The following is a 420,141-nucleotide window of genomic DNA, read 5'->3' as shown; positions in this document are numbered from 1 at the left end:
GTAAGTTTGTTTTCTACATCTGTGACTCCACTTCTGTTTTGTAACTAAGTTCATTTGTACCATTTATTTTAGATTCCACATATAAGCGATATCATATCCTGTTCTTTCTATCGTGTATTTTAAAAAGTATTTAAAATAAAAAGCATTCTCTTGCTCAGCAAAAACCCAAGTTGGGACCAGTGTTACCGCTTGTCTTTTCTAGGCATTGCTCTGTTGGAGAGAATCAAAATGCTCTGCAGGTTTTTAAACACCCTGAAGTGCAGTAGAACCATGCGCTGAACAGCCTGCCCAGAGGCTCTTTGTCTTGCCTCATCCACAGTCCCTGGTTCTCATCCAACTCCTGCACCTGGGCTGGGGTCCCTTTGGGCTGACCCCTTGGTTGGACTGTTTGTCCCTGTATGCTGCCTGTTGCCTCACCTTTAGCTCCTGGCTCTGCAGCTGGAAGCCGGTAATGTGCCCCCTGCCACCATCCCTGAGCCCCACTCAGATCCCACAGTTCCGAAGCATTTAGTTCCATCCATGGTCCTTTGGGATTTATTTCCAGAATGTAAGCATGAGTCAGCATCAAAAAAAAAATCTATTATTTTTTTCTGGAATTGAAAAATATCCTGTGGACCCTGGATTGTGTGGTGAGCATTCCTAAATATTTGATTTCTAAAATTCATCACAGTTGATAACCAGGATGGTGATACAAAATCCTGAGAGCTTTATAATGCAGTGTAGTAAAAGCTGCAATTATGAGCATTCATTTAAGCAGTTTTCAGTAGAAAAGCAGGCGGGCTCACCTTGGGCTAATTTGTACATTCAGAAAAATGACTGAGCCTGTGCTGCGCTCCCTGATGAACTGTCATGCGTATATAAATGTTGTCTGGCTTGTGTCTATTAATTCTCATCTCAGCAGCAAATGGGATCTTTGCTACTGAGTGGTTTTTAATCAGTCTGTGACACCTGCATCTAAATAAATTGGCTCAATCTTGTGAAAAATAATTGCAGTGGTATGAGTTGGTATGGCTCACAGTTACAAGAATGTCCTTTAACATTCACAGCTCGTTCTTTGAAGGATGCTAGGGACCACACTTTACCCCGACACACAAAAGGTCACATGATGCTGTGATGACGTTGATGGTGACAGGGACCTAATGCTTCAGCTAATGACCAGGGAGAGTGACACGTCAGCCCAGGAAAGCTGGAGCTCTCAAGGCTCACAGGGAAAAACTCCTGCCTGTTACCAGCCCCTTAGATTTTCCTTGTAATTTAATTAGTTTCCATAAAATAAATGTGCTTTCTCTGGTACACTGTCAGCAAAAATAGAATGTGCACAATCTTTCTTCTGAGTTGCTGTTTTTACTCGAACAGTTAAGCCTAACATTTTCTAGATTTCTTTCTTTCTTTTGTTTTAAAATCAGCATCCTCTTAGTTCATTAGCATCTTTGAAAAGATTTCTAACAAATATGTGAAGGGACACACTATCCCTTCGGTAGGAGTATAAGACTTGCCCGGTAAGGACATGAGTCCAAACCCTGGCGCTATTTTTGGAAATGTGTGATAGGAAAGTACTACATGTACCAAATAAAATAAAATGATTTTCTGGGTTTAAAATAGCAATTCGGGTGTCAAATTTATCTTTACTGATAAAAGAATTAGAAGTAGGTAACAAAACGCTTCATGTACGGGATATGAGATAGACGTTAATCTTTAGCATCTCTTCCGTCCCTCTTGAATCACTCTTTGCCCTGATTTAGCTCAACCCTGTCCCCTGTCACTCAGCACTGCCTGTGAAGGTGGCCCCACTGAAGCATCTATTTCCCTACCTCCATCACAAACATCCCCCTACTGCTCACCTCAACTCCTCACCCCAGGAAATGGCAACTCCATTCACCCAGCTGTTCAGCACCCACATCTGGGGGTTGTCTTTGATTCCTCTCTCTCAATCATACCCCATGGCCAGTGCATCCGTTGTTGCTTCTACGGCCCCAATACATCCCAAGTTGTCCACTTCTTCCCACCTCCAGCACCACCCCCTAGTTTAAGCTACTCGCCGTTGCTTCCCCCGTCTACTCTCCTTGGCAGTCCCTCCATCCACACTGGAGCCATACTGATCTTCTTACGATGCTAATTCAATCGTATCGTTCCCTGGCTTCCCCACTGGAAGAAAAAACAAATCCAAGCTCCATGTCGTGGCCCACCACCCTGGTTTTCTCTAGCTCCCTCTTGCTCGTGTTCCGGCAGCTGGGTTGGGTTTATTTCAGTTTCATGAACCAGCTCCTACAAATACGGAAGAAACTAATAAACGGTAAAACAGGTAGTGGCTCCGAGACTGAGTTTATTGCGCTGCAGAGCATTGGCAATATCTCAGAAGGGGAAAGGCAAAGCTGGATTCTGCAGGGAATCTGAAGTTTGGTTTAAGGCAAGTCTTTCAATGCAGGGGCTTAACGAGGATTGGGTAAGACTTGTGCTACACCAGGATTTGGATAGGTGGAAACAGCAAGGTGAGTATTTTGAGGCAAAGTTTTAGGTCTTGAACTGTTGGTGGTTTTAATTAAAGAATTGATGGGTCTTTTGGGAAGGTTCTGTAATGGATAATCAAGTTATTTGCCTGGAAAGGCATGTCCTGGAATAGTAAAGTGATGCCAGGGAAGACAAGGGAATAGTGAAGTCTGTAGGGTCTACACTGCAGATTGTAGGAAGCATATGTGTGTGGGTAAGATAGTTTCAACTCAGGTCCAAGCTGTGTATGAAGGTGGACGGTCCTGATTCTCACAATAATCAGTCTACAGAAGAGAAAATATACGTCTCTGAAGTATATGAAAAGATGCTCAGCTTGACTCATGATGAGAAATATATTTGAAAACTGAGATTTTTTTTCACCTGTTAGACTTTCAAAGGTCAAAAAATTTGATGGAATCTTATGATGGAGAGGAAAACAGGGAATCTTACACATTTCTGGTGGTAATGTCAACTGGTAGAATTTCTATAAGGAGGGCAATCTGACAATATCTATTAAAATTATAAATGCACATTCCTGCTGTGTAGAATAAAAATGATCACTTGTGAGTATCCAACCAGTCTGCTAATATCCAAAGGAACCAGTATCCTGTAGAATACATTTTAGGAGGTACTTTTTAACTGGTGATAATTAGTCCTTTGATTTAGATAAAAGTTGCAAATGTTTTTCTCAGTGTTTTTACTTTGCATATGGTGATTTTTGCCGTGTGAAATTTTGTAATTTTATGTTGACAAATGTTTTGATCTTTTGTTCAAATGGCTTCTGGATATGTGTCGTACTCCCAAGATCATAAAAATACTCTGCCTTGGTTTCTTCTTTTTTGTCTTATTGTTTTGGGGCTTAATTTTTGGTTACATTTAAATCTTTGGTCCATTTGGAGTTTATTTAGGTGTAACTTGTGAGGTATCTATTCAATACTATTATTTTTCCATGTGGTGACTCAGTTTTTTCAATACTATTTATTGAGCAATTCATCTAGCTCATAGCATATACTGAATTCTCAAACATATTTAGTTCTATCTCTGGAATCCCTAGTCTGCTTCATAAATTTTTCCATGCATTCAATGGACTACACTTTTTAAATTATTGTAATTTTGTTTTAGGTTTTGTTAGTCAAGTTAATCTCACCTTGTTGCCTTCTTGTTCAGAAGTTTCCTGGCTCTCCTAGATTGTTTATTTTTCCTGTGAACTTTAAAAACACCTTGTCTAATTCCATTGTCTAAAATCTCATTGGTGAACTAATTTATCGTGTTAAATTTACAGATTAGTTTAGGGGCATTTCTATTTTATGATGTTAAGTCTTCCTATCCAAGTGCATGATATGCCTTTATATTTGTTCAAGTCTATTTCGTGTTCTCCAGTAATAGTTTAATGTTTTCTTCAACAGGTATTTCACATTTTTGTTATGTTTATTACTAGGTTTTTGTTTGTTTGTTTCTAATGTAAATGTGAATTCCCCATTTCTATATTAGCTGCTTTTCATTTGTAGATATGAAGGTTTTTGATTCTATATATTTATTTTGTACCTGGACATTATATGGAATTCTCTTATTGTTTGTAATATAATTCGAGTTGGGTTCTCTAGGCATGTAACCATATTGTCTGCATAGAATGATAGCTTTACCTCCTTTCCAATTTTATATCTGTAATACTTGCTTGGCCTAATACCTCAAGAAGAATATCAAATGATCATGGTGATGGTGTGTATTGTTTCATTTTCATCTTTAATGAGGTCACGTCTAGTAATCCTTCATTAATCATGGTGCTGACGTTCAGGTGGAGATAGATACATTGTATTATAAGAAAGTACCCATTTTTTCTCATTTTATTAAGTTTTAGCAAGAATTTATGTTGAATTTTATCAAATGCCTTTTCAGCATTTATGAAGATCATAGGATTTTTCCTTCTTAAATCTATTAATATAGGTGAATAGATGTTATGATATGTAATCATGCTTTTATTAGGAGAATAAACCCTACATGGCCACTATATATTAATTTTTAAATCATCTGCTGGATTATTTTGCTGAGTTTTAAGGATCTTTACGTCAATTTCTTTTTGTATGCGTCTGCTACCTTTGTTGAGTTCTAGTGTCAGTGGTTTATATACTTTATTAAAAACAACAAGAATGGGACTGGGGTCATATGCCCAGCTATGGGCTGATCTCTGTTACCAGGGGACTGCTCAGGCCTAGATCACATGACCACTCTTGGATCTGGGGGTGGGGTCAGTTTCTTATTTATTGATTTATTAAACCACTTTATTGAGGTATGATTTACATACAAAAAGCTGTACATGTTTATTGTACACAACTTGATGAGTTTGGAGATAAGTATATATCTGTGAAACCATCACCACAATCTATGCCATAAACATATCACCTCTAACAGTTTCCTCCTGTCCTCTTATTATTATTATTGATAAGAACACAACATAAGAGCAACTCTCAGGAAATTTTTATGTATACAATATAGACTTGTTAACTATAGGCTCTGTGCTGTACAGTAGATCTCTAGGACTTATTCATCTTGCATAACTGAAACTTTGTACTCTTTGACTAATACCTACCCTTTTCCTCCTCCCCTCAGTCCCCAGCAGCCAGCATTCCACTCTTTTCTTCTATGAGTTTGACTATTTTAGATTCCTTATATAAGTGGTATCATGGAGGATTTGTCCTCCTGTGTCTGGCTTATTTCACTTTGCATAATGTCCCCCATGTTCATGTATATTGCAGCAAATGACAGGATTTCCTTCTTTTTTAAGGCTGTATAATATTCCAGTGTGTGTGTGTGTGTGTCTATATATATGCACATTTCCTTTATCCATTCATCTGTTGATGGACATTTAGGTTGCTTCTATGTCTTGGATATTGTGAATAATGCTACCACGATCACAGGGAATTCAGGTCTCTTTGAGATCCTGATTTCAATTCATTTGGATATATACCCAAAAGAGGGGAATTGATGGATTATATAGTAGTTCCATTTTTAAGTTTTTGAGGACCATCCATACTGTTTTCCATAGTGACCATACCAATTTATGTTTCTACCAACGGTGTACCAGGGCTCCTTTTCTCTACATCCTCGCTAACACTTATTATCTATTTTTTTATAATAAACATCCTAACAGGTGTGATGTGATATCTCATTGTGGTTTTGATGTGACATTCCCTAATGATTAGTGATGTAGAGCACCTTTTCATATACCTGCTGGCCATTTGTGTGTCTTCTTTGAGAACTGCATCTATTCAATAACACTGTCCATTTTAAAATTGGGTTATTTGGGTTTTTTGTTGTTATTATTGTTGTTGTTATTGAGTTGCAGGGGTTCCTTATATAGTTTGAATATTAACCCTTTATCAGATATATGGCTTGCAAATATTTTCTCCCATTCCATAGGTTCCCTTTTCATTTTGTTGATTGTTTCCCTTGCTGTGCAGAAGCCTTTCCATCTGCCATAGACCTACTTGTCTATTTTTTCTTTTGTTGCCTGTGCTTTTAGTGTTATATCCAAGAAATCATTGCCAAGACCATTGTCAGGAAGATTTTCCTCTATGTTTTCTTGGGGTCAGTTTCACTTGAAGTACATGAACTCAGAGTTGGATAGGGTTGGTTCCCCCAAAGCAAAATTGGGACCCAGTTACCAAAAGAAGGAGGGGTAATAGGTGGAGAAAACAACAGACCCACCCCAGGCACAGTTAGCAATAATCCAGCTTGGATATTTCTAGCTGCATTTGCAGTGCACATAGGAAGTTTCTCTGCTGATACTTGTGTGGGTCATCAGGAGAACTCTTACTAGCTCTGGATTGACAATGTCCAGACTCCTTTCATGTGGGAGAATAAACTCCTAATTTGTTTAAGTCATTAAGAAAAACATCTTCCATATGGAAATAAAAGCAGGAAATTTTTTTTATGTCAGCAAAGCCAATGTGGGCAATTCCATTGCCACTGGGGAATGCCCTAGAGCTATTTCATGGTGTTCTATTTCAAGGTCCCGGAGTGAATTCAGGAGCAAAGGGGAGGTCTTCAATTGAACCTCCTTATTTTCAAGCCAGTGGATGTGGATTCCTTCTTGAAAACAGTCCTGTATTCCAGCATGGTACATTTCTCTTAATAACCAAAAGTTGGAACTAAAAACAATTATTGAGTTTTTTCATAGTCTCAGGTTCTCAGGAGTTTTCGTGAAAAGATCTGATTTCCATTTGGTGATAGTTGAAGTGCTTTATGAAATATTTATAGAGGGAAGATATGCTTCCTTGCTGTCTTTTTATTCAAGACTTCTCATTTAACTTGCCCTAGATCAAATCAATATTAGAGTAATAATGTAAAAGAAATTAAAACTGTTTTAAACAGCTGCTAGAATAGCAGTTTAATTCAAATCAGGGCAAGTGTACAGGGAAGAAAGTAAATGTGAACATATCTTAAACACGGCATTTAGGAATTGTTCAAGGATAATTCAGAGTAAAACAACCTGGATATATATGCTAAAACACTTAAATGACGAATTACAAAAAGCATGCTACTAATTAAAGGAATAAGAGAGTAGTTCTGGTACTTGTGACTGGAATGTATGCAAATCATATTTATTCTTTGTGAAGACTCTTCAAAGGCACTTAAAAGTCCCATGTACTTGGTATTCACATTTTTACACTGCCTTTTGATTTGATTGCCTCTTATGTAGGAAACACTAGGGGCGGAGGAGAGGCAGTATGAGCCTTACTGAAAGAGCACAAACTGTGGAATTCAGAGGGCTGGGATCTCATTCAGGTTTGCTGCTGCCCAGCCTGGAGCAGTGGTTTGTTTTCTCAATGCTTCATCTTTCTCTTCAGAAAAGATTGTCAAAGTCCCATCCCATTTTCACATCCCATAATTCCACAAGTCAGGAGCGGTAGTGCACCTTACAAGGAACGCAAGTGAGCAACAAAACTAAACCTTCAAGAGCCTCCCTCAACAATGAACCAAAGTCCAGCAGTCACTGCGCATCATACCGTATATTCACTCATACACATACATGATACATACACACGGTATGTACACACACAGTATGTATCATAGACACAGGACACATCACACACATAATACACATCAACTATCCATATATGAAACATACATCATATACACATATAGATATGATGCATACATCATACGTGCATTATATACATACATATATATATGTATATATATATACACATGCATTGCAGCATCTACCAAGTATCAGCCCTGCATTGCAGGAGATTCATAGAGCAGATGCAGAGTACTGCTTCAAAGTGCAGACTCTTCCTCCAGACTCCCGGCCACTCTACTTGCTGGGTGACTTTAGAACATTTTTTTTTTTCCTGGTCCCAATGCAGTGAGCCCTTCTCATCAAGTTTTCTGAAAGGCTTGCGCCTGGACAGGACCACATCGAAGAGTTGGTGCCAGTCAGGACCCACCATGTACTGCATCCCTGGGCAGAGGTCCTTCTACTTAACCTCATTGCAACTCAATTCTGTCCTTTTAAAATTGGGCACAAATCCTAGTTTCTACCTCATGGTGCTGGCATTAGGATTAAATGAGATAATACGTAAAATATACTAATATTAATGCCCAGTACATACTCTACTCATCACCACTATCATCCCACTGAATTCTTCCAAGATCTTTATAAAGTACGGTGTTGGTTCAAAATCTCAGCGACTTCCTGGGTGAAATCCGAAACTGGCCCTATAACACAGAGGGCAAGGCAAGACAGAGAAGCGAGGCAGACCACTCCAGATTGGTGGATGGCAGTGTTAATAAGTGAGGAACTTATATATAAGGCACGTCTTGGGCACCGCAAGACAAAGTAGATCCCTGTATCTACCACCAGAATCTTAAAAGTTGATACAGAGGCCTTAACTGGGTTTAGTCACGTATTCAGTTCAGATGGTCTCAACACCACCTTCTTCTCTCAAGTCTCCGTCCTTGAAACAGCTCCCTGTGGGGGTGGGTGGAGGGTACATTCCAAGGACGGGAGGGGGCGAGGAGCCTCTGATTGCCTGGGTACGACTCACAGGTCAGCCTGCGGTCACGTCCCCTGGATGACCTCCTCCAACACAGGTATTTCTGTCTCCATATCACATGGCATCTGAAGGTCAAAGAGTCTAATTTGCCCAACGTCATCATGGGTCCTGATACAACTGTTCTGGTCTGAGTAGGCAGTTTGGTGCTGTTCTCTATGGCAGAACATTTTCGTGAGGCGATGTGTTCCTTGTCTGGGTCGTGTGGCTGAGTTTTTCTTTCAAGCTGACTCCAGCTTCAATCCGGCACCCAGACCCACCCTTTGCAGGGGGCGAGAATGTTCCCTTATAACCTTAGAGGGTAAATGAATGTGGGAAGAGGGAGCAGTAATGACGTCACTATCTACAGGCAACTCTGGGTGCAGAGAGAGGCGAAGAGTCCAACTTGCCAACGACTGCAGAAACCTTAGGTGCGCTGGGGGAGAAGGTGGGTGCTAAATCATTGATAGATGCACATGGGCACAGCTCTGAGCTACTGTGGGTCCATTCCAGACTACCACAATAAAGTGAATATCACAATAAAGCAAGACACAGGAATTTTTTGGTTTCCCAGTGCATATAAAGGTTATGTTTGCACTATGCTATTGTGTGCAATAGCATTATGACTAAAAAAAAGTCCATACCTTAATTACTTTATTGCTAAAAAATGCTAACCATTATCTGAGCTTTTGGTGAGTCATGGTAGTCACATCAAAGATCATTGATCACACATCACCATAACAAATATAACAATAAAAAAGTCTGAAATATCGCGAGAATTACCAAAATGTGACACAGACAGGAAGTGAGCAAACGCGTTGGAAAAACGGTGCCAATAGACTTGCTTGAAGCAGGGTTGCCGCAAAGCTTCAATATGTAAAAAACGCAGTATCTGTGGAGCACAGTAAAGTGAAGTGCAATGAAAGGCGCTACGCCTGTATGTTAGCACGTGTGGAACTCCAGGTGAGCTGAAGGTGGTATATCACCCCATGTAGTGTTCCTCTTTGGATCTTAGTTCAAATTCTGGGAGATGATACCAGGTAACTTTTGTGGTTTTTTCTAAATATGAGATTCTTAGTCTATGGATCATCACACCGTGTATCAGGCTGGCATTCCCACAGGATGCTCTGGGGGGTCACAGAGCATAGGAACCTCATTATTAGAAGGAATGTTACTCTCACTGAGGCCAGTGCTTCCCAAATGGCTGCCCACGAACCTGGGCTGGCCTGGGAAGATGTTTTTCTCCTGTTGTGACAAAAAAGCAAAACATAAAGACAGTTATGTTTGCATTGGTTTGTAACATTTTTGTAACATCTAAAGTATGCTGCAGTTGAGTTATAACTCTGGAGTACATCCATGAAAAAAATGAGCCAAATTGTTTCTTAAAATGTCTCTGTTCCATCAAATTCAGAGGCCCTGGAATCCCGAATTGGATCCAGCCTTCTATCTCGCAGGAATAGCACACGTGAGATAGCAGGTCAAGCTGCATGGCTCATTGGGAACAGTCAGTCCCTGCCTTGCCACTTTCTTGTGTGTGGTCTGGAGTTTTTTAACACCGCTGGGGCTCAGTGGCTTAAAACGACAATGGTTTATGTCTTACACCACATGTCCATTGCAGGCTCCCATTGCTTCACCACACTGCCCTCCCTCAGGGACACCGGCTCCACCTTTTGGAATCTTGATGGTCACCATGGTCACGTGAGTCATGCACTGAATTTTAAAGGCTTCAGTCTAGAAGTGGTGCATGCTATTGCCCCTCATATTTCATCGGCCAAGACAAGTCATGTGATTATACCTAACTTCAAGAGGGCAGGAAATTACAATCCTACAAAGAAGTTCTTGGAAGGAGTAGAGGTAGAAATATTGGCAAATAGCAGTTAAGGCCAAACATACAGTCGTTCATTAATATTCCATTTTCTTTATTTTAGCTCAGCATTTTAACTGGTTGAAATATTTTTATATCTTGATTCTGGTAGGAATTGTATTAGCTGCCAAATTTTGAGAGTCTATGGCATTTCCCTAAAAACTTCCTCTAGCCTGGTAGTGATTCACTGACCAGTACATTCAGACTACAGTTGTTCAATGGTTTCAAGTCCACTTGCTCCATAAGGGGATCATGAGAAATTCTGTAACAGTCTTTGCTGAAATCACAGCAAAGACACATTATTTGGGTATTTTGCCCTTGATTTATTAAAGTAGGGTCTCTATCAAAAAAGGAAATAAGGTGGGTTAGGGGGAAGATTTGATGTTCTGTAAGTTTGGAATAATATGAACCAAAGGTCTGGATAATTGAATTTTTAGTTTGCATTTAAACACAGAGGCAACATTATTTTAGTAACTTTGGTTAATAAGACATGATAATATATTAATAGGCCTCTGGTTAGGTATTTGGAGGTCTTGCAGATGGTTGGAAACTGTCAGCCAAGTACCAAATCAACCTTCAGAACCAAAGAAAAGACCCACTTCTCCGAGAGTGATAACAGCAATAATAATAGCGAACACTTGCATGGTATTTACTGTGTGGATGTTTTGGAGCTAGGGCACATAATACCATGTCCTATTGTTCAGAACTAATCACATAGCTCCTCTTATAACCAAGGGGGCTGGGAGATTTAGTCTTCCTTTTTAGCTTGGAGAAAAACGGTCTTGAATTATCTCTTTCATAATACGCCTTTTAAAGATTAAAGACAGAAAGAATACATATATTTTTAAAGGTTCAGTATTAGCTGGAAAATTCAGAAATCAGCATCCAAAAAAAAAAAAAACCACTGTTAGTTCTTCCATATTTCAAAGTGATATGAAATTCACCCACAAGGGAGGTGGTTAGGCAAAAATATAGTAAACAGAAGTGTGATTTTAATTAGCTCACAACCTTCCTTACACTTCATTTTGCTTCATTTGTTGTGTGTGTGTGCTGATGGAAAGGAATGAGCGGCACTAGTCCATTATTCCAGGATTTAAGGTAAGAAAGGTTAGTTTCAGGAAAGAATGCATACTCCAGGGGCACAGAAAGTGGAGGAAACACCTGATTGATGAGACAAGTACCAGCAGAGGGTGCTGGTGTGGCACAAAATTAAGATTTTTTAAAAAGAGGAGGTCTGGGCTAGAAGACAGCAGGTGTGAGGGAAATGTAATAACTGTTTGGGTCCCCTTGGAGGTATGAATTTCCCCGCTGCATGCAGATCTGTCTGGGTTTCAGTGATTTCTTGTGATGGCCACATGGATTTTAGGCATCTCCTAAAGCACAAACGCCTGACACTTGCTCCTGTGTCTGAGCGAGCCTGGGAGAGGCTGTGCAGTTTGGCTCCTGTCTTCACTGGAGACTTTCTATCTATCAGCCCCTGGCTGCTCGTCTGTGGCATCTCCATGCTGGGTTCATGTGCAGTCTCTACTTTCTTATTTGCCCAGCTTTTACAAAACTATATTTGTGCGCCCTAGAAAATTTGCCAAACTGTTAATCCAAGAGGGTCCCATTTTCTTTTCTCACGTGGCCACCTTGAAGACAGGGTGACCAGTTCCTGGGAGCCTATACATAGCAGAGGTTGTGAAAGGTCGGGGAGGGGGGAACGAGGTGGGCTGCGTTTCCTCAGCAGAGCCTGACCTCCTTGGCTGTCAAACGACGAAGAGCTCGATAGTAAACGCGAGCAGGGCCTTCTCGAACCTGCGCTTCTGAACTGCTCTTTCAGAAAACAGCGTTCTGGGCTGGCAGTCAAGTGACCCACTGGGGTCCAGTCCAGCCTGTCTGGGCCTCAGTTTCCTCCTCGGTTCAGCGACAGGGTTAGACACTCTGATCCCGAGGCCTCTTTCAGCTCTTCTGCGCCACAGTCAGACGCTTCCGAGCGGCGCGGCCGGTTCCGCCCTCCGGGAAGGGCCCGCGAGAGGGGAGGCTCTCGGTCAGCACCAAGGACAAGGGCCCCGGGGCGCGCTGCGCAGACGCAAGGTCACTTCTTAGCCAGTCCCGCTCGTCTGCGGGTGTCTGGGCGCCAGGGTTTGGAGGCGGCGCGGGGAGGGCCGTGTGTGCTGGGGAAGTGGTGAGAGCGGGGGGAGCAGCCCCGGGGAATGAGGTAAGGCCGGGCCCCCTGCGGTCTCGCAGATTCTGCGCCAAGAGGCCGAGGGCAGTTCCTGCCAGTCGGGCGCCGCGCCCCCGCCCGCCCCTGCCCGGCCCTTGGCGGGTGCAGCGCTGCTCCGCATCTGGAGGCCCCGTAAAGTCCTCCCCGCGCCTGCGTTGACCCCCTCCACCCCCTTTCCTTCCCGAGCCTCGCCTTAGCTCCCCGCCGGGGCCGCGCCGCCACCACTGACCTCTCGAGGTTCTTTTGGACACACCCACGACTCTGACCGCACCCCTCAGGGCTGGGGGCCTCGGACGGCCTTCCTGCTCCCCGTGACTCAGTTCCTTGTGGGGGAAGGGGCCCCACGACCCTATCCTCCCCCGCACGCCCGGAGCCCCGCCCCCGCTTGCCCCGCCCCCGCTTGCCCCGCCCACAAGCCCCGCCCGCCGTTGCCCCGGGAACCGCGGATCCCGCAGCTGCAGGAAGCGCCCGGCGCCGCGGAGCTGTTCTCGACGCCGGCACCGCCGCTCCCGCCGCCAGGGCCGCCACCGCGCCTCAGCGCCGGCTCCCGCTCCCGCGCCCGCTCCGTCGGCCATGCTGCCCCGCCGCGCCCCGGCGCCCGGTGCGCAGCTGCTGCCCGCGCCCGCCCTGCTGCTGCTGCTGCTGCTCGGCGCGGGGCCCCGCAGCGGCTGTCTGGCCAGCCCGGTGCCCGCCGCGTCCTTGTCCGTGTCGGGGCCGTGCGGCGCACAGCCCTGCCGGAACGGGGGTGTGTGCACCCCGCGCCCCGCGCCCGGCCCGCAGTCCCCGGCCGCCGCCGGCGACCCCGGCTACAGCTGCACCTGCCCCGCCGGGATCTCTGGCGCCAACTGCCAGGTGAGTGGACGCGGCGGGCGCGGCGCGGGGCGCGGGCCGGGGACCCGTAGCCTCTCCCCTCCGGCCACTGCGCGCTACCCGGTGCGGGGCTCCAGGGTGCCTGACACGAGCTTCTCCCGCTTCGGGAAGGGGCTGGATCTAGCCTCTCTGCTCACGTGGACGCGGACCCCTGGCCGACCTTGCAAGTGTCGCTTCTCTGCCCACCGTGGTACTCCGGCCGTGCCGGCCCGGGGTTCTCGGAGCGCGCCGCTCCATGGCCTGGCAGCCCCCCTAGCTAGCCCTGGTACTCCTGGCACGACCATTAGCCGCCAAGTGGCGCGCCCATCTCGGCCCGGGCCGAGCCACACTCCGCTAGAGCCGGGTCTTGGTGCCCGTTCTGGCAGCGCAGAGGGACCAGCTCCGAGCGTCCCTGGCGGGGTTCATGTCCAGGTGGCCCCTGCTCCTTGTCCCGCCGGATCCTGCGTGTGTCGAGGGTGAGCCGTATGGGCGGCAGGGAGTGGCGGGCTCCGTGCCCAGGGGTCGGGCATTTTCCTTCCTTTCCAACCCCCTTGCGGGCTCTAACAAAGCCGCCGGAGGCCGAGAGGTCAGCTGCCGCCCCGCGGCCTGCGACCGGCCCTTGCTGACCTTAGGAGGAAGTGTTGGAGCAGCAGGAAGCATTGGAGGGGACGTTGCGAGTTGGGCTTGGTGTGTCGCCTTCCCGGCCGGACGCTCCTGGAGGCGCACGTTTGGGGCAGGCAGCCAAGGAGTGAGCTGGGCACCGGGAAGCTTCAAGGAAGCGTGGGGCCGTGCGAGGGATGGGAGATGGCCAGGTGCTAACCGTGGATTTGGGATTTCCAAGAGAATTTGGCAGATAGTAAACAAGGCTGGCTTACAAGTTTGTTAAAGTTCCGTGAAACCTACTAACCTATGAACACCAACATTTTCAGTAGGCGACTTGGCACACAGTGTGTGCAGGTAGAAAATCCCCAAGTCTCTATTCCAGGGCAGGGCAAGTGATGGATTTATCTGAAATTGTTAAATTGAACCAAGTGAATGTGGAACGTATAAGGGATCAGATGCTTTCTTTCTTACATATGGAGTGGAGGAGTTTGTTTCATATAAATTTGATAAAATGCCCCAAGAGTTACTTTGAAAACGCTCAAATGCACTTTTATTTCTTTGGGTAAGAGGCCAATATTTTTTAATAGAGTTAAATGGGATTGAGAAGCTTGACCTTGACAGACGATTTTTGCTATTTCCTAGAATCTGTTTTTCCTCATTAGTAGCAAATTATCAAGCTGAATTTATCTTTTCAACATTGTGCTCTTCTTTGTTAATTGGTTCCAATAAGCTTTAATTCCCTCAAAGGAGCTGATGCTGAGGATGAGGATGAGGAAGAGGATAATGAGTGCGTGGTATGACCCTGCGGAGTAGATTGGGGAATGAGGACTCTTTGGGGAAATGCCTGTTGGAGCCGTAGGAACCATTAGGACAAAATCTTGCTCACTAATCTCCCCTGTTGACTGATGATCTGTATGACTTTTACTGAAGAAATGAGTTGCCTGAATGCTCCTATCAAACCACTCTCATAGTTACATGTTTGAAATCTGTCCTTGAAAGAAACAGTCAATTTGGATTCAGGGTGTAGTAGACACGGACAGGAGAAGGTAGGTTAGAGTGCAAATCAGTTTAAGTAAATGGGAAGAAAGACTGGACATTGGGAATTTAACCCAACTCTGAGACTTTTTTTTTTTTTTTGGTGATTCTAAAAATAGAAGAAATCTTCAGGAAAGGGGAAGACCTCTTTATTGCTTCCTAAAGATGACTCAGAGAAGCATAAGTATATTTTGTCCTAAGTAGTGTTTTGATATATAATGTATTCATTCAGAAATGAGTCATGAACTAATACACAGATATTGCAGAACCAACTAGTTCCAAACAGATTCGGGCTTCTGGGTCCTATCTGAGGCGGTCTTAGCTCTGTGAATGCTGTGCACCTGAGGAGAAGCAATACTGGGTCCGGAGTTCCGAGTTGAAGAGAGCTGGAGTAACTAATTCTAACAGGAAAGCTGAGCAAATTTGGAACCTGATCTGGTTCCTGATCTGGTTCCAGCTTGGTTACCCAGAAGAACTTAAACTGAGATGATTCAGAGCCTTGTAAACCCATAAAAAATGGATTCCTGATCATTTTAATTTAATCTTTCATGTTCTTGCATTGACACTTGAGACTCATTTTCTGTGGGGAGAGAAAGGCAATCTCAATAGAGAAGTTAAACAGAGGGGAAAAAACCCCTCACACATACTCAATTACAGATAAGAGAAAAGGATGTTAGCCGTTGCAGACAGTGTGCTTGCTGAAACAGAATCGCATGCTCGCTGGGTAAATTGAAAATGGAATTTTACCTGTACGTGAAGAGAATTCTGTAGACAGCAAGTGTCACCCCTCCCCCAACTACAAAGACAATAATGTTAGCAATGAAAACATTGGAACCTAACTCTGAAGTCCTCCCTCCCTCCCCCTCCCTCCCTCCCTCCCTCCCTTCCTTCTTTCCTTCCTTCCTTCCTCTTCTCTTCCCCCCCCTCCTCCTCCTTTTTTCAGTATGTGTTTAAAATTAAGAAAACCATGAACCACTAATTGGGATTTAAATGGATTAAGGCTGTCTTCAGCTTTTGCCTGGTCAGCTGGCTGACGTCTGGGCAAGCCCCTGGGTCCAGGCAGTGCTTCTGGTATCATCCAGCGACAGGAACCCACAGAATCTGGGAACTGTGTGGTGTGAAGGAGGCTGTGTGCGTTTGAAGCTGAGCTGCTGGCATTGAACCTGCTATGACAGGTGATCTAAACCGAGTCTCAGGTTCCCATCTTCGAGGATGGGATCTGCCTCACCAGGTTGGTGATAAGGAGTCTGATTCTGTTTTTTGATGTTTGACTGCTGACAGCTTTTAAGCCACACCTGTCCCTCTTCCCCTTCTGCCCACATGGAGGCAAGCTGATTAGAAAGCCTAGGTGTTCTTTCCTTTGGTGCTGGCGAGAGGATCAAACCGTGCAAGCCCCTGTTCATGCTTAAGATACTTCTTTTCTAAGTCCTCTAACACACTTAAACCTATTAAATCATGAGCATTCAATGGATTCTAAAAATGTATATGCAAGAGGGAAGAGATATGGGGACATGTGTATATGTATAGCTGATTCACTTTGTTATAAAGCAGAAACTAACACACCATTGTAAAGCAATTATACTCCAATAAAGATGTTAAAAAAATAAAAATGTATATGAAATCTAGCCTACAGAGACATGATGACCATGATGATGACGGTGATTGCTAACTCTTTTCTCAGGCACTGGCCACGTGTCAGCAGTATTTCAGAGGCTTTACAGATATAGCTCCCCAATCCTCATAGTGTCCTATGAGCTGGGTGCTGTAACCATCCCCATTATTTAGATGAAGTGCAGAAAAGTTAAATGACAGGCCCAAGGTCACCCTGTTAGTCAGTGTGGGATCTGAACCAGTTAGCTGGCTTGATGTAGAGCTGTAGAGTCCAAACGGTGTGGAGATGAAAGTCCAGTCCTGGCCCTGTTATTTTTAGCTGTGTGACCTTAAACTAGCGCTGTAACCTCTTTGAGTCTTATCAGTAAAAAAGGGATGGAGTGATTTCTCAAGCTGGTTTTGCTTTAAAACACCTGGTTTTGCTCTGAAACTCAGTTTGCTGGCTGTGCCCAGCTGGAGTGAAAAGCCTCAGGACTGATAAAGACACAGCAGATTCCCCTTATGCTACCCACCAAGCAAGACCTTCACTCAGAGTTAGAATTGTAGGTCCTGGCTGAAGTTATTTTTACCATGATGACAAGCATATGGACACTACATAAAAGAAGCCTACGTATTTCTGATGGGTTTGAAAAGACTTCAAACTTCAAATTAAAAAAAACTGAGGCTGCTGTTCTTGCCTTTCTGTTTCATTTGGGGGAAGCAGGCGGGTATCAGAGGTGGCAGCTGCTGGACCAATTTTTCTTTTCGGGTGAGTGGTACAGGAACTCCTCCCTTCCATGGGGCCTTCCATCAAAGGTAGAGATTATTTAAATTTGTATTATTTTTATTATTTTGTTTTAATCCAGCTTTTTAAATGAATTAATTCTTTGCCAAACATTCAAGCAGTCAGACACCTGTTAGTTTTTTCATGTCATGTTCTCTAGGAATCTTATCCTTTGGGATTAGAATGAAAATGTGTCAATTTCCGCACTTAGAGGAAACAGGGGCTTGTGTAGCTGCTTTTTATGTAGTTTTACCCACTAAGCTGATTCTATAACCCTCTCTTTGATTTAACATGGAACTTGAAACAATGGTTCTGCTTCAGATGAATCCATTTTTTTAAAAAATAAATTTATTTATTTATTTATTTTTGCTGTGTTGGGTCTTCGTTTCTGCACGAGGGCCTTCTTTAGTTGTGGCAAGAGGGGGCCACTCTTCATCGCGGTGCGCGGGCCTCTCACTATCGCGGCCCCTCCCGTTGCGGGGCACAGGCTCCAGACGCGCAGGCTCAGTAGTTGTGGCTCACGGGCCCAGTTGCTCCGCGGCATGTGGGATCTTCCCAGACCAGGGCTCGAACCCGTGTCCCCTGCATTGGCAGGCAGATTCTCAACCACTGCGCCACCAGGGAAGCCCCAGATGAATCCATTTTTGACTGAAGTTTGCTAACAAACAACAACAAAGAATTCTAGCTCTTTGCACAGCTTCAGCCTTCTCTGCTGGACTTTTTGCACATATGCACACCCACACAAACTCACATTGTGTTATGTGCAAAATGTCCTATATTAGCTGTCAAGAGAAGTTGCTTCTTTCTCTGGCTTTTCTACTAACTTTTTGTGACCTTGGGAGAGCAATCGAACATCCCTGGACTTCAGTGTTCGTATCTCCAAAATGGACTAGAATGCTTGTCTTATTTTCTTTTTAGAAAAGATGCAATTAATAAATGAGACATTGTGAAGTTTTTTTCGATAAATATAAAGGAGGATGGGAGAATGAATTTAAAACGTTTTGAAAAAAAGTAAAATGTTGCACAAATACAAGGTATACTACTAGGAAAAGGATTATCTGTTTCTCATATAAAATATGATTACACCAGTCTATTCAGTGTCTGTGATTGTTTTCCTTCAATGAGCAGACTCAGCTTTTTCTCCCTACTAGGATGAGTTATGCTACAACATCAATTTTAAAAAATGAAAAAATTCATTGTACTGAAATTTTGATAAACATATAGTTCTTTTTATTCTGAAATAGACAAATAATTTCTCAGAAAATTCTCAGTGACTTTGTTTTCTTTTGAAGTAAATGAATGAAGCTCATCAAAATCCTTTGAACACTTTTAATAAAGGAAAGAAACAGTTGTTTTCCTTGGTATTATGAAAATGGAGTGATTTTCTTATTCTGTTTATCCGGTGAATTCTTAGGAAACATCATTTTTCTCCGCTTGGCCAGCTGACAAAAACACATTTCTGTCTTCAGCTTCTTTGCTTAAGCTTCTCATGTGACACGGTACCATCCAAAATGCTTTTGTTTATGCCCTCATTTGAGGCATCGAACAGGAAATAAAACCTATCTGAGGCCGAAGGGTATTTGAGTCAGAAAACCGAATGGCTGAGCTGTATTTTTAGATCTTCTTACCGATTCAGGAGGCAGCTGTGGTCAGCGCTGCCTAACCCAGAGGCAGGGACCATAGAATCTTGCCCCCCAGACAGAAAGTCCAACAGCACAGTAAAGTTTGTGGATAGAATCTCTTTATATTTCCTCCTTCCTCCTTCACCTACACTGGTGCCGAACCCTGGCTGCCTGTAGAGTCCCCCAGGAGCTTTAACAAAAATGAGTGCCTGCATCCCACTGTCCCACATTCCCCAAGTTCTGACTTAATTGGTGGGGCCTGGGCACCTGTGATTTTTAAATGCCCTCCAAGTAATTCTACTGTAGGACCAGGGTAGGGAAGCCCCCGCTAGACTCTGGTCATCTCCCCTGACAGCCTGCCCAACATGTGGCCTGTGGCAGAGAAAAAGAATACAGTCCCACCTGCTCTTGGTCCTTCTCATCCAAAAGCATCCAGTTTCAAACGGCCTGGAATTTCTGGCCCACAGTTTCCTCCAGTGGCAAAGATTTTGCATCTCAAAGTGGACTTGAAGTCTCCACGAAGGTGGTATGTGATGGAGTGTTGAGTCCAGATGTGGGAATCAGACCTAGGGTAGACTCTGAGTGTCCTCGGATAAGTAATTAGTTTTTCTGCAGCGTGGTTTCCTCATCTGTGAAGATGGGACCCTGATGCCAACCTTGAAGGTTTTTGTGGCTTAGAAAAGTATCTAGTCCAGTGACTGGCCAAGAGGAGACACCTACTAAAAGGTATCCATTGTGCGTATCTGTAAGAGGACTCTTGTTTATTTCATACTTTTCCCTTGGACCAAAAAAAAAAAAAAAAATTCTTTCTTTCCTACCCGTTTTCCAAAGAGACTGAAATTCCACCAGTGCAGATTCATTTCTTTGGTTGTGATGTATCAGATGCTAGAAAACTCGGATTTTGGTGCTGACTCCCTACAGCATTCACTTCTGTTAGTTCCTCCTCTGTACCCCCCTTACCAGGTGGGTCTCAAAAACAGTAAGAGAACAATGTGGACTGAGCATGCGCTGGCCACCTAGCCTTTTATGGAATCATTCATTGCTTCATTTGAACACTGACCTGTCTTCGGTCAACACTCATACTGTGAGTCTTAGTGCAGTTGTCTTTAAGAGGAGGGGCTTCTCTAAGTCACCCCTCCCTGCTCCCCAGGGTGAGTGAGGGCAGAGCAGGACCCCTGAAAGGGCTGTAAGCTTCAGGATTACGGGAGCATCAGGCACCGGACAGCAGACAGGCAACCAGCCAAGAAGGGTTTTAACATTTTAAAATGGTTGGAAACAAATCAAAATAAGAATAAGGTTTTGGGACGCATGAAAATGATACGAAATTCAAATTCCAGTGTCAATCAGGCTTTATGGAACACAGCCACGCCCGTTCCTTTAAGTATTGTCCGCTGATGGGCTCCACCAGCAGAGTGGAACAGTTGCAACAGACTATGGATTGCAAAGCTGAAAATATTTATCTGGCCCGTGACAAAGGAAGAGGTTGGCTGAATGTTTCCGTAAACGTTGGTTGAAAGAATTTATTCTTCCGTTTTTATTTGACTGAGCTAAATAAAGGCTGGTCCCCCTTCCCCTTCCCTTGTCCTCCCTCTGTCCCTTCTTCTCGAGGGGTGTCTATAGCCAGGCTCTAGGGCCAGCCACTAAGGCTGGATGCAGTGGGAGATATACCAGCAGATAAACAGAGCCCTTGTCTTCGATCTCGAGAGTCATCCTGCGCAGACTTTAACTTTTCATTGTACATCAGGCCTTGTTTAATATGTTCGGACACTGTAGTTAGTTTACTTCCAGGGAGGCATGTGTAGTAGGGAAAGGAAACACCAGCTGTAGGGGTTTGGGGTGTGAATTTAGAGGTTTAGAATCCGCACTCGGTCACTACAAGCTTATTACCTTTTTTTTTGTTTTTTTAAAATTTATTTTTGGCTGCATTGGATCTTTGTTGCTTCACGCAAGCTTTCTCTAGTTGTGGCGAGCAGGGGCTACTCTTGATTGCGGTGCGCGGGCTTCTCATTGCGGTGGCTTCTCTTGTTGCGGAGCATGGGCTCTAGGCCCACGGGCTTCAGTAGTTGTGGTGCGCCGGCTTCAGTAGTTGTGGCTCGTGGGCTCCAGAGCGCAGGCTCAGTAGTTGTGGCACACGGGCTTAGTTGCTCCGCGGCGTGTGGGATCTTCCCGGACCAGGGCTCAAACCCGTGTCCCTTGCATTAGCAGGTGGATTCTTAACCACTGTGCCACCAGGCAAGTCCCCCCCTTTTTTTTTAATTGTTCAAAATTTAATCATGACCTATTTTATAAAACACAGATTCAACAATTGTAATATTATTATTGTTATGCAGAAATGTCTACTTATATTTGCAAACTTTTTGTTATTGTTTATCCTTCTTGCTTCTTAGGTGCTTATTAGCTTTCTTAACCTCAATTCCTCATTCATTCATAGGATGTTTGGGAGGATGAACAGAGTAGCTTGTAATCCCCCGGGCACAGAGTTGCCCCTCTGTGCATACGAACTGCTATTTTTGTAAAAGTGGATACCACTCTCCATTTCATGGCTAAGGAAACTTACCTGGGGTCATACAGCTCGGTGACAGCGTTGGAGAGCTGGGCCCCAGCGTTGGGGCTTCAAGTATAATGTTTTTGCTATTATTACACTGCATTTGCCTCAGACTGCTCCTTGTTTATGACTTTCAAAGTGAGTGCTGGAGGGGAACCAGAGGAAAAACTGGTAGCGGTGCCAGTTCTGGCAGTTTTAGTTTCTGCAGGGATGCTTTGGGTTTGTGTAATGTTAAGGTTTTTCTTTCTTAAGAGAGAGAAACGGCATAGGGCTTTTGAAAAAGCGTGAGGATTTGAGCAATGAAATAAGTGTGCTTTGAAAAGGAAAGGCGCTTGAAAAGAGAAACGTCTGCTGTCTTTGGCTAAAGGTTCCTGAAAGCTGGCACACCCATTAGAATTTCAATGCTGGCAATGATCTGCTGCTTGTAGTTAATTTAAAGGAGCATTTGTAATTACTTTTGGGTTTCAGAGGCAGATTGAAACCCCTTTATGGAAGGCATTTTGTGGTGGAAGTGATTACCTGAGATGAAAAGGATCTAGTCCCTCTTTTCCATGGGAAATCAGAACCCCAGAGTCTGTAGTAAATGGGCTGATATCCGCCCAGTGGAAGGACCGCCCAGTGAGGATGACTGACAGTTTCTGACAGTGTTCAGGTCAGATTTCCAAAATATGTTATTTGGAGCAAAGTCCCATCCTTAATTTTTAAGCAAAGTGAGATGTATTAGAACGGGAAAAATGTTAAGTATACCTTCAGTATATTACCCAAGAAAGGGAACATTTTATCTAGAATATATGAAAAGGAAAACCAAACTCTCTAACTTCAAACTGACCTTCCTGATTACTCCTTACACAAAGGATTTTCAGAGTCTCTTTCAAAAATTAAGGTATAATTTATATACAGTAAAATTCACCCCTTTAAGCATTCCGTCCTGTGACTTTTGAAATATAGTTGTGTAACTGTCATCACAATTAGGATATAGAATAGCTCACCTCCATAAATGTCCTCATGCCCCTTGGTAGTAAACCCTCTCCCCAGGCCCAGCCCCTGGCCTCTGCTGGTCTGATTTCTGTCCTTACAGTTTTGCAGTTTCCAGAACATCATATAAATTAAACCGCACAACATGTGTGCTTCTTCTATCAGTGTAATGCTTCTGAGGTTGCATGCAGCAATAATTTCTTTTTATTGCTGAATAGTATTCCATTGTATGGATATACCACAATTTCATTTATCCTTTCACCGATTCATGACATTTGGGTTGTTTCTAGTTTTTGGTGATGATGAATAAAACGTTCACGTACAGGTCTTTAAGTGTACATGTTTTCATTTCTCTTTAGTAAGCACCTAGGAGTGGGATTGCTGGGTCATGCGTAAGTGCATGTTAAACGTTATAAGAAGTTGCCAAGCCGTTTCCCAGGATGACTATGTCATTTTGCATCCCCATCAGCATTCAATGAGAGTTCCAGTTGCTTGCATCCTTGTCAGTTTTTGGTATCGTTGGTGATTTAGATTTTAGCTATTGTAATAGGTGTATAGTGGCATCACATTGCAGTGTTAATTTGCATTTTCATAACAATAGATGATATTGAGCATTTTTTAATGTGCTATTTGCCATCCATACCTTTTTTTTTTTTTGATGAAGTGTTTGGTTCAAATGAGTTATGAGAGTTCTTTCCAGATTTTGGATGCACATCCTTTATTCCATATGTGACTTGCAAATATTTTCTCCCAATCTGTGGCTTGTCTTTTTATTTTCTTGACAGTGTCTTTTGAAGGGCAGGTTTTTAATACTGGTGAAGTCTAATTTATCAATTTTTTCTTTTATGGTTTGTGCTTTTTTGCATCCTAAGAAATCTTTGCTTAATCCAAGGTCACAAAAAATTTCTCCTATATTTTCTTCTGGAATTGTATTGTTTTAGGTGTTACATTTAAGTCTTTGACCCATTTAGAGATAATATTTGTATTTGTATGTGGTACACTGTATGAGTAGTTTTTATTCATTTTTTGGCATATGGATATCCAGTTGTTCCAGAAATATTTGTTGATAAGACTGTCCATCTCCACTGAATTATCTTGGCACCTTTGTTGAAAATTGTTCAGCTATACATGTGTGGGTCTATTTTATTCCATTCCATTGACTTTATATATCTATCCTTTCACCAATTCCATATGACCTAGATTACTGTAGTTTTAGAGTAAGTCTTGAAATCAGGTTGTGTGAGTCCTTTAAATTTGTTGAGATGACATGGAATTCCAAGAATCAGGATAGCACGTCACATCTAGGTAGAAATTAGGGTTCTTAACCTGGAATCTACAGGTGGTTTCAAGAGTATACAGATGTCCAGAGATGCCAACTTTTTTTTTTTTTAAATAAATTTATTTATTTATGTTTTGCTACGTTGGGTCTTCGTTGCTGCGCGTGGGCTTTCTCTAGTTGTGGCGAGCAGGGGCTGTTCTTTGTTGTGGTGTGCGGGCTTCTCATTGCGGTGGCTTCTCTTGTTGTGGAGCGCAGGCGCTAGGTGCGTGGGCTTCATTAGTTGTGGCATGCGGGCTCAGTAGTTGTGGTACACGGGCTTAGTTGCTCTGCAGCATGTGGGATCTCTTCCCGGACCAGGGCTTGAACCCGTGTCCCCTGCATTGGCAGGCAGATTCTTAACCACTGCGCCACCAGGGATGTCCTGAGATGCCAACTTTTGTATGTATTTGTTCTCTTGGGGAATGGCTCACAAATTTCATGAGATTCTTGAAGAAGTCTTCCACCAGTAAAATAACTACTAGTACAGAGGAAGAAGAAGCTAGCTAAATACACGAGAAACTTCTGGGCAGGGACGAAAGCATGTACCAAGAGCCAGCCTGGGACCATGAAGTAGCCCCCAAATAGGGGTGCCAGCTAAAATACAGGATGCTCAGTTAAATTTGAATTTCAGATAAAAAATGAATTTTGTTTTCTATGTGTCCCAAATATTGCACATTGTTTTTCTGAAATTCACATTTAACTGGGAGTTCTTTATTTTTAATTTGCTAAATCTGGCAACCTTACCCGAAAAGCCTAACTAATCCCTGCTCTGATTCCCAGCTTTGCTCTAACGGGCTTCTCAATGGCAATTTAAATTCTTGCCAAATAATTACACAAGGCAAATTTTATTAGCTTGCATTTAAGATAATAATTTAGCTCATAGTTTTACATCTTCTTGGGCCCTTTTAAGGGCAACCATCAAACTGTGTTAGGGCATTAAAAACCTATAAAAATATAGTGAATAAGGCCTACTGGTAAACTTATCTTACCCTTTCTCCCCCTCTTCTCTAATCTCATGCCTCTGCAGTAGTCATTGTTCACATTTTGGTGCGTAGCTTTCTTTACATTTTCTTCTCTGTACATATAAACATATGTGAAGCATATGTAAATACTCATATATCCATGCAACTATTTTATATAAAGATGAAATCATCTTGTGCATACTGTTCTGCAAATTTTTTCTTAATCTACTGTGAACATCTTACTATATCTTAAAACAGAAAGCAAACTCGTTCTTTTTGATGGCTGAATAGTATTCCATTATGTGAATATTTATGTATCCAGTCTTTACTGAAATACACGATTTCCATTTTTCCATTATAAATGATGTTGCAATGACTATATATGTATGCATATAATTATATGCAATGACATATGTGTATATATGTATATGTATGTCAAAAGTTACATACATTAAACATTCTAATAAATATTGCTAAATTGCCATCCAAAAAGATTGAACAATTTTGCTTATTTGCTAACAGCATTTGAGAATGCCTCTTCACCCACATTTTTGTTAATACTGGTATCTCAGATTTTATTTTTGTGTATAACTGATAGGTGAAACATGGTATCTCATTGGTTCTCTTTGCATTTTAAAAATTATGAATGAAGGAGAACATTTTTTAATGAATTGCCTATTCTTATTTTTGCCTAATTTTCTTTTGGGTTGTTCATTTTTTAAACTGATCTGCTGAGGGACCTCCCTGGGGATCCAGTGGTTAAGGCTCTGTGCTCCCAATGCAGGGGGCATGGGTTTGATCCCTGGTTGGGGAGCTAAGATCCTGCACTCTGGCTGGTGCGGTCAAAAAAAAAAAAAAAACTGATCTGCCATAGCCCATTGTTAGTGAGAAAATTAGCCCTTTGTCCTTTGTGTTATTAACATTTTTTCCATATTTATCTTTTTTCTTTTGACTCTGCTTATACTCATTGTTTTGCCCTTTAGAAGCTTATAATTTTTGGTTTTTATTTAGCCAAACTCATCCATGGGGTGGTCAGTAAATTTTCATTAGAATTCTAATGTTTGATACCAGTACTATATTGTACAATATTTTGAGAATTACCCAATTTGAACCAGGAGTTTGCTTTTAAAGAATTCTGTTTCGGCCAAGATTTATGTTGATAGGACTGATCCTATTGCCTTTTTAGAATGTATAATTAAACATAGCCCCAGTTTATGTCCATTTTAAGAAGGGCTAGCATAGATTTTCTAAATCATATTTAAATACTCGTTATTTGTCTTGACTTTTTTGAAGCTGAAACACTGCAAGCATTAAGATGCTTTATTTTTTTAAAAGAACTACTCAGCACACTTCCCCTTTAATAATTGGCATGGGTTTCTTAGTATTTTGTTAAAATCACCAAGTTAATTTTAATGTCCATTATTGGATAATAGAGTATTTCTTAGAAGTTCTTGATGGTGTAATGTTCTGATTTCAAAAAGTGTTCTCCATCCAGGCTTGGGCAGAAAAAGACTCATCTTAATATTCAACAAAATGCAGATTCCCTTATGCTTTAGTTTCATGTTATATATTTAACACTTTTTCCCTTGAGAACAATCTCTTTTTTCTGACCAGGAATTTTTGTGGTCTTCTGTCTTCATTTTCACTCTTTAAAATTGGCCATTGGTTTTTTTTGGTTGTGCAAAAGGGAATTCTTTTATTTCTGTAGAAAAGCTTCGTAATGAGAGAAATAATAAGAGAGACAGAGAAATGAGAAATAATATTAGCATTTCTGTGAGGTTTAAAATAAACTCTCAGCTGGAGAGAAGTAAATTTAATATTATTATGTTTTTCTTTTATAAAGAGAGGGTAGGACGGAGTGGGCTGGGGATTTGGGGGCTATACTGACTGAAAGGGAAATCACTCTTTTTGTTTCCTAAGGAAAAAATTGTTATTATTTTGTTCAGCCTTTAGAGTGATAAAAAATGATGCTGACATCTTTAAAATAATCCCTTATGTGAGGTTTCCTTGCTTCCCTCACCTTCAGTGAACCCTTGAGATGTTTTGTACACTTGGAAGAGGACTTTAAAAAAATTTTTTTATGGGAGTATAGTTGATTTACAATGTTGTGTTAGTTTCAGGTGCACAGCAAAGTGAATCAGTTATACATATACACATATCCACTCTTTTTTAGGTTCTTTTCCCATATAGGCCATTACAGAGTATTGAGTAGTGTTTCCTGTGCTATACAGTAGGTCCTTATTAGTTATTTATTTTATATATAGTAGTGTGTATATGTCAGTCCCAACCTCCCAATTTATCCCTCCCCCCTTACCCCTGCTAACCATAAGTTTGTTTTCTACATCTGTAACTCGATTTCTGTTTTGTAGATAAGTTCATTTGTACCCTTTTTTAGATTCCACATATAAGCAATATCATATGATATCTGTCTTTCTTCAAGAAGAGCCCGTGGGAGTTTAGGAGAAGTCAAGAGCCCTTTTTCCTAACCTGGGCTTTTCCTACTAGTATATGAGTACTTGTGATTCCTTTGTTCTTTCTCCCTTATATTTGGAAAAATGGTTCACATGCAGTGTTGTCTGGGGGACGGAGAACGGTAGGGGACAAGGCTTTTGACGGGGACAGTGCCGTTGGGCTCCCTGTCTCTCCTCTCCCTTCCTTTTCCATGTGGATCCCTTGAAAATGGCCTCCTCAGCAAAGATAGATCTTCTTTCCCAGAAAAGAGTCTTTATTCTCGTCTGGGTTCCCCAACAGATCTGCTTCCTTGGTGGAGCCTCCAAATGAACAGCTGCTTGCCTCTTGATGTAAACTCCTAAACAGAAACCTGGAAAGAAGCCTATTTACTGGAGAGTTCTAGCATTCTATTCTTAGGGCTCTGACCACAGTGCATTAGAAAGAACCTAAAGGCATCGAAAGACACATCAGTGGTCGTTGGGTGTATCGCCGTAGAGAGATAGTGAAGTCCTGACGTGTCCCTTGGTTTTTCATAATCCTATAGTGCCTGTATCATACACCATCCCAGGTATTTCCAAGGGATGTGTGATATCTTAAAAAATTGTTTTTATTGAGGCAAATTCACATGATAGAAACGTAACCATTTTTGGGTGAACAGTTCAGTGGCATTTAGTACATTCACAATGTTGTGGAATCAGCATCTCTCTAGTTACAGAACATTTTCGTCACCCCACAAGGGTTGTACCCGTTAATCAGTGGTTGCCCATTCCGCGCAGTCCCTAGCAACCACCAGTCTGCATTCTGTCTCTATGGATTTACCTATCCTTGATATTTCATATAAATGGAATCATACAATATCTGACCTTTGGCGTGTGGCTTGTCACTTAGCATAATGTTTTTGAGATTCTTCCACATGGTAGCATGTATCAGCACTTCATTCCTTTTTATGACTGAATGATATTCCATTGCATTCTATGACATTTTATTTGTCTATTCATCAGTTGCTGGACGTTTGGGTTGTTTCTACCTTTTGGCTATTGTGACTTGTGCTGCTATGAACGTGCCTGTACAAGTAATTGTTTGAGTACCTGTTTTCAATTCTTTTGGGTATATACCTAGGAATAGAATTGCTGGGTCAGATGGCAATTCTATATTTAACTTTTCAAGGAACTGACAAATGCATTTCCATCTGTGTTATCTTCTTATACAGGCTGAGCCCAGGATCCTCCCCGGGGTGGTTACTTGCAGCCTCTACTCATATCCCAGAATGATGTCTTCTTGCTTCTGTCCTTGCCCAGGCACACAGCATCCCAGATACTCCATTCCTGGCCTGGTCTGTGGCCCCAGTTCTCATGACACTCTGCTTGCCCAGCTCCATTGTCTCTTCATGAAAGAGCCCAGTGTCCCGTGGCTTCCTCCCAGGGGGGCCTGTGCCCTGGAGAGCTCTGTCCTCTGGCTAAGCCTGGGCCCCAAGCACTGCCTGTCCATCCCAGTGATTCATCCCTCATTCCAGTGCCTCTTGTCTGCTGAGCTCCTTTGGGAGAAATAGAGAGCTGGCCAGGGGCACTCGAGCCACCATGAATAAGTGGCCCTAGATGTCATTGGTCCAGTTGCTTCATTTCACTGAGGAGAAAACTGAGGCCAGAAAATGGAAAAAAAAAATAATGCGAGGCCATCCAGATCATAAGTAGCCACATACAGCTTGAGAAAGGTCTTGGCATCTGGTGGATGACCTTCAGATATCCCGTGCAGTCCCCTTCTCCTAGGCCCTGGCACCCATCAGGCACATTGAATACATCACAAGGCGACGTGAAGCCTCCCCAGTTATCACGGTGGGTTGCAGTAACATCTGAGCACACTTGTTTGTTAAGGAACTAGCTCCTGTAGGTTTATGGAGAGCACTTATATTGCAAGTTTTTAATGAGTTCAGTATAAATGAAGAGTCCGAGTGGATGGGGAGGTGGGACCCTCTGCACTTGATGATGGGCTGGCAGGACTGCAGGCCCCGGAGATCACTTGTTGCTTAGCAACCACCGCCTGGCTACTTGGTTCCTACAACCTGAACCTGGGTAATGTCCTCAGGGAATGGGATTTAAGCCGTGTGGTTTAGAAAGGAGTGGGAATTGGGTGTTTTATAAGCTCAATATGGCCCCTAATGCACAGCCTTCTCCCCCAAACAAACTGCCTTCAGGGAGCTGGCAGTTCTGGCAACTCTGGATAGTTTGTGGCCCACAGAAGCTCATAAAACAAACTGAATCCTCAGGTCAAGGGCTCGGCGTGAACCTCTGCTTCCCACTCATCCCTCCATTCCCATGACTTGAAATCTTCCAGGCTTGTCCTAATCACAGTCTGACACTGAGACACATTTTTATAGAATGCTGGGAGAGTGGAGGAGGTGACATTCTTTTTCAAAGCAAGGTTAATAATCTGAGGAACTCATCCTTTCACTGGCAGTTTCTTAGCACTGATTAAAATTGTGTTGGAGGAGGCCACTGAGAGGACTTGACTGCTAGTTGACTCACCAGTTCAACCCGGGCAATCCGTGGTTCCTTACCCCTCCCCTGTCCTTAGAATGTGCATTCTGCCCACCATTCCCGTAGTGAGGGCCATGTTCAAGGACGTAGCCTTGAGAGAGCAATGCGATGTTGAGACCATCTGGACTGAATACATGACTGAACCTCTGTATAAAATTTAAGATTCTGGCGGGCGGGTGCAGAGATCTATTTGTCTTGTGGCACCCAGGACATAGCACATATATAAGTTCCCTTGCTTTATTAAATCTGCCGTCTACCAATCCAGAGGGGTCTGGCTTGTCCTCACTGTATGGGAGCCAGTTTCAGTTTTCACCCTGGAAGCTCATGAGCTTGTGAAACAACAGATGGCAACACATTTTGTAGACTTTTAGCGCTTAGAATCATCGTAGAATTCATCTTGGCCATTTCTCTAATTTTTATAGAAGAAAGTGAAGGCCGAAGAGATGAATGTCAGAGTCAGGAGTTGAATATTGCTGACTCCCCATCCAGGGCTCTCTTCACCAAAGTATTTAAGCTCAGACATTCCGAACAACAAGGACAGTCCTCTGGGCGGGTGTGGGTGGGGATTTACAACATAAATGTTCTTATGGACATTCAGGTTCAAATTCAGTCACTTATATGCCTGGATGTGTTTGAGGTTCCTTCCTGTATATTATGTATTTTTAATCTTCACGTTTTTTTGGAGGAGGCATTTCCTTGCCTTGATAGGCGAGGAGACTGGAGGGGACAGAGGTTCTTGGTGACTTACCCAAGGTCATACAGCTGGTGGAGTCCCCTGTCTACAAATGTAGTTCTTTCTTCACATTATCACAGCTGTCTGCTCATCCTGTAACGTATAAGAAAAATTCATTACACATGATGCTGAGCTCAGTTCTGAAATACATCCCATTCAGATGAAGACTATGCAGAATAGTTAGAATGGTGAAATATTAACAGTAATCATTGCATCATTTTATTTTTTAACAAGAGACATCCTTAGATAGGCAGGCCATTGTTTTAAGACGGACTCATAATGTAAAACTATTTTCATCTGGATCAGAAACAGTTTTCCTGCATGGCTTAATGCTTTTGCCCAACACCTTCAGAGATAACTGTTGAAAGTGTAATTTTGTATTTTAACATATAGAGAACCTCTAAAAATCAAATGAGTTTTATTAAAATAGTAATTAACTTGCATAATCACTTGTGATACAAAGTTCAGTAATTTGGTTGACCACAGCTAAAACCCAATAGAAGTACTAATTTTAAGATGATTGTGAATTTTGTCTGTTTGCATGAGTATGAACAGACCAGAAATACAATGGAGTACTTGAGTTTTTATTAAGTAGACATGTAGTGTCTTAAATAGGAATGCATTAAGCACTATAAAGTCCTATAAGGACTTTAGTGATTAAGTTATGTCTAAAGTTCTTATGAATGAGAAAACGAAGATGAGAGAGGAAACCAGGCCAGATCAGGGTTCTTCCACACCTGTAGGTATTAATTAGAACTCCTTGGGTTGCAAGCAACAGAAAACTCAATTCAAATAGCTTAAGCAAGAAGGAAATCTGTAGGTTCGCAGGACTAAAAAGTATAGACACTGTGGTGTCAGGGGCTCAAATAATATCACCTGGGTCACGAGTCTCTCCATCTCTCAGCTCCACTTTCCTCCGCATTGGCTTTATTCTCAGATCCCAGATGGTGACCTCTGGCAGCTCCAGGCTCACACCATCCTTACTGCCAGAAACCCCAATGGAACAGAGAGCCTCTTTTTCCAGTTGCTCTGGAAAGTCCTGAGATTAGCTCTAGTTGATTGATGTGGGTCATGTGTGCGTCTCTGAACCAATCATTGTGGCTCGGGGGTTGGATTCTGCTGATTGGCCAGGCTTGGGTCATGTGTCCACCAGGACTAACCCCAGTTAAACCTTGGGGACCAAGATCGGAAGGAGGGCTTTTCTTAAAGAAATTGTGATACTATTCTCAGAACAAGGGGTAATAGCTGTTGAGAATGAAGTCAACAGATTCCCAATATGCGCACTGCCTTTCTCTTTATGACTATTCTTCATATTTGAATGGTGTTTCACCAAAAATGAATTCCTTCCATCTGCCTCTTTGCATCCATTGATCTGTCTCCTCGACACTTCCTGGAGGGGCACTTTTTATGGTGCCTGTTGCCGTATTAGTCTCTATTGTTCTTCTTTTAAGTGATTTTAATACCTTACGCTGGAGAGCATATCTGGATAAAAATATTGTAATAGATATTTTAGAAGGACTCTAAATATCTATTTCTACACCCACCCTTGCACACACACACACACACACACACACACACAGAGGCACAGAGACAGTTTTAGAAAATGTGTATGTGTTTCAATATCTGGTATTCTAGAGCTGTTCAGAATTGTTTAGCTGATATGCATTTCATCTTGATGACACAGATATTTAAATTGATAAAACGATCACAGGTGATAACGAGCTGAAGTTTCCTCATTAGTTGATGGACTAGTTCAGTGGTTGATATATCAATAGTAGGAGGCGTGAGACTTGGAATCAGAAGAGCCCAGGTTCTGGTTTGGCCACTTATTAGGATATAGAGAGAGTTCATGGTTTTGTAGGAGAGATGTTCACACAGCTGACTAGAAAAGAGGATTGCCAGTCAGTCAATCAGTCAGCCAATGGAGGAGAATAGACAGCTCTCCTGTGTGGAAGAATCTCAGGTAATCTATGGATATACTCTTACCTCAGGAGGGAGCCTAACTCCCCTTCCTTAACTGTGGACTGTGTGTAGTGACCTCCTCTCAAAGAGTACAGTGTGCAAAGCGGGGGAAAAGAGTGATCTAAGAGCAACCGGGGGCTTCCCTGGTGGCGCAGTGGTTGAGAATCCGCCTGCCAATGCAGGGGACACGGGTTCGAGCCCTGGTCTGGGAAGATCCCACATGCCGCGGAGCAAGTAGGCCTGTGAGCCACAACTACTGAGCCTGCGCGTCTGCAGCCTGTGCTCCACAACAAGAGAGGCCGCGATAGTGAGAGGCCCGCGCACCGCGATGAAGAGTGGCCCCCACTTGCCGCAACTAGAGAAAGCCCTTGCACAGAAACGAAGACCCAACACAGCCATAAATAAATAAACAAATAAATAAATTAAAAAAAAAAAAAAAAAAAGAGCAACCGGACAGATACTCTGCCAAGTAATCAAGGTCAACATCAGCAATGATAAGTCATGTTAATAGCATGTACCCTTGACATGATGTGATAAAAATGGCACTTTACCTCTGTGGTTTTCTTCTCCCCAAATCCATAATCCCAGTCTAATCATAAGAAAAATGGCAGATAAGTCCGAATTGAGGGACATTCTACAAAATACCTGACCGTTGCTCCTCAAAATTGTCAAGGTCATCAAAAACAAGGAAAGCCTGGGAAAGAATCTGTCACCGCCAAGAAGAGCCTGAGAAGCCATAAAGGCTTCCCTGTAATATGGGATCCTGTAACAGAAGAAGGACATTAGGAAAAATCTAAGGAAACCTGAATAAAGAATGGACTTTAGTTGGTAATAATGTGTCAATATTGGTTCATTAGTTGTGAGAAATGTACCAAACTAATGTCAGATATTAGTAATAAGAGAAACAAGTTATGGGTTGTATGGTAACTCTCTGTACTCTCTTTACAACTTTTCTGTGAATCTGAAAGTACTGTAAAGTAAAAAAGTTTACTAAAAGAAAATGAGCTTCACTCACTTCAACGATAAACATTTTATCAAACTCTGGTTCCATCCAGGCCCTGGCACTGGGCAAACCGAGATGAAGTAGATGTGTTCTCTGCACCTGGCTGTTATTAGGCAGATGGGAAAGCAGAATCAAGGAGGTTGAATGACTTGTCCAAAGAAGAGCAAAGGTCTGTCATCCCTTGAGACTCAGAAAGAGACGTCCGTAAGGCATATTTTGCTTTATAGGCAAAAGGGGAAAAGCATCCTGCCCCCCCGCCACCCCCCATCAGTGGTCCTCAACCCTGGCTACATATTGGGTGAGCGCTAGCAGAGCTTTATTTATTTATTTATTTTAAAAATATTTATTTATTTATTTGGCTGCACTGGATTTAGTTGCGGCACGTGGGATCTTCGTGGCTGCATGCGGGATCTTTAGTTGCGGCATGTGAACTCTTAGCTGAGGCATGTGGGATCTAGTTCCCTGACCAGGGATCGAACCTGGGCCCCCTGCATTGGGAGCACAAGAGTCTTAGCCACTGGACCACCAGGGAAATCCCTAGGGGAGCTTTAAAAATGCAGATGCCTGGGCCCTTCTCCAGACCTATTCCATCAGAATCACCGAGGGTGGTGTCTGAGTGGCATATTAACAAAGGAGCCCCCTAGGTGATTCTGATGGGCACCTGTGGTCCAGGACCGCTGGCCGGGTTATTTGTGTAGGTCACATAGCACGTTTTTGTGTTATTCCTTCCCCTTCTGGAATATCACCTTTCCTCTGCTTTCTTGGTTGAGAGCTTGGTTTGGTTTCCTGCACTACTGTTGGTCTGCTCTAAGACAAAGTAAGCCTTCCCTGAAAAGTGTAGCAGGGTTAGGGTTGGCAACGATCCAATTAAATTGGTGATTCTGCCTTATTGTCCTGTCCTTGTGCTTATCCAGCCCATGGGATTCTACGTCACATATCCAGTCCCTTCACTCTTTGGACCCAAGGATTTGCATCTTAGTTCTGTGGCCTTGAGCAAGTTACTTACCATCTCTGAGCCTCATTTCCCTCAGCTCTAAATTAGACCCAATCAAGTGTATCTCTTCTGGTCACTGTGACAGCAATGCAGGTCCCGTCTGAACACATGGCTTCGACCCATCGTCTGCCATCTCCTTTCTGTCCACCAGGAACTTACCTTCTCCATAAGGAAGAATTTCCTAAAGCTTTTCTTTCTTTTTTTTCTTTTTCAAAAATAAATTTTCTTGTGCATTTTGCTCTAATGCCTGTAGGAAATGGACTCAAATATTCGCAGAATCATCTGATATAATTTCTACAAAGCATCTAAGGATTTACTTTTCCTGGTTCCCCCTAAGAGCAACTAGAAAAGAAGTTTGTTTTTACTTGTTTTGCTCTGCAGGGGTGATTGGAATGGATTAGTGAAGATGACTTTGTCTCTGTCACCTTTGTGTTGAGGTTAAATGAGAATCATTATGGTGGAAGGTCAGTTGTCTTCACACTGAGGCCTGAATCTGTGCTTTGTGGTTCAGTATTCCTACTGATGAGAACAGTTCCGGCCTCTAATTGATGAATGAAGATATGTCCTAAGGGCCAATATTATAGCACAAATGAAGCATTTTGCTAGGGCCTACATGACTTGGAATGATCTCCCTCGAGACTCAAGATTGGCTCCATTGCTTTGTTGTGTTCCGAATTTCAGTTTCTGTTGCTAGAGAGAAAGTAAGATATCTGTTATACTGTTGCCTGAATCAGCTCATTTGGGCTTTGCCTGGTAATTCCCTCTTTGCATTCTTTTCTATAGAACTTGACAAATGATTAATAAACGTGGCACATTCTCATCTTGCGTATGTTTCTTTGGGGAAATTACTGGAGTTAGTTGGCTGCACGGTTGACTGCTTAGTTGATGTCTGAGCGTGGAAAAGAAACTTTAACATGGGGTCTACGCTTTGTAAGATTTACTCGTAAACATTCTAAGACAACAATGCCCCACTGATGGGAAATAATTTCAGCCCTCAAATGTAATTACTGCAGTGACACTTGCCAAAGGTTGTTATATTAGGAATCCTGCATTTGAACAGAAGAACAAACTTGTGCGTCTCGGTACCAGGGTGGTAGGCTAGAAAGAGTTCTTGATGGGGAATAAGGAGGCTAGATTCTATCAGTAGCTTGCAGTGGCAAACCACCTAACCTTTCTGGGACTTAGTTGCATCATCTCGATGATGGAAGATTGGCTTTCAGCGCCTCTGAGCTTCCTTTGAAGGCTGTGATCATTTCAATGGCAGGAGGTCTTACATTTGTCTCATGCAGCCAGAGAGGGCCTTTGGTGGTGCCTACCCCCTCCACTGGCCCAGCACCTCTGATTAACTAGAGTATGCCTGTCTGTGGATGTGCTTCGGAATGCAGCGAGTGCCAAGGGAGTTTCACACTAGTAGGTGGTGGCATTTCCTCTTCATCCAATTTGAGTTAAATGGGACCAACATATATTTTTTTCTGGCTTGTTTTTCTGCCAGGTTGCATCTCCAGTGCTTGCTGGTATGCTGATGTGGGCACTGTCATCTTGCTTCTTTTCTACCAGGATATTTTAAGGCTAAGATGAATTGTGTGAAGAAACACATTTTAAAACGGTTTTAAACTTTGCCTATGTTTAAATGGGTTTTCACAGGAGAAATATGTCTAAACTTTTGCATCGTTAGAAAGCCACGGCTCTGCCAAAGCCACCTGCTTGGTGGCTGTGCTAGAAGCAAGGTAGAAATCAGCTAACTCCCTACGTACTTAAAGACAGCTTTAAGCCAGGGCCAAGGAGGGGAGGGCGAAGGGGGGGGCGGGGGCGGGGGAGGGGAGACCACAGGGTCTTGGGTTTCAAGCGTTTATGTTAAACTTGGGTTCTTGAATCTGTTTAAAATATGTGCTTAGGTGACACGTGCTTTCTGATCTCTTGACCAGGAACCAGTCTTTTTTTTTTTTTTTTAAAGGATTTTCTTATTTATTTATTTATTTATTTATTTATTTTTGGCTGTGCTGGGTCTTCGGTTCGTGCGAGGGCTTTCTCCAGTTGCGGCAAGCGGGGGCCACTCTTCATCGCGGTGCGGGGACCGCCCTTCATCGCGGTGCGCGGGCCTTTCTCTATCGCGGCCCCTCCCGTCGCGGGGCACAGGCTCCAGACGCGCAGGCTCAGTAGGTGTGGCTCACGGGCCCAGCTGCTCCGCGGCATGTGGGATCTTCCCAGACCAGGGCTCGAACCCGTGTCCCCTGTATTGGCAGGCAGACTCTCAACCACTGCGCCACCAGGGAAGCCCAGGAACCAGTCTTATAGATGAAATCCTCATATGTGCTAAAGGTCACAGTCTTAGAAACATGCTGTTTCATTCAGGATTCATCCTGCTGCCTAGAGGGTCCTGTCCCTAAAGAGAATTGAATCCACCATCTAGTGGCATCTGCCACAAACTACAGACACAGGATCCCAGGCCCCTAAAGATGGTTCCAGTGGGGCGTGGGGGGCTACCTCAACAACTCACACTTTGCTGCATCTCAGGCTTCAAGTCAACACTTGGGGAAGCTTCTCTTCTTGATACATTTCCATAATTCAGGGGGAGGAGAGTGGCCTGTTCAGTGTTGCTGAAGCTACAGAAGTTCAAAGTTGCACAAGTGCCGTGGGCCCACCTGATAATTGCTTCAGAGAATTCAGGGCAGGAGGGATTCAGTGCCGGTGTAGACAAGCATAATGACTTGAGAGAAGTTTGGGCTTCAAGGTGACCTGACCTCAAGCGCATGTGGGCAGGACCAGACTTTTCCAGGAAGGTCCTTTTGCGGTCTCCTGTCATAGAGGTGCTCCCAACACCTAGATTGTGCTATTCTGGTGAAATATGTTAGGGAAAACTATTATTTAAGTGAGTTTGATGGAGATGAGAAGTTTCTGGGCAGTGTGTTTGCCGATGTGAGTTTATTACAGAAGACTGGCGTAGATTCTACATCACGACTAAGACTTGCCAAACTCTTGCTGGCCAATTTTAATTACCAGCCAGACTACGAGGACAGAAAGAGAGGAAAGAAATGATGACAGTTAAGATAAAGTTGACTGAGAATCCATCTGGAGATCATTTTGGCCCAAGGCAGTGCCAGAAATACAAATATTATGGGAAATTACTCTATTCGCCTTATGACTAAATTTGGCAGATACTGATATTAAAATATTGTGACAGATTAAAATAATTTCAAATTGCATTAAAAATACCCCTAGAAGGGAAATGAGTACCTCTGTGGATGCTGGATTGTAAAAATTGGTTTATTTTTCTGGAAAGCAATTAGACCGTCTGGATCAAAAACCTTAAAATCTTTTGACTTTGTAACACCTCTTAGGAGTTTGTTCTTAGAAAGTTGTTGGAAATTTGAACAAAATTTTACAAACAGAGATAGTCCTCATAACACTATTTACAAGAGTCCAAAACTAGAAAATACCTAAGCATCAAGTTAATAGGAGAAGGTTTAAATAACAGTGTGGCTTTAGGATGGAGTTTTAGATAGACATTGCAAAAGATATCTTCGGAGACAACTTGTGCTTATGATGTTAAAGGAAAAAGGGAAAAAAAAGATAAATTGAACCAATGCTATAATCACACTTAGTTTAAGGTGCATAAAATAAAATTGGAACAAAACATACTCTGTCCTTTGACAGAGTGGCTATAAAAATGATTGAATGTTATGCCTTTAAATTATTTAAAAATTTTGGCTTTTTGCAGTGTGTCTGTCCACATTTCATTGTGATTCAAAGGGAGTTGATAAAAGCCATGAGAGACATTCCTCCCTAACATGTTGGTGTGACTGGGATTGCCACGATTAAAGTCACTTGTTTGGATGAGGTAGTAAGGGCTTCTAGAAGGTCCATGTCTAGGCTGTTGGGGGGCAGCAGGGGTGGCATTAAGCCGTCAACAATCATGACTCTACTAGCAGGGATTTGTTCTCTAGTTGAGTGGAAGCCTGCAGCTTGTGGGGGGGTGGCAGGGGGGTGGCAGGGGAGGGCAGGCCTGAGCCAGGTTCCTTGGTAGGTGGTTAGAGACCCCTGAACAAACACTGAGGGTGGACAGAGCAAGGGTCCGGATGAGGTGCCAGAGCAGAATGGTCCCCCTGGAGTTTGCCTCCGTTGGTTTATAATATTTATTTATTTTAGTTATTTATTGGCTGCGTTGGGTCTTAGTTGCAGCACATGGGCTTCTCTCTAGTTGTGGCGGCGGGTTTTCTCTCTCTAGTTGAGGCACGCGGGCTCAGTAGATGCAGCGTGCGGGCTTAGTTGCCCCGCAGCATGTGGGATCTTAGTTCCCTAGCCAGGGATTGAACCTGTGTCCCCTGCATTGGAAGGCAGATTCTTAACCACTGGACCACCAGGGAAGTCCCGCCTCCATTGGTTTATTTGAATTTCTGGAATTTCTGACCGTTCCCCTCCTCTCCCAGGCCAGGTAAGCTGGCCCAAACTCATGTCTTCCACAGACCGTTCCGGGACTCCACCTCTCCACACCCAGTGCTGGTGAAAGCTGGCTCAGCACCTGGGTGCAGGGCCCCTGGCTGCCTGGGTAGTGGGTGGTGGGGTGGGAATGAAGGGCAAGGCAGCAGCAATGCCAGATGCACAGCAGCGGCCCCATCAATAGGCCCTCCATTTCATAGGGAGTGAAAATGGGGATGTATTTTCCTGGTAAAATGTGGCTTTTGGAATTTCATAAGGACACAGGCCCATCTTCCTCTCCAACCACCCTCCCACCCCCGCTTACCGTGTGTATCCCGTCCTGGGAGAGGCTCCCAACACAAACACATGGGCGCTTTTCTGCCTCAGGCCCTTTGTACGTGAAATTCCCCCAGAAAGCTCCTCTTCCCTTGGCTCTGTCCATGGCTGGCTGCCCTGCGTTCTTCAGATGCCCTTTAAATAGCAGCTCCTGGAGGAGTCCTCCTCTGCCCTCCTCGTCGTGATCTCAGCCTCCCGCTCGCTTCCTTCCCAGTTCTCGTCATGACTTAGAATCACCTGTTGGTTTTCCTGTTTCCTGTCTCTCTACACCCTAGGGAGCCCGAGAGGCTGGTCGCCATGTCTGTTGGGATGCTTGCTCTGTGCCTGGCATCTGAAGTTGCTCCATTTGTTGAATGAATAAATTATAAATGAATGAATGAAGAACATGCAAACTGACTCTTGCATTTACAGTCACCAAAATGAATGGAAAAGTGCTCACTGTGGAATGTATGTTATTTGCTAAATTCTCTGCACAAGCCAGTTGATCCATTCCTCTTTGCTGATGGTAACAATGATGGTGGTGACGACAGTTAACACTGATTGGGCGAGCATGACAGGACAAGCACTGTCCTTTGTCATTTACCTGCATCTTTTCCTTTAATTTTTCCAACAATGTTAAGGGCTCTGCTATGAAAGGAACAATGACAGTCTGAGTTTGAAACAGCCGTGTTCAACACTGTTCTTGTCATATTTTTGTTCAAATTAGTAAAATTGTATCATCCATTCAGTGATTAACTCCAACTTCAAATTCAGGGTAGGACAGAAATAAAAATGATGACCGATCTTGTGGAGTAGTGATTTGCATACTTTATTTAGACAGAATAGTTTTAATAATTCTAAAACTTTTAAATTGAATTGCAAACAGCATTATTTTGCCAGTGGACCCTTTATCCTTCGCTCTCTTCAGAGCTGTGGGTTGCTAGGCAACTGAAGACCTCTAAACTTGTTGTGTTATTATTGCTCAATCACAGCCCCGGTGGATAGGAAAAAAATCAACAAAGATAAAAACATGCCCCAGAATGATTATAATAATTCAGTGATTATCCCGATTGCATTCTAGAGAATCACATTTATTCCAAACCATATACTCAGTCTCTTTATTTTTTTTGCTAGGTCACGAGAACAGCTTTTATCTAAATTATCTTTAACTGTGGATTCTCATTATAATTCGTCAAAAAATAAATTATTTTAAATTAGTTTCATTTGGAAAATAGCCCATGCTGCTTTGATTTGTGATGAACTGTGGGCTGTAAGTAGGTCATAATCATGAAGACCAGATTTGATAGGAGGTTTTTTTTTCTTTTTTCTTTTTTCTGCAGATTGTGGCCCAGGAAAATTGGGTCAGGGGACAGTATGCCAGGAGTCAGACAGGTCACAGTACAGTTTGTCACTCTCTGGGTAACTTTGGGCAGGTTTCTTAAATTTGGTCAGTCAGTTTTTTCATCTGTAAAATGGAGCAGCAATAGCATCTCCCTTACAGGGGAAGCTCCTATAATGGATGGGATCAGAGAAGTGCCGTGTGTGGCCAGATGATGGAGGCTCTGTATATTGTGGTCAATTTTTTTTTTTTTTTTTTTTTTTACAGAGAGGGTTTTGCCTTCTTTCTTTTTTAACAAATTAATTAGTTAATTAATTAATTTATTTTTGGCTGCATTGGGTCTTCACTGCTGCACATGGGCTTTTCTCTAGTTGCGGCGAGTGGGGCTACTCTACATTGCGGTGCGTGGGCTTCTCATTGTGGTGGCTTCTCTTGTTGCGGAGCACAGGCCCTAGGCGTGCAGGCTTCAGTAGTTGTGGCACGCGGGCTCAGTAGTTGTGGCGCACGGGCTTAGTTGCTCCGCAGCATGTGGGATCTTCCCGGACCAGGGCTCGAACCCCTGTCCCCTGCATTGGCAGGCGGATTCTTAACCACTGCGCCACCAGGGAAGTCCCCGTGGTCAAATTTTTTATTTCATCCTGAGGACACTGGGGAGCTTTTGGAGAGTTTATAGAGAGTTTTTGGAGAGTTTATAGAGACCCCTTTTCTTTCCTCCATCCTACCCCACCCCCACTGATAAATGGAGACTCATTTGGGTCCAGGGGCTCAGCGACCACTGTTGTGATCATCTGCTGTGGAGAAACAAATGACTCCAGAATACAGTAGCTTAAACCAGCAACCGTTTTATTGATTTGCTCATGAATATGTAATTCAGGCAGGGTGTCAGCTGGGCCTGACCGGGCTGGAAGAACCACTTGCAGGGCCATGTGACTGAAAGGTGGGCTGGTGCTGGCTTTTGGCTGGATGCTCCCTGGGGCTGTAGCGAAGACCTCTGCTTCCTCCCCGCAACGTCTCTGTGGGCTAGATTGGGCTTCTCACAGTGTGGTGGGCCTAGGTGAGTGGGACGTTTTGCCTGGCAGCTGGCTTCTCCCAGGGCAAAAAAGCAGAAGCCTCCAGGCCTTCTTAAAGTATAAGCCCAGGACTGTCACAGTGTCACTTCCGCCCCAGGCTGGGGGTTGAGGCAGGTCAGAGCTCCGGTCCAGATTGAAGAGGACGGGTCTGCGTAAGGCCTGCGACGTGGGAGGTCTGGTTCACTGACTGCTGCCACAGTAACGGTCCACCGGAACCATCCTGCACGTTTCCAGAGTTCAGCTTCCAAGTCTCTGGGCATTAAATGCCTCCTTCCCCCTCCCGACCTGCTCACATTGTCACGACAATTAAAAATCATACCGACACATTACAAAATGCCTCTGGTTGAGAACCACTGGTTGTTTATACGTTCAAGGGCTGAGGATAGACAGTGTGGTTGTAAAAGGTACTTAGCAGAGTGCCTGGCACAGGGTGAGTGCCCAAACATGCTTGTATCATCACCATCATCACCATCACCATCACCACTACCATCACCATCATCACCATCATGACCATCACCACCATCATCATCATCACTACCATCACCACCACCATCAACATCATCACCATCACCATCATCACCATCACCACTACCATCACCATCACCACCACCACCACCATCACCACTACCATCACCACTACCATCAACATCATCACCATCACCATCATTGCCATCACCACCATCACCACCACCACCACTACCATCACCACCATCACCACCACCACCATCATCATCACCATCACCACTACCATCACCATCATCACCATCACGACCATCACCACCATCACCATCATCACTACCATCACCACCATCACCACCATCACCACCATCATCATCACCATCACCATCACCATCATCACCATCACCGTCACCACTACCATCACCATCACTGTCATCACCATCATGACAATCACCGTCATGACCATGACCATCACCACTATCACCATCACCACCATCACCACTACCATCACCATCATCACCATCACCACCACCGAAATCATCATCATCAAAAATTTAACTTTTCTGGACTGACTTGATAACCCAATTATTTCCCTCCCCTCCCCTCCCCTCCCCTCCCCTCCCCTTCCCTTCCCTTTTTCTTTAGGAAAATGTGCTTTGATTTCAAAACAACCAACTTAACAAAATTTTAAGCACAGCCAATTTGCAAATTGAAGAAAATGTAGACTTCTTTACCTTGCACTCTCTTTGACATTTATAATTTATGGATTCTATAGTTTCTTGGTGAATACTGGATAACTATTAAAGGTAAGAGCTTTAATTAGAGGGGAGGCAGCAAAGTGTCAAGGTTACGAATACCCACTTTGGAATTCGGACTTCAGAATTACTTACGGTGGCATGAACTTTGACAAATTACTAAACCTTCTGAGTCTCAGTTTCCGCATCCATAAAATGGGGGTAACTGTATATCTGGGAGGGTGGTGTAAGGATTAAATAAATTATATGTAAAACCCACCAACTGAACCACCTAGTACATAGCAGGTATTATTCAGTTGATGAAGCTTTGTCATCAGTCTGGATTTTTTTTTTTTTCATATCTGTTTACCTATGGTAAGAGACCAACGTCATGCTATTATATCTTAACAATTAAGATGTTAAATAATTAGCTACCTCACAAAATAGATGTATTTCCTTAGTCTGCCTGGAAATTGTTGCCCATCTTTGCATTTCTGTAGCTCAGTCTTATGGAAAGCAGTTACATTTACAACCATTCTCCCATCTGTTTTGATAATCCGGTCTTGACCTTTCCTTGTGCTTGGTGTTTGTTATCACTCATTCTTCACTATCTTCTCTGTCCTACTTCATGGTTTTGAGATGAAGTGACTGGTGTAACTTTTTCAAATGCCACTTGCTTAGCTGATTATATCAGTATGAAGTATTAAAAAATAAGATCAGTGACGTCTTCATGAATATTTTAATGATCTCAGTGAAATATTTGACTACAGTTCGATAAGCAAACTTAGGCGAATGAAAGTTGCCCTTCGTTACCCTAACTAGAAAATTTTGAGTTCTATGCTGAAGTTCTTGAGAGCTGAATAAATACTAACAAAATTGTAATGTAAAAATTCTATGTGTAAGGTTTCTTAGGAAATTTCAGTCTAGAGTCTGCTGAATATTATACTGGGGTTGGAGGGGGGGAGTGTGGGATAAATTTATAAACTAGTCTTGAAATATGTTCTCACCTGTTCAAATGTCATTTTGATTCTAAATGCAGTGTAGCCTTCAGCTGCGGCCTTTAAATTTGCAATTCTTGGAACACTCTTGTCCCTTCTTGTGCGCCATCTCCCCACCCCTCATCTTGCTTACATTTTGAATGATTTCTGTTCCCCTTTAACATGATTTTCTCTGAAATGTGTGTATAGCATCTGGCAATCTGTCGTGCCTCTTTCCAATTTCTTGAGATGACATTTACTAAACTAAAAAAATTTATAATTATGTTTTTATAATTATAAACATATTACATGATGCATGATTTTTAGTGGAGGGTGTAATATTCCATAGCCTACTTAATGAACTCTACTGAATTTGAATGAAGAATGGGGTAAGGATTCACAAATTTTGAAAGAATAATGCTTCCAGGAGAAACTTGCTGAATCTTTCTCTTTCCTCTGGGATGGCGTTGCACGGCTTCCCCAGGACTCAGGAACTGAACTGAGTAACTATGTGAAGGAAATAGGATTTACTTAAAAAATGACCAAAAATGTTGATGATGGTTTTTGGTGTTATGGATGACTAGGAAAGAATTTACAATAAATCACGTATTCTATAGGATACCTGATTTTTTGAGTTTGGATGCTCTTCTCTATAAGGGACCAAACTCCTTTTCCTAGAACATAATGGACTTAAAGGAGTAACACCAGGGAGGAGAAAGCGTGGCCATGACCTGTCACCTTATCCCTCACAGAGATCTGGGAGTCGGTGGTTCTTCTCTGGGTATTATTATTACCAGGTGCATCCAGTGTACTATTACACTATTATGGTACCAGGGATGGGATGTTTGGGATCTATGACCTTGTGTTAGAACCTGTTAGAACAATAGAACCTGTCTATTTTTTTCAAGCATTCTGTATCCTTGTCTAGGTCCCTTGCCTCTTATAGTTTTATCAGTGGTTTTTCGGAGCCAGCGTGTACCAGTCTGTGAGAACTGATTGTTAAATTTTCAAGTCACTTGAGATCATGCTGGTAATTTGAAGTCAGCCATGGTGGGACTGTTTGCAGTATAGAAATTAGCAGAGGCTTCAGATCAGATCTCCTTCCTCCCAGAGAGCTGGTTGTTAAACTTTTATTGGCATACCACTACCTTTACCTCTCCTTTGAAGACCCTATCATATTGTGGCTTGATATTTTCTTCAGTTCCTTGATAATTGCCTGTCTTCCCCACTCTCACCACCTTGCCGAAGCTAGCCTCTTCGTGAAGGCAGTCTTCATCAAGGTATCCTTAGCTACTCACACAGTGCCCTAGCACACAGTAGGTTTAAATGGACGTTCATTGGCTGAATATACACATATCTTTTGGAACTGTTCTCTGTTCTCCTCACATTCTCCAGTTTGGATGTTTGTTGGAAAAGGAATTTATTTGACCATTACTTTCAAGAGAAATGATATTGCTGAGAAAGATAAGCTGTATGAAAAGTTAATTGTTAGTTTTGTCAAACAGTTTAAAATATAAGTAAGTTCCTTGACTAATTTTGTAGCCACTGGTACATGGCATTGCTTAAAAGGGTTTGTAGAACTTGGTTTAGCCTGACTGGCATTCCAGTGTTGGGACCAAGTTGCCAGCCCATGAGATTCTTGTATGATATCTGCACTTCTGAGGAAGGATGAAATTAGCAACTACATGGGCATCTGGGGGTCAGTGGTTCTTCCCTGATTATTACTAATTACCAGTTGCATCCAGTTTGCTATGCAGGAACACGGGAGTCACCAGCAAGAGTGAGATCCATGGGCCGTTTAACACAAGAGTTGGCCATTGGGGCCCCCAAGGATGCACCACGGGAGGCACGCTTTCTTCCTTGGTGCTGCTTTACAGATGAGGTCTTTCTGAGAAGCCATCCATATTAATTAATATTAACACATTAATAGTGGTATATTGATGTGTCTAGACTCTTTCTTACCCCTTTCTCTTACATACCTGGGACCATATCTTGAGACAAATGACTTCCATACTATTGTTACTCTCTGTGAACATTGGGTTTCCTTTTATTTGTCTTATATTTTAAGTTGTAGAGGGTGCCTGTCCCCCTATTCTAGTATTTTAGGATTTGTTGAACAAATCCAGAATCATTCATGATTGTGGAAGTTTGAACCAGATGCCTTCTGATTCTCTGCAGTTGAGGGAGACCTAACTTTTACAGCCTTTTTTTTCAGATGAGTCAGATAGCTTTCACTGCTTCTAATTTTATGCAATTGCACACCAAGACCCTCTGGACTGAAAGTGAACTACCCTGTTTTTTCGAGCGGGCTTGGGCCAACTGTGCTCCTGAGGAAGGATGGAATTGGCCTCAACTTTGATGTGTGAGATGTTGGGACAGGTGATCAACACACTTATTCGCCATGTAATGAAGCTCAGTTTTGAGTGAATGGCAGGTGGGCAGGCAAATGCGGAAGAGTCCAAAGTAAACCTGAAGACAGTTGCAAAATGTGGTCCAATGCCAGACGGACCATTAGACAAGCAGAACAAAGGCAATGGTGGATTTTGCAGATCTTGACATTTCTGCTGAGATGAACGTCTGGATGATAAGGTTCTGTGGGTAAAGTGCCTGTTATGCCTGAGATGACTGTTGTTAACTGTCAGACTCTGTATTAGTAGGAGCTTTAGCAAATGATTGTAATTCTGTTTCTATCTTCAGAGAAATGGAGTAGGCTAGGATTAGTAGAGAGAGATGTACCAAAGGGAAAGTTTGCCCAAGTAAAGCTAAAAATCTATGCAGTACTTCTGTAATAATATTTCCATATTAAATATGTGTTTAAGAATGTCATTTAGGGGAATCCCCTGGTGGTCCAGTGGTCAGGAGTCGGTGCTTTCACTGCCGAGGGCACGGGTTCAATCCCTGGTCAGGGAACTAAGATTCCATAAGCTGCGCGGTGCGGCTGAAAAAAAAAAAAAAGAATGTCATTTAGTACCTTTTATGACTATTCACTCCTTCTCCCCTTACATACTTTACTGTTTAGGCAAAATGTGAAGATTAATTCTTGGACTAACTTAGGGAGAAATTATGGTTAAAGGCAATTTGGATCCTAAATACCATAGTAAATGTGCCCCTCCCTTCTCCTCTAATATTCTTGTTCAGGAGTAAACTTCAGGCAGGCTCTTTGCACCTGGTGGGCAGAGAAGTGACATAACCAGTGTCCACAGGACCACTGGGGGGAGTATTAGAAGAGGGGGTTCTCACACATGGTGAATCCTTCTCATGCCATGCGTGTGGTGTCAGGCTGAAATCCTCACAGGCTGGGTAGGGAGCCCTGGGGGGCCTGGAACAGGCCACTTGAGAACAGTGTGCAGTGTGGCCTCCTGCTCTGTGGATCCATTTTTGAAAAGATGTCGATGGCTTTCCATTATTATTTCCCATCCAACACATTGTATGTCCTTCTAACTGTGTCTGTTGGTATCTTTCTGTCAATCACTTCCCCTCCCACTGTCAATACAGAACACTTGTGTGATGATGTATGGCCTGTGGGTGCTGAAATATGTTGATGTATTTTTTTTCTAAGGCTCTAAATTCCAGAGGGAAGGGGACCAGGGCTAGCAGTACTGAGGTGTCCAGTTTGCGTGAGATGGTGTTGGGGGTTGACAGAATTTGACGCCCTGTCGTTGAAGAATGCTGGTCTAGCTTTTGCAATGCACACCTTGCTCATTAGAGCATCTCAGGTGACCTGGTTTCCTCAGCCTCATCTGCTGAATCTTTTGATTGCCTCTACCTGACTCTCCAAGGCTCCTTCAGTCACAGAACACCTTTTTATTCACTCACTTTATATGCAGCTAATTTCTACATTAACAAATTTTTTATAAGGAAGAGTCAGAAAATACAACAAGTTGGGGGCCTCCAGATGCGATGTTACTTTCCCGAAGTTTTTGTGATGTATGAGTCTATGTCTCTTCCCCTGAGACACGTGCAAGCCTTGTGACTGCTTCTGTGAAGAGGGTGTGGTAGGAGTGTCATGGTGTGACTTTTTCTAGGTTAGAAGAGGTCATACAGCTTCCGTTTCTCTCTCTCTCTGTCTCTCTGTCTCTCTCAGTTTCTCTGACTCTGTTTCTTTGTCTGTCTCCCTCTGCACCCCTAGAGCCCTCAGCTGCCATCTAAGAAGTTTGGCTCCTTCGAGGCTGCCATGCTGGGAACACCACACAGGGACAGAGAGAGATGTCCCAGGGCCCCCAGCTGCCAAGGTCATGAGACTGCATGAGCCTGCATAGGAGACCAGCCCCAACTTTGACCTCTGATGCCTAGGGGAGCAGAGACGGGCTGTTTCTGCTGAGCCCAACCCAGATTATAGATTTGTGGACAAAATCAATGTCGTCATTTTTTTAAGCCTCTAAGTTTTGGCATGGTTCATTACATGCTCATAGATAACAATCAGAAAGAGCAGCCTGAGAAGCTGCTGGTTGAAGTTTTGATTTCCTTTTCTCTTATCTCAATGATACATTTCTGCAAATTTGTCCTCCTTTCCTCCCACAGACCAGAGAGCTTTGAAGTGTAATAACAGCTAGTGTTGTGCCTGTCTGCTTGTCAGGCACTGAACTCACTGCGTTACCTCTGTTATCTCATATGGATTCTCATAGCTCCACGAGGTCTCCTATTACTGCCCCCCTCGAATGGCAAACGAGGAAGCAGATGTAGAGAAGAAGGTAGTCATTATCTACCCAGATCGAACCTGGCAGCTTGACTCCAGAGCCCATCCATCTCTCGTATGTAAAATCTTAAAAAGCAGAGTTCTCTGTGAAGTCTGGAGACTGTAGCCATTCATTCAGTGGGTATATATTGAGCAGCAATAAATTGCAGACACTATGCTTGGTGGTGGGCAGAAGGCAATGAACAAAACAGACAAGACTTCTGCTTGCTTGGAGCTTGTATTCTAGTTCAGATGGATAGTAAACAAGTAAATAAAATAGAAAATAGCAGATAGTGAGAAGTGCAGTGCAGAGAATGAGATGAAGTGACAATATAGTAGGTGACTGGTTGACTCCATTGGGTAGGAGGCAACATTTAACCTGAGAAGTGGATTTTAAGCAGCCAGAGAGGAGATTTGGAAAGATTGCTTATAGCAGGGAGGACAGCTTCAGTGGCCTTATGGTAGACAAGCTTGGCACGTTCAAGTGCTCAAATGAAATCCAGCGTGGCTGGAGCAATGTGGACTACGGGTGGATCTGAACCTGGAGCCTCTTGATGAGTGACGGTTATGTGGACACCAGCAGTGGTTTCATCATCTATTGGTTATTGATCAATAATTTCACAGTAGCTTCAGCTAACTAGAATGGCAGGCACTGGATACAGGAATTGTGGAAGTTGTTATGTCTTGTCCTTTTAATATTTTTAACATACATTTTTATTTTTCTGATTACAAAAGTACACGTGCTTATTGTTAAGAAATTTCCAGCAATCCCATTCCTGGGCATATATTCAGAAAAGATGAAAAACTCTAATTTGAAAAGATACATGCACCCCAGTGTTCACTGCAGCACTATTTACAGTAGCCAAGACATGGAAGCAACCTAAGTGTCCATTGACAGATGAATGGATAAAGAAGATGTGATTTATATACACAATGGAATATTACTCAGCCATAAAAAATGAAATAATGCCATTTGCAGCAACATGGATGGACCCATAGATTATCATACTAAGTGAAGTAAGTCAGACAGAGAAAGACAAATATCATGGTATCACTTGTGTGTGGAATCTAAAAAATGATACAAATGAACTTATTTACAAAACAGAAATAGACTCACAGACATAGAAAACGACCTTATGGTTACGAAAGGGAAAAGGCGGGGAGGGAGGGATAAATTAGGAGTTTGGGAATAACAGATACACACTACTGTATATAAAATAGATAATCAACAAAGACCTACTGTATAGTGCAGAGAACTATACTCAATACTCTGTAATAACCTATATGAGAAAAGACTGAAAAAGAATATATATATAATATATATAATATACATACAACTGAATCACTTTGCTCTACACCTGAAACTAATACAACATAGTAAATCAACTATATTTCAATAAGAAAAAATTTGGAAATGTAGAAAAAGTGTAAAAAAGAAGAAAAAATTTGCCCACAGGCAGCCCCTATTAACATTTCACACATTTTGCCAGTCCTTTTTTTTGCCAGTCTTCTTACTGTGCCATTTTTTCATAGTTGAGATCACATGTCCAGTACGGTAGACAGTAGCCACGTATGTATGGTTATTTAAGTTAAAATTAAACTAGTTGTAAAACAAATTCAGTCTCTCAGTCACAGTAGCCACATTTCAAGTGTTCAGTAGCAACCCTGGCTGTTGGCTCCCACGTGGACTGTGCAGAATAGAATCTTTCTGTCATTACAGAAAGTCCTATTGGACAGTGCAGTGCTAGACACCAGCCCACTTCTGGGCTTTCAAGTGTAAGAGGATTTTTCTTAGTGCATTTGTGGATCCTGTGAAGTTTTGACTTACTGCAGAATCAATGTTGCCTACTGTTTATTTCGACATCCATGGCTCATGCAGTAATATCAGCTTCCCTTCATAAGGCTCTGGTTCCTTGGGGAACCCCATGGAAAATCTGTTTCATTCCTACAGTCAAGCTCATCTGATGTTTCGAATGTCCCAGATGTATTTTCCCAGGGGTGCAAACCAGCTACTGCCCCAGAGTCTTTGTCACTTGCTCCCTGAGATGAATGGGCTTTGCTGGGATTACTCTCAAGTATTGCCACGTGCAGCTCCTAATAGCACGAATCCCGAGGACACAGGTGTGGTCGTGAAGGCATGGGGGCCTCATCCACCTTGGTCCTGCTGGAGACTTAGTGAGGGGCCTGCGTGACAGAACGAGACTGTAGTCAGCTCCAGCTCCGCATGAGCGCCAGTCAGCCCTGAGCCATGCCCGTGAATCCGGCCTGATCCTTTGACCAGAAATAACCACGATTTCCTGATGCCTGCTGAGGATGGCGGCAATACCAATCCTAGAACTTTAATGGTTTCTGAATGACGTAAGGTCTCCAGGGGCCCTGTCTCCACCAGAATCTGGCCTAGAAGCACTGATTTGAAGGCAGAGCGTTGAGGCAGCTCTCTGCAGCCTGAAAGAAGAATGGTGTTCTTGGGCTGATTACAGCCCTTCTGGAATGGCACGGCCTGTGTCCTCGTATTCACTTAGTGAGAACTCTCTGCTGTGGGTTTTTGTTTTTTTGTTTCTTTTTAAATTAGTTTAATTCTTCTACACTATGAGTGAATTCTATCTTTTTTGGATGTGGTGACGGGGTACCACTGACAGTATAGACGCCTAAATAACAATAGCTCAAATATCTTAGAATTTAAAAAAAAATTATTTATTTATTTATTTATATTTTATTTTTGGCTGCATTGGGTCTTCGTTGCTGTGCGTGGGCTTTCTCTAGTTGTGATGAGCGGGGGCTACTCTTCGTTGCGGTGCGCAGGCTTCTCACTGCGGTGGTTCCTCTTGTTGCAGAGCCCGGGCTCTAGGTGCGCTGGCTTCAGTAGTTGTGGCTCACAGGCTCAGTAGTTGTGGCTCGCGGGCTCTAGAGCGCAGACTCAGTAGTTGTGGCGCATGGGCTTAGTTGCTCCGCGGCATGTGAGATCTTCCAGGACCAGGGCTCGAACCTGTGTCACCTGCATTGGCAGGCGGATTCTTAACCACTGCACCACCAGGGAGGTCCTCTCTGCTGTGTTTTATGGACAACGCTTATTTTTAAAAAATTTTATTAGTTGTACTGAGTGAAGTAAGTCAGACAGAGAAAGAGAAATATCATACAATATCGCTTATATGTGGAATCTAAAAAAATGGTACAAATGAACTTATTTACAAAACAGAAATAGAGTCACAGATGTACAAAACACAGTTGTGGTTACCAGGGGGGAAAGAGCGGGGCAGGGATAAATTGTGAGATTGGGATTGACATATACACATTACTATATATAAAATAGATAACCAATAAGGACCTGCTGTGTAGCACAGGGAACTCTACTCAATACTCTGTAATGACCTATATGGGAATAGAATCTAAAAAAAGAGGGGATGTATGTATATGTATAACTGATTCACTTTGCTGTAAGTAGAAGGTAACACAACATTGTAAATCAACTGTACTCCAATAAAAATTAATGAAAAAAATTTTATGATCCTTTCCCCATTTCTTCCTTTCCGTCTCAGTTACTTCTCAGGTATGTCCTTGTTTTGCGTGAGACTGTGTACCCTTTCTGAACTGAGGCGTTAGAAGCTGCTCCTTCGCCTCCTGTGCCAGAAAGTGATGCATGGTCTGCCCGGTAATAACCTTTCCTTGGGCCAATATAAAAGCAAATGAGGTTAAGGCCGTGTGAGAGCGTCCTGGGTCTACATCATCCCACGGGACAGCCTTTCAGAGAGGCCTCGAATTAGGAGGCCGAGCCCACTGAAGCTGCCTCCGCTAGATGCCTCCTTCTGGTTGGGAGAGCTTGTGTCTGAAGGGTGCTGGACACTGTCATGAGGGCGTGGCCTCAACATTCCCTCCATCCTGTAAGATGCACTAAGTCTGGATGAAGTGAGGGACACGGTTTGGCATGCTTCGGGCTTCAGAAACTCTCAAGGCTACAGCACATCTCTTTTGTTAGCTACAATATAGCATCAATTCTCTGAGTTCAGGGACCCCAGAAAGCGTGATTGCTGACGTGTAATTTCCTACGGACCCCTCCGGGGCCACATTTACAAACGGGCCTGTTCCCATTCCCGCGTGGAGGCCGGAGCTTGTTGTTCCTGGGGCTGAGAGAAAATGATTCCTCTCTGCTGTTTACAGGCCCACCTGCCCTCCTACCTCCTCCTTCCTTCTTTTTCCTCTTTCTTCCTTCCCTCCCTCCTCCTTCCTTATTACATTAACATTTTAGTTTCTCTCTTTTATTATAAACAATATGCTCGTGTTACTGAAAATATTTAAGCCATATGGAGGCATCTTAGCTGTCGCTTTAGTAGACAGCTCCCCTGTCAGACAAGGCAGTAGTAGCAAGCGTGGGGACACATAGCTCTGAAGTGGCTGTCATTTATTGGGGCACATACGATGGTGTAACTGTGCCCCAAATTGTGACAGCATAAAACCAAAGAAACAATTAATAAAAATGCTGGTGGTGAACACTGGCACCGCCACGTACACATGACCCTGGGCAATTTGTATAATAGTCATTAAAGATGTCTGTTTGTTCCCAAGAACTTTTTGATTAAAACCCTATGCTTAGCATTCCCAAAGGCATCGGTTTGTCAGAAACTCTCTGCAGCTTCATCCATTGCTTCCTTTTCCCACGTTTCCGTGTGTCACTTTGCGGAGTGGTCAAACTGAAATGCTGTTTTGGGCAGGGGCATCTCTGCATCTGGATGGATAGTACAGGACAGTCCTTTCAACTCATTAGTTACTCCGATGGGCATTTTGTTGCCGATGAATCCTGCGAGCCCCTCCGGATGCTACAGTCCTGATGAAATGAAATATTGGACAGGAGCTGTTACCTGAGCCATTTGCGACAGAGCAGATGTTTCGGTCATCCTGCCCACTGAAGCTTTTCCACGTCTTTGATGTAGGAGACGAGTCCTGGGCAGCTGAGTGCTTGTTTGAGCATTAGACACAATATGGAGATATTTTGGAGACAGTCTTAGATTAATCTTCAGGCTTTTCTGGTGATGTATCTCCCCAAAGATATCAGGTGATGTATCTCCCCAAAGATATCAGGTGATGTATCTCCCCAAGGATATCAGGTGGTCTCTGTCAAGGTGACTCTTACATTTTCCTACCTAAACAAAACATTTGTTGGCTTCGTCCTCAGAGGAATAACATTTGGTCAATTCCTTTCAGGTGCTTGCTGGTGACTTCCATTGTGAATCACCTGCTATCTCACCCTAGTAAGAACGACTGCTTTAGGGGGAGCTATTCCAGTACCAAGTCTCAGAACCATAAAACGATACACCTGGTATTTTTCTAGCTCCCAACAGAATTGTATTAATAGAATAAGGTTAACATTATGCCCTCGGGTTTTTAAATTTTATTTTAATTTTTAAAATTGAAGTGTAATTGATTTACAATGTTGTGTTAGTTTCAGGTGTACAGTAAAGTGATTCAGTTATACATACATATATATCTTTTTTTCAGATTCTTTTCCCTTATAGTTTATTACAAAATATTGAGCATAGTTCCCTATGCTATACAGTAGGTCCTTGTTGGTTATCTATTTTATTTATAGTAGTGTGTGTATGTTAATCCCAAACTCCTAATTTATTTCTCCCCCTCTCTTTCCCCTTTGGTAACCATAAGTTTGTTTTCTAGGTCTGTGGGTCTATTTCTGTTTTTATGTAAGTTCATTTGTATCATTTTTTTAAGGTTTCACATGTAAGTGATATCATAGGATATTTGTCTTTCTCTGTCTGATTTACTTCACTTAGTATGATAATCTCTAAGTCCATCTGTGCTGCTGCAAATATGCCCTCAGTTTTTATTGAGGGTCATGGTAAGAAATGGCCATATGAGTTTGCACTTTCTGTAAAACAGCTGTTGAGGATATTATCCATCATGTTAAATGTATTTAATGATACACACGGAAATTTCTTTTGAATTTGGAGGTGGGGAAATTGCATCTCAATTGGTGAATTTGTATGATTAAAGTCAGATTAAAAACTACTTAGTTATCATGTTTCATCTTTGCCTTGGTTGCTGTGAAGCTCAGAGATGATTTTTGTGCTCAATTATAGAAACTTTTCTAAGTTTGGTTTTTAAAAATATGATTTCCCATCCTTCTTCACTTTATTTTCGCGTCTTGTCTTTGGGTTACTGATAAAATATTTGGTTTGTTCTATTGTAACTGTGCTTTTCATGATGAGCCATGTAAAATTGTTTTTGGACAGGGGGGTTGGAGAGATACCAATGATCTGTTCTAGAGTTTCCCCAGTTGCTCATGATTTGTCATCACCGTTAGAGAGAGAGAGAAGGGGAGATAAAGGAGGAGGAGTTTTGAGTGGGGAAGGGAAGAGGATATCAGATAATTAAGGGATGTTATGAACAAAGGTGGGAAGTGGGACTTGGGCAGGGGGTTGTGAGGTGAGCAGTTGGGCCATGATGGGAAGTCATGGAAAATAGGACGGGAACCCCCTGCTAAGAGGAGCTAGGGCGGGGTCTCAGAGTCAGGGGTTTGGAGACCAAGTCCATTTAGGAATAGGTTAGGTGGGCTCTGAGAAGTTTAGGTTTTTGAATAGAGGAGGGATAAGATAAAAGTGTGATGCAGACTATCTGCAGTGCATAATGATTGGAATTGAGTTGAGATTAGAATGGAAAGATCAGCTAGTAGGAGGTTACCTGTATATCTGATAACGATTTGCAGAGATGGAGAAGGAAAGAACTCTGAGCCACGATGCCTAAAAAAAGAGAGACCCAAAGTATTTGTGACTCTTCTTCAACCCTGTGTCAAAGAAGATCCCAGAGCTGACAGTGTCAGACATTTATATTAGGCCCTATTCTAGTTGGACTTAAAATCCAGCTCGGCATTGCTTTGATGGACTATCTATATCTCATGCTGAGTAGGGTGAACATACTAAGCACTGACATTTTGGCATTCTTTAATATTGCATTATAACTATTTTGAGGTCAACATTTAGTTATATATTGAATTTTTTTTATTACATGCTGATTATATATATCGTGCCCATATCGTATTTTCTAATAGATGCTTTAGAGAATCACTTAAAAAATGTTGGTGTTATTGGCCATTTTATGTATCTGTTTTCGGTGGCTTGCTCATTTCCTCAGCTCGTTGTAGAGCTATGGGGCTATGCTGGCCAGCTCTGTCCCCCATCTGCCTTGACCATTCATGGAGTTGGTGATCAACCCATGGAACAAGGACTGGCTTTCCTGGAATCCTCTGACACTACAACTTTCTTTCTTTTGGATCCTTCTTTAATGAGTGTCTTAAATCTGGCAAGATTTGCTGTCTTGAATTTTCTTATCTTGATGATTTTTCTTAGGATCTCCACTACCCTCATCTTGTGAGAGTTGCTTTCTTAGTCTTCACAGGCTTTCAGAATCAGATCTAGCTGGGTAATAGCCCCAGCTATTGTGCAAGAGGAAATGTGCTTTAATAAGGTTCACATCCCCCAAGGACACGTAACCTGAGAAGCTAGTCAGGACCTAGTCCACAAATTAAAGGGCCTGGCCTGAAGCTGCTTGAGTGATTTGACTAAAGGGGGGGTTGTTTTGCTACTTTTCCTGATAAAGGATTCCAAAGTTTGCTCAGTGGACTAAATAGTTCAATATAACTTTTTTCTTTTTTTTTTTTTGCACAGAGTTCAATTTTATTTTCTTTTTCATTTCTTTAGAAATTTAAAATTATATATTACTAGAGCTTAAAGGGAAATTATGTCAAAAAGCTGGTAAGACAGAGTAAGATGCCAGGTGTCCTGCCTGACCCAGGCCCAGGGCCCTTTCATTGCATTGCTCTGTGGCCTCAGGCCAGACTGCTCTGAAAGTGCCCTTTCTTCTATCCAGTAAAGGAATTCAGTAATCTTTGCAGAATGCCTTGTTCTCAGTTTGGATGCCAATTTTTTTGTTTCTCTGTTTTTTTTTTGAAGGAAGGCAGTGTGAAATAGACTCACAATGGACATTGGGATCAATTCCTAGATCCTTGATGTATCACTTTAAAGTAGAATTATTGAGCTTCTTTGTGCTTCTGTTTGCCTGTCTGGGGGCTGGGGATGAGCATAACGAACTGGTCTTTGGGACCAGTTTTTTTTTTTTTTTTTAAACAATCACTTTTGTTATTTATTTATGGCTGTGTTGGGTCTTCGTTTCTGTGCGAGGGCTTTCTCTAGTTGCGGCAAGTGGGGGCCACTCTTCATCGCGATGCGCGGGCCTCTCTTGTTGCGGAGCACAGGCTCCAGAGGCGCAGGCTCAGTAATTGTGGCTCACGGGCCCAGCTGCTCCGCGGCATGTGGGATCTTCCCAGACCAGGGCTCGAACCCGTGTCCCCTGCATTGGCAGGCAGATTCTCAACCACTGCGCCACCAGGGAAGCCCTGTGGCCAGTTTTTATGCTACTTCTAGAGTGGGGCCCTACTCCGAGGACACATCTGCTCCCTCAGTTCTTGGCCCTGCCATTCTTGATGTCCTGGACTCTGCTTGCATCCTACCAGTGTATGTAAAATGGCTCTTAGTGAAAGCTATATTTATTTTAGCGATTTTACTTTGCTGACGTTGGGTAAATTGCTTACTCAACGTATACTTTGGGAGGAAACTCCTATTCAGTTTGGAATAATTCAGAATTGAATAGAAATCTTTGCAGTTGAAAAAAGACAAATGCATATGATTTACAAATCACTTCAAAATCAATGCAAGGCAAGAACTGAAATGTGAACAGGGATAATGAAGCAATTACTGGTACAGTGCCAGTTAACTTCAAGGACTTTTTTCTTTATTTTATTTTATTTATTTATTTTTGGCTGCGTTGGGTCTTCATTGCTGCACGCGGGCTTTCTCTAGTTGCAGAGTACGGGCTCTAGGCGTGCAGGCTTCAGTAGTTGTGGCACAAGGGCTCAGTAGTTATGGCTTATGGGCTCTAGAGCACAGGCTCAGTAGTTGTGGTGCATGGGCTTAGTTGCTCTGCGGCATGTGGGATCTTGCCGGACCAGGGCTCGAACCCGTGTCCCCTGCCTTGGCAGGTGGATTCTTAACCACTGCGCCACCAGGGAAGCCCAAGGACTTTTTTCAATGTCAGATTCATCTTGAATATAGAGGTCAGAGGGAGACGCAAGAGGGAGGAGATATAGGGATATATGTATATGTATAGCTGATTGACTTTGTTATAAAGCAGAAACTAACACACCATTGTAAAGCAATTATATTCTAATAAAGATGTTAAAAATAAATAAATAAAAAGAGTTAATTTCCAGGTTAAAAAAAAAAGTGTGCCCTCTTGGATAATGCTGCTCCAGGTCTCAGAGTCAGTGAACTAAGTATAGCCCGCATCTCTACCGGGCAAAGTGGCCTTGGACATCTTCACTGTGCTGCCTCGGAAAGTTCTGCCCTAGTTCTTCTGATGACATTGTGCTCTTCTCTAGCCAATGAGTTTATTGATTTTCTTTGTCAACCTAGCACTTTGGAGAATAGTACACTCTTGCAAAATTGACATAAATATGACTAAATTTAGTGCTATAGATTATTACAAGTCTTTGGCTCTAACTGTACAATGCTAAACCAAATATTAATTGAATTAAAAAATCAGTCAAACAAATTATTTGATGTCATGGACAAGAAAAGCCAGAATTTTTCCATTTCTAGATCTTGGTATTGCACAGTGAGGATGCAGCCATGGAGTTTCATTTCTCTTGATTATGAGTCATGAATCCTAACACCAATAAATCATGCATTTCCTCCACTTGTCTCAGGGGGGTTCACTATGGAATGATGGCATCTGAATGTTCCACGTAAACATTTAATTAAAAATCAGGTTTTCACTCCTGCTGTCTTATGGTAGTTGCTCTGATTTTTTTTTTTTTAATTGGCAAACAGAAGCAAGATATTTCCTGCCAAGGAGGAAGGACCCTTGAAATCAACCCAGGTTTCAGCTGGCCCTTCTTTTTTTTTTTTTTTTTTTTAAATGTTCATTAAAATACTTTATTTTCACCAAGAACATAAAACTCTTATAAGAGTTATAATCTCTTGTAAGAGATTAGCTGTGGTCTCATCTTTCTGAAAACACAGGTAACAAAAAAATACTGTGGCAACTATCAACTTCTGTTTCCTTACTCGGCAGGGAAAAAAGCCAACAATCCCCCTTGGCATTCCAACATAAAATATTAGAAAGTGAGAATATAGTCCAGACTGCAATCCTGTTCCAAGGTGGTGAATTGTCATTTACTTAAATCACTTTGTAACCAGCTCAGTAACCACAAACATATGAAATATTCCCAAATTTCAGCCATTTATTTTTTTTCATCTTTTAATTCCTATGGGGTTCATCAATTCTTTATCAGTTAACATTCTCACTGACAAAGACCAATTTATATTAACTATAGTTATATATAACATATCAAGGGAGTACATGGGAAAATCAGAACATAAGACTTCATCAGCTAAATAGAGTTCAACTCAGTTTGCTGTTATGGAGACAAACAAGATAAATACATTGAAGCATAAACAAAATATTACGCTCAGAATAACAGCATTCCAGAAGAAAACGGAAAGCTGAAGATACAATAAAGGTCTCTAATTTACAGTTATGTATAATTATATAATTTATTAAAATCAACACAATTCATGTACAAAATATTAACATGGCAGCCATTACGTTTGTTAAGCACTTCAAATACTGAAATGTTAAAACAGTGAAACTACACTAAGCAACTTCTGCATCAAGGGATCTAATCTAGCTCACTAGTTCAGGCTGAACATTCACTCTCCGAAGTATTTCTTCAGGCATGCAAAAAACAGGGCTAACAGGTTTAATCTGTTCTTCTCCCAAAAGTGACAATCCAGCAATTCCAAATAGAGTATGAAAAGGATCTACCATATCTCCTGGCCTGTCCGCAAATCCTCCCGTTTCTTCATCTTGACATGCTAAAATGAAACTGCGCAGTTTCTCTCTGTCAATCCAATGAAGCCTTCCAATTATCTTTAGGGAAGTCAACACCCACCAAGAATAGCATACATCTGGTAACTTCTCTGGCCTTCCATTGAGTCCACCTGATGGAAGCTGTCGTTCACAAAGCCACCAACCAAGTAAATCAGAATTTACTCGATGCAACTGACTAGTAATAGCCAGGAATCCTGTGCAACAATAGATCTGCCCAGCATGGGATTCAGAAGCTTGCCTGCAACCAAATCCACCATCAAAGTTCATACATGGGGCTTCCCTGGTGGCGCAGTGGTTGAGAATCTGCCTGCTAATGCAGGAGACACGGGTTCGAGCCCTGGTCTGGGAAGATCCCACATGCCACGGAGCAACTGGGCCCGTGAGCCACAGCTGCTGAGCCTGCGCGTCTGGAGCCTGTGCCCCGCGACGGGAGGGGCCGCGATAGTGAAAGGCCCGCGCACCGCGATGAAGAGCGGTCCCCGCACCGCGATGAAGAGTGGCCCCCACTTGCCGCAACTAGAGAAAGCCCTCGCACGAACCGAAGACCCAGCACAGCCAAAAATAAATAAATAAATAAATAAATAAATAAATAAATAAATAAATAAATAAATAAAAATTTAAAAAAAAAAAAAAAAAAGTTCATACATGATAAAACAAATTCGATTGCCTTTTCCACATTAATAGCATCCAGCTTCCCCAATAGAGCCAGAGTTGCCACCGCACAAAAAGAGAATCTTGTATCGATTTCTCCCCAAATATCTCCAGCAAAAGAACCATCTTCTTTCTGTAGACTCTGAACATATTCCACGACTTTATTTACATCAATAACATTAATATTATCATAGAGAGTAAGAATCTGGACAGCACTAAGAGTGTACAAAAGATGAGGATCATGTCCAATACTAGCACTTATTCCACCACACTCGTGTTGACAAGACTTAATAAATGTCAGAATTTCTTCTCTATTCATGCGATGTAGCTGTCCCATGAGATCCATAACAGTCAGACCCCAATAGATGCCACTCATTCTCAAATATTCAGACATACAGTATTCGTAATCATCTTTCTTTGAGCCGTAGGATGCTATATAATCTGCATGCTTCTCCACTAATAGGGTGTCGGGTGCATCTGACTTGATAATAACATCCTTCTGCGGTGTGCCCATGTCTGAGAGCGAAAAGAGCGGCCCTTCTTTTTTTAAATTTATTTATTTATTTATTTATGGCTGTGTTGGGTCTTCGTTTCTGTGCGAGGGCTTTCTCCAGTTGTGGTAAGCGGGGGCCACTCTTCATCGCGGTGCGCGGGCCTCTCACTATTGTGGCCTCTCTTGTTATGGAGCATGGGCTCCAGGCGTTCAGGCTCAGCATTCGTGGCTCACGGGCCCAGCCGCTCCGTGGCATGCGGGATCTTCCCAGACCAGGGCTCGAACCTGTGTCCCCTGCATTGGCAGGCGGATTCTCAACCACTGCGCCACCAGGGAAGCCCAGTTGCTCTGATTTTAAGGTTAATTTTGGTAGGTTTGATTTTATGCTGCTTTATAAATCAGATATTTGCTTGTTTTCTTAACATTTGGTTTCTTTTCATGAATGTCTTTCTTATGAAGTCTCTCTTTAGTCTCTTTGATACTTTATGTTTGACTGAGGACCATGGTCCTGGTCATCTTTCTTTGGGTCATCCATAAAGAGCTGAATTCTGAATAACCAGTTAAAATCATATCTCCTTTTCTGCTTTTGATAATTCTTGATCTTGGAACTTTAGGATTCAATATGTGATGGCTCTTGGGTTCCATAGAAAGCCTCAGCACATACTATCTGCTGCAGTGAACCCTGTACAGAGTGACCAGTTTCTTTTTTTTATAAATTTATTTATTTATTTTTGACTGTGTTGGGTCTTCGTTTCTGTGCGAGGGCTTTCTCCAATTGCGGAGAGCGGGGGCCACTCTTCATCACGGTGCGCGGGCCTCTCACTGTCGTGGCCTCTCCCGTTGCGGAGCACAGGCTCCAGATGCGCAGGCTCAGTAGTTGTGGCTCACGGGCTTAGTTGCTCCGTGGCATGTGGGATCTTCCCAGACCAGGGCTTGAACCCGTGTCCCCTGCATTGGCAGGCAGATTCTTAACCACTGCGCCACCAGGGAAGCCCCGACCAGTTTCTTTTTCAGGCTCATATACAGGAAATTTGGGGAGGCAGTTTTCCATTTTGTACCTGGTTATAAAATCTAGGTAACTATGGATACATGTAATTATGGATTATTACTCATAGCCACCCTCATAACCACCTTGAGGTCTTTAGCACGAGTAAAAGGACTTTGTTTCATTCTTTCAAGAAGTATTTTGCTGTGCAAGGCAATATACTATGTGCTTAGGATTCATCAATAAACACAAAAGATAAAAGTCCCTTCCCTGATGGCACTGACATTTAAGAAGGGGCTGGGGGATTCGGGTGGCGAAGGGGTTGTGGGTTGGAGAAAAGCAGGAAACAGAATAATAAGGGTTTCCAGCAACATCCCTGTGCTAGCTTGTTATTTATTTTCTCTTAATTTAAATTGTTTTTATTTAATGCAGTGATCTTTCTTCTGATGGGCTGCAGTCTTCCACAAACTCCACAGAGCAGCTTTAAGACATAGCTGCCTCTTTCGGTTTGAGTCTCTAGAAATTGCTGAATGTAGGTGTAGAGTTTCCCTAGGTCAAGGCTAGTGGATTTACCACCCTCTCCACCCATCCCCAACTAATTAGACGTGGAGCCAATCACCATATTTTAACTTTTTGCTAATTGTCCTTGGGCATAGCTTCAGATACGTTGTTGGAAGAGGTCATTGAGAGGATGAGACTGCTGGTTGACCCACAAGCTGGACCCGAGCATTCGGAAGCTCCTCACCCTCTCCTCTGTCATTGGAATGTACATTCTGCCCACTGTCCCCACAGTAGGAGCTGTTTCAAGGATGCAGCCTTGAGAGAGTAAGGTGCTGTCGAGACCATCTGGACTGAATACGTGACTAAACCCTGTTAAGGCTTCTATATAAACTCTTAGGATTTTGGCAGTGAGTGCAGCCACTCAAGACGAACCTCATATGTAAGTTCCCTTGCTTATGAAACCTACTACCTACCAACCTGAAGCAATCTGCCTCTTTCTTGGGTCTCTCCTTGCCCTCAGTGTATGGGGGCCAGTTTGTGAACCAACATACGTTCATTAGTATCACATGTAGCAGTTGCATCACAGGTTAGGGTGACGGCCACTCATGTTTGTGATGGGACCACTTTTCTCCCAGGCTTGGGGAGCAGAATCTTAGAAAAAGTCATGTAATTGATAGACACCAAATTCTCAGTCACTGAAGGAGCACATGTCTAGTCCATTAAAATAAGTCATCAAAAAATGTCAGCTATTCTGTACGATGGGCCAGAGCATAGCCCAACTACTTTATTTGAGTTTGGTCTATTTTTATCTATACCTAAGGCATGAGCCTTATTATTACAGGTGTAATAAATACAGTAAGATGCAGGTATAATATAATAATTATATTAATACTGTATCATATAATATGTTTTATACATAATATAATATGGTAACATTTATTATGTTATACGGTATCTAATATATAACATACACAATAACATATAGAACAGGTTGCCCTCCTGAATAATAGTAAAATTTCAGCTCTGGAGGGATCATGGAGATTCTTTAGATCCGTCATTTTTAACCTGAGATCTGTGGCTCCTTCTGAACTTCATGGAATTGATCGTAAACTGCACTGTCTGTGTGGAGATGATCCTTAACTTACATCAGACTCTCAAAGTGACTGTTTAAGAAATGCTCATTGAGATCAGATCATACCAGATCTGAGTGGTAAAAGTATTGACTCACTCAAGGTCACATGGTTTTTGGCAGCCTAGGTCCAGGACTTAACAGTTCAGATCTTGTGATCAAACTACAAATTAGAAATATTTGTATCATGGTGAGGTTAAATTAGGTCACATGTTTCTGTCCTACATAAATATCAAATGCTTGTGAATGTCAGGAGTTGGGGACTTGCTACCGAATGGGGTAGGAAGCTGTCCTTTTTGCAAATGTAAGCTTTTCAGAATCTTCTTGAAATTTTTAGTAATTTATAGGTATGTCCACAGTGAGTATGGAAAGGAGTAAACTTACTGTTTAAAAAAAAGGTTAATGGATTAAAAATCTAGTTCTTCCATGTGGCCCCCATTTCCAATGTTTACTAAAGTCTAGTTTCAGAGACCTTGAAGGGATACCCCATCCTTGTCTTAGGACAAAGAAACACACTCTTGTTTAGCTTTGAAACTCCAGGGTGCCTCTGTAGCTGTAGCTTTTCTTCACCAATGACTGCCAGTTCTGGGTGCTGCAGAATCCTGATAATGAGAGTGTCAGTTCTATATAGGTCACTGCATCCTTCAGGACAAAATTCAGATGTAGAAAAGTGATAAATTTTAAAAAAAAGTATCACATTTCTTTTAATAGAAAACTGGCTAATTTTGTAATCTTTATTTTTTTAAGGTCTACTTTTTAAACTTTCCATTATTATCTCATTTTTAACGACGTGTTGTACAATTTGAACTACAAAAGTTAAGCCCATTTTTTTCCCAACCACGGTAGCCTTAGAAATTGGCCAGAATGTTTCTAATGTTTCTGAATCTAGAAAAATAGGGGATCAAGGCAAGATATTTTCTGATTAGATTTTTGGTGTCTGGGTACTGATTCTTTGAATTGGTTGTCATTCAGATTAGGGGGTAAAATACATCTATTTATTGAAGGTCTTTCTGATGAGCAGTTGGAAAATAAAAACACCCCTCCTTTCCAAAATATCCCTAAATAACAGGCACATTGTTAGTGCTTAATAAAGTCTTACTGAATGAATGAATTCATGTTGAATGAATGACAAGTCTTCATTTTTAATTTGTGGGAATTGTTGGAAGCACCGTTCCAAGGTTGAATCCGGCTGTTACTGTGGAGAGGTCCTGCTTGGGTCTCGCAGAGCTGTAGAAGGATGCTGCTTTTGTCATGGTGTACCTGAGGGCTCTTCGAGTGTTATTAACACCCAGATCCAAGGTACCTGGGCAACTTGCATCTTCAACCAGAGTTAAGTGGGACCAATAGTGTCAGTTGGATGTCCTGGCTTCTCTGACATCTTCAGGCAAAATAAAAACTGCTTCAGAGGACACCTGGATAAAGTTTGCATCTATTAAGGTGATGTAGTCAGGTGAGAGAATGAGAGTAGGGGGAACTGAGTCAAGTCAGACCCCTCCACATCTACAGCCGGTGTGCTTGTGAAGACTGGGCCTTCATTCCTCCCCAACCAGAAAGAGAGAGGTCTTCCTAGAACTTCAGCTGATTTTGCTTGACTTTGGCAGCATTCTGTTTTACCAACTTAATTCACTCTTTTCTTTTTTCTCTTCTTGTCCGGAAATAATTGGCTTGGGAACTTTTAAATGTCTCTAAGGCCTGTAAGGAAGAACTATTTTTTATTAATTCCCATGAAGTTTACTTGAAATGCAGGTGAGATGGTTAATTTTATGTGTCAACTTGACTGGGCTAAGGGATGCTCAGATAGCTGGGAAAAAAATGTATTTCTAGGTACATCTGTGAGGGTGTTTCCAGAAGAGATTAGCATTTGAATTAGTAAACTTTGAGTAAAGACATATCATTCTGGGGGACAATGTGGGTGGGTGTTGTCCAATCCATTGAAGGCCTAAATAGAGCAGAAAGGTAGAGGAAGGGCAAATTCGCTCTCTGCTTGAGCTGGGACGTCCAGCTTCTCCTGTCCTTGGACATCCATACTCCTGGTTCTTGGGCCTTTGGACTCGGACCCGGACTTACACCATTATTCCCCCACCCCATTTTGGGGCCTTTGGACTCGGATTTATACTATCAGTTCCTCGGTTCTCAGGCGTTTTGACTCAGACTGAATTACACCACTGGGTCTCCAGCTTATAGATGGTAGGTCATGGGACCTCTTAGCCTCTAAAACCACATAAGCCAATTCGTATAATAAACCTCCTCTTAACATCCATCTATCTATCTATCTATCTACCTACCTACCTACCTACCTACCTACCTATCTTTCTCTCCTATTGGTTCTGTTTTTCTGGAGAACTCTAATACAGCAGGCATGCCTCAAAATTAGGGAGTAGCAAGCCTGACCCCATTATTGCACTCTTGAATGAATTTCTCCCTTCTTCTGAATTTAGGAGAGGGGCTGGCTGGCCTGTGTATGACTGCTTTTCTACACCAGGCAGGTATTTTAGTTCTGGGATGGAGAAGCTGCTTTGAAGGTCTGGACACGAAATCTAGGTTGAAGGTGGCATGTTTCCAAAAATGAATCATTCCAAAAATCACGATCTTATATACTGTTGTCTTGTCACATAGTAGGTGCTAAGCAAACATTTGAATGAATGATGACTGTTACTTAGCTAACCACGATAAAACATCATGGGGTAAATATCTTTAGGATCATAGTGACTTTTACTTTGTTACCTGTGTAATTTTGAAACTGAAAAATTGTTGCCTTCATGTTTTTTGGAAAGTAAATGAATTACATTATAGTTTCATAACTCCAGGACATCAAAACATCTCAAAAACACATTTCCTGAAATTAAACTCCTCCTGAGAGAATTAATGAATAAGTGCTTAGGTGTGATAGTGAGAATGAAGCTGGTAATTTTAAGTGTTATAAATAGAAGCGAGGATATCAAGACTTTGGAATTATTTTAATTATTGACAAGAAGTTCACTGAGAAGATGCCATTAGCAGTGAGCTTTCCTTTTTGTTTGTTTGTTTGTTTATTTATTTATTTATTTATTTATTTAATGAATCCCCAGCACTCACATCGAGGGTGGCACTGAGTTTGAGTTGAGCCCATGCGTGGTTGCTTGTACTGTATCTCACCATTGGTCTGCCCCTGGACCACTCACTTTTATAGGGATGATCTCGTTTATTCCTAACAACACTGTGAGGCAGGGACTGTTTTTACTGTCCGCCTTTTTGGAGGTGACACTGTGGCACAGAGCGTTTAAGAAACACATCCAAGGTCACACAATGAGCGATTGGCAGAATCTGGATTCAGCTTGGTCTCCTTAATCTGAAAGCTTCTGCTTCCAGCCACTAGGATACCTCCTTCCTGCTAGATTGCAGGCTATGGTGATGCTTTTTCTGGTTTTAGTTATTAACACAGGCACAATATGGCTTTTCACTTATTTCATTAAAGGCCAAGGTGCTTGTGTTAGTTTCCTAGGCCTGCGGTAACAAACCACCACAAACTTGGTGGCTCAAAACAGTGAAAAGTGATTCTCTTACAATTCTGGAGGCCAGAAGCTGTAGATCAAGGTGTGGGCAGGGTCATACTCCCCCCAAACACTCTAGGGGAGGATCCTTTTTTGCCTTTTCCAGGGACTGGTGGTTCTTGGAGTTCCTTGGCTTGTGGTAGCATAACTTAACTGTGCCTTCATCTTCACGTGGATTTTCACGTGGCCTTTCCTGTGTCTCTGTGCCGGTCTCCCCTCCCCTCCCCTCCCCTCCCATCTCCTCCCCTCAGCTCAACTCATCCCTAAATAACAGGCACATTGTTAGTGCTTAATAAAGTCTTACTGAATGAATGAATTACATTTTCAAACCCCCCTTTTCCAAACAAAGTCACAATTTATAGGTTCTGGGAGTTAGGAGATGGACATATCACTTTGGGGGGGCCACCATTCAACCCACTACAGTACACCTTTTCATCCTTTTTATGCACCCCAAAGGAAACCAAGTTACTTTTTTTTTGAAGGAATGAAAGTATTCATTTGCCTCTGCACTCCTGGATCTTAGGATTGTGAAGACCTTGTGAAATTTCTTTTCTTTTCCTGGATCTAATGGTGTTTAAATGGCTATTCCCTCCCTCTCCCCAGAAGTTCTTTAAGATGCTTTTTCTCTGATCTTAGTTATTAACATTTTATTTCCTATTTTTACTAGTCCCTCCTTTGATTTCATTTCTTTTACATCCTTTTTTATTAATTTTTTAACTTAAAAATTCTTTTTTGTTATTTTTTTATGTATTTGATTCCATTCTTTTTGATTTTTCTTGATTGTGCATGGCTTTAATATACTAAAGATATTGTGCAGCTTTGAGGGTTGTTGCTCATGGTGATAAGGGGTCCACTGTACATTTCAGTGAGTGCCACACAGTTATGGGGAAATGTCCTGAGATTTGGCAGTGTTTTAGAACTAGGTCAGTAAATTGTTCATTCCCTTAGATTTATCTCAGTACCAGTATCTGGAAGATCTTCTACAAGTTGCCAGATGCTAGTTAATGATGCTTTTGGTATTTCTTCCTGCAGATTTTTTTTTCCTTGTAGAGTTTGAGACTATGAAGTCAACACTTGCAGTTGGGTTAAAATTAAACTTCTCACTTGTGTAAAGTGACACATTGGTGTTTTGGTTAATGTGACCTTAGTAATGTGTTCAGGCTGAGTTTCAGGTGGCTCCCTAGGACATTCTGATTTGACCTCAAAAGTGTGAAACGTGTTAATTTGTTGGCAGTTTCTGTAGCTAAGAACTCCTTGGTCTTGTTGTAGGGACTGGAACCTTCTATTCCAATCCAAAATCTGAGACTTGTCTGACCCGTAAGCTTAACAGTACTCAAGGGCCAGATGGTTGGAATTCAGGACCATCTTGGGAAAGGGTTCAACTGCCACAACCATTGGTAATGAACCAGACGAAATATACTCTCAGGATGGGATTTCCAAAATGACTCCTTTTCTCCTTAGGCGTTATTATTGTCTTTGTAATAAACACATATCGAAATAAGACCAAATCCCTCCCATACCCTTTGCCTAAACCTCCCTCTCAATATGGATTTAAGACAATCTTGCAAACCTTCCTCGTGACTTTTGTATTTTTCTTTGGTGTCCTGCAGCATGGCTCATTGTACAGCAGGGATTCTCAACCATTAGCCAGTCCTAACCCCTCATATTTTTTCCTCTGTTGTTTACTTCCTCTTAGACTAACCAGATGGTGTGAGGCTTAGGAAGCACATGCGTGGCTATGAATGTTACGAGACGGCATGAAAAGCAAAGAAGTCATAGTCTCAGGAGGTGGATTTATGGAAGCTTAACAGGAGCTGGTCTTACTCCATTGTTTCCTGCTTGGTGATGGAGGCGGGGGTGTGTTTTGCTAGCTAATTTAGTGTAAAATGAGCCTCAGTTAATATTTTTTCTCGTCAATTTGAACTGCTTAGGAAAGGAGTGGAAAACACGTGGGTTCGGCAGGGAGCTGTTGAAGGTACGGTGATCATCACAGTTGTCTGTGATCTAGCGTGGCTTGGTTTATATATTTATGAAAAGAGCACACGGTGCGGAAGACACTGGCCATTCACAGAGAAAGGTAACTGTAGATGGAGAATTTGTTTACTTTTTATTTTCGTGGCAAGTGGCTCAGGGGAAGCCATGAGCTCCCAGTGGGCTTGGGGCCAATGGTTCTCAACTCCACTGAAACAAAAACCTGAATTTGCTTTCATGGCTGACTCTGGGGCCCCGGAGAGCTAACACCTTTCCCACTGCTCTCCCCCTGAAGATGCTTCAGCCTCGGCTACCCGGCTCCAGCAGGACCGGGTGGCAGCTGTCAACAGCAAGGGTGCTGCCTCCCAGAGCCGGAAATGCAGATGGTTTTCTCCCGACACCTCTGACTCTCGGGCTCTAAGTGCTTCTAAGGTACTGTGTTACACATGAGAAGAAACCTTGGGTTTCCAGAGTGTGATGGGGAGGACTCCAGAAGCCAATGGAAATGCTCACCGCGTGCCCACTGAGCTGCGGATCGACATTAGCATGCTGATGGCGGGAGCTCTCACAAATTCCAGGGACAAGAAAGATCTTGTGTTAGCGATGGAGCTAATCATCCCCAACCCCACTCATTAACGTACTCCCGGGGCCCTGCCTCTCTGTGCTCCCTTCTGCACCATGTGAACAGCTTTTCACAGCTTCTTTTCCATCTGCTGAAATAAACAATAGCCTTTGTAACCAGTGGAAAAAGCAGCAGCAGGTGAAGAACTATTTTTAGACATGCTGAAAGCTCAAGGTTGATTACCGCATTTTCACACCTAAAACACAAGATGCAAGGCTGAAAAAAAGGGATTTTTTTTTTTTTGCCCTGGGCTGTGCTCATGCTATCTGCCGTCTTTCACATGCTGCTTTCTGCTTGGCGCTTCCTTCTGTCACTGGAGACCTGGAGGGACACTGGTTCAGGTCACCTCCTTTTCATGGCTCCTCTCCCATCCCCCACCTGGTGGCATTTTATAACAATGACTGCTCTTCTTTTCTCCCACCTCTCTCTTTAACATTAACACTGAAGAGATGGGTTTACTCTACATTGGTGTGCATGGGGTCCATGGTTCATTCCCCTCTGTGGTGTTCTGATATATTAGCACCTGGTGCCCTCGCCAGATCACGTGGAGAACTGCATATGCAAGTTGGCTTTACCTGTTATCTCATGTATTCTGCAGAATAAATCTGCAAGGTGGTGGTCTTATCCATTGCACAGATGAGGAAAGTGAGAATGGGGGCTTGGAGAGGTTGAGAAGCCAGCTCGGCCCATCTGCCTAATCGTGGCAGAGCTGGAGTCTGAACCCAGGTTTTTCGGATCCCAGACCCGTTCTGCTCATTTTTCCTGCTGCCTTTCTCACTGACTTAATTTCAAATCGTTCTCGACTGCCGGGGGCAGGAAAAATGAGCAGAACGGGAGGTCTCCATTTTTCTTTTGATGTTTTTCTCTAGCTCTTTGATTCTATCATTAAGTAAATCTCTTTTGAGTACAGTTTTCCTTTTTTGAAGCGCTACAGTAATGACCAGTAATAGCTAGAATGTCAAGTGCCTGTCATTTTCCTTTCCTAATTGAGACAAATCCATGATGTCCCCCGCCGATTTTCTCTCTGCCGTCAGGGTGCCTGATTTAATTGTCCCTACTGTTGCTTTATGGCTGTAATGCTGACTCTTAACAGCATCGTGGCTGTTGGCACTTGGGCGCTTGGATTGTTCCCATGGGTTGTGCTAACCTGTATGTTGCTCTGTGTCTAGTCTCCGTTTGACTGCTCATTGCTTCCTCGTGATCCCCTTTGAAACTCAGGGACTTACTCTGAGATGTCACCTACAGAAGGTCCTTGAGGTCCCCTTGGCTAATGCTGTGCTCATTCATTGTTTGGGAATAAAAGACTCCTCCATCTCTATCCTGCTAAAATGCGCTGTCTTTTACCGTCTTTTGCTCCATGCTGAGTTACCTGAGACAGACCCCAGAGGGTAGAGAAGGGAGGGACACTGAGCTTGAGAACAGACTGAGATCTGAATTGGTCCTTTTCCACCCCCGCTTCCCAAAGAGGGTTTCCTCCTGCAATTCTGCTTTCTCTGAGACCCAGATAATGTCCTGAGACCCTGCAGAGCAAAAAAAGAGAGTGATTCCAGGGCTTGCTCGCAGCCAGAGCTTGGATGAAGACACTCAGGTGTCTTCTGAGAACTGTAGGAAAACACAGAAGATTAAGACTTTATTCCTGTTTACCCCAATCCGTCCAGGAGTCATTCGTAAATGTGTTTATGCCAATAAGAGTCCTTTGGTTGCAAGCAACAGAAATGCACTCTTGTTAATTTCAGCATAAAAGGAATTGACTGGACTGAAGGGCAGCTCTCAGAGTTGAAGATGAAGCTGAGTGGTTGACCTTGGCAAGAAGGGGAGCCAGGGTGGGTCAGGAAGTAGGGACTGTCCTTGCCTGGAGCCATCCTTTCCTGGAGCTGCCCTCAGGAAAATTCAGCCTCTGTCCTCCAGTCACTTGATTCACGACTGGAATTAGAGGCTGAATGGACTGGGCATGTCGTGGACCAAACTTTGGGCCAGATCCACAGTCCAGTAAGCCTCCCCAAGGGAAAACCTGGTGCTCATTCCAGATGAAGGGCAAATGGAGGAGAGGCAAGCAAAATCACTATATGTCCCCTACATTCTGTGTTTATCCCGGTTCTAGAGATTCTATGGAAAGCATTTCACAGCTGTCCACAGTGATGGGTCCTAGGGCTCTTCAGAACCAGCAGGAAAGTGAGGAAGGGACTCAGAGAACAGACTCTGTCAGGTGAGGCAAGCACCATCTTGGAAGTAACAGTGGACAGTGTTGGGTAACTCTGGGCAGGCAGGTAGAGCACCTTCTGGTAGGAGAGTGGCACCAGATAATGCAAATCCACAGAAAGAAATCTGCCAGCAGACATGTGTAGAGGCCGGTGGGGAGGTGCTGGGTTCACGGAGGGCTGGTTGCAAGAGTGAAGGGCTGGGGTTTAGCATCAAGATGCCCCTCTTTTCAGGAGAGAGGATCTGGCATTGCAAGCCTGGTCTTCTCCCCAAGAAGTTCTGTTCTGCTAGGGGGAAGGCTGCTTTGCAGGACTAGCCCCAGGTAAGATTGCCGAATAGGGAAATGCATTTTCATTTGTAAAAGCCTTTCCCTTTCCTTGGTGATGATCACCTCCATTAAAGTAGAGAGTAGAAGATAGTCTTTTTGTTATGTCTCCTCTAAGCTGGCTTCACAACCCAGGCTCAGATGCTTCATTCACACTAGGGTATAAGGACATGAGAATAGCTTAGTGGGGATATTTGCATTTTTCACCAGGAGTGGGGAAGCCCAAGAGTTGCATCTCTAGCTGATGGAATCTCTTTAGTTAACTGTGTGTGGGAGAGTAGGTAACAGGTGAATTTGTTTTGTGGGCGTAGGGTTCACCTGGTTAAGCTATTGATTTTGATGCTCTTCCTTAAGAGAAGGTGTGAGAAGGGAGAGCAGAAAGGGAAGAGTTAAGGACAGTTCTCCTTCACTGTATATAAAGTGTAATGACCTCCAGCTGTTAGACATTTTCTGTCATCACATTGAAGGATATAAATATAATCCTCCTTTTGATGATCTCAATTGCTGTAGTCCTGGTGTAATTCCACAATGCTCTTAGCTAAAATCAATGGTGTGTTGGAGCTGGCTTCCGATGGCTTGCTTGCCAGGGTGACCCCGGGCATCTCCTTCCAAGCTGGAGTTCAGTGACATCACATTGGTAGCTGAAAATTGGACATGGTGGGAGTATTTACACCGTGGAAATTGGAAATGCTTTAAAGCAGGAATTTTTTTCAGAGAGTTGGCTGTTAAACGTTGATCTGCATATAACTGGATATAATTCATTTTGAAGTATTGCTTTTACATACCTAATGCTCTCCCTCCTATGGAGGATAACATTTTAAAAAGTAATACGGATAAGCATATAAACGTATAGTTCAGCTTACAAAGCATCTTTGTACTCATCCTTTGCTATTAACTTTTTTTACCTTAAAAAAAAAGAGAAGAAAATGCTGTTTTCTGATTGCAATAGGAATACATCCTGAAATGACTGTGAATTAGACAAGTCAAGAGTATTAGCCGAGACCCTTTTAATCTGCTGTTGTGGTCTAGCCTTTTCTCACCTCCTCCTCTCTTCTGGTCTCTGTCAACTGGAAAGAATTACAAGTGTCAGCCACCTGTTCAGTCTAATGAGTTCAGGACAGCATATGCTTCGTTGATGGATTTTAGCCTCTTGACACAGGTTAGTGGAGACACATTATCTCTGGGTCGGAAGAAGCCTACTGTAATTGCAAGCACGTTTTCAGCAGAGGAAGATTTTGCATATTAAAAAAAAGTGTTTGGAACAGTGAGTATGTAGGATATGAGTTACTCTGTGGCAAAGTGCACTCTTCAAAGAAAGATCTATTAGCTTTTGTATTTGAATCAGAGAGAAACAATGTCATAGATAATCACAGCATATATATGGAGCGATGTTTACCATTTAGTAGCTGTTATAACTTGGTTTCATTATCATAATGACTATTATGCATATGCTTAAAATTCCCAACGCAAGACTCAAGACTGAAAAAAGAGAATTCTTTAGAAAATGACATATTCTAAAACATCTAAGTCATTTGATATCTCTGAGGTGAAGTAATGAAAAAAGTTTTGGAGAAATGGAATAACTACAGTGCCTTTGAACAGGTTCAATACAGAACTTAGCAGTAACACAAAAAAGCTTGCAGTTATTTCAGGCACTCAAAGCCTTTGCAAAGAGAAAGCCCTAAATACTGAATCTGATGCAAAACAACTTAAGTGTTACTCTAAGAATAGTATATGCTTTGACTTAAATACAAAATAATGATCTCCATTTAGACAGTGGATAAAAGATTCTAAACAGTAGGGCTAACTACCTCGAACTTGTAACTTTACATGATTCAGTCAGCATTTATCGAGCATTTACTATGTACCACACACGGTGAGAGATCCTCAGGATGCACACATGATTATCATGGGAAAGCAACCACACGAGTAAATGGGAGAGAAAAATCCAAACTCAGGGATGGAGGTAGAGAACTCAGTACTCAGCTTCTCCAGTACACTAAAATTATACCCTGAGTTTTCCTGAGGACATTTCTGACGTTTTCCTAATACATTTCTAACTGTGGGCCCCTCCTTTTTATATAAAAAGGCAAATGCTATAAGATTGTATACTTTTATTTCTTTAACTTTTTTTTCTGATAAACGTAAATCATGCTCTTCGTGGAACAATGAGAACTTTTAGAGGAGTCTAAAGAAAATAAATCACTTGCAGTCTCCCAAGTCTGAGATAATCACCTTTTAGCACGTTTCCCCAGAATATTGTTTATATGTATATGTAAGTATGTCATAGATTTCAGGTTGGAATCATTTATATACACAATTTTATATTCTGCCTTTTCCCTTAAATTTCTCATGAGCATTTCTGCATGTCATTAAATTTTGTACAAAAACCTATTTTTTAATTATTGGCTATTTCATCATACAGACATTGTAATTCATTTAGTATTTCTTCTGTTGTTAGACTTTGAGGTCGTTTCCATTTTTTTGCTATGGTAAGTTATAGATAGCTTTGGTGTAGATATTCATAGATACTCTTGTATAAAAATCTTTGTGCACATTTCTGAATGCAACCATACTGTATCTTCTTAGGAACAGAATTACTGAATCAAAGAATTATGATAATAGCTTTTTAAAAAATAATTAATTAATTAATTATATTTATGGCTGTGTTGGGTCTTCGTTTCTGTGCGAGGGCTTTCTCTAGTTGTGGCAAGTGGGAGCCACTCTTCATCGCGGTGCACGGGCCTCTCACTGTCGCGGCCTCTCTTGTTGCGGAGCACAGACTCCAGACGCGCAGGCTCAGTAGTTGTGGCTCACGGGCCCAGCTGCTCCGCGGCATGTGGGATCTTCCCAGACCAGGGCTCGAACCCGTGTCCCCTGCATTGGCAGGCAGATTGTCAACCACTGCGCCACCAGGGAAGCCCTGTAATAGCTTTTGATAGCATATTTCCAGACTGCATTGTCCAAGTGTTTCCTAGTTTGTATTCCCATATGCAATGATGTGAATATTCTCAAAATGTACGTTTTAATATTAATGTAATGGACACAAGTGAGCAAGCTGAGTTCTGAAAAAAATATTTTGTAATGATTAATTTTTACAGAGGTGAGATAAACATCGTCCTTGCTTTTCCCATTGCCTGATTTGCTCTCCCTCAGATCACTGCATTTACATTCCACTCTCTCTTTACACACCAACCCCTACGAGAGACCATTCTGAAACCCTCTGACCACTTCTCTCCCCATTTTATTTTCTTCTTACTAGCATTACTTGGTTTTAAATATTTATTACTTACCTCTTGTCTCTGCGCTACTGCATGTAAGCTCCACGAGGCTAGGGAGTTCATCGGGTTCCCTAGCACAGAGAGTGTTCAGTCAGCGGACGTTAAATGGATGCCCTGAAATACTTGAAGAATTTGATTGCTTTTATGTTTTTTTTTTTTTTATTCCTTCAGAAAACCCGAGTGTAATGTTACATAACAAGCAACTGTCAGATGTTTCGTCTAGCCTATTAGTAACACAGAGATGGCTGGCTCCAGCGTTTGCCCCGTAAATTATGCCACCTGCACAATTGCATAGAGAAGCACAATGCACTTGCTCGGCATCAGCAAGATACGGATAAAAATGTATGGTTATTTGACTTCCCAGTTTTGATATTTGGGATTCTGAATTAAACTAGGATAGCATTATTTATTTTATGTAGTGAGCCATCTGTGTTGACAATGTTTTTCCAAATCAGGTTTTTTAGGCTATTTTATTCTTTATTACAGATTTTTCTTGGCAGTCCAAGCTGTGTACTAGTCTGCACTTGGGACTTGTTTAGTCACAACTTCTTGTAATAATGTCTTAAAATTAGCAGATGAAAATAATTCACACTCATGGTGGGATAATTGGGCACATGAACCCTGGTTGTCGTTTACTCCCTGAAGTTTCTGTAGGAGGCATGGAGAGGAAACAGGATGTGGAGGTTCAGATTCAGGTGGCAACAGGAAAAGGATTAAAAGCCCCATGACCAAGGTTGTACGTGACTGTGCGTGGCAGAAATGACACTGCACATGCCGTGATGACGTACAGCCACAGTTTACTGGCTCCCCTGGTTTCCGGGCTCTTAGGCACTTTACATGGATTTAACTTAATCCTCGAAAGTAGGCATTGTCAGGCAAGGATCATCAAGATCCTTGTTCTGCTAGTGAGGCCTGGGGAGCTTAAGTAACCCACACAAGGTTAGACAGCTAGGAAGCTAAAGACCTGGGATCCAAGTCCTGGCAGACTGGTTCCAGGGCCTGACCTCCTAACTGCTATGCTGCCCTCTTCCCTGGGGCAAGGCTCATCGGAGGTCAGACTACTACTCAGGAAGGCCCATGCGGTAATTCTAAGTGCATGATGCTGTCCAGACTACAAAGACCCCGTCACACACGGCATCTCCTCGGGTTCAGACAGGTGCCCTCACGATAGATATCATGACGTCCTTCACTGCGAAAGCGAGGCCCATGGAAGATGTAACTTGCTCAAGACCGCACAGCTAGTAACTCTCGAAGCCACCATTTGAATTCCTTATTATTATTTTTAAGCTTCCATATTCTATGTGCTTCCGTGGCCCTCCATGGCCTCGGGTAATATGTAAGTCACGTGCTCACCTACTCATCCTACTCAGACCACTATTGGAATATTCCTCCCATTCAGCTCCCTGCACTTGTAGGGTATGTTTTATCCCAGAGAAGATTTGGTGTGATGTAGGGAGAAGCTTTTGATTTTATTGCAAACATCTATTGAGGAAGACTGGATATCCTGTCCCCAGAGGAGCCACACAGCTCGGGTGGTTTTTATACCATGTGTTCACAGGAGGGACAGCGGTCACACAGGGACCTGCCACTTCTGTGACTAAGTTGGCTTGAGGGAAGGGTGACCCTATTCTTTGTTTTTTTTTTTAATTTTTAAAAATAAATTATTTATTTATTTATTTATTTTTGGCTGCGTTGGGTCTTCGTTGCTGCGCGGGCTTCCTCTAGTTGCGGCGAGCGGGGGCTACTTTTTGTTGTGGTGCGCAGGCTTCTCATTGCGGTGGCTTCTCTTGTTGCAGAGCAGGGCTCTAGGTGCGCAGGCTTCAGTAGTTGTGGCACGTGGGCTCAGTAGTTGTGGCTCGAGGGCTCTAGAGTTCAGGCTCAGTAGTTGTGGTGCACAGACTTAGTTGCTCTGCGGCATGTGGGATCTTCCCGGACCGGGGCTTGAACCTGTGTCCCCTACATTGGCAGGTGGATTCTTAACCACTGTGCTGCCAGGGAAGCCCCAAAGTGAGTTTTTATAATCATATTTCTTCACATTTTTTGCTCCTTCTTCCTCAGCTGTGCTCCTTTTCTCCCCCTTCTCTGGTAACTTTCTTCTTCTTTCCCATCCTGATGCACTGACATGACATCTCAGTGTGGGGAAGGTTGGCCAGGCCTCCGGAGTCTATAGATTTCACTTGGCAGGCCATCAAAAATCAATATTCCAGAGGGAGCTGAGTAGTAAAGAGGAGACCAGCTTGCAGAAAGGCAGAATTTTATATTATTTTCTAATTTACATAAAAAGAAAAATTTAAATGTCCCAGGAGAATGTCATCATGTTTTTCCTTTTTGATTTTGTTTCTTTTCTTGGAGGACCATTCATATAACATGTATCCATATGCTTCATTTTTCTCAGTATGAAGGTGCAATATTGCTAATGGATCAGGAGATCAACAGCACAGTTCCCTGCGTCGGTGTCAGGTGGGGTTGCTTAACTTAAAAGACCCTGAAGTATATGCAAAGGAAATGAAATTGGTATCTTGAAGAGATATCTGTACTACTGTGCTCATTGCAACATTATTCACAATAGCCAAGATATGGAAGGCACATAAGTGTCTGTCGATGGATGAATGGATAAAGAAAATGTGATTATCTGTCTATCTGTCTATTGATATCTATCTATTGATATCTATCTATCTATCTATCTATCTATATCTGTCTGTCTCTATAATGGAATATTACTCAGCCATAAAAAAGAAGGAAATTCTGCCATTTGTGACAACATGAATGGACCAGGAGGGCATTACGTATTATGTTAAGTGAAATAAGCCAGACAGAGGAAGACATACTATATGTAGAGTCTAAAAAAGTTGAACTCAGAAACAATAGAATGGTGGTTACCAGGGGCTGAGAGGTGGGGGAAATGGGCAGATGTTGGTCAAAGGGTACAAACGTTCAGTTATAAAGATGAATAAGTTCTGGAGATCTAGTGTACAGCATGGTGACTATAGTTAACAATATTGTGTACTTGAAATTTGCTAAGAGAGTAGATCTTAAGTGTTTTCATCACACATGTACCAAAAAAGGTGATAGATGTGTTAATTAACGTGATTGTGGTAATCATTTCACAGTGTATATGTGTGTCAAATCATTGCATCATACACTTTAATATATATGATTTTGTCAATTATACCTCAATAAAAGTAGAAAAAAATAAAGGCCTTGAGGATCACAGGTTTGGGGCCTGATATTAATTTGGTGGGTGATTAAGTTTGTGTGTGTGTATGTGCACTGTGTGTGTGTGTGAGAGAGAGAGAGAGAGAAGAGAGAACATTCTCCTAGATTTCCAGTGTAACGTGAAAATATTGCTCTTTCACATCTGTATATGCAATTGTACTTCTTGGAGGCTTTTTTTCTGCCATTACCCTCCCTCTGTCACGTATCCATGTTCCTCAAAATCTTTCATGTCTGATTTCATTTTCTTCTCCAGCCTTAAGTCATAGTGTCACTGGATCTGATGTAACATCCTTGTGGAAAACCCATCTAACTCTCCAGCCTCATTGCATCCCTGTCCCTTCAGCTGCATCTACCTTCACACCTGCCCTGTTTCAGCCATACTCACCCCTGACCATGTCCCATACCCTTGACTTCTGGAATCTCCATGTCCAATGTCCCATGTGTACCATTGCCGTGCATTCTCCAGCTCCTCACTCACTTGTTCCCACCAGCCCTCTGTCAACTTTGCCCAGATCTCCAGGGCTTTTAAGGTTTCGTTTTCTCCCGCCCAGTCCCTCCCAGACCCCCCCAGACCCCAGACAACTCCTTCCTATCTTCCTTTCCCATCTGCCGGTTAGAATCCCCTGATCCATCACTTGACCCAGCCTCTCGCCAATGCTCTCAGCATCCTTAGCCCTTTGGACATTCTGCTGCACCAGCTCAGCAAACCACAACCCACATCTGTCCAGGTGTTGACCTTCTTTGCTCCAAATCCAGGCTGATGAGCTCTGCCAGGGGAAGTCACCCATCCTGGAGATGGATGCCACTGGGTATTCCTGGCCTCCAACCTCTCCTGGGTCCTCAGCCTGTCCAGTGAGCCTTCCATGGCCCCAGTGACCTGTCCATGCCCTCCAGGTCCTGGCGTAGCCTCAGTTCCATCGTGCACCCGTTGCTCTGAGACAATTACCACCTCACACGCTGAGAGCCTGTTGTGATGTCTTTCTCTTTCTCTTCGTGTTGACTCTGATGGAAAAGAAGTACAGTAAAAATAAACTGATTTGAAATTTTTCTTGATTCCAGAAACTATCATAGATATTTGAAATTGCCTTGAACCTTCCCACTCGTTGTAGAGCACGAGCAGAGGAAAAGGTGTTTCTACTGAAGGCTTTTTTGTGGGGCGGGCTGAGCTACTTTCTCTTGTATCAGCTGATGATAATGTTTTGCTCCCTGTTCACCTATCTTTAAATAATTTGGCACAGTTCTATATTAATCCTTCAACAAAGCTATGATTCCATGAGTGGGAAGTATCACATTGTAGTGTAATCTTGAAACATGCAGATCAGAGCTTAGAGCCGAGGAGACAAAGACCTGCCACAGTAGAATCAAAGTTGAGTTGACCTTACTTCGTGAAAGCACACCTGGGTTGATATTAGCCTTTTATAGTTTTTTTAGTCTTGTAACCTTTTAAAATAGCCTCTGCAGAGGGGTGGGGGGAGAAGGATAAATTAGGAGTTTAGAATTAAAATATACACACTACTATATGTAAAATAGATAACAGGACCTACTGTATAGCACAGGGAACTCTACTCAATATCTTGTAATAACCTATAATGGAAAAGAATCTAAAAAAGATTATCTATCTATCTATCTATCTGAAGCACTTTGCTGTACACCTGAAACTAACACAACATTGTAAATCAACTATATTTCAACAAAAATTAAAAAATAAAATAGCTTCTGCACGGTATTCACAGTGCTGTAGTGTAAGAGGCACATTGGAAGGGGGCCCAACGAAAAGAAATCGGGGCTGGCACGGGGGGTGGCGGGGCTCTGGTTCTGCTGATGCAGTTTCTTCAAGGACACTTTCATAAATATCTGTTGGTAACTAAGGTCCAAGTTCAAATGGAGGCTGACCCTTGGAGGAGGAAGCCAGAGTTTGCGGTCCCCGTTACTTAATTGGTGAAAATATGCAAGTTCTGTGAACTCTTGATTCCAACATGGAGCTACTGTCAGAGGCCTGCTCCTGAGTCCTGGGGGGTTTGAGCCCTGGTCTTCATTTCCTGGCTCCATCCCTTGGTGGCCAACTGCTTGGGTTTTATATGTACTGAGCCTGAAGTCCCGGCCTCATTAGAGCTTTGCTCTTAGCCTCTTTCAGGATGTAAAGATAAAGCATCAAAAGCTTATTTTTAGTTTTATAATGTATTTAGAAATTGCCTTCAGTGTTCTTATTCTTTATTGAATGTCCTTGAGTTTTCAGAGAAGACATTTCAATGTGTAAAAAACTGTCAGAGGGAAAACAGCCTAAGATAATTTGTATTCTAATAAGAAACGCTGCTTTCTCATTTCCAAAAGCTGCTTTTCCATAGCTTTGTCTTGTTTCTCCGTGCTTTGCTTGGAGACTTCATGGTATGGTCATAGAGGTCCCTAAATTCCGTGTGTATTAGTCCTAATTGGAGAGCATGGTGGGTGAATAAAGCTTGGCCCACTTCCAGTGACTGCCATTCAGGAGGCTGGGATGGGGCCCAGGTGTCCACATGTCACAGGGGTTCCCCAGATGGCTCTGCTGCAGGTGGATCACGTGGTCACAGACACTGAGAAACTTTCCGGAATCCAGCCCTGGAGCAGAAGCCTGGACACCTGGCCCTGAGGCTTTGGGTTCTTTGGATTAGTGACTTCATTGCTTTGGAATTTCTTAATCTGTGAAATGGGTTGAGTGAGATTATTTCACCAACACAGTTTTCTAGATAATCTCTGATAGTTTGTTCCAAAGAATGACTGTCTGACTTAGTAGTGAAAGGATATAATTCTTATTAGTATTTTTGTTTAATTTTAGACTTTTGGCCTCAGGTTTAGCAGGTCTTGGTAGATAAGTAAGTCCTGCATTTGATCAATTTATTTAAATAATTAGAAAATATCTCTGCATATTTTGATTGAAATTAAATTCATATCACATGGGAAGATACACATTTTTAAGCCTCTCTTTCTTTCCTTCTACTCACGCAGATTGAGTATTACAAGGTGCAGATTGAAAAAGAGAGTTGAAATGTTTTCCGTATGGATAGCCAATTGTCCCACACTATTTTGTTGAAAAGAGTGTTCTTTTTCCATTAAATTACCTTGATGTCTTTGCCAAAAATCAGTTGACCATTTGTTTGTGTCTATTTCTGGACTCTATTTGTCTGTCTTTAGGCCAGTACTACACTGCCTTGCTTACTGTAGGTAATCTGTATTATCTGGTAGTTTTGAGATCAGATAGTGTAAATCCTCTAACTTCATTCTTTTTCAGAAATCAATTGGTTCTTTTAGTCCTTTATATATTTCCTTATAAATTTTAGAATCAGTTTTTTTCAATAGCTGTAAAAAGCCTGCTAGGATTGTAACTAGGATTGTTTGGAATCTGTAGCTCCATTGAAAAGAATTGATATGTAAACCGCTGTAATTCCCCCCCCACCCCCCCACCCCCTCCCCCCATCATGTTAGCTTTTGGTTTTAAGGGATTTCTCATAATTTAAGGAAGAGAAATTCTGATTAGCAAATGTGTACTCTGAATAGAAAATAGATAATGAGTTCAAATTTTCACTAGTAGGCTCCATGTGGCATCTATCCAAGTTATTAACATGGTAATAAGAATGTTAAATGATTTTCTTAAAGCAACTTAGTAATTTTTGAAAGAAACTAACTGAAGTAAAATGTACAAATTAAAAATGATGGTATTTTCATGTTAACCAAAAGCCAAATGCCTTCATGACCATTTAAAATAATTAAGAGGATAGTATAGGTTTGGCCAAAAAGTTCGTTCGGGTCTTTACATAACATCTTACTAACACTATTAGAGCTCGGCTTTTCCTCTTAAGAGCAGTGGTAAATATTAACAACCGACTCTACAGAAAAAAAAAAAAGAGCCCTGATTTGTAGCATTTGCCAATTTCTGTGGTGTAAATACTTCCACTACAGCTGATTTCAGGCTACCAAGGTGAAGTCTCTCAACACGGAGATGCGTACTAGCACTCCACTGTATAGAATTTCCATCATACAGATACAATAGATGTAAGTAACTTCGAGAGCATAGATGACAATAAAATGTAAAATAATTAGGAAGAGATGGGTTTGAGTATTTATTGCCTTTGCTTTTAATACAATTTACTTAATTATAAGTTTGTTTAATTTTTAGTACTGGCTGTATTTAACAACTGGCTCACAAAGTTCTTAAAAATTTCATAATTAGCAAGTTGGAATAAGCCACTGTGGGCCAAGAGTAAACAGTAAAGCATTTTTCATATCAAACTGAACTCATAGTTAACGAGTTAATGTCAAATAAAGCAAAGTACAAGGAGGCTTGTTATGTTTTGTAAATTTAAATCCTTGATTCAACAATTCTAAACTGATGGGGTTGAGTAGACATTATCTTTTTATAAATTAAGTCACTGGTGCAACTGTGTGTGTGTGTGTCTGTGTTTTGAGGGGGTGGGAGTGGGTCAGGGAAGATCAGCTGGAACTTTTCCTTAGTTCAGGTGGGATGGGTGAGGTAACAGATTAATCCAAACATGTAATGGCTCCTCACGGAAATTTATTTCTCACTCATGCAGTAATGATAGTCCAGGCCAGTTCCAGGTGATGATGGTTGATTTCGTTCCTTTTTTGGAAGGTGTCTGCTCCACTCGTTCATTCATGGACCAGGCTAAAGACAGCTCTGCACCTTTATGCAAGGTCACACAGAGGTTTCACTCTGGTCATTAGAAAGAGACTGAGCCTGGAGGCATGGTAGGTGGGGGGTGGTTTGTATGGCCAGGCCTGGAAGTGGTTCTAGCACCTTCTTCTTCCATTTCATTGGCTACACCACAGTCACGTGACCACACTCAGCTGCAAGAGTGGCTGGGAAGTATAGTCCATTGGTGTACCAGGGAGAGGAGCAAGGCAGATTTGGGGGAACAGTTCGCAGTTCCTGTCATGTCATTGCTTCATACTTTTTTAGCTGTCCTGATGCAGCATGATTTGGGGAGTGTTGGCCTAGAGGTCAGAAGACTTGAGTTTAGGTAAGTTTAATCAGTAACTGTTCTTGGGCAAGTCCAGTCCTCTCTCTGAGGCTCAGTTTCCTCGTCTGTAAAATTCAGGGCTTGAACTAGGTCCTCCCTAGTTCTGTGACTCTGCTAATTCATTCCCTACTCAGCATTCCCTGTTCTTTCCTTTCTGGTCTCCTGGGGGTGGCTTTTGTTTATCTGTTGGTCCTGATGTGAACATTTTTCTGCAGTGGAAACTTGTCTTTCCTATGACTTGGCAGCTCTGTCCACCTGCCTGGCTTGGGACCAGGGCCGTGGAGCCCAGGACACTCCTGACTCCGGGGTTCTGACTGCACCTGTTCTGTCTGGGGAGAACCGTGCGTGGTGCAGGTCAGAGGTTTGTCAGGAAGCTGTTCTCATTTTGCTTCCCTCAGGAAAATGCCAAGTTCAATACGCAGGTGCAGACATTTTGTCCCAGCAAACAACATCCTGGAGGAATTATAGTTGCCACGGAGGAACGCAGCCTCTGGAGTCAGATTGCCTGGGTTCAAATCCCTGCTCTGCTTTTCTGAGTTGTATAACCGAGGCCACATTACTTAGCCTTTCTGTGCCTTGGTTTCCTCCTCTGTAAATGTTGTTTAAGATAAAATTTAAAAAATAAGATAAATATATAATTTAAAACATTTTTATATAAAATAACCCTCAGAGTGTTTTTTGAGGAGGAGGGAAACTAATACATGTAAATGCTATAAAAAGTATTGTTTTTGGTGGTGGTGTTATTAATATCATTATTATTGCACAGAGGATGTAAGGAAATGGTGCTCATATGGGCATTGTGAACAGGAAATAAAAAAGGGTCAAGATCTGGTGATTTTAAAATTGGCAGTTGGTTCAATAGGTTGTGCAGTACAGCCTGTTCACCGAAAATAGAAAACTGCTCCCCAGTTATGCCACGGGTGCTCTTCCCCTTCTCTTCCTACTGCCTTTGCCCTCTTCCTCCCGCCCTCCTTCAATCCCTTTTCCTCCATGAGAAGTAAAGACAGTGGGACTTAGGATGGTACTAAATGCCAGACTGAGTGCTGCAGACATTTAAATCAGTTGAGCATCTTTCAGCATGTCTAGCCCTCTTCCCACTTCTATACTCTTTGCAGACATTGCTAATCAATGTGGGAATTTTTTCCTGCTGAACCTCAGGGCCTCCAAAGGAAGAGGTTATAGTCAAAACACTTAACATGTGGTATTGTTTGAGCAAGCAGAGCCAACCCTAGCCAGAGGGCTGGAGGTCCCCTGTGGCACCAGGAGTTAACCCCTTAGTTGCTGGGCTTATTGGGAGATCAAGGGGTCTGTAGGGAAAAAGTGAGGGCGTCCAAAACAGTGGGAGTCAGGGAGAGGGGAAGACACGGGGGTGCTCAGAGCAGCACGGAACAACGGAAGTATTTCACTATGTTAATAATTGGTATAGCTGTCCTCGTACAGAATACTAACCTTGCACAGAATCGTTTTCAACACCTCCACTGCCACAGACCACACTGCAGCTTGAGATGAAACGCAGCTGACAATCAAGCATTATAAGATGTGGTTCAAAGAAGCGGGTCACTGCTGTTCTTGAAAGTGATGGAGAAGACTTTGTGGAGAGGATGGATTTAGGCTGGGCCCTGAAGGGTCCATTGGCAGAAGGGAAAAAGGGCATTTCAGGTGAGGGAAAAGGATGAACAGACAGGCCACTGTGAGCCTGACAAGGGAGGCAGGCCCCTCTTCCTGGCTTCCTGGAAGATGCTGTGCCAGGTTGCCATGGTGACAACAGACTCCTTTGGGCCAGCAGCCTTGTGAAGCCACCAGAGCAGAAAAGATGGGCAATTCCCCAGTTCCCATTTCTGCCCAGACTGAAATGGCAGTAAATGCCAATCTGTTTTCCTCCAGAAAAAGTGATTTCTCTTTGAGTCTTACATCATCAGTTCCAAAGAGAAAATAATTCACCAAAACAAATGTAAATATATCACTATAAAATGCACTCCTTTTCTGTTTTTCTCTTCTTTGGGTAGATGTGTCTAGTATTCACAAGTAAAATCATACTACTTTCAAAATTAGCCTGAAGACAACCTAACTGCTTGAGAAAAATCATTTCTCCAAATTTATTAAGTAAGAAATACTGCAGGGGTGAAGTGAGAGTATAGTGAATTTTATACTGGAAGTGAGAAGGCTTGAGTGGCATCCTCGTTTCTGCCTCCTCTGAGTGTACAACAGGAGATTTTACCTCCTGCCAATTAATTTCCTCCTTACAAAGTGAGTTAACATCATCATTTCAGAGAAAGTTTGGCAGAAAAAAAAAAAAAGAAAAGGAAGGAAGGTAGGAAGGAAGGAAGGATGGAAGGAAGGAAGGAAGGAAGGAAAAATCCGTTAACTCAAACACAGCTGTATAATGTTTTGCTTATTTTCCCTTCGTATTTGTTTAAAATTTTTAAGCAAGCTTGTAATCATAGTCTACTTTTAATTTTGTATCCTGCCTCCTCACTTCACGTGCTGTTGTTTACATTTTTCCTAGGATGTATATGTGTGGCATCGTCTCTTGGTTGAGGGCAAAGTCATAGCATGGATGCTGAGTGATGTAGTTTATCATTTACTCATTAAGCTCAGAATCTTCATGGCATTTTCACTTGGATAGATATTCTGGTGTCTTGTGTTTTAAGGCGACTGCTAATGTGCTTAGCTTCAGGCCCTCTTTGCTTTAGGCCCTCTGCATGAATGAGATACTGTCCCCAGCCTCCTGTGACCTGAGTCAAGTTCCCCAACAGTAGGAGTCCAGGGGACAGAGTCGCCTTGCCCAGAGAGGGTGCTGTACTCATGGATGGAGCTGGCCTCTCTTGGATGTGGGTTCTTTGACCCAGAGGGGCCAGAAACTAGGGTGGCTTGGGCCCTGCTGTCCTCTCTGCCCTGGCCCTGGGGAGACAGCCACTGAATGGTGGGCTGCTGGGTAGGCATGCTTCCCCAGGCTTGGAGGGAGCTTTCCTATTTCTGGGCACCAGCCTGCACAAGCTTAGATTTCATGTGTGTCCTTGTTTCAGCCTTAATATTTGGGGTTGATTTTCAGTGTCCTAAATTCTTAAATCATTGTTTTTATTACTTTAGGTTCACTTTAGCTTCTCAAAGAAGTTTTATTCCTTTATTTGTTTAGTCCTTAAGAAATCTTTTATTTCTGTATTACCAAAGTGGGATCATGCCATAACAAGAAGTTCAGCAAAAAAGAGAAAAATACCCATAATCTAAATACAACTCATATTTTTTGTTTATTCCCTGTTAACATTCAACCTGTTTAACCAAGTCATAAGCATGGTCTATGAATAAATTTATATCTTGCTTCTTCACTTCACCTGCCATTGTTCATATTTTTCCATGTTGTTTGAGAGTTTATGACTTTTCATGGTTGCAGTATTCTATGTGGTGATTGTACCATCATTGGTTTAACAATTGCTCTTGTGTCACACATTCAGTTTTCTCCAAATTTGCTATTAAAACATTTTTTTTTGATGTTCGACGTTGAACTTATAATTTTTCCCATATTAAATTAAAGCTGTTTTATGCCACTTGTTTACTTATGGCCTGATGGGTTTCCCAAAAGATTTTACCAGTTTGCAGTGGCATAGATAGACAGTGTTGAGAACAGTCATTTCATTGAACACTTGCTGACATTTGATATACTACTCCTAATTATTAATTTATTTGCTTTTGCTAATTAAGTAGGGAGAGGGGATATCTTGTTTTAATTTGCATTTTTAATTACTGGTAGGATTGAACTTTCTCCCAAGGTTGTTCATTTTGTCGAGCTTTTACTTTGTGTATTATCTTTTTAGATTCTTTGAATATTTGGGCCTAATGTTTTTCTTAACTGTTTTAGATAAGAAACATGTTAGCACTTTGCTGTGAATACTGGTTTGTTTCCTATTTGGCATCCTTTCTGGACTGATATGTCTGTTTCAATGATCTGGACTTCCTGTATTAATACTACAATTTAAGTGGTGCTGCTTTGTAATTCTTTTAGAACCTTCTGTATATATGTTCTGTCCTCCTCACTTTTTATATGAAAATTATAATTGTTCAGTGAGTTGCCCCCACCCCACATCCCAAAAAATTCTGCTTGAGTTTTGATTGTACGTGAGTGAAATATGCATATTAGTTTTGGAAGAACAGACATCTATTAGTCCTTTATCAAGGAGATGAGTCTTGGTACATGTTTGTGGAATTGAGTTCTTCAGACGCTTCATTCCAGTCTCAGTTCCAGATTTGCTTTCTGAGCTGCTGGATGTTTAGTATGCAAGTGCTGTATTATAGTTAGTGTTTATTTAGCTTTAGAATGTCTGTGTCAGAATCTCCTACTCAGTGCTTTGTAAAATGTTGATAGAAAACATGAGTAACTTTGAATTTGCACAGCCTTCTGTAGGAGCTCTTCTTCCAGAACTCCTTGGAGGTTGGAATGCTTTCTTTAATATTTTATTGGTATTGAAATGATGCAATGTTTGACTTTTCATCCTTATCAGCTAAAATCACTATTTTGTGTTCAATGCGGCACTGCCTTTGGTGCTAACATTTTAATCAGAGAGATATACTTAATCATAGCTATATTTTGACAGAATAATTTATTTTAGCTCAAAATGTTCTACAGTGCGTATATTAGTAGGGTTAGGGAAAATACTGGCAGAAATATTTTATTGCTTGATATAGAATCAATAATTATGACAATAATAAAAATAATCCTAGCTGACATCTGATGTCTTTTGCCAGTTATTTTTCTTAGCTAATTTAATTCTAAAACAACCCTGTGAGGTAGATGCTGTTATTATTCCCATTTTGCAGATGAGGAAACCGAGTCACTGAGAGATTAAGCGACTTCTGTTTTTCTTCTTTGCCTTTTCACTAAGATGTGGAAATGTAAGTCCTGGTAAGTCGCTGTGTGGGGAGCATTTTTGATCTCACAGGATTTAAGAGCTGGAAGCAATGTCTTCATATCATTTAGTTATGGTCTGCTCTTGTCATCTTTCAGGTGAGAAAAGTCAGAGTCCAGAACGTTTCAGTAATTATTTAATTTTTTTTTAGTTACGAAGACAAAAATGTTCAATATGCAGAAGTACACAAATTAAGAATTCCCTTGTTTTCCTTTCTTCTTATCTAGTTCACTCACCAAGAAAGTCTCATTGGTAGTTTGAAGTGTCTTCTTCCAGACATTCTTCTTCTGTATTTAAATAGCATTTCTAAATTTCAGAGAGAGTTGGGGGGCACAAAGTAAGTAGAAGGCAGAGCTTATGACTTGAGGGAAGTGTGCCCCTGTTGGCTTCTGTTCCAGGCAAGCACTGGGAGGAAGGAGATGTTCGGGATGTTCCTGTCACCACCAGATACTGTCACTGGGAATAAACCCTGGTCATAAATTAGCTGGTCTTTTCCAGGCAAGCCAATAGCTTTCAATGATTTTTTTCCCTGCAGGTATGAAAAGAAGGTGCTGTCAATAAAAAGTGTTTCTCCTGTTATATGTTAGCTTTCAATCTATGTGCCACGAGTAAAGGAGACTATTTTAAATATCTGGTCAGAAGATTTTACTTTCTGTGAGTCTATAACACTTCTACCAGGGACCCCCTGGTATAGTTGGTGCTGACAGAATGAATAAGTTCTGCTGGAGTTCAGTGTGCTTTTTCAGTGGTCACCTGTTAAAAAGAAGGTGCACAAACCTTGCCCAAATAAACTTTGGAAAATTATTAGGGATAATAGATTGTGCTCACAAATGAGATTGCTAGAACAGGCACAAATTCTGTAGTCTCTTAACTTGAGACATTTTCTACAGCTATAATAACCTTAAAATGTCATGTTTGATATTTTTCGGTCACCCTTTCTAAAAATGTCCAAGTCCATCAAGAAGCAACAACAATAAACGTTGCCTTGAAGATGGATGTATCAGAGATCAGGGCACCCGCAGGTGTGATCATAGAGACCATTCGAACGCCATCTTGCTGCATTTCTGGGTGCTCTCCCAGAGTGTCCAACTCAGAGTTTTCAAACATGAACGTCTTTTTCGTAGCTTTGCTGTGATACAGGGAAAATGAATCAACCCTGTGTTGCTTTCCACAGACATTTTGCTTTGTTTGCCATTTTACTTTGTTTGCCGTTTTCCAGGTCTTCTTATCTAGGAAGACCTTCAGTTTGGAAGGATGGGACGCTCTCTGTCTCTCTGCTACACTAGACTCCATGTACTGCTTGAGGGTCCTTTAAGGACTGGCTCATCCAAACCCACGCCCTGGTGTTGCTAACTTGACTGACCCCAATGGAGACAACAATTCCGAAAACTCCCCTTAGCATTTCCACCCAGTGAGGCCTTAGTATGGGGATCGATCGCAGTGCTGTTGAGTCACCTTAGTAAGTCCTCCTCAGCAAAATGTAAATAAAGTCTTTGAAAGGCTAATAATAATGTGTAAAGAATCTTGTACTTTAAATGAGTGTAAGCATAATTATCTATGGTACATCTCAGGTGTTACCTACAAAGTTCTCCGTACTAGAATATTGGAAAGCTGTAAGCTTTAGTTAGGATAATAATCATGACCTAACATTTATTGAGCCCTGACTATCACATATTACTCATTTAAGTATTGCATCAATTCTATGAGCAGGGTTCTGTTATTATCACACGCATCTTACAGCTTAGAAAATGGAGGCCCAGCGGCCCAGCTAGTGATTGGTAAAACTAGGACAGAAATCTAGAGAGTTTGGATTCAGAGTCCAGTCACCCAACTACCGTGGAAAACCATGCAAAACAATTTTCCATTTCTTTTCCTCCCTTCTCTTATGAGAGCAAAAAAGAGTAAGGGGAAGGAAGAGGAAAGGGGAAGAAGCAGGGTGAGGGATTGCTGGGATCTTGTAAAGACTGTTAAGATGATTTGAAAATAAATCAGAGGAATCATGCCAAATGGGAGTTGGATGAGGCAGTGGTCAGACCCCGAGACAGGGGAAGCGGCTAGTCAAAGGGCAGTATCTTCTTCTAACTCCTACCTGCTGTTAGAACCAGGCTCCCTCTGGCTGTGGAGGCCAAGATTAAGAGCTTTCCACCTGCGTCTGGATGCTGCCTTGGCGAGTTGGGTCACAGTCAGGGCTTCTTGCATGAGTGTGGTGGGTCCTCTTTCTGGAGCTGACATGTTCAGAATGAATTAGCTTTAGGATCATATTGCACTACAGTGCAGAGCTCCTGGGGCTCCTGCCACCTTGTCCCCCTAAATCAGAGCACCTCTTTTTTTTTTTTTTTCTGTTTTATATCTTTGGGTTCCAAATAAGGTATCTTTTGGACAAAGCATCCAGCAGTTCAAAATCTGTTGAAAATTGCTTCTCTGTAAAACTTGACTTGTTACTATGGTACTCTCCGTATTTTGGGTATCTATTTTTGTGTAGCCAATTACTCCAAAATTTACTTGCTTAAAACTGCCAATTTATTTTGCTCAGGATTTTGTGGGCTGGGAATTCGGGAAGGGCTCTGCTGAGGAATTTGTCTTGGATCCGTGAGGTGTCACTTGGAGTCCCTGGGGCTGAGGATCCACTGCTAAGAGGACTTCTTTCCGCATAAGTCTGGTGCCTCGGTGCTCTCAGCTTGTTTCCCCTTCCCCCTCCATCTCCAACCTTGAGGTCTTGTGCTTTACGGTGTCTCCATGTGGTTTAGGCTTCTCATAGCACGGTGGTTTCTGGATAGTCTTCTTCTGAACATGGTGGTTGCCTTCCAAGAGGCAGGAAGCAGTAGCTACCTGGCCAGGTCAGAGCCTTCCCGGAATTGGTGTGACCTTACCTCTGCCTTGCTCTGTTGGTCAAAGCAACCATAGGCTCTCCCACATGCAAGAATGTAGAGAAAGACTCCATCTCCTGATGGGAAAGAGGAGAGGTCACATTGCAGAAGAGGGTGCTGGCTGGGAGCCATTGCTGCGTCATCTTGGAAGATACAGTCTATCGCATCCCGCCACCACCGCGGGCGGTTTCAGTGTCTAACCCGCCCCCCCCCCCCCCAGGTGCTGGTGTTTCTCCCTGCCGCCTGCTTCTCTCCATTTCCCTTAGTTCTTTTGCTTCCTTTTCTGTGAGAGACTCTCTCTCCTTCCCTAGTCACACTGCTCACACCTTGCTGCTCATGTCAGCTCATTAATGGCTTCTGGAATGGTTCTCCTTCTCTTCTCCTGCTCACCACTTGTCTTCTTTCTGTTTGCAGCTTGTTTTCTTCAGGTCCTGACTTTTCAGTAAACGAGCGCCATTTATAAAGCATCACCTATTCATCAGCCCTCTTTCTTCCACAGGGCATTCTAATCAGTCATGGCTTTATTTATGTAATCTTTGTGTCTTTATTTCCTTCCATGGTGTTAATAGGTGGTAAATACCTGTTTATTTGCTTTAAATATTTAAGAATTGCTTTCCTTTGGAACTAAGTAGAAGCCTAGAAGTTTGGGGGTATATATATAAATATATATATATATATATATATATGTTTGCAATAGGTAGATATATATATGTATATATGTATATTTGCAATAGGTAAGTATATACATGTATATATGTATATTTGCAATAAGCACTCTCTAGGCACTTGTGCAGAAAAGAATTGAAAGAGTAGAAGCATCCATATGCATGCATCACCAGTTCCCTGTCTCAGTTCGGGACCAAGCCTTGTTTCTGGGGGCTAACTTGAAGGGCAAAATAAGTCCAAGTTGAGGTACCTGAAAGATTTACTCTGCATACAAAAAAGACATTCTGGTAAACTCATTGGGAAAGTGGGCTTTAGTGAAAAGAAAAAATGCATTGCCTGCTCTGGGATTTTGGGTGAGTTATTTAAACCCTCGTGACCTGTTTTTTAACCTGATTGATAATGGGGTCATCTGGATGATCTGTGGTTCTATCAACTCTAAAATCCTCTTATATTTTAAAAAGGTGACTTGAGTTGGGTAGGCTTTCTCTTATTCTCAAATGGACATTTCTACATGATCTCTTTTTTATTAGTGTGGAGAAAATGTATGTACTATATTCAAAGACAGTTTCAATTCTTGAACTACTCAGTGTTTACTTGGAGTAAAGAGACAGCTTGGAACAAGTCCAGACTTTATGATGAATCAGTTAAAATAGCTAATAACAGCAAGTAGCTTTTTGTTGAATGTATGGATTTATTGATTTGCCTTCATATGTGGAAAGCTCGTATTGTTTCCCAAACAGGCAAATGTCGGAAAGGAAAATGCTTTCTCTTTTCTAGCTTCTGTATGCTCCTTCCCTATCATTAGGCTTTTACAATAAAAGGAACATTGATTCTCTGTAATTGCTTGATTCTCTCTAACTGCTTTTGGTAATGTATTTGGATTTTTTAAAAGGTCTAAAGAAAAGGTCTTAAATAATGGCTGTACAAGCAAATAGGAGAAACTATTAAAATTGTGCTTTGTCTAGCTCTCCTGTGCATATAATTTAAAAAACCAGTCTATACATATTTTGCTTAGCTCGCAAAATATATATTAGCTTTCGATCGGTTTTATGGAGTTGAATGTAATGGTTTGAATGATGTGTTTCTGCATCTCTCAGTATTTCCCTTTTAGCCCTTGGAGTAAACAGAAACTTCTGGTCCAACCGTTGTCATCAAAGTTACAGAGTGGATAGCTCTTCCAGCCTCCCCAGGCCTGTGAGTTTTTTATCTCCAGCAGTGTTTCAGCTCTCTTGTTCCAGTCTAACCCGCTGGAATTCTTTTGCTGGTCTTCAGTGCTACTTTATGCATTCCCGCTTCCAAACCTTATACCTACCTTGTTTTACACACTGGGGACAACGTTCCTGGCATACCCCACAGGCTCTCCTCTCGATTCAAAGTCAGATTCATTTCCTCAATAATTTATGTTTCCTGCTGATAACATATTTGAACTTAGAACCTGTAAGCTTTCTGAGAAGAGGTTCCGTGTCGGTCCTAGAGTTTGAATCCTGCCTACGCAGCAAGTGGACTTGGCCTCTGGCTCTTGAGCCCTTCCTCTCCCTCCATGTCCTGTGTCTTCCAGCCTTTGACAATGACTGTGGTCCATTCTGGCTGAGACAGTCCTGTTTTATGTGATCTGTGGAGGAGGTTGGGTTGATAAGGTCTGATATCAGTGAGGATGGAGGAAGTGGTGATAAGGGAAGAAGCAGGGGACTGAAAGAGAAAGTGTGGGATTAGATGGAGAAAAGAAGGACCCTTGGGAGGAATAAGGGCTGATCTCAGCCTGCATTCAATCATTCATACTCGGTCTCCCCTCCCGCACTCCTCCCTCCCAGCCGTCACTGACTTTCCATGAAAATGAAATAAAAGAACTACATGGGGAAGCAGATTTTCTTGGTTTGGTTGCAATTTCTATTTAGCTTTAGGCTCAGGGGTCTATTTTAAAGAAATGCCATCATCCTAGAGAATTCTCATATAGTCCTATTTACCCTCAATATAATAAAATGAAATAATAGTGGATTTCTTACCCTCACATAGAAAGCCTTTAGGAGATTTGCTTACATATTGGAAAGCTGAGGAAATCGACTGAAAAAGGAGTAATAGAAATTGGAGTCCCAGAGTACACTGAGCTAACCTCAGCAGGATAAAATTAAGGGGCATGATTTGAAATGATAATTTTATGTAGCCTACAGAAATGTACACAAATACAAAAGTGTGATGTAGTTCAACTCTGGCTCTGTCAAGATTGCCTGGGAGTGAGGGCTAAATGTCACAGCCTAAAAAATGCAGAGAGAAAAACAATTTTAGGTTATTTTAGTACTGGTGGAAACTGCTGACTGAGTGCAGCAAATGTACCTGATCTTGTGAAATCAGGACACGCCGCTATATTTAAGATAGGGACTATTTTATGCCCTGTTAATTTGCTAGAGGTATGGGTATTTTGGTTATGGAGAAAAGTTTTGAAAGTCTCTTAAGCGCATTATTATTATTATTATTATTTTTAATTTTTATTTACTTATGGCTGTGTTGGGTCTTCGTTTCTGTGCCAGGGCTTTCTGTAGTTGCGGCAAGTGGGGGCCACTCTTCATCGCGGTGCGCGGGCCTCTCATCATCGCGGCCTCTCCTGTTGCGGAGCACAGGCTCCAGACGCGCAGGCTCAGTAATTGTGGCTCACGGACGGGCCCAGTTGCTCCGCGGCATGTGGGATCTTCCCAGACCAGGGCTCGAACCCGTGTCCCCTGCATTGGGAGGCAGATTCCCAACCACTGCGCCACCAGGGAAGCCCTATTATTATTTTTTAATTGAAGTATAGTTGATTTACAATGTTGTGTTAGTTGCTGGTGTACAGCAAAGTGATTCAGTTATACATACATATTGCTTTTCAGATTCTTTTCTATTATAGTTTATTATGAGATACTGAATATAGTCTCCTGTGCTATACATATACAGTAGGTCCTTGTTGTTTATTTCATGTATAGTAGTTTGTATCTGCTAATTCCAAACTCCTAATTTATTCCCTCGTCCTTTTTCCCTTTTGGTAATCATATGTTTGTTTTCTATGTCTGTCTGTTTCTGTTTTGTAGATAAGTTCATTTGTATCATATTTTAGTTTCCACATACAAGTGTTGTCATATATTTGTCTTTCTCTGATTTACTTCACTTAGTATGATAATCTCTAGGTCCATCATTCTTTTTTATGTCCTAAAGCCATTAGTTAACTTAAAAAAAAATAGTTTATTGTATTGCTTCAGACACTCTTGTCTTTTTATTTTTTAGTGCAAAGAGAAAAAATTGTAAGAGACTGTTGAAAAGAGAAATGACTTTTGGATTCCTGTAATAGTTTTCTAGCATAGGGTGTCCTAGTCAAGAAATTCCCTTGTTGCAGAATTTTTCTTTTCCATCAATGAAAGACCAGAGCTGCTACCATAGGATTTGGGGACCTGTAAGGTCTCTCATGGTTTACTCCAATTTTCTGCTTTTTCTCTTCCTTAACTTCGCTTCTAACTTATGCTTGTGCTTTCCCTTTTGTTACATTTGTACCTTCCTTCTCTGCTATTTCATTTTTCTGACACACCTTTTTACCAGGTGCTCAGGAAGAACAACTAGGTGAGTACCAGCTTTCTGCTGTCCCTTTAGAGGCTTTCAACACACTGTCTGAAGAATGTTTCAGAAGCAGCTGGGATGGCTGGGGAGTTGGATCTTAAAGACTTCTAAAGTCTGTTCTAACCTAGAAGCTCTGTGATTCTGTGAAGCCCTGTCTGAGCTGTTGGGTATTCATGTGAAACCTGATGGCCCAGGTTAACGGATAATAACACCCAATACTGGACAATATTGAACATTTAGGATTTGCCTTTTAGCAATGGAATGTCTGTTTCCTAGAGATGAATGAATGCAACGGGGTGAGGTGCAGGGTGGGCAGAGAGCCTGCAGATTTCCTATCTTCCCTTTGGCCTGTCAAGGTCCATTTTCAAGTTTTTATCTCGTCTCCATGGGTAACGATGAGATTGATGGGAAGAAAATGATCTTTTTTGACAGTAAATTAAAAACAAATTCTACCTTAAAAAAGGAATTAGAACTAGGCTAGAAAAGGTGAAGGTATATTCGGGGCAAATCCTGTCAACAGTGCAATGTCCAGGTGAAGAGGAAGCTTTTAATAGCTAAAAGCTGAGGGACCCAAGAGCTGGGCCTCTACAGAGGACAACGGGAAACTGGAAGCCCTGGCGTTGGCATGGGGTCGGGGAGGGGACCAGTGGGGACTTGTTGAAGCCCCGCCCTTAGAGAGTCTGATTTTAGTTGGTTGAAGTGGGATTCAGGAACCTGCATTTTAGGTACACAGTCCAGGTGATTCTGATTCAAGCGACCTTCCAAACCCTGACAAGCCCTGAGTTGAGATGTGTCTCTGGGTTGTTATCTTCACCCTTGGCTGTGCACTGGAACCTCTTAGGATGCTTTAAAAATGCTGAGTCTGGGCCCCACCCCAGAGATTCTGGTATGCTGGGCCCAGGGGCCTGTATCAGCTCCCGGGGGGATCTGACGTCAGAGGAAGTTTAGAACCACTGCTTCTTTGGAGTAGGACTGCAGACTGATGGGACGCCGATACAATTAATTTGGACTTTATTATGGCAATCCAAATACAGATGGAGTTGAAGTTTATATTTGTATAATTTACGAGAAAATAGTGTGCTAAGATTAATAGTGTTTCTAATGTTGTAAAGAGATTATATAGGCCATTTACAAAAATAAATTCAAGCATTCTTGAAAGACCTTAGCATTTACATGCAATCCACGTTATACACAACTGGTCTTAGCATTGTGCTTATTCTAGGTGTTTTTAGTTTATTAAAGAATGTCAGGATTTCTGTGAGCTCTCACATTGTTTGCTGTTTATTTATGTTATTGTTATATAATTGAAAATTAAGAAAATGATATTTCTCAAGTGCTCCAAAATCAAGACTCCCTCCACCCTCGGCCCTTTAGAAGAGGTTATGGCTATTCCTTTATGACAGGGTTCCACCTTGTGAGACTGTATGATACTGCCGAGTAGAATTCGAATTTGGATTTGTTTTTGTTAAACCACTAGGGAGAGAACGTTGGCTCCTTTTATTTTATTCTTTTAAAATATCCTTTTTTATCCTTTTAAAATATCCTTTTTTATCCTTTTATTTATTTTATCCTTTTACTATTTTTTTCTTAACTAATTTTAAATGTGAGATATTTACAAAGATCAAAATGTTGAACAATCAGTATAACAAATAATACCTTGGCATCCCCAATTTGTATGTTTTTTCCCAATTATTTTCTGTTATTGATAGAATCAACTAAATCATCAGACACTCGTAACACTAAAGCTATTAACTTCAGTTAATACTAAAGTTGCTTTCACCCACTCAAGTGAAGAGAACTCTGCGCCCGTCTCCGTGTCCTGGTCCGTGGAGTCCTGTCACCTGCAGTGGAGAGCGATCAAGACCCGTCCAGCGTTTTCTGCCTTCTTCCCTATTGTGGTTTTTGAAACCTGAAAACCACGATTCGGCACCTCCTTTCTCTGTCCCCGGTAGCAGCCCTCCTGTAAGGGCGGGCGGCTCAGGCCTGGGCTGGGGGCAGAGATCTTGGAATACAAGGAGGTTTGGGGGTAGAGAACCCACTGGTTAATACTTTAACATTGTTCCCCTGCCCCTTTCTGCTGGTGAGCGAGGAGGCAGACAGGATGTTGTGGGGAAATGGCCTTGCAGGATGGCTGGGCCTCAGGCAGCTTGCAGGGAGGGAGGATGGAGACTCGTTCTTAACCAGTTAGGGACCGTAGAGCTGGTCAGGTAAGAAACAAACGTGGACTTAGGTAAGGAGAGGCTTCATTGGAAAGGGCTGTTGCAGCAGAGAAGGGGAGCTATTGCGTAAGAGGAGGGGGCTTTTGTAATAGGGAGAGTGCGCCGACTGTAAGCTCAGCAGACATCGCAAAGGGCAGGCAGGAAGGGGTTTGATGGGGAGGAGCAGACAGGGCTAGAAAGACTGTATGTGCAGGGGTAGCATTCACAGGTAGTGTGATCTGGCAGTGGAACAGCTCCTTTTCCTTTTTCTGTATTAATTTGCTGGGGCTGCTGTAACAAAGTGCCACAAACCAGGTGCGTTAAAACAGTAGAAATTTATTCTCTCACAGTTCAGGAGGCTAGAAGTCCAAACTCAAGGCATTGGCGGGGTTGGTTCCTCCTGGAGGCCCTGAGGGAGACTCTTTTCCACGCCTCTCTCCTGGCTTTCGGTTGTGGCTGGCAGGCCTTGGCGTTCCTCGGCTCATAGATGCCTCACTCCAGTCTCTGCCTCTGTCTTCACATGGTGTTCTCCCTGGGTGTCTGGGTGTCTCCTCTTCTTGTAAGTTTGCCGGTCATATTGGATCAGGGCCCACGCTAATTAGTGTGACCTCATTTTATCTAATTATATCCACAAAGACCCTATTTCCAAATAAGATCACATTCTGAGGCCCTGGGGATTTGGACTTCAAATAGGGGAACCCAGTTCAGCCCACAACCTTGTAGTTAGGGGCCCTTAAAGAGGTTGCTCTGTATTCTGATGCCGGCTCAGGCTGAGGATGGATCCAGGTTCAAAGGTTTGCAGGGGAGAAAGCCTGATTAGAGTTTGGTCAAGTCAAGTTAGCAGATTTTGTTCACATCGGTCTGTGGGGACAGTTCAGTTCAGCTATCATTTATGAGACAGAGAATGGGAATTTGGAGGGTCTGTGTCTGGCCTTGTCATTGGCGAGTGTTAGATTTAAGTCATATGTGGAAGGTGGTTTGTTGCTGTAAGTAGTTTCCTGGAATGCTAAAGGTTGGAGTTTCTCAGCCATCACTGTTTTCCAGGACCGTAGGCTCAGGTTAAATTCAACTTTGTCGATTTCTTTGAAAATCTGATGAGAATTTTGGGCTCTCTTTCTGGAAGAATGCTCACATGTAGAGATATATGAATATTTGCATACAATTTCAGTGGATTCTTAGACCCTTTGGAGCCTTCTGAGCTGTAGAGGTGCATGGGTTCCAGGTTAAGAAAAAAATAAAGAAAGAAAGAAAGGCAAGGAGTAAGGGCAAGTCCAGGGGTGACCAGGTGGCAGCAGGCAGGCCTGTTGGAGGATGCGGAAAGTGTAGGGAGCGTTGTAGTAAGTGTGGCTGGTAAGGTAGTGTTGGGGCCAGAGTCTCCATGGCCTTGCATGGGAGTCTCATTTGGTTGGCAACGAGAAGCCTGTGGAAGTTTTTGAGCAGAAATTTTCAAGACTGTGCTTTGGGAAGATTTTATTTCGACAGTGGTATACTGAAGTGGGGAAAAGACTGACTGTGAGGAGAGGCATATTAGAAAGTTATTGCAGTAAATTCTCATGCCACACGTATTCATGGAGTTATATTTATCATTTTTGTTTTAATATCTGTAATACTAAAACACTTAGTAAAAGCACTTAGTCTTGTGGTCGTTAAGGAGTTTGCTTATTGTTGGAAACTCATAGAACCTTCATGTATTGGTCTGCCAGGGCTGCCATAACAAAATACCACAGACTGGGTAGCTTAAATATCAGAGATTTGTTTCTTACAGTTCTGGAGGCTGGAAGTCCACGAGTAAGGTGTTGGCAGGTTTGCTTTCTGCTGAGACCCGTCTCCTTGGCTCACAGAGGACCACCTTCTGGCTGTGTCCTTAATGGTCTTTCCTCTGTGCACCCACATCCCTGGTGTCTCTTCGTTTTCTTATAAGGACACCAGTCCTATTGGATTAGGGCCCCACCCTAACAATCTCATTTTAACTTCATCACTTATTTAGAGACCTTATCTCCAAATATGGTTTCATTCTGAAGTACTGGGGGTTGGGACTTTGACTTATGAATTTTGAGGGAACACAATTCAGCCCATAACACCTCTCAAGGGACCAATGCCCCATCAGAGCACAAGGTTGGTATTTCTCCCAGGATTATGCAGGGATCTCTGCCAGGAAAGCTAAAGAGAACAGTGTGTGTCTCTGGAAGACACCAAGCACCCAGCACTGTACAGGGATGCTTCTGCCTCGATTCTGTGCCTTATTTCATCACACACAGTAGGATGATTGACATGAGCCCTTTTTGAAAGGGATGCTGATGGCTGAAGCTGAACGGATGACATTTAATTGGTTGGGGCAAGGAGACCGTCAGTGGTGAGGCCAGTGTATGGAGTGTAGTGATATCCGTAATTATCATTCTGATATGAAAGTCATTTGAGCCAAAAAGATACGTGAAAAAAATGAAATGGTAATGTTAAGGTCTGGTTTTGCTCAATCCTTCCTGTTGACGGTTTCTTAATTGCTTTTGGAATTATTCCTTTTCCATTATTTTCTATTCGTTGAGTCTCTTGGGAGCAATGCCCTTATCTCACCCCGTTTCAGGCCCCAGAGGGTTGGCAAGCCTGTGCTTCTCCATCTGAGTCACTTTAGTTCAGAACAAAGTCCCATATTAGCGCCCTGAATCTGCTTTCTCACGTGTGAAGAAACTGCACCCTGGTGATTTTTCTCTTCTTCTCAGTTTCCTAATAATAAAAGTACCCTCTATTACTTAATCTCACAAGGTTTTTCCTTGTTCAGAAACAATGGTGAGGATGGGCTAGCAGAGCAGGCTGAGAATGACCCGTAGGACAAGAGACCAGAAAAGAAAGTTACTTATCCCTAAACTCACTGCCACTGAATCCACGCATCCTTAGAATTCAAAATAATGTTAATGATGACTGACATACTTAAGTATTTCCTCTGTGCCTGGCACTCTGCTAGGTGCCTTTTATGCACTCTCTTAAGCGATCCCAAACAACCTTATGAGTTGCATTCTGGGATTAGCTATATTTTAAGGCTTAGAGACATAGGAAACTTGCCTTGCATTTTACAGCTAGAAAGGCACAGGGGCAGGACTTGAAGCCAAGATGGACAGATTTCAAAACCTGGGCCACTTTTCTTGTTTCAAACCTGATTCTCTTCTTTCAGACCAGATTAACCTGCCAAATGCAGAACAAGCAAACACAGTATGTCTAGCAGTATTGCTGTCATTTCTAAGAAGCCTGCATGAAAGACCACCTAGTGATTAGACTGCTGAGAAGTAACTGTTAATTGCTAATAACCAATGTAAAATTATGATCAGTAATTCCTATTTTCGTATTATATTTTCTTCAAAGATGCTGAAGGAGAGGGTAAGGGTTTAAAGTGTCCCATGTTTGAAACCATCAGTAGCATCGGGTCCCCATTCATTCATCCTTCCATTCATTCATCCTTCCATTCTTTCAATAAAATACATGCAGGTGTTCTGTTAACATCTGTCCCTGTTTCAGCTGCAGCTTTTCGCAGACTGTCCACGTCCACAACTCCTCCAGCTGTGACCTTCAAGACTTCAAAGACCTGGGGTGCTTTTCTTTCACTCGGCCCCTTGAGGGTTTGATAGTACCCCGGTGGGGCTGTCCTTTGAGTGAGCACAAATTAGGCTTGTCCTTTGTGAGTGACTTCACCCTGAATAGCAAGTCATTAAAACCATAGGGACCTCCAAAGGCTGTGTGGATACATCCAGAAATGATCAGATCACTCATTTCTGAGTAACATTATTGCAAATCAAGGTATGGGAAGTTTATCTTTTTTTACCTCATTAAAATTTTAGCAAATTTCAAAATCACTTTGATATTTTTTTGATTAAAACTTTTGGGAGGAAGATTTAAATATATTTGTGTGCGTATATGAAATACAGATTAGGTAGAAATCCTCTGAGTTTGATTCAGTTTTAATATTCGAGCATTGTGACTAAGGATTATGTTGTTATCACTGATGCCTTAACTGTGAAAACTCACAGTTGTGGTATATATTATGAAGACGATTAAAGGTATATTTCTTGCCCTCATTATAATTAGAGAAATCATATGTAGTGCCAGTCAACTTCAGGGGTCAGAGGCATTCCTTAAATGGTTAATGGACATTTAAAACATTTTTTTCCTTTTTTTTCAAGGTATTTAAAAAAGGTTTTATTTTATTTACTTACTTAAAAAATATGTTTTGAATCTTCAAGATGAAAACATTTGGAATTTTCAGAATAGTGGGAAAAAGGAGTTTGGGGCTCAAACTGTAAAAAAGTGACCTAACAATGTTGAGAAGTGAGTGTTTCTACAAAGTGAAATTTCCAGATAAATGAAGCTTTCCTCCTTAACTATCAAAGCATTCTTTGTTAGTGTCAGTTTCTAAATTGTGTTCCACGCTTCCTAGCCATTGTGTAAATAGTGGATAATGTAAGGAATATGTCACTGTCACACAGTTAAAATCTCAGGCTCTGGAGACTTCCTGGGTGCCAATTTTGTTTTACCACTTGTAGCTGTGTTCCCTTGGCAAGTTGTCAAACCACTTGACCTCAGTTTCCTGGTCTGTGAAATGGGAATAATGATAGCGTCTCCCTGGTAGGTACATTGGGAGGATTAAATGAGTTAATATTTGTCAAGTGCCTGGTATGCACTAAGCACACAGTAAATGTTAGCTGTTATTATGTAAATTTTTTGCTTTATATTATGAACATAACTTAGATACTGTACGATGCTCTGAAGTAGCAGTGATCTCAGTGATGATCATAGGACTCCTGATTTTTCTTCATTCTTTTGATTGCTTTGGATGATTTTTCTCCCCCACCTGTTTTTGTTTCTCCTTTTGTCATTGATTCATTCCATGGTGGTTAGGAGGACAGGTTTTGAGAATGAGAGACCTGGGTTTTACTTTTGACTTTATCACTCCCCAACTCTGAAAATTTGTGCAAGTTATTTCAACTCTCTGGGTCTCAGTGCTCTTATATGTGACCTGGGCTAGTTGTGCCATTCTCTTCAGAGGGAAAGTTTGGCATGGGGTAATAATAGCTGCCTTACTATCCTTAATTTTTATGTATGCATAGTTGCCTAGAAAAGATATTTATTCATAGTTGCCTAGAAAAGATCCTGAAGGTAATCTTGTGATTTTCCTGCAGAATAAAGTTTGTAAATGTATATATATATATATATATATATATATATATATATATATATATATATATATATAGTTATATATATATAGTTATATATATATAGTTATATATATTTATTTATAGTTACATATAAATATATATATACACATATATAATTTTTTCCTTCTTTTTTTCAAAGTAATATCTCATTTTAATAGTCCACATTTTATTTTTTTGTTAGTTTCTGCTTTATAACAAAGTGAATCAGTTATACATATACATATGTCCCCATATCTCTTCCCTCTTGCATCTCCCTCCCTCCCACCCTCCCTATCCCACCCCTCTAGGTGGTCGCAAAGCACCGAGCTGATCTCCCTGTGCTATGTGGCTGCTTCCCACTAGCTATCTATTTTACCTTTGGTAGTGTATATGTGTCCATGCCACTCCCGCACTTTGTCCGAGCTTCCCCTTCCCCCTCCCCATATCCTCAAGTCCGTTCTCTAGTAGGTCTATGTCTTTATTCCCGTCTTGCCCCTAGGTTCTTCATGACCTTTTTTTTTTTTTTTTTTAGATTCCATATATATGTGTTAGCATATGGTATTCGTTTTTCTCTTTCTGACTTACTTCACTCTGTATGACAGACACTAGGTCCATCCACCTCACTACAAATAACTCAGTTTCATTCTCTTTATGGCTAAGTAATATTCCATTGTATATATGTGCCACATCTTCTTTATCCATTCATCTGTCGATGGACACTTAGGTTGCTTCCATGTCCTGGCTGTTGTAAATAGAGCTGCAATGAACATTTTGGTACATGACTCTTTTTGAATTATGGTTTTCTCAGGGTATATGCTCAGTAGTGGGATTGCTGGGTCGTATGGTAGTTCTATTTTTAGTTTTTTAAGGAACCTCCATACTGTTCTCCATAGTGGTTGTATCAATTTACATTCCCACCAACAGGGCAAGAGGGTTCCCTTTTCTCCACACCCTCTCCAGCATTTACTGTTTGTAGATTTTTTGATGATGGCCATTCTGACCGGTGTGAGATGATATCTCATTGTAGTTTTGATTTGCATTTCTCTGATGATTAATGATGTTGAGCATTCTTTCATGTGTTTGTTGGCAATCTGTATATCTTCTTTGGAGAAATGTCTGTTTAAGTCTTCTGCCCATTTTTGGATTGGGTTGTTTGTTTTTTTGATATTGAGCTGCATGAGCTGCTTGTAAATTTTGGAGATTAATCCTTTGTCAGTTGCTTCATTTGTAAATATTTTCTCCCATTCTGAGGGTTGTCTTTTTGTCTTATTTATGGTTTTCTTTGCTGTGCAAAAGCTTTTAAGTTTCATTAGGTCCCATTTGTTTATTTTTGTTTTTATTTCCATTTCTCTAGGAGGTGGGTCAAAAAGGATGTTGCTGTGATTTATGTCATAGAATGTTCTGCCTATGTTTTCCTCTAAGAGTTTGGTAGTGTCTGACCTTACATTTAGGTCTTTAATCCATCTGGAGTTTATTTTTGTGTATGGTGTTAGGGAGTGTTCTAATTTCATTCTTTTACATGTAGCTGTCCAGTTTTCCCAGCACTACTTATTGAAGAGGCTGTCTTTTCTCCACTGTATATTCTTGCCTCCTTTATCAAAGATAAGGTGACCATATATGCGTGGGTTTATCTCTGGGCTTTCTATCCTGTTCCATTGATCTATGTTTCTGTTTTTGTGCCAGTACCATACTGTCTTGATTGCTGTAGCTTTGTAGTATAGTCTGAAGTCAGGGAGCCTGATTCCTCCAACTCCGTTTTTCGTTCTCAAGATTGCTTTGGCTATTTGGGGTCTTTTGTGTTTCCATATAAATTGTGAAATTTTTTGTTCTAGCTCTGTGAAAAATGCCAGTGGTAGTTTGATAGGGATTGCATTGAATCTGTAGATTGCTTTGGGTAGTAGAGTCATTTTCAAAATGTTGATTCTTCCAATCCAAGAACATGGTATATCTCTCCATCTATTTGTATCATCTTTAATTTCTTTCATCAGTGTCTTATAATTTTTTGCTTACAGGTCTTTTGTCTCCTTAGGTAGGGTTATTCCTGGATATTTTATTCTTTTTGTTGCAGTGGTAAATGGGAGTGTTTTCTTAATTTCACTTTCAGATTTTTCATCATTAGTGTATAGGAATGCAAGAGATTTCTGTGCATTAATTTTGTATCCTGCTACTTTACCAAATTCATTGATTAGCTCTAGTAGTTTTCTGGTGGCACGTTTAGGATTCTCTGTGTATAGCATCATGTCATCTGCAAACAGTGACAGCTTTACTTCTTCTTTTCTGATTTGGATTCCTTTTATTTCTTTTTCTTCTCTGATTTCTGTGGCTAAAACTTCCAAAACTATGTTGAATAATAGTGGTGAGAGTGGACAACCTTGTCTTGTTCCTGATCTTAGTGGAAATGGTTTCAGCTTTTCATCATTGAGGATGATGTTGGCTGTGGGGTTTTCATATATGGCCTTTATTATGTTGAGGAAAGTTCCCTCTATGCCTACTTTCTGGAGGGTTTTTATCATAAATGGGTGTGGAATTTTGTCAAAATCTTTTTCTGCATCTATTGAGATAATCATATGGTTTTTCTCCTTCAACTTGTTAATATGGTGTATCACAATGATTGATTTGAGTATATTGAAGAATCCTTGCATTCCTGGGATAAACCCCACTTGATCATGGTGTATGATCCTTTTAATGTGCTGTTGGAGTCTGTTTGCTAGTACTTTGTTGAGGATTTTTGCATCTATGTTCATCAGTGATATTGGCCTGTAGTTTTCTTTCTTTGTGACGTCTTTGTCTGGTTTTGGTATCAGGGTGATGGTGGCCTCGTAGAATGAGTTTGGGAGTGTTCCTCCCTCTGCAATATTTTGGAAGAGTTTGAGAAGGATAGGTGTTAGCTCTTCTCTAAAAGTTTGATAGAATTCGCCCGTGAAGCCATCTGGTCCTGGGCTTTTGTTTGTTGGAAGATTTTTAATCACAGTTTCAATTTCAGTGCTTGTGATTGGTCTGTTCATATTTTCTATTTCTTCCTGGTTCAGTCTCGGCAGGTTGTGCATTTCTAAGAATTTGTCCATTTCTTCCAGGTTGTCCATTTTATTGGCATATAGTTGCTTGTAGTAATCTCTCATGATCCTTTGTATTTCTGCAGTGTCAGTGGTTACTTCTCCTTTTTCATTTCTAATTCTATTAATTTGAGTCTTCTCCCTGTTTCTCTTGATGAGTCTGGCTAATGGTTTATCAATTTTGTTTATCTTCTCAAAGAACCAGCTTTTAGTTTTATTGATCTTTGCTATCATTTCCTTCATTTCTTTTTCATTTATTTCTGATCTGATCTTTATGATTTTTTCCTTCAGCTAACTTTGGGTTTTTTTTGTTCTTCTTTCGCTAATTGCTTTAGGTGTAAGGTTAGGTCGTTTCTTTGAGATGTTTCTTGTTTCTTAAGGTAGGATTGTATTGCTATAAACTTCCCTCTTAGAACTGCTTTTGCTGCATCCCATAAGTTTTGGGTCGTCGTGTTTTCATTGTCATTTGTTTTTTTTGTTTTTTTTTTTAATTTAATTTAATTTTATTTATTTATGTCTGTGTTGGGTCTTCGTTTCTGCGCGAGGGCTTTCTCCAAATGCGGCAAGTGGGGGCCACTCTTCATCGCGGTGCGTGGGGCTCTCATCATCGCGGCCTCTCTCGTTGCGGAGCACAGGCTCCAGACGCGCAGGCTCAGTAGTTGTGGCTCACGGGCCTAGCCGTTCCGCGGCATGTGGGATCCTCCCGGACCGGGGCATGAACCCGTGTCCCCTGCATTGGCAGGCGGATTCCCAACCGCTGCGCCACCAGGGAAGCCCTGTCATTTGTTTATAGGTGTTTTTTATTTCCTCTTTGATTTCTTCAGTGATCTCTTGGTTATTAAGTAGTGTATTGTTTAGCCTCTGTGTGTTTGTATTTTTTACAGATTTTTTTCCTGTAATTGATACCTAGTCTCAAAGTGTTGTGGTCGGAAAAGATGCTTGATACGATTTCAATTTTCTTAAATTTACCAAGGCTTGATTTGTGACCCAAGATATGATCTGTCCTGGAGAACGTTCCATGAGCACTTGAGAAGAATGTGTATTCTGTTGTTTTTGGATGGAATTTCCTATAAATATCAATAAAGTCCATGTTGTTTAATGTATCATTTAAAGCATGTGTTTCCTTATTTATTTTCATTTTGGATGATCTGTCCGTTGGTGAAAGTGGGGTGTTAAAGTCCCCTAGTATGATTGTGTTACTGTCGATTTCTCCTTTTATAGCTGTTAGTATTTGCCTTATGTATTGAGGTGCTCCTATGTTGGGTGCATAAATATTTACAATTGTTATATCTTCTTCTTGGATTGATCGCTTGATCATTATATAGTGTCCTTCTTTGTCTCTTCTAATAGTCTTTGTTTTAAAGTCTATTTTGTCTGATATGAGAATTGCTACTCCAGCTTTCTTTTGATTTCCATTTACATGGAATATCTTTTTCCATCCCCTCACCTTCAGTCTGTATGTGTCCCTAGGTCTGAAGTGGGTCTCTTGTAGACAGCATATAGATGGGTCTTGTTTTTGTATCCATCCAGCCAGTCTATGTCTTTTGGTGGGAGCATTTAATCCATTTACATTTAAGGTAATTATCGATATGTATGTTCCTATTACCCTTTTCTTAATTGTTTTGGGTTTGTTATTGTAGGTCTTTTCCTTCTCTTCTGTTTCCTGCCTACAGAAGTTCCTTTAGCATTTGTTGTAAAGCTGGTTTGGTGGTGCTGAATTCTCTTAGCTTTTGCTTGTCTGTAAAGGTTTTAATTTCTCCATCAAATCTGAATGAAATCCTTGCCTGGTAGAGTAATCTTTTTTTTTTTTTTTTTTTAATTTTATAGCTACTTTATTTATTTATTCATTTTTGGCTGTGTTGGGTCTTCGGTTCGTGCGAGGGCTTTCTCTAGTTGCGGCAAGCGGGGGCCACTCTTCATCGCGGTGCGGGGACCGCTCTTCATCACAGTGCGCGGGCCTCTCACTGTCGCGGCCTCTCTTGTTGCGGAGCACAGGCTCCAGACGCGCAGGCTCAGTAATTGTGGCTCACGGGCCCAGCTGCTCCGCGGCATGTGGGATCCCCCCAGACCAGGGCTCGAACCCGTGTCCCCTGCATTAGCAGGCAGATTCTCAACCACTGCGCCACCAGGGAAGCCCCTGGTAGAGTAATCTTGGTTGTAGGTTTTTCCCCTTCATCACTTTAAGTATGTCCTGCCACTCCCTTCTTGCTTGCAGTGTTTCTGCTGAAAGATCAGCTGTTAACCTTATGGGGATTCCCTTGTGTGTTATTTATTGTTTTTCCCTTGCTGCTTTTAATATTTTTTCTTTGTATTTAATTTTTGATAGTTTGATTAATATGTGTCTTGGCATGTTTCTCCTTGGATTTATCCTGTATGGGACTCTCTGTGCTTCCTGGACTTGATTAACTATTTCCTTTCTCATATTAGGGAAGTTTTCAACTATAATCTCTTCAAATATTTTCTCAGTCCCTTTCTTTTTCTCTTCTTCTTCTGGGACCCCTATAATTCGAATGTTGGTGTGTTTAATGTTGTCCCAGAGGTCTCTGAGACTGTCCTCAATTCTTTTCATTCTTTTTTCTTCATTCTGCTCTGCAGTAGTTATTTCCACTATTTTATTTTCCAGGTCACTTATCCGTTCTTCTGCCTCAGTTATTCTGCTATTGATCCCTTCTAGAGAATTTTTAATTTCATTTATTGTGTTGTTCATCAGTGTTCGTTTGCTCTTTACTTCTTCTAGTTCCTTGTAAAACGTTTCTTGTATTTTCTCCATTGTTTTTCCAAGATTTTGGATCATCTTTACTATCATTATTCTGAATTCTTTTTCAGGTAGACTGCCTATTTCGTCTTCATTTGTTAGATCTGGTGGGTTTTTACCTTGCTCCTTCATCTGCTGTGTGTTTCTCTGTCTTCTCATTTTGCTTAACTTACTGTGTTTGGGGTCTCCTTTTTGCAGGCTGCAAGTTCGTATTTCCCGTTGTTTTTGGTGTCTGTCCCCAGTGGCTAAGGTTGGTTCAGTGTGTTGTGTAGGGTCCTGGTGGAGGGGACTAGTGCCTGTGTTCTGGTGGATGAGGCTGGATCTTGTCTTTCTGGTGGTCAGGTCCACATCTTGTGGTGTGTTTGGGGGTGTCTGTGGCCTTATTATGATTTTAGGCAGCCTCTCTGCTAATGGATGGGGTTGAGTTCCTGTCTTGCTAGTTGTTTGGCATAGGGTGTCCAGCACTGTAGCTTGCTGCTCGTTGAGTGGAGCTGGGTCTTGGCGTTGAGATGGAGATCTCTGGGAGACTTTCGCCGTTTGATATTACGTGGAGCTGGGAGGTCTCTTGTGGACCAGTGTCCTGAACTTGGCTCTCCCACCTCAGAGGCACAGCCCTGACACCTGGCTGGAGCACCAAGAGCCTGTTATCCACAAGGCTCAGAATAAAAGGGAGAAAAAAAAGAAAGAAAGAAGAAGATAAAATAAAATAAAATAAAAGTAAAATAAAATAAAATAAAGTTATTAAAATAAAGAATAATTATTAAAAAAAATTTTTTGAAAGTAATCAACAAAAAAAAAGAAAGTAAGAAAGAAGAGAGCAACCAAACCAGAAAACAAATTCACCGATGATAACAAGTGCTAAAAGCTATACTAGGGACTTCCCTGGTGGCATAGTGGTTGGGAGTCCACCTGCTAATGCAGGGGACACGGGTTTGAGCCCCGGTCCGGGAGGATCCCACATGCCACGGAGCAACTAAGCCCATGCGCCACAACTACCGAGCCTGCACTCTACAGCCCATGAGCCACAACTACTGAGCCCGTGTGCCACAACTGCTGCAGCCTGTGTGCCTGGAGCCTGTGCTCCACAACAGGAGAAGCCACCGTAGTGAGAAGCCTGTGCAACGAGGAGTAGCCCCCGCTCTCCGCAACTAGAGAGGGCCCACGTGCAGCAATGAAGACCCAACGCAGGCAAAAATTAAATAAATAAATAAATTTTTAAAAAAAGCTATACTAAAAAAAGAAAAATGGACAGACAGAACACTGGGACAAATGGTAAAAGCAAAGCTATACAGACAAAATCACACACAGAAGCATACACATACACACTCACAAAAAGAGAAAAAGGAAAAATATATATACATATATCGTTGCTGCCAAAGTCCACCTCCTCCATTTGGGATGATTCGTTGTCTATTCAGGTATTCCACAGATGCAGGTACATCAAGTTGATTGTGGAGATTTAATCCGCTGCTCCTGAGGCTGCTGGGAGAGATTTCCCTTTCTCTTCTTTGTTCGCACAGCTCCCGGGGTTCAGCTTTGGATTTGGCCCCGCCTCTGCATGTAGGTCACCTGAGGGCGTCTGTTCTTCGCTCAGACAGGACGGGGTTAAAGGAGCAGCTGCTTCGGGGGCTCTGGCTCACTCACGCTGGGGGGAGGGAGGGGTACGGAGGCAGCGGGGCGAGCCTGCGGCGGCAGAGGCCGGCGTGACGTTGCAGCAGCCTGAGGCGCGCCGTGCGTTCTCCCAGGGATGTTATCCCTGGATCACGGGAGCCTGGCCGTGGCGGGCTGCACAGGCTCCCGGGAGGGGCGGTGTGGAGAGTGACCTGTGCTCACACACAGGCTTCTTGGTGGCGCCAGCAGCAGCCTTAGCGTCTCATGCCCGTCTCTGGGGTCCGCGCTGATCGCTGCGGCTCATGCCCGTCTCTGGAGCTCGTTTAGGCGGTGCTCTGAATCCCCTCTCCTCGCGCACCAGGAAACAAAGAGGCAAGAAAAAGTCTCTTGCCTCTTCGGCAGCTGCAGACTTTTTCCCGGACTCCCTCCCCGCTAGCTGTGGTGCACTAGCCCCTTCAGGCTGTGTTCACGCCGCCAACCCCAGTCCTCTCCCTGCGATCCGACCGCAGCCTGAGCCTTAGCTCCCAGCCCCGCCCGCCCCGGCGGGTGAGCAGACAAGCCTCTCGGGCTGGTGAGCGCTGCTCGGCGCCGAGCCTCTGTGCGGGAACCTCTCCGCTTTGCCCTCCGCACCCCTGTGCTGTGCTCTCCTCCGTGGCTCCGAAGCTTCCCCCCTCTGCCACCTGCAGTCTCCGCCCGCGAAGGGGCTTCCTAGTGCGTGGAAACCTTTCCTCCTTCACGGCTCCCTCCCACTGGTGCAGGCCCTGTCCCTATTCTTTTGTCTCCGTTGTTTCTTTTTTCTTTTGCCCTACCCAGGTACTTGGGGAGTTTCTTGCCTTCTGGGAGGTCTTTGGTCTTCTGCCAGCGTTCAGTAGGTGTTCTGTAGGAGTTGTTCCACATGTAGATGTATTTCTGATGTATTTGTGGGGAGGAAGGTGATCTCCGCGTCTTACCCTTCAGCCATCTTGAATCTCCTCCCCTCCTTTACTTCTGTTTAGATGCTGAGGCAGCCGGATGTTTTACTTACAGGCCAATAGGCTATTAATATACATTCATGTATTTCAGGTATTCCACAAAATATTATAAAATATGCATAAATAATATAAATATATATATAGATAATATATAATAATCAGACTGGAAATCACTGTAGTAATATTATATCTAGTATTATTCAATTATGAAAAAATACAGTATTGGCCATTTTCCTAGCATGTGGTAAGTTACTTTAAATGAGTTTTCCAGTTACCTGAACTTTACTCTTTAAGTTCTGATATTTTTCTTTGCAGTCGTTTTTCAGGAATGGCCCCCAGTGCACTATATGTGTCAGCAGAACATACAGAACATAGTTTAACCTTTTTGTTGACTCAAGAGCATGGTTTTGAGCATTAATTGTGGATTGTTCGGTAGCTACAACCATCTCCATGTGATCAGAAGGCGTGGGCTGGTGCCTCTCCGCCCAGCGGCCTCAGACGGCCAACATGTTGATTCCATGTGTCTCCCTTTTATATATTTTGCTGCTTCTCCATGCTTATGTCAGTGACTCAGTCTATAGCAACAACTTCTCTTTCTAATATGTTGCTTCTAATTTATTTTGGGCTGTGAAACCAGATAATCAATTTTGTTAGGTTCGTCTTCAAAATGAGAATAAACTATTCTGATCAAAAGCCATGTCTGTGAGTACAGTGTATGGTTGTTCAATGAGCTTAAAAATCATTAGGATTTTAAGTTATGTTTAATGGCATATGCTAAGTAGGTGAATTAATATACAAAATTTTGATTGGACTGTGAGACCACATTGAGGTGTTAAAAGAAAAACACAGAGGAATTTAAAAAAGGGAATATCATTTCATTTGGTGTGTATGAAAGTTCCTGAATAGGCATACCTCCAAATTACTAAGTTAAGCAAATTTACTAAATTAGTCAACCTCAGTCTACAAATAGTTGCAAATAGAATATGAAATACGCAACATTAGGATTTGAAAGGCCACTGGAGCGTGATGCTGGGTGGAAGAACTAAGGCTTGTGGAGTCAGAATTCAAGGAAGTGGACTGCGTGTCCTGTTTAGGCCACTTGGGCACCAGCTCTGTGATGCTGATTAAGTATGGTGAGCTACATTTTAACGTTATCTGAGGGTCCTTGAAAAGGGGTCTTCATGAAGCCAACAGAGGTTGCATTGAGAATTACTGAGCTACCGATATTCTGGAATCACATGTAAGACACACATTAAAAAATATCTGGTGTGGTTCCCTTTTTCGGTCCTATATTTTTCTCAGTGAGGAAGTGGTGAGAACTCTTGCCCAAGTGAATTGTTTTGGCTTTGCGTTATCTTCTTCCTAGACTGGAAATGTTGTCTTCTTTGGGACCTTCATGCCGTGTAGCTTTTTGTTGTATAACAACACTAAACATTTCCTTCTACCTCCAGAAAGTATGGAATTTTGGATCCACTGTTTCCTGGTCGGTACCATATGTGATTAAAAAAAAAGAGTTGTTATGATCTTTCTGCATGTATTATTTTCCTCTTAGGATATAGGGCTGGCGGGCTCTGAAGGCCATTAGGTGCAGCCCTTCATGCAGGGAAAGGGTGGTTATTTTCATCTGACAGATGCAGAAAACCAAAGCTTAGGGACAGGTGACTTGTCCAAGCTCAGAGGACTGGGGACTGGCTTTCTGATCTGGGACCCTTTTCATGATTATTACATACTCTTTTTCTCTGGCTTCTTTATGAAGTACAGAAATAAGTTACTTAAAATATTAGAAAAACAAATGCCAACTTTTTTTTTGATAAAAATTGAAGTATGAAGGAATACAACTAATGTGCTTGATAGGTCTGTTTTAACATCCCTTCTCAGAGGGCTGTTAGTTGTTGAGAACAGTTGTATCTAAGCAAAACTAATTTGAAAAATAATTTTTCATTATCTAAATTATGAGAACTTATTTGGAATAATTGTCACAGGTGACAAAGTTTTAATTCAAATGAGAAGCAAATCAGTGTTTTAAATAGTTCTATATAATTAGGTTGCAATTATTTGAATAAATTAGATCTAAATCCTGGAAACTGTGTCATAATCTGTATTCTAGAATGCAAATTTATTGCTACAGAATCAAGAAAGGGAGCTTTTTCTTTTTTTCTTTTTAAATTTACCATTATCTCTATACTGATTTTTTGTCATCAAGCTAATGTTGAGCTTCGATAAATGAGATCAAGTGGGATAAAGGATTTCCTATTTACTGAATTTGGTTTGTGTAATTTGAAATTAATGTGAGGTTGAAATGCCTGCTTTTCATTTGTTAATATCTCTATGGTGGATGTGCTCTGGTGTTGGCAAATATAAGTCATATTCAGGGCCTCTCTGTGGCAGGTTGTCACACCAGAGCTAGAGCAACCTGCATCAGACCCTCCCATCTACATAACCAAGCCAGTTCTCGGCCCAGTGACCAGGATGGGCCACACATCCAGGTAGACACTATGATTTAAGGTACATCAGGAATGGCGTCACCCCAGGGTATTAGGGATTAATAGCATTGTAGATGTCAGACCTTCCAAGGGCCTAGACTTTATCTAGACTCTAGACAACTCTATCCTTCTTACCTGTGATACCCAGAGACGGGGATGACTGCATAAGTGGATGGAGCTCGCCATGGTAGTATTCTCTCTTCTACGGCAGTGTTTCTGGGCACAGAGAAGGGAAGGAGGGACACACACTATCTAGGAGTGTATTTTCGGGGAGGTCTGTGAATTGGCTGAAATGATACGTAATGTGTGCTCTCATCTTGATAACAGCACCCTGGATCAGAGATGACCACTTTATAATTGGGTCTACTCTAAGCATCAGGGCTTGATTGTGTTTACCATAACTGACTAATGAGAAAAAACAGCAGTAATAAATAAATGATGTATTTGCTTCAAGTAAGGGTCAAAAGTCACCATGGCACCATATGACAGAGGTTCTTTTTTTAAAAAATTTTTATTTATTTATTTATTTATTTATGGCTGTGTTGGGTCTTCGTTTCTGTGCAAGGGCTTTCTCCAGTTGCGGCGAGCGGGGGCCACTCTTCATCGCGGTGCGCGGGCCTCTCACTATCGCGGCCTCTCTTGTTGCGGAGCACAGGCTCCAGACACGCAGGCTCAGTAATTGTGGCTCACGGGCCTAGTCGCTCCGCGGCATGTGGGATCTTCCCAGACCAGGGCTCGAACCCGTGTCCCCCGCATTGGTAGGCAGACTCTCAACCACTGCGCCACCAGGGAAGCCCCACGACAGAGGTTTGAAGATGGGTTGAATGCGGAGAGGATGCGGGAGGATTTAACGTCACAGTGGCCCTCGTGGCCCTGGTGGTAGCGTGGGTGGGCAAGCTCAAGAGCACCTTCATGGAGCACGGTCACCTTGTGAATAGCCAACTGGCTACAGCAAAACAGTATCCTCTGCTACGTTAAATTAATTTACATTTGATTCGTTTGTCATTTTTGATAAAATTTTTAATTTTTATTTTATATTTTTGTATCATTTTGAGCAACAATTTCAATTTCAATTGCGGTCAGCTGAGGATCTGTGCTACTTGTTTGCCAGTAACAGGGGTCCCTTTCTTTTTCAAGTTTGATAAATTTCTCTGCTCCTTGATGACCCAGACTCTCCGAAACCCAGACTCTTTACTGGATCTTACCTACCTGCTCTTCCCGTAGCTGCTTGCATTGTAGTAACTGTCGAGAGGAATTGTTTTTTGGCCACCAGGATCATAGTGCAGGGGTGACCACCGAAGGAACCCTGTGCTTTGTCCTCTAGAGAACAATTCTAAACCCTCGCTTTGGACCATTTGGAAGGTGCGTGTCAGGGTGAGAAAATGTCGCCGACTGTCCTGCCTTATTGAAGATTAGGGCTGTCAACCTGGGGCTCCTCCTTTCCTGCTTGTTTGAAGCCATTTCCCTGATTCAGAGCTGAGTGACAGATGTGGTGTTGCAGGCTGTGCAGGAAGAGCCGACAGGGAAATGTGACCCAGTAAAGCTGCCTCGGTCTCTAGCCTGCACCTACTGTGACTTCAAAAACTAGCTTCCAAGGGCCCTTTCAAAAAATAGCATCCTCAGAACAGGCTGCCACTTTCTGGGAATGTTTTCGAGGCATCCATTCTTCTGTCAAAAAGCATCAGCTCTGCTGATGTTCACGGGGAATTAAGAAAAATCAGGAAAGTTTGAAGAAAGGGGAGCATAAGGTTGTGAGAGGGGTTAGAAGACAGAGTTTGAAATCTGTGTAGCACCTCTCCAGGTTGTTCTAGACAGACTTGGGTGATTCCTGTGTATCACTCCAAGAATAAGACGTTATCAATGTGACTGCTGGTCCTGATTGTACAGAATGTTCGACGTCAAGTGACTGTATCTTGGGTCATGTGAGGTAAATACAACCTCATAGTAAAATCTATTATCCTGTACATTTGATTTCCCCAACCAGCCATGAAGAAAGTGGGGACTGGTCCCTTGATGTTATACTTGATGAAACTGTAATTCAAAGTCGCTGTTCACTTAGTAGAGGAGGTGGCGCTGGGACCCAAGGCCAGGAGCCCAGGCTCTTAGCTCTGTTCTTTGCCTGGTCCTTTAACTTAGAGATAACCCTGGTCTAGCCCAGCAAAACTGCAAGAAAGTCTTTTGGATCCACAGACCTACCTCTTGCCCCAAGAAATTGTGATTCTGCCAATGAAATGCCCTGTAGGAGGGCTTCCCTGGTGGTGCAGTGGTTGAGAATCTGCCTGCCAATGCAGGGGACACGGGTTCGAGCCCTGGTCTGGGAAGATCGCACATGCCGCGGAGCAACTAGGCCCGTGAGCCACAATTACTGAGCCTGCGCGTCTGGAGCCTGTGCTCCGCAACAAGAGAGACCGCGATAGTGAGAGGCCCGCGCACCGCGATAAAGAGTGGCCCCCACATGCCACAACTAGAGAAAGCCCTCGCACAGAAACGAAGACCCAACACAGCCATAAATAAATAAATAAATAAAAATTAAAAAAAAAAAAAGCCCTGTAGGAGGGTCTAGAAAGAGGTTAGGAAGCAGGGCAGAGATAAAGCTGAGGGTAGAATGAGTGTCAAGCTGGTCTCACTTGCTCCCAGCGGTAGTGGACTCTGGTGAGGCTGGGCAGGTTGGAGAAAACTCGAACATTCCATCTAGCTGTGCTTCATATTTTTTTTCTGACGTATCTCAAATTCCCAGATACTCACTTTCAAGTGTAAAACTCAAACTTTTTGGGCGGCCAGACATAAAATTACTTTTGCTTTACTCCTGACTTTCTTTGTCTATGCCATAAAGGCCTTCATTAGGGTATATAATTAAGAATTTAAGGCTCAGCAGTTCTGAAGAGCGGCCGAAATAAAGATGATTTTCTGACTTAATAGTAGGTATAGTCATTTGTTTCCCAAGGTATGCTCAGATTCACCTGGCTCCAGCTGTCCTTCCTGAAAGGTGAAGGAGCAAAAGAAAAAATCCAGACAACTTAGCAGTTCTTGTGTTTTTTTTCTGGGGGGCGGGAAGGTAAAATATAGTAAAAACAACCTATGCCATATATTATGTTTGTGGTGTGTGTTCACATCTCTTGCATCTCAGATTTCTCACCTATAAAATGGAGTTGATAACACTTGCCCAACAGGATTATTTCGACGTTTAGAAATCATGTTTGTAACACTTATAGCACCACTACAGAACATTCACTCAGTATATGGGAATTTCTATCATCACTTTTATTTTCTACACAATATACCGATGGGTCATGTCTCATAAGCTGAGGGTGATGTGACTATAATTCAGGTGATCTGCCTCTTTTGCACTCATATATTTGAATGCTTGATTATGCTTTTTACAGTAGTATGCATTGATTGCCAAACTACTAAAAATGCTACCGTAGTTATTGGTAATGCTGTTTGGATTTTATTTCTTCCCTTTACCAGCAAAACTTCTGTTTTGGGAAGCAATTATTTATAGAATGAACTGGCTATTAATCTATATTACAGTGATCCAAATTAGATCTTTTAATAAAGCTTTGTTGGCCAAAAATCTTCCCTGCAGAGTTGGAGACAATAAAGTGACTGGTAACTGGACCTCACGTCAGACATGTTGCGATGCAAATGTTGTAATGAGGACACAAATGCGATTGAATTTTAAATAGAGCTGAGCCATTGTTTCATTTTATTGCAAGTCCCCTGTACTTTGTCTTAACTATGCAAACACATATTCTGGTCAAAATAATTTTGTATATTGGACTAGGTTCTTGCTTTCTAGTACATAGGAATGTAGCTGGTGGTGCTGCCACTTTAAGATTTCACAGTAACTCCGCCAGTTCTCCCTCCGTATGTGAATAGACGTGAGAATAAAATCAATTCATAGACTTATTCACAGGATCTCGAGGTTAGCACAGAGGACCAAACATAACTGGTTTGGAACTCGCCATGCCTCGTGTTGCTCCGAACAGAAGCTGAGCCGAGCACGGTGATGGTGCACCCCACCCCCATCTTCAGGCCATTCTTGCCAAGTGCAAAGGAGGGTGAGTCTCGAATTGTTCCAGTCGGTGCTGGGCCCACAGCTGGCTAGCTTGCTGGAGCCGGCGCTGTCTCAGTGGGCACCCCTCGTGGGCAGCCAGCACATCCTCGGTCCAGAATCTGCTGACACTTTGCACCCAGAACCCTCCTCTCCCTGACCTGAGGCGCCCTTGCTGGCAGTAGCCGGCCCTACCACACAGCTCTTCCTTTACAGTATATATCGCTCTCTGGGTCATTAAAAAAATTCATTTGTCTTTTTATTGAGGTATAATTGACATATTAATTAGTTTGAGGTATACAACATAAAGCTTTGATATTTGTATACATTGCAAGATGGTCACCACAATGTCTACTTAACATCCATCACCATACATAGCTACAAAAATGTTTCTTCTTGTGATGAGAACTTTTAAGATTTACTCTCTTAGCAAGTTTCAAATATGCGATATAATACTATGAAATACAGTCATCATCCTCAGGACTTGTTTATTTTGTAACTGGAAGTTTGTACATTTTGATCCCCTTCACCCATTTTGTCCCTGCCCCCCACCATTGGCGACCACCAGTCTGTTTTGTGTATCTGTGGGCTTGTTTTGTTAAAAAATATTCTACATATAAGTGAGATCATATGGTATTTGTCTTTCTCTGTCTTATTTCACTTATAACGCTCTCAAGGTCCATCCATATCGTTGCAAAAGGCAAGATTTCATCCTTCTTTAAAGCTGCACTTAGGGACCCTGTGAACTCATGTGACCTCACAGGACCTTGTATTTTTTTCTTGCTTAAGTGAAGATGAAACCTTTTTGCCTGCCTGCCTGCCTCTCGAGGTGGTTATGGGATCTCTCAGAGCAGCGTCAGTCGCGTGCATCGTCAACCCGCTGATTTCAATCATTGATCAGTAAACTTGTTCTCTCTGTGCTCTGTATACTGTTCTCTTGAAATGTCAGCTATTTGGCTTTCTTAGGAGATGAAGACTAGTAGACAGCTGAGCATCCAGATTGTTGCACTTTCTGCAATTTTAAGTGGCAGAACTTCGGGAATTTACTTTTTATGGAGGTCATTTATAGAGTGATGCATGTGAAGCAGAACTTTTATGTATTACCTCACAACAAACTCTCTGATATAAGCCAGAGGGTCCCAAACTTTCTTGGTTTATGGTGGTCTTAGCATCACAGTAAATTTTTTTACAGAACCTTAGGCCAAAAGAAATAGATAATGCTCCATTTACGAAATAATGTTAATGAAAAATCAGAGCTGAAAGTAGGTAAAGTGACAAAAACAGATTTTATTCAGGACAATTGCGATAGCGGAAAAGGAACCTCAGCCTAGAACTGGGCTCAGTTGTGAATACAGCCTGGGCAAGTGGGAATTTATAGCAGAGAGCAGGTAGGGGTCAGTGGATGGAAGATTACTAAGAGGAAACATCAAGGGCAAGGAGAGATTCTGGCTAAACTGACCTAACAGGATTCTTGCTAAAATTGTGCAATGTAGAAACAAACACAGAAGTTCAAAAGTCAAAACTTAGTTGAAAAATTCAAGGGAGCTTAAGGAAAGTTTGGTCAAGGAGAGGATCTTTGTCAGTAGAATTAGGTCTCAGCAACTCTGCCCCTAACAACGTTGTAACTGGAAAAATACTGCACATACATTGAAAGAAAAAAATCATAACTTTTATCTCGTTCTTAAATAACAACGGTTATATACTAATGGGGGACGTGCGCCTGCTGGGTACTCACAGCTCCTCAAATCGATCACCGCCATCCTTATTTCCCATTCATGTTGACTTTCATGGGGTATTTGCTTTTTTAATCACAGCAATTGCTACAAACGCAGCTTTGGCAAGATCTGATGTCATCAAAAGAAATGTAGTGGGATCTCCAGCCCTGGGCATATATCTGGATAAAACTATAATTCAAAAAGATACATGCACCCCTATGTTCATAGCAGCACTATTTGAAATAGGCAAGACATGGAAACAACCTAAACGTCCATCAACAGATGAATGGATAAAGAAGGTGTGGTACATATACACAATTGAATATTACTCAGCCATAAAAAATGAAATAATGCCATTTGCAGCAACATGGATAGACCTAGAGATTATCATACTAAGTGAAGTAAGTCAGAAAGAGAAAGAGAAATATCATATGATATCACTTATACGTGGAATCTAAAATATGACACAAATGAACTTATCTACTAAACAGAAACAGACTCACAGACATAGAGAACAGACTAGTGGTTGCCAAGTGGGAGGGAGTGTAGGGGAGGATGAATTGGGAGTTTGGGATTAGCAGGTGCAAACTATTATACATAGAATAGATAAACAACAAGGTCCTACTGTATAGCACAGGGAACTATATTCAATATCCTGTGATAAACTATCATGAAAAAGAATATGAAAAAGAATGTATATATATATATGTATAACTGAATCACTTTGCTGTACAGCAGAAATTAACACAACACTGTAAATCAACTATACTTCAATAAAATAAATTAAAAAAAATGTGGTGGGATGTAATGTTGGAACCATGAACTACCTCTATCTGGGTGTTCTTGATGTCTGGCAGATGTTGTGTATCCTGTGTTCCCTTTGAAAATTAGAAGAAAATCTACATAATCCTGGGTGTTGCTGTGCCTTCACTGCAGCAGCCCACAATGCTTTGTCACCCGTGTTGGGAACTGTGGATGTACGCAGCGTGTGCATCGCTATTGCCGTTAGACAGGTGTGGAAATGGCTTGGAGTTGCCCAGGGTGCACGAGTCTCATGAAAGGACCCCAGTCGGGAACCCGGTCCTTCTGAATGGTCTTCCAGTATGTTATGGGTGGTCAAGGAAATGATGCCCTCTGTGCAGGGCCGGATGGAGCAGTGGAAATCCATCCTGGGCCATCCTCAGCAACAGCAGCTGCATATGCCCCTCTGGATGGTGTGGAAGACAGAACTGCCCTTCTGAACGTGGATCTCAGTCATGAAGGGAGAACAGGTGTCTTTCTGAATAATATTCTTCTAAGTGAACTGAATGCTCTTCAGGAAACCACTCTCTTCTTCAGGGTTCACTGACTTTGAAGCTGCTTTGAGTGTTTCTTATCAAATTCTGCAGCATGACACAGTGGACCATAAACACCGCCTTTTCTGTACCGTTCACACCCTTCATTGATAAAGGGCACGCATCCTTCATGTTTGTTTCTGGACCTGTGCTTAGGTTTATTGGGTGTGGCTCATTCCAAAGTCTGAGAACTTCTCATCATCGAAGCAAATGTCACCAGGTCATTTTTACTATTTTAACTCTGAACAGAACTGGAAACACAAACAACATTAAAAGAATCATCTCTACAACTACACAGTTACTTTAATTCTCATTATAGTTTTTGCAAGGTGGATTGCTTTTTCTCAGGAGATTTCGGATGTGATAAAGTTCCGTGTTCTGAATATTTCTAGCTGATGGGTTGAATCAGTAATATAATTCTTGGGAAGGAGATAGTAAAAATATTTCCAGGCATTACTTCTGTCTCATTGGCGGAGCTCTATAATCATTTAGCGCTTTTTTAAAAAAATTAAAGCTATAAAAAGTGGATTGTATAATCCATGTAAGAAAGTTGTCTTTGTCTTTTCCTGCATTAGGTGATACATATGAGCAGCGACGTGTGACAATGTTGATTTGTCTACAGTGTTTATCATCTGTGTCCCTCCGCCAGCACCATGGGAGCAGGGGCTCTGGCTGTCCCCAGGGTCTAGTGCAGGGATCAGCAAACTTTTCCTGCAAAGGGCTGGGTAGTAGATATTTTTGGCTTTGTGAATCACATGGTCTCTGTGGCAGCTATGCAACTCTGCTGATGTGTAGGGTCTAAGCAGCCAATAATAAGTTTTGTGTTCCAGTAAAACTTTATTGATGGATCCTGAATTTTGAATCTCATATGATTTTCCACATGATGTGAAATAGTCACTTCCTTTGGATTTTTTTCAACCTTTTAAAAATGTAAAAATCATTCTTACTTTACAGGCTGGATAGATAGGGATGGTGGGCTGGATTTGGCCTGTGGGCCAAAGTGTTCTGAGCTCTGGGCTAGAGCAATGCCTGGCACACACAAGGTGCTCAGTAAGTATTTGTTAATGATGAAGATCACAGATTAAACTGAATTTTTATTATGAAATATTTCAAACACACAGAAAAGCACAGAAAATAATATAATTAGCATCTACTACTGAGATTCAGCAGACATCATTCTGTCATGTTTGCTTCAGATTTTTTTATTTTTATGAAATAGCCAGATATAAAGCCCACCACCCCGAGCCCCAATCTGCTTGCAGATGACATGATACTATACATAGAAAATCCTAAAAGTGCTACGAGAAAACTAATAGAGCTCATCAATGAATTCAGTAAAGTTTGGATATGATTGATTACTATAGCTTTGTAGTATAGTCAGAAGTCAGGGAACCTGATTCCTCCAGCTCCATTTTTCTTTCTCGAGATTGCTTTGGCAGACTTCCCTGGTGGTCCAGTGGATAAGACTCTGCACTTCCACTGCAGGGGGCATGGGTTCAATCCCTGGTTGGAGAACTAAGATCCCACATGCCTCATGGTGTGGGCAAAAAAAGAAAAAAAAAAAGATTGCTTTGGCTATTTGGGGTCTTTTGTGTTTCCATACAAATTAAAAATTTTTTTGTTCTGCTTCTATGAAAAATGCCATTGGTAATTTGACAGGGATTGCATTGAATCTGTGGACTGCCTTGGGTAGTATAGTCATTTTGACAACATTGATTATTCCAATCCAAGAACATGGTATGTCTTTCCATCTGTTTGTATCATCTGTGATTTCTTTCATCAGTGTCTTATAGTTTTCGGAGTACAGGTCTTTTGTCTCCTTAGGTAGGTTTTATTCCTAGGTATTTTATTCTTTTTGATTCGAAGGTGAATGGGATTGTTTCCTTAATTTCTCTTTCTGATCTTTTGTTTTTAGTGTATAGAAATGCACCAGATTTCTGTGTATTAATTTTGTATCCTGCAAACTCCTCCCTGACCCCATTTCCCTTCCTCTCTATCCAGAAACTATTGTTATTCTGAGTTGATATATAAGCTTTCTGTCTGTGTTTTTATATTTTTACAACATAGATATAAAATGTCTATAGGAGAGTCATACTGCACCTATCCTTCTGCAACTTGATTTTTTTTTTCACTCATTACTGTGTTTTTTCTCTGGCTGTCAGATGTAACTCTAGTGCATTCATTTAAATTTTCATGCGGTTTAATATATTCATCTTTTATAAGTCTTACTCAAGAGATTCTTTCCAACTTTGATATCATAAAGATAGTCTCCTATATTTTCATCTAGAGCAGGAATCAGCAAACTTTTTCTGCAGAGAGTCAGCGAGTAAATATTTTAGGCTTTGCTGGCCACATTTTCTCTTTTGCAACTACTCAACTCTGTGAAAGCAGCCACAGGCAATATGTAAACTAATGGGTGTGACTGTGTCCCAGTAAAACTTTATTTACAAAATCAGGTGATGGGCCAGATTTGGTCTGTGAACTGTAGTTTACTGACCCCTGATGTAAAAGTTTTGAGGTTATATTTTTGACATTTTAATATAAAATCCATCTGGAATTCATTTTTTTGGTGTGTGTGGGTGTATATGGCATGGATTACATACTTTAGCTACAGGGATCAGCAATTATTCAAATACCACTTACTAAATAGTTTATCCTTTTGCACTAATTTTTAATGCTTTCCCTGTTATATAAGAAGTTCCTTTATACGCTAAATCTCTGCGCTCTTTTCTGACACATTGTTTAATTTGTCTATGCCTGTACCAATACTATATACTGTTACAACGATTATAGACTTGTAGTAAATTTTTATATCTGGTCAGGAAAATATATCTTTATTTTTCTTCAAATTATCTTGGAAATACTTGCCCCTTTCATCTCCTGTTTAAGTTTTTGGATAAATTTGACAAATTAGGAGAAAAAAGAACATGGGGTTTTGGTTGGAATTGTATCTTTCTGCCTGGATTAGTATTCTTTTTTTGTTTTTGTTTTTGTCCACACCATGCGACTTGCAGGGTCTTAGTTCCCCAGGGATTGAACCGGGGGCCCACAGCAGTGCAAGCGCGGAGTCCTAACCACAGCACCGCCAGGAAATTCCCTGGATTAGTATTCTTATTACATGCTAGCTGATGACTGTGGACGGGTACTCTAATTCTGTGAGCCTCAGAGATATATACAGATAATTCTACTAAACTGGGTAGGGTTATAGTGAAAATGAAATGAATTAAAACATGGAAAATGCTGGGAACTGTGCGATGCATAGTGTAAGCCCTCAGAAATCTTAGCTATGTACGCTATTAGTATTCTTTGGTAGAAACCGTCTTATCAAAAGTATCAGGACAGTTAATCAGGCCAATTAAAATAAGCAAGGAAGTTAAGTGGGGAATCCTAAAAATGTTTCAAATATACCGTAAGCATCTTATTTTATCTTAAGATGTATAAATGTATACTCATGCAGTAGGGGAAAGGGTTCTGTTGAGTCTTTACCTGCGGTTCTACATGCTGATGGTGGTTTGTTTCCTTGTGCAGTTTGTAATTTTTTATTGTGAGCTCATTATAGTAAGTGTTTATGTGTGCACGTGTGTGTGTGAGTCTCACGTGCTCTGTGCTGTGAAAGTGTCACTCCATCACTCTGCTGGTTCCGGTCAAGTTTTTTATGTGCGTTTCTTGGTTTAGGATTTCCACATCAAGGGGATGTTGTTAATTTCATGGGCTATTTATATGGAAGGTTTTGACTACTCCCAGGCAACTCTTTTTTTCATCCAAAGACCCTGGAGCTATGCCCGTTTTTCAGAGGTTTCTCCAGGCCTGCAGGTAGATATATCTCCAGACCACTTGCCTTTTTATAAACAGACAGGGTGGCTCTAAGAGGCTTTATGTATGGACTCAGGTATAGCTCCCCTACTTCTCCTGGGCTCAAGGCCACATTTCCCATCTCTGTGTGATTTATAGAATTCAGCCCCCCCCCAGTCCTTAGGTATTATTCCAGGTCCATAACCCCTGTGGTTAATGAAGAGCTAATGGCTCTGGTTTCGAGTCCTCTTCTCTTTTCATTTCTGAAAGTTGAGAATTTCTCTTCTCCCCTACCCCCTTTTAAAGCTCACCCTTGAATTAAAGCATTTTCTGTGTTATCTAAAATTGTTAAATGGTTTTAGCTGGAGTAGGGTCTGCCCATCAGTTCAATCTGTTATAATAAAAGTCCTGAATAATGAAATTTCCCATCAATTAAGCTTTTATTTTCTGTGTGCCTATAGTATTTACATATGCAAGAAAAGTGGCAGTGTCTATAATCTTTATGCAGTAACTTAATTCACGTAGTCCAAGTTGGCAAGCATTATTAAATGTGATTGGTTTCATCAACATACTAAAACAATTCAGAGGGTGCTCTGTGCTCAAAAGTTAGTTTGCTGAAAAACCCTTAATTCTACATGGTTATGTCTTACTGACTGTTTTTCCAGTGTGGTTTTCTACCCTTCTAATTTCATGCCTAAATTGGAAACGCTAAATATTTGTGTATTTAAAGAGATCATTTGTATGATCAGTATTGAGTGCTTTCAGAGCCACAGTGCCTCTGCTGTACCGCTTCCGTAGACATAACTATACAGGCGCCAGCTCTCTGCTGATTTAAGGTTTAGCTTGTCGTGGTCGAGGAAACGGCTCTGTGTCTTAAAGACAATGCACTGAAGGCACTTTGAATGTTCTCTCTTCTGCTTCCCGGTAAAGCAGTCCCCTGTCCGTAGGGCTGCACAGTTAAGGCGGTGGTGGTTTTCTATCCTTGTGCCTCCCCTCCCTGCCCTAACTCCCAGGCTGCAGACACTCCAGTCTCTGTGACCTTCCTCTTTTCTGTGCTTCACAACCCATGGCTGTTTCTAGTTGGCAGGGCTTTCATGGATGACCTCTTCCACTCTCAGCCCTGTTCTATTCCTTTATTAGTTTTCCTTTAGCTTCTTTTGTCTTTCATAACGTTAAAGGTCCTCTCAGCTTCCTCTTGGAAAAACACTTGGCCTTTTAGTAGATGTTAGCCAATCAGAGGGCTTCTTTCCAGCTGTGCCCCGAGAGGACTAATGTGAGCGTGCATGCTCTTTTGGGGTCTTTGGCTTTTGTGGATTTAAAAACAATTGCTAATGGATATCCAAGGCCTGCTCTTTTGGTGGTTAGAATTTCATATTTTTTTTCTTTCTAGCTTTTCTTCTTAGTGAAGATCCCTACATGAAGCTTGCTGGTTCTAGAAGGCTTACCTCCAGGCACATGAAGTTGGACAAGAGGAAGACTTGAGATTTATCCCCAGGGCCACTGATTCTTGTCGTCATCTCCAGAGCAGATGGCTATTAAAATTAGAGCAGCTGTTTCCACTGAAGTTTAGGAACGCTGAAAAGAGAGCAAAGAGAATTTTTGTGCCTGCAGAGAGAAAAGCACGCATCAAAGTGGTCAAGAGGCCAGGCAGGTACACAAGCATACAGAACACTTTACAGCTTAGAGCAAAAGCCTTTCCCAAATAAGGTTTTGTACCCTGGTTTCAGTGCATCCTAGAATTCTCCCCCAACTTTTCTTAAGGATCCGGGCTATCAAGCCTAGCAGGTATGGGCTCCGAGTGAGGAATGGTCTAAAAGAAAGCAATGCCCTCTCTGTTTCAGACAATAAATATTTAGTGAGTGCCTACTACGTTCCTGGTTCTGCAGCTCCCTGCTACCCTACAGAAGTGTCATTTGTCATTTACAACTATTTTAAGTAACAAAGAAATCAACACATTTTAATATTTGGAGACTACCTTTGGGGCCCCTATGAAGGGTAAAAGGTTCTTTTGAAAGTGGGAGACTGACTCCAGTCCCCACTCTGGTATGATGTATTTCACTGGTTTCCCAAAGCTTCCAGGATGGCAACCAAACCCATTAGAATAACCCAGAGGCTACTGTGTTTCGGCCTCTTCCCTGGCTCCCATGGCCTCGCGTGGCTTCTGTGTTGCTGGAGAGTCTCCGTGGAATCCTCGTGCTGTTCCACCATCTGGGAGGAACGTCAGGAAGGAACCTTGAGGTTACTTTTGGGCAAAGGCAAGCTGGTGTCATCCTCTTTGCCAGAAGCTTCAGGGATATTTCAGGAACGGGAACTCTGGGTGCAGGAAACTCTCCAAATAGGGATGCCGTTCCTGACACTCATATAATGTTGGAAATCAACTCACTTCAATAAAAAAGATGGAAAAGGCAAAAAGTTAGGGGTGCAGTTGACACTGCTCTTGACGGTGTGATCTTTACCAGGGCCTCCTTGCCGAGGGCAGTTACCTGTCCGTCTCAGGTAACACTGAGGGTGTGTGTCTCAGGTTGTGACACAGGTTACAGAGTTGGCAGATGACAAAGACATTTCCTAGGAAAAAAAATAAAAGACATAAACAAAATATGCTTCTTTCATTTGGTGGGAAACGTCACCCAGCAAGGTGTAATCCCACACATGTGTGGACGATTCCACCCCAGACTTTAATGAACTAGCTCTTCTCAGGACAGAAGTCACCTTCCCCTATGTCTTCTCTCACTGCCAGTGTGGCTTGTCTGGGTGGAATTCCTGAGACCCTTTACCTTGGCTCTCTTTGCTGTGGGCGTGTTACACTCTATACTCTGCTCTCTCTGCATTTATCTGGGTAGGGCAGCCCCATTTGTCTGTATTCTTGGGGCTCAGACTTTGCTCTTTTGCACGTTCCTGAAACTTGGTCAGCGTGCTGTTCATCCAGCAGACACTTGCTCCTACCAGTTTTCCTGGGGCTGTTTGTCTGAATGAGTGCAGAAGAAGATCTGACCTTTCCCAGCTCTTCACCCTGCCCAGACCCCCTCTAGGGCGGCATACTTGTAAAGGCTCCGTGCTCCTGAGCGTGCCTTCAGGCATCTCACATTCTGTGTATGCAGAATTGCATCGTTGAACAGAACCGTGAACCAGGGCCTCTGGGCAGGCGTCTTCTCTCTCTCTGAGCTGAGCGGGCTCACTTCATGTTCTTTCAAAGGTCTGATAAGCTGAGTTTGGAGTCTGTTTAACCTGAAGCCCTTCACAGCTGACTGGAGCCAGGGTCCCCTCTATTCCTCTGTGTCCTTAGTCTCCTCCCCTCCTCTTCCTGACCCACTGGAAGGTGGCCTCTGACCCCTCTGGCTGCCCAAACTGCCCTTGTCAGTGCCAAATCCAGGGTCCACTTTCCGGTAATCGAGTTATCTTCCTCTAGTGGCCTCTGGCTATTAGCCACGCTCTCCTTCGCAAACCCACTCCTTGACTTAACGAGGTAAAATAAGACACTTTGGAATATGGGAAGAGGTTACAATTTGGAATCACTCAGTCTTCGGTTCACCTCTCAGCTCTGACACCTACCGTGTGTGACTTTGGGCCAGCTGCTTAACCTTTCTGAGCCTTAGCTCCCAGGATAAAGTGAGGATGGTATCTATTTCATTGGATTGTTAAGAGCAAATGAGTTGAGACATATAAGGGACCTGGTCCTGTGGGCCCTCAACACATTTTAACTCTTGCCTGTAACTCCTTTTTCCCCTCTGTGAGAATGGTCTCCTGCCTCTTCCAACCCACCCTTCCCAGCCTCTGTGAGGCCTCACCCTCAGTGATTTTGTGGGTATGCAGTGCCACCCCTCTCCCACCTGCAGCATGCTGGTAACTGGGAGTGCTAGCTCATTCCTTCCCCCCGCCCCCAGCACCAGATCTGTACTGACAGTCTCTTAAGGACATCCCCTACTCAATGTCCCTTAGGCACCCAAATACCTTCCTTCCCCAAACAAAAACCATGACTTCCTGCTCCTTTCGAATCTTCTCTTCTTTCTGAATCCCACGTTTCAGTGAGTGACCTTACCCTTTACCTGCTGGTTCAGGCCAGAATCCCAGGAGTTCCCACGCACAGTCCCTTTCCTGTCTTACCCCCGTACCTAATCAGTTAGTCTCCAGCCCTACCGATTCTCCAGCCCACCTTCACGTTTCCGTCTATGCTGACCCAGCCCTAGACATGGCCTGCAGCCCTCCTCACCCCGCTGATGGCGGTGGCTTCTTCCCACACTCCTGTGTCTCCAGATTGACCCCCTCAAATGCATCATCCCATTCTTGCTAGAGGGATTTTTCTAAAATGCTTCATCTGTCATAGCTCTACTTAAAATTCATTATGGATTTGCCTTCAGAGCCAAAGTCCAGTGTACCACCAACTGGTCTTCACTGTTTTCAGCAGCCCTCCTCTTACAACTCCCTGGCAGATACTTTGCGTGTTCTCCAGTTAAATAGAACTATTTGTAGTTCTCCTCTTACACCACCCATTTTATACCTCAGGGCCTTTGCAGTTGTTCTTTCTGGTAGGAGCCCCCTTTCCTGCTCTTCTTTCCTTGGGTAGCTCATCTTTAATCCTTGATGCTTACTTCACACAGAAAGACCTCCTGGAGTCCCTTAGTGAGTTCACTGCCCCACTCTCTGTTTTTCATAGCACCTTGTAGGCATATCTCATGCTTTCATTCTTAGACCTACAATCCACTTGCCATCTATCTATCTATCTATCTATTCCATTGTATGCATTTATTTATTTAGAAATATTTTAGAAACTTATTTTTAAATTAAAAAAATAAAATTGAAGTATAGTTGATTTATATTAGTTTCAGTTGCAATTTGCAATTTAATCTTTGTGTCTGGTGTGAGGGGGGGAGTCGAGCTTAATTTTTTTCCCCATATGGTTATTGATTTATTGAAAAGACTATATTTATCACACTACTCTATTCCAGAAATGAATTGTCCATATATGGTTATTCTGTTTCTTGACTTTTTATTCCATTGTCCTAATTACTGCCTTTTTAAAGTTCCTTATTTTTTATAGAGCAAGCCTTCCCACATTGTTCTTCTTATGTAGGAGTGTCTGGGCTATTTGGGGACATTTCACACAAGAACAAAAAACACTGCTGTGATTTTCGTTGTAGTTGCATTGAATCTGTAGGTCACGGGGGAAAATTTGAATCTTTGTAAAAAATAAGTGTTCTAATCTCTAACTAGACTCTCCTTCCATTTGTGTATGTCTTCTTTAATTTCTCTCAATACTATTTTATAGCTCTTTGTCGAGGCCATGCACTTCTTTAGTTTGATTTATTCCTAGGGATTTTTAAAATATTGTAAGCAACACCTTTCAAAAGATTTTATTTTTTGTTTCTGCTACATGGAGATGCAATTGTTCTTTTTTTTTTTTTAAAAAAAAACCTTTTGACCTTGCATCTAGCAAACCTGCTGAAGTTCAATATTCTAATAACTTATCTGCATGCATAATCACATAGTCTGTGAATCATGAGAATTTTGTTCCTATTCAATCCTTGTAACTTCTTTTTACTCTTGCCTCCTTGCACTGGCTAGGACCTTTAGTGTAGTGTTCAGTTCCTTTGTTCTCAATGTCAGAGAGAACTTTTTCAACATTTCACCGATAAGTATTACGTTCTGAAGGTTTTTTTGTAGATACTCTTTATCAGAATAAAGAAGTTCTCTTGTATTCCTAGTTTTCTAAACATCTTCACTTTAAATGGATGTTGAATTTAATAAAATGCTTTTCTTGCATCGGTTGAGATGATCATATGATCTTCATAGGAAGTTTCATTCCCATTTTGCTGCAGGCTGCTTTTCATGAATAGGCAGGGAGGTAAAAGTTGATATATTTCCTGTATTCATGACATTGTTGTTTTGTAAAAAGAGTTTGCTGGGATGTATGAGTGTCTGTGATGAGAGATGGGACAAGAATATATGCACTGGAATTTTTCTGTAAGTTTCTGATTCAAGGAACTGGTTTTTGAGTGATTAAAAGAAAAAAGAAGAAAAAAAAGCATTTCATTGAGGCTGGTGTGCCCATGCCAGTAAATACAGTTGAATGTTATCTCTTAGAATTTAGTTGAATATGGAGAGCAAGCGACAAAGGGTTTGCCAAGTTTCTGAAGAACAGTTATTTAATTTTGATATATCTGCAACGAGCAGGGATTAAAGATTCATCAGTATGAGTACCGACGGTGTGTGTTAGCTGGACTACAGCAAAGGGCGTGCAATTTCAAGATAATTTCTAAAAGTATCAGGTTTTAAAGAGATACCATGGAAAAGTTGGAAAATAATTGGACAAGCAGTAGTTTATTTTTAATGGATTCATTTCATGTCAAAAGTTTGAATTCTGCTTGTAATTTCCTTTTAGCCTACTTTCAGATGTGACTCAACCCACATGCAAAAACCAGGACAGGCTGATTTCAAGAAAGTGACTCAGAATTGAAGGGAAAAGTGGACTGCCCAGATTAGTCCTAGAATAATTTTTCAAGTAATTTAGAGTCCCTAATACAGAAGTAAGGAAATACCAAACACGTGGGAATTAAGCTTATTTAGTGTATTTCACTAAGATATATAGTTCTTGTTTCAGTAAAGTGAATGAGCACTTTTATTATTTGGATTCAGGAAAAAAAAATTCATGGGATGCATTTCTTGGCCAAGACTACTACTGGCATAAGCACGGTAGTGATTTTTTTTTTTTCGCACATTTTTACTCCTAGTGGGTAAGCAGTTGGTGTTGCAATATAGTTGAGATCTTTATTGAAGAAAGTGGGAAAAATTCCTTTTTAAGACAAAAATACTGTGACAGTTGGACCCCAACAGTGCGCATTTGTCTTTAAGCATGAAGATGACATTTCTAACCAGTGCAGTTCCTGTTTTGGACAAGAAACATGACATGAAGAACTGAAAGGACATTAGGGTTCTCTGGTCCCATCCCTTCCTTTTACAATTGAGAAGCTTGAGCCCCAGGAGCCTTCCTTGCCTGGTCCAAGATCACCCACCAATGGGAGTAGAGCCCCAGGCTTTCTCTGCTGTACCCCAGTGCTTCATGAGCAATTGATTATTATCATTTTTCCAGAAACCCCAAACTCCAAGTTCTGGGGTCTTCTTTGTCCTGGTCCCTCTCCCCCAGCTGGCAGATGCAGACACTCTCCTGCTATCTCAAGACCTTTGGGGTGGGTGGCTCCTCTCCACCCACCCTCCTCCAGGGTTCCACCTGTTTCTCTGTTTAGCCTCTGCAGTGGGCTGTCCATCATTCACCTCCATATAGTTCAGCTGATGGGTGGGAGGGGAGGGGGAGAATTTCCACATTTCTTCCAGGGCAGGGGAGATAGAGTGTGACCCTTTATTGTGGTCTTTCTTCATCGTGGATTATCCAGATAAGTTATTCCTTTGATAGTGCCACACCCTCAGAGTTTTTGATTAGTCGCTTGGAGCTGGGGAATCTGTATTTTAAAACGTTCCTTAAAGGATTCTGCTCAGACAAATTACTAAAATGACGGTCCTTTCTACTTTAAAAAATCTTTATTTGTACTTATACACATACAAGTGAATACGTAACATTGTGTTTAAAAGTAGTATAAAAATGGCATGATTCTGTACAAATCATTCTGCATATTGCCAGTTTCTTTGTCCTTTTTACTGAGGTGTTTCTCTTTTATTGATATCTAGGAATCTATATTGTAAAGGACTTAGTCCTTTGTAATAGGTGGTACATATTTTCCTCCACCATATTGTTGCCTTTTGACTTTATTTATGGAGTCTTATGGATTTTCAAAACATTTTGATGGAATAAAATGCTTCAATCTGTTCCTTGGAGACAGTGGTTCTCAACTGGGGGTGGCTTTTCCCCAGGGGACACTGGCAATGTCTGGAGACGTTTTTGGTTGTCACAGCTGCCATTGTTGGTGGGAGGGTTCTCTTGGCATCCAGCAAGTGGAGATGAGGGATGCTGTTCAACATCCTACAATGTACAGAGCAACCCCTACGCCAAAGAATGCCCAGCCCAAAGAGTCAGTAGTGCACAAGTTGAAAAATCCTGCTTTCAGGCTTTTGTTTTTGTTCCTTACTTAATAAGTCACCTCTTCTTCCTATAATACGAATATCTGTATCAAAATCTGTATTAAAAGTTCCTTAATTGATTCTGCTGCTCAGACAGTTTACTAAAACTCTGGCCCATTCTACTTATTTCTTAATGCCACACACAAACCCCCCCACGGTTATTTCCCTTCTGTGTCTACACTCCTCTCTCAGTGCCCCGAGGCCACCATGTCCCTCCCTCCCCGCAGGTGACCTGCGTGGCCTGGGCCAAGTGGCGTGTTCCATCAGTGTTTGTAGGCTCTGCTCCTGAGCTTCTTTGCGTCCGTTTCCTCAGACACTCTTCCCATTGCTTGGATGACTCTGCCCCCTGAACGTGGGTATAAATGAGGGAGGGAGGTGACCCCGGGTTTGCTCTGTGCTCCTCTGGACCCTCTGAAAACAGTCATGTCAATAGGAACCTCAACCGCAGAGCTGGAGCAGAACTTGACCTGTTCCACCCCAGCCCCTGGATGTGCGAGGAATGTGTATCTAGAGCAGGCAAGCAGCTCGCCCAAGCCGCTCAGCCACCTGCACACCAGGGCCGTCACCAGCATGCTGGGGGCTCACCTGCCTCCATTTTCGCCTAGAAAATTCTTTTCTGCTGCTGCTTTTTTGAGAGCTGCCACTGCCACCTAAGAGATGGCTTCTGAGACCTGCTCGTAAGCTGCTCATTTCTTAGCTGCAATCATCAAGCCCATTCTCTTTTTCAGCGTTAAGAACTTTAACTCAATCAAACACACGATCATAATGGTTGACACGCATACATGCAGGGTGTTAGTTGACAATTAGATGGCTCAGGGCACGTCCAGGTTCATGTGTCTTACCCTTTTGCTGGACTGAGAGTTCTTTGAGGGCTGGGACTGGGCTTTCTTCATCCTCCTGACCCCTCTTCTAGGCATCCTACCTGGAACATCATAAGTGTCGGATAAATGGCACTTGAATTACTGATCAGCCATGTTGAGTTTTCTGTAAAAGTACAGGAGAAGTTGGAACAAAGTCCACCGAGTGTCTAAACTAGCATGGAAGGATCAGGAAGGTGGTTATGTTTCTCCCAGCCCCCACCATCACCAGGTAAGGCAGACGAAGGTGTTTGCGTGCGGCACTTTGCAGCGACCCTGGTAGCTTTGACCTATTGTATCTTAACGACCCTGTAAGTGGGCCTCTTTTATACCTGTTTTAAGTTTGACCTTTCATCCTTCTGTTTGTATGCTGCAGAGGGCGCTGGAATTGCCAAAAACATGGGCAGCACTCAGTTTAGGGAAGGAAAACAGGTCACGGCTAAAGTGTCCATGAGACTACCTTCAAATCATGAGTCCCGGGGCTGGCAGGCACCTTCGCTCTGACCTCACCCTGTATGCACCCCCATAAGCGCTCTTGATTGTAGTATAAATTATTTGACATAGGTGAAAAGTTGAAAATAAAACGTGAAAAGAATAGTTTTAGCTTAGCTCTATGATGTGAAAAAATTTGGTTTAAATAGATGAATTAATCTGATGCAATGAACATACAGCATTTAATAAATGAGCTTGTTGGTTGCTGTAAGCAGAAAACCATTAACCCATAGGCTTTCTCTTTGCTCTTCCTGCTGATATTACAAAGTCTTCATCCCTTTCCCCCCGCATCATTAGAAGCTAGAAATTATAGCCAAGAAGGTATCACCTTGAATTTTGAGCATCCCCAAAGTCAGGTCTATTAATTACGATATTTTGCCTCATTATGCATTTTGGCAGTTTGCTTATTTTCTGCTTATAGTTCAAATGTAATGGGATTCAAGGGCAGTAGTGACCTCTGTAACAGAACTTTTTCCCTGTGAGATAAAATACACATACAAACTTAAAAAAACAACTCAATAAGCTGTGTACAGAAAAACAGGACTTACAATAAATATTTATGATGCCAAGATTTTGCTTAAAGGTTAATGATTGCATTTTATCTTGTATTTGCTGTTAGGCAACTGAAAAGATTGTTTTCTTTTTAATGAAACTAGTCTGAAGTGTTCGAGGATAGAAAGGAAGGTAATTGTCATTGTTAGTGAAGCAACTAGGTGAAAACCCAAGGAAGTAGCATGAATATGACATGATTATTTTAAAGACGAGATCAATGATCTTGCAGTGCATTTAACGCCCTGCTTTGTATTCAGTGCATGTGTGTGTACATGTGTGTACGTGTGTGCACCATCACATCATTCACTGTTTTGAGTCCCTGTAGAAATCTATACAACTGATAGTTTAATTTTTAGCTTCTGTCTTCTTTTCTCTACCCAGAGCGTTTCTCCCAGCCTTTTACGTTAGTCATTCCTTATTGAATCCCATGCTCTCCCTGCTTTCCTCTCATCTATCAAGCCTAGACAGCAGCACTTAGATGGTATTGTTTATCCTCAGCATATTTTTCTTTCGGCTCTTTATTCCCTCACTTGGTGGAGCTGACTCCTGGGCCTGGTGAATTGGGCCTTGCCCTGGGGGGCTGCCCTTCCCACCCAGCTCTCTCCGCCAGCACCCACCCCGACACTGCCCACGAAGGGACGGACTTCACACAGTGACTCACCTTGATGGTCTCTGAGACTGGCAGTCGCCAGCAGTAGGCTGTGGCGATGGGACAGAAGCCCTGGGGCATCTTTGGCCATCGGATTGGTGATCTTTGCCTTGTGGTCTTTGCCTTGTCATTCCCTGAGCTGCACCATGGAGGTCTGCACTTCCAGAATTGATTTTTGTAATGATCTCTCCAATTTTTAAAAATGATTTAAATGTATTTCTGTGTTTTTAGGCATGTATTAAAAGTCTTAATTTGTGACTAGGTCAACTGTCAGATGAGCTGGTATCAGAAACCTGGTTTATATGTCCCCTTTATCCTAGCTAATTAAATTCTTCCTCCTTCTTGAGGTGATACCCATTCCACAAAGCCTTCCTAAAAATAAATCCAAAGCACGGGAACTATCAGGACTAAAGGAGCAGTTCAATCTGTCCCTCATCACACATTGCTTTTCAGATGTTGATTGATCTATCTGTCTTTATTTTTCCAGTGCTTTTTTAAAGAAACTCTACCATGTTTTCTGTGTTCCTCAACATGCTGGGAATAGAGCTGTGAATGTGGCAGATAAGTCCATGCACTGACGGGGCTCACATGTCTTTGGGAGACAAAAAAGGGATTTATTTTAGATTTCACGGTGAGGGAAGGCTTCTCGGAGGAGGTGACATTTGAGTAGAGAACTTTGTGAAATGAGGTAGAGAGCCATGCAAAGTCTGAGAGAAAAGCATTCCAGGCAGAGGGCCCAGCAGGTGCAAAGGCCCTGGGGTGGGAATGACCTTGGCATAGTGCAGGGACATAAAGAAGGTGAAGGGGGTTGAATGTAAGGGAAGAGGATAAAGTGTGGGAAGAGAGGACCTCAGGGATAGGAGGGGGCCAGATCAGGGAGGGCTTTGTCTGCCGGGAAAGGAGTTTGGATTTTACTTTGAGTTGATAAAGATTATAAATATTTTAAATTATTTACGCTTGAAATATTTTCTTCAGATACCAATCCATCTACTCTTATCTGAGATTTTGTGAAGGTTTTGCCAAGTGAGAGCATAGAATTAACAATGTGGTATTTTTGGAGCTTCATTTTATTCAGTCCAAAATCCCTTAATCTTCCTAAAGGAGTTTGCTGGAAATTGTGTAACAAGGGTCACTAGCAGAACGAGTAGCTGTTTTTCCAGGCAGAATTCTATCCATGTGTGTTTAAGTGTGAACTCATTTCAGCAAGAGAAATTGAAGGTCCCATTTCTCTGTTGTCTATTATTCGCTCAATTCTATTACCAGCCCTGAGAAACCAGGGTCTAATTTTCTGTTATCACAGAAGCAAATGATAACTGAATAAGCTCTGTGAACATGCCTGAACCCTTGGGCTGTCTGGAGAGAAGCATTGTTACGCTGCTTCATTTCACATTGTTTTTCACATAGCATCTCCAGGTAATAACAAATGGCAAGTCAGAGGTCAGCAAAGGACTCAGCGATAAACACTTTCCTTAGAACATGAACACAATTTACAGATATGCAACTGAAATTTTATCTTCCACATCCAGCAGGGTAACATTTCTCTGTAATCACCCTCCAAAAGAATCAGGTAGAAACTTTCATAGAACTCTGCTTAATATAAGTCACCACCATGCTCCCTTCTAGCATGCAGTTGTCACACAAACTGATCATTTTGGAAGCTTTTAATTGAATAACATCGCCTTAAAGAGAATTGTTCATCAGGTAGGAAATTGGAAGACATAGGTAAGTGCATCTGTAGGGGGGATAAACTAGGCAGTCATTTCTCATGAGGGAACCTTGCAATGAATGGTCCAGGATGTGAAAGAGGAGATTTCAATTTAGATCCCTAGTATCGGTTGACTGGCAGCTAAAAATGTCAAAGTTGGTATATTCCTAACAAGCCTCAGTTTTAACTATTTTTGCCTTAGACAATTCCTCTAAGTAAGTGTTCCTGAAATCAACATTATTTAGGGCCTTGGGGTGGGGGAGGCTCTTCCCCACTAACTACATACTTCCTTGTTGGATGCCTGTTATCTGTGGGAGGGTTAATGTTGGGATGACCTTGGGAGGCCCCCCTGCCTCAAACAGCACAAGTAGTTAAAAATGCATATTCCACAGGAACAGCGTTTCTGTTAGAGCTGCAGCTCTGAGCCACGGAGCTCATTTCCCAGAGACGGCGCCACTTTTCTTATGAGGGAATAATTGACCCATTTATGGTCTCGTTTCAGCTTGTTGCGGATCCTTGCGCCAGCAACCCGTGTCACCATGGCAACTGCAGCAGCAGCAACAGCAGCGATGGCTACCTCTGCGTTTGCAACGAAGGCTACGAAGGTCCAGTCTGTGAACAGGCACTTCCCAGTGTCCCTGCCTCTGGCTGGACGGAGTCCATGACACCCAGGCAGCTTCAGCCTGTCCCCACCACCCAGGAGCCTGACATGATCCTGCCCCGCTCTCAGGCCACCATCACCCTGCCAACGTGGCAGCCGAAAACTGGGCAGAAAGTTGTAGAAATGAAATGGGATCAAGTGGAGGTGAGGACATTTTAGCGCATGTGCTTTTATGGAAGAAACCAGTACAGTTAAAATAATTCCAGTGGTTCTGATATCAGCAATAAAAATGCAAGACCTTGCAGTTACACACTGAACAAAAGATATGCCAAACTTTTTTTCCTTTCTGCCTCTGTGTGTAGGAAATCTCTCCTGGTTGCGTAAATGGGATGTTTCGGTTATGATTGTTTTGTGAGCATAAGAAGAGTAAGCAAGAGAAGAAAATGAATGAAGTTATTTTCTGGAATGATAACCACATATATTTCTATGAGATAATCTTAGATTTGGGGACAGGCAGCTCAATGAAGAATATTATAAATGAACATATTACAGACCTTCCATTATTGACCTAATTTTCCTTCATGGAATTTTATGCTCCATTTTTTGTTTGTTTGTTATTGTTTAGGTTCTTTTGGTGGTAAGTTGCAGCACTTCAGTGGGATTTAGAAAAAAAAACGCTATCACTGATTTTTAAAATATTTTGGAAATGCATTCGAGAATGAGATTTCCAAATTTTATTCATTTTGGCAACAGCAAATTCTGTTTATTGAATCTTGTCCAGTCTGGGTTTGGCTTATTGGATTTTCAAGCTCATCAAAAGTCCCATTCTGAGGATTTTCCAGCAGACCTTTAAAAGATGACATAAAGTATAAGTTTGCTAGCTAGAAGAATAGAAGAACAAATACAAAACGTGAGTTTGAGGTAACATCGATAAAGTGTAATTCCACTCCATATCGTGTCCTTTATATGACTTCCTATAGACCTGTGGTTGTATATTGTTACAGGTTTTGTAGCTTAAATGAAAAAAAAAACCTACATAGATCTTTGTGTAGCATTTTTAGAGCCAAAGAATATGTCTAGAAATTTCGATTATTGTTATAAAAGAAGTAAGGCAGCATTTCTTGTTTGATGTTTCTGGGTGATTTTAACCAGTTGACCCACTTTTTTTTTCATTGCCACACAATTTGTGAAGACCCCATCCAGACCGCAGGGCAGTGTTTTTATCCTACCTAAAAAACTGTGAACTTGTTCTGATTTCAGATTTGTAATGGATGTTTTGAAGTTAGGATTTTAATATCTCTTTGCTGAATGACTCACTTCTTGAATGTGAATTAGATTTGGTCTCATGTTTATCAAGGAAGTGTCCTTTAAAGAAAATTTCTCCCCAGCCAACCGTTTCAACCTATTTATTCAAAGACATGCTATCCTACAGTTGGTAAATATCAAAAAGAATTGCCTCATATTCGTGTCATGCGGTTATTTCTTAGGCTGTTCAAGAAGCAGGTTAAAAGTGCCAGAGGAACACGTGAATATATTTCTGGACAATACATTCTACATGTTGGGAGTGGGGTGAAAGTGCAGAGAATTTCTGTATTGTTCTCAGTTAATTCAGTGATGACGAACACTTTTAATACCCTTTTGTTTTGACTCTTGGGATGAGTACAGTGATCACAGCATGAGGAATGAATGAATAAACAGGCCAGAGGCACCTCACTGGACACAGCTCAAGTGTTAGCAATATGCTTCCTGATGAGCACAGTTTCCCCCCTTGAGCTCCTTTTTTGGCACACATCAGTATAATACTTTCCGGAACACGTTACTTAAAAATGAAGGTCTGGTCCACAGGGGAAAAAAAGGGCAGCCCCCAGCTACCTGGCCTTAGCACGTGCTCCTACGTACACCTCTGCACAGAGCACGGTCATTCAGACCAGACACGTCTATTGCTCTCTGGAAAGCTCATTCTCCTAGTCATTGAGATTTCTACCCGTGGCATGGAAGCTAGTCCTTTAAGGCCACCTCCTTGTTCTCTAAGCATTTAGTCCCTCGTTACCCGCAGACTGAGCAGAGAACAGAGGCCCGTGACTGCTTGCAGGATGAAAGAGAGAGGGGAGCAGATCTTCCCCCCTTCGGCACCACGTCCTATCAGCAGCTGTAGTCATCCCGGGAATGTGTAGACGCCTCTCAGCAAAGCTTTTGCGTTTCAGAAACTCAAATGGCAAAGCTTTCATTTTGGTTAGAGTTTGTAAGATTTCACTTGGCCTCTGAAGTGGCCGTCCCCAGCCTCACCCAAAGGAATGGAGTGGAGGCAGCTCATGAAATCTTGCTTCCTAAGGTTACCTTGCACCACGATTAACCCCCATAACTTGTCTTCTTTGTTGTTGGTCTCTGTTCCTCCAGGTGATTCCAGATATTGCCTGTGGGAATGCAAGTTCTAACAGCTCTGCGGGTGGCCGTCTGGTGTCCTTCGAACTGCCACAGAACACTTCAGTCAAGTAAGAATAAACTCCCAGTTAAAAATGATTATGTTTGATGCTGTGACTGTCTGCTGGGTGGTGTCTGTTCACATAACTGGTCCATAACTGGTCAGTCCAGTGAGAATCATGAATGGTTCCGTGTGTAGATATGGCCTCTGTCCCTCAAAAACTAGAGGGAGCGATTTCAGAGGAGAAGATTCCAGGGAGGCCGGATTGGATCAGTAAGGTGGGAGATAGGAAACCCAGGTGCCTTAGCTAAGACCTAGAGCCAGACCCTTCCCTTCTCTTCTCAAATGACTTTTGCTCCCCAGATTCTTTGGCTCCTTCTGATTTTAGTGGACCATTAGTTAAATTCGTATGCATAATTTACCCCACATGTAAGATCCAAACATTACAATTGTCTCTTTAAAAAAACAAGCAGGTCAGACAAGTGTTTTGCTGTGTTTTAAATTTAAGCGCCTTCAAATTACACTCGGCGGGTTGTCACTGGTGGGGATGGGGAGGAGGCAAAGGGAAGCAGTGCCGACAGCCCCCCGGCAGGGCGCCAGGTGCTCTGCTTTGCTGGCGGGTCACGCTGCCTGGAGCACCGCCCCCCGCACCTGTCTGACAACTCCCACCGCCTGTCCTTCTCTGTTGCTATTAACAGGCACTCCCCATCCTCCTCCTCATGCACTGAAACGGACATTTGCTCTCTAGCCTTCAGGGACTTCAGAAGACAGGGGGACACATGGCCCTGGTCCTGGTTGACCAGTGTGCTGCATCGCTCCATTTTAAGAGGGCAGTGGGCACTGGAGACCCACTCTTCACTTACACAGGGTCATTTTTGCCCACCATCCCTTCTAAACAACGGAGTCCCTGAAAATGTTTGGGAGAGGGGCTTTGTTCCACTGCCCCTGCATCCCCTGCCTCCTGCCTTGAACTCTTCTGGTAGGAAAAGCCAGGATGGGCAGTGAACTCCGGGCACAGGGAAGAAATCCCTGTAGGGAGAAGGGTGTGGCATCTGAGGCAGCTCTGAGTTCTGCCAGTAGGGGGACCCCTGTCCTAAGTGTTCCGTTGCTGGTACCAAATGAAACTCCACCGTCCAGAGCCGGTTTCAGGGAAATCGGGATCATTTAGTTGCCTTTATGTTTATGAAACCAATTCTTTATTGTCTAGGTCATATTGTTTTACTTTCATAAGCCTTTCTGCATAGTTCTGATCTATCCTTTTAAATGCCTTCTTTCTTCGCCCTCCCCCCCCCAAAAAATCTGAAATTCCTCAAGACTCTCTGAGGCTGCAGATCTGGACAGAAATAGCAGAGTCTGACCCAGACTGAGTAAGATGGGAGTGCTGAATGATCTCTGGGTGCTGAATTCACGTGGGAGGGTTACTAGCTCCTTACACTTTCATTTATTCATGAATTTGATCATTTATCAACCCTTTATTGGGCCCCCTGCTGCAAGCCAGGAGCTCTGCCCTGGGGGGTGCAGCTCTGTGCACCGCGACCCTGCTTCCCCGGCAGCACAGAGGAAGGACAGACAGATACTGGTTGCCGGGAAGGTGGGTGCAGAAGGTTTCAGAGGAGGGGTGCTAGTGGGCTAAGCCTTGAAGAATGACACAGCTCCCAGGTGGAGGGGCAGGCAAAGGCTGGGACCCGGGACAGCACCTGCCCGGGGAAGAGACAGTAGCTCCTCGTGGCCATTGCGCCGGGTGGCAAGGATGGAACTGTAGGATCCGAGGCTGAGAGGGAACTGAGGCTGGGGTGGGTTAGTCGTCTAGGGCATCTCATTCTTTGGATTTTATCCTGAAAGCAAGAAGAAACCAGAGGAGGCCAGAAGCATGGGAGGTGACACACTTTCACTTATTTTAGCAGCACCACTCAGGTGGTTTGGGGATGTATTACACATTTATAATAAATTTTAGTGGGACTCTTTATATTGTGTGGTTATGGAAGGAGTTGTCTCTAAACTCAATATACCCTTTTATTATTGATGAAAATTGTTACCCAAAGGTGAGTTATCTATTAGTGATTTTGTGGTATATTTTTGATCAAGCGGGAGACAGGCGTTTCTAACGGTGTGGGAAATGATGGCCGTGAGTCCGCATGAAGTGGGCGCCTGTTTAGAAGATCATTTCCTCCATTTCCCAATACTTTTATGGATGTATGTGCCGTCTTTATTTTTATTTTGAATTTGATGGCCTGATTCTAAGATGAATTTTTCTGCAAGGGACTTCCCATTGACATCGTTCTCATTTTCAGAATTCGTCAAGATGCCACTGCCTCACTGATTTTGTTGTGGAAGGTCACGGCCACGGGATTTCAACAGTGCTCCCTCATAGATGGACGGAGCGTGACCCTCCTCCAGACTCCCGGGGGCCTCGTCCTCTTGGAGGAGATGCTTGCCTTGGGGCACAATCACTTCATCGGTGAGTTACGGAAATCTCGTATCCAAAACCGCATCTGGTTCAACCCAGCCTCGGTTTGGTGTTAGAGATAGTATATAGGGAATTTTGCCCAGATAATCTGAATTCTAGCCATCAGCATAATTTCCTCCATTTTAGGTGAGGTTTTTCTTATAATCAAAATTGGCTTCTAAGATAATATTTCCAGTGTGGCTCAAAATGGAAAAATTGTGGGATTTGGAATCCAGAGACTGTATCCCAGTTCTGGCCAGAGTCCTAGATGTGTGGTCTTTGGCATTTAATGCTGTGAATCTCGGCTTCATTTTTTTTTTTTTTTTAATTAATTTATTTTTGTTGCATTGGGTCTTCACTGCTGCATGCGGGCTTTCTCTAGTTGCAGTGAGCGGGGGCTACTCTTCATTGCGGTGCGCAGGTTTCTCATTGTGGTGGCTTCTCTTGTTGCGGAGCACGGACTCTAGGTGCGCGGGCTTCAGTAGTTGCGGCACATGGGCTCAGTAGTTGTGGCTCGTGAGCTCTAGAGCGCAGGCTCAGTAGCTGTGGCACACAGGCTTAGTTGCTTCATGGCATGTGGGATCTTCCTGGACCAGGGCTCGAATCCGTGTCCCCTGCATTGGCAGGCGGATTCTTCACCACTGCGCCACCAGGGAAGTCCTCGGGTTCAGTTTTGACTCTTTCATTTCTTTCTCCTGGAATTGTGGGCAACTTGAGGCATTGAATGTTGGTGTCTCAGAAGAAGCTTGGTTTCCACTTGATGTTGGCCTGACCCAGGGCCCTGGGCTCAGCACCTGAGCAAACGATTTATCATTTCTGAACCTCTGACTCAGAATAACTTGGGGGGATCACAACTCTCTTTAAGGTCCCTCTTGCCTACACCACCTTCCTCCATGGGTCACTTCTGAGTTTTCACATTTTCTCTAACATGGTTAAATCTGTCATTTACCTTTCTCTAAACTACCACATGTCCAATTAGCTGTTTTTAGATTCCTCTGCCCTGGAGGAGAGATGACCTTCAGAAAGTATGATTCCTCCTGACCCTCCCCTCACCCCCCTACCTCCTGCTCCCCTCAAGGGCTAAGCTTGGGCAGTTTCCAGTGGACTTTCCCCTGGTTTAGCTTTCTGACTGTATTCTGCCAGTTCTCTTCATTCCGGGGTTGGGACTTGTAACTCTAGCCGCTTACCATGCTGATAACTTCCCGACTTTATTCAGACTTGTTCCGTCCTGCAGCCTCAACTCAAAGACACAAGCTCAAGTTCAGACTCTACTCATCCCAGTCCCGTGCACCCAAGTGGCCCTCTGCATCCTGCTGTTAATACCTTGTCCTGTCCAATCATATATTCTAACAGTCCTCACCTGGAGGATGAGGGAACTAGGGGGTAGAGGCAGCACCTGTCTCTCAGGGGTGTTGAAAGGGTTTAATGAAAATGGATGTGAAAATATAAATTACAAATGTTAGGGATGCTTTTGGTTGCTTTCACAGTTTTTTTCTGAGGTACACTAAATATTTTGCTAAATTAAGTGGAAGCATTAAGGTGTATTCTCCAAGATATGTGTTTGATGCAAATGTAATGACGACAAACTGGGAAAATGAAATGCTCAGCTCTGTATAATTTATATTGTATTTTATATTTGATCCTTCTCTGGTGATAAGGTCATTTCCCAATCTTTGGAAATCCAACTGGGGTGGGGGGGCAGGGATTTTATTGGGCAGAGAGAAGGTAAGAAGAAATCAGCTTGGGGAATGGACATGCTGGTAAAAGAGGGGACGGTATTCAACTTTGGACCAGTTTTTGGCTATTAAGATGGATACAGTACTAGATTATTAGTTAGAAATTGTGTGATGAAGTGTTGTCAACAGTCAAATCTAAATTTTACTCCCCAGTACAAGTAACTATTATTTGCTTCCATATCTGTTGTAACAATTTATTTAAAAGGAAATAGTTTGTATATTTTGATCCATAGTTTCAATTTTATTTTATGTTAATCTTTTAAGTTTTTCTTTTTAGTAGATTAGCCTGTTCTATGACATGGAGCTAACATTTCAAGAAAATGTATGAGTTATCACTACTCTTTAAAATGTCATTAATTTTACCGAAATATATACATTCGAAATGTTATCTTACATTTTATACTACTTTGGGTTTTAACATAACCGTGATTTACACTGATATTGGGAGTATATATATTGGGAGTATAGCAGTATATCAGGGATGAATATTAATAAAGATTTTCCAGTGTTAATATTAATTTATTCTTTTGAGGTACAAGAAATTTTATGAACTCCAGCATAATTTATGTTCATTTTGCTACCAGAAAATTTCACGGAAAAACATGTCTTTGGTTGAAATGTTCCTTAGAGGAATAATTTCCAAAAATTAATTTGATATGTTAATAACTAAATTAAGGAATCCTTTCTCAAAACTTATACTTTGGGTTATGATGAGGAGACAATGATTTTGATCCTTTATTTCTCTAAACCATTATTTTGCACTTTGAAAATTTGTGATCTGATATCTTTTTAAGTTTCCTAACTAGAGCCTCCTGTTTTTTGTGGCTTTGTAATGGAGCTCACCCTCTTTTAGTGTTATTCTTTTAAAAAAGAGCAGTCTTGTTTCACAAGCTCCTTCCGAGAGAATGGCTGCCTTCCTCACAATGATAAATTGGCAACACCTACACATGGCCAGCTACTTCTTTTTACAAAATCCTTTTATCGTAAAGAAACAAGATTTATCTTTTGTAATCATTGTGGAAGCCTTATGCTTACTACATTGACAAGTGCTGAACTCTCTTTTTGAGAGTTTAATTTTTTTTAAAGCAACTTCTTATAATAATTACTTTTTTTTTTTTTTTTTACAATACTGGGCTCTATAGACATGAATACATTTTTAGCTAAGAACCAAAAGACTGTTTTGAAGAATACAATGGCATTCATTCAACGGATGAACAAAGTGATGCCAATGCAGGTGGGAGAAAACTTCCATGCTGAAGGGAGAGGAAAGTTCCAGAGTTGTGCTGCTGTGTTTAGTCACTGCTGCTCCTTCCTAGAAAGAAACTTGAGGCCCTTTCAGGAACTATCTCCTCTCTTTCCCTCACTCTCTGTAGATTCCCTTACATAACTAAGGTCCCAAGGAGTTTTAATATTTCTCTGCAACAGAGCAAAGGAATCCCTTTTGTGTCTTTGAGAGACAAACTTGGTTGCCATTACCAGCTTTCCATAAATGTTTGTTTTAAAATTTTATCTTATATACTTTTATTTAAACACTACTAGGATCCCATTCTTATTATAATAGTTATAAGCAATTCAAAAAATTTAAAAGTGGTATTTTTTAAAATATAAATATCATTATTCCCAGTCAAACTCCATTTTTCTTTTCTGAGTAACCAATATTAATAATTTTGGGTTTTGTATTACATACAAGTATTTTCAAATATACAAATTTACATTATAGTAAAGCAACTATACTCCAATGAAAATTAAAAAAAAGTTACAGATGTTCTGTATCTCTAACAATAGAGCAGTGAATGATTAAAAAGTTAAGCTGTAGTGTACAATGGGATACTATGCAGCAATTTTAAAAGTCAGTATATTATGTTTGATGGAGAAAAAAATCAAAGATTTATTTTTAAATTTAAAAAGTAATTTGAAGAATATAATACGATGTCATATAAATGTTCTTTTTTAAAATGTATTGCTGAGAGCCTCGCATTAATATTCTGCGCATTCCAGGTGATGAGAATGTATTTATCTTTGACCTTTTCCATTGCTACTCCATTTAATTTTTTCCAGTTTTCCTTCATTACCATGGCCTTATGAATATTTATACTGCTTCACGGGAAGAAAGAGGTGATGTAACATCGTACACAACATGTGGCTCTTCCCTCTGGGCCTCAGTGTGCCAGCCCCTTTTCTCCTGTGCTGTCACCCAACTTCAACGCTTCCGCTCTCTTCTTAATTATCTCTTCTGTCTTCCCTAAATATGTCTCTTCCAAATATGTCATTTGCTTTACGTGATGTTTTGGGGGCAAAGCACTAAATCGACCCTTGTTTAGCATCTTCTGCTCCACTGGAGGTACCCAAGGTGCTCGTTAGCTCCGTGAGGATCCATTCACCCAGCACTCTCGAGTCCCAAGTAGGAGATTCCTTGTTCCAGTTGCATTTCCGTGAAATGCAGCTGAGGCTTCCCTGTCTGAAGCGGGTCATTTTTTGCTTTCGTTTTACTTGTGGTTGCTTGGAGACACTGCCATAATGGACCATCTCAGGGCTGGGGTCCAAACCAGCCCTCTGGTGTGTGGCCTCTGTGTTGGAAAGCTGCTGGAGGTCTCCATTTCCTTAGGGTGAAAGCTGCGTTGGACTCCTTCTCTAGGCTTTTATTTCTTCTCGTCCCTTGCCCTTAGGCATATTTCCCCTCAATTCTACACGGTGGACCTCTGCTCTGGCCACCTGCTACTTGTTCCATCCCCACCTGTACCTTCCCTGTCCTCCCATCCTCTCCATGCCTCAGACGGCCAAATCTATCTCTCAAGACCTCATTTATTTATTTTTTTAATTTAATTTTTATTTTATATTGAGGTATAGTTGATTTACAATGTTATGTTAGTTTCAGGTGTACAGCAAAGCGATTCAGTTATACATACATATACATCTATTCTTTTTCAGATTCTTTTCCCATATAGGTTATTACAGAATATTGAGTAGAGTTCCTTGTGCTATGTAGTAGGTCCCTGTTGATTATTTATTTTATATATAGTAGTGTGTATATGTTAATCCCAAACTCCTAACTTATCCCTCCTCACTGCCCCCAGCTTTCCCCTTTGGTAACCATAAACTTGTTTTTGAAGACTGTGAATCTGTTTCTGTTTTGTAAATAAGTTCATTTGTATCATCTTTTTAGATTCCACATATAAATGATATCATATGATATTTTTCTTTCTCCGTCTGACTTACTTCACCTAGTATGATAATCTCTAGGTCCGACTATGTTGCTGCAAATGGCATTATTTCATTCTTTTTTATGGCTGAGTAGTATTCCATTGTATATATGTACCACGTCTTCTTTATCCATTCTTCTGCTTCAAGACCTCATTTAAACTCTCCTCACTTGGAGTGGTATAGGATGAAAACAGCCAGCAAAAGATTCTGCTCTACGTGGATTCCCAAATCTCCTTAAATTCTTACAACTTCCTACAAACACACAGATGATCCCGGAATATCCTCATAGTTAACTCTCCTTCTTATCAGAAAACCCAGCAGGGCATGTGTACTTCACTGATACTTCTTGTCGATCGCTTGCTCAGAGAAATGCTGCTGCCCTTCTCCCCTACTTTTCACTTCTATGGTCTGTATTTGTTGCAGCCTCAATCTGGTATTTTACCTCTTTCCTCTTCCTTGAATTTATTTTCCTTTCCATCCAGCTCATCCTCTCTGCGGTCTTTTCTTTCTGGTAGTCTAGCTGCTTATATTTGCCTTTTTTTGCTTTCCTCATTCCCTTCTGCTCATAAGCCACTACTTTTTCGATCACTTTTACCGCATTTGTACCATTCTTTCTTACAGTTTTTAGTACATTTTTATGTCTAATTTATATTGTAAAAAGAACTACACCGTATGTTAAATACAGACCAATGGTATATCGTTTATGATCTACTAAAAAGCTGCTCTTGTAACTTTAGATCCACTTTAACTTCACAAAGGAATGAACAGTGCTGTCCTTGTAGGATCTGGGATCACGTCTTCAAGATTATAGCTAGTATGTTAGCCACAGAACTCTGGAAATCAGTGACTTCCAGGTCTTTGTAACTGCCATCTTAACTGGATTAGAAATGTTCCCAGTCTGCCCATGACCCTTTTGTGCCACCTGGGAGCTGCAGAGTGCTTTAAATTTCCTTGATGCTAAATATCCAGTTGAAAAAGATTCTTGTCTTGCAAAATGATTTGTAAAGCAGTGCATTCTGTTGATTTTCTTCTCTTGAGAAATAAGGAGAAATTACTCAGTACCTGAGCAAGTACAATGAGGGTTAAGACTTTTATTGAGATAATAAGATGGCTCTGGTGCAGTGGCCTTTCACAGCCCCAGTGGTTTAAATCTTTAGGGCCTTACCTGATACATTTGTTTTCACTGGCATCATGATGCTTCCTTGGAGATATAGTCTTTTGTAGACTGTTTATACTGGCATGTTTAAAAACGTGGAATTTTCAGTACGCAACCAACAGATGCTGGTATTCTTAGGCAGAAGTCCCTCATTTGGGCTCAGTTGGCCTCTGGTTTTGTAACAGTTTTGGAGGTCAAAGGTCACTTCACAGATCCCATGAATCTCCTGAAAATGCACTGTAGACTTTTATGTGTTTGTGCATCTTTCTTTGGAGAAAGCCCAAACTTCATTGGATTCTCAGAGACATCTGTGTCTCTGAAAATTTTAGAACAATTCTTTAAGCTTTGTGTGATCATGTGACAATGTGTACATTTTCAACATTCCCTGCTCATTCAGTGACATTTCTTTTGACTGATTTACCTGCTCCCCAAATCTCCAAATCAGGGAACTTAACCTAATTTTATTTATTTACATTTTTAGGCAGCAGGGCTGTGGGCAATACTCAGTTCCTTATTAGTTTAGAAAATCTGCATTGCATGCCTTGTTTCTCAGGCACTGTGCTCACCGGGAAATGCCAAGGTGATTTAGGTGTGGCCCCTGAGTGCAGGGGCAACAAAGGTGGAGACAAGGGGCGTGTCAAAGAGGTAACTTTGCTGGGGGTGGAGGGGGTGTGGGTGGGGCCAGGGGATGGCAGGGCAGGCAAAGGATTCTTCTTGGCTGTACAAAGGGCAGTGCATGACAATTTGATGGCCCAAGAGTCTGCGTCATTAAGATAATTTAATAATAGTGCTAAAAATCGACTAATGGCCATCACAACTGGAAATAGACTTTAATTTCAACAGGCACATAACAGAACCTTGGAAAATCCCACCCACGCCTCCAACTGCCTCTTATCTTAAACATGAACAAATACATTTAAAGTTAAGTGCTCAAGGTGTGAGTTTTATTTCCTGGGTTCTCTGTTTATCCTCAACAGGTAAAGGAAGTCTAGACTTTGCTGTGATTTTTCAGGTAGTCTTTCAGAATCTTTTAATAAAGCTCTAGTGTCTTACTGTTGAATTCTCTCTCTCCCATCCCTTATGGGTAAACTATTCCTGTGAGCCTTGTCCTTTATTTATTTATTTATTTTTTTGAGCCTTGTCCTTTAAAATGTAAGTTTCAAAAGTAGTTTAGCTGGAGTTGGAGTGTCTCATCCTGTAAATTTGTTGAAAAGAGGGATTTGGGCAAAAGTGCTCCCAAAAGCCAGGGGACACCATGAGGACCTCACTAGTTGGGGTAAGGATGGTAGGCAGTATTCAAAGGGGAAAATGTTCCAGTAGGAAAGTAGGGACAGGAGATTTTTTTAAACATCATAGTTTGGCTGGAGAGCTCCCTAAAGCCATGCATAATGACCAATATTAAATTTTTTGCCTGTGCCTATTTTTAGCAATTTAGGCATCAGCTCTCTGGGTGGGCCTTACTTTATCTCAGCCATTTTTTGATGAATTCCTGTGTTTCTTGCTCAGGAGTTAAAAGGAATCAGGAGGTAATAGGCCGGACACTGCCCCTCCTCACCTGCTGTGCTTCTCCACCTCCAAGCTCCTTGTGGCCAGTCCCTGGCCATGAGGACCATGTGGAGCTCCCAGGATCTGACTCCCTGTGGAAGACTCAGGGTGGTAGGAAAGGGGTGGGAAGAAGGGCCAGGTATAGACCAGGACATGTCAGAAGAAAGAATTCCCATGTGGAGTAAAAAATAAAAGCTGCTTAGTATAAGTTTTCCTCTTACTTGTTGGAAAAGGCCACTGGGAGATGCAGAGCCAGATTGGTAATTCAACTCTTGCAACTGTGAAGACTTTATGGCCTGCCTAGCTCTCTTGCATGCACTCAAGTTATATTTTTCCTGGCTCTGATGTCCATTTTAATTTGTATTTCACTATTTAATGGTATGCATTTTCTGTAAGTCCCTCAGATCTTCTAGAATAAATTAGGATATAAAGAAATAAGGTATTAATTGGGGCACTTAAAATTTCTGAATACTCTTTACTAGACCTTGATGATATCTTCATTGAGTATGGTATTTTTTAGACCCGTTAGTATAGGGATGGGTATTTGCATCATAGCTCTGAACCAGTAAAGCAGGGTTGATTCTCTGAAATGTCTTAACTCATCTTTGTCGTACACAGGTTGTTGCCCGACTATTTTCTGAAATCACCCCTTTCATTCTCATAATGTCTGAACCTGCGTTCTCCAGACCTGCTTAGTTACATGAAGCCTTCAGTCTCCAGGTCATTCTCCAACAAACCTGCAGTATTTTATGAGCTCTTATTGGTGGAGGTGGATGGAGTATACACCTTACCATGCAAATCTGGGGCTCTGAGGTCCCTGGCCCATTGGCTGTACATTGAGCTGGAATCTTCCTCTCTAAGCCCACAAGTCTTGAACCTCCTCCAGCTTTCAGCTGTGAAATCTAATTTCCTGCAGGCGTAAGGCCGCACTGTCTCTAGTTCCCCTTCAGGGCTATCACCCTGTCCGGCTTCTCTGCCCATGGTAGGCCCTCGTCTCTGTGGTCTGGACCCTGTCTTCCTTAAACTGCAGCAGTTCTGCCTGGACCACCCCCAGCTCTTGCACATTGATGCCAGCCCATCAATTTTCCCCCTTCTGAATCGTGTGGTTTGGCTTGCTGGTCACCCTTTCCAGATGTTCATCTAACCCCAATCCTGCAAGTTTCCCACTTATTTCTCTCTGTGTGTAGCTGGGATCATTTTTTTCCCAGCCCTGTCTCCTTTCCCTTCTTCCAACTCCTTTATAAAATTCTCACTTTTCCAGCCACTGAAGTCTCACCAACCCCTTTGATAATCACGTTTGCAGCCAGCATCATACAACTCAGCATCTGAATATTCCTTTCCTCTTTGATCTTTTTGTATGTTGATTTTATATCTTTAATTAGGCTGTAAACTTCTAGAGAGAAGGAACCATGTCATAGCTCCTTGCACTATGATGGTCACATGGTCACCTGAGTGATTAAATTTTGTTCATATGTAACAGTTATTCTGCTCAGTAAATGCCATGTGAAGAAAAATTCCAGTTGCAAGTGTTAATCTGAAGAATTCTTTGTAAGTTTTCACAACCCATCTCTGTGACACTTAAACTTTACCCTCCTTTATTACATTAAAAGTAGAGGATCAAATGAAGAAAAAAGGGAAAGAAAGAAACTTTTCATCATGCTTTTGGGAAAGCTACATTTCGCACTTTTTCCTTTAAGATATCTTGCTCTGGAGGCCAGGGGTAAAATAGTCAAAGGAAGTTTGGAAAGGATACCAGCTATAGAATCATTAACATAAAGCTTTTGCTTAATGCTTAAGATTTAACAAAGAAAATGCAAATATTTCACCTTTTATTGGTCATCTTAAAGCCACAGTTGAAAATGGTCTATTGAACTCCCTGAAACAGGGGGAAAAAAAAACTTGAGAATGTTCACATAAAGGCAATAGTTGGAAGAGAACAAAAGCAGAAGTATAAGGCTGTCCTGAACAGCATAATTTAGATAAAATTGTTATAGCTCACATTTGTCTAGTTGGGAGTTTTCTGTTAAGTTTAAGTTTTACTTAAATTGAATCCATATTTCAATATTATTAGCAATCAAGATTATTCTTTTTGATCTTTTTATTGTTGGTAATGAATATTAGGATTTTTGGTTGTTAGTTGGCTTTGAGCGTCAGTGCTCTGCTATCTTCGTAAATATCGTCATGGTCAGCATCATTTATTTATTGGTACTTATTGATTGTGGTGATAAACCAGGCATTGTTTTAAAAAAAAATCTATTAGAAACACACATGGTCCTTAGAGTTGACAGTCTAATATTCACTGGGCCCTGTTGAGCATTGGTTGGTCAGGCTGTGGTGGAATTGGGGCAGGTGAGTGAAGATAAATGAGACATTTCTCCTGCCCTTCAAGACAGCCCCTGGAATCAGGCTTCGTAGAAAGGCAGAATGCTGGCCTACAGAAAATAGGTTGGTGGTTTTGCCAGAGGCAGTGGATGGGGTGTGGGGTGGGTGAAATGGGTGAAGGGGGTCAAAAGGGACAAACCTGCAGTTAGAAGATACGTAAGCCCTGGCAATGTAAAGCACGGCACGGCGACTATAGTTAATAATACCGTGTCTCATGTTTGAAAGTTGCTAAGAGGGTAGATCTTAAAATTTCTCATTATAAGAAAAAAAATGTGTAACTCTGTATGGTGATGGAAACTAGACTTATTGTGGTGATCATTCTGCAGTATATACAAATATCAAATCACTTTCTTGTACCCCTGAAACTGTTATAATGTTATATGTCAATTATATCTCAATAAAAAATAGATAAATAAAAAAGGAGAGCAAAGGGGCTGCAGATAATTCTCCTATAATGTGAGCCTAATGCATTAAGTAGTTTTCAGAAGCAAACTCAAGGTATGTCTTTATAACCGTAAACTCTCTCTCTCCTCCCCCTTCCTATTCTGCCTTCCCATTCTTTTTCTCTCCTTCTCTCTCAGCCCTTTATTTAAAAATAAAGATAGTGCTTTTTACTTATAGATTAATTTGGAAACATTAAATAATAAATAAAATTATTTTTATATTTTTAAAAACTTCTTGTTAACTGGTACCTTTTTACTTAATCGATAACGTGAATTTTAACCCAAATCTTATCCACAGAATTTGATTAAAATATTAAAAAAAATTTTTTCCCTGCTTTTTTAACTTAAAGACAGACCTTCTCAGGGCTTTGCCAGTTTACTGTTGAAAGCTTTTCTAAGTTTCTGTCAGTGCACATTTCAACTGAGAAAGTAAATTCTTTCATTGCCTTTTTTACAGTCCACTTTGTGCTTCTCTGTAAGATCTCTTCTGTTTCTTCTTTCTAAGGCGGAGGGGAGGCAGAGAGGGAGGGAAAGTGAGGAAGAGAGAGGAGGGAGAAGAATGGGAGTCGGGGGAGAGAGAGAAAGAGACAGATTGATTGTCAAGGCTGAATATATAAACATAAGGGAGCATGGTTTTTTCCCACCAGAATGTAATTTTCCAATTTAATCTCCTTTGGAAAATAAAAGAAGGCTCTAGTGTCTATTTCTTATCATAAAAGTAATGCATACAAGAATAAGAAAAACTGAAACGTACTTTCTGTAATTCCCCATCCGCCACTGACAACCAGTGTTTACATTTTGTGGTATTTCCTTGCAGATACTTTCTTTATATGACAGTATGTGCATGTACATACATGCTTTTTTTTTTGGAAACAGAACACATTCATGTGCTGTCTGGTTACTTGCTTTTTTTCACTTAATGCATCATTGACATTCTTTTGTGTTAATCAATATAAACTTAGTATTCTTCTTAATGACCGTATGGAGTTCCACTGAATCCATGCACTATGATTTAATCAATACACTCTTGTTAAGCAATTATCTCCTTCGTTTCCTCCTTTCTTTTGCCTCTTTAGACAGAATTTCAAACATCATGATAACCTCATCTTTGTATCTTTTCTGGTGATCTATTTGGGTTACATTCCCAGGTATGGAATTTACTGGATCAATGCACATTTTAATGACAAATTAAAATATATTATCAATTCATCCTTCTTCCGGTTTTCACTCACGATAGCCAGTTTATCTTTGGAATCGTGCCTTGTCCCCCTTCCATCAATTCTGACCAGATGCTTTTAACCAGATCCAGCTGGAAATTTACATATACCTCTTAGCAGCATCCTTGACAGTCTGAAACGTTTAGGGATCTCCTCGAGGAGAAAAGTGGTCATCATCAGTTTCCAGAAAAAGGACAGTACAAATCTCTTTAAGCAGAAGATGTTCAAAGTGGTTTCATTACAATATTGCATTTACACCTCAAAAGTATGGTAAATGTAATGGTTTCATTATATCATTGAGTTTGCACATCAGAGTAAAAGTGAAAGGGGGACAGGAGGATGGGGCTGAACTCGTGGTCGCTGCTCGCGTGGCCCCCATCACATCGTCAACTTCTAGTGATGTTTCTCCCATTTAATGCTAAGCAAAAAACATCTATCAATATATTCCAGAAGACTACAGCCCCTGATTCCACTTCCATCTCCTTCTCTTAAATTATTTTGCTTTCCCACTTCAATATCCTGGAGATAGATAGTTAAGTTCCTTTTATCATGGACTTTTTATGAGGTCAGAATCCTTCCATGAGAATGGGGCAGAGGGCTTTCCAGAAAAGACACACATTTGGAAAAACTCCCAGGGATGCTTTAGAGATGATCATTTGATTTTGACACAGAATCATGGTAGTTGTAATTGTTTTTCACAAAGATCTTGGTATCAAACTGAGAGTAGCAAGTAAATGGACTGAAATAGGGCATGTCAGCTGGAGAAGGTTATCTAGTTGTTGGTGAGGAATATAAATATTTAGGATTGAATTTCAAAAAGACGCTCTTTCTTTCTCCTCTTTTCTCCTCTTTAGTGCTTTCTCTTGACATTTGGGTATTGAATGCCATGATATTTTTGGTATTCACATGCATCATTAACAAGCACAATGCTCTCTTGGCTGTCCTGTTTTAATGCTGTAATTGTGAGTTTGACCTACAAAAGTTATATTTGCTTGGTAGGCAAATGGAAAATCTCCTTAAATAAATACACTGACAAATACTGTTTGGCTACATCACCAATGACAGACGACAGCCTCTGGAACATGACCATGTTAAAAAACAGGATCTGCATCATCTGTGCATTCATCCACAGCCCTGTTTATCATCAACAACTATTTATTGATTAATTCCCATGTGTAGGACACAGTGTTCAGGACAGTGAATACAAAGATATAGAAGATCCCAACTCCTGACTTTGAGGGGTTTTAGCCTCCAGGCAAGCAGGACATACTCCATACTCATCATGTAACCCAGATAAATTTTGTCATCCTGTGGCTCAGTCTTGTTCATAGAGTTACATTCGAATAAACAAAACCCAGTAGCCAAAAAATGAATTAAAAACACTTTAAATCTTCATTCATCTTTTTGAGGGAATATGAATAGGAGTGGGGAAAATGCATTTCTGTTGTGTAACAAAAATCTTATCAATCTTGTCTCCTCCTCACTGCTCTCTTAATAGTCTCCGTGTGTTTGGCACTTGCTTTGTGAAATTCTCTCTCCCACTCTCATCGTCTGCTCCCCAGAATCTCAGCCCAACACCCAGCCTTTGAGGCTTTTCCTCCTTTCTCTTCCTGTTATTGCATCTCTTTACTTTGTGTATCAGTGTAGCTTCTCTGCTTGTTTGTTTTTACTTCTTCTCTCTGTCTTGCCCATTACCTAGGTTCTCACTACAAAGAACTTGCCTGGGAACTGACCCAAGAAGTAAGAGTCCTTCCCCATGAGAAGTGGAAGTAAGAGAAATATTGTAAATATCCATATGATAAGTCATTGTGTCTCCTGTTAGATATTAATGATTTTGAGATGATGTTCCACATAAAGTGATAAATGAGAAGAGAAAGGAGTGTATATTAAATTTATCTGGTGAATTATACAGTCCATGTAAGGGCTACATGAATGCAGAATGGCAGAGTCATCACCAAGGGGAAAGTTCAGCTTTAGACTTGAGGTGTATCTTGAGCTTGGCCTTGAACTCCGGAGTCAGTTTGAGAGGGAAAGACATTCGGGATAAGAAAAGTGGTGTGAACAATGATGTGCAAGGGACGATGCACGTGTTTCAAAATAACAGATCAATTTGGCTGGAGCAGCAGATTTCAATAAATAAACCATGGAAAATTAGGAAACGGATAGGATGCATGAGCTAGACAGCGAGGGAGGTTGCATACTGTGCCTAAGGGGTTTGTATTTAGCTTGTAGGCAGTGGTGACCAAGTTCTTCAGCAGGAGAAGTGCAGGTTGTGACAGTGGTGGTGGGATAATATGGTGAAAACTGTGGAGTAACTTTTGGTGGTGAAGATGAAGGGTCAAAATCAGCTGTCCTGGAGATTTAATCAGACAGACCTCCTGCAAGGGAATGACGGCCCTCGGAAACATTTGGTTTGGGCTTGTTTTAGATTTTGTGCATGTGATCTTATTTTATAGACTATGTTGTTGAGGAACTTCCCTGGTGGTCCAGTGGGTAAGACTCCGTGCTCCCAATGCAGGGAGCCCGGGTTCGATCCCTGGTCGGGGAGCTAGATCCCGCATGAATGCCTCAACTAAGAAGCCTGCATGTCGCAACTAAGACCCAGTGCAGCCAAAATAAATAAATAAATAAATAACTACATATTAAAAAAAAAAAAAAGACCCCTACGTCCATCCATCATACATATGTACACAGGTGCACATAGGTACGTATAGGACACACGTGGTTGCATGTGCACACACACAGATGTTCATTAGTGTATATACACATACACAGATGCGCATTTGTACATAGATTCACCCATACAGAGATGCACAGATGTGTATATGCACGTATGTGGTTTAAAGGACTTGATAGGTGGATAACTATAAAAAGGTATACAGCTTGGAGCAGGTGGGAGGGAGCATGTGGGGACCCGTAAGACTGAGCAATTAGTTTGGAAAGAAACAGAGTTTTTAGAGTTGGAAATAATGCTAGCATTTACATGGAGAATATAGTACATAATATTCATGAATGCAGAACAATCAACAAATTAATGAATTAATTTTGTTTTAAGCTGATAGTTTTTATTTTAAGAAGCATTTCCTTTAGAATATGAAAGTGTGATTGGCTTCTGCAAACAAGCCTGATTCCAAAAGCTTGAATTTCACACTGGGGAGCTGGGTCTCCTCCTGTGGTGGCAGGCAGCACCTCAACCAGGGCGGGCCTACACTCAGCGTTAGAAATGGCAGCTCGAGAAGACGGAGGCCCACGTGATCTGTCCAATCATTCTTTCTTTGTTTCGGATGGGAACAGATGAACAAAGGTCCATTTTGTTTTGTTTTGTATTGGACCTCTGCCTTACATACTGCGATTCCTGTTAGATTTTCCAGTAGTGAAAGCAGCCTGTCCAAACACAGTTAGATCGGGATTTCGAACAGTAAAGGTTGTAAGGGAGACGGAGAGAATTTTTAATTTGCTACATTGACTGCTACAGAAAGAATCGATGATCGGATAGTGTTCCCAGGACTTTCGTAAAGACTGAAGCGTAAATAAAATCTGTTCTGGGACAGATAAAGGAAACCCTTTTCAGCCCACTGAGCTGATGGTAACATTGAACTAAAGAATTTAGTTTCGGAAGAGAGTTGATTGGGAACTGGGACAATCTGTAATTCATTCTTTCTTGGTAAGCCCCCGAAGCAGGATTGGTGGTATTGTTTGTAGTCTGGAGCAGGGCATGGTTTAGCATGAGGCTTGCCTCCTAAACTGGTTTGGGATTCTGTGTTCATGCAGCTACTGGCTGAGATTAAAGCCACTCAGCTCCGTGGTCAGCGCTGTTATTGATTACTGCATCCACGGAGGCTGTGAGCTATAGAGCAGATCAGGGACGTTGGTCTCCGTCACTACCAGCTCTCTTTTCTTTGTTCCTCTTTGCTCCTTTGTCCCTCTTGTATCCAGTATTAGCCGGCACCACACTCAGCTTGCTTGTCCTCCTTTCCCCCCTCTCTTTCCTCCCCAGAATATTTATTGAGTACCTACTGAGTTAGCCACCTGCTTGGCACTGGCAGTAGAGCAATGAACAAAACAAAAATCTCGGCCCTCGTGAATTTTATGTGTTAATGGGGTGACAGGTAATAAGGAAATAATTCTACAAATAAATAGGAAATGACAACTGTGATAAGCACGTGTGCTGTGACTGTAGTTGATAATAAAAATCTGACCTAACCTTGGGGCAGTGGGGATCGCTACCTTGAAGGAAAATGATTGCCTGAGCTATTAATGAGGCAGTGAGAAAACCTTTCCAGGCAGAAAGCTGGAACTGCATGTGCAAAGGCCCTGTGGCTGGAGAGAATGCATAGCCTCAGAGGAACTGCAGCAAGGCCACAAAGCTGGAGCTCGGAGAGCAAGGGGGAGAGAGGGGGAGATGTGGTGGAGATGGAGGCTGGGTCACATGGCCTCACATGCTGGGCTCTGGAGACGGCGTGAAGATCCTAGTGGCAGTGAGGAGCTGTTGAAGGGAAGGAGCTGATAAACGCATTCATCCCGTGTAAGGTCCCTGCTGAAATGCGTGCATTTTAACTTGGCAGAGAAGAAGTCATTCTTTTTTTTTTTTTTTTTTTAATATTTATTTATTTATTTATTTATTTATTTATTTTTGGCTGTGTTGGGTCTTCGTTTCTGTGCGAGGGCTTTCTCTAGTTGCGGCGAGCGGGGGCCACGCTTCATCGTGGTACGGGGGCCTCTCACTGTCACGGCCTCTCTTGTTGCGGAGCACAGGCTCCAGACGCGCAGGCTCAGTAGTTGTGGCTCACGGGCCCAGTTGCTCCGCGGCATGTGGGATCTTCCCAGACCAGGGCTCGAACCCATGTCCCCTGCATTGGCAGGCAGATTCTCAACCACTGCGCCACCAGGGAAGCCCCAGGTCATTCTTAAGACAGCAGCTTCCATGCCTGGCAGTCAGACATCTGGGGGAGTGGTAGACCCACAGGCGTCTGTGGTCACACCCCCAGAGATTCTGCTTCACTGGGTCAGGGTGGAGCAGAAATAACAGTTTATTAAATAAACTCTGTGGGTAATTCTGATTCCAGGGGTTTGTGAGCCAGACAGGAGAGGGCCCTAGTCGTGGAGAACTTCTTGGAGCTCCCGAAAACGAAGCAGGTAGGGAAGGCTGCCTCTGAGCATCTTGAGGACAGATGGTGTGACCTTTCTTGTGATGAAAATGCTCATAGGAGCTAGAAATAGCCCAGCCAAACAGGCTGAATTGGAGTCAACCTCTCCATAGCTCCCAATTTTTTTTTTTTCCCTCAAATCATGGCACACATTGGGGCATTATTGAAATACACTGGCTCATTCTATTTTTAGTGCAACAAATACCCGCACAGAAACATAAAGTTGTTGTGCATAATTCAAGAAGCAAATGCATCTCAAATTAGAAATCTCACCAAACACTTGTAAATTCACGTCACGTCTTCCATATGACCTTGAAGTTACCAGGTAGTCTTGTCGGTGGCCACTTAAATGTGGGGTTTTGAATCAAAGCGGAGCAAAGAGATATAATAGAACAAAGGCAATCGCAAGATCGTGTTCACAGCAGCCAAGAAGGTAAACATGTCAATCAACAGCTTTTCATGTTAGCTCCTCTGAAGGCCCGATCCCCTGGCTCCCTGATGTTATAAAGTCATCTGCAGCCCCAATTAGCTGCGCATTTATAATCTCCCATTACCCTCACATCAACACAGAGAAGTGATTAATTATTTTGGCATTCATGGTAATGTCATTAATCAGGATGCATTCACTGGGTATTAATGACTGGACATGATGGACATTCATTGTATATGAATTCTACAGTAATTTAGCAATTGATTTACTAGTAGTTGATGAGTTGAAAGTGTACTAATGGAAGATTAAGTGATGTAATTCTAACTGATTATGAAAGGGTGATCAGATAGACATTGAAAAAGAGATTAAATAAATGAGGAATTTCAGTTGTATATTCTGTGTGAGCCAACAAAATTTCAAAGGAAAAGACAAATTACTTTTCATGTTCTACCAATGGGTATTCAGGAACTGGCATTAAAAAATGTGTCCAATTAAGAAGTGGTTTTCATATGCAATGAGAATTTTTTTTTCTAAATGGAGATTACTTAATGCCCAAAATAGGCACATAGAGAGGTTTGACAGGCTTAGTTGTAAATTTTGCTTCAAAAGAGGATTTTATCAGTTGAATATTTTATACCATTATGCCATTGTATTGGCCAGTGTCTCTTGTATTATTGTTGGTTATACATTTTAAAAAATGTCTTTTAATCCTATACATTGTAGCCATACCTCGTTTATTCACCCATATATATGTGTGTATATATAAAATATATATATATATTTTACAACTTTAAGTAAAGCCTAGAGCTTAGCTTTTTAAAATATAACCTAGGCATGAATTATTCAAAATGGCAGATAACCTAAGTCACATTATTATGAAGGTACTTTTATTTAGACATTATCTTAAAATTCGAACTATAATTTTTAAAAGTAGCAATCATTAAATAAAAATTTATTTCAAAGTTTCGACTCTCTAAATGACCTTCTTGCTTGCATCTTGGCTCTGCTGTTTTCTCAGGGGACATGCTTTCCCAGAGCCTTTTTTTCAGACCTACACAAGTCTAAGTTTCATTCAGGACCCAACTTTAAATAGAAGTTGTTTGTCGGTATTGCTGTTGATGATAGTGATGATGGTGGTAATAATGATAATGATGTTGGTGGTGGTGATGGTGATGATAGTGATGATGGTGTTGATGATGATAGTGACGTTGTTGGTGGTGATGGTGATGATGGAGGTGATGATAATGATGATGATGGTGATAATGGTAGTGATGATGGTGATGTTGATTGCTAGGGACTGAATGTTTGTGTCCCTCCTCTGTCAAACTTATATGTTGAAACCCTCACCCCCAGTAAGTGGTATTTGGAAGTGGTGCCTTTGGGAGGTGATTAGAGTTAGATGGAGGCATGATGATGGAGCCCTCATTGTAAGATTAGTGCCTTGATAAGGAGATGAAGGAACCAGGGCTTTCTCTCCACCACGTGAAGGTACAGAGAAAAGGCAGCTATCTGTAAACCAGGAAGAGGTGTCTTCACCAAGAACCTGACCATGCGGGCACCCTGATCTCAGACTTGTAGCCTCCAGAACTGTAAGGAATAAATATTTATTGTCTAAGTCACCCAGCTTATGGTATTCTGCTATAGCAGCCCAAGCTAACTGAGACAATGGTGGGGATGTTGATAATTATGATGATTTATAGAGTCCTTATCATAGGCTTCACTGTATTAAAACCTTTGCCCATGTTAAGATCTTTAATCATAACAACCACGGTAAAAAATAGGTAGTGTTATTATCTCTATTTCAGGGAGAAGGAATCCAAGGCATGAAGGATGTAAATATCTCTCCCAAAGTCACAGAGCTGGTAAGAACTCAGACCACCTGGTGGTAGAGCCTGGTGTAATCTCCCATTACCCTCATGTCAGCACATGGTTACTCGTTTTAGTATTTACTGTAAAGCCGCTAATCAGGAGGCGTTCACTTGGAATTAATGGATGGATATGGTGGACAATTACCCACTTCTGTAATGTGAAACATATACTATATACAGAATACATAAAATGTTAAAATCCAACTCTAAAATATCTCATCTGTTAATATATATATTTATAATATCCCTGTGTGATAAGAGGAATAATATTAAGTATTTTTTCCTAAACTGGTGCTCAATTCCCCCTTACTCTTCCTGTGTCTGATATAAGCTGAGCCACTTTGATGGCCAACCCTGCCTCGTAAATATTAAGGAAGAGGAGGGAGGGGGGAAGTGATGGAGTTAGTATGTTGTGAGTTTGGGACGCTGAGTCGTAGCTAAATGGCGATTCCTCCTGAGTCAGGTGGCAGCGGTGGGGGGATGCAGCACAGGGGAAGGAGTTTGATGTGGTCACTCGGCAGGCCTGTGCTGGTCGAGGTGCAGTCTAAGCTGCTGTAATGGACAGACCGCGAATACAGTGGCTTAAGCGAGTTACACGTTAATTTCTCACTCATGTTGTTACAGAAAGTGGGGTCAGGTTGCTTGCCGCTCTAAAGCCCATAAAAAGGCAAGGTTGGTGGAAAGGAAAGTTTGCATTATTTTGGAGGCCGGCCACGGCGGGGGTGGCGGGTGGTGGTGGTGGTGGACTCCCCGCCCTGACCATCAGGGGCAAGAGCTTTTCAAGGGGAGTTTCAGGGCTGTATAGGCAGAGGGAGGGAGGGGGCTACGTGCAGAAACAGCACAGGCAGCTCTGACCGTCATCTTGAAATTGGTCCTGCGGTGGTCTGATCGGCGTCATCTTGATTGTTTTAAGGACAGTTAATCTTCAGTTCTGGAGTCGGTTTGTTCCCATTTCTTTGAAGCCAGTTCTCGGAATTGTGGCAGCTTACGTTGTGGCCACATCCTGATCATCACGTAGTCAACTTCTTCCACCTGGTGGGGCTTTCAGTATCTATAAGACAGCTCAGAGGATACGGCTCAGAATATTATCTATAGCCCTTGAAGAGGAACTTAAGGTCCTTGACTTTGTTTAATGACTGAACTATTGTTATCTGGTCTTGTTTGACGGTTTTCCTTTGCTTATGCATGTTCTCACTTCTCTGAATAAACTTGTTTTTTGGCTAAAGTTTTTCTACAGACAAAATGCAGGCGGGGGACGTGGTGGGGAAGGACCATAGGGTCTTGCTCCGTTTCAGTGTTTCAATCTAGAGGTAGCTGGTCCAGGATGGAGGGCAGCTCTGCAGCTTCAGCACACAGATCCCATCTCTGGATTCAGACCGGCTACCCTGGTTGCCCCAGTGGCATATCAGCCACTGGGAAGGGGGAAAGGACAAAAAGAGCACTTGCTTTGTCTTCTTAAATGTATAGCACAGAAGTGCCTCGCATCCTCTCCCCAGGTCACTGAGGAGAGGCTGGGTGACCCAGTTGTTCCCAGCAAAAACTCCCAATTCTGTTATTAAAGCAATATGGGGAGAAGGGATAACAGTGGGCAACCTCCCATGGTTCAAATACTCAGGTCTTACTCAGGACAAATAATTTAGTTTAATTTTAGTGGAAAAAGGAGTGTGGTAGGGTGACCATCTTGAGAAAATTAAACAAAAATATAGCACTCTGGGCTAGTAACCCTTTACTGTGGGAATAGATACTTGTTTTGGAAAAGTATAGAATGTCAACCTAAGAACTCTTTTTTTTTTTTTTAACATATTTCCATACATATTTCCATACAAATACAAATATAAGATTTTTAGAAATTTCATGTAATGTCTGAAACATTTATATTAACATAACCTAAGAACTCTTAACCTAAAGCTTTGTGTTCATTTTTTCAGCCTGTGTTTCATATTGAATTTTCAGTTTTCTCTGCAGGATGTAGAGAGAGGGAGCTGCTGAGATATTGGCAAAGTTGGGAAGTAGTTGTTGAGGGCTGCTGTGTCTGACAGATTGTGGAGCATAAACCAATCTCTCTTCAGGGGATAGCAAGCTGATTGTATGTATTTTTTTCTATAGTATGTTCCCATTATCTTTACAATTTCTTTTTCCCTTTAGAGCAAATGATATTACTTATTATATACTTTTCCTAGTCATCTGGCTAGGTGCAATCTACCTGATGATTTAAATGAGTGGCAATGGTAAAAGTATTACAGTTGGATCGTTGCTGTTATGTGCCATTGTGTCCCGAATTCTGAAAGCATTTTTGGCCATACCTTACTCAGGAACCCACAGAAAATGAGAGTTTCTGGACAGGTGAATTTTCCAAAAAGCAGTTTACTGCTGCAAGCAACAAAGCTTCAAAGCAAGCAAACAAGCAAATGAACAACAACAGAATGCAGACTTTCACAAGGAAATCCAAAGAAAGCTTTGTTGAGAAAAGGTAGAAAGAGCTTGGGTGAGCTCTAAGATGGTGGGTGTGGCCAGGCAGGTTCTCCAGCGAATGAGGCATGATTGTAATTGTACTTGGGTGTAGTGACAGCTCTTTAGTGTTCCTTCACTTTCCCCCCTTAACTTGTGGTCTGACTGCATTCCGCGTACGTGCAGTGGAAGGACAGCTCTGTTCCTACAGCAGGAGGTGTATTAGTAAGCCTTGTTTTAGCATCATGCTGCCCTGGATTTGGTCTAGGTTCAAGTTTGTACCCTGCATCAAGCTCTCTTTTTGCCTTTGGCCAGATACTGTCAAAAGATGATTTATTTCTCAGGTTTTGCTTCCCAACCCCCAGGTATTGAGTCACAAATCCATGGGGATCCTGCCTGGCTTATTAAGCTCTGCCCTAACCTCCATCCCACCTTCCTGAAGAGTTAGCGCAGAGACGCCATCTTATCCCTGCTTCTGCGAATCGAATTGTGGGAATTGGAGGCGTTTGCCTTCCCAGTGCCCAGGCTAATGGAAAAGCCCTGGGTCTGCAGCTGGAGCTGGATCTGTGATATCTGAAACCTTTCATGCGTAGCTGGTGCCAACCATGGAACTTCCTGGCTTGTGAACAGGTTTTATAGGTTATAGTTTTTTGTGCCAAATGACTCGCCAGGTCTTAATAGGAAAACTCAGCAGTCTGTTTCCAACGGTCAGAGTTTTTATTTTGGACGTATGCATTCCCTTTAACAGGAAAGAAAACGGTCTTTAGCCAGACCACTGAAGTAAGAAGTGCAAATCTCGCTTGTTCTTAATCCCAGTGAGACCTTAACTACTAAGTCCATTTAAGACTCTTTGGTCTTAATATTGAAGAAGCCAAGTGGTAAGATGAACGGTTAATGGCCAGGAGCCAGCCCTCTCACGCTCTCTAATGGATACTGGACCAGGCCATCCCAAAGGTAATGACAGGGTCCCCTTTCGGTTGCTCTCTACTTCTCATTGGCACCAAGGGAATGAGTTTGGCGAAGTCGCTGCCTAAAAGGACTGTAATGATGGCAGAACATTTTATTACCGTGTTAATGAGCACAGTGTGGGCCCGAGGGTGGGAAAGAGTGTTTGTGTGTGTCCGTGCAAGAGTTAGGGGCAGTGGGGACGTGCAGAGAAGGAAACCCAGCCTTTATTTGTCATTGTAACTAGTTACTTGAGGGTGTTAACAGATCCCAGGATAATCTTTGGAGAGAGTTTTCCTTCATTATTGTTTTAAAGCTCGTTAGGGAAATCACTCAGTTGTGTAGTGAGTAGAAGTGGACCTTTCAAATGCAGTGTTATCTTTTCCCCCTCCTTCCCTCCCCTTTCCCTTCCTTTCCCTTCCTTTCCCAGCCTCTGAACTGTTGAGCTGAATGGTGTCCTTGAGACATTTTTCTTTGTCATGGACCGCAGTCTCCTCCTTGTGGTTCTTTATCTCCTTCATGGTGCAGAAATCTTTTCTTAATCAAGCCTACTAAGGAAAAGTCATATTTGTTTTTAGTTAAATTTTCTAGTATGATTCTGGTCTGGTCTAATCTCTATTTATCGATATAACACTAAGTTTATTCTGTGAATATTGGCCTGTAAAGCTTGGTTCTGGGCTCTGGTCTTTCTCTCTCTTCTCGAAGAGTGCACTTTTGTCCCAGTGGTGTAGAACCCCCCAGATTCAGGTGAGGCCCAGATGTAGATCTTCAGCCCTGATGTTCCTAACTACGCATGTCCTATGTTGAACCACCAACTTGGCTGCTCCGTTTGCGCGTGCGTGGAGGGGCGCGTCTCATCAGAACCTCCGACTTCACCTGCCCACGGCGGACATCCTGGTCACTTTCCAGCACCACTGCACGCGACGTTGCCACACTATGTATGATTCCTTCTTTCCCCTCATCCAATCCTTACGAAAGTCTTCCTGGTTCTTCCTCCAAAATGTGATCTTTGAAAAAGCATAAATCCTGTGTGTTCCACACTCTTTAGTGGATTCCCGTTGCCCTGAGGGTCACGAGACCCCCTCTAATCTGGCCCCTCCTGCCTCTCTGTCCTCATCTGGGCGCTGGCCCTTGACACACTGACCTCATCCATCTGACACGCTGATGTCCTCAGCTCTCTTCACTGGCTCTTTTGCAGCCTTCAGGACCCAAGCTAAACGCTGCCTGCTACCTGGAGCTCAGTCATCGTCTGCTGAGTGCGCTCAGCTCTCCCTCTGTCCTGGGTGGCCCTCCATCCCGCCCCATCCCGCCCCATCCCCCCACAGCTGGCTTATGCACACAGAATGCACAGTCTCTCCACTTAGAGGGACTCAGTATTTTGGCCTCATAATCAGAATCATAGACTTGGACTGAACACAGTTATGATTCAAACAAATGTTTATCCATGAACTGTTTCAGAGAAATCTCATTTTACATGTGTTGTGGTTGGAATGAGGAATCTAAGGGCACGAACATGAGAAGATGATGAAATGTCCTTCCATAACAAAAGGTGGGAGAACCCCTGAAACTTTTGCTGGACAGCCTTCATTTTCTTTTCTCCATTTCTGCTTTCCTTGTCTTTCTGTATTAGTGTCTCCTTTTCTTCTGTCTCACGCAGTTTCTATCTCATGCTTTGGTTTTCTTTTTCAGTCTTCCTTTCTCCGTCCCTCCCTCCTTCCTTCTTTCTATTTCCCTTTCCCTTTTATGTTTCTCCTCTATCTATTCCCTTTTCTTGCTTATAATTTAAACCATGCTTTTGCTGGAGCAACTTCATAGCCTCCTATGTGGCATCAGTTCTTTAGTTTTTGAATGAAAAGGCCATAGAAAGTGCAGGTGTTGACAAAAGCTCATTCTCTAACAGCTCTGTGGACAGAACTGGGGTGTCACCCTCACTCTGACTTTACTGGTTTTTGTCTTTAGTTAATCAGTTGGCCTGTGGTTCTTCGAATTGTGAATGAGGACAAGCCTTTCTATTAAGGCCTGTCTCAGGAATTATGTTACATATATTGATTTCATACCATTAAGGAAGAGAAAAAAAATTGTGACCATTTCCTTGGCATTTCTTTTTTTTTTTTTAATTAATTAATTAATTAATTTATGGCTGTGTTGGGTCTTCATTTCTGTGCGAGGGCTTTCTCTAGTTGCGGCAAGTGGGGGCCACTCTTCATTGCGGTGTGCGGGCCTCTCATTATCGCGGCCTCTCTTGTTGCGGAGCACAGGCTCCAGACGCGCAGGCTCAGTAATTGTGGCTCACGGGCCTAGTTGCTCCGCGGCATGTGGGATCTTCCCAGATCAGGGCCCGAACCCGTGTCCCCTGCATTGGCAGGCAGATTCTCAACCACTGCACCACCAGGGAAGCCCTCCTTGGCATTTCTTATAAGCGTGTTAGAAGTGCCGCCATTTTGAGGGCTGAGTCAAAGAAATCACACTGGCTTTTCAACAACTCTCAAATGATCACCCATAAAGCCCCAAAGAACTTCTTTTTTTAAAAAAAAATGAATTCTACTTTATTTCAGATCCCTCCTCCTGCTGCTTTGTAAAGAGCACAGTTCCTGGTCTTGGCATGAGGGCTTTCCTGAGGGCTACTTTGCTCTAACCCAGCTGCAGTTTGAGGAGAGTTAAAATGGACAGGATTACTTTTCATTAGGAGGAACTCCAAGCATTTTTCCCTTAGACACGATCAAAGGGAGGTGCAAACAACTTACTGAAATTACACTTATACCTGGACGGAGCTGCCACACCCCGTTCTCCTCATGTGAACAGAGTACTGCTGAAGATAACATGCTTATTATGCTGTTGATTCATTTGGGGGGATTAGGTGACATAATCAGAGATTATGTAGTAAGGTGTGATACGCTGCTGTAAAGATTGATTTCTTTAAGAGTTTACTAAGGGATGTTAGGACCCAAACACTCAGTCTTATTAAGCAAATAAAGCTAATATAGAAACTTTTATCAGAGTTGACTCCAAGAACTTCAGAGACTTATGATGAGTGAGGGAATATGAATATCACCTGAATATCACAGAGTTGCCTAGACTTTCAAACATAGACAGGCACAGTGTGCTTTCGGAGGCTCACGTACCTCTAATTCAAGGTGATTGTTACCTTAACAAGAACATTACTTCTGTGACTTAGATTCGTTTTTCTATCAGACCAGTGGTTCTTACGTGGAAGCACATGTCCGAATTACTTAGGGAGTCTTTTTAAATAATATGCCTAAACTCCCAAAGTGTATATTGGGCTTTCAGGAAGAAATATGTTTAGTGTCTTTTTGTTTTTGGCTGCATCGGGTCTTAGTTGCGGCACTTGGGATCTTTGTTGAGGCACGTGGGATCTTTCCTTATGGTGCACGGGCTTCTCTTTAGTTGTGGCGTGTGAGTTTTTTTCTCTCTCTAGTTGTGGCCCACGGGCTTAGTTGCCCCGCGGCATGTGGGATCTTAGTTCCCCGACCAGGGATCGAACACGTGTCCCCTACATTGGAAGGCAGATTCCTTACCACTGGACCACCAGAGAAATCACCTGTTTACTGTCTTAATATGGAGTGTCTCACGTGCTCAGATGAAGTGTTCCCCCCGCTGCCCTGAGGCATCTCGAATCACTTCTAGAACTAGGACTCACTGTGCAATGGGGGACCACCTGGAAGGGAGTGAGCTGAAGCTTTCTGCCCTAAAGATTTAGAGTCAAGGGCTTTTAAGCAATAATTATTGGATAGTCAACTACATTGAAAGCCAGAATGTACTGAGGACAACACCAAGTACTGAGAGAAATTATGTTACATACATACATGCACACACACACACACATACATACATACATACATATGTAAAGTTATTTCCTCTGATTGGGACACTATTCTCGCTTTTCCTTTGCCTGATGAGTTTCCACATATCCTCTGGAACTCAGCTTCACCACGCTTTCCCTAGAAAGCCTTTCTTGCTCCCCTTAGGCTAGGTCAGATGCTCCTGACCCAGATAACTACATCGCTCACTTTGTCTTCTGGTTTTCCCTGCTGGACAGTAAATTCCACGAGGACACACATGACACCCGTCTTTTCTCCGTGTGTGCGCAGCGCCTGCCACGGTGGTCACAGGTCTTTTCAGTGTGGCCCCAGGTAGTAAATATTTTAGACTTTGTGGACCATCCAGTCTCTGTTACAACTACTCAACTCAGTCATAGTGCAAAAGAAGTCCAGACAGTATGTAAATAAACGAATAGACTATAGTCTAATAAAACCTTATTTATAAAAATTAAGAAAAATAAATAACATGCCTACAGGGGCCCAGCCAAGACCATTGACACTGAATCACTTATGTTGGAACTTGGAAATATGTACTTGGAAAAAGCGCCTGCAAAAATAGAGAGCTTCTGGTTTCTAAACTAGTTAAGGACCACTGCTCTTGACCAAAGTTTGGAGTGGCACAAACCAAGGCTGACTTCTCTCTGTAACCTTAAAATCTAATACAGTGCCTGGTTTGTAGAAGTGAGCGCAGGAAATGTTCTTTGAGGAAATGGAAGCAAACTATTTAGAAAACTATATTGTGCATATTTTAAACTGCTCATTCAATTGAATTTCTTTTTTTGACTGAATCAGGAGAAGGCTTTAATTTATTGTTTTAAACAGCATTTTTAAAAAATTTTTAAATTTTATTTTATTTATTATTTTATACAGCAGCTTCTTATTAGTTATCAATTTTATACACATCAGTGTATACCTGTCAATCTCAATCACCCAATTCATCCCACCCCCACCCCACCGTGGCTTTCCCCCCTTGGTGTCCATACGTTTGTTCTCTACATCTGTGTCTCTATTTCTGCCCTGCAAACAGGTTCATCTGTACCATTCTTCTAGGTTCCACATATATGCGTTAATATATGATATTTGTTTTTCTCTTTCTGACTTACTTCACTCTGTATGACAGTCTCTAGATCCATACATGTCTCAACAAATGACCCAATTTCATTACTTTTTATGGCTGAGTAATATTCCACTGTATATATATACCACCTCTTCTTTATCCATTCGTCTGTTGATGGGCATTTAGGTTGCTTCCATGACCTGGCTATTGTAAATAGTGGTGCAATGAACACTGGGGTGCATGTGTCTTTTTGAATTATGGTTTTCTCTGGGTATATGCCCAGTAGTGGGATTGCTGGGTCATATGGTAATTCTATTTTTAGTTCTTTAAGGAACCTCCATACTGTTCACCATAGTGGTTGTATCAATCTACATTCCCGCCAACAGTGCAGGAGGGTTCCCTTTTCTCCACACCCTCTCCAGCATTTATTGTTTGTAGATTTTCTGATGATGCCCATTCTAACCGGTGTGAGGTGATACCTCATTGTAGTTTTGATTTGCATTTCTCTAATAATTAGTGATGTTGAGCAGCTTTTCATGTGCTTCTTGGCCATCTGTATGTCTTCTTTGGAGAAATGTCTATTTAGGTCTTTTGCCCATTTATGGATTGGGTTGTTTGTTTTTTTAATATTGAGCTGCATGAGCTGTTTATATATTTTGGAGATTAATCCTTTGTCTGTTGATTCGTTTGCAAACATCTCCTCCCATTCTGAGGGTTGTCTTTTCGTCTTGTGTATGGTTTCCTTTGCTGTGCAAAAGCTTTGAAGTTTCATTAGGTCCCACTTGTTTATTTTTGTTTTTATTTCCATTACTCTAGGAGGTGGATCAAAAAAGATCTTGCTGTGATTTATGTCAAAGAGTGTTCTTCCTATGTTTTCCTCTAAGAGTTTTATAGTGTCTGGTCTTACATTTAGGTCTCTAATCCATTGAGTTTATTTTTGTGTATGGTGTTAGGGAGTGTTCTAATTTCATTCTTTTACATGTAGCTGTCCAGTTTTCCCAGCACCACTTATTGAAGAGACTGTCTTTTCTCCATTGTATATCCTTGCCTCCTTTGTCATAGATTAGTTGACCATAGGTGTGTGGGTTTATCTCTGGGCTTTCTATCTTGTTCCATTGATCTATGTTTCTATTTTTGTGCCAGTACCATATTGTCTTGATGACTGTAGCCTTGTAGTATAGTGTGAAGTCAGGGAGTCTGATTCCTCCAGCTCCGTTTTTTTCCCTCAAGACTGCTTTGGCTATTCGGGGTCTTTTGTGTCTCCATACAAATTTTAAGATGATTTGTTCTAGTTCCGTAAAAAATGCCACTGATAATTTGATAAGGATTGCATTGAATCTGTAGATTGCTTTGGGTAGTATAGTCATTTTCACAATATTGATTCTTCCAATCCAAGAACATGGTATATCTCTCCATCTGTTGGTATCATCTTTAATTTCTTTCATCAGTGTCTAATAGTTTTCTGCATACAGGTCTTTTGTCTCCCTAGGTAGGTTTATTCCTAGGTATTTTATTCTTTTTGTTGCAATGGTAAATGGGAGTGTTTCCATAATTTCTCTTTCAGATTTTTCATCATTAGTGTATAGGAATGCAAGAGATTTCTGTGCATTAATTTTGTATCCTGCAACTTTACCATATTCATTGATTAGCTCTAATAGTTTTCTGGTGGCATTTTTAGGATTCTCTATGTATAGTATCATGTCATCTGCAAACAGTTTTACTTCTTCTTTTCCAATTTGTATTCCTTTTATTTCTTTTTCTTCTCTGATTGCCGTGGCTAAGACTTCCAGAACTATGTTGAATAATAGTGGTGAGAGTGGACATCCTTGTCTCGTTCCTGATCTTAGAGGAAATGCTTTCAGTTTTTCACCATTGAGAATGATGTTTGCTGTGGGTTTGTCGTATATGGCCTTTATTATGTTGAGGTAGGTTCCCTCTATGCCCACTTTCTGGAGAGTTTTTATCAGAAATGGGTGTTGAATTTTGTCAAAAGCTTTTTCTGCATCTATTGAGGTGATCATATATTTTTTATTCTTCAATTTGTTAATATGGTGTATCACATTAACTGATTTGCGTATATTGAAGAATCCTTGCATCCCTGGGACTTGATCATGGTGTAGGATCCTTTTAATGTGTTGTTGGATTCTGTTTGTTAGTATTTTGTTGAGGATTTTTGCGTCTATATTCATGAGTGATATTGGTCTGTAATTTTCTTTTTTTGTAGTATCTTTGTCTGGTTTTGGTATCAGGGTGATGGTGGCCTCATAGAATGAGTTTGGGAGTGTTCCTTCCTCCACAATTTTTTGGAAGAGTTTGAGAAGGATGGGTGTTAGCTTTTCTCTAAATGTTTGATAGAATCCATTTCTGAAGCCATCTGGTCCTGGACTTTTGTTTGTTGGAAGAGTTTTAATCACAGTTTCAATTTCATTACTTGTGATTGGTCTGTTCATATTTTCTATTTCTTCCCGGTTCAGTCTTGGAAGGTTATACCTTTTTACAAATTTGTCCATTTCTTCCAGGTTGTCCATTTTATTGGCATAGAGCTGCTTGTAGTAGCCTCTTAGGATGCTTTTTATTTCTGCGGTGTCTGTTGTAACTTTTCCTTTTTCATTTCGAATTTTATTGATTCGAGTCCTCTCCCTCTTTTTCTTGATGAGTCTGGCTAATGGCTTATCAATTTTGTTTATCTTCTCAAAGAACCAGCTTTTAGTTTTATTGATATTTGCTATTGTTTTCTTTGTTTCTATTTCATTTATTTCTGCTCTGATCTTTATGACTTCTTTCCTTCTGCTAACTTTGGGTTTTGTTTGTTCTTCTTTCTCTAGTTCCTTTAGGTGTAAGGTTAGATTGTTTATTTGAGTCTTTCTTGTTTCTTGAGGTAGGATTGTATTGCTATAAACTTCCCTCTTAGAACTGCTTTTGCTGCATCCCATAGGTTTTGGATTGTTGTGTTTCCATTGTCATTTGTCTCTCAGTATTTTTTGATTTCTTCTTTGATTTCTTCAGTGATCTCTTCAGTGATTTCTTGGTTATTTAGTAACGTATTGTTTAGCCTCCATGTGTTTGTGTTTTTTACATTTTTTTCCCCTGTAATTGATTTCTAATCTCATTTTGTTGTGGTCAGAAAAGATGCTTGATATGACTTCAATTTTCTTAAATTTACTGAGGCTTGATTTGTGACCCAAGATGTGATCTGTCCTGGAGAATGTTCCGTGCACACTTGAGAAGAAAGTGTAATCTGCTGTTTTTGGATGGAATGCCCTATAAATATCAATTAAATCTATCTGGTCTATTGTGTCATTTAAAGCTTCTGTTTCCTTATTAATTTTCTGTTTGGATGATCTGTCCATTGGTGTAAGTGAGATGTTAAAGTCCCCCACTATTATTGTGTTACTGTGGATTTCCTCTTTTATAGCTGTTAGCAGTTGCCTTATGTATTGAGGTGCTCCTGTGTTGGGTGCATATATATTTATAATTGTTATATCTTCTTGGAGTGATCCCTTGATCATTATGTAGTGTCCTTCCTTGTCTCTTGTAACACTCTTTATTTTAAAGTCTATTTTATTTGATATGAATATTGCTTCTCCAGCTTTCTTTTGATTTCCATTTGCATAGAATATCTTTTTCCATCCCCTCACTTTCAGTCTGTATGTGTCCCTAGGTCTGAAGTGGGTCTCTTGTAGACAGCATATATATGGGTCTTGTTTTTGTATCCATTCAATGAGCCTGTGTCTTTTGGTTGGAGCATTTAATCCATTCACGTTTAAGGTAATTATCAATATGTATGTTCCTATGACCATTTTCTTAATTGTTTTGGGTTTGTTTTTGTAGGTCTGTTTCTTCTCTTGTGTTTCCCACTTAGAGAAGTTCCTTTAGCATTTGTTGTAGAGCTGGTTTGGTGGTGCTGAATTCTCTTAGCTTTTGCTTGTCTGTAAAGCTTTTGATTTCTCCATTGAATCTGAATGAGATCCTTGCTGGGTAGAGTAATCTTGGTTGTAAGTTCTTCCCTTTCATCACTTTAAATATATCATGCCACTCCCTTCTGGCTTGTAGAGTTTCTGCTCAGAAATCAGCTTTTAACCTTATGGGAGTTCCCTTGTATGTTATTTGTCATTTTTCCCTTGCTGCTTTTAATAGTTTTTCTTTGTCTTTAATTTTTGCCAATTTGATTGCTATGTGTCTCGGCATGTTTCTCCTTGGGTTTATCCTGTATGGGACTCCCTGCGCTTCCTGGACTTGGGTGGATATTTCCTTTCCCATCTTAGGGAAGTTGTCAACTATAATCTCTTCAAATATTTTCTCTGGTCCTTTCTCTCTCTCTTCTCCTTCTGGGACCCCTATAATGCGAATGTTGTTGCGTTTAATGTTGTCCCAGAGGTCTCTTAGGCTGTCTTCATTTCTTGTCATTCTTTTTTCTTTAATCTGTTCCATCGCAGTGAGTTCCACCATTCTGTCTTCCAGGTCACTTACCCGTTCTTCTGCCTTAGTTATTCTGCTATTGAATCCTTCTAGTGTATTTTTCATTTCAGTTATTGTATTGTTCATCTCTGTTTTTTTTGTTCTTTAATTATTCTAGGTCTTTGTTAATCATTTCTTGCATCTTCTCGGTCTTTGCCTCCATTCTTTTTCCGAGGTCCTGGATCATCTTCACTATCGTTATTCTGAATTCTTTTTCTGGGAGGTTGCCTATCTCCACTTCATTTAGTTGTTTTTCTGGGGTTTTATCTTGTTCCTTCATCTGGTACATAGCCCTCTGCGTTTTCATCTTGTCTATCTTTCTGTGAATGTGGTTTTTGTTCCACAGGCTGCAGGATTTTAGTTCTTCTTGCTTCTGCTCTCTGCCCTCTGGTGGATGAGGCTATCTAAGAGGCTTGTGCAAGTTTCCTGATGGGAGGGACTGGTGGTGGGTAGAGCTGACTGTTGCTCTGGTGGGCAGAGCTCAGTAAAACTTTAATCTGCTTGACTGCTGATGGGTGGGGCTGGTTTCCCTCCCTGTTGGTTGTTTGGCCTGAGGCAACTCAACACTGGAGCCTACCTGGGCTCTTTGGTGGGGCTAATGGCAGCCTCTGGGAGGGATCACACCAAGGAGTATGTCCCAGAACTTCTGCTGCCAGTGTCCTTGTCCCCATGGTGAGCCACAGCCATCCCCCGCCTCTGCAGGAGACCCTCCAACACTAGCAGGTAGGTCTGGTTCAGTCTCCCCTGGGGTCACTGCTCCTTCCCCTGGATCCCGATGTGCACACTACTTTGTGTGGGCCCTCCAAGACTGGAGTCTCTGTTGCCCCCCGGTCCTGTCGAAATCGTGCAATCAAATCCCACTAGTCTTCAAAGTCTGATTCTCTAGGAATTCCTCCTCCCGTTGCCGGACCCCCAGGTTGGGAACCTGACATGGGGCTCAGAACCTTGACTCCAGTGGGTGGACTTCTGTGGTATAAGTGTTCTCCAGTCTGTGAGTCACTCACCCAGCAGTTGTGGGATTTGATTTTATTGTGATTGCACCCCTCCTACCGTCTCATTGTGGCTTCTCCTTTGTCTTTGGATGTGGGGTATCCTCCTTGGTGAAGTCCAGTGTCTTCCTGTTGATGATTGTCCAGCAGCTAGTTGTGATTCTGGTGTTCTCACAAGAGGGAGTGAGAGCACGTCCTTCTACTCCGCCATCTTGGTTCGGGGCCACCTCAGTTGAATTTCTACTGGCTCAGTAAATTTAATACTTGAAAAGAATTTTTAAAATAACCTTTGGAGAGAGGCCTCTTCTAGAGAATTATAGAGCGTTCTGTGATCTAAATGCTTAGTAAGGAGACAGATGGTATAGATTTTTCAAATAATTTAATGTGAAGCTAGAGAACAGAGCAAAGAGATGAAAAATACCTTTATAATTACTACCTGATTTTACCTCCACTATTTTATGTGTAAAAATGTCTTTTAAAATAAGAATTCTGGTAGCACTCCTACATTGTACCAGGCTTTATTTCTCTATCAAGGTTGGTAAGCAACTTTCTTAGTAAACTGGAATTTATGTATTCTAATGATGGCTGTTCTTCCAAGTGGACTTGTTGGATGACAGCACACTCTGGAAACTCCTCTTTGGGACTTGTCTTTACTGCTCTGGTCCTATGTGTACCTGTATCCTGACTTCCTACTTGCCACTTCTCTGAGACTTGTCCCTTGCCCTCAAGGAAGTTACAGTAAAGGTGTTTTGACAAGTAACCATCCAAGACATAAAATAATCAGGGATCTGTACGTAACAGTATGTACTTGAGTGCAGATGGACATGGTCGAGCTGGGAGGGGGCTGGGGTATTGGGGAAAGGCTTGTGAATAGGATGAGAACTGAGCTATGATCACTGGAGAAGGAGGTGTATTCCAGGCAAAGAGGCACCATGGGAACGTTTACAGAGTTGGAATGAGCAGGGTGTGTGCAGGCGCTGGGAGGAGGTGTGAGGTGTCTGTGTGGTGCGGGACCGTGACCAAGAAGTAGAAAGCTCTACAGAGGAGGTGTGTTTGCCTAAGGCATCCTTTTCATTCTGTCCCAAAGCCAATTTACCATAAAGTTTTCAATAGGGAATCTTAGGAAGAAAGCAACTAGTTCTCTGTGGATGTAAAATACTACTCCGTGTCAGACCAGCAGTGCCTGTCTTTACCGAGACACTAAGAGATATTTGGCTCCTAATTCCAAACCTGAAGTTGAGGTGTGTCTCCACTCCACTCTGACTTGCACAAATTTCCCAATATAACCTTGACGCTTGTGAACAGGATTAAATCCTCTGCTGCTGTTTTGAACCCATCTTCTGCCTGTTAAAAACATCGCTTGCACTAATGTAGTGCTTTGCCCTTTGCAGATTTGTTGTCCCTGGATGCTCCTCCGGGTCCAAGGAGCAGCGTGATCGTGTTGCCCCATTGCCCAGACAGCCTCGCTTTCTGCTTGTGTCCAGCTGTCGTCATAAAAAGCATGCTTTTTTGATATGAAAAGAGTCCCAGAAAAAAAGAAAATTGGGGCTTAGAGAGGCATGGCTGTCTAGAATCATTTCCACCCCCTTGTCTTAAGCACCTTTTCTGGGTAATGCAGGAGTCTTTCTCCTGGGTCATGCAGGTGTTAATTATAAGTTGTTCATTTTGAAGTTAAAAATCATTCCTAAATAAATGAATATTCTTATTAGAAAAAGGTACACTCTCTTAATGAAATACTTATATCATTGATGCACAATACTTACAGTATTATTTCCTCATGCCAGTTGGAGACTACTCTTTATTCCATGTTTATTGCTACCAACTATGTACAAATAGCTGCACTTGACATAGAGATCATTCAGTGATAAATATGACACATGAATGCTTTTGTGATCAGTATTCAACTATGATTGGTCCTGTTTTATTAGATGGTTAAAACCACATAACTGAAATTGGTACAGTGCAGTCAGATTGGTGATCAAGTAGATACTTATGAAAAAACCCAACATAGAATGTGACCCATGTTGCATGCCCACTGTTGAGGGCACTGAGCTGCTCGGGCAGACCCATAGCAGGGTGGGTGGGGGAGATTTAGTGCTTGCGACTATTCAGAGCAGCCAGGAAGACAGAGAGTAGGGAGATGCAAGCACGTGGCTCGCCGGGGAAAAGATGGGTTCAAAAGCAGAGAGAATTCTAAGGTGCTAATGCAGGGATGGAATTCAGAGACAGAGTGGCCCACAGAGGGTAGGAGCAGGAACAAAGCAAAGCAACTAAGGTGATGACGGAGTGCCTGGCGCTCCTTTTCCTTGGCGACCGGCATTCCTCATGATGCTTGGGAAGAGTGGCCTACCTTAAAGGCCCGAGGTCCGAATGGCCACTAGCCACGTGCTTTTATTCCTTGGCTTAACTTACTGCATTTTGTTTTGTTTGCCATACTTGAATGTTGTGTAAACTATAGTCATGGTCTTGTCAGAAGAATGTTGGTTGACTTTACATTTACTATTGTCCCATTTTCTTTTAGGTTTTGTGAATGATTCTGTTACTAAATCTATCGTGGCTTTGCGCTTGACTCTGGTGGTGAAGGCCAGCACCTGTGCACCAGGGGAGAGCCATGCAAACGACTTGGAGTGCTCGGGAAGAGGAAGGTGCACCACGAAGCCATCAGAGGTGAGGGGACGCCTGGGAGCTTTAAAAATGTATATTTACACAAGGCTATATTTACATATAAACACACACACACATATATACACACACATATACGCACACACACATGTATATATACACACACACATATACATACACACATGTATATACACACATATATACATACACACATATACACACACGTATATACACACACACATATACACACACCCACACACACGTATATACACACACACATATACATACACACATATACACACACACATATACACACACCTACACACACACATACACATACATGTGTGTGTATGTATATATATGTGTGTGTGTATGTGTGTGTGTATGTGTGTATATATATATATATATATATATATACATAAAGGAGGAAGGAGGAGAGAGCAAGTGCATTTGCTGAAAGTCTCCCCGAATTTCTGGTTTTAATTTGTATGTAACATATAGATATATAAATTTCCATATAATTTTTAAACAAAGTACTAAAAAATGTGTGCAGTGCTGGACCTCCTCATTTTGGTATCAAGTAAGGATTTTGTGAGAAGTATTATCATATCTGGTAGCAGAATCGAGAAGCGGAAGAAAGAAAAGCTAAGACAGAGTCATCTACTTCCCAGTTGTGACCTAATTCCCTCCTTAGACTTTGCACGTCTCCAGGGCCGACAACAGAGTTACAGAAGTAAGGGAAAAGTAAGAGGAGGAACGGGGAGGAGGTAGGGGCTAGAAGGCTGACTCACTCTGTTTGGCCTTCGTGGACCAGCGCCATCAACTCTGGAAGACCTGAGCCCCGTCCCCTCTTCTTTTTAGCAGCTGAGGTCACGTGGGCAGGGGACAGGGGCTGAGGACATGTCCCGAGTGACGGGGACCAGGAGTCAGACCAGGAAAGGACCAGCCATCCCGGAAGCCAATCTCCATCAGTATAGGGTTCCCTTAGAACAATTTTGGCAGGTGGAGTCCAGGCTCCCCCTGATCAGGGTGAGAGAGGGAGACTCTGCACCTTACCAGGGGCCCTGTTCCATTAGGGGACGCCCATCCCTCTCACCACTTGCTGCGTCCAACTCCTGCCTGCATCTTTTTCTCCATTCCCCTCTCCCCAGTTCTACACATATTTATATTGAGGTTCGTGCTACGTGAAAGTGGGTTCCCCAAATCCCCAAAGAGCATGGTTTATTTTAGACCAGTTTGAAGGGTAACACAGGTAAATTTTCTTTGGTGACACCTCCTTGTGGTAATGTCAGCACGTGCAGTAACAGTGGTGTGAACTTAGACAAGTGAGAGGTCTGGGGCTAATGGACACAAGGGCTGTTGAAGACACTTTCAAGTGCTGCTCATGTTGTTTTGGGAAACCTGTGTCTTAGGTGTAATACTGCAGGGGCTTAAATATACCATTTTCTCTTAAGATATCCCCTGTAGGGGGCAGAATGTGGTTAGGAACCCAAGAAAGTAGCAGGGATAATAATTTCTGATAAATCTTTGAAAAGGGGCACAAGGGTAAACCAAAGCCACAACCAAATCCCTGGGGGAAGGGAGAGTGAGTGGCGTGAAGCCAGGAGGTGAAACGTGAGATTTCCTTCACAAGCCGGGCCTGCCCTGCAGATCCCGTTTTCTTCTGTCTCGGCCAACTTGGACTTGCCTCTTTTCTGTCCTGAGGGGAAGCTTTATTTATCAACTCATTCTATGCAAAAATAAAGTAAAGGATATTGAGTGTTCGTCTATGACCATCAAGGCTAAGGAGGGGTACAAAAACGTGGAAGCAGTGGGGAACTTATCTGATTAGGAGATTCAAGCTATGTCAGATGGAAGGAGTGGAGAGCTTATCGGATAAGGAGGTTCTAGAAGAGGTGAACGTGAGAGGCTGAGGAATGCCACCTGCTCGAGGTGGACGAGGTCAGACCCTCCAAGCGAAGCTGCAGAGCGGAGGCCCACGGGTGTTGCCCAAATTCATTCTTACTATTCCCAGTGAACAATTCTGCGGCCCGATTAGCCCTTGAAAAGATCATACTGGTGAAAGAGAAATGTCCTCAACGAAGAACCGAGGGCTGTCTTTAGAATCGGGCTGACACAGTGGTTGAGACTCCATGTGTGCTTTCTCTTCTAATGGATGACCCTTCCGGGGAAACTTGTCATCCGAAAAGCAGTCACCCTGTTATCTTAACACATGCGTGTCGGTGGCATCCAGCCTGCCCGGGGGTCTCATCTGCGTGAAAGCTCTAGCTAAGAGGCTCTGCCTGGTAGCTCAGAATGGACTCATTGCCAAGGCAGTAGCAGTATTAAGCACCTGGCACGCAACTTGGCAAACATAGCCAGAGTGCTTTGTTTTTTTGTGAGAAAATGACTCAAAAGCCTTGGAATCCATGCTAATGTCAGCACAGCTCCGTTACGGGTACCAGCTCCCGAGCACCCCTTCCTGAGATAACCCCTCTGCCCCCTGCCCCTGCCTCCCAGTTCCACACCAGGTGCTTCTAAAGTGTAGAACTCTGCTGTTGTTGATTCTGTCAAAGCCTGCATTTGCCTTCAGTGAATTTAAGGAAACTGTGGCCAGTCATCCTGTCTGAGACACGATAATTACCCCTGGTGGCTCTAAGCAGATGATGAGGCTGGAATTACCATGTCCATTTACAGACCTGCCACATTGTCATCTTGATGAGAAACATCTGGAGGCCAGTCTTACTGTTCCCCAAAAGACGGTGGGGGGTTGAAGAGCCACGGCAGCAGTGGGAATGGAAAGGCGGGGCATCTTTTCTGTGTCCACTCGAGTCCCGTGGTTTTCTGCGATTGTTGTTTGTAGCAGCCTACGCTGTTGCTAGCAATGAAAGACTGTTGTTCTCAAGTTTCTTTCTTTTTATTGTTTCTCAAAATTAGGAGTTACGTAGTCCAGCCTTCCACCTAATGCAAGAATCTACTCTGTCATACAAAACGAAAAGAACTGTATTTGGTGGTTTAATTTTATTGTTTCTCGTCATTTTTATATCTTTTTGTTAGATCATTCATCAAGATAAAAGCAATTCTGTTACTTCCACACTACTCTCATTTTGTAATGGGACTCATTTCTCTTTTGTTAGATGTGCTTTGGCTGGAGGATATTTCACAATTTTGAGTGATGGGTGGTTTGTGATAAAGCTTTTGCTTGCTGTTCTTAGATATCCCACCAACCTGGGAAGGTCTTTTTAAATGTTAACTATAACACTGTAGTATTTGAAAACTGCTTTTGTTACAAGGATTGATTCTAATCTTCTCATTATGAAAAAAGATTTGACTGTTGACCACTACTTCTTCTTGAACTTTGTCACCAAGGTCGGCTGCTGCCTATTTGATGATTCCTTAATTACCTTATAGGTGACTGTCAGGGCTGTTTGCTGGTGTGGGCCTTCAGCCTTCTTTAGATCCAGTTGGGTTCCATGACCCTGTCTCTCAAGAGCAAGAGATGTGTATTAATCAGGGTTCTCCAGAGAAATAGAGCTAATAGGATATCTCTCTCTCTCTCTCTCTCTGTATGTATATATATGATATCTATGTATATGTATAGATTTAAAATTTATGTATGTAATTTTAATATTTATTATATATATGTACATGCATAGACACACACACACACATATATATATGTAAGTCAATCAATTAAGGAGATTTATTTTGAGGAATTGGTTCGTTGTGACTCCACTATTACGGAGTCTTGGGGAATCCAAAATCCGATGAGGGAGGCTGCTGGGCTGGAGACTCAGGGAAGAGTTGAAGTTCTAGTACAGAGACAGTCTGCTGGTGAACCAGGAAGAGCTGATGTTGCAGGTGAAGTCTGAAGGCAGAATTCCTCTTGCTGGTTCCATTCAGACCTCAACTGACTGGATGAGGCCCACCCTCATTATGGAGGGCAATCTGCTTTACTCTAAATCCACTGGTTTAAATGTAAATCTCATCCAAACATACCCTCACAGAAACATCCAGAAGAACGTTTGATCAATTATTTAGACACCATGGCCCAGCCAAGTTGACACATAAAATTAACCATCACAAGATTCTCTCCACTTTTTTTCTCTGATTCATTATTGCTCCCTTTCTACCCAAATGCATCTTTTGCCCAACAAAGTTAAAGGATTGGCTTTAAATTTTACTTTGCCTAAGATTTACCTGAGGCCCTTGACAAAAGTCATGTTCCAGGCCCACCACTCAGATCATGATGCCTTTTGTTGGGCAGCCAGGCAATTCTGATGCAAAAGTCGACTGTGGATCATAATTCTGGAAATAGAGGTCTCAAGGGCCATACTTACCGTCTTCCTGTTCTTGTTGATTCCCTAAAGCAAATACGCACCATATTTTTATTCCAAGATTTCATTGTTAATAATTTCAAGGTCACACGAAGTCAATAAAAAAGATAAATGCTGTTAAGTGATATAATGGTTCAATCCATATCACAAAGCTTTCCTATTCGTTGGCCCTGGTCTATATTGATAGGTAAATGGGGTCAGGCCTCCATTCTTAGAAGATTCCTTAGAAATCTCTCTGGTGCTTGCCTTCTGAATCCATCATCCTTAGGCTGTTTAGATGCAAAAGTCGACTGTGGATCATAATTCTGGAAATAGAGGTCTCAAGAGCCATGCTTACTGTCTTCCTATTCTTGCTGATTCCCTAAAGCAAATATGCACCGTATTTTTTTCCCAAGATTTCATTGTTAATAATTTCAAGGTCACACAAAGTCAATAAAAAAGATAAATGCTGTTACGTGATGTAATGGTTCAATCCATATCACAAAGCTTTCCTATTCATTGGCCCTGGTCTATATTGATAGGTAAATGGGGTCAGGCCTCCATTCTTAGAAGATTCCTTAGAAATCTCTCTAGTGCTTGCCTTCTGAATCCATCATCCTTAGGCTGTTTAGATGGGAAACTAGAGCTGACTACTCAGACTTTGTTTTGAGAAAGAATTGAGCTGGCATCACGGCAAGGAGCCATTCTTAATCCCTTCTAGAGCCGGTGGCTTAGTTCTGTCTTGAGGTGTGGGCCCATGCATGAGCAGAGCGCTGGAATGTTGGCTTCCGAAGATTCCTGACCTTCTGTGACCTCCCTGCCTACTCTTGGAAGGCAAAGGCTCAAGCGCTAGGAAGTCCTAGTCTTCCTACAGATGAGTGTTTCCGGTTAGGTTGGGTTTAGAAATAAGTCATTGGCCTGAACCGGTTGCTTTATCTATTGCCTGATAACACCTGCTGTCCTTGCTCTACACCCCATGTGGTCTAGGTAGGGGACACTATCCTTCCAGGAGGCTGTCTGTCTCCTATCAGCATGCCTCTCCATCTTTTTCCCTTTTTCAAAAGCTTTTGCCTCTTTGGTAGGGCTCCCAGTAAATTCCCGTTTCTGAGGTTTGTTTATTTCAGCTCTGACTCACAGAGCAGAGTGACGAGCCAGCCGTGAGTTGGGTGCCTGGTCACCCCTTCCAGCTTCCAGCCTCAGCCCCTCTCTCAACCCCTGCACGTCCCGCCCTCCCCGCCCCGATTCCTCTCTCGCATCTCCCTGGTTTTCCTCGTGCTGTTTCCTCCATCTGGAATGCTCAGCTGCACTCTGCCCCCTGCCCTCCCACCTGCCCAAATATATTTCAGGCTCAGCTCAAAATCTTTTTGCTTCTGGAAGCTGTCCCTCATCCCCCAGTGCAAACTCCCTCCTCTCAAGCACCGTACATTTTATTTTTCTTATGAGACACATGCATTTGGTTTATGCTTCTATTTCATACATGCATTATTATTTGTGTTCACTTTAGTTCACACGCCACTTCCCGGGCAGAGTCACTGCTTGTCATGTGCCTGGTACTGCCCTCGGCTCTGGGGGATGCACGTTTGCTCATATAAGACATGCCCTTTGGGAAGGAGCTCGGAGGTTCGGGAGCTGGGAGCTGGACACTAAATCATGGATTAGAGCACTGGGAATGTGTGCTTTGGGAGAGTCTGGTAGGTGTGTCCTGGGAGCCCAGGGAAACATCCAGCTCAGACGTGGGATCATTGGGAGTTTCCCAGGGGCGGCTCCGATGGTGAGTTCCTTGACATTAGGAGTCACATCTGGTCCCCTTGGTATCCATTCTAACAACTAGCAAGGTGCTTTCTGCATGGGAGATGCTCAAAAACTGCCTATGAACTAAATGAACAGAATAAATAAAAGACCAAAGATGTGATGGGAAACCAGTCCTCTAGGTTTTCAGTTAGATATGTAATTTGGGTTATATGTTTGGTAAATACGGGAACATGAAAAGGACGTGGTGTATTTGTTTTATAAACTCATGAATCAGAATATATTTTCTGATCTAAGGCCTTCTCACAGACTGTGTGATCCAGAATGTTGCTGGAACCCCTTAGGCGCATTTTAAGCAGTATTGCCAATCCTTTCCCTATCATTTAAAAAAGAAATAGGTCAGAATAATTTGAACAAATGGAATCTTTGATGCCATTCTTTTCTTGGTTTGAAACCATTGGCGAACTCCTCTTTAGGTTAGGAAGTAGCAACGTGCCGGGGGGCAGAAATAGATGTCATATTCTTTCGTCCATCACTTCTCTGAGAGCTAATTCTTCCACCATCATCAGTGTGAATAAAAAGGCCCTCATGAGACCTTGAAAAGGGCCTGAGACCTGGTAGGGTTGTGAGAAAGAAATGGGGTGACAGCATAGATGAGAAAGCCCATCAAAGCATCAAAGGAAAGGCATTCAATGTATACTTTTGAGCATTAAAATAGCAGCTGACAATCAGAGTGTGAAGTTGCTTTTAAAAGTTCTGTTTGGTATATAGTGGGGTTAGGTCCCCCATGGTTCTGCCAACACTGGAGAGGAATTTCTCCTTTAAGTAGGGAACAAAACACAGCAAGAGAGGGTCAGAGTAGCACACTAGTGGATGGGAAAATACTTGATGAGCCAGTGGTTAGTGACATGACAGAAAAAAAGACTAATTTATTCTTCTAAGGGAAGGGGGACCCTTCTCTTGACTGAACAAATAGCTTATTGACAACACTCATTAAAAGCTTCTGAGCCAGAGTATAGATGCTTAATGCCAAAATGAAGGTGTCTTGAGATACATTTATTTGCTAATAAAAGATGGGTGATTTCTCCCACAGATTATACTTGCAGAAACCACTTTGTGGGCCTTTGAGAGAGAAAGTACTTTTATGGATAACAAAAATAGAATAATAAATATTAGAAACAGAGTAAATACAGAGATCATAAAAGTAAGTTCACTAGAGGCAGGGCAGGAATAAAGACACAGACATAGAGAATGGACTTGAGGACAGGAGGGGGAAGGGTAAGCTGGGACGAAGTGAGCGAGTGGCATGGACATATATACACTACCAAATGTAAAATAGATAGCTAGTGGGAAGCAGCCACATAGCACAGGGAGATCAGCTCGGTGCTTTGTGACCACCTAGAGGGGTGGGATAGGGAGGGTGGGAGGGAGACGCAAGAGGGAGGGGATATGGGGATATATGTATATGTGTAGCTGGTTCACTTTGTTATAAAGCAGAAACTAACACATCATTGTAAAGCAATTATACGCCAATAAAGATGTTAAAAAAAATAAATAAAAAGAAAAATTATCTAAAACTTGGAAATAGGCAAACAGAAAAAAAAAATTAAGTTCAGCCCAATTGTTGCTGTTTCAATGGTCAAGGATCAGCTCGTCTAGAATTTCATAGACTTGCGTCTAAATTATAATTTTTGGTGCTCATGTAATTAAAGAGCCATTGCTGCCTTTTATGTTACAGACAGAAGGATGATCATATCTTTGCCTGCCACAAAAATATGACAACATTTTGAGTCATTTATTATAAATTATTTTTAAAAATTGTGAAATTATGTCCCAAAAGATAGATGTTTTGTCAAGTTTCTATTTGGCATCAGCATTTCCCAGAAGGTTGAAATGTATCTCCCCATGCTAACAGACAGTTATAGAGGCATTATTGGCTGTTGGCATTCCAAATATGTTAGGGTGAGGATTATATCACTGGTGATGTTTCTAGGGTCATAACATTTAGAGTGGAGGGTGATTTTAGAGGGCTCTTCACCTGTTTTGTTTTAAACACCAGGAAACCGAGGTCTAAGGGAGATTTAAGCTATGTGCCCAAAGCCCAAGAGCTAATTCATAGTAGAGGCAGGAGGAGAATGAAGGGAGATTTCTGGACTTTTGCTCCAGGGCTCCCCCTGCTGGGCAGTGTGGCCTCTAGCGGGACCTTCAGCATTTCAGTGTGAGTCTCAATGCCTGTTTAGCATCTTCAAGTAAAGTTTTACTGTTTACCGCAGGGAAAAATCAGGTATCATCAGGTTGAGATGATTTGACCTCATGACCTGTTGGTTCAGCACTTCTCCAAGTTTAATGTGCACATGTGGGAATCTTGTTAAAAGTGCAGATCTGGACCAGTGGGTCTGGGGTGGGGCCTGAGATGAGATGCCGCTAACCTTGTGAAATGCCATGGAAATCAACCAAGACATTAGAGGTCGCTGCTCTCAAGACCTTCCAAAGAGACTTAGAAGATTCAGCAACCTGGGTCCCATGGTTTTCTTCGGCATAAAATACAATAGGGGAGTAAGCTCTCTGGGACTCTCATTCTAGAGCAAAGTTTGAGAAAATCCCGGTATGGGAGAGATGAGGAACGCAGGGAAAGAGAAAATCCCTCCAGGTGTGGCAGGCAGCCTTTTACACGTAGCCCCAAACCTGTTCTTTTAGATTACAACCCCACACCTCCAGGTTTACGGAGGTGTAATTGACTTGTAACATTGCATTACTTTCAGGTATACAACGAAATGATCCGATATATGTACATATTGTGAAATGATCACCACAATAAGTTTAGTTACCATCCATCACCACATAGTTGCAATTTTTTTTCTTGTGATGAGAACTTCAAAGGTCTACTGTCTCAGAACTTTCAGACATAAAACACAGTATTGTTAACTCTAGTCACCATGCTGTACATTACATCCCCAGGACTTATAAAGTTCCAGTTGGAAGATTAAAAAGTTCCAGGACTGTTTTTTGCAGCCCCTGATTTTACAATCTGTTCATTACACTCTCAGTCTTTACAAAGAGGATAGATACTCATTCTATAACTCTGTATTGGAGACAGATAACTATTATTCTTAGATTTTAATGACTAGCTTTTAGAATACAGAAATAAGGCTCTGACTAGACTTTTATTCCAGAGAGAAGAAAACCATCTCTTTGGAGCTTGGTGAGCTTGCTTTCCTTGTCTTTCCTCTCCCTGAGATGCTTATCCTTTTGTCCTAGTTTTCAGTCCATAAGTCAGTGAGCTGAGTGGAAGCCCCTGGGAATAACGCAGCTAAGTGGCTTTGCCCCCGGCGTCTGGTGGGGCTGCACAACACGCTCTTCTTCAGGGATCTGAAAACTGTCAGCCGCGCTTGCTCACAAAAAACGAGTTCATTCCACTTACCCTCTTGGAGAGTCATTTATTTCTCCCCATTTCCATCCCTCATCCAATGTTCTGTGAGCACCACTAAGGGTCAGGCACGGAGCTTCACCCCAGCAAGACAGGGCGAGGAAAACCACCAGGGTCTCTGCTCTCTTGATGTCGAAAGTCAGAAAACTGGCTTCGGAAATCACTGAACTTGACCTTCCCCTCATGCCCGAATCTCCTCTGAAACATTATCACCCTCCTCAGCCTCTAATTAAATATCTAGCCAGTGACCATTTGAGGCAATTTGGTACTGCTTTCAGATTTTGAGGAGGAAAAAACCCTTTGAATGTTCCCCACCATGTTCTTAGTATGGCTTTAAAGTATGAATGGACTCATCTGTTTCCCTGAAGTCGAGGAAATTAGAGCTTCGGTTTGATTCTGGTGTTTGCCCCATTCCTTCTGCGACATCCTCTTGCGTTTCAAGAATCAGTGAGTGAGTTTGGTGAATGGCTCTGCAGTTCATCCTTCCCACTTGTGGAGTGTTAGGTGGTTTGGAGTGACAGTCACGTGTTAGGGGTTAGTGCAGCATAACTTTCCCCAAACCAGACAGAGGCACCAGAAGCCCTGGGTGTGTGTTACTAACGTGTCTGAATGGCACACGGAGTTAGGCGTTTCTACATGGTATTGTTTGAAATCTCCTGGCCCTCCTGGCCCAAAATAGCTCCCCACTGGCCTCCCTTGCCCTTTTTCTTTAGATCTTGGCCCATTTTTCTACCTACCGAGTTACAGACTCACTTGAGGATTTGTCCACTGGATGCAACGTTTGTAGTTTTATGTACCAAACTAACCCGGTGGTTTTCTGACTTTTTGGTCTCGGGACTCCTTTCCATTCTTAGAAATTACTGAGGAACCCAAAGAGTTTTTGTTTATTGGGCTGTTTCTGTTGACATTTACTGCATTAAATTAAAACTGAGGAATTAAAATATTTATTATTTCATTTAATTAATAGACCCATCACATGTTAACAAAAATAACACCTGTTTAATGAAAAGTAACTGTTTTCCAAAGCAAAAAAATTTAGTGAGAAGCGAGGCATTGTTTTTGTTTTTACAAGTCTCTTTAACGTCTGGCTTAAAAGAAGAAAAAAGCTGGATTTTTCCATTTGCTTTTACATTCAGTCTATTGCAATGTGTTGTTTTGGTTGAAGTATAGGAAGAAAATTCAGACTCACACAGATATTTAGTTGGAAAAAGGAGAAGTGTTTTAATATCCTTTTCAGATAATTTTGGATATTTTTCTTTTTTAAAAAATAAATTTATTTTATTTATTTATTTATTTATTTGGCTGCGTTGGGTCTTCCTTGATGCACGCAGGCTCTCTCTAGTTGCGGCGAGCGGGGGCTACTCTTCGTTGTGGCACGTGGGCTTCTCAGTGCGGTGGCTTCTTTTGTTGTGGAGCACGGGCTCTTGGCATGTGGGCTCAGTAGTTGTGGCACACAGGCTTAGTTGCTCCGCAGCATGTGAGATCTTCCCTGACCAGGGCTCGAACCTTTGTCCCCTTCATTGGCAGGCGGATTCTTAACCTCTGCACCACCAGGGAAGCCCTGTGGATATTTTTCTTGAAAATACTTCAAAACTAGACAAGTGACAGATTCTTAGAGGTTAATTTTATGTGGGATCTGGACCATATTAATGCTCTTGCTGACTGTTACATTAAAATCCATTGGTATGTCTTGCCGTTTGGATCTTCTAACCATGAGTGATTTTTATAACATCACACATTGGTCATTTGGAAAATATTGGAGTTATACAGAGCTTCCGAATATTGACACATTTCATAATACAATAACAAGAAATCACATCCGTGATTGATATCACCACCAGTCTCATCAGAAGAGTCTTTAAGAATTGGTAATCTGTCAAGCTTATAATGGAAGATAAATGTTTTCCAAAATTCTAATTTTTCCTTAAAAGTTCAAATTTTATCTCTGATAACAAAAACTATTGGTTGTTTTCATTAAAGTGACTGGCTCGCTTTGTTCATTGGAGAGAAAATATCTGCCAGAGAGCCAAGTCTGCATAACAATACTTTGTCTGTTAGTCATTGTTTCGAGGATAAAAGGTTTTCCATGAAAAATGAGATAGTTAGGTCATCGCTATAACAATCCCACAAGTGTGTTTCCCGAGGCAGCTGCTGGGCATTTGTGGGCAGCAGCAGGCGTGCTGCGTGCAGACCTTCCATTTCATGACAGGGAATGTTAAAAAAAAGACGTGCATTCACCGTTGAGGTTTCATAAAATTTTAATTTTGATTGCCTCATCCAGGGCATTCTAAGTGAGACTGGCTTTTTCCCCCCTCCCTGCAAAATGCCTGAAGATGCTGAAGATTCAGAGATCATTGCTGCAAAGACACGGCTTTGGCGTGTAGGAAGGTATCAGTGGTTTCTCACCATTGTGTTTGCATCAACAGAGTGAAAAAGGCACCCTGTGTTTTCCTATTATTATGAGATAGTTTTGACCTTGTGAACTCTGTCCACTGAAAAAAAAAATGTGCAACGTGAGAGTTGTGAGTTAGGTTTTACTGGGGGCAAAATGAGGACTGTGGCCCGGGAGACAGCCTCTCAGAGAGCTCTGAGGAAGTGCTCCGAAGAGGTAGGGGAGAGGTCAGTAAATATGTGATTTTGGTGAAGGGGGATCCGTGCAATCAAGCACGTATTTTGGCAGAAGGTTGATGCTAGTCACGAGGACCACATGTCTCTGTGAATGATTTTAGTGCTGTTCTAGAGAAAAATTGGGCTCATAGAATCTTCTCCTGAAAATATCTGACTATGAAGGCCTGTTGTGCCAGTTCTTCCCAGAGCACAGAGTGCCTCCTTCCTGATCTCCACCCCGAACTCCTTTCGGAGTGTGTTGAAGGTCACTGGCAGCAGTGGTTAGTGACTTCATCCTTGTAGTGCCAGATGGCGAGTGACAAGTTTTAGTTGGCAACCCCCTGATAGGGTCTCGGGCCCCTTCTCCTGAGGTCTGGAAGCCACATTTTGAGAACACTTGTCTGGTCCAGGCTTTCCCGCTAACTTTTTTCTCTGTACCTCCTTATTTGCTTTCTGCACTTTTAACTTATTTTTCTGAACACTCCAGTTTAGTTTGGAACAATTCTGTTTTTTCTCTTTGACCTTGGAAAGCAAGCACTTTGTAACTTTTGAACCTCCTCCGTGGAGATGGCTTCTTTGTGACAACACTGGTTCAGTTTGCTCAGAGCCAATTTGACGAGTTCTCCGTCTTTGTCTGCTCCTTGACGTCCCTCCCCCACAGTGCCCACCCTGGGATCAGCAGTCCACTGTCCCCCGGGTCCCCAAGGCAGAGGCTCTTCTCTTCCCTCCTTCTCTCTTCTTCCTTCTCTGCCAGCAGCCGGCAAAGAGCCACATCAACAACAAATTGAACAGTCCCTAAAATCCTGTTAAAAACATAAAGTGAAAGCTGGCTAATTAAAATAACAGAAATCTTCTAAAGCGGCTGAAACCAACCTTTCTGTTAAACACTGTGGCAAGCTTTATAGATAGTAAAGAGGATCAAGGAAATGGAGCAATTGTCTTTCTGAAAATTGACCTGCTCGCCTGGAGAGGAGAGGCTGCAGAATTCACGCCTGGATCTTGCGGTTGGGAGGACGGTGATGGTCGGGGGGTGGGGAGGCTGGATTACAGGGAGCAAGGAAGAGCTTGGAGAACCGGCGTGCCTTGCCTTTTTTTTTTTTTTTTTTTTTTTTTAATTTTTTTTTTTTTTTTTTTTAATTTATTTTATTTATGGCTGTGTTGGGTCTTCGTTTCTGTGCGAGGGCTCTCTCCAGTTGTGGCAAGCGGGGGCCACTCTTCATCGCGGTGCGCGGGCCTCTCGCTATCGCGGCCTCTCTTGTTGCGGAGCACAGGCTCCAGACGCGCAGGCTCAGCAATTGTGGCTCACGGGCCCAGCCGCTCCGCGGCATGTGGGATCTTCCCGGACCAGGGCTCGAACCCGTGTCCCCTGCATTGGCAGGCGGATTCTCAACCACTGCGCCACCAGGGAAGCCCTGCCTTGCCTTTTTGATAAGCTTGGCATTGAATGGCGGGGGAGAGAGTGGGATGGTATCCTGAGTGGGATTGAGTCAAAAGAAGAGTTTTTGCTTGTAGAGTGGTGGATGCATTGAACTGGCATAGGCTGAAGGCAAGAAACGGATAGATGTGAGAGTAGGTAGGTGGGGTGTAATTAATGGGCGAAGGTCCTGGAGGAGATGGAATCAGGAGAGGTGTGGAGGGCTTCAGAAAAGTGAGTCAAGTGATGTCAGGTGCAGGCTTGACAGAGCTTTTAAAACAAGGTTTTATTTAATTGATGTGAAATTCATATAATATAAGATTAACCATTTTAATGTGAGCAATTGAGTGGCATTTAGTACATTCACAATGTTTTTGCAACCAGGACTTTTATCTAGTTCCAGAATATTTTTATCACTCCGAAAGGAATGCTGTTCTCATTAAGCGGTCACCCTCCATTCCTTCCCCCACTCCCTGGCAATCTGCATTTTCTCTACGGATTTACCTATTCTTGATTTCATATAAATGGAATCGTACAACATGTGACTGTTTGTGAGTGGCTTCTTTCACTGAGCATCATGTTTTCCAGTTCATCCATGTTGTAGCATGTATCAGTACTTCATTCCTTTTTATGACTGCATAATATTACATTGTATGGATATACCACAATTTATTTATCCATCTACCATTGATGGACATTTGGAATGCTTCTGGCTTTTGGCTGTTGTGATTAGTGCCGCTATGAACGTGCATGTACAGGGATTTGCTTGAGTACCTGTTTTCAGTTCTTTTGGGTGTTTATCTAAGGAGTGGAATTGTTGGGTCGTATGGTAATTCTATGCTTAACTTTTGGAGGAACCACCAAACTGTTTTCCACGGTGGCCAAACCCCTTTACATTCTTACCAGCGATACATGAGGGCTTAAAGTTTTTCACATACTCACCAACACTTGCTATTTTCTGGTTTTTTAAAAAAATTAATCCTTGCCATCCTAGTGTGTGTGAAGTGGTAGCTCACTGTGTTTTTTTTTTTTTTTTAATTTATTTATTTATTTATTCTTGGCTGTGCTGGGTCTTCGGTTCGCGCGAGGGCCTTCTCCAGTTGCGGCAAGTGGGGGCCACTCTTCATCGCGGTGCGGGGACCGCTCTTCATCGCGGTGCGCGGGCCTTTCACTATCGCGGCCCCTCCCGCCGCGGGGCACAGGCTCCAGACGCGCAGGCTCAGCAGCTGTGGCTCACGGGCCCAGCCGCTCCGCGGCATGTGGGATCCTCCCAGACCAGGGCTCGAACCCGTGTCTCCTGCATTAGCAGGCAGATTCTCAACCACTGCGCCACCAGGGAAGCCCTCACTGTGTTTTTGATTTGCATTTTCCTAGTAACTAATGCTGTTGATAGAGTTTTTAAAAAAATCGTATTACGTGCTTTACGTCTTTGAAAAACATTTTTGATTTTTCCCATCAAAGCCGAATTCCAGTTATATCCCTTTGTGCAGGAGATTATAAGAGGCACAGTCTTGGTTACAGCAGAAGAAATAATTGCAGACATCATGTGGCCGAGTTCAGGAGCAGCGGCCCATGGGGATTCTGGATTGTTTTGCCTCTAGATTGGAGGCAGGTGATTCTGCTTGCCTGGGCCACCTTGAATACTGGTCTAGGCCAGGTCAGTGCTGGCATATCTGCTCAATCCCAGCTTATCATTGGCATGAAAACCATTTAGATGCTTGGTTTATTTCTAGGGAATGTGAGATAAAGCAGATTCAGAGAAGACTGTACCCTAATCTTGCCTCAACTGGAAACTGACCAGGAACCCACCATCTCCATGGGGAAGGGGTAGGACAGGCATTACCCCAACACCTGTCAGACTGTCATGAGCCATCATATGGCTTTCTTCCCTCAGACTGCCTTTTCCTTGTACTCCAAGAATAGTCCCAAGAAACCTGGCCCAAACCTGTGTGTCTTTTACTCATCAGCAACGGGGAACTCACTCTGTGCTCAACTTCCTTTCACATAATGGGCTTTTGGAGGCTAAGATCAGCATTTAGTTGAGCCACAAGCATGTGTCCCTTCCAAGTTCACACTGGAGGAGAATTTCTAGATCAGTGATAATTCTGCAGTTAAACAGGCTATCTCCAAGTCAATAAAGGATGGAGAAACTGGCTTGGAAGGGAATGAGAGAACTCTCCCTGGAATACAACAGCTGCTCTGTATGGAGAAGCAGAACAAGTTTACTGCAGTCCCCTTGGGCTCATCGCTGCGCATGCAATCGACAGTCTTCTATACGCCTGTGGTTGGTTTCCACACAGTTCTGGGCAGAAGATTTGAGCTGTTTCTTAGCCTCAGACAGAGGTGACTGTGTGTTATGTGCAGGGACATTTAGGGCTCCAGTGTGGAGGGAGGGGTGCAGAGGATGCTAGTGTGATCATCTTCCGGGAGTCAGCAGAGGCCCTGGCAAATGTGGAAAGTTCCAGAGCTGTTCGGAATTCAAAGGTCATTATTATGCAAGACATCAGAACTGTCATTTACACATCTTGTTTTCACACGGTCACAACATTTTGGCAGGAGACTGGGGAATACGAAGCACATGAACAGAGGAAATACCCATAGCAGCTTATGCAGTATTATTTATATTTTCTCAAAATAATCATGCACATGTGTTTAGGTCTATAGTTGTAGAAAAACTTAAAACATTTCACTTTTCTCCCTTCCTTCTATCTCTGCATTATAATTCAATAAGTGTTTTCCCAGATTCACTGGTGTGTTTTTGGTTTGTCTTTCCTATTAACCTTTTCCATTTCTTTATATGCTTTCTTCGTTACAGTTTATCTCTATTCTTTTCTTCGTTATTATCTGGTCTCAGTTTGATTTAGTATATGTTTCAGTGCTGGTAAGCAAAGTATATCAGGTAATCACCATCAAGTGGTGTCAGTAGCAGAGAATTGAACAAAGTCCTATAAATGAAGAAAATTAAACATTGATGCAAGAGACATTAATGGTTAGTGGAAACTAACATATTAAAGGAATGGGTTATATGTCATGAAAGCACCTGCTGAAGTGATGAAAGCACAGTCTGCTGCAGAAGTTTTGTAGGGGTCTGGAATGGAAGATGCGTGGGGTTAGTTAGAACCTGGATTAGGTTAAGGAAGGGCTACTCCACAGGCCAGGGTCACAGACTGTGTGAACTTGTACTGGAATTTGGTCACCCTTCTTTTAGCTTGAATTGTTTTCATTGATTTTTAAACCAAAGTTTGTTCTTCTATTTTAAGGATTTCTCCACACGTGGAAGATTTGGGGGATAAAAAAAAGATATCATATTGTGACGCCTAAGATCAGAAGCAGCACCCAAATTTGACTTTTGCCTGAGGGCTGTTTCAAGTTGCTAAAATAAATAATACATTCTAATTTATTTTAGCAACTTCCTTATTTAGATTAGTATAATATTATTCTTCCATTTCTATCATAAGGACAATTCATTTTGCAATTTAATCAGAAATATCTGCATTCCATTTAGCTTGGTTGAAATTCACCAGATGCTAATGATCCATCAGTTCCACTGCTGTTCCCTGGTAGGAAGGATCTTCCACTCATGGTGTCCTGTGACATGACATTTTCCTCACTGGAATTTTTGGATGGGGATATTGAGGCTCTTGGGTTGACTTAATTTTAGTAAGAGTTGAAGTTTTAAAATTTTGTAGTACTTCCAAAGGTACTAGCATTTTAGTTTTGTTTAGATCACTGAGAAGCCTGTGGAGCCTTATTATTATTGTCATCTAGCTGGAGAGAGAATTCAAGGCTGCACCAAATATCTATGCGCTTAAAGAGAGCATGTGGTGTCTGTACCCGGTCCAGGCGATGTCAGTGTGGGCTTCCACGTTTGTATAGACCATTCTGATGAAGTGGGAGGCTTTGTGGCCCAGTGGAGGCCAGTGGACACGGGGCAGTTCAGGAGTCAAGATCTGACTCTGGTACTTACTGAAATGGCATCACTTAATTCCCTAGAGCCTCAGTATCCCTGTCCGATATTGGGCAACATGAAATGTCCATATCACAGGGCCGTGGTGCATGAGAGACCTTAGGAGTACAGGCCTGTAGAGGTGCTGGAGAAAATCCTAATGGAATTTAAAATGGGATCCTATATGCGCAAGCATTTTGTAAAGTGCTTTGCAAATAAAAGGTGACATGGTACACAGACCATAAAAGTGGCATCTGTTGCCTCCATCGAGAGCCACCTTCCTATGACCCTTGTTGCACTTGGCATTTCGACCCTGTTATCCTTGGATGTCTCTGCTTCCCCTCATCCTCTTTTGAACTACCCGGGAATGTTTCTGGCCTATACAACAGATTTTAACTGACTTCAGCGGTAACCATTTGGGGCTAGACTCACGTTTAATTTCCTTCTCAGGGTTCTCATTTTAAAGGAGAATTGTTGGGAAAAACTTGATACTTGAGTTTTTGAATCCAAGTCACCAGCATATGCTTTACATACCAGTGTTTTCTGTTTTATTTTGTCTTTAAGATCTGTGCTGTGACAAGAGGGGTGCAGTTGACCACAGAAATGAGCAATCAGCTGTTTGTTTTACTTCTTACCCATTGTTTCCAAGCGCTGCTTAGCTAAATGTATTTTTAATTTTGCAGTTAAAAAACAAAATTGTTGGCAAATACCAATTTTAGCCAGAAATACTCATGAGTGTATAATTGTTGCCCAAGAGGAACCCTGATAAGAGGGTCTTCTAACAAATAGCAAAACCATAGTTACCAGCCAGCAGTAGTAGTAGGAGATACTTTTTTTTTTTAATTATGAGGGTTTTTACTTCTGAACTGAAATTTTTAAAAGATGCTTTAAAAAATAAAAGTATAGCTAGACATTGGTACAATTTAGTTGCCTATTCTGTTGGACAGAATACGGTGGGCTAGGAGTGTAGACTTAGTGTAAGATTCAAGGATATCTAGGGAGGTCCCTTCATCCCAAATTTCCTTGACACACCAGCCTGGCGGGGATGCCCGGAATCCTGGTGTTTGAGCTTAATTCCTCGTAATAAAGGCATGATTTCCTATTTAAATGCAAATGTCCCTAAATTGGTATCACATTAAGGTATTATCTGTCATTAAAACTGGAATAACTTAGCTTAGTCAGGGGCTGATTTTAGTAGGAGAGAGAAGAGTAGGTAATTCTAGAATCCAGCTGGAGGTGTTGGGTCTGAGGGGGACCTGGGTTTGGGGAGGTGAGATTTGTCAGATTGGTCAGCAAATCAAGAGTCTTGTGTTTGGTTTTCAATTCTTCCGAAGTTTAGAAACAGGGGAGGCTGGTGGCATTTGAGCCATACTTCTGAGACAGATGTTACGCCAAATAAACAAAACTAGTTATATTTTAGAGGAGTCTGAGAAGCCTTAGAAGTGCTCATCCGATGCCATAAATGACCTTGAGCCCCATTCCGTAGCTAAAGCCTATTTATGCCGCTCTCAGAGAAGACAGGAATTTGGGCTAGCTCATGGAATATTTTTCCTTTCCAACACAAGCATTTAAAAATTATAATTAGAGAAAACTATTTGCGATTGGCTTCTCTACTGGGGACTGTCCTGTATGACAGCACTGCTAGGTGTATCAGCCTTCATCAAGCCTGTGCACATGAACCAGGAAGTGAGATTAAGGTTCTTCCCAGCACTTGCATGAATCTGTGCTAGCCCAAGGATTTCCTGTGACATGGACATTTCATTACCACCCTCTGATGACGGCAGTCCTGAGGCTCTAGGGAATTAAGCATGTGATACCTTTCTTTTTCCAATAAAGAACCTAAACCTGGTATCCTATTCTAAGAGTCATAAATGAATTAGAAAAGAAACTTCAAGCATCAAAATGGTTCAAATATAATATACTAACCAAGAAATTGTTGAAAGGATGATATGAGCAGTGTTAGTGTTTTACATTAAAAATTTGTATGCAGATTTTCTCTGATTCAGAATTGGAGGATTAAATTATCACCCAAAAGAAATCGCTTCATGAGAATATTATAGATTAATAAAAACAGTTTGAGCAAGCAAGCAAGCAAGCAAGATTCACCTTGCCTGTGAACTTAGCTAATTCTTTTGCCACCCCTGGGTTAGATCGTTTGATGAGTTTCTTTTGGAAGTTGTTAGAATGATTCTTTTCTAATTATCCTGGAGAAACACATTAGCTATAACCTGCCTTTCGTTCAATGTTAAAATCATGAAAGCAGCAAACATTTAGTGAGATAAGATTTAATTAAAATGAATGATAGGACCTTCCCACATCTGCTGGTGTTACTTCAATTTGTGTGAGTGTAAATTCAATAAAGAAAAACATCCATCAGATCAGGGACTCTATATAAATGAAATCATTCACAATAAGATGAAAAAATAGTTTTTTCCCATTCAATACTGAAGAAATATTTTTAGTTAAATGCCACGGTGTGGTGTCAGGGATCATATAATCAAGACAGACCTCTTGGAATTTAGGCTGTGATACCAATAACAGTAAGAAGAAGAATCTTGATTCATGTGTATATTCTCATTTCAGTAGGAAAGCAAGGGGCTGAAGAATTGCATTCACCCTCCATAAGGAAGGCTGAACTGATCCTTTATACCAGCTCTGCTGTGGTTTACTTTTTTGTTTATTTGCGGTCTCTCTCTTTGGGTTGGCTTTGTGACTATCCACAAAAGTACGTAAACAATAAAATAACCTATTAAGAGGAAAATAGATCTGAAGGCCAAGGCAAAGGAGAATTCTAGGTCCAATAGGAAAGTAGACATAAGTTAAAGTTATAAATGTACAGAGGAAGGCTCACGTACTGGCTAAAGATAGGAATTGGGGATGCATGTTGGGTTAGCCGTGGCCCATGAACGTAATAGACCATGTACGTGAAGGAGCCCAAAGGGAATGAGGATAAACAGGAAACGGGGATGGAAGGTGGAGGGAAGAAAGAAGAAAGAGAAACCGCACACGAGAGAGACGTTCTGGTAGAGGAGCCATTGAATGAGTGTCCCTCAGGTGGAGTTCTTCAGGTTTGTCTCCCCATTTTGGCGTCTAGAGTGTCACATGGTGACAGAGGTCTTGAGAACTCTATGGGTTATACCCAAAAGAACAAAACCTGTCACTCAGGAATGATCTATGGATAGACCCAGAGCAATCAGAATGTTTGAACAGTCAGGGCAGGGAGCTGGGGGTTCTCTATAGGGATCAGGTGCTGTACCTTTTACCTGGACCAGGTGCAAGTGCACCTCCTGCCTGGTCTCCACATCCATTTGGGCACTTCACGTTCCTTGTCTCCAAGATTTGTAAAGGGCCAGTGCAATCTTCATGGGAAAAAAGAGATTGGGGGTTTTGATGATCTTACCCAAGCCTAATGTCTAATCTCTACCTATATATCCTGGTCCCTGAATCTAGCTGGTAATTTGATTTGCTGATTTTCATCACCTGACTCAAACAGGAACTGGGAAGAGGGACCAGTCAACCACTTACTCCTCCTGTGTCACTGATATAGTCATTTTATCTGTAAGTGACTGTGCTGAACCCCTTTGTTATTGGATAGGTGTTCTCGAATATCTGTTGTATCATTGTAGGTCTTACAACAGTTAAAATTTTAAAGCCAACACATAAATAAAAGAATCTCTGGTTATAGCACATCTCCTTTCATTTTCTCCTATTATTACCTGAGGTCCAATAGGAGACAAAGTCATAAATAATGTAAATTTCTTGCCCAAGATCAAAGAGATGGAAGAACTAGGAATAGGATCTCAACAGGCAATGTAGTATTTTTTTCTTACTAAGCTACATTGTCGTCCGTGGTTCACTTTGACCGTAGTTTCTTTTACATAAAGGGGAGATCCTGGAATCAGATTTCCTGGGTTCACATTTTAACTCTTCAATTTATTAGCTGGAAGAACGTGGTCCATTTACTCACCCTCTCTGTGCCTCAGTTTCCCCAAACATAAAATTGGAATAACAGTAACAATGAGGGTAACTGCATCTTGCAAAGCCCTTAGGACAGTGACTTGTGTCTTTATAAGAAGAGGCGATTAGGACACAGACATAAACAGAGGGAAGATCATGTGAAGACACAGAGAACAGAGGGCCATCTATAAGCCAAGGAGAGAGGCCTTCAAAGAAACCAACCTTAGCGACACCTTAATCTTGGATTTCCCAGCCTCCAGAATTGTGAGAAAATAAATTTCTGTTGTTTAAGCCACCCAGCCTGTGGTATTCAATACTTTGTTATGGCATCCCTGGCAACCTAATAGGGAGAACAGGAACGAAACCCACTAGGCGGTTGTTAGCACCCCAGTGTGGCATGGAATCGCTTGGCGGAGGACAGTGGGGATTTATGGCTTATTTGGGACTGAAACCCAGGTCCATCCGATCTAAGAGCTGAAGAGGCCTTTGGAGGTCAGCCCCTTCAGATTCCCACTCGGTGCGTAAACGCTGCCCTCATCCCCTTTCTCAGAATGTCGTCTGAACTCTGCCCCTCATTCTTTGTAATTTAATTTCTCGCATTTCTCAATATGTTAAATTGTAAAAATGTCTTTACAATGAGACCACATCTGCCTCCCTCTGCCTCTGACTAGCAGTGTGACGTTGAGCAAACTGCTTAAATTCTCCAGTCTGTTTCCTCATTGGTGAAATAGAAAAATAATACCTATCTTGCAAGACTGTTGGGAGGATTAAGTGAATCCTTACACGGTACCTGGCATATGGCGGGGGCTTTCTTCAGTAAATGATGGTTTTGACCCCTGCCCTGTCCCCACTGGCTTTCCATCTTTGGAAAAAGCTCTCAGTGGTTTATCATCTTTGCTTTACATTTCAAAATATAATTCGTGGTGAGTTTTCCTTCTGAGGGAACTTGAAGAAGACGTTGGGAAAGATCTCTATTCTTCAAAGAATCCTTCTCATCAATAATTTATACATTAAAATGTCCATTTTATTAAAGCTTTTTCTTTATCATTTTCTTTTGATGTAGCAAAGGAAATAACTAGAAGGCTAAATTGATTTTTAAAATAAGAAAGTAGAATGGTATATCATTTACTTGTGGGATCAGGCTAATTTTTTTTCAGGGAAGTTCAATAAAAGATGAGTTTTTAATGACATCCATTTTTTTAAAAGTCAAATATTACTTTTGTTAGTGGATTAGGATGCTGCAGCAAATAAATGCACAGATGTCGGTGAACTGGAGATCGAGGCTGATTACATGGAAATCTTATGCCTAATTACAGCCACACTCAGAGTGCTGAGAACACATAAGTTGCAGGGATAAGGTTGGAAACTGCTTGTGAACATCTTCATTCTGCCAACCCATACATCCAATTTTAGGAAGAAAGTCTTTTACAAAATTTCCCGAAAGGCATTTACTTTCTTCTCCCTTGAGCAGTCAAGCAAACTACAAAGTCTTTTGGAAGGAAAGAGTATGGCTGTCTCATTCATTATTGTTTCTATCATTTAGAGTTTAATGTTTAAGCCAAAGAAACGAGTTCTAGGAATTCATGAATGTCACGTCTTACATTCAATGTTTAGATGATCTGCATGTTTCTAAGCTTACTTGAAAAAAAATAAGCTACTACATTTGAAATTAATGAACCCAAATAGAAGAGCAATAGCATATCTAAGACTAATGGGAAAATAAGATTATGAGCTATAAGCAATGGGAGTATGTTGTTTAAATTAAATGTGAATGATAGAACAGTGAGACCCAACCAATGGACAAGAATTTTAAAAATGTAATTCATGACTGAGTTTTCCTTTGAGATGGTTCACTGTGTTCCCAGCAAGAGGCAACAGTTTGTCTCTGTGGCTGGGCTCCAGGTGTTCTTGTGTGGCCTGGGCTCAGGACAAGGCATTTATAAGGACTTTTACATCATAAATAGAATTCCCAGATAGTCTCTTAAGTTTTATGTTAAAATAATCCTTTCTGTCTCTTGAAATAACTAAATCTGGGCTTAGTAAAAGGCTGAATTCTACATGTCTAAGAGAACTTGCTAGACTGATCTTCTGACCCTTTAGTTACAGGCCACCTGTGTTTAATGACATGAAAATGTGCGCTATGGTCACTGCTTTTTATCAAGGTTTTAGTGTTTGTCAACTATGTAATTTCAGACCTGAATGACCACCTGCTGTGGTCCCTAGAGCTGGACTAATAAGCTCTTGGCTTAGGACGACAAGGATGAGGCTTCTGTGGCCTCCATCTCCACGGATTCAGGGTCAGTGCAGTTGGCATGATGGGACAGCTCAGGTTAGAATCTGACTAATGCTTCATTGTTTCATGAGTTAGACAGGATTCATTGCCTTCCTTCCCTGACATCCTCTTAGAGCAATATAATCACTCTGTCAGGGGGCTACAGAAAGCCCTTACTGGGGGGGATCATCTTCACGGACAATTGCTCCTCCATTAACTGGGAGCAAAAAAGATTCCAGAGCTTTGCAATGTTAGGAAAGAGACTCTACTTCTTGACCCTACCATGTGTGACCCTGGACTACTAGTTTAGAGAGGTCTTCTGAATGTTTCCCCGTAGGCTCTGTAAGCAGGAATTCTCTCCCAGCTGTGGCCTGGGCTGGCTGTGCCCTGCTCATGACCCTGGCATGCTGGGCAAGCTGAGAGGTGGCCACGCCTTCCTTTGGCCTAGGAATGGTTGAGCCTTCTCTTCAAGAAAACTGGACTGTTCAGAGGGAAATATGCTCAGTTATGTGATTCATATTGTCCACAGGAGAAGACATGTCAGTCCCTTAGGGCAAGCAGAGCTTTTCCTGGCACTTGGACGTGAAATGAATTTCCGGAGTGGGACTTCATGTACGGGGACCCGGTGATGTGCACACAATGTTCTCCACAACATCCCTGCAGTAAATGCAATAGCACATCCCGCAGGGAGGAGCTGGACACAGGATGCCGAAATGTGATTCTAACGTTTCAGAGTTTTATCTTTCCTTTCCTGGGATTTAGCCAGACTCTTAAAATAAAAACAACGAATTTTTTATTATGGGAAATTTCTACATGCATAAAAATAGAGAGAGTCATTTGGCAAACTACCATGTCTGCATCGCCTAGTTTCAGCAATTATCGACTCATTAGCCAGAGTTTTGACCTTGCAGATGTTCAGACATTTAGCTATGAATCGCCCAGATGCTGTTTGGAATCAGGCTGATCCCTGACGGAAGTTGAAGTTGGCTTTGAGGGTCTGTTAGGTAGGAGTGGCTTAAATCATCTCTTTTCCATTTTCAGAGGTTTTGGTTTGGAATTGTCCTCCTAATCCTTGTTCCAGCATCCCCTTTAGCATGAAGATGTGGATGAAGAATGTATAAGTGGCTCTGATTGTAATAAATCACAAGATCATCAGAGATACACAAGGAAGTAGGAGAAGAGGACCCCTACCCTGCACAGAACTCTCATGCAAGTCTACCTTTAAGGAGCAGACTATAAAGTCAGCTTTATTCAGTGAACACTCAAATGTCTATTATGTATGCAGACATCAAGGACCTCCAATTCTGGTGAAGAATCGCCCAAAGTTTCCAAGTCTGTCCATGAGTGATTAGGCATTTTATGTACAAGAGATGCATTCAACCACCAGGAAGGAGGTTTTTACTCTATTTTGACACATTATTTGAATAGATTCGGTATTTTTCTTAAGGCTGAAGGAAATTAGGATCAGTGAACCCAAAGAACAGTCAATGATGCTGATAGGGAAGACAGCCAGACAGCAAGGGAGGAGGTGGAAAAACTACGGAAATCTGGAGCTGGAAATAAAATACTACTGTCATTGGGGGTCATTTTAGAGTAAGGGTGAAGGACGTCCCCACATGGGTCTATGGTACCCATAGATCATCACGGTGATGATAGGATGATATGCAGCTGTGAGTGGAAAAGGACTTGGATGATATTGTTTTAAGCCTTGACCTTACACTTGCCAACTGGGACACCTTATACAATTTATCTGACCTCTCTTTCGAGTCTGTTCTCAACTCCCAAAATGGATCTGGGAATACCCACCTGACAGATGTGGTGAAGATTAAAGAGATAATTCAATGTGAGCAAGCTCTATAAACAATGAGCTTCAGTGTCTAGTTGGCTGAGTTTTTTATGTTCACTGATGTCACTGGGACACCGAAAAGAGATGTGTATTTTCTGTATACTTTGTTTAAGGGAGAAAGTAAACAAGAATTGCTAAATTCTGACTCTGAAAAGAGAAAAATAAAGCTCCTCAAAAAGCTTCTCTCTCTGGTCTTCCCTGGTGGCGCAGTGGTTAAGAGTCCTCCTGCCAATGCAGGGGACACGGGTTCAATCCCTGGTCTGGGAAGATCCCACATGCTGCAGAGCAACTAAGCCCACGTGCCACAACTACTGAGCCTGTGCTCTAGAGCCTGCAAGCCATAACTACTGAGCCTGTGTGCCACAACTACTGAAGCCTGCATGCCTAGAGCCTGGGATCTGCAACGAGAGAAGCCACTGCAGTGAGAAGCTTGCACACTGCAACGAAGAGTAGCCCTCACTCACCGCAACTAGAGAAAGCCCACGCACAGCAACGAAGACCCAGCACAGCCAAAAAAAAAAAAACCAAAAAAACCCCTTCTGTCTCTGGGATGATTTGTTCATGGCAAGTAGGCTTTACTGAGAGGTGAAAATTGCAGAGGATGAGACAGAAAAAGTAAGCTGGGGCCAGATTGCCAGTGACCTGTGTGCCATGCTGGGGAATTTAGATTTATTTATTCAAACATTTGGCTCTTTATTTTGTAAAGTATTGAAATATAAAAATGCAAGAAAATAAGTTAGAGTCAGAGAAAATTTAAATTAAAAAGTGATATCCTAGTTGGAAAGAGGAAACAGTCATATAGGTCACAGAGCCCTAGAGTGTTGTTAAAACTGAACTTCTAGTAGACTCTGAACGTATGGCAGCCAAATCAGAAAGGAAAAAAAAAGAGCAGTCACATAATCTCCATCATTCATGAGGACAAAACATCAGTTCTTATGACTAGTAAAACTTTTAAATGAGTGAATTTTCTTGGGAAGGAATTTATAAATGAGGTAGAAAATGATGTATGGCATATACGCTCTTGCCAACGGCCTCATGGTAAACGCAATAGTAGATTTTAAAGGGCTGTTTCTTATAGGACCCTTCTCTTCCCCTTTCCTACTTAATATTCCCCACAGCATTTATCACCGTATTTATTATTAATCATTTCGTTTGTCAGTCACTCCCACTAGAATATAATCTCCATGAGAGAGTCTTGTTCACTTTTGTGTCCCCAGAACAATGCCTGGCTCTTCATAAGTGCTCAATATATATGGGTGAATAAGTGAACGCAGGTATGACTGAAATTTTTTTAAGCTAGAACTTTTCAAAGTAAGCTTCCTACCACTGTGTGAGAAAGGTTCATTACTGTGCAAATGGAATATTTGACTTCAAGCTATTGAGAAAAACTGAGATTCTGCATTGGTTTTTAAAATTAATCTCTGAGGGTCATCTTTCATTTTACTTGAAAAAATATTTTTACCTATAAATACACCATAATTTTGCAAGGAAGTCCCTCTCTGTAACTTAGCTATGCTACTGATTTTAATTAAGTCCATTTTGTCTCTTCCGCCAGTTAACTCAGTTGGACATAGGTTACTGCTATCATAGTAAGTGGGTTAAACTCAAGGTTGATAGAATAGTTTATACATCAGTGATCAAACACAGGTTTTTTTGTTTTTACAATAAATACACTAAAAACATAGTTTCTTAGTAAATATTTATGGCCCCTTACAAGTCAAAGTCTTGAAGCTATTTAAAAATCCTTTTAATATTATAGGAAAGTTCTTCATTCTTAGAAAGTAGACTTTGGAAGAAATCTAACTTTATGGACAGCGTGACACATAATACGCAAAGATTTAACTAAAATTTTATGGTCAGGAGTATGTAAACATTCGTTAATCTTCTTCCTCATCCATCAGTCAAAGTTTTAGAATCAATTCAGTGCTTTGCTTGGTCAAAAGCAATTGTTTCAACAATTTCTTAAGGTTTCTTTCAAGCTTCCTGCTTAAAACAAAATGCGCGGCTTTCATTTTATCTTTCAATTCATTCAACTACACTTCAATTAAAAAAAAAGTATATATATATATATAAATTCAATCAATGCTAACTGAAAGACTTTTGATTTGGGGTGTTTAATAATTTATTTTCACAAGCAACATATTTTCCATGGAACTTGCCAGATGAATTATATGCAAAATGTATCCCCCAAATGACCAGAGAAATTTATCTGAAAAATGGAATGACTGGATACAAACCAAGTAATTTTTAGTGGACAGCTGCCAAAAATAGTCACATGGAGTAATTTATGATGATGCTGAGGCCCGATTTGGAATTGTTCCTGCTGGGTATGCACAGCTTTTACATTCAGAGGCGGTCACAACTCTGCAGATGCACAAGGGGCTCCAGACAGCCTCTTGCAAATATCAGCGTTGTGCACCGTTGGCCATTTGAGCAAGGACAAGATTTTCCTTAGAAGAGAGATCTATTTTTTAATTTTTATTTATTTATTTTTATTTTTTCATTGAAGTATAGTTGAGTTACAATGTTGTGTTAGTTCTGGTGTACAGCAGTGATTCAGTTATACATATATGTATATGCATATTCTTTTTCATATTCTTTTCCATTATGGTTTATTATAACACATTGAATATACTTCCCTGTGCTATACTGTAGGCCCTTGTTTATATATAGTAGTTTGTATCTGCTAATCTCAAACTCCTAATTTATCCCTTCCCTACCCCCTTTTCCCTTTGGTGACCATAAGTTTGTTTTCTATGTCTGTGAGTCTGTTTCTGTTTGGTAAATAAGTTTGCATGTATCATATTTTAGATTCCACATATAAGTGATATCATATGGTAGTTGTCTTTATTTTTCTGACTTACTTCACTCAGGATGACAATCTCTAGGTCCATCCATGTTGCTGCAATGACATTATTTTGTTCTTTTTTATGGCCGAGTAATATTCCATTGTATATATGTACCACATCTTCTTTATTCATCTGTTGATGGACATTTAAGTTGCTTCCATGTCTTGGCTATCATAAATAGTGCTGCCCTGAACATTGGGGTGCATGTATCTTTTCAAATTAGAGTTTTCTACAGATATATGCCCAGGAATGAGATTGCTGGATCATATGGCAACTCTATTTTTAGTTTTTTGAGGAACCTCCATACTGTTTTCTATAGTGGCTGCACCAATGTACATTCCCACCAACAGTGTAGGAGGGTTCCCTTTTCTCCACATCCTCTCCAGCATTTGTTATTTGTAGACTTTTTAATGATGGCCATTCTGACCAGAGTGATATAATACCTCATTGTAATTTTGATTTGCATTTCTCTAATAATTAGCGATGTTGAACATCTTTTCATTTGCCTATTGGCCATCTGTATATCTTCTTTGGAGAAGCATCTATTTAGGTAGAAGACAGAAAAGGAGTTTTCTAATTACAAGGCTGCCTTTCTAATAGTCCTTAATGAGCTTTTCCCAGCTTTCAACTACAAAGTCTATACAAACACACAAAAGGGGAAAAAACTCACAGCATCAAGAAAAAAACATAAGAAGTCAACTATTACTAGAATGCAGAGGGAACTTCCGTTTGCCACAAGGAGGTATGAGATGATAGAAATAGAAGGCAGAAAATTTACCTCTAACTTAAGTAGAAAAAGCCATTGCTTTTATTCCAGTTGTTCTAGTTTCTAAGATATAATTGAAGAGTGTGTCCTTAAACTAAAGAGGACTTGATTGTGCAGTTTATAAGGATGTGTCATATTCCCTTAACAACAACAACTTCAACTAACAAAAGAAAGACACCTACATAAAACCTGGCTGTTTTGGTTGAGTTAAATGTCATGTTTGACTGTCTGGCTCCTTGGTTGGTTGCTGAGGTCAGAGTTCCATCCACTCCTGGTTTAGTCGCTTGTGACAAGGGGCGTCCTCTTAAGGTGTAAACTATGATGTCACCATGCAAGGACAGTTTTTCTTAGAAAAGGAGTCTGTGGGTTAGGGCAAGTTAGATGGAAGCCATAGAAATATAACTACAAATAGAATGCAGCCATAAAACAATTTTACCTAATGACCTCTGTGGGTTTTCCTTCCAGGAATGTAAGGAGTCAGTAGTAGGGAATTTAAACATTCAATTCACGTACTGATAGGTTAGAGATAAAAAAGATAATTTTTAAAAATAGAAGCTAAAATGGCATTTGATAAAATTTGATCATCGTTCCAAGCATTCTACTTAGTGATATATTCTACAAACCTCCCTTTGAAATCAAAATTATTCTGGATGTGTCACCAATGTAACCATGACGACTAGAGAAAAGAAGGTGACATTATCATGATTTACAATTGATGTTCCCTTTTTTTTGGTGGGGGTGGGCTTGTTTTATCTGGAAAACTCAAGAGAGTCAACTAAAACCTCTGACCTGTAATGAGAGCTCAGGGTGATGACAGGTAACATAACGTTAGCACTTTACATGTCAGTAATAATCGCTAGCAAGTATGATGGGTATTACAAGAAAGGGGGTGAGGAAAGGATCTCATTAGCAATAGCTACAAAGAAATCTAAATGTTCAGGAGTAAATTAATCAAGAAATGGACAAGAAGTATAAAATTTGATTAAGAGACCAAAAAAAATTAAAGAGAAGAAGACAACCCTTTTGTTTTTTAAGAGAAAAGATGTTGTGTAGTGCTTGGTGGGGGTGGGTGGGTACGGGGTGGGATCCTGAGTTAACAATACCTGGAGGAGCCCAGAGAGTCTCTGTAAGATCAAGGGCAGGAGGCTGGGTCCCCCACCCCCTCCAGAGGGTGGGAAGTAGGCAGGGCTGGGAGAGGCTGTGGGTGGGGCTTTGAAACACCTGCCTGATGTGTGGAGCTTGGAGAGAGCTGGGAAAGGTGCTTTGGTCTGTTTTGTTTTTATTTTGTCTTTTTTATTTTTTTATTTTTAAAAAATTTTTTAAATTTAAAACTTTTTTTATGCAGTAAGTTTTATTTATGCCATTCTCCTTTGCTTCCTCCTCTCCATTCTTCATGAGAATCTGCAGTCACATCTACACAAGGCTTTGGAGCCAGATCTGTGTTTTTTTTAGATGCATCACCACCCTCAGGCCACCATTAGGAAGAGAGCAGGAAGGCTCAGTTTTATTTGGATTTTACAACTGCCTCAGAAATGAAGCTTCCAGTCAAATGCAGTTCTCTGGGTCTGAGTTATGGTCTTTTACTAGTATAACAAACCAAACAAAATCGTCCTTTTTATTTTCCCTTACACTCAGGTCATCTGCGTGGCTGCACGTTGAGCCTCATTTACAGAGTGGTTTGGTAAATTCTCTCAGGGATCTGGAAGGGTGGGCCCCATGCCACATTTCATGATGCTTTTGTCGCAAGCACTATCTATGCTGAAGGACTTCATTTGGAGTGACATCTAATTTAATGACTGTAGCTCAATATATCTGCTCTAGCATAATTCTCATTTCCATGTCAGGTCAGCGAAACTTTATTTTTTGCTTAAAATAATTATTCTTTCCATTTACGGTTTAGGAAGGTTGAAAACCATTGAGATACATATCAATAAAAAACATGTTTGAAGTTAAACTGTAAAGAAATAGACTATTTTTTTTAAAGCTATGATTTTAATCAGATCATGATATAAGTGATACGATTAAAATACTTCGTGTTGGTATAATTATAAAAATAAGTGGTACGTTTGAACTTTGAGTTTCACAGTCAACGCACACATTTTAGGGGACTCAAGTAACATACACCGTATGTTTGTGTTTTAGGCAACTTTTTCGTGTAACTGTGCTGATCAGTACACGGGTACTTTCTGTGAAGAATTTGACGCCTGCCAGAGGAAACCCTGCCAGAACAATGCGAGCTGTGTTGATGCGAATGAAAAGCAAGATGGGGGCAACTTCACCTGTGTTTGCCTTGCTGGTAAGGTTTCCATAGTTCATAGTTACTGTGTGTCTCTCTGTAGAATAGACACTTATTAATTAAGGATGGTTAAGCATACATTGTTGGACAGGTGACTTTAAGGTCTCATTTGGTTCCATCAGCCCATGCTGATGGGAATGGAGGAAGGAAGTTCCTATGGGGATAAACATCACGTTCTTTGGCTGGCTTTCTGCCATTAGGATGCTTCTGTCTTAGCATTCCACCATTTTTGTTCTGGAGTAATGATATTCCTGGTCAAATAGAGGCCTGGATGTTTCAAAGACAGTTCTGCAAATATGTACTGAGTGTGGGCTGGCGCTGTGCTGAGTGATTATGCTAAGTAACTTAAGAAGAATTTAGGCTAAACTGTGCAGGCTGTTAGGTAATGCCACCCAATCCTCTCATTTGTGTTCATTTCCTTGTGTTCATGTATGTTCATTAGTCCAAGTTCGTGGAACACCATCCTGCACAATGGGGCAAGTCTTTAATATTCCTTGGTTAGTATGGGGGATTCATTGATCCTACATGAGACTTTCAGATCCTCGGAGCACAAAGGGTGACTCTTAGGAGAGGGCAGTGGACAACAGACTTCTATTCGCTGGCAATCACCGTATTGACTTACTGCTCAGCCAACTCGGTTATAAACCCTCAAGGAGCAGGAATGGCATTTAATTGGTGAACATTTTGATACAGCTGTTTTGATGCAGCTTAAAAGCAAACACCAAATTACTCCTTTTTTTATCATCAATAACGTGGAAAACTGACATCATCTTTCTTTTTCCATCTCATCCTGTTGCCAACATCTGCCACTGCACAGGGATTCAGGGTGATGTCGGAGCTGGGGATGGAGAGAGGGATGGAGTGAAGTGGGAGTTGGGGTGATTAAGTGCTCATTGTAAGAAGCAAGGCCCATCCATGCAGAAATTCATAAACAAAAAAGTGAAAGTCCTTCACTCATCTATCCCAGCCCAAACTCTATAATAAGGGTAGGTTAATAGTTTGGTATATTTTTTCCAGACGTGTGTGTGTGTGTGTGTGTGTGTGTGTGTGTGTGTGTTTCCCTTGCAGATCAGATGATTGAGTACTTTTCTATATATTTTTAAAAAGTGATTATAGTATAAATACGGCTCTACAACTTACTTTTTTCAGTGTATATTTACCAGTAGATCATAAATATCCTTCCGTGTCAGTACATATGGGGCTACCTTATTCATTTTAACAATTTCATAGCACATCTCCTAAATTTGTATCTCCAGGTGAGACTACTGCCTACTTGCCATCTCCATTCAGATGTTCCAGGCCACCTTAAGCTCAGTCATTCCAAAACTGAGCTCATCACACCCCCAGCTCCACACAGCTCAGCTTCTGGTGTTCCATCTATTTCTACAAGCCAGACATCTACAAGTCACCCTAAGTGCCCCCCACCCTCTGTCCTTTCTGCCTCCAAGTGTTCTCCATGTTACCACCTAAAGACTTCACAAATCCACTCCCGTTCTCTGCAGCCCCACTGCCACTGCTCCCAGGCTAGCTGCCTTTGCCCCTTGTCTGTGTAACTGAGATAACCTCTCACTCTTTCTCTGTCTCCTCTTGACTGTGCTGTGCCCTGGAACCAGAGTGATCACGCCAAAGTGAGCCCTGGCTTTCGTTATGTCAATGCCCCCAGACTGTCCATTCTCCTGGGTGATTATTTTCCAGAGCAGATCTGATGTAGTTGCTTTCCCACTTAATCCCCTCTTCCCGTCGCTCTTGGGATGAAGACCAGAATCCTCAGCCTCATTCTCCTCCGTGATCGGTCGCTCATCCGCCTTTCCAGCCCCATCTCACCCCACTGCTCACCTTGCTCTGGGACCAGCTACCTTGGCCTTTCATCTCCCTGCCTGCTTGAGCTGCTGCAGGACCACCTCCCCGTCTCTGTGCCTGGACAGCTCTCCCTGCTGCCTCCCTTTTGCCTGGTTTCTATTTTGGACCTTGTTAAATGCCCCCTTTCCTTGGGAAGTCTCAGCTGAATGCTTCAGTCTAGGTCTCCTTCCCTTTTCCTCTTTTACAGCTGGGCATTCCTTTCCTTCACAGCCCTCATCTGTTCGCAGTGGACGTGTACACGTGTGATTCTTTGATTCCTGCCTGTCTTCCCCGCCAGAGTCAACCCTGTGAGAGCAGGACCTGAATCAGTTCCGTTCAACATTGTGTCCCACCGTGTCTGACGAATCCGGGTCGCTCAGACAATGTGTTGATGAGATGAATTAATGAAAGAGTATGAACGTGGCCTGATGTTTTAAACCACTCCTCTATTGATGGGTCTTTAAGAGAGTTTCAATTTTATTTCTCTTTTATAAGTGATGCTAGGACGAATAAAGATCCTTCTATAAATAGTCTCAATCAGGGCTGGTAGGTGGAGCTTGTCACTGTTTGGACTGAAATGATTTGTTTGATATTTTATCCAGGTCTGTTCTCAGAGGAGACTTCTCTATTTTTAAAGGAACTCAGGTGCACAGAATTGGAATGACCATAATGCTTGGTTCGTGATACTCTCATCTTGTCCGTAGCGTGCTTTTATATATTTACTTAGCTATTTTAAATTATTTATTTATTTATTTATTTATTTATTTTCGGCTGTGTTGGGTCTTCGTTTCTGTGCGAGGGCTTTCTCCAGTTGCGGCAAGCGGGGTCCACTCCTCATCGCGGTGCGCGGGCCTCTCACTATCGCGGCCTCTCCTGTTGCGGAGCACAGGCTCCAGACGCGCAGGCTCAGTAGTTGTGGCTCACGGGCCCAGTTGCTCCGTGGCATGTGGGATCTCCCCAGACCAGGGCTCGAACCCGTGTCCCCTGCATCGGCAGGCAGACTCTCAACCACGGCGCCACCAGGGAAGCCCCCATACTTAGCTACTTTAATATGCAGTAATCACCGGGGGAGCCACCACCAAAACCAGAAGTCCAGCCTGATGACTAACCATATAGTCTCCTCCTCAGCCCATCCCTCGGTCTCCCTTCCCATCCAGAGCTAACAGTCACCCTGAATCTTGAGTTGATCCGTCCTTTGTTTTCCTCTTTATATGCTCTTAGCATTTACATGTTTTTTACATAAGATTTTATCTTTGAACTGTGCTCCAATTTATAAAAACAGTATCATGCGTGAATCATGTTACGTTATCACACATGTAATTGTCTGGTGCTTACTTTCTTCACTTGATCCCGTCTTGCTGAGGTGCATCTACGTGGTTGGGTTTGGATTGCTGTATAAAATTTCATTGCTCTCTTCTCCTGTGGACAGGCACAGATAAGCACATTCTTGTATGCCTTCCATTGTTTATGTGCGAGGGGTTGTTTTAGGTCGTACCTAGGAGTGGAATTGCTGGAACATAACATGTATGACTGATCAGTTATAGTCGGTCTTGCCAAACTGTTTTCCACGGTGGTTGCACCAATATATACTCCCACATGAAATGCGTAAGCGATCTTATGGATTCAGATTTTCTTCAATATTTTGTAGTATCAGAAGTTTTAATTTTTGCTAACTGAATGGGTGTAGAAAAGGTACCTCATTGTGGTCTCTGTATTTTGTGGTTCACTAATGATGCTGGGCTCCTCTTCCTATGGTCATTGTTTTCCTATCTCTTGTCCAAATTTGTGTGTGTGTGTGTGTGTACTCTTCTCATTGGTTTGCAAGAGTTCTCTGTTTCTTTTTTGTTCTAATCATTTGTCATTGTCAACTGTATGAATTGAAGATATTTTCACCAAGTATGTAATTTGTCTTTTCACTTTGAGGGATCTTTTTTTGTTTTTTAAATTGAAGTATAGTTGATTTACAATGTTGTGTTACTTTCAGGTGTATAGCACAGTGATTCAGATATATATTCTTTTTCAGATTCTTTTTCCTTATAGGTTATTATAAAATATTGAGTAGAGTTCCCTGTGCTCTACAGTAGGTCCTTGCTGGTTATCTATTTTATATATAGGAATGTGTATATATTAATCCCCAAACTTTGAGGGATCTTTTGATGAATGGGCATTCTAATTATATTTTGCAAACTCTGCTTTTCTAGTTACTACATTTTATATCCTCTTTAAGAAAATATTTTCCTTCCTAAAGATCTAAAAGATATTCAAGTATATTTTCTACCAGGCATTTAAAAGTGTTGATTTTCAGCCAAGTATTTAATTAATATGAATTTGATTTTTGTATATATGGTTTGAAATTGGGATATTTTATCTTTTACTATAACTTTATTTCTCTTCTTCAAAAATACTCCATTTCTATAAATACATAGTATATGAAACCTTTACACTGTGCCCCCTTCTCTAGAAAGCTGCTGATAGAATTTGGAATGACTGGATACTTTATACATTTTTAACTGTGCTTATTCTCATTTTAGGCATTTCTGCACTGTCAATGTTTAACCATTGATTTGAAATTTCCAGAAGCACTGTAAATTATTTTTTGCTTATTAGTGGGGAGAAGAACTTCACCTCTGTCATCTAAGATGATTTAATATCTTCCACGTGGATAGCACATCATGGCTTTTTCTGGGTGTTTCCAGGTGGCACATATAGACATACAGCATTCTCCTTGGTTCTTCTAATAACAACAATAACAATAAAAATAGTACTTTGACTTTCAGTTAGCTTCAGGAACAGAGAGTTGCGCTCTAAGAATTGGATTTTGATAATTAGACTCAGGGGCAGTTTGGTGATTTCCAGTAAATTCATTAGAATTGTGCTGGAAGCTGAGATACGGCAAACAGATCTTGATTTACAAAGTGATCACCTTTTATTTCTTCTATTAAAACAACAAAACTATTTTATAACACCACATTTGTAAGTGTTATTGTTTTAATAAATGACTTTCTAACAGTTGTTCTTCAATTTCCTGAATATTACAGGTTTAAATCTATCCAGTTTTCATGAAATAACATACAGTTTTATTTTAGAGATACATACCTTTGTACACTGGGCACAGTTTAAACAACTTTACATAATCTCCACTGACATTTACATCAGGCTGTTTTCCGGTTCTTGAATGGCCTAGAGTTTGCATACAGTTGTCTACCTGTGAGAAAACCCTAGCACATAAAAGAAATTCTCTCTTGTTTAATAGAAATGTAAAGCAGCTAGAGAACCACAGCAGCTATTTAAAATCTTTTCTGCTCTCCTTGAATCTGTAGCTCTGTCTTCATCTCTCTCACCTTCTACTTTATCCAAAGGTGGCCTCACATCGGCTGGGGTCTCTCAGCCATCCTGTTTCTGACTCCCAGTAGCAACTTCGCTGGCCTTTCCTGGAACCGGGGCTGTGGGATTCCCTCCCCCATAGCCTCCATTTTTCCTCATGTTCTAGAACATCCCAAGCAGAGGTAGAAGAGATCTAGGAAATCTGGTACCTAACTGTCTCTTTGCTCAGCTACCTCCTGACTTGTTCCTGCAGTTCTCTTAGGCTGGTTTCTACTTTATCAGTTCCCACGTCCTGTGGGAACAGCCCTCTTTCCCCTTTTAGCATCTAGCTCTATCTCTCCATCTGCTTTTATTTTCTTCTTAACATTTTTTTTTCTGTGGCCGCACCCCACAGCATGTGGGATCTTAGTTCCCAGACCAGGGATCAAACCCGCACCCCCTGCAGTGGAAGCCCGGGGTCCTAAACCACTAGACCGCCAGGGAAGTCCCTCTCCACCTGCTTTTTTACTGTAGTACACACACACATGCACACAAACACACAGACGCGTGCACACGCTAATAGCTAGTGTTTATTCAGTGTAACCACGTGCCAGGGCTGTGCTAAGTGCTTTCCAAGGCTGCTCTTTAGAACAAGCTCCTAGTTAAACACTCTTAATTATACCATTTTTGTAGATGAGAAATCTGAGGCACAGGGGATTTTGTAACTTGGCCAGGAATATTAGAGGGACAGTCGACTGTAGTCACACACCAACCCCCAAATCTCAGTGGCTTCCAAGCAGAGGTTAAATTTCTGCTGTGTCATAGTTGGATGAAGGCACTTGGCCTCCAGGTGGTAACTCAGGGATCTGGAGGGTCTTGTGTGACGCTCTGAGAGCAGTGCCTGGACGTGGCGTTATGTCACTTCCGCCACATGCCGTTTGCCAGAATTTGGTCCCTTGGTCCTTAGAGGTTTTGCCTGGGAAGAGGAGTCAGTGTGGCGAGCATTCTCATGGTCTCCGCCATGCCAGGTGCACATGCCCATAACTGTTGGGGCCGAGGTTTGAACCCAGGTCCTCTGCCGGGCTCCCAAGCCCATGTTCTTGATCATTTTATTACACTCTTTTCCTGTGTGTGTAGCCGCACTGTGAGCTGAGGACCCTCCTGGTACAAACATGTGATTCAGGACCATGTCATGCTTTCAACTTTCTCATATCAAACAGGACTCTTCTTAAGAGGAGAAATATTAGGCCATTTTGCCCCAAAGCGGGGACTGGATGCTTGAAAAGAGGCGTTTTCTATTTCGCTTAGTTTTGAATGTCCTTGAAAAGCTTATGTTTCCATAGGAAAACTACATTTCCTTTGTGAGAAAAACTGTTTCCAGGTTAATTAACATCAATTAATTGACCTCTGAAGCTCCAGATATGTGCATAAGAACTCTCTAGCAGTGGGAAGTGTGCTTCCTGTTGAAAATTTATCGCTGTGCTTTCATGTTTGCGAGTCTGGTCATGAGACATGATCTTGTTTGATGAATGAATGAATCCAAGCCAGGTTCTTGTCACCAGAGAACAAAACTTCCACAAGTCTTCACAGAGACGTTGTCCTGATGCAACACTCATTTCTCCTGGGAAGAGAACGTTTCTTGGTAAGGAAAAATATTATTTTCAGCAAAGAAACTTCTGCTCCAGATTTGCTAATATGTTGATGTTTTGCTTTAATTTCTGCGTCAAATGCCAGTACAAAGAGGATTTTTGAGTCATCGGTAATCCAGAAATGTATGAATATGGTGTGTTGGATGTTGAGTGAATTAAGTAATAAACTCTCTGCTGTAGTTTCCATTTTGATTTTTATTACAATTTCTTGGAAGCAGGAGGTGATTTTTTTTTAAATAGTAAAACACTGATGTATCATATACATGTGTTGTACCATGTAAGATGAATTATAGATTATGGTCAATCCAATTTCTGTTTTGGGAGGAAATTTTTATCAAGGGTGATTGATAGTTTTCTTGAAATTTTTGGCAATACTTTCAAAAAGAAGGGGGTTGTCAATATCACCAAATACTGCTGGAGAATCTAAGAGGAGGCATTGACTTCGGCAACAGGTTTGTCCAAACCATTGGTGGCCTCCTGTTTACACTGATGTGATAAGGGTGTCTCAAAAACTTTGAGGTCTCCCTAAAAGACTTCATACGGGGACAGAAGCAAGGGAGGGTGGCTGGGAGTTACCAGACACACTGAAGGGCAACACCATATGTGGAGAGAGTCATAGCCGCTCGGTTTCCACGTGGCCTAGAAGCTTCCCAAGCGACGCTGGTTGGCAGTGACCAGGTGACCGGATACGGATGGGCAGGATGTGAGAATCAGTGAGTGGCAAATACAGACTGCTCTAAAGGTAACGTTAGTGGCACAGTTAGTGTGCAGAACAGAATTAGAAAGGTCTCTTTTATTTTATTTTTTTAAATTATAACATACAATTTAATAGCACAGGCTCTGGAGTCAGAATGCCCTGATCACAAGGATAAATCTCACACAATGAGAACTCAAATGTGGGCTATTTCCCATCACCCCACTATCATACTGTCCGGTTCAGAATGAACTTCCTGGAGACTCTGCTTGCTGCCTGAGGTTACATGAGCCCCAAGTGCCAGAGTCAGAAGACCTGGTCCCGTCTAGACCACTACCCGTCCCACTTGACCACAGCCTCTGGAGCCAGCAGTCTCAATCCTGCTTCCATCCTTACCATTTTCTAGCTGGGCTCCTTAGGCAAGTTACACAACCTCTCTGGGCCCGCTTCTTTGACTTTGCAGGGACTTGGCAACAGCCCTCGTCACGGCTGGTTATGAGTATTAAATGAGAAAACAAGCTCCAATTCTGTTGACACATGTCTCCAGTACTTAGCCATGGCACATAGTAGGTGCTCAATAAAGATTTGTTGAATAAATGAATGAATAGAATATGATGAAATTCTATCCGAGGCATCCAGATGTATATGGAGGACAGGATTCCCTTAACTCTCCTCTCTGCCTTCTCTCCCCAGGCTTCTCCCTGTAGCACACGTACTTTTTTCCCCTCCCACATCAGATTGGGGCTGGCCTGAGGGCGGCACTGCTGTGTTACGTGACTCTTTATTTCTCCATCCCCTGTCAGTGCCACGCCTTGTGCTTTGCTCACAGTAGACCTGGAATTTAACTTCTTTAATCAGGATTTATTTTATAAAAGCCTTCTAATTTCAGGAGTGTAATTTTTCCTCCAAGGAGCTATTACTTTTTCTGAAAAGAAGAGCTGTGATGCATGTTCAGAACCACCACTGCCAAAATATTATGTATCATACGAAGCACTTCTCAGCTTCAGAGCACTTCATTGTTCCAACTAATTGTTGATTTCAGCCTGTTTTTAAAACTCATCATTTCCGAGGTGAGGGGAGTGCAGCGTGTGTGCCCATCCCAGCTTTACTCTTTTAAACACTGGGTGTGGCTCAAATCAGCATCAAGGTGCCTTTGAGCGTGAGTTAGAAATGGGTCAACTCCTCCTGGAGGTGAATCCCGAGTAGAATTTGCTGAGTCCCTACACCCAGTCTCACTCAGCTCAAGGGGTGAGTCCATTGACAGATGAGTGCAGGTTTGAAGAAGTGGGTTAGTTCAGTTTCAGAATGGAAGGAACCTCGGAACTGCCTCTGTACGTGAAGTGGGGGGTGGGTAATGATGACTCCATGAGGGTGGACGATGTGACCAAGGTCTATAAGCTCACGGGGAAAGTCAGGCTTCTTCACTCTGTGTCCATCTTTGGGTCAAAGTGTGTTTACTGCAACATTCTTATGGTCCGTGAATTTTCCACTAGTTATGAGTAGAGCGGGAGGTATGGGCGTCTCTGACGGGCTATGACTCATGGACCGTGATGCAGAGAGAGTGCCAGTTGAGTCCAGGGGACAAAACAGAACTGTAGTGTGGCCAGCCTTGGATCCAGTCTCTTCTACTTACTAACTGTGCGACCTTGAATTGCCCTCCGTACCTCTCTTGGGTTTCCTCATCTTTAAAATAAGGGCTTGTGAGGATCACTCATTTATTCAACAGTCATTTGTCAAGTGTCCACTATGTGCTAGGTATTTTCTAAGTGCTAAGAACCCCACTGTGAAATAGCAAAGACCCTGTGTTCATAGAGGTGGTGTGTTAGTGAGGAGATGAGTCAACAATATGCACATGTGTGTTCTTTGGTGTGTGTGTGTGTGTGTGTGTGTGTGTGTGTGAGTGTGTGGTCAAGGGAACGCATCATGGTGATAGATGCTAGGAAGAGAAAGAAAATACAGGAAAGAGATAAAGAACTGGGCGTATGATTGTAGACAGGGGGATTAGGTGAGGCCTATCTGAAGGGCAAATGCTTGTGTAGAGACCTGACTAAAATGAATAAAATGAGCTTGTGAACAATGTGAATGGCAGAGGGAATAGCACATGCAGAGGTCCTGAGGCATGAATATGCCAGGAGTGTGTGAAGGGCACAGAGCCTAAGAGAACCAGTGATGAGGCTTGGCTGGGACCAGACCATGCTGGGGGGACAGGGATTTTAGCCCAAGAGTGACAGGAAGCCATCGGAGGATGTGAACTGGGGTGGGCCATCTGATTTTCCTCTTGAAGGAGAATACACATAGGGAAGGAAAATTGGGAAACCAGTCAGGAGGCCATTTACTCTCCGGGCAAGAGAGAGTGCCGGCTTGACCGCCATGGTACTGGAAGTGGTGAGTTTGGGATTCAGGGTGTATTTGAAGGGATTGCTGATGACACTTCTGGTGGATTGAATGTGAGGTGGGAGTGGGAGTGGGTAGTTGTGGATGATGCCAAAGCTTTTTTTAAAATAGCGGTTTTATTGAGATATGATCCACATACCATCGAAATGTACAAGTCCATGGTTTTTAAAATATATTCACAGAGTTGTGTCAACTGTCACCACAGTCAATTCTAGAGCATGGTCATCACCCAACAGCAGCCCTTTGCCCTTTAGCTGGCACTCTGAACCTGCCACCCACACACACACTGCAGCCTAGGTAACCACCTATCTACTTTCTGTCTCTATAGATTTGCCTGTGCTGGACATTTCACATAAGTTGAAAAATATGATATGTGGCCTTTTGTGACTGGCTTCTTTCCCTCAGCATCGTGTTTTCAAGGCTCATCCATGTTGAGCATGTGTCAGTATTTCACTCCTTTTTATGCCCGAATAATATTCCATTGCATGGAGACACCACATTTTGTTTATCCTTCATCCATTGACAGAATGTGGGTTGTTTCTGCCTTTGGCTGTTGTCAGTAATGCTGCTGGGAACCCACCCTCTTATGCCCGTCCTTCTCCTCCGGGATCTTATGCTTCCAAACTTTTCGGTCTTCCTCTCCCTGCCATCCCCCACTCCCTGTCCCCCATCTCCTACCCAGCCTCCCGTCTGCAAGGGTTGGAGGTCTCAGTTAAAACCAGTCCCTCATGGGCTTCCCTGGCGGCCCAGTGGTTGGGACTTTACCTTCCCATGCAGGGGGTTCGTGTTCTATCCCTGGTTGGGGAGCTGGGATCCCACGTGTCTCATGGCCAAAAAACCGAGACATAAAACAGAAACAATATGGTAACCAATTCAATAAAGAGTTTAAAATGGTCCACACCAAAAAAAAAAATCTAAAATAAAAAAAAACCAGTCCCTCAAACAAGCAATGATTTTGTAAGTCCTTGCTGCTGCTCTGTCTGCCCGCTTTCCCTTCCCTTTCCTCCTCCCCTTCCTCCTCCTCCTCTCCTTCCTCCTCCTCCTCCTCCCCCTCCTTCTCCCCTTCCTCCCCTTCCTCCTCCTCCCCTTCCTCCTCCTCCTCTTCCTCCCCCTCCCCTTCCTCTTCCTCCTCCACCTCCCCTTCCTCCTCCTCCTCCACCTCCTCCCCTTCCTCCTCCTCCTCCTCTTCCTCCTCCCCCTCCTCCTCCTCCCCTTCCTCCTCCTCCTCCTCCCCTTCCTCCTCCTCCTCCTCCTCCCCTTCCTCCTCCCCCTCCTCCCCCCTTCCTCCTCCTCCTCCTCCCCTTCCTCCTCCTCCCCTTCCTCCTCCTCCTCCCCTTCCTCCTCCTCCTCCCCTTCCTCCTCCTCCTCCCCTTCCTCCTCCTCCTCCTCCCCTTCCTCCTCCTCCTCCTCTTCCTCCTCTTCTTCATCACTGCTCTTTGTCCAATCAGTAATTTTCTACCCACTTATTTAAACTTTCTTTCTCTTCATATCATGAATCTGCTTCTCCAGTGTCATTGGTGGTGTCCTTCTCACTGATTTCCAGGGCTTTTTCTTAGTCCTTGTCTCTCTAGCAGCCCTTCTCGCCTGGCTTACAGAGCACTGCCCTGTGTCCGTTCTCCTTGGACCTCTCCAGCCCTCCTCCCACCTTCTGTGCCCGGTTCCATCTCTAGAGCTCAGTCCTTACCCCCTTCAGCTGCCTTTCCCTGCCTGGGCCAGCAGTCACTCATTCTGAGCTGTCACCTCTAAGTGAACGGCTTCCAGACCCTTTCTTTCAGCCTCCCGGGTCCCCTCAGCCCCAGCACTTTCACTGGGCTCAGCGTGATGCTGTGCTAACCCTCAGCCCCTCCTAAGACTCAACCCCAAACTCCCCTCCCTCTGCCTCCCACACATGCTTTCAAGCCTAGCTCTCTTCGACTGGCTCCTGTTTCTATCAGCTGTGCCGTCACTGCCCTCATCTCTCAGGCTGGAAGCTCAGTCCTGCCTGCTGACTCCCCCGTCTTGCTTATTTCTGGACGGTCTCCAGGTTTGCTCTGTTTATGATGATTCCGCATCTGCCCCTGCACTCTGCTTCCTCTTCCATCGCCAGTGCCCTGATTCAAGCCTTGTCGTCTGCTGCCTGAATGATTGTGGTAAGCCGGTCACTCAGCACCATCCACGCTGCCTTGCTTACGACTGCAGTGCAATATTCCAGAAGCCCAGGACTGGAGCCCAGCCGAGCCAAGGGCAAAGCTGCTCCCACTAGCCATTCTCTGTGTGACTTTGGGGAAACTAACATCACTGGGTCTCAGCTTTCTCTCTGTAAATCGGGGTGGGTGACAGAATCCGCAGCCCCACAATGCAGTGGTTAAGTGATGTATGTGGTGTGCTTAGAAGGGTCCCTGGTGCACAGTGAGTGCTCAGTGAATGTCAGCGGCTCTTATTGTTGTTGTTTTTGTGGAGCCAAGAGTCAGAGGCCCTGCACGGAGCACTTCCACTACTTCCTGTGGCCGGAGATGTGGCCTCAGTCCCGTCTGTGGGCTCCCTCTCTGGGAAGCCAACTTGGACCATGTGGGACCCTTAGGACATCCTTTCCTTCTCTTCTAAGACCCAGGAGAGCTGGGCCTGAGCGGCTCCCTGCCACGTTCCCTGCCTCAAGGCTGGCCTGGCTCTCACGGTCTTTCCAAACAAGCCGCATGAAGAGGCGAGAAAAGACATGTGAGGAGTAACGAGTGTGGGGTTTGGGGTCTGCGGTCCTGGGTTTAACACCAGGCAGAGTCACTCACCGATTGAGTTTCTCTGAGCCCAAGTTTTCTTGTCTGTAAAATGGAATAATGGTATCGCCCTTGTAGGGGTGGAAGAGAACACGCACACACGTACACATGCATGTGCAAACATATACACACACATGCAAACATGTATAGATACACATGCACACACACACTTATACACACACAAGCGCACATCTGCATCCACACATACATACGCCTGGCTCAGAATAGGTGATGCATAAAGGGCACTGGTTTGTAGCTTCTAAACACAAGTAAGAGGAAGCTGATGAGAAGGATCTGAGCTTCAGTTCTCTGTCTCTCCCAGAGGCTGTGCCCATCCTCCTACGCCCCGTCTAGCCTGCCCCTTTGGCCCGCATTCTGTCCAGACCAGAGGCACCTGTTTCCAAGGAGAAGAGAGGAAAGTCTTCAGCTCTCCCCTAAGTTAAAGCAAACAAGAAGGGACCACGCTACAGCCCTCCTTCGGCATGGCTGCGCTCTGTTCAGAAACCTTCAAAGGCACCGCGCTGGTGACCCCGGCTCCTCAGCACGTGGATTTGAGGCTGTCACGGCTTGCCCTGGCCCCAGCCTTCCCCCCGCCCGCTCCAGGCAATCCAGCCTCGCCTGACACCGAATGTGCCTGACTTGGTACTATTTCCTGGCTTTTGCTCCCACTGTGTTTAATTGTTTCCTATGAGTCTGTCTTCTCTCCTCATCTGGAGTAAGCTCCATGCAGGCAGGAACTGTTTCTAAACATCTTTGAGATTCTCCAGTTGTGAATGTTCACTCCCCCAAAATTTCTTTCTGAAAGAACGAATGAACACCTCCTGTATAGTTTGGGTTATTACACAAGCTTAGAATTCAACTGATAAATATCTTTAAGGTAATTCCTTACCTTGTCTGCCCCATGGTATAAGTTTTTGATTAATTTAATGTCTTCTCCCTTCTGATTTCAATTTCTCAGAACATACTTAATGAAAGGATCTTTCTTGAAATCTCTCCCCCATTGTAATCACTAGATTAGGAGACACAGGTGTCATATATAGTCTGGCCTGTATTAATATCTCAATTAATACTTCTTATTTGGGTTCTAGGGAAATGGAATGAAAGAGGTTATTTAAAAATAGCAATGCATGGTGCTTATGCAGTCATTAATTACTTTGTAATGAGTACCCACAGTGTCCCTGGCTCTGTGCTTGGGGCTGGGGACAGAAATCACCAACACATGCTCTTAAAGAATAGGAAAGTAGATCTGGAAGCTGTGCAGTGACAGGTACAGTAATTGAGCCTAGGGGCTCTCCCACTCATGAAAAGAAAAAACATGTGTCAACATGCAGCCAATAAAGGCTTTTTGATGTGATATTGTATTTGACTTTCATGCTCTGATCTTTTTCCTTTGTTACCTGCATGAGATGTGTAACTCTTAAATGAATAATATTAATATTAAAAGAAAATGTTTGCTGCTGGTTTTCCAGATCAGTGGTTCTCAAACTGTAGCATGGACCTTGTGTCAGAATCACCTGGAGGGCTTCTTAAAGCTCAAATTGCTGGGGCCCACCCCCCGAGTCTCTGATTCTGTAGGTCTGGGATGATGCTGGTGAATTTGCATTTATGGTAAGTTTCCAGGTGGTGCTCTGGGGACCACACTTGGAGAACCACTGCTCTCTACTGCCTGTTAAAAACTGAGAGATCAAACAGTATTGGCATAATGCTTGGCAGTGTTAAAATCCTAAGTTATTCATTCAAAAATATCGAGCCACCTACAATGCGCCAGGCGTGGTGCAAGCTATTATGGATTCAAGGGTGCACTTGAAAGAAATGGCTCCTGCCGTTCGGGGTTGATCTCATTCATTACAACGCTCTTGGGGGCCAGGTGTGATCATTTCACCCATGAGGGGAATGAAGGTCAAAGTCAATCCACTGATGCTCTCGCTCAGCTGATCATTGCTTCACCATCCCAGACCTCTGACTCTCCAAACCACGGTCCTTTCCACCGTGCCTCTTGCCTCTGTGCTTATTAGATGTGGTTACTTGTTTCTTTTTCTCCTAACCTCGAGGTTAATTTTTCTAATGCTGCTGAATGTCAGCTTTCTTTCATGCTTTTCTATCGCATATTCCCATTTTAATTATATTTTATTGATTGCCTTCTGCAGATGGGCCTCGTATATCTTCCTTTTTTTGCCTTTGGTTTTAAAATGATGTTTGCATTTGCTCACATGTGTTTGTTTTTCCCCTGCCAGCAGATCTTACTAGGTTTTTAAATTTTTTCTGTTAAATAATTTCTGCCTTCCTACTTTAAAATTGGATTCCTCTGAGATTGAATGTCCTGATGGCGCACAGATTCTGGCTGTTTATTGCTTGCTTCAGTGTGCTAATATTAGGCACTTCATCTCTACAGCAGCAGCTGAGGCCCCCGCCGTCTGCTCTGATCCCCCCAGGGTGAGAGCCGAGGCTGGTGGGCTCTGTCGGTGGCATCAGGCTTTCAGTACAAATCCAGCGCTTCTCCTCACTGCACAGGCCAGGCTATTAAAAGACCAGGAATATTAAAAATAGCTCTCACCGCAATTCCCACCTTGGAAGCTTTCAGGACAGCTATGCAAAGAAACAATTAGATTCTGCCTCACAGAGTTAAAGTGACTTTTTGTTTCAGGAGAGAAATCATAAAGTAAAGATCGTACACAAAAACAATTGTTTCAGAGAATGTTTAGAAAAACAACTGATCGATTGCCTTGACTCATTTAGCCAACTTTGTTTACACTTCACATAATTTGCCATTGAACTCTGGAAGGTTTACCTTCATTTGAAGAGTACAGCCAGTACATAGTGACTTGGGGGTGTTGAGGGATATTGTTTTTTTGTTATATTGCTATCAATCAAGAGACACCACTAGCATGTGGTTTTCTCCAAACCATTCTGATATTCACAGGGAAACATAGCTATTTTTTCTCTTTATATACACTGCTAAATTTTAATCGTATTTTATACTTAAATACAAAATAGTGTAAAATTAAATACTCCCGGGCTACATTAGACCAAAGGTAATCCGGTAATGCACCCATTGAATGAATGATTTGGTTCAATGCATTTCCTTAAAGGTGTCAAGTCATCTTCTCCATCTGGCAGGCTTCACTCACTAGCACATGCACTTTATTTCATCTGACACCATTTCTCATGGTCAGACTGCTTTAAAAGCACTAAGCCTCAGTCTAGAGCTTTCTCAATTGTCCCATATGTCTTTGAAAGACATATGTATCCCGAGGCACAATTTTACTTATATCTTTTTTGTTATACGAGAATGTTCTCCAAAGAGACAATAAAACCTCTGTGATTCCCTAAGAGATCAGCAAGTCCCATAACATCTGTTTTTGAAGCAATTATTTTACTTATGAATTGAATATCACAATTATAAATTCTTCAGTACCTTAAAGTTTTTAGAGTCAAATAATTTATTTTAAAATGGTCTTTAACTTGCTAGGAGTTATAAATATTTCTAAGGATTCTGAGTTTTCAAAATGTTTTGAAGGTGTTGTTTCCCTGTTTTGTAAAGGATCAGCATCTGTTTAAGGGCAGATGAGAGACATTGGGATAAAAGCAAGGGTTTTTAGTCTGAAGGACCAAGGTCTCATTGACCTAAACTGGGGTTTCTCAACTCTGACATGAGGGATATTTTGGGCTGGATTAGGGAACTGTCTTGTGTATTGTAGGATGTTTAACAGCGTCCCTGACTTCTATGCACTAGATGCCAGAAGCATCCCCAGGGGTGTGACAATAAACAATGTCTCCAGACGTTGTCAAATGTTCCCTGGGGAGAGAGTCACCTGGTGCAGAACCACTGACCTAAGGAATTAGACTTGGATAGGGGCTTTGGCAGGAGAAAGGAGTTCTGTTTCAGATCTGTTGATGCCTATTGCAGGGAACTGTCGAAGGTGCTGAATGCTAGTTGGAGAAGCAAGACTGAAATTCAGAAGAGGGTCAGCCTAGTTCCACCCATGGCAGTCTGGCTGAGGGAGCAGGGGAAGGAGGGGCCCTTCAGCAGGGCAACTGCTCCATTGTGTTTTCCCAGATTGGAATTCAGACCACTGCAGAGCACAAGGTGATTTTCGATAGCACATTTTTGAGATAAAAATTTTTATTTTAATAACTATGCATTTACTTTAACGGGCATTAGGAAGAAGAGGAACTAACACATTTAGCCCATGCTGTTCTGGTTATTATTGCTTAGGGAGAAGCTAAATCTCACTTGAAAGATATAATTGATGTTAGGGGAAAAGCTTTAAGCAAGTTAGTTCATTTGTGCCAGGAAATGTTTAAGTGCTAAGGATTCAGTGATTAACAAGACAAAGTCCTGATTCTCAGGGAGTTTATGGTCTCCAAAGGGAACCAAAAAAGAATATCATTTCAGGTAATGATAAATATGTTGTAACGGAGCATGCAGGAACCCTGGGGGGACCACAGGAGGCTCCAGGGACGAAGCCTTGATCCCATGGGATCACCTTCTAGGTGGGGAGGTAACCAGTAGATGTGTGTGTTGTTGAGTAGAGGTAAGTGCTAAGATGAAGAATAAGGGAGGGAAAGAGGCACAAGGTCTGAGCAGGTGATTTCTGAGTGGAGACCTGACTAATGGGACGGAGTGGCCATGGAAGGGCACAGGGTCAGAGGGAACAGCCAATGCAAAGTGATGGTGGGCCACTAGGGCTGAGGTTTTTTTTTTTTTTTTCTCTTATTAGAGTTTTTCCAGAAGTTTTAATATATTTTTAAATTGTGGTAAAATATACAATGCATAAAATTTACAATTTTAACTATTTTTAAATTTTGGTAAAATAAACATAACATAAAACTTACCATTGTAACCATTTTTAAGTGTACAGTGCAGTAGTGTAAGTACATTTTGATATCCTAGAGTGGCTATTACACACAGGGAGGACTATCTGAAATTATCTTTTGTGTTTGTTTCCTTGTAAGAATTAAACTAAGAAATTATAGTGATTCTCAAGCCCTGTCAAATATCGCAATGTGTGTTGCCTTAACCCTGTCTTTCAACTTAAAATTCATTAAAAAAAATCAATTTCTCAACTAAACGTTTTAATTGGAATCCTAAGTCTGATAATTGCTCTCATGCACCACACTTTCTCCATCGTGACACCTTCTTTGCACACAGACACGCTCAGGTCAGCCTAACCCAGATGCCAAGTGACAATCCCAGGGCTCAGATCTCTGTCATTGTAGCACCATCTCCTTATTTGGCTCCATCTCTTTCTGGGTTACAAGACTCATCCCACTAAGGGAAGAGCTTTATTATCTCTAGCTAATTGCAGTTATTGACCCAAATGAATTAGATCTGGTGCTCAGAGGACCAAGGTTGTTTCTGGCAGAGAGATTTTCGGCTGTCTTACAAGACCTGGGCATCCAGGGTAATTCTCATACCAGTGATGAACGCACAGGGGCCATCCTTTTCCTTACTGTCTCCATCTACGGTCAGCTCTGGTCTGGACTCTCCAAATGGGGCTGATTTCACAATGCACAGTCCTTGGGTTCAAGAGACATCTTGACCTAATGGTTCCGATTTTGTTTGTAACCCCCACTAAGATTGTAGCTAACTCCTTCTCTGCTTAGCTGGATTTTACATTTCTTTAGCTCCCCTAAGACATTTGTTCATCTCCCTAATTGGTTCTAGGGGTGACTTTAATGCTATTCTGTTAGGTCCTCCTCTCCTTTATGTAATTCAGTTTTAACTGCTTTTTTTAAAAATTTTAATGTAATTTTATTTATACAGCAGGTTCTTATTAGTTATCTGTTTTATACATATTAGTGTATATATGTCAATCCCAATCTCCCAGTTCATCCCACCCCACCCCCACCCCACTTTCCCCCCTTGGTGTCTATACGCTCGTTCTCTACATCTGTGTCTCTATTTCTGCCTTGCAAACCAGTTCATCTGTACTATTTTTCCAGATTCCACATATATGCATTAATATACGATATTTGTTTTTCTCTTTCTGACTTACTTCACTCTGTATGACAGTCTCTAAAGTCCACCCACGTCTCTACAAATGACCCAAATTTCATTCCTTTTTATGGCTGAGTAATATTCCATTGTATATATGTACCACAACTTCTTTATCCATTTGTCTGTTGATGGGCATTTAGGTTGCTTCCATGACCTGGCTATTGTAAATCATGCTGCAATGAACATTGGGGTGCATGTGTCTTTTTGACTTATGGTTTTCTCTAGGTATATGCCCAGTAGTGGGATTGCTGGGTCATATGGTAGTTCTATTTTTAGTTTTTTAAGGAACCTCCATGCTATTCTCCATAGTGGCTGTATCAATTTACATTCCCACCAACAGTGCAAGAGGGTTCTCTTTTCTCCACACCCTCTCCAGCATTTGTTGTTTGTAGATTTTCTGATGATGTCCATTCTAACTGGTGCGAGGTGATACCTCACTGTAGTTTTGATTTGCATTTCTCTAGTAATTAGTGATGTTGAGCATCTCTTCATGTGCCTCTTGGCCATCTGTATGTCTTCTTTGGAGAAATGTCTATTTAGGTCTTCTGCCCATTTTTTGATTGGGTTGTTTGTTTTTTTAATATTGAGCTGCATGAGCTGTTTATATATTTTGGAGATTAATCCTTTGTCCGTTGATTCATTTGCAGATATTTTCTCCCATTCTGAGGGTTGTCTTTTCGTCTTGTTTATAGTTTCTTTGCTATGCAAAAGCTTTTAAGTTTCATTAGGTCCCATTTGTTTACTTTTGTTTTTATTTCCATTACTCTAGGAGGTGGGTCAAAAAAGATCTTGTTGTGATTTATGTCAAAGGGTGTTCTTCCTATGTTTTCCTCTAAGAGTTTTATAGTGTCTGGTCTTACATTTAGGTTTTTAATTCATCTTGAGTTTATTTTTGTGTATGGTGCTAGGGAGTGTTCTAATTTCATTCTTTTACATGTAGCTGTCCAGTTTTCCTAGCACCACTTATTGAAGAGACTGTCTTTTCTCCACTGTATATGCTTGCCTCCTTTGTCATAGATTAGTTGACCATAGGTGCATGTGTTTATCTCTGGGCTTTCTCTCCTGTTCCATTGATCTATATATCTGTTTTTGTGCCAGTACCATATTATCTTGATTACTGTAGCTTTGTAGTATAGTCTGAAGTCAGGGAGTCTGATTCCTCCAACTCCTTTTTTTCCCTCAAGATGGCTTTGGCTATTTGGGGTCTTTTGTGTCTCCATACAAATTTTAGGATTTTTTGTTCTAGTTCTGTAAAAAATGCCATTGGTAATTTGATAGGGATTGCATTGAAACTGTAGATTGCTTTAGGTAGTATAGTCATTTTCACAATATTGATTCTTCCAATACAAGAACATGGTATATCACTCTATCTGTTTGTGTCATCTTTGATTTCTTTCATCAGTGTCTTATAGTTTTCTGAGTACAGGTCTTTTACCTCCTTAGGTAGGTTTATTCCTAGATATTTTATTCTTTTTGTTGCAGTGGTGAATGAGATTATTTCCTTATTTCTCTTTCTGATTTTTCATTGTTGGTGTATAGGAATGCAAGAGATTTCTGTGCATTAATTTTGTATCCTGCAACTTTAACCAAATTCATTGATTAGCTCTAGTAGTGTTCTGGTGGCATCTTTAGGATTCTCTATGTATAGTTTCATGTCATCTGCAAACAGTGACAGTTTTACTTCTTCTTTTCCAATTTGTATTCCTTTCTTTTTCTTCCCTGATTGCCGTGGCTAGGACTTCCAAAACTATATTGAAAATAGTGGCGAGAGTGGACATCCTTGTCTTTTTCCTGATCTTAGAGGAAATGCTTTCAGTTTTTCACCATTGAGAATGATGTTTGCTGTGGGTTTGTTGTATATGGCCTTTATTGTGTTGAGGTAGGTTCCCTCTATGCCCACTTTCTGGAGAGTTTTTAATCATAAATGGGTGTTGAATTTTGTCAAAAGCTTTTTCTGCATCTATTGAGATGATCATGTAGATTTTATTCTTCAGTTTGTTAATATGGTGTATCAGATTGATTGATTTGCATATATTGAAGAATCCTTGCGTCCCTGGGATAAATCCCACTTGATCATGGTGTATGATCCTTTTACTGTGTTGTAAGATTCTGTTTGCTAGTATTTTGTTGAGGATTTTTGCATCTATATTCGTCAGTGATACTGGTCTGCAATTTTCTTTTTTCATGATATCTTTGTCTGGTTTTGGTATCAGGGTGATGGTGGCCTTGTAGAATGTGTTTGGGAGTGTTCCTTCCTCTGCAATTTTTGGAAGAGTTTGAGAAGGATGGGTGTTAGCTCTTCTCTAAATGTTTGACAGAATTCACCTGTGAAGCCATCTGGTCCTGGACTTTTGTTTGTTGGAAGATTTTAAATCACAGTTTCAATGTCAGTACTTGTGATTGGTCTGTTCATATTTTCTATTTCTTCCTGGTTCAGTCTTGGAAGGTTATACCTTTCTAAGAATTTGTCCATTTCCTCCAGGTTGTCCATTTTATTGGCATAGAGCTGCCTGTGGTAGTCTCTCATGATGCTTTGTATTTCTGTGGTGTCCGTTGTAACTTGTCCTTTTTCATTTCTGATTTTATTGAGTCCTCTCCGTCTTTTTCTTGATGACTGGCTAAAGGTTTATCAATTTTGTTTATCTTCTCAAAGAACCAGCTTTTAGTTTTATTGATCTTTGCTATTGTTTTCTTTCTTTCTATTTCATTTATTTTTGCTCTGATCTTTATGATTTATTTCCTTCTACTAACTTTGGGTTTTGTTTGTTCTTCTTTCTCTAGTTCCTTTAGGTGTAAGGTTAGATTGTTTATTTGAGATTTTTCTTGTTTCTTGAGGTAGAATTGTATTGCTATAACCTTCCCTCTTAGAACTGCTTTTGTTGCATCCCATAGGTTTTGGATCATCATGTTTTCATTGTCATTTGTCTCTAGGCATTTTTTGATTTCCTCTTTGATTTCTCCAGTGATCTCTTGGTTATTTAGTAACGTATTGTTTACCCTCCATGTGCTTGTGTTTCTAAGGTTTTTTTCCCTGTAATTGATTTCTAATCTCAATAGTGTTGTGGTCGGAAAAGATGGTTGATATGATTTCAATTTTCTTAAATTTGCCGAGGCTTGATTTGTGTCCCAAGATAAGATCTATCCTGGAGAATGTTCCATGTGCACTTGAGAAGAAAGTGTAATCTGCTGTTTTTGGATGGAATGTCCTATAAATATCAATTAAATGTATCTGGTCTGTTGTGTCATTTAGAGCTTGTGTTTCTTCATTAATTTTCTGTCTGGATGATCTGTCCATTGGTGTAAGTGAGATGTTAAAGTCCCCCACTATTATTGTGTTACTGTTGATTTCCTCTTTTATAGCTGTTAGCATTTGCCTTATGTGTTGAGGTGCTCCTATGTTGGGTGCATATATATTCATAATTGTTATATCTTCTTCTTGGATTGATCCCTTGATCATTATGTAGTATCCTTCCTTGTCTCTTGTAACATTCTTTATTTTAAAGTCTATTTTTTCTGATGTGAGTATTGCTATTCCAGCTTTCTTTTGATTTCCATTTGCATGGAATATCTTTTTCCATCCCCTCACTTTCAGTCTGTATGTGTCCCTAGGTCTGAAGTGGGTCTCTTGTAGACAGCATATATATGGGTCTTGTTTTTGTATCCATTCAATGAGCCTGTGTCTTTTGGTTCGAGCATTTAATCCATTCACGTTTAAGGTAATTATTGATATGTATGTTCCTATGACCATTTTCTTAATTGTTTTGGGTTTGTTTTTGTAGGTCCGTTTCTTCTCTTGTGTTTCCCACTTAGAGAAGTTCCTTTAGCATTTGTTGCAGAGCTGGTTTGGTGGTGCTGCATTTTCTTAGCTTTGGCTTGTCTGTAAAGCTTTTGATTTCTCCATTGAATCTGAATGAGATCCTTGCTGGGTAGAGTAATCTTGGTTGTAAGTTCTTCCCTTTCATCACTTTAAATATATCATGCCACTCCCTTCTGGCTTGTAGAGTTTCTGCTGAGAAATCAGCTGTTAACCGTATGGGAGTTCCCTTGTATGTTATTTGTCGTTTTTCCCTTGTTGCTTTTAATAATTTTTCTTTGTCTTTAATTTTTGTCAGTTTGATTACTATGTGTCTCAGCATGTTTCTCCTTGGATTTATCCTGCCTGGGACTCTCTGTTGTTCCTGGACTTGGGTGGCTATTTCCTTTGCCATGTTAGGGAAGTTTTCGACTATAATCTCTTCAAATATATTCTCAGGTCCTTTCTCTCTCTCTTCTCCTTCTGGGACCCCTATAAGGCGAATGTTGTTGTGTTTAATATTGTCCCAGAGGTCTTTTAGTCTGTCTTCATTTCTTTTCATTCTTTTTTCTTTTTTCTGTTCCATAGCAGTGAATTCCACCATTCTGTCTTCCAGGTCACTTATCCGTTCTTCTGCCTCAGTTATTCTGCTATTGATTCCTTGTAGTGTAGTTTTCATTTCAGTTATTGTATTGTTCATCTCTGTTTGTTTGTTCTTTAATTCTTCTAGGTGTTTGTTCTTTAATTCTTCTAGGTCTTTGTTAAACATTTCTTGCATCTTCTCGATCTTTGCCTCCATTCTTTTTCCAAGGTCCTGGATCATTTTCACTATCATTATTCTGAATGCTTTTTCCAGAATGTTGCCTATCTCCACTTCATTTAGTTGTTTTTCTGGGGTTTTATCTTGTTCCTTCATCTGGTACATAGTCCTCTGCCTTTTCATTTTGTCTGTCTTTCTGTGAATGTGGTTTTCATTCCACAGGCTGCAGAATTGTAGTTCTTCTTGCTTCTGCTGCCTGCCCTCTGGTGGATGAGGCTATCTAAGAGGCTTGTGCAAGCTTCCTGATGGGAGGGACTGGTGGTGGGTAGAGCTGGGTGTTGTTATGGTGGGCAGAGCTCAGTAAAACTGTAATCCACTTGTCTGCTGATGTGTGGGGCTGAGTTGCCTCCCTGTTGGTTGTTTGGTCTGAGGCGACCCAGCACTGGAGCCTACAGGCTCTTTGGTTGGGCTAATGGTTGACTCTGGGAGGGCTCATACCAAGTAGTACTTCCCAGAACTTCTGATGCTAGTGTCCTTGTCCCCACAGTGAGCCACAGCCACCCCGCCCCCTGCCTGTGCAGGAGACCCTCCAACACTAGCACGTAGGTCTGGTTCAGTCTCCTATGGATTCACTGCTCCTACCCCCTGGTTCCTTATGCACACATTACTTTGTGTGTGCCCTCACAGTGGAGTCTCTGTTTCCCCCAGTCCTGTCGAAGTCCTACAATCAAATCCTGCTAGCCTTCGAAGTCTGATTCTCTAGGAATTCCTCCTCCCATTGCCAGACCCCCCAGGTTGGGAAGCCTGATGTCGGGCTCAGAACCTTCACTCCAATGAGTGGACTTTTGTGGTATAATTGCTCTCCAGTTTGTGAGTCACCCACCCACCGATTATGGGATTTGATTTTATTGTGATTGTGCCCCTCCTACCATCTCATTGCATCTTTTCTCTTTGGATGTGGGGCATCATTTTTGGTGAGTTCCAGTGTCTTCCTGTTGATGATTGTTTAGAAGTTAATTGTGATTCCGGTGCTCTCACAGCAGTGAGTGAGCACACGTCCTTCTACTTCGCCATCTTGAACCAAATCCTCTAACTGCTCTTGTCTTTATCTCCTGATTTTCCAGATGAAATTCTGCTGCATGTCCATCTCATCCCCCTCCCCTCCTAAAGTTAGTTGCTAACTTTCTTCTTAGTAATTTCTGTACTACACGACAGTTCAAAATTTGCACCATACATCTCTTTCTAGGGCAGGATCATAACTGCTTGTGTTGTACCCAGCATCCCTCTCATGTCCTTCTGTGGTCCTGAGACCACAGCATGAAAACAGTATTAAAGAGTGAAAAGGAGGGGGCTTCCCTGGTGGCGCAGTGGTTGAGAGTCCGCCTGCCAATGCAGGGGACACGGGTTCGAGCCCTGGTCTGGGAAGATCCCACATGCCGCGGAGCAGCTGGGCCCGTGAGCCACAATTACTGAGCCTGCGCGTCTGGAGCCTGTGCTCCGCAACAAGAGAGGCCGCGACGGTGAGAGGCCCGTGCACCGCGATGAAGAGTGGCCCCCGCTTGCCACAACTAGAGAAAGCCCTCTCACACAAACTAAGACCCCACACAGCCAAAAATAAATAAATAAATAAATAAATTAAAAAAAAAAAAAAAGAGTGAAAAGGAGCTGGGCATGTTTGGGAACAGAACAGGGCCCCAGGAGGCTGCAGCATTGTGGTCAATGGGGAGAGTGAAGATGAGGAGGCAGGGGCCAGGTCATGGTGTGCTTTTTAGCCATGGGGTAACGTGTTTGGGTTTTATTCCAAGCTTTTGTGGGAACCACTGGAGGGTTTTAAATATAAAAGTAATAGGATATAAATTATGTCTTAAAAAGATCTCTCTGGCTGCTCCCATGTAGAATTGATTTTAAGAAATCAAGTGTAGTCATCAAGAGATGGGTTGGGGGACCATTATTTGAGTCCTGGTGGGAGGCAGCGATGCCTGGAACGAGACAATATGAATGGTGTCATATGGTTGTGACGATAATTTGGAAGATGGTCCATGAGTGCTTATGGTTTGGTTATGAGGAGGCGCCATATTGCTGGTTGGAAGGACAGGAATGGCGCTGATATTGGCCTCTGTAGTTAGGTATAGACTTCTGTCATTTGGGAACCAGAATGAAGGAAGCTTGTCACTGCTGTGCATTTTTAGAGAAGTGTGAATGACAGTCACATCTTTTCTGCATCCTTCTGTATCTTTACACAGGCCTTTTTCTGTATTTTGTCAACCTTCACCTTGGGAACTTACAGTGTAGATCTTCAAGGCCTGAAATGCCTGAAATACATACATTCGTGTGTGTGCTGGAACAAATCCTCCGTGACACACACCAATGGTCACCACTTACTACCTCTCCCACCCACTTTGTTGAAGCCATCACAGTCTGGCTTGACCATCTTCTACCAGGTCCTCTGGGTGCCTGTCACTGCTTTGGTAGGATAAAGCGACGTTATTCACGATTGGCATAGTTACTTCATTCACCAGAAAGAGACTAGCTTTCTGCAGGGTGGAAGAAAGAACCCTTCCTTCCTTCTATTAAAGGCAAAGCTTTAATGGTCTTTGTTCATTTAAAGTCCTACCAATCCCTCATTTAATTTTGACTCTGTGGTTATGACATCAAATTAAAAAACAAAAGACACAGGAAGGGAGATCTATAAGGCTTAGGTATCCAGCTCAGAGTATCACATATAGCTCAATGTCAATGATTTGTCTGACAACTGCAGGTAAGTCTCTGCTCTCTGAGGGTCTAAGAAATGGCTCACTGGTGTTTAAGGGCCCTTTGAGTCAGATGCAGGGTGCTCATGGTTCCTTGCCGTCTATCTCTTCTCTCCAAGAGCTGGCTGCAGTTGGTCAGTGAGAGCAATGCAGTCAGTGGTGGTACTCCGGGCACTTCCAACTAGCCACTCGCTTGAGGCCAGTAGTAATACCTGGCCCCATGTGGACAAGCATCAGGTCCTGAACTACGGCTCAGCAGATCCATAGGCTGGTTGTTGCCCACAGCTGACCAACTGGCCACCTGCAGCTAAGGATGCTGGGTAATCCCCAACATCCCATAACCCCAGCCCCGCCTCTCTGCCTCTCTCTCATCCCTCCCACACTCCTCCACTGCTGTTTTTCATCTCCAGTTATACTGAACTCATAGACATGCCAATACGGGTATACTTTGCAGTCCAGCTAATTACAGAGGGCCTTTTTCTTTATAGTTCCATGTTTTCCATATTTTAAAAATCTTTAATATAATGCTTTTACAATCTTGAGAAAGAAAAATGGAGCTGGAGGAATCAGGCTCCCTGATTTCAGACTATATTACAAAGCTACAGTAATCAAGACAGTATGGTACTGGGACAAAAACAGAAATATAGATCAATGGAACAGGATAGAAAGCCCAGAGATAAACCCACACACCTATGGTCACCTTATCTTGGATAATGGAGGCAAGGATATACAATGGAGAAAAGACAGTCTCTTCAGTAAGTGGTGCTGGGAAAACTGGACAGCTACATGTAAAAGAATGAAATTAGAACACTCTCTAACACCATGCACAAGAATAAACTAAAATGGATTAAAGACCTAAAGGTAAGACCAGACACTATAAAACTCATAGAGGAAAACACAGGCAGAACACTCTATGACATAAATCACAGCAAGATCCTTTTTGACCCACCTCTTAGAGAAATGGAAATAAAAACAAAAATAAACAAATGGGACCTAACAAAACTTAAAAGCTTTTGCACAGCAAAGGAAACCATAAACAAGACGAAAAGGCAACCCTCAGAATGGGAGAAAATATTTGCAAATGAAGCAACTGACAAAGGATTAATCTCCAAAATATACAAGCAGATCATGCAGCTCAATATCAAAAAAACAAAAACAACCCAATCCAAAAATGGGCAGAAGACTTAAATAGACATTTCTCCAAAGAAGATACACAGATTGCCAGCAAACACATGAAAGGATGCTCAATATCACTAATCATTAGAGAAATGCAAATCATAACTATAGTGAGGTATCACCTCACACCAGTCAGAATGGCCATCACCAAAAAGTCTACAGACAATAAATGCTGGAGAGGGTGTGGAGAAAAGGGAACCCTCCTGCACTGGTGGTGGGAATGTAAATTGATACAGCCACTATGGAGAACAGCATGGAGGTTCCTTAAAAAACTAAAAATAGAACTAGCATATGACACAGCAATCCCACTACTGGGCATATACCCTGAGAAAACCATAATTAAAAAAGAGTCATGGACCACAGTGTTCATTGCAGCTCTATTTACAATAGCCAGGATATGGAAGCTACCTAAGTGTCCATCGACAGATGAATGGATAAAGAAGATGTGGTACATATATACAATGGAATATTACTCAGCCATGAAAAGAAATGAAATTGAGTTATTTGTAATGAGGTGGATGGGCCTAGAGTCTGTCATACGGAGTGAAGTAAGTCAGAAAGAGAAAAACAAATACCATATGCTAACACATATATATGGAATCTAAAAAAAAAATGGTTCTGATGAATCTAGGGATGGGACAGGAATAAAGATGCAGATGTAGAGAATGGACTTGAGGACACAGGAAGGGGGAAGGGTAAGCTGGGACGAAGTGAGAGAGTAGAATTGACATATATACACTACCAAATGTAAAATAGATAGTGGGAAGCAGCCACATAGCACAGGGAGATCAGCTTGGTGCTTTGTGACCACCTAGAGGGGTGGGATAGGGAGGGTGGGAGGGAAACGCAAGAGGGAGGGGATATGGGGATATATGTATATGTATAGCTGATTCATGTTGTTATACAGCAGAAACTAACACAACAACGTAAAGCAATTATACTCCATTAAAGGTGTTAAAAAAAAAAAGTCACATGAAAAAAACCCCAAATATATAATGCTTTTAAAGCTTGGGAACAGAAAGCAATGGTATAGTGACTGATCCTTGAGCAGGGTTCTTCACTGGAGGGGACTATTGGCATTTGATTGAGAAAACTGTGTTATTCTGGACCATTTTAGGCAGTGCAGGGCATCAGCATCTCCAGCATGGAATGCCGGTGTGACCCCCTAACCATTATGACAGTCCCTAACATCCCCACATCACAAACGTGGATTATACTCTTGGATTGAAATCTTACTAAACTTGAGTACGATATTGGAGCATTTAACAGCACTGAAGATTCACCTTGCTTATAGTTTTAATTTAATATTAGATCTGTTAGGGAATTCCCTGGCTGTCTAGTGGTTAGGACTTTGCACTTCCACTGCAGGGGGCCCGGATCCAATCCCTGGTCAGGGAATGAAGATCCTGCAATCAGCGTAGAGCGGCCAAAAAAAAAAACCCCAACAATTTAGATCTATTAGATAAGAACAAATTAAAGGCATGGGAAGATTTGTGTATTATCAGACAATGTGGTTCTTAAAAAGAAATTGTTGATATTAATAAATATAGAGTGTTTAACTAAATTTGTAAATGGGACCAGACATTCATTAAGGAGGCCATTAAAAGTGATCTTTTCAAAATAAATCTCTTTTAGTTAGGGATGCATAATGAAGTCTTTATAGGTGACAAGAAATTTTCTTTAAGGTACCCACAGGGATGATATGGAAGTATGAGGAGACTAGATCAAATTAAATGGACAAAATGTGAATAATTCTGAATTTAGACATTTTATTTGAAAATATATTAACATAAAATTGTTATATTAAGATATTCTGTTCTGAATTTTGGAGTAGATTTTTGTCCTGGTGTTTGGATTTTTAGTTTACATGATTATCTTACTCTTCTCATACCCATGAGTTAGCTACAATCCCCTAGACTGTTTTAAAGCCCGTAAGGAAGAGTAGGATTGCAAACAATGGCCTCCATGATCACAGTCTGTAACTTAGACTAGTTTGGCAGGTCATTGAAGCTCAGGCCAATCATCTCTCTCCTAACACTGATTTATTTTTGCAAATACAAGTGCTAATGACAGTCTTTCAAAACAAATAATTCAGAAAGACAAGTTTTTAATGTACTTTATGTACATCCTGGAAAGCACAAAATGTAAGAGTATGATTATAATTTTGTAGGAAATATCTGTGCATAAACATTTCTGATAGGAATTATCTCCAAAGTATTAATAATTCTGTCACTCAAATAACATAACTAAGTGTAACTTTTTTCTCTATTTTAAATCTTGTATTTTCCAAATTTTCTTTCATAATCATTTTCCACTTTAAACTAAAAAACATAATTGCATGTTATTTTTTAAACTTGCCTTTTGGAGGGGCTTTGTTTTCAAAGTTAACAAAGTATTTGGAATTTATTTAAGGCTTCTCAGCTGCATGGCTATTCCAATAGATAGAAGTCCTTATTTTCTCATCACACATATGTGGTTATGTTATTACCCAAAAAAATCACCACTGGAGGCTTGCTTCACGGAGAAAATTTACTGGGTTGGGTTTGTGCTTCAAATTAGAATTAAGATGCATATAGTCATGTGCTTAATATTATATGTGTCTCAACCTTTTTGTCTCTAAAATGAAGGGATAGGGCGTGAATTGAACACCGAAGGTCTTCTAGCTGTAAAATATAAAAAGTTAAAAAATTTTAATATCTACCTGGCAATTTTCCTAGTGGGTTTTTTTAATAGGTACTGGGATGACCTTGGGAAAGTGGCCGTCATCTCAGTGGTCAAGCAAGACATTATAGAGCCTGTTTTTCCTTAGGTCAGAAGGAAAGGACCGTGGTCTTCAGGCTCAGTTTCTGAAGGTTCTGACTAATATTTCAAAATAAAATTCGGAGCTAACGTTGAAAAAAGTCTCCCTTTGCATAAAGATTTTTTTTTTTTTTTTTTTTTTTTGGCTGGGTTGGATCTTCGTTGCTGCGCGGGCTTTCTCTAGTTGTGGCGAGCGGGGGCTACTCTTCGTTGTGGTGCGCGGGCTTCTCATTGCAGTGGCTTCTCTTGTTGCGGAGCACGGGCTCTAGGCACGTGGGCTTCCGTAGTTGTGGCTCGCGGGCTCTAGAGCGCAGGCTCAGTAGTTGTGGCACACAGGCTTAGTTGCTCCGCGGCATATGGGATCTTCCCGGACCAGGGCTCGAACCCGGGTTCCCTGCATTGGCAGGTGGATTCTTAATCACTGCGCCACCAGGGAAGTCCTGCAATAAAGATTTTTGCAAAGCAAATGACTTTTGAACTATGATTCTAAACGGCTCTGATTGTTTCTTGTTGTAAAACCAAATTAGATCAAGGATTGCCTGGGAGACTAGCTTAATGCTGCTGCCTTGGTTGGATGGGTACCAGTTGACTCCATCAATTTATGGGATGGTTCGTCAGAGTTTTGGGACAAAATATTTTATAAATGTCTGTCTTGTTTTGTTCAGGTTATACTGGAGAGCTTTGCCAATCCAAGATTGACTATTGTATCCTAGACCCATGCAGAAATGGAGCAACCTGCATTTCTGATCTCAGTGGATTCACCTGCCAGTGTCCAGAAGGTAAATATTATTACCCCAGGAATAACTTAACATTTTCCATGTTAAATCATACATTAATTTGATGACCTTGTACTTCAATTTTCTGAAAAATCTCTACTCAAGAGAACTTCCTATTTTGTTCCATTTATAAAACAAGATATAAGATAGTCCTTTCCTTTTAAGCTCTGTGCTAGAATAGCTTGGAAATTATGTCTGAATATTAGACATAATCTCAAAATTTCTGCAATTTTCACTTATACATTGAAAATGAATAACTATAATAAAATGGAATTTCTTTCTAATGGCAAATTTCACTTGTTAAGATTCCTATTTTTTAAACTACGCATTTGGTTTACGTTAAAAAAATTTCAACATAAAGTCCACCTGTTTTTGTCTTTAAATCAACTTTATAACATCTTGGAGACTTCTAGTCCCCTGGAAAGCCACATCTTTAGAGCTACTTTTAATAAAAAAATAGTTGTACTGTTTTCAGTTTCACCTTGAAGAAGCAGGCAGGTAATCCCAGCTATGGAACTGGTGTTCAAGGAATGATTTTGTACTTGGAGGAAGTTTTGTTCCCATTTCTGCTTGGAGGGATGTTATGGAAGGGATTGCTTTAAACCTTTAATGTTGTAAGAATAACATGATATTAAAGGTGTTTTTTTCCCCCCTAAAATAATCAGGAGCATGTGAGCTCCTGATCCACAGAAGTGACCTTGACAACTACATAGAGTAGGCTGACATCCTTTGAAGAGATTAAATGTAGCGTCTGCGTGTATAAGGAAGCAGCTCTGTACTCAGAATAACCTGAACTGCCCCTGGCTGAGAGGCTGGAGTGGGGCAGTGGTACGGATGGGTGTTGATAAAAGGCCACCGACCTCCTGGGTAACCCGAGAGCTCAGGTGCCTCATACCCTTTCATATTTTGAACACTGAACAGTGGCTAAGGAAGTGAATTCTGTGTCCTGGCTTCTGCTCCCCTGGGCAGGGGCAGGAACGAGTGGCTGTGGCTCTTTTGGTTATCCCCAAGCTGTGTGTGCTTGTGATGGATGTGGTTACCATGATGATGGAGCTATATGTGCTGGACCATCTCCACTCTTCACTTGAGTGTCTTAAGCAAATGGGAAAACTGGAAACGTTGGCAGGTGGATGACTGAGTCAGCGGCACCAATTGTCACCCAATGTACAGAGCGCTGGGCAGTTTCTTACAGCTTTGCCACGCCCTGGGTTAGTCGTTTGCCGTCTAACTCTGGTTGTAGGCTGTGCTTAGAGTCAAGGGTGGGCTTCAGGGTCAGCAGCTGATTGACTGCTGACAAACCATTAATCCCCCAACCCCATCCGATCCTCCTTTCCCTTTTCTAGTGAACATGTGTGCTGAGGACCCTGCTTTCCTCACAGGGACATTTTGGGATCGAATGGGATTTTGGGGAGAGGTCTTTGAAAACTCCAAAGTGCTTTATTATCATAGTTCTGATTGCTGCCAGGGAGTTCAGATGCCAGCCCAGAGGCTCTGAGAGGTAGTGACTTGCACAAAGTCACACTGGTAGTAAAGGATGACCCTTGAACCAGAGCCCAGGAATTTTGTGCTCACTCATGCTCCTTTTTCTAGTTGATAAAGATTTGCCAAGCATATCCTACATGCCAGGTACTGAGCTGGGTGCTGGGCCCTAGGGTTGGCAAAGCTGAAAGGGCCCCTCCCATGGTGCAGACACAGATAAGTCCATAGTTAACAAGCAGGAATCGGTGCCTTGAAGATGCACAAGGATCTGCTTAACTTTGGGGACCTGGGAGAGATGCCCACGTGTAGAGACCCTGAATGAGGAGAAGGAGGAGGCTGGCGAAGTTGAGGGCATCACCGAGGAGCAAAGGGAAAGGGGAAGAAAGTGGGTGACGACGGCTGAGTCCTCAGGGCGTCACAGGGCTTCGTGCGTGGTGTTGGGGCACGTCATATTCAACCCAGATGGGAGGGCAGAGGCTTAGGTTTGAAGCCCGTTTTGCCTCTTGCTCACCAGCTCTGTCCCTGGGCCAGCGATTTCATACTTCTCTGTGTCTCAGTTTTTTAATCTGTAAAATTGGGACCATGATAACGCCCACTTCCTAGGGCCCCTGACGGTGGAATGAGAAGACGCTTAGCACAGTGCCTGGGTAAGTGCTCAGTAAGTATTAGGCACCTTATCATGACTGTTTTCCTAATAATGATTACTGTTAAACCACTGAAAAATGTAAACAGGAATTTGAAATTTTTCTTGTGGAGCAGTGTGGAATGTGGGTTGGAGAGAGACAAGACGGGGAGTAAGCAGAAAAGTTTGGGGGACTGTTGTAGAAATCTGGGAAATCGATGTTGACTGCTAGGAAGGGAAGGTAGAATTTGAAAAGGAGAGAAGCTGATGGATTTGGGAGAACTTGGCAGGGCAAATGAAGGGGCCTGGAGATGGATGGGATATGGAGGGGGAGGGAGAGTGAGGGGGCAAGTCTGCGGCTTCTCTTACTTTGCGGTTGGTTGTGCCATTCATGGAGAAAAAGAAACATGGGGGAAAAGTGTTCTGTTTTGGACACATTGAGTGTGACATTCAAGTGGAGATGGCAGCTGGGCAGTTGCTGTGAGTCTGGAAGTGAGCGGGGATGTCTGGGCCAAGTCTATACACAGAGACCTTGGTCTATAGATAGTAATTTAAACCTGGCCGTCCATAGGGTTGTCTAGAGACCTTCTCCTTTATCCAATAGCCTATCAGTCCCTCCATGCTGTCTTGATAAAGCCTAGAGAAAATGTGATGATCTAGAATTGAAATGATGGAGATGAATTTCCCAGCAAGTCTTCATATGAAGACTTTCATCCGGAGGTTTATCTTCACTGAAGACTGACCAGGGAAAGTGGCTTCAGTTATAATGCGGAAGGATTCATTGCGGTGTTTTGAAGCCTCTCAGTAGCCAGCATTTTAAAAGCAGGCCCTCCCACTGACCTGTTCTTAGGGTGGTTTTTGTAGAAACTAGTATTTATAGAGCACCTTGCACTTTAAAAAAGCCTGCGTCTCCAGGAGTTTTCTCATATCAGCCACGCTGTGAAAACAAGTTTGAAAGCGTTTCAAGTCCACAGAGTGTTCTAAAGTTCAGAGCCAGCACTTGACCCTTGCCTGCCTCCTTTTCTTTCTTTTTCTTCCCCCCTTCCCCCCGCAGTGATTAACATTTTGGCATGTTTGCTTTGTATTTACATATATAGTTTGTTTTTTTGCAAAGTAATTTGAAAGTAAATTATAGGCATCATCACATTTCATCCCAAAATAAATCAGTTGAAGAACAGAATAAGTCAGAATAAGAACATTCTCCTTGATATCTACAATACCACACCAAAGAAAATAAGTAATTATTTCCTAATATTATTTGCTCTCTGCCCCATTTTCACTTGCTCCTTTGCATGTTTGTGTTGATTCTGTCTACCCTGTTTCCCTGTGATATTCTTTGAGGGTGGGAAATGTATTTTATTCATCTCTCTCTTACTAACTCTCATTATCCTATCATGGAGCTTTTAGTTCCATATTTTATGTTAGTAGGAGGTTAATAAATATTTGTATATTAATTTATTTTAAAAGTCAACACTTAGAAGTCACTCACACTATGCTTAGTAACTCATTAGAAGGTTACAATACTATGAAGCAAATTATATTATTATTTCCATTGAACAGATTGAGAAACTGAGGCATGAGAGGGTGAATAACTTGCCTGAGATCACATAGCTAGAAATTGAAACCCAGGTAACTTAGCACTAACATTCTTAACCCTTGGCCTATACCATCTCTGAATATATTCTTTAAAGTAAATTTTATTTTGTTTATTTTAAAAGATGGTCTTTGTAACCATAGTCATGAGTAAAATAAATTCAGTTTGTTGGGTTTTAAAACTTCTAAATGTCACTGCTTAAAAATCTTAAGTCTGGAAAAAGCTAGAAAAATTATTTTCTTCCTTTTTTTTTTTTTTTTTTTTGTGAGTGCAGTGAAATCCTTTTACAATGATCTCTCCCAGTCCAGAAAGCTATTAAAACTGTTTTTCCCTCTGGATAGTGCTTTCAACACTGCTCATTCACATCCTTGCTCTTTTCTGTCCTTTTCATCTTCATCCTATCTCCTTCAAGGATCCTTTTCCATCTGATCTGGGCTGAGTCCTTAGAGGTTAAATTTTTTCCTGGGAACCCATCTCTTTTTAACCTCTCTCCAAAAGTTCAAGGTCGGGGAGGCCTGAGAGACAGCTTGTACAGTAATTATCACATGAGTTCTCCTTCTGGAAGGTATTCGCTCTTCTATACTTAAATTTTTATCCTTCATCAACGAGCCCTGTCTTTTCTTTGAATTTCTACTTAATTTTAGCGAGGTCCATATTTGAAAAGTGCAGTTTCAGATTCTGGTTAGAGTGGGGTTGTTAAGAAACAAGAGTAAACTTGTCATGAGTGTTTTCTTATTTTTAACTTATTGAAAACAACAAAGGTAAATAATTGGGAGCTGGTTTTATTGCCTCTGTATATATTCTTTACATTGATATTGTCTTTATGTTTGGTTTAGAACTTTGAGGTCCTTAAATTTTGAACTAAATGCATTTTTACTCTGAGGAGGGCTAATTATAAATACTTACCATCACTGCTTATTGGTATTTAAATATGTATATTTAAATATATGAGTATTTTTGAATACACAAATAAGTAAAATCTGTGTATTGCTGTCTAGCCATCGTCTTTGCTTCAGCATCTCATTTAAAAATTTTTTCCTTTGAGAATTAGAAGTAGAACAAAGAATAAAAAGAAAACAGGGGTGATAAAAACATTCAGCAGTAAAGCACATTTGTTGGCCCTGCCTGTGTGACCATTTGCATCGTGCTGGCATGTCTCATAGAATCTAATGACCTTCCTGGCATCCACCTATTAGAGAAGGCGTATGGTAATCAGAGACAAAGTGAGCATAGGGGGCTTCATGACTATTTTGAGGAAATATCATTTGATCCAGTGTATCTTAAAAATATGAATGTAAAGACGTTTTCTGGTGTGACACCCTTGGCTAGGATTACAGATAAATAAAATTTGGATGAACTGCTGTTGCATTACAATTATGACGGCAAGTACTGCAACCGGGTAGAGGACTCCCATTTAGTCCTCTCACTCTTAGAATGCAACGTTGGATCCACTGTCAGACATGCAGATCTTTAAAAAAATATTTTTTTAATTTTAATGAAGTATAGTTGATTTACAATGTGTTGATTTCTGCTGTACAGTAAAGTGATTCAGTTATTCATATATATATACACACATATATGTATATATATGTATATATATATACACACATACATTATTTTTCATATTCTTTTCCCTTATGGTTTATAACAGGATATCGAATATAGTTCCTTATGCTACACAGTAGGACCTTGTTGTTTATCCATTCTATATATACTAGTTTGCATCTGCTAATCACAAACTCTCAATCCATCCCTTCCCCACCCCCCTCCCCCTTGGCAACCACAAGTCTGTTCTCTATGTCTGTGAGTCTGTTTCTGTTTTGCAGATAAGTTCATTTGTATCATATTTTAGATTCCACATGTAAGTGATATCATATGTTATTTGTCTTTCTCTTTCTGACTTACTTCACTTAGTATGATAATCTCTAGGTCCATCCATGTTACCGCAAATGGCATTATTTCATTCTTTTTTTATGGCTGAGCAGTATTCCATTGTATATATGTACCACATCTTGTTTACCCATTCATCTGTCAATGAACATTTAGGTTGTTTCCATGTCTTGGCTACTAAATAGTGCTGCAGTGAACATAGGGGTGCATGTATCTTTTCGAATTATAGCTTTGTCTGGATATATGCCCTGGAGTGGGATTGCTGAATCATATGGTAGCTCTATTTTTAATTTTTTGAGGAACCTCCATACTGTTTTCCATAGTGGCTGCACTAGTTTACATTCCCACCAACAGTGTAGGAGGGTTCCCTTTTCTCCGCACCCTTTCCAGAATTGTTATTTGTAGACTTTTTAATGATGGCCATTCTGACTGGTGTGAGATGGTACCTCATTGTAGTTTTGATTTGCATTTCTCTAATAATTAGAGATGTTGAACATCTTTTCATGTGCGTGTTGGCCATCTGTACAGACATGCAGATCTTGTAACTTGGAAACTCTGTTGCCAAGTGTGGACAACTGGTGTCCTTCTGTGGCCTGGAGCTCAGGAGACGTGAGTCTGGGCTTGATGACAAGTGGGAGAGTGGAGTGGTTATGAATGTGGGTTTTTCGGGTCACACTGCTTGGGTTTGAAGTCTGGACCCACTTCTTTTACACCTTTTTGCTTCCCTGAGGCTCATTTTCCTCATTTAGAGAAGGAGAACGATAGTAGCATACCCTTTATCAGTTGATATGAAGAATAGAAAAAACCCTAAAGACCCTTAGCACTGGGCTTGGCAAATAGTAAGTGTTGAACAGATGTTAGGTGTGATGATGATGATGATGGTGATGATGGTGATGATGGTGATGATGATGATGATGATGACGATGATGGTGGTGATGAATAGAGTCCTATCACCTTGGGTGGGTCATGTCTTTTTTATCTCTTCCAGCCATGCTTCCTTGTTGTAAAAGGGTTCACTATTACCTTTAAGTGTCCCTACTCCTAATCCCTTGCTAAATCAATAAATCCATCTTGTTGTTTGAAGCAATGTTTATAGAGAAGAGTTTCATAATCTCTAAGGAAAGCCTGAGTCTAAAACTTAATGTTGGCCTGAATGCCCTCTAGGTTAAATCCCATTGCAACATGCTCCAAGGGTTTATCCAAACTATTTTTGTTTATCTACATTTTATAGCCTTGAGTAATCTAGCCATATAAGTTCTTTTGTCCAACTCAAATGTCAGGGTAATACCTTTCATCTTAAAGGGATTTATAGGCAATAGCCACACATGCCATAAAAATTATCTCTGAGATAATGTGTGTTGTTCAGAAACTGGCATGTTACCCAATAAGGGTTTAGGAGTTATACAGTTCTGGTATTTGGTTGTTTTCCCCAGTATCCTGGTATGTAGGATTTGGTGAAAGTACTCTCTTAGGATCATATAAAACTGCATGTATTTATTTAAGAAATGTGCAACATGTCCTCATAAGAGCCCCAAATAAAATACTGTTCTTATTCTTTTAAAATTTGGCATTATCCCTAAATCACCACTTCATTTAGGAATCGTGACAGCTGAGATCCTTGGAGTTCCAAGTGGTATATAGTTTCATCTTTTGGAAACAAAGCAGGGTATTAAGACTTATTAAGTGTGAGTAAAATTTTATTTCTGTGTTTGGTGCATGCTGATTAATTTTTGATTTATGGCTAAGTTCATATTTCCTTTTTGTTCTTTTTCTTTTCTTTTTTCCACATAGCACAATTTCTCTGAGATTGTTTCAAAACACTGCAAGGAATTTTGTTTGTCTGCTTCTCCCATTAGCAGTGGGGACCAGCTGCACTCATTTGAGTGAGTGATGGGTCCTGTTCCTCACTTTTATCTATGCTTCCCCTCTGGGAACCGTTCTGATGCTTGGTTTAGTGCTGGCAGATGGCGGTTGGAAGTTACAGTGTGATGAGTGAATGAAGAAATAAATAATGATAGCTTGGTGCTTTTCTTTTTAAAAAGAGGTAGGCTATACCTAAACAGGTCACCACAAATTCTGATTTCTTAAGGTGTGTGTCTAAACATGCACATAAAGATTATTTAGCATTATTTCAGGTAAACGCCTTGAACTTCACCTCTTTCTCTCTTGTAGCTAATCACTGTAATCACACAGCAGCAGCAGTAATCATAACAGTTGTGATGATATTGGCCACTTGTTGAGTGCCTACTCTGTGTTAAGCATTGTGTTTGGCACTTGAAGTTATTATTCAACAAAACATAGCAGTTAACAGCTGGGGCTCGAGCAGACTTGCTGCTTGAGTTTGAATCTGTTTGATCACTTAGCACTTGGTGACCTTGGGCAAGTAAGCTGAAATTCCCTATACCTTATTTTCTGCATTTCTAGAGGGTGAGTGTTATTAATAGCTACCCAATGAGTTGTTATAAGAACTAAGTGAGTATACAGTGCACAGAAAGTGCCTAGCAGAGAGTGAGTGATTAATACGAATGCCACTATTTAATCCCCACAACTGTTGTACAAGGCAGATCCCGAGGCTCTAGGTCTTGGTGGACCCAAGGTACAAGCCCAGCTTTGTCTGGTTCTGGGGTCCGTGTTCTCTCTGCTGCACCAAGCTCCTTCTCTGTTCAAGTTCTACCTTGTGTGAGAGCTATTTGGGTGCATGTCTGCTTTTTCTCATGGGACTCTAGACTTCCCCAAGACTTCCTCAAGACTCTAGACTTCCTGTGAGCCATGTTGAATGCATGAATAAGTACATAGCTGGAAACAGTTACAGCAGTATCATTTTATGTGGGAGGAAACTGTAGCCAAGATGGATTAACCAGTGTTCACTGCTGTAACCAGGTGACCCTTACTGGTTAGGTTCATTGCAAACTTAGTAATAGCAGCGGTGAGGCGAGGGTTTGGATCTCATCCTTTAAGTGCCCCATTCGTGTATGGTTTAGGGGTCACCCAGAGACACGGGAAGAGTTCAGATAAAGACTTTGGGGGTCCCCTTCTCTGGTTCTCTTCTTCCCCAGGACCTCCTCACTCCTCACGGGGTGACTGTCCTGGGCTCCTTCCCGGGGTTCCTTTGGACAGAAAGAGCAGGTTTGATGCTAGTGTCTTGGTCTCCCTGGGCCATAGTCCCAGCTGAGAATGCCTGCAGGGTGAGCTCCCCAGACATGGAACTCAGCCCATGCTGGCTGCTGCTTCCGTATTTGGACTCCTCTTCAAAACTTGCCTGCTTTTGTTCACTTTCAGAGTCATGAGGTAGGTGTAGGGTTTTTTGGTCTGGAGTTCAGAGTTATTTGTGGGACAGTCTGTTTGTTCAAAGCTTACTTTTCCATATCAGAAGCAGAATGTCCATATAATTGTTCTTAAAAGCAACAAAGATGCTTTGCAATAGAAATACAAATATCCAAGAAATAAATGGAATTTTTATCTTTTCTTGCAGCAGATTTTATCTCCTTATACATTCCCCAACTCTACACCATAACAATCGGAGGAGGCTAGAGTGAAATTTTTGTCTTACTTGGACCAAAGTACCACACAATACAGTCCAGGGTCTGATTCTGAACTATTCAGATCTAGGCTCTGACTCCTACAGCATATTAAAGTGGGACTGACAGAGAGGCCGAGGCCTGAGAGAAATTGAACAAATAAAGCTGGGAAAGTAAAAGGATGCTTGTTTATGACTTTATCATATTCTATTTTTGATTCAGTAAACTTTTCTTCGACTCTGTTTTTCCAATCTAATTCTCATTTCATGTGACCTAATATTATATTGAGAAAAGGCAGCTGAAGATAGATACTTAGGCTTCTCCTTCTTAATATAACCCTTTTCTGCAGGTATTTTCCCACTGTTCTTCTTCTATTTTTTTATTCTTATTTTTGTTGGGGTGCAGTTGTTTTACAATGTTGTGTTAGTTTCTGCTGTACAGCAAAGTAGAGTTCCCTGTGCTAGACAGCAGGTTCTTATTAATTATCTATTTTATACATATTAGTGTATATATGTCAATCTCAATCTCCCAATTCTTCCCCCCGCCCCCCGCTTCCCCCCGTGGTGTCCATACGTTTGTTCTCTACATCTGTGTCTCTATTTCTGCCTTGCAAACTGGTTCATCTGTACCATTTTCCTAGATTCCACATATATGTGTTAATATACGATACTTGTTTTTCTCTTTCTGACTTACTGCACTCTGTATGACACTTTCTATGTCCATCCAGGTCTCTACAAATGACCCAGTTTCATTCCTTTTTATGACTGAGTAATATTCCATTGTGTGTGTGTGTGTATATATATATATATATATATATATATATATATATATATATATATACACACACACACACATACACACACACACACACCCACATCTTTATCCATTCATCTGTCAATGGACATTTAAGTTCAGCCACTATGGAGAACAGTATGGCGGTTCCTTAAAAAACTAAAAATAGAATTACCATACGACCCAGCAATCCCACTACTGGGCATATACCCAGAGAAAACCATAAGTCAAAGAGACACACGCACCCCAGAGTTCATCTCAGCACTAATTACAATAGCCAGGTCATGGACGCAACCTGAATGTTCTTTTAAATTGACCCAATTATATTTTATTGTAATTTCTATGAAGAATTTGCCATTTTAAGAGTCCCTTCCTCATTTTCACCTCCTGACTGTTCTACACTTAGCAATACTTCTGGTCACTATGATCCAGGGCCTTCCCATGGGACGATCTACTCACCACTGGTCATTGTCACGGCGTTCGACTATGACTCTCTTTTCTGTTACAGCCCAGGACTTTATATAACATTTTTACATAATTTTTCTCATTTTTTCTTGATTATCAAAGGAATCTATGCTCAGATAAGCTCAAAGGAAAAAACCCCCTACAATTCTATCCTTAAAAGAGATCATTTTAAATTTTAGGTGAACATCTTTGAAATCTTTTTAACGCACATTTTAGAAAACTGAAATTGGATCTCACTGTGCATTCTCTTTTGTAATGAGCTTCTAAAAGTGAACACTGTGTTTCAAATAATCTTGTATTGTTAATTATTTTTCTAAAAGGTGGTGATTAATGGCTGTGTTTTATTCCATCATACGCATGTGGCATTATGTACTTAAAAGAATTAATCATTCACATGCCATTTATTGATTACCTGTCTTGCGGCAGCCGATCACAAGGGATCCGGGAGTGAATAAGACAGGTAGGGCTTTAGCTCTTGGTGCTTATGGAATAGCGGGTATGAAGATACGACCAAGGCTCTGATGGAGCTGTGTTGGGGTGATTGGGTGGTTGAGAAGAGGGGTGCCTCACTGAGACTGGGGCCTGGGAGGAAAGTCAGGAAGTGTTCCAAGGATGCTGATGTTTCAACCAAGACCGAAGGAGAAGCAGCAGCAAGATGAATCAGTGAGGGCTGCGGGCAGAGGAAAGATCCTCCCGGGAAGAGAGAATCAACAGCATGAGGCAGGGGAGAGGGAGGGTGGCATATCTGAGGAACAAAAAGAAGTTCTGCAGAGCTGTGACACAGAATGTGATGGAAGGACGATAAAGGCTGGAGACATCATAGGAGCCAGCTCCGGTGGGCCTTTCAACACCATTGATAAAGTGTTTGGGCGTCACCTGAGAGTAACTTCAGGCATAGTCTTAGCCCGGGAAGGGCAAAACTTTAACATTTGGGAGGGATTACTGTGGCTGAAGTGAGAAGAAGGGACCAGAGGAGTTCGAGAATCTGAGAAACCTGTTAGGAATCTCTGGTAATTTAGGTGAACTGCATGGTGGAATGAATTAGAGTGTACCATGGAGACAGAGGGACATGGACAGATCGGCTGTAAGAGGAGGAGGAGCGGGGCCAGGCAGAGCAAGCCAGCTTTCAGAAGGTGCAGGCACCTTCCTTATGGGGGTGCTCTTGGGTAGCGAGCAGCTTTGAGAGGGGAGGCTAAGACATGAGCACAAGAAGCCCATGGAGGAGTCAGAGGGAATTGTGAAGTTGTCAAATGAACAATGAACCTGAGCATGGGGGAGAGAACTGGGCTGGAAAGATCAGTTCAGGGGGTTTCTACTTATAGGTCTTAATTTCAGCCACAGGCATGTGTGAGACCCCCCAGGAAAGAACATGGAGGGGAAGAGAAGAGGGGCCAGGACAGAATGAGGAACGTCAGCTTCTAAGAATCACTGAGGAAATAGAGTCTGCCAAAGGGACATTTATTCATGTTTTGATTTTTTGCTTTTTGCTATTTTTTATCTGCCGCAGAGAACATTTCATACACGTGTTTTTTATGCATTTGTTCATCTAGTTCTGTGGGACAAGCTTCTAGAACTAGAACTAGAACTACTTGTTTAAAGGACTTACAAAGTTGTATTTAACTTTTACAAACCCGGAAACCTTGTGTTCCAGGTGCAGAGATGAGACTCAGTTGAAGAAATACCAATCAATTAGAAAACACCCGAACAATGCTTATCTTTTATTTGCAGTCTTTGAGAATTCTAAAAGAATCCAATTATATCTAACTCCTAAATACGCTTGTGAAAGCTTTTCTTGTTCTACCCCATTTCCTCAGACCACAGCTGTTCCTCTGTGTCTGTCTTTCATTCCCCTTACTCTTATCATACATTTATGTTTTTTAATTATTATTATATGTTTATTAGGAGGATTGGCTAGGTTAGGTGATAGCCTTTTGTTTTCCATACAAGATAATTTTTAGAGCATCTCTGTATCCATTAAAAATCTTGATTTTAAAGTAACAAACAATCCAATTCAAATAGGCTAGTGGAAAAAAAAAGAGAGTGCATTGGCTCATGTAACAAATATGCAGGATGAACTCAAGCATGGCTTGATCCAGGGGCTCAATATCATCAAGCCTGAGTTTTTATCTCTCCAACAATCTTATCTCTCCTTTCCTGTGTTGGATCCATTGTCAGAATGGCTGGAGCAGAGTTTGTCTTCTCCCAATAAATCAAAAGCCATGAGGCTGACTTGGATTGTTTTGAATTGAGACATTTGCCCACCCCTGAACCAATGCGGCCATGGTATGGAATACTTTGGCTAGCCAGGCTTTAGACACAAGGTCACCCTTGGAGCTGGCATTTGGGGTCCATTTCATCCGAAGTATAAGGACTGAGGAAAGAGGCGTGTTGGTTTAAGAAAAGAGGAAAACTTGTGCACTTGTCAAAATAAATGATAATGGAATTTGGGGGGTTAAAAGTAGTAAATAAGTACTGTAGCAGTAGAGTGCTATCATACCACATGCAAAGATTAAATCTGTCTTGGTTGGGAGAAAAAGATAGTTATGAAACTTCGTAATAGTGTATGCATTTCCCTCCTCAGGACCAAATAGAAAGAAACACTGTGGCTACCAGCAGGGAAAAAAACTGTGTAAAGGAAAGGTGGATCCTCCTTAAAAAATCCTGAAGGCAGGCCACAGCTCAGGCCGATTAAGTTAGTAGCTCCAGAGGTGGGAACCAGGCACTGAATTTTTAAAAACTCTCCAGGTGGTTTCAGTGCAGCCAGGGTTGAGAGCCACTTGCTTGAAGAGCAAAGTTACAGAGTTCCCTCAGGGATTAATTACTCGGAGCAGCCCAAGAAAGTTTCTGTAAAGCCTTCTTTGCCAACAGAAGCCTTGACATCCACAAGAAAGTGGATAATGGCCCTATGCCTGGTATGGCCTCGACATTGGCAAACCTAGCAACAGGGCCTAGCACCCATTTGATCTTCTTTGTGTGGAGGTGGAAACTAGGCGTTTCTACACATCAGCCCATTTAAAATTCATGAAAATGAGTGTTATTTTTAAAAAAAGCAGATGAAGAAACTGAGGCTAAAAATTCCTTAAGTCCTTGGAGAGGGACAGACTTGTGTAGAATTTCACTTCTGTCAATTACCAGATGGCTTTGGTCAAGTTACTTAACCGTTCTGGGTCTCAGTTTCATACTATGTAAAACATAATGCCTGTCTCATGGACTTGCTGGGTAGTATATGGTAGGTATTCAGGACCTGTGTCTCCCTTGCACGTCCCATTTCTTAGTTCCTATCTTTTTTTTTTACTTTATTTTTCTCCAGACTTAGAACTTCCATGAGTTGAGACATCAAGATCCTTCTTATGTGTGGAAGGAAATCCTCTGACTCTCTTACAGGGAAATTTTCCTGTTTTTCATGTCAGAGAGAATGGTTACATCATTTGCCCAAGATTCCCAGCCTCTTGGGTTCTTCCAGGTTCCAGTTCTGTCTGGACTCCTTGGAAGCTTCCTGGCTTCTCTTTCTGATTCATTCTTGTCTCCTGCAGTCTATTCTCCACACAGTAGCCAAAGTGATCCTTCTCAAATGGAAAGCCCATGTTTTCACTCCCTGTCTCTCAAACCTTGGTGATCTGCCATCAAAAATGTGGTCCAGGGCCCACACGTCCCTGGTTGCCTCTCTAGCATCATTTCTTGCTACTCTTTGCTGGTGGCTTGTTGTTCTTAAAACACACCAGTTACTTGAGAATTGTCCTGCGAGGGGCACCATTCACCTCTGGACACAACTTGCTCCTTGGGCATTTGCACCTGCTGGAACCCTTCCTCCCGGCTTGAATATGGCTCATGCCCTCTGGTCATTTAGGTCTCCCTAACTACACTATTTAAGATGACCCCCATTATTCTCTGCCCCTTACCTGCTTCAGTAGCATGTAGCACTAACTAATGATATATATTTACTTATCTTTCTATTTGTTTTTCTCACCAGAATATAATGTCTTGAGAAGTGCCTGGTACATGGTTGGTCTCAATTAGTACAGGTTAGATAAATGAATGCCCAAAGGAAATCGCAGTACCTTCTGACTAAACCTCTACATTTCCATTGTTAATAGCCAATTATTTTTGCTCATATAATTCATCTACTTTAAATAATTTTCATCTCTTCCGCCTTCTCTCTATTTAGGCTGAACTGGGGAAAAGTTGATTTAACATTCCTCTGACTATTTCCTAGTTATTTTTCATTTCCCTGTCTTAGATCTAAATTTGTCTTTCTGTTCTCCTAAAGAGAAAGTCCTTCAAGTGGTTTTTACTCTCTCAAATGGCTTTTCTTAAAAATTAAAAGTCACATTTTATATGTAATCGCCTTGGGCCTTTTACGTCTGATGTTTTTGTAATTGCTTTTCCTAGATATTCCCCCCTTTCCTCTTTATCTTACATAACTGTCTGCTTTCTTAGAACCAGAACAAATGTGGTTCCAATTAAGTTTTCCATAAACATCAGCCAAAACCTCTTCTCTGATTCTAATATCATTCCTCATCCTTCTCTGCCCAGCCAAATCTTGGGCTTTTCTTTGAAGCCCAGCACAAAACCCAACTCTCCCATGAGGTTTTCCTGGCCTGCCCCACCCCGGTAATAAGCCATCTTTCTTTAGAATCACTGCCACTCTAGAGCCTGTGCTGCACACAGTGATCTCATGTTGACAGCCTGGGCCGGTCCCTCCAACCTCACACCACACTGGAATCGTTCAGTAAAATGTTTGCAGAAAGAAAAAAAAAGGCCTCAAGTTGTTCCTTCATCATCCGAAATGTGCCCTTCTGGGCTCTTCAGTTAGAGAATAAGTTTTTTGAGAGTCAAAGCTCTTCTTTATCTTTGCTTCCCTTTGCAGCTCATCAAGCCCCTTAGATGAACTACATTGCCTACCTTCATCTTGATTCAGTGATTATTCATTTATACCTCTGTCATTAAAACAACAATTGACCAATCATCTTTTTCATATTTCCTCATTGTAACTCCCCAAACCTAAAACGTATTTATCAATCCCGTCTTACTCATTACCCTAGTGTGTAATAAATCTGTTAGAGTGTGTCCTCTGTCACTCATCCATTCATTTGTCCGTCTATTGCATAAATATTTACAGAGTGGCCGCTATGCTGGGTGCTGGGGCTCAAGGTTGAGAGGAACCAGCACGGCTCCTCCTCCAGGAAGTCCGTGGTCATGTGGGCCGGGAGACAGGCGATAGGACATCCACAACTATGTCACTGCAAATGCAGGGAAGTGCTGTGAAGGTAGTGAGCAGGACACTGTGATACAGATTAAGAAAGGGATGCCTAGAATGGGGTGATCAGAGAAGTCCTGTCTGTCTTAACATCGAAGCCGAGAAGCAAGAGGAGCCAGTTGTAAAGCAGGTAGGAGCAGCAGTGTCCAGGCCATGTTGCAAGGCTCTGCATGGGGAGTAGCTTGTCTTTTGGGGAACCGAATGGAGGCCAGTGGGCTGGCTCCTAGACAGAGAGGGGCCAGAGTGGTCAGCTGAGTCCTAGCCCGCAGGACTTGATGCTCATGGGAGGGAGGTCAAATTTTATTCTAAGAGCAATTGGAAGTCTTGATAATATTTACATTTTAAGTAAATTATGCTCATTGCTATTTGGAGAATTTGTCATAGGGGTAAGATAGAACAGGGAATCTCTTCACAGGAAACTATTACGATAGGCGAGGAGAGAAATAATTGTAACTTTGGCAGTGCAGATGGAACAAAATGTTCAGGTTCATGGAAGGAATGCTTTATTCCATATATCCCTTATTAATATTGCAGAAACTTCTGACATCTCAATAGCTTTCTACATAGAGTGACTTTATTGTCTTGTAATTTAAAATCTTCTGGAAATGTTTTCTTTTGGTCTTAAATATCTGATTTCCATAACGTGTATATTTCAAGGGTGTTGATTTTTTCTTTACATAATACATGTTGAGGAGGCATATTCATATAAATATTGGCTCAGATACAAAATTCGAAGCAACAGTCAACTAGCTAAATCATAGTTTTTTCATTAGCCCCTCATTGCTTAGATTTCTTTTGCAGTTCTGTTTTATTTTCCATTTTAATCCTTAAATCTTTCATCCTTTTCTAAACTTTCTTCTTGTTGCAATGGGTTGTTTTAAGTCTCTTTGAAGTTGCTTCCTTGTGTTTGAAATAGAGGTTTTCTCTGGAGCTACTGTGTTTTCCTTCCAACATTTCCTGATGTCCATCATGTGAGGTTCGTATGGTTTGAAATAAACTATTCCAAACAAGAAACATCACCATCTTCATCATTCTCTCTGCACCTTTTGGTTAACGTTATCAAATAGTTTTTCATTTTCTATTCTTCAAGTAGGATTGTAAATCCAGATATACTAGTCCATTAGCATCCAGTAACTTACTAATCCTTTAGCTCAGAGACATTACTATTATTATTTGTATTACTTATATTACAATATTCCACAAAGCTGTATTTCACATGTTCTCCTATATAGAGTTCTTCATGTTTTGGAGTTTGAATGTACCCAGGAACATAGCTGATCCCAAGAATGTTAAATTTTGTTTTCCACCCCTCTTGCCTTTGCTACCATAACTAATTTGGTTTGCATATTCTGCAAGAGGAATTTTCAGAAATATTTACCTTAAGAGATTATTGAAAGACGGACCAAAGTTCTTAAAGAGTTATGCTAATAGAAAGAGAAACTTTACCAAAGGCTATCTAAAATAATTGCTTTTAGACTTGTAACATTATTCAGGAACAAGAAAATGCAGAAAAGTTCCTACTACTGGAGATGGAGTTTAAAGCTGTTTATATGTAATGTGTGTCTGTGTGTATGTGTTGAGAGAGAGAGGATGGAGGGAGAGGCAGAGGAGAAAATAGAGTGAATGAGAATCTTGGTTCATTTTTAGAATGTTTCTTGGAAAGATGAAATATGTTCTGGCTGAATCTCAGCTATAGATGATCCAAGGCCATTTCTACCGTGTGGTGTAAAACATCTTTCTACCAGCACTCTCAGAACTGTCCTGCACCCTGAAGATTCAGTGCAGAGCTGCATTTTATACCAGTCTTTGCCGTAGCCTTGGGTCATCAACTTCCCTATTTTTATACAGAGAAATCAGATTCGTATACCACTATATCTGAGTTTGGGATCACTTACAAAGGTACTTATATTTATATATCTAGATATTGAATATACAACGTTTCTTATCTGGGCTGCAGTTTAATTTTTGAAACCACATTCACTCAATATTCAAGCTTTCTGTGATCAGTATCATGTTTACAAGCCAGCTTTCAAAATTTCAAAAAATTACACATTAATGCCCCTGTAACGTGCACTGTAGCAGGAACCATAAACTAGCCAACATCTGGCCTTGATCAACACGTTCGAAGGTCATGCTTGCATTGGTTGGCATCATGGCTCTAAATTTGATATTTGGATGATTTTTTTTTTTATATTTGGATGATTTTAAAGATGACTTTTGATTTTATAAGGAATTGGTAAGTAAGGTGGTATGCGATACGTTTACTCCTTAGGATTCAAGTTTTATCCTTGTATTTTAAAAATATCTTCCATGTGATATTGGAAATACTGAGAACTAGTCAGGTTCAGGACATTCCAAATGCATTGAGTTCAAAATTCATCACTGCTAAGTAATTTCCGTTTTCTAAAGCTGCCTTAAATTTAAGAATTCAGGACACCAATGGCTCTATTCTGGCCCTAATTTCTTATGCTAGCATAGCACGTTCAACTTTTCAAGTGCTTTTATGCAAACTCTTATGCAAGGAAGCCTAACATGGGGCTTAAGAGCACAGATGTGGTTTCAGATAGATCTTACTTTGAAATTGCTTTTCCCACTTACTGAGTGTCCCTGGGGGACTAGTTCCCTAACATAAAGTCTCTAAGCCTTCTTCTGTAAAAGTGGATAATAGTAGACCCCAATTGATTCAGTGGTTGTGATAAATAAAAGATAGATACCAATTGCTTCACGTAGTGTCTGGTATATAATAAGAATTCAACATTTACTATTACTGTTAGCACCACAATTCCTCTCTTTCTCTCTGCTAGCACAACTATAACTACTTGATATATACAGCTATTCCGTAATCTCCATTCTTTTTATTTTTTTTAATTAAAAAAATTTTTTTAAACATCTTTATTGAAGTATACTTGCTTTACAATGGTGTGTTAGTTTCTGCTTTATAACAAAGTGAATCAGTTATACATATACATATGTTCCCATATCTCTTCCCTCTTGCATCTCCCTCCCTCCCACCCATTCTTAACAAATGAGGAAGCTAAGACATACAAGAGCTAGCTACTTGATTGTGCTGATATGGTTTATCAATCAGAATTTGATTTATTGAATTGCAAACAGTAGACACCCCAGTAATCATGATTTGATTACTATAGCTTTATACTAAATTTTGAAGTCAGCTAGTGTAAATTCTCCAAATTTGTCCTATTTTTTTTTCCTATATTGTTTTGGGTGTTCTAGGTCCCTTGCGTGTTGATATAAATTATAGAGTCACCTTGTTAATTTGTACAAAAAAAAGCCAGCTGAGATTTTGATCGGTATTGCAGTGAATCAATTTGCATCTTAATAATATTGAGCCTTCTAATTCATGAATATGGTATAACTCTTCATTTATTGGGTGTTTTTAATTTCTCTAAGCAGTGTTTTGTAGTTTTCAGTGTAGAGGACTTACATAGCTATTGTTAAATTTATTCCTAAGTATTTTATGCCTTATAATAATATGGTAAGTGCTGTTTAAATTTTTTAAAATTTATGGCCACTTATTACTAGAGAGTAGAAATATAATTTATTTTTTGTATATTGACTTTGTATCCTGGTATTTTGCTAAGTTTACTACAGCCCGGACATCAAGTATTACAGCAAAGAGTAACGGTCTGGAGCTTGGATTTGGGAGTCAGACTGCCTGGGTTCAAATCCTATTTCTGCCATTTACTAGCTGTGTAACCTTGGTCAAGTTGCTTGATCTGTCTCTGTGTCTGTTTCTCCATCTGAAAAGGAAATGATAGTACTTAGCTCATAGAACTGATGCCAGGACTAAATGAGTTAATATAGTGGAAACTCTTGGAACAGTGCCTGGTATGTACAGGTGTTAGCCATTAATAAACACAGTTTCAACAGACTGTCCTTTTGAGCCTGTACAGAAAGGCTGTCACGGATGCTTCTGCTCGTCCCCTCCTCCCTCAGCTGTTTGCTCTAGGACCCCACCTCCACGCATCAGCCTCACCGGATGGCCCAGTAACTGTGTGTGTGTTTAGAGAAAGGTATGTGAGCACCTCTGATTCCAGGACACTCGCTCTTAGATGTACTCAGGACTCCACCATGAAGGATTCATGCAAATGTGAAATTGATTGTGTTCCAGAGATTGGCTGACAGGCCAGCTTCCTTCCAGTTTCCCTAACCACAAACTCTGGACACAGGCAACTTGGAATTTCCCCAGAAGCACTGTTCAAAGGAAGGAGAATCCAACATTTATTGAGTTCCACATACAGTTTTATTTGATCCTACACATCAGGGATCATCCCCATATTTTAGGTAAGGAAATTAAAGCACAAAATGATTAAGTACCTTGCTCAAGGTCATACACTAGTAAGAAGATTCAAGCTTTGGTTTCCTGGCTCTCAATTCTTTGGGTTATGAAAGTTTGTTCTTTTCTCTCTTAGGAAGGTCATTTAAGAGGTGGCTGAAGAAGATGTGAGTCACTTAGAAAACAATGTTATATGAGTAAGAGGGTAACAATTGCTTAGGTGGTAGAAGGAAATAGAGAATTTGCTGATCAAAGCAACAGTGTCTTGGTCAGCTCAAACTTCCATAACAAAATACTACTGACTGGGTGGCTTGAACAACAGACACTTATTTGTCACAGTTATGGAGGCTGGGAAGTCTGAGATAAGGATGCCAGCATGGTCAGGTTCTAGTGAGGGCTCTCTTCCTCGCTTGCAGATGGCTGCCTTCTTGCTGTGTCTTTAGTGGCAGAAAGAGGAAGCTCTGGTGTGTCTTCTTCTTACAAGGTCACTAATTCCATCATGGGGGTTCCACCCTCATCTAATCCTAATTACCCCCCAAAGACCCCACCTCCTAATGCCATCACATTTTGGGGTAGGACTTCAACATATTAATTTTGAGGGGACACAAACATTTAGTCCATAACAAATAGTATTTTGAAAACTGGCTCAGCATTTAATCTGTGAATCCCTTTTTTAATGTTCATTAATAATCTTGTGAGCTAGGAAAATTATCCCATAATCACCCTATATCACATGCATCTCCATAAAGTGTATTGAGATACACCTTGAATTCATTTTTGCTTTGTCATCATCCTTTATAACAGAATGGCATTTTATATTACATTATATATTTTTAGACTGGATAATATGTCAAAGGTGTCTTCTCTCTTCAGTATATACGGAGGTATATTAGGATTCTCTGAAAATATAAATATTATTTGCATCTCATCTTGTTTTTCTATTTTCTTGAAATGGTAAGAAAAGGGAAATTTTAATAGTAATAAAATGCAGGATTCCTGATTCAACAGCAGTGAACCTTTTAGATATTCAACAAGGATTTATTGATTCCTTCTTTAGTTAAAGTTTCTTCTAGTACATAATCAATTCCTCTTTCAAGTCTTTTACATAAAGCAAAGCAAAACAAAAGTTTCCTTCTGGCCCACATTACTATTTAGATGTAATGCTGTGTCTCCTATTACATTGTATCATTTAGCTTTTGCTGCATAACAAACCACCTCAAAACTTTGTGGTTAAAACAACAATCATTTATTTAGCTCATGATTGTTGTGGGTTGGCAATTTGGGCTGTATTTCAGCCGGTCACAGGCCAGATTGCTTGGTGGCTGTCTGGTCTTGGGTGGGCTCACTGGGCTGGCTTGCTTTGATTCATGAGGTCTCTTGTCTTCTAGCGGGCTAGCTTGGGCCAGCTCACCTGGCTTCTAGGCAGAGTTCGGTGACATTTTTGACAACTCCCTTTTTGATGTTCTCTTTTCCATTGTTTTCAGTGACACCTTCCTCTCCTGGTTTTCCTCCTATCTTTCTTAAAACTTGTCCATCCATCTGTCCATCCATTTGTCTATCCATCCACCTGTCCATCTGTCTGTCTGTTCCTCCCCTGGGAATCATAAGCCTCCCCTGGGAATCTCCTCCTGTATTTTCCATTGGAATTGGTAACACCACCACCAACATTGTTTCCTAATCTGGAAAACCTGGGAATCACACTGTGATTATTGCTGCTTCTTATTAAACAGTGACTATTTGCCAGTCACTGTACCAAATGTTTGCCATAGATTTTTACATTTAAGCATCATAAAAGCCATATGTTGTAGGCATTACTATCTCTACTCCATGAAACAGATGAGGGTGATTGAGTACTTGCCCACGGTCCCACAGTTTAGTGTGCAGAGATGGTTTTTGAACCCAGTTCCTTTTGGCTCCAAAGCCCATGCTTAACATTAAGTCACACTGAGAAACCACATAAACAGGACCCTCAGATATGTTTTATTTACCAGAGAAATGACTTATCAACATTTTAAAACAGTAAGGGTTCAAACAAGAATCTGGATTTCAGATATTTCTTGAAAGTTTAGAAGATCTGGTAACTGGCCTCACATTCAAATGGCAGCAGTTGGTTGCAGGGAGGTGGTGGCCACCCCCTTTGGAAGGCCATGAATTTTCCAGTTTGCCACAGTCCCTGCCACTCCCTACTGCCTTACAGTTGGCCCGCTTCCTTCATCAACATGGTCTGCTGGACTCCTGCTGGCATTTGAGTTTTTGACTCCTGTTACATTGTGTCCCTAGGCCCTGCCCTCTCTTCAGTTCTTCCACCATCCAATTGGTCCCTGAACTAACAATGTTATGTTACTTGTAAAATAATTGTCCAATCTGCCTCACATTCTTTATCCCTATTGCTACAAATTGGTCCTTATGACCTCTCACTTCAGTTACTCTAGTAAACACCTGGTTTCCTCCTTCCAGTCTCAGACTCCACTAATACACTCTCCACGTTGCTTGCAATTAAGCATATCAAAAACACGCAAATAGTTGATGTCCAGTGACCTTAGAATGAAGTGCAATCTCCTTAGTGTGGCATGTAAGATGTTCATGATCTGGCCTCTGACCAGTGCCCTCATTTATGCTTGCTTTCCATCTCCTCTTGGCCTTATTGAAATATTGGCTCTCCCCAGAGTCATGATCCTTCACATCTCCTCACCTTTTTATCCACCATTCTTTCAACTTGGAGTATTCTATGTGGATCATATTAATATTTGTAACCGAGTATATCAACGTGAATGTAGAGTGACTAGTTTCCTAAAATTCATTCTTCCTTTATTTTGACTTGATTGGTGAGTCTCTTATTTCTTCTTTCACTAATATCCAAGCAGAATAGAAACACAAGTCCTGGTTATGTTTACACATCATAACATTTTCCTAATTGGGCGTTATTGACTTCTCTTCTGTGCAGTATAGTGGAGAATTAAGAGCTTGGGCCTTGTATCCGAGCGCTGCCACCCACTAGCTACGTAGACTTGAACAGGATACCTCACGTTTCTCTGTCATCGTCATCTCATCTGTAAAATGGGGCTACTAATAGTTCTTGTATCATGCAGTTACCCCAGGGCTAAATGAAATAATGCATGTGAAGGCTTAGAACCGTCTGGTGCATCTCAGCCCCTAATGGATGTCAGCTGTTGCTTTTATTATTACCATTGTTCTTTCATTCATTCATTCATTCAGCATTGGACCGGGGAACTGTTCTAGGAATTTTGATATATGTCATTTTAGAACCCACAACAACTTTATGAAGAAAATAATTTCAGCCCTGTTTTTGGGGTGAGGTAGTAGAAGATGAGAGAGGTCAGGACTTGCCTTGGTTGTTCAGTTTGTCATAGGGTGAAATGTGTTTAAGTATGCTCTTTTCATTCAAAGTGAGATGGAATACATCTCATGAAGGATGGAGTTACATACCACTCTTGGCTGCAAAGGGGCTGTTTGGAGAATTCAAGTGTTATTAAAACTGATTGTGTGGTACATTTTTAGTATGATATTTAAAATGTCAAAGCTACAGAGAAGTTTATAAGATGTTGAATAACATTGGATTTTTAAAAAAATGTTCTATTTCTGTACAGAAAAATATCAAGTTGATTATGCCAATTTATGAGTGATGCTTTAGATAAAGTCTGGGAACTATTTTTTTTGTTGTTTTATATATTCACTGTGTCCTGAACAACAAAAATTACCAATATTGCTGAGAGTTCTGTGTGAAGATGGTTAATATAAATTTAAATCTATATAAGAATAGCGAAGTAGAATATTGGAATAAGAACTGTATATGAGTAAAATTATTTAAATTTGTTTCTAAAACTTGAATAGTCTTCATATAATTTTCAAACTGCTCTTAAGATATTAAAAGAATAGGTTTTACCAAAGTATCGTTAAAGACTTACTTGGACACACAGACCTATAGATTCACGTATATATGTCTGTATAATTTAAAAAATTTTTAAATTGAAGTATAGTTGATTTACAATGTTGTGTTAGTTTCTGTTGTACAGCAAAATGATTTAGTTATATATATATTTCAGATTCTTTTCTATCATAGTTCATTATAAGATATTTAATATGGTTTCCTGTGCTACACAGTAAGAGTATGTATGATTTTTTAAATTGAGGAATACTGAAACGCATACACAAAACAAAATAAAAATCAGCTGCACAAGAAGTACATTTAAAATTTTTTAAAATTAAACCCTTATTGAGGTACCATTTACATATCATAAATTTCATGCATTTTAAGAGTACAATTCCGTGCTTTTTAGTAAATATACAAAGTTGTGCAGCCATCACCACAATTCACAATCCAATATTAGGACATTACGTCAACCCTAGCAGACCCTTCATGCCCATTTTTGGTCAATTTCTCTTTCCACAGCAGCCCCAGGCATCTACTTATCTATTCTCTATATCTATAGATTTACTTTTTCTGGACATTCCTTATAAATGGAATTATACAATATATGGTCTTTTGTATTTGGCTTCTTTCACTTAGCATATGTTTTTTAGGTTCATCCATGTTGGAGCACATGTCAGAACTTAATTCCTTTTTGTTGCCAAATAGTATTGCATTGCATGACTACACCACAGTTCGTTTTTCATTACAATAACCACATTTTTGAAAAGCATGTATTCAAGAAACTGCTAACAGTGGGTGCTTCTAGAGAAGGGAGTGAGGGACAAAGGGAGAAAGATGGGAGAAAGATTTTGTCATTGTTTACTATTTTATATGGGTTTTAGTTTTTAAATTCAGGATTATATCTTCATCTATTAAAACAAAGTAAGGAATAAATTCCCCCAGCACTGTGTATTAAATAAGAGGTGAAATCCCTCCACTGACCCCAATCCCACCTTCCTGAATCACCATTAATTTATTTTTGGCATCTTTCTAGTCTATACATACACACGTGCACATGTACACATGTAAATATATGTATGTCCCTGTCCATCTGTACATCTCAGCAATCATATGTTTTATATTTCAACCAAAATGGAAGCACAGGGCTTCATAATTTAACCCTCGGTTACCAAAGCTAAGTAAACCCACCTTGTTGGGTTGTGCATTAATCAATTCACAATGGAGAAGAGTTAAGAACAGCAGCCCCAGTTTCTTGGTTATTAAGTGTAATGCAGTTTAATTTTTTTACCCCTCCCCACTTCTGCATCTTCCCGCAGGCTACCTGGGCTCTGCCTGCGAGGAGAAGGTGGACCCATGCGCCTCGGGGCCCTGCCAGAACAACGGGACCTGCTACGCCGACGGGCTGCACTTCGGCTGCAGCTGCAGCGCGGGCTTCACGGGCCCAGCCTGCGCGCAGCTCGTGGACTTCTGTGCGCTCAGCCCCTGCGCCCATGGCACGTGCCGCAGCGTGGGCACCAGCTATAAATGCCTCTGTGACCCAGGTGGGTACGATGCATGGACCGAAAGTCCTTTCTTTCTCCAGTCTCAAAGCCTTTTAACTTCTGCATCTGAGCACAGGTTGGGCCGCTGTATGGGTTTACCTTTCGTCTAAGTGAACCCCACTCATGTATGACACCCTTTCTTTTTAGACTTCCCCTAGGCAGCCTTTGAAAAACACCCTTTCCCCTTTTCATGAGCATTTCACAGTCATTGTAGAAAAAGAAGAAAATACAAGTAAGCAAAACGAAGAAAATTAAAAACAGGCTTAATCTTGTAACAGCTTAATTATTTTGGACAATTGACTATAGGTCACTCCAGAGCTTTTACTGTATTACATGTCTTTTATGAGTAGGTTCTGAGGTTAACGGAACGTTTTTCATTTTAATGTGCATGCAAAGCAGAATGCAGTCCATTCAGAATTTTATCATCTTTTAAAATTCTTACTCGAGGCATTCAGAATTTTATCATCTTTTAAAATTCTTACTCGGGGCACAGTCTGTGTTAGAGGACCTGTGACTTCCTGTGTAAATGTTCAGAAGTTCCGTCATTTACTTTCCAAATGTTCTTCTGTATTGGTATCGCTGATTGCTTATTGTGAAAGTTTTGACGCTCAGAAGTCAGAGCGGTTACTCGTTAAAGTCTGTGTCCGCACAGCCTCCTGGTGTGGTCTGCGAAAACGCACACGGGGCAGCTCCCCCTTTCCTCTGGTTTCTGTGCTGCCCGCGTCTGCATCCTTGCAGGATCTGGCCCTTTAGAATGTTTCTCAGCACAGTGATCCCCCCTGGCCCCCCGTCTCTGGAGCATCAGTATGGCCGGCCAGTCCCCTGGTTTGCTTGACTCCTGGTTCTGCCCAGGCAGCGCCCTCCACCTGGGGTGCCAGCTCCCCTGTCACCCCATCTCACCTGCACACTTCCCCTTCTGGGGCTGAATCAGCTTTCCTTCCTCTGAGTTCCCTCAATCAGCCACAGTATCCCTTTCCTGGTCTTTAAAACGTTATCTTAATTATCCTTGTGTGTGTCTCTCTCCCCGTTGAGGGGTAGGAGGAAGTGTGTTTTGTTAGTAACTTCTGTATAACAATAAGCTACCGTTTAGTGAGCTTAATCTTTCTAGGTTCTGAGCTGAGTGCCTCACATCTCTGGTCCTTTTAGTGCCCTTCTGCCGGGGGGGATATTGTTGAGCCGCATCTCCCCGAGGTATGAAATGCCTCATTCCTGCTGCAGCCACGTGCTGGTGGCCACACGCCCACTCAGGGGCTGAGTCCGGATTCCAACCCAGGTGCCCTGGGCCCACTGTCCTGTGCCTGGTGTGGAACTCTCAAGGGGCACGTCTCATACTCATGAGTCACCTAAAGGGGTGAGTGGGAAAAGCAACTAAGCATTTGAAGGGTATTGAAAAGCCTCTTTCATGTAGACGTTTTGATTCTCTGGTCTTGTAAACAATCATGGGATTGATATTTTGCCAAGTGCCCCTTTCCTTTCTGTTCTAAAATACAGAGGGGATGGGGCTGTTGAATCTGCCTGGTAATTGCATTAGCAGGATTCTCCAGAGAAACGGAAGAGAGAGAAAGAGAGAGGGAGAGAGAGGCGGAGAGGGAGGGAGAGAACTTGCTCGATTTTAAGGAATTGACTCAGGCAGTTGTGAGGACTGGCAAGTTCAAAATGTAGTGCCAGCTGGCAGCCTGGCAGCTCAGGCAAGGCGTCTACATGACAGTCTTGAGCCCGAATTCCTCCTTCCTCGGGAAACCTCAGTCTTTGGTCTTAAGACCTTCAACCGATTGGATGAGGCCCACCCACATTCTGGAGGGTAATGGATTTAATCAGAGCCTACTGACGTAAATGCTAATCTCATCTAAAAACTACCTTCACTACAACATCTAGACTGGTGTTTGACCAAATATTCGGGTCCTGTGGCTTAGCCAAGTTGACACGTGAAATTAACCATCCCAGTAACATTTGGGGGTTTTGCATAAACCTCGTGGGGAAGGAGTTTCTTCAACCCTACACATGACACGAGGACACTTTTCTGCATGTACACTCGTCCTCCCCTGGGAGATGGGAGCCGCTGCCCCCTTGGGGGCCAGTGTTCTTCCATGTGCCTTGCAGGCACGTGCCATGGCATCAGGGAGCTGAGGAGGAGCCCGGGCAGCGCGGTGCCCTTGCCTGTTGGGAAAGTGGGGCCCCAAGACCACTTTGTGTTTGCAGATGAAATAAGCTGCACTTGTCCCGGGAGAACAGTCTTCCTCATGTCATGACTCATGAGCACGCTGCTCCCAACGCCCCGCTCTGGATGTCATAACACACAGGGTAATAATAGTCCCCTTGGCCACCATCTGGAGCAGAACCTCAGAACATCCTCCGCACATGTCTCCTGGGAGTCCTGGTTCCTTCCCTCAGTGAGCCCAGGGGGAAGAATCACATGTCACAGGACCGGGAGGCGGCTTTGTTCCTCCTCCCCTTCTCCTCTGACTTCCGTTCTTAAACGTATTAAACTTGCCCTTATATCTAGTTGGTGTATTTTTAAAACATGAAATGGGATGTAGTTATTTAAAGATACATGTGGCTTTTTAGTAATATCAAGTAGAGTCTGTCAACATGTGTGCAGATGCTTACATGGTCCTGAGTAGAAAATACGTGCCTACTGTCTCTCTGTCCGCCCAGGGAGCAGTAACTGAGGGTGGGAGGAAGGACCCATGAGATCCCCGCTCGTTGACTGTCCCTGTAGGAATTTACAGGGCATTTCTGGGCCTCGGTGTTTACTTTCACTAATAATGTCTTAGATGCTCGTGAGTTCAGCTGCAGTTGGGGTCACAGACTAGACCTGGGACACGTTACTGACCACGTCTTCCTGCTGACCATGATCTTCTGTTGTGTGTAAGAGCGTTAGACGAGAGACACGCAGTACATTTCCTCTCATGGAGTAGTAAGCGTGACTGTTTCCTTCTATCCATGGAGATTCCGACACTTTTCCTTAAGCCAAAAGGGTGACGTGTCTCCTGTTGAAGTTCCTCTTTCCCCTCTGCTGTTCTCTGCTCAACCTTCATTCGTGTCCATTTGGAGCATTTAGCTTGGTAGAGCCAATGCCCAGCCTCTAAGGAGCCTTGAAAAGCCTGAAGAAATGTGTGTTCCATTCCTGGATGCCTGCATTTAGTAGGCAGTCCCCCGGGGTAGAGCCCTGAAGCTCTGTCAAAGCTCTCTCATCAAAGTTGGGAGATAAAATTGCTTTTAGAGGGGTTGCTTCCTCAGATCATTAGGTGACATTGTGTGAAATAAAAAAAAGCATCTTAACATCTGGCAAGAATTTACACTCTAAGAGGTGAAAATGACAATTCTATGAATGCGAAATTTCTAGTCTTAATCTTTCGGAGCAGGTAATTGCTTTACCACTAGTTTGCATAACAGAAGAATCTCATGAGTGTAGGTGAAATTGGGTGTCTTGCTGAAGAGTGGCAAGCCTGATCTTCTTTATAGAGAGCAAGCAGGCCCCTTGCATAAAATGGCAGCAGATTGAAATCATGTCAGGTTGATAATTAGCTCCCATCTGACAAAATGCCATTTGGATGACAGCAAATCAGATTTGCCAGGTGCTTTATTTTCAAACCTCATTTATAGCTTACCAGGCTAGGGAGTTCTGATGGGATTTTAGTAGTAGATAATAACATGTCAGCAGTGAGTAACCACTGAAATGTTATCTTTCAGTGACAGTGTTAAGTGATAGGCCACATGTACTCTAAAAAAATTACAAATTAAAATCTCCCAAGGACTGGAGAAAGTGAGAACTTGGAGTCCAACCAACAGTGTGGGAAGCAGGGCCACAGGGCCTGGAGTCGCCTGGGACCCGCTGCTGCCCCTGAAGGTAGAAGATGATGTCTCATATGTTCTCAAAGCAGTGGTGGCATCTGGAGGTGCCATTTGGGTGCTGACCAGTCCTGGGAGGAATCTCTGGGAAGAAGGGAAGTGGTTTGCCTGAGTTCACTGGTCTTGGCCCCTGCCTGATACACTTGAGTTATTATTACTCTAACCTTGTTTGTTGAATTGAATGAAACTTGCCTTACAGAGTGTGCCTTAAGTTACTATTTAAGGAGTTTATAGTATGAGGCATTAGAGGATTTTTACATGGAAATACAAATAACAGTTTTCTTTTTTTTTTTTTTTTCATGAATAACTTTAGATGCTTATCAGTTGTCCTAGGGCAGACCTGGGACAAGTTGCTGTCTATGTACCTCTGCTGATTCTCCTCCATCATAGGGCTGGCAACTCAATTAGACCATCCAGACTATTAAAGAAAGGATGTTTAGATTTTTTCCAAATGAATTTTTTTAAAGGAAATTATAAGAATCTCAGGTACTGTTTTTTTCTATTTTTGACGTCCTTCCATATGGCTGCATTTCTGGTCGGGATGGCCTAAAAGACGCAGTTGGCATTGCTGCCTTCTGTTAGACTCAGACTTAGCAATATCAGCACTCTGATAGTGTCTGCTGGAAACAGAATCGAAGATAAGACTTAATGGTCAGGATTTAAATAGCAAGTTAACAGCAGTAAAGAAAAAGGTACACCAACAATGGTATGAAAACATTTAGCTTGATAATGAATGCCTAATTGCATTTAGATTCTTGGATAAGCACAGTGGATAATTTTCATGTTTTATTAACTAGGAAACCTTACCAGGTTTACTTAGATGAAGTCACTTCTTGTGTTTAACATGCTCTAGGAGGGTCCCAATCTGTATATCGTATTATTCTTGAGTATCATTGCTTTTATAGAATATATTGCCTCCATTCTCCACATCCTAATCCTATTATCATGCCCTTCCTCTGTTATATTTTGAAATACGATAACTGTCCTCCCCATTGGGAACCCAGATAGAATCCGGTCTACCTCGCTGCAGCTGTAGCAGCTCTTCATAATCTGTACTTCACCTAAGAAAACGTTTAAATCTCTACATTGACATCATGATGACACTAAGAATTGAGAAAGAGAAGAATTGAGAAAGAGAAGAGAATTGAGACACTAAGAATTGAGAAAGATGTCAGGTCCTGACGTCTGGGGGCTTGTTGGACACTTACAAGCAGGCCTTGGAGTTGTTAGGAGCTGACCTGGCGATCACAGCTGGGCTGTGGTGTCTCCTGTTGGACATGAAGACGTAAACACCCACACTGAACACTGACCTCAGACTCGGTCACTCATAGGCCATGATAAAGTGAGACAAACAAGACCGTGTCATAATTTTGTCTAAGTACAGATAAAAACAAGGTCACCATGCAACCCACAAAATACCAAACATCCCCCTTGATTGCAAATAAAATGAGGGCCAGCTGCTTGTTCACGAGTTACAGCTTTAGCCTTGCTCTAGCCTACTCCCACCCATAGACAAGATTCATTGCAATACTCAAGCATAGAATTTCTCCTGCTTCCTGACAACATCCAGAGTGACTCCTTCCCAAATCACCCAACCGGAGTTCAAATCCTATAATAAGCCCCGTCTAACACCCTCTGACTGAGGCACCCCAAGATTCCCCTTGCTGCAATGAGTAAGAAACCCAACTGCATCAACTACAGTTTTGTCCCTGGTGGCCTTTGGTTTGAGAGCATTGGCAGGACTTAACTGAGTAAAATGCTTAAAATACTGAGTGTTCCAAGTGGTTGAAGTTTCATATTAACAATAGTTCAGTTAGAATTTCCAGTGAATTGGAAACTGAAATGTTGTTTGGATTTATACATGGGGGAAGGTTGCTATGGAACAAAAGTCCTAGGTAGGGTGGGGGGGAAGTTCAGAGAACAGGAGATCCAGTTGGCTGCAGGATAAGATCCACTGGATGCAGTGATGGGCAGTAAGGCTGAAAACGCTGATTGGGGCAGATTGGGGTGAATCTAGGTGCTAAGGAGTTCAGAAAATGAAGACTTGGAAGCATTTTGCATTAGCAGTGTATGTGAGCGGATCTATGTTTTTGAAAGATTGTTTTGATGGAATTGGGTGATTTCAAGAAAGATTGGGTGACTTTCAGAAAGATTCTTTTGATAGAATTAGATATTACAGTCAAGAAAAGATGATGAGACAGGAGATCAGTCAGAAAGCTCAGGCGAGTGGAAGTGAGGTCTTGAACTTACGGCGGTGGGAATTGGAAGGAGGGACCTGAAATCTGTTTGAGGAGTTGAGTCCTCTGAGTTTGGTTGTCAGTTGACTGTAGGGACCAGAGGTGAGCGTAGAGTCAAAGGTATTGGTGAGGCTTTAACTTGGGTAACTCAGAGAAGCAGGGAAACGTGCAGAAGGCCTTTGGGAATGGCAGGCCAACCAAGCGGATATGCCAGTAAATAGTTGTTATTTGCTACTGGCATTGGGGCCTGAGCCTGACACCAGGGAGGTAAGGATGGAGTTCCTGGTGTGTGGGTGCTAGAGAAAGTCAAGGGAACTATTAAGATAGATGGGGCGAGAGTATAAACCGAAAGGGGAAAGATTGGTGAGAGTGTTAGGGAATTCTTGCACTGAGGCGGGGGCTAGAGGCAGCAGCAGAAGAGGTTGGAGGAGGCCGCTGGGACTGGGAGGGTCTCTGGGAAAGGCCGAGCCATGGAAGTTCCTGGGAGGGCAGGATGCAGTGGGGGGGCGGGGGGGACATTGCCCAGAGGCGAGGAGCCGAGTCAGACTTGCCTAGACGGCCAGACACTAAGGGACCTGTCCTAGTGGTGTTCACAATTACCCCCGCGGCCGTTCTTCATCACCATTTTGTTTCGATTCTAATTTCTGGGGCGTGTTCAGGGAGACTTTGTGATATTTGCCTTCTAATTTAGGCTAGTGACCTGAGGGATTAATACGAGGGCGGGAAGGACAGTGGTAATGAGTGAAGGGCACTTGCTGGTGCCGCATAAGGAATTTTGATGAGATTCTTGACATTAAAAATCTATCCACAGTCTATTTAACCTCGCTGTAAATGCCTAATCCATATGGATGAAAGTGTTAATGAACTGGCCTTTAATTAGGAGGGATTTCTGCCCCCACAGCAGCACTTCAAATTCAAATCATTCAGAATGCATTCTTGGCTGAACTCTTGTTGAAAAGGTATGAGATTTACCTCCTGGCGGTAGGAATTGGCATGGTCTGCGAGGAGGTCAGAAATCACTTTACATCTTCTTACCTGGAATGGAAGTCGGAAGTGGCAGCTGATAACAGCTTACATCACTAACCAGTGCGTTTCTGAGGATGGCTCTGTTTGAAGCACTGCCAACACATAATTTCAGGAAATTCTTATCAAGCTCTTGGCCATGGAAGTCAGATGGGGACTTGTTTAAAACTGTTTTGTAACTGAGCCATTGACTCTTGCGTTGTGGTTGGAAGTTACTGTGATCCGATTGCTAACATTTTTTGGCTTGCTGAGAATGTCTGGGAATTTGGAAATTGAGAATTGAAATTTGGCATGCCTTGCCTCTGATACCAGGTGTGATGGAAAGGGCTTTGGGCTTAGAATTGAGTAGGACCGAATTTCAGGGCTCCAAGAGGACACCTCAAAGCCATGCTTGAGGAGTGGCCTTGATTGTGGTCCGAGTGACTTTTGAGCAATAGTTTCTGACTTCCCAGCACAGAGCAGCACGACTTTGACTTCCAAAGAAATTGAACTGCTCGTAGGTAGGTGAGCCATTTCTGGTTTTGTTTCACTGCAGATTCAGCGGCTTCACAATCGATGCTGAGGGCTACCTGTAACTGAGACTTATGATTTCACTTGACCTGCTGTCTGCTGGATGCACCTAATTAAAGAAACTCCTCTTCCACAGAGCTTTTATATGTTTGAAAATATCAAATTTCCCAATAGAAAAAAAATCACAAAATTTATGTTTGCTTCAAAGAGGAACAGAGGTGCAGATAATCTCAAATAATTTTTAAAAGTAACACTGTCTTGGGACTGTTTTGCCTCTTGACTTTATTCTTTTCATAGTAATGGTTTCAAATATTTATGTATTTCTGAAGGGGAAGCAGTCTAGAAACATGCCAGGGTTCAGAACACACAATCTGTGTTCCAAAAGATATGCAGGTGGTAGATGAAGAGTTTTAAAAAATAAAACTGAGTTTACTAGCTATGAAAAAAAATAGTTGAATGGGCGAGTGTAATAATCTTTCCTCTTCATATTTGACTTCTGTTTTTTAGTTCTCTGCCTGAGATAGCTCTGATGCCCAGAACTTTGATTTTCCACGGCTTTATGACCTCCTAAATGAGTAAATACCTTATTATTATTAGGCATCCTTAATATTCATTCAGTAGAGGCAATAGGAATAGAATTGAGTATTTACCAAAATTATTGAGTTCTGACTCCAATTTATTTACATTTTGAAATTTTCTTTGTAATCTGGTTGCCTCGAGGTACAGTTCTGGTGGTTAATTTTCTCCATGAAGTTCTTTAGCTAAAGTCCTAACTCTAAGAGTCAGCTTCGGCCCTTATGAGTTTACAGCCCTTGGGGATGGCGGCCAAGTGGGGGGTGTGTGCTTCTGAAAATACTCTTGAATGACTATGACGCATTTCCATAGCGTTTAACAATCTTTAGGATTCAGCATGTTTACTTGAGAATGGCAATGACTGATAATAGAGAGTTAGAAGATTGCACCGTTACATTGTCTCTTTGAATGTCCCCAGTGATATGAGGGTGAAAGTAAATATACCTGGAAAAAAAAATCTACGGTCTGCATTGCAGAGTCCATGCACCAGAATTTTCTGGAAAAATGCCAGTCACAAGTTTTGTTTTCCATCACACAAACACCTTGGCACCAAACTGTGTCTCCATGAGACTGCATTTTATCACTAGAAACAGCACAACTTTGTCAGATCATGTTTTCCCAATTTTTGGTTCATAAAAATCTTTGTAGATGGCCATTTTCTTAAAATTTTTAAATTAAAAATTGTTTTCAGCTTTACTGAAATTTAATTGACATCTAACTTGTTTACGTTTAAGGCGTACAGAGTGTTGATTTGATACATGTGTATATTGCAGAATGATCACCTCCAGAGTGTTAGTTAACACCTTCCTAATTACTGTTTCTTTTTTGTGGTGAGAACATTTAAGGTCTACATGCTTAGCAACTTTGAGGTATATAATACAGTATTATTAACTATAATTGCCATGCTGTACATTAGGTCCTCAGAATGTATTCATCTTATAACTGGAAGTTTGTACCTTTGACCAACATCTCCCCGTTTTCCCCACCCCCAGCCCCTGGCAACCATCATTCTACTCTGTTTCTATGAGTTCTGTCTGCCATTTTCTGATAGTGTTCTTTTCAGCTAAAATGTTGTTCCGATGGGTCAAGGAAGCTGCACAAGAGTATGTGGGAAAAAATTGTGCTCACTAATCTGAATTTAGACTTATCTCTCCTCCTTCTGAATAGGTATAGCTGACTCCCAGTCACACAGTGAGAAATTATAAATGTTTGCCACTTCTGTACCCTTATTACCTTCCCTCATTTTGGCCTTCCTTTTCAAATTTGGCATCTGCTGTTGGTTTGGAATTTCTTTGCATCGCTTTCTTCCCTGAAGCAAATTCCGAGAGGAATGTAATTTTGTTTAGTCTCCGTGTCTGTGGCTGGCAGGTTATCTGACTGCACGTTTCACTGTTGGTTTATTTCTATGCCTGTGACTGGTGCACGTTCTGACTGTGTGTTTTATGGTTGGTTTATTGATAGGCTGAGGGGAGCCCATGGCTATTACAAAGCATTACCGTGCCATGTCTAGCCCTTGCCATACGTAACTCTTAAAATTTCCTTGCATTTTTGAGAATCGGAAGTTGGTGGGAGATGTTGTGTGCATTGCTATTCTATAACTCAGGTATTCTTAAACTTGAGTGTGCTGATCAGAATCAGGTAGAGGGCTTAGTAAATCTCAGAGCTCTGGACCCCACCTGCAGTTTCTGATTCAATAGGTCTTGGGTGTGGCCTGCGAACTTACATTTCTAACAAGCTCCCAGGTGATGCAGATGCTGCTGGTCTGGGGACCACACTGTGTGGACCACTGGTCTAGTGTGACGAACACAGACACACGCCCTCGTGAGGGCAAACGGCGCGAAAGACTATGCCGTGATCACTGGGTGAGCGGCAAATTAAAATCAAATTTAACCATAGTTTGTGAAATAAAAGGAATAAAACATTTAAAAAACTTCCCTGTACTTTAACCTTTTAAAATTCCGCTTTGTTAGCATACATACTTGCGTGAAAATAGTCATCTAGGTTTTATTTTCTTTCCCAAGTGCCTATTAGAACCCTACTTTTTGATTTTGCCCTGTCACCCATCTGTTGCCTGTGCTGGGCCCCGTGTCCATCTTGGTGTGTTTGTTTCATACTAAAAACCTCTAGAATGTGAGGGCTTTATGCCTACTTTTTCTTTTCCAGATCTCCTCACCCTCCACCTCAACTCAACTACAAGCCAAGTCATTTTTACATGTGTTTATAAACATCCTAGATAATCAATGAGGTTATAAGATTATGCCATTAAAATAATTTACTTACTGTTTATAGCTAAACACACATACCGCAATAATCTTGAAAATCAAGTTGAAAATGCTATCTTGTCGTTACACTTAATCTTGAATCCTGGTGCTTTAGCCATGGTGTTACAAGCATTTACATTTTTAAAAATAATTTTTATAGCGAGTCAGTGAGAAAAATAGGCTACTTTATCACGGATAATTTTAACTGTAGCTACTGTATGTTTATAGGGCACATTGGTGAATTTGTAAACTATAGAGAAATAGATGAATGTTAAGCTTTCTTGTTAAAGGAAACAATATTTCTTCTTTAAGTATTTGCATCCTCTCGTGCCATATATTTCCCTTTTGTAAAACACATTTCCCTTTTCGTTAACTCCCAACATTTTTTTCCCTTTAGCTGATATAGATCATAGGTAGAATCCACCCTCTAGTGGCCAAAAGCGTCATGAATGGCCAAAAAAGACATTCATAAGACAAGGCTAAAAAATTATGAAGAGATTGATTTTTTCGTGTGACTAGTTTGTGACCTAGTTCTAAAGGCAGATCCAAGAGGAAACTTCTAGAACTGTTTAGATCTACACAGTTACAATCATTCCCAAGATGATGGACAAGTTTAAGGTTAAAACGCCTTTAGATATGCAAGAGCTTCTGTTTAAGTGGGTTCACTGCTGAGTTCTCTGGACTTCTGAGGCCCTTCGTGAGCATAGTCCCAATTCAGCTGTGTCATCTACAACACATTTTTTCATTTGTTCAGGAGAATTCTAGCTATTTGTAAGGACTAACTCGGAGTAGTGGTTGTTTGCTTTTCTACCATACATTTAGTGTATTTATATAGTCACCATTTATATATTGTTATGATGGCTAGCCCTCGTGTCTCAAAAAGTGTCCTCTTCTAAGCAGACTGGATTTTTCCCTCTATACACTATGAGAATGCCCTCATCTCCTTCCCCTCCACTTAAAAAAAAAAAAAAACCCCTTAATAAAGTCAGACTTTTCCTAATCTGACCAGTTCTCCTACTGTCCCATCAAGTGTTAGACACAGAGTACAGTTATCATTTCCCTTGGTCATCAGCAACCTGGTTTGGAGTTGTGATACTACACATAAAATACCCGTAAAGTATCTATATTATCCCTTTGTGTTACACAAGTAGATAACATATTTCTATTGTGGAAAATTAGAAAACGTGAACTGGAGTATTTAAAATACAAAAAACAATCCCTCAGTTTCATTGCCCGACAAAAACCACTGTCAATTTTGGAATACATTTTTCCAGGCGTTTTTATTTGTATTTGTACAAATCAGACATTTGTAAAGAAAAGAACCACTTTCCGTATTTATGCATGCAAAGGTTATTTTGCCCTAGGGTTCCACTTTTCCTAGCAAATCCACCTCACCCACTGTGACTGAGCATCTCCTAAATTCAGCCACCTGTGTGCTAAGGAAATGAGAAGAGAACAGACAGTTGTTAGAGAGAAAACACAGTTTGGGATCAAAGACTGAGCAGTGAGTCAAAGTTTGACTGCCAAGCAGGCAAGCGGATCCAGCACAGAGGTAAGTCTCAGGAGATGAGGCTGAGGAGAGGGAGAAGAGCAGGTTTTTTAAAAGCCCAATATAAACAGACTTTTGTTTCATACATAGGAGAATTCAGGTGTTTGAACTTCTCACTGGTGAAAGCAGGGCTAATTAATCATGGAAGTTCAGGGCTGGTGCTACCTGAGTTTTTCCCGGAAGTGGTCTTCGCTGCCCACGTGAAGCAGTGACTCGGGATAATGGTGCCCTTTGGGGTGATGTAGCTCAGCGCCTTTGCTGTATACTCGAGTCAGGGCGCCTATTTCAGGATGAAAGTACCCACGTTGTCTTTTTAAATCAGGTTTGCTTTGAGGTCAGCAGAGCAGGAGACCATATATCACATTTTTAAGGTACTTACTGTGCGGCCCGCCCTGTGCTAGATGCTTGCCTTCTGTTACCAGCCTCATGTTCAATGCCAAGTGCATGTCCTCCTGAGGGGGGCAGGAGCCCCTCCTTTCATAAGTGACCTTTGTTGCCACTAGTGCCCTGATGGCCCTGAGCCAATGAGTGGTACCTCGATGGCCCTGAGCCAGTGATACCTCAATGGCCCACAGCTCTCTGCCTATAAACACTATCAACACTGGAGTTTACACAAGAGTTTAGTGAAAAGAAAATGGTGTCAAGTACGTTTTATTTGAGTAAAGGATAACTTGAGAAGCAAGAAGCCTACAGTGTCCCAAAGTCTCTCAAACTCTCAAATCGACCCCCTCCCCATGCGTCACCATTTTAGTGACCCTCCAAGAGCAGTGCCCAAGGTCATCACATCAGGTGGTGATGTAGCTCTGCAGACGACCCACAGTGTTGGTGGACCCTCTTTCTGCCCTTTGTAATTCCATCACGTTCTGGACCAGTTTCTCTTATCTCTTCAGGTGTCTCCCTCTCTGTCTTTTCCTCCTGTCTCCCTCTTGATACTTGTGGGTTCCTGCTCCATCCCTCTCTCTCTCCTCCCATCCATGCCTCCCTCTCTGCTTCCTCCTCCACCTCTCCTCCCTCTGTGACTTCTTGTGTCTTCTACCCTATAACCTTTCTTTCTGAACTACACCATAAGACATCTCCTCAGCACTGTGTTCAGTGCTTAGCAACATGGCCAGAATTCAGCAAATACTTGTTAGAATGAACTGAAGTTGTTTTCTTCAAATGGCTTCTGTTTTCCTGGGAGAAAATGTTAAGTCCTTTTGTTTAAGGAAGATCTAAGTCTAGAAAGTGGTTGCACACTCCTTTCCGTCCCATCCCCCATCCCTAGCCCCCTCCTGTTAATGAGATTCTGTTGCATTTGGAAGTGCCTAGAGCAGAAGAAGGAGACTCCATAAATGTCAATGCCTCGGTTCCTTCTGAAAGGCACTGAAGCATCACTGGCTAAGACGAGCCAGGAACCTAGACTCGCCCTCAGCCTTCCTCACCCTTCACCTCCTATTCTTTACCAAATAATGCTGTTTTATTTATTTTTTATTTATTTATTTTCTTCTTCTTTCTCCCTCTTTTTTTTTTTTAACATCTTTATTGGAGTATAATTGCTTTACAATTGTGTGTTAGTTTCTGCTTTATAACAAAGTGAGTCAGTTATACATATACATATGTTCCCATATCTCCTCCCTCTTGCGTCTCCCTCCCACCCTCCCTATCCCACCCCTCTAGGTGGTCACAAAGCACCGAGCTGATCTCCCTGTGCTATGCGGTTGCTTCCCACTAGCTAGCTATTTTACCTTTGGTAGTGTATATATGTCCATGCCACTCTCTCTCTTTGTCACATCTTACCCTTCCCCCTCCCCATATCCTCAAGTCCATTCTCTAGTAGGTCTGTGTCTTTATTCCCGTCTTGCCACTAGGTTCTTCATGACCTTTTTTTTTTTTTCCTTAGATTCCATATATATGTGTTAGCATACTATATTTGTTTTTCTCTTTCTGACTTACTTCACTCTGTATGACAGACTCTAACTCCATCCACCTCACTACAAATAACTCCATTTCGTTTCTTTTTATGGCTGAGTAATATTCCATTGTATGTATGTGCCACATCTTCTTTATCCATTCATCTGTCGATGGACACTTAGGTTGCTTCCATGTCCTGGCTATTGTAAATAGAGCTGCAATGAACATTTTGGTACATAACTCTTTTTTAAATTAATTAATTAATTAATTTATTTATTTATTTTTGGCTGTGTTGGGTCTTCGTTTCTGTGCGAGGGCTTTCTCTAGTTGCGGCAAGCGGGGGCCACTCTTCATCGCGGTGCACGGGCCTCTCACTATCGCGGCCTCTCTTGTTGCGGAGCACAGGCTCCAGACACGCAGGCTCAGTAGTTGTGGCTCATGGGCCCAGTTGCTCCGCGGCATGTGGGATCCTCCCAGACCAGGGCTCGAACCCGTGTCCCCTGCCCCTGCATTAGCAGGCAGATTCTCAACCACTGCGCCACTGGGGAAGCCCGGTACATGACTCTTTTTGAATTATGGTTTTCTCAGGGTATATGCCCAGTAGTGGGATTGCTGGGTCGTATGGTAGTTGTATTTTTAGTTTTTTAAGGAACCTCCATACTGTTCTCCATAGTGGCTGTATCAATTTACATTCCCACCAACAGTGCAAGAGTGTTCCCTTGTCTCCACACCCTCTCCAGCATTTATTGTTTCTAGTATTTTTTAAATGGCTCTTGACACGCATCCTCTAGCTGGCACCGCCACCATCCTCATTCCAGCCATGTTTTTCCGGGAACTATTGCAGTAGCCTCTTAACTGGTTTCTCCAAGTAGATTCTTTCAGGTCTTTCCCCCATTTTCCAAAAGGCGACTGGAGTAATCGTTCTGAAATACAAATCTGATTTTGTCATTTAATGCCCCCACCCCAGCACGCACGCGCGTGCACACACACACACACACACACACTCCATGAAAGGTACCACCTCGTCTGGAACCTGCCTGCCTCTAGTTTCTTCTCTGCCCTTTGCTCTTCAGTCAGCTTAGCCCATCTTCAGAAGGAGCCCGAGCCAAGCACCCTCACCATGGGACTTCTGCGCACGCTGGTTGCCTGCCGTGAGTTTTCTCATCCTTCCTCCCACCTCGTTGATGCCTACAGACCCGTCGCCTCTCAGCCCCCCGTCCCTTCCTCTGGGCAGCCTCCCTGGAGCTCAGCCAAGGTCAGCTCTCCTGCTCCTCCTTCCTCCTGGCACCCCAGGCTCCCCATTGCTCACACTCACCCAATTCTGATTTTACATGTATTCGGATGACTGTTTGGTGTCTTTCTCCTTTAAATGTCCCTAGCAGAGAGGCATTGTCTGTTTTCACAAAGTTGTAGAGCTCTGGTGATTAACACAATGCCTGGCACATAGTAGGCATTTAATAACTATTTCTTGAGTTAAAGAAAGAGGAGGCAAACAGGAGTCCCAGAGAATCACTGACCTTCACAACATGCCTATTAAAGGCAGCAGGTCTTCGAAGTGATGGAGAATATAAACTCACTGCACGAACAGTTAGGATATGACTTCGAGCTCTCTCTTCATTACCATTCTTTCAGAAGCCCAGGGAGGGAGGCAGAGATTTGTAGATGGCTCAATAACATAAATACTAGGGAGGCTGGAGAATCTAAAACTTTAATTTAGCCTCAATATATAGTCGTTTCCAGTTGAATGTTTGTAAGAACCACAACGATGGAAACATTGACTGATCTGGGTCTTCTCACATCTACTTTCTCTGCGGCCCAGGAGCCCCTACAATGAAAGGGCAAGAAATTAAGGAGTAAAAGAAAGAAGCAACATCAGCACCACTGTCTGCCACACACCAACTAATGCTCTGTATTTACTTATTCAACTTCCTTCATGTTCACTGATACTTTCTTTCTTTAGTGTGTGTGTGTGTGTGTGTGTGTGTGTGCGCGCGCAACAGGAGCATAATTACTCCACTGAAGTCTGTAAGATATCAGTTATCAGCAGGTCTGTTTAGAACAGAGCATTTCAACTCTTGATAGGATTAATGTGAGCCGGGATTCTTGCCTACCTTTTTTCTGTTTTTAAAAGATTCCTAATGTGAATGTACAAGCAAAGAGAGAGAATCATCAATGCATGCGCGCACCCGTGCACACACACGGTTTCCCTTGAAACAAATTTCTCTGCACAGTGAAGTGAATGCATTGCCTGACCTTCCACAGTGCTGAGGGGCTGGCTCTACAGCAGTCAGTGAGTTTAGCCAGAATTTGAAAGCTCACAGACAATCATATTAATAGAATAAGATTATTTTCTCTTTGCCCACATCTTTGGAAATTTGATCTCCTGGGGACTGGCCTAGACTTGAATCAGGGGGTCCTGCGTTTTCACATTTTGTCCGTTCAACCTGAAATGTTGGGGAAACAGCCTTTGAATTCCAACACGCCCCTAAAGGAACAAGGAACCACCCCCCCCCCATCTCCCCACTCACTTCAGTCTGACCTGAAAGCAAAACAAACAAATAAAAACCCTAAAACACTTCAAATTCACTCTGGCCTTGAGTTCGGCCTGCACCCGTGGGGGTGAGCCGTGTGGGCTCATGGTGCCTTTGCTGAGTCGGTCAATCATGGTGGACATCGGTCTTCCCAGGAGGACACAGATGAGTCCCATCCTAATGGCAGAACATTCGACAGGGTTCTCGGTAGCTTAAAAATCACCAGGCGGGGTCTCCATCCTCTCTCCTCTCTTTATCCCATTGCATCTAGCATGTTTCCAACCCCAGTTGAACAGAGTGCCTGTTTGCTTCTGCAGGATCGCACTGCTGGAGAGAGTTACCCCACGGACTGGTGTTACATCAAACCCACGATTGCAGACTGACCCCTCAGTTTTGCCCCCAAATCCTTTTTCTTGATGAATTCACTCTCACTCTGCACAGCAGCAGTTTCAAACCTTCACGTCTTTAAAACTCCTCAGGTTGCAATCATGCTATAAAAAGTGATGTAGGACAGTGGTTCTCAAAAGGGGGGTTTTGTTCTCTAGGGGACATACAGTGATACCTGGAGATGTTTTTGTTTGTCACAAGGAGGAAGGGGTGATGCTACAGCAATCTAGTGGGTGTAGAGGCCAGAGATGCTGCTCGACGTCCTGCAATGCTCAGGACAGCTCCCAACCGTAATGACCTGGTCCAAAATGTTGATAGTGTCATGGTTGACAAATCCTGATTCTGGGTGTTATGGACTGAATTGTGTCCCCCACCCCCCATTCATATGTTGAAGCCCCCTGATATAACTGTATTTGGGGATAGGGCCTTTAAAGAGGTAATGAAGCTTCAATGAGGTTATAAGTATGAGGCTGTAATCCGATATGACTGGTGTCATATGACCGTATAAGATGAGGAAGAGACATTGGGGAGGTGTGGCCACAGAGAAAAGGACATATGTGAGGACATAGTGAGAAGGCAACGTCTGCAAGCCAAGGAGGGGCCTCAGGAGAAACCAAACTTGCTGACACCTTGGTCTAGGACTTCCTGCCTCTGGAACTGTATGAGAATACATTTCTGTTGTTTAAGTCACCCTGTCTATAGTATTTTGTTATGGCGGCCCTAGCAGACTAATACACTAAATAATCTATTTTGGGGGCAATTGGGAAAGTGGGAAGACTGTAGGATTGACAGTGTGTCCTTAGAGCAAGTTTCTTTACCTCTCTGACTCTTTTCTTTTTTTTTTTAACATTGTGAACATATATTTTGCATTTTTTAATGGAAGTATAGTTGATTTACAATGTTGTATTAATTTCTGTTGTACAGCAGATTGATCTGTTATACATATACATGCATTCTTTTTTGTATTCTTTTCCATTACGGTTTATCACAGGATATTGAGTAGAGTTCCCTGTGCCGTACAGTAGGACCTTGTTGTCTACCCATTCTATATATACTAGTTTGCATCTGCTAATCCCAACCTCGTAATCCATCCCTCCCCCACCCCCCTCCCTCTCAGCACCCACAAGTCTGTTCTCTATGTCTGTGAGTCTGTTTCTGTTTCATAGATAGGTTCACTTGTGTCATATTTTATTTTATTTTTAAATTTATTTATTTATTTTTGGCTGCATTGGGTCTTCATTGCTGCACGCGGGCTTTCTCTAGTTGTGGCGAGTAGGGGCTACTCTTCATTGCGGTGCGCAGGCTTCTCAGTGGGTGGCTTTTCTTGTTGTGGAGCACGGACTTTAGGCGTGCGGGCTTCAGTAGTTGTGGCACACAGGCTCAGTAGTTGTGGCTCACGGGCTCTAGAGTGCAGACTCAGTAGTTGTGGCTCACGGGCTTAGTTGCTCCACGGCATGTGGGATCTTCCCGGACCAGGGATTGAACCTGTGTCCCCTGCATTGGCAGGCGGATTCTTAACCACTACACCACCAGGGAAGCCCCTGTGTCATATTTTAGATTCCACATATAAGTGATATCATATGGTATTTGTCTTTCTCTGTCTGACTGACTTCACTCAGTATGATAATCCCTAAGTCCATCCATGTTGCTGCAAATGGCATTATTTCATTCTTTTTAATGGCTGAGTAGTATTCCATGGTATATATGTACCACATCTTCTTTATCCATTCATCTGTTGATGGACATTTAGGTTGCTTCCATGTCTTGGCTGTTGTGAATAGTGCTGCTACACACATAGGGGTGGGTGTATCTTTTTGAATTGCAGTTTTGTCCCGATATATGCACAGGAGTGGGATTGCTGGATCATATGGCAACTCTATTTTCAGTTTTTTGAGGAACCTCCATGCTGTTTTCCACAGTGGCTGCACCAACTTATATTCCCACCAACAGGGTAGGAGGGTTCTCTTTTCTCCACATCCTCTCCAGTGTTTGTTATTTGTAGACTTTTTAGTGATGGCCATTCTGACCAGTATGTACCTCTCTGACTCTTAATTCCTCATCTTTAAATTGGGACTAGCCATGATTATCATTTTGGGTTGTCACGAGGGTTAAACAAGTTAACACAGGTAAAGGGCCTGTTACGAAGCAGACGCCACTCACGTGCTACCGGACAATAAACCCCTTGCGGTGGAGACCTTGCCATTTGGTTTTGTGATCACAGTCCCTGGAAGCTTCTGGCACATCATAGGCATATCTTAAATGTGTATTGATTTAATCAGTGGCGTTCTGGGTGCTGATTCAAGAGCTCTCATTTAAGCATTCTTTCTGTACCAAATACTGCAGGTACAGCTGAGAACTCTGCAGTCGTAGCCTCTGCCTTCAAGCTTATATTCTAGTGGAGGAAGAGAAATAATAATTGATAGAGAACAAAGTTAATATGATTTCAGACCCTTATAAGTGTTACGATGGAAATCAATTGAGTGTTGTAACGAGTAACTGTTAGGGGAAGGTACTTTGGATAGTGTTTTTAGAAAATTACCCGAAGAGGTGATTTTTATTCTATTTTGTTTTGTCTGCTGATATAGGTGTGCTTTACTGGTGACTTAAATTCCTTAAGAGCTATTGCTCTTATGAAGTGATATTCCAAAATGGGGAACAACTCTTAGTATAATCTTCTCTTGATTTACCCAGTATATCAATACATATATGTATATATGTTCCAGGAAAACTCAGTATATCTTAAAAACTGTTGTACGTGTAAAGCAGTTAGGTTCTAGGCCTTGAAAGTTGTAAACACGGTTTTGCCTACATGAATGGCCAGTGGAACAGTCCAAAGTTGTGAAGGGTGCCAGGCCATCACTTGTGCAGGGGAATCCCAGATGTTTCAAGGTGTTTAATATCTCTGGCCCCCACCTACCAAATTCTAGTAGAATCCTCCAGTCATTATGATAAGCAATCCCTCCTGCTCCCCAATTTCCAAAACAGCCTCTAAAGGGCAGTACAGCCCCCATTGAGAGCCAGGGTTTTGAGGGTCTCCAGTGGGCTCCTGATCTCCTATCCAGTTGTCATTCTTGCTCTTAGAGCCTTTGGCACTGTTAACTAGCCCTCCCCGGCTTGCTGTCCTCTCTTGGCTTCCATGACCACACCCCTTGGCGTTTCCCCCCCTCCTTCCTCCATCCCTGCCCAGAGTCCCGATTGGGCTTCTTGCTGTCCCTCTGCCCATCCACGTAGATCTGACCTTGGTCTCTTTTTTCCTCTCCATGTTCTTCTTTGATGAAAACTTCAACATCACTTCCAGGCATCTCTAGCTCCCAAAGTGCTGTTTCTATGCTATTCAAGCTCATTTTCCCAACTGCCACGTGGACCTGGCTACGTGACCCCAAGTTAAACGTGTCCAACATCCAACTGGTCACCTTCCTCTAAAACCTGTTATTCCTTTGGTCATAGTTGTGTTCACGGCAGCATCATCTACTCACACATTCTAGACGTGGCAGCCGTCTTAACCTCTCTTTCTCACTCCCCACATCCAGTTGGTTGCTTTGTTCTCTCAAGGCTAAGGAAGTGATTGGAGCTGAATATTCAGGATCAAGTCCTGCAAAGATCAGAACACTGGTGATAAAAATCAGTGCCCCAGAAAGGGCTACTCTGATCCCATCCCTCTGATCTTCAGTTTTATTTTAAAATAGCTTAATTTTTCTAGACCCTAGGCTGCCCTGAGCTAATTTGTTTGTCCGAATTAATTACCAGCAGGGGGTGGCAGTCTCATTTTCACAGAAGCCTTCTGTTTTGGAAGAGATTCCTTTTTCTTCAAACAGTCCGATTTAGGTTCTTTGGCAGTGTAAAGGGTGTCTTGACATTTCCATAAAGACATTTAAATGTTACCGTCTCTGAAGAAACACTTTTAGAATATGAAACCTTTAATTTTTTTCCCACAAGGAAGAAGAACCTCGTCAGCGTAATTATCTCTGTAAAATAACTTCCTCACTTGCTTTTCATGTTGCTAGTGGAAAAGGATGATGATACTGTTTTCAAAAAACAAAAACAACTGTGGAAGATTTCAAGAAATTTGCTTTTCATTTTGTCTGTATAAATAACACCACAATTCAGAGGTCGAAGATGCTTGTAGGGTTATATATTATCCTTCCAAGTTGATTTTTGAAAGATCTGCTGGGAGGGCAAAACGATCAAAAAGATGCTGCTGGTGATCCTTGTTCCACACTGAGAAGAAGGCAAAAGAGACTTAACTCTATGTGTGTGTGTGTATATATTCTAAAAATTGTGATAAGGGGAATTCCGTGGCGGTCCAGTGGTTATGACTCCATGCTTTCACTGCTGTCGGCACGGGTTCAATCCCTGTTCAGAGAACTAAGATCCCGCAAGCCATGCGGCACGGCCAAAAAAATAAAAAATAAAAATAATGATAAAAACCAAATAACATGAAATCTATCCTGTTAACAAATTTTTAAGTGTACAGTACAGTATTGTTAACTATATGCACATTGTCGTACAACAGACTTGTGGAACGTTTTCATTTTGCGTAACTGAAGCTCTGTATCCATTCAGCAGCAACTCCCCATTTCCCCTCTCCTCCAGCTCAGGAACCACCATTCTATTCTTTTCTTTTTTCTTTTATTTATTTATTTATTTTTTAATTTAATTTTTGAATTTTATTTTTTTATACAGCAGGTTCTTATTAGTTATCCATTTTATACATATTAGTGTATATATTGACATATATACCACCATTCCATTCTGCCCCTATGAGTTTAACTACTTGAGATCCCTCATATGAGTGGAATCATGAAGCATTTGTCCTTCTGTGACTGGCTTATTTCACTTAGTACATGACCTCAAGGTTCATCCACGTTATAGCATATGACAGGATTTCCTTCTTTTTAAAGACTGAATAATATTCCATTGTATGTATATATCATATCACATTTTCTCTATCCATTCATCTGTTGAGGGACATTTAGGTTGTTTCTACCTCTTGGCTATTGTCAGTCATGCCACAGTGAACATGAGAATGCAAATATTTCTGTGAGATCTTATTTTCAGTTCTTTTGGATAAATACTCAGAAGTGGGATTATAGATCATACGGTAATTCTATTTTTAATTTTTGAGGAATCTCTATCCTTTTTTTATGTTTTATGTAGCAGCTGCAGCCTTTTACCGTCCCACTAACAGTGTATGAAGGTTCCCATTTTTCCACATCCTCAACAACATGTACTATTTTCTGTTTTGTTTTGTTTCGTTTTATTATGGCCATCTTAACAGTTGTGAGGTGATATCTCCTTGCGGTTTTGGCTTTCATTTCCCTGATGATTAGTGATGTTGAGCACCTTTTTATATACCTGTTGGCCATTTACATTATCTTACACAATTGACAAAAAACAACACGAAGTGCATTAAAGACTTAAACCTAACACCTGAAACTATAAAACTCCTGAAAGAAAATATAGGGGAAAACCTTCATAAAATTGGTCTTGGCAATGATATGACAACAAAAGCACAGGCAACAAAAGCAAAAATAAAGTGGGACTATATCAAACTAAAAAGCTTTTGCGCAACAAAGGTAGCAATCAACAGGGTAAAAGGCAACCTTCAGAATGGGAGAAAATATTTGCCAACCATATCTTTGATAAGGGGTTGATATCTAAAACTCTTGTAAAAAAAAAAGATTTTCTGGCTGAATCTAGATCAAGACTCAGCAAACTTGTTCTATAAGGGGTCAGAGAGTAAAGATTTTTGACTTTTCAAGCCATATGGTCTCTGTTGCAACTACTCAATCTACCATTGTATGAAAGCAACCGTAAATAATACATACTTGGATGGGTGTGGCTGTGTCCCAATAAAACTTTATTTATAAAAACAGACTGGGACGGATTTGGCCTGTGGACCAGTTTGCTGATCCCTGATCTAGAACAGGGTTTCTCCGTCTAACTCTATTAACATTTTTGCTGGGTAGCTTTTTGTTGGGGGGCTGTTCTGCGCATTGAAGGACGGTTTGCAGCATCCTTATGCCAGATGCCAGTAACAACCCCTTCCCCTCCACCCCAGTTGTGACAACCCAAAATGTCTCCAAACATTGCCAAATATCTTCTGGGGGACAAAATTGCTGTTGGTTGAGAAACTCTGATCTAGATGATTGAAATAATCTGATGGAGAGTGATAGGAGATATTTCCGTAGGGAAGTAGGGAAAGATAGAAGAATGGAAATCCCTAGTGTATTTGCCTCAGGAAGGTCAAGTTCCCCTCAAAGGGGCCACTATCACTGCCTAAATGTGGAAAGCAGTTCAAAACAACTGAAATGGCAACGTAATTGAAAAGTGCTCTGGAAATAATGCAAATGTGAGCTTAACCTACTTTTGTGATAGGAACCAGAAACAGAACAGTTCAACACATTAGCCTGCGCTAACAGGACTTTCTGAGCTCGAGGGCTGGCTCTGAGTTGCTGGAAAGGAGCTCACGGTTCCAGTGCCCACTTGAGCAAGCGTTTATTTTTTTTTGCTTATCTGAATTCAGAACCAACACAGGCAGGGTGATTTCTGAAAGTGCTCACATGTTTCTCATTGTTTGGACAGGGCCAGACAAAAATGGCCCAGATTCACTGCAAATTGGCAGGAACGCATGTTTTTGAAAGTTAAAAACAGCCTAGCATTCATGAGTGAATCTCAAAGAATGTTGTCTTCTTGTCCTTTAGAATAAACACCTGTTTTGCAAAAAGGAGAGTAAAAGCCATCTTCCTTGAGAAATCGTTGGTTTCTTTTTCTTCATTGCTATTATTCTATATTTAATAGTTAAAAAACTTAAGCACAATTTACCATATTATAATTTAGATAATTGTCATTTTAAATAAACAAACAAACAAAAAGAAAAACAGCCCACATTTCGCCAGGAAGTTCAGTTAAGCCTTTTTAGCTGAGTTTCTTTTCTGGCTTGAAAAACAAAAAATCCGTGGATCCTTTTCTTCTTGAATAAAATTCTCCCTAGTTAGATATATTTTTCTAATTCATTGGAAGAAAAGGGGGTCCACATCCTTGGAAGAAGCTGTTTGGCTGTGAGTCCTGTCCCTATTGCTACCTTCTGTGACCACAGCTGATGCACTTAGTAACCCACATCTCCTGTTCACCAGTACCACTGGACGTGACATAATAATGGGACCATCTGGTGGATCAGTGAGATCATTCTTTTATAGTTGGGATCATGACAAAGGGTGATAAGAATAGATTCTTCATAACCTTCCTGGAAATCCATATTTCAGCATACCCCAAGAGACCCAGTTCCTTCAATCGCATCTATTTGTGCCTTACTTTACAATGAACATCCACCGCCTTCCTTGTAGGCTGGCCCGGTGTGCATATAAATGGTACCTGTTTGACCGCAGACCTTTCTCTCTGTCCCTCAGGCTACCATGGCCTCTACTGTGAGGAGGAATACGACGAGTGCCTCTCTGCCCCGTGCCTGAACGCCGCCACCTGCAGGGACCTCGTCAACGGCTACGAGTGCGTGTGCCTGGCAGAGTACAAAGGTGAGCATCACGTGGCCGACTAGTGCCAGCATCGTTCTCAGTGACGTCATGGATTTCTCCATGTACATGCGTACGCCTCTAATTGGAGCGTGAAATTGTTTAGAATAAGAATCAGATGCTGGCAGTGGGATGATGTATGAGGCCGAAAAGAACAGTTTGGAAGTCTCTGGTTTCCTCTTGATAAACTGAAAAATCTGTCTCCTGCCCTTTCCTTCTTCTTGCATCCTCACTCCCTTCTCTGTTGAATGTGTAAAAAGCTGACGATAAAAAATGATATTAAGGGGGCTTTCAGACACAGGTCAGAGGACGCAGCCATGGAATCCGGGGGGAGGAAAGTAGTGCTTGCTGGACAAGGAGAGGATGCCGTGGTTTTTGGTGGAGGAGGCAAGTGGAGTCTCACATGTCGGCGGAAAAAAGTTCATTCTCATTAAATGAGTATTAAAAGGGAGGCACATGTTAGTTCATTTGAGTGGATATGTGTCAGAGTCACTCTGGATAAACGGCTGACATTCACGGAGTGTTTATAACATTCAGACCCTGTTCTAAGTCCTTACGTGCGTGAACTCATAAAAAAGGCCTGACAGTAACCGGAGAGGTGGTAGTGTCAGCTCTCGGGAGCCCAGCCAGCATGGTCCTGAAAGCCCTTCCATCTCCTCCCCAGCAGGCTCACTGGTGTGGCTTTATTGGAGCCCTGACACCCTCAGCTGGCGCTGTGGCAGGGCCCCGGGTCATCAACTAATTTGCGCGCATGTCTCTAAGTCACGACTCCCGGGCTGGTGTAGATTTTTGTAATGCTTTTGAGGGCTCTATTTATAGCCATTTCACTTAACCTCTCTCTCCCACCACCGCTTACTTGATACCATCCATCTGCCAGTGACCTCGCATTGTAGCCGACTTTGCTTCTCTTTGCATGGACCCACCTTTATTTAGACGTCTTTCTGGTGAGCCTCGAGGGTTTGTAGGGCACATGGATGAACTTGATCTAGCCCCCGGATGGAGGGGCTGAAGCTGGGTCAGGTCTTGGCTTTATGTTTGACACATCTGATGCTTCTCATGGACTATGATGCCCGTTTAGAGCCGAACTCCACCAGTTCCCATGAGGATAGACGTGCTGGCTTCATCCACATGGATTTCAGTGCCGAACTCCACCAGTTCCCATGAGGACAGAGGTGCTGGCTTCATCCACATGGATTTCAGTGCCGAACTCCACCAGTTCCCATGAGGACAGAGGTGCTGGCTTCATCCACATTGATTTCAGTTCTAGGTGGATCAGAGCATTGAGGAATCGGGAGTCCGCTCAAGTCTGGAGAGATTAAAGGAGCAATGAATTAGGAGACCTAGGTAGCTCATCCTCATTGTGCCATTGGATTACTGATGACCTTGGATAAACCTTTTCAACCGACTTGCTTTATTTTGTCTGTTTAAAGAAAGGGCAGTAATGCTTACTGAGAGATTTTGAGATTCTTCAGTGACAGAATGAGTAGTGGTGGATGTGCTTCAAAATTTTAAATTCCAGGGGCTTCCCTGGTGGCACAGTGGTTGAGAAGCTGCCTGCCAATGCAGGGGACACGGGTTTGAGCCCTGGTCTGGGAAGATCCCACGTGCCGCGGAGCAACTAGGCCCATGAGCCACAATTACTGAACCTGCGCGTCTGGAGCCTGTGCTCCGCAACAAGAGAGGCCGCGATAGTGAGAGGCCCGCGCACCGCGATGAAGAGTGGCCCCCGCTTGCTGCTACTAGAGAAAGCCCTCACACAGAAACAAAGACCCAACACAGCCAAAAATAAATAAATAAATAAAACTAAACTAAAAAAAAAAAAAAGCTCCTTTAAAAAAAATAATAATTTTAAATTCCAAAATTCTTTAGTTTATGATAGAGTTTTATGGAGTAAATTTCATCTTTATGAATAACAAAATTATTAATTGGGTGTACTCTGAATTTGCCTCTTATGTGCCTGGCTTTGAAGCATTGCTCATGCTATCATGACCAAGAAATAAAAAAATGAAACTGTATATGGTGACCCACTAGTGACTCCACAAATTCATGGGCTGTGATCCTAGCTTTTTTCACCTCCTTCTTCCATTTTTCTCAAGGAGTATTCCCGAATTTTGCTGCTTTCCCCAAGCCTCATATTAAATCACTCACTCATAGGATATAACTAATTTTACGTCCATCTTCATGGAAAGAAAGAGAGGTTATCATTTGTAAACATTTTCAAATTTCTCTAGTTTTCCAATGAGCAATGGTTCTCAAACTTGAGCATGTGTTAGAATCTGCTGGTGGGCTTCTTAGAACATAGTTTGCTGGGCCCCACCCCTATCTAGGGTAGGGCCAAAGAATTTGAATTTCTGGTAAGTTCTCAGATGATGTTGATATGCTGGCCCTGTGCCACCCTTTGAGAAGCCCGGTCATACAAGCTCATCTGCAATCACAACAACTCAAATTTTATTGTCTTCCTTATTACGTGATCACATGCGCTCCATTCTGCTCAAGGTTAATCCCTCCATATATGCTCCTCGTTCCACCCCTTCTATCTTTCGTGACCTTCCTCCATCAGTTACAGACGCCCTGCTGTGGATGACTCAAGAAGGTAGAGTCGACTCGAGATGACTCAAGATCCTGGAGGGGATCTCAAACACATTTGAGGATGTGGGTTTCTGAGAAAAGGGTGCGGTGCTGGGAGCCTTTGTGTACCACAGGGTTAGGGGAAGGGTTCTGGAGAGAACGGAGGACTCAATGACCAGCTGAGCCCAAAAGACCCTTCAGCTCATAGAGAGGGAAAACATGCTATAAGGTGCTGCACTTGACTCTACGAGGCAAAGGGCTCTCCTGATCTCATGGATCCTGGCTGCCCTCTAAGAGGATTGCAGTTGGGCTGAGCTGGTCCTTTGTGTGTGTGTGTGAATGAGCTCCTGCTCACACCTGGAGAACCTTGAGAACCCCAAATTGGGAAGCCTTTACCCCATGTAGACAGGGCTAATTTGACTGGCCTGTCTAGCACTGGAGGAGAATCTCCAGTATCATCTCTCTCTGCCTGAGGTTGCCAACCACAAGCCTGGCCAGTCCAGGGAGCCTGTACCAGCAACTCAACAAGGGGGAAAAAATCTAGGAAGTAAAAACAAAATTGCAACAAACCCCACAACTCTAAACACTCAAGAAGGGAAGTAAAAAAAAGTAATGTACACCACTCAAAATTGAATTTAGATCTGGAAAAGCAAAAAGAGGAAGTATGTCATGATAGAAGTAAAAATATGAGGAAATGGAAACCATGAGTGAAAAGACATGAAATGTGGAGAAAAGATGAAGAGATATGTTTCATCTGAATGATGGATGTTGCGGAAGAAGAAAGAACACATGGAAATAAAACCAGAATCAGCCAACTACTAGGGAGAAGTCTATGAGATGAAGAAAATTGAAATTTTCAAATAGAACGGGCTTACAGAATGCCAGAAGATTAATGAGGGAGATGATACGTAATTTGCAATTTCCTGGTAGAGTTTCCAAATCCAAGAATACAGAGAATATTTTTTACAAGATTCTTCATAGTGAGTACAAGTTACACACAAAAGAAAGAATCAAATCAGCATTGAACTGCTCTTCTCTAAAATGAAGCTAAACAACAGTGAAGAGTGTTTTAGATTTTTCAATGAAAAAGTCTGGTTGTTAAAGGTTCATTTGTATTTGAGGGGTAAAGAAAGACATTTTGTACATTTAAGGGTACAGAAAACATAACACCATGTACCCTTTCTAAGAAAATTGTTTTCAAAAGTATTCTCATCAAATTGGAACTAAATCAGAGCAAAGATAACCAGATAGGGGACGATGGAGAACAGGAGGAAGAGGGTTGAGCAGACTTCTTTACATGCGGGGATAAACCTAAATAGATGACATTCATATGATTGTAAATACTAATTTAATGGTAAAGAAAAGTCTCTTGAAAAAATAGACATGCCTACTATATTAATTATTATTGCTGCATAGTGAATTATTGTAAGGTAGTGGCTTAAAACAACACCCTTTGATTATCTAACAGTTTCCTAGGTCCAGACATGGACTAATGGATTCCCTGTTCAAGGTCTGGAATCCAAGACTGGAATCAGGGTGTTGGTTGAGCTGAGCTCTCATCTGAGGCTTAAATAGGGAAGTATCAGCTTCCAAGTCCCCTCAAGTGGTTGGCAGAATTCATATCCTTGCAGCTGTAGAATTCTTGACAGTCTGCTTCTTGAAAGCCAGGAGAGGCCTGAACCCTCTTAAAGGTCTCACCTAGTTAGGTCAGGCCCACCTAAGGTTAACTCGAAGTCAACTGATTAGATACTGTAACAGCATCTGCAAAATCTCTTAACCTTTGCCAAATGCTATTGATTAGAAGCTCACACTCAAGAGGAGGGAGTTATATAAGGGTGTGACTCATTGGGTGGTCACCCTAGAGTGTGTCACTACATCTGTTCTTGAGGAAAATTTAAATGACCAAACTAAAATTTCATATTATTTTAACCAAGTCCATGAGTTGGTGGGTGTTGGGAAGGGTTGGAAGGCATACAAGTGTGTTAAAGATCTCATCTCAATGGGCAGGTGAAGTGATTATTTCATTTTGATATATTTATAGAGACATTTAGGTTTGGGTGTAAGCAGGAATGTAAACCCTAGCAAAGTAGCAATAAATGAGAGAACGTCTAAAGTAAGAGTGATGGGCAGGTGTTGAGGGGTAGGGTAGAAGGGATTAAAGAGAAGCAGAAGGGGGTAATTCATGCCCTCCAATCCAGAGGAAGAGTGAGTGAGGGGAGGAGAGAGGCCAAAAGATTCTGGGCCTTTCTCTCCTTAGGGGATGGACATTCTTTCCCTCTTTGGAAGCATTTATCCCAACATATATTTACATATAAGATGTCTGTATAAACTTAGGAAACTATCAGATGGGTGGGCATCAATTCTTAACTAGTACTTACCTCTGGAGTTAGAACTTGGGTAAGTGGTGTGTTGGGGGGAGGATTGGAACTTTAACTTCTTACTTACATATGTACTTTTTTAAGTGGTGATTTTTACTCTTTTCTGTTTTTAAAAAAACTTAAATAAATGAATATAACTTCCTAAAAAGAATGAGTGCAATAGAAAGTCAGGCAAGTATAGCTAAGAACATTTTGAAAAAGGAAAGCAGTGAGAGGGAATTTCTGCCAGATGTTGAAACCCATTGTAATGCTGCAATTATTATTACATCCCCATGTTATGGGTGCAAGAATGGACAGCTAACCAAAACTGAATAATGGCCCAGAAACCATCGTCTATAATAATATATGACTCTTAACAAGGAATTGCTATGAATAGGAAGGGAATTCTTTTCTAATAAATGGTGCTAGAAAAACTGAGTTGCTAAACAGAAAAAAAAGAAATGTTCTTACACACACTTCTAAATAAATTCCATTTGAAGTGAAAAAAACTGACTCTTGTTTGACTTTGCATCCTCCTATACTTACTTGCCCCTTTCTTCCTCTTTCTTTTACAACCACATTTCCTTAGAGTTGGTATAGATGATGTCTCTGTTTCTTTAAATTTTCTTAATCTTGTTTAACTTGGATATCATCAGTACCATTCCGATAAATGGATCTAGCAGTGACCTAATTGAAGACCGAAACCCCAAAGCCTCCCTCTCCAGCTTCCAACTTCACATTCTTGCCCTTCTGCTTCATGATCACTGGGTCCCTTTTGAAAGTCACCCTACTTTAGCTTCCACAGCTCCGTTCCTCCCCCCACCCTCACCCCCCAACCCTACTCTTCCCTCCTGGCCTTCTTGGAATGAATCCTTGCTCTCTGGACACCATGAATGCAAGTGGTTCCCAGGCTTTTCGTCTTGGCCCTTTTTTCTCTCCTCCTCTTTCCCCTTATCCAGTCCTATGGCTGCATCCATTGTCAGAAATATTGATCTCCAAACAGGTACGATTTCTCTTTCCTGAACTCTCCAAGCATTTTCTTGATACGTTCTATGACAGTTATGGTCAGCCTTGTAGTCAGTACTTTCTGGCTCCAGACTTTCCTCTCCCTGACACTAAATTAGACTCTCCCGAATGGCAGTGACTACACAGGTTCTTTTTTTTTTTTTTTAATTCTCATCAGCTCTTGATATGGTGGCTTACACAAAGCAAATGCTCCACAGCTATCTGTACTTGAACGGAAACTACTGCTTAACACACTAATTAAATAAAGCAAGGCAACTTGAACATTTTCCCAGTATGTTTCCACTGTGGATCATGAAATTGTCAGAAGCAAAATACATGGAGGGACTCCTAGTGATCTCCCTTCAGACATACTGAAATGCTGATACTTCTTTAAAACTAGTCCAGAGCTAATTCACAATGAGACTTTCAAGACTTTAGTTAGTGTTCATCACCTTATAGTGCCAAAAGTCAAGTTACAGCCCCACATTGTGTTGAATTATTATTTATAGCAGAACAAACTTAATGGTCAAGACTATACTCATTTGGAATTTTTGGTGACAGAAGTTAGAAAGAAAATACTTCAATTTTTAATTATGAAAATAACGTAGCAACAATGATAACAATTTAGAAAACAGAAAATTTGATAACTCATAGCTTTACAGCAGAACATAAGAGCAATAATCATCTGTATTATTTCCATCCTTTTTAATATCTGTGTTTTTACAGTTATAATTGATTATACCTACAAGTTGGTATTACCCTTCTCAGACTTACCATTATTTATGTTTGATTTAGAAATTGTTACCAAGTTTTACTAGTTCTATTTTAAATGGCAATGTGATGTTCCCATGGGGTAATATTTATCCATTCCCTTGCTGTATCTGAAGTGAAGCTACTGTAAATAATTCTGGAATGAACATCTTCATATACTTTTCATACTTTCTGGATGTTGGAGGGGATAGAGTCTCAGAAATAAGATCATTGGGTTATGAGTTTGATCACATTGTACTGAACTGTTTATTTTTAAAGTCTACAGAAATTTATGTTTGAAAGGATGAGAACTCTTTCTTTGTTGGTTAAAATTATTTCCTCTGTATAACCAGTGAACAAGAATTTCTGGGTATTTTCTGTACCTGTCCCTTCTCAAGTACTGTGATTGATAGAAAAATGGATAAGTCAGGATTTTTCCTTTATCAGGCTATTATTTAGCCAGAGGAGCAGACTGAGACTGGCACACACAAGGAATAATGAGGTGAAGGTCGAGATCTCAACTGTAACTTCTGAAACAGCTTAGAAAAAGTTGAGCTCTGTGAGGTTGAAATACTGGAAAACTTTTCATGGAAGGATTCAGTTTGAATAAAATAAGATGATGTCCAGATTGGTTTAAGATGGTGGAGTAGAAGGACATGCACTCACTCCCTCTTGTGAGAGCACCGGAATCACAACTAACTGCTGAACAATCATCGATAGGAAGACACTGGAACTCACCAGAAAAGATACCCCACATCTAAAGACAAAGGAGAAGCCACAGTGAGATGGTAGGAGGGATGCAATCACAATAAAATCAAATCCCATATCTGCTGGGTGGGTGACTCACAAACTGGAGAACACTTATACCACAGAAGTCCACCCACTGGAGTGAAGGTTCTGAGCCCCACGTCAGGCTTCCCAACCTGGGGGTCCGGCAATGGGAGGAGGAATTCCTAGAGAATCAGACTCTGAAGGCTAGTGGGATTTGACTGTAGGATTTCAACAGGACTGGGGAAAACAGAGACTCCACTCTTGGAGGGCACACACAAAGTAGTGTGCACATCAGGACCCAGGGGAAGGAGCAGTGACCCCAGGGGAGACTGAACCAGACCTACCTGCTAGTGTTGGAGGGTCTCCTGCAGAGGCGGGTGGTGGCTGTGGCTCACTGCGGGGACAAGGACACTGGAGCAGAAGTTCTGGGAAGTACTCCTTGGCGTGAGCCCTCCCAGAGTCTGCCATTAGCCCCACCAAAGAGCCCAGGCAGGCTCCAGTGTTGGGTCGCCTCAGGCCAAACAACCAACAGGGAGGGAACCCAACCCCCCCCCACCCCGTCAGCAGACAAACGGATTAAAGTTTTACTGAGCTCTGCCCACCAGAGCAACACCCAGCTCTACCCGCCACCAGTCCTCCCATCAGGAAGCTTGCACAAGCCTCTTAGACAGCCTCATCCACCAGAGGCAGACAGCAGAAGCAAGAAGAACTACAATTCTGCAGCCTGTGGAATGAAAACCACATTCACAGAAAGACAGACAAAATGAAAAGGCTGAGGACTATGTACCAGATGAAGGAAAAAGATAAAACCCCATAAGAACAACTAAATGAAGTGGAGATAGGCAACCTTCCAGAAAAAGAATTCAGAATAATGATACTGAAGATGATCCAGGACCTCGGAAACAGAATGGAGGCAAAGATCAAGAAGATGCAAGAAATGTTTAACAAAGACCTAGAAGAATTAAAGAACAAACAAACAGAGATGAACAATACAATAACTGAAATGAAAACTACACTACAAGGAATCAATAGCAGAATAACTGAGGCAGAAGAACGGATAAGTGACCTGGAAGACAGAATGGTGGAATTCACTGCTATGGAACAGAATAAAGACAGAAGAATGAAAAGAAATGAAGACAGACTAAGAGACCTCTGGGACAATATTAAACGCACCAACATTTGCCTTATAGGGGTCCCAGAAGGAAAAGAGAGAGAAAGGACCCAAGAAAATATTTGAAGAGATTATAGTTGAAAACTTCCCTAACATGGGAAAGGAAATAGCCACCCAAGTCCAGGAAGCACAGAGAGTCCCAGGCAGGATAAACCCAAGGAGAAACATGCCGAGACACATAGTAATCAAATTAACAAAAATTAAAGACAAGGAAAAATTATTGAAAGCAGCAAGGGAAAAACGACAAAAAGCATAAAAGGGAACTCCCATAAGGTTTACAGCTGATTTTTCAGCAGAAACTCTACAAGCCAGAAGGGAGTGGCAAAATGTATTTAAGGTGATGAAAGGGAAGAACCTAAAACCAAGATTACTCTACCTGGCAAGGATCTCATTCAGACAGTGGAGAAATCAAAAGCTTTACAGACAAGCAAAAGCTAAGAGAATTCACCACCAAATCAGCTCTACAACAAATGCTAAAGGAACTCCTCTAAGTGGGAAACACAAGAGAAGAAAAGGACCTACAAAAACAAACCCATAACAATTAAGAAAATGGCAATTGGAACATACATATCAATAATTACCTTTAACGTGAATGGATTAAATGCTCCAACCAAAAGACACAGGCTCGCTGAATGGATACAAAAATAAGACCTATATATATGCTGTCTATAAGAGACCCACTTCAGACCTAGGGACACATACAGACTGAAAGTAAGGGGATGGAAAAAGATATTCCATGCAAATGGAAATCAAAAGAAAGTTGGAGTAGCAATACTCATATCAGATAAAATAGACTTTAAAATAAAGAATGTTACAAGAGACAAGGAAGGATACTACATAATGATCAAGGGATCAATCCAAGAAGAAGATATAACAATTATAAATATATATGCACCCAACATAGGAGCACCTCAATACATAAGGCAACTGCTAACAGCTATAAAAGAGGGAATCGACAGTAACACAATAATAGTGGGGGACTTTAACACCTCACTTACACAAATGGACAGATCATACAGACAGAAAATTAATAAAGAAACAAAAGCTTTAAATGACACAATAGACCAGATAGATTTAATTGATATTTATAGGACATTCCATCCAAAAACAGCAGGTTACACTTTCTTCTCAAGTGCACACGGAATTCTTCAGGATAGATCACACCTTGGGTCACAAATCAAGCCTCGGTAAATTTTAGAAAATTGAAATCATATCAAGCATCTTTTCCGACCACAATTCTGTGAGATTAGAAATCAATTACAGAACAGATCTTGCTGTGATTTATGTCATAGAGTGTTTTCCTCTAAGAGTGTTATAGTGTCTGACCTTACATTTAGGTCTTTAATCCATTTTGAGTTTATTTTTGTGTGTGGAGTTAGACCCACCTCCTAGAGAAATGGAAATAAAAACAAAAATAAACAAATGGGACCTAATGAAACTTAAAAGCTTTTGCACAGCAAAGAAAAACATAAACAAGACGAAAAGACAACCCTTACAATGGGAGAAAATATTTGCAAATGAAGCAACTGACAAAGGATTAATCTCCAAAATTTACAAGCAGCCCATGCAGCTCAATATCAAAAAAACAAAGAGCCCAATCCAAAAATGGGCAGAAGACCTAAATAGACATTTCTCCAAAGAAGATATACAGATTGGCAACAAACACATGAAAGGATGCTCAACATCACTAATCATTAGAGAAATGCAAATCAAAACTACAATGAGGTATCAGCTCACACCAGTCAGAATGGCCATCATCAAAAAATCTACAAACAATAAATGCTGGAGAGGGTGTGGAGAAAAGGGAACCCTCTTGCACTGTTGGTGGGAATGTAAATTGATACAGCCACTATGGAGAACAGTATGGAGGTTCCTTAAAAAACTAAAAATAGAGTTACCATATGACCCAGCGATCCCACTACTGGGCATATACCCAGAGAAAACCATAATTCAAAAAGACACATGCACCCCAATGTTCATTGCAGCACTATTTACAATAGCCAGGTCATGGAAGCAACCTAAATGCCCATTGACAGATGAATGGATAAAGAAGATGTGGTACATATATACAATGGAATATTACTCATTAAAAGGAACGAAATTGGGTCATTTGTAGAGATGTGGATGAATCTGGAGACTGCCATACAGAGTGAAGTAAGTCAGAAAGAGAAAAACAAATATCATATATTAACGCATATATGTGGAATCCTGAGAAATGTTACAGATGAACTGGTTTGCAGGGCAGAAATAGAGACACAGATGTAGAGAACAAACATATGGACACCAAGGCGGGAAAGTGGCAGGGGGTGGGGGGAGTGGTGGGATGGATTGGGAGATTGGGACTGACATGTATACACTAATATGTATAAAATGGATAACTAATAAGAACCTGCTGTATCAAATATAAAGAAATAAAATAAAAAGAGTAGATAAATATTATACAGCAGTAGAAATGAATGAACTGAAACTACACCCATCAACAATGAAGAATCTTAAAGATGTAATGTTGAACAAAAGAAGCAAATTATAGAACACAAACAGCATGATTGCATTTATATTAAATTTGAAAACTGACAAAACTAAACATTATATCATGTAGAGATACAGTCAAAGGTGGTAAAACTATAAAGGAAAAGCAAAGAAGTGATTGTTCAAAGGTTAGGATGATTGTTACCCGTGGGCCTTTTCTCTTTGGGAAAAGGCACAGGGGGAGAAATGTTTTACTTTTTATCCTGGATGGTGGCTACACAAGTACTTACTTTATTACTGTTCTTTAAAGTAAACTCCAATGTTTTGTGCATGCTTCTGTATATAAGGTATATGTCACAATAAAACTAAAATATTTAAGTGAAAAAAATAATAAGATGATGTCTTCAGGTGAATAGGAAGTTCAAAGGATACTTCAAGTTAATTTTCTTTACCTGGCTTAATTTTATTGGAGATAGAATAAAGATTTTTCAGTTTTCAAAATATTAATCACGACTGAATTGTGATGACACCAGAGATTTATAATTGGAGCATAACTCTTTGAATTTTTGCTCATCTAAAATTAACTGCTATAAAGAGCCGTGTTGGAATAAAGATCTTTTCAGAAATGTTTGCTCTCTATCCCTTAATATGAAAAGTATGAATTTTTATTAGTTTTGACTGAATTACAGTTTATTTTTGCTTGAGACTAAACATAAGTTTCGTAATCATGTGTGCTCCGTCCCTTGCCAATGGGTGATGCATGTGTCATTCCACAGGCTTAGTCTGAAGTGTAGACCTGATTTTCCCTGACAAAATAGGGTATTTTTGAGGCAGATTTGGAATGGCTTCTCACTCCTCTAGCAATCCTACCTGTGTGTCGGCCAAAGTACGCAGAGTTTCGCCCCTCCTGAAAGGACAGGATTCTGGTGGTATAGCCATAATTTCTTCTGCGAGGTAAGATATGGCCTCTGCTCTGAAGGACCTCAGAGATTTATGGGGGATCAGGCAGGAGGACAGATAAGTTATGATTTAAGACCATACACTCTGTAACAATGGAATCTTACCGTACTCTCAATACACAGTGGCAGAAGAATGGAGTTCTGTCTTGGGAGAGTCAACTTCAGCTTTCCATGAGTTGGGCTTTGGCATTGAGACTGTGCCAGGGGAAGACCAGCTTGGGAGAGAGGGCGAAGTATGGTGTTATGGTCAGAGGACACGGGATGCCCGACACTCAGTGTTGTGCAAGGGCCTAGGGGCCCTGGGGGTGCAGACAACGGGAGCCCAGGAGGCCTGAGGAGGGAGGTTGGAAGGGACATGCCCTGGACATCTCAGGAGTATTCATGACTGTCCCTGCTCTGCGTCTAAGATTTCTAGCTCATAACTGTTCCGTTCTGATCAATGAGCTGAGCAACATGACAAATATTTCTTACACGGGGCTTAGCGAGGCTTAGAGGATAGAAACAGGAGTCAGCAAAGTGCTGTCAGGGGACCTTTAAGACCATCTTGCTTTGTAGTCACCGTGTTGCCATGAAGATTAGCTTCTGTCCGATCTTGCTGCCAGAAAACTCTCAATGAACTTCAAGTGACTGAATATCTTATCTTTTGAAAAAGAGAAATAACAAAGGATAAAGTGATTGCCCAGAAAACCCACCCAAAAGATTGAAATTGCTTATTATCTTGGGCATTTTCATCAAATCTATCTTACTGAAGGCTTTTAATGTTAAGGTGCTTAAATATTTAGCCTGGAATGTGCTTTTCAGCCTTATTTGAAGAATGGTAATTTGTGTGCTAATGTATTAGTTATACTACTATTATAAGGTTAGATTGGCAAATGTATTTGTAGAAACCCGGGAAAGATTATCCCTGATTGCTTTTATTTTAGGTCTAATGGGAATATTTTTTAGGTTTCAGACATCTCTGAACCTTGATCTGTGGCTGTATTTCCCATCACAATTGAAAGCCTTTTTTGTCACGTGGTTCCCATTGATTAGCCTCCTGGGAAATTCTAAATATGTGAACCCTTGTTTTCTGATGAACCTTTTGAAGCAGAAAAGGCTCTTTTGCATTTTATTCTTTCAATTCAGCCTGTGCTATTTGGGAATCAATGGGAAAACGGAAATGGAGACTTCTGAGTGCAGAGGCCATACACACTCAAGTGAAGAACAATTACCAGTTTTATGCTTTAATCTTTAAATTAGTTTGACCTTGAATATTACCATGAGTCCTGGGTTTGTTAAGGACGCTGAGTCAGGGAGGCTCCATCAAGTCACTGGAGGCAGAGAGGGAGCTAGGAGGTGGCTTGGGGCGGGGAGCGTCTCCCACCTGGCGTGAGGCAGCGGGCTTGGGGTGGTGGTTTCAGGGAGAATTGTCAGGCAGAGATCTGAAAGACACTTTAGAAAAAGATCTGGTAGACTATTATTGTTCATAGGTTGGATATGAGGGCAAAGGATAAAAAGAAAAGAAAAACCATCCATCCTAAAATGCTTTACCAGGCTCAAATAAATCATTAATGTGACTACAAGTAGGTAGTTCTGTTTCCTTTTTCTCTTGTATTTTTCCCCCTCATTCTTGAACCTTCCTTCTCAAGGCACTGACAATTGAAAAGGAAAGGAGAGAAAAAAAATCTCAGCAAGAATAATTTCAGTGACAAAATGATGTGAGTCACTGGGTGTGGCAGTCCTTTGTACAAATATGAGTGAAGTAAGGAAGTGAAATTAAGTAATACCATCCTGTTATTATTTGCTTTATGCTTATTTTTTCTTGAGGCTGTTGGGAAGGGTGAGTATATCATTATATACATTCTTACATAGAATGTAATTTATCTTCCTCTCCAAATGGTAGGGGGTCAAGAGAGAGAGATTAGTCTATTCATCCAACTGGCACTCCAGTGAAACAACATCAGAAATTCTACCTTTCGAATGGCGTTGGATTTTTAAAGTTTTTTTTTTTTAATAAAATGATAAAATACTATATACTCATTATGAAAAATTGCAACAATATAGAAATGCACAAAGTGACATTCAAAGTAATTCATTCTCCTCTCAGTCCAACTTCAAGCATTTGCATACATACATGCACACGTAGACTATTTTTTTTACACCAATGGGAACTGTATTTGCTATAAAGATTTTTTTCAGGGCCTCCTTTTTGTTTGAATGGGCACTGAGTTCCGTAGAATGTTGTATATTTCCATGGCTGAGCTCCATCTCAGGGGAACTACTCAGCCAGCACAGACTCTCATTCAAGTTGCCAGCGTCATCAGGCCCCCGCTCCTTCCCCGCCAGCCTGGTGACCTTGCATTTGGATATTTGTTTCATAGTGCTGGCCTGAGGATCACATTACACCTAAAGCACAGCACAAGGGTCTGGAACGTAGTATGTGCACAAGATGTTACCTTTCGCCTGTGGTGAACTGGTCGGTCTTTGGGAATGAAGTCTAAGGACAAACGCTTCTTTCTCTCCTCCGCAGTTTTCCAAAGTATGACTGGGGCTCGTTTAAAATATCTGACTCCAAATCTTTACCTTCAGGATACTGTTTATCAATTATATTGACATTTTGTGTAGACTGTCTGGCTATGTTCTGTTTCTTTTGGAGACTTAGAAAGCATTTATCACTGATAAATTTTGTCTTTCAAAAGTTTTAACATTCTGTTGCCCAGGCTTTGGGGCGTGTGGTCAGAGAAAGTACGTAAAAGACTTTATGGTGGGACCTACGAGCCGGTACTCAATCTGTTATTTCCTCCTAAGGTGTGTTGTTACAACAACCTGAAGTCAAAGGTGGGCATGTGAATACATACACATGTGCACACACGTGTACACACGCACACACACACACACCCCTCTGGGCATCAGCCTCCACACTGTTCAAGGCTTTTCAGACACTTTCCTTTTAAAGGCCATGGGAGCTGGAGACCCCTTAATGAGTCGCCCCTTTTGCATCTGTTTCTCTGCAGGAATCCACTGTGAATCGTACAAGGACCCCTGTGCTAACGTCAGCTGTCTGAACGGAGGCGCCTGTGACAGTGAAGGCCTAAATGGCATGTGTGTCTGCGCACCTGGGTTTACAGGCAAGTGAGCCGGGAACTGAGTTTTCAAATTTACCACAAAATCCCTGAGATGGCAGCTGTTAAAAAACCCCAGAAACCTCTATGCATACATTATTGCAAAATATGAATTGCAAAATGTAAGTAGGCATTGCTTGGATGAAGAGCCATTTTAAAACAATCTGTGTTGTCATTAAGCAAGGCTCTTCTGAAATCAGCGTTGGGTTCGGAGACGTGCTGAGACTGCCCTTACTGTACGTTTGCAGCCCTACAGCTCTGAAACATGAAAAATGAGCCATTACACTTAACACCTGAAAAAGTGTCAGTGCTAATGGAAGCAGGAAGGAGAAAGGAAGGATCAGATGTGTCTTCTGTAGAAATTGCATTACGCGACCATGTTTACTTTTATTGAAAGATACAGCAGTGTCTGGAATTCAAATAGCGGAGAGGTGGTAGTGGCGGTGGTGGGACATCAGGGGGAGCTACTCTTAGTTCACGGTTGAATTATTAGTGAAGGTAAGGATGGTACAGGTGTGGGGAGGGAGAGTGGATGGGGGAAGAAAACTGCTGATGGCAAAGCAGCTAGTGGGGACAAGGCTGGGTTCAAGAGGAGCTACAGTGGCCACCTCTGAATGGTCGCTTCTGGACTAGGGGATCCAGCTTAACAAGGGCTCCTTCGAAGTCACCCCTCAAGGGTTTCAGGGAGTTTGTGAACCCTGAAAACAGATGTGAAGTGTTGTATATATGTGTATATGCTGAGGGGAGGCTCTCAAATTTTCATCAGATTCTCAAAAGATATCATGAACCACTTGGGGAGAGAAGGTTCCATCCTTGGCTTCGCCAGCCAAATGCAGGAGTCCAGAGATGCAGAGCGTAGGTCAGGTCTCTGTCTTCAGCACTTGCTCAACCAGCAAAAGCAGCAGGGTCACTCTGGTTTACAAGTTGGGAAAGGTTGACATGTAAAGTGCTGATAGAAGAAGGTGGGCACTGAAGTTTCTGGAAAACGTGTTATCACTGGCTGGAGAGCACCGTGCGTGCTCACCTCTCCCCACTAAGGCCTGGTGGCCACCTCCCTAGCCCTGGAGAATTTCACAGAGCCTGGACTCCCAGTGCGTCCCTAGGGAGCCTCATTTGTGCTTCTGGGGAAGATGCCAACAGTCAAGATGTGGGAGAAGCAACCTCTGATATTCCTTCTACTTAACGTGTCACATCCTGTGTTTTCCTTTCGTCTTTTCCTGGGACTGAGAAGTGGCCTTACTCCAGAAAATGATTTGCAGATGGTTTTGTTTTTCTGACTGGTTTATAAACACACACAGACATTTATACTCATCAATGGATGCAAAAATAATATTGGGGAAGCATCCTGTTTTTTCCCCCCAGATGTTTATATCCCACAAATAATAAAAAGCATGGAAGAAAAATGAGAAAATCTAGTGCTATAGAAAAACACCCCACCACTTAAAACTGCACAACTAGGAGACAACCATTGTTGACATTTTGATACATATATCCAGGGATTTTCCTGAAGGTCTATGTGTGTATAATATATAGTGTATAGTATAAATGCATATATTTGAACATAGAAGGAATCATACTGTTCATACTATATTGCAATCTACTTTTCATTTAAAAATATATGTATTTCATAAACGTGTTTTCACATTAAGGTATATGCTTCTGTTTTATCATTTTTACTGGCTGTCCTGTCATCCATTACATCAGGGGTCCCCAACCCCCGGGATGGTGGGCGAGCAAGCGAAGCTTCATTTGCCTTTCCCCATCGCTCGCATTACCGCCTGAATCATCCCCGAGCCCCTGCCCCCCTCCCCTCCCGTCCCCCCAGGCCATGGAAAAATTGTCTTCCACGAAACCGGTCCCTGTTGCCAAAAAGGTTGGGGACCGCTGCATTACATGATACATCAGGATTTTTTTTAACCCATCCTCAATTCAACCTTTGGGGAGTTGGGAACTTTTTCCTATTATAAACAACATTGCAATGAATGTTCTTGCATGTACATCTTTGTGAACTTGTATGAGTATTTCTTCAAGCTAATTTCTTAGGAATGGAATCCCAGGGTCCAGGAGAATTCATACTTATTTCCATATTGCTCTCCAGGAAAATACCTTGCACCAATATTCACTCCTACCCAGAGTGCAAAGGAGCTTTTATTTCCTTGTTCTCACACAGATACTGAGAATCGCCATTCTAGTGGCTTTATATGCTATTTGTGTTGTTTTAATTTGTAAGTCTTTGATTCCTAGTGAGATTAAATACTTTTAAAATATATTTATAGTCATTTGTGTTTCTTCTTGAACTCCCTGTTCCTATCCTTGGCTTGCTTTTCTACCAGATTGTTCACGTTAATCTTTACTCTTGATTTGAAATCATCCTGTATATTAAGTATATTACATTTGATTATATTACTTTTGATTACATAGGACTCTTCCAACTGAACTAGGTTCAAACATTACTCTAACTGGTCTTTGAAAACAACCAATGCCTATTTCTATTCAGCCCTGAATAGGGTGCAAATATTTTTCCAATGTCATTTGCCTTTTAACTGTATATAAAGTATTTTATTCTATATATCATATTTTAATTTTATTTTGCATGTATGCATTCCCTTTAACAGGAAAGAAAATGGTCTTTAGCCAAACCACTGAAGTAAGAAATGCAAATCTCTTTGTTCTTTTTTTTTTTAACATCTTTATTGGAGTATAATTGCTTTACAATGTTGTGTTAGTTTCTGCTGTGTAACAAAGTGAATCAGTTATACATATACAATATGTTCCCATTTCTCTTCCCTCTTGCATCTCCCTCCCTCCCACCCTCCCCATCCCACCCCTCTAGGTGGTCACAAAGCACCGAGCTGATCTCCCTGTGCTATGCGGCTGCTTCCCACTAGCTATATACGATTACATCTTAATATTTTCTTTTGATTTCTTGTTTCATGCTAGAAAGACCCTAGGTATCAAGATTTTATAAATATACTCTTATATTTTTCTAATTATGTATGAGTTAATTTTGGCCATGCAAACATTTAATACATTTGAAATTTATCCTGGCATCTTATGGGAGATAAAATGCAATCTTTTCTCTAGAATATTTAGCCAATCTCCAACTGCCTACTCAGCATTCACTTTTGGATGTCCCTCAGAGACACCTCAGACTCATATATTTTCTTCTCCTTTCTTTCTTTAAATATTTTCCAGCTCATTAAATGATATTACTACCACCTGAGCTGTTCTGGATGGAAACTGAGGAATCATTTTGATGCCTCCTCTTCTTCCTCCTTACCTGCATCCAACCACCAAGTCCCAGAAACCTCTAGATCCTCTCACGTCTTCCTTCCAACACCAGGCTGCCTGCACCTCCGCCTGCACCAGTGCCAGGGGTCCCCACACCCATTCCCCTTCACCCCTAAACATTTGCCACACTGAAGAGACCTTCTAAATTAAAATCTAATCTTGTCTCTCCCTACTTAAAGTCACCTACTGGCACTTCATTGTCTTTAAGAAGAAAATCAAAGCTCTTAACTTGATCCTCAAGACCTGAGAGGCCTGGCCCCATCTGGTCTTTCCAGGCTTTTCCTGGGCACCCCCAGTGCTGTTTGATTCCTGAACACCCATGGCAGGCTCTTCTCAGTGATGGTCTTCCCCCCCACCTCCTGCCTCGCAATCCCCGGTGCCTCCCCTGCCCCCCATACACATGCTGCAGCTGGAAAGTCTACCCCTGGGCTTTTCTCCATGGTTCTTACCCTGATCACCCGGAGCAGTAGACTCTTCCAATTGAAGTAGGTTCAAACATCGCTCTAACTGGGCTTTGAAAACAACAAATGCCTGTCTCTATTCAGCCCTGTTAATTTTTCAAACTGCAGGGGACCACAGACTATATCCTAAAGTTGTTAGGAGAGTTGTACTATTAATGTGTTTTCCAGAACACTGGTCAGATGAGATACTCCATGGAAAAAACGTCTGTGCCCCCCAAAATTGGGGACTTGTTACCTGCCACATGGAGGTTCATAAAGAAGGCCCACATATTAGAGGCACTTACAGTCAAGAATCTTGTTTGCCTTTGTTTATTTCCAAATATATTTGATCATATAACTTTTTTTTTCCCCCCTTAAAAAAGAACCTATTCTGAGAACTAGCATTCCAGGGGAGGGACTGGTAAAAAATTAGCCATCATCATGTAAGGAATCATGGTGCCTCTACTCTTTGAGTTGCTACCTTGGAACTAAATATTCTTTCATTATAACTGAGGTTTAGCGAAATTTACTGTTGGCCAACTATTAAGTGCTCAAAAGCTCCCTAATTTGACTGAGTGGAGTGAATTAGGCAACTCATTGTTATCTAATTAGACACTCCATCCAATGTCACACTTACCTTTTGAGACTGGCTTTTTCAGTTGGCTCAAGACACTTCACTCTCAGGCCAGCAGACTAACTCTGGGAGGAGGTATGTGGGGAGCTCTGCCCTTTCTTGAATTTAGGCTTCTCCTTGAAAATACACTCCCTCCAGTCATCTGAACCCAGAGAGGTTCCCTCTCTTCCACCCCTGCAGGCCTTCTACACAGCTGTCTCCTTAAGACCTGGCCTGCATCCTGTCCATTTTTCAGTTCTTAACTTATTTTGTGTCCACTCTTGTCTCTGAGGTTTTGTAATTCTGCCGCCTAGAATTATTTGGCTCAGGACTGGTAGAGGGAAAGAAAGGCTGCCCTCATGCAACATGAATTCTCCAGGACTTGCTTTGTTTCTACCTGAAATCATAGGCTGGAGATTACTGTACTCCAACAGGGAAGCCCAAAGTTCTTTCAGGCCCATTGCCATGGCCACTAGAACAGTAGTCCAAACGGGACATCAGTGACCCATTGCTTTCTCACCATAGCAGAAAGTCTATATGCATTATTAAAAGTCAAATAATGTTATATTTCCCCTCTGTTTTCTAACTCAACTACTTTTCAATATTTGTCTTTCAGTTCACAAGAGAGTATTCTACAATTTCCAGCTCATTTTCATGGGCAAATGCCATCAATGTTTTATTCTCACTGAGATTTTAATTTGCATTTCTTTGATGTTGAGCATCTTTCATGTAATTATTGACCATTCATAAGTCTTACCTTGAGAAGGGTCTTTTCAAATCTTTTGCCCATTTTTTTAAAAAATTGGATTTTTGTCATATTACTGAAGTGTAAGAATTATTTACATATTCTAGATATAAATCCTTTGTCAGATAAACATTTTGCTCATCCATTCATTCTTTTTTTTTTTTTTTTTTCCCAGCAGGACATCCATGCATTCTTAATGGTATTTTTGTGGGGAGCAAGTGCTTTTATTTTTGGTGATCTCTGATTTATCAATTTTTTTCTTTTTTAGTTTGTTCTTTCTTTGCCTACCTTATGATGATGATACTTTATCCAATGTTTTCTTCTAGCATTTTTTAAAATAGATTTTGCTTTTAGATTTAGGTTTTGAGTTAATTTTTTTGTCTGTATGGTGTGACTTAAGGATGGAAGTTTATTTTTTTCCCCATATGAATATCCAGTTATCCTAGCATCCTAGCTAATGGAATTCATTAGCACATTTTTAAGGAAACTATTGACTGTGTATATGTCTTTTTCTTCCTTTGGCTGTTTTTTCAAAATCAAACTTTTTATTCTGAGATAATTGAAACTTCACACTTCATAAGCCATCTTAAGAAGTCACACAGAGGGATCCAGTGTACCGTTTAACCACTTACCCCAATGGTAACACGCTGTACAACTATAGTACAATATCACACCCAGGATACTAACATTGATACAGTCGAGATGCAGAACATTTTCATCACAGGGATTCCTCATGCTTCCCTTTTATAGCCACACCCATTTCTCCTCCACCACAGGAAGCTTTCCTCTTAATTCCTGGAAACCACTAATCTGTTCTGCATCTTTATAAGTTTGGTATTCCAAGAATGTTTTATAAATGGAATCATATAGCATGCAACCTTTTGGTTTTTTTTTTCACTTAGCATAATTCTCTGGAGATTCATCCAGATCATTATGTGTATCAAGTTACTTCCTTTTTATTGCTGAGCTGCGTTCCATGATATGAATATACCACAGTTTGTTTAACTATCCCCCTGTTGAAAGAAATCTGGTTTCTTTCCAATTTTGAGCTATTATGAAGAAAGCTGCTGTAAACCTTCATTTACAGGTTTTTGTGTGAATATAATTTTTTATTTTTTCTGGAACAGTTGCCCAGGAGTTCAAATGCTGGGTCATATGGTAGTTGATGTTTAGTTTTCCAAACTATGCCAGAATGTTTCCAGAGTGGCTTAACCATTTTCCCTTCCCATCAACAATGTATAGTGATCTGGTTTCTCTCTATCCTTGCCAGAATTTTGTGTTGCCTTCATTTTTAATTTTAGCGATTTTGATACGTGTTTAGTGATATCTTGTGGTTTTAATTTGAATTTCCCTAATTATAAATGATATTGGACGTCTTTTCATGTGATTATTCAACATCTGTACATCCTCTTTGGCTAAACGTCTCTTCATGTCCTTTGTCCATTTTCTCATCGTATCCCATCATATCAAGGCTACATACTATCAAGTATGATTTCTGACCATTGACGTTGATGTTAATCACCTGAGGAAGTGTTTATCAAGTTTTTCCCCTATAATGTTACTCTTTTCCCCTCTTTGCATACTTTACTCTTTGAAAGAAGGTTACTATGTGTGGACCACACTTAAGGAATGGGGAGTTATTCTCTCCCTCTTTGAGGGTAGAGTAGCTACGTAAACTATGTGAAATTCTTCTGTAGGAGAGACTTGTCTGTTTTCCCCCATTTATTTATTTATTTGATCATTTATTTATATCACTGTGGACTTGCGGATACTTATTTTATACTTTGAGTTATAATCCAAAACATTTTAATTTATTTTGTGGCTCAAAATGTTCCAGATTTGGACACTGGGATTTCTTTCATTTTGGTTTCTGTGTCCCTTTGACGTACCCCATTGTTGTTGGTGGAGAGAGAGTGTGTGTGTGTGTATGTGTATGTGTATGTGTGCGTGTATGAACACTTATGTGCTTTCCGGCACTGCAAGAAGCTCCAGTCTTATCTTGTATATTTCCTGCTCCAGTCTTAGAATCAGCCATCTCTCCAAGGAGCCTTCGTTCTTTTTATTGGAGAATGATACTGGAAACCAACATCTGGGCACTAGCTATGCTCGTTGTTCCTGGGATGTCGTTGCTTCTAGATCCTCTCAGCTGACATAGCAAGGGAATGTGTGTATACTAACCCACGTGTCTATAAATATTGCCATATGTAACCATCTATATCTAAATAAAGCTAAACATGAATTTATACTAATTTCTCCAACTTTATTCCATTATTACATGTATCATTCCAGCCTTCTCTCCTGTTAATCTGTAAATTCCCACACCAACAACAAGATTCCTGGCTCCTACCATCCAACATCCTTTTACTTACTTGCTTAATTCCTATATACATGTAGAGCAGTATCAGAATTCATAACTTGTATCCTTGTGGGAAGTAGCTTTATAAACTAGACTGCAGTGCTGGTGTACAGATCCTCTGCCTTCAGTCCTACCAACTCTACTCGTTCCAGAGTTACTTAGGTCAGCACTGCCCCCCCCCCGACCCTGCAGTGAGGTGGTTTCATCCATTTGTAAATACTGTTAGATTATTTTTTCACAGTCTGCATTCTTTTTTTTTATTTTACATCTTTATTGGAGTATAATTGCTTTACAATGTTGTGTTAGTTCCTGCTGTACAACAAAGTGAATCAGCTATATGTACACATATATCCCCATATCCCCTCCCTCTTGAGCCTCCCTCCCACCCTCCCTATCCCACCCCTCTAGGTCGTCTCAAAGCACTGAGCTGATCTCCCTGTACTATGCAAGCTTCCCACTAGCCATCCATTTTACATTTGGTAGGGTATATATGTCAACGATGCTCTCTCATTTTGTCCCAGCTTCCCCTTCCCCCTCTGTGTCCTGAAGTCCATTCTCTACCTCTGCTTCTTTATTCCTGCCCTGCCACTAGGTTCATCAGTACCGTTTTTTAGATTCCTTGTATATGCATTAGCATACGGTATTTGTTTTTCTCTTTCTGACTTACTTCACTCTGTATGACAGGCTCTAGGTCCATCCACCTCTTTACGAATAACTGAGTTTCATTCCTTTTTATGGCTGAGTAATATTCCATTGTATATATGTGCCACATCTTCTTTATCCATTCATCTGTGGATGGACATTTAGGTTGCTTCCATGTCCTGGCTATTGTAAGTAGTGCTGCAATGAACATTGTGGTACATGTATCCTTTTGAATTATGGTTTTCTCAAGGTATATGCCCAGTAGTGGGATTGCTGGCTCATATGATAGTTCTATTTTTAGTTTTTTAAGGAACCTCCATACTGTTCTCCATAATGGCTGTATCAATTACATTCCTACCAACGGTGCAGGAGGGTTCCCTTTTCTCCACACCCTCTCCAGCATTTAGATTTTTTGATGATGGTCATTCTGACTGGTGTGAGGTGATACCTCATTGTGGTTTTGATTTGCATTTCTCTAATGATTAGTGATGTTGAACTTTTTTCATATGTTTGCTGGCAATCTGTATGTCTTCTTTGGAGAAATGTCTGTTTAAGTCTCCCACCCATTTTTGGATTGGGTTGTTTGTTTTTTTGATATTGAGCTGCATGAGCTGCTTGTATATTTTGGAGATTAATCCTTTGCCAGTTGCTTTGTTTGCAAATATTTTCTCCCATCGTGAGGTTTGTCTTTTTGTCTTGTTTATGGTTTCCTTTGCTGTGCAAAAGCTTTTAAGTTTCATTAGGTCCCATTTGTTTATTTTTGTTTTTATTTCCATTTCTCTAGGAGGTGGGTCAAAAAGGATCTTGCTGTGATTTATGTCATAGAGTCCTCTGCCTATGTTTTCCTCTAAGAGTTTGATAGTGTCTGGTCTTACATTTAGGTCTTTAATCCATTTTGAGTTTATTTTTGTGTATGGTGTTAGGAAGTGTTCTAATTTCATTCTTTTACATGTAGCTAGCTGTCCAGTTTTCCCAGCACGACTTATTGAAAAGTCTGTCTTTTCTCCACTATATATTCTTGCCTTCTTTGTCAAAGATAAGGTGATCATATGTGTGTGGGTTTATCTCTGGGCTTTCTATCCATTGATCTATATTTCTGTTATTGTACCAGTACCATACTGTCTTGATTACTGTAGCCTTATAGTATAGTCTGAAGTCAGGGAGCCTGATTCTTCCAGCTCTGTTTTTCTTTCTCAAGATTGCTTTGGCTCACAGTCTGCATTCTTTCCTGGGATCTTACAACTAGAGGGGTTTTGTTCTTGTTTTTCCTATAGAAGTACAGTTTCTCAAGCACCATTTGTTGAAAAGGCTACCTTTCCTTCATTGAATTGCTTTTAAACCTTTGTCAAAAATCAGTTGGCCATATTTGTGTGGGTCTGGTTTGGATTCTGTATTCTTTTTCATTGATCTATGTGTCTGTTCCTCTGTCAGTACAACTCAGTCTTGAATGCTGCAGTTATGTAATAACTATTGAAATCAGGCAGAATGATTCTTCTCAATTACTCTTTTTCTTTCAAAACTGTTTTACCTATACTAGTGTCTTTGCTTTTTCATATAAATTTTAGAATAATCTTGTCTATATTACAAAAGATTTTGATCAGATATTAATAAGAATTGTATTAAACCTGTATATTAATTTGGGAAGAATTGTTATCTTTACTATTTGGAGTCTTCCAATGCATGAACACAGTATGACACTCCAATTATTTTGATCTTTGATTTCTTTCATCAGCATTTTGTAGTTTTCAGCATGTAACTCCTATACATGTACAACTAAATATTTCTCTCTTTTTGAGTGATTATAAATAGAATTGCAGTTTGGTGTGCACATGTTCAATGCTAGTGTGTAGATATACAACTGATTTTTGTATGTTTATCTTGTATCCTCTGACTTTGATGAACTTACTAGTTTTAGGATTTCGGAGGGGTAGATTCCTTGTGATTTTATGCATAGGTAGGTATGTCTTCTGAAATTAGGGACAGTTTTATTTCTTCCTTTCTGATATGTATAAATTTTATTTTCTTTTATTGTCTTATTACGCTGGCTAGAACTCCCCACGTTAGTTTGAGTAAGAGTGGTGATAGCAGACATCCTTGCTTTGTTCCCAGTCATAGGGGAAAAGCATTCAGTCTTTCACCATTAAGTATAATGTTAGCTATAGGGATTTTTAGATTTTTTTTTTAATCAAATTGAGGAAGTTACTCTCTATTCCTTGCTTGCTGATAGCTTTAGTTATGAATGGGTGTTGAATTTTGCCAGATGCTTTTTCTGCATCAATTGATATCAGCATATGATTTTTCTTCTTTAACATATTAATATGATGGATTTTATTGATCAATTTTCAAATATTGAATTAATCTTGCCTCTCTGGAATAAAACCCACTTGGTCATAGTGTATAATTCTTTTTATATATTGCTGAATCCTGCCCTCTAATATTTTGTTCAGAGTTTTTGTGTCTGTATTCATGAGGGATATTTGTCTGTAGTTTTCTCTCTCTCTCTTTTTTTTAATATTATCTTTGACAATATTGAATTTTTCACATCTAGAAATTCCATTTGGTTTTTTTTTAGTATCTTCCATTTTTATCCTCATTTTCCCCATGTTTTTCTTCACATTTTGAACAAATGTCTTGTTTACTCACCATCATCTGTTATTTCTGGACCTCTGTCTTTTGACTGATTTTCCTTCTGGTTATATAGGTCCCATGTTCTTGCGCTTTTTTTGTACATCTGATATTTTTTTGTTTGAATGCTGGTCATTGTGAGTTAAGTTGTTGAATGATTGGATTTCTTTTAAAAGTGCTGGCCTTTTTTGTGGCAGGTAGGTAAGTTACTTGCTGACTTGATTGATCCTTTCAAAGTTTGTTTTTGTATTTTGTATTTTGGAGTCTCTAGCAGCCTTTAGGTATATTTATGTCCTACTACTGAGGTGTGACCTTTTCCTCCCATAATGCACTGGGTGGCCAATGAAATGTCTGCATTCCGACCTGTGAGAGTTTGAATACTTCCCAGTCCTCTGTGAGCTTTGGGAACTGTTCATCTTTCCTCTTGTTTGCCATGCCTGTGGAGTTCCAACTTACTCGTGCACAGTATTCAGCAACAAACTCAGGGATGCATCATATCTCTGATGCTCCTTTTCTGAGTGGCTCTGCCTTCTGTAGTGGTCTGTCCTACAAATTACAGCTACCTCAGCCTCCACAAATTCCAGTTACTCCCCGCATTTCAGTGAAACCATTGTGTTCTAAATTGGTTCAGAATTTAGAATGCCAGAGTGGTTATGGTACTCAGCTGTTTGTTTGTCTCCTCTTAGCAATCACAGTCATGCACTGCCTGTTGTCTAATGTCTTAAAGTGTTTTTTAAAATATATATTTTGTCCACATGTGTAATTATTTACAGTGGGAGGGCAAGACAGGTTCCAGTTGCTCCACTGTGGCAGAACTTCCAAGTAAGTCATTAGATTCATTTCATCTAGAATAAAATGCTTGTGAAGTATGAAGGAGTTATACTTACAGTACCCATTCCAGTGCCTGGCACATAATAGGCTTAGATTTAATACTAGGTATTATGATTATAATGATTTTCATGGATATCATTTGGTGTGGGCTCTATTAACCCAAGGATGTACTGACAGCAGAGACTTCTGACTTCTTATCTTTTTCATTTTAATTTATCTGAGGAAAGCATACCGAATTAAACAGTACACTTGTAAATTTGCATAAATACTACCAAAGGTGATACCTACTATACAGATTGCCTCTTAGAAAGTAGTAGATTGAGAAGCAATAGGAAAAGATTTAAAGTTCAGACTTTGATTTCCAGCCTTAGTCAAGTAGAAATTTCATTTTGTATTCTCTTTACAAATGTTATTCAAGCACACCGGTGATTTAAAAGTAATTGATTTTCCCCACTCAAATAAAAAAGTAAGCAACTCAACGAAAAAGTCATCTGGCTTAAGCCAGCAAAAGCATAAAGATTTATTAAGTAAACTATGAGTGGAGAAAGGTGATATAATGTACTAAGAACTCTTCTACTAAAATTAACTAGAATGCATATTGCTTGGAGATGGAATGGTGAGGTGTTGACATGTATGTAAGAACATAATACTCCTAATACAGGGAAACACAAATGAAACCAAAATTAGTCTCTATAATTCGTAATAAATCTTCAGTTACCTTGCAAAGTGCGTGATCACTGTGAGGCAGAGAAGAGCAATCATCTTTGGAAGTCTTCTGGTTGGAAATTTCCTTGAGTGGCCCCATCATCAGAAGCACCCCGTATGCTTACCGCCAGCATGTGACACAGTGGAGTCCTCAGCTGCAAGCCAGTTGGGGGTAACTGATTCAAGCAGAAGTGTAGGCATGTTAGTTTGTAAAATGGGCCAACAGAGTAAATCTAAAGGTATCTGTGAACTGTGCATTGCTCCATGGTTCTTCGAGGGCACGTATGCTGTGGAAAAATAGCTGCTAGCTATTTGGGCTCCTGACTGGCATGGAGTTTTATCATAAACTAATGTCATTGAATCCCAAGTATAGCTCTAAGAACACTGTGGTGATGAAAGCCAGACTGGGATAGGTTTGGGACTCTCTCTGGGCCATGGTTCTTTGGTTTCTGGGTCTTAGATATTTGATGAATGTCTACAGAAAAAGTTCATCCTATTTTCTCCTGCCCTTCTCTATTCCTACCAAGTCCTTCCAATCCAGTGAGTCGCAAGAAGAGATAAATCTAAGGATCTTAGACTTCTCTCAACTATATTAGAGCCACTTAGAGGTCCAAGAGCCAAAACATGTATTAGGGCTTCTCTGAACCTGAACTTGGCATTTACCTCCCTAGGGAAGCTCTGGACCAGAGCAGGACTGGGGGGACTGGACTGACAGCTCTAGAACTGCCCAAAATTTAGGGAATTAAAAGCGTTTGACAGACATTAAACTTCTGAAGCAGGGTGGGGCTTTTGAGTTTTGCTAGGCTATAGAAGTAGGGAGAAGTCAGGCCATTTCTATAGCTGTTGCTGCAAAGGTAACAGAGCATCTTATTTCAGAGTTTGCAGTATTCAGATTGCCAGGGAAAGGAAGCTATTGTTTAGTAAATACCTCAATTAATCTTGTCTTCCTAAATGGATGGAAAGCAGTACTGATGTGTATATTTGTCAAGGCCTTTGATTTCATCCTTTTATCGCTTCTCAGCACATTCTTGTTTATATGTCTCTGCAACTAGTCTACCATGTAATGCCATTTGTAATAGTTTATTCTGTGCCCTTTTCCAGTCAGAGTGATTGCCCCACTAATAGACAGAAAACCTTTGAAAGGGGTTAGTAAGAGGCAATCAATTTCATGTCTTTCCTATTGATATAAATGACTATATTTATTGCAGGAAACAAATTCACTTAGACACTACTGAATTATAAGCAATCTAGTAGGACCTAGATGTAGTAAATGTTTTATTTGACAGATTTTACTTTAAAAATAAAATAGTCCGCTGCCAGGTATGAAAAAAGTGTGAAGTGAAACAGACGTGAACTATTTTAATTTGAGATTCTGCCTCTAAAATGGTCTGTGAGTGACACATGGTGGTTTTATAAACACGAGGTAAACCAATGGCAGATAGAAAAGCTCTTTAATACGAATTAAGTAAACCTGGAAGTAATTACCCAAGTGTACACTGAAATATTGCCTTTGAAAATGGACAGAATATTTGATTTTGCTCTTTTGTTTTAGTTGATGACTATAGCAATGCTAGGAATTTTAAAAATATATATCACTTTTTACATTTATCTAAGCAAATGGAGGTATATTTAAAAGTTTTCTTTTTCTCATTTTCACACTTTTAAGAAAGATTGCCTCAGTTTGAAGTATCCTCTCTTCAGCTTCGATGTGATATCTTTAAGAGGTGTACCCATTTTGTATTGACTCATACACACGCTTTAAAATCACACAAAGATGGCTTTGTTTGTGTAACTTCTAATAACAAACTATTTCTTGTAAGTTGGTCTTTGGACCACAGTGATATCAGCCCATGTTCTGGTTTGTTAGTTTAAACTAGGCTTTCTCTGAGGGGGACAAGGTTGCCCCCAAATGTTGGGTGTAGCAGCGTCAGGAGCCCCAGGTCACGGTTTTCATTATGGGGGAAGGACGGACGGACCGGAGCAGATGTGAGCTTCCCTCGGGGACCATTTCCCAGGGAAGATTATTTCAGGACTGGACTCACCCCGGACATCACAACTGTCATTCCTTAGGGGGCCCTGATGTTCTCCCTCAGCATTTCAATCCCTCCCAGAAGCATTTCCAGGGATTTGGAAAGAGGAGTACATTTTCATAATTGACTCAGGCTAGGCACACGTCTGTGACCTAGAACTATCCAGAAAATTGTCAAATGTCCAGGCTTACACAATCAAACACTTGGCTGCCAAAAAAAAAATCATAAACTATGAGTTTTTTGGCTTTCCGGAGTTTCAGAAAAACAAATAAGAAGATTCAGCTGACTAAATCCAAAACAAAATATATTTCTTTAGTAAAATCAGGAGCCCAAGTTTGTTTTTCGATTAAACCTCGAAAGGTTTATGCAGATATGGGAATCAGCTTCAGATAACGAATTCAAAAGATTAAAGGAGATTCTTTTCACCGGTGCCATTTCTTTTTCTTTTTTAAGCTTTACTTAAGTAAAGGATCCCTTGTCTGGAATTCTGGGAGAGTTCTACACTTTATACAAACAGCCAATTGGGCTGCATTGCAGGAGGTCATGACCCCAGCCTTAGATCTTTGCTGAGCCAGAGAAGTGACGGGGGACGGAGCCGCTGGGGGCAGCTAGCTGGCTCACTGCCGCTTTTCTTTATCTCCTTAGGTGAAGAGTGTGACATCGACATCGATGAATGTGACAGTAACCCCTGCCATCACGCCGGTACCTGCCTGGACCAGCCCAATGGTTATACATGCCACTGCCCACGCGGCTGGGTGGGAGCAAACTGTGAAATCCGTGAGTATTCTGCCGCTCAGCCACTGTGACTTACCGTTACATTTTCATTCAGTGAGAAGAGGATGCACCAGCCCCACAGCACTCACAGGTGAGGCATGAGGCCCAGGGGGTACGCTGAGCGCCCCCGTGCCTCCCGGATCCCAGTTGAGGGCTCTGGCTCACTGTGTTATGCTGCTTCCCCTCCTTCCTGAGTCTGAGTCCAGCCTTCCCACCAGGATGAGAATACGCAGATGTCATCCAGAGTTCGCGGCCGCTAAGACAGCCAAAAATGTGCTTAGCAGAGAAGCATTAGAATCGCATCAGAAAAGAGAGTCTTTGTGTCGCAAGCATTAAGAAAAACCACACAGAATGTAAATTCACTTTGCATTTTTTGTCTTCAAGTGTCTTCAAACGTATTAGGTGCCATCAATTGCCTGGAGAAAAGTTCCGCGAGGATGAGCATAAGAGAAAATCTGAAAAATACTTTGAGCTGCTCAGAGCGAGGTGTTCTCTACAGATGGACTCTCAGAAGTGTGACAGTGTCAGGGTCAGGATTTTATGTATGAAAATCATGTATCTACTAGGACTGAGGTGAAAATGAGAACTGCCCTGGAATTGGGTTTTCATTGTTTTGTAAATCGCTAAAAACTCAGCGTTGAAGTGTGTTTTCTTCTCATTTACATTAGTCAGGGTAGTTGGGTTTGGCTCTGTCATACAATCTCCCTCCTGGGCCCTCTCACCCACCGCCTTACTCTTCATCAGGCCAAGGCAGCTCATCTGCTGTGTGAGTTTGGAAGGAGACAGCTCAGTATACGTAGCCCTGTCCGCCTGTCTCACTCTTGGGCCGGCCTATCTGCTGCCTCTCCTCCTCCACGCTGTAAATGTTTCAAGAATAGGCCCCTCACTGGCGGTCCAGCACCGCCTCTGGCTGCACGGGCTTGTCTGATTCTTGGTGTGTGTCTCAAGTGGGGCATGGCCAGTAACAGGAAACCTGCTTATCCACAAATATGGACCATATTCTTCAACATCAACTTGACCGGTAATGAAGGTGTTATTTGGGCTCCTGTCTGCTCACTCTTTGTCTTTCATCTCGGCTCAGGACTTGAGAGAGGAAGAGAGTAATTCCTTTTAGGTCTCCCCCCTCATCCTTTCCAAATACCCCTATACAGAAAGGTTTTAGGACCAGCGGTTCTTGCTCACGATGGCTGAGAAACACTCTATTGTTGAAGGAAGGGAAGGAAAGGGATTCCAGTGGTACAGATGCTCAGAGCTGTGAATTGATGCAGGATGTTAGGACTAAAGTAGGTATAGGATGTTAAGTCCAGTCTGGTGAGATCAGTTGGTAGGAAGGATCCCAGATTTGGGCCAACAGGACCTCGGTTCTTGCCCTGGCTGTGGCACTTATTGTGCGGCTGCATTTAGTTGTGCTGAGTCTCAGTGTACTTATCCATAAAATAGGACCAGTTTTCATGATAAAATTTGGTAATTCTGTGAAATGACAAATTTCATGCCTTGGGGCAGAGGAATATCTATGTATAATTTTAAAATCCTCGGTGTGAAGATAAATATATAGGAGAGTATGGGTAAGAAGTCAGAAACACAAAGGATGCCCTTAAGAAGTTTTGAAGTAAAATCTTATAACTATAAAAAAATCTAGTTTTACTTCCTTCTGGTGATGGATAAGATAGGCAAAAGATATACAAGGATGGAATAATAAGGACAAAAGTTGGCTTCATGGTCTAGCTCCGTCATGGACAAATGTATCTCAGCCTTGTCTTTCTCACTTGTAAAACGGTGATAGAAAAGTTGCTGTGAGGCTTAACAGAGGCAAATTTGTGCAGATCTCTGCTACGCAGTAGGCACTAAATAAGTGCTAGCTGCTGCTTCTCTTTTCTTCTGCACTGCTGTAGCCCTTATACTATGAGCTACTCCTGGCGAACACTAGCCTTTGGCACTTGTCAGAGGGCACAGGCCACTCTGAGCAGCTGGGTGTGATGGGACCCATCACACATCTCAGCACACACCTGGGTTCTCTGTTCGCCCAGAGTAGCACTTTCCATTTGATGATCTCATTTGCACCCCTCCATTCAGCCAAAGGTGTTAAAATAAATGTCATCACAGATTAGGCTCTACTGGGTCCCAATGTTGGATGCTTCCGTCCATGACCTGAGCATAAGAATGGAGAATAAGCATATAAGGTTTGTGATAACACACAGGTGGAGCTGGTGGCCAGTGCCAAGAGAAATGGATCTGAATCAATGGAATGGATTCAAAGCAGAAGTGGCAGCAGAGTTTGGACTGTCAGTGGGCAGAGAAGATATAAGAGGTCTCCTGTCCTGTGTGAGCCATGGGACCTATGGTCTCTGAGGTTTCTTTCTAACCCTGAACATCTATGATCTTCTGAAGTGGCTAGAAACCAAGAGGAGGGTGCCTGAATGACACAAGGTCAGGTTGGTAAGTCTCAACAGGAAAGCTCAGATGTAGCAGAGAAGAGGGAGAACCATGGCCCATGTAGCTCCATAGCATGGCGGGCTCCAAGTTGTCAAAGGCAGTAATGGGGCCTCCCACCAGCCTGACTTCTGCTTCCTGAGGCCATTCACCTGCCCTCCTTTCTTGTTCACTACACTTTAGTCACACTGTCCTCCTTGCCCTTCTTTGAGCAGGTCCCGTTCATTCCTGCCATCAGGGCCTTTGCCTGTGCTGTTCCCCATGCCTGGAGCTCTCTTTGCGATTTTAGCACAGCTGTCTCCTTCTCAGCTTTTAGGTCTCAGCTTGAACGTCACCTTCTCAGATGCCTTCCCTGACCACCTGTATTTGTTTCCTACTGCGGCTGCAACGAATTACCACAGATTTAATGGCTTAAAACACAACATGACTGTCTTCCTTCTGGAGTTTCTAAAGAACCTTCTTCTTTGCCTTCTCCAACTTCTAGAGGCTGCCTACCTTCCTTGGCTCATGGCCCCTTCCTCCATCTTCAAAGCCAGCAATCACGTCTCTCTGACTCCTGCTTCCATTGTCACATTTCCTTCTCCAGATCGCTCACATCCCTCTTTCACTTATAAGGACTCCTGTGATTACTTTGGGCCCATGAAGGTAATTTAGGATAATGAAACCATCTCAAGACCGTCAGCTTAATCACATCTGCAGAGTTCCTTTTGCCAAGTAAGGTAGCATAATCAAAGATTCTGGGGAATAGTATGTGTTCATCTTCGGGAGACCATTATTTGGCCTACCATAGCACCTAATCAGCAGTTTCATTACTCCCATTTGTTCTTAAAAATTATAACATTTGGAGATGATTTAGCATTACTTTTTTTTCTGTTACAGCATCATCCTAATCATTATAATAAGTATTCGCATGAATATAACTTAAACTGATTAAAGGGGCAGGATTTGGTGGATAGAATGGATGCTGCTCTTAAGAACAGGGAGCTGGGTTGGTCCTGCCACCCAACCCGTCACCAGCAGGAGGAAGGTCATTTTCTCTCTCTGGAGCTCACTTTCTTCATCCATAAAATGAAGGATTAAAGGAAATGGTTAGTTTTCTTCCTTCCAGCCCTAGCATTGTTGGATTCACCCTCAAAGTAGTGTCATACTCTGCCAGGAAGCACAGATTATAATAGGGCAGGCATATCCTATTGCCTTTTCCTTACAGAACACCATAGGATGTTTCCTATTGCACGTGGAAAAGAGAAATTCAGAAATTCATAGAATACGTGTGTGATACTCACAAACACACACTGAGAGTTCGTGCAGACTCCAGTGAAGGAAGGGCTCTGCGTGTGGAAATGAGTCTACTTTGTCATCAGCCAACACTAGGTTCAGAAACCTCGATGGGATTTACATGCAAATTAACACCATTTTAGTGGTGCCATGGCTCCCACTCCTAATGTTTACCCTGATAATGGGTAGTTATTAGAAATTTGCCCTTTAGAGTTATGATCTGGCCCCCAATCAGTAATAAGAAGCAGAAATCTAGCAGACCACACATATTTATCAAAACCGTCAAAAACATTGATCCAGAACTACCCTAAAAGGATCATGAGAGTAGCTGTGGTGTTTTATACATATTCTGAGGCAAATGCAAACCCGAAGTTCTAGAAACTAACAAAACAAGCCTGGTGAAGTTTTAATTCTGACACTTGTTCTTAACCACCTTTGGACTGATCAAAAAATTTTGGGAGGATTTTAATAAAACTTTTGCTTTCCTAAAATCAGAGTCTAAAATTCAAAATTCTTATAATTCTCTACATAGTGGAGTGTTTTGTATCATTTGTGTTGGAGCTTTAAGGTCTATGCAGTTAGAGTTACAGACAGTCCTGCTGACTGAGAGTTGGCTAGTTCTATATACTGAGCAGTTGAATCTATGGTTAAACTATTGAATTAATGACATTCTGCAGTTGAGAAATAGGGGGACAGGGCGTCTTGGATTTATGCATTCAGTGAATAATCAAGGCCCTCTTATTGTCAGACATTAAGCATAGTGCCCAGGATATACAGATTAATGAAACAGCTCTTGCCTTCAGGATCTCCTCATCCAAGGGTGGGTCTTCATATGTGACGGGAGTTGCTGTGAGACTTCGTGCAGGTAGCTCCAGGAACCCAGGGAAGGAGCCAAGTTGGATAGCTTCTTCTTCCCAAAATGCAGGGAATTTAATAATGCTTGGAGAAACCCATCAAACAGTTATGTTATATGAGCAGTCCTTATCGTACAAATAGATTCTGATCTTTTGTTCTCATTTTTGTGTAAACCAGGATTTTTAAAAAACAAAACTAATTTGGGATTAACATATGCACACTGCTGTATATAAAATAGATAACCAACAAGGACCTACTGTATAGCACAGGGAACTATACTCAATATTTTGTGATAAACTGTAAGGGAAAAGAATCTGAAAAAGAATATACACACACACACACACACACACACATATATATATATAAAACTGAATCACTGTGCTGTACACCTGAAACTAACACATTGTAAATCAATTATACTTCAATAAAAAAGAAAACAAACAAAATAAAATTAATTAATCTTCCTCCCCATGGAGACTCCCCACTTCACTCCCCAAAGGTAACAACTGTTACCCATTTATTGTGGCTTCTTCCAGATGCTTTCAGTCACTGTATTAGTCCCGTTTTCTCCCATACAAATGGGACTCTTCTATGCATACTGTTCAGCGTCTTGCTTTTATGCTTAGTAATATATCTTGAGTGTTTATCCATGTTGGCTTATGCAGATCTTCCTCAATTTTGTTAACACCACACAGTATTTCCATTTTTTAGATGCTCTATAATTTATTTAATCATACCCCTATTGATAGACAGATAACTCATTTTCAGGTTTTTGGTATTAAAAACAACAGTAGAGTGAAAATTCTTATATATACATATTCTTGTGTGAGAATATCAGTAGGATAAATTCTTGAAAATGGAATAGTCAAATTAAGGGGTCCTTGAATTTTTCATGAGCATTTATTTCTATATTGGCTCTTTGCCAATACAACTTTTCCTCTTGGAAGCAATGGTGTTGGGGGCCGAAGTTGACTCGCAAGTCCCACTTAACCCACAATTACCTTACTAAATACTTTGAACACCAAGGCTGCATCCTCCGCTGACCTCTTGGGAAGCGATCGTGGCTAGATGTGGGGAAGCAGCCTGATTATGGGAAGGACGTTACTGTGGAGTTGTGCGGTCCTGGTTTTGAATCCCAGCTCAGGTACTTACTCCTGGTAAACAAGAGCTCTGAGCCACAGGCCTTGATAAATGGGATAACACATGTGAATAACATAGTGCAGTACAGTGCCTGGTTCACAGTAAGTGCTCAGTAAATGGTTGCCTTAATTGCTATCATCCGTTGTCACTCTCTGAGCAGTGAGCAGCCTCTGGGTGTCTATTCAAAGTGAAGTTTCCCCACCTCTGATGGAATATTGATAAATCAGATGTTTTTGAGATAACTACTGATTTTCTAAACATACTGAATATTTTAGGATAACAGGCATTCTATAGATATGTAGTTTTATTGATAAATTAGATGTTTTTGAGATAACTACTGATTTTCTAAACATACTGAATATTTTGGATAACAGGCATTTTATAGATATGTAGTTTTATTGATGTAATTAGACCTTGACTTTTCTATTCCAAGGTAGATACAGGTATTCCATGAGGGGAATCTTCCTCCTCCCTTCCTGAAGGGTCCTGATGGATGCATATAGCAGAGGGAAGTGTTTCTCAGGCCTTTTGACTGCAACCCACAGTAAGAAAGATGTTTTGCATTTTGATGCAGCACATAACATACAGTGTCTCTCCCACACACACAAAACATGAAGTAGTACTTACTTTACAAGTGTGACACGCTTCTATATGGCTTTCTAAACTTTTTTTTCTAATGCAGTCTGGCCCCAATACATTGATTTCCACATTGTGCAGTATGGAAAACATTACTTATTAAGTGTTCAGAGCCAAAGTGTGTGGTTCAAATTCAGGTTCTGCCACTTATTACATGTGGAAACCTGGGCAAGATTCTTTTCCCTTATAGGTTATTACAAAATATTGAGTATAGTTCCCTGGGGTATACAGTAGGTCCTTGTTGGTTATCTATTTTATATATAGTAGTGTATATATGTTAATTCCAAATGAGTTTTATGTTTTAAAAATCCTAGTTTATATCAAAATGAGAACCAAAGAACCGAATCTATTTGTACAATAAAGACTGCTCATATAACATAACTGTTTTGATGGGTTTCTTCAAGCATTATTAAATTCCCTGCATTTTGGGAAGAAGAAACCCAAGACAACCAACTTTGCTCTTTCCCTGGCTTCTTTGGAGTCCCAGCTGCTTCCTGTATAAAAGGGAGATAGTAACAATGTCCACTTCAGAGCATGATACGAGGAATAAAGGACCTAACACACTTAGAATAGTGTTCAGCACACATTGAACTCTCAATAACTGTTTGCTGTTATTAACCAAAATGCTGAACAAAATAATACAACTGTCTATTTGATGTCGCCACTTGGGTGTGTTAAAGGCACTTCCAATTCAACATGTACAAAACAAAACTCATAAGCTTCCACTCAAACCTGGTTGTCTTGCCATGTCCCCTGCTTGCCTCTAGCACTTCATCCATCCAGGGATGCAAGCCAAAGGCCAAGAAATTTGACGCTACCTTTGTCTCTCCTCACTGGCCTCTACAAGCTGCATTTAGTCTGGTGAATTCCACCCCTAACTCACACCCACATTCCTTCACCTCTCTGTCTCCACCCCTCTCACCCAGGCCAAACCACCACCAGCTCTGCCAGATACCGCAGTAGCCTCTGACCTGGCTTCTACCCTAGCCGCTCAAACCCTTTCTTCATATACAGCCAGAAGCAACCTTTCTTTTCTTTTTTCTTCCTTTCTTTCTTTTTAATTTTCCAAAAGTATTTTACCTTTTCATTATTTAAAAAATTTTTTCATTGTGGTAAAATACACATAACTATCTTAACCATTTTTAAGTGTAAGTGCATTTATATTGTATACAATATTGTAAGTACATTTATATTTATATTGCAACCGTCACCACCATCTTTCCTCAGAATTCTTTTCATCTTGCAAGGCAAACTCTACACCCATTCAACAGTGACTCCCCATACTTCCACCCCTATCTCCCCCAGCTACCTTCCCTCCCTCCCTCCTCCCTCCCTCCTCCCTCCCTCCCTCCCTTCCTTCCATCACCCCGCCCCCCTCCCCAGCCTCTGGTAACCACCATTCTACTCTCTGGATTTTTTTTTTCCTATATGTTGCACATATAAGTGACATCATGCAATATTTATCTTTCTGTGTCTGGTCTATTTCACTCAGCAGAATGTCCTCCAGGTCATCTATGTGGTCGTAAATGGCAGAGGCATCTTTTCAAAGTGCAAATCTGAACCCTCAGACCCTCCCTCCAACCACTGTTTCCATCCTTGCCCACACCAAGTTGCTATTAAAATACATTAATGACTACAGACCAAAGGCCGCACTCTTGCCTGTGGGACTGGGAGGGCTGCTCTACGCTGTGGGGCGGTGCCCCGTCTTCGCTCAGGCAGCCTCTGCCTTGCTGCCTTGAGTGGCCACCCTCCTCCTTCCAGCTCCTCCCTCTGCTTTCCACCTCCTCCCAGGTCTTTGCCTGGGACAGCCTTCCCTTTGCTGTTCTCCATCCCTGGTGAATATGCACTCACCCTTAGAGCCACGCTTGCCGTGGACCCCCATCACAAAAGCTCTCCTGATTCCCCGGTTAGATGGCGATTCCCCCGTCCCCTCTCGAAGCAGGGCCGCTCTGGTCCCTCACGGCTTAGCACACCTGGACTTAGCCAAGTGGCTTAGCCCGCTTTTCTCTCAGTTTTCCCTTGCTTCGTATCCCAGGCACTCAGCACAATGCTCGGCATATAGTAGGTGCTTATTGATACGGGTTCAGTGATAGGATCGCTAGGAGGGAGGTGAGCCGTACCTTCGGTTCCCTCCGCTCCTGCATCTTCTGAAGGTTAATGAGAGTGTTAACTTTTTTGAGTCTCATTGACTGTTTTGATTGTCCACGTAACTTACAGCTACAGAAAACAAAGAGATTTGAAATCCCGCCTCACAGTTATTCTAGGTCACAGATGGTTCAAAAATTATCTAGCTATCTAAGTGACATCTACCCAAAACAGACATGCATTCCTTTACTTTCAGACTCTTTTTAAGTCTGAAAAACACTTAAAAGTAGGTGGACAAATTAGTCTAGCTAGATACACCTGGGTAAATGAAAAAACAGATACGGGAAATGTATTTTAGAATTCAATTTGTCTATCGAATGAGGTCTCTTTTTGGTGGAGTGGAGGTGGTCGGTGGGTCTGGTTTTATCCTCAGCTTGGCCGCTGACTGCCTGTTTTACCTTGAGCAGAGGCTCTGAGTCCAGCCCCTACGTAGCTCCTATTTTCGTACCGATTGAAATGTTAAAGCCGAAAGCACTTTAGAAGATGCAAAACCTCAAACAGATTGAGTTTAAACCGAAATGCAAATGCTCCCTGAGACCCAGAAGTGCGACATTTTCCCTGAACAGTTTGTGTGCGTGCGTTCCTGGTCACGCACCTGCCGGGGCTGGTGAGGTCATCCCTCCCAGCGTGCTCTGGTGCGTGACTTTTCCCCGAGCCCGGCCGCGGCCACCATAGTAACTGATTCAGGCCCCGGGGCTCCCCGTGTGCGGCAGAGCGCTGACTTATGGACCGCGAGGTGGCAGCTGCAGCCACCTGCTGCAGATACGTTTGCTGCCTCGCAGACCAAATGTTGCATTTATTCAGATCCAGCTTGCCTACTAACCCGCCTAGCGTGCAAAGCAGCCACGTTCACTTATCAGACAAGTCTTAGATGACAATAGGGTGGAAAAAGCAAAGGGCAGGGGCAGGGAGGAGAAACAGAGGTTCAGGAGAAATTTTGAGAAAGTTTTCCCAAAAGTCCAAACAGCTTGGAATTCAGAGTTTGGGGAAATAGAGCAGATGGTCAGAAATACAAGCGATTTAGGCAGCTTATCAGGCCTGGGGCAGTGTGCCGAGCACGTAACCTGATACAGTTGTTTTTCTGCTTCAGTGGCCGTGTGCGGTTGTGCACTGGCTGTGTATACACAATCAGTGTGATGTGTAAGCTGTTGACACGAAGGTGTGCATTGACCATAGGAACTCATCAAGAACTTGTGTGGTTGCCACAGTGATCAGATCTGAGCGCTCCGCCGAGCTGGAGTAGAAACAGTATTGGCTGCCCTCGTGACAATGCTCAGTGAGTGTTACAGCACACCCTGTGAGCGCTGGACTCCGGCCTACAAGTGAATTTTTCAGAGAATGTTGAAATACTTGGAAATCAAGTGAGTCACGCTTCTCTCTCAGCCAGAAAGATGACTTGTCTCTCTCCATGTGCACCAGGTTACTGCCAGATGAAAGGGCTGCCAATCCGGGACTGAGTCTTGGTTTCACAAAACACCGCCTCCCTTCCATTGCGACCATTTATTTGCAGTGATTTATGTCATTCCATCTGCCTGTGTGTGCGTTGGCTGCACGGGCTTTGTGATCAGGAAGGCAGACTCGAGTGGCAAAACCAGACTTCGAGGGCCTTGGTGTAAAACTCAGGAGCCGGAAGATCTGGACACACACTCAGAAGTCACTTCATTCATCCCGTTCTTCTCAAACTCTCAGGAACCAGCCAGGCTCGGGGCATGGGTCAGTTTTCCATTAGGCTTCTAGGAAAAAGGTCTGCACGCTCGGATCCTTGTTTGGGTGTTTACCTGTGCTCTTGTGCAGATTGTAACTTTTCAAGGGAGAGAATAGCTGATTCTGAGACTCCAGTGTCACTGAAGATGTCGCTAAGATGAGAGTATGAGGACCCAGAGGTGACAAATACTCTCACCTAAAGTGGAACAGTGGAAAGAGGCCTGAGGGTTTCGCAGGAAGACAGGCCCATTCCCACCCACCCTTGAATCCCATTTCCAGGCACCCAGAGTCCTAAGGTGGAAATCGTGGCCTGGAGGTGATGGTGGTGGAGGTGGCGGTGTGAGTGAAGTAGAGAAGGCATCCTCTTTCCCAAGTTCAGTTTCTCTTTGATCTTATCTAGCCCTTTTAAATCTTCACAGCTTCCTTTCAAATCCTGGTCACATTATCTGAACCATTCCGTTTGTATGCAGGTCTGTAAACAGGACATAATTAGACACTCTTGACCTGTGCCAGATACAGAGATTATGTCCATCCATCCACTTTTTTCCTGCCCATCCAGGTTGGTGTTTTTGGAATGGGCACAGGGCAATGCTCAATAATCCTCAGCTCAGAGTGTGGGCCTCAGAGGAAAGGATTCTCCTCCTCTGTATCCTTCCCTCTTCCACCACCAGCTACTCCTCCTTAGGGACCACCTACCATGAGCCCAGCAGTGGACTTTCTTACTTTTCTTGACATGTTTTCTAACTTATGCTCACAGCAAGCTTATAGGGTATATGTTGCAATTTTCATCTTATAACGGAAGAAATTGAGGCTCAGGGAGGTCAAGTAAACATTGCAGCTGGGATTGAAAGCAAGGTTGGTGTGATCCCAAGGCTCACACCCCTTCTGCTAGTTACACTGGAAGATAATCCCATGGGTGTTTTCTTCAAATGACTTATTGCTTACTTTTTAATTATTACAAACGGACTGCATTCTTCTCTCTCTTTTTTTTTTAAAGTTGGAAAAGACTGAGATGTGTAAAGAAGGAAATAAAAATCCCATGCAGGCCTGCTTTTCAGAGATCACTGTCGTTAGCACACTGCTGTGTGAGGCAGAGGCTAAGAACTTGGACCCAAACTTGCCAACATGCTCACCCGGGAAGTGACGTCAGCTTCCTAGACATTGTCTGTAAAGTGGGGAGAAGGAATGATATGTCTTCCGGGGGTTGTGATGATTAAATGAGATGTTTACAGAAAGCTTAGCATAGTAAGAAAACAACAAATGTTCATCATTGGTATCACTCCATCCTGAGCTTTTCAGTAAGGTAGACGTTGGAAGCTCATATGTGATTGTACTCTACAACTAGGTTCTGCTTGGTAACCCTTTTTTTTTTTTTATTCTTTTGCTATTTGGTGAATATCTGTCTGTCTCGCTAAGAGTTGAATAATTAGGTTGTTTCCCATTTTTGCACTTTTATGAATTGTGCTGTCTGTTGGTGGGGTAGAGAGAGAATATGGGGTTGAGAGACTCTAGCTATATCTATAACGTTTTATTTCTTAAAAAAAAAACCTTTAAAAAAATAAAGCAAAGAAGGTCAAATAGGAACATTTATTAACTTTGATGAGTACATAGGTGTCTGTACTATTTTCTGAACTTTTTTCTAAATGTGTGATAGTCGATAATCTAACATTTAAAAATTGTGCTGCTGAGATGAACATCCTTGCACCCAGGGCTTTATGCATTTATAGGACCATTTCCTCAGCATAAATTCTGAACAGTGAAATTTCTGGGTCAAAGGAAACTCCATGCAGTCCGCACAGGGGTTGTGTATCCATTCACACAGTCCCCATTTCTGTACCCCATGTCAACTGTGGTTATCAGAATTTAAAAATAATATTTGGGAACTGATATAGGAATTGCATTTTTAAAAAATAATTATGAAGCTTAACAATTTTCTACTTGTATTTCCTTGGTGAATTCATTTTTATATTCTTGGCACATTTTTCTATGGCATGTTCCTGTTTTTTCTTAATGATCTGTAAGACGTCCTTATACAGTAAGGCCTTTGGTCTGAATTATCCATAGAAAACAATTCTTCCCAGCTTGGACAGCCCTTATATTTTAGGTTCCCGATGTGAGGACAGGAAAGTCCTTCCCATTGAAAAGGCCACACCTCATCCGCAGCCGTTTGCTTATTTCTGCCTTCAGACCTCCAGTGGAAGTCCGGGCACGTGGCGGAGAGTCTCACCAACATGCCCCGCCACTCCCTCTACATCATCATCGGCGCCCTCTGCGTCGCCTTCATCCTGATGCTCATCATCCTGATTGTGGGGATTTGCCGCATCAGCCGCATCGAGTACCAGGGCTCTTCCAGGCCGGCCTACGAGGAGTTCTACAACTGCCGCAGCATCGACAGCGAGTTTAGCAACGCCATCGCCTCCATCCGGCATGCCAGGTGGGCGGCGGGAGGAGGCGGAAGGGAGGTGCTGCTTTCACGTGTGCATTCTCAGTATCAGGGTTATATTATGAACAGGACTTTACATCCCCAAGGAGGGTTTCAAAGAATAAAACATAAGTTCAAGGTAGTATTAGGGGACCGGATAATTAGGCTGTTTCGTAAGCAAACCCCTTTAATTTGCTGCTGGCTTTCTGTTTTCATTGAATAAATTCGTTCATTTTGTGTCTATCTCTGTTATAAATATCTGACTCTTCATCACCGTGTGTGAAACATTTTTTTTTTATAGTTTATGATCTCAATTCATTTTTTGTTTCATGCCTTATTATGCTGAAATGACTGCATCTCCCATAAGAAGTCTAAAATATAATACTGCTAGAGTTGCTTCATTTCGTGACTTAACAATACCTTCAAGAACCCAAACTCCCTCTATTTCTCCATGTCATCATAATTGGCTTTTTGATATGGTCTCTTATACATGTTCACTTCTTTATCACTACATTACTACCTAGACAACAATGTCTAGGAGTTGTGAAACATTTTTGGGGGGGGGATGTGTTTAGCTGTGTTGTTCTTCTAACAGTCACTGTGAGTATAAATTACCCATTTGATTTAAGGGCTTATTTAAAGAAAGTCAAATGATGGTCATTTGGCTGTTAGAGTTCGTATTGTATAAAATAGTGTCCTCTCCTGGAGGAAAGGCTCCTGGAGAGACAGGAATTAGTGTGGTATCATAGAAAGAGCGTGAGTCTGGGTGTCGGAGCGACATCATTAAGCCTGACTGCATTTTATTTTAATTAATTAATTAATTAAATTATTTATTTATTTATTTTTGGCTGCTTTGGGTCTTCGTTGCTGTGTGCAGGCTTTCTCTAGTTGCAGCGAGCAGGGGCTACTCTTCGTTGCGGTGCGCAGGCTTCTCATTGTGGTGGCTTCTCTTGTTGCTGAGCATGGGCTCTAGGTGCGCGGGCTTCAGTAGTTGTGGCGCACGGGCTTAGTTGCTCCGCGGCATGTGGGATCTTCTCGGACCAGGGCTCGAACCCGTGTCCCCTGCATTGGCAGGCGGATTCTTAACCACTGCGCCACCAGGGAAGTCCCTGACTATATTTTAAACCGATGATTTAACCTTCCACAAATACAGTTCCCTCAGCTGTGGGAAGGGAGAACTACCTCCTTAAAGAGTTATGACAATCAAATTAAATTACAAATATTAAAGGATTGTATAAACAGATAACACCACATTTACTTCTCCAAATCTATTACAACACAGAAAAAAATCAGTTAATCTAATTTTGTTGAGTTTTGCAAGGAGTATTTACTAAAAAAATAATAGTGATATTGTGTATTAAAAGCATCATATTTTCCTTCAATTGGTAGAACAATCCAAAGCCCACAATTCAGAAAGCGAGTGTGCTGTAGCAAAAAGTGGGCTGAGCCTGGTGTCTTAAGATTGAGCCTCCAGGGAACTATTACCTGCATAATCTTTGCTGGGACGTCGTGATTGATATTGTTCAAGACACAAGCAGATCCAAATTCTGTCTGAATGGCATAGAAGCTCAGAGGTTCAGAAAGTTAGTTTTCTTCCAAAGGAAACCCGCAAACCTAAGACTCAGGTCTTAGAGTGAGTCCAGGGGAAACAAAAATCAGAACCTGGCTTCCAAGGAGAGGAGCCAGTGGATGAGAGAAGTTGGGAGATATAGAGCCTCTGCCCCAAAGCCCAGGGCAGCTTCTTTGTGGGAGCTGCACTAGCCTTACTTCTGTAACTTTGAGGGAGAAGAGAGAGTTAACCCTCTTCCAGGTCAAGCCCTAAAGATCAGCCTCATTGTGGGTGCCTTTGTTTAAGGGTCAACTCAGCAACACAGCTTCCAGGAAACCTTGAGATGAATCCCTGCAATCTCATCTTAATTGTTTATTTGACTCTTTCCTCTTGAGTAAAGAGCAGTGAGTTTTATTACTGTATCTCCAGTGGGTCCTGGCACATGGTAGACCTCACTAAAATTTGAGGTCTGAAATGAATGGATGATCTTGGTGAGGGGTTGGCATAGGATGTCTTGACCTGCCTGAGAAGTAGATTCATGCCAGGGTACCAGCTTTGTAAGTGGTACCAGCCTGCCGGAGTATTTGGAGTATCTTGAAGTCATTGGATGAGAGGTAGAACACGTAAAAAGAAGAAGAGAGTAGAAAAATTCATTTGTTTCTCAAAAGTCTTTCTGAAGGGGCTTAGTTCACCAGGAAAGAGCAGAATCCATAGCTCTATACGGGGATGTATTGGGAGACCCAAGAAATCAGATTCCCTCCACACTCCCCTACCCTGGAGGAATCTCTGGCTAAGGTCCTTTTGCATTCAAGAGGAAGAATGTTTTATCTCAGCCCTGGAATAGTTAAGATAGTTTCTTCTGGGCTTCCTGCTGATATAGCCCACTGAAAAGATACTTAACTGAATACTCTTGGAAGGAAAGAATAAACTTGAAAGCATTTACAAACCTGGTTCTCATTCGGTACTGATTTTTATCAAAAATATGTACTGCAGAATTCCTAACCAACAAGCTCCTGCATGCACCAGTGACTGCAGATAAAACCATTGATGTTAATACAGTGCCTTCCCAAATATCTGAGAACATTCCTGTCTAAACGTTTATTCAGCTTTGACCTGTGGCTTCTACAGCATGGTTCTCCAGAGGCCCTTGCTGGATCTCTGGCTGGTTGGCCCTTTTGCCCCTTTTTCTGGAGACCCTGGAAAGGCATTGACAAAAACTGAGTCCTTTTGCAATTCCCCTCTTCCTAGTTTTGAGCATCAGCCTATAGCTAACGTGCATTTCATGGCCTGTCTCCCTGCCACTAGCCTGGAGGTGACATTGGATCAGAATGACTGCAGCTGAGCAGCTGCACAGGATGAATCCTGACTGGGTCATCTGTGACGCTCCCTAGTGACCCAGGAAGTGTCTGGTGATCCTGACGTCAGCAGTCGGCTGGTGCTGGTGCGGGGTTGAGAAGGAGCCCCCTCTTGTCCTAAGAGTAATCTGCTCCACAGCTGCCCTGCTTACACTCAGGCCGGAAAGACTTTGTGACAGACTGTCAGGAGTGAAGCCACAACTCTCTAAGTTCTGCATCTGAGGTCACACTTCGGTTGCTGATTGCTTACTGCTCTACTAGCTATATAAGTGCCCGATCACAGAAAACAAACAAAAAAAAAGAGAGCTGGGAAAGGACAAAGTCGCTTTTTCTCAAACAGCATCTCCCGATGTGGGCCTTTTTAAAGCTCACATCCACCTGCCGTTCTTCGAGGTATTGTTTAGCTGTTGACTTCCAGGGGAATATGAACTAGAAGAATGTACATACTTTGACCTCCCTCATAACTGGTTTCAGTTTCTTTTGTTTCTTTAGTAAAATAAGGTGCACAAGACTGGTCACCAACTATGATGTTTGAGCTGTCAGTGACATTGATACCACAGCTGCACAACTGCTGTTAGTGCTTCCACGATGGTTAACACAGCCAGACACGATGCTAAATCCTTTGGAGAGAGACTATGGGTGATCCTTATACGCTTCATCAATGGCCTGTGAAACATTTTAGACTTTGTGGGCCATATGGCCTCTGGGTCTTTGTGACCAGCTCTGCCTTTGTCGTGCGAAAGCACCAGAGGCATTATGAATGGGCACAAACTGTGTTCCAATAATTATTTAAAAAACAAGCAACAGGCTATTACTAGCTTGCAGACTGTAGTTTGCTAATCCAAGGTCTACATTTTAATTTTCTCTAGCTTCCAATTTTTTCTTTTTAAGCAATTAAGATGTCCCTTTAGGGTAAGGAAAAACAGTGCATTGTTTAAAAAAAGAACAGTTGCATAAAAACTCCTGCCATAACATAGGCAAGCTCTGACATTGGTTTAGTGCCTGAGAGTTTAAAATGGAATTCTATAGGTATTAGCTTTATTCCTTAACATCCACCCAATTCTGAGACACTAAGGAAATATAAAAAGCTGTTAGTGTTGGAAATTTAAGTATGAATGCACATTGGTTTTGCACTAACTCTGAGCTCACTACTCTGATAGGTGTGGGAGATTGAAGGAGAGTCTTACTTCATTTTACATCTTAGCTTCCATATAGCAGATGCTGCACTTTGGGTGGAGATTTCTGTGTCTCACCTAAGGAATTTGGAGGCTTCTCAGGAGCTGGTTAGGTCATAGTGCAAGGAATCCAGCTCCAGTTGTGCTGGGGGTGTTAGTCGTGCTTTACCCAGGTTACCCTTGTACCGGTGTTATACTTTGCGATCCAGGCTGAGTTTCCCATGCAGACACAAAGCAATGCTTATTGTCCTTCAGTTGACTATGTGTGGGTATGGTGGACACGTGGCAGCTCTTGAGTGCCTTCAGCTCTTGCTTTGTTATGCTCGGTGGATCTGGAACGCTCATCCTCAAACCTGCCTTGTCAATATCCAGCTGCACAACAGCAATGTAAGATCACGGCCCTTTGAACTACAGCTTGTGGATGGATTGCGTAACATGGAGGCATTTAACTTTCTAGATTTGGAGGAAACAGATTATTCTTCAAACTGGAATCACATAAAAAATAAAATGGGTATTGTAAACCTGTATTGAACTTATTACGTTGCTTGGATTTTTCCTGTTGGCCAACCAATTGATTCATAGGCTGCATAGGATTCGATGACACTCCCATTGGAGTTCCTGCAGGAAACCGTCCCATGGCTACCATGTTCGGATACAGAGAGCTTTACACTGGGATTTCCTGATTTTTAAAATTAATTAAATTAATATCATCGGTGGTATATTGTTACCAGTGTATCTAGCTATTTTATGAGAAATAGGTTGTCAAAATGCTTGCTCCTTAAAGTAGCCTCCGAAATCTTCAGACTTGGGAGAAAGTGTTGAGCCAATTGGCTTTTATATTGTTGCCCTTTTCCTCTTCTCAGATTGTGCAGACCTCAGTCAGTTTAGATAAACAAACCTCAGGCTGGAGTCCAACCCATATTTATGCCCACACAACTCCGGACCTTCAATGAGGCTAACATGTTAGACATAATTTTATTGAAGACTTTTTACTAGTGCCGCAAGAGCTGTGGTTTCTTGGTGGCAGAATGCTTTAACTCTTTATCTTTGCACTTTGCCTGGTGCCTGTCTGGCATGATTTGTGCCTTTGCAACTCCGGAAGGCCAGTACATCTTGAGTGAATTGGAATACAAGATTGATGAATGTTTAAAAATAAAAGATCATATGAAGAACGCAACGTTTTCTCACTTCCCACTTGATTCTACTTCTCATCTCTGTATGTGAGAAGACAGACTTTCCAAGATATAAAAAGAAGAGATAGGAAAGGTGGGGAGATGGGATTAAAGCCATGGGAAATAAGCCCGGAGAAGTCCTTGGGGGCCCATCCTGGCAATCCTTTTAAAATTTGAGATTCTTTTAAAATTTCTTTTTTTAATAGGCTCCATTGGACTTGAAACAGTTAAAAAATGTTGTTTATAGAAGGGAGGAGGGGTGGCGGGGCTAATGGGGAAGATTGTTTAAATTATATTGCACTCCAGGGGCCTTTAGGGAAGGTGAGGTCTTGAAAGGGAAGAGACCACCCAGAAGTTGAATTGGCTTTATTTTAATAATTGCTATTTTAACACTGGTTTGGCGGGAAGTCCTGAAATTGGATTTTGACACTCCTGGCTTCTGCGCTTCAGTCCTGCTGTCAACGGGTTTTTTGATATATACAAGTCTGTTGGGACAATGGCTTTATGCTCAGAGAAGAAAGAATGGCCTGTGTGTACATGGGGGTTGGGGAGTGATAGGTGGGTGGGATCGGATGGGGAGGGTGCCCACACAGATTGTGGGCTAACACCTTGTTATTTGAAGTCATTTCCTCTCTCTGCCTTTCTCCTTGTCTTGGGACCTCAGGTGGCCTCTGAGCCCTCACAGCCCTCCTGCAAGTCCCAGGAGAGAGGTTGTGCACAATCCAGAGAAGCCCAGCCTGCCACTCTGCATTCCAGGCACAGAGTGGGTGTAAAATAAACTTGCCTCTCCAAATCGCTCTGGGTCTGAGAAGAAGACAAATCGATACATGTTCTCTGGAAACCTATTGTAGAGCCGTCACGCCTGACTGCTCTTCCAAGATTTAACCTACAAGCTTCGCTATTAATTTGGACTCTATGTTCTGTGAAATCTAATTTTTGCCCTCCCACACCAAAGGCTAATATTTATACTCATTCAATGTTAATATCAAGAAGTCTTAAATTTCTGTACTTGCTAGAGAGGATATTTGAGAGTATTTTTATAGTTCCATTTGATTCTTGAAGATAAGGTATTGTCACCAATTACCTTTAACAGGACTTGAGAGCCAACAGTTCTCTAACCAGAGTCCTCCCTCCCTGTGATTTCAGGTTTGGAAAGAAATCCCGGCCTGCGATGTATGATGTGACCCCCATCGCCTATGAGGATTACAGCCCCGATGACAAGCCCTTGGTCACACTGATTAAAACAAAAGATTTGTAATCTTTTGGGGGATTATTTTTCAAAAAGATGGGCTACTACATTCATTTAAATATTTTTAAGAAAATGAAAAGCTTAAGAAATTTAAAACGTTAGCTGCTCAAGAGTTTCCGGTAGAATATTTAAGAACTAACTTTCTGCAGCTTTTGGTTTGCAAAAAATATTTTAAAAACGGAATTTGTGAAATCCATAGACTATGTTTTAATGTACTTTCAGCTGTCTAAACTATATGCTTCGACTAGTGTGTGCACTTTCCATGGTAGATATTATTACGAAACCCAGATTGTTTTCTGCCGTTGTTACAGAATAAGTCTAAGCGAGGACAAGTTTGTATTTGATGTGTGAGTGTTGGCTTTTTGAGTAGAGTTAGGAAACACATGTAGAGTATGAACCATAATACAGTATACCCATTACTTAAAAAGAAGTCTGAAGTGTTTGTCCTGTGAAAAAGAAACTAGTTAAATTTATTATTCCTAACCCATATGAAATTAGCCTTTGCCTTACTCTGTGCATGGGTAAGTAACTTATTTCTGCACTGTTTTGTTGAATGTTGCGGAAACCGGAAACATTCGCTTGAGTCTCTTTTTGTCATTTTTGTAACATTTGTCAAGCTAGGCCTTGAAAACATACATGATGACAGGGCCTAGTGAGGCAAATTATGATCAAATTGAAGCTGTATTTTCCTTTACAAGTCAAGGTTTTTATAGTTGTTCCTTGCTAAGGGGTAGTAAATGTAAGAGCGTACCAGTTCCTTCAGTAGTGAGTACTTCTCATAGTGCATCTTTATTTATATCCAGGTCATTTTTGTGGCTGTATTTGATTGATATGTGCTTCTTCTGATTCTTGCTAATTTCAAAGAGTATTGAATAAATGTTACCAAGTCAAGGATGCACTTGTCTCTCTTTTTTTTTAAATTATGTAAAACGTTTGGGTTTGATACTGATTATCAAACAAACAATCCTACTGTCTTTTACATTTTAAATGTTCCAAGGAGTACATTTTGGTGGCTGCCGGAGGCGTTCCCTGTGCCTCCTGGCAGCCCTCTTGACCTCCCAATTGTCAGGGAACCATCCACACTGTCTTGTAAACATGAAAGGTGGAAAAAATAACAAGAATTAGCATCTTAACTCTTGCATCAGAATTTGCCAGTGAAATGCAGCACATAGAACTATTGAGGTACATTGAAATCGAGAAACGCTTCTAGACGTGATGTGCAGAGAACGTACAGCTTCGAGGAACATATATGTTGTTCTCCTATGGGGGCCAAATGAAATTGCCTTAGCAAACAGCACCCAGGTCCTTAGAAACTGGAAGGCAGCTTACAGCCAGCCTGTATTCAATTCCATTTTGCATCCAAATGCTGCCCCAAAGTCCCGGAGTCTTTTTTAAAAAACCTACTTTATCTTCACATGGGAACGTTTGGTAAGACCAAGAGAAGCCCTGAAACCAGGTGCAAGGGAGGGGTTTAGGCAAAAAGAAGTATTTAAGATGCTTTTCCTTCCTTCTCTTCCCTTAAAACATCTGTCCCCAATCCTACAAGCGACATAGCAATACACCCACACTCTGATTATTAAATGATGCAGTGCAATATGGTAATGTTTTTAGTTTGTTTAAGTGTTAGGAAGTGAAGTAAGAACAAAATATGAGTGGGGCTGGTTGAGCATCCATGGGAACACATGCGAGCCTTCCATCTTCTGTGGGAAGACTTGGTTGTGCAGTGCTCAGAGACCTCCCTCCACAAGAGACGGCCTGGAAACCACGGAAGTTCACCTCCAGCTTCCTGTTGATGCCTCCACACGCCCAAGGGCAATGTCAGTCGTGCCGGGACCTTCATTTGGAAGCTGCTTCCATCACACCCTCTCAAATAATTTTCGGTCTTCCAAATTTTTAAATTCATTAGACGTGATACCCCTTTATTGGTCTTTTATCAGTTATAATTTGTCTTTTTAAAGCAATTTAATGGAACCCACCCATTCAGGTTGAGAGCTGACTCATCTGCCTTCTGACGGTCTGAGGCAAACCCCAAACCCATTTAAAGACCTTCGCTTATTCATTTGGACATTCAATAATAATACCGCTCACTGTGCACTTGTTCTGTGTTAGGCAGATGGTGAGCAGCAAGGACCTCACAAAAAGATTCTCGCTCCGGGGTTCACAGCTTGTTTTGAACTAGACCTTCATCTAATAATCAAACAAGTACAGAATTACACTTTGAAGAGCCCGGTGAAAGGAAAGGTAAACACTGCCATTCAGCAGCTTATTTGTAGCAGAGTGGATTGGAATCTTGCTTCAACCATTTACTTGCTAACAACTTTGGACACGTAACGCTCTGAGCCTACACGTCGTAATTTGGAAAATGGGGATAAGGATAGGACCTCCCTTGGAGGGTCATTGTGAGAATTAAATACCAGAATGTATGTAAATCACTTAGCCCACCTCCAGCATGCATTAAGCATTCAGCAGGTTAGCTATTACTGCTGTTGCTTTTGTTCTTATTTTAGATACAGACCATACCGCAAAGGAGGTTAATAAGCTTAATATCTGTGATCTGCAGTTAGTGCACTGAGGATGGTGGAGGCGTTACGGGAAAGTTTGGAGTACAGCTCCGAATGTGTCAAACACTCTGCCATCTTAAGTTGTTACTTTGCTGTATTTGTGAAAAAAGCATTTAATAAGCATGCGTAAACCACCACCCAGGACTTGTTGAACTGGTGATAGTCTCACAACTTAGCAGAGCTGGAATTTGCCCTGTTCTACTGTGAGGGTTCTCACAAGACAGGGCAACTGTATGTAACAACAGGGATCCTCGCCCCCTAGAAATGGTCCAGCAATGTCGCCAACTCATATTGTGTTTTTTTTCAGAGCTCTTTATTCTTGCAAGGAAATGGCATACACGGATAAATCATTTCCAAGTGGTTTAAATTTAATTTCCAAGAGCCGGTTTCTTTGACATTTGTACCCAGGTCTCTACTTAGTAACGTCAGGCTGGCCGTGGATCACCAACTGTGCCCCTACTCTAATGGCCTTCTGCTTCTTCATTTATGGGACTATAATTTTTTGAACCATTTGGCCTGGCTGTGATTTTCTCCAAGAACTGAAGGGTGGCTGGGAGTCTGAATCCATTCTATTTCCAAACAATGTTGTTGGTCAAGTTAAAAAAAACAAAAACAAAAAAAACGCTTGAAAACCTTTTCAGGTGCAAATAAGTTTAAGTCACAGTTTTACTGTTAAAGGACTTTCCAGTTTACTTCTTGGGGCAAACAGAAAAACCATAAGAGAGATGTACATTAAATAATTATGAAATTGTAAGTAACCACTCACAATCACCCTGGGAGACACTGTGGATGTGCCCACAACTGCCATTTCTCTACCCCTCTTTCAACCCACCGTGGGGTGGAAATGCCAGGTATCTGCTACCCCAGCTTCCTTTGCTTTTAGGGTGGGCGTGTGACTCAGTGTTGGTCGGTGGGACCGTCAAGGAAATCTCCTTGGACTTCCTAAAACGACTTTCCTCCCTGATAAGAGAGAGAAGACAGAGTACAGACTTCTTGTTGCCCATTACTCTTGCTTCTGTGTGCTTTTATGTAAGGACCAGAGGCTTGAAATGACTGCATACCTCCCTCATCCATGAGGGGTGCTGTGCAATTCTGAGGATGTCAGAGGAGAAGGGAGAGAGCTGGTGCTTAGTGAGGAAATTGAGCTTTTTATTGGGGGGGGGTTAAAATAGTACTTTATTTTTTTCCCAGCATTATTGAGGTGTAATTGACAAATACAAGTTGCAAGATATTTAGTGCACAATGTAATGATTTGATACACGTATACATTGTGAAAGGATTCCCTGCATCAAGTTAATTAACACATCCCTATTTACCTTTTTTCTGTGTGTGTGAGAACATTTAAGTTCTACTCTTAGCAAATTTCAATTATACAATGCAGTGTTATCAACCGTAGTCACCATATCATACATTAGATCCTCAGACCTTATTCATCTTACGGCTGAAAGTTTGTTCAGCCTTTTACCAGCCTCTCTCCATTCCTACCCCATCTCCCCATCCACCAGTCCATGACAACCAATTTTCTACTCTCTGTTTCTATGAGTTTGAATTTTTGTAAGAGTCCACATATAAGTAATACCATGAGGCATTTGTTTTTCTCTATCTGGCTTGTTCCACTTAAGATAATCCCCTCCAGACTCATCCATGTTGTTGCAAATGACAGGATTTCCTTCTATTTTAAGACAGTAATATTCCACATCTTCTTTATTTGTTCATCTATTGATGGACACTTAGGTTGTTTCCATAGCTTGGCTATCGTGAATTATGCTGCAATGAACATGGGAGTACAGATAATCTTTTCGAGATAGTGATTTTGTTTCCTTTGGATATATACCCAGAAGTGGGATTGCTGGATCATATGGTAGTTCTACTTCTAATTTCTTGAGGAAGCACCATACTGTTTTCCACAGTGGTTGTATCAGTTTACATTCCCACCAACAAGTGTACAAGGATTCCCTTGTATAAGAATTTCTTTGCCAGCATTTTTTATTCTTGTCCTTTTGATTCTAGATATCCTAAGAGTTGTGAGGTGCTGTCTCATTGTAGTTTTGATTTGCATTGCATTTCTGTGATGGTCAGCGCCACTAGCCATATATGGTTAATTAAATTTAAACTTTGATTAGAGTTAAGTAAAATAAAAAATTCAGCTCCTCACTTGCACGAGCCACGTTGCAAGCGCTCAGTAGCCACTTGCACTGAGTGTCTGCCATGTAGGACGGCCCCGTCAGTGATCATGTTCATCGTCGCAGAATGTTCTAATGGACAGTTTAAGCCATTTAAAATTGGGGACTCTAGTCCTTGCAGCCAAAAGCAATGTAACTGCTTTTGAAATTGTGTTGTATATGTGCTCATAACTCAATGAGTCATAAGGCAATACTGGATGAATTGTTTTACGAGTCATTCTTTGGAGAGATCAGAGTCAGGGGCTGTGGAAAGAAAGAGGAGAGGGGGCTTGGAAGGTCAGTGAGAGTCCTGGTGTAGACAGCTTGGATGACCAGCCTGTAGAGTCCAGAATTTTCCTAGAGTCCATGAAGAGTCATGAGTGGCTTTGAGCAGGGAAAGGAGAGTCTTCTTATGCTACAACTAGAAAGGGCACAGACTTTGAAATTGTTCATAACAGGGTTCAATGAACTCTGATAAGATTTGAATTACACGTCAACCTCAGTGTCTTCAACTACAAAATACTAATGAAAGTAGCTAATTTAGAGCAGGGGTTGGTATACTATGGCCCAAAGGCCAGATATGTCCAAAGCTTGTTTTTGTACAGCCTGTGCTCCAGCTAAGAGCGGCTGTGTGTATGTATGTTTTAATGAGATCTTTATTTTAGAATAGGTTTTGATTTATGGGAAAGTTGTGAAGGTATTACAGGGAGTTTTCATATACCCCACACCCAGTTGTCCTTATTATTAACATCCTACATTAGTATAGCACATTTGTAACAACTCATAAACCATTGTTAATATATATTATTATTAAAGTCCATACTTAATTCAGATTTCCTTATTTTTTTACCTAGTGTGCTTTTTCTGTCCCAGTATTCCTGCATTGTATTTAGTCGCTCCGTCTCCTGAGGCAACTTTGGGCTCTGACAATTCCTCAGACTTTCCTTGTTTTTGATGACTTTGACAGTTTTGAGGGGGTACTGGCCAAGCACTTCGTACACTGACCCTCTATAGGGATTTTTCTAATGTTTCTTTTCATGATCAGACTGGGGTTATAGGTTCTGGAGATGAAGACCATGGAGATAAAGTGCCATTTTTATCACATCATACCAAACTATCAGCATGGCTTATCACCACTGATGTGAACTTGATCACCCGGCTGAGATAGTGTACCTTAGGCTTCTCCACTGCCAGGTAACTCTTTTCTCCCTCCCTCCTGTGCTCTTTGAGTCTCTATGTGCAGCCATACTTAAGGAGTTGGGAGTTAGCTCCACCTCCACAAGCAGGGAGTAGTTACAGAAATTATTTAGAATTTTTCTGTACAGATGTGTCTATTGCTGTCTTGTTTATTTATTTATTCAATAAGTTATTTATACCAATATGGCCTCATGGATACTTATTATATACTTTGGGGCATAATCTAATACTACTTTAATTATTTTGTTGCTCAAATTGTTGTCTTTGGCCATTGAGGGCTCTTCCACTTGGCTCCTGTGTCCCTTTGATATTCCCCATAACTGTGTGTATGTGTGTTTGTGTATTTCCTTGTTTTCTGGCATGACAAGATGCTTTAGGCTTATCTTATATAAGTCCTGCCTCAGCCCTGGAATCAGCTACTTCTCCAAAGAGTCTGTTTCTTGGAGAGTGGTTTTTACACATGACCATTTGAAGTTGATTTGACGACAGCAAACACTAATTTTGAACCCCAATTAAGCAAAATGCTTCCTGCTCCAAAAAGATTTCATTCTTCTCTTTAGTAGACATGTATTACAAAAAAAAGTTGTACTCAATTTTTATTATATTTTGACTTGACTCAATAACAAATTTGTGCAACTTTGCTTCCTCTCTTGTTATATAATACAAGTATCTACACAGTATGCTTGATTTTACATCTTGAACAGCAAAGCTTAAAATATTTACTATCTGGACTTTTGCAGATAGAGTTTGCTGACCTCAGCTTTAGAGCAGCTTTCTGAGGTGTAAGTGAAGTAACATACTCAACCAGCACGTGCTGGCATATTGTAGGCATGTATGTGAGCCTGTGTGGTAAATGTGAGTGTCCCAATCCTCACTGGAGATGGTGAACTCTTTCAGGGCAATGACTCTGTCTTATCCAGCTTTACCACCCCACTGCCTGGTGTGCCGCCAGACCTTCAGTAAACCTTTATTAAGTGTTTGAATTGATTGAATAGCTAAATGCAGAATGGGTTAAAGAGGGATGGAAGACTGTACATGGGGGAATAATTAAGGTGCTATGGTCTCCTTTCCGAAGAAGAGATACAAATGGCCAATAGGCACATGAGAAGATGCTCAACATTGCTAATCATGAGGGAAAAGCACATCAGAACCACAATGAGATATCACCTCACACCTGTCAGAATGGCTATCATCAAAAAGACCACACGTAATAAATGTTGGCGAGGATGTGGAGAAAAGGGAACTCTCTTGTTCGCTGTTGGTGGGAATGTGAATTGGGGCAGACACCGTGGAAAACAGTATGGGAGGGTTCTCAAAAACTAAAAATAGAACTACCATATGACCCAACAATTCCACTCCTGGGTATTTATCTGAAAAAAATGAAAGCACTGATCGAAAAGATACATTCACCCTAGTGTTCATTGCAACATTATTTACAATTGCCAAGATATAGAAGCAAACTAAGTGTCCATCAACAGGTGAATGGATAAAGAATATGTGATATATACACACACACACACACACACACACACACACACACACACACACTGGAATACTACTCAGCCATAAAAAATGAAATCATGCTCTTTGCAACAACGTGGATGGACTCAGAGGGTATTATGCCAAGTGAAATGAGTCAGATGGAGGAAGACAAATACTGTATGATGTAACTTATACGTGGAATCTAAAAAAATGAAACAAACTAGTGAATGTAACACCAACAGAAAGGCGCTATGGTCTCAACAATGTGAGGCAAGGGTCCATATTAATATGGCACCAATGGGAACTGGCTAAGGGATTTTAAGCATTTATTTATAAAATCTTTGCAAGATCTCTGTCCTTTGCATCTGTTGACCTAGCTTGGCTATTTGAGGGCCTGGACTGGTCAATAGGCTATATTATTTTTTCAATTGTTCCAATTTGTCCTGGTCCCTTGCAAGCCACCATGCTTTGAGGGGATTTTATAGACTCTATTGAAGATTTTGAGGGAGCATTGCCAAGAGGGTCATATTGCATGGTGAAAGTGAAAGTGGCCTTCCACTATATGCAGATCCCATTTCCTCTCTTGTTCTTTTCTTTCTCTCCAGAGCCATGAGAAAACTCATCCCTTGCTTTGTTTCATGTGGAGCAATTGCTCCCATCCTCAGGGTCCTTAGGAATTCACCTTTTGTCTCAAATGTACACCAAGTATGTTTCCAACCAAATGCTGATCTCTTCTTGAAAGGACCTTCTGATAAAAACTCCCAGGAAAGTTAAATTATCCATATGTCATAACATCTATGTAACTGTTTAGATGCCTCTGCCTGCAGGTAACAGACAACCCAACACACACACACACACACACACACACACACACACACACACACACACACAACTTAAACCATAAGGAAATCTTGTACCTGGTAGTCTGGAAGCAATGCGAACTTCAGGATCAGCATGATCTAGATGTTCTGGCTATATTTCTTTGCAGTTCCTTTGGTCTTGTTCTCCTCTGTGTAATGACTTCATCACCAGATTGCTTCTCTCATGAGGGCAGAATGGCTCTGATAGTTTCTGTCTTAACATACTCTGCCTGCCCTATATAGATGTGTACCCACTCACCCCATCTCTACTCTGTTTCTTTTTATGTTGCATATTTTCCATCATACTTGACACCATCTGAAATGACACTGAGTTACTTTTTCAGTTCTTTATTTTCTGTTTTTTCCTGCTATGATTTGAAATCCATGTTGACATAATTGGATAAATCCAATAAATAAATCCAATTGACATAATCTAGACATATTGACAATGTCTAGAACAGTGCTTGACACATAATGGCTGCTTAAGAAACAGTTGTTGAATGAATGAATGAATGCCAGGGCATCTAGAGGATGAACTGGAGGTTGACCCAGAGGCTCCCTCTTAGGAGTGAGGGGACTTCCTCCACAGAATCTCCCAAACATCACTCAGCTCTCATCAGCCCAAATTGGATCTCATGCACACTTTGGAATCGTTCCTCATGGCCGGCTAAGTGGCATACACTCACTGGTGAAGGTCCTGATTCCTGAACCAATCACTGTTGAAGGGCATGGGATTATCATGGAGCTGGGAAAGCCGTCATCACACCCGTGAACACACGGAATATACAGTGAGTGGTGGGATGGGAGAAGCACCTGAACAAAATGGAAGTGCCATCACAATGGGGGAAGGTACGAATGATACTAGGAGGCCACCAAAAATGTCCTCTACATCAACATATAGACAAAGGAGTGACCAGAGTGAGTGGGAAAGATGAAGAAGCATTAGACTGAGAGTTTACAAACCTGGATTCTTATCTTAACTCTTTCTCTAACAAGCTGATAGAACTGGGCGAGTCATTTCACCTCTCCAGGACTGTGCTTTGTCATTTTTGATATTGAGAAGTTGGACCAGTTTCAGAGGTTATGGCTTGACTTTCATACTTGTTATTTGATCCACAGATATGTTTTTATTTGTCCTATACTATGTGTGTAAACCAAAATTTAAAAATAATGAGAGTGTCTCTCTGTCTCTCTGTCTCTCTCTCTCTCTCTCTCTCTCACACACACACACACACACACACACATTACCACAAGGCAGCAAGTGACTGAAACTGAAATGAAGCTGCCCCTTTAAGATAGATGCACACAATCTCCACCACTCTCTATTGTCTCCCTGGTACTAAAAATGAATGTAAGTTACCACTTACAGTCTTATTTGTCCAGCTATGTTTGTTTAGTTTTTGCTTTATTTTCTTTTTGTGGATGAACATTTTTCTGTAGCTATGCCTTCAAAGTAGGTAACCGAGCATTATATTAAGTGGGCTGTGTGTTTCAAGGAAAATGAGAGCATAGTTCCTTCTGGAAGTGAAGGCTATTTGTAGTGTTTGATATGCAAAAAAACCTGCCTATTTGACTTAGTTACATTATTTTCCGGGCCCCTGGGGATATTTGTGTTGGGAGCCCACGACTAGATGAGTGATTTTAAAAGCTGTTTTTTTAAAATGGTATTTTTGTCTTCCAATGAAATATTACTTGGAAGTGTGATATATAAATCAGATTAAAATAAGCAAGATGATCTGATTGAACTTGGTTGAGGGGCCCTGGTCCCCAGCCCCTTTGGCCCCATGTGCTCACTACCCCCCACCCCAGTGGTCTCTGAGAGGATAGGAAGACCCATAAGAATCCCATAGAAGGCAGTCTGTCTAGCTTAATCCACCTCCAAGACTCTTCATCTCCCCATCCTTTGATCCACGCATCTATCCAAGAGGTGTTAATGTATGAGTATGTATGAGGCTGGTGCTGGGAACTAAGTGAGTCAGATGTAATTATTAGCTGTATACCACAGAGGCATAATACTTGCCCCATGGATTTTTTTTATTGAAGTAGAGTTGATTTACAATGTTGTGTTAGTTTCAAGTGTACAGCAAAGTGATTCAGTTATACATTCATATACATCTATTTTTTTTTCAGATTCTTTTCCCTTATAGGTTATTACAAAATACTGAGTATATTTCCCTGTGCTATACAGTAGGTCCCTGCTGGTTATCTGTTATAGATATAGCAGTGTGTATATGTTAATCCCAGAGTCCTAATTTATCCCTCCCCAACCCTTTCCCCCTTGGTAACCATAAGTTTGTTTTTTTTGTTTGTTTGTGGGTCTATTTCTGTTTTGTATATAAGTCCACTTGTGTAATTTTTTTTAGATTCCACATATAAGCAATATCATATATTTGTCTTTCTCTGTCTGACTTCCTTCACTTAGTATGATAATCTCTGGGTCCATCCATGTTGCTGCGAATAACATTATTTCACTCTTTTTTATGGCTGAGTAATATTCCGTTGTATAAATATATCACGTCTTCTTTATCCATTCATCTGTTGATGAACATTTAGGTTGCTTCCCTATATTTGCTATTGTAAATAATGCTGCAATGAACACTAGAGTGCATGTATCTTTTTGAATTAGAATTTTCTTCAGATATATGCCTGCCCCATGGACGTTAAAGGCTAGAAGGAAGACGGAGATTTGAAATACACTATTTCATCAGGTTCCAATACCAGGATGTTATGGGAGCTCCTAGCAGGGAGAACCTGGTAAATTTCTATAGAAGTCAGGGAAGGCTCCTTGATATGTAACATCTAAATCAGCATCTGGAGGATGGTTAAGAATTACCCAGGTAAAGGGAAGATACGTGAAGTCTCAATGAATGAGAGTAGGTACTTCTGAAGAACTAAAAAAAAAAACTGTCAGGCTAGAGCATCAACATGCAAGGTCAGGATAAGCATGCATTACTCTATGACCCAGCAATTTTACTCCTAGGTAAATGCTCAAGAGCAGCAAAAGCATGAGCTGAAAAAAGTCTTGTGGAAGAATGTTTATACCAACTTTATTCACGATAGTCTCCAATACAATAGAATACCACTAAAAAAATAAAAAGGAAAGAACTACTGAAATATGTAGCAATACATCAGAATCTTATAGGCATAAATGTTGAGCCAAAAAGCCAGACACAGCAGAGGACATACTTCATGATTCTGCTTATGTGAGATTCCAGATCAGGCAAGACCAATTTATGGTGCTAGAAATCTGAACAGCAGGCTGCCTCTGGGTACAGAGGATGAGGGGATTGATTGGAAAGGGACCAGAAGGGCATTTCTGGGATACAGAACTAGTCTACATCTTGTTTTAAGTGATAGTAGCAAGAGAGTATACATTTGTCAAAGGTCATCAGACTATATACACTTAAGATCTGTGCATTTTTTATACATAAATTTTTAAAAGTCGATAAATTTTTAAAAACAATAAGGTCACTAAAAAAAAAAGGCAAGAAGGAGAGTGGGTGAATTGAAGATGGAGAGGTGAGCAGAGACCAGAGGACCTCTGGGGTGGGGGGTAGGGTTGTCTTGTGCCAGGACTGGAAGAAAACGAAGGTCACGTGTTGGTGGGGGAGGGTGACTGCTCTGCGGGCATTCTAGCAGAAATGAAGTTCAGTCAGTGCATCACCAGCCTTGTTTCCTGGATTGCATCAGCAGCTCCATGATTTTGTCATGTAGGTTTTGCTTGGATAAATTTCCATGCTAGTCATTACAGTTTTCTAATCCACAGATTAAAACTTAACCCACAGACACAGTCCCAGACCAATGGAAAACCAGTTGCTGTTATCTTTCTGTTGGCTTATTTGAAAATCTCCAAATTGCTAAAGAGGATGTCCACAAAACTGAAATCCTTTTATTATTAAACTAGCCCATGTGGAAAATACTCCATGGCCAAATTATCTTTTAATAAGGCGATTTCCTACTTTCCCAAGTCAAAAGGCCCCTTAATTTGAAATTCTGATATTGTGGTTTCCTTATATTGGAGCCAAACGACTCTTGCAGTCTTTCAGAAATGTGACTTCCGTGGGGACTTGTAGTTTAACTCATTACAGCGTGATCTTTCTTGCAGTGAGGTGGATGTACATCCCTTAAGGACAGAAAGGGTGTAATAAACATCAAAGTGGTCCTTAGAGCAAACTGAATTTTAGACATACTACTCAAAACACACAGACACACACACACACACACACACACACACACAAAGACCCACACACAGACATTCTACGGAGGAGCAGCATTTCAAAACCAATGACGTAGACCAGGGTTTCTTGAATTCTGTGCTATTTATATTTTGGTCTGGGTTATTCTTTGTTGTGGGCTACCCTGTGTGTTGTAGGATGTTTAGCAGTGTCTCTGAACTCTACCCACTAGATGCAAGTAGCATCTTCTGCTTGTGACAGCCAAAAATGTCTCCAGGTATAGTCAAATAACCCCGGAGGACAAAATCATCCCTGGTTGAGAACTATTGAACTAGACAATCTCCCATTCCTTTTCATTTCCTCATCTGTCCATTCATTCTCTCACTCATTCAGTTCGTTCCATCCATTTGTGTTACAGATGTTCTCCGAGCACCCATCATGTGCTTTACAGGTAGTGTTCTCAAACACCCCCTCCTAACCCACTGGTGTCTCATGATTGGTCTAGGGGTGTGGAGGCAACAAAATGCTACTAACTCTAAAGTATTCAATGTCTTGTTTTTTTCATGATTTAGAGTGATTCGAGATTTCCTTTGTAGTATGATGACTTGCACTCAATATTCCAATAAAAATAGCTGGCCAAAGTGCTGATCAGTTTATGCAAATGATCACTTTTAAGCCTCACAATAATCCAACGAGACAGGAACTTTTATTCCTGCCATTTTAAGGTGCAGAAACTAAGTCCTAGAGAGTTTAAATAGCTTTCCAAAAGTCCCACAGTTTTTAAGACATGGAACCAGAGCTCCTATTCATAATCAGCATCTATCTATCCTTCCATCCATCCTTCCATCTATCTCTCCCTCCGTCCCTCCACCCACTCACCCACCCACCCATCACTAATTCATTAGACCTTCATTATGTCATGAATTCAGCAAGTATTTATGAAATGCCTATTACATGCCAGTTAGCCCTTCCCTAATAGCTTTTCTAGTTTGCTTTGTGAGGGGAGGAGAGCAGCGCCGTGGCAGCAGGTGGGCCAGGAATTGCTCACAATCCTGCGTATCATGGGCTTCACCAAGGATGCTGTGTCTGTATCTTTTCACAGTAGTGGGTGCAGGGAAGCTCCCTTTTGAGTCTCAGTTCAGAAGACAAAGGAAAGGAGCTGGCTCTGAGTTTTGTGCTTGAGAGGGAGGCTTCCCCTGGGGCGGGTGGACGTAGGGTCTTTGCTGTTGTCTTCTCAATTGGCCGATGACCTTGGGCCATGTGAGACAGGCAATAGATATGAAGGCACTTTCAGAGAGAGAGCCAAGCTTTGCATACCGACTCAGGCTTCCTGTGGTTGAGAGGTGAAGGGTGTTTGGAAATTACTCCGCTCAACCCTTACTCTACAGGTGAGCCATGTGAGACCTGGCTGGGAGGACCGGAAGATGACTTCCCCAAGGTCAGGGGAAACAAGTGCTAAGAAGAAACAAAAGATGGGTTCGTGTAGCTGGAAGGATGAGCAGCCCTTTTCCTGGCACGTTGGACACATTCCATACATGGTAACTCATTATTACTCCTAATGGGCCCTTGTCTCCATTGGCCATCCTGAGGTCAGCTGTGCCTGCAGAAGACAACAGGTGGTATGCTGAGATCAGGAATTGGCTTCAGGAGAGGCTGCTTTATATAACTGTTTGTTTGCCACATGGACATGTTAGCACAGCTCAACTTACAGCAACTCACCAGTGCTTCAGCTAAGAATTTGGGAATGAAGTACAGAAAGCTTTCAGGACAGGAGGGTATGCCAACGGAAAGGCTTCCTTTCCTCAAATCAGGCAGAGAGGGACATGAATTAACATGGTTTGTTCTTTGTATGACTTGTTAGGTGTGCTGCAAATGGATTAACTTTAATTCTTAAATCGTCAGACACTAGTGATGGGAAATACTTATGCAATAGAATAAGAACTGCAATCGAAACCGTTTTAAATGTGGAATCATCTAATTTGGAGGTAGTTGGTAATCCTAAGGTAAACTAAGGTTAAGTTGAAGGTTATTGTACAAGTGGGTTGGTTGCTTTTCAGGTCCTTATTTTCAGGGCTCAGCAGAGTCAGCCTTTCTTGAAAGGCTACAGCTATTTGGATCCCCTCCATAAAGGATGCGTGATCTCCACACCATTCCTCCATGGTACCTCCCTTGAAGGCAATCAATCACCACTTAACATGCAGACAGGACCAATTACCAGCTCTTTTCTCACATGGATGACTCATTCCCAGATCCATTGCTCCCAAGGCACCAAACGGTTTTTCCTTCAGCCCCTTCTGTTTTGTTTAGGTGTTTATGCAGCTCAATTGTATGGTCCTTTGGGGTGAAACTCTATCTTTTATCCGTGTCCCACTCGTCATGGGTCTCCATCATTTGTTGAATGGTTGTCTTTGAGGCTCCCTTCTGTGCCTCTCCGGTCCCCTCATATGGGGGGGGTGGGGGTGGGTAGTGGCTGAGGAGCTTCAGGAAATACTTTTCTGCCCCCAACACTCCCATACCAATTCTTTTATTTCCATTACTCCAAATTAATGTGTTTGCACCAAATCAGAATTTCCCAAGCTTGCCCGATTATGGAAATCACTGGCACACTTGTGAAAATAACAGACTTCAGGACCTTCTTCAGTGGAGAATGATCCACAGACCTCTGTTCTGGGCCTTCCTTGGGCTAAGTTTTGGACCAGGTTCTAGCAGATTGATTCAGCTCGATCATCTTCAAGGAACCACAGTTGGGGAGGGGGTGTATTGAAAGCTTTGGGTAAGAGGGGGGCTGGGGGTATAGAATGTAGAAGAGCCAGACACAGTTTTCTGTGTACTCAGGGCTGGGCCTGCTGCGTGAGCAGGGCCTTTGGGTCAACTCGGAGTAGGAAGGCTTCCATCTTGGGGGAGAGCATAGTAAAATAGATGATTGCTGGTTATTTCTGCTCCAGCCCTGACCGTCCTCCTTAAACTCTGCTCATCAGTTTGGTTAATGCCATACAATTGGCACAGGAATTCGTGCCAAGCAATTCACCCTCAGGAGCTGGGGCCCTCGGGGTGCTTTTAAAGGTCCTCTGTCACTGCAGGTGAACTTGCAAGTGGCCAGGGCTAAGCTCAAAAAAATGGAGAAATTTTTTTCAGCACAGTTGCACGTTTAAATCTAGTTGTGACAGAAAATAACTCTGATCTCCTAGTTTCCAAAGACCTCAGAATTTTAATCTATAAATTATACCTTTTATTTACTTGCATTAAAAAATAGAACTTTCTGTTCAAAATGCTGTCAGACAAATATAATAGCTAATCTCAAATCCCCTTGTGGCCAGGACATGAATCTAGGGAAGTCGGCAGAAGTAAGGTTGCTTGTCTTGGGTTTGTCTTTATCAGACTTGTGGGCACCTCTCAGTGATTATAACTGGCTGGTCAAACTGTGGATATGAGGCTGGAGTGGGGGGATCTGGCAATCAGGTGTGCCTGTAAACTCCGCTCCACTCGGCTTTTCTGAGCCTTGCTCTGGGAGTGGGTCGTTTGTAAGCAACTCATTAAATAAAAGTTGCTGGAAGCCATTGCTCTTCCATCTTGTCTTTTTTTTTTTTTTTTTTAAGAATGAAAGATTCTTTAAATTCTATAGTGCTTTACAATTTTCAAAAGTTTCACATACATGATTTCATATAATCCCATAATAACCTTTATTTCCCCTACTCCTATATTGCCCCTTCCCCCTTCCTTCTCCCCACTGGTAACCACTAGTTTGTTCTCTATATCTGTGAGGCTGCTGCTTGTTTTATTCACTAGTTATTTTGTATTTTTTAGCTTCCACATATAGGTGATATCATGCAGTATTTGTCTTTCTCTGTCTGACTGATTTCACTAAGCATAATACCCTCCAGGTCCACCCATGTTGCTGCAAATGGCAAAATTTCATTCTTTTTTATGGCTGAGCAGTATTTCATTGTATACATACACCACATCTTCTTTATCCGTTCATCTGTTGTTGGACGCTTAGGTTGCTTCCATATCTTGGCAATTGTAAATAGTGCTGCTATGAACATTGGCTCCTATCTTGCCTTGGCTCCACACTTTTGCTCTTACATCCCAGAGCACGTTTCCTCCTCATAAGGATCCCCAGCATTCAGCAGTGTCACCAGAGAACACGTCAAAATAGAGGTGACTTCGGGGGAGCTATTTCCTTGTTAGCCAGCAAGCTTTAATTTGTCCAAATAACCAGATTCTTCAGGGAATTGATATTTTGTCTTCATATTCATATTATTAAGCTGCAGTACTATATTTAAAAGGCCTCCTATTCCCAAGTCCAGACATACAGACCCTTCACCATGTGCAGAGCTTGAAATCTGTCTGAGGGTCCTTGATGAGGACTTCTGTCCTGGGCTTATCCTCTGTGTCCACACACCATCCTTCTTCTGGGCAGTCCTTCTGTTCTCAATAGGGAGCCTTAACAGCTCTTGGTCCATACAAGTCCCCTCTGCTTGGTTTATCTGAAGTTGCAAGGTTTGCCCCACGTGATTTCCACTCTGGCGACAATGCAGGCATTTTGAGCTGCTGTGGACAGAGCATCCTGTTTTGAGGTTTTGTAGAGTGTGTAGAATGCAGAAGCCACTACTGGGCCACTTCCCCTTCTTTTGGGTATTCCGTTTTGTTCGTCAAGGAGAGGGCATGGTGATTGTCCCAATGGCCTGTCACTCCCCTGCCGTGTGGTCCAGCACCGGGCACATTGTCTCCCTGATTCTCAGAGTCCTTTCAGATCCTTGAGTTCTAGGATCTGTTTTCTATTTATTGTCCCAAATGTCCAGAAATTCCCTGTCCATCTCCAGTTGATGCACAAGTACTTTAAAAGATTTGCTTTCGATGAATATATTTTCCAAATGGATTTGCATTTCCATTTTTAGGTGATTTTTCAATAAGATGCAGAAGACTTTACATTTTACACAAATACATCTTCTTTCCTTTTGTGCCTTCTTCCATTACCTATCTTCTCAGACGTCCTTAGAGCACCGATAATATTTTTTTCTATAAAAAGCTTAGAAAAGTCAGTACGAAAAGTCCTAAAATTCAATAGAGTAGTGGGGAGAGAACATGGACAATTTATAGAAGAAATACAAATGTAAAAGAGAGAAAGGAATTCCAATTCGCTTGTAAGTCAAAGTAAAATAACAATGAAGTGCCACTCTCCTCTTATCAAAATAGCAAGTACACAGTGTGATGGTGACATCACAGGACTTATAAAGTCCATCCTCTCCTACACATGAGGAGCGGCACAGCTCTGAAATTGACTTGGGAAGGGCCGCCTTCTGATGGAGGGACCGGGAGGGGGAGGATGGGGCTTTAGGAACCTTTGTGTGGAGTTCGGTTTAGTTGCCATGTGCCCAAGATTGAGGACGAAACATCGATCAGTCAAATTAAAGAACGATAATGAGAGGGAGGCATCAGCCTCCCCCTTGACCGCCCCCCCCCAAAGAAGAAAGCCATCCTTGGGCACACTCCAGCTAGGTGTGACACCTGCGGAGAGACCAGAGGATGGCGATGATGCATTTGGCCTTACAGAGGCAGATGTGGTGGGGAGACTGGAAGGGCAGGCGTGCGGAGGGTTATTCCATTGCTCTCCCAGGCTTTGGCTCAGGGCATGCGTGTAGTGCATATACACTTTAAGAAAAAAACTGGAATCCTACCGATGCCTGGTTGTTAACCTATTTTTTATTTTTTTTATTTTTTTTTATTTTTTTTACATTTATTTATTTACTTTTGGCTGTTTTTGGGTCTTCGTTTCTGTGCGAGGGCTCTCTCCAGCTGCGGCAGGCGGGGGCCACCCCTCACCGCGGTGCGCGGGCCTCTCACCATCGCGGCCTCTCCTGCTGCAGAGCACGGGCTCCAGACACGCAGGCTCAGCAGTTGTGGCTCACGGGCCCAGTCGCTCCGCGGCATGTGGGATCCTCCCAGACCAGGGCGCGAACCCGTGTCCCCTGCATTGGCAGGCAGACTCCCAACCACTGCGCCACCAGGGAAGCCCCTAACCTATTTTTTTTTTTTTAAAGGATTTTCTTATTTATTTATTTATTTATTTATTTATTTTTGGCTGTGTTGGGTCTTCGGTTCGTGCGAGGGCTTTCTCCAGTTGCGGCAAGCGGGGGCCACTCTTCATCGCGGTGCGGGGACCGCTCTTCATCGCGGTGCGCGGGCCTTTCTCTATCGCGGCCCCTCCCGTCGCGGGGCACAGGCTCCAGACGCGCAGGCTCAGCAATTGTGGCTCACGGGCCCAGCTGCTCCGTGGCATGTGGGATCTTCCCAGACCAGGGCTCGAACCCGTGTCCCCTGCATTAGCAGGCAGATTCTCAACCACTGCGCCACCAGGGAAGCCCCCCTAACCTATTTTTAATTAAACATTTTTTTTTTCAGGAGCGTTTTCCCTTCATTAAACATAGGCTTTAAAGTCGCTGTTCAAAGACTTCTTTCCCAGGGAGACCCGCCATGACCTGTATTAAAAAACAGCCCCTGTCACTCTCTTCACAGCTTTCTCAGTTGGTTTGTTCCTAACACTAATCGCCGCAAAATACACAAATGTGCACGTGCATCGCGCTAAGCTAGAAGCCGTGGGAAAGCAGGAGTCTCCTCTCTTTCACTCACGCCTGTCTCCTCAGCGCCTGGACTTCAGACAGGTGCAGGGTAGGTACTCAATGAATGTTTGGTGAATGAATAAACGAGCAAATGAATGAACGCTACATAATAGCTTATAAAATGGTTACTCCCTAAAATTAAAGAAATCTTTTTCCAAGTTTATTGAGGAATAATTGACATATAATCATATATATTTAAAGTATACAGAATGTGTGTATGTATATATGTATATGTGTATGTATATATATATATAAAATGATTACCAGTTCCAAGATAATTAACACAGTCATTACCTCACATAGGTAACTGTTTTCTTGTGATGAGAACACTTACTAGTCTCAGCAAATTTCAAGTATGCCATACTCTATTATTAACTATAATCATTGTGCTGCGCATTAGATCCTCAGAACCCCTTCATCTTATACCAAGTTTGTACCCTTGGATGCACATCTCCCCATGGGCTACCCCAGTTGCACACACAAGAGATACCATACAGAATTTGTCTTTCTCTGTCCAGCCCATTTCACTTAGCATAATGCCACCAAATTCCATCCATGTTGTCAAAGGTGAAAAGAGTTCCTTCTTTTTTATGGCTGAATCGTATACCTTTGTGTATATATACTTCATTTTCTTTATCCTACCATCTGCTGAAGGATATTTAGGTTATTTTCACATCTTGGCCGTTATGAATAATGCTGCAGTGAGCATGGGAGTACAGATATCTCTTCATACTTTCTAAAATTTTAATCATATGTTTATCACTGGACATTCAAGGGACTTGCAACTTTTCACTCTTGTCCGTAAAACTCCGATGATCATCTCTGTACCTAAATCTTCATTAGTTTCACTAAGGATTTCCTCTTGTCAGACCACAGGATGTGGCATTGCGGGTAAGAAGACGAAGGTTCTCACAATGGAGTTATCTCTTAAGGCAGAGACTTGGTCGTTTGGGACCTCTGTTGGCAGGTATAGGGTCTGGAATATATCGGAATATATCAGGAGCTCAAGACATGTTTGGGGAGTGAACCAACTAAGCAGCCAGTGGAGCTAGAGGAGGCTTTGTTCTTCTTGGGACTCGGTGCCTGTCTCATAGGTCCTCCAGGAGCATTGGGACCAGGGTGGTCCTGGCGCCACGTGTGCTGTGCCTGGTGGCCAGATGGTCTCCTCACCCACGGAGGCCTGTGGGTGGATGGCTGACACATGAGTCATTGTGGCCACTGAGAACCACAGGGAGCTCAAGCAGCCTCGTGAAATGGGCTCTTTGCCCCAGGAAACATTTTGTGGAGTCCGAGGACCAGAGGGGACCTGAGTGAAGAAATGGGATTTGATAGTCTTAAGTGCAGAGGTGACAAATGTCTTCAAGAGTTTTCTGGACTGTAATTGGTCATGTTTGGGGCAGGACCACAGGAGCATCCTGGCAGAGGCCATCTGGAGTGCCAGGAGGCAAGACAAGGGCTAATCGGTTGTGTGTGTCTCTGGTAGGAGGCTCAGATCTCCCAACGCTGGCTGGAAATCCTGGCTGGCGAGGCGGCTGCTCGCTCCCTGGGCAGAAGAAGGCCAGCATCCGTCCCCACTTCCTTCCCATGTGCTCTTCCGAAAATCCCCGTCATCACTTTTTTCTCCCCGCCTACACGTTGCTTGTCGTGGATTTGGGGCCTGTTTGAACGGGAGTTAGTCTTGGTTTAACTGACTCCATGAGCAGGTAGAATGGAGCCCTTTATTTTCCCCAGGTACCATTTATGGGTTAGAAATGAAAGGGAATGGGGAGCAAAATAGGAAAATGTGTGCTGGGAAGGACCATCTGCTTGGGGAGCTGTGAGTTTGGGTTATAGGACACTAGCACTTTTACAGACTGGGCAGCTCCCAGGAATCACTCCCTGTACTAAGTTGCTAGTTAACACATCACAGATGGTCTAGAAGTCCTTGAGCTCTGAGAGGTCAAACTTATTGGATGACTGCCTTAGACCATTCCTGCATGTCCGTGGCTGAAATCAAGCCACCAACTGGTGGCTGCTGGCCAAGGAGCCTCCCAGGGTCACTTGTCAGCATTTCACCTGGCATACAGGCTTCCTGCCCCAGGGTGAAGGAAACTGGGCCCCAGGGCTGGTCTTTCTTTTCTCATCATTTTGGTGTCTGCTGTTTTGACTGGGATACAGGCATTTTGTTTCTTGCTGGTTTGTGCGAATTTTAAATCCTGAGGGACTTTTGCAAAAGTGGATAGGTTTTCTCAGCTTCCAGATCACCGGTTCTCGGAGACAAGCAGCTAATGGGAAGAAGGGAGGGTTCCTAGCTATCATTTTGGAAGACACCAAGCTGCTCATGGCCCCGAGTGAAGGAAGGAAATTGATATTTATGGGAAGGGACTTGCTATTACTGGGAGCGTTTAAGCTTTTGTCAGGGTCTGGTTAGGGGCTCAACTATTTACCTTGTGTATATGTGTGCAGAGCCAGATGAAAGGATACCCTGGCAAACTGTGAGCTACACACAGCAAAGCTTTATGAACCAGTCATTCTACCACTTGCTTCACTCGCTTTTAATAAATAACATCTTGTTTCTCTTCAAATTGACAACAAAAGTCATAAAATGTGTCAGGCCCAGGGCTCTGATGATCCAAAAATGCCACCTGCCTGAGTCCTGAATCCTGTCTGAGACTGGACAAATTTGGGATTGAGGGTTGCCAATCAGTGCACAGAGCTTGGCACCTTGACCTTGAAGGGAATCCTCACTGTCAGAGACTTTCCCTAAAGCTCAGCTCTCAAACTTGGCTGCACTTGGGTGGCAAGATGAAACTCAGAATGCCCAGTCAAATTTGAATTTAGATAAGCAACAAATAACTCTTTAGTATATGTATGTCTTATGCAATATTTGGGACATACTTATGCTACAAAAATTATTAGTTATATGAAATTCAAATTTAAGTAAGCCTCCTGTACTTTTATTTGCTATATCTGGTAACCATAGACTCTACACTGGAATCATCTGAGAATTTCAGACAATGCTAATGTCTGGATCCCACCTTAAGAAATTTTAATTTAGTTGGTTTTGATTGGGCCTGAACATTGGAGATTTTAATATACAGAAAGGGCCAACAGCCACTGGGCTAAAACAATAACTTCTAAACTGTTTTCAGTGTTGCAAAGCTTCATGTACTTTTTCATCTTAGCCATCGAGACTCCTTTAATGATCTGCTTCATTTAATCTGATACTGTGGGCTAGTCAATCACCTGGAGCCTCAGTTTTCTCCTCTGTAGATGGGGTACGAAACCAGGTTAACTCCTGATCCTCAACATTATCCATCAAATTGCTCCTAAGTGCAGAGAAGCATGAACTGTATCCCAAAGGGTCTACAGCAACCGGCAACAAGCAAGAAAACATTTTTGAGCTCTCATGATTTAATCTTTAAAATTCCTGCGAATTTTCCTCTTTATCATACATGTATCTTAATATAAAAATAAGAAATTACTTTTCCTCTACAATGTTCATATAAAGTTGACAACAAAGGCAGGTGAACTTTATTTATCCCGCAATGTCACGAGCCTCCCGGTTCACAGCAAGATCTCTTACGGGGAGCACAGCCTGAAGTTATGCTCCTGTGTGCTGTGGAGTTTGGTTCAATGATTTCATTCCGAGATACAGTTAACTACCTTTCCTTACTTGGAGAAATACAAGAGAACTTGGTGTTAAGCCCAGGAGAGCTTGCTAATCACCCAAGTCTCCTTCTGGCTCAGTAACAGAGATGATGAATAGGGACAGGCTAAAAATGGCCCCAAACTTAGAAACATCCTGACTCACCATCTGTAAGAGGCAAGGTGAATAAATAAATTATGGTGTTTCATCTATGGAATTCTGCATAAGTAGTAAAAAGAATAGTTACTTTTTTTTTTTTTTTTTTGGTGTCGACTTGTAAGGATGCTCATTCTCTACAGTTAATTAAGAAAGCAGATTATAGATTAATATAGCCTGAAAAATAATCAGAGAGATGGACTTGAATGGGTTGGGGATAGAGGAGACTCTTACATTTACGAGGCCCAGATTTACTAGACTCATTGTAGCACCATCTACATGCATCGCCTGGAGCTGGCTGAAATGCAGAATCTCAGGTCTCGCCCCAGACCTCCCATCTGGAATCCATTGTTTAACAAGATCCTCAGGTGTTTCGAATACACATGCAATTTTGAGAAGCGCTGCGTTAGACCACGCTGGGTTGGTCCAAGTATCACAACTACTATGTATTACTCTTGCAGCACATGAATGAAATTAAGCTTTTTGAAGAGGTATTTGTAAGATTAATTATCTATATAATGTCTGTTGTAACTGTTATTTTAATCCATGTAAGTTTCTACCACCTGCGCCATTTCTTTGCAGGGTATGAAGTCAGCCATACACACTTTGGGTCCAGCGGTTTCTTTGACCCATGCTGGTCTCAGTTCTCACATCACCCCGTGTCAGCACGTTCCTCCCAGTCTGTCCCCACAGAATCAGAACTACTTGTGGCTGCAGATGTATGCATGTCACTCAGGGCTGCAGTGGCGGGGTACTGGGGCTCCGACACTGGGCTGGAAAACAGTCAGCCCTTTCGTGAGCTGCCCGTATTTGCTGAGTGGTAGAAAAGCTTTGCAGAGTTTGGTCTGGTCAGTTAGGAAACTGGCGAGACCAGGGAAATGCTATGGTTTATTGAACTGTAAATAATGTTGAACAAATCCCTTCTTCTAGCAGTTTCCATAACAGTCTGTCATAGCCTGCTCAGTGCCTTGGGGGGAATTTTTAGTGGAGGACCAAGCAAAGCTCTGTTGGTTTTGCTAATGGGATAAACAGTTCTCTTCTGACTGGCAGACTGGAAGCAGCCCCACTGGACTCTTTCCCTGGACATTTCAATATCCTATAAACCATCGTATGGGAGACGTAAAGAATGGTAGAGATAGAGTCGCTATGTGGGACCAGGAAATCTGTAAGCCTGAATCTCTGGCAGGAACCTCACTTTTCGAAAGAGAAGAGGGGTCTCCAAACAGTATAATGGACCATCACAAAAGGAGCCCAAGACTGTATCATTTGAGCACTCTGGCCCCCTCCCTGAGAGCCAACTCCGGACTTACCCCAGTGGTCCATACGATTCCCTGATCCTAGTGAGAAATGATGCCACAGGGGACACTGGGGTTTAATCGTGCCTGTGTCTAATTAGCAGAATGAAGGATGAAATCTTTGCCTCCACCGAGAGAGAAGCAGTGGCCCTGGATGACCCAGCCTGGCTGCTTCTGCTCGTCTGACAAAGATGAATGGGAGGACAAGTTCCGCTTTTGATGGGACCCAATGAGGTGATGTCTGCATTTTACCGAAGGTCACATGCAAACACTGCCTTGCCAGAAACCAGTGTGTAAACACAACTGCAGAAGAAACATGGATCCCAGGAATGACCAGTCACTTGGGTCACTTGGAAAATTGAATGGACCTCACACTAAGAGCCACTGGTCTCTCTGATGCTGCAGTGTTTATTTTTACCCCATGGTTTATGATCTGGATGTTCTTCGTTTAAACCCAAATGCTCTTTTAATATGAAAAAGTTGTGTACCATCCCCAAGCCACCCCTGCACCCTAGCAAAATAAAGGTCTGTGGTCCTCTGGTTTATTGCCTGGGAATGAGCCACGCTTTTTAAAGCATGAAAAGAAAACTAATGGAGGGAATCTTGCCATTGTGGAAATCAAGGGTTTGTGCAGAGAACAGAGGCACCCAAATGGAGAAGGTACACTGGGGACACCTTCAAGCCCTTGCCCCACGTGAGTACCTGATGGGGTTTTGTTAGGACATCGAGTTGCTGGGCTAAATCTGGAAGAGACTGAAAATGAAATCAAGTCAGCCTCATCTGTTAGAGATGAGTTCCCCAGACACCAGGGTGTTCCCCAGGTCCGTGCATGATCTGTCCCCCATCCCTGGAACACGCTGAGTCTTCCTCTTGTCACTTTCTCCTGAATCTGGCCACTGCTGTCTGAAAGGTTCATGTTATCCTCATAATACTTGACCCCCACCCCCGCCCCAGCCAGTACGGATCTCAACAAGGAGTCACATTTAAAGAAAAAGTAGCCCATCAGAAAACAAGATCACAAAAGGCAATTTTAATGTTTGGGATAGCCGGTGAAGAAAATACCTAAAGCTGGGTGTGACAGGGGTGAGGGCAAAGAAATAGCCATGTCCCTTTAAAAGTCCCTCTTGGTACTCTTGCCACTCTCAGTGTCTTTCACTTGGATTTCATCTCTTCTTCTCAAGCGCATCTCCCAATAACAACACTCCCTAAACTTGGCCCGAGAATCCCTTGACTTTTATAGTTTCACAGTTCTCAAACTAGGGAAGCAGCCTGCCTGGGTTTCAGTCTCCACTTTCCCATTCGTAGCCATGTGTTCCTGGGTAAGTTACTTAGTCTATTTGCACCTTTATAAAATAGAGACAAAGTTTAGATGAGTTAATACATGTAAGTACTTAGAACTATGCCTGGCACATAGTAAGTGCTAGGTAGGTGTTTACTGTTATTATTGTTGCTATTAATTATGACCTTCCCCCATTCCACCTTTTTCAACAGCTAGTAGTGCCTTGCTTTCCAAAGTGAAATCCCACAGCTACTTTCTCCTCCTGTTTTCCAACTACCATGTACCCTAGATCTTCCCACTAGAGCAGGGGTGGGGATGCGGAGGAGGAGAGGCAATGGATCCTCATGTAGCCGTACTTTTTATCTGATGCATCTCCATGGTAGACTCCTATTCATCCTTTAAAACCCAGGCATTGCTGTCCCTGTGACCTCTTTTAATCCTCCAGAGAGAGCTCCTCCTTCCCTTTCCTGAGCCACATGTACCTGTTTCTACTACTGCACATGTCACTATACAGTCAACATCATTTGTCTTTCTATCTGCACCATGACACCATGAACTCCTTTGAGGGGAGGGGATACGTCTCCTCTCTCTTTCTATCACTAGCACAGTATTCGACACACAGAAGGAGCTCAGTAAAGTTGGTAAAAGGGAATCAAAGAAGACGTTCCATTGCTTTGGCGAAAGGCAGCGGTGTTGTGAACTTTGAGGGGCTACAGAGGATGGTGCCAAAGAAGCATACGGGGTTGTCTCGCCACCAATCCCGAGGTGCAGATTTCATAGAATTGCTTCCTTGGGGGATAGAGATGCTTCAGCCTGCACCAATTATGCTCTGAAGGGCTCCTCTCTTCAGAGGACCACATGAGATTAATGAGTGTTATTGACAGTAAATATGATAATTAACTAAGGATATTCATAAGTGTCTGAAATGCTTGGCACAGTGCCCGTGAAAACAGGAGACCCATCTTCCACTTATTTCTTAAAATGAATCTGACTCACTTAAAAATAAGAACAGACCAATCACCACCAACAAAAACTGTAAATTGGATAAACATTTAGACTCCACTACTGCCCCTCTCTGAGATTACGTGTACTGAGGTCTCCCATCCTATATATAAGCCAAAAAGTTCCCCTCTGAATTTGCCTTTTAAGAAGATTGAAATTAGATGGAAAGAGAGGCCTCTTTGGAACCTCACTTGTTAGGGAACTAAGCTTTCAATAAAGATACAACCAGGTACAATTCTGTGTAGAAGTTATACTTGAGGGGGACACTTGTATTCTGCCACCTAACCCTGCCGATCTTGTCGCAGAAGAAGGTAATGCCTGGAGGGCAGACACTTCGGAGGTGCTGGGAAGAAGGTGGTGTTGACCAGTGGGACAGGTGAGCATGCCTCGTCTTTCCACCTCAAAGACCAGGATGACAGGAGTGCTTAAGGTGCTGGGACAGGACTCCTGCTCTGGTGGGCCCCGGGCCAGATCAGGCCCACACAGAGGGCAGGAAGGAGACCTCCCCTGTGGAGGGGACATCTGGCTGTGTTGTCTTCTGGAAAGATGGAAAAGCAAGCTCTTGAGAGAAGAGTGAGGCCATGATTCTCATGGACTCAAGTGTGGCTTTCTTCTCAGTGCTCGGTACAAAAATGCCCCATGTGTTTTTCTGAATCAAATTTAGTCTAACTTAGGTCTCAACTGCTTCCTTCCATAATGTGCAAAAAGCCAGGACTTAACACATTCTAGAGGCCCTGGAAAAAGAACCTGGGGTCCCTGGTGGCCTCTGAGCTCTTCAGGACACAGGGCAAAAAGTCCACCAGAAGAGGGAGGGTGGGGGAGACCAGATGTCTTGCCCAAAGTCTCCTAGCAGATAGGAGATGGGGCCATGATTCAAACATGGTCCTTTGCCCTGTGTCCTCCCTCACGTGCCAGAACCCTTCCACAGGACAGCGGCTCTCAGCAAAGCGTCGGTGGGGAAGTTCCAAGTGCCCACACAGCAATTATGTGGTGCTTATCACCCCCAGCAAAAGTTACAAAAGCTGAAGTGAAAGGGCTCCTCATCTCCAGGGCTCGTGCTCAGAGTTCAGAAACCAAGTAGGAAGTGAAACCACAGAACCATCTGTAAGTGAAAAAATAAAGAAATGAGGAAACTGGGAGGAGGAAGCATTGAAACAAACCCTGATCTGGGTACTGACGGTAGTTGAACAGGACCACGACAGGATGGGTGAGAAGTCTTCGTTGTATTAAGAACCAAACGGTTATTACAGCAGCATTTATGGAATGACTCCTCCATGCTAAGTCCTCTGCAAGGTACTGGGAATATAAAGGTCCATTAGACCTCAAGTTCACCGCCCAGTACAGGGACTGTCTCTGACAGTGCCTAGTACATTCAGGGCAGTAGATTTAACCACAGGCATCTATACAAGCCCAGGAGCTTTAGAAACAAAGAGTGATCTCATAGCTCATGGGGTCAGTGAAGGTGCAGCTCACATGTCAGCAGTCCTTTGAAATTTAAACAAAATAGATGCTAGTCTCCTAGCTCATGACTAGGGAACAGTCAGTGCCTTCTCCAAAATTTCTGTCAATTTCTAGGCTCTTGTGGACTCGTGGTTCCTTCTGATGCTGAGAACCTGAAAAATGTCAAACTTTCGGGACACTGTGACTCACATTCTATAGCTTTTCTTTCCTCTGCTCCACTCTGACCCAGATATGGAACTCATCCTTTTTCTACAAAAGTACTTCACGTGAGCTGGGGGTCATATTAAAAACCAATGGTATGGAGATGGACACAGAGGAATAGGACTGAACTACCAGCAGGCAGCATGGACACTGGCCATAAAAATCTCATGTGGCTGCTGGTACGTACATCAGCTCCACGAAGCAAATGTAGGTACAATTGATCTTAACGAAGGTACATGGCCCTGGGTTTGACACTTAAATGATTCATAATGTAACATTATACTGTCCTCTCTGTAAAGGGCTTTCAGCCATCTCATCCTGGGAATTCCTCACTGGTCAATCTTCTCAGAAGTACCCAGCCTTCCTCCACGTTGCTTGATTAACTTTCCTTAAGACGCTCTTTACTAATTCATGCCCATCCTTTTAAAAAAATCAATATGAATGATGTACAATATCTATATATGGTCAAGATGCACCCATTTTAAGAATACGGTTTGATGAGTTTTAATAAAAGTACTAACCCATTTAACCAACTCAGTCAACATGTAGAATGTAGCCACCATCCAAAAAGTTTCCTCATTCTCTTTTGTAGACAGTATCACCACCAGCTCTGTTTCCAAGCGATCACTGATCTGCATTAGGCCATTCAAGCTTGGATTTACCTATTCTGTACTGTACAAATGGGATCATACAGGATGTATTCTTTTCTGCCTATGAATCTATTCATGAGATTTAATTTCATTCAACAAAGGTACTACAATTTGTATAGCCATTCACTTGCAAATGGACATTTGAGTCTTTCTCCTTTCTGACTGTTACAAAAGATGCTACAATCCTATGTGTACAAGGCTTTGTGTGGAAATATGTTTTTATTTCTCGAGTAAATACTTAGAAGTGAAATTGTTGAGTTGTGTGGTAAGTGTATATTCAAGCTTATGAGAAACTGCCAAAGTGGTTTCCAAAGAGGTTGCACAATTTTGCATTCCCACAAGAAATGCAGAGGAGTTCCAGTTGTTTTATATCCTCACCAGAATTTGGTGCCGCCAGTCTTTTTAATTGTAGCCATTCTATTGGGTGTGGAACTGCGATATCTCATTATTATTTTAATTTGGCTAATGACATTGAGCATCTTTTCCTGTTTCCTGGCCATTTGTATATATTATGTTTGGTGACATGTCTGATCAAATCTTTTGCCCATTTAAAATATTGAGTTGCTTATCTTTTTTTTTATTACATGTAGAATTTCTTCATATATCCTGGGCACAAGTCCTTTGTCATTGACCTGTTTTGCAGATATTTGTCCCAGTCTGTGGTCCACCTTTTCATTTCCTTCATGCTGTTTTTTGAAGAGCAGAAGTTTTTATTTTTGATGTAGTTCAATTATAAATTTTTCTTTTATGTCTTTTATGCTCTGTGTCTTATGTAAGTAATCCTTGCCTACCCCCAAATCATGAAGATTTTCTCCTGTGTTTCTTTGTAGATGTTTTTTTTTTTTTTTTTTTTTAAAGATTTATTTTTTTTTATTGATTAATTGATTGATTGATTGCTATGTTGGGTCTTCGTTTCTGTGCTAGGGCTTTCTCCAGTTGTGGCAAGCGGGGGCCACTCTTCATCACGGTGCGCGGGCCTCTCACTGTCACGGCCTCTCTTGTTGCGGAGAACAGGCTCCAGACGCGCAGGCTCAGTAATTGTGGCTCACGGGCCCAGCCGCTCTGCGGCATGTGGGATCTTCCCAGACCAGGGCTCGAACCCGTGTCCCCTGCATTAGCAGGCAGACTCTCAACCACTGCGCCACCAGGGAAGCCCCTGTAGATGTTTTTATAGATTAGCTTTAACATTTAGGTCTAGAATTTTATGATTGGGTTAACTTGCAAATGGAGTGAAGTAAGAGCTAACTTTTATTTATTTATTTTAATAAATGGGTATACAGTACCGATATAGTACCAACTGTTGGAAAGAAAATTCTTTTGAATAGCCTTGAAATCTTTGTCAAAAATCAGTTGATGATGCGTGAACAAGTTTCTTTCTGGATTCTATTCTGTTCGACTGTTTTATATGTCCACCCATACACCAATACCACATTATCTTTTATTTTTTATTTATTTTTATTTTACTTTATTTTATCTTTTAATATCTTTATTGGAGTATAATTGCTTTATAATGCTGTGTTAGTTTCTGCTTTATAACAAAGTGAATCAGCTGTACATATACATATATCCCCATATCTCCTCCCTCTTGCGTCTCCCTCCCACCCTCCCTATCCCACCCCTCTAGGTGGCCACAAAGCACAAAGCTGATCTCCCTGTGCTATGCGGCTGCTTCCCACTAGCTATCTATTTTACATTTGATAGTGTATATATGTCAATGCTACTGTCTCACTTATCCCGGCTTACCCTTCCCTCTCCCCGTGTCCTCAGTCCATTCTCTAAATCTGCATCTTTATTCCTGTCTTGCCCCTAGGTTCACCAGAACAATTTTTATTTTAGATTCCATATATATGTGTTAGCATACGGTTTTTATTTTCCTCTTTCTGACTTACTTCACTCTGTATGACAGACTCTAGGTCCATCCACCTCACTACAAATAATTTTGTTTCTATTTATGGCTGAGTAATATTCCATTGTATATATGTGCCACATCTTTATCCATTCATCTGTCGATGGACACTTAGGTTGCTTCCATGTCCTGGCTATTGTAAATAGTGCTGCAGTGAACATTGTGGTACATGACTCTCTTTGAATTATGGTTTTCTCAGGGTATATGCCCAGTAGTGGGATTGCTGGGTCGTATGGTAATTCTATTTTTAGTTTTTTAAGGAACCCCCACACTGTTCTCCATAGTGGCTGTATCAATTTACATTCCCACCAACAGTGCAAGAGGGTTCCCTTTTCTCCACACCCTCTCCAGCATTTATTGTTTGTAGACTTTTTGATGATGGTCATTCTGACTGGTGTGAGGTGATACCTCATTGTAGTTTTGATTTGCGTTTCTCTAATGATTAGTGACGTGGAGCATCCTTTCATGTGTTTCCTGCCAATCTGTATATCTTCTTTGGAGAAATGCCTGTTTAAGTCTTCTGCCCATTTTTGGATTGGGTTGTTTGTTTTTATGATATTGAGCTGCATGGGCTGCTTGTATATTTTAGAGGTTAATTCTTTGTCAGTTGCTTCATTTACAAATATTTTCTCCCTTTCTGAGGGCTGTCTTTTCGTCTTGTTTATGGTTTCGTTTGTTGTGCAAAAGCTTTTAAGTTTCATTAGGTCCCATTTGTTTATTTTTGTTTTTATTTCCATTTCTCTAGGAGGTGGGTCAAAAAGGATCTTGCTGTGATTTATGTCATAGAGTGTTCTGCCTATGTTTTCCTCTAAGTGTTTTATAATGTCTGGCCTTACATTTAGGTCTTTAATCCATTCTGAGTTTATTTTTGTGCATGGTGCTAGGGACTGGTCTAATTTCATTCTTTTACATGTAGCTGTCCAGTTTTCCCAGCAGCACTTATTGAAGAGGCTGTCTTTTCTCCATTGTATATTCTTGGCTCCTTTATCAAAGATAAGGTGACCATATGTGCGTGGGTTTATCTCTGGGCTTTCTATCCTGTTCCATTCATCTATATTTCTGTTTTTGTGCCAGTACCATACTGTCTTGATTACTGTAGCTTTATAGTATAGTCTGAAGTCAGGGAGCCTGATTCCTCCAGCTCTGTTTTTCTTTCTCAAGATTGCTTTGGCTATTCGGGGTCTTTTGTGTTTCCATACAAACTGTGAAATTTTTTGTTCTAGTTCTGTGAAAAATGCCAGTGGTAGTTTGATAGGGATTGCACTGAATCTGTAGATTGCTTTGGGTGGTAGAGTCATTTTCACAATGTTGATTCTTCCCATCCAAGAATATAGTATATCTCTCCATCTGTTTGTATCATCTTTGATTTCTTTCATCAGTGTCTTATAGTGTTCGGCATACAGGTCTTTTGTCTCCTTAAGTAGGTTTATTCCTAGGTATTTTATTCTTTTTGTTGCAATGGTAAATGGGAGTGCTTCCTCAATTTCTCTTCAGATTTTTCATCATTAGTGTATAGGAATGCAAGAGATTTCTGTGCATTAATTTTGTATCCTGCTACTTTACCAATTCATTGATTAGTTCTAGTAGTTTTCTGGTAGCATATATAGGATTCTCTATGTATAGTATCATGTCATCTGCAAACAGTGACAGTTTTACTTCTTCTTTTCCATTTGGATTCCTTTTATTTCTTTTTCTTCTCTGACTGCTGTGGCTAAAACTTCCAAAACTATGTTGAATAATAATGGTGAGAGTGGGTAACCTTGTCTGTTCCTGATCTTAGAGGAAATGGTTTCAGTTTTTCACCATTGAGAACGATGTTGGCTGTGGGTTTGTCATATATGGCCTTTATTATGTTGAGGTAGGTTCCCTATATGCCTACTTTCTGGAGAATTTTTATCATAAATGGGTGTTGAATTTTGTCAAAAGCTTTTTCTGCATCTATTGATATTATCATATGGTTTTTATCCTTCATTTTGTTAATATGGTGTATCCCATTGATTGATTTGCTTATATTGAAGAATCCTTGCATTCCTGGGATAAACCCCACTTGATCATGGTGTATGATCATTTTAATGTGCTGTTAGATTCTGTTTGCTAGTATTTTGTTGAGGATTTTTGCATCTATGTTCTTCAGTGATATTGGCCTGTAGTTTTCTTTCTTTGCGACATCTTTGTCTGGTTTTGGTATCAGGGTGATGGTTGCCTCGTACAATGAGTTTCAGAGTGTTCCTCCCTCTGCTATATTTTGGAAGAGTTTGAGAAGGATAGGTGTTAGCTCTTCTCTAAAAGTTTGACAGAATTCGCCCATGAATCCATCTGGTCCTGGACTTTTGTTTGTTGGAAGATTTTTAATCCCAGTCTCAATTCTAGTGCTTGTGATTAGTCTGTTTATATTTTCTGTTTCTTCCTGGTTCAGGCTCAGAAGGTTGTGCTTTTCTAAGAATTTGCCCATTTCTTCCAGGTTGTCCATTTTATTGGCATATAGTTACTTGTAGTAACCTCTCATGTTCCTTTATATTTCTGCAGTGTCAGTTATTACGTCTCCGTTTTAATTTCTAATTCTGTTGATTGAGTTTTCTCCCTTTTTTTCTTGATGAGTCTGGCTAATGGCTTATCAATTTTGTTTATCTCCTCAAAGAACCAGCTTTTAGTTTTATTGATCTTTGCTATTGTTTACTTCATTTCTTTTTCATTTATTTCTGATCTGATCTTTACGATTTCTCTCGTTCTGCTATTTTTGGGGTTTTTTGTTCTTCTTTCTCTAATTGCTTTTGTAAGTTTAGATTGTTTATTTGAGATTTTTTTTTTTGTTTCTTGAGGTAGGCTTGTATTGCTATAAACTTCCCTCTTAGAACTGCTTTTGCTGCATCCCAAAGGTTTTGGATCATCGTGTTTTCCTTGTCATTTGTTTCTAGGTATTTTTTGATTTCCTCTTTGATTTTTTTTCAGTGATTTCTTGGTTATTTAGTAACGTATTGTTTAGCCTCCATGTGTTTGTATTTTTTACAGATTTTTTTTCCTGTAATTGATATCTAGTCTCATAGTGTTGTGGTCAGAAAATATACTTGATACAATTTCAATTTTCTTAAATTTACCAAAGCTTGATTTGTGACCCAAGGTATGATCTATCCTGGAGAATGTTCCATGAGCACTTGAGAAGAAAGTGTATTCTGTTGTTTTTGGATTAAATATCCTATAAATTTCAATTAATTCCATCTTATCTAATGTGTCATTTAAAGCTTGTGTTTCCTTATTTATTTTCATTTTGGATGATCTGTCCGTTGGTGAAAGTGGGGTGTTAAAGTCCCCTAGTATTATTGTGTTACTGTTGATTTCCCCTTTTATGGCTGTTAGCATTTGCCTTATGTATTGAGGTGCTCCTATGTTGGGTGCATAAATATTTACAACTGTTATATCTTTTTCTTGGATTGACACCTTGATCATCATGTAGCGTCCTTCTTTGTCTCTTGTAATAGTCTTTATTTTAACGTCTATTTTGTCTGATAGGAGAATTGCTATTCCGGCCTTCTTTTGATTTCCATTTGCATGGAATATCTTTTTCCATCCCCTCACTTTCAGGCTGTAGGTGTCCCTAGGTCTGAAGTGAGTCTCTTTTAGACAGCATATATACAGGTCTTTTTTTGGTATCCATTCAGCCAATCTGTGTCTTTTGGTTGGAGCATTTAATCCATTTACATTTGAGGTAATTATCAATATGTATGTTCCTATTACCATTTTCTTAATTGCTTTGGGTTTGTTTTTGTAGGTCTTTTCCTTCTCTTGTGTTTCCTGCCTAGAGAAGTTCCTTCAGCATTTGTTGTAAAGCTGGTTTGGGGGTGCTGAATTCTCTTAAATTTTGCTTGTCTGTAAAGTTTTTAATTTCTCTGTCGAATCTGAATGAGATCCTTGCTGTGTAGAGTAATCTTGGTTGTAGGTTTTTCCCTTTCATCACTTTAAATATGTCCTGCCACTCCCTTCTGGCTTGGAGAGTTTCTGCTGAAAGATCAGCTGTTAACCTTATGGGGATTCCCTTGTATGTTATTTCTTGCTTTTCCCTTGTTGCTTTTAATATTTTGTGTGTGTTAACTTTTGATAGTTTGATTAAATGTCTTGACATGTTTATCCTTGGATTTATCCTGTATGGGACTCTCTGTGCTTCCTGGACTTGATTGACTATTTCCTTTCCCTTGATAGGGAAGTTTTCAACTATAATCTCTTCAAATATTTTCTCATTCCCTTTCTTTTTCTCTTCTTCTTCTGGGACCCCTATAATTTGAATGTTGGTGTGTTTAATGTTGTCCCAGCAGTCTCTGAGACTGTCCTCAATTCTTTTCATTATTTTTTCTTTATTCTGCTGCAGTAGTTATTTCCACTATTTTATCTTCCAGGTCACATATCCGTTCTTCTGCCTCAGTTATTCTGCTATTGATTCCTTCTAGAGCATTTTAAATTTCATTTATTAAGTTGTCCATCATTTTTTTTTTTGCTCTTTAGTTCTTCTAGGTCCTTGTTAAAGGTTTCTTGTATTTTCTCCATTCTATTTCCAATATTTTGGATATCTTTACTATCATTACTCTGAATTCTTTTTCAGGCAGACTGCCTATTTCCTCTTCATTTGTTTGGTCTGGTGGGTTTTTACCTTGCTCCTTCATCTGCTGCATATTTCTCTGTCTTCTTATTTTGTTTAACTTACCTTGTTTGGGTTCTCCTTTTTGCAGGCTGCACTTTTGTAGTTCCCGTTGTTTTTGGTGCCTGCACCCAGTGGGTAAGGTTGGTTCAGTGGGTTGTGTAGGTTTCCTGGTGGAGGGAAGTGGTGCCTGTGTTCTGGAGGGTGGGGCTGGATTTTGTCTTTCTGGTGGGCAGGGCCACGTCCGGTGGTGTGTTTTAGGATATCTGTGAACTTATCATGATTATAGGCAGCCTCTCTGCTAATGGGTGGGGTTGTGTTCCTGTCTTGCTAGTTCTTTGGCATGGGGCGTCCAGCACTGGAGCCTGCTGGCTGTTGGGTGGAGCTGGGTCTTAGCATTGAGGCTGAGATCTCTGGGAGAGCTCTCACTGATTGATATTATATGGGGCTGGGACATCCCTGGTGGTCCAATGTCCTGAACTTGGCTCTCCCACCTCAGAGGCTCAAGCTTGACACCAGGCAAGAGCACCAAGACCCTCTCAGCCACATGGCTCAGAAGAAAAGGGAGAAAAACAGAAAGGAAAAATAAATAAATAAATAAATAAATAATTTAAAATTATTAAAATAAAAAAATTATAATAATAAAAAAGAAGAGAGCAACCAAACCAGTAAACAAATCCACCAATGATAACAAGCACTAAAAACTAAATAAAAATAAACATAAAAATCAGAAACGACTTGTCACAGACAGCAAACCCCAAGTCTACAGTTGCTCCAAAGTCCACCGACTAGTTTTGGGATGATTCATTGTCTATTCAGATATTGAATCAATTCAAGTTGATTGTGGGGATTTAATCCGCTGCTCCTGAGGCTGCTGGGAGAGATTTCCCTTTCTCTTCTTTGTTCGCACAGCTCCTGGGGTTCAGCTTTGGATTTGGCCCCACCTCTGTGTGTAGGTAGCCCTCAGGCATCTGTTCCCCATCCAGACAGGAGTAGGTTAAAGCAGTGGCTGATTAGGGGGCTCTTGCTCACTCATGCTGGGGAGTGGAAGGGGTAAGGTAGTTATAATAGGAATACAGGGCGAGCCTGTGGTGGCAGAGGCCGGCATGACGTTGTAACAGACTGAGGTGTGCTGTGTGTTCTCCCAGGGATCTTGTCTCTGGAACATGGGACCCTGGCAGTGGCGGGCTGCACAGCCTCCCAGGGTGGGGTGTGGATAGTGACCTGTGCTTGCACACAGGATTCTTGGTGGCTGCAGCAGCAGCGTTAGCAATTCATGCCCGTCTCTGGGGTCCAAGCTGACAGCCGCAGCTCACACCCATCTTTGGAGCTCATTTAGGTGGTGCTCTGCCTTCTGTGGGCAGATGGGGAAGGAATCCCCTCTCCTTGCGCACCCCAAAACAATGGTCTCTTGCCTCTTCGGCAGGTCCAGACTTTTTCCCGGACTCCCTCCAAGTCAGCTGTGGTGCACTAGCCCCTTCAGGCTGTGTTCACAGTGCCAACCCCAGTCCTCTCCCTGTGATCCGACCTCTGAAGCCCGAGCCTCAGCTCCCAGCCCCCACCCTCCCTGGTGGGTGAGCAGACAAGCCTCTCAGGCTGGTGAGTGCTGGTCGGCACCAATCGTCTGTGTGGGAATCTCTCCACTTTGCCCTCTGCACCCCTGTTGCTGCACTCTCCTCTGTGGCTCTGAAGCTTTCCCCCGCTTACACCCCATCTCTGCCAGTGAGGGGGCTTCCTAGTGTGTGGAAACTTTTCCTCCTTCACAGCTTCCTCCCAGAGGTGCAAGTCCATTCCCTATTCTTTTGTCTCTGTTTTTTCTTTTTTCTATTGCCCTACCCAGGTACGTGGGGATTTTCTTGCCTTTTGGGAAGTCTGAGGTCTTCTGCCAACATTCAGTAGGTTTTCTGTAGGAGTTGTTCCACATGTAGATGTATTTTTGTTGTATTTGCGGGGAGGAAGGTGATCTCCACGTCTTACTCCTCCACAACCTTGAAGGTCTCCACACTACCTTTATTACTGTAGTTTAATATTGTTTTGGAAGCAGATAGTGTAGGTTTTACAACTCTGTTCTTTTCTTTCAATATTATTATGAATGTTATGTTATGAATGCAATTCTAGGCCCTTTTATTTCCAGATACATTTTAGAATCAACTTGCAAATTTCTAAAAATAAAAGTCTTCTGGGATTTTGATTGGGATCACATTAATATGTACATCAATTTGAGAAGAAATGCTATCTTAACAATATTGAGTTTTCAAATACATGAACATAGTATAGCTCTCTATTTTTTAAAGGTCTTCTTTAATTTCTCTCAGCATTTTAGGTAGTTTTCAGAGTATAGAACTTCTACATGTTTTATTAAATTTGTCTATAATTATTTCATCTTCTGATGCTTCTGTATGTTTTAAATTTCATTTTTCAACTATTTGTTGTGGTTAAATAGAAAGCTAATTGATTTTTATGTAAATTATTCATGCTGCTTCTTTGCTAAGTTTGCTTATTTTGCTAGTAGCTTTCTTGAAGATTTGTTAGAATTTTCTATCCACAAAATTATGTAACAATGTTTTCTAAATTGTCAAATTTCTGGCATAAAATTGTTCATATTATTATTATCCCTAATTATCCTTTTAATATTTCTAGGATTTATAGTGATGATGTTCCCTTTTTTATTCCTTTTATTAGCAATTCGTATTTTCTTCCTTTTTTTTTTTCTTAATCAGTGTAGCTCTCTGCTTTTAAAAATGAAATCTCCAGAAACATTAGAGTCACCTGGAAACTTATTAGAAATGAACATTCTTGGGCCCTACTTCAGACTTACTGAGTTAGGAACTCTGGAGTCAAAGCTCAGTAATCTGTGTTTTAACAAGCATTCCTGGTGATTCTAATGCACACTAGGTTAGAGAGCCACTACTTTAGAAAGGAGTTTATCAATTTTATTAATCTTAAACTTCTTTTTTTAATGGAATTTCTCTATCATCTGTCCATTTTCTATTTTATTGGTTTCTGCTCTAATCCTTCCTTCTTTCTTTCTTTCTTTCTTTCTTTCTTTCTTTCTTTCTTTCTTTCTTTCTACTTGTGTTTAATCTGCTCTTCTTTTTCTATCTTAAAGAGATGTAAGCTGATTGATTTTAGACCTCTGTTCCTTTCCAATGTAAGCACTTCAGGGTATAAATTTTGTTCTAAGCACTGCTTTAACTACATTTAATTCAAAATATTTTCTAAGTTTAAGTCTTTTTTCTTCTTCTGCCCTGGTACTTTTAAATTTTCATATACTTTGAGGTTAGTTTTCCAGAAAGTTTTCTGTTATAGACTTCTAATTTAAGTCCTTTGTGGTCAGATAATATAGTCTTTATGATTTCAGTTCTTTTAAATTTGTTCAGAAATTTTTAATAGTTCAGCATATGGTCTATATTGAAGAATTTTCCTTAGGCAGTTGAAAATAATATATATTCTTCTATTATTGGATGGAGTGTTCTGTAAATGTCAGTTAGGTCAACTTGCCTGGTAAGAGTGTGCTTACTGATTTTCTGGTTACTTGTTCTTTCAGTTACTGAGAGAGCAGTATTGAAATCTCCAACTATAATTGTGGATTTCTCTACTCCCTTTACATTAGTCTTTGCTTCATTTATATTAAATCTCTTTAATTAGATGTATAAACTGCTAGGATTGTTTTGCCTGTTTGACAAATTGATTCTGTTATCATTGTGAAACCATTCTTACTCCTGATAATATTCTTTATTCTATAGCTTACTTTGTTCACTATTGATATGACACCAATTTATTGGTGTTTCCATTATATATCTATTTCCACCCTTTTCCTTTTACTTAGCTATGTAATTATAGTTGAGGTGACTTCCTAGAGAGTATATATTTGGGTCTTTTTTTTTTTTTTTTAATTTATTTATTTATTTATTATTTTTGGCTGTGTTGGGTCTCCGTTCCTATGCGAGGGCTTTCTCCAGTTGTGGCAAGCGGGGGCCACTCTTCATTGCGGTGCGCAGGCCTCTCACCATTGCGGCCTCTCCCGTTGTGGAGCACAGGCTCCAGACACGCAGGCTCAGTAGTTGTGGCTCATGGGCTCAGCTGCTCTGCAGCATGTGGGATCCTCCCAGGCCAGGGCTCAAACCCGTTTTCCCCTGCACTGGCAGGCAGACTCTCAACCACTGTGCCACCAGGGAAGCCCCTGGGTCTTGCTTTTTTATTCATTATGACAATCTACCACTTAATTGTAGTGCTTCAGTCATTTGTATTCAATGTAATTATCAATAAAGTTGTGTTGATATTTACCATTTTATTATTTGTTTTATATTTGTTTAATTTGTCCTTTTTTGGATTTTGCCTGCCTTATTTTTAAATTATTTTTTCATATTCCCTTTAGTCTCATCCATAGGCTTATACTATTTTGTTTTATTTTAAGGTTTGCCATATGTCTCTTAAAAAAATCATATTTTACCTTCAGATATGTTATATCACTTTACTTCATAAGAAAGACAACAGTGTATTTCTGATTTCCCCCTTCATGCTTGGTGGTGTTATAAATTTTACTTCTACATTTGTTTAAGCCTATAGAATACATATATTTTTTGGTTTAAACAGTGAATTATATTTAAATAACTTAAAAATGAGAAACTCCATTTGTATTTATCCATATATTTCCCATTTCTGGCACTCCTTATTCCTTTCCAAATTTCTACTGGTTTCAAAGAGATGATTTTAACATTGGTCTTTGGGAAGAACTGGTAGGAAACTAGGCAAAAGAGATTTGGAGTAACCAGCTCCTAGAAGGCCCTTAGTGCCATCTTAGACTTTAGATTACCTGAAAGCAATGCAGGTTACATGATCAAATTTGGATTATAGGAAGATCACTCTGGCATCAGTGGAAAAGTTTATCTGAGGAGGTTGGATGCACTCAGCTGTCTGTTGAAACAAATCAGGTGAAACTGCAATAAATCAGAGAGAGTGATGCAGACCTGGAGTGAAGTGACCTCTGTGGATATGCAGAAGAAAGGACTGATTCAAGAAAATTTCAGGAGCTAAAATGAATAGCACCTGGTGGTTGACGATGTTTGGGGGAGAAGGACATGGAGAAGTGTGGACAATATCTAGAGTTTTAGCTTAGGTGTCCGAACATGGTCATTACACCAGCTGACATGGAGGGCTCGGAATAGCTAGTCTGAGGAGCAAGGTAGTGAGTACAGCATTGAACGCTTTGTGTTGGGACTGTCTGTGGGAGACCCAAATGGAGATAGATGGATCTGCAGCTCGGAGGAAAGGTCAGAGTTGGGTCTTTAAACTACAATATAACATCTGTGAGCATAGGTCTGATTAGACTGTTTACCTAAGGCAGAGTTTGTCAAAGTATGTGGTCATGAACCACCTGCATCAGATTCACCTGCGGTGCTGAATAAAGTTAGCAGACTCCCCGGGCTGTGAGTAGTACCAAGAACCTGCACTAACAAGGCCCACAGTTGATTCTTAAGTTTTATTAAAAAACCTGATTTAAAGAGTAAGAAGGAGTTGGATATATAAGGCTTCCATCTTATATTTTTTCTCCCACATACAAAAGGTGTGTGAAATCTTGAGAATTCCAGCTGAAAGATGCCTGGTGTTAGATGTCAAGTGGAGGGTACTGAACGCGAAGTTAGTAAACAGATCTGTAAAATAAGTGAAAGAAAGAGTTTGTAGTGGAAATAGACTTTTATTCTCAAGCTTCAAGAAAAAGATACTTTGGAGGTGGTGGGAATTATATAAGAAATGATAGGAGGGGGTGACAAAACTGATGATATATTTTAAATATTAGGATGATTTATGTAAGAAAGCAGCAATGAAACTATCTTTCCTTACAAGACATAATCATATGGCATAAGAACATAAGGACTGCCCCCCTGGATTAAATCCACTGTCGTTTCAGCATCCTGTCTCTCACAGTGGGACAGAGGATGAATTCTTGTGCTCCATGAGGTCCTTCCTGAAGTCAACCCACAAGGTTAGAGTTTCACCTTCTTAAGTTCTGGATGTCTCCAATATTAACTGTGACTCTATCTGCTTATATAAAGATTTATATAAGTACTTACATAAATTACTGACATAACTACTTATATAACGACAGACAGAGGAAGACGCTAAGCTGAAGTGATGGCGTGCTTTTCATGAACGTGTTGACCTGATTTATGAAACATAAAGAAAGAAGTTGTACTTTTCAGATTGCTTAATATCAATCATTGATTTCTCCTTGGAATATTTTTGGGGATTTCAGAAATATGGAGACCATGCTAATCACAAGAAATAATAATTCAAAGGCAGTGAAATAAAAGCGTATGAGCTATGGTTAGCTTTCAGTGCATAGAGGAGTTATAAGAGATATTGAAAATAATAACTGTAATAACTGACATATAGAAGATGTGCAATGCTTTGTTTGAAGTGCTTTACATACACATATTCCTTTTATCTTCCTAAAAGGTCTACCTGAGGTAGGTGCTATTGTGATCCCCATTTTATAGATGAAAAAGCTGAGACACAGAGGTCACCCCAGGTCGCAAGCTGGTACGAGTTCGAGCTAGGATTCAAACCCAGGAATGTGGCTCTGGAGAGCTGTACACCATAGAGATGAAAAAGACCATCAAGAAGAGAAGTAAGGAAGGATCACTGAGAAAAGAAAGAAGCTAAAGAACTGAAAAGGTGCTTCAAATAAAATACCTTTGGCTAACATGAAATTGCACAAGTAGCTGAGATTAAAAAATAAATTAGAAAATATCTATCTTATGTTGAAAATGAAAAGGCTTCCAGTGGAGCTGATCTTTAAGTTTCCTTCCTGGAATTCTACCCTCTGATGACTCCAATCACCAAATTGTGAACCAGTGTCCCATGAGCCCTCTGACAGGCGTCATGCCCTGTGATCCCTCACTGAAGTTTTACCTGTAGATATACAAGAACATGTCAAGAAACAGAGAGCATAAAATATGGTTAAAATGACTGAGAATAAAAGATGAACTCAAGAGCACCTCAAAATAAAAATGAGAAATAAGACTGGTGAAGTTTCTCAGAAAATGGGAGCCAGAAAGGCAAAGGGGAAGTCTCTGGGGTCCCTTAAACTGTTTCTGACAACAGAAGGAATTAGGGGTTTACTGGGAAACCGGCGTCTGGGTGGTTGAAAGCTACTGAGGATGTTTGTTCCTGGACCAGGTGGGTGCAATGCCAGGTGCAGCAGACTCCCTGGAGGGCGAAACCCGCCTTTGTTAAAGGATGGTCATGAAATTTCAGAAAAGAGGGAGGTGACAAAGTCTGTAGTAAAATAAGTATTGCCCACCTTAGTTAGGAAAAAACCCTGCAGACTCTTTCACTACAGTGAATTTAGACTGTAAAAATATTTGCAAGCATTTATTGCCCTCAAACCAGGAAGGCTAGCTGGCAGAATGAAGCACAAGGCCCATGGATGCAATAAATGCCCAGGGGAGGCCACGCTGCCTGGAGACCTCCTTCCGAGAGCTGGGCTGTGGTGAGGGGTCACCAGAACGGGGCTGGGGTGGCCACATGGCCTCATCCAGCTGGATGAAGAGAAGGCCCTTCCCAGGGGAGGCAGCTTGGAGGCCACTGTGAAGGTGGGTGAACACACACCTGTGTTTGTGTCTGGCTTTCGACTTGGGGGGTTTAAGAAAGGAAGTTGGGGTCATATGAGTGAGAGACCAGGTCCCCAGTATAGTCCAGTATAATCCCTAGCAGAAGGCAGTGGGTAGATTGAACACTGATGTGGGTGGCCACATATAACACTAACAAAAGCGGGATGCAGCTTCAATTCAACAGTGATGGAGAGTCACACTCAGTACAATTCAACACAGAGTAATCTGGGGAGGAAAGTGGTAAAACATCTGGGGGGATATCAAGGTGTAAGAAAGACCCGTTAAAAGGCTGATAAAACACTCAAATGATAAAAGAGATGAAAGAAAGTGGAGAAGAATAAAGAGTCTCTCGATTTGGTCATTTTAATACAGCTATATCCGCACAATGCCTACTGATTACGTGGCATCTTTGTCGGAGATTTTGACAAATGTGTTTTGGTAACAGTAGGGATAATCTGATTCAAAGCCAGCTGATATCCACATTTCCTAAGGATTAAAGAGTAATGCCTTTTAAAGTACATTTTAATAAGGAGACTGGGGAATGATAAATAGGGGGCATTTAATCTGTTTGGGAGGGATGATGTTTGCAATGTCGGACAAGTCACTTTCAACACCAGATGTGGTGTCACGGACCAGTAGGTAGTTCCCAAATGTTGGTACAAATAAATAAATATTTGCGTGAGAAATCTCTGTTAAAGCAGAGACACAAGAAAATGTGAATGTGTTTAATTTTGTTTTAAAAATCTTTAGGAGAAAGAAGAATGAAAAAATTTTAAGTATGTTTATATAGTTTTTCAAATGAAAATGGAAAAGCTTGAGTAAATAGAGTTATTGGCCTAATAATTCAATAAAGAAAAGCATTGAAATGAGTTTATTCAAAGCCAAAAAGCTAAATCATGTGATTTTAAATTTTATTATAATTTTGAATTGGAAGATGTTTCTTAAAAACATGCAATCGCGAATTGTTCCATTCCTGCACAAATTGGAAATTTGGACTAAATGTGCAGCTTGAGAAGCATCCATCCTCTCCCCTAGCTCCTGCCCCAGTTTCACCCAGCTCCAGCTAAAATAACCTGCTACCAGCAGGCTCAGGCCTGCCCAGTCTGAACCACTGAGACTCTGGCCTGTATTGATTTAGTATCTCCTTTATTAAAGGATAAGGATGTAAGGCAGGTTTAGAGACAGTGTCTGTAAATTCAAAGATAATCTCCTAGCCTGTTTCATAATCCCACACTGAAGCCAAGTGCAGCCTCTGTACCCCGGCATTGAATTAAATCTCAGAGACAGAGTTGCAGGAGAAGTAGAAAAGTATAGTTTTATTGCTTTGCCAGGCAAAGGGGGGCCACAGCGAGCGAATGCCCTCAAACCTGTGTGTCCCCACTTGGAGGAGGTAGTGAGGAGTTTTATAGTAATCATTCAAAGAGGCCGTGATCATGTGGACCTTCTTCTGATTGGTTGGTGGTGAGGTAGGTGGGCGTTGACATCCTCAACCTCCTGGTTCCAACCGGTCTGGGGTCTACATGCTTGTGGGCAGCATGCAGTCAACTTCTCCCACCTGGTGGAGGTTTCAGTATCTGCAAAACAGCTCAAAGATGTTGTTCTGTGTATCTCCTGAGGGGGAACCAGGACCCTGCCCCAAGGCTGCACTGTTGTTTCTTGACTGTTCCTCCCTTATCTCTGCATCCCCTCCCTCCCCTAATTAGCAACTGTTTGAATCTGCCCTTTGGAAGTCAGGGAAGGTCACGGGAGGCTGAAAGAAGCGTATTTCCTGTAGTCAAGAAATGGGGGACACAGAAAGGTTTTTGTGCCCACGAGCCCCACAGGGTCCTGCTCAGTTCCAACACTAGCTCTAGGCCCCCTGCTCCCTACCTGCACCCCACCGTGGAGGCTAGTCTGCCCTGAGTTCACTTCTCCTGGCCTCCGGGGTTTTGGTCCTACTCTCCTTCAGCTCTGAACACAGCCCTGCACTGCCCCACTCAAATAATTTCTGTGAGGCTCTTACTCTGATGTGTGTGGATCTCTCTGCCTTTAACTAGGACACATCTTGGAAGGCACACCATTCCCACCCCTACCACCCCAGATGGATGCCAGCCCAGCTCGCAGTGGATGTTTCATGCACTGCTGGCCATCCTCCCTTGGTGGCAACTCTTGTCCCCCTTTCTTACCTCTGGAGTCCCAGCAAGCCTTGTGCTTGTGTGTAGCTTTGGACCATCTTCTAACAGAAAGTAAGATATATTTTAATTCAGGAATTGATCATTTTCACTGACAGAGAAGTAATTTTTCATTAAGGATCTGGAGTTATGGCTGTATCAAAATCGGTATCAGTCAGGGCTCTCCAAGGAACAGAACCAGTAGGAGATTAATGTGTGTGTGTGTGTGTGTGTGTGTGTGTGTGTGTGTGTGTGTGTGTGTAAGTGTGTGTGTATACAAATATATTTTGGGGGCTGGCAAGTCCAAAATCTGTAGGACAGACAAGGAGAGATATGGCTGAAATCCAACTGATAAGCCAGATAAAATACCTACATTTTCTTAGATTCAGTAGGGTGACTTGTAGGAAATAAATGCAAAGGCCACTACTTACAATCAGATATCAAACCTTTTTTTCAGGAAAATAAAAGTTTTCCTTTTTAAGAAAGAACATTCTAGAAAATATATTCTCTCAGAGAATCTGGCTTCCCATCTGGTTTAAACTTGATATGAAGGATAGTATTAACAGAAGAAAAAAGCTATCCAATTGGGAGAGGAAAAAGTATTAAATTATATAAAATTTGTTTGTTTGGGAGACTTACAAAGTTAAATTGAAGTATTTATATAAATTTGAGACCATTCTGAAGATTGAGTTAGGAGAAACAGAATGTACTCAATGTGTAGATTTAGAAGAATATCTAAATGTGGGTCAGTGAGGTATGTGAAAACAAGGGCCATATAAACAGATACTGTCAAGATTCAGTGTTCTTAAAGATCACAGCAGAACACGCAAGCCAGGAACTTAGTTTGAGTCAGAACAAGAGGTCAGAGATCTTAATTAAAAAACAATGTCCTTCTTGCCCAGGAATGGAGTTCTCTCCTCAGGCTAATGATTTACAATGAGAAAAGCCACCTGAAAAAGAATGACAAAGTAGTTAGGGACAAAGCAATCTTGCAAGTTTCCACTTTGGAGATAGGATTTGGGGTGAATTTGGAAGGGGTTTGAGAAGAGATTATGGGGAAGGATTTGGATTGGAAATAAAAGGGATATTCCTTTCTACCAAAGTGCATCTTGGACAGGTACGTGTCACTTACCAACACAAGTAAGCTCAGTGGATTCCTGGCTTACCTGGCACTCTCTTTGGGTGGAAAGAGACCCAAGAGGATTAAACAAGATCTGGGTATTAAGTCAATGCTGTAATGCTATTTTAGGGAGAAAGAGATTTTTAAAGAGGGATTTGTGGCATTCAGAATAGTGGAGGAGCGTGGATTGGTGTGGCGACACAGGAAGCCTTGGAACAAAATCATTCCTAAAAAGGACTTGCTTGAGAAGCAGCTGGGGCAACCAGAATATGGTAAGAATACTGTCAGGAGACTAAAGCTCAAAATTAGCAGAGGTCTGAGAAGATGAATGAGGATAGAGGGTGGATATGTGATGTTCAGACCCAATAGGATGGACAAAGTCCAATTGCTTGGGACAGATGATGAGATTCTAACTGGTCACAGGGAGAATGATAATAAAAGTGATTTGTTCTATAATCTCATCATAAGATGGCAAGAAAAGTTTAAGGTAAGCAGGAAAATATTAAGAGTGTTTAGGAATTTCCGATGACTTCACTATATAAGAACTAAAATGAACAAACCTGTACGTGAGCTCAGAGTCACTATCGGGAATCTTTGAACCATCTGACCCTGGAGGATGAAAGCAGGGCCAGGAGATTAGTGATGAACAAATGCTCTTCCAGTTTTCGAAAAAGAGGAATTCTGCAAACGACACACTGGCAAATCTGATTTTATTGTAGGGAAATCTTCTAAAATAGAATAATTAAACAGATGGCTTGTGAGCAGAGAAGAGGAAGCAGTGACTCACTAGGGAAAGTCATGCCAAACTCATAATCATCCTCTTTTTTTTTTTTTTTAATTATATACACTCCTAGATTGGTGGATCAGGAAACACTGGGGGAAACCTTTAGAAAAGCCTGTCTTAATTTCAAAAGAGCACTTGCCAAAGACTCTCCCGATAGCTTGGTAAACACAATCATGGGCTGTTAGTTGGGTGTTTGGACAGTCAGGTGGAATTGTGGCTGGCTGAATAAGAGCTTCCAAAAAGTGTTGATTAATAGGTTGGTATCAACAGGAGGAAAGGCTGAAGAGGAATATCACATGGCTTGGTTCTTGGCTGACTTCAACATTTCATCAATTGTCTGGCTCAGGATATAGAAGGCCACATAAAATTTGCAGATGATACAAAGCTGAGTGACAAAAAAAGAGCTAAAGTGACAGATGCAAGAACTGATTCAAAATTATTTTGACATCTAGAACTCTAGGCAGAAACCAATGAGATAAAAGTTAACAAGGGCAAATGTAAAATTCTATACTTGGAATTTCATGAGTACATAATGTTAATGACCTGCCCAAATTTCAGACCCCCTCAGGCTCTAAGTCTGACTACAGAATCCATGTGTCTGATGTTTTGCCCACTAGCATGCCCCTTGAATTTCTTTGGCCTTATGTAGGAATATAAGTAATCTTTTATCAATATTTCCGGCCATGTTATTAGACTAGCTCTGAGGTTATTTTTTCAGTTCTTACTTACACACCATACTCACAATAACTGAGCCCTTTCCTGTTATCCCAAATTCCATGGCCCTGTTCTCCAGTCTCTCTTTGGCTTTGTCCCTGAATCAGCTGCTCAACACTTACCTATTTGGATTTTCATGATAGTTGATGTTATGAAACTCAACAAACCCTCTGCACCGGCCCTGCTTTAATAATTGTCCTTTATCTTGGGTTCTGTTTGGGCTTTTGTTTGCAAAAGTTACTTCTAAGTTTGATACAAAGTTTGAACGGACCTCAACCTTTTTCCTCCCATAGACTGGCTGGAAATATAGATTTAGTTCCAAGGCATGAAAGCAATCAGCTAGGTTGAAGTTGAAGCCCAAGAAGTGACTATGGTCTCCAAGGAAGCAGGTGGAGAGTAAATGAAGAAGAGAGCTAAGAGCTGAAGTCTGAAGGAAAGCAAGACAGTGGTGGTTAGTAAAGAGAGACTGCAAAAGAAAAGGAGAGGACACCCAGGAGGGCGGGAGGTCAACGAAGAAAGTTAATAGCACAGGAGTTAAAGATGTGGACAGTTTTCAGGAGGAGGGATTGACCAATAGTGCCAAATACTGCCAAAATGTCAAACAGGATAAAAGACGTAAAATATTTCATTGGATTTAGCCAAAGCTAGATTGTCAGTGACATTGGCAAATGTAGCTTCTTGGGGAGAAATGGAGGAAAAGGCAAACTGCTAAAGGTTAAGGGGGAAGAGGTTTGGAGAAATGGAGATGGTGAGAATCACCTGCACTCTTGAATAAAGGAAAGAGAATGATAGGGCAGCAGTTAGAAAGGGGTTAAAGGTGAGATGAGGGAAGGGTGTGTGTGTGCGCTCACAGTGGTTTTCGTATGTGACAGGGAAAATGTTATTAGAGGCAGAAATGGAAGTCTCATAAAGAAAATGTGTTTTTGATGGAAGAAAACCCCCACAGATCCATCTATACTTCTTCCTGTTTCTTCCCCTCCTCTTCCTTTCCTTTTCTTATCCACTTACCCTGCCTTCCACTCCATCCTTTTTCTTTTGCAGATCAGGGGCCATGCTTTATTTATTTATTTATTTATTTTATTCCCATCCCAATCATCACACTCTGTTGCTTTGACTGGGCTCAGGAATACGTCAAGCCTGAGTGGAGGTATGAGCTAACATTGAACAGGGGCTGATCCAAACACAGGCCAGTAGCAGAATTATAGAGACCTAGTCACTGAACTTTGTTACTATCAGATACTAACAAGACTATCTTGGAGATGTGTATGAACCAAGATGCACCTTGAAGCGAAGACAGTAGCCAGATGGGGGAAAGTTCTGGAAAGCATGTCACGTGTGGAAATCTCAGAGGACCTGGGGTTATCTAGCACAGAACGAGAGCATGAGATCTAGGGAGGAAGGTAGAACAGACTTGTTCCATGTTTCTCTGAGGGCAAACTTTTGGACGAAGGTATGCAAGTCACATGAAACTGAGTTTAGTTTGATGTCTGGAAGAACTTGCCATAAGAGCCCTCTGAATTGTTGTCTTCCTATTGTTAGAAGCTTGAGTAAAGTGACCTCACATCAGGGTGGAGATGGCTCTTCATAGTCCCAAGATGGCTTTTAAGTTCTTTCCTAAAAATTTCCAGCAAAAGTCCTGGTAATACTCTTGCTGGATGGCCTTCCTCAATATGGCCAAGGAAATGGAATAGAACGATTATCTAGATCTAGGGTAACAGATTCCATGTCTAGCTTTGTCTTTACCCAAACCATAGGGAGCCCTAAATCAGGCAGCTTTGGGGAAAGAGAAATAGATTTTGGAAAGCCAACTGGCAAATGCACATCACAACATGATTCTCTGGGACATTGTCCTAATTATGAAGGAGTGCCCATGCCGAAGGTTCAGAAGGAGAAAGTATCAAGCAATTGTTCTCTTTTAAACACTTTACATTTTACTCCCCTGAGCACTGGTTGATAAAATTACCCTCTCCCCACTCCTTTCCCCCTCTTTTTTCATTTTATTCTTCTCCGTGCAATTTATCTCTTTTTTCCCTCTCCTCTGTCTCTCAGAACCTAAATCAATGTTTAGAATGAGATGAGATAGCACAGAGTGGGCACAGCTAAGGGGTAGTGAGAAGAAGATATCCTACTTTTGCCAATTTCCCCACTTCTTGCCTTCCATGCCTCTCCATCCTTGGATCTGAAGGTTCTGATTATAAAGAAATAAGATACAGTATTTGTGCCTTTTTATTGTCAGTGTGGGTGATGTTTTATCTTTTTTTTTTATTTTTTTATTTTTGGCTGTGTTGGGTCTTCGTTTCTGTGCGAGGGCTTTCTCTAGTTGCGGCAAGCGGGGGCCACTCTTCATCGCGGTGCGCGGGCCTCTCACTATCACGGCCTCTCCTGTTGCAGAGCACAGGCTCCAGACGTGCAGGCTCAGTAGTTGTGGCTCATGGGCCTAGTTGCTCCATGGCATTTGGGATCCTCCCAGACCAGGGCTCAAACCCGTGTCCCCTGCATTAGCAGGCAGATTCTCAACCACTGTGCCACCAGGGAAGCCCTGTTTTATCTTTTTATTAAAATTATTATTAGCTTTGAGGCCTGATTCTTTTATCCCATTGTCTAATGTTCAATTGCATTTCTGCTTTACTCATTCAACACATATTTATTGAGTCTTTGCTCTATAAATTTGTAATCAATGATGACCACCATGGGGAATGCAGAGCAAGCCACACTTCCTGATTCCATAACGAATGCATGAGGAAGAGAATTGCATGTAGCTTCCCATCCATCTGTGAGGGAATAAGTGGTAGGAGAAAAGACCCAAGAACCTTTATGGCCATCACCTTTTGACTTTTTGTTGACTCTTCTCTGTTAATCCAGTAGTGCAATCAGCCAAGACTTTGTGTATTGATTGTTATGGGTCTATAAGCTTGGTCTCTAGAAGTGCTTGGCCTACGTTATTTCCATTCCCACTATTAGTTCAGAATTCTGTTGCATCCCAGTGCTCTTCTGAACCTATGCAGTGTGATCAGTGAACTCTAGGCCAGGTCTTGGAACTGCCAAATCATTTGGAGGTGAGACAGAGAATCTGACTGCACATATGAGTAATCCTGTCATTTCTCTTTTTGGTGGGGGAAGAAAGCCAGTTCTCCAGTTCACTTCCCCAACTGGCATTCACAACTCTGCTGCTCTCATGATCCTTGGGGATAAATGTTGCAAATAAATATTTTCAAGTTCTGCAATTTTTGTGCTTGAAGAAATTGCTTTCTAATTTTTGGCAACAAAGACTTTGATGAAACCCATCTCTATTGGACTGGGTGCCACAAACAAGAATTTATGTGAGAAAAATCACTAAAATAAGGTGTAATTTCTGTGGCTAGATGACTCAGTGTCTTTTCCATGTGCATACTGGCTTACTGATTTGCTATGCTTCCCCTTGTCCTTACCAAATTGATCAAGAATCATCTTGTGTAATTTTCTGATTTCGCTGTTAAATACAACAATAGTCATTAATCAGTTAGGAGTTCTCAAAGTATCAATTTATTGCAGTTAGGTTTAGTAGAAACACATTTAGTGGAAGAATGAAGTAGAGGCACCAGATATGCTCTGGTGAGATGAAGATGAAGAAACCACACCCATAGCAATAACTCTCACTTTGCCCTGTTAAAGTTTAAGACATAAGGAAAAGAAATGACTTGATGTTTGTCTCTCCACCACCATTCTCCAAAACTTCCAAGAGGAGTTGTTAGGGCCACAGCAATTTCAACATTAAAACATGATGTACAAACTTTCTATATCTGAGAAAAGACACGTTGTAAATCTCACAGCAGCCAAATCAAATTAAAAACATAGAAAAGCAGATTACTGTATACCTGATAATTCTAGCTAAGGAGTAAAATCTAATCAAAAGAAGTCTTGGGCATATTGAATTCAGCCCTTTCTACCATCACATTTATGGATCAAACCGGGGTGTGTGTGTGTGTACATAGAGCACAGAGGGGACAGCAGTGAGAATTACCTGAGTTTGGTTTGAGTTGATGCATATGGAAAGCCAGGAGGCCCAACTATTAACACCACCCCACCCTTACCCCTGGTTTATCTTCTCGGGTGCTGTTTCTGACTTACCAGAAGGAGAAGTAACAAAACCAAAATGACGCATAAACCACCACAATTACACTCATTTGTCCATCTGTAATTCTTCCGTGCTTTTGTTTGTAGAAATTTGGAGGTTTGTCACGAAAATGTCCCATATGTGACGTCTAACCTGAGTGACTTCTTTCTTTATCACTGTAGTTTAGAAGCACTGCCCAAGGTATAAACATCTGTCGGATTCCTGGTTTTCTTGTGGTTGAGTATTTACTAATATAATGAACATACATGTATGTCTCTGTTAACATCAACTAAAAGTTAAATATATAGAATGTAACTTCCAAAGTTGATATAATATACCCCTTACAAAAATGTAATAACGTAAATAGATAATTTGGGCTCTTCCTTTTATTTCTGATGACTAATATTGCCTTTTCTGTCACGGTAACTTTTACGTGGATTGGGTAAATTACAATACTATGCAGGCCAGATTAACTTGAAAATTTCTCTCCCTGAATCTGTTTGGTCTCCATTTCTGGTTTCCATGTCATGGGAACATCATTTCTAATTGTTTTCTCTATTTTGCTAAATCAGAGAATGTATATTTTCTACTTCTTTTTTCTTTTATTAGGAGGATTAAATTTTTGTTTATTTGTTTTTCTTAGTTCAGATCTTTCTTCAGGCACTGAATTAGGCCTCATTCTAGAAGGCAAACTCGGGGCTGGGGGAACGGCTGGTCAGTAATTGAAAATGATCACTTATGGCTGTTAAAAATTATAGCGTTGTTATTTTGCTTAAGCTAAAAAGGGGAAACTCCATCCAAATACGAACTAATTCAAAATACCTTGTCCCCCTGCCTTTTCAGAATATTCAAAATAAAGTTATAAAGACTAAATAGCTCATAAGTGCCTTTAAAGGATATGGTTTAAATGTTTAATACAAGGCAGAGAGGAGTTTTTAAATGCAGAATTCTAGGCTCACTTAAAGAATTGGCTTTAATTTCATTTGACTTTCATAATGACTGAAGTTTCTCTGGACTGCAGAGAGGCTGGTCAGTGATGAATGACAAGATCTACAGAATTTCTCATGTGGATCATTTACTTGTTCACTACAACTGAACAACGTATTAATGCGATTGGTCCATGAATGATAATTCAAACTTTCTTTTTGGACAAAAGTTTGAATTTCAGGATCCTAGATTTTAGTTCACGATACTGAGTTCTTTTAATATTTCATATGTTGTTATGGGTTTAATTGTGTTAACCTTCCCCACACACAAATTATATGTTGGAATTTCAAGCTCCAGTAGCTCAGAATGTGACTGTTATTTGGAGAGAGAGCCTTTAAAGAAGCATTTAAATTAAAATGAGTTAGGGGGGGCCCTGATCCAACCTGACTAGTGTCCTTATAAGAAGAGAAGATTAGAACACACAGAACAGAGAGACACAAGGGATCTGTGAGCACAGAGAAACGACCATGTGAGGACACAGCAAGAAATTTTTTTGCAGACAAGGAGAGAGGTCTGAGAAGGTCTTAAACCTGCCAACACTTTGGTCTTGGACTTGTAACTGTGAGAACATAAATTCCTGTTTTTATTTGGATGAACAATAGCCAATATTTACTGAGCACTTACTATGTGCCAGACATTTGTTCTAAGCTCTGTATCATTGAATCTTTGCAATGATTTGCTTTTTTTCCCCAGTATTTTTATACATTATACTCCATTTAAAATTATTACAAAATAATGGCTATATTTCCCTGTGCTATACAATACGCCTTTGTTGCTTGTCTATTTTATACAAAGTAGTTTTTTTTTTAAACATCTTTATTGGAGTATGATTGCTTTACAATGGTGTGTTAGTTTCTGCTTTATAACAATGTGAATTAGCTATACATATACATATATCCCCATATCTCCTCCCTCTTGCATCTCCCTCCCACCCTCCCTATCCCACCCCTCTAGGTGGTCACAAAGCACTGAGCTGATCTCCCTGTGCTATGCGGCTGCTTCCCACTAGCTATTTTACATTTGGTAGTGTATATATGTCTATGTCACTCTCTCACTTCGTCCCAGCTTACACTTCCCCCTCCCTGTGTCCTCAAGTCCGTTCTCTACGTCTGCATCTTTATTCCTGTCCTGCTTCTAAGTTCTTCATAACCATTTTTTTTTTTTTTAGTTTCCATATATATGTGTTAGCATACGGTATTTGTTTTTCTCTTTCTGACTTACTTCACTCTGTATGACAGACTCTAGGTCCATCCACCTCACTACAAATAACTCAATTTCGTTCCTTTTTATGGCTGAGTAATATTCCATTGTATATATATACTACATCTTCTTTATCCATTCGTCTGTCAGTGGACATTTAGGTTGGTTACATGCCCTGGCTATTGTAAATAGTGCTGCAATGAACATTGTAGTACATGACTCTCTTTGAATTATGGTTTTCTCAGGGTATATGCCCAGTAGTGGGATTGCTGGGTCATATGGTAATTCTATTTTTAGTTTTTTAAGGAACTCCCATACTGTTCTCCATAGTGGCTGTATCAATTTACATTCCCACCAACAGTGCAAGAGGGTTCCCTTTTCTCCACACCCTCTCCAGCATTTATTGTTTGCAGACTTTTTGATCATGGCCATTCTGACTGGTGTGAGCTGATACCTCATTGTAGTTTTGATTTGCATTTCTCTAATGATTAGTGATGTTGAGCATCCTTTCATGTATTTACTGGCAATCTGTATATCTTCTTTGGAGAAATGCCTGTTTGTCTTCTGCCCATTTTTGGATTGTGTTGTTTTTGTTTTTTTGATATTGAGCTGCATGATCTGCTTGTATATTTTGGAGATTGATCCTTCGTCAGTTGCTTCATTTGCAAATATTTTATCCCATTCTGAGGGTTGTCTTTTCGTCTTGTTTATGGTTTCCTTTGCTGTGCAAAAGCTTTTAAGTTTCATTAGGTCCCATTTGTTTATTTTTGTTTTTATTTCCATTTCTCTAGGAAGTGGGTCAAAAAGGATCTTGCTGTGTTTTATGTCATAGAGTGTTCTGCCTATGTTTTCCTCTAAGTGTTTTATAATGTCTGGCCTTATATTTAGGTCTTTAATCCATTTTTTTTTTTTTAAAGATTTATTTATTGATTGATTGTTTTGATTGATTGCTATGTTGGGTCTTCGTTTCTGTGCTAGGGCTTTGTGTAGTTGCGGCAAGCGGGGGCCACTCTTCATCGTGGTGCGCGGGCCTCTCACTATCGTGGCCTCTCTTGTTGCGGAGCACAGGCTCCAGACGCGCAGGCTCAGTAGTTGTGGCTCACGGGCCTAGCTGCTCCGCGGCATGTGGGATCTTCCCAGACCAGGGCGCGAACCCGTGTCCCCTGCATTAGCAGGCAGACTCTCAACCACTGCGCCACCAGGGAAGCCCTAATCCATTTTGAGTTTATTTTTGTGTATGGTGTTAGGGAGTGTTCTAATTTCACTCTTTTATATGTAGCCATCCAGTTTTCCCAGCAGCACTTATTGAAGAGGCTGTCTTTTCTCCATTGTATATTCTTGCCTCCTTTTTCAAAGAGAAGGTGACCATATGTGTGTGGGTTTATCTCTGGGCTTTCTATCCTGTTCCATTGATCTATGTTTCTGTTTTTGTGCCAGTACCATACTGTCTTGATTACTATAGCTTTGTAGTATAGTCTGAAGTCAGGGAGCCTGATTCCTCCAGCTCCGTTTTTCTTTCTCAAGATTGCTTTGGCTATTTGGGGTCTTTCGTGTTTCCATACAAATTGTGAAATTTTTTGTTTTAGTTCTGTGAAAAATGCCAGTGGTAGTTTGATAGGGATTGCATTGAATCTGTAGATTGCTTTGGGTAGTAGAGTCATTTTCACAATGTTGATTCTTCCAATCCAAGAACATGGTCTATCTCTCCATCTGTTTGTATCATCTTTAATTTCTTTCATCAGTGTCATAGTTTTCTGCATACAGGTCTTTTGTCTCCTTAGGTAGGTTTATTCCTAGGTATTTTATTCTTTCTGTTGCAATGGTAAATGGGAGTGTTTCCTCAATTTCTCTTTCAGATTTTTCATCATTAGTGTATAGGAATGCAAGAGATTTCTGTGCATTAATTTTGTATCCTTCTACTTTACCGAATTCAATGATTAGCTCTAGTAGTTTTCTGGTAGCATCTTTAGGATTCTCTATGTATAGTATCATGTCATCTGCAAACAGTGACAGCTTTACTTCTTCTTTTCTGATTTGGATTCCTTTTATTTCTTTTTCTTCTCTGATTGCTGTGGCTAAAACTTCCAAAACTATGTTGAATAATAGTGGTGAGAGTGCACAAACTTGTCTTGTTCCTGATCTTAGTATTCCTGTTGTTTAAGCCACCCAGTTTGTGGAAATTTTTTATGGCAGTCCTAGCAAATTAATACACTACTCATATCAGCTTTTGATTGATCTTATCAATAAATTAGGATGTGTTTGGATATGATTAGTAAGAAACAAATTTAGAGCAGGCTGAATTTCCATACCTAGCATGAACTAAAAATCTTGGAGCAGAAATTTTATTTACTCTTAGCAACCTATGCGAAAGATTTTTTCAGTTATGTGATAGCACTTAAGATGCTTCTTGTCAATGAAGCAAACCTCCAATTCTACCTCTACACATTTCCTTCCATGAAGAATCAAAATTCCTGTTTGAAGAAGTGAACATTTGCTGATAGTAATGTTAGAAGTTTGCAGCACCAGCATTCCTTGTTTTATAGAGTTTACTGTATACACACTTGGAATTGGTCAGCTTTCTACTTAGCACTTCTATTAGCCAGAGGGTCCACTGTGTGAAATGTTCTGGTTCAGAGTGGCTAAGAAGTGCCATCACAGGCCATTGCTGTGGCTTGAACAGGCCAGTGGGGGGACATCCAGCATCTGTGGAAGTCAGCACATTGAATTGCTGCTTCAGTTATCTCGTCTCTGAGGTCTTAAGCCACAGTGGTTCAAGTGCTGGGTTGGAATTCACCCGTACTCCAAATAAAGTGTGAAGTTCATTTTGGAGTCTGATTTTTGTTTTGATTTAGCATGTGTCTAAAGGGGAATGAAGCCCAAGGAAGCTTCTCTGCAGTTGTCAACCACTTTCAAGTTTGGTGACATTAGGCACCATCTCCTGCACATAGTCACCTAACAGGGGTGACCCTATGCTTCTGAAACTGCTACCTCTAGCAAATGAACATTCATCCTAACTATTAACTGCATACTATATTATAGCAATACAGTCCCAAACAAGTAAGAATAAAATATCTCCGTAGTGTTTCCAAAAGCATGTAACTATTTTATATCAGTTAGAGCTTTTTGGTGCAAGCAACAGAAATGTACTCTGGCTAAACTAAACAAAAATAAATAAATACAAATTTTAAAATATATAAACTCTTTGAGGAGGTCACAAGATTAAACAACAACAAAACAGCACAAAACAAAGCAACATGAACAAACAACAAGTAAACAACCAAAGGAAAAAAAGAAAACAATAAAGAGTCTTGGTAGCAGGAACTATTTGGGTTTTGTTAGACTTTGCTGCTGGAATTAATCAGCTTCAACTAGCATCAGTGTCTTCATCCCTCTTATATAATTCCAGTTAGGAAGGGACTGGGCGTCTGACCTCTCTGGGGTCACCTGCCCACTCCCTGGCTAGAGAGGGCAAGGCACCTTGAGCAAGAATTCCATCCAACTGTGTTCAGTGAGGTGGAGCCCAACCCCGCAAAGACAATCAGAATGTAAATTTCAAAAGCAGGTGGAGAGGAAGAGTGGCAGCCCAAAGGCAACAGCCACCTGGCTTCTTTACCACTGGGAGTTGCCTTGGAGCATAGCATTTTTAGTTTGCGCACACCACCTACAGTGTTCCTAGGTGCTCTTTTTCAGCTGGAGCTGGTCACTCACACTGTCCTATGGACGGAAAATGTCCCTTCTGTTCTGTGCTCTCTACAAGATACCAGTTGGCTCCTCTCAGGGACCACTCTGGATGCTCCACTCTGGCCCTGAATTTGTGGCAGACTGGTTCTAAAGCACTTAGAGATCTTAGGCACAATGAAAGGCTTGTTCATGTAAATATTATTATTTTTTCTTTTTCTTTTTAACATTTAAAATTTTTTTATTTATTTATTTTTATTTTTAAATTTTTGGCTGCGTTGGGTCTTTGTTGCTGCATGCAGGCTTTCTCTAGTTGCAGTGAGCGGGGGCTGCTCTTCATTGTGGTACACAGGCTTCTCATCACGGTGGCTTCTCTTGTTGCAGAGCACGGACACTAGGCACACGGGCTTCAGTAGTTGTGGCAAGCGGGCTCAGTAGTTGTGGCGCACAGGCTTAGTTGCTCCGCGGCATGTGGGATCTTCCCGGACCAGGGCTCAAACACATGTCCCCTGCATTGACAGGCGGATTCTTAACCAGTGCACCACCAGGGAAGTCCTCATGTAAATATTATTATTAATCGTCATTATCAGAAACAAAGAACATTTTGATAACACAAGGGAAAGAGGAACCAGCCCTGGCTGGGTGCCAAGTGAAGCAGCTGTGTGGGGCAGACAAGGCGCTCCAAGCTGCCAGCCATGCGGGATAACATCTCCTCACTGTTGTTTGGACTTTAGCAGAATTTCCCAGATGACATGGCAGAAGCCCTGAGAGGTTCGAGGTGCTGGAACACAAATCCATGTGCTTGAGGACAAAGCAAGCTCTTTCCTTAGGATGAGTGTGTTTTCAAAAACTCTGAAGGACAGTGGTGACCACATTCTGTCTTTCTGAGGCTTCCAAATGAGAACGTGTGTTTCTGTGGCTGAATGTTCCTGCTCTTCTTGGGTCTAGGGGCAGTAGCCCATTTGGGTCTCTCCCTTCTAGTTTCCCAAAGATCCAGAGATGGTCGGAGTCCAAATGGAGAGAGGTCCACTTGGGAGTGAGAATCATCCAAAGTCACAACAAAGTGACCTTTCCTATTATGAATATACCAATCACAAACTCTAGTCAAATGTCGCAAAATGACACTTCATTAGCTACTTTACTGTTACATAATGTTTTAAGCATCCAAAACAATAAGAAGGAATGCAGTTATATTCAGTACAAGAGCATGAAACTAAGCCTTAATACTAGGTGTGGTATTCACGTGGTTTTACCCTCTCTCTACCGAGGAAGTTGTGAATGGAACCAGGAGCTTCAAGGCTGGACACATGGAGATAGGTGAACCTGGCAGAGGAAGGTGCTGATGGATTTTATGTAGCACTGGTGTTCCTTCCTGTTTCTATAAGATGGAAGGAAAGAGGACGTGGAGCAGGTAGCCGCAGGAGAAAACCACAGGGTGTCTCCACGAAGACTGTGCTCTCTTCTGCTCTGAGCTACATGGCTCTGCTCGGCTGCACCAGCAAACCATGGAGTGAAATCTGGGGAAAGTGGGGATGCTTCCAGGAAGTGTATGAGGGGTCAGGACGGCTCAGAGAGAGGACCTCTGGGTAAGGTGGCAACACTGGACTCTCGCTCCCTGAAGCAGTAGCCAAGGCAAAGTTCAAGGCTGGAGATCTAGGAAAAGAAATTCCCTTTTGCCTGACACGTTGTATGCTCCCAGAGCTTGGTTGACATTTAATTACAGACCTTATCTGGTGAGACTTTCAGATTCAAGCAAATTTGGTGGTTATTGTTTTTGAGTCCAAAAGTGTGGAGAAAATCTTATTTTCTTAGAAGGGCAATACAAGTTCCCCTTGTCTACAACAGATCTGCTTTTTCGTTGCGTGAAAAATTTGAAAAGGGAAAGAAGCCTCTCCACCACCCCTCCCTGCAAGAACAACAGCAAAGTTCAAGTGATTTCTAAGGGGAGGAGCCCCAAACTACAAGGATGTTTTTCCCCCCCTGAGCCGGGGTCTGAAGCTCAGACCAAAATAGTGGATTTTGTCTCAGGTAACTGCAAAGGGGAGTGGGTAGAGAGATGGCCTGGCAAGACTTGGAGAGGATATTTTTGAGAGGAAGCAGGGAAATGTCTCATAAAGAATTTTATTACACATTTTGTTTTAGAATTCTCCCCACGTCTTTGTGAAAATTTCAGTAAAATTTAAATGATTTGCCGACGTACAATGCAGTTGGATCTGTCTGGAAGATGGGGCATGGGCTGTTGGTCTCATGGTGTGGTGTGTGTGTGTGTGCACATGGGTGCGCAAGTGTGAGAGCGTGTGGGTGGGGGAAGAGAGCAGGGAAGCCTAAGCCACCCAAAATACACCCGCCGCATCTGATTACACCATTTTAGCCAGCTGTCACTCTGTGCCTAGCACCAAGTTAAGCCTTGTATTTATGTGATATCATTTAATTCTCACAACAACCCAACAAGGCAGACACTGCTGTGTTTTCTGTTAAATCTGTGTCAATAGCCTCCCTCTTCTGATAAGAGGCTGTGAGCATCTCGTGGGCAGGCAGGATTGTGTTTCATTTATTTTTGTATCCCTATTTTCCATCATGAGGTTTGGCAAATGGAAGGTACTTGAGAATATTTGTTGAGTTGAACTGAGCAGAGGAGGTATGATTGAAGATATAGATTGAAGCTAGATTGTAAAGCCTTGATTGACAGATCAAGTTTGGATTTCGTATTAATTGTTGAGGTCGTTGGGGATGTGATAGGGTGGGCGGAGGAGCGTGGGAGGGTTTTGTCTTGGCTAATCAGCTTCCAGCAGATAAGAGTTGCGTCCTAAAACTCGAGTTGATGGAGGAGCATTGGGAGGGTTTTGTCTTGGCTAATCAGCTTCCAGCAGATAAGAGTTACGTCCTAAAACTCGAGTTGAATGGAACTAAGCCTTGTTTCTTGCATGAACACATGATTTTTCTTGACACATTTTTGATGGCTTGTTTTATATGATTGGTTTACCAAGGATCAGCCAAGGGTAAGCCCAAGGGGTATCTAGAAGTTAATGTTTCTCTCTGAGCTGTCCTTTGGTTTGTAAAAGAAAATAGATAAAACAAAGCTAAGTAAAACTCTGAGAAAAGTTATTATTTTCAACATTGAACTTTCTACAAAAAATTGGTTGGTTGCCAATCGATAATAAAGATTATTCTTCTGGCCATTAGAAGAAAAGAATGATTTCATGGATTTCTTCACATCTCCTCTGTGCTGTAGTATTTTCTGCCATGGAGAAAAGTCTCCATTTGTTTATCTTGCCCATTTTGGCAAGAATAGAAGACTCACAGAACTGCAGTGGTCATCACTGGCAGTAAAACATGAGAATCAGCTGTCCCAAAGTCTCCCAAATTCAGAGTCTGCCTACATAGTCATAGGAGTTCATGAGCATATTTCAGTTTTTCTAAGAACTTAACAGAAACCATATATTTTCTTATGATAAGAACATGCAGGCTAACTGAAATAAGATTTCTGGCTGATTGGAAGCTCTGATTAACAGTTGTAGTTGTCTGTCCCTCGGTATCCTCAGAGGATTGCTTCCAGGACCGCCTGCAGATACCAAAATTCGCAGATGCTTGAGACCCTTATAGTATAAAATGACGTAGTACAGTTGGCCCTCTGTACCCATGAGTCCTGCATCCACGAATTCAACCAACCTGTGAATATGGAACCCGTGAATACGGAGGACCAACTGGGTTGTATATACGTTTTTGAATAAAGAAATGAGAAGACAATTGGATTGTTATTTTATAAGCAGTTCTTTTTGTGGTAAAAATATTTTCAAATAAATGTTCCTCAGGAGACATGCAAATAAAAATGATCCTTGGAAAGAATTGCTGGGAAGCAATTTCATTCTCTCCCCTCACTTTTACTGATGGGGCCACTGAGGTCTGAGGGTTTAGTCTACCCCAAGGCCAGCAGTCTAGGATCAATCTCACCCCAACACTTGTTGAACCCTCCAGGGTGCCTCAGATCCTTTGTTGAGTCGGTTGAAGATATATCTCCCAGAATATTTGTGTTCAATATGAAGAATATGTACCCTCTAAATTCTCTCCCTCTATTCTGCCCCTTCCAGTTTTCCAGTGAATCTAGGGGAATGCAAACCCTTTTATTTCTGGCACAACAGGAGGGGTGAGGAAGGGTACCTGATGACATGGAACTGTGATAATGTAGTTGAGGTGACAACAAAAGCCAGCAAATGTTTGCTGGAAACCTGGCAGGATGTCCTTTAAAGAATCATCACCAAGACTTCATTTGGACACTTTACTGTTCATTTTCTCACACGTCAGTATCACCATCTTGCTGCTTTTCCTCCCTGTGAGCCTCACTGCTTCCTTCTGAGAACTCAGGATGCGAAACCACAGAGGGGACCTCCTCAGAGAAAGCAGAGCCTATTTGCTAAGACATCAGCCTGGGCAGAGTGTCCTCAAACCACACTTTCAAGCATTCTCTGAACCAGTATTTTCTCCAGTGTAATGAAAGAAAATATTGAAAAGGAGAAATATGCTTTTTTAAGGGAAACAAATTGCTGTTATTTGAATCAAAGGAAAGAACACAGCCAGCCTGCATTTCAGCAAGACAGATCCCATGTAAATTGCAGCTACTTCTAGAAATGGAATGTTGTAGACATATTACCGGTGTCTGAAGTGAAAGAATGGAATATGTAAAACACTGACCTTTTGGACGAGGAAATAAAAGATGTGAAAATTATTGAGAGCTTGTTTTTCAAGTTATCTGCTTCTATTTTGGTCAAAATAAACTCAAGGTCTGTGGCGTGAAACAGAGATTTAGAAAAAACCGAAGTAAGTGAAATATGATGGAAATTTGACATTTAAATGTAGCATCCTTTTGCAAAAGAGCATGCATAACAATGTCACCTCAGGACAGAACACAGTGCGTTAAATAAAGTGAGTCCTCCTCCCCGGGTAGTTCATCCCAGTGATAACCCAGGCCCCGTGCGTGGTCACATGTCAGCCAAGTCTTGTGACATGGATGGGAGGTCTGGCCCAGGTGGGGCCTTCTGTCTTCTTTTCTTTTCTTTTTTTTTTAAATTTTATTTATTTATTTATGGCTGTGTTGGGTCTTCGTTTCTGTGCGAGGGCTTTCTCCAGTTGCAGCAAGCGGGGGCCGCTCTTCATCGCAGTGCGCGGGCCTCTCACTATCGTGGCCTCTCTTGTTGCGGAGCACAGGCTCCAGACGCGCAGGCTCAGTAGTTGTGGCTCACGGGCCCAGCTGCTCCGCGGCATGTGGGATCTCCCCAGACCAGGGCTCGAACCCGTGTCCCCTGCATTGGCAGGAAGATTATCAACCACTGCACCACCAAGGAAGCCCCTGTCTTCTTTTCTTACTTGGCTTTTATCACTTGCGTTGGGAAGTTCACTTTTCAAAATAATTGCTAAGTGTAATTTAGGAAAGTTGCCGTCGGCCAAATCCATCTGCTTACTGGAGAGTAAATGGGGGGATTCTTTCAGAGGTGCTCAAACTACTCCACTCAACTCTGATTGAAGGAATCTGCCCCACCCCCGACCCTACCCTAGCATGTCCATCTAGAAGGTGGGTGGCAAGAACCAAAGCATAGCACTAGCCTGCCATTGTTCTTACAATTCCCCAAAGATAGTGTTTGGCATCTAATCAAACCAGAGCTTGCTGCCTTTTCCTTTATTCACACATGCTTTATGCTTTTTTCTGTATCATTTTATGCACAAATTTTAAAAGCTGTGGACTCTTTTTTCTTTTAAGAAAACACATGTGATGCAAGCTGGAGGACTATTCAAAGGAGCTATTTCCTACTGTGATTACCAGCTTTCTAATTTGACTCTTTTGAAAATTTTGAGCTGTGAGCCTTCCTAGAACTGATGCTGACAGAGTGCACTGGTGTCTCCAAGCTATATCTGTACAGACTGTGGATACTTGTTTAAGGGCTCGTGGTCTTGGTTCCTTTCGCATAAGAAATTCAGAAGAATGCAGATGTTCCTCCATCCTGCAGTGGCTGGCTAGACGCAGGTACTAGTTCCCAAATTCAGAACACTTCTGGGTACCTGAAACTGAGAGTCAGTGTCTTCGAAGAAGCAGTGAGAGCCATTTAAGAGGCTGAAAACTCAATGGTTAAAACCACAGTTTTTGAAGACAGAGATTTGTGAATCGAACTAACAATGAAACCTGCAGCAGACTATGTAATAATAAAATTGTTTATAGTTATTTAACATTTTCCAAATCTTTCTGTGTGCCAGTAACTGTGTATGTGTATTTGTGTATATATGTGTGTATATATCTACATATATATATATATATACACATACACATATATATAGTTTATCCTTATAATAACCCTAAAAGGTAGAGAATACTAGGACCTCCTTTGTATAAATCAAGAAAAACATTCATAGAGCTTAAATAACCTGCCCAAGGCACACAGCTATTTGGTGGCGGAAGCCAGGAAGGCCCAGGGGCCCTAATGCCAGAGGCTGTGGTCTGATTCATAGCGTCCTACTGTCCTCTTGTGTGCTCCTCAAACTGTCACTGCAGAGAAGCCTGCTCTTCAGGGAACTGTTTGTTGCCGCTCTGAGTGAGATAAGGAGCTTGTGAATAAATCACATCCCCCAGTACACCGTTCAGTTCACAGGACCTTTTTTTCATAGTAAGACTTCAGTGGAGAAAGCAATGCATTGATTTGCATTTCTGCACACACACCTTAAAAAGTTGCTAACCAGTCTTTTGAGTGTGTCTGGTCTATGAGGAATTTCTTTGTCCGAAAGAGTAATATCTATTAAATTTAAGTCACCACCAGGGCTAGGAATATCTACCTCGAAGTGTCCTCAGGACGATTCAATGAGGAGATGTGCACAAATGTCATCCAATAAAATGTTCCAAAAGTTCCTTTCTACCTTGACCTTCTCATCTCTTTTCTGCCTCCACGAATTATTTTTCAAAAGAAATCTCAGTGTGAAGAAAGACAAGTTAGTATAAGAAGGTTAGAAGTGAAAGCTTTTAGAAACTTCCACAATACTATGTCTAGTAAATTCAGCATGAAGCATTACTTTAAAAACTTTTCCTTAGCATATTAATTCTCACATTCTTTCCCTTTTCATCAGGAAAAGAATTTCTTCATAACAGATCACTCTGGGAATAATTTCCATGCCTCTTCCTTTTTCACCTTGAAAACCACTGGGATAGAACTAAAACCATGAATAATAATTCTTTGCTTATGAGGTTAAGTTTTCAGTATGGGAAAGGCTTGAAATATATATGTGTGTGTGTATATATATATATATATATACATATAACTTTATGTTATATATGCAACATTATAAATATATATTAATCTTTGTAGCCTGCAGTGGGTAAGGACTGTTATTCTTACATCAATCCATTTCATATTTCAATTTCAGTGCTTGTATTCAGAATCAATACACAGATTCTTTTGGTACCCTTAGGTCCTCTGTCACTGTACTTGGGCTTGTTGTATCATCCTACTGTGCTATAATTACAGAAATAATTTACACTTGCCAATATCGACCTTTCCAAGCCTATTGCTTAAGTGGGGATTGGAAGGAGATCTTTTTGGCATTGGAATCACACATGCAGCCATGATTCCAGGTCAAACCCTGCCCCCATCACCATCCTAAACAAATCGGAGAGTTGGCCACTTAAGTCAATCACTTCAAATTCAGACAAATTCAGTACATGCTTCAAGTTATCATTTATCTCCTGGTTTCCATGTGAGTTAGCAACTAATAAAACCTCTGAACTGTATTGCGGACAAAGTGAGCCCATACTCATTGGCACAGGAAAGCATCTAGAAGATGCTTCTTTCTATGAATCTAACAATGTTCACTTCAGCTCCAAGATCAAAAACTCTGGGAATCCCTCTCAGAGAATGACCTAAGATACAATTTTTCATGTGAGGAGATATATTAGCTTTCAGCTGGCCTGGCTAATGGTCCCCAGGCAAGGGGCACCTCCAACCATGGGGACCTCCCATGCCCATACCTAGCAGTGTCTCCAGCCCTCCATCCTCCACTCACCTAGAATCTGTAGCTACTAGAAAGAGCGAAGTCTCCAGAGCTGTGCTGGCCAGCATGGTAGGCACTAGCCACATGTGGTGATTTAAATTTAAATTAATTAAAATTCACTAAAATGTCAGGATCAGTTCTTCTGTAATATTAGCCACATTTCCAGTGTCTAATGGCCACCAATGGCTAGTGGCTACTGTACTGGATAGTGCAGATATAAAATGTTCCCATCACTGCAGAGAGTTCTATTGGGCGGAGCTCCTCTAGAACAGTGGTTCTCAAATGTCACTGTGCATAAGGATTGCCTAGGAATCTTGTCAAAAATGCAGATTCTCAAGTCTCATTCTCAGTAGGTCCTGGGGGTGCCTACTGATTTAAACAATTTCCTGTTTCAGGAACAGACAGTCTACTGATCCGATTTTGACAAATACTGTCCACTAGGGTTAAAAATATTTGCTATTTTTTGAAACAGTATTTTTCAAACTATGATGAAAAATCATTAAAAATATTTTCTAACCCTTTATGGACCAGTATAATAACAATGAATTACTAGAAAAATCAAATTTTAAAATAAAGCATATAAAATACAAATTTCATTTTTTTATTATTAGGTTTAAAGAACATAAAATTACTCTGCCAACATGCTCTACGACTTCCTAAATGTTTACTCTCAATTTCTGGACGTGTCTGTTTACAGACCATACTTGGAGAAGCAATGTGCTAGAAACTAAGAAAAGGAAGGGACCTGCATCAATAAAGGAACAGACCTAGGCTTATTCACCTTTCAAATAAAGATGAGGGATAACTCAGGGATTCATATTTGCTTCTTGTAACCTCATATTTTTTCCATTAAAAAATTTAACCTCTGTTTAGATTTCTTATGTCACTGAAAAAAAAAAAGTCTTGCTTAGAAAAGAACGTATGTGTTTGTTCTTTCTAAGATGGAAACAAACTCTTACCCATGTTTTATGATAAAAGAGCTGAGGAAGGAATTATGGGAGGAAGAATGGATGGTGGCTGCAGTGAAAGAGAACAAGATCCGTACCTGGGAACTGCAGAAAAAAGGAGGAGGAGAAGAATAAGAAGAACAAGAAATGGGACGTGACTAGGGAGTTGCTACTGAATCTATACGTGATACTGGTCCCGTCACTGGTAATTTTCCCATGGCTCCTAGTGTTCATTTGAGCTTGAATTCCCTGAGGATGGTTGTGGCTGACGGTGTCTCCTTCCTCCAGCACTCACTGGGTAGCCTTTGTGCATCTCTGGAAGACGAAGAATCAGACATCTGTGATGCTGATTTTGAAAGTGCTCATTTGTGGAAGTTACGGGGAGCAGGACTGCCCTCCCAGGCGGGCTGAGGTGAGGGAAGCCGCAGGCACCAGCACACCCAACAAAATGCACATTAACTTCCCAACGGCATCAAAAAAACTAGTCAGTGACCACATTTCCCATTTGGTTCAAGTGTTCAAATTAGGGTCTAAAAAAGTCACATGTTGCATTTGATTGCTAATTTTCGTGTCTCTTTTCAATCTATAGATTTCCTTGTCGTGTATCTGTGGAAGAAACCGGGTCCTTTGCCCTACAGTTTCCACATTCTGGATTTTGCTGGTTGGATTCCAGTGGTCTGCTTGACATGTTCCCTTGTCCCCCATATTTCCTGCAAAGCGGTGGTTAGATCTAGGTCAGCACTATCCAGTAGAAATGTGATGTAGGCCACATAACAAAATTTTAAACGTTTGAATAGTTTCCTAAAAATATAAAAAGGAACAGGTGAAATTAATTTTATAATAACATTACTCAGGATAATTGACATATAATAAACTGTACTTAGAGTGTACAATTTGAAACCATCACCACAATTAAGACTTTCAAAATATCCATCATCCCCAAAAGTTTTCTAATTTTACTTGGTAATTCCTTCCTCCTGTCCAATTTTTCACAGTCACAGGCAATGATTGAGCTGTTTTCTGTCACTGTAGATGAGCTTGCATTTTCTAGGGTTTTATATAAATCAAATCATATAATATGTATTCATTTTTTTATCTATCTTTTTTCACTACACATAATTATTTTGAGGATCATCTGTGTTGATGCATGTATCAATAATCTGTTCCTTTTTCTTGGTGAGTATTATTCTATTGTATAAATACTGATATATCACAATTTATCCATTAACCTGTTGGTGGACATTTAAGTTGTTTCTAATTTTTAGTTATTTCAAATAAAGCTGCTGTGAACTTTTGTGCACAAGTCTTTTCCCTTGGGTAAATTTCTAGGAGTAGAATGATTGGATCATGTGGTAGGTGTATGTTTAACTTTTTAAGAAGCAACAAGACTGTTTTCCAAAGTGGTTATAGCATTTGACATTCCCAACAGCAGCAAGTCAAATTAATTTTTATATATTTTATTTAAGTCAATACGTCCAAAACATTATCACTTCAATATATATCAAAATTTTATTACTGAAATATTTTAGTTTTTATACTGTTCCAAATCCCATGCGTATTTTGAATTTATTTCTAACATATCCCAATCCAAACTAGCCACATTTCAAATGCTTAGAAATCATGTATCTAATGATTCTTCAATATTGTACAGTGAACTTCTAGCCACCTTATCTGATTCCTGTTAATTTTTTAAAACAAGAGTGATTCATTGTTGGTGTTGTGTGCTTCTATAAAGTAGTGTCTCTCTTTTGTGATATTTAGTTTGCTTGGCGGATTCAGATACTGACAAACTGAATTATACATTATAAGTCCCGCATCAGCTTTTTTTTTGAGATATAGTTGATTTCCAATATTATATTAGTTTCAGGTGTACTACATAGTGATTCAAAATTTTTATAGATTATATTCCATTTATAGTTATTATAAAATGTTAGCTATATTCCCCCATCAGCTTTTTTTTTTTTTTTTTTTCCCCATCAGCTTTTTACCTAATGCCTTGAGCAGAGACTAATATTTTTCCTAGATCAATGATTTCATTACGGATTGCAAAATGGTAATATTCTATCATTCCTTCTTCATTTATTAGCTGAAGTACTTGAGAAACACTTAGCCACATTAACTGTTTAAGATGAATACACTTTGTATAGGTAAATCAAGAGAAATGTCGGATTCTTCCACTTTATTTATCAGTTTTTATAATAATGAATAGGTTCTCTAGTATCCTCCAAAGGCGAACAGTAAAGAGTTTTTTAAAAATATATGTTGTCTTTAAAAATATCTTTATAAACTCATGGATTTAAACATGTTCGATGTGTACTTATTTCACTGTTAATGCTCAAATTGGCCCATCTTTGGACTTTGGGAGCTTTTCCTAATTAGTTCCTGAGACATTTTGATATAAATGAAGATTTTTCTGACAGCATCCCTGTCTTCTGGTTTGACAAGGTGTTCCATGTTCATTTGTACATTTCCTTGATCAGCCATTTCTTTAAGGAGCTCTGGTTGCTGTAATTAGAAATAGTGTTTAGAGACCATAATCTGGGCACCACAGATACTCATGGCTATTGGGATGGTTATTGTTTCTGAGCTTTTTTGATGGATAAAGCTAGGAATAATATTTTTTTCACTCAGAAAAAAATACGTCACAAGTTAATACAAATTACTTCTAACTTGAATGTAAGAGTAACAGGACTTTAACTTAACCTCCTTGATTTTATATTTGTATCTTTTTCTATGATAAAATTCTTAGTTTCCATTGTAATTAAGTATTTATATATAAGTACAAAATATTATTATTAACAATATCACTCTTATTTAAGATTTCTTTGCAGTTCTTTTTGTCTCTAGAATATATCCCACTAGGGATGTCCAGTAAAATTATTGTGTTTTAATGTCACTTGCAATAATTCATCACTATATGATTGAGCCACTGAGGTAATACAGTTGATCCTTGAACAACATGGGTTGGACTGTGCAGGTCCAAATATAAGCAGTTTTTTTCAATAAATACATACTACAGTACTACATGATCTGAGATTGGTTGAATCCATGGATAGGAAACCCCTGATACAAAAGGCTGACTGTAAAGTTATGTGCAGGCTTTCGACTGCACGAGGGTCAGTGCGCTTGACCCCTACATTGTTCAAGGGTCAGCTGTACACAACTTTGTTCATTTTACTTTGCATTTAATATTCAGAAATTGCTTTTTTCATTTTGATATAATTTTGTTTTATAAGTATATGTGTAGAACATTTACAAATGGTTCCAAATTTACAGATGCAAAATAAAATATCTTCAGTGAAATTTTGCTTATCCCATCTCTGTTTTGTGGGTTTGTGTGTATTCGCCACCCCCTTTTTGCATAAATGGTACCATACCATTTATATGGTTCTTCTTCCTTGCTCTCTTATTTGATAATATAACCTGGAGAACACTACAGCATGTAGAGACAGTCTCCATTACATTTTATGGCTGTATAGGATTGTATACTGTGGATGCACCACAATTCATTAACCAGTCCCTTATTAACTAATACAACCAGTCCCATATTTTACTATTACAAAAATGCTGCCATAAATAGCCTGCACGTATATCTTTTTATATTTCCCCAGGGTATCTTTCCAGGTAGAGGTAGGGCTACTAGGTCAATGGGTAAATGCATATACAATTTTTGTAGATGTGCCCAATTCCTGTCCATAGTGGTTGTGCCGTTTGCAGTCCCATCAACAAAGCATAAGAACAGTTGTTTCCCCACAATCTCACTAATAGAATATCTTGTCAGAATCTATTCTATTTTGTCCATCTAATAGGTGAGAAATAATATCTTTATGTAGTTTTAATTTGATTTTTTCTTATTATGAGCATGGTTGAATATCTCTTCACATTTTAAGAGCTATATGCATCTCTTTTTCTGTGAAAAGTTTGTTCATATCTCTTGTCCAATTTTCTTTGGATTGTTGGTTTTTTTCTTTATTTTATAAGTTATTTATATGTTAGGGATAGTAACACTTTTCTGTGGTTAATTTTCAAATATATTTTCTAGTTTTTATTTGTCATTTTTACTTTGCTTATGATGTTGTTTGGTGTGACCAAGTTTTTAAAATTTACATGTTGTTAAATTTGTCAGAATTTCCTTTTATTTCTTTAATTTTGAATCGTAATTAAGAAACTTTTCCTATAGTGGAATTTATCCGTATTTTTTCTATACTCATATGGATTTTATGTTTTATGTTATATGTTCATTCAAATATCTCAAGTATTTTTAGTTTATCTCGATACACTGGGAAAGGAATAAATCCAGTTTGAATTTTTTTTCCATTGACTATTAAATTATACCAACACTGCTTTTTAAAAAGTCCACTGTTCACCCACTGATTTGAGATGCCACCCTATTAGAAACTAAATTTCCATATGCATTTGAGTCTACTTCTGGGTTTACTGTTTTGATCTACTGATATTTTTGTCTATTTAAAAGTCAAGACTATGAATCATTATAATATGTTTTAATATGTGCTAGGGCTAGACTCATCTCCTTATCTTTTGTTTTCCCAGGGTTTTCCTGATCAATTTGGTTTTCTTTTCTTTCAAGTAACTTTATAATTAAGAATAGATATTTTACTCTCTAATAAATTTCAGGGTGGAAAATGTAATCCTAAACGTTATATTTCTTGTCCTCCATAAATGGAATAAAAATCATTATTTTTTTAAAAAGGAATAAATATAGTTTGAAAATGTACACAAAAAACTGTTATGAAATTAACAGTAGAGTTAAAAAGCAATGTATTTGTATTTTTAAAAATCAAGATGGGGAGCTTCCCTGGTGGCACAGTGGTTGAGAATCTGCCTGCCAATGCAGGGGACACGGGTTCGAGCCCTGGTCTGGGAAGATCCCACATGCCGCGGAGCACCTAAGCCCGTGAGCCACAACTACTGAGCCTGCGCGTCTGGAGCCTGTGCCCCACAACAAGAGAGGCCACGATAGTGAAAGGCCCGCGCACCGCGATGAAGAGTGGCCCCCGCTTGCCGCAACTAGAGAAAGCCCTCGCACGAAACGAAGACCCAACACAGCCAAAAATAAATTAAAAAAAAAAAAATCAAGATGGGACTTCCCTGATGGCGTAGTGGATAAGAACTCCAAGCTCCCAATGCAGGGGGCCCGGGTTTGATCCCTGGTCAGAGAACTAGATCCCACTAAGAGTTTGCATGCCACAACTAAGGAGCCTGCGAGCTGCAACTAAGGAGCCCACGAGCTGCAACTAAGGAGCCTGCCTACTGCATCTAAGACCCAGCACACAAAATAAATAAATAAATAAATAATTTAAAAAATCAAGAAAGTAAAAATAAACGTCTCTATAACGATGTATTGAGTAGAAAATAAATACCAAGAAAAGAAGCTGAAAACAGAGTGTACAGAAGTCAAGCAAATATACTACTACAATACTATGTATTTATTCACTAATAAGTTTATGATAAAAACCAGATTTTAGATTTAAGGAAAAAGCAAAATAATGAAAATGATACTGAAATATTAGCAATAACAGTCTGCAATATATCAGTGAACTTTAAACAATAAGAGCAAGAAATCAATATAAATACCATCAAATGGAAATAAACAAAATATCTTAAAATAAAAAGAATTATTCTATATTGATGAAATCAGAGTAAGTAGTAAATAAATATAAAGAACTATGGCACTGAAACTGTATGCTTCAAATAAAATAGCAGCAAATTTATGTCATAAATTGTTTGAAATATAAGGAGAAAATGGCATAAACATGGTAGATATTTTGATTATAAAATTCATTCTGGAAGATAAAATAAGGACACACAGAAGTTGAATAATTGGAAAGTGAGATTAAAAGACATATTAAACATTGTTCCCCCAAAAGCAAGACTATATTTCTTCTGAAGTATATATAGAGCATTCTCAAAATAGGCCATATATTCACACACAAATAAAATAATAATAAATTATAATTTATTATCATATACAATATTATAACATTGTCTGATTGTAACAAAATTAAAAAGAAACAAATAATATGAGCTTTAAATATCTTGACAACTTGTAAACCCAAAATGTCTTTCTTAATAAATTTATGTTTTTATATAATCATGAAGAACATTCCTAATAAAAATGTATGGAATGCCTAAAAAGAATTTGGAAAGGGAACAGCCAATAAAGGTTGAAGACTTAATACATGCTATTGTTATTATGATTCTAACATGGTTAGAATCATGCTGTCACAGTTTTTTTGGCATTGGTAGGGATATTAGAATTATAGTAAGCATTCCAATTTCAAATATTCTAACCATTTCCCACATGAAATTATAATTTGTGATGGAAATTCAAATATTTTACAGTTAAATTTCTAGCTACTAGGTAGGTTCAGAATTCTAAACAATCCTAATGTACTTTGAGTTTCAGCTCAGAAAATAAAGCTACTGTTCTTAATGATCATTCACTGTACTGGAGGAGGGGTTGAAGGATGCTGAACGTCAGTGCAGGTCAAGTGTAATAACATCCTTTGGGAAATACTACAGAATAAATGGAAATGGGCTCACTAATTAAAATGATCAGGTGGAATTCCCTTGCAGTGGGATCATGTGTTTGGAATTAGGCAGTTCTAGGGAAACTTGTTGGAACTGATATTAACAGTTAGTAGTATAACACCATGTTCTTAGCACCAAGAGTCCTTGTTTTATGAGATGAGGTTACCTGTTTTAATACCTCATCTGCACTACACCAACATATTAGAATTAAAATAACTTCTATCCCACTCCTCTTACCCTTCCTCACCCTGTCCCATCTATATGCACCCTATTTGGTGTTAGGGATCCCTAAAGAGCAAATCACACAGCTATTCCTGCTCTAAAAATAGATTTGAATGATGGTGAAAAAATTTGAAACAGGCATGGGTCTTAAAGAATTCTATTAGTGTTATTGATGTACCACATTATACAGTTTTAATGGGATCATTAGCCAAAGAAGAGAATAATAAAATTTTAAAGCTGGAACAAAGCTTAGAGGTAAACGAGTCCAAATAATTTATTTTACAGATGGGAGAATTGAATCTAGGAGAGATGAAGTGATTTTCTCAAAGTCACACAGCGGCAGGGCTGGAGGCAGTACCCAGTCCTAGACTCCACACACATTGGTGTGGATGTCTGAAGACCTTAAGCTTTCTTACATTTCATGATGACGTCACGGTGTTCTGATTATTGAAGGTGGAAGGGATGTTTATGAAATTTATGAATGAATGAAATATATTGTGGAAAAAAAATGTAGGAGCTCTCTTGTTATATACTCTTGCCGTTATTAATGAGCCTTTTCAGGAAAAATATCTCAAACTTGTGCAGTGATGGATATCAGCCCTGAAGCTTAATATTGAAAAGCTCACCAGAGACTAAAACCGTAGGAACACTGCCATTACATCCCTTAATTTAATGCAAGGTTCTAAAATCTGACTTTTAGCTCCAATGAAAAATTAGATATCAGAGAAGGAAGATGAAAAAGTTGACTCACTGTAGGTGGTCCCAGAGAAGCAAGAGTGACTGCTGACTGCAACAATCTCAGTGGGAACAGGCAAGAGTGCTCAAAGTTTATGTATTGTCAGTGGGAGACAATGGAACCCAAAATAAAAATATTCAAAATTATAAAAATCATGGAACGTTCTGTTTATCTGCATTGCTTTGTGTTAATTTACAGATATAGTGGGAATGTTTTTATGGTTTTAGTCTCTGGCGAATTTTTGGACACATAATTGAACCCAGGTCTGTCTGATTCTGGAGCTTGAGTTTTTACCTGCTACAGAATGTTGAGAAAAGTATAGAACAAGTGAAAGACAAAATTAAAAATTGCCTATGGAGGCAAGACATCATCTAGAGCAGGGGTCCCCAGCCCCGGGCCGCGGACTGCTAGTTCCTAACTGGATTGTTAGAAACCAGGCGGCACAGCAGGAAGTGAGTGGCGGGTGATGGAGAGAGGCTTCATCTGCGGCTCTCCCATCGCTGGCACTATCGCCTGAACCCCGCCCTGCCCCACCTCCGTGGAAAAATTGTCTTCCACGAAACCGGTCCCTGGTGCCAAAAAGGTTGGGGACGGCTGATCTAGAGAGAGCCGTTACCAATAATTTGGTAGATTTACTTCTTTGTTACTTTTTCCTTGCCTTAAATTATTTTGGGGGCTGTATTTGCCTCTATCTTTATCCCCATCCTTATCCTTAAAACCACAGATAGGAATGAAGCTGGGGGATAGAGACAGGTGGTCTGTGGGTGTGTGGGTGTGTGAAGGTGGGAAGCAGGGGACCTGGGGGGGTGATGGGAATCTCTGACAGCCTGTAATACTCTTTTGAAAGAGGTATCTTTCAACTGTTGTGCAGACTATGGGGGAAAGATGTTAGAGAATGTCTTTCATGACGCACAGTAGGAATACATTTTACACCATGATGTGTTATGTATACACACACATGCTTGGATGCGTACACAGACACACACACACACACATACAGCCAAAACACATGTTTCATGAAGCAGTACTTACCTTTAGTATGTGTGGCCTCTTTGATATTTTCTGTTCTTCTCTTTCTGATCCCATTTATTTTTTTAAACGCTGATCGTGACTCACTAAACTGACTTCACATCTATGAAAAATGGGTCGAAAACCCTGAGTTAGGGGAAGCAGAGAAACCTGAGTGATCGGGTGGAAAGAGGGTGGTCAAGGTGCTCTTTTGTTTCTTTCCTGAATGACGAGGGGACCAGTCCCGCTCCAAGCAGATGTCCTAGCTACCAGAGCCAGGCTACATTTCTGGCCTCATGAGATCTTTCGGTATGCTCAGCTTTGTTCTTTACTTTCCCCACTTTGAATGGAATGGAGTTTTAGCGAGGAGAAATAAACACAGGAATATTTTGGAAAAGACAGGGAGAATAATATTGGGAAAATATTATTATAAGTTAATATTCTAGTACTGTGTTTGTCTATGTGCCAGGGTGTCCAGAAGTGAACGGTAACTCCCAGAATGGGACTGTAATGTTGCATCTCGAGGGCGAGTTCTGTAATGTTGCATCTCGAGGGCGAGTTGTACTCAATCGGCCTGTGCAGGCTTAGCCTCTACGGGGCTTCAGCTGAAGAGTATTTACCCGTGTACAGCGTACAGCACGAAGGGAAAAGGGCAGGGTTCAGAATTGCATATATAGTATAAACTAAACTAAATATTTATATTAATTATTCTTCTATCTGTTTAACTGTCTCAATGCCTAGAAAGAACAACTCCAAATGTAAAAAAAATGGCACTCTTTGTTTGACTGAATTATGTGAAATCTTTCTTTTCTTCCTGATAATATTCTGCATTTTTCCAACTTTTAAAAATTCCGCATGTATTACTTTTTATAATCAAACACAAACACAAACAATGAAGGTTGTTTTTCCTAGTGACTTTTTGGATGCTAGTGCTTCACTGCTCTTACGGTTTATGAGATGAGGAAACCCTCATGGTTAACCTTAAAAGTCTTTTAATTTCTCTGAAAGCCTATGTTGGTAACAGGTTGAAGGCGGCAACTACTGTCCAGCCTTCTGCATTTGCAAGATAGTCTCATTACCAAAGGATCTTGCTGCCATGGTGCATCCACTGTCCCAGGGGTCCGTGAGTAAGCCTGTGAAACAGTGTGATTTTGATGATCTCTCAGGGCGATTAGACAACATTACCACTATTTCTCTCCTTATTCTAGGAGTGAACACCAGGAAGATTCTCTTTTGTAACTTGAATCTACACGATTACAAGTACATGTAATCAAAAATATTCCCACTACAGAGCAGCCATCCCCCCAAAACCCCTACCAGCAATACTAAGCCTTTGTTGGCTATTCCCTTTACTGCTTCCTTTAAAGACCTTGGAAATTCATGTTTTTCATTGTAATTAAATAACGGAGATGTTTCCTGTGATTAAAAAAAAGCAAATAGTATAAATTGTTTTGAAAACATAAAATAGGACAGTGTTAGAGGCACATCATATAAAAATGTAAATCTCTGGAAGCTTCCAGAAATATTATCTGTGAAATATTGAATCGGGTCCTGGATGCTGTTTGGTGAGGGAAAGGAGGGGGGCAGAAAGAGTTGTATGTTCAGGAAAGGACGTGGTGATACCACCCCAGCAATAAGGGCAAATGCATATGCAGCAAGAGGAAATCAGTTTCATGAAATCCACATTTTTACCCTTTTGTAACTCCAAGGTTGTCTCACATCTCAGGTCAGATTCTCTGGGAGACAGACTCTGAAGCAGAGGTTTATTTGCAGGGGGTTTGCTGGGACGTTCTCTAGGGAGCCACGCCTGGAGGGGGTGGAAGCGGGACCGGGCAAATGAAGATGCTGAACAGCGATGGGGTTGTAACAGAACCTTGGCTGAACCTGGAGGGAGCGATGGAGCTGGGATGGCTCTTCAGAGGCTCCCCCCCGCCCCACATAGAGACAGACCTTTGTATCCCTGCATCAACCAGTCATTGCCCAGGGACTGCCCCAGGGAGGGGGCACAGCCTTGGGCAAGTCAGCCTCCTTTGGCTGAGGGCAGAGTCGAGAGCAGGTCCCAGCTGTGGAAGGAGCAACGTTGGGGATTCTGTGCACACAGCATCCACTACCGTCCGCCCCTATGAGGCTCAGCTCGACTACCTTCCCAGTAAGTTCACTCCACTTGGGAATAGCACCTCCAGGTTTCTGGTAGGTCTCTTGCCCTGGAGAAGCCACCAGAGAGAGGTTAGTGGGACCAAGTACAGCCTCGTCAATGCAGCTGGAGTGAAGGCCCAACTGATGCTCACCATTTCCCTCCACTACAACCTGTTCCAGATCCATTCATCCTGGGCTGGCCACTCAGCTGGGCTTAGTGGCTTATTGGTGAGATGACCCAGACCATCACACTTGAGGGAATCTCAGCTCCTGATCACCAAGTCCCTCTCAGGCCACCGTTGCTGCATTTATCTATTTACTCTTAAAACTGGGCAGAGGAGTTCTCAGAGACACCCCCATGTATCACATGGACACCAAGATTTATCCCTCTCTGTCCCCACCTGTAAGAGCAGCCCTGTCTCCTCTTGATAATGCAGGTCAATTACTTCTGCAGCAGAGTAGATCCTGCCCTTGACGGCAGAGTTCTGGGCATGTGGAATCAGAAGTAGTTGGGCAACAGCTATCACTTAAATTAAATAAAATTAAATAAACTCTTTTGAGGTCTAATTTACATAGAATTAAATGCACATATATTAAGTACAGCTTGATGAGTTTTGACTCATCACTACCACAGTGAAGAGATAGAATACTTCATGCCAGAAAGTTCCCTCATATCCATTTGATTTCAATTACTGCCCTCCCACCCCCAACTAGGAAACTACTGATTTTCTTTCTGTCATTACACGTCTACAGGTAAGGCTTGCCTTTTCTAGAACTTAATGTAAATGGAATATATAATGCATACTCTTTGGTGTCTGACTTCTTTTGCTCAGCAGAACATTTTTAAGAGCCTCCATGTTGCTGCATGTTCTAGTGTGTTCTTTTTTGCTGCTGAGAAGTATCTCACTGTAAGGATAAACCATATGTTCAACCATTTACCTGCTGATGGATATTTGGTTGTTTTTAGTTTGGCCTATGATAAATAGAGCTGCTGTAGATACTCGTGTACAAGTTTTTGTGTGGACATAGGTCTCCATTTTCTTGGGTCTATATCCAGAAGTCGAATTGCTGAGTCATACAATAAGCATGTATTCAACTTTATAAGAAACTGTCACGCTGTTTTCTGAGATGGTTGTTCCATTTTATAACCGCAGCAGAAATGTTGCAGAGTCCATGTGACTCCACTTTTTTTCCCCAGATTCTTAAGGTAGAAGCTGAGATAATTGATTCTACACATGTTTCCTTTCTAAATATAAGCCTTTAAGACTATATATTCCTCTCTTAAGGTTGCTTTAGCTGCATGCAACAATTTTGATAGGCTGATGTTCATTGTTCTTTAATTAAAGTATTTTAAAATGTCCTTTGTGATTTCGTCTTAGATCCGCACATAATTTAACAGTGTGTAGTTTAATTTCAAATATTTGTAGATTTTCCAGGCATTTCTCTGTTATTGATTTCCAAATTAATTCTGTTAGGGCCAGAGAACATATTCTATATGATTTCAGTTCTTTGAAAGTTACCGTGGCTTATGTTATGGAGCAGTATATGAGTATATGCTCTGTCTATATGGGTGAATATTCATGTGCACCTAAAAAGAATGTATATTCCGTTTTTGTGGCATGCAGTGTCCTATAAAAGTCAATTACATTAAAATAGTTACTTTGCAAAGCAGAGTTCAATACCTCTTGAGCAAGGAGAGCGGCACTTCTCTTAGTTCAGAGGGGTCATGGAATCTGGGAATTCAAGATCTCCAAAGGCAGCCATCAGTCTGTGCTCTCATCTCAAGCCTCAGGGTCTCTCTCCCTCCCAGTCAGAGTCCTGAACTCGGCACGGCACTTTCTGGAGTGGAGAATTCAATCTTCCTGGAGCTTTACTCCACATGTAACTCATTCCCGGGTCTGATCCGCAGCTTTCTCCACCATTTAGATGCAGGAGATATGAGTCTCTTTATATGCCAGGAAGGAGGCACCTTGGCCATAATCACCAGCTGTATTTCTTTGTCTTTCTCCAGTGCATCCACAACACTCAGCACCAGCCATCTGATTCCATAATCCTTGTAATTACTGTTTCCCTTAAAACACTCTAATGCCCGAGACACTGCACCCATCAGCGCATTCCCTTCCATTTGTATCCCGTTTCATTCACCCCCAGTTACAGTTTTAACAACCCCCCAGTGACAGCGTCCAGAGATGATTGGTACTCTGTCTGTTGCCATCCAGTGGGTGGTCTGGCTCCCAAATTCCCACTTTAGAGTCTGCAAGCAAACAGGTTTGGACAAGAAGTGAGGTTGCATTGTGAGGCAGCTGCAACCAAGGCTTTGGCTGATCCCACAGGAGATGCTGGGATGGCCTCCTGCAATTGTCCCCCGTTGAGGTCTGTGAACCCCACGCTGGAAGTGGGCTGCCCGTAGGGAGGGTATATATCGGGCAAGTCGGCTCCCTTTGGCTAAAGGCAATGCCCAGAGAGGGACTCAGCCATGGGCCATTGGCTCACACTCCCAACCTTGGCCCACACTCCTCTCTGCTGAGGCCATAAACACAGTGATCCTGAAGGGGGAGGATGGTACATCAGAACATCCACTACACCATTACTAACAAATCATTCCTGAATGTTGTCTACACTTCAGAGAGGCCATTGATGATTTCCTGCTCCTTTTCTTTGCCTCTTACAATATGACCAGTAAAAAAAACACAGAACATAGAGCCATGGTTTCTGCAGCTCTGCCTGCAATTCCAGGTAGTTTGTTAAAGGTGAAGATTCAGTTTCCTCTTTACCTCACTCCCAGTTCTCCATCCGTAAGGCCACTAACTTGATCTCTGCCACTCCCCAGTGATCTCTGAATCTCGGCAAGAAGGGCCGCCCTGTCCAACAGAGCAGGTTTTGCTTGCAGTAGTGCACCTGGGCTTCAAGTTAAGCAAAGGCCAAGACAGATCCAGAAGTATCTTTCTTTTTGTGGATGTTCTTTTCTAGATAACCTAATTTCTACCAATTATGGCCGGCACATTTCCTATAGGTTTGAGGACAGTAATTCTTGGCTTCGATGATGGAAGTGGGAAGAAAGAGAGAGAAAAAAAAATGGAAGCAAAGAAAGATTGGTTTGGTGTGAAATCAGCTCAGGTGGAGAAGTGGTGAGGTGGGAAGATAGCAGAAGCTGTGGCTTCACACCAGTCCCCAGGAGAGAGTATCGGGATCATACTGGTAATCAGTGAGTCAGGATGGAGGTACAGGGCAACAAGGGACCCTTAGAAATGAGGCCACAAAGGACAAGAAGAGCACAGAGTTGCCCCTTTCTGGGCTAAATGTGGTGGAAACAGATCTGAGGACCATCCTCCATGCCGTTCTCAGCTTCCCCAGGCTCTAGTTGGAAAAGGAGCTATATTTACTGATCTACTAAGATGGGCAGGATGTTATTTATGAAGACAGTGTCTCAGAGAGAATGAGAAGGGCTATGAAAAAGCAGGTACCTTCATGTTCATTGCAAACTGTGCTAGAAAGAATCTACCTTGATCATAATATGGTTGGAGCACAGCCCAATTCCCATCTTCCTTTCAGAAGGACTTACTAGAAAAATTAGCAGGCATGGCGTGGCAGTATGGGTCACACAATCTGCGAGTAGGACAGGGGTGTGCACTAGGGAATTGGGAGAGCAAGAGTAAAACAAACAAAAAAGGAAATAAGTCTTTATGTTAGACTATGAGGCTTCATGTTTGTGCCAACTCTGATAAATCCGGAAATACTGAGAAAGACGTGAGGTTTAGTAGGAGACTAACATGTATTAGTGATGCTTTCTGTATCAATTATCTACCCCTACCTAACAAGTCACCCCAAAACGTAGGGCTTAAAAAAATACAACCATATTATTTTCTCATGATTCTGTGGGTCAGCAATTCTGTGCTCAGCCGAGTGGCTCTTCTGCTGGCCTCACCCGGGTCACGCATATGGCTGCTGTCTTTGAGTGGTGTGACC

General features: G+C 41.6%; 2 protein-coding genes across 2 annotated transcripts; one reads left to right on the top strand and one right to left on the bottom strand.

The window, feature by feature from the left end:
- Positions 1 to 13,077: 13,077 nt before the first annotated feature.
- On the top strand, positions 13,078 to 339,839 carry DNER (delta/notch like EGF repeat containing). The gene is made up of 13 exons (XM_057551824.1): positions 13,078 to 13,444; positions 137,389 to 137,691; positions 139,885 to 139,979; positions 142,201 to 142,367; positions 177,738 to 177,883; positions 209,109 to 209,262; positions 239,836 to 239,949; positions 265,069 to 265,293; positions 289,516 to 289,638; positions 304,679 to 304,792; positions 319,710 to 319,841; positions 332,211 to 332,457; positions 338,843 to 339,839. The coding sequence occupies exons 1-13, from the start codon at positions 13,166 to 13,168 to the stop codon at positions 338,952 to 338,954; spliced, it is 2,211 nt and encodes a 736-aa protein (XP_057407807.1). The 5' UTR covers positions 13,078 to 13,165; the 3' UTR covers positions 338,955 to 339,839.
- On the bottom strand, positions 58,751 to 60,667 carry LOC103019330 (geranylgeranyl transferase type-2 subunit beta-like). The gene is made up of 2 exons (XM_057551825.1): positions 60,136 to 60,667; positions 58,751 to 59,765 (listed from the first exon to the last, which is right to left on the bottom strand). The coding sequence occupies exons 1-2, from the start codon at positions 60,653 to 60,655 to the stop codon at positions 59,284 to 59,286; spliced, it is 1,002 nt and encodes a 333-aa protein (XP_057407808.1). The 5' UTR covers positions 60,656 to 60,667; the 3' UTR covers positions 58,751 to 59,283.
- Positions 339,840 to 420,141: the final 80,302 nt, after the last annotated feature.

This window comes from Balaenoptera acutorostrata, chromosome 8 (genome assembly GCF_949987535.1).
Source record: "Balaenoptera acutorostrata chromosome 8, mBalAcu1.1, whole genome shotgun sequence".
In the NCBI taxonomy this organism is placed as follows: domain Eukaryota; kingdom Metazoa; phylum Chordata; class Mammalia; order Artiodactyla; family Balaenopteridae; genus Balaenoptera; species Balaenoptera acutorostrata.
The sequence above is the reverse complement of the archived record's forward strand: the minus strand, read 5'-3'. Positions and strand labels throughout refer to the sequence as shown.

Coding starts and splice junctions, on each gene's coding strand:
- LOC103019330 (XM_057551825.1), bottom strand. CDS start 60,655: ATGGGCACACCGCAGAAGGATGTTATTATCAAGTCAGATGCACCCGAC. Junction 59,766..60,135: donor AATCGAATTTGTTTTATCAT/GTATGAACTTTT, acceptor CCACCAGGGAAG/CCCCATGTATGAACTTTGAT.
- DNER (XM_057551824.1), top strand. CDS start 13,166: ATGCTGCCCCGCCGCGCCCCGGCGCCCGGTGCGCAGCTGCTGCCCGCG. Junction 139,980..142,200: donor CCACAGAACACTTCAGTCAA/GTAAGAATAAAC, acceptor TCTCATTTTCAG/AATTCGTCAAGATGCCACTG. Junction 304,793..319,709: donor CTGCGCACCTGGGTTTACAG/GCAAGTGAGCCG, acceptor TTATCTCCTTAG/GTGAAGAGTGTGACATCGAC.